General features: G+C 36.7%; 4 protein-coding genes and 1 long non-coding RNA gene across 6 annotated transcripts; 2 read left to right on the top strand and 3 right to left on the bottom strand.

Annotated features, from left to right (window-relative positions):
• Positions 1–9,104: 9,104 nt before the first annotated feature.
• On the bottom strand, positions 9,105–45,103 carry LOC145663053 (uncharacterized). Its single transcript, XM_081729213.1, has 4 exons — positions 44,826–45,103; positions 39,075–39,236; positions 31,718–33,222; positions 9,105–19,725 (listed from the first exon to the last, which is right to left on the bottom strand). Exons 1-4 carry the CDS (start codon positions 44,967–44,969, stop codon positions 17,133–17,135), a joined length of 4,404 nt encoding a protein of 1,467 aa, XP_081585339.1. The 5' UTR covers positions 44,970–45,103; the 3' UTR covers positions 9,105–17,132.
• A 254-nt stretch (positions 45,104–45,357) lies between these two features.
• On the top strand, positions 45,358–120,901 carry LOC145663054 (uncharacterized). Of its 2 annotated transcripts, XM_081729214.1 has the most exons (4): positions 45,358–45,620; positions 57,009–57,167; positions 109,732–110,084; positions 114,291–120,901. In XM_081729214.1, the coding sequence occupies exons 1-4, from the start codon at positions 45,486–45,488 to the stop codon at positions 115,282–115,284; spliced, it is 1,641 nt and encodes a 546-aa protein (XP_081585340.1). In that variant the 5' UTR covers positions 45,358–45,485; the 3' UTR covers positions 115,285–120,901. The 2 variants fall into 2 exon arrangements, with proteins under 2 accessions (XP_081585340.1, XP_081585342.1); XM_081729216.1 differs by lacking the exons at positions 45,358–45,620; positions 57,009–57,167 and adding an exon at positions 95,228–95,501.
• Positions 120,902–136,245: 15,344 nt separating this feature from the next.
• On the bottom strand, positions 136,246–286,143 carry LOC145663055 (sialin-like). The gene is made up of 11 exons (XM_081729217.1): positions 285,838–286,143; positions 224,836–224,894; positions 189,809–189,996; positions 184,221–184,454; positions 180,805–180,889; positions 174,530–174,750; positions 170,917–171,066; positions 166,080–166,212; positions 146,885–147,040; positions 141,820–141,902; positions 136,246–137,152 (listed from the first exon to the last, which is right to left on the bottom strand). Exons 1-11 carry the CDS (start codon positions 285,858–285,860, stop codon positions 136,928–136,930), a joined length of 1,557 nt encoding a protein of 518 aa, XP_081585343.1. The 5' UTR covers positions 285,861–286,143; the 3' UTR covers positions 136,246–136,927.
• A 25,706-nt stretch (positions 286,144–311,849) lies between these two features.
• Positions 311,850–439,555, bottom strand: LOC145663052 (sialin-like). Its single transcript, XM_081729212.1, has 11 exons — positions 439,193–439,555; positions 383,937–384,001; positions 371,868–372,076; positions 351,142–351,378; positions 349,037–349,124; positions 345,707–345,924; positions 345,135–345,281; positions 335,299–335,428; positions 327,498–327,653; positions 322,203–322,288; positions 311,850–314,464 (listed from the first exon to the last, which is right to left on the bottom strand). The coding sequence occupies exons 1-11, from the start codon at positions 439,219–439,221 to the stop codon at positions 314,231–314,233; spliced, it is 1,599 nt and encodes a 532-aa protein (XP_081585338.1). The 5' UTR covers positions 439,222–439,555; the 3' UTR covers positions 311,850–314,230.
• On the top strand, positions 352,711–366,620 carry LOC145663051 (uncharacterized). Its single transcript, XR_014127143.1, has 3 exons — positions 352,711–352,866; positions 361,729–361,900; positions 366,219–366,620. It is a non-coding gene; the product is annotated as an uncharacterized LOC145663051 (long non-coding RNA).
• Positions 439,556–484,737: the final 45,182 nt, after the last annotated feature.

Raw genomic sequence — 484,737 nt, 5'->3', positions numbered from 1 at the left:
AGTTCAGCCGTGTTCAAGAAAAAGTCAAAACTCTGAATCCAACACTTCTGAATCGCAAAGGAGTCCTCCTGTTACAGGGCAACGCTAAGCCCCACGTGGCTAGGATGACCCGGCACACCATTCTACGCCTTGGATGGGAAACACTATTGCATCCACCATATCTCCCGGACATTGTACCGCCCGATTATCACTGTTCCATTCCTTGGACAATCACCTTAGAGGACGCCAGTTCAAATCCCTAGTAAAAATGCAAAATGCACTTCATACCTTCTTCGCTTCACGGCCTAGTAAGTTCTACCGCGATGGAATCCATGGCCTTCGAGAACGTTGGCAGAAGGTCTTGAATGCTGACAGGGACTATTTTTGATCTTCTAGGTACGTCTTAGGTGGCATACAATGTTTGAAGGTAGTGGGTGAAAAACCGACAGCAGAACTTTCTTGTTAACCTTATAGTATATTTTACAATTGTATATATTTTACAGTTGTATATGCCATTAAATCATGAGAAATTAAAAGTATCAACATTAGTATAGAAATAATTTTTAATATTTTTCTAGAATTTCAACTTCATGATATTTTATGATTTATAAAAAACATATGACAAGACTTGTTATTTGAGAAATAGGTTTCAGGTGCTACTAAAGAAACTTTACAATTATGGCATAAAGGGTACAGTTTAAAATTTGTTTTCTTCGTATTTGATTAACAGGAAACAACCTGTACAAATTTCGAGATGTCAAAATAGTCAACTTGTAAGATGCCAGTTATCTGCTAGTTTTATCAACAAGGGTGTCCCCCAAGGATCGATTTTACATCCCATTCTTTTCTTAATGTATATAAATGATTTTTATATATTTCTTAATTTTAGTGACGCAATATTTTACCAAAAGTGATTAGAATCTCGCAACTGGAACATAATTTTAAACTAACTACTGAAAAGCTCATAATTTGGACATCGAGCAACAACTTAGAATTAAACGTAGAGAAATCTAAGATGTTATATTTTCATTTTTCATTCAGGCTGTTTAAAATTCCGTCCATAGAGAATTATTACACAACTTAAAATCACTCTTGTTCCGCTAAATTTATAAACTTACTCAACATAGACTTATATGGGAAGAACATATTGTAAACCTAAATAATAAACTATGCAGTTTACGTATGTTTCGCTTTATATAGGCTGAAAGGCATTGTCTCGCGGCAAACTTTGCTTCTACTGTTCAATGGCAAAATTTATTCACTGCTCAGTTTTGGAAGTATCTTTTGGGGAACATCACATATTACCAGTAGTGTTATTCTAATTTTTTAACAACCGGTTCGGTACATATATAATTTTATATATGATGGAGAGAGAGAAAGAGAGAGATAGTAGATGGACAGGTAGATAGATAAACATAATTCTGTTCTGAAACAAATCATACAAGATAGACAAAACCAAATTTTCTACTGGATACTACAAGTGCACAGAATCTTAATACAACGTTGTGTGACAAAATTAGATAGTACTGCCAATATCTTGGAAACAAATTATCCAAGATGGATGATTGTCAAAAAGTGAGAAGATCTTAATTCAGCAATAGATCGACAATTGTTGATAATAGTATGTGTGTGTTTCAGATATAAAGAACCCTCACTACTACACTCATGTGATTCAGTTTTCATTCTTGATATCTGAACATTTGAGATTAAGAAACAAACGCTTATACCTTGTTCTGAGAGATCATATGCTTAACTCTGTACTTGTAAGAATTTCTAAAAATAAAAATAGCTAAACTAAACTTTACTGTTCCTGGGTAAAATTTACTGTAATGTCTGGGTATAACAAACGGTTCGGCGAACTCGAAATATTTTAACAAATGGTTCTAGCGAATCGATTGAATAGCACCACTGCATATTACTGTATCTACTTTCCGCATAAAAAAAGAATATTATTTTTAACTTAAAACCAAGATCACAATACAGAGAGAGAGATTTAAATCAGGACGCCATTTGGGGAGGGCAGGAGACAATTACTTCCCCACTCTCAGTTTCAAAAACATATGTCTTTTAATAAATTGTACGGTATACTAAAAAAAAAAAAAAAAAAAAAAAAAATGGAACTCGTATATCGGTGGACAATCTTGCCCTCCTCCTTTCTGGCAAAATCTAAACTGACTACTGATTTAAATTTCATAAAATATCGTACTAACGCTCCTATCTGTGTATATATACAAATGCATTATATTTACTAAGACTATTTTTTAAAAATTACTTCATCTGATATACATTCACATAATGCAAGGCAAGCTAGAATGCATACGTTAGACAAGAATCTTCAACTCGCTGTGTTAGAAAGTTAATGACTTTCAGTAGTGTTACGTATCTATTAAAGAAATGATTTATGAGTTATAAAAGTCCCGAAAGTAGCATCAACGAGATGCATCTAGGCTTGTAAATACGATGATATACTCATGCAAGCTCCAAGATATTTATAATTTTTTTTAGGGTTTCAAAATATCTTTCTATAAGTACGTAAAGTTTTTATACTTCCAGACTGTGCTATGCATAAGTGTCGGAAATCATAAAACGGCTATGTCCGTCCGCCTATCGGCAGGTATTACAACAAAAACGATACAGTAAAAATCTAGAAGCGATTTTTTTTTTGTAATCGATTCAGCGCCCTTAGAATAGGATCCATTTTCGTTAATCTTCTATTAACCCGGAAGTAGTAGAAATCAACCATTTCCGGTTTTCTATGTTGATCGCCATAGAACAAAAACGGTAGTGGACATGACAGCTGCTTTTAGCAACCGATTCAGTGTCTCAAGAGAACATACCATCATCACCCGCAACATTCTACCAAAACCGGAATTGGTTGAAATTAACTAGTACTTCCTGTCTCAGTACTTATTACCATAGAGCAAAACAGTAAGAAATATTGAAAAGCGGTTTTTTTGACAGATTCAACATCTCAGGAATGAGTCATTCTTAGACTTTTATCAATGTGTTCCAACTAGAAGTGGTGAAAATCTACGATTTTTAGGTTAATATTAATCGCATAATGGATGAACCGGAAATATATATAGCAATAAGCATTTTTTTTTATATATGGATTCAGTCTACAAGAATATTTTACCTCCGATTTTATTCCTCTATTGCGATCGGAAATGATAAACATCAATTAGCACTTGTGGTTTCCCAAATTAAACATAACTTTCTTACAAGGCTGTCTAATTCTTTATTATAAATTAACGAGAAATGTTACAGTTTCGGAAGTATATCACTTCCTTCTTCAGACTACTATTCCAACTGAAATCATAGATAACATAACATAATTTGTTATCTCTACCAATCAAGAATCATTTTTTTCCCCAATTTTTCATTAAAATTCAAAATATATGCCCATTGTTGTGACAATTTTAAACTCTTAACTGAAATAATACATTGTTTAATACATTGTAATTAATACAGTGTAAATTGTGCACTGTTCAAGGAATGTAATATTTTGTAGTTTTGCCAGCGGACTTAATGCAAAGTGGGATCTTATTGTTGTCTAATTTCTAATTTTAATTAACTTTGAATGTTACAAATTTGAATGAGGCCGTCGGTTTTAACAATATTTCATTGTTAAATTTTAATGTAAATAATTAGGCAAAAATTGCTTTGTTGTTACAATAAAATAATAAAAATATAAGGCCAGATTGTAATTAATTAGTTTTTAATAATAAAAGAACCAAATGGTTGTTGCCGCTCTGATGGTAAAAGGCCTGATGGCATGACTTTGGTACCGTGGAAAAATGGAAAGGCACTAGTCTGGGATTTCACATGTTCCGATACGTTTGCTCCTTCCAACTTATCCCATTCTTCAATTCAGGCAGGTCTCGTCGCCGCTCACAGAGAATCAGACAAAAGACTAAAATACTCAAACCTATTGGACAAATATTGGTTTGTAACAGTAGCAATAGAAACTAGTGGGTCTTGGGGTCACGAAGGATCTAATTTCATTAATGAGGTTGGTCATCGAATAGCAATCAAAACTGGTGACCCCCGAGCTGCTGCATTCCTTTTCCAACGTATCAGCATCGCCATCCAGCGCGGGAATGTGTCATCGATCTTAGGCACATTACCTCCTGGTAAAGAACTGGACGAGATTTTTCTTCTATAACACACAATAAGACGGAAGTAGAGACATCCTAGGAGGCTGAGAACCACTTTGACTATGTTCATGAAGAATGTTTTGAATCCAGTTTGGATAAATATACAAATACTATTTTCACCAGGCAGCCGTCTGCAAGGCGGTTCACTAATCAAGTTATATCTTTCTTTCATAAAATTATTAAAATACTCATATTTAAATAAACATTTTTTCGGTTATGTATTATAAAAAAAAATTTAAAATATCGGTTGGATATAAATTAAATAACCCTCTGTATACATAGCTGTATTATGAAATTAATTTTATTGCCAACAAATTATATACCCTGTTTCGTTTATAAATATAAGCATTGTTACGAACAAACATGATTAAAGGAAATGGAGTGAATGTATACGAATATATGTTCCTAATGTAACATGGTTGGATAATAAATTTAAATATTTAAGATAAAAAAATTTAGTTAATATATGTTAAAAGAAATATAAAGATTAATTAACAATGTATTATTTCAGTTAAGAGTTTAAAATTGTCACAACAATGGGCATATATTTTGAATTTTAATGAAAAATTGAAAAAAAAAAGAAAGAAAAAATGATTCTTGATTGGTAGAGACAACAAATTATGTTATGTTATCTATGATTTCAGTTGGAATAGTAGTCTGAAGAAGGAAGTGATATACTTCCGAAACTGTAACATTTCTCGTTAATTTATAATAAAGAATTAGACAGCCTTGTAAGAAAGTTATGTTTAATTTGTGTTTAAGATGGACACAAAGCCTTTTTATAAAAATATCAATTGTGGTTTCAATATTAATCGCCATATAAAACAGTAAGAGATGGCGAGTAATGACATTTGATATGGATTCAACGCCCGAGGAACAGATCCTATCTTTGATCTTATTCCTCTATTGCAAACAGTAGTTATGGATGCACTATTTCAAGTCTTGAGTATTGAATTCACATGAATTGGAAGTCTACTGTATTTTCACACTGTGAAACGGAACGCATTTGATTTTAGAGCGTTTTCATGTACAGATATACTCTACAGCATTCTTCAAACGAAAACCTTGGACATAACATACTGCTTACAAGAGGTACCTCTTTAGTACTTCAGTAGGAGATAATAAAGGTGAAGATTAAATTATCCAGTTCGCCTATATCCTGAGGTTGTCTATTCATTTCTTTCTATTGAATCTTCTAATGTCACTAGATCCATCTTGATGAAGAAAGCAATAGTGAACAGAAACATTCAATATGTAAAATTGGACAGTGATATTATTAAACTAATGCGGATATTTTTTTTTTTTTTTTTTTTTAAATTTTAGATTTGGGCCTAGAAATGTTTTCTCCACTTTTGTCCATCTTCAGTTTCCTCTTTTAACTTCCAATATTTTCTCCTATCTTTCAAATCATCGATCAGCTGTGTTCTTCTTCCTATTCCTCGCTTCCCTTCCATCTTTCCTTCTATGGTGGTGCGAAGAAGACAATTTCTTCGCAAGATGTGTCCAATTAAATTGGCCTCTCTACGAAGGATGGTGGCTAGAAGTGTCCTCTTCTCTCCTATCCATTTTAAAACATCTTCGTTTGCTGCTCTCTGTCCATATTTCTTCTCTAACTTCCGTAATGTCCAAGTCTCTGAACCATACAGTCCAATGCTCCATATATAGCACTTGACCAATTTCTTCTTAAGTCCAATATTGAGCCTGCTAGTTAAGAGTGATCTTTTCTTGTTGAATGCTTCTTCTTTAGCTATGGCAATTCTTGACCTGATCTCTTTGGTGCAGTAAGCGTCTGTTGTCTATATGAAATTACCAAATTCTTTCATAAATATTCCTGAAATTATGTCACATGTTGGATATTACAGTATATATATATTATACAGGTAGAATTAGGTCAATAATCGCCGCCATGTTAAAAGTGTCGTAACCAAAATAAAGCAAGGTAAGTGAGGGAATTTCGATATTTTTTAAAAAAAAAAATATTCTTTAACCCCTTCAAGCCCGTAAGAATTGTAGACAAGGAAAATAACATGTTTTTATCTATTTCGGATAAGGCTGACATGTAAATTCCAAGGATGATCATCGGAGGTTGCGATCGTTTCAATGGTTATCTAGTTATGGTCTGTAACAAATATATTCTTATGGTCAATAAGAGATTTTTTTAACAAATGAACATAAGCACTCTACCTATTATGAGTTTTTTGAACTTTTTTTCTCATCTACATAGTGTTAGGAATTATATTTGTTTCTGCCAATAGTAATGTTTCATGTGTTTTAGATTCTAGAAGTGTCGTAGATTGTCTACAATTTGAGCCATAATATTGTCATTGTAATCTTTATACTTTCGCCTTAGGATATGTTTGAATGTCTTCTAATATTCCAAGAAATGTTGATAGATATGTTCACTTGGGACATCCTTCTCGAACTTCCATATATTTTGCTTGTTTTTAAGTAGATGTTTAACTTCTTCAGGATAGGAATTTGCACATCGATTTTCTTACCTGGACTAAATCTTTCACAAGAACTTGAAGACATACAAAAACAGATCAGATGCATCATCTACCGAACCATATTCTACCAAGCGCTGCGGGAAGAAGTCTTAACACATTTCGTCACATGGAAAATAACGCTAAAAGAGAGGAAATTTGGTTTGGATTTCAGTTCGACAACAGTTTTTCACGATATAGGTAAGTTGAAGTCACCATATAAAATTGACACCATTGGGAATTGCCACTAGAACAGTCACGAGAGGCTTCCAGGACAGATTAGGGCACATCCCTATATGGCCAGCAGAACATCCTATAAGCACTTTCTTCGATTTTGTTATGTCTACTTCTATCCAATTATTCCACAACCTCTTCAGAAATTTGTTCTGTACCTACCTTGAAAATTGTTTATATACAGAACTACTTCGCCCCTTTTGGAGCCTCCGTCTGTAAACATCGAACTGTTCAAATAAGAAAAATTCATGAACTGACTCTTGTCATTTTCCCAACCTTCACTGAAAATCAAACCATCATATTAGTTAAGGTCGTGTAAATGAATAGGAGATGGTTATTTCACTCTTGATTGATCACAAACTTTAACATTATAGTGAAAACTGTTGGTACATTCTGCAGGCGACCACGGAATTAGTCGTATGACCTTATTCAATAGTACGAGAAGCAGGCAGAGACATTTGTTGGGCGCCTTACTTCGTGATGTAAGCGAAATAGCGAGTTTCACGTCGATATTAGAAACATCGGTGAAAAGCCAAGTGAAATAAATGACTATATATTCGCTACCAACAAATAGTCATTTTGAATCATGCTTTGATCGTTAAACGACCATAATGGGTATCAAGACACTGCAAGGTAATTTTGCTTCATGATAACACACCAGCACACAATTCAAAACTTGTTTCAGACACGTTAATGGACCTTGCCTGGGAAATAACTCACCCGCCGTATTCAACAGACCTTGCCTCTTCAGATTACTAACTGTTCTGTTCCATGACATACGCACTTTCAAAGCAGCACTTCACAACGTATGAAGAAGTGGAAAAGTGGGTCTCAGAATGTTTTACCTGCAAAGACGCAAAGTTCTATTGGGATGATATTCACAAAGTATTTGAAAGAGGGAACAAATGTGTAGCTAGTGATGACCATTACTCTGAATTAAGTACATGTGATGTTTCTGTTAAAATTATCGTGTTTTCTTTGCTTACAAAATAACGCAACAATAAAAGTAACATTATAGAATACGAAATTTATATGTTCATGGTCAGTGCATACTTTGAATCAGAGCAATTCATCTTGTCTCTCAGGTTATTGACAGAACCTTTTACACGCTCAATTGGACTTTGAAATGTAAAAGGTCGTGTCTCAAGAAGATAATCTTGAGGTTCACCTAAAACTTGCAAGTAATTAACCTCTTCAGGAGTGCAGATGAAGAGACTGAGAGTACCACAGATGACTAGATTGTCATGCTTAAGCACTGTTTTATTATTGCAGCATGTATTTGTATAACTGTATTATTTTACAAATTTACTTAACTGTTACAAAGAAAAACAATTTATAATATTGATAAATAGCATGATTTCAGTTTATTAGTACGAGGGTCAGACAAAAAGTTAGCTGCACTGCCTAACAAAATAAAACAGGATAGAAATTTTACAATATTTTTATTTATATCGTAAAGTTCCATTTACAATCTACTTTTCAACGTTAATGACTTCCTTCCGTTATTTAAAACATTTGTCGAGGCATGGTTCAAGTTTTCCTATGCCTTCTGCAAAGAAATCCCGTCCAATGCCCAATAATCATTCTTCGGGTGCAGCTTTCACCTCGTCATCCGAGTGGTATCGTCGCTTTGAAAGTTCGTCTATTGTTATGCGTCTCTTTGCAGGAATGCATTCATTCACGCGAGCAGCGATTTCTGAATTTGTCGCAGTTGCTGGTCTTTTCCCTCGCGCTCAGCATCGTCAAAATCTGTCCGTTCTCAAATATGTTGCACCACTTTGCAATAGTTTGACGTGACATTGCATTTTCACCATACACTTCATGCAACTGCCGATAAATATCAGTGCAGTTACATCTTTTCGCCCACAAAAAATCGAATCACTGCACGAATTTCCATTTGGATGCCACTTGCAGTTGTCGAGACACGTTTACGACTGATTACACCTCCACTTCGTTTCGTGAAAGCAGCTATGTCACACGATACAGCTACATGCCTGCAGTGTTGCCATTCAGTTTCATTAAAATAGCCTTTGACCGAAAATATTTACGAAGGAGTGCAACAAACTTTTTGACTGACCCACGTATGAAGCAAACTGCTTGCATAAAATATTAATGTATAGACAGAAGGTGAGGTATTTAAAAAATTGCATTCCATTGCTTACGTTGCATAAAAAAGCATAATTATAAAGAACGAAGCACAATGTGAGCTGCTCTACTTACTATTTTTATGGTTATTTCAAGACAAACTCAGTATTAGTACAAAATAATCTTTTATTAGAACGACTAAATATTTACAGAATAATGAACATGGCATACATTCTTATACAAAACCATACGAACAGTAAAGATCTCTATGTCTACTGTATTATAAATCTTTCTCTACTGTTGTTTGCACGATAGGAAAAAAAATCACTAATACGATATACATTTAGACACGCCATAACTGATCATTAAAATGTGTATAAGAATACTTTAATGACAAACTGAGGTCAGACGAAAGGAGGACTGCGAGAAATCTGGGGCCTTCAAATACTTTTTTTCATTTTCCCTGTATTCATCACTTGATAACCATTAGTACAATATGTGATTAACATGCACAAGCAAATAGAAGATTTGATTTTATGGCACAAAGGCATATTATTTTTTACTATAATTTAGTTTTCCACTTGCCACGAAGGCGTCCGATGTGGGACAACTTCACTCGCAATTCTTGTACATGAGATATATATGTCTGCAAGCTTTTAACTTCTGTAATGTAACTCTTTCATAATTCTAATATGGATATGCACATGACTTCCTAGCCACAAGGAAAAATAGATACACACACCAGTTTTGTTGATAACATCAGAACGAATTGACCAATTACAAAAGTGCTTTCAGTACTATCATATATATATACATATATATAACATTAGCTGTTGTATATTGAAAAGTTGATTTGTTCCAAAGTTACAAAAGGAGTGATTTGTAGTGATATTATGACTGTCAGAAAACTATCCGGATTTGATCTGTGGGTTATGAGCGAAACAGGGGTAAGTTGATTATTTAATCATATAGCACCATGCCTTGATATTGTATGATTGTAATCATAACTGTCTCAACATAGTTTAAAATATTTTTGTCTTCAACTGTGAGAACTGAGGAACATGGAGCAACGAATGAACCTGAAATTTCTGGTACGGTTGGGGGCAATTCAGACAGAAGCACTTCAAATGCTTCGTTATGTCTATGGAGAGAATACCATGTAACGCACAAATATTTTTGAGTGACATGAGAGGTTGAGAGAGGAGCGTGAGGCAATTGAAGATGACCCTACAAGCGGCAAGTTTTCAAACAAGCGAAAAGATACGAGTACGAGTGAGTACGATAAAAGATAGTGTTTGGAAGATTATCACTCAAGACAACGCACCAAATCACAACACTTCCAACATTCGGCAGTTCCTGGCTGGGAAGACTGTCGCCATCGTGGACCAATCCTTCCTTACCACATCTTGCCTCCTGTGATTATTTTTATTTCAAAAGCTTAGACTTTCAAGGGTATTCACTTCAAAGGCGTAGAGGCTGTAGCAACAGAACATCCAAGCAGAATCCTTCCAGAAGTGCACAGATGCTTGGCAGAGACAGAACAGCTTACTTGGAAGGAGTCATTAGTAGTTTGTAATTAGCAACGGAAATAAACTGTCAGTGACCAGTTATTTGTCAGATACATTTCCTATCATCATCATTAAGAGTCTTCATCCCGGCGAAATTAAAACACCGCTAATTTTACAGTAATTATGTGACATCTTCAAAAAGATAAAAGATAATTGAAATATGGAACAAGAGCGCCCTAAACAATATTATTTTGCGTCAGGTACCGTTATCACAAGTCACCTAGTGGCTTTCCGTTTTCAGCTGTTTAGAAACGCGAAAATAAATGCCAATTTTCAAAATGGCTCGAAATCGAAAGCAGATAAGTGAGTCGTGATAACGGTTTCTTATGTAAAATAATATTGTCTAGGGCGCTCTTGTTCCACATTTCGATTATCTTTTATTTATTTGAAGATATCACATAATTACTGTAAAATTAGCGGCATTTTAATTTCGCCGGGATGAAGACTCTTAACCACCGTTCCCTGTTCTCCACCGCGTATAGTCGTCATCAAAGGTGTGTTTACTACCTCGATGGCTTAAGAATATATATTAGGTGACAACAAACAGAATATGGCTAAGTTTCAAATAATCTTATAGTTTTATAGGCCCCGCCACTCACAGAGGGCAGCTCAAAAAAGAATATTTCGTTCATATTACAAAAGTGATGTAACAAATGCATATCATGACACGTTATTTTACATTTTTATATATATATATTTTAAATTTAAAGCTGATTTGGCCTATTCAATTTACAAACAATGTAACATACATATTACACTTAAAGATTATCGTACTATATCTAAAAATTTGTACACTTCGCTATATTTACGAAAAACAAAAGAACATTAGTAATACAGTTTGACATACAAAATAATCATCAGACAAGAAGTACAAATTTAAGCACGTCTTCCAGGGCTTAAAACTTATTTTCTAATAAAGTAAATAATTATATTATTCATTATTTATTCTTTACTGATTAAATTAAAGACATTGAATGTCAGCAATTCGAGGAATCAGGAATGAACATGATTTACACAGTTTTGAACTGAAATGAAATAATCAAAAGTAAACTTAACTGAAAGAGTCAAGATAAAACACGCAAAATAAATTCTGAAATCTCTAAACACTTTTTTAAAATAAGTTTACACTGATCGTTATGACTTTAATTTCATCCACTTCGATCACTGAAAATATGAAAGTTTCGTTTCCCATTACAAGTCACTCCAAAATTCCACATTCTGGCATTAATTGTACACATTTCTAAATGCCTCATACGGCAATTCTATTTCCTTAATACCTGAACAAAATTAAAATATTCCTGATCTGATAAAAAAGATCCGCCTGTAATCTAGAATATCTGCTTCTAAATCATCATTCAGTTTTGGAACAGGCAATATCTTTTATTATGAAAAATATTTATGGTAAGATTTTTTTTTCACAAGTAGACTCTTGTGGTTATTCTTAACTTAGCAATCTTCTGCAGAAACCTTTTTTCATACATCTACAGAAAATGATTTCTGAAACCTACCTAGATATAAAAAATTCTACGCAAAAATTTTTATTAGAAACCTAAATAAAAAGTATTTTTCTCTTGGAAGTACCTTTTTTTTCTAGAGTTAATACTAACAAAATCTTAAAAAAAAAAAAACTATAAATTACGTTATCAGCGGATAAAGAACCAAAGGTGTACATCATCAAATCATGCAAATTTGTTAGACAACACACACCAACTTAGCAAACTTGTAGGAGTTTTCTTAATATTTAGTCAAAGTTTTGCAAATAGAAAATGGTATTTAAGGCTAGTGTACATTAAAATATGAAAATATTTCGTTCACTCATGTGGAATTCAGGTAATGTAACTTTTATTTTGTTTATTTATTTTTTTTTTTTCTGTAGTAAGACAAGTTCCGTTTTCGTAAAGAGTATATTTTGATTGACCACGATGTTCGATGTACATCGCATCCACAAGTTTGTGAGTAGGGGGGCGCGGTGGCTCAATGGTAGAGCGTTCACCTCCGGTGCTTGGGGTCCCTGGTTCGATCCCAGCTCGCGCCGTGTGGACTTTGTGGTGGACAAACACCGTGCTCGTGGGTTTTCTCGGGGTTCTCCCGTTTCCTCCCACTTTCTTCATTCCACCATTTCATTCATTTCTCATTATCACCGTCTCCTTTAGCCTAACCGGCATAACCGTGGGACGTTAAACTTAGATATTTCATTTTTTTTCTTTCAAGTTTGTGAGTACTGAGAAATGCAAATTTGGTTTTCGCAGCGAATATGCTACTCATGGCAACTACGATACATAAAACTGCTAGCGTTTTAATATAATTTTAAAAAAAAAAAATTATTCTTTTGTGTTTCTTCAAATGACATAAAACAGCAGACACACAACATTTGCGATTTCCCTCCTTATAACACACTAATACTTCGAATATTAATACTTCGAATTCTCATTTGATAACAGGAACTTACCCTTTTTGGAACAATGATACACATTGGCTTATAGACTTTCGAATAAATCATTTTATTCTTATTTATTCTTTGGGAAACAGTGAGATAAAATTCTATTTCATTCTGTTTTGGTAAGGGTTTCATTCGATATTCTTGTAGCCTTAGTATTTACTGATTGACTTCAATTTACTGCTAACTAATCTAAAAGCTTTAGGAATTATACGACGGTTGGCCTATTAAGTTGTTTTTCAAATTATTATAGCGTGAAAGAATAATCTATTTATGTATCAATTAACCATGCAAAATCGAAAATGAAATCTTTTAAGTTTTACGTCCCACGCTTATGCCGGCTAGGCTAAAGGAGACTGTGATGATGAGAAATTAATGAAATAGTGGAATGAAGAAAGTGGGAGAACCCCGAGAAAACCCACGCACATGGTGTTTGCCCACCACAAAGTCCACTTGGTGCGAGCTGGGATCGAAACAAGAACTCCATGCACTAGAGGTGAACGCTTTACCACTGAGCCACTGCGGCCTCCATGCAAAATCGAGTCGACCATATTGAAATCAAGTTAAAATTTAAAAACAGATTTCAAATGTTCTTGTTAATGTATAACTCTCCAAAATCGAGTTACAATAGCCAAAACAGTATAATTGAAATATATTACGTTTTATGTGGTTTTTCAGGGAAGTATCAAAATTTGATATATAGCCAAGTCTTCAACTAGCACAATTCACTAATCAATAATCAACAAAAATTGGATTCATTCTACAATTCACTACATCATATCACAATCCACTAAGACAAAGGAGAAATATAATGACCATTTTTTACAAACGCTCTCTTCTCTACAAAATTGTAAACAGTTTTACTAACAATAATAATTTGATACCTGTTTTATAACTATTCAAGAAACTGAAATGAAAATGGCATCTTTGAAATGAATACTGACTGATCACATATAGTATACTTTTTAAACAAGTTTCCGTGAATTACGACTATATAGTTAAAAACCACAATAAAAAATCCAGTTTCGTGTAACGGGTGAGTTAATGTTTCTTTCAATTATTTTAAAAACACTACGCAGCACGCATTGTTAAGAATAAACTGACAAGGAAATGACATCTACAGAATGTACTAAACTCCGTCATTGGTAAGAAAATAATAGTATATTATCAACAGCAACATATTACACAATTAGTGTTTTTAATCATGCATCTATAATCTTAAATTATATCGGTTCACTCAATTTCCTTGTCTTTTTCTAAACCGTTGACAGCAATGTGCACATAATGCCCTCGAAATTATTCAAATTTTTTTTTTTATTCTTTACACTCTAAAACTGCAAGCATTTCCTATATTTTATCCTACTTATATTCCCATAGTTATAACATTCCCTTTTAAGGGTCATTTTTCATGTAACTGAAACTTTATTTAAACCAATGTAACAATATATCTGTTTCAACTGCGATTTCTTTCCCTCATGTGTAACGACTTCAAGTGTACAGCGCTACACTTTTAATATCCTTAGCATTTCCCCACAAACTATTAGAAAACACAGTTTTGAAATATATGAATACTTCGAGTGTTTACTTCTGACTGATATCTGCTTTTTTTTTTTGCAAATAAGATATAGCCGAGCATAGCAATGACATGATTGATACAAAAGCCATTTACATGTTATACTGACCTGCTTTCTACTCCTCATAATATGGTATACAAGAAGTACAAAATTGACGTAATACTTCGAATTCTGATTTGGTAAAAAAAGCACTTCGTTTTTAAGAACAATTATTTATATATACACAGGGTGTTACAAAAATGTCACAAGATACCTCACATGAAAATAAGAAAAAAAAAAAAAGTTCATACGAACCTCTTTTTCGTAGTTTTGGAGTTATATGGTGCGAAAACGTGACACAAGTGAATTATGGGACCTATCGTAGTCGGGTCAAGACATCACTGAGGAACTAATATGTGAACTATCCATGTTTAAGAGTACTCCAGTACTTGCACACCAATGTTAAGAGAGGTAGGTGGAGAGTGATCAAGTACTTCCAGACAGCCTCTCTAAAAATGCTTGTGCAAGTACCGAAGGTTCCGAAAAATGGATATTTGGATAGTTCACATACTAGTTCCTCAGTGACGCCTTGTCCCGACAACGATCAGTCAGTCCTACGGTAGTGGAACTATGGACCTTTAAAATTCATTTTTTCACCTTTTCGGCACCATACAACTATAAAACCATGCATTCCGATCACAGCCCCATACGAACTTTTTTCTTATTTCTTATTTTTATTTCTATTCCCAAAATATTGTGACAAACTTTTGTAATACCATATATATATATATATATATATTACTTTATTACAGAAAAAGAGCCTAAAAACAAATTTCTAATATTATTTTCTGATGTTTAGTCACTAATATATATGAAGAATTTAGGTAAGACCATCTACCTTAAAAACTCAATGTAACAGAATACTACTTTATAGATTAATTTCGTTCTTTCTTTTTCTTTTCTAAAAAGAAAAAAAAAAAAAACTATAAATAAAAGATATTATTAACTATTCCGTAAAATTAACAATATGCTTTCAAATTCCATAAACATTCAAAATTTATAACTTACTTCCAAACAATAATTAGCAAATACTCTTTTTTTTTATTATTTTGAGAAGACAGTCTTTATAAACTAAACTTTATCGATAGCTGAAAATAAAACATGAGACCACACGATAGAGAGAAAAAAATGATTCCTTAGGATAATATACTTGTAATAAAAAATCTATAAAATGTGTGAAAATCTGCCTCAAATTCTTTTACATCATTTCCCAATTTGTATTCGATCATGTATTTATACATGGTAATTGCTCTTTTTGTCGAATATACCTTTTTCCTTTTCTTCGACGTATATCTTAGTTATATTGAGTAATTCTATCAAATCAGCGTGAGAACGCCAAGAATAAGCAGAAGGCAACAATAGAAAAAGCAACAATAAAACATGCTAACAAAGTCTAACATAAAATGGTAATTTACCATGAGATTCAAAAATATAACACACCATCAGGACACGCGAAACATTATTCACATCTTTTTCATGTGAAAGAACCATTTATAGTGTGACTATTCTGTTTCTGGCTCTAACAGCTAAACAAAGAACTTAGCTACAACACATTTATAACATGACTATTTAGTGCAGCTTACAGGACATTTGTTGGGTAGTGTTCAATCATGCTTTCTTTGTTTAGGTATAGAGCTTTAAAAAGCCGCACACCTTACGTACCACTTAATACATACAAGGTCTTTCAAATTAATATAAATACACTCTTTAAAACAGGATATCTCACTAATTAAAGCTGACAAGTTCACAATTGTCGTGTTGTGTACCTTAAGGATGTAAATTTTATTTATTTATTTTTTACAATAAAGATGAGTACTACTTTCAACAGAATAGGGGGCCACCCCACTTTCTTCTCTGAGGGATTTTCTCGATCGCACATTTCCTGAGAGATGGACAGGACGAAGAGGAAGTGCTGCGACCTACGCGGCCCGATTTCCGGATTTCAATTCTTGACTTTTTCTTTCTTTGGTAAACTGTAAAAAACAGTACCCCCCTTAAAAAAATCACTAACAGATCGGAGAGAGCAAATTAAGCAGGCCTGTGATGTTATACCATTACAAACAATACAATCGGCATGTCGCTGTTCTACGTTGTTGACGACAATATACTGCGATCGAAGGAGAGCAATTGAACACTAATGTTCTTAAGGTACACTACACCACAAAAATTGTATACCTCTCTGATTTAATTAATAATATATTGTTTTATAGAGTAAATACATTAATTTGAAACGCCCTGTATAATGGTTGGCACGTGATTGTTCCTCCATGAGGAAAAAAATCTACAGATATAAGCGATCAATTTTATAGTGGGAGAACAAGTATTTCCATACTCAATTTAAAATTGTAGTCGAGGTACCACCATTACTCCTGGAAGACTTGCTACAATTCATTTGCTTCATATACTAACCTACAGTGCATCTTTTTATACATTCTTCTTTAACTAAGAAGCACTAAATATAAAGATATTTTTTTTTTTAAAAAAAGGTAAAATTATTTTAAAATCTGTATGACTTATCTAGTGCAACTTAAAATGTTTTTGCTGAAACCCAAGGGATAATGCACCGAATAATTGCATTAACATTTCATATTTCTTATTTCTTCACACGCGTGATTCCTCATATGTAACTGTAAACCATTTTCTGTCTGAAACTTCTTATCACAAATTGTACACTGGTTTAAAGTGGCAGGCGTATGAAGTTTCATATGCTTCATATATGTTCTGTGTTTGGCGAACTCTTGCTCACAAAATTCACAAACAAACAACTTCCCGGGCACAAGTTTTCTATGTACGGACTTGTGTGCAGTCAGCAGCTGATACGAACCGAATGTTTTCTTGCATGTAGGGCAGGTTATAAGGTCTCGTCCGTGTTTCTTGGCGTGATCTTTCAATTCTATCGCCGACTGGAAACGTTCCGTGCATTTATCACACGGAAAGTGCGATCCACAATCTTTCTTGGTAGCTTTGTGGATTAACAAACTTGTTTTGTATGTGAAGGCTCGGTTACACGTGTCACACTTGTACGGCTTAGCTCCGAAATGTACTTGCATGTGGTCCTTTAAGCCCACTTCGTAAGAATAGCACTTGCCACATATATCACACTGATGTAAGTTCACATCCTCATGCATTTTAATGTGTTCCTGAAGTTTTCCAGCGTCAAAAAATATCTTCTTACAGACATTACAGGGCAGTGGATGTTTCAGTTTGTGAGTTTTCATATGGCGTTTATAATGTTCTTTCACTCGGTAACCTTTGCCGCACAGTTCACACATAAAGTTCACACCCTTTATACTAACAGGAATTTTTATTTCATCGTTAAGTTCCTGTTTAACAACACTTTGCTCACTGTTTTGGGAGTTTCCACAGTTTTTATGAGATTCCACTACAATACTACACGTTTCATCATTGTCAACAATACACACCTCACCCTCAGGAGCCAACAATACCCTATTCATTTCCCGAGACCGTCTTCTGTGCTTAAGTGTTGGTTCTTCCGATGACGTTTCTTCGTGTCCTTTGTCGACTTCATTATTTTGATTTTGTTTGTCCTCCTCTTTCTCGGGAGTAGTGAATTCTGGATTTACCCTTAGATTCGATTTCGTGATTGATACTTTATTCATTTCGCGGGATCGTCTTCTGTGTTTGAGTGTTGATTCTTTCGGTGAAGTTTTTTCGTGTTCTTTGTCGACATCACTATTTTGTTTTTGTTTATCCTCCTCTTTCTCGACAGTGACGACTTCTGGGTTTACACTTAGATCCGATTTCGTAATAACAACGGAACATTGCTTTATGATATGCTGCCATTCGGATATCTGGTTTGCGGAACTTGGCTGTTGGAGTATTTGCTGTTCACACGCGGAATCTTTATCAAGGTCATTTTGGTCTTCTTTTATTGGCTCAGGTTTTATTACATTGTTCACCGTTTCCTCAAGACAATTCATCTGGTCGTCTTCTATTTTTACACGTTTCTTCATCTTCTTAGGTGGTGGACTTTTTCTCTTTCCACGATCTCTTAATATTCTATCGGACTTCTTGGTCGAATTATCATTGGTTTCATTTGTACTTTGCTCTGATACCTTAGCAGTATTACTTGTATCAGTCTCATTATTCAGGGAAACTGCTGTATCATTTGCAACAACTGACTCATCTGTATGTTCAGTAGATTTCACATTGGCAGCAGAGTCTTTCATTGTATTGTTTAATTCTTTCAGATCTTTACATGCATCATTGGCTGTGACACTGCGCCTTCTAGATCTTCTTCGCGGAGTTACAGGAACGTTCTTCTTCTTATTATTATTTGTAGAAGACTGTGTCCCAGACTTTCTATCCAGAGTTACAGGAACGTTTTTCTCATTACTTGCAGAAGACTGTGTCTCCTGTGCTTCAGTCCTTTCTGTTTCTTCAACACTGGTAGTTATGGTATTGGTATCAATTTCATTCACTTGAATTAACTTCTTAGGCTTTATAACTGATGTGGAGTCTGTCACACCGTTTAGTAATTTGCACTTGTTATCTTCCACAATTTCTTCATTAATATTAATATTCGTATTCACTGGATCACCTTGAAGATCATGAAGTTTAGTACTGGAAACAGTACGGATAGTATCTTCTTCTTTCTCTTCTTTAGGGATGGTATCTTCTTTTTCTTCTTTAACACTACTTAATGTATTGCTTCTTTCATCTTGGTTTACCTCACACTTCTCTTTTTGCCCATCAAGCAACTTAGACTCTGATTCACATTCTTCACCATTTTCAAAAACTTCATTTGGTTTTTCACGCCGCTTTCTTACTTTTAGACATTTCTCACCATTATAACATTCTTCTCTATACGATTCTCTTCTCGGACTCTTCGGATATCTATACACATATTCTAAATCTGAATATCGATTCCACTCTTCCTCAAATTCCCACTCATCCGAGGGATACTTGCAGCCGTAATAACCATAAACACTGGATACCCTACGTGGTGTACGTCTCACAGCAATAGGAGGCGAACTACCACTTTCAACCTCTTTGACTACATGGGTTGGAGTTTTATTCCCACAAGGTTCTACTTTTACTTCTTCTTCTGATATATCAAACGGAGACATCTGGAACTTCATGAAGTTCTTCTTTCCGCGGGCTTTTGGAGTCGACGCTAGGAAGTCATTTTGTTTCGAAGTAACAGAGCTGAAATACAACATGGTTCAAATTAGTATACAGATCAACTATACACAAAACACATTAGTTTACAGTCAATTTAAAAAATCAACAGCATTCCGCGTGCTATTTTTGCTTCCTAAATCCAACTTAACAAAACACAGACTATAACGAAAATGTAATTTTATTTTAATGCAGCTATAAAATTACTTGCAAAATTTTGACAAGATTCGCGTTTAAGTGCTTTTTTAAACAAAGAAAAATTGTACATTTTTCAATGATGTACTGTCATCATCCTCGGTGTAGTATGAAAAAATTACATTACGAATTGCTTCTTTACCTGTAGGAAATGGATGTACAAGGGAACAAGAATTTTAGGAATGATTTAAAAAAAAAATCAAAAGATTGCGATCTTGGCCAATAATTCGTGTTTGGATCAGGGGACACAAAATTTTTAAACGGCCCCTAAATCGAGTTTTCGCATTTTCTACGGAATAAGCTCATCATATCGAGTTAAATGATGGTTTCGGTTTGGCTACACTATATGTAGTTCTCCAGATATAAGGTGTAAGAAAATTTTTGAACGGCTCCTACATCAAGTTTCCGTATTGTTTTACGGAATATGCCAGGGTTGGCTGGTTTAAACCAAACAACGAAAAATGTTCGTAAAAGTGTAACTATTCGTAAAATCTTGATGAACACACATTTGTGGATTATCACGTTTCACTCCTATATATTATTCGTACTATATTCAGACCTAAATTCCTCATTCTTTACTCAAAGAGATTATAATACTAAAGCAACTTTTTTATGTAACTTTATGGATGTTTCTTATGTGATTTTTTTTTATAGTTTATTATTATTGTTATGCAACCAAAGGAAAATTCTAAACATTGTTTCGTTTTAATAATGTTTACTATTGATAACATACATCGAAATGCCGTACTTTTTTGGGGAGGGAGGTCATACAAACCCCACGAGAGGCAATTATTGAAATAACAAGAATCTTTGGTAACTATTTATGTATAAATGGGTCAGAGCCAAAGTGGACTCAAATAATTCGTATCTTGATTCACTTTTCTTATTGATATGCAAAGTAAGTCGTTATATTTCTTTAACTTGGACTAATAGAAGTCGTAGTGAACTGACTTAGACTAAATTAGTTCTTCTGTACTCTGTAGTACTTTGAAATTGTCCATATGTAATTCTGTATAATGGTTTCACTTGTACAATTGTTTATCTTTTTGTCCTTCTGTCCTAATGACTCTTGACGATTATATTAACAAATGTGTAAAGATCAGTCAACGTATTTTTATCAGGAGTCCTTCGTGAGTGAGTCGGCAGACGTATCGCATTTGTGGCCAATTAGTTCCGGTTTCAAGTTCAAATGGAGGACAATTTCTCTTGGATGTAAGCCGAGAAGCGGTTTGGATTCCGCTTTAAGCTTACGTGACCCTTTCCAGCACATTATATGTAGTTCTCCAGGTACAAGAAAATTTTTGATTGAAATAAATTGGATATTTTGATCCAAAAGCGATTAAATACAGTAGAAAATGAATTCCTTAAACCAAAGTCAACGGTTCATTTAAAATGACGCTTAAAAGTACGTTTATTTCAACTATTTTATATGCGTCCAATACTATCATAAAGAAATCATATTTGCAAAATTGTTCTTATTTTTTTGACTACTTTACGATCAAAATGTACTTTTTGCAGAAGTATCTTTAAGAAATTTCTGTTTGAATAAGCCCGAGCGAAGGACCCAAATTTGCTATAAATGGTTCAACGTGTATGCAATATATGTCAGAAAAGTTTCAGAATTGATGTTGGAAAATAAATGATATAAGATACACTGTTTGCTATTAAAAATACAATACCAAGAGGGAGGCAAGATAGCAATGCCAAAGTTGGTATACAGAGACGTGATGGTATACTTCTGGTCACACAAACCTACACTGCTTTCCAGAGACTTAAGTACATCTTTTCGAATTCCTTTAGGTCTTATTCATTTTCCCTGTATTCTTGTCACAGATAGGACTGGAAATTGAACGATAATATTACTGTATGAATGCCGTTATTTGATTGTTTGTATCAGTAACGATCTCAGAAGGTCTGGAGGGGAATTTCGTTATCTCCGGGGATCTTTACCCCTGAGCAACCCTCGAATTCATCTTGTACGATATACGATCAAAACATAGCTACTTACTATACAGGAAAATACAGTAAGGTGCAAATATCATACATGATTTTTATTTTAAACCCAAACAGATTTTTTTTTTAAAAAAAAGGTCGAAATAGGGTCAATCTCATTTCTACGAATAGACTACGATGACTAACCGTCTGTTAATTATTGTTTTTCTGCCAATTCGAGTGTCCCACGACCCCACGATACTGTATGCCCCTGTCCGATGACCTTCGTTTGAAAATCTGAGTTTTACGTCCCACGATTATGCCGGTTAGGCTAAAGGAAATGGTGATGATGAGAAATGAATAAAATGGTGGAATGAAGAAAGTGGAAGGAAACGGGAGAACACCGAGAAAACTCACACGCACTCGGCGTTTGTCCACCACAAAGTTCACCTGGCGCGAGATGGGATCGAACCAGGGACCCCACATGTACCAGAGGTGAACGCTTTACCATTGAGCCACCGCTGTCCCATGACTTTCATCTGAGCCAAAACCAAGGAGTACAAAATCAAAAACCCATCAAAATCAGCAGTAATATTTGAAAACGTTCTACTGTTTTCTGTCACCATATGACTCACTCCATTCATCTGTTGTTTGGTCTTCGTTCCTAAAAGACTAGAAGATCTCAGGAAATAAAGTAAAATCACATTTACTTGGAATGTCAGTCTTACAAGCTAGGTTATCTTAATTTAGAATACAAGAGAAAATTAAACATTTGAAGAACTGATATGCATTATACATTTTGCTGCGCATACGTCGAGTTTGTTTCCTTTTTAAGCTCGACCCTTAAAACAACTACTACTTCAGCAAAGTAGCTGAAAACATTTGTAATTTACTTTCTACATTATATGTTTCAAAGTAATTTCAAGTAATTCTTGACATATTCTACTGCAAGTAACTGTAATTAGCAATGAAAATAAAAACGCAAACAGAGGAGTGAAGAAATATTTAAAAAATAAATTATTTTTTTAAATATATACTTTGTTACCTGTGTTTTTAAATTAGGACTCAAGAAACATTTTAAAGTTAAATTTCGTAGGAACACTACCTCTCGCTATGAAAAGCAATTTTGTTTTGTAAAATGCAAGAATAATACTGATATTTCATTATATTCAAATTATCTTTAAGCATATTAAATTAATAGTATCAAGAAAACTGACAGAAAGAGTTGAATAAATTCTTCTAGAAATATGTCTTCTTAAAATTTCAGCAACCTATATTTACATGACTCAAAGTTCTTGAAACTGTTTGTAGTTTGTAAACATGTAGAGACAGGGAATCATATGAGTAACGTGCTGTTTTCTCTGCTCAGCCAGGATATAGTTCGGATTAAGCTCACCATTGAAAAGTGGGGGGATATAAGTCACTTATCTTTCCACCTATCAATATTTACCTAGTTATATCATAAATACTGTAACAAAGTTTGTAGTGGCGCTGTAGGCATCCGGAGTGGCACAGTGCTGTCATCTGTGTATAAAGCGGAAGATGCATGTAGTGTGTGTGTGTGACTGTTCATGACATACGTTGATATTGTATTGAGTTCTGATGGAGTGGGGCGATTACGAAAATCGTGTAGCAGTAATTGCACTACACAAGGTCGGGAAGACAGCAGGTGAGATTTTCAACCTCCTGAAAGCACTACAAATCAGCAAGAGATTCGTGTATTGCGCCATACAGCGATACACCGAGACTGGAACGGCAGCTGACCGCGCAAGGAGTGACAAACCACGAACGGTACGAATCCCGCAGGTCCAGAAAGCAGCCGCAGCAAGAATTCGAAGAAATCCTGCCACAAAGCAGTCGCAGTAAGAATTCGAAGAAATTCTGTTCGAACATAGTGTGATAGCTGCTGAGATGGACATCAGCAGAAATTCCATGTCTCGTGTGCTCAGGAGTGACCTACATCTACGGGCGTATAAGAAACGGACTGGTCACTTTTTGACCCAAACATTAATGTCGCAGAGGGTACTTAAATCAAAGAGACTGTTGCGGCGTTACGCCAACGAGCTGCACAGAAAGATTCTGTTCACTGACGAAAAGGTGTTCACAATTGAGCAGGTCTACAACGCCCAAAATGACCGTGTGTATGCCATGCCATCTACTGTAGCTGCTGAGGCAGCTCCAAGGGTTCAGAGGGCACATCATCCTGAATCAGTGATGGTTTGGTGGGGAGTGAGCTACTCAGGCACAACCAGCTGCATTTTTGCGAAAAAAATGTTAAAACATCTACCAAGGTGTACCAGAACACAGTGCTAACACCTATAGTGAAACCACTGTCCCTGGAGAAAGGTGGACCTTCCAGCAGGATTTCGCTCCAGGCCACAAAACGAAAACAACCCAGGACTGGCTGGCATGGAACGTCCCCGACTTCATTTCTACCGTTGATTGGTCTTCTAGCAGCCCGGAACTTAACCCGTTGGATTAAAAAGTTTCGGCAGTTCTTCAGGCAAAGGTCTGCCATAAACGGCATCCATCTGTCGACAGTCTGAAACAATCCTTGACCCGAGCAGTGAACAATTTTCCATGGACGTGGTGCGTAATACCATTGGTCAGTGGCCGGACAGACTTCGTGCCTGCATCAAGGCCAAGGGGAGACATTTCGAAAAATGATTTGTGCGTCAGGTGTACAACGTATCAATGTGAAACATGACCAAAATAAATTGCCTTGGTGTTAATATTCTCTGTGTTATTCACATTCAAACTTGTGACAGTATTTATGATATAACTAGGTAGTTTAATAAATGTGCGAGCATTTAACAATATAAATATCTTCTGATGAAGTGGCCAGCGTTGCTCATGTAACATACTACAAATTGTAGTTTTTTTGCACAGCAGTTCATACACTAAGTTTAAAATTTGGAGCGGTTTTCGAGAGGAAGAAAGAAAAAAAAATGTAATGATGTACTTGTTTATCGGTTAGTATTGTTTTGTCCCAGTAAAGTTTATCTTTATTTCTAGTAGGGCTTCCGGTTGATATTCGTAATACAATATTTCTTCTGGTAACATTTCTGTTAGTGATGAGCGCAAGGGTCTTTGGTCTTGCAGTGCAAGATCAAGACCAAGGCCAAAACCAAGACCAGGAATCCCGATGCAAGACCAAGGCCAAGACTAAGGAGTGCAAGACCAAGACCATACCTGCAAGACCAAGACTCTTGCACAAGTACCGGCATTACTTGATTTTTTTTTATAGAAGATGGATTTCTTGGCTTCACTAAAAATGCTGCTGCAGTGAATGTGTTCCCAGTAGTTTATGCAATCCGTGTGAGTTGATCTGCCCAGCTACAATATGTCGTTTTCTGAATTGGTTGTTGGCGTTTTCTGTAGATACTGCTCGTTTTCAAACCACACAGGTGTCATCTTGCGCCACGTGAGCTTTTTTGCGTGGATTTTCTCGGCGTTTCTCCGTTTCCTCTTCCTTTCTTCATTCCACCATTTCAGTAATTTCCCATCATCACCGTCTCCCTTAGCCTTGGTGCATAATCGTGAGACGTTAAACTAGATACTTCATTTCATTTCAAAACATATTAGTGGTTTTCTTCTTCCAAAACTAAAGAGAAATATAGTATTGAACATCAGTAATACCGTACACCAGAGGTGTCGACTACATGGGTATGGCCTTGCTCGGAGACTCAAGCATCCGTTGGAAATTTTTAATGTGTGCTCATAAAATTAATATCGAAATAATATTTTCATGACAATGACAGAAACTTAGTGCATGTGACCGCAAGTTAGTTTGATTTCACGGGCGGATGCTTATACGTTGAATAACTGTTTATTAATATAACTTTTAGCCTTCTTAGGTATACGGCACATCGAGGATTGAGCGATATAACATCATACTACAACAATAAATCTACATTATAGAATTGAAAGTGACTATTTTTGTGACTCCTAATCTCGAACCAGTCGACCGATCTCGATCAAATTTTCAACATAGATGAGGTTTGGGCCTGGGAGTGTTTTCATCATTTCACATTGATGGTAAAACTTAGGGGAGGGGACAAGAGGGAGTTATAAAATGAGGGAGTTATAAAATAATAAATAAAACTTAATAACTCTTGAACCAAACGACCAATCTCGATCAAATTTTTTACTTAGATGAGGTTCAATCCTGGAATGTTATCTGCCAGTTCACTTTGACGGAGCAACGTAGGGCTGAAGGAGAAGGGGAAGATGTACAAAAATCAATATAAATAAAAATAAAAGTGACTAAGTTTGTGACTTAATAACTCTTGAACCGATCTCAATCAAATTATTAACATGTATAAAGTTCGCTCCTGGAAAGTTTTTTAGAGTTTGTTTCACTTTGATGGTAGAACCTAGGGTTTGGCTTTGGGGGATATATATATATATATATATATATATATATATATATATATAAAATAAATAAAACTTAACTTTTGAAACACCCAACCTATCTTGATGAAATTTTCAACATAGATGAAGTTCATAATTTTTATCATTTTACTTTTGACGGTGCAGTTTAGGGGATGGGGAGGGGAAAGATATTTAAAAATGATCGAAAATGACCGATATTAAAATGGAGTCCATAGTTTTAGGGGGTCGCTGAGACAAACAGTGATACTTCCGATGCTATTTAAATCCAAGTTCAGCCCCGTAGCTTGGCGGAGGGGAGGGGATATTGAAAAGGGTGTGTAAGGGGGAAGAAAAGACTATCAAAACTAAGCCTACCTAAGCCGTCAGAAGAAAGAAATGGGGATTCTAGCTCAAGACAGGTACTAAGACCGGACGGCTATCCTTTGACGAGAAGGCATAATTATCAGAAATGAGTTTAGCAAGAGGTTTTCTTAAAAAAGAGAGACTGGGTGTAGGAAGGAGGTTAGGAAATTGAAAGGAATACCTTCATTTCGACGTCTGGGCTCAGAAGCTGGTATCCACTGGCTCGGCTCCTTGCTCTCTCGATTGCTCTGGTGTTCCACTGGTCTCGGATGGTTGATGAAATTTCCTCTGGTTTCAGGCTCTTCTCCACTGGCCAGATGCAACAGCCATCTGCCAGTTCACAACTTAACTCCGACAGCAACTTCGACTGCGACCTCCTCTTCTTCGACCGCGACTTCCCAAAGCGGAAGTCTTCGGTCCTATTTAAGCTCGGGCCCAAGGCTCGGCGACTATTACAAGTGAGCCTAGAAGCGAGTACCAGACGTCACAGGAGGTGTGGTAAAGGTAGTGGGAGGAGTCAGGATGGTGTCTCTCATGAATTTATTACAAAACAGTAATAACAATTACATAAATCACATCACAATTGTAAAATGCTGATTCAGCGAAAGATAAATCAGTCGGTCACCGGTTCTTCAGAGCACTAGACTACAACCCGTTTGTTTCTCATGGCGTAATATAATCATATAAAAGGTTTCTGTCCTTTCCAAAATGCGCTAAAACTCACAAGACACGAATAACACAAACAAAAATAAGTAGCCTACATCATTGTTCGCTGGTAAAACAAATATGTATATAATCAATAAATCGATAATAAATCAATCACAACAGTCTTCAATGTGGGATCCAACGCAAACACATAGATTCCTTTACAATATAAATGATCGAAAATGACGAATATTAGTGTCAAATCCATAGTTTTCGGCGTCGCTAAGGTGAACAGCGATACTTCCGATCCCGTTTAAATGCAAATTCAGCACCGCAACTTGGGGGAGGAACGAGATATATAAAATTATAGAAAATGACCATTATCAATATCGAACTCATGGTTTTCGAGGTCATTGAGATGAACAATGACACTTTCGATGCCGTGCCTCGCAACATGAGGGAGGAGGAGATACATAAGTTTATTGAAAATGACCGATATTAGTACCGAATCCATAGATTTCGGGGTCTCTGAGACGAACAGTGACACTTCTGATGCCGTTTAAATCCAAATTCAGCCCCGCAACTTGGGGAGGAGGAGAGGAGAGAAATATAAAAATAATCGAAAATGACCGACATCAGAGAGCGCTTTGCTAATAGTAAAAAAGTGACTGACTAACGAAATATATTATTATTTTTTTTTTATTTTAAATTTTTTAGTTTAACCCAACGGAGTGGATAATTGACGCTAGTAAACCATATTCACAAGTGAGACTTCAAATAACTTGGAGTTTGATGCCGTTATTTTGTATTTCTAATACAGGTCAAAAGTATTTATATAAATTGAGTTACACAAAATTACACAAAAGAGACAGACAATTGAGTCGTTCTCAGTTTTTACTCAAATTATTCTAAAATATTAAGAGGTTTGATTATAATAATTATTATTTAATTTTCTCTCCCTCCTTTTTTGGTCAATATTGCTAAATATATAATCGTCATCATAATACCTATTCTACCATTATTGGCAGGTTACTTGCTGCAACTGAGAAGGTTCGACGTTCGGTGGTCCTCAAGCTAGCCTCTTCGTCTTGACGTAGTAATTTTCTGTTTTAATACCTTCCTTCAACTATAGTCTCCTTCGCTCCCTCCCTCTCTTTCCTTCCACCAAACCCTCTAGCACGTCTCTCATAATACAGTTCCTCCTCAGCCAATATCCTAACCAGTTCCTCTTCCTCCTCTTAACAATATCTAGAATTCTTCTTGTTTTCCCTACTGCTAATATTTCTAACACCTTCTCATTCATTTTCCGTTCAACACAGCTAATTCTCTCCTTTTTTCTCCATGCCAATGTTTCGAAAGCCTGCAATTTTTTCATTGCTTTTGCGTAATGTGAATGTTTCTGTCCCATAGAGTACATATTGGAATCAGTAAAACAAAATTTCAATATTTAATTGGAAGTTTGTTTAATACAAAGATTAGCTAATCGTGGTTGAAAGGAAAAATCTGACACCTTTAGAGTGTAAAAATAATTTTGCAATTAATGGTATTTCAATAATCTGTGCCGTCTTGATTTTCTTACATGTGTCTCATGGGTAGCCTCCTCAGTTTGGGAACCAGTGGAGTGTTGGATTTGTTAAAAAATAAAAAAAAAAAAAAATACGAAACGTTGTGATTTAGGCATATCTTATAAGTAGTGATGCGTGAGCACCCATTAAAAAAATAAAGGTCATCATCTATGTTATACACTATCATCATACTTACACGAAGTTAAAGTATATTACATTTAGAAACATACATTGTATTTCCGTTACTATTGGCGCATTGTAGAGTTTATTATCCCTTATATAAATAGCAAAAATTTACCTATGAAAAGCTTGAGATTTCTTAAATGCAAGATTTGCAAGATTCTTGCATGCAAGACCTAGACCAAGACCAAGGGTTCCAGTGCAAGACCAAGACCAAGACTGGATATGCAAGACCAAGACCAAGACCACCCCGGTCTTGGTCTTACATTTGCTCATCACTAATTTCTGTTGCATTTCTTGATATATGACTTTTGCCAGTATTTTTCCTTGTATTCAGTTTTGTTATCATTGAGCATCCCCTTGTGATGTGCTGTATTCTTTCTTGACATTTGGTATCTTCTGCAACTGTTGTCTTGTATTACCACAGTAATAACAGAGAGAAAGGAGGGGTACATCTAATAGACAGAGAGAAAAAAAAATAGAAAAATACAAAGAACTAGTTCAAAATATAAAAGGACAATGGAAGACCAAAAATGTGAAAATAATACCCACAGCAATATTGGATATCGAAGTGGTCCACTGGACGTTGAGAACTGCATTTGAAACAATCTGAATTGAAAACGTCACAAAAAAAATACTAACCAACTAACTAACTATGGCCTATGGAACCCGGAGGTTCAATACAGCGTCCATAAAAGCTCTCCATTGACATCTATCCTCCAGTCAACTGATATTTTGTATTCCTATTTCTGTGAAATCCATCTTAATTGTCCTCCCATCTGCGCCTAGTCTTCCTAATGGTCATTTTCAGATTGGACTTCCATTAAAACTTTGAAAGCGTTCCTACTTTTTTTCATTCTGGCTACATGACCTGCCCACCTGAGCGTTCTAGACTTGATGACCCTAACAATGCTGGGTAAACGATATAAACTATCTAGTTCCTCGTTATGAAGTTTCCGCTACTCACCATTCTCGTTCCTCTTGGATCTGAATATTCGTCTTAGGATCTTGTTCTCAAGTATTTTGAAAAAAAAATGAAATGAAATCTTTGAGTTTTACGTTCCACGGTTATGCCGGTTAGGCTAAAGGAGACGGTGATGATGAGTAACGAATGGAATGGTGGAATGCAGAAAGTGGGAGGAAACGGGAGAAACCCGAGAAAACCCACGCACACGGTGTTTGTCCACTCAAGTACTTTGAGTCTGCGTTCTTCCTTCAGAGTAAGCGACCAGGTTTCGCAAACATATATTTTAAAAGCTTCAAATTCCTCGACGACAAAAGATTTGAACTGAATAACAACACGAATTCCCTACTGTTAGTCGACATTTAATTTTTTTGTGAATATGGTTTTGGTCTTAATACTGACCGCAGATATTTGAAAGTATGCACTTTATCGAAAGTATTGTTTGATATTTTAACGCATCCATAATTTGCAATATTATGATCTCGACGAACCTCCATGTATTTAGTTTTCCCCGCATTATTAAAATGAAACAATATTTAGAATTTATAATACTTCTAAACCCAGTCCCTGCAAGCGTTTAATAAAAGAAAATACAGAAATGAAATCTTTATGTTTTACGTCCCACGGTTATACCGGTTAGGTTAAAGGTGACGATGATGATAAGAAATGAATGAAATGGTGGAATGAAGAAAGTGGGAGGAAACGGGAGAACCCCAAGAAAAGCAACGCACGCGGTGTTTGTCCACCACAAAGCTCACTTGCCGCGAGCTGGGATCGAACCAAGCACCAGAGGTGAACACTCTACCACTGGAGAAAATACAGAAGAGCGTAATATTAGACACACGCAAAATTTTAAGGAACTTTCTGCAAACCGCACTGTAAAGGGAAAAAAAGGAGCGGGAAAGTAATTTACTTGGATAGCCTTGTATTACTATATCACCTACTCGGATGAGGAGTGGAGAAAATGCAGAGTAATACTAGTAATCTGATTGATTTGAAGCTTAATGTCCCTTTCAGTACCAGGGCTGTAAGAAACGCTGACCCACAGTTAGGTTACGAAGTTACACAAGCTCCCACCGGAACTTCCAACTCAAGTTTGAGTTTTAATGTCCTCATGCACCTAGGGTGTTGCTATTAACGTGGACTCTGAACCACGACCACAATTGGATGGTCCCAAGCCAAAACGGACTGACTACATTTTTGATGAAATTGAAAAAAGAATGACATTTGTGTTGAAAACTGAAAAGTTCATCACTCGCCATAGAATCCACTCATCACAACAACTTACTCCATCCTTTGGCAAACTAAAGAAGTTACAAACTTGGTTCATCCTGGCATGATTCTCAGTTCACAAAATGTGACTCTATCTCAATTTCATCAAAAATGTAGTTAGTCCGTTTTGGCATGGGACCACCCAACTTGAGTCCGGTATATTTGGCGGGTGCAGAAACCAACATGCAAGATCAACATCAAAGTACAAGACGTTTCCCACCACACTATTCCGCCTCTAAGAGCTGGACTACAAGACCACAACATCAGTCCTGGAAGAGAATCCAGTTAGGGTCTCGAGTGTCAAGGAAGCGTTACTACCACACAGCAACGAGGGAGCTAATAATAATAATTTGGTGCTATGTTACAGAGCTACAGACAAGTTCACGGTAACAGTATAGAATAATTAGAACTAATATATTATACTTAGGAACAATGCTCGCTTCGTTAGATTTATTCCATCTTACACACACACAAAAGTCTCAATTCTTTTGTTGAATATATAGAAGTATCTAAAATATTAAATGCTTACCTTTCACTAATAGGCTCCTCCTTGGTTCTACAGATATCATTGGCAGTTTGATTTCTGTTTGTACTGGAATTTAATGTTGATTTCTTCAAAGGACTGGCAGACTTTTCAACAACAGGTTCCTCCTTGGGTTTAGACATATTGTTATAAGTATGGCTTCCGTTTGTGCTGGAATTTGATGTTGATTTCTTCAAAGGATTGGCACAGTTTTCAACAATAGGTCCCTCCTTGGGTTTACAGATATTTTTAGAAGTTTGATTTCCGTTTGTGCTGGAATTTGATGTTGATTTTTTCATAGAGCTGGCAGACTTTTCAACGATAGATTCTTCCTTGATTCCAGAGATACGATCAGAAGTTTGATTTCCATTTGTGCTGGAATTTGATGTTGATTTCTTCTGAGGACTGGTAGACATTTTAACAACAGGTTCTTCCTTGGTTCCAGAGATATGATCGGAAGTTTGATTTCCGTTTGTGCTGGAATTTGATACTGATTTCTTTGAAGAACTGACAGACAGCGGATAATTGTCAGTACTCAGTGGGTCCACAGACTTAGTAGGAACATGTCGGATATAGATTTCTGGTTCCGAAATTACAGAACCAGTTAACGACACTTCGTTGGTTGACTTGTTAATTCTGGCTTTGCAACCTGAAAAACTAACGTATTCATATTCGTTAGTTTTTTTCTTCTTTTCTTGCTCAAAAGTATTGAAAAATCTTTTCTTAGGATGCTCTGCATACTTTTTGAGAGCTTCAGATGTTTCATTAAGTTCCTTTGTTTTAGATATGGTTTCGTTAATGTTTGCCAAGTTTTGTACCACTTTGGCACAAGACAGTAAATCTTCTGTACTTTTGTGTTCATTCTTTGACGGAGAAGTGGGCTTAAGAGGACTCTCGGGTGTTTCGACTATCACTTCTTCATAATCAAGTTTATCATCATCATCTTTGCTAGGATCCTCGTCAGTCATCGTTTCTTTCGACTGCGTTTCTAGATACTCCCTTACAAGAAGGGAAGCAACTTGCTTCACTGAATTTTCATATTGGTCCTCGAGAGCCGTAAAACTGTTTTCGTCCCCTGCATCTACAACTGCCTTGTTAGCAACGATGTTATTGGGCTTTTCCGTTTTCTGAGAAGATTCACAAGCATTTGAGGTGTCATTGTTTGTGTTGTCATCACTACCTTCTTCAGTATATTCGTTAAACATAATTTCCTCTCTTTCCACCACAACGGAATCATCACTGTCGCTACTCGACTCGTTTTCATTATTAATCAGGTCTATTTCATTCACTTCATCATTTTCTTCTTTTTCGACATCATTTATCTCCTCCCAGTCTCTTTCAAGCTCCTCCCTTTCATTCAATTGCTTCTGATTCTCATATCCATTCAATTGCTTCTGATTCTCATCTCCATTCAATTGCTTCTGATTCTCATCTCCATTCAATTGCTTCTGATTCTCATGAAGTTGTGATGCAATGGCTGAAATCGGTACCATTATCAACTGCAACTCACACTGAAACACAAAGCAAAAACTACGTTCTTAATATACGACATAAAAAAAAAAAAGAAGCATTGGATTTTTAAAAAGGACTGAAGCACACAAAAGATAAAGACCATATACAGGGCGCAAAATTTCAAAGTCAGATGCACTCGCCAATCCAAAAATGATGGTCGCCAGTATCTTTCACGTACAAATGTGAGAGGTCATCCCCACCCCCTCCAACAACGCCTTTGGTTTGACAAAGAAAGAAATTACATCGGGACATAAAATTTCAAAACTAGACACTCAATAGATTGAGGATAATAAATTTTGAATTGGACAATTCGTATACATGTTAAAAAAAAAATGTTACCTTAAGACTTCACTTTTGTGTAACGCTCTCTCTCTGCACTGAAGTACCAGTTGACGATTGCAGTTTTCAGATCAAAGTCCTTAAGTGAAGAGCTATTGATGGAACCCTATCCAGTGTGTCAGTCTTCAGTGAATTCCTGTACGCAATCTTAACTATGTTGAGGTTTTTTAAAAAAAGCAATTGGTTTAAACCAAAAAGATTTAAAATGTTCGTAGAAGTGTAAGTGTTCGTAAAATCTTGATGAACTCACATTTGTGGGTTATCAGGTTTCACTCCCATATATTATTCGTATTATATTCAGACTTAAATTCTTCATACATTACTCAAAGAGATCATACTACAAAAGCAACTTTTGTTTTTTTTATAAGTTTATGAATATTTCTTTTGTGAATCTTTTGTAGTTTGTTATTATTGTTATGCAATTGCAATCAAAGAAAAATTCTAAATATTGTTTCATTTTAATAATGTTTACTATTGATAAAATACATCGAAGTGCCGTACTTTTTGGGGGGGAGGTGGTCATACAAACCCTACGTGAGGCATTTATTGAAATTAAAAGTATCTTTGGTATCTATTTATGTATAAATGGGTCAGAGCTAAAGTGGACTCAAATAATTCGTATCTTTATTCACTTTTCTTACTGATATGCAAATTAAATCGTTATATTTCTTTAACTTGGATTAATGAAAGTCGTAGTGAACTAACTTGGACTAAATTAGTTCTTCTGTACTCTGCAGTATTTTGAAATTGTCCATGTGTAATTCTGTATAAGGTTTCACTTGTGCAATTGTTTATCTTTTTGTCCTTCTGAAATGACTCTTGACAATAATATTAACAGTATGTAAAGATCAGTGCAACGTTTTTATCAGGAGTCCTTCTTGCGTGAGTCGGCAGACATATCGCATTTGTGACCAATTAGTCCCGGTTTCGAGTTCAAATGGAGAAAAATTTCACTCGGATATAAGCTGAGAAGCTGTTTGGATTCCGCTTTAAGCTTATGTGATCCCTTCAGCATAACCCGGTTGTTGCATAATAACACCAAGGCGAAACAAACTTATTTTTTTCCACATGTGATATATATAGAGCAAATTATTTAAACAAAACAAAACAAAACAAAACAAAAAAAGCGGGTTTAAACCAAAAAACCGAGTTTTTTTTTTTTAATAAAAACTTTCGTTTTTGTCAACTCTGCTCACAGGTAAAGCTGCACAAAATGTGACAATTGGAAGCAAATTTGAGAATCTCGTAATTAAGTTTTCATTGTTAATCTTTTTCAGTATCTGATTCAATGCCAATAAATAAAACAAAAGTTTATTGTAATGTCCCACGTGATGATGTGTATAAACAATTCCACACGCCAATGTTTACCCACACCGCCACGTGGTTTAGCAAGAGGATTCCACATACCAGAGGGATCTGCTATCACCTGCAGACGACGGGCTTAGTTTCGCCACCCCTACTCTGCCCACTCCGCCCAACAGGATCGCAATGTTTTGAGCCAACAAACATGGCGGAAACGAAAGTAGCCAATCAGACGATGGCAGAAACGAGAGTAGCCAATCAGACGTGCCGATGCTCGGTTGTTTTTTGGCTTCATCGATTTAATAGGATGAAGATACATATGGGCAGATCCTCTATTTATAACATCCTTGTTCTGGCTCCTCCCACGTAGCAGACGATGTCAACTGAGCAGCAGCGCCACCGCCGCCCAAGGACCTCTATAAATTGGCTGGACATCGGCAATTCGAGACCAGTTTTCTGGTGTCCCTCCTACTGTTTGCCACGGAACATTAGGAGTAACCTAACCCCAGGGCCTCTTCTAGTCTGCTTCGGGACTACGCCTATCCTATCTCCTGGCTTAGCCTGCTTCGGGGTTCTGTCTGGGAATCCTAACCTCAGCCGCTTAGCCTGCTTCGGGGCTCTGTAGAGATCCTGTCTGAGACGTTACGGTGAAAGACTACCTATAACTAACCTTGCATACTTAGAAAGATTATTTGTATAATATTTTGTAAAAATACTTTTTATAGTAGAAATTTATAATAAAAGCCGGTAGTGGGAATCGATTCCGGACGCTCTTTTTATTAACGCTCTATCTTTAACCTATATGGGACAAAGTTTTACATTATATTCTGCTAAGACAAGGTCCACTTTTTCACTATAAATCTGGTTGCAAGTATTTAAAAAAAAAAAAAAAAAGTTTTATTTCTTCTACACCAAATTCAGGGATTTTCCCTCAGTGATAATTATTTTCGTGCGAAACAGAAACTGCGCAACTCTGTGAGTTTAGGCAGAAACCATTTCCACTGAGCATGGTCGCCAGCTCTAAATTTCTAGTCGCCAGCGGCAACCTGGCGACCGTGAATTTTGCGCCCTGCTATATATATCACTGAATGAAGTGTCATAATTACCAAAAATAATACGAAACAATGCAAAAACTATTTCACTGGTATATTCAGCATGTTTTCTTACAAGTAGTACATGCGTAAAGGAGTATGTTAGGGAAAGACAAACAACAATAAACGATCTGCAAGTTAATAACGTATTTTGCTACATATACAATACATAACTACGAGAGTTGGGGAGAAAGTTATCACAACCTGTACGAGGGGGAGTCCGAAAATAAGTTTCCCCAGGCGATTGTGGAGAGGTGGGGATGTAAGACCAAAAATAGCATGTGGCATTAAAGGTCAGACGTATCATTATTTTTCCACGTAAGTACCACGCACATTGAGACATTTGCCACACTGGTCTATAAGCTTCAAAAACCCTTCCAGGAAAAATTCAGGGCTCTGCATTCGGAAGAAGCGTCCAACAGCTTCTGTGACTTCAACATTTCTTCCAAAGTCTTCTTCAAAGCCCGAAAACAGATGGAAATTAATGAGTGCGAGATCAGGACTGGGTGGGACGATGTCAAAACGCGCATTCTCTCCACAGATATCAGGCTCAGACTGAGAGACTCTTCTCCGCTTTGCGCAGGCGCTGCAACGACGCCATCTGCAGGATCGCGGGCGAACAATACCGACTTGTGTCTGGGTGTGGTGCGTGAAACTACTATCTTGTTTTCTCCATTGCTGTTCGCTTTTCTGGGGAAAACGATAGGGGAAACTTATTTTCGGACTGCCCCTCGTAATATTTCAACAATAGACGGCGTATTACACATATGTTATATACAACTGAAAGAGAATCCATAATGGATATTCTGTTGGTAGGAATCATGAAAGAAAACCCAAGCAACCCTGTGACATAAACATGTATTAATACACATGTTATAAGAACTCGGCCACAACGCCTCATATCTTGCCTTCCTTTTTAGGCATGGACTTTCGATGTGTGGCTCCCTCGCCCCCCCTATGTATAATCCAAAGTGTGAAGTGTAAACTTATACACCTTAATTTGCATTTTTGATATTTAATTACTGTTATCTAGTTTAGTGTTTGTGTACTTGAATTCATTACACTATTAACAGTGCTAAAACTTCATCATCATTAAACGTTAAAAGTGTATACTCCCTAAAACTGAATGTTTAAACGGAAATATATTTTGTTAAAAAAAAATGTATCCCTCCGCCTATCTTTGTCTCAAAGAGGGAAGCGCTCGCGTCTGGCGGGCAGTGGGAATCAATATGTGAAGTTACTCATACGTTTATAGAATTCTATCCCACCTAGTGGAATTTCTGTCATTTTTCTTTTATAAAACTGTCAGAACCTAGTGCAACAAATGGTTTTTGAGAAATAATGAATTTCTACATTCTCAATATAAAAAAAAAAAAAAAGAAAAGAAAAAGAGAAAAATGTTATGAGTGTTCCAATTTAAAAGTAAATAACATATTGAAAGAAATATAACTTCTTCAACCTGGCAGCAAAGCTTTCCGTTATCACCAAGAAGTGGCGAAACATTTATAAAAATCATCGATTGCACACCAATCATCATATACAACAGTGAGGATGAGTGTAATAATTTCCTTGAACAGTGTATAATATAAGAAGCAAACTCCAATGTAAATAAACGTATCGCGTCCGCGTCACGAAAGGGCCAATAGATGTCTTCATTTCTGTTATCTCTTTCCTCTAGTGAAATTAACTATGTGTTAACAGAATTAGTGGCAAAACGTAATATATCATTATATTTCAAATTAATTTGGTCTTCATGTTCTGCTCAAGTTCACGTAAAAACGTGAAAAATTAATAATTCAAATCGTCATAAATTATTTTCATGTTTATTTATTATTTTTTGCGTGATCATTTATTTATTTAATACTCTTAGCTTTATATTAAAAGAAGTGATTAACGTTCCAGGTAAGCGTTTAGTATATTTACATGTATCAGATACTGATTAGTTTACCATGTGGTCCGGTGCAACACAGTGCAAGCGGACATTATCTCTACTACTCAAACGTTACGTGTTAAGTTCAACCTTCCGTGAGTCTTACGAACTCCCACCCCGGGGTCATAACAGACATTCCAAATACTCGAATCGAAGTTGTATGAAATTTTCGGCGAGGGAGGCTTTGACTTACATTGTTAAATGTACCGCGGACTCCCGTTAATGATTGGTGGGTAGCCAGCATAGGATCCCCATCCGTTGTATCGTGGCTTCTTCCCAAACAGGGACCAATGAAAAACAAACCCACTACCGTTGTAATGTACAGAAAATTAAACAAATGTTCCCTTGATTTTGCTTCATATATTTACTACGGATGGTATATTAGAATAGAAAATAAATTAATTTCCTTTTCCCTTAGCTGTGTGTTGAGTAAGTTATGATCTTGTTTACGAACATAACTTGACGAATAGTTATATAATTAGTAGAAAATATAACACATTACAGCGTCCAAATGCACCTTGATTACACTACATTGTTTCAGCAATCTCTGTTCCTTCGTCAGTTGCTCTGGGAAACTCACATGACTTCACTTCTCAGAATTTCATTTTGTACGTTCTTTCGAGTGTCCACTTCAAAAAAGTTTAATATTTCACGATAATGCTCTATGGCTGAAGAAGACGATGAGGATGGTTTGGATTTGATTTCAGTTTAGCGTCCCTTTCAGCAGCGAGGCTATGTGAGACGTTGACCTACAGCTTAACGTGAAATCACATGGATGATGATGATGGTAATGAAAAATTGAGGAACGAAGAAAATTAGAAAAACGTGAGAAAACCCACAGGCACACGGTGTTTGTCTACCACATAATCTACTTGGCGGGAGCTGAGATCGAACTAGGGACAAAACAGAGGTAAGCGCTCTGCCACTGAACCCTGCGGCACTAGAACTCCTTTTGTAACTAGTTTTGTAGAACTTGTGTTTACCACTGAAAAACACTTGTAAATGAACTGTTGAGATTGTAATTTAAGATATTACATGCCATTTTACTTTTTCAACTAGTGCAATTGGAGTGCATTTGAACCCAGAAAGTTGTTATATTTCTTACAAATTAAATTTTTACTTCATTTACTTGTAATACTTCTAACATAACTAATACAAAATATTACGAACGAAAACTGTTTATTCTTACCCTGCTTTTAGAATCGGCTACTATGTCACCAGAGAGAATGTTTAAATTGTCCAACAAAAGCTTCTGTGAATGTATGCATTTTTTACGAAAAACATCAATCATTTCCAGCGTACATACGCAGCTATAGCATACAGTTTTAGGCAGGCGATCTTCAAAGGAAATCTGTAAAGAGCAACAAAGAGATCGTGAATTCAAAATACAATACACAACTGGCATTTTTAATCTGGCAGTAATACTATTCATCTTTAGGTCATATAAACTGAGAAAGAGTTACCCCACACTTGCCACTAGTGGCTACAGGATGCATATCTAATGACTAGAAAACCATTACCTATATCCAAAAAAATTTAAAATATTTTCAAATTGTTTCGAAGCTTACTATTCTCTTTGTCAATAACATGAATTTGTCTAAACGGAAGATATATGGCTAGGTGCGTGCCTTCCTGTGGAACAATTATGGAGACAAAATTAAATGAAATCCACGCTACATAAAACTGTACTGAACATGACTTCTGAAAAAAAAAAAAAAAAAAAAAAAAATTACACTGTTCAATATTAAAAGATTGATATATATTCTTCTTGTTCGAGAAAAATGTGCAGTATTCCTGATTATGACAATGTATGTATCGTTCTGATGAATTAGAAATTAATTTAAAATTTTTAAGTCTATGGAGGGGTAAAAGTAAACAAAGATTTATCCTTTCTAATTTATGCTCATTGACAAAGAGTCCAACGAGCTCCGAAACAATAGGAAGAATTTTTAATTTTTTGAATAACAGATAAGAACTTTTTTCCTTTTTGAAATTTACCGTCCGAGATTAAGGTAGACGGGGATGATGATAATGAAACGGTGGAATGAATAAAATCAAAAATAACGAGTGAACTCAGAGAAAACTCACGCACACGGTGTTTGTCCACCACAAAGCCTACTTGGCGGAAGCTGGGACTCAACCAAGGACACTACCGCACCAGATATGAGCGCTCTACCACTGAGCCACCACGGTCTCTGAACTTTCTTCCTTTTTATTTTAATGTCCCACGATTACGTCCAGAAGAAGAGAGGCGGTGATGATAATGAACGAAGAAAATGGTAGAAAACGGGAGAACACCGAAAACCCACGAATATATGTCTACCACCTGCAAAGCTGGCCCGTTACCTGCCTTACCATACAGTTATAGTCATATTCTCAGATTTTGTTAAAACTTGGTGCAATTATCGGCTTCATACAAATACAAAGGGGAGTAAGGAAATAAGTTTCGGCAGGCGACTGTGGACAGAGGTGGGGATGTAATACCAAAAATAGCACGTGACATTAAAAACCAGACGTACCTTTCTTCTTCCACGTAAGTATCACGTACATTGAGACATTTGTCATACTGGTCTGTAAGCTTTAAAAACCCTTCCAGGAAAAATTCAGGGCTCTGCATACGGAAGGACCAAGCAGCTTCTGTGACTTCAGCACTGCTTCTAAAATGTCTGCCGCCAAGTCTTTTTCAAAACTGGAAACAGATGGAAGTCATTGGGTGCGAGATTAGGATTGTATGGCGGATGGGCAAGGTGCTCCCACCCAAGCGTTGATTGAATTGACGACACCACTTGTTTCGAATCACATCAGGCCCATAAGACTTCCACGAGGCGGTTATGGATCTGTGCTCCCGATACTCCACGTGCCTATTCATAGCGGACAACCGTTCGCACTTCCTCCTTTGACCACGACGTCAAAACGCGCCTTCTCTCCATAGCTACCAGGCTCTGACTGAAAGACTCGTCTCCGCTCCGTTCAGGCGCTGCGATGGCGCCACCTGCAGCATCGCGTGCGAACGATACCCACTTGTGTTTGGGTGTGTTGTAAGTACAACGGCTGTCTTGTTTCCCCCCCATTGCTATTCGCTTCGAGAGAGGAAACTTATTTTCGGACTATCCTTTACATATGCAAAGCTTGCATAGGTCGTATCGACAAGTAGAATTATTATGTAAACATCATACTGATTGGAGAGTGTAAACTATATTAGTTGGTTGGATTCCAGACATTTCCCTATTTCTCCTTTCAAGCAGAATTTTTGAAAATGTTGGGACTCGTGTACCAAAATTTCTAATGACGAGTTTATATACATAGTTTAATTTTCCTGAATTGAGAGGCTCCTGAGAGACTACTTTTGCCATAATTTTTTATTCCTCTGCCCCTTTAGGATACGCATTCTCATCTAAGTGACATGATAAAAATCCAGTTTGAAAGTGGGTTATCACCATGTCTCTTATATTCAAAAATTCATTTCAAACGGTTCTCACTCTCTCTTTCTCTCTCTCTCACACACACACACACACACTACTATAAAAGGCTAATTAGGAGCTTCCACCAAACAAACAAACAAATAAATAAATAAATCTCCTATTTTCTTCACTTTTTATGGAAAGTATACGTATTTTTATGGGGTCTATATTTTTTTGTCGAAAAGAAAATACCCGCCATATAACTTAAGCGAAGATGCCAAATACAATTTATGAATTGAAACCAACATGGAAATGTAGTCAACTTCGGAGACCCATGATTCAGCTATGGCGACTGGTAGAGTTATAACTTTCGTTGTGGTATATGGATGTACTAAGACTATATTTTATTATAGTGTGGTTCCTGCATAAGTGTCTCTTAAAATTAATTAACAAATGGACGTCAGTTTATCCGAAAATTAATATTTGCAAAGTTCGTGCGCACTTCCGCTTCGAATTTTAAAATTCTGTTTTCACAGTTTGAAAAATCTAGTTAACTCGCTTTCTGAAACAAATTTTGTATCGCTTCCATGCGCAACCGTTTTTTTTTTAAAGAAAAAATCGAGAAATTATAAAAAAAGTTTCGAAAACATCCTTTTTTAAAAAAATCTGAAATTTTGAAAGCTTATTTACAAATTTACACATTTAGAATGTCTTATTGATTTTAAAAAATAAATTAAACTACTTAGAAATCTACTATTAATCCTTATTTAATGAATATAAGCTGTAACCATAATCCAATTATCGGCGCATTATTGTTTCCAGTATTGCAAAATGGGACAAGAAAATTCGCTCACTTCAAAAAGCCTATAATATTAACCCTTTCCACTACGATTTATTTTCTAAATTCTGATAATTGAAATATAAGTTATAAAAGTGTATTATAGATGATTTATTATTATATAACTTTCAAAACATCTAATTGTTTCAGAAAGGGAGTATTACCTAGGTTTTACAAAATTTACAGGTAAAATTCAATACTCTGCATGGAAATACATATTTATAAGGAACAAATTTCTGTAGGTGACAGAATTAAATACAAAGATAGCTGTATTTTAGGTTTACATTTTTAGGGTTACTAGTGTAAAATCACTACAAGTGATATACGACGAAGTGAGTGCATATGAAAAAAGACTGTATTAACTTTTTTTTTCTACACTGACCATAAAATGAAATAAAATCTTTAAGTTTTACGTCCTACGCTTATGCCGGCTAGGTTAAAGGAGACGGTGATGATGAGAAATGAAATGGTGGAATGAAGAAAGTGGGAGCAAACGGGCGAACCTCAAGAAAACCCACGCACATGGCGTTTATCCACCACGCAGTTTACTTGGCGCAAGCTGGGACCAGACCAAGGACCCCATGCACCAGAGCTGAACGCTCTACCACTGAGCCACCGCGGCCCCCTACCGACGGTATATTTTTGCACAGTGAACAGAGAGTGTATTTTATGTTTACATGCGGAGCGATACTAGTATGAAACTACGAAAAGTGCTATTGAAACTCGCATTATTGCCAAAACCTACTTGTTTTCACTGCCCTCGCTTACGGGTAAATCCACCGTCGCTGATGCGTCTGCTTCCTTCGGATGCATCTACGTACGTGCTCACCCACTGCGAGCTGCTCTGACTCGGTTAGATAGCATTCGTGCTTTTTGCTGGCCACCTACTACAGGCTAGTATGTGTTTCTGCGCTGCAGTTTTAATGCCACAATCCGGACGCCCTATTTATACACAAATCGTAAAACAATTGTAAATTTTCAACAATTACTTCTGGTGGCCAGCAGCCTTTAATTTTATCTATGCTAAATGGGATAGTGACATGTCGCCGAGAGCAAATCTTTTTGAGAACAATAATGAAATTAGTAGAAAGTACTGTATTATTTAGTTTCTTCCCCAAAAAGCTGGTAGTGCCTCTACCTCACTATGTGCACATGGAAAGGTGGTTTCTGACAGTTGGGTAGAGCACGTGGAGTACTGAGGCGCTGTTGCCAGAGGCTCAGCAACAGAGTCATCACCTCAGGCGACAAACTTAAGACGTTTAACAAGTCGTCTCAACTATCGGCAACAGCGCGGTCAGTGACTTTCGTTGCCTAGGAACAGCGTGGAAGAACAGTGCTATGATTGGCGAACAATCCTCCCTCTTGTTTTGTTTACAACATGTGTGTCTGTCAGAGGCCACCTTTCAGTACCTCGATAATAGTAGTGATTACGGTTTAAGTTATTTGGGATAAATTATAATTACGGGAGGCAAGAATTCTTTCGTAAAACTTCACACTTTTTTGATAACTACAGCCTAATTTGCGTTCGGTTAGCTTACGTTCTACTTACCTTCATGACTTTTACTGATCGACAATAGCTTTCAAAAAGGTGTGCATACTTCTCTTTTTCCGGCAATGCTTAATTTTTCTACACTGTACACTTTGTATTTCTATTCCATTTATTTCACATATCACTCACACATTTAATTACGCTTCATTACCAACAACGCATTTCTCCTGTCAACTTTTTAAATCTACTTTTGCACCCTGCTCCCCCGCAATTAGATTTAACCCGTTATTTGTAATTGTGGTAAGTAGAAAGTGTGGACATATGACAAAAAATACAGGGCATAAAACACGAACTAACTAGTGCTAAGTGGCCAGTATAAAGCACGAATGGTATATAACCTATTCAGGGCAGGAGTGCCGAAGGGGAACCTGAGTGGAAGCGAGGGGGTGCGTCCGTAGGGTGCAGGCGCGTCAGCGATGCGGTATACATATAAACAAGGTCTTTTACGACGGCTCACTATAAATCACAGTACCGGCTCCAGAGCCGTCGATCGATTTCGGGGACATAGTAAATACCATCCTAACTTTTTAACAATTATTTCGTGTGCCAAAATTTGATTTACACGTCTTACAGTAAATCAATGACAGTATGCTTATAAATTCGTAAATAGGTATGCTCCCCCGCAAATATTTAATTCCATGTTTCTTAGGATTGGTTTCCGAATGTCATTAAAAGCGTTAAACAATTATGTATCAAGTTACTTCTCACTATTAATGTTTCCATCAACATAATTATTTATATTACGAAAACCTCACTGCAAATTTCACATTCAGTCATAACCGAACAGCTGGACTACAGGAGCAACAAAGTTGTTGACATAACTGGATCAACAATAACCACAAAAGTAGCATTATTCCAAGCGAGAAAAATATCTTTACGTAACATATGACAACTTTTAATTGTAATCCGTATGGCTTAACTTGAGTTGGAAAGATCTTCGTTGAAAGTCAACTAACATATACACTAGACAATTGTAAATACGTATCCTCACTCTCAAACAACTTATTAACAAACAAAGGGGCAATACTTTATCCATTCCCGCCGTAAACAAAGTTTCAGTATAGTACAGCAAGCTGTGAATTTTTACTTTGTCAAGTTAAAAAGACAATTTTATTTTGTTCATAACACAACTATGTGTATCTGTATACTTACAGGTATGTGCAAGTTCGTTTCAATTTTGACGAGAAGCGGTGCTGCTCGTCCTTCTGAATCAAAAATATCAATCCTATTTTCAAAGGAGTCTGTACTTGACGCACAAAGCCTACACAACTTTTCGTACTCCACAATGCCGTCCATTTTGCCACACTTTTAAGACTGTCACTTTTAAACTGTCAAATAATTTGGTTCAAAATTATCATTCTTGAAGAAAACACTTGTATATAACAGTTTCGTCGCCATTTAGATTTGTTCCATAGCAGTAGTACCAGAACTCTATTCTAAAATGTTATGATGTAAAAAAAAATAAGATAAGCGCACAACTTTAATGTTTTCTTTCTTTTGGTTTCGTCAAAATGTTTATCAAAATAATAATGTAGTAAGCTGAAATCAGTAAAAGGATATTGTTGCTCAACGTATAAGTGTGCATTAACCATCGTATTAATAAATCAAATTGCAATATAATTTATAGGTTCTTTTTCGTAAGATTCATGAGGACCATTATTGTTTATGGCTTACTACCACTGATTATAGACTGAATGGTGTTTATAGTTGAACGTGCCGCTAAGGAAACAAAAGCAGAAGAAATTAACAAAAACAAAGAAACAAATTAATGACTAGAAGACATACACAATTAACGTAAAATATATTGAAAATATGGGAGAAGAATTTAATTTCTCAGAGTTGTGTCGACTATGTGCTCTTAAAAATGGAATTAGAGTGCATATTTTTGACAGAGAAGGTGAACAACGTCAATTACTGCAGAAGATTCGAACATGTTTACCTATAATGGTAAGTAATGTGTCCAGCGTAGAAAGCTCGTGTAATAAGCTGTCAAACTATAATATACGTAAGAATATTACGCATATAACTATTTAAATACATATATATATATATATATATATATATATATATATATATATATATATATATATATAGTTAATTGTTATTATTGGTCATGCCGTTATCATAGTACAAATATATTACTGTCAGACATGCATGATGATGAAAAAAAAAAGTTAGTATAATTCATGCAAACGAGGCTTACGTATCCATTGTGTAAGAACAGCGTAGGGGTTAAGTGCGGCAGAGTAGGTCCAGCAATATTGAGAGTAACCAACCTACCTACCTTAAGCTAACCTTAGCCTTAAAATGTTGGACCTACTATGCGGCACAAAAGCCAAGTGTAGTTGTTAAATACTTTCCAGCCTGCAGTTTCAACCTGTTACATTTCCTATTTAGGGTTAAGTTTCGATAAGCTCCGCCGCGCCAAACCTATATTCTAAACAATCGAATGAAAACAAACCTATTCATAAGTAATTGTGGTCATGTTGAAAAGCTGGCGGGGCTTAATAGAATAAATGCCTCAATTTATATTGCTGTATTATTAAAATGCACTAATTTGTGGTGGCGTATTGCCAGATATCAAGACAGCGTCAAAAAGTATGTTCCCTTACTATGCAATTGTAATGCAAGGCGAGTGACTTCGTTTGCATAGAACGTTCCTTAGGTTAAAATTAATTGGTGGTATAGTCGCTTGGTGAGTGAGGATCTTTGTCTTCGTTGGGAGATACGCCAGTTTGCAAAGTATCTTGGTTAGTGGGATGTAAGCGCGTGGGCTGCTGTTGCTTCTTTCTTCTGTGATAGTGGTGGGCTTCCTGTCTTTCTCCTCTCTTTAATTTTCAGTCATTTGCTTCATCATGTTAGGAGATTAGAAGTATACGTGCATTAATGCATGGATATTTATTACACATCTTTAATTTCGGATATAAAATTGGCGTAAAAATTTATGTGTTACGGATTCTGACGATTTATGAATAGGATGTTGTGGCAGCTTAGAATATTTATGTGTCTTTTAGGGTCATTTGGGTTGCATGTTCTATACTGGCTTTGAGGGAGGAAGTTTTCTTGGATTGAGGATATCAAGGAAAATTTTTATGATCCAGTTGGTAAGTTGTTGAATGGTAGTTTCAGTGGCTGTTTTGATTAGGTTATACACTGTTTCAATAGAAATGGACTCTTGGGCTTGTGAGTCGTGTTCTTTGTTATCTTGTAGCGCTACTTGCTGTTTTTTGTGGATGTTCCTGTGACTGCAGTGGAAGATCAAGGTGGGGGCAGTGACTTCTGCTGTTATGGCTATTTCCTCGGTTAGTATTTATCTTCTTGAGTCTGATTCCCATAAGGTCATCTGGAAGTGGCCAAGGCTTCCGTTGGGACGATCTCATGAAAGGGCGGCTGATGCTGCTGTAAATGGGCTTAATACGGACGTTAAGGGTAGGCACTTCTTCTGGTTCGGTGCCTATGGAATTTGAAAGTGGCGTAGAACGTCTTACTTCTTGGGTTTTGGCATTTCTTTGTGTGTGTGCCTCGCGGTAGCTGCAGCATATTAGCTTATTTTGGCAATCTGCTGCCGTGTGAATCTACTGGTAATAGTTGGGACATGGGAAGGAGCGGGGAGCACTTGTAAATTCGTCCACACATCATCATCTTTTGTTGTTAAAGTATGCTCCAACGATGATTAACTTCGGGGTATGGATAGATCGTCCGATCATTCGGGTAGGTCTATGGTTGGATTGGATTCGCACTAGATTATGAAAATGAACGCATTGTCGGAGAAAGTCGTCTCCCACCGCCTGCTATTACACACGTAAATTTCACAATCAACTTGGGATATTTATTTATTTATTTTGACTTATTTTACATGTCGAGGTTAAGGCTATATGTAGCCTTATCTACCACCTAAACATGACACAAAATTGAAAAATCAAAGGATATAGCTAAGAATAGCAAAAGAAAAAAAAAAGTTAGAAAGTAAAAAAAAAAAACACACAAGAAACAGACTGTCACTTGAACACACACACACACACACACACACACAGACACACACACAAATATACTGCTACACGAAAGTACATACATGTTATAATATGTAATAAGTGTTGGGTTTCATATCTTTATGACAAGCTTCTCTATTGGCTCTTCTGTCTCTGTGTCCATTCAACCCTGCTTCGATAACAATAAATTATAAACTGCTCTTTTAAAAGATGCTAAAGATTTTGACTCACGTACCGAGGTTGGCAAAGTATTCCAATCACGACACGTTGAAATTATAAATGATATATTATTGCTCCTTCACTTCTTTCCCTTCTGCTATAAATCCAATGGATCTATAATCGGTGGGATGGCATTTCTTCAGATACATACACTTCTTAAGAGGAGAAGTGTATGAAAAATACCTTCTCGTTGTGGTCGAGGGTTATCCTTGGCAAGATGTCTTATACAATATTTATTAGGCAGTTTTTGGTGGAGTCTCGGAGGTATGCGCTGAGGTATTTCTATCCAGTATGGGAGGGTAGTGGATTGTCTTTTGAGGTGGGTTTGTGTTCTTTACTGCAGTGTGTGTTGTGATTCCTGTTTATGGGGGTCTTGGTGAGGAGTTTGTGAAGAAGTGTTGTTCGAGATGAGGGGGAGCTATTTGGTCTCCCTGCTTGTATGGGTACTGTTCCTGGTTAGAGCTGCAGAGTCCCTGAGGCAGGACTCTAGAGCTTGAATAAATTGTCTGGATTTTGCAACTTTTCTTGATTTCCACCTTCGTTTTGCACTGTGCTTGTGCAAGAAGAGTCAATTCGTGTTAGTCTGTCCAAGTGTAAATTATGTTCAGTTTCCTTGCCAGCGTCTATCGGCAAACCTGGTACAGTACATAATACCAGAACTTCACCTTGCTATCTCGAATGTTGAACTGATAGGCAGTGTCCCTTCCTTACACTTGGATGACTCGACGCACTTAGTTTGAACGTTTACAGAAATGGAGCGCACTGGTGTGATTTTTCATTAACACTAATGCTGGGTCTTCCACTGGCGAGAGCAGAGGAGCTCAATCGTTGAGTCTGCATAATTACAGGTGATCAACATTTGTGTTTTTCTGCTGTGGGAGCAAAGGATCTCGACGAGAGCAGAGAGCTGAAGTTAGGCAGCTGTTTCTGTACTTGCTTAAGCAATTTCTCTGAAAGAGGGAGCACTGCAGTGTGTCCTTGCTTACTAACATACGCCTAGTACAGTTAAAGGCGTGTTTTGTAGAACTTGTGTTCCTTTACGCGCATGGGGACCCTCACAAACGCACTTTCTCCTGTGGACCTTCCAGCTTGTAGTGCCTGGCGTCAGGATGTGGGACCTCCATTGCCCAGTTCTTCGGAAGTGCAGTCAGTCACTGGTCCTGCAGGTTGGGGGTTCTGCCGGGCTCATCACCCAACTTTTAAGACTTGCGATTGAGCACAGTACGAAGATAAGCATCGAATGTGGACTGCTTTCTCTGGACGAGAACCTCGCTATGGTCTGTTTCTGATAATAGGATTTGTTATTTGAAAGACGCATGGACCCGGAGCCATGGGTTGGAGGAGTGAAGCGCATGCTCACCCAGCAGGACCAGATAGAGCGGTGCCCAAAATAGTTAGTGGGAGTCTTGGGAAATGGATGGCCAGTAGACATCTCCCTCCATCTGAGGTGGACGTGCACCCATCCGGGCCGTCTGTTATGTCCGTCCAGTGTTCGTGTTGTCTGGTGTCCAAGTCTTTGAATATATAAAAATTTAAAAAAATAATTTAGAAAAACAAGTAATAAAAGCACAAAAAGATAAAAATAATTTCGCTTACTTCATTTTATTCAACAGGTTGTTTCTTTTAGTTCCGAATTTTTGTTTTTTGTTGGTTTCCCGGGGCCATGCATTTCTGTCGACCGGAATGATTTTCTTGCACTCCCATTCACCTTGACCGCGTCGGCTCCACGCTGATCCTCCTGTGAAGGCGTGTTTATGGATAGCCAGGGCAGTAGCGTAAGTTCTTCTCGCAAGCGCCCCTGTGTGAAGTTACGGTGTTCACACACATTTTCTATCTATCAATGTAAAAAATGAAAATGAAATCTTTGAGTTTTACGTCCCACGGTTATGCGGGCTAGGCTAAAGGAGACGGTGAAGATGAGAAATGAATGAAATGGTGGAATGAAGAAAGTGGGAGGAAACGGGAGAACCCCGAGGAAACCCCACAAACGGTGTTATTTATCAATGTATGTTTAACATCAACACTTCATGGGTACTAAAACTATACAATTGGGTCCTGGCTCACCCTTTCGTAAGAAACTCAAAGCAAACGAGAGCGAGACAAATCGTAAGATTTCGGTCGTGTGGAAAAGACAAATATCGTGATACCTGTAATCCGATATCTTGTAATTAAAGATAAAAATACTGATAGTGCCAATGCTGAAGCTAACCGTTCGAGGGCTAGTAAGGACTTGTCCCCTTTTCTCATTAATAAAGTTATTACTTACAATACCGGGCAGGTTAATGATATCAAGAAATTACAGAATAACACTTTATTAGTTAAAAGGATTGACGAGAAGCAAACAGCAAAGTTATTAAAATTAACTGCCATTGGACCAGTGAACGTGTCGGTAGAACCCCATCGTTTACTGAACGCCTCTCGCGGTATAATATCATGTTGGGACCTCCTAAAGGCCACCGAGGAAGAGATTAAATCGGGTCTGGTTGACCAACATGCTGTAGAGGTAGTTCGCCTCAGAAGTAAGAACTCAGGCGTATTCGTTGCTACTCGGTCACTGATTTTTACTTTCAGCTTGCTGACACTTCTGGACTACGTGAAGGCCGGTTATTGTCAACTTAAGGTACGTACCTATTTTACCAGTCCCCTGCGCTGTTTCAAATGTCAACACTTCGGGCCACCAGCACGCCGTGTAATGCGAGAGCTGCTGTTTGTCCAAATTGTGGGCGGATAGTCATGGCGCGGAAACCTGTATAGCGACCAAACCCGTTTGTGTCAAGTGCAAGGGCGAGCATTCTGCTTGGTCTCGGGACTGTCCAGCCTTTCAACGCGAGAAACGTATCCGAAAGCTAATGGTTGTTGAGATTATCTCTGCTGCTGATGCTAAGCGTCGTTTAAAAGAATGCATCCCTTCCTCGCTTACTGTACCCTTTGCTACTGTTGCAACCAACGTTTCCACCCAAACTGATCTTACTCTGAGAAAAGATACTCCAACCCCTGTTGCATCGACTAGCGAATCCCATAAAACCCCATGCATTTCTGTTACTTGTGATCTTCGGCAAACCAGCTTATCGCCGTTCACCTTATAAGCCACTAAAACGAAGCTCTGTATTGGTTTCTGTCTTTGGTTCATCGTTTCTCAACCGCTGTGTCGCGACACATTAGAGTGTCGCGAATACATGTTACGTGAGCGCGAGATTTTTAATATCTTGTAAGATCGATTATGTTCGTGCTTTAAGTCATAAGTTTCTTTTATGATAATATGTTTCTATTCAAGAGTCTTACGAAATTTGCTTGTGATTTGTATCTTTTAGTTTTTTCCGTAATAATAATAATAATAAAAAAAATGGATGAAATTTTGCGTGTTTGCTTTCTTGCATCTAGAAAGAAAATCACAGCAGGAGTGTCGCAAAAATTTGAAACGTACTTTGGTGTGCCCCACAGGAAAAAGATTGAGAAACGCTGCTTTAGTTAACTGGATCCAGTCTCTACTTCGTATTCGTATTTCTACTTTTTAATATTATCCTCCCATCTACACCTAGGTCTGTATAGTGTCTTTTTCCAGTTGAAATTTTGAAAGCGTTCCTGCTTTTTTTTTTTTTTCCCTCATTCTAGCTACATGACTGCCAACCTGAGTCTCCTTGACTTAATGACCGTAAGAGTGTTAGGTAGATGTTATAAATTATGCAGTTTCTCGTTATCAAGTTTCCTCCATTCTTTATTACTGTGTTTTTTGGGTCCGAATATTCGCCTCAGGATTTTATTTTAAAGTAGTTTCAATTTGCGTTCTACCCTCAAAATAAGCAACTTTGTTTTAGGGATGGCCGGATCCGAAGATCCGGATCTCAAATCTCGGATCTGGGTTTGAAATTCGGATCTGCATCTGAAACCCGGATCTCAGATCTTGTTTCTTATCCAAACCCACAACCCACCCAAATTGTGATACACTTGAATATCAAAAATTCACTGAAAGTAATTTCACGAAGTCCTGACAGTGAAGAAGAAAACAGAAAATTAAGACGGATATTGACAAGTCTATTTGTCTCCTTCATTCTACACTATAGATCAAATGCTTGCCTTACTAAAAAATAATCTGATTTGACCCGGATGAGAATTCGATTGTCGAATCTATGGTAGGTCCACCCGGTTGCAGGACCGAGATGAAATACACACATATTTATATTTGAAACCGGAATACAAAACTCGAATATTTAAAATTCCTCAATACACCTATTTCTTTGACAGTTAAGAAAACAAACAGTTAAGACAAGTATTGACTAGATTTTACGTATATTTATCTTGCTCAGTCTGCTCTAAATATCAAATGTATACCTTACAATTAGATTTAATAATTATTTAGTAAATCACAATATGAGCACCGAGAATAAACTATGAATTTTGGTGCCCCTTATCTAGATTTGAAATTTCGGATTCATACATAGAATCAGGCTGAAAGATAAATATTTGAGATCTGGACACCGAAACAAGTGCTAGTACCAAGATCGTAGCCGTTTTACCTAGGTAATGCGAGCGGAAGGCGAGCACTAATTCCGCATGTACCGTACTTTGGGGAACACGAGAAACTAAAAACAGATAAATATTCTTTTTCAGGGACAAGTTGCGCTTTAACATGACTTCATGAGTGTTGTGTTCAAATACGAAAACTGTAATGGCGACTTGTTTGAAATAAGTGCCTTTTCTTTTCTGGCAATAAAGTTAGGTACTTTCACATTGAATAAAAATTAGCAAAGCACATTTCATTGATTAGAGTGCTGGTTCTTACGGAAGCTTTCACACTGAACCGAAGATTTCCTCATGTGGGTATCGGATTGTCACAATTCACCTTGCTGAAAGACGTGGTTTATCAGGAGGTCGGCCAAGATTCTTTTGGACTTAGCCTGTAGACTGCTTCTGGTCTCAATTATTCCTATATAACAAGACTAACCATATATAAAGTTGGTTCGAAATGATTTAAAATATCACTAATTGACCTTAAGGGGATAATCGCGATTTAAAAATTCGTAAATCAGAAGAGATGTAAAAGTTAAGCGTTAAAATAAATCCGATAATTCCTAATGCAACCTAATGATAGCAGTAAAACTCCTTATGTAATAATTTCAAAGCTAAGATTAACAGTTTTGTTCCTAAAGAGGGTTTATGGCAACATAGAATATTATAAATCCAATTATCATAAGTAGTACCTCTGACAGCCCCGCATTTCACATCACCATTGCCCTTCATCCTGACAAGTTGGCAATTCACTTACCCACAATGACTTTTCAGGCATTCCAGCGACATCAATATCTCAGTTTGGGTTTGGGATCATGCTTCGGTGAACCTGGACTATCACCATCAGCAGCTATTAGAGTATCAGAACTTATTTCTGTAGTAGACAATGTGGGTAACTATAGCTTTTCGTCTATAGAAGACAGAGAGCGTGCCTTAGATGCCCGTGATCATGGGTTCAATTCCCGGAGAGGCACTCAACAATTTCGATGTTGACCCAGCATCGTGAGGACAATTGGGGAGTTATCTTAAGTAAGAGGTAGCGGACTCCAGTCTAGAAAGCCGGCATTAGGGACTTCGGGTGTCGATGCGTTGATTACACATCCCCACTTTCAACGTAGCCCGCTGGTAGGAACCAAAGGACTGTCGTGCCAAGAATTTAGTGTGTTTTAATTATCATAAATGGCTTCTTTATTATTAAATTTTATCCAATATTTTCTTTTCAACTAGTTTGGGAAACTCAGAGCTAGCTACTTGTTTTCTTTTTAATTCATGTTCATAGTTAGCACAACTAATCACTAAGGAAAAACAAACTTTTCAATAAAATTCGCCTCGCGTCTTTCGTAGCTCTAAGTTTAGTTATTTTTAGTTTTCTTTCCTTTTTTTTCTTTTTTTTTTCAAGTTGAAGGGCGGTTTATCATTTTCCCCTCGCTTTCCCTATTCTTTTTTCTAGTTTTACCTATGTTTCTTTGCACGGACATTGCGCCTATACGCACGTGCTTAGTGTGTTCGTTTACAAAAGCGGGCCATTTTCCTGCCACTATAGAAAGTAAGAATGCACTGTATCAGAGAAATATTAATTGACGTATGTAAGTGAATATATCTGTGGCGAAGTCATAATTACTCAGTTTTTGCATCGTACATAGTTTCCTCATCCTTATTAATCTCTTCACCCCCGCTTCCTGAATTCCAGTTCTAGTATTCTTTCTTAATGGGGGACTGATGATGTCTCATGTACGCTTATTAACTATACCAGCAGCAATAAAGAAAGTACGGTTTAATTTGCACTAATTTTAAAACATTACGTTAATTAAATAATAATAATAATACGGAGCGAGCTCAGGCTACTTGTTAGGATTCTTGCTTCGCAATTGGATAATACCGGGTTCGAATTCGGAGATCAGCCATCCTGACTGAGGATTTTCCAGGGTTGTTCCTCAGTTATACTGGAAAAATGCTAGGTTAGTACCTTGATCTAAGGCTCTGGAGACCTTCCTTTCATTCCTTTTCCAATCTTTGATTACTACAGTGTAAAATGGCTTCTGAGGATGTATCTGGTAGCTTATAGTAAATAAACAATAACAACGTAATATATCTTCACGAAACGTGTGGGTTAATTTAACTACAGCCTTACAGACCCAATAGATGGCTAAAATTTTAATATCAATTTCCTGACTTTTATATACTATTTTCATATTGTTTCAATTTTCACTTTTCTCATGTATGTTCCCACCGAGAATTGAACCTGAGATCACATGAACAAATGCGAATATGTTAAATATTTTTGAACACTTTAATATACAAAACACAAGACGCTTCAATGATACGATGCATGGATATGTTTTGGTTATGTCTTGCAATGTATGATTAAAGAAGCCAGGAGGATGAAGAAAAAATAACAGAAATCTCATTTGTATTTACTCCTTCAACAAACTCCCGACCTCAGAAGGGCAAGCCATAAGTTAGGTAACAGTCATACAACGAACACAACCATATCGCTCTCCTGAAATTCTCGTGTGTATGTTTAAAAATCTACGGTTGTTATACGCCAACCAGTCTATATTTTTTGTTGTATATACGTTCGAAATGAAAGATATTTATTATTACATTTGTTGGTGGTTGAACTCGTGAGTCAGAAACTACTATTAATAAAGAGTTTGTTTTGTCTACTATCCCTGTGATTAGAAGGGCCTTATCTAAAAGATATTTCATTTGTATATGAGAAAAGAAGAAAGTTTATTTTCTAAGAATAAAATAAATATTTTCAATGTGAAGCTAACATTAAGTTTCGAAGAGGAGCTAAACAGAAGAATTTGTTACCATTTACATCAGTTTTCAGACAGTTCACTATACTCTGAAATGGGAAGAAATCAAACTAGGAAACATTTTACTAAAGAGACTTCGACAGAAAGTGCAACATGTAAATATTGCAAGGTTAAAATAAAATAAAGAACAAAGGTAACACAAACGTGTTATGGAAACATTTAAAAGCACAACAACCTACTATATCAGTGAATCCTAAAAAAAGTTTTAACGAATTTTAGATATTCAATTTTATCATCACAATTTCAGATGCAGGTTTGGATACGAATCAAGATCTGAGATTCGAATTTCGGATCCAGATCCGAGATCCGGATCCAGGTCCAAGATCCGAATTTCGGATCCAGATCCGAGACCCGGATCCAGGTCCGAGATCCGAATTTCGGATCCAGATCCGAGATCCGGACCCAGATCCGAAATCCGAATTTCGGATCTTGCCGGATCCGGATCTCACTGGATCCGGGATATCCGGATCCGAAAATTTTTGGCCATCCCTACTTTGTTTTACAGCCATACAGCACAACAGGCGTAATTATTATTTACGTTCGTAGTGCCTGAGCGCTCACCTGTGGGTAAAGGGTTCCTGGTTTGACTCCATATCGTGTGAGTTTGTGGTGCACAACAACATATTTGTGAGTTTTCTGGGGCTTGTTCGTTACGCCCAAGATTTTCATTCTACAATTACTTTCAGACTTTTTATAATCAATCAAGTTTCATTAATCATCTGTCGTCTTTGCTCTAAAGGGCATTATCGTGGGACGTAAAGCTAGAAATTTCAAATCTTTGGAAATGATTCATTTTCATTTCATTTTGATATTAAATCTTATTGCTAGGTCAATAAACAATTATTATATTACGGTAGGGATAGTATAGACTAACCATTGCAACACCCGGCCCGGCCCACTAAACTCTTTCATCCGGACTGCTGACCCAGTATTTAAAACGTAATTTCTTAAACTAAATTAAAAATCTTTTCAACCCTCGACCGCAGTGTGAGGCTTATCTCTCGCGACCTGGCAACGATGAGAAAACAACACAGAAATCGACGTTTCTCTGTACCCCCACCCTTCCCCATGATCTTTTCCTTCAAACCTTTTCAAAAGTAAGAAAGTAACTACTAGATTTTTCCTCCAGTAAAATATTTTTGTTAATATTTTTGTGTTCCTGTGATGTTGTTGTACGATGAATGAGTTTCTCCATTAAATATAGCTATTCAATTCTTGTAAAAACGTTATACATTGTCTCGTAAGGCCCTTGACACCAGTGACTGACCCACATCCTGTTCCAACTTGCATATGCCTGGTATAGACAAACAGGAAGAAGGTAAAACGGAATGGAAAACAAGACTGTGTTTGAGGTTTGATGCTAAAGAGAGCGATTCTCACCGCAAAATGATCACGAAGAACCAAAGCGAATGAAAACTTAACTGCGGAAGAATACTTTAATGATGACAATAGACTTCCATATAGTAATAACAATTCGAAAGTGTTTAATAAAAATAACCATAAAGCAAACGATCTGTAGTTTTTTGTTCCAAATTGTTAGAAATTGATACTTGTCAAGAAATGGTACTAAATTTTCTCTCTAATTACTCTTCGGTAAATATAAATTATGATCTAATATACGCGACTTTTGTTATTAGTGATGGTACTCAGACTGGCAGTTAATAATATAAATTTGGTGATTGTAGTAGAAATCTGATATGAAATTTAAGAAACTAACATGATATCGATTGTGTTCTTTTTTTCCAGGTAGCAGACTTACCATCGTTTTTCTCTTTTGCTAGAAACTTTTTTATTTCCAGGTATCGAGAGAGGATCCTCTCCCGAAGAAAGTATGTCATCGATGTGCCTATAAGTTGGATATGTTCTACGAGTATCGTGTCAGTTGTTTAAATTCAGATGCCGTTCTCAAAAATTATCTTCATTCTGTCAAGTATGTGACGCCTTCAGATATGATGCAGGTAAGGTGTTAATAGAAATAAAGGTAAACTTAGTTTTTCAATAGACATCTTTAATGAATGGAAGGTTTGTTCAGTCTAATCTTCTGCTTTCAACATCAAAACTTCTCGTATTTTCGTAAATATTGAGAGTTTATGCATTTGATTTATTCCGTAACCTAAATGAGTCGATAAAAAGTAGAAATGAACAATGATGTAACAGACGGAATGGGAACATTAATTAATATGTAAAGGCTTACCTCCTTGTTTCCAGATCTCATGGCTGCCAACTGTACGGGTTTGAGAACTCAGATATGGGTGTACGGGTTTATATTCAAAACGTACGGGTGAACTAATAATTTTGACACTGGTTTTCTTTTATTGGCTAAAAGCAACAATTCTATCTATTGTTATCATTTAGCAAAATAAATAAATAATCTTATTTGCCTACCCTACTGTAATCAGATTCACAAAGTAAGATTACTGACAGAGTGGTAGCTTTGTATAAGTCCAGTAGTAATTGTTTAGCCTCCATGCAACCAGCAATTTTGTTTTCCGGTGTTGAGTTACGTGGCGCCATAGTAGCTGTTCCTAGCATGACGTTTCCCTGCATGCAGCCTACTTATTCTGTTACGATCTTCGATGTGAAGACTGTGCGATCTGTGTGAGAAATCGGGGAATCAGCTTTTATTTCTAAGTATGTATCATCGTTATTAGATACATGGATATGTTTAACTGAAATAAGATTCTAATTTAACGAAATTGAATTTGGAGGACACAAGCTGTGAATGCACGGATGAGCAGGTTTGAAAAGTTGGCAGCCCTGCTAGATCTGAAAGTGGTGCATATTATTTCGGAAAGAAGCTGTCGCCATCTGTGAGCAGGACTTCTTTCACATTTACATGCTCTTATTTCTTGTTACATTGTAGTTTAATAATATATATGTATTGAGCATGAAATAATTGGTGGAATGAGAATGTGGGGCGAAACGAGGCACATACAAACGTCGTGGGCGTTCGGACTCCGGAGCAAAAGTTGCTTGAATTTTTCGCCCAGATTCATTCTTTCTTCCTTCCTTCGTTTCTCCTTTCGTTCTTTATGTATGTATGTATTGACTTAAACATTCCAAAGAAAGAATAATTTAATTTTTAAGTATCTTCAATTTACCCATAGTTCATAGTCCATATTGTACATATATGTGCACAATAAATCTCATTCTAAGCTTATACAGGCTGAGGTAAACCGAACTCTAAACCTTTGTCGTGCAAAGCTGTGGAACACAGCCTCTTTTGCCATCAAATATAGTGATTTTTACTCTTTAGATAATGTGCTACTTGCTTACAAAATTTGGTTCAGGTCCAACTAGTAGTTACCGAGAAATAAAGTACAACATACAAGTCGCACCAATCTGAGCCAAGTCTGTTCCTGGCAGAGCTCGGCTGTCAAGTATAGCGAGCTTTATTCTTTAGACAATGGGCTACTTGGCCACCAAATTTCGTTAAGATTCGGCCAGTAGTTACCGAGAAATAAAGTACCACATATATACACTGGGGCTTGTTTCTCAAAACTACTAGCCTTGTAATATGTTTTTACAAGTTGTAAAATATCGTGAAGTAGAAGTACTAAAATAGTTGTAAAAGTCATTTCTAAATTCTAATGCTGAAACCTTTTAAGTGGTCACGATTTTATGGTATAGCTATGTAATTGTAAAATACTTGATTTTGAAAACTTATATACTAGTATTACAGGACTAGTAGTTTTGAGATATAGGGTGTTCGAATGAAAATATAAGCTCCCGTATCCTCACGCTGGGAGCTAAAAAGCCAGTACTTGGATCATTTGTTTATTAGAGCATATCCAATGGTCTGCAGATAGAAGGAATTACGTAAATAACTTGAGTGTATTTTTCAAGTTGGTAGGTTTATTGATTGCGAAAAGATCATTCTTGAAAGATGGTGTGAATTAGTCTTTAGATCTTTTAAAGCTAATTTCGAAGGAACTCTTTTGCCCTTATTCCAGAAGGTGAAGATTCTAGTATAGTATGACAAAATGAAACATAGACACGCAGATAAAGAAAAATTTCAGAGAGATGCAGAAGACAATTGAAGGGTAAGGGGAAAAAAGAAGGAATGTCACAAAACTGTATTTTCGAGAAAACGGCGTTTTAATATTGAAAACCGCGTAAAAAAGAATAGGATTAGTCAAATCTGCCTTTTTTTTTTTACATGAATATTTTTACATCTACACATGCATACATATACAGTCAAATAGTACCAACTGTCACCAACAGATAGAAGAAACTACACGATAAAGCACAAACATGGACATTCTTTGTTTTTTCCCCTTACCCTTCAATTGTACTGCACTGCACTACCAGCACTTTCTGAGCATTTATACACTTTCCAGCACAGTATTCAAATCCAGATATCAAAAGTTTTGCTATGCAGGGAGTGTCGTTGAAGCGGTTTACATCAGGTCGAGAAAATTGGAACTAAACATGGAGAACAAAATTTGGATCCGGATTGGAATGCTGTGATTACATAAAAGGAAACATTTATATTATATATATATCATTCTTTCTGATTAAGATACATGCATTTTTTTTTACAATAATAATATAATTTGATACTAGACGTAAAAATCAAAAACAAAAATCTAACATTGAATTGACAGTTATGATTTTAAAATGGTTTACGTAGAAACTAATATGGCGAAATATATATTTACTGATTATATCGTCCTTGTTTAGTTTTTAGTTTTTGTTGAAATATGAGATTAATCCTAATTTTAAAGTTGTAATTTGGGGGTGTTTGGGAGAGATACAATAATGAAACCTCATAAATCAAACTTAAATAGTTTTAATAGGATTTTAATTTTAAGTGTGAATTTACGTTTCTGTTAGTGAATCGTTTTATACACTCGGAAAGCCTAGCACAAACAAATTTCTCTGACACATACCTGGTAGACTCTGATGATGATGAATATTCAGTTCCATACTTTTGATTGTCATTTCACCTCCACCTGGTATAGTCTTGATTGGCGGCGGATTCTTATCTTGGAGATGAAGTACTGATGACTAGTACTCCTTTACTAGTCGTGCAACGATTATGCCAAACACCCTCCGTTTCGGCGGCGTTAAACTTGAAATGAATACCGTTTTATATTGAAGTTCGATAAACGAACAGTACAGAATTTCGGTTATGTTCATGACAGGGTTGGCTGGTTTAAACCAAGGTGGTTTAAACCAGCTTTTTTTTTTTTATAAAAAAAAACAACTGGTTTAAACCAAAAAACGAAATATGTTCGTAAAAGTGTAACTATTCGCGAAACCTTGATGAACACACATTGTAGGTTATCACGTTTCACTCCCATATATTATTCGTACTATATTCAGACCTAAAATTCCCCATTCTTTACTCAAAGAGATTATATTACAAAAGCAACTTTTTTTATGTAACTTTATGGATGTTTCTTTTGTAATTTTTTTTATAGTTTGTTACTATTGTTATGCAACCAAAGGAAAATTCTAAACATTGTTTCGTTTTAATAATGTTTACTATTGATAAAATACATCGAAATGCCGTACTTATTTTTGGGAGGGGGGCCATACAAACCCCACGAGAGGCAATTATTGAGGCAAAAATCTTTGGTAACTCTTTATGTATAAATGGGTCAGAGCCAAAGAGACTCAAATAATTCTTATCTTTTATTCACTTTTCTTACTGATATGCAAAGTAAATCGTTATATTTCTTTAGCTTGGACTAATAAAAGTCGTAGTGAACTGACTTAGACTAAATTAGTTCTTCTGTACTCTGTAGTACTTTGAAATTGTTCGTATGTAATTCTGTATAAGGTTCCACTTGTGCAATTGTTTATCTTTTTGTCTTTTTGTCCTAATGACTCTTGACGAATATATTAACAAATATGTAAAGATCAGTCAACGTATTTTTATCAGAAGTCCTTCGTGAGTGAGCCGGCAGACGTATCGCATTTGTGGCCAATTAGTCCCGGTTTCGAGTTCAAATAAAAGACAATTTCTCTTGGATGTAAGCCGAGAAGCGGTTTGGATTACGCTTTAAGCTTATGTGACCCTTTCCAGCATAACCCGGTTGTTGCTTACTAACACACAGGCGAAACAAGCTTATTTCTGTCCATATGTGATATAAATACATAGAGCAAATTATTTAAACCAAAAAAAAAACTTGTTTTTTTGGTTTTTTCAATAAAAATCATGGTTTTTGCCAACCCTGGTTCATGATGATAATGGACATGGATCTTTCGTCCCTTATCTTCTGAGATTCACTGAACTGCCTTCTCTCTAAAATTACCTGTTATTTTATATCAGGATCTTTGCTGAAGTTGATAATCTAAAAGCTTGTGGACGTGACGTAAAGCTACGTGCATTTTAAAATATTCCGAGTCCCGGTTCCAGAAATTCCATAACAAATTTCGGAATTTAAAAAGAAAGAAGTATGTCTGAGCCAGCTTTTCGTAATGAGTTCAATTCTGTGAGTAAAACTATCATCTGCATAAGGCTAATTCACAAACATGATTGTATAACAGAGTTTACAAGTAACGTTAGTTCCGTAACTAAAATGAGAATTAGATTTCATTCAAAATAAAATCTAAAATTATACTACCACATTTTTATGCTTAGTTATTAAAAATGAAATGAAATGAACTTTTTAGTTTGAAGTCCCAAGATTATGCTCCAAGGTTAAGGAGATGGTGGTGATGATAATGAATGAAATGGTGATGTGAAGAAAATGGGAAAACTCCGAGAAAACACACGCACACAATGATTCTGTCCACAACAAAGTTCATTTGGCATGAGCTCCAGTCGAACAGCTCCCCACGCACCAGAGATGAGTGCTGTACTACACAGCCATCGCAACCTCGCTTAGTTATTATTTTAGTTTAGTTAAACGTATATTGTTAATACTTAGGTGTATGATTTGCTGCGTTTTTGTGCAACTGATGTGTAAATATTACTAGATGCACTGAATAAAATACTAAAGTTTAACAAGAAGGTAGATGTTTCTATGGACAATCCAAAAAGAAGTAAGGGTGTGTAAATCTACAACCAGTGCTGTACAAAGATGGAGCAGAATCGGAAAACAAAGAGGTACGAATGTATATTCCTTACAATCATTAACCTTTTAATGGGCAAGCATTGATAGCATTACCATTAAAATATTTAGTTTTCCTTTTATGGTTGAACCATGTCTTCCTGATTATAATTTCGTAATTTTCAAACTATTTTTGTACTTTGGTTACAAAATACAGGGTGTTTATTTCAAAACAATATTGCCATAAAATAGGTCTTATGTGTAGCTACGGAGCAGTATTGCCGTATTATGGTAAAATATCATAAGAATACTCTCAGTAATTACTAACAGTTTCGTTGAAATATTTTTCTACAGAGCAAGAAAGCACAAATAAAAAAAATAATAAAAAAGAACTTTCGCGGAGCGTAGGAAATAAAGCTTCTGCAATACTAAATTTGACTGCCTCTTGTTGACGAAGATTAGAAATATCTAAACAAGCGATCCGTAAATCATGTATATGAATACAGTATGAAAGTAATAATGCCAATTAAATGATCACCGAAATTATAATTCGTACAGATAACGCAATAGAATGCGATGTTGCTTGAGAGCAACACTGCCCACTAAAAGGTTAACTAATTGCGCTAATTAGCACTTAATTTCTTCACAGTTATTTTTCTATATTACCCAGTGGACTTTTTAATTTTAGCCGAGGAAAGCTACTTTTTTGGTGTTAACTTTGACTAAGTTTGATAAGGCTGCTTAACTAATTTTTTGTATAATATATTACAGAACTCTGAGATGAAGTGTTTCAAAATTACAGAGATGTATTACAATTATTTTGCAAGTAAAATAATACTATGCCAAAGCATTAATTGGTCATACGTCTACAAATGTCTATTTTACAATTACATATAAGTTACTTGTCTATGAAGTCGTCCTAAAATAAATTCTTAAATATAGACAACTGTCAACATCTAATTTGAACATAACTGCAACTTTTTTTCCATGAATGTCCGTGTTCTTCAGTTTAACTTGAACATGTATCAAAATTAAAAAAAAAAAAAAACTTTACAGATCCCTGCAGTTTTTCTAACATAAAATACGAGGGCTATCCAGAAAGTAGATTACGTTTTGGAATAAAAAATCAACAAAGTATAGGAAACAAATTTTATTATATACAGATGAAAGCCACACACAAATACTACTTTTCGACATAGTCACCATTCAAATTAAGGCATTTATCGTAGCGATGTACGAGCTTGGAAATTCCTTCGTCGAAAAATTCGGCCGCCTGCGACTTCAACCACTTCGTTACCTCTTCTTGCAGCTGTTCGTCGTCATCAAAACGCTGCATAGCCAGCCACTTCTTCATTGCTGGGAATAGGTGGAAGTCGCTCGGTGCCAGGTCGGGACTGTACGGCGGATGAGGAAACAAGTCCCACTGAAAAGATTCAAGAACTTCACGCGTGACATTTGCCGTGTGGGGCCGGGCGTTGTCGTGAATCAACAAGATCTTAGAGCTCAACATTCCTCTGCGCTTGTTTTGAATTGCTCTTCTGAGGTTTTGCAGAGTTTGGCAATACCTTTGAGCGTTAATTGCAGTGCCTCTTTCCAGGAAGTCCACCAAAATCACACCTTTTCTGTCCCAAAAAACAGTCGCCATCATCTTCCTTGCCGACATTGTTTGCATGCATTTCTTGGGTTTTTGGGGAGAACCTGTGTGCCCCCACTGCATTGATTGCAATTTCGTTTCACAGTTCACGTGTTTCACCCATGTTTCGTCACCAGTAACGATGCGATCGAGTAAAGAGTCACCATCCTTATTGTAGGCGTCCAAAAAGTGCAACGCTGCAGCCATTCGCTGATTTTTGTGGTCCTCTGTCAAGATTTTTGGAATCCATCTTGCACAAAACTTGTGGTAACCAAGCTTTTCGCTGATGATTTCGTGCAACAAACTTCGCGAAATTTGTGGAAAACTCAAAGAAAGTTCCGTTATTGTGAACTTTCGATTTTCACGGACTTTAACATCGACTTTTTCGACAAGTTCGGCAGTCACTTTGCTGGGTCTCCCATTTCGATCTTCGTCGTGAACATTGGTTCGGCCATTTTTAAATCTTATGACCCACTGTCGCACTCCACCTTCAGTGATAATGTTGTCCCCATACACTTCACACAGCTGCCGATAGATTTCTATCGGTTTACAGTTTTTTGCTGTCAGAAACCTTATTACTGCACGCACCTCGCAGCTCGCGGGATTTTCAATTAACGCAGACATTTCAAACCGTCACAGTATCTTAACGGAGCACAGCACGAACCTCTCACTAGCACGGCTAGATGCCGACTGAGCTGCGCAACGCTCTGACCCCAAGATGGCCGCGCTAGCCCCGCCCCTAGCGGACACAGACGAAAACGTAATCTACTTTCTGGATAGCCCTCGTAAATATTTATTTATTCTGCAGTTTTCTTGTTCTGTACAGTGATACTTGCTACGTGTACATGTGCTTTGTACCATATCCAGGATCAAGGTTAACTATTCGGTTTGTTCAAACGTTCAATCTGTATTAGATATCAGACTTTAGCGGAGTACCGACCTCACGATGGCGTTGCCAGTACTTCAATCGGTAGTCAAGTAACCGGCGAACTTTAGAGCAGCAATACAAAGTGAGTATGAACGAGGACTAGATCCAGTTGACGATATTACATATCGTCGCTGATTTCGAAAATTTAGGGACGTAAACACAAGTTGTCAAGATCAACTACGTTCTGGACGTCCAGTAGTGTTTTTCGAAGAGGATTTGTCCAAGTCATAGGCAATAAATAACCATAACAAAATTAGCGGACACTTTCCAGACACAAAGAGCTGGTTGAGAGACTTCGAAGCTCCGAGTTCTGCTACAAAGTTCGATCTTCGAGTTTCATATCAAGGAGAGGGGTGAGTTGCTGCTTCTGTTTCGTTGCTTTCCTGGTACAAAAATGATTAGTACTTTTGTAACGGAAGGTAAAGCATCATTGGTGTCTGTACCGTGTTTCTGAATCGCTGTGCAAACCAGTACTTTATTCGAGAAAGGGTTAAATGTGTAGTGTTCTGTCAAAGGAATGATTCACTAGGAGGTCCTGGATCTTAATTTAACTGTTAATACCACCTTTCCTGTGAACAATGCTGCTGCTGTACGGGACAGGACGTTTGGGCGCCACCATTTGGGCGCGGACATTTCGGCGCTGCCGTTTGGGCGCCAGACGTTTGGGCGCAAAGCCGTTTAGGCACCAGACGTTTGGGCGCGAGGTACACAGTAAAGATCACAATTTACGACATATAAAGTAAGCTAGGTACTGAAAACTAAGCGCGAATCAAGATATATACATTTCCTACACCTCTATCTTTATCTCACCTCATTTATCTGTATAATTTCTATTTCTATCTTATTTATTCATCTAAATTAAATAGTTTAATGCGTTTGTGGCATTTGTTGCCTAACCTCGTCATGGATTGATTTTTCGCTTGTTCACGATTCTTGTGCTTCTGATCTAATGTTGATCTAATTTTTGTATTATATAAGAAATCTAGGAAATAAAGGAATCAGACGAACTGTTAATAAGCATTTAATCTGCATTAAAGAAAGTGGCGAAAGGAAAAAAAGAACGATTTCAAAGTGAAAAAGAATAGTTAAGTGTACATATATTGGTCATTTAGCCACTAGAAATGTGCTTGACATTCACACTTATTGCATAACTACAGTACAAGGACTGCTGTTAATGGAATAGGCTCACTATGTATGTAATACAGTCAATCATATCTAGTCTTATCTACTTACCTTTGGCTTGAAAAGTTACCAAATAAAAAGCATACAACTTTGGTTGAAACTTAAATTTACAAAATTTAATTGTTAATTTAGTTTTTAGAATTTTGAAATTCCAGTATTTCTATTATGTAAAACAAAATTCAGTATAATTCAAGGACTTCCACTACAGTAGACACCTTGTGATATCTTGATTCGAACTTAGTACTCAGCACCTAACATAATGACTTTTTAATTTAACTCGCGCCCAAACGTCTGGCGCCCAAATGGCTTCGCGCCCAAACGTCCAGTGCCCAAACGGCGGGGCCCAAATGTCCGGGCCCAAACGGCGGCGCCCAAACGTCACGTACCGGCTGCTGTAACCATACGTCAAAAACAAATGAAGGTTGATTGAGAGGTTTGATTAAGAACCAACCGTGTTCTCTTGATTTAGCGCCTACAAACTATACTTGTCTTGCATGTTGCAGAATTTCTTCCCTCGGAAGATCTTCGATGAAGTAAAATTGCTATGAAAACTGCCTTACAACGATATTTCGACTCCAGACTTCAGGACTTTTATCGGTTTGGGGACTTTTATCCTACCAGCGAGATGTTAAAAGGTTATTGAGTACGGGGTGATTATACATAATTTTAAGTGAGTTACAATTTGTGTTCTTCTCACTTGCATGAAAACCCATGCCGCCAACATCAGTATGTTCTGTCGTACCACCAGCATTATGGACTACCATCCGACATCACAGTATCTAGGGGGCCGCGATGGCTCAGTGGTAGAGTGTTCATCTCTGGTGCTTGGGGTCCCGGGTTCGATCCCAGCCCCCGCCAAGTGAACTTTGTGGTGGACAAACACCGTGTGCGTGAGTTTTCTCGGGGTTCTCCCGTTTCCTCCCACTTTCTTCATTCCACCATTTCATTCATTACTCATCATCACCGTCTCCTTTAGCCTAACCGGCATAACCGTGGGACGTAAAACTAAGATTTCATTTCATTTCATCGCAGTATCTACTGCAACAAACCACGTTGAACCGCAGGCATAGGAATTCTATCTCATCTCTCCATATAGGTTTTCCAGACTCATTGAGGGCGATGTTGTAGACGTTTTAATAGTCCAAATGAGCAGAAATAAGTTAAGATGTCGTTAGAACTTTTCACAGGAATGTCATGAAAGGGATTAATACAGATTTCCGTTTCCTGCTTCATGTCAAGATAGATTAAAGGGAATAGGTGAACTCTGTATGCATGTTGCACCTGGATTTTGTTGGCTCCGAACAAACGAGAAATGTCTTTTCGATATGTTGCGGTCCCGACGGGTTGCTGGAATTAGGTATCATTTACTTCCACATTTTAGTCCACCCTACGTACCTCCAACTTTACCTGATAACTATACAGTGACAGTCCCTGTACAGGCAGAACTCTCTACAACAAGCTTTGCATTGCCAGTAAAATTCGGTTCGTTCTTTATGAGGGTGTCATGGTACATTATTGCTCGAATGTTACCAGTACGTATGCGATAAATATACGACATTATCGAATGTAACACAGTCTTCATTTTGACACCTCTCCTTTTCTCTTAGTGTCTTTTCTATAGTTTGCTGCAATTTGTCTTATGTTCAGCGATGCAGCACCTAAGGGGTGGCTGGCTGTGAACTGTGTCATATTTAATCTGAGCCATGCCACATTGGGGTTGTAGATTCCTCAGTCGACGAATTCCACAAAGCACGTCAGGTAACAGTTTTACTGCTTACCTCAAATGGTCGCCTTTTCTTGTAGAAGGGAAATGAAGTGAAATCTTTCAGTTTAACGTTCCACGATTATGCCCTTTACGGTGAGGGAGACGGATAATGATGATGCTAGAATTGGTGGAATAAAAGGTAGCAGAAAAAGGGAGTGCCTCGAGAAAACCCACTTCAAGATGTTGTCCACCACAAACTTCCTTGGCCGAGGGTCCGATCAGAGACCCCATACACCGAAGAGAAGCGCTCTACCCTCCATCTCCCCCCCCCTCTACCGTTTTGTGTCGAATGCTCCTGCATGGGCTCATTTGTTTTTTCCTAACCACGAATCTGTAGTTGTGGTCATTATGATGGTGGTACTATGTTACCACGGTGTAGGTCCACGTGCAAAACATGTGTAAGAGCATGAAGTATCCTGACAATAGTTCGCTGTCGATGGCGTTACACTAGCATCAATATGACTCCGACACCTACAAGCTGAGATACTGATAACGACACCGGTTTCATGTTCTAGCGCAGCTACGTAGGTGACAGCATCGTTGCCAAATCGGTCGGATATAAACCGAACGGCTTTTGTATTTCGAATACCATATTAGAATGTAGGCGTCTAAGTGGTATTCGTCATGGCCGCCTTCTTATCAAGAAAAGCAAGAGATAACTAGTAGTAGCGATACTTACGAAAAGTAAGGTAACATGACAAGTCCTTTTGTTTGCTCGAATCAGGGGAAATATATCTGTTTCAAGATGCGCAACATGTCGGCTTTTGGTATATGGCAACGTGGAGATGTAAGATAGTATAGATGGTTTGAGTATTTCCTGAACCTAACTATAATATTTGGTTTGTTTGAAAAGTATATAAGTTGAACTGTCTCTGTTTCTTATGGAGTTGTTATAAGATAAGATCATTTGATTGCTCAGTAACTTTATTGTTTGTTTGAATTTCACGCTTGTATTCTGAAGCCTAAGGTACAAGTTGAGAAATTCAGTAGCACTGAAGTGAAAGTAGTGGTGGAGTAGAAACTTTATGCTTAAGGTGACACAGGACTCAAATTCTGTGTAACGTCTTAAGAAACGTATTCTACTTATGTGTAAGTAGTGAAATTATTCTTTATAAAGTAAAACTTCCATGTGGTTACCATACGGGAGATCGGGTTCTTTACGCGGACCAGAGTTCAGTTTCTGGTAAAAGCTGATGTTCATCCCACATTAGGTCCATATTTCACATAGCCTTGGTGCTGAATGGACGTTTAATTCTAAACCAGTCAATCTTTTGGACAATACTAACATTATTCGAAGATTTGAGTGTTTCCTGAAACTATCTATAATATTTGGTTTGTAAAATAACGTAACTTGAACTGTCCCTAGCGTTTGAAAATCTGTTCCGTTCGTGGTTTACATGTTACAGGAGTGCATAACATCACAGTCACCACTGGTGTCCTTAGCTTTTAAATATTAGCTGACACATGCTATATTTTACAATCGCAACAGTTTAATTTGGTTTCATTTGATAGAAGAAATTTAATGATTTCTTGTAACTCCCTGTAATGCAAAAGAAAAGTCATTCATAATTAGGGTTAGGATTTCGATTGTTTTACATCTTTTTCTGCGAATTACGATATAATTTTGTTTCATTAAAAAGAAATGTTTAGAACACATTTGTTGTTTCATTTTTACCAATCTCTCTCTCTCTCTCTCTCTCTCTCTCTCTCTCTCTTTCTTTCTTTCTCTCTCATTATCAGTGTTACAACAAAACGTAAGAGGGGAAGTGGTCTCCAAATATGATGTTTTCAATCTAATGTGAAGGAATTTTTTTAAATCGGACAAGCCGTTTGGGCTGTACACTCCTTATGTGCCCAATCCTAAATGAAAATGCAACGTTGCCATTTACGTGGACCCACAGATTAAGTGAATGAAGTTACTATCCTTTACGCTAACGTGTCGATGGCCAGCCCCCATGTCAAATAGTAACTTCATTCGCTTAATGTTATGGGTTCAGATAATTGACAGCGTTGCATTTTCATTTGATATTGTTTCAAAAAGAGTGTACAGCCCAAACGGATCGTCGGATTAAAAAAAAATGCTTCATTTTAGATTGAAAATATCATATTTAAAAACTGTTTTCCCTCTTATGTTTTGTTGTAACTCTGAAAATAACAGTTACCCTATGTCAGGGGACTTTTAAAATACCTTGTATATATATCTATATCTATATCTATATCTATATCTATCTATCTATCTATCTATATATATATATATATATATATATATATATATATATATATATATATATATATATATATATTTACGTACATTTTCAGTATTTGTTCATTATTTTAATGCCAAATCTAAACATTCACGAAAAAAATATACATTAAAAATGGAACAAGACACAATATTTTGTAAGAACTCCTTCGTGGCTAAGCGGTTAGCGTACGGGTCTTTGGCGTGGGAGACCCGGGTTCGATTTCCGGGGAGCTCATGGTTCGGATTCCACGTTAATCAGTAGGTCCCATCTCATGTAGCCTCGCTGCTGAAAGGGACGTTAAAAATCAATTCAACTCAACAATATTTTGTAACTTAAGTTCACATAAAGAAAAGAACATATCCAGCTGTTTCCTCTTCGAATTCTGCATTGTTGAAAGTTGCAACTGTTGTATGAATCATACCTTCGGCTTCACTTTCGATTGTTAGATCATTTGTGAGCTACGTTAATGGTTGAGATAGTCACTATTGTATAGTTGAAGCTTTGTTATTGCAAAATGTCTAGGAATTAAAGAAGTACATCTTCGAAACTACATACTTTTGTTACTTTTTTTTAACCACAAATAGCTCTATTCTCTGCTGTAAGGTATGAGGTAGGTAATACTGCAGTTGGAACTGAAAGAAAATTTACTGTGTAACAGTGTGTGCAAGGGAAGAAATATAAACGTGGACTAAAGCTATGCGAACGAAAAAAACAATGCAATCTCTCCTTGACCAGTGCGGTACATCAAATCATTCTGTGCTTTTAGAAGATTTATGTTTGGCATTTATTTGTGCATACATTCCCTTAGTAAAGTAGACAATGTGAAATTGCGCGCAGTTTTAGAATAATACACTTTCAAATTCCTCTCTGAGTTCTCGACGTTAAAAAGAAAACACATGAAAAAGATTGGGGAAAAAATCTGAAGGCATGAAGTGGAATGAAACAAAATGTGGGTGTCTGTGGTCGCAGAGACGCAGTGGGGAACTCAGGAGGGTTAAAGATACTGTACATCCTCCCGAAATAGGAAAATGATATTTTTAAAAAAATGTAACATGAGAACAAACAATACTCTAAGAAAACGATATGAAAAAAATAAAATAAAATCCTAGGTTCACACCTGCAAGTACTTATAATCTCAAAGTCTACTACAACAGTTCTACAATTTTGGCAGTTTTTCCTAAAAAGAAAGGCATGTTCTTTACGTCAAAATAATATAAATTCAATAGTAATGGATCAATTTACTTACCGAAAGACGAAACTGTAGTAATCTAAATGGCTAGTAGCAGATCTCATTTCTCAGTGGCCAGTAGTAAACCTGTCCCCCTCTTATTCTTATTCTTCTTCGAAACAAAAATTACGGCAATGTTTTTGTTGTCTAAAAGGTTTGCTGAGTATAACAAACTGCCATATGATTTAGTCTTTTATGTGTCATAGTAGAACGCAAATATATTTTCAAGTGGCGAAGAACACTGAAACTTCTGTTTCATAGCTTGAATTCGGTAAAACCAACAGCAGTCGAAGGAGGGGGATCCACATTAAAAACTTGCCTTTTTTTTTTTCTTCAAGGCTCATTCACGGAAAGTAACCATTGCGCCCTTAACCCTGGCAATGGTTTTATTCTTCAGGAACAATTTCAAATCTATATCATAAGCTGTTTCTGGATATGAGTTTAGATCACAGCATTTCTTCCATGTTGGAAACATGTTTTCCATCATTAGAGCTTGCTTAATTTCTGGCTGGATGAATTTATTCTTTAACTTCAAATATTAAACATTAAATATTCAATTCTGACACTCCAAGAGTTCGGAGAAGATTGAGCTTGAAAGCGTTGTAAAGGTAGGATCTCCCCTCTTCACCTAACGCGACCGTTCGAACGCGCTGCCATCAAGAGGAGCTGTGGGAAAATTCAGATTGCATTATTTTCCAGACAAACCGTGTGTAGACGAATGGTGATTACTGACATATAAAATGCCCCCATTTTTCGCAATTATTTAAGAAAAAAAATGCTTTTACAGAGTATTGCGTACGAAGTGGTATCAAAAAATTTCGAGACTAGTTGGTAAAACTCCAACAGATGGTAGCGTAAAGTTGCACGCATAGGCACAGGGAGCACAGACCTTTCATAAATCAATGTGCCATGAAACATTGCTCTTTGTACATTCAGAGCTGTGCAGCAGGTGCCATTCTGACCACGTCCGTTGCCACGTCTGCGATTCCAGCATGGACAGCAAGTTAGACAAACGAGCGAACGTGAAGTTCTGAGTGAAACTGGGTAAATCTGCCACACAGACGCTTGACATGATTCGGCAGGTGTACGACAATGCTGCAGCGAGTCGTTCGAGTTGTTTTGAGTGGCACGTGCACCTCAAGAACGGAAGAACATCTTGGAAGACGATGAGAGATCAGGACGACCTTTAACAAGCACAACACCCGAAAATTGCGAAACTGTTCGACAACTTGTACATGAGGATCGTCGAGAACAATCCATAACATTGCTGCCATTGTCGATGTGTCATACGGAACAGTGCAGGCAATCCTCACGTGTGATTTGAACATCGTCGTGTTACTGACAAGTTCGTTCCAGGCTTCTGACCTAGAAGCAGAAGGAATACCGTGCCCCCAAGTCGAAGTCCGCCAAGAACTCTGTCAGCGTACCGTGGATGACTAGTCCTTCATGTTAGGGATCATTACCGGTGGCTAAACTTAAGTGTTCGAGTACGAACCGAAGATAAAGCAACAGTCTTCACAGTGGAAGAGCCCATCGTCTCCTTGACCGAAAAAGGTGAAGCTGGTCCACAGCTCGACAAAATGCATCCTCATCGTCTTTTTCGACGTTCGCATCATATGCGTCATGAATTCGTCCTCAAGACCACACCGTCAATAGCGAATCCTACTGACAAGTTATAAGGCGTCTGAGGGAGGATATTCGGCGAAATCAACCGAATCTGTGGCACGCGAAAAACTGGCTGCTCATGAAGATAATGCACCCTGTCACTGCACAGTAAAAAATGGTTGTGTTAATTCAACTCAAATTTAACACAGGGCAGTGGTTCCAGCGTGACTACCACTATGCGGTGTTAATTCAACACAGACCCCGTGGTGTTGCCGATTAACACAGGGGGTGTGTTACATTTTTAACACACAACCGGTGTTGAGCAGTGTTAAATTCGGATCTTTGTTAGTATTTTCGGTGTTGATTCGACACCATCAAGGTCGGTAGTATGGGGAAAAGTGTTGAGTGTTACTTGTGGCGGTGTTGCACCAACACGAAGAAAGTAACATAGTGTGTAGTGTGCTAATTATTTTGTGTTAATATTACACTATGTCAAGTATCAATATAACACAGTCCCTGTGTTATTTCAACATCATTTTCGTATTATTTCAACACACAACCTGTGTCATAATTCAAGATTAAAGCCATATAAGTAACACCGTTTTGGTGTTAATTCAACACTGCCTGTGTTAAAATTCAAGGTTGGACTACCAGATTAACACCGTTTTTGTTGTTAGTTCGACTCAATTTCTGTGTTACTATGACACATATTTCGGTGTTGAAATAACTCCGTGTGCAGTGTTGATGTAACCATTTTTCTGTGTTGGAAAAGCTTGTGGTTTGCATGCTTATGATTAATGAAGATTCTAATTTTAAAATAAGAATAGTAAACTACAGAACACTTCATTTAGAAAACCTTCATAAACTTTCCTGTTGTCCTCCCCAACATGTATTGTGAAGTATTTCTTAATGGTGCGAAACTCAACCTTCACCAATATCTTGTTCAAGAATAATAGAAACTCTTACCTATATAATTATAGTATGTTTGCCTCTCAATCATGTTTCTACTTGTTTTCCGCCATTTTTGAAATACGGTCCCCGCTGTTGACTAGTAAGCTCTAGTGCAGTGTAGAAGCGACACAGTAATACGATGTTGTTTCTCGCTGTTGACAAATTTCTTTAGAAACATTATGTAAAATAATTGAAAACACATCGCGCACTTTGCACGTTGAAATTTTGCGAATACCTGGATTTCTTTCTACTGTGTTTGTCTGTAGCTTCAGTACATAAGCCTTTATAATTAGATGTCCAATATATTTGGCAATCACGCAGAAAACAATACCGAAGATTCTTCACTTGTGTTAAATTAACACACAGGCTGTGTGTCAATTCAACTACTGACATTTGACACACAACTCCAAATGGAGAGAGAGTTGTTCTAACCACCTGTTTGTGTTATATTTTAACACATAGGCATGTTTTTGAAATAACACAACAACTTTTTACAGTATGTGCTCTCCACACACGTGAGTTTCTCCCCAGAAAGATCACACATCTGCACCCACTCTACTCGCCAGATTTGGCCCCTTCAGACTTCGCCATCTTTCTAGAACTGAAGATTCAATTCAAAAGTCGCTGTTTGGACACTATTGCGGAGATCCAGCGCGAATCCAAAAGGGTGCTTGACACTTCTAAAATAAGACTTCCAGGATGCAGTATATTCTAGCATTGGCAGAAATGCTGGGAGCGCTGCATTGTTGTACAAGGTGACTATTTTGAAGGTGATAGTGTGTAAACGTTGATAAGTAAAATAATCCCTTGTATACAGAACTAGTGTCAAAACTTTTTGATACCACCTCGTAATGATATTTTAGGGAGGAAACAATATTATTAGAAAAGGTCAATACTGTTGCCACGGGACAAGACTTCAGATTGTCTCGTCTCGAAAGATGTGCTCGTCTCGTCTTGAATAGTTTTGTCGCGTCTCGTGGTAACAGTAGAGCGGCCACTGAGGCCCACAAAAAAGAGCTGCTATGCCAACAAACAAGTGGTTAAAATTATAAATTTTAATCAACTTTTGTCTGGTTAAAAGAGCACAACACATAACTGGACTACAGTTTTCCAACAACGACGGCTTAGTTTCGACTGAACCAGTAATAAATTACTACAACAGGAATATTTGTCAATACAGTCAGTTCAATCAAAAGGCACCCCACTTGTTCTGAAATCCTTTTTTCAGAAGCTCTGGCGCCACTTCTACAAATAAGGAGCCCTATGTGACTTCCCGATTTCAAGAATGGCTTAGGTTCGAATAACATCATAAAACAATTTTAAAAAATATAAATTTTGTTGTCAAAAGCAGTATCCTTTCAAAACTCAGTACCGAAAAAGGCTGATACGTTTCTGCCTTTGTTTGGAACGAGAAAGACCATGTGAAACAATGGTTAGTGATGAAACTGCTGTTAAAAGAACTTATACTTCTATAACAAGACTTTTATACATAGATATCTCCACTAGCCCCCGGAATGAAATCTGAAACACTGATCTCGATGAATGTTTTAACATTATATTTGAATCTGGAGCACTATCTCAAAATATTGAAAAATGGAATGAAAGCTGTTTGTAAGAATCATTAAAAAAGAACTCAAATTCAAAAACTGTGTTTGCATTTTCGAGACACGAGACGAGACATTTCAAGAGACGTCTCGTCTCCTGGCAACACTAAAAGTCAATTAGCTAGTGTTGTTAAAATTCAAATAATTATTCGGATAACGAATAATTTTTCGAATATTCAAAATTGATATTCGAATAACAGAAGGAAAATATTCGAAGAATTGTGCGAATATTCAAAACGAATATTCGAATAACAAAAGAGAAATTATTCTAATAATTTTCGCGCCGATTTCTACGTATATGACTTTGGGATGTCCCATTCAAATTTGTCACATATCATCCAACAAGATATAAATGAGGGTTTTAATAGAGATACGTCGGAGCAGGGAAACTATAGGGGTTTCTCCCCCCGAGGATCGACTCCCATGACTACTACTAGACTTTACTGGTAGCATTCAGCATAGAATCGAAAAACTTACGGAAATTGAAACACTCCAAATCTGAATATTACTGTATAAGGCACACAGCACATTTCTTTAAATTTATTTTCATAGAGAGAGAAAATCAAAAGCTCATACGCCAGTTACAGGCCAATTACAAGAAGAAAGGATGGAAGGTGGAACGGCGTAAAACAAACAAAAGATAAGGGAATTATAAATGACATTCGCCTGGTACGATAAGGCAGCAATCAGGACAGGGTAATCACAGTAAATATTGGTATTCTTTAAAAGTATAACACACTGCTTCAGTTCTCAACCTTTTCCACTGGCGTCCACCAAAACATATTAATTATAGTACCACCATAGATCATACATACCAGATACCACCAACAGTGGCTCGCGTACCATAGATTAAAAAACCTCGTACCTCAATGCATTCAAGTCGGAGCCGGGCGTAGCCCTGAATCCAGGTTTCTTGGGGTGAGGTAATATGGTGGGGAAAGTTCTTGCTCAATCTTAGTCATTTGAGTATACCTCCGGCTTCAAGGCATATAATACTTTCTACTTTTATTTCGTTTATATTTATTTATTTAATCTGGTATTGGTGATGAAGTGATTTAACCATGGGCGCCGATTACGGGGAGTTGCACCCCCACATTTTTGAAGCAACCCATTAAGGTATATAGTTTCATTTAGAAATGTAAAGTTTTTGTATGTATTACTGGTTCATAGAGAAAATGGTACCATATAATATTTGCCGTTGCGTGAGTACATCGATTGTCTTCCCGTGGAGTTAAGAAAGCAACAAGAATTGGGTTTTAATTGCAACCGAAAATAACCCAAAAATTAACCTATTGGAGCACAATTCCAGCATACTTTCACTTCTTCTTACAAGGGCTCGATTTTTTAGTCAGCCGCTTTGAAACTAATTGAGAGAATATTTCGCAAAAAAAAAAAAAAAAAAAAAAAAAAAAAAAAATCACAAGTTATTCTTTAATTGCATAGAAATTGACAGTTCCTAAAATGTATTTTCTTCTTTCTAATAGTAAGGAATATTGATTAAAAGGGGAGTAATATGAAACAACCAGCTTTCCAATTGTTTTCCAGTGTAGTATATGAGTGAAGTGGTGTGTTTAGGCGTGTACGAGTGTATATACAATTAAATTTAGTGAATTCATTCAGCGTAATTCTAGGTTTTAAGGTTATGTTGTATAACTGCAGTGTGGAGTGATTCTAAGTATTGTGTTTTGATGTGGTCCAAAAAAAAAGTGAGAACTGCACCTAATGGCAACGAACATGTTTCGGGAAGCTGCAAAAGTAAATATTTTTTTTAAATGTAGCATATACTTGTAGTATTCACTGTCTCATTTTCTAAGAGAAATAGCATATATTTAATAGCATGTGTGGAATTAAAAATAAAGTTGTTCATTAATCCGCAGTTTCAATTAACCTACAAAACAAGTCTCATTATTTATTACTATAATTAATATTATTCTTTCTATTTATTTGTTTTGCAAATTTGTTATTAAATTATCTGATCAAACAATTTTCCAGGCAAATTTTAAGATGTTAATGGGCAAGGAATAGGGCCGTGCCGTGGAAACTCAGCTCCCGGGGCGAGAACGATGGTGCCCCCATACATATATTCCAAGTAATTTTTCCGTTCTTTTGCCCCTTTTTCTCCCGTTTTTTTTCGCCCCGCTCGCCTTCCCCCCACGGCACGGCTCTGGCAAGGAAACAAATTTCTTTTTACACTTCGTTGTTTAAGAGCGCAAACAGCTAGTATTTTCGTATTTCCGCCATACTCACTGTAATTTTCTTAATTCCTTCTGGTGCAGTCTGCAGCAAAAAACCTGCAACATGAGCATGTAAGTTTGTGAAACGACGAACACTTTTGCTCCAAAATAAATGTGCAGAGGAGGACGACGAGGTTTCTCCTGGCGTGATTCGTACCACTTAGACGTTATGTTGATTTTTTGCGCTGTTAGGCGTAGTTTCGCAATAAACTTACATGCTCATGTTGCAGGTTTTTTTTTTTTTTTGCTGCGGACTGTACATCGGGCGACTGTTACTAGCACTTTTGATATTCCGTGATAAAAGTTTTGGAGAGGTCCTTGCCCCACCTGACCGTTTTTTCCAGGAAAATATGAAACCCGTATTCCCTCATTTTATGGGGGCGCGGTGGCTCAGTGGTAGAGCGTTCACCTCCGGTGCTTGGGGTCCCTGGTTCGATCCCAGCTCGCGCCATGTGGACTTTGTGGTGGACAAACATCGTGCTCGTGGGTTTTCTCGGGGTTCTCCCGTTTCCTCCCACTTTCTTCATTCCACCATTTCACTCATTTCTCATTATCACCGTCTCCTTTAGCCTAACCGGCATAATCGTGGGACGTTAAACTTAAAGATTTCATTTCATTTTCCCTCATTTTATGTCTACAGTATGTGTGTACAATTTCGTTGACTTCGGTTCACTTGTTTTTTTATATTTCGGGCGTCAACTTTGAAAATTTTGGTTGGGGGCTTTTGCCCCCTAAAACCGTTTTTCCGCAGAAAATAAAATACGTATTCGTTAATTTCATGTGTAGTATCTACCTGCCAAATTTTATCAAAATCGGAGTGTTACACTTTGGAAATGTTACTTATAAGTATTGTCAAGAAAATAGCATAAAATACTTTTAGATTGTAAAACATTATTGCTTTATATTTTAATAGAATTAATAGTGCATACCTTTTACAGTCATAGGTGTTCACAGAACAGTATATTCCCTGAGAAAATTTTTGGACTACAGTGCTGGGTAAGAGTTAATTTTGCATGTTAGTCTGCATATCCGCCAACTGCACCGAACTCAAGCCTCGTCGCGATTCGAAACATGTTGTGATGTCGTTCTTCATAACCTCGGTGCTGCATAAGGACATAGAACACAAATTCAGACTCCAACAATTCGATTTACGACATTGGCCTATCATGTATTAAAAGGAACCGGAAACTACCTACATTTGTCAATTTTGTCCATTTCAGCTATTGTAAGAATCGTAAATAAATGACAAAACACATTAATTAACAGTTTCAAACATAGTTAGTGGAGGAATTATTTTGCTGGAAATATTTAATAATAAGACATGGGAACGAACTTTGAAAATCTTCCAGGCCTATGTTTAAGGATACATTGAGACTAAGGAAAACAAAAATCTCAAGTTAGCTGGCTGTCGAATTTGTACTCGAAACTTCTTGATTCCAAAGCAAAAAGGCCAATCATTCACTTTAGCCTGCTACGACTACAATTACAAGAAAATAAAGCTTTTCTAAGTGGGTTTAAACTTGTAAATGTTAAAATCTATTGCTGTTAAGTGCTATTGCATTCTTAATATTCAAAGTTAAGAGCATAAGAAGAAAGCAATAGCGCTATAGTGAAGGGAAGAAAGTATTGTATCTTGTCATAATTGCATCTTATTACAATCAAAATATACATCCCTTATTATTTTGTAGTCTCCGGTATATTTTTAAAGTTACCACGTCGTAATCATGAGGTCCCGGATACTGCGGATACGAATGGAGCTAACTTCGGTCCATGAGGCAAATATTGCGATGGTATCAAAATAAATCCCTAGCCAAGTTTCTGCAAAGAAAAATTCTACTTCCCCTTGCTAAGGTTCATAGTGGAAAATACCACGTCTATGCATGGCGCTTCGTTAATAAATAAATAAAATTAAATCAGGTTGTCTAAAAAGTAATGAGTCTTTGTAGATCGAAATTGAGAACATATTATAATTTGAAAACAACATTACAAGGTGATATCAAAAAGTTTCGAACACTAGTTCTGTAACAGACCAATACGAGGGTCACTACGAAAGTTTTGAGATGTGAAATAACTTACATACTTAAAATCAATTTAACACATTTTCTCAAGGTATTCACCATTACACCGTACACACTTTTGCAACCTCGAAAACTACTTTTGGAAGCAGTGTTGCCAGTCTTTTTCTTCAAGTGTTGAAAGTTCATTCTCGTAAGCCACTACAGCTTCTTCAGGGCTGCAAAATCTCTTCCCACGCATGCGATCTTTGATCCTGGGGAACAGAAAAAATCACACGGGGCCAGGTCAGGGCTATACGGCGGATGAGTCAAGTTTGACCGTAGATTCTAAAAATTGAATTGTGATGTTGGCTGTGAGTGCGGAGGCGTTGTCATGATGAAGCAGGATCCCACGCAATCCAGTTCTTGGACGCCGTTCCCGAAACTTCTGGAACACTTTTGTTAAGCAAACAGTGGTGTACCTCTGAGCAGTAACAGTCCTTTGTTCTTGAAGTGGAACAGTTGCAACATGGCCAGATTTGGAGAAGAAAGTTGTGACCATCATCTTCCCCACACTTCGCAGTCGCTTCACTTTCGTGGGTGGATTTTCGTCTGGAAAGATCCAAACTACAGACTGGCATTTATTTTCAGGGTCAAATTGATAGATCCAAGTCTCATCACTAGTAACAATGTCAGAGACGCGTCGAGAATTGCCTCCATCAGATCTTGCAAGCATTTCTTCACACCATTCCACACGCATGCGTTTCTACTGTTCAGTCAGTGTGTGAGGCACCCAACGAGATGAAACCTTCCTGAACCGAAGATAATCAAGAAGAATTTTTGTTACTGCTGGTGATCCAATGTTCACTGTAGATTCAATGTCCTTGAAAGTTGTTCGAGGATTTTCTCGAATCATTTGTACCACAGCGGCAATGTTTTCATCTGACACAACTGTTGCCGGAAGTCCAGCTCTCTTTTCATCTTTAAGCGATGTTCGGCCTCTTCTGAATTCACCGAAAAATTGTAGCAAGGGAAAGAGCAAGATCCCCAAATGCCCTCTGCAAACGGTCATGGCTTTGTGTCTCGTTCAAACCACTTTTGAAATCGTAAAGGATCATTGCCCGAAAATGTTCCTTTTCGAGCTCCATTCTAGACAGCCAAATACTGCTCACATCAACAAACAAGTGAAGGCAATACGGCCACGCCAATAAGCGAGACGAGTTGAAACTTGCTTCGCTTCTTCGCTCTGGATACCACTACCGAACGCAATTGTTGGAATTCAAATACTGTGCCACAACAATGCGTATCTCAAAACTTTCGTAGTGACCCTCGTAGATGTCAACGCAAGACTTCATGCACAAACACAGGCAGCAGCGACCTTCATAAGTCGGTCTGCCAGGAGACATCACCCTGTGTACATCGGGAACTATGCAGCTGGTGCTATTTTGACCACGTCTGCTATTTCATCATGTATAGCAAGTTAGAATAACGAGCGATCGTGAAATTCTGTGTGAAACTAGGTAAATCCGCCACAGAGACGCCTAACATGATTCAACAAGTGTACGACGATGCTGCAATGAGTCGTTCGAGGTGTTTTGAGTGGCACGTTGGCTTTAAGAACAGAAGAATATCGCTGGAAGACGAGAGATAAGGACGACCTTCGACGAGCACAACACCCTAAAATGTTGAAACAATTCTTCAACTTGTGCATGAGGATCGTCGGAGAACAATTCGCAACACCGCTGCTATTCTCGGGGAAACAGGCAGGCAATCCTTACATGTGGTTTGAATATGCGTCCTGATGCTGCCAAGTTGGTCCCCAGACTGCTGACCCAGGAACAAAAAGCTAATCTGCCAAGAACTCCGTCAGCGTGCCGTAGATGACACGTCCTTCATGTCGAGGATGATTACCGATTAGGAAACTTGGGTGTACGGGTACGACCCTGAGACAAAGCAACAGTCGTTACAGTGGAAGATCCTGTCACCCCCACAACCGAAAAGGGCGAGGTAGGTCCGTAGCTCAACAAAGAGCATGCTCATCGCCTTTTTAATTCGTCCCCAGGGGCCAAATCAACAATAGTGAGATCTATTGCCAGGTTTTGAAACGTCTGAGGAGGAACATTCGGCGAAAGCGACCGGATCAGTGGCGCACGAAAACTGGCTGCTCCACAACAATACACCATGTCACCGTGCTCTCCTTACACTTTAGTTTTTACCGAGAACAAGATGATTGCACTTCCGTATCCACCTTACTCACCAAATTTGGCTCCCACTGACTTCGCCATCTTCCCGAAGTTGAAGGTGCTTGACACGCTTTGAAAAGAAGACTTCCAGGACACATTCCAGCAGTAGCAGAAACTCTGGGAACCCTGTATTGCTGTACGAGGTAACTATTGTGAAGATGTGTAAATATAGATAAATAAAGTACTTCCTTGTAAACAGAACTTGTCTCGAAACTTTTTGATACTACGTCCAGGGTTTACACTCGTCCTGGAAATCCTGGAAAACCTGGAAATGTTGAAAGTGCATTTCTGTCTTTTTGAAAATTACAGAAATGCGGCGTATTAGATTTTTCATAACTATAATAAAGATTTTAATTGATTGCTGTTTTTTTTTTTTTTTTTTTTGTATTCCTGTTTTTGTGCTGAATAATAATTTGTCATGATCATGAATGTGTGGGTGGTTGGTGGGCATTCTTTCTCCCAACAGGAGATTGGAGAGCTATTGAGGGCCATGTTTTAAGACAGTGCACTTGCCCCAAAATTTAAGTGAGGACCTACAAAGTCATCTTACATAATTTATCTCGGTTAATATATTTTATAGATTCTTGTGAACAGTGTATGTAAAAGTGCAAAAGTCTAACTTTTGTGGTATCTTTCGATGAGTGCCTCGACAAAGTATCTCAGTCTGAACAAATGGATATGGTTGTTAGATACTGAAACACTGATGAAAATATGGTGAAAAGTCAGTACCTTGGTTCCCTGGTTTTAGATCATGCAACAGCAGAAGATTCACTACAGGGTTTCCTCAAAGGAACAGAGAAGTTACCCCTTAACAAATTAATTCAAGTGTCAATGGATGGGCCATGTGTTTACTGGAAACTGCTGAATCTGTTAAGAGGTCAAATTGATGAAGACTTTCTTGCATTGCTGGGCATTGGAAACTGTGGTTTGCACACTACATGGAGCTTTTCGTGTGGCGTATGAATCAACAGATTGGGATCTGGGATCAGCGTTAACATCCCTATGGAGACTATTTAAAGACTCTTCGGCAAAACGTGAGGATTTTGTTTGTTACTGGCTGCGAAAAGTTTCCATTGAAGTTTTGTGCTCACAGGAGGTAGGAAGAGACAGTGGTAGCAGAAAGAGCTCTGGAAATGTGGCCATCAGTGGAAACTTCCATTAAGAGCATGTCTGGCAAGAGTTCTGAACCGCAAAGTCAAATATATTTCGTTGTTTGAAAGTTGCTTGTGTTGATAGTCTAATGCAGTGTAAGTTGCATTTTTTGTGTTTGTAACTAGTCTCTTAAGACCACTCTTCTAGCGGTACCAAAGTGATGAATCGCTGGTTCCATTCCTAGCTACAGATGTGTATGAAGTTGGAATGAAAGTGGCACGCATAATCATCCAGAAATCTGTTCTTGGGACGTTGTCTTCTGCTGCTAAACTGTCACAATTCACCCTATCAAAGAGCAACATGGTGAGTGCATCAAATGTGGACTTGGGATTTGCTGCTTCACAAAGTCTCCGTGGTACATGCAGAGAGAGGAATGTTACTGAAAGGGAAAGACTCCAGTTTAGAGTTGAATGCTAGACATTCTTGTGTAAATTGCTGTTGTATATCATACAGAAGAGTCCACTGAAATATAGGCTTCTGAGAGACCTTACATGTCTAGATCTAGATAATGTGTCATCCATAAAGTTCCATTGTGTCCTTCAGTCACTGTTGAACAAGAAATGGGCTACACCCAAAGAATATAATCAGCTGTTTGTTTTGTATGGGAAATTTACCGAGCAGTTTAAAGATGCACTTGCTGGATATAAGTTGGACCTTGACAGGCTGGGCTGTTTTTACACAAAATTGTCGAATGGTTTGGAAAAATTTAAATATTTCTTGTTAATCATAAAGAAGCTTCTGGCTTTGTCTCGTGGATAGGCTGCTGTCTAACGAGACTACAGCATAAATAAAGATCTGCTTTTTGAAAATGTGAAGGGGAAACTGTGATCGGTTTGAGATTGGTGTATGATAACATTTTCCATAAAGACTTAAATCAACATCACGGAAGAAATGTTGCATCATGCCTTCCATGCAAATCAACGCTATATGACAGAGCTGGAGAAAATAAGGACTATTGAAAGGGAAAGTCAAGTGCAGAGCAAGAGGAAAGAGATAAGTGAAAATGTACAGCAGCTGCAGAGAAAGAAAGGGACATAGGTGGAAACAAGTGAAGCTTTGGACACTGAAGCAAACTAGCTTGCACATGAAGCAGAGCTGAAATCTTGTTCTACTTTATTGACAAAGTCAAGTGCTATCCGTAGAGCAGCTTCGCTGAAGATGAAACAGATTATATCTATAGATGAGGAAATTACACAACTCAATACTCACTTGTCAGTTGAAAAACGTGTAATATAGTTCTCTTTGTCCCCTAATTATATTTTGTCACACTGTTACACAATGAAATGCCATGTACGAAGAATAGATTTTTGTTGTTTGTAAATTTATTTGGTGCACAATTAAAATGTCATATGGAAAGATTGAAAATACTTGTTAATGGATGCGGGTGGATCGGGTGGCTATAAAGAGAGTTGGGAGGCCACTCCCCCTCCCCCCAAAAAAAGCAACACATTATGCTCCTCTTTGTGTATTTAATTATTGTGTATTAATATTGTACCTGCATTAATATTCACTGGATAAACTACTGTACTTTATATTTCACTGTTGTGAGTTTTGAACCTACAGTTGCAATCCTGTTATACCTTCCTGTATCGGTCCTGGGAAACTGGTGATTTGTCCGGAAATTTTTTTTTAGGGAAGAGAGTGGGAACCCTGCACCTCGTATGAAACCACATATGCATCCTTTTGTAGTATGGCAAAAAATGATGGGTAAAAAAAAGTAATTATTTACAGTTGGCGAAGTAATTATTTACAGCAAGAATATTAATAAATACTAGAATCTCCTATATAACTAATACTAATACATTAGCAAATAAATCCAACTCATCCAATTAATTTTCTCATCAAAGTAGCTCCTCTGTTAATAAACATACACTATTCAGAAACAACCGTGGGACGTTAAACTTAAAGATTTCATTTCATTTTCAGAAACATCTGAAGACTTGCACCAGTTTTAGAATGTAGTCTATCTTTGTTTTATGCATACTTCTCAACTTACGTTCATAACATTTCCTATAATACTAGTAATAATTTTTATATATTAAAGCAAACGTATCCAACTACGTCCACATTATAAGTAATTAGCGTTAATTATCTAAGCCACAAGTGGGTACTTTGCAATTTTGTTCGATGATCTTTTGCAGTTTTGTTCGATAATCTTCTGCCAATTTTCCGGCAGCGCCATAACGCCGTTGTTATATAACTTTTCTAGTTTCTGTTTAAGAAATTGTCACACAGATCTGCGGTTTTTAGAGTACTTGTCTAACTAACATAACACCGTTCGGGAAGTTGTACAGGGATCGAAACAAACAATAGCATGACGGTGCCGAGTTCGGGCTATATGGTTGATGCATTAAAACCTCCTAGCCAAGCTCTCAATTTCTGACATCAATAAAGATGTAGGAAATCTGACATTGTCAGCGTGTTGACAAGTGCCAGTCGTTTGTTTTGGACTGTTAGGTGCACTCGCGTAATAGCCGACAATACAGGTCCCAGTCTATCGTTCTAGCCTGTGGGAGCAGCTCGTGATCCACGATGGCTTTCCAATTTTACAACACGCACACCATATCATTCAGTGTGGGGTTTGTCATAGACTACGGAGCTTCTCATCGCTTCGACCACGATCTTCTTCGCACCTTGCTGTCATAGGTTCTTCACTTTTCATCACTCATGATCAACCGCTTTAGAAATGGCTCGAGTTCGCTGCATTTCAATAGAGATTCGCAGCTAAAAATTCGTTTGAGCAAATTTTGTGAGCAGATGGAGTGGCTCCCAAATGTCGAGCTTCTTTATGTAGCTAGCTTTCTCCAAATGATTTAACACTGTTATTTGATGATATTTGGTCTAGGAATTAATTCGTGCGGTTGGTACGCACACATTGAAGCTGTAGTACAAACACAAAATACATAAATACCTTAAGAAAAATACTGTTCATCGCTAGCCACCACTTTCGCCCATCTGTCAGGCAATGTACGGATTCCGTGGCGAAAGAAGTCCTCATCCTTGGAAGCGATCCAGTCAGAGACCCATGTTTCGATATCTTCTGAAGAAGTAAACCGCTGTCCAATCAAATCGTTGTTCATGCAATCGAACAAGTAGTAGTCCGAAGGAGCAACGTCTGGTGAATACGGCGGGTGGGGAAAAACTTCCCATCCGACATTTTCTAAATAGGTTTTGACCGGTTTTGCGACATTTGGGCGAGCGTTATCATCTTGAACAATAAGTTTATCATGTCTGTTCTCCCATTCTGGTCGTGTTCTGGCCAGAGCTTGCTTCAAACGCATTAATTGTCGTCGATAACGTTCTCCATTCATAGTTTCACCCGGTTGCAGCAGCTCATAGTACACCACACCTTTCATATCCCACCATATGCACAGCATAACCTTTGCACAGTGAATATCTCGTTTTGGTTGTGATGGACCTGGTTCACCTGGTTTCACCCAGGCCTTTTTTCGTTTAGGGTTCTCGTAATGGATCCACTTCTCATCACCCGTAATAATTCAATGCAGAAACCCCTTTCTGCTCTGTCGTTGAAGCAGCAATTCGCAAATGGTTTTTCGTCTTTCAACGTCTCTGTCTTTCAATTCATGTGGAACCCAATGTGACATCTTTTGAATCATTCCCATGGCTTTCAAGCGTTTGGAGACTGTTGTTTGATCAACGTCTAATGCTGCTGCAAGTTGTTCCTGCGTTTGACACGAATCCTGCTCGAGCAATGCTGTCAATTCTTCGTCTTGAATTTTTTTTGGCTGTCCAGCTCGCTCTTGGTCTGCCAAGCCGAAATCACCACTTCTAAACCGTGCAAACCACTTCTGACACGTTCGCTCAGCTAGAGCATGGTCACCATACACTTCCACCAAAATACGATGACTTTCAGTCGCACTTTTCTGCATGTTAAAGTAATGCAGCAGGACACCCCGCAAAAACACATTTTTTTCAGGCACAAATTGCGCCATGTTCACTTAACTACAAACTGGTGTTGTTGACGCTTTAATCCACTGCCCTATACTACGAACGATACGCGATGACAGGGGTTTGCAACACATGTGTGGATACACGGAACTGTGGGACGCTCCGTTCGTTGCGCCATCTCTTGTCCACCCGCACGAATTAATTCCTAGACCAAATAGATATTTAGATCATTGGCGATGCCATGGTTATTTAGACGCGGTCTTGCTTGGCTTTTCCCAAAACACAGCCCAATTTGCTATGATTGATCACCCAGTGCAAAGAGGGTCTTGGAAATCGAAATTTCCGAAACGAAAGCTTCTGAATCATCTTTTGCCTGCTTTTGAGAATAACGTATCTTGCCTATAAAGAGGACAAATTTCTTCACGGGCCGCGTCTGCGTTTTTATCGAAATAAGATTGTAAAATGTACCACACTTTGTTTAAAGTTCACAAATTTTCAAAGCGCAATATCTTACGTCTGATTACAATAATTCCAACACTTTTCTCTCTTCTACTAAGTTCAACTGTTAAATAACGTTAGGTCTGACGCTCTGCAACTCACCCTGAGACTTGGGACACTAATACTATCTCGTGCGCAAAAATCTCAATACTTCTTTAGATTACTTGATATTTTAACTCCGCGTAATCTCCTTTAGATCAGTTTGAGACAAATAACTGCTCGACAAAATGAAACTTTTTGACAGCTGTTTTTGATTTGACACCTGATTTTATATAACTTGAGGTTGCTAACTACGAAAATGAAATTAGTTTTTCCCCATCGCGTCGGTTTTTTTTTTTTTTTACAAATCGAAAAAATGATTGCGTAAATTCTGCTACTTAAACAGCAACGCTGCTTATATAGAGTAACATTATGACTATATATTTCTAACATTATTTTGCTTAATGACTAATCTGAACATCGATATTCTAAATTATTAAGGTCATTGATAAACAACGTACCTCATTTTTGTATCTGCCTTTTCACTTGGAAACTCCTAAAACTAGACTTCCTTTTGTGATTAGTTCGTAATCTTCACGTACCAACGTCCAACAGTAATCCGCCAGCATTGTTGTAGTCCAACATCCCGGATAGCGGCATGCAATTGCTTTGATTTCCTGGTCAAATCTTTCACCATGTTCTTCACGTAAATCATCCAAGTTAGAAGGAAGCTCTCTAAATGTGAGTACAGAAAATGAATTTTTGGATTCATTTTGCACCCTAATATTTTAAACTTCTGGAGCATATTAGGCACAATGTACTTTGTAATTTTCGTGTTTGTTGTTCCCGAGGAAATTATGACACACGTCCCTGAATGCACTTCATGCTTCCATTTCAATACTTGTCATATAACGTTCGAAGTCTGAGTCCTTAAACAACTTTCTAATCTGAGAAGCAATAAATATTCCTTCTTTTAACTTAGCACTTGAAAGTTCTGGGAATTTTGTCACTAGATACTGGAAATACTGTCAATCTTGATTCCGAGCTTTGACAAATTGCTTCACTAGGCCCAATTTAGTATACATTTTTACTTCCTATATTGCGGCTTTCCCTGACAGGATAATCAATTTGAGTCCAGTGTTCATCGCGTTCTCTCCTGTCCCATTCACAAATCTGGCATTGACAGTTGGTGTACCCTTGCTGCTGTCCAAGAAGCATACATATCACCTTTAGATCCCCGCACAATAACCACTGATGATCCTCGTATTTGATTTTTTCAAAAGCATTTCCATATTTCGATAAGTCTCCTTTAAATGTACAGAATGAACAATGGGTACAGAGAGTTGTTGGTTGCTGTTGTGAAGAAGCACACCCCTCAAACTTCTCGTTTTGAAATCAATGAAACACCTTCATTCCTCTGTATTATATTCATCCCCTGTAAGTTTTATCATGAAATTCCTCACGGTATTGCAAAAAATCTGTTTCCATCAGGAGAAAAGTATTGTACAAATTCTTGCTTACGATGTCTAAAATATCAACATGATGGCCCTGAAGCCAATAAATACTTTCCACTAAGCCTTGAGCCTAAGAGTTTCGCTGCGTGCTGGGACAGATTGAAGTCTCGAACTAAATCGTTTAACTCGGATTGTGTAAATAACTTTGGCTCAGCATTTTTTTTCTTCTTTGCCGTACGTCTCATCACACTCGGTGCTACTAGAAGCAGAATCTGTAAACAGTAATTCTTGCGGTTTGTTAGGTATTGGAATACCAGGCCAGGACCATGTGGTACAGGTCATAATGCAGATGGCAGGTTAGGATATGTATGGCTTCGTTTGATTTTAGCGGTAAAACCTTTAACCCCACGCGAACAGAAATAGTAGTCATTACTATGATCTTTTGCTTCACGCCATATCACGGGTACTCCGAAACATAGAGATTTCTTCCTACCTTTTCTTCAGTTCCTTGGGTCTTCGACACATACTTTACATTCTGTGTGTGGCGCAAATGGTTTGTCTTCATCCCCAAACTTTATTCCGAAATAGGCGTAATATACACGTTTCACAAACGATATAATTTTTTGTCTCTGTTTCGACAATAAATAACTACCACAGATGTAGCAGAAACAATCAGAATTGTTTCGGCACTTCCTACGTTCCATTTTGATTCAACAACAAATAGCACAGATAGAGACAACAACAAAATATGCTGCGGCTCGTAGTTCTCGCAATCACAGCTTACACAGCGCTGTTATTGCATTCCCAACGCATAACGCGTTGTGATATCATTCAGTGCTACCAGATACTGTACATATTTTTTCAATGTTAGCAGAATAAGTAACTGCGCGTCTTTTATTTCAAATTCAAAGATAATCAGAAGGATATGGTATCGAAAGTATATTTTTATGTTTGTAATTATAATCAGTACTTCTTCCGAAATATACATTTATACGGCTATTTTCCTCTCCTTCCCTCTATTTTAAGAAAACTGTATGTGATAGAGCAAAACTAACTACATTTTTGGATTTCTCAGGACAAAAACAGTAAGTAAACAATAGTTTCCAAACAGCAAAATCATTGTAGAGCAGTGTGATGTTAAAATGATCAGTTAAATAATAATGCGGAATAGTAGCGTCATTTCAGATTTTGCTAGGGGGGGCAAGATCATCTACTCGTATAACAATTTCACGTTTTTTTTTTTTAATTAGTATGTTAGTATACAATTGATTAAAAGATATGCATTTCTCAAACTCATGGGGCAATTGCCCCTCCTGCCCTCCCCAATGACGCCCCTGATGCGGAAAGGAAGCATGCGCGCTTTTAGATGACCCGCGTGTAAGATGCTGGTTTATCACGAAATAACTAGCCGTCACAGGGTTCGAACCAGGTTCGATGGAAAACAGGGGAACTCTCTCCCATTAAAAGTTTGGAAGTGGTTGAGGTCTCCAAACTCACCTAGTTGGTAATTTAGTAATTTTTTTATCATTCTAAAACTAATAATTTTGTTTGTAATAGTCATTGGCTGATTTTCCTTCATTTTGTAAATTGATGGTATATTGTAGGTTTTATTAACAGGCAGTAAATAGGGTCTATCAGTTTTTGCATTTAGATCTTGCTAACTTCTGACCTTCCTCCTCCCAATTTTGGAGAGAACGAGCTACACTCGTATTGTGTGTTTCAAATGACAAGCGGCATGGCCTTGAGTTGGCTTCACGCGGTGTCCAGTTGGCTTTGAGCAGTGTTGACAATTCGCGACAAGCAGTTGTGCATGGTGACTTCTCGCGCTACTGCGAATCTTGACAATACCAGAGGCGCTTATTAGAAATATTGTATTAGCACATCAACTGCCTCCTTTGCGAAGTAGAGGAAAGAGTTGAGTTGAGTTGATTTTAATTCAGCGTCCCGTTCAGCAGCGAGGCTATATGAGACGTGGACCTACTGATTAACGTGAAATCCGAACCACATGAGCTCCCGCCGGGAATCGAACCCGGGCCTCCCACGCCAAAGGCGCGTACGCTAACCGCTTAGCCACGAAGGAGCTCAAAGTAGAGAAAAGAATTACGAACACATACGTGAAAACTGCATCTTTTTATGTCAGCTGGTTGTTGACACGGTTTTAAAGATTTCCATTTAAAACAATTAGTAAAACGAGCGATGAGTCCCGCGTCTAATTTCCAGTGGATTTTTCTTCAATTTGGAAATAGAACTCAACTTTTATTACAGGATAATCAGGGATGTAACCAGCAGATTGTTCTAGGCAGGGACGGATCCAGGGAGCGATCGGAGCAATCGCCCCCTTCCCCAGAAGAGGAAATTATCTTATTTTATATATAAATAAACCCATCCATAAAAAAGTTTGGAGCTCTTAAAAGTAGCTCTAACAAGTAAACCTTACGTTTGGGTGAATCGAGTTGCTGACGGAGACACATATGAGAAAGTAGTACTAAATGTGGTCAGTATTTCAGTGAAGTTATAGGTGCGAAGCTCCAGGGGTTTAGGAGATATAGCTACCAGAACATTACATGGAAGTACAGAATAGTCTCCATACAGTTGGAGGTAAAAGCTCTATGAGACCTCTTGTAACGACAAAAGATGAATAACAAATATATGGGTACATATTAGGACTAGGGGGAAGTCATATAGTAAGGGTATACCTGACGGCGGCCATCTTGAAATCCGCCATTTTGAATTAAAGTTAAGTTTTTAAAATAGGAATAGGGTCATGTGATACATGATTTAAGACTCGAATTTAATCAGAAGAACAATGGTGACGTTAATTTTGATTTACGGGCAATTGGTAAAAAGTTATAGGGAAATTAAATATTGTTGCAGCATATGTATTAGTCTTTTACCTCACCTTGTAATTTTTTTGTTAATGATAATAATTAAATAAAAAGCAGGTGGATAAATATTAGGTCTATGGTAAGAGTTTCCTTGATGGCGGCCATGTTCAAATCCGCCATTTTGGATCAGACAAAAGTTTTAAACAAAACGCATAACAGTGACATCTTATTAATAGCAAATTTGCCATAAATCCAACGGTATAACCATTTTTGCTTTATCATTATTCAGCACAAAATTAAATGGGAATAGAGTAATGCAATAGATGACTTCGGGCTAGAAGTTAATCAAAAATAGAATGTTGGCGTTACAATGTTAGTTGTTTGATGCTGCACTTGCACGCCATTTCGTTGTTTTTCTTGTATCCTGTTCACATCTATTTCTCGTTCGCTATTTAAAACTTTGTCTGATTCAAAATGGTGGATTTGAACATGGCCGCCATCAAGGCAACTCTTACCATAGACCTAATATTTATCCATCTGCTTTTTATTTAATTATTATCATTAACAAAAAAATTACAAGGTGAGGTAAAGGACTAATACATATGCTGCAACAATATTTAATTTCCCTATAACTTTTTACCAATTGCCCGTAAATCAAAATTAACGTCACCATTGTTCTTCTGATTAAATTCGAGTCTTAAATCATGTATCACATGACCCTATTCCTATTTTAAAAACTTAACCTTAATTCAAAATGGCGGATTTCAAGATGGCCGCCGTCAGATATACCCTTACTATATGACTTCCCCCTAGTCCTAATATGTACCCATATATATGTTATTCACCTTTTGTCGTTACAAGAGGTCTTACAGAGCTTTTACCTCCAACTGTATGAAGACTATTCTGTACTTCCATGTGATGTTCTGGTAGCTGTATCTCCTAAACCCCTGGAGCTTCGCACCTATAACTTCACTGAAATACTGACCACATTTAGTACTACTTTCTCATATGTGTCTCCGTCAGCAACTCGATTCACCCAAACGTAAGGTTTACTTGTAAGTAGCAGGAAGAGCGAGACGGGAAAGGGGAGTCCGCAATCCGGCAACACCGCGCGGAATATCGCGCACCGTTGGCTACTGCCCGTGATGCTTTACATCTGAAACACACAGTAATTCGAACTTACGAATTTGTAGTTAAAAACATCTAACATTCATGTTCCGTAACGTCTAATTATTGAAACTTAGTTACTTCATTAAACAGAAAAATAATGATTCGGAAATATTAGTTTGTGTCACCTTCAAATTCATAAGCGTGTTAACACATCTCTATTCAATTGTATATACGAGGACCGTTCGGAAACTAACCTCCGATTGAAATACCAAAGTAAATAAGAATGTATTATACACATCTGAAAACTACGTCTTTCCTCTATTTTTCAACGTAGTTTCCATAAACATTCAAGTATTTGTACTAGCTCTGCAGTAACTTAGAAATTCCATCAGCATAAAAATCTCCCGCCTATGCTTTGAGCCAGCCTGTGACCGCATGTTTCAGCTCCTCATCATCACCAAAGCGCTGAGATCCAAACCACTTCTCTTCATATGCATGAAGAGATGATTATGAGATTGTGAAATGTCGACTTTTCGCGAACTTTTCCATGAATTTGGTGAACGAGTTCACCAGTGACGGTCTCCCACTCTCTCTTCGCCATAAATGTATGTTTGTTCACTTTTAAATGAACGAACCCATTCACGAACAACTCCTTCACTCATCACACTTGGTCCATACACGGCACAGAGTTTCCGATAAATAGCTGCTACCGAATATTGTTTTGCCGTAAGAAAACGTGTAACAGCTCGCACTTCGCGGGGTTTTCTATTGCATCACATATTTTGAGATGCTACAAAAGTAGACTGCCCTCCTTATTTCACGCATAGTAACCAGTCGGAGGTTACTTTCCGAGCGCACCTCGTATATACGGTACACACTAATAGAAACCCCCATCCTTCATACCAGAATATAAAAACGGAAATTTGGATAATGGAAGTTGGCCCCCTTTTTCCCATTTAGAAGCTGAATCTTCGAAATGACGCATTCGATCACTTTTAATGAAGAGTTTATAGGCTATACCGAATTACATACCGCCAACATAAGCATCCTCATACTGAGCATTTTCTAAATAAAGAATCTCAAATTTTAACATTAATGAAATTGCCTCATTTTCCCTTTTATGGAGTGAAATCTTCCAAAATGCTTAAATATATATATATTCCGTTGTCTTTAGTTAACAGTTTAAATACCAAATTTTACACATCCAACTTAAGCGAGTTGCAACATTAGGCATTAAAGAATCGGAAATACGGATGTCATAGACATTGATTCCTTTTTCCCCTTAGGGGCCGTGGTGGCTCAGTGGTAGAGCGTTCACCTCTGGTGCTAGGGGTCTCGGGTTCAAACCCTGCTCCCGCCAAGTGAACTTTGTGGTGGACAAACACCGTGTGCGTGGGTTTTCTCGGGGTTCTCCCGTTTCCTCCCACTTTCTTCATTCCACCATTTCATTCATTACTCATCTTCACCGTCTCCTTTAGCCTAACCGGCATAATCGTGAGACGTAAAACAAAAATTTCATTTCCCTTTTCCCCTTGAAGAGCGGAACTTTTGACGAAATCTGGAAAACGTGTACATTTGTAGACCTATTTTTTTTAATGAGCTGTTCATATGCCGAATTCCATCGTCAAGAATTCCTGAGATGTAATCTTGGGTAAGTTACTTGTAAAATCGCAACGTGTTACAAGTTACTTTACTTTCCCTTCAAATGTAACGCGTTACTTTCCCCAGAAAAGTAACTGTTACCCTACTTCTAAAGTAACACGTTACTTTTAGGTCCGAAACTTTGAATATGTAGAAACCAGGGGCGGATCCAGGCCCCCCCCCCCAGAAGAGGAAACTTTCTTATTTTATATATATAAATAAAACCCATTCCAAAGTTTGGAGTCCTTAAAAGTAGCAGTATGATAACCCACCGCCCCCCCCCAGAAGTCAGTCCTGGTTCCGCCCCTGGTAGAAACAAACGTATTATTTCAATTTTCCGTACTACAACTATATCAACTACTACTACCGCGACTATTATTGTTACTATTATTATTGCACATTCTGATTTCCCCTAATCATGGTAAATGTTTAGAACTGTTAAATTCATAATAGTAGCGCTGCTATATCCTTTCATGCGAACAGTTACTTTATTGGAAATTTGATGTGCTTCGCTGACTTTATAAAACGCAATATTCCTCGTTCTAAATTGCTTCATGTAGATGCGAGAACAAATTCTTACTTGACAGTTACAGGAAAGAAACATTTGTTTCCGAAAAAAAAAAAAATACATATATTATAGTTAGTTATCCGAAATGTAACGCAAACTATGTACGTTACTTAAAAGAAACGTTGCTTCCGAAGACTGTTGAGATATACCCTACTATTCTCGAGAAAGACGAAAAACACTATCCATCTCAGGATACAATTAAAAAAAAAATCTTATGTCTTGGTTTCGTGACAAAGAAGTTTTCCGTAAGATTTTAGCTATAGTAGTGTGGCCCGGGTGTTGAAGAATAAGTGACTTTCACATCATAGTACAGATGAAAATGACCACTATGAAATACACATGGGAGAGAATAAAGAGTTTTTCTGTTCCGTTTTTTCTCCCATTCGCTCTTCCGTTCCTCCTAGCCACACGATTGGGATTTTGAATGCCAAATTTATTGATTTTGACGGAAGCCGACCGACCCTAGGCGAAGAAAGAAAAGGCCAGCAGGGAGCAGCGCTCACACAAGAAGCATGTATCCGTCGTTCATGAATTTAGGTGTAAGTGAGGGAAAACATCTTTATTTTCTTTTGCTTAGAATCTCATTATTTTTATTCACTTCTGCATGCATTTGTTTTTTATGCCTATGTTTATTGTAACAGCACAAGTGAACAAAAAATTGGAAGTTCCGGTGATGTAGTGGTTATGCGCAGTAGTGCATGTGTATTATTTTTTCTCCGAAAGCAAAAACCAGCCTTTCTACTTAGTTTTCTATCGTGTTTGTATATACAGATCAAAACTACCAACTGATATAAATAGGAAAATTAAACTAAATGCCAGTCTTGATCGAAGGATTGACACAAAGAATAAAACACGGTTAATAATATTGTAAAAGAGCTGCTGTATCAACTTCCGACATGTTTACGGATATCGTACGTTTGTCCCTGACCTACGGTTATACCAAACAGTAGATCCATCATCACACTGCACGCGATCAATGAACAAGATAAGCGGAAACACGCCTCTTAATATTTCCCAGCTGAGTACATACAGTATATTGATTAGATATAAGTAGTTGATAACGTTCTCAATATATTGTTAAGAGGTCTGATACTAAATTTCAGTATTAAGATAGTAATTTAGAGGAGTCGCCATCTTTATTTTTAATTTTTTTAATTGTCAGCTTTAAAATAAGGGCAAGAGTCTTAATTTGAAAGGGCTGAAATGAAATTTCTAATGTAACGCCCCACGATTATGCACTGATGCTAAGGGAGATGGTGATTGTAATAATGGATGAAATAACGGAATGAAGAACGTGAGAGGAAACGGGAGAACCCCTAGAAACCCCACGTACATGGTGTTTCTCCGCTATGAAGCTCCCTCGAGGCTAAGCGGTCAGCGTACGCGCCTTTGGCGTGAGAGACTTGGATTCGATTTCTGGCGGGAGCTCATATGGTTCGGATCCTACGTCACACTGTAGGTCCACGTCTCATATAGCCACGCTGCTGAACAGAACGCTAAACTCACAAATAAATTGAAATCAAATTTGTCCACTATGAAGCCAACTTGGCACGAGCTGGGATTGAAGCAGGAACCTAACGCACCAGAAGTGAGCTATCCGCCCTCTGAGCATTCGAAATGATGGCGAGAAGCGATGAAGGAGGAATCCCCCTCTCGTGAAAATTAATCCTGTGTACGTATTATAGAAGTAGCTTCCCTGCCGTGGAAATTCCCTGTATCATGATTACATTTCACAAAATGTTAACTGTTGCTTGTGATATAGTATAATTATAAGTACTTCTGTTTCTGCTAGTAGTAGTTCGGAATTGTCAAAATAAAATATGTTTTGCCACCATAAATTTAACACTTGAGACCACGTCTTTAACCTTTCTTCAGGTTACCTATGGTATTATTTTCAGTTTTATATGTGATTTATTATATTATTATTATTATTATTATTATTATTATTATTATTATTATTATTATTATTATTATTATTATTATTATGAATTATTTATAGATAAAAAATCCTTTCCTATCTACATGTTAAGTATGAAAATCTATATTTACGTTATGCATTTCTGCGCACTAAATGTTACATATTTGCTACAGAAATTATTAATTTGCCTTGCTACCCTCAGCTGAGAGCAGAGAAACTTCACATATTAATAGTTGGAGCTCTTTCGTAGCTATATGGTTAACGTACGCGTCTTTAGGTAGGGAGACCTGGGTTCGACTGCCGGCGAGAGTTATTGTGGTTCGAATCCCACGTTAAGCTATAGGTGTATGTATAGTATAGCCTCGCTGCTGAAATGGACGCTTAAACGTAACTCAATCGTTAATCAAAAAACAACAGATTAAGAGTTCTCATATTGTATTAGATCGAACATACATTGTATGTTTTGTTTTACTGCCGACTGGGGAACAAAAAAGTTTATGTGAGGTTTAAAAACCCCCCTTTTTATTAAAAAAAAAAAGACACTACAAAGATAAATCGAATATTATTTTGTGCATCACGGTAGCGATATTTAAAAACAATATAATTTGCGAAATCTACATATTCTGGAGCAGCAGTTCGTTTTTCCTGTTAGTTTAATTTGAACACTAGTAGGAATGTTTTTACTACAAAATAGTAAGCATTGTCTATTCCATCAAATAGTTATTATATCATTTAATTGTATACTAACAGCAAGCAAATAGAAGAAATTTTAAATGATTTCGACTCAAAAATATGTATATCGATCGAAATATATATCGATGAGTAAATTATTTTTTAAACAGTTCATTGTAGTCTTTGTAAGACCATCATCTGTTCATCATAAGGAGAAGCTGCACCTGGTAGCGCGGTCCTGTAATCCAGCTCTGTTGGAGAGGTAAAGAATGTGGTGGGGAACGGTCTGTGTTACCAGAATTGATCTTGAACGATGGTCTATGCACCTGTAAACTGAGATCGATTCAAACTAGAGAAGGACCCTAGTTTTTTTTTTTTTTTTTTTTTTTTTTGTAAGTAAAGTTCGCCATTTCTGTTGCTTTGTCAGTTCCTTTTTAATGTTTAGCTTCCTAGCATGGCCTTACGCTAATAGGCACGAAATCGACATTTAAAAAATAAATAAATAATTTCCTTTATCAGTTTCGCTACATGCTGCAGCTGGTTTATTTTTCGATGTTGCCAACGACTTAGGTAAGGTTGTCGGAGTTCACGTTTGTAGGAGGCCCCGACGTTCCTAACCTCGGGGTTGCATAAGGACGCAAAATCAGAAAGGCCTAATGTAAAGGTAACCAAGAATCTCTGTTCAATTGGCACTCACACCGTGAATTGAATGTGAATAGAAATAAGGCGAAGGCCAGTTATTCGTGTGGGTATATCCAACATATTACCTGGTTGTGGCAGTTCAGTTACACCATGAATTTGCGTAAGGACAGAGTGAACATGGGAACAGAGTGAAAGGGCGTGTATGCCGTACGAGTTCAAACTGGGGTCAAACGTCGCTGCAGCGGGGCGAAAGATATGCCAGACCTTTGGTGAAGATGTTGTGACTACGTGGACAGTGCAGCAATGGATTAACAAGTTTTAAGAACAGTGACGAAACACTCGAAGACGCACAACGTGCCGGAAGACCAACATATACAAAATGAAGAGCGTCAGGCAGAAATTGAAGCGAACAGTGGCCAGACATGTGAGGAACTGGGATTACAATTCAGTGTGAGTGGAAAAACCATTTGGCAGCATCTCCATCAACTTTGAAAGCACTACAAGTCCCACATGATTTGACTTCGGACCAGAATACGACGCGAGCAGACATCTGTTTCTTTGCAGTCTCGTCTGAAGAAGGAGCCATTTCTGGAGAGGGTTTGAAATGTGATGAAAAATGGTTGGTGTGCGAAGCTCCACGGCGCCGTCATCATCGGTTAGCATCCCATGAACCGGTTCCAAAACCAGCACTGCACGAGAAGAAGGTCCTTCTCTGTGTTTGGTGGACTGCTCGCGGCGTCGTGCATCGGGAACTGCTACCAGCTGGTCAGAACATCAATGCAGCTGTGTACTGTTAGCAGTTAAGTCGTGTTCAAGAAAAACTCAAAACTCTGGAGCCAGCACTTCTGAATCGCAAAGGAGTCCTTCTATTACAGGACACGCGGCTAGGATGACCGGGAACACCATTATACGCCTTGGATGGGAAACACTATTGCATCCGCCATACTCCCCGGACATTGCACCCGCCATACTCCCCGGACATTGCACCGTTCAATTATCACCTGTTCCATTCCTTGGACAATCACCTTAGAGGACGCCAGTTCAAATCTCTAGTAGATGTGCAAAATGTACTTGATACCTTTTTCGCTTCACGGCGCACCAAGTTCTTCCGCGATGGAATCAATTTCCGTCCAGAACGTTGGCAGAAGGTCGTCGATGCTGATGGGGACTGTTTTTGGTCTTCCGGTACGTCTTAGGTGACATATATCGATGTTCGAAGGTGGTGAGTGAAAAAGCGATAGAACTTTCTTGTTTACCTTTATTAATATCTTCTTTCGTAAATCTATGTAAACTAACTTACCTAATCTTCTCAACGGGTAAAACACAACTTACAAAAGTAATCAACTCACGAGGGAAGGGCGCGATGTCACTCAGAGATAATTGCACCAAATTTGGTGTAGTAGTAGTAATGGGAATAGAAAAGAACATGTGGAAACATTCGTTTCGCAGGCCTTCGAAATCAGAAACAATGGGCCCTACACTTCTGGAGAAGTATGTCGTGTCAGTCAGATATTGATAGGACGGAGCCTTTGCTTGCCGTTGGGACTAATGCAGAAGTTAAATAAAGTAGAATGAATACAGAAAAGATGAGCTGAACAGAAAATGCGCCAATGTCCGCCCTCAGTTCCACCAGACGAATGCCGGGAAACTAAATCATCAACTGCCCTTGCCATTACCCACCTTATCTCTATAAAGAGGAATTGAAATATATTTTTAAAAAATCAGTCTCATCTGTTCAGATTGAACATGTGTTGTTGTTTTTTAGCATATTATTTTTTTTTTTAAATACAGTTCCTGGTACTATGTGCGCCTATTATATTTTTTTGTAAATCTGTTAACAATTGTTTCATTATGTCAAAAAAAAAAATCATATAACTCACGGTATATTAAGGTTAACTACGGTTTTTCTAATCTTGTTGAGACCAATTTGGAAGCTGATTTTACGAACAAGCATGTGTGTAGACAGTAAAGACGTTCTGTCTCATATATACTAGGCAACAAAAGTGAAACACTCATGTTCATTTTGTGTTCACACTATTAAATTGTATTGTTCTTTTAAACATGCGAGAGTTACATTTGGAGTCTTGAACGCAGTTGTTACGAGGCTCTTTCTGTTTCCAATACATTTTGTTGCTTTCTAGTGATGAGTAGACCAAATTCAAATATTTCCTTTATTCTTTGCGTTAACATAGTTGTATTAATGAGCAGTCTTACATGTATTCAAACCAAAGATATTATAAAATAGAGGATCTGCCCATACAACAAAATCGTGAAGCCCTACGTCAGAGTTTCGCCACACCCACTTTGACCGCTCCGCGCCACTAAGATCGCAATGTTTCGAGCCAACAATTGTGGCGGAAACGTGAGTAGCCAATAAGACGTACCAGCTCAGACGATGTTCGGTTGTTTTGTAGCTTCACTGAGTTCATAGGATAAAGCTACGTATGGGCAGATTCTCTACTTCATAACATCCGTGATTCAAACAGTTGTTTTTGTTATGGCCATCCACAGTCGTTGTTATTTCAATCATCACTATTCCCAAAATATATTCACCTAACAAATACACGAATAGTTTTGGCGGGCGCCACGTCGTAGATATCAAACACCCGTACAAATGAAATCAGTTAATATTGTTGCGTTCAAACATTTAATACTTGCATACTGACAGCATCTTATAGTGTGAATAAATACAGCAACTTCATTTCGACCCCTTCCCTTAATTTCTGTATACATTTTCTTTATTTATTAATATAATTTCATTAAGCTAACTAGTGATGCATACCCAATTAGTAACGGCAAGAGCAGAGCAGTTGATAGATTTAGTATCCCAGCATTCGCCTGGTGGGACTGAGGGCAGACATTGACGCATTTTCTGTTCAGCTCATCTTTTCTGTTTTGATTCTACTTTATTTAACTTCTTCTGCATTGGTCGCAACAGCGAGCAAAGGCTCCGTCCCATCAATATCTGAGTGACAGGCCATACTTCTTCTAAACTGTAGGTGTAGAGTCCATTATTTCTGATTCCGAACGCCTGCGAAGCGAATGCTTCCACGCGTTCTTTTCTATTCCCATTACCTACCCCTACACATAATTTGGTGCAATTATCTCTGAGTGACATCACGACCTTCCCTCGTCAGTTTCCTTGAAATACCCTTTCGTGACCAAGTAAATACCATGTATGCTTTCTGTAGATATGATCTCTGGATTCGATCCCAAGTGAAGATACTGTCTTGGATAAAATCGAGTAACAATTCAGGTCGCACTTTAAACAGAAAGTTCGTCTCATATAACTTGGGTCCCGAAAAGAGACGTTAAAATGCAATCAGTCATTTTTTTAAAAAGAAACAATCACATGCTCGTAATTCCGAGTTCAATCCGCGGTGAGAGCACACGCGAACAGTTGATAGTCCTGAAAAGAACGTAATCATTTTCTTTATTCTAGTGACGTTCTGATTTTTTTTTAAAACATGTCATCCACTTCATATTGTAATTGTGAGACGTTGAACTGAAAGATTTCATTTTTTTTTCACTTCCAATATAATAAATATTTAATTTTTGATCACCTGAAACTATCCGTAGTAACTATAACTTAATACTACCCTGTATATTTCATTACGTTACGAGGCCCTCGTCAAATCACTGTCATGTGTAATCCCTAGTAAAGGCATATCATTTCTGTCAGGTAATAGAATGAGGTTTTCCTCATTCACACCAGGCAAATGCCGGGGCGGTACCTAACTTATAGGTCCCAGGCCGCTTCCTTCCTTCCCTTTCCCCGGATTGTGTGCTCGCCGAGGGACGTCATCCCTCAAAACGTGAAGGGCTAAATGGCCTTAGATGCCGAAAGCCCAGAAATCTAAATCCTAAATCTGTCAGGTAATAGCTTAGCTTACAATTTCTAACGATGCTTTGATTTTTGTATGAAGCATTGATGTTCGCCGCGTGGATGCCTTCATTTTGTATGGTGCAGCTATATTTGTATAGTATAGACTTAATCGTCCCATTCTGTAATAAAAATAAACGCTAACAACAGTGAATCAAAAGCGTTTTCCTGTAATACCATTCCTTTCTGAAAAGCTGAATTATAATGTGGATGGTAAATAGTGGCTGCGACGACTCATGAATCCTGGGATCTACGCCAATGACAGAACAGCTTTGCCTCACTGTGATGCATCGGAAGAATTCGGTGCGATTCGTGGAACCACACTTCCGGACGCACACTTGAGAAAACGTGAAATAGCAGAAGTGCACCAACAACGTTGCCAAACTTAAAAGAGATGGCGAATGAGTGACAAAAAAAAAAAACTTACAGAACTATAACACGAACACTAACGATTACTCGAATTAAAACGATAACAATAGTAATAGCAAAATATAAAAGAACGACAACAATAAAATAAAGCGAAACTTACTGGCAATCTGACAACACTGTACCCTCAGGAGATGTTGTCCGTATAGCGCGAGTAACGACACTGACAAATTTTCATGGATGAGGGTTAACGACTGGGACATACCCTCGCGTTCTGTTAGGTGCTGAAGTTGGTTGATGTAGGTTCAAGCTTCACGACTCCGTGCAATCACTATAAAGTGTAAGATTTGATCAACTGTACTTTTCACAATCGGTTTGGAGAACATTGCCAGCACTACCGAGTTAGTTGTTCTTTCTATGTGTTTTGTTCTGTCCGCCGTTGTACATGTAAATCAATTTTTAATTCCTAAGTTGGTAATGACTCGGGTGGTTCGAATGCGGTTTGCACAATCGTTCAGGTGGCGCTATAACGCAATGACTTGAGCATTACCGTTCAGTTATATACCGAACAAAATTTGAACCTCCTGCTCCACCTTCGTAGGGAAAAACAATGAAATATTTTTTAGTTTTACGTCCCAGGCATATGCCGGCTAGGCTAAAGGAGACGGTGATGATGAGAAATGAATGAAATGGTGGACTGAAGAAAGTTAAGAGGAAACGGGAGAACCCTGAGGAAACCCTCGCACACGGTGGTTGTCCACTACAAAGTTCACTTGGCGGGAGCAGGGTTTGAACCCGGAACCCCATGCACCAGAGGTGAACGCTCTACCACTGAGCCACCGCTATCCAGGGGTAAAACAATATTGCCACTAAAATACACATTTAGAGCGCCACTGATGTTTTTAAAATCTTAGACATAAACAAAACTAATTCCTCTTATCAGTTTCACTCCAAGCTGCATCTTTTTTCTTTCCTTTCTTTCTTTCTTTTTAGTAGTGACGATAATGTTATTTTATTTACTCACTAGCAGACGTGCCAGTTCTTTTCTTTAAAAAAATAATGATGTTTATGCAAAATCTTTGAAAGTACGCGTGAGATATATAACGACGAGCAATGCCTCGTCGTTGCCCCTATAGATTCTCAGGCCAGTTGACATGCTCGTTCTTCCACGGGAAAAAAGGTCAAAACAGAATTTAAAGATCTGAAAGGTATGCCACCTGGACCATAGAAAAACTGCTGAGTTGCCTACCTTGCAGACCCTATGGTTCACTATAAATTTTGAGCCCCAGTAACACCTCGAATCGAAAATTTGCTTCGGTCACGGGTGATTTTTACGACGTGACCATAAAAATTTGTATATTACATATGTACAAGGGCGGATCCAAGGGGGGAGCTATAGGGGCTATAGCCCCTCCTTGACGGTCAGATATACACGGGATAAAGTGGGCTTCAGTCCTCTTCTACCCTGGATAAAACGTCAAACTATGGTTTAGCTCCTCCCTTGGTCATATCCTGGATCCGCCACTGCATATGTATATAGTCCTCATATACAAATATAACAAGAATTCACCATGAGTCCTAAAAATTTTATTTTATTCAAGTATTATTACTAATTGTTAATATTTTACCTTAAAATTCAGTGCAGTTACTTTTAAAATCATTTTGAAAATTCAAATTCATGGAACCCAGAAACGGATTAACCCAGTTCCTATTATTTTATAGAAAAACAATTGCCTTGTAACTGAACAGGGTTCTGGAACAGAATAAATTCGTTTTCCAGGGCAATGTTTCTTCCAGACATGTTTTTCGGGAGCGTTGCCCCCCAGAGGAGACCAAAATAATATAATAATAAATAAAATAGTATCAACAGTGCCCTTCCGAATACTCTGCCCTGCTAAGCGAAAAGGCCTTATCTCCATTTCACATACTTTCGAGAAAATAAGCAAAACGCGTTTTGGCTTAGGCTGTACGTTCAAATTTGTTGTATTTCAGTAAAACTTTATTAAATATATTTTCACGATCTAAAATTTGTGTGGTAATACAGTTAAAATTGTTTTCTTATGAATTGCAACGTAAGTTCTTTTTGCTTACTTTCAGTTACAGTTTTGAACCTAAGGTAAACACTCATGACGTCATTACCCCCTACCTATTGGTCAAACCACGTCAATTTCACTTTAGATAGATGCAGAATTGTACTATAAACATTCCCATACCAATATCTCGATTTTCGAAAAATGTGGAGTTAAGGTCTTTTCGCTTAGGACGGCAGTACTGTGCTCCCCGAGAACCTGATAGTTCTCTGAAGGAAACACTGTACCAGGGTATCACTAATTATATGTTCCGCGAAAATTTCGTAAAATTTCTGCTGCGGGCGATTTTTATGAAACTCATAGTGTTGCCCCACGAGACAAGATGAGAAACGTGACAATTCTCGTGTCGTTTTCGAAAGGAGAATCAAGACGATAAAATTCATGACTCTCGTAGTCAATACTAATTGACATAAGCAGGGGCGTATTTAAGGGGGGCTTCCGGGCTTAAGCCCCCCCCCGAAATCTTATTTACTATAGTAAAGTATATGAAATATCTTGCAGAATTTTCACACTTTCAGGCAAAGCCCCCTCCCCCAAGTTAGCAAAAAAAAAAAAAAAAACGAAACAAAGTCGTAAATACGCCACTGGACACAAGTCTAGATTTCAAACATTATTTTAGTGTTACATGTTTTATAGTAGAAAAAATATAAATTGACAAAACGGTTGTACGGACACAATAAAGAGCATTTATCAACATTTAAAGATACACAAGTTATTACATAATATATTCTAACAATAAATATGATTTAAAAAGTTATTATATCACATGCTTCATTAGCCTTTTGTGACGCGGAAGGATTCTGATAATTTCTAGGTGTAATTAAGAAGAAAAATCAGGACATAAATTTACAAAACGAGACGAGACGATACTTCTACAGGGTGTCTACTGATACTGCAAATACTTGAATTGTACTGGAATTTAATTTTGATACTGGGAATACTGGAATTTTGATCCACATACTGGAAAAATCAGGAAACTGATAGGTCAACAAACAATACCTTCTTGTAATTGTTTTAATAGTCTTAGAAACAATTTTGTATTATACACTAATTGAGATTGTAAATTTTTCCAAAGCAAGAGTTGAATATATTTTGTAATTAGATATTTAAAGCAATCGGTGGAGTGGAGTGCTGTGAGGGAAGATGGGAGGCCGTTTTAAAAATGTTTAAAAAAAATCATTTCTATTTTTTAAAAAATCAAGGCTAACTAAATTTATTAAAAACAAAATATTGTTTTGGTGGTAAAACAATTACAAACCTGAAATCATCAAGAGTGTGATTATTCCTAAAGAACTTTAAATAAATGATTGTATTAGGTACTGGAATTTTGCTGATAGTTATACTCAGTGATTTATTTGTGGATTTTGTAGAAGGGGGAATATTTATGAAAGATTGTGTTCCGTATAACAGAACAACTATAAAGTCAGGTTGGGACAACGTTATTTTTAAACCTATCTACTTTGAAATTATGGTACTAGTTTCATAGACAGTCCCCAAGTTCATAATTTTTAATTTAAAAAAAAAATTATGATAAAAATTGGTAGGGACGTTAGATAAATTTGGTTAGGTAGATGAGATCACGTTCGTTACTTGCCTTGCTACTTTTTGTCCTACTGCTGAGGACAAGTGTCCAACATCCAGCAAAAGTCCTATAGTTACATTGCAACCTGCATAACTTGTCATAACAAGTGTCACACTCCTACGTAAAACTGTTTTGTTATGACAAGTCACTGTCATTTAATTTTCCAGCTCGGAAATTGTTTTTGATCACATATAGAAGAGAACAAGCCACTGGGGCTAGAAATCACCTTACCACTATTAACACTAGGTCCCGAATCATTTTCATCTTTCTGCTGAGATGTCTGTATTGTGATTTCGGACGTTGCACTATCTTCAAAGCCTCTTACTTTGTGTGCTGGAATTACTTGCCTCATCGTCAGGAGCTTTTCTTTTGTTAAAATATAGTCTAATATCCATTTCCTTTTGTTCTTTTTAACGTGTTTGTCAACGAAGAAGATACCAATTCACAACTGCTATGACTGCTCACTGATTACTGAAAACGTTGTTTCTTTATTACTGTGCTACTCAGATTAAGAATGATACGTAGTGATGCCAGTTGAAAGATTTTTTCTTCGGGAAGCAATTCTATAAACAAGACCAACACAGCTCGCGACAATAAACATACTGAAAAAATGAATTATTGTACTTTAAAACAGATTGTATATCCTAAGAAAGGGGGAAAATATCTTCCCAGGCAGGGAAGACTGAATTAAATCTAGAGACAGGGAAGTCAAAACTTAGAAGGAGGGAAATTCCCAGGCTTCCCTGGCTACAAATAAATTCCTGGTTATACTGAATATACTGGAATTTTGAAAATGAAACTCAGGAGACACCCTGTTCTACAAAAGTTAACGAAACGAGATGGGAAAACCATATTACTCGTCTCATCTCATGGGCAACACTAGAAACACAGTGAAATTGTTAAAGGGTAAAGCGATGAAAGTCTAAGTCTCCAAATAAATAAATAAATAATGTAATCAACTTTTGCTCACTTATACAACGCACAGTATAACTAGTTTGTTTATTGTTATCCTATATACCTTATTGATTAATTGATTGAAATGTAATCCTTCCAGCAGCGAAGCTATACCAGATGGTATCCATAGCTTGAAGTTAGATTAGAAACATCGCTCGGGTTTGTATCCGAGGCAAGCACTCTCACCTGGAACTGAACCTGGGATTCGGCGCATAGAAAGATCGTGCATTGGCCACTTGACCGTAAATGAGCATGCAATGCATTATTGCACTGGCCTAAACAAACATCGTATTCCATGATCACAATATGTTTAGAATTAAATTATATAATATAGTTGACATTAAACATAATCATAATATATAGACCCATACTCTTTAAGAGCAAAGTATAATATTCTTTATTATTGCTCTTGTTCAGTAAGGATAAAATGTCAAACATGGGAGTGATTTTTGTGAAATTGTTGACTTCGAGAGACTTAGTTATTCCTGAGCTTATACAAATTACGAATCATGGATTTTGCGTGGTAGGGATTGTCACGAGTCGAGCTAAAACTCGACTTGATTCGAGTTCCAAGTCAAGTCAAAGGTAATTTTCTCGAGTCGAGTTCCGAGCCGAGTCACTGTTTCTGAGGTCGAGTGTAATGAATAGCTCGTTCATTCAGCTCGTTTTAACTCGTTTTGAAATCTCATCGAATTAGACTGGAAAACGAAGCCGTGAGAAATGCAAGCAGTAATGTGGAATACTTTTAATGTGGCTCACGAGACGGGACACTGCTCGCATCCCGATTAATCTCAATAACGAGACGACCATAAATTTTTATAACAAAACAAATGTCGTGCGCACCAATATAAGTATATACTGTAGTTCTTACGATCAAGGCTGAGACCTGCACGGTCGAATTTTTGAGCCCAAGCAGATATCCAACTCAGGTAGTGATGTCAACCGGCTCGGCTCAGTTCAACTGAGCAAACACCTCGAGCCGGCTTGGTTAGGATGAGCCATCGCCTCGGCTCAATTAAGCCGATGGCTTGAGCCGACTCGGTTCGGATGAAGCACTGGCTCCATCTGGCTCGGTTTGGCAAGTTGTTGACTCGGCTCACTTCTCGGGTCGACTCGATGAGCTGTGAGCCGAGCCGTCGATATTCCTGAAACCGGGCCAAGCAGTTTTAAACATGTTTGGCCGGCGCTCTGTAACTTTTAACAATTTTGGCTCGAGCCCAAATGGTTGCTTGTTCGGAACTTAAACCCAGAACCTCGTAAACAATGTCCTTGCCTTCTGAAGACTTCTCGACGATCGAGGCCGACAGTCTGGTTTTTAGTATTTAGATACAAACCCCCTATGTTTCATATTTATACAAGATGTTGTTATAATAATAATAATAGTAATAATGATAAGTTGTAGTATCAGTGATAAATTATATTTTGTATATAGAATACTTGAAGAGAGTACTTGAAACTACATACAGGATTTGGCTCGACTCGACTTGAAACTCGACCCGAATTCTTAGTCGAGTTGGAGGAAATTCTTCGAGCTGAGTATTCGAGTCGAGCTTAAAAATGTCTGTTTCTAGTCGAGTCGAGTTTCAAAGAAAACTCTCTCGAACTCGCTCGTGCCCATTTCTATTGCGTAGGCCGTAGAAGAACACATTTATTCTTTATTGTTGTAAAACTCTTCAAACATTATTAGATTTATTTAATGTTGCTATAGAAATATTTTCAGCTATAATAGTAAGTAATAGTTAGCCGTAATTTTCTTTTCAAGGCAGTTTTAAAGATATGGCCAAATTATTATTTTATATTACTATTGTTATGTTATGATAATGATGGGAAAGTTTCCAGTTTTCCTAAACCCTGTATAGTTGTCGCCACATAACAATTGAAAACTGGCAAATGGTAATATTTTAGGTATAGTTGCATATTTGGAGCGGAGGAAGTTTACTATTGATAAACATTTCGAGAATGTTCTTGACTATAGTTTATCTCATAATAGACTTATCAGTTATCACATTAGTAAGTAATGTTGGTCTAACTGTAAGTATTCAATTTTATTACTAAGCACTTTTCCATATGAGAATTATTCAGATTTCTTTTCTAAATTTACGCTGTTTGAATAGAACACATGTATCATATTTAGAGTGAAACAAGAAATAATATGAGAGGCTAAAATTATGTAACTGATGCGGGATGAAGAAGTCTGTCGTATGATGAAGAAAATGAAATGAAATCTTTCAGTTTAACGTTCCATAATTATACCCTTTAGGCTAAGGGATACCATGTTAAGGCAAGTGAAGATGGTGGAAGAATTGATGGAATGAGAAAGTGGAGGGAAACGAGAATATCCCGAGAAAACCCACAGATACGATGTCCACCACAAACTTACTTGACCGGTAATTGAACTAGGGATCCCACACATCAGAAGTAAGCGTTCTACCACTAAGACAGCGTGCCCCACTTGTATGTTGGAGAGTGTTGGTATCACGGTCAGGGTTGGGAACAAAGTGTATGTTGTTCATGAGACGATCTTCACACTGACACAAAACAGACCTACTTGCTTCCATTATTTATCTCTTCCTACTCATTTTTATGTTTTTTCTTACGGTGGATCTTATGGAAATTCCCACAGTGAAAGGAAAGCTACTTACATTTTGTTTTGTTGTTACAGGAAAATATCAAGTCGGACAAAATGCTTGAGCAGAAGCCTCATTATCTCAATCCTCAACCAGGAATGCATAATATGATCCAAAATAATATGTGTAAGCCATCAATAACATCGGATATGAAAGACAGAATGGATATGATGTATAAATCAGAGCCATCAGATGTTTGTGTAAAAGACTCCTGCCAGGGTGTAGAGAGGTGTCCGAACAGTAGTGACTATTGTACATTGAAAGTTCCTCAAGTGCCACAACCTTGTACAGAGCAGTTCAAAGCAAATCCAGATTCAACGTTTGTTATCCCAGATGATGGAATGGGCTTTGATGATGGTGTTAGAGTCCTTAGAGCACTTGGTACTTGGTAAGTATACTTTACTATTTTTCAGTATTATTGTGTTTTTCTGTTTACATACACTACACTGCCATTAATGACTGGACATCACTATTAATTCTTCATCTTGTGCTGATAAAGAGTTAGTATAGCATGTGTTTGCCATTCGCCGTGGTGATAACCTCGACAATTCTAGGAAGACTTTCCACAAGATTGCAGTAACTTCTTCCATTCTTTGTGCGAAATGATAATCAGTGTGGTTGTGGTTGGAGCTTTGGCCCAACCAATCTAGCACTTACACCTTCACCTCCTTAAACTACTTTGTGGTGGCGTGCGCTTTATGGATGCGGATGTTGACATGTTGAAACACAAATGACAACACTACCGAACAGTTTCCAAAGGGTAGGTAGCACCTAAACGGCGTGACAAACATCTTGGCATTTGAAGGCGGCGCTCCAAGTTCCCTTTAAATGCTGCTAGCAAATGAGAGGCCTGCGGTATTGCCACGTTTATTTTGTACACATTCACTTCAGTTTATTCCCTGCCACCTGATCGCGCTGTAGTTCGTCTGCTTAGCTAAGTCATAGCCGCACCCCTTTACCACTTGGCAACGTCGCGTCAGAGCTTGCGTTGTATTCGTTTAGCTGAAATGCCAAGATGTTTGTCACAGGCTTTAGTTGTCTAGGTTTGCTTGATACGTGTCGGTACTTGTTGTTCCAGGCAACAACCATGACAAACGCCCACACCGTTATTCCTATTCCGCCAAATCTCACAGTATGAAAAATGCACTCCGGTAAGTAGTGCTTACCTGGCCCGCGTCGTGTCCACATACATCCATCGGATTGCTACAATATGTAATGCGATCCATCACTCCATATGATGTTCTTCCATTGTCCATTAGCGCCGTGTTTTGCACCACTGTTATCTTTGGCGTTCGTTCATTTATTGTCATCCTTGGCTTATGGACTGCAGCTTGCCTATTGAACCCAGTTCTAACACATGAGGAATAGTGCATACACTGACATCACTCCCAAATGGTGACCGGAATCCTGTGACTACAGTATCTAACGACGTTTTCCGGTGTACTTTACTTGTCTGAGACATGACTGGTCATTATGGACAACTTTTATGGCTTCCTTGGTCGGAGTTACGGTTTTATCACTTCCTCTCGTTCTCATTTCACCTCTACATTACGCCCTATAGCACGCAAGATCTAGAATTTGCCGGAAATCTCACCTATTGAATGACCGATTCGGTGGACTCTAATGATCGTAGTCATTTAATTTGCACTTAACTCTCGCCGTCCACTCGCTTCAACTGCAAGCGCTTGTATAACGTTCTCTAGAGTGGTCACTTCACTTCTATCGCCAAACGCAATCCATTTGTGAGATCTGAACGAGTCTACAAGTCTTTTGGAAACGCCTGGTTATTGATAGCAATGTTGTGAGTGTATAAATATTGTAATTCTGGAAAAAGATACACTGTTTTATACACATTTCTTTTCCTGATGAAAAACCGACATTTCTTTAAACTGTTTGGAAACATTATATGGGAACTCCACTACTAAATGTTATTAAAATCTTTAAATATAATGAACTTGTGAGCACACCATCCATCATTATTGTAGAAATATGAAATGTTATAGTTCACCATTAATGCTAGAATAAAGAGGCGGTGTTTTTTGTCTTTTTGTCGTACTTATTTAGTTTTAGACGCCTGATGTGTACTTGTAATTTTTCTGGCCAGAAGTTGGCAGTTTTTTTTTTTTTTTTTTTTTTTTTTTTTTTTTTTTTAATTGACCATGTATAGAAAAATATATATTCTAAGTTAGTTGCGTCGCTTAGTGGACAAAAATTCAGGTTTACGTTGCTTTCGGAATATCTAAAATATCTAAAATTAAGCAAGGGCGAGTTGAAGAATCGATTTTGCAAAGTAATAAAATGTTCTTTTTTCTTTCTATGTAAAGTATGTAACACAAGTATATTCTTTTGGTATTACACAATTTCCAAACTAACTCTATCAACTTGTTATTTGTCCAATGGTTGATCAGTCCCAAGAATTTTATATGAAAATATGAGAATTGTAAACTATGTATTGTATATAATTGCTAACCTACTTATTGTAACCAACCTATCCTAAAATCCTTAACGACACAAAGACCTCAAGGTATTGCAAATAATTATATGATTTTTAATAAGGACCAATTCCGCAAAGACTTTCACTGTTTCCGCTTTTATATTTGGTATCATTTCGAAGTACACTAAGGGTCATGCGTAACTGATGAGGGAATTCTGAAGAAATATCATTCAGATAGCTCACTACAAATCTTTCTGACATTAAATGGAGTTCCTTGTCACTACTGTCCACAAAGAACACTGGATTTGTAAACACTCGAATTTTTCAGTGATGTTCATCATGCTTTCAAATTTGATCCGTAATTGACTTAATACAATATCCAAATAACCATAGAAACATTAACTTTGAAATATTGTTCGGGATTACATTCTTTGAGCGCTTACTTGTGAAACGACATTCGATTCCCCACATTTGTGCCATTTCTTCAGAACCATTATTTACTTCGGGGTTGTTCACATATTATGTAACGCAGCAACGGGAAGGGAGGGGTTTGGCCTTGCGTTACAAAGTGTGATAAGGGGAAGGAGGTTTACGCCTTCGTTACGTAACGCATGATTTTTTGCTATACTTTTAACACATAAACTTATTATTTCTTGTTGGTTGCATAAATTTATTCCAAAAATATTAACTCTTGAGATATATATATATATACATGGGCGGCGATTAGGGGGGCAAAGGGGGCAGTTGCCCCCCCACTTTTCTGAAGTGACCCATTGATGTATATAGTTTCATTTGGAAATGTGAAGTTATTGTGTATATTACTAGTTCATAGAAAAGAATGATGCCATATATTTGCCGGTGGTGTTAAGAAAGCTACAGGAAAATTGAGTTTAATTGCCACGGAAAATGGTCCAAAATTTAACCTATTGGAGCGCAATAATTGCAGCGTACTTTCATTTCTTACTTACAATTTTATTCAGGCTCTTTGAAACTAATTGAGATAACATTTCGTCAAAAAAAAGTCTTTCACAAGTTATTCTTTAATTGTATAAAAATTGACAGTTCCTAAAATGTATTTTCTTTTTTCTAATAGTAAGGAATATTGAATAAATATAGAGTAATAAGAAACAACTTCTCCCTTTTCCATTGTTTTGCAGTGTAATATACGAGTGAAGTGGTGTGTTTAGAGGTGTACGAGTGTATATATAATTAAATTTAGTGAATTCGACATAATTCTAGGTTTCAGAATTATTTCGTATAACTGGAGTGATTTTAAGTATTGTAGAGTTTAGATGTGTTCCAAGAAAGTGAAAACTGCACCTAATTGCAACGAACATGTTTCGAAAAGCTACAAAAGTGTTTCTTTAAATGTCGTAGCATATGCTCGTAGTATTCACTGTCTTTTTAAGAGTAATAACATACATTTAATAGCATGTGTGGAATTAAAAATAATTTGTTCATTATTACCCGGTTTCAATGTAACTTTTGCAAAACAAGCCTCATTATTCATTACTGTGATTAATATTATCTTTTCTATTTGTTTGTTTTGCAAATTTGTTATTAGATAATAAGATCACACAATTTTCCAGACAGAATTTTAAGATGTTCATGAGCAAGAAATCAAACCTCTTACACTTTCGTTGTTTAACAATACAAAGAGCTAATACCTACTTCCGTTGCTCTTGTCAATTTACTTAATAAAATATGAAATACGATATACGGTATTTTAACTGAAAAAGATACCATCCTATTAGTTATACAACCTTTCGTCAAACAAAGTGTGAGCATCAACCAGGTAAACTAACATTGATATACAAATATTCAGATCATGTCTTGCCCTCCCCCCTTTTAAAGTCCAATCGCCGCCACTGTATATATATATATATATATATATATATATATATATATATATATATATATATATATATATATATATATATATATATCAAGAGTTAATACTTTTGGAATAAATTTATGCAACCAAAAAGAAATAATGTGTTTATGTGCTTAACTTAGGGAAAGCTTCATCGTGCTAGATCAGTCCTTCAGAAGATATTAACAAGTCCATTTGTGTTAGAGAGCATGCACCGTTTTGACAGTTGTTTACTCCTTTAGCCTTTGTGTATGAAATATGACAACGCAATATTATTATTTGAACAGGTCTCCTGATTATTCAAGCAACGCGTCCTCAAGATCTGGTTTCACTCCGTTTTCTTCGTCATCGTCGTCTGAACCATCATATGCAGATACATTACACCATCACCAGGGAATGGGAGGAGGAGGGGGTGGTGGAGGAGGATGCTATGCACAAAAGAAACCGCAGCCTCCACCTTCAGGAAAAGGTCGTGGAAGAACTCCTAGCACTGAAACAGGCATTCCGAACACGTATATTCGGACATCGGAGAACGCTCAGAAGAGTTTTGTGTGTGGTGTTTGTGGCAAAGGGCTTGCAAGGAAGGACAAATTGGTTATCCATATGCGTATCCACACAGGCGAGAAACCATACGTGTGCGAAGTGTGTTCAAAAGCTTTTGCTCGCAGAGACAAGTTAGTGATCCATATGAACAAATTGAAACATCGATCTTCTACACCGGTTAAGAAATGTGAGAAGGGGGTTGGGACTACAAGCAGTAGCAAGAAGCAAAAATATGTAAAACAGCAACAAGCCGTAAATCCTCCAGTGTCCACTGCTGCCGTCAATACCATCTCTCACATTACTTGCAGTTGTGAATATTGTGGAAGATTGTTCAATAGCCGTGAAGACTGGATGAACCATACTAAAACTCATCTTCATGACAAAATGATGATGACTCGACCAAATAATGGTCCTGTACCACCACCGCCTTCGTTTAATGGAAATAATAAATCTATGGACACCTTACGTCCAAATATGGATGGTTTCCACAACAGTATGGGCTTCTGTCCCCCGCCATATTTTCCACAGCCCCAACAACCATATATGGGAGAAAGACACTTTTGTCTGGTATGCAGGCAGGACTTCAATAATAAGTCTGATTTTATGTTTCATGTGAGAAATCACTTCGATGGAAAACCTCCTGATATCGGAAGACCCGTCGATACTCATCCTTCGGTTGATATGTTTGGAAGAACGACAATGGGTAATATAGTGGATACATCAGGTCTTTGTTCATGAATTACTTTAGTTTTTGCAGACTCTGAAGAAATATCTTCATTTTCAGTATTCGTATTACTAAAAAGAAAAACTAAAGCTCGCTATATTGATATGTTAAGGTTGACGATGTTTTCGCCAATAATTTTATTTGATATGTGATGTAAGTAGTTATGCTTACCAAGTTCCAATATTTGCTTTATCTTTGAATGCCAGTCTCTAAGTAACTCTTTATTGTGTACCTGAGTTTTTCATGTTACTTGTTGCTAACATATAAAGATAGCATGTACATACAGTATTAGTATACTGATACAATGTTTATCCTTTGTATTAATGTATATTATGCACATAATATATTTTTTTTAAGTTGCAGATGTATAGAAATAATGAATTATAAACACAGGGTTATCAAAATGGACTTTACAACTTTGAAAACTCACATTAATTAATTGATTTAGCGTATAGACATGGTTTTGGTGTCATTTTGTAGCAAAATACATTTTTTTAATACCGTATAAGACATTTTTGTCTGGTATGCAGTCAGGACTTCAATAATAAGTCTGATACCTTATACCAGCGTTCCCAACTTTTTTCAACTTGCGGCACACTACGGGTGTAAGTTGAATTCTCGCGGCACCCGTATAGATATTTTATTATTTACAAATATAAAATATCATTTTTTTTTTATTACTGATCTCCTTCTCACAGAGATGAAAGCTCGATCACTGGTTTCCCCTATGCTAATTCATTATGCTTATTTTTTATTCTAATTTTAAAATAGAAAACAATTGCAATGAAATATAAGACTCAGATTTTTAAAAATACGCTTTCTTTTTCGAAAACTGTATCCAACCTTTTACTAAGAACGAAGATCACTAAATAACGAACGAACGAACAAATGTCTTGTACTTTTAACTTTGCTGTTTTAACCAAAACTGGTGCATGTTATTGCAATCACACAGCTTGCGATGCGTCGAAGTCAAAACACAGCTGTTGAACAAAGTGTTGTTCTGTCATTCACGTGCGAATGAGTGTTCTACGAACGTTCATTTGACTCATTCCGTACAAGTGCTTCCATTTCTCGGTGTTAGTATGACTCTCAATTTAAGCGTAACGTAGCAGCTAACCGTGGAAATATGTACGAGCCGTAATACTGTCTGCTACACAATAATAGATGTAGAATAATATATTACAATTACAGTAATTTTTTCCATGGTAGAAATTCATAGTAATGTGAAATACAAAAACATACATTTTTCCTATGTCTTGCAATTTGGTTGCTATAGAATTAATAATTTTGTTTTCATTTCCTCGCGGCACACCAGTTGCAGCGGCACACCGGTTGGGAAACGCTGCCTTATACCTAAAGATGTTCAATGTGACTTCCATTTGTGATGCGGCACACTCCCAATTTGAAGTCGATTTCTTGCCAAAAATTCCTTACGAGCAGTTATATCAAGGTCTTTTAATTCTTGCACCATTTGTAATTTATATGATTTGAGATGCAACTGTTTTCTCAACACACACCAAACTGTCATGTGTGGGACGCCCAGCTATCGAGAAGCACGACGGGTTGATTTTGTAGGATTGTTCACAAAGCTTTGTCTCACTTGCTCTACAACGTTTTTAGACGTACGGGAACAACCTGAAGATTCGTAGTGTCTTACCGAACATGCAGTTTCAATAAAACACTTACGCCACTGATAAATAGCAGGCCTACTAGGAGGATGTTTACCATACTTTGTGCGAAAATTACGTTGCACAGTTGTGACAGATTTGGATTCTTCAAACCAAAACACACACGCCTGCACGCTCGGGACCAATAAATGCAGCCGTTTTTGCTCCAGCTGCCACTAATGGTTTGTTTCTGAACTAATGTACTACGTGAGTCAAAACTTGATGTATTCCGCTACAAAACGACACCAAAACCATGTCTGTAAGATAAATGAATAAATCAAATGAATGAATCATGAGTTTTCAAGGTTGTAAAGTTCTTTTACGTACACCCTATATTTTACGGCTTTTTTTGTAACGATATTTAATTTCGGTTGTTATAATTATTTACTATTCCAGACTTCTATATCTTAGTTATTGTTGTCATCTTAGTATTATAACATGGAAATAATTTTAACTCAGAACACTGGAACAGTTATTTTATAAAGAATATTCTATCTGGTGCTGACATTTTACTCTCAAAATTGTATTCTAGTCATGTTCCTGAGGGAGGCGGATATATATATTTTTGCATTAAAACTTTTATAAATTCGGCATTATAAGAGTTCGTAACTTTCGTCTATTTTGTGTAAATTATCTTCGCAACTGTGAAATTTTCTGACTAAATCGACAATATGGTATTTAGTTTTAGATGTTAAACAACTTGTGGTACGAGCATTTCTGAAACTACTGCACTTTCTGTATTTTTTTCTGAAATTTAAAGTTTAAAAAAAATCATGAACAGTTACCTGTGTTTAAGTTGTCCTAAAACTGGAGGAGGAAGGAAACTCTTTGTTTATATATATATATATATATATATATATATATATATAAACAAACCATATTGAGAAAATAAATTAACCGTCTTAAACACTGTCGAAATAATCCTTATACTTTTCACGGTACATTGGCTCTAAATGTGCTTTCCCAGTTGTGCTTTTTTTCCTCTCCTTGATGCTTTTGAATAACCAGACATCAATTCTGATGAAATGATCAACATTTACAAAAAAAGGAGGTGCCATTTGCAGTGTTAGAGACTATTACATATGAGAACTGCGAACATGATAGAGCTCTTATATCTAATAGACTAGTTTTAATGATGCACTTTTCCACAATAACCTAAGAATGGGAATAGCTTATTCTAGAGACATTGGAATTTATATCAGATAATCAAGAACATCATTGAAGTTTGCGCCGCTAAGAATGCTTGTAAGTTTGGCGCCCACGGACCACACAGTACTATTCTACAGGCTAAAATAAAGAGAAATTGTTATATGAGGGTTTGCCGTCCGGGCCCTCCTTCAGCCGCTATGGGGAATCAAAATTTCACAATGTGGCAACGTCGCAGATTAACTTGGAACTATTAGCATCACTCTGCGAATACATCAAGCAGTTAAATCGATTACTGCACTAATAAGTGACTCTGGCAATTCGTGTCTCCAGACAAGGACCCGGAAGGTATGTTGGTATATATATTTTTTTGCTTTATTATGACTTGCAGAGCAGTGCTCTGTTGTCCATGGGCGCCATTTTTAGAACACCCGATATATATTACGTGTATGAAAGAAAATGTAATTCCATGTTAGATAAAAATCATTATATGCCTTCTACTTCGGATAAGTCAGCTGCATAGACTATGCGGTTTGTCATGCAATAGTTGGTATTCAACTTATGAAAACTAGGAAATATATTTTATACATTTGCTAATCTCTTTCGAATGTAATGTTATATTTTATTTTAGATATGTGGGATTGTTTTCTTTATAACATTGAGATATTTGATATTTATTGCTTCTCAGTATGTTTAAAAACATCTAAAGGATGATTAGTAGTACAGAAAGCACCTTTTAATGTTTCGTTTCTTAAAAAATAAAAAGTGTGAAAAGGTTGAAACAACTTCACGTTCGAGTTTCTCCAGTAATAAATTGGTTAATATCTTCAATGTAAATTCCGAAAATAAGTTAAAATAGTATCCAGTACAGTTTGTGCAGATAATAGTTCATAAGTAACTGTTTACATACGCAATAATTATAACGTTTATAAATGGCTTTGCTTCCCTTTAATTTTGTAGAAAAAATGTTATGTAAATAGTAAACAACCTCTAAATCATTGTACGAGTAAATAAATACTGTAATAACTTAAATGAGAACGTATATACCCGAACGGACATAGTGTAGTGAAAGATTTTGAAATTGTAAAGTATTTACTTATTTTTTTACTTATTTCAATCTCATAGTGGTGCTTATTATCTGATTCCTCGACTTACTGTTGGGCAATGAAAATATTGAATTTCTTCTTGAAATTGATGCAACATTTTTGTACGTAAGTTTAATGGCTGAAGAGTTCAACATAAATCTGATTGAATGGTATTTTTTATCGATTATATAATATTACAAAGCCATTAATTGAATAATTAGATAAGAAAAATTAGTGTGAAAATAAATTCCAAATTTAATATTGTTATTACATGTATTTTTTATTAACGTAAATTACGTTTGCGCTTTTGTATAAAAATATATTAAAAGAAATAGAGTATTTTAAGTTTTCGAAATTAGGTTGGATACTAGCAGAAGGAAACATAATTTTTTATATTTACGAAATCTTTGATATTATATATGTATATAAACAGAATAAATTGGATAACCCAGTTTCAGAATTGCGAATTCCACTTAAACTATTTTGATATACAAAGTTGTAGTGTAGGTAACCATTTTTTGTAAAACAAGAAAATCTAATAGACTTTCATACTACATATAAAAAATTCTGAACACACTATTTCGTAGTCTGTAAGACTTAGAAGACACTGAGTTAGTTCTGTACTCTTTTGGTTAATAGTGAATGTATGAAGATGTTTTCCGAAGTAAAATATGGAAGGATGCTATTTGAAACAAAATGTTAAATGAAAGTACAGTGAAGCCTGTCTATGTTGGGCACCATCGGTTCCATTAAAAAGTGGCCAACTTAGACAGAAAATAAGTGTGATGTATTTTTAGAATAGGAGTTCTAGTACAATATTAGTTAATTATAAAATTTTAATAAGCAATGTCACGACAGCTATTTTTAAATAATGTATATAGAGTAATCATAACGATATACAGTACTAGAAAAAAACACATAGGTGTGTAGTGTTTAATACACACCTATTAACAAATTTATTCATGGTGGTTCATTCTAGACGTATTTCTTTTATTCTTTTTAACACATTGTTAATGAGCTACAAGTGTTTCCCTCGAAACAAAAGATGTTTTGAAAAAAAAAATAAGGGAATTCATATCTCAAAATCTCCGTTGCCTTCCGACAAGCCTTCAGGTACCAATAGTTGACAATTGAGATGGTTAGCTTTAACCTTGAGGATTTTCCGGAATTACTAAAGCTCCCCACCAATGAAAGGAGACGATATAGCTAATGGTTTTACCAAAACAGACAGAGTAAACAAATACGTACAACCATTTCCTGAATTCCTGTACGTGTTTTTTCTTATTCACATCTTCCATCACCTCCCTTTTATCAGGGTAGTATTCTGGCCATTGACTTCCAAGAACAGATCGTGGGAATCCATGCTTCTTTGTCCCCAGTCACAAATACAGAACACGAAGGAGTTAAGAAAAATAACAACGGTATTTTGCGTGGCCAAGACACGCAGGTAAATTTATCATCATCATAGGGTAAACATTGCTTCAATGCAGCCAACTTCCAAGATAGACAGGTGGCCAACTTACAGAGCAATAAGTAATGGATGTCTTATGGGAAAATGCAGGTTCAAGACGAACCAGGCCAAGATGAACAGGTGGCCAACTTAGAGAGGTGGCCAAGTTGACAGGTTTCACTGTATGTAAAAAGTTAAAGAGAAAAAGATGAGGAGTACAATTCTATTGTACGTCATACATTAAAAAAAAAAAAAAAGAGTTTAGTACAAGATTAATAGTAAACTATGCAATACTAACAATTATTTGAGAGTTAATTGTGTACTAAATTGTGTATGCTATGGAACACAAAATATGTTTGCTCCTTTTCTTTCCTCCTCCTGTTTATTTATACCTAGTTTAGTTTTCTTTCGGTTGTTATTTCAGAAGCAGCGTTTGAATATAGTAATTTTATAATTTCTAAATTAAATAAGTAAAGCCCATTCTCGTAGTGATATTAGGTTCGTGCTTGAATATCTTCTACATAATTTATAACTTGGGCATTTTATTTTACTTTTGAATGCTTCTGTGTATAATGCGCTGATAGATATTACACGAAATATTGTATAATATGTATACTGTATGTAGTATTATGAAATTTTGTATTATTTTTATAAGATTTATTTTATAGTTTTTTTTAAAATCTTTATTTGTAGATTAACTAATTTTGATTACATGACATTTTTATTGACCATTTTGTATTATCAGTTTTGTTTTCTGACATATTTTAAATTAGAAGAAAAATGTTCCTATGTTGTACCCGGTGATAAACCTATCATTCTACTACAAATCTGTTGTACAGAGCTTCCGTGTTGTGTACTATAATCAACCTTTTCTAGTATTGTATTTCTACTAACTCTGTACTGTTTTTTGAAACATGTAGCTAAGTTACATTGTACTCTGATATATACGAATGTATTTGTAGTATGAAATTGTTACTGATATACATTGTCATACATAAATGTTTTTGTTTGCTTTCAGTATTAATAGTAAGCACCCGTTGCAGAAAACATCCATGATAAAGTTGTGGCATGCGTGTGAATATATGAAGCTTATTAAGATTGTTATTAATAGTATTTTGTTATGGAACGACGGCTGGATATTACAAGAGGCATGATGAAAGTAACGTAACGTTTTGAGCAAAAAGAACCGCATAAAATAGTATTTTGGGAAGTCGGGTATAGTTTTTATTTTATTTTATTTACTTATTTATTTATTTATTTATTTATTGGAAAGACATCATTTGAGAAATTATTTTGGCAATTAGTACGTGCCTATTTTTGACAGGTCACTTTTTATCGAAGTAACCTCACAGATGGCGCTACCAGTGTGTGAATCAGTGATTAGTAGCCAAGGAAAGTTCAACTAGTAATAATGAGTGTGGACAAAGAGCTTTTAGGGGACAGAGCGATTGCAGCCTGCCGCAATATTCAGTAAATTTATGAGACAAATGCAGTTGACTCATACTGCAGTACTTGCTGTCAGTGGTTTCAATTATGAAGGAACGGAGACAGATGTCTTGGTCTGCTGGTTTAGCACTGTTTTCAAGAATATTCTTGAACAAGCCATAAGAAACAAATAACCATAGCGAAATCAATGAACATCTTCCAGATACTGACAGTAATCGAAAAACGGTATCAAGAGTTTGATCATTAGATTTCTCATCAGCTGAGTGCGAATCACCAAGAGGTTGAGCCACGATCGGTGTTTCATTTTCTCTGTACAAACATGATCAATTCTTGCCATACATTGTCAGAGACGATAAAAAATAGCTACGTACCGAAAGTGTGAAGCATCGCAAGATGTATGTCGCGTTTCTGAACCGCCGCTATCGACGTCCAAACCAGTAGTACTTCATTCCAAGAAAGCGTTGTTAAACATGTAATTATATCTCAAAGGAGGTCCTGCATCTCAAACGAGTTTAAACCATAATGCCACCTTTTACTGCGAACAGTTGGACAGGTTGCAGCTAAGTTTTGTCAATCGCCAAGGAGTCATCATCCATCATGATAACGCCAGGTCTTATGGTGTCGTCATACGTCAGAAATTAGTGGACTTCGCTTGGGAAATTTCATCCTACTCGCCTTATTCTCCTCACTTTGTACGAATATAACTTGTTTCGCGCATTGCAAAATACCGTCAGTTCGAAAATATTTGATGATGTAGAGGCTGTTAAATCTATCTTACGATAATTCTTCGACTGGAAACCTCAGGACTTATCGCGTGAGATATGGCAAGAGATTATTGATTGTGGTGGGAATTATGCATGGTTCTAGGTGAGTTGCAGTTTGTGGTGTTTGCACTTCTGTCCACACATTGAAAATGAATAGAACTTTTCCATGTTCCAAATTATTGAGTTCGACCAAATTTGAAGAAAAGATGAATAGTTATAGTCTTCATATTCAGCATATTTTATAGGACCTTTATAGGAATGAATTTTCTTAAATTATATTTGTTCCGGATGCTTGTTTGATGACAAGATTCGAAAGATTTTCTTTTCTTCTAACCAAGTTATATTGTTGATATAATATTTACTCCATGATTTAAGTGAGGAAAATATTGCGATAGTTTGACAAAAATATGGATTAATTGAACATCTCTTTTTGACACTAAAGCTGTGCGAGACAGGATTGACGATACTGCTCGGGTTTTAATCTGAAGTAAGTACTTGGAAACAGACTACACGATCTTCTATGGTTGTAGAGTCTCTCTTGATATCTTAACATCTTGAAGTTGGGTGCTATTCATGTTTATTTCTTCGAGACACTAATATGAATTATATTTTGTAGGTTGTTTATATTACAATTGATGCGCAGAAGAGGCATTAGAATTAACGTACTATTTCTGCCCTACACACTTCTTTTTATTCACGAATTGTCAGTCCCGCACGTCCCCTTTACATTAGAAGGAAAAATGTAAAAGATTTAAGATTACATAGAAAGGAACATATTTTAAGCCGTTGCAGAGAGAGATTTATCCAGAAGCTGCTGCTGTGGTTTCTAAACCCACCTATGTAATGGGACGAAATGATGGAGTAGGTGCCAAAAATCCTACTGACTTTTCTTTTCTTTCCAGAGTAAGTATTTTGGATGTAGTGATCAGTAAGTGGAAACCCCCTGTTGTTCTTGGATCAATGTTTAACTTGGTTTTATGCCTTGGCTCAAAATTTGTCAGTTCGATTCCCGGCGGGAGCTCATATGGTTCGAATTCCACGTTAATCAGAGGTCCCGTCGCATATACCTTTGCTGCTAAAAGGGACGTTAAACTTCAAATCAACTCCACTTAAAAAATGTAATTTCTATGTTGTTTTTAGTTTTTCCACCTTACTGTATGTCGGCTGTCCCGTATATGCCTTGGTAGACTTCGTGAAAGTATTTGTACAGATCTTTCAAATATTTTCTTTTAACCTATTTTCCTCGTGCAAAGAACCGATGTTGAGCTAATGACTTCATCAATAACAAAATAATAATAATAATAATAAAATTTTAAAAAAAATTAAAAAATAATTTCGTTACTACTTTATATTACATTTTCAGGTTTGAACTGCAAAGAGAGGGAGAGAGATGGAGTTCGAGGTTCCCGAAGATGAATTATAATATATGCGATTGAGTGTTAAATAGTACTGACATTTTCTGTTTCAAGCAGATCAAGGATTCTGTAAGTAAATACCGTAGAATTATTGTTTGTTCCAAAGATTGGTTATCAGAAATAGAAACAGTTCCATATGAAAAACAGAACTACACTAACAGTCAAGTCGGGAGATATATATATATATATATATATATATATATATATATATATATAGATAGATAGATAGATAGATAGATATAGATATAGATATAGATATATAGATATATATATAGATATATAGATAGATAGATAGATAGATAGATAGATGTATTCTTACGTTACTTTTTACACTGCAAGAGAGGACATAGCAGGTAGGAAGTATATTAAACTGGGAAAAATAATTCAGCGCTTGGTAGAAACAGTGTAACAGAAAATGTCTTCCTCACTTATTGGATCAAAAGATCCAATATATTTCAATCAAAATTTTTTTTTGTACGCCTTATATGTAGAGAACTACATATAGTATAACCAAACCCATACTATCACTTAACTCAGTATGATATACTTATTCCATAGAAAATACGAAAACTCGATTTAGGGGCCGTTCTAAAATTTTGTGGCCCCCGATCCCGAAACTAATTATTGGCCAAGATCGCAATCTTTTGATGCGTTTTTTTAATCATTCCTAAAATTCTTGTTTTATCTTAGAAATGGGAGAAATTAATCACACGTAAGTTCTGCCCAGAGCTAATGTAGCGTTGATATGTTACTTTTTGCAGTGAAATGACATGACGAGAAATCGGAAATTTGTGAAAGAACAGAATTATTAAGATTCACTTATGCTTCATGTAATACGTGAAAACAGGGCATGATTTAAATTTCCTGCATTGAAAAAGCAAGATAATAGAATATAGATGAAAAGCAATTTATTAACGAAATTGGAGGCGGGGGAGAAGGAAAATATTAATGAAATATTGAACGGGCGTGAGAGGACAGACATTATGATAATTTAAGAAGAAAGAAAAAAATATTTGTTCTCAAAACAATTGAAGGGTCAGGGGGAAGAACGCTTTCAGTCCATTTAATGAAATTTTTCAGGAGAGGAAAAAAAAGTTATTCATTAAATAACCATTGTAATTACATTGTTAGAAAAATAGTTAAGTTTTTATCATGGTAAATATTGTTTATATGTAAAGAAAAACTTATTTTTACAGCAAATTAGAAAATTGGTGTTGGAGATATCGATTTTTTTTTTTTTTTTGAAAACTTTCTGAAAACTTTCTTCCCCTTCGCCCTTCAATTGTTTAATAATTTGGTACCTTTCTAGCTCATCTATGGAGCTTTTTATCAACCTATCAGCACAAACACAATAACCCATGACCAGTACACAGAATATCATATTTACATAGATTAGTCACAGATTACAATAATATCAGATAAAACCAAATGAAAGTGTATGCTAACCTAAGCAAAATATTAGTTTTCAAAACAAACAAACAAAAAAAAAAAAAAAATCAAAAGATCCATTAGGCCTATATTTCAATCAAAAATTTTCTTGTACGTTTTATATCTGGAGAACTACATATAATGTAGCCAAACCCAAACTATCACTTAACTTTGTATAATGTGCTTATTCCGTTAAAAAAAAAAAAAAAAAAAAAAAAAAAAAAATCGAATTAGGGGCCATTCTAAAAAATTTTGGCCCCTGATCTAAAAACTAATTATTGGCTAAGATCACAATCTTTTGATGCTTTTTTCTTTATCATTTCTACAATTCTTGTTAGTACAACTTTATGTTCAACTCGATTTTGAATATATAATATGTATTATTCCGCTATTGAATTGTGAACAACCACATTTTCAAATTTATTAGTGTAACTATAAAGCCCTTGTTTTAAGTTCCTCTTTCATAATGGAAAAAAGTCTCAGCAACTAAATTGTTCATTAAGTTTCTGATTTATGCTTTAATTTCGATTCTGCTATTGAGTGGTTAGACTCGCTTAAATGTTTAGTTAGAGATGAAGTCGGTTTTTGTTGAGTGTGTGTAATGTCCCTCACATGTTCCTTTACTCTTAAATTGTAGTCCCGTTTTGTTTGTCCAATATATTGTTCCTTACATGAACATATCACTAATATATACTCGGATTTTTAAAGTCTTTTACGAAATACCATTTGTAAAACGGAACAGATTTTTGTAAGTTCGGAGGGAGAGATGAGACTAATTAAAGTTAAATGACCGGAAAATCCTTTTTAAGTTTCGGTGATAAGCACTTTACATATAGCACTGCAATCCATTTTTAATCACTATTTTCTATAGTCCTGGTATTCGACACTATTTTCTTTCATTTCACCATTTTAATTCACTTCAATGGTGTTTGTTTTGTCTTTCTTAGTGGATTTCCTTATTTGCGTACTATAAGTTTGAGATAGGTGTTGAATTTTAGCACGACTTTGCATTTTTGTATTTGATCCCCATTATATGCGTTTTTTCTGGCGATGTATGTAATATTTGTGTATTTCTTCCTGTAGGAGTTCCTAATTTGAACATAATTTGTAGGCTCTTCTGTACAAATTTGTCCAACGTTCATCTTTCAAGATTATAAAATGACTTCTTTACATATCAAAGACATGTATGGTAGTATTCAACTTTCATTAGCCTTAGATATGGTTTAAGAAAGTCTCATCAAAAAAAGGAACATCTCCTCACATAACGATACGATTAATTTACCTTCTAAAATTGTCCCTTGAGACAAACTGTTTTAGTTCAATTTTTCAAATAGATTTTTGGGTTACCCATGTTACTCCTCTCAGCTTTCTTAGCAAATGTTAGCATAGATCACTTCCAAAGAAAAATTCTAACAAATCCGTCTCTATGCAAAGTTATATATATATATATATATATATATATATATATATAACGCTACGTTGACGATACCATCACCATCTATACAAGGACCCAGAAAAATTTCTCAACTCTTCATAGAACTAAAGAATATTCATCCCAAAATAAGCTTCACAATAGAAATTGAAGAAAACTCGAAAATATATTTCTTAGATATTGGCATAAAAAATCAAATCGTTGTTTTGAGACAATGGTGTATCATTACAAAGCAAATTCAGGCTATATTTACAGTCATGCTACTTTCTACCACCCACACTCACAAAAACTGAACACTTGGACAAATTTGTACAGAAGAGCCTGAAGGAACTGCTAAAAAGAAATACAGAATATAACATATTTATTTAACAATCACTAGATACAGCTCAGAGGCCATTTTTTACTGGATATCTAACAACAAAAACATGGAAAGGAAAAAAACGGATATAAGAAGGATCAAATACAGAAATGTAAAACCGTGCTAGAATTCAACATCTATCTCGAGCTTACAGTGATGAAAAAAGAAAATTCACAAGGGAAAACGAAAACATCATTAAAGTGATTGAAAGTGGTAAAGTGAAAGAAGCTAGTGTCGAATGCCAGGACTATAAAAATAGTGATGAAAAATGGGTTGCATTGCTATGTGTAAGGTGCTTATCACTGAAACTAAAAAGGATTTCCAATATTTGAACTTAAAATTAGCTTCATCTTCCCATCCGAACATAAAAATCTGTTTCGTTTTACAGAAAGTATTTCATAAAAGACCTTGTAAAACTTGTATATACCTAGGTATGTAATGGCATGGTCATCTGAGGATAAACTGGACACTGAACAAACAAAACGAGACTACAATTTAAGAGTAAAGGAACATATGAGGGACATTAAACACGCTGAACAAAACTGGTCTCATCTCTAAACATTTAAGTGAGTCTAACCACTCAATACCAGAATCGAAATTAAAGTCAGAAACCTAATGAACAATTTAGTTGCAGAGACATTTTTCATTGTGATAGAGGAACTCAGCTTAAACCGTGATGGTGGTAGCATTTCTAAGGAACTTGTTTCGATCATTAAAAAATGTTACAATAATAAACTTGAAAATGTGTTCGTTCACTATTTAATAGGGGAACAATACTATTCTGTATTCAAAATTAGGTTGAACACAATGTTGTATATATATTGCTTAGGTTACCATACACTTTTGTATTTAGCTGATACTGTTGACATCTTTGAATAATTTCGAAACGTACCAAAGTATTAAACGATTGTTTTGAGAATAAATATTGGGTTTTTATTCTTGAATTATCATACACTAAAATACAAATGCTGAGCAAAGCAACATTTTATTATAAAATAATAATTGTGACAGTTTCGGATATTTAACATATCCTTCTTCAGACACTATCAAAAATAAAATTTATTTTCGAGTGTCTGAAGAAGGATATGTTAGATATCCGAAACTGTCACAATTATTATTTTATAATAAAACGTTGCTTTGCTCAGCATTTGTAATTTAGTGTAAGTTATTGAATATAGCAAAGCTAGTATGAATCAGTTAGTTATTGAATTATCATTACAGAAATATTTGAGAGAATAAGTAATATATCAGTTTGTAAAACATCCACTACACGGTAGACTGCTGTTTAACTTCTTACTCCCTTTTTATGTTCTAAGAATAACCGGAAGCCGAACATTCATTGTTAGTGTTTTAGTGTGTAATATTGAAGATAACTTCATAACTGCATTAAATCGTTCGACATGCAAATAGACTAACTACCAATTTATATTATCACGCAAATGAGTATAACAGTAAGAACTAACATGGTAGTGAACGAAGTTTTAACACTTATATCCTGAGGAACTGTTTTTAGTAGTTTTTGCTCTACTGTAGACTTCCATGATTAGAAGTCCCGAAGAGTACCGCAAACTAGTTGATGCAACGATTATATATGCATTAAGATTTGATTTGAAGTTTTTAACGTCTCGTTCAGGAGCGAGGCTATATCAGACGTGGATGTACTTATTAACGTGGAATCTCAACCACATGAGCTCCCGCCGAGAATCGAATCCGGGTTTCCCACCCTAAAGTCGCGTACGCTGTATAGGAATTAGATACGAGAAAAATTTCAATAAAACTTTATTGTCACGATGGAATCGAAGACAAGTTCTGATACCTTCGTTTAATATGTGAACCATCGTTTTCGTCTTAGGCACACAAATAATTCTGTGATATTACTCATATACCTTGCACCTGTCGTAATACACTCATGTATTTATAGTTGCTTTCCACGGAAGTAGATTGTTCTTGACTACAATATAGCACGTGCGCAAGCGCACTGATATTCAGTTAAGTGAATCAATCAGTTTACATTGGAGTGATTTTAGCGTCCATATTTTTTATGTATTACAGTAGTTGTAATATACTTTATCCAATTTCTTTTTGAAAAACACAATATCTTTTAAATGGAGAAAAGAACTTGGAGAATGAATATGTTTCATGATAGTTGCAGATCAACTGTAACGAGCAGATTTCTGTAGCACCAATCATTGAAGCGAATGCTGTCTTTTTATCTTGTATCAAATTGTTGCAAACTCTGAGGATTGCAAACTGATTATACCACTTATTTTTTGATTCTCCCTTCATTGAGTTCGTGATTACGCTACTATTCCAAAAATTTAAAATTTAGCATCCACCAAAGTCTTTGATATGTGGTACCATTATATTCTATAAATTCAGTACCGTAAGACGGGGTTACTTTGCACAAAATATGAAAAGAATTTCACAGTCCTCTGTCGGCAAAACCATGAACAGTAAAGAGGAAGTTTCAACTGACACCGTAAGATAGAACATGTAACTGTATTTTGGCTATAATGTTGGCGGTTAAGATCAGTTCTAATGACCGGGAGGGTTCGTTGTTGTAGAGGTATGGAAAGCAGTCACTGTAAAGGCCGCCAAAATTTGAAAGATATCACCTACAAGAATTTCCGTCAAAGTTAAGTCAATTTCGTAGAATACTACTGTGTATAACGGGACTTTGATGCAATAGTTGAAATTGAAATGTGAAACGTTTTAAAGTCATAAAAAAAGTAAAACTGGGAGAAGGCGGTTTCAGCCTCTACTCGGGGTTACCTTGCACCAGTTCAAAGTACTCTTTAGATAGGAAATTATTACTACTGGAACCTTCTGCTAAATTTAGGTAGATGGCGGAATAAATTTCTTGTTGGAAAGTAAATTATGAACAGTGGCGGATCCAGAAAAGTAGTTTGAGAGGAGCTTCACTCACCAAGGCTTTTTTTTTTTAAGAAATCACTACTTTTTTTGGGGGGGGGAGGAGACTTGCAGCTTATACGCATAGGAATAACTAACATTAGATTTTATTAAAAATAAATTATGCAATTTGGGTAGGCTTCAGCCTGGAAGTCCCAAACCTCGTAAATCTTTCACTGATTACGGTTGGGATGATATTCTTGGACATAATGAATAACCAAGACAAATCAGTTCATTGGGATTTTTTTCTTCTGTTCCTGAGTTGGCATCTTTGTGGAACATACGCTAAACTATTAGAATGTAGTTCTTGTGCCGGTACCAGAAAATACATAATTTTCTTTACAAATATCGATAATGCAAACTAAGTACTGATATCAGTACCATCATATATATATACATATTATATATATATATATATATATATATACATATTATATATATATATATATATATATATATATATATATATATATATATATATATATATATATACATATATACATATACACATATATACATATACATATATACAGGGTGAGTCAAAATAAGTGTTACAAGCCAATATCTCGCGAACTATACATCATATAAGAAAAATATTAAGAGAGAATGTACAATATAGAGGGGCCTAAGAAATGAGTCAAACATTAGGTTTCTCCCGCCCCCCATTTTGGGGGGAGGGAGGTAAACGTGAAATTTTCAAATGAGAACATAGGTCGAGTGATACCTCGTTCGAAAGAGCTTGAAAAATTGAACATTTTTTGTAGGAAACAATTTTTGATATGGGGCACCGTTTTCAAGATGGGCCCCAAAAATGGTCCTGTATCCGATAAAATTTCCAGTACTTATAAATAAGTGTTACAAGCCAATATCTCGCGAACTATACATCATATAAGAAAAATATTAAGAGAGAATGTACAATATAGAGGGGCCTAAGAAATGAGTCAAACATTAGGTTTCCCCCGCCCCCCATTTTGGGGGGAGGGGGGTGAACGTGAAATTTTCAAATGGGAACATAGGTCGAGTGATACCTCGTTCGAAAGAGCTTGAAAAATTGAACAATTTTTGTAGGAAACAATTTTTGATATGGGGCACCGTTTTCAAGATGGGACCCAAAAATGGTCCTGTATCCGATAAAATTTCCAGTACTTATAAATCGGAAACGTATGAGTAGGAAACGATTAAACAAAAAATAAAAAACGGAAACATCATAGGCAATGTGGAATGATGTTGTCGTGGTGTCCGCAGGGCCCTAATAATGGGGCTCCGGGACCAATTTCAAAATTATTAATGGGAATATACCTGTAGGTTGAGTGATACCTTGTTTGATAGATCGTGGAAAGCCAAACAGCTTCGTACGAAATTTGTTTTCATTTTGGGCAAGCCTGTTTCAAAATGGCCGCCAAAAATGGTTTCACATTCAGATAGAAAGTGCAGTGTTCAATTTGAGTATTACACGCCAATATCAACGCAACGAACTACGCATCAAATAAGAAAAGTGTTAAGAGTCAATGTACAATACAGAAAGCCTGAAATTTGTGTTAAAGAAGTTCCCTCGTCCCGCTTTTGTATGGAGGGGTGTACATGGAATTTTCAAATCGCAACATAGGGCGAGTGATACCTCTTTGATAGATCGTGAAATACCAAACAGCTTACTACAGAAGTTGTTTTGATTTCAGACAAGCCTGTCACAACAGCATTACCACAACCTAATATCCTGTAAAGTAGTAGGATAACGTTTAGTAATTCTACGGGTATGTGCGATGTTAAAAATTGTAATTTCAATCACTGTAAAGCAAATAATTTCAACACTTACCATGTTACAAATGATGCTCGATATGTCCTCCATCCTGCTCCACACACCTCCGTAAGCGGCGGCATAGGGATGTTCGTACATCATGTAGCACCTCTGGAGTGATAGATGCACACACACCTTGGATACGCGCCTTCATATCATCAGTAGTTGTTGGTACGTTGGACATTACCCGATCCTTAACATAACCCCAGAGGAAAAAATCAATTGGGGTTAGGTCAGGAGATCGTGGAGGCCAGTGAATAGGACCTCGACGCCCAATCCATTTATTCGCCATACGGTGGTCCAATAAGGCTCTGACCTGACGTGCGTTGTGTGCTGGAGCACCATCATGTTGATACCACATTCTTATACGTTCAGCGAAAGGAATATTCTCTAACAACTCCGGGTATAGTACATCACTGATAAATGCGGCATAGGTATCACCAGTAAGACGTCCATCAAAAAAATATGGCCCAATGATATGGTTACCAAGGATGCCACACCATACATTAAGAGACCACCGATGCTGATGAGCAACTTCTCTCTGCCATAGTGGATTTTCCCTAGCCCAATAATGCATATTATGTGTCCTGTGTTTGTAAATGTAGCTTCATCGCTAAACAAGATGGTGGATATGAAGTTGCGCTGTCTGTTTTCCATACCTTCCAACCATAGACAAAATTGCAATCTGGCATGAAAATCATTGCCAGATAGTTCCTGATGTAAGATGATATGATACGGACGAAACATGTACTCGTGCAAAATACGCACTACAGATCTTTGGCTAACTCCACTGGCCTGAGCGAGATATCTCGTGGTAACATGTGGGTCTACGTGCACTGCTGCCAATATTCCTGTTGCACGTTCTTCATTGGTTGCAGAGCGGTAACGACCCCTACCTCGTCCCCGGACAAGACTACCATGTTGCCGCAAACGTCTCTCCAATCGCAGAAGTGCCATGTGAGATGTTTGTTGGCGTTGGGGATAGCGCATTGCATACATTCGTGCCGCGCTACGATAGTTTCTTCTACATTCCCCCAACACCAGCAACATATCTACACAATGATCAAACACCGCCATTGCTCTATTCAAACGCTACCCAAACTAATAATATCAATACGATAGTGTTCGTTTACTTATACGGAAAACTTATCACCAAAGTTTATATCCCGTTCTTTCTACGTCTGCACACTTACACTTACATTTATTACGTTTCCATAGCGATTACATTAATAGTTGACGATCAAAAATAATCTAAAGATATTTCTTTGCAACTTTCTTTTCTTTGTATAAAAAGGCTCAAATAATTCGCCTCTGATCCTTTTTTTTTTATAAGATGGTACAGATTGTTAATGCAATATACAACGTTATCGTTGTACTATGTTCCGAAGGCCATCGGTTCCATTCCCCAGGCAATGACATTGACGGGCTTTCCTTACTCTAACTGGGCACATGCTGAGATGTTGCCTACAAGTAGGGCCTAATAGGTACCTTCCTATCCCTTTCTCATAGGATTGTAGTGATTGAGGAACGACGTCTTTTTGCGCATACGTATTAGTATTATTCATTGTCTTATTATTTTCATTCATATTATTATTATTATTACTAGTTTTATTATTATTTTGCGTATTCTTCTTCTTCTTATTATTATTATTATTATTACGTTATAGGTCGATTTTGCCTCCGAAAATTTTACTTGTTATTCACTTACAGTATGATGATGGAACCTCGTGTTCGACATATTTTTAGGCCTGTTTGTATTGTACATGGACTCTTAACACTTTTTATTTGATGCAATAATTCGCGTGATATTGGCTTGTAACACTCAGTTTGAACACTGCACTTTCTATCTGAATGTGGAACCATTTCCGGCGGCCATTTTGTAACAGGCTTGCCCGAAATCAAAACATTTTTTTTTCTAAGCTGTTTGGTTTTCCATAATCTATCAAAGAAGGTATCACTCGACCTATATTCAGATTTGAAATTTTAAAATTGTTCCCGGGGCCCCATGATGGGGTCCTGGGGCACCACGACAACACCATTCCACGTTGCCTATGGCGTTTACCTTTTTCATTTTTTGTTTCATGTTTTTCTACTTAGCCGTTTCCGATTTATAAGTACTGGAAATTTTATCTCTTACAGGACCAATTTTGGGGTCTATCTTGAAAACGGTGCCCATTTTCAAAAATTGTTTCCTACAAAAATTGTTCAATTTTTCAAGCTCTTTCGAACGAGGTATCACTCGACCTACAATATGTTCCCATTTGAAAATTTCACGTTCATCCCCCTCCCCCTCAAAATGACTCATTTCTTAGGCCCCTCTGTATTGTACATTGTCTCTTAATATTTTTCGTACATGATGTATAGTTCGCGAAATATTGGCTTGTAACACTTATTTATAAGTACTGGAAATTTTATCGGATACAGGACCATTTTTGGGGCCCATCTTGAAAACGGTGCCCCATATCAAAAATTGTTTCCTACAAGAATTGTTCAATTTTTCAAGCTCTTTCGAACGAGGTATCACTCGACCTATGTTCCCATTTGAAAATTTCACGTTCACCCCCCTCCTCCCAAATTGGGGGGCGGGGGAAACCTAGTGTTTGACTAATTTCTTAGGCCCCTCTATATTGTACATTGTCTCTTAATATTTTTCGTATATGATGTATAGTTCGCGAGATATACATATATGTATGTATATATATACTACATCAATATTTGTAGACTGAATGAATGTAGTTTTGTGTAGAAAGTAAAATGTATAAATATTGAAGAGAAAATATTGCACAGAAACGTTATATTCGTATGTTGAACATACTTTTTTGTATGTTGACAAAGTAACCCCACTTATGGGATTACTTTGCATCAAAGTTTATATTTCAATAACTATGGTCATACTGAATGTTTACTAACGAACTTGCACTAATGTTTTCCTTATATATCTAGCTATTATATGTTTAAAATACAGTGTTCTAAATCATTACGTTTGTAAGTTACACGCGATTTTTTTTTTTTTTTAAATTGCTTAAATCTTGTACAAAGTAAATTGTCTTATGCTAATTTAAAACAAAGAAAAGCAAACTAATTTTTGGCTTTCTTTCTAAGCGAATGTACCACATACCCAAGTCCCTTAATTTCTCATCATGAAAGAATTACGGTTTTCAAATATTTCTTTGGTTTATGAAATTCGCAATCCTTCGTGGTAGTTTTGATTTTATAGTGCTTGAGACATTTCCATAATACATAATTAACTAGCGTAGTTTCTAAACTACCAGAAATCTGTAAATTTCGTACAAAATAAGTACTTTCCAATCTCTTGGTGTGAACACACTTGGACTTACTCAAAGATCTACCGAGACCATTTCCAAATTTAATAGATATGTGCAGAATATTAGAACAAAAAAGAAAGTACATACTTTAAAAAGAAAAAATAAATAAATGAGTTCAGTGTTAATAGCAAAGTGGTTTAAATATTCGGAAAGTAGGGTTTTGCTTTACGAAAAGTATGTACAAACCACTTGCAATATGGGGGGGGGGGGGGGAGTTTGAGAAGCAGTCTTAAAACAATATTTTGTAATGTGATGTAACTTCATAGCTAATTGATATAATAGCAAGATCGTGTGCTGCTTATTAGGCTTAGAAAAAGTTTTATTTAGTTACTACTGGCGAGCGTAACGCGTTATTTCATTATCTCTGAGAGGCAGGTTGTTTTTTTTACCAACAACTGGTATTTAGATGATTAGCTCTAGTACTTTGTGTTTTTATTTTAAAGGTTTATGATACAGTCAATATTGTGTGAATTTACGTAATTTTGCAAAGCAGGAAATAAACTAGGACCAGCAGCACACTTTGTACTTATTCCAGTTTTGTCCACTATTGTTGATGCTGAAAATTTCTGATTTCTTTCATTAATTAATATTAATACACACGCCGATTATTTGTGAATTCAATAGTTTTTTAAGAAGTCAACAACGATGCAAGACCATTTCGAAAACAGTAATGGATCATGATTACTTATTATGAAAGAAGAAAGAAAATTAAGAGGACCAAGGTTTTCAAGGTTACGTAAATGATTTACGAACTTTAAAGACAAGTACTTTTCTGTATTTTGTTTCTATGGTTTCTTGTACAGTGCTTCGTACAAATAATAATAATAAAAATAACTAATAACGCTAATATTTTTTAAAAATAACAAAAAAATAAACATGTTGAACAAGCCTATAACAAAATATAAAATACAAATGACTTAAGTATCATAGAAAATATCTAGCTTTTTTCTTTTTTTTTAACCTTTACGTGTAACTTATTTGCACAGTCACATTCAATACCAATTTCTTATAAAATTCTTTTCCTGAATAACTTTCGTTTGAACTTTCATTTGACAATTTCTGTTCAAAACAGTTTTCTGCAACTGAAAATCACTTTTCGAACTGTGGAAAAACGTAAGGAACAAAATATATTCTACGAGAAACAATTCGACTTTTGAACACGAATGTATCTGACCATGATACTATAGTAGCCATGCTAAACATATATACTAAACATAATTGCTAAAATTAACACACTTTTAATATTTAAACAAACATTTGCTAATATTATAATACTGGATATGTAAATATTGATCATTTATGTGGAATGAAGTTTCCTTCAATGAAAGAGAGTTCGTTTATTACAATAACGATTACGCATAGGTATCGTATCGTAATCGTTTGGTGTGTGTGGATGGGTTTTCTTATGAAGTAACGTTTTCTTTTTTTCTTTGTACTAGGATTTGTTAGGGACTTCTAGTAAGGAATTCTTTTCTAATCTTTCATCATTGTCGGTTTCATTAATGATTGATGCATTTCCGTTGAGACTTGTAGTCAGTCGTATCTGTGGATAATTCCACGGCTGGACCTCTGCTGTTCCATAAAAGCAATAGAAGATGAACGTCCCGATAGCCACAACAGCCGTAACCCAAAACGCCATTCTCCACTGGTCTACTGTTTGCTGTAAAATAAAACGAAATTATTGTAGAGCCTTAACTGTCAAAGCAAGTATTGAATGAATATTCACACCATTGGGTATGGAATATTCTAGTAGTTCAGTCATCAAATGAAATGGTATAATAATAATAAACTAGCTGTAATAGGACGCAATAACTACTCATGAAAAGAGGAATGCAGTATGCAAATCAGTTAGTCCGATGAGCTATTAACAATTATGGAAATAGAAAGTATATATAATGCGCTTTATTACGTTAAAATAAGCGTAATGCATAATTATCTACAGAAAATATCAGCAATAGGTAGTATTTACTTATTTTTAATCACAGTAATAATAAATATTTACATCAAGTAAAAAATAAGTTTAATAAAGTACACAGAAGCATAATCTCAAATAAAATGTAATCAAACTCCCCTTTATTTTTTAACTGAAATAAATCTATTCTGAATAGTTATTGCAACTCTCGTATGTTTATCATGGAATATGAAAAGCTGCCATAATTGTACATCGATCTCAGTAATAGGCTTCTTTTATTATTATGTAAAACGACATGGAATTTAAAAGTTTTTCAACTTTTAATTCAAGTGACTTGTATGCTTTCCTTTAGTAAATAATAATATTCAAAAAATAGAGTTAATATAGCATAGATTTCTGAATGTAATACGTATAGTGTAAGAATGGAATTGGATCTGATACCTTAAAATGAATACACTCATCCCTCGTTTTAACGGATAAAGAAAGAAGAGCTAATAGCAGTTCGGTATTGACCATTGTCCGTAAGTTCTGACATTAAGTCTACGGTGGCTAATATCCACAATTACGTTACGAAAACAAGAATTTTTGGAATGATCAAAGAGGGGGAAAAAAATGGATCAAAAGATTGCAATCTTGGCCAAGAATTTTAGGAATGATCCCCCTCCCAAAAAATGCATCAAAATATTGCGTTTTTGAATCAGGGGCCACATTATTTTTGAATGGCCCCTAAATCGAGTTTTTGAATATTTATGGAATAAGCACATCATACTGATTAAGTGATAACTTGAGTTTGGCTATATTACAAAGAGTGTTCAAAAAATTTGCACAGTGGTCTCTTAATTTTTTATTTGTTGCAGGAGGAGAATGAATTTTTATGTGAACATACTTGGAACATTTAGCTATTAGTTGGTATATAAAAGTATTTTCTTTTATTTAGAGGTGAGCCATAATGGACCGTGAAGTAGATGTCAGATTGCGACAACGGTCGGTGATGGAGTTCCTCTTCAAGACCGGCGATGACTCTGCCACATAGATTTACAGGAAGTTGCTCCCTCTTTATGGGGAGGACACATTGGATCGCAGCAGTATCCAGCGGTGGTTGCAGAGGTTTAAAGAAGGAGATTTCTCTCTCCTGGATAATCCACGATGCGGTAAACCATCGACGGTAGTGAGTGATGTGAATAAGGAGACCATTAATCAAATAATCCAAGGAGAAGCTCCACAATTAACAAGGACCGTTACTGTTTATCATTGGACAAGCTGCGACGTGCCATCAAGACCACAGCTTCAGGGTAAGCTCATCAGACTACACTTTGACAATGCCAAACCCCATATAGCCCATGTGACGCAGGAGAAAATTACGAAAATGGATAGGAAAATTGTTCATCCTCATTACAGTCCGGACTTGGCTCCGTCTGATTTTTTCCTCTTTGGTCGTCTTAAGGCCCACCTGCGCGGTAAAACATTTGATACTGAGAAAGACCTTATTTCCTGTGTCAAGCGATGGTGTAAAAGTCAATCCCCAGAATTTTACCAAAGTGCATTTACATCATGGAAAGAACGTTGGATCAGATGCGTCACAGCTGATGGAGGCTACATTGAGTAGGCTCAATGTATAGCTAAATGTTCCAAGTATGTTCACAAAAAACATTCTCCTCCTGCAACAAATAATAAAAAAAGACCACTGTGCAAAACTTTTTGAACACTCTTTGTATATGTAGTTCTCCAGATATAAGGCCTACAAGAAAATTTTTGCCTGAAATACGTTGGATCTTTTGATCCATTTTTGGATCAGATGCCACAAAATTTTTGAACGCTCCTGAATTGAGTTTTCGTATTTTTTACGGGATAAGCACAGCATACTGAGTTAAGTGATAGTTTGGATTTGGCTATACTATATGTAGTTCTCCAGCTATAAGATCTACAAGAAAATTTTTGACTGAAATATATTGAATCTTTTCCAAAAAGGGGAATAATACAGTGCTGTATTTAAAATCAAGCATACTATCCAATCTGACAATGTAACATACCTGTATGCAGGGTAGGCAAGGTAATTTACTTGTTACGTATTTTACATAAATTACGCGTAATTTACTAGTAATATACGTAATGTAGAAAACCAGTTTTTTTCGCAGACGTAGAAAACTATATTTCTTTCATTAAAACTAAGATCGTTTTGAATAGTCGGTTATATTGTAAGCTTAGTTTTCTTATTTAAGCATTAAAACATTATCATCTTCTAAACATTATATTTAAAAGTAATGATTTCATGCCAAATCATAGTAATAAAAAGATAATTTTGGATAGCCCCTCGCCGGCCCACTACTACTTTCCACCTATTAGCGCACACACAAGCACAACCATCCAACATATTAGCACACACATTAAAAATATGTGTTGGTTCGGCAATGTTTGAAAGTATCAAGTAACCTTTTGACTATAACAATTTATTGTTATACTTTTGCAGCTTTTAATATAAAACTCGAAACATTTCAGTATACTTTGAAACTTCTATTAGAAAAGAAAAAGAGATTGACTGTTAGGCTCATTTCACCTTCATATTACACACTAACACACACACATAACTGATACGAAAAGTACTGAACAGAATATTGAAATAATGAAATTTTAGAATAAACTGATTTGTTTTTCTTCCACGTCCCAACGATACTATATATACCACTTCACTTAGCACTGGGACATATTGAATTTTCGATGTAAAAGTTATTAGATTCTCATTTTAAACACACACAACTGAAAAAATATGTAAAAGAATCCAACCGAACATTATACTACATTTTTCGGAATGAACTCATTATTTTGCTCTTTTAAATATATTACTTCCCTTAGCACAACTTGTAATGTAGAAATTTTTCATGCTCATAATAAATAGACAAAACTGAAGAAAATACTCAACAGAATATTGAACTACTTGTTTCTTCGTTGTTTTTGGAAAGAAACAATTTATCTTTCTTTCTAGTTCGAATACTGAATGTATTTCACTTGGTTCCAATAACACTGAGTATATCATTTCATTTAAAACTTAGACATTATTTTAATTCTAAAAAAAATGTTACATGCCATTTCCATTATAGTTTAGTACAATTCGAACACAATACTCTTAACCACACTAATATTCATAACTTAAGTGGTCTTGTAATTTGAGGGTGTAGTATATTTGAAGTAGTTTCTTCGAACGTTCGAAGCTGAGCCGGTTCCTTGTAACGTTATGGACAAAGGACCAATTTGAGAAAAGTCTTTCAATTTGCGCTGAAGATGCTAGGATGTTCAGTAACTTCATAGCAAATTCCGACAACTCCTTATGTTGCCGAGTAGCGAAATACCAGAATGTGCGTGGTGTTGTAATTCCCTTCTTCAGAAGTTCTTCAAATTTTCCACATTTTCCCCGATATTGCTGGTAGCTAGTTATTCCTGAAGGGCCGAGGTTTTTCAACAGAAACTCCTTTACTTGTTCGTGATGCTTTTCTCAGACATTGCAGAAAGTCGTCGCAAATGGAGACCACGAAGGCTTACCATTGTTGTTGTATTGTACAATAGTTTCTCCCACGGCTTCTCTGGCATAAAACTTTTCTCAATTACAGAGGGTTTAAAACATGAAACACGATGAAATGGGTTTTGAACAGTCATGCGTGCAAACAGTATTATACTATGCTACTTTACAAAGCCAATACAAAATTCCCAGTTTATGCTTACAGATTAAGTTTTGCAAAATCCAGCTAGATTCCATACACTTTTAGATTCCATACACTCAGCTAGATTCCACACACGTTTTCTTTTAATTTGTAGACCTGTTTCTAATTTTTTACGTATTTTACGTAAATTTCGCGTTTTTTACGCGTCACGTAGAAAACCTTTTTTTACGCGTAATTACCCAACCCTGCCTGTATGCTGTAAATAGACGCTATAATACAGTAAAGTCAACAATTTTAGTTCAAAATCAGGATTTTCAAACTGAATTAACTACTCCAAATTTTATTCGTTGCTTCCGAAATCCGTTAAATCGTTAAGTGCGTAAAACCAAGGGATGAATGTATTTAGATACCACAATATTTAATCATCTGATACTCTTTAAACCTATTTTTTAAAACATCTTTTAAATACTAGATGTGAAGTCATTCGTAATTGTCATACACTTTACAAACAAACAAACAAAAAAAAAAGATAGGGAAACAATAAATTGGAAAATGCATACAAAGCAGCAAAATAATGTTTTGTGTGTTTTCCAGCCCAACGATGTATCTTTTTAGCATTCTTTGCATTTATAGCACTCATCATTATGATCTACATCGCCTCAACATTTATTGTATCTTGGCATAAAATGAAACCATGTTAGTCTCCTAGAAAAGCTACAGAAACCTATTGCTTACTATGGTATTTTAGAATATCATACTTACTTCAGGCGTCAGAAGTCCAGCTACAAGTGGTGATAGAAAGCTTGCTGTCATGTGAAACGTTTGCGCAAAGGAGAGTATTGGCCCTGAAGAAGGTATAACATGATGATAGATTCCATTTAGGCAGTTTAACGTTATTCAGCACGACAGGGTGAATTGATATGATTAGGATATAAACAGGATGGGGTGGTAGAGCTCACATTACGATAAATTCTAATTTAGTTATCATATGAAACTATTTTTTCATTCAAATAAGTATTTTTTTTTTCAATAGAAAGTACGGTGAAATTTGAAAGTATTTGTTCTTCACGATAAATCAAAGAAATGTCATGCAAAAATTATCTTCTGAACGAACGAATAAATTTTCATTAGCAAGAAGAGCTTCTTTATAGCTTAATAGCTAGCGCCTGCGCCTTTAGTGCACACAGTTCCGGGCTCGATCCTTGGTGTGGAAACACTGAAATTTGAATCCATTACGGTGGTTCGAATTGCACCTTAAACTGTAGGTTCAACGTCTCATATGGCCTCGGTACTGAAAAGTGGCGCTTAATTTCAATAATTAATTCAGTAAGATTAACTTTGTCTTCATGCCAGCCTCCTTTTACAACAGTTTTATTATTTGCTTTTATTTTGCCACTAACTGACATTTGATCAGCTTTCTAACATTAGATACCAAGCGTTAAATTCGAGGATACTCCTTCTGTACATACACAATGTGCATCTCAGATTCTACATTTCATCAAGATAATCGTTTGAAGAGCACTTTGCGGTATGTGTTCTGCTTCAAAGGAGGGATGGCAAATAGGAGTTAGTTTCAGATTTTTAATGAAAAAGGTTGAAAATCAGTAATCAAAAAATAATACATGCTCTATTCTTTTATGGATAGGGACACTTATCAAATACATTTATATTTTGTCTATATTGCACAAAAACTGATAATGTTCATTGTCAGTACATAAGTGAAAAAATAGAAGAAAAATGTAATCCCAAGTGTAATCAATTGTGAACTTATTTTCCTTCTAAGTATAGCGACCATGCAAACCCCCCTCCCTTTCATTTTTTTAATGTGCTTTCTTTTATCAGTAGATTCAGTTAATTTCACGCCGAACATACTATTAGCATTTTTCAAGTACTAGCCCTTAGAAATATGTTACATATGAGAAGAAAAACACAAGACATTCACTGTAGTTTGCTTTTTTTATTATTTTCATTTCCAGTACCGAAATATCTTTACTTATTTATCTATTATCTTGAATAAAAGGTACGAGCCATCCCACTAAACTTTCTCGCTCTCATTCCTTAAACTAAATCTTGTGCTGCAGTTATTGAAGATAGACGATTTAGTTGTCTTAAGCTCAATCTTGATTAAATGCTCAGCGTACGCGCCTTCAGTGCTCGGTGCTTGGAAGGGTTGTTAAACCAAACCAAAAACTAATTGGTTGCCGCATGACTAGCACATATTTGAATATATATTATACTGATGTATGTAATTAACGTTGTAAATACCTGTTAAGAAAGTGTCTTATCAAAAAATCCCATTTCTTTCGTTAATTTCCTTTACCAGGATTGAGCTTTGCATTTTTTTTTTTTTGTTCTAATAAAATGCGATTTAAATAAACTTCTGTATGTCAATATTTGAACTTCTTTTATGCTTTGTAATGTGTAGATGTTTGGATAAATCAAAAGAATTTAATAAATAACAGTTTTAACAGTTTCGGCAAGGATACATTGCCGAACACTATTATTTATTAAAAATAATTTGCTTCGGTCAAACTTTGGTTTTAATTATGGCTTACCTTAGAGTAAAAATGCCAAAGTGCCAAAATCGGGATTTGAACCAGGGTCACGCGCATTGGATTGGTTGATTGAGTTTAATATTCCGTTCAGCACAGAGGTTATATGAGAGCTTAACATGGAATCCGAACCACATGAGCTCCCGCCAGAAATCGAACCCGGATCTCCTGCCAAAGGTGCGTACAGTATCTATATAACCACAAGAAACTTCACGTGCATTGGAGGTGAGTCTTCTAGCCGCTTGGTACGAGAGAAATGCGGATATCATACATATGTATGTAACTTCCCTGCGTCATCAGAACATCAATAGTATGTCCACTTTGTAGCATAAATTATGTTCACACATTTACATAGTATCAGTGTACTTATTACTATTTCTTTATACTATTTCCTCTTTTATTTCATTGTTTGCATTTACATTTAGCTTGGAATGTTTTGCAACGTTTAAAAAACTGAAACCCGTGGTGGGATTTCAACACGGATCACCGGATTGCCGCACACAAGTTACACATACAGTGGTAACTTTCCTTTGTTAGACACTTATCTTTTAATGTGCCATGCGATGTTACCACATAGTCATATTTTATCGGGTTCTTCCACCGAAACTAGGCTCCGGAGATTAACAGTATTTTTTTTTTTTTTTTTTTAATCTTCTTTCTACAGCTAATATATCCCGCGCCCCGTTGAGCATGGTCGTAAATTTTAGATACTAATTAGGCCTAATGACATATAAATTTTCACATCTACAGGGTGTTCATTTATCATGTAGCCAAAATCGATGAGTGAAATCCTCACACCTAAAAAATAAAAAAAGAAGTCCATATGAACATACGGCGAAAAACCTGTTGTTTCAAAGTTACGAGATGCCGAAATCGAGAAAATTGTAACTTTGAGGCTCCCTAGCTCGAAAACTATGAGAGATATCAACGGCGGTTAAAGAAATATTAGAGGAAGTAGTATGGTGTCTATCTAAACAACCATGTTTCAGAGTTAGGTTGTATGGACGTACATGATTTTAGAGAAAGGGGAGAAAGAGCGGAAGCTATACCGTAGCTTCCTCTATAAAATCCGTTGCGCCGATCTGTCCCAACTCTGAAACATGGTTATTTAGATAGACAGCGTACTACTTCCTCTAATATTTCTTTAACCGCCGTTGATATCTCTCATAGTTTTCGAGCTAAGCAGCCTCAAAGTTACAATTCTCTCGATTTCGGCATCTCGTAACTTTGAAACAACGCGTATTTCGCCTTATGTTCATATGGACTTTTTAAAATTATTGTTTAGGTGTGAGGATTTCACCAGTGGATTTTGGGTACATAATAAATGAACACCCTGTATATAACCTCTTACCAAAGCCAATTATTACCAACATGTAAATACGAATATATACTTTTTAATCTATAATTTCTATTAAAAGTGATATAAACAAAAACAAATTTATAAAATGTAGAACCATGAACAAATATTTAATACATCTCAGCTAAAATTATATAATCTAAATTTGAATATAATCCACTTAAGAGGCCTTATCACTGCGAAATTAAAATATCGCTAATTTTACAGTAATTCTGTGATATCTTCAAACAGATAAAAAAAATAATCGAAATGTGAAATAAGAGCGCCCTAGACAATATTGTTTTGCATGAGGTACCGTCATCACGAGTCACCTAGTAGCTTTCCGTTTGCAGCCATTTAGAAACGCGACAATAAATGCCGGGTTTCCAAATGGCTGGAAATCGAAAGCAGATAAGTGAGTCGTTATAACGGTATCTAATGTAAAATAATATTGTCTAGCGAGCTCTTGTTCCACATTTCGATTATCTTTCATCTATTTGAAGATATCACAGAATTACTGTAAAATTAGCGGTATTTTAATTTCGCCGTGATGAGGCCTCTTAATACATTATTCTTTTTATTTTTCTTTTAAACATATTTTCAATTTTCCATGCGTAAGGTATTTACTACTGCACTTATTTCCCAACACTTACAAATTACCTTACATATTACATATAGATATACACTGAGTGGGCAAAAAATTAGACACTCAGAGAATGAAAAGTGAATTTCGTAACAATGCTATTCAATGTGGTAACTAAGCACAGCTACGTACTCAATCAGCATTGTATGTCATATGGCTGATGACGGTGCTACGGTAAGCGAAATGATAACCTCGTTGAAAGGAATACAATCGTTGGTATGTGTGTGGTATGTGCAGGCATTTCCAAATATATAGGATTTTCAGTGGCAATGACTTCCTATGCACCAGCAGTAAGGTGCTTTATAGCCATTCAAGAAAGTAGATGAGATGGCCCGGAGGCGACTCAGTAGAATTGTGCAGGATAACTGGAGAGCTTCAGGAGCATAACTAACAGCTTATTTTAATGCTGGCACCTGATACATATCTCAGAAAAGACGACTCGTCGAAATCTAGCACAAATTAGTTATTCCAGCCGACGTCCTACTGTACTTACGATAACAGCAATACAACAAGAAACATCGCTTTCAGTTTACCAAGGACTTTCAAGACTGAACTATTGAACAATGAAACAGGACTATATGGTCCGATGAATCCCGTTTCACTTAGTTCCATTTTGGTGGGAGAATTAATGTGTTGCGAAAGCAATACAAGTCCATAGACCCTCAGTGTCACTTGTCGGAAGTGCAAGGGAATAACTGAAATATAATGGTGTTGGGACAGTTTTATTGGGATGAATTAGGTCCACTGATAACTGTTGGGCATATGAACGCCAGGGACTATTTCCAAATCACGTACACTCCTTCGTGTAACTGGCATTTCCAGCCAGGAAACTGCTTTTTCTTCAGAGAATGCTCTGTGCCACAGAGCTGACGTCATACCAAAACGGTTTTAGGAGCATGCCAAATGAGTTTTTATTGCTCCCATGCCTTCTCTTGTCCCTAGATCTCAACCCTGTAAAGCACGTACGGAGCAAGATAGAAAACAGTTTAAGCACAATATCCTGTGTTACCAATGTGCGGGAATTGAGAAATATTGTCTTGTTTGCATGGTATAGTATTCCTCAAGAATGATTCCCGAAGCTTCTAGAATTGTTACTACGATGATTTAAGGGAGGTATGTGATCTAGAGGAGATCACGCAAGGAACTAGGTAGGTTAGATGTGTTCAGTTTTTTTTTTTGCCCATTCACTGTACAGTAGTAGTCAGATAACATGTTTAAATAGTTCAAGCAAGCTTTTGATTATTGCTATAAAAAAATATCAAGGTTAAAAATTCACAACTTAGAAATACTACTTACCTCCTAAATTTGGTGCAATGTCTACTATATTGGCCATTGCCCCTGCATAAGACGCAGTGAGGCAAGATACAGCAACAAACCAACAGATCACAGCTATTGTGAAGTCACAGCCTACGTAGCCTATAACAACCACCAGTAATCCTGGGCAAACCTGAGCTGCCACAAGAAAACAAAACAGTACATTGGTTGAGAACTATTTACATTCACAAAAGTTTCCTTATTTTTATGTATGCGAGGTTATGTTTTATCCGCAATACGTAGGGTTACGCATAAGACTACACAAAACAATTTTCTTGAAGAAATTTGAGGCAAGACAACTCTTAGAATAGAAAGAGATTTACCGAAACAGATATTACTTTCATGACATTTTGCGAGAGCATACAGCCTCAAATCTTGTCTTGTGCGCATCCCTAGTAGTAAACTGAAAGACACAATTACTTTAGTACCTGTTTTTATGCATTATTATAATGAATGAGTGATGAGTGCATTTTTCAACAAATGTCTTCTGAGCAATAATTGGGTTAAACTTTCTCCAGAATTATTTGAAATACCATATGGGTAACACTCTGTAGAATCATTTAATTAATATCAAGTTACATTTAATTAATATCAAGTTACAAGAAATATGTTTTCCTCTATGAATGACATACGATACTCTTAAGAATATATATAAAACTCGTATAGAAAATATTTATCTAAATCTATATATTAAAATCATTCGAATATTGTCATAACTGTGTGTGTTCGATCTATGGTACAGGCTCTGATTTTCTGGTATTCACTTAGTATTGCGAGACAATTGGTATTAAGAAATAGCAAAATCCAGTTTAGTAAGACAGAAGTAACGACGTTGGGAGACAATGCACTAACCACGCACCACCTACTGCGACGCCATTTAAGCGTAATTTCTCATGCACTGTAGCGCATAGAACTTTATTTTATATGCACATAATATCAATGAGTATTAAACAATACTGAAACAAATCTATCTAAGTTTAACGTCCCACGGATATGCCGGTTAGGCTAAAGGAGACAGTGATAATGAGAAATGAGTGAAATCGTGGAATGAAGAAAGTGGGAGGAAACGGGAGAACCCCGAGAAAACCCACGAGCATGATGTTTGTCCACCACAAAGTCCACACGGCGCGAGCTGGAATCGAACCAGGGACCCCAAGCACCGGAGGTGAACGCTCTACCACTGAACGCGCCCCCGAATACTGAAACAAAATGTGAACGTTGGATTGGCGGAGACAATCTTCCGCTTGGCAGATGGATGTACTACCTATGAAGTTAACAACAGAACTTAAACCGACCTCGCTAGCTTAGTGGGTAACGCGCATGACTTCAGTGCCACTTTAAACTATCCTCGCTGCTAACAAAGGACGTGGGTGAGTACATGCTGGTTACAATTTGATAACACACTTTTATTATTCGACTTTGTCACCAAATTCGTTCAATTCATAACCTAACCTCAAAATTCATTATGACAGTTGTTATAGATATTGACGTAAGGCCACAGGACCAGTTTTGGGTAATTATCTGATCTGGTATCTCTATTTTTATTTCTACAATCAAAACCATTCACCTTAACAAATTAATCGAATTAATCGCTCTACCTAAAATTAAATGGTTAAGGTTGTTATGAGTAAACTCTTCAAATTGCCCCCATGCTAATATGGTTATTAATACATTGAGCTATGTGTGGATAAAATTGTGTATGTCAGCGCCCGGATTTCGGTCCAATAAGTTGCATATGTTAATATAGTGTGGCTGCGAGAGGCCTAGTGGTCGTTCCGCGGAACTGATGCGCTTGTGAGTCGTGATATCTCGTTGATAATCGGTAGTGTAAGTGTACATACGATATAATTCCCTTTAACCTACGAGCCCATGCGACGCGCCGGGGAGAGCTTCGACAATCCTTCAGGCTGTACCAACTAACCAAGGTTACCTCAGCCCCAGTCAGAACGACTATCCTGCACCCACGCTTCGATCTATGGCGTGGGTAATATATTTACCCGGGAAGGAGAGGTTCGTCCCACTCCCAAATAATGGAATTGTACTATTGGGTCTGATAAGGCAACTGATACCTCTGCTGTAACATGAGATAGGAAGAGCTTGGACTTGAGTCCCTCCTAGTTTCAGGAAGTTCCCGGACAGGGTGAACTCTGCTGAGCTGTGATCAAACCGAAGAATACAATATCTGGTGGACCGGCTCCCGACACTACTGGGAGGACAAGTTTGCCTTAATGTTCCGGTGCAGATACGCCAGTACACTCCTACTCGCTAGAGGAATTTCCTTCGCAGGTAAGTGTACCTGGAAGACCAGCTCTGGGTAATCGCTCAATGGACGTATTCCACTACCCCCTTGAATGATGCTGACAGGAAGTGTGTAGTGATCAATGGTAGTGAGCCCGCAACAAATCGTTCCAATCAGCATGGTAGGAGTACAGTAGTCTTCCGCGAATCAAGCCTATCCTGATTATCCACTCCATCCTTGAATGCGTGACGGTGGGGCTATAAGAGAACCACTATAGTAAAGTCTAGTGTTAATCTAAGGGAGATGCTCTGAGCGTGCTGATCTTCCATTTGTATTCTAGATACCGTTCATTCATTTATGTGAGAATGACTAATGTATCACGTTCTCAATCCCGTCCTCAGAAAACAGCTTTTTGATCTCTCTCATAGATTCTTCTGTATGGAAATAAGTATTGAAACCGGAAGTACTAGTAAATTTCAATCACTTACGGTTCTGGTTGAATATTGTGTATGGTGATGATATGTTCTCTTGAGACGTTGAATCCATTGCAAAAAGCTTGTTTCTATTACCATTCCTGTTCTATGGTAATCAATGTTGAAACCGGAAATTGTTCATTTCTACCACTTCCTGTTTGAATAGGTAGTTAAAGGAGAAGATAAAACCTATTCACGGGATGTTAAATCGATTGCAGAAAACTTCTTCTCGATATCACTGACCGTTTTTGCTTTATGGAAATCAATTTTGAAAGTGAAAGTACTAGTAAATTTCAACCACTTTCGGGTTTGAGTATTTTTGAGTTTTGGGTAGTGATGGTACGTTCTCTTGAGACGCTGAATCGGTTGCAAAAAAACAGCTTGTCGCTATCTGTTACCGTTCTTGTTCTGTAACGATAAATGTTGCAACCGGAATTTGTTAATTTCTGCCAATTCCGGTTTGAACAGCGCGTTAATGGATGAGACAACCTATTCTTCGAACGCTGAATCAATCACAAAAACTAGCTTGTCGATCTCTTACTGCTTTTGCTCTGACACCAGTCAACAGACAGACGGATGGAGGAACACAGCCGTTCTATATACGACTTCGATACTTATGCATAGCGTAGTTTGAAAGTCTACAATACACAGGGTGGTCCAAAAGTATGGAAACAATCTAGTACGTGATAAACGTTGCAAAATATAGCTAAAATAACAATGTAGGCGAGGAATAGGAATGGAGGAACTGTTTGAGAACATATCACAGTGGATGTCCACCGTCTTGAGTTTTACGCAATTGCCTTAACGGAAGTCGTAACATGTTATATGTAATTTTAATAGAAAATGTTCGTAGATATTGAATGATGCTATCCTTTGTTTTGTAGCACAACTATACACGTGTCCAAAACTTAAGCATAATGCAAGAAGTTGCATGTAAAAGGCGGGAAGGTCATCGCGAGCACAGGAGTTTTAGTGGGCGGCGTGTATTGCTTGTGAGGAGCATTGAACCAGCTACGGCAAACGTTCGCCAGGCCCCCTATGGGAAAAAATCGAAAACTAGTGCTTGGATGCAAAAAAGGTGCCTTTAGTGAGTGCAGTGTTGTAGTGAGCGGACGGTACTGCTGAGTTGAATGTAGCAAGATATTAATGACATATGGCACAAAGACGTCAGTTGGATGCGTTTACAAAAGGTCGAATCATTGGGCGCTTGAAAAAAGGTGATACACAGACAGCATTAGCACGAGCCATCAATGTGTCACAAAGTGTCGTGTCTAGGCTGTGGAAACAGTTTTGCGACACCGGAGAATGCCGCCGTAGGCTCAGTGGGGGACGTCCATGGGTTACAACTCCACAACAGGACCGCTACTTAACCATAACTGCGCGTCGGCACCGGACCCTGCCTGCAAGACAACTGTCAGCGGAGCTTGCAGCCGCCTCAGGGGTGCGAGTGTCACGCCAAACTGTGTACCGGAGACTGCGTGCCAGTGGTCTGTATGCCCGACGACCAGCAATGTGTCTTCCACTGACGCAGGCACACAAAAGAGCCCATTTACAGTGGTGTAAGGAACATAACCAGTGGACCCCTAACGAATGGAACCGCGTATTGTTCACTGATGAATCCCGATACAGTTCCCAGAGCGATTCCCATCGCACTCTGATCTGGCGCGAACAAGGAACTCCTCGCCAACATCCCACGAACATTTTGAAACGGCATCGATATGGTGGTAGTGGAGTACTGGTCTGGGCAGGCATTATGATGAATGGTCGAATGACCTGCACATCTTCGATGCTGGGTCTATCAATGATCAGAGATACAGAGACGAGGTTCTGCATGCCCATGTGCGGCTTCTCAGGGGTGCAGTGGGCCCACAGTTTCTGCTCATGGATGACAATTCCCGTCCCCATAGGGCCAAACTGGTGGAAGAATACCTCGAGAAGGGAGACATCCAACGTATCGAGTGGCCAGTGCGTTCTCCGGACTTAAACCCATTCAACATGCGTGGGACGCATTAGGAAGACGTGTTGCAATCCGCCAGCCGCCCCCCAAGACACGCCAGGAGCTCTGTACTGCTCTTCGTGAGGAGTGGAATCAGCTACCCCAAGAGCTCTTCAACCTGATTTTAAGCATGGAACGTCGCTGCCAGACATACATGGCTGTTCGGGGCGACCATATCCCATATTAATCTGTTTTCGATGCCGCCAGTGCGTCTCACAGTGTTTTTGTGATATTTCTATTATGGTATCACGTTGTGAGTTTGTGTTTTGTGACCCCTTCTAGCAAGTTTTCTTTCCAATTTGGCCTGTTCCGTGTTCGTGAGGCCTTTACGTGTCATATGTTGGTATGGTTGTTCCATTTGATGTGCCTTCTTGACGTTCTTCCTCCCCTATGTACTCGAACAGTCATTATGCTTAAGTTTTGGACACCTGTGTATTAAGAAGTTATGATATTTTTTTTATTTTCTCAACAAAATAGGTTGGTTGTATGGCAAGGACTATGCACTGTTACGTGTTCGATGTTCCCCATTCTGGTCGATTGTCAGGCCCATTCTGACCTCCCAGTCACAAAACCTTGCGCAAAGTGTCGACTGTAATGTTGGAACATGCATCCACAATTCGTTCCTTGAAATATTGAACATCCATAATTTTTACCACATACGTAACAAACTTTATTTGGCCCCACAGTGGCGTCAGGTGGGGGGGGGGGAAAGATGACCATTCTACGCACCTCGCCGACCAATTTACGCATGAGAAAACTGCTGATCGAGGTATGGATACACGTTCCGTAATGGGATGGGGGCCATCGTGCTGAAAAAACTTACAGAATGACCCATCCCCCAACAGCAATAATAGCAAGATATCGTTAACATGCGGTGATAACCCATCCCCGTTAGGGTCCCCTCGATAAAGAACGGACCAACGACGCAATTCCTCTACACGCCACACCGCACCATCACCTTGCTGGAAACATCTGCGTATAAGTCAAACCAATGTGGATTACTATCCGACCAATGTCACACGTTCTGTTTGGTAACCCCATCCGACACATCAGCAAACACTACGTCAGAGGCGAATGTGGGATTTTGTCGTAGCTCCTCTGTGGTCCATTGAGCAAATTCCAGACGACAATCTGGATCATCGTTTGTAAGGTGCTGGTGAAGGTGCAGCTTATAAGGATGCACTTATTCACTGACATAATGAGCACTATTGAGGTGCGATTAACACCACTTTCATGGACTATATTAGACGTGCATTTCTTGGGACTTTTACTAAATGATGCTAACACTGCCATATTGTTGCCTCGTCTGTTGCCGTTGCCGTGCGTGGTGTACGAGTCGAAATGTCACATATCTGGTTTCTTGGAATTTCTTCAGCACTTTGAACATAGTACCACCATTGCTGATTGTAGTAGTTTCCAGATGATGGCGGTTAAAGTCATCTGCAATTACCCTGGTGCTTCGTTCTCCAGGGATCAACACGATCTCAATGCGCTCAGTATATGTCAAGGCAATCTGCTAGTAAGTCTCCTGCAACGATGCGAACATGGAAACTTCATAATGGTGTGCTAGAGCAAAAATAAATGTCATTCAATATCTACGAAAATTTCATATTGAAATGACATGCTTGGTTTCCATTTAAGACAATTACGTAAAATTCAAGATGGCGGGCGATATTGTGATGTGCTCTTTCTTTCTTTCTTTCTTTCGTCCATTTTACTCTTTTTTTTTTTTAGTTGGTATTTCCTTTCGTTTCTCCTATCATATTTTCGACCATTGTTAATTGTTTCAAGTCGGCCGCCGTCAGTAACACCAAAACTAAGGAAGAATTATCTTGATATAGGCCCTGATCACCATACTGTTCACAAAGAGTCGTTTTTTTTTTTTTTTTTTAATGTATAGTTATTAAATTAGTTGTGGAAAATTATGTAAGAAAAAATGTTGTATGTTGTTTATAAGTTAATATCCTTCTATTGTCCATAAACTGTTCTATTATTTACTTCATTCAAATTTCGCCTTTTCATTTAAATGACTTACATTTCTTTTCCTTATCGCGGGATCTATATTTAATTTTAAACGATAGGTTACTTATTTTTATAAAATATGCCGCCACCAAATTTCATACCTCCCCTCGCGCATTTCCTTCTTGATAATTTAGGTATCTTTTAGTTATTTCTGCCCCCTCTCACTCAATGCTTTCATTCCTCATACTTGGAAGTATCATTACCCAAATATTAAAGGAAGGAAAATGAACTTCATTAAAGTCTGTCGGCACCCAAAGGGTAAAAAATTATAAGTGCTTATTCGTGTGTTATGCACAGCCTCCCAGAAACAAAATCCTAAATACGCCACTGCTTATTAGTGTCTTTACACTTTTGGACCATCCTGTACTGTTCAAGTAACTGTCTCTTTCCCTCTCTGTCTGACATGCTAGGCAGCTACAAACTAAAACTGTCTGTTCCTCTCCCCCCTTTTTTCCCCTTTGACTAAACGATAAAAAGTTTTTGATTGATGCGGATGGCAGATTCAATTCCTAGTAAAAATACATAGTCGTATCCCAGCTTGGTTATCTAGATCATCTTAAACATTTCTATTTCCTTTAACTTTTAACCCACTGACACTGGCGGTTTTAGCGGGTAGGCCCGGTAGGCACAGACCTACCCAAAAAATTTGAAAAATATATATAAGTGCTAAAAGATACAATAAAGAGTAAATATATTTTCCACTATTTATATTAATGGTAGACAATTATTTAACAAATATCATCGAACTACTACTGTAAAAGTAACTTCCTACTGTCATTAATCAATCAAATGTGTAAATGTATCCATAAGCGAGGGAGCGGGCCTACCCAAAATTAAAATCCTAACGCAGCCTCTGCCTACAAATGAAACTAGAGAGGTGTGGAGGATTTCTGTGATGACATCATTTAATTCTAATGAGATGAGCGGAAGTAGGTAGGTTAGTTTACAAAAAGAGAGAGAGAGAAGGAAAACGTCACGTTGGCGGATGCTTGACGTGCTTTCTCCATCGTTTCCGAAGGGAAGAATTTCTTTTTCTGTCCACTCTATCGCCTCTGAGGTCAAAATTAAGTTGTTGTCTGCGATATGAAATTCCTTGTAAGGGCGAATTTCCATTTGATGGGCTTTATTTGGAGGAAAGCGCTTTTATTGACATTCCTATGTGGGAAGAAGCATTTACAGGTCAGGAGAACACGGAACTTCACTTAGAATCAATCGATCGAGGAAGGAAATGTCTACAAACTTGCTGATCATTTTAATTTTAATTTAGTTCACGACATTACGTGTTATTAATTTCATATTTTATTTACCAAATTATTGCAATGCTGCCATGACACAAACGTCTTTTAATTAAGTATAAACAATATAGCCGGCTGTATGCATTACAAATCCGGCTACTATTACAGTATTTGTTCATACTTCCGTTATTCTTAGCTCCTTTGTTATACGGGATATCCCGCGTAAAACTCGCCTGTCCTTCTGAAGTATATGCGAAGCGTGACCGGAAAGTAAGTGCTGTTTTGGAAAAAGAAAACGTACTAAAATAGGTTTCAACAAGCCAAATTTATTTTTACATAAAAAGCACGCCCTAAACTATTTTTCGACATAGTTTCCACTATTGTTCAAACGCCTGTTATAGAGGATGAGCTACTTTGGAGAAAACTGTTTCGGTGGAAAACTAAACCGATGTTTTGAAAAAATCGCAACCGGTTTTGGTGAATATCCGAATCGGTGTTTGGAGAAAATCTGTTTTGCCCATTCCTAATTATTACCAATCAGTGCGTTTCCATGCACAACAGGTTAACCGGTTTTACGTGGAACACCCAGTAGTCCTATTTGATAGCACTATGAGAAGCTTGTATAGCAGTATGAGATCATACGGATTCTGGTATCACATGCAGTTGACTTGTAGCATATTTAGGAGCTTCTATGCACCAGAGTCCTCCGCTAATCTCTTCGCGGCCTTGGCCCTTCTTTAATTCGTCAAACTGAAATTTTCTTCCACTTCCTCTTATGCTACGCCTAAATATGAAATCTCTTATAGAATGGCTTTGTTTGTCCGTCGTCTGGTACGAGCAAAGTTGGTAGGAGAGTGAGAAGAGCTTTTTTTCTTCTTTTAAATAGATTCAGCGTACCGAGAACAAGATCTCCTCTCTTAACTCTTATTTAAACCGGAAGTGCTGTATATCAACCATATCCGGTTCTAATATTGATCACCATAGGATCAAAGTGGTATCAGGCAGCAGGAAGAGGTCTTTGGAATCAATTCGGCGGTCCAAAAATAATTCCATCTCTACTCTTACCCCTCTACTAAAATCCGGTTTCAATAGGGCAAAAACAGTAGGAGATAGTAGGAAATGGCTCTCTGATAACGGATTTAGCGCTCCAGAAGAATATGTTTTATCTCTAGTTTTATTCCTCTATTTAAACAGGTAATGGTGAAAATCTACGACTTCTGGTTTCAATATTGGTTGCCATAGGGAAAAATTGCAATGGGTAGCGAAAACCAGGTCTTTTGATGTAGTCTAAATAAAGGATGGGAAATTTTTTTTTTCTAAAAACTGGAACCGGATACTAGAAAATTGAAAACCAACACTTCATAAAAACTGAGTTTTTTTTTTTTTCAAGAAACTGTTTGTTTTTTTACTGAAACCGGTTTCTCCAAAATAGTTTTGGATTTTTATCAAACCAGTGTGAATTCCGCCAAGACCGGTATTTGTTCTTGTTCTTGCAATATTTATTTTCCAAACAAGTTAACGAGTAAAAATATCTTGATAGAAAATCGAACCTGTTTCTTAAAAGAAAACCGAACTGGTTTTTAAGACACCTGTTTTTCGGAAGTTTTCAAAAACCATAAACCGAAAATCCTGTTTTTGTGTCCACTACTAATAAGGATTCAATACCTCAAGAACACATCCAGTCTCAGACTTTATTCCTCTCCACCACTAATATAGATTCAATACCTCAAGAATACGTCCCGTCTCCAACTTTATATCTCTCCACTACTAATATGGATTCAGTACCGTAAGAACACGCCTCGTGTCCGACTTATTATTATAAGCAGCGGTGTGTATAATGCAGTAGCTTCCTCTCCCAACCTCCTATGCAAAAAAAAAAAAAAAAAAAAAGTTTGATAAATCACTTGTTATTCCAGAAAACAACAGAATGTTTTCAAATATTCTTACTTTTACCCTACTGACTTCAATGAGTTTTTCGTAAATTATTCCTTAGTTTTGGCTCAAAGGAAAACAAGTGGACAAAGATATATTTTAGGTACACTCGAATTGGCAATGAAACAATTAGCAAATCACGTGAAGCAGATGGTTAGTCATTGGTTTGTTTGTAGTTACGATATTTTCTTTGTTTCCTCACTTATTTGATCTTTCTAGGTTAAAAATATAAATGTGTCACGTTTGCGACTTAAAACTGCCGTAATTTTTTGTATTGTAGATAAGCACCCCGGACAAAAAATTAGTCACCCTCGCGCGAGAGAAGGCTGCGTCGGCAAACAGGTACAAATGGCATATTTGCCGAATTACATGGCCAAACGTGAATACACTGCCTCGAGGCAGTCAGAGGGCATTATTGTGGAGTGACACAGAACCGATCGAAGCGGTGTGTGTGCGGCAAGATGGGGAAGAGCGCGGACGTGACGGAGTGGCAAAAAGGTGCAATCGTGTTTGGCCGTGCCCATGGCCACACAGTGATGGGAGTTGCCCGATTTGTTGGTGTTTCGCGGTGGACTGTTCAGCGTGTCTACAAGCAGTGGTGTAACACACGTGGCCATGAAACACTACGCCAGAACTGTGGTCGGAAAAAGATCCTCACAGAGCGGGCCCGAAGACAGCTTTCCAGGCTTGTGAATCGAAATCGCTTCCAAACCCGCCAGGAATTACTGCAGTCCGTGAATGCAGGCCTGTCAGCGAGAGAATATTGCGACGAGAACTTCATGCAATGAACATATGGAGTTGGGTACCTCGCAAAAGGCCACTGCTCACACATGCACATAAAGTTGCTCGTCTGCAGTGGGCCAATAATCATCGAACATGGACAGCAGCAGACTGGCGCCGTGTCATATGGTCTGACAAATCACGATTTTGCCTGTATTCGAATGACGCCTGGCATCGTGTCCACCTACGGCCACATGAATCATTTCACTTGCAGTGTGTGGCAGGTCAGGTTCATGTTCTGGGTGCGTTGTTCGTACTATGGGATGGGCCCACTCATTGAGGTGTGCACGAACATAAACCAGCACGTTTATTTTAACATCCTGGACGAGCAGGTGTTGCCCTGCAGTCACTTTCTTCGCGATGACTTTGTATTGATACCCCCATTTTTCAAGACGACAACAGAAAGGTTTACAGAGCTGGACCCGTATGTGACTGGTTTGAGGAACACTCAGGTACCCTACCACACCTCGAATGGCCCACAAAATCTCCGGACCTCAACCCAATTAAGCATCTGTGGGACCAGTTGGAACAGCGGGTGAAACGTCGACATCAGCATCCCCGAGGTTTGGTGGAATTGCGTGATCTTATTATCCGTGAGTGGGTTCAACTGGGTGTGATGGCCTTACATACCCTTGTGGACTCCCTTCCCAACCGCATCCAGGCAGTTATCCAGGCCAGGGGCGGCGCTACACGGTATTAACGTAAGTACCAAGGGGGGTGACAAATTTTTTTGTCCGGGGAGCTTATTTTGTTTGTCTACAACGAAATTATCACATGCATACTGCAGTACTGTCGTTCAATTTAAACCCCTGACTGTGACAAAAATGCAGAGAAAAAGAGTAAGTCCTAAAGAGAATTCGTAAGAATCTAGGGTCATTTTTTCGGACAGTCTCTGGAAGCCAGTCCCAATTGTTGAAACCAGAACTGTACCACGGCACTCAGAAGACAATTCCTTCACAGAAGAGAAGTTTCATTACGGGTATACAAAGTAATACTACTTCTTAACAACAAATACAGCATTAATGTGTTCGATCTATTCTTTACTTCTTCCATATCAGAACTTTCCGCCTTATCTATTTCTTCTTCTTCATAAAATTTTGAGGAGATGGGTACTTCGTGTCCCACCGCAAGAGACGCCTCTGTCACTATCGCTTTCCTTGACTAACCAATTTCTTTCTTTGTTGATAAGCACATGTTTTTTCAGCCTTTGACACAGTTGTCCCTTTATTTTTGTACCTATAAACTTTTCCATATAGCTACTGCCACTAACCGCTTTATCATACACTCTCAACACAAACCAAATATGCTCCAGCTGGAAACATGTAGCAGATAAAAAGAAATATGAAACACAAAGCAACAAATTTTGCATCTTAGAAGTATTAACTAAGGCGTAATATTGGGTACGTAGGGTGGATGAGGAAGCACTTGGATTATCTTACTCTCAATTATGAATTATTGAGGCGGTGCATTGTCACAGTGGAGAACAAACCTGACAGAGGTTTGACTGATATCTTTTTTCTCACTAGAAGAAGCAATCAAATATTCAAAAGTTCAAACAATGTGGTACTGCCGAGGCACGACTGCAAGATTTTTGTGTCTTAGAAAAGGACAAGACTTCTTTATTAAAACATCTGGCAAAACTTCTTAGGTAGAAATGAAAAGTAGTATTTCCACTGTGGACTTCTATACCTATTTTGATTCCAAAACGTAGAGCAAAGTAAGATTTCTTCAATTGTGACAGAGTCCAATACATTTTTTGCATTTCGTTCTCAGAAGATGACCGCTGCCATACGTGAGGTTGTCTTCTGTTCATCCAACTGTTGAATACCCAATGTGAACAAGTGCAAGTGATCTGTGACAATTCTCTACACCAGTGGTTCCTAAACTTCTCTGACTGGCGACACACTTTTCTGAACTTCCACGACATCGTGATGTATTTATTTGACATTTTATTGATAATATAAATTATAATAGTGGTTCTATAAAATAGTGAGTATGTAATACTGAGCATTGTTGCTGCTTCTGAAGGCGTTGACTGCTACAGTTTGTCTCAAAATTGATTTTACCTAAACTATTAAATGCTTTATGCTTCTAAAATTTCGCGACACACCCTAAAAGATTGCACGATACAATGGTTGGGAACCACTGCTTTAGACAGTGCCATGAAAGTATCCAGCAAAGTTACAGACATAATCAACAGTTCTCTTTCTGTCATCACAAGCTAGGTTTTCTGTATGGTGCACAAATTAAGAGTTTATTCCCGCCCGCCAGTATATTCACAAAGCTACTTTCAAACAGTATTTTCAGCTATGGTACTGCTGTTGCAAACATCCCTCAACTGGCGACAGATTTTGACAACTTTCTTAGCACGTGCATGCAAAATTTAAATAAAAATTGATAAGGGCAGCTTTCAAAATAAAATTTACAACCAAGTTTTTTTGTTTGGGGTATTACCGTGTTTACTCGTGTAATAGTCGCCCTCGCATAATAGTCGCACCATAAGTTTGAAGTAAAACATTCGCCAAAAAATTTCCCCGTATAAAAGTCGTAATCTACAGGATTTTTGTCTTTGTGACCAAAGCGTGGAATGTTCCCAGCGATGGAAGAGGAACTTCTTTTGTGTGTGACGTGCGAAATAATGGGTATACAATTTCATGTGAAATGCTGCAAATAAAAGCACGTAAAATCGCAAAAACTAACGATATTCCACATACAATTCAAAGCAACTCGAGTGCGGTGTTAACAAGATTTATGAGAGACAGGGTCTGGCATACGTATGTATTTTATTTTTATGTTGACACAATGCCGTATGTATCAAAATTCGAAATTGTTTTGATCGTAGTGATAATTGAATGGCAGCCTTCCTCGCATAATAGTCACAGTTGGATTTTCTCATTAAAAAATTGGTACAAAAGTGCGACTTTTACGCGAGTAAACACGATACATTAGTTGTTGATTTTTAAAAAAAGTAATAATTTGAAATCTGAATTAAAAACACTGAAAATAAATCCGATCGGAAACTCAAAAATTGCATCACGTGTTAACCAAGCAAATGTAGATGAGTGTTAAGCGTTTACTCTTCTCCATCGAAGGTTCTGAGTTCGAATTAGAAACTGGTTCTCCTTACTCAAGCTTTGTCGCGTTTTTCTCAATCCACGCAGGTGAATGCCTAAAAAGTAATTTTGAAATATAGCCGAAACTTTTCAAACGTCCTTGTTATTAATGTTTTCATATAAAATGGTCTCCAGGCTGTCTATATCTGGAACTTTGTTGATTAATTTAACTTTGTTTTTAAGTTATACTTCCCGAATTAAAATTTCCCATATGCAGTTTAATACTAAACCGAATATCAATGTCCTATAGTTTATTGAATAAAGCTTTCAAATACTGTTGCTTACGAGACGAGACGAAAAATAATGTTTTTTTTTTTCGTATCGTATCGTAAATTTTGTAGAAGTCGCGTCTCATCTCGTCTCAAAAAGACTTTCTCGATTAGTTTTGTAAATTTATGTATAAAATTTATTCCCTGATTTTTTAACTTTATGTAGAAGCTATCAGAATCATTCTTTGTCACGAGAGGTCCACAAGACTGTGATACAACAACATTCAAATATTTATTATTGAATATTTATTATTTACGTTTAAAGTACGCAAGTCATTACACAATATAAGAATATTGTGTAATGACTTGTGTACTTTAAACGTTGATAAATGCACTTCACTGAGTTCGTGCAATCAATTTATAATATGAGTCACGTAATACTAAAACGATCTTTGAGATCTAGGACTTGGCTAAACTAGTGTCCTCCAGAGCAATACTATTTATCTTTCAATCTAAAAATTAACAACTACGTTTCAAATAATTCAATCGGAGTTTCAAATAATTCTGCCAGTCATAACAATAGGTTTTTGTGAGGTGGTTCTTGACTAGTGTTGCCACGAGACGAGACGAGACTTCAGGCTGTCCCGTCTCGTCTCGTGTAAAGCGTGTCTCGTCTCGAAAAAATGCGCTCGTCCCGTCTCGTGTCGAGAGGTTCTGTCCCGTCTCGTGTCGAGAGGTTCTGTCCCGTCTCGTCTCGTCTCGTTTGTCTCGTTTTGTCTCCTCTTGTCTCGTAAAAAATATGGCAGCATACCATGGGAACGAAAGTTAAATGTAGCAGGCTGCCCCATGCTAATCAAGATACAACTAAGTTACAAGTATTAACTAGAACACAAAGACAAGAAATGTCACGGTAACTACACCGTGAAGCCTTCACCTCTGGTGTATGTGGTAGTCGGTTCGATCTCGGTTAGTGCCATGTAAGCTTTGTGGTGGACAAACATCGAATGTGTGTGGGGGCCGCGGTAGCTCAGTGGTAGAGCGTTCACCTCTGGCGCTTGGGGTCTCGGGTTCGATCCCAGCCCCTGCCAAGTGAATTTTGTGGTGGACAAACACCGTGTGCGTGGGTTTTCTCGGGATTCTCCCGTTTCATCCCACTTTCTTCATTCCACTATTTCATTCATTACTCATCATCACCGTCTCCTTTAGCCTAACCGGCATTACCGTGAGACCTAAAACTCAAATATTTCATTTCATTTCATTTCATTTTTCGAATGTGTGTGTTTTCTCGAAGTTGTCTAGTATCCTACCACTTTCTTCATTCCACTAATTTTCCCATCATCATCCATTCGGGGTGGGCCAAAGTTGCCTAAAGGTCTTAAAAATAAATTCAAATAAGCTCACAAGGCAAGGACAAATAGTTTACAAGATAATATATCTCTGCTGTTAGTTGTCTGAGGCTTCTCGACCCTGGCTTTTTTTTTTTTTTTTTTTTTTTTTTTTTTACATTCTGAAACATTGAAATTTGTTTCACCAGTTTCAATACACGAATATACAGTAAATTGCTCATAGGTACGTTGAAGATGAAGACACTAATGTCAAATAATGTTTACACGACAAGCAAAGTTCGATGTAAAGGTGTCACCATCCCCGACACTATCGTGTACTATCAGCCCACTTGCTTTATAGTGTCTGCATACACACACACACACACACATATATATATATATATATATATATATATATATATATATATACAGACAGACAGACAGACAGACAGACAGAGAGACACAGAGATGGAAAGATATATAGATAAATAGAGAGATAGAGAGATAGATATGTGTGTACACTTTGATTTCATATATTCCAGCCTTTAGGTTTCCATACCAATCCAAAAACTACTTTTCATTTTAGCATGTTTAGATTTGTTGCAATTATTTTTTTTTTTTTAAAAAAAAAAGCTCGGAACCAAATAATTTTATTGAGTAATGGAAAGTTTTGATTGAAATTTTATATGTTACTGCACAGTAAGCTCTACTTAAAGTGCCATAGTAATGGGAGCTGAACGACACATCGGACCAAAGAATGCTTGGGGCCAGTCTTCACCTCCATGGTACAAATCTGTTCCCATAACCGCAGGGTGTGTGCCACTATATGGTGGTTGCCCCGTTTGTGTAACAAACTCATGACAGTACACCCAGATTAGCTAGTGGTCTAAAAAAAGTTGATTTTTGGGTGGCCATTTTGGATTAAAGTTTCTTATATTGTCGTGATTTATTCGCAATCATACAACGTCGAAATGTTGACACATTGGGTACGGGGATTCGAACTTGTAACCGCAGATGATTGTATAATTTATCAATGAGGCATGTTGTGTTAATGCACGAATGATATCTTAATCAATCCATCTTAGTTTTTTCTTGCCATTCATTAGCATATTTACTTGGCCCTGTATAAAACTTTTTCGTAATATATCCACCACCGGTTATTAACCACTTTATTGAAACGATCACAATATTATATTTTAGAACTGGCCTTTGAAATTAATTCTTTATTATATTTGCTTTCCAATTCTTTTAACTTCGTTTATAAACATATTATTTTGGCTTTGTACATACTGTTAGACTTCAGTTTTTCGTTCTCTTTACGCAAAAAGGAGAGCTCTTCCTTTGGTTTATGCCCCTCACTCTCCACAAAACAAACGAAAAATAACATAAACAAAGAGTTATTTTTTATTTCAGTCACAATAGTTATTTCATCTGGCTGCACTCCAATGTCTGATTTGTTTTTTCTTTAAACACCTAACTTCCGTACATTTAATTCTTTCATTATTTACATCAACACGGTTCCGTATAGTAAAGGTAAGTTTAGTGAAGGCACGTCTTGTTTAAACTTTTTCTTGGGTAGAATATTTAGAAGCTCACATTTTAAATTATGTCCATAAGCTTCGGGAATAAAATGATCGGAATAGACGCTGGCGTTTTCAACTTTAAAGATATCTTTCCGACAGCATTTCTTTCGCCAAACTTTCCGCAAAGGAACCGAGGGAAATATATGATAAATAACTTTGGAACCCGTAGTATTTCTACTATAATTGCGACAAATACTTAGTGTAGAATTCGACATGCTTATAGGCTAACACGAGCACTACAGTAATTAATGTTTTCTTAATACAGGAAAGCAAGAATCACTCACTTTCCTGCAAAAATCAAAGAAACAGATAAGGGTGAATGACAAGGACCTTGGGCGAAAGCTGTTTCTGCTCCCGCCGTGACGTCACAATTTTACTGCATCTTCGGTTTTCAAAGAAGGGTAGTTATGACGCGACCGAACAGTAGGGTCGGCGAACCTTGGAAGCAGAGGGCAATTTCGCACACTGTTCAGAACAAACATTTCCGCGTAACAAAACGAAGGTCCCCATGTAAAACCTTTTCATTTAAAGTGTTCTTGTTAGTATCATAAATTTGCTGAAAGCAAACAATTTGAAGGGTTCGTCGATAATATCTGCTTTTTTGTCCTGCGCCCGCCTTCCAAACGAAGAGGTGAATTTTACAACATGACTGCTGTATAATAAGCGAGCGATTGGTAAAATGGTAAAAGTGTATTTTTATGTGTATGTGTGTGTGTGTGAGAGAGAGAGAGAGAGAGAGAACGAGAGAGAAGACAAAATATTAGTTGCAAGATGACATACTTCAATTGCCGTTTTCGGTTAATTTCGGTTCATATAGCAAAAAGAATATCGCCACCAGAGAATCCGCCATCTCAACCAGAACTTTCAACTACAGCCTGTAATGAGTGTAGACCTTATCCAGTTTTCAAATTGAATAGATGGGGTGGTAGTTCGGTTTCTTGACCTTGTAAAAATCTTCCCTGTCTTTGATTTTGTTTGTCATCATTCCAGCCAGAAATGAAAAAAAAAAGAAATGAGAATTCCTCAGTTTACAGCAAGGAGAATTGGGGACAAGACATTAAGGATGATATTCCTGGAAGCTCATGTATCACGATTGATTCATTCAATAGACAGAGGACACTTTTCTATGAAGGCTTTTCAACATGTTTTCTCACAAAGGGGATTTTCCTTTTGCAATCTATATGACCACTGGCAATTTCAATCTTGGCCATTCCCGCCAGCGTTTGCATTTTCGAGACACGAGACGGGACGAGACATTTCACGAGACGTCCCGTCTCGTCTCGTGTCTCGTCTCGTTTTCGAGACGGGACAAGTAGTCTGTCCCGTCTCGTGTCTCGTCTAAAAAGGTTGTTTCGTCTCGTGTCTCGTCTCGTTTACGAGACGAGACGAGACGGGACACGAGAAATGTCTCGTCTCGTGGCAACACTATTCTTGACATTGATTAGTAGAATGAGGATAATAGCTTTCAGTGGCGTATTTAGGGGGGATATCGGACTGAAGCTCCCCCCACTCCCGATATAAATTTGTTGGTTTTTCGCATTCCACGTACAACCATAATCCTTCTTACCATTTTTAAGAATTTCATTGACTATCCATTTTCTTATGCTCTTTGTTCAGAAATAATACCATATTTGTCAAATTTTATTCCATGAAAGAATTGAGTTTTTTTTCTTTCTTTCGTCCAGTCTACTCTTCTATTTCTTTTTCTTAGTTGTTTCTTTCGTTTCTCGTATCATACTTTCGACCGTTGTTAATTGTGATTCAAGTCGGCCGTCGTCAGTAACACCAAAACTAAAAGGAGCTGATAAGCGAAACTGGTGTTCCACACCAACATGCACGGATATCAACATAACGGGACTTCAGTTATTATAGCAAAGGAATATTAACACCGTTTAGTTATAAAGAAACGTAAATGTTTGAATTAAGGAAAATCAAGAGGTGGAATAAGTAGTAAAAGGTTAGATTCACTGCTAAATTTGTGTCTGCATCGTATCACATAACATTTACCAGTCTGCAGTTCTTGCAATTAAAACTTCAATTTATGCATAAATTAAAATATATTTACTTCTCAAACTCAGGTGGGCAATTGCCCTCCTGCTTCCCCTGTTGTGCATAGCCCCCTGAAAAAATCCTAAATACGCCACTTATAGCTTTAAATATATGCTCAGGTAAACTTCTTTTTAAATTCCCTGCTATGTCGTCATTGTTTTAAATGTACATTGGCTTACATGTCAATAAAGAAAAGAAAAGACATTATAAACTATACTCACATATACCGGAGAAGAGTTTCCTGACGTTAGTAAGTGAGAGTTTCCCTGAGGTGGCAAGATAATCAGCCACATGACAAAATAGCACCGAAGAAATATAGCTGCATAAAAATGGTATTCCCGACAAAAGTCCATTCTGGAAAAGAAAGAAAAAACAAACTCAAAAGTGTTGTCATAACTAATATACAAACATTTCTAGTAAGCCTAGTGCGTTTAAGTAATAAGATCTTATTTCTTTCTTTCTTTTTTTTTTTCAGATATTGTGGGTAGATGGAACGATGCAACTCATCTTATAATTCGCACAGCCACCGCTAGAGTAAGCGGCGTTTTTGATCCTGCAAATGGCGATGTTCAGTATGCAAGAACAGTGCATGATCACTCGTTTTCTCCATCTGTGTGGTGTACAGGCCCGTATCCAGGGGGGGTCTAGGGGGGCCGGGCCCCCCTAAATTTTGGCTGGCCCCCTAAAAATTTTACAGTAGGCTTGCAAAAGAACAATAATATGGTGATGAACTATCATATGGTTGGATTGCCCCCCCCCCTTCCCCCTAAGTTTTTGGGCTGGCTACGGGCCTGGTGGTGTATCATATTCATCGACAACCCAGTGAAATATACGGTGAAATTGTAATGGATGTGAAAAATATGCGCTCGTGAGTGCCCAAGCTTAAAGGTCTAATGTCAGGTGATAAACCTAAGCAAGTTCGACCACAAACAAGCCGAACCAACAATATGATTGCGCGAATGGACGAGTTGTTGTAAGGGACCGCCGATTAGGTGTGTGTGATATCGCCTCTAGGTTTAGCATTTCGCATGTAGTCCAGAAAATGCGAAAAGTCTCTTCAAGGTGGGATTCCCGTATGCTGACTGTTGACCACTATGCTACGTGAGAAGCAACGTGTCAATCAATGTCATGAATAATGTTTTCTTTTCGTCAATTGTCACAATGGATGAAACAAGAGTACCGCTTTCCAATCCAGAACCGAAACTGCAGTCATCTCAATAGAAGCACAATGATCCCGCTACAACTTCCAGGTTCCCGCTAGGGCTCACAAAGTGATGGTGGCCATGTTTTGGGACAGCGAAGGTGCAATTCTCACTCATTGTGTCCCAGAGAGCACTCCAGTGACAGCTTCATCTTACGAACATATTTTAAAGAAAACTTATTCCAGCATTCCAAGCAAAAGGACTGTAGAAAGATGTTCATATGCTTTTCCATCAAGACAATGCTCCTACTCATCGAGCACTCATAAGCAAAAGTTTCTTCTTAACAACTTGAAAGTGACATTTCATGCTTCCTACTCACCAGACCTCTTCTAGCGACTTCTGATTGTTTCCAATAACGAACAACAACTCTGTGAACGTTCATTTTCTAATCAGGCCACTCTGGCATCGGCGATTTTCTAATGGTTAAAACATAGTTGTACTGAAAAATGTGTACGTCTAAAAGTAAGACATATTCTAATAACGTGTATTCTACGCATAAGACCTATTTAAAAATATATTAAAATATTTTACAATACTAAAAATCTCACCTTCCACTTAAATCTTCGGATTTCCATTACATTTTTCGTAATACACAAACAGTTGTCATGGATCCAACTAAATATCTTAAATAATTGACTTTAAACAATAAATAACAGCAAAGGCAAGAATAGTATATAATGAACACGAATTACGGTTTCTCAATTGTATGTGTAAATAATTTCATTACAAATCCATACTATAAATGTAACCACGAAAGTTTTGTCGCTTTTTCACCCACCACCGTCGAACTTGGAAGATTAAAAGTAATCCCCATCAGCATCGACGACCTTCTGCCAACTTTTTGGAAGGACATGGATTCCATCGCGGTAGAAGTCGGTGGACCGTGAAGCGAAGAAGGTATCAAGTCAGGCGCATTTTGCATCTCTACCAGGGATTTGAACTGGCGTCCTCTAGGGATTTGATTGTCCAAGGGATGGAACAGGTGATAATCGGATGGTGCAATGTCCGAGGAGTATGGCGGATGTAATAGTGTTTCCCATCCAAGGTGCAGAATGGTGTCCCGGGTCATCCTAGCCAAGTAGGGCTTAGCGTTGTCCTGTAACAGGAGGACCCCTTTGTGATTCAGAAGTGCTGGCTCCAAAGTTTTGAGTTTTTCTTGAACACGGCTCAACTGTTGGCAGTCCACAGTTGCATTGATGCTCTGACCAGCTGGTAGCAGTTCCCGATGTACGATGCTGCGAGCAGTCCACCAAACGCACAGGAGGGCCTTCTTTTGGCGCAGTGCTGGTTTCGGCTGTTTTAAAACTGGTTCATGGGATTATAACCAATGATGAAGACGCCGTGGAGCTTCGTACAGGACACATTTCTCATCACACGCCAACACCCTGCCCAGAAATGTCTCCTTACTCAGACGAGACAGCAAAGAAACACAGGTGTCTGCTCGCATTTCCTTCTGGTCCAGAGTCAAATCATGTGGGACTCATCTACCCAACATGTAGTGCTTCCCAAGTTGATGGAGGTGTTGCCGAATGGTTTCTCCACTTATATTGAAGTGTAGTCCCAGTTTCTCACATGTCTGTCCACTATTCGCCTCAATTGCTGCCTGAAGATCTTCATTTTGCACATGTGTTGGTCTTCCGGCACATGATACGTCTTCGAGTGTTTCGTCACCGTCCTTAAACTTGTTAAACCACCGCTGCATTGTCCGCCTAGTTACAACACCCTCACCAAAGGCCTGGCATATCTTTCGCCCCGCTGCAGCGGCGTTTGACCCCAGTTTGAATTCGTACAGCATACACGCCGTTACGCTCTGTGGAGGTTTCATGTTCATTCTGTCCTTACGCAAGTTCAGGGTGTAACTGAACTGCCACAACTAGGTAGTATGTTGGATATACCCACACCAACTAACATTCGTCTTATCTCCATTCCCATTCAACTGACGGTGTGAGAGCCAATTGAACAGACCCCCACAAAAAGCGATAGAGCTTTCTTGGTTACCTTTATACTAACATGTGATCGATGACTACAATATTCATATATTATGTATTATGTCCAAGCCGATGTAAATTCAAGACCCAATAGGTATATGGCAACATGCTGCTGATACAGTGAACCCTGTATTTTCTAGGAATTCCACAAAGTAGCATAATCTGTCTAAGAGTACGAAGGTTTGGGAGTGCAAATAATGTGAACTATCGTCTAAAGATCGTTAAGTCAGTTGAAGCAACGTTACTACAGCTATGCTATGGTGGCAACAACCTGCCAAGCTCCGTACAGGATGCCCAGTGACCATTCGGACTGACTATGCTCGTGCCTTGATTACTGCTTAGGAGAATAGGTGGTAATCGAAGGTAGAATTATGAGCACTTGCAGGCATCAACCAATCAAATGTGAATGAAATTTTACGAGAGGATTTGAAGATGCACAAGATTACTTCAAAAGTGGGTGCGACACTAACTGATAGATATACAAAAACGGGTATGATACGAGATGTGTGAACAATACAACAATATAATACACAGGATGGTGAGTATTTCTTGAAAAAGAATTACGGGTCAGGTTGGATGAACCTGAGCTAAGACAACAGTCGCCTAAATTGGGTGACATTGGGTTTTCAGTAAAATCACAAGCCTGCCAAAATTCGCGAAGTTACTAGTCATTTTACCTTTTGACATATGACGTATAATAGTGTCATTATGTTCCGCATGATAGAACAATGAATCCAGAAAATATACTCAGACCTACAAAATAAATACGTCGCACAATTCGGAACAGTTCCGCTTTGTTATATTCTGCAATAATACTCCATGACAGTGTAACAGCCCACAAAGGCACGGATCTTTATTGACGCTAGGAAGGAAAGTTTTGGAACATCCAATGGATTCACAGAATATGTCGCTTTGCAACTACGATTCGATATTCGAAAGGGTCATTGCGTAGCAAAAGTTCCCGCACACGAGTCGCCTTTCAGCCCAATGTTCTACGATTTGTACAGTACCTGATGAAGCAGATTGGGATCTGCCATGTTTGTCATCGTTGGCAGCAAGGATTAATACTATGAGTGATTACTTTGAAGGGTGGTAGTGTGGTGGTTGTTCCTGTTTAACTCACAGTTTGCAATGCATGTTTGTCACGATTCCATACCACGTATTCTGAAATAAAATTTCATACCTACCTACCTTCCTTCCTTGATTTATTTATTTATTTATTTATTTATTTATTTATTTATTTGAACTTTCTACAGTGCAATGTCTTTGCCCGCAAAAATATTGTTGTCATTACTTAGAAAATAATCCTCGAATCAAATATTAACGTTAGTTAACCAGGTTTAACTCAAAAAAATAAACAGAATTAAATAATGATCAATAAAAATACTGAAGAAATTCAGAAGACTGAAGAGGCAATGCATAGAACAATAACTATTTCAAATAAAAGTGAACAATGTGTCTTTTCTGTGTACGTGGCCCGGTTATGATTGTCAGAGGGGATACTTGCGTGCGACAAAAATCGGAATCGTTGTCCAGATTCCACTTTTTTAAGTGAACTCAACCAATACACAAACGAAAGACGAAATTAGTAAATAGGGACTAGGATAAGTGAATAACACTCAATGGCTATATGATTAGCAACCTGGTATCTGATGCAGGAAATTCATATTCGATTCCCGCCGAGTACATGTTTTGGATCCCACATTAACTTCTATTTTTTTTATTTTTATTTTACATAGCCTTTGTTCTGAAGAAAGCGTTTAACTCCAAACAAACGAAGACATCCATTTCCTTAAATGGATTAGAAGGGATTACGGGAATGACTTATCAGTTTGATCTTGTAACGATCGTGTGTGAAAGAAACTTACCTCTCGAATACTAAAGCCAAGAACAGTCTTAATATACATTGGTCCTGGAATGATGAAAGTATAATTGGCCCATATTCTTCCGAATGTTGTAATAGTGATGGCCCACACAGGTATAGATGTGACCAACTTTTTCCAAGGCACAGGCATTCCCTGCGATTACAATAAATCGTGTTACATACAAAGTGATAGTTTCCTTTTTGTAACATATTTAACATAGTACATGTAACATAGTAGGGGAGAGGGGGGACATTGGTACATGGGTCACATATTTACGGGGTAGATATTTTTCTACTGTAAAGAGGTAACTGGACAACAGTTTGATGTTGGCAACATTGGTGACAAACGAACATCGTGAGGCACAGTTGATGGATGGACGCAGCGTTCTTTTCTCTGTGCAGAAAAAACTTGATTTCTTAAAGCAAAAGTAACTTTTCACCTATGTCTTTGTAAGCTTATATATGTAATAATCACTGAATTTTTGAAAATGTATGGATGTTGCATGAAAGTGTGATTCTTTACAATAATTTCATTTATGTTCAATTGCCCTGCGTGGAGTAACTTTTCAGTTATAGGAATTAATGATCCTGAAGTTCGGTTGGGGCACATTAGTACACATGCATGTGGGGTGGATTGGTACGGACCAATGTGCCCCCACTGCTCTGTACCAATCTATCCCTTCCATTTGTGATTACAAGGATAGACTACTCTTTGTGCATTCCCCGTGTATCACAGTCTTCCTTGTGATTAACATTAAGTAGAAAAAGTTACTAATAATATAGGCTATCTCTTGTGTGATCGCTTGATTTCTGTTATTAAAGCATAAAAATAAATTAACCAAAATAATATGGAAAACTTTCCTTTTATTATATTTCCGACTTTCCGTAACTATAGGTATAGCCGATAGGTACACAAACTTTCGAATGGAAAATTGTTTAACCATTTAGAAGCCATGATAGCAAAAATGTGAAGATTCGTTCCCCAGGTCATAACATGCGAGTGATTTTAATTAGGTACATGTCTAACAAAATAAACCTCAAATATATATTTGTACGTGGACGCTAAAAGCCAGCATATAGTAAGCGTCACATTTATTTGTCTTTTAGCAACCTATTTGAAAGTTATTCGGCGAAGTTCTTGAAACTTTATTATTATAAAGGTAACCAAGAAAATTCTGTCACTTTGCCAGGCCTTTGGTGAGGGTGTCGTGACTATGTGGACAGTGCACCGGCATTTTAACAAGTTTAAAGACGATGACGAAACACTGGAAAACGTACCACGTGCCAGAAGACCAACATATGTACAAAATGACTATCTTCGTACTACAATTAAGGCGAATAGTGGCCAGACATGTTAGGAACCGAGACTACAATGTGAGTGAAGAAACCGTTCGGCAGCACCTCCAACTTGGGAAGCACTACAAGTTGGGTCGATGGGTACCACATGATTGGATCCGGGCCAGAAGGCAACGCGAGCAGATACCTGTGTTTCTTTGGTATCTTGTCTGAGGAAGGAGCCATTTCTTGACAGTGTGTTGACATATAATGAGAAGTGGGTTCTATACGAAGCTCCACGGCGCCGTATCTCATGAACCAGTTCCAAAACAGCCGTAACCAGCACTACACCAGAAGAAGGTCCTCCTGTGTATTTGGTGGAATGCTCGTGGCGTCGTACATCGGGAACTGCTACCAACTTGTCAGAGCATCAATGCAACTGTGGACTGTCAGCAGTTGGTTTGTATTCAAGAACAACTCAAAACTATAGAGCCAGCACATCTGAATCGCAAGGGGGTCCTCCTATTACAGGACAACGTAAGCCTCACGTGTTTAGGATGACCCAGGCACCATTCTGTGCCTTAGATGGGAAACACTACTGCATCCGCCATACTCCCCGGACATTGCACATCCGATTATCACGTGTTCTGCCGCAATAGAATCCATGGCCTTCCAGAACTTGGCAGAAGGTCGTCGATGCTGATGGGACTATTTTGATCTTCCAAGGACGTCTTAGGTGACATATCGGTGTTCGAAGGTTGTGAGTGAAAAAGCGACAGAACTTTCTTGGTTACCTTTATAATAACAAAGCTCTGCCTCCTTTGGAGACAAGGGGCCGCTCGAACATCTTTTCCAGTTAGTAGTTGAGGCATGAAAGATTTCAAAATTTTGTAAACTGTAGGTAGCCCTTGGATTATTTACTTCTACTTTTCCTTATAGAGACAGAACCTTATTTATAGTACGTTTTTATCTTTGTAAATAGCTTGCGGAACTTTTAAATTTTGATGAGAACACAAGGAAGCATTGGACTTTTTATTTTATTTTTTTTTTGTAACAGGCTGGATTAGATCTATTGAATTACTAAAGATTCTGACAAATCTTCACATTCTTTTTATGAAACATGTTTTTATTTTGCATTTGTGCTGCTGTACGCCCTTAAATCTGTTAAAATACTTGAGTTTGTGGAAGTTTAATAAAATATTGTATTTCAAAATATTTTATGGAAAAATAAAACAAAAAAATTACGTCATCTCTATTATCAAAAAGTCAGTGTGATATTTCATTTTGCTCGTACCAATCTGTCCCAAGCCAGTACCAATCTGCCCCCACATGGGGAAGATTGGTACAGATTGCAGACGTTTCGTAAAATGTAATTTACTCCAGGTAGGACATTAGTAAAAACAATATTGTACATTGTAAATGTAGCTAAAGAATCATTGTTTAAGTAGGGGAAAAAATCATGTTTCTCAAGCTGACGATATGTTCTAAAATCTCGGGTAAGTAAAAATCGTACCAATGCCCCCCCCCTCTCCCGTACAATGTTTAACATGTATAATAAATTATCAAAACTTCCATAGGCATTAATGAAGTATTACAGCTTGTTTATATTGAGGATTAGGTAGGAAGTAGTTTGTTACACATACGTAACCCACACGGAATAACGTGTGATTTTAGATTATTGTAGATAGGTTTCAGCAACTAATTTAGATAGTATGTATAGGTTTTATGAAAAATGTTAATAGGTTCCATGGATTTATTAGGAATTACACTAAATTTAAAAGTGAGTATAAATCTGCCTGTAATTCGAGGGAAATTACATCATGGCATATGAATGATTGACATGGAATAAAGGTGATATTCAAATGTAGAAATTAGGGGCCGTGGTGGCTCAGTGGTAAAGCGTTCACCTCTGGTGCATAGGGTTCGATCCTTAGTTCGATCACAATTCGGGCCAAGTGAATTTGTGTGGACAAACACCGTGTGCGCGAGTTTTCTGGGGTTCTCCCGTTTCCTCCCACTTTGTTCATTCCACCATTTCCTTCATTTCTCATAATCACAGTCTCCTTTAGCCTAGCTGGCATAATCGTGGACGTAAAACTTAAAGATTTCATTTCAAAATGTAGAAATTCTAGTTGTTTAGCTTATTAACAGCAGAACTATTAGTTGTGAGCATGTCTCCGAATTAAACGCAGACTAATGATTAATATAAAATTTGAGTATATTGACGATTATCTTATGGTATCTACTAGTCCTTCACTAGTAACAAGCTAGTAACCACATACTTTCATTTATCAACGAAAAACGTACAAAAGTATGACAGTTACTAAAGACAAGAACCTTACCTTACCACTTATTACTATATCCTTAACATGTGTTTCTATGTAGTTTCTTTCTTGCGGAGAGATCCGAGGATGCTGAGCAGGTGTATCGAACGCTAAGAAGTACCATATACCACACCACAAAACACCAATTGCTCCCGTCACATAAAAAACCACACGCCAACCAAAATTGTGAATAAGAAACCCACACAGTGGGTAAGTCAGTCCTATTCCAATGCTCATACCTATTACAGAGAAAAATTAAACATCAAGATGCTTATACCGTAATATATATGCGATTTAAGTAAAGTTCAACAGTTCTATAAAAACAAAAATTTACTAATCCTCTAAATCATGAACACAAAATCTGCTATATTAGCATTTGAAAAATCAACAAAACTTTTTATATCTAATGTTAACTATATCTGAATTATCTTTTTATATACACAAAAAAAGGACTTGATCTTTTTCAGCAAAATCACAAATCAACTGCCCTCGTTTAGTTGAGACAATATGTATTGGAGGAGACGCCAACGCGTAAGTCCAGAGGGGGCATGGGAGAGCACTCATCTCTGTGCGACGGTCCCTAGTTTAATCCCAACTCATATGAGTTTGTGATGAACAACATACAGTGCCGTGCCGTGAGAAATCAGCGCCTGGGGCGAGAGTATACAACGGCACCCTCTCCCGCATATATGAGTGAGGTCGACTGTCCAGATGCGAAACGCCACCATGGTTAGCGCGAAGCGTAAGAAAGTTTTCGAAAATTCGAAAATAAACTCTGCTCTTCCTTGATTTTGAGCACTTTTTATTACTTTTCCTTCCATTATATATATATATTCCTCCCGAATTTTGCGTCCCCTTACTTCGGCGCCCAGGATCGTCGCCCCGCTCGTTCCCCTCTACAACGGCACGGTATTGATAGTTTATTAATCATCTGTCTCCTTTAACCTAAGGGCATTAGCGTTGGACGTAAAACTAATGAGATTTCATTTCATTTTCCCGGAAATTCAAAAACGTAAACCTTTTCTATTCACTAGCTGCAAAAAGTAATATCCACAAATATGCACTAATAATAAGAGTGCAACATTAGTATATGTTTATGATAGTAACGTAAGCCTGCTCTCTAACTGGGAATATGAACTGAAAACAAAACTTGCTGAACGTATGGAATTGAAGCTTTTTTTTTTTTCATAATTTTATACTAGTGCATGATATATACAGATGGTGATCAGAAAAATGGAAACACGTCACATGTATGGGTTGGCAGTGGTGTCGTGCCCGCAACGCCGGACCGCTGGTGGTGGTGTGTTAAGTCGGTCTCCATACTACGTCAGGCGCAGTGGAACAGCAGTGTCCAGTGGCTGCAGCAGACGGGGGTAGTGTAAAATGGGAGACCTCTCAGATTTTCAAAGAAGGCAAATTGTTGGTGCGCGGTTATGTGGAGTGAGTGTGACGGCAGTGGCTACTGTGTTAGGTGTGTCGCGTGGGACAGTGTCGATGGTGATGACGCCCTACACAACACACGGGAAAACCACATCGGGGAAGCGGAACAGTGGGCGGAAGAAAATCATGAGTGACAGGTCACGCCGGATATTAAAGCGCATTGTCACGCAGAACCGTCGTGCCACTGCGGAGCAAGTGACGGAGGAACTCAATCAGCACCTCCCCCACCCTGTTTCGACAATCACAGTTCGCCGCGAATTACAGCACATGAACTTACGGGGTCGTGTTGCACGGACCAAACCGCTCATCAGGGACCATAACGCTTTCGCACGCCGCAAATGGTGCCGCGACCATGCAACTTGGACCGTTGAGGACTGGAAACGTGTGATATGGTTGGATGAGTCATCCTTCACCCTATTCCCAACCACGGGCCGTGTTTATTTGTGGAGAACGCCCAAAGAAGCTTATGATCTGCAGTGTCTCCGCCCAACTGTGAAACATGGCAGCGGCTCGGTGATGCTGTGGGCCGCCATATCATGGTTTTCATTGGGTCCTGTGGTCACACTTAGCGGACGAATCACTGCCAACGATTATGTCGCAATGTTAGGAGACCACTTGCATTATATGGTCCGGATGTTGTTCCCGGACAATGACACCATCTTCCACAATGATAATGCACCCATTCACACAGCTGGCGTTGTTGCAGCGTGGTTTGAGGAACATCGGGATGAAGTTCCAACACCTCCCCTGGCCCGCCCAATCCTCAGATCTCAACATAATTAAACATCTGTGGTCCGTCTTGGAAACACGACTCCGGCGACGATTTCCACCTCCATCCTCTCTCACAGAACTGGCCGATGCCCTGCACGAGGAATGGTGTAAAATTCCACTTGCTACCATTCACGACCTCTATACCTCCATCCCACGTCGCATCAAGGCTGTTCTGAAGGCGAAAGGTGACCCGACACCATATTAATCTGGTAAGTTGCAATTTCGTTCAGGTGTTACCATTTTTCTGATCACCATCTGTATATATATATATATATATATATATATATATATATATATATATATATATATATATATATATATATATATATATTAGACAGATCCAGGATATGATCAAGGGAGGGGCTAAACCATATTTTGCCGTTTTATCCTGTGTAAAGCAGGATTGAATCTCATTTTATCCAGTGTATACCTGAGCGTCAACGGGAACTATAACCCCTATAGCGCCCCCTTAGATCCGCCACTATATATATGGTGTTTCAGAAAGAATATACGTATTACGAAGAATTATTTTGTCCAAACTATCGATAGCTGCGCCTCGGCTCGGCTATTGGAGAAACGAATAAATAGTCTAGTTTATATTAATAGCCGCTAGATGTCACTTGTCTTCTGTTTTGCTTGGTAACCGTCATATGTTTAAAATGGCTACCCCACAGCAGAAATCATTTTGTGTTCGAGTTTGCGAAGTGCACTTCCGTGATTACAGTGCAAAGACGTTTCAGGTTGGGGTACCAAATTGATCCTCCGAATGGGTGGAACATTCGCAGATGGTATCGACAGTTTGTAGATACAAGATGTGTATGTAAAGGAAAAAGTCCTGGCCGCCCTCATGTTCCTGAAGAAAATGTTGCACGAATTCGAACTACTTTCCAACGTAGTCTTTCAAAATCAACTCCTCGTGCCAGTCAGGAGTTACAAGTGCCGACAACAACAATTTGGCGTGTTTTGAGACGTCGGTTGGTTATGAAGCCGTACAAGTTACAGCTGTCACAAGCTCTGCGTCCTGATGACAAACGCAAACGTGTGGCATTTTCTAACGAGATTCTGGATGCTATTGACAATGATAAAACTTTTGCACAACGCATCGTGTTCAGTGATGATGAAACTTTCCGTGTTAGTGGTCAGGTAAACAAACAAAATGTTCGAATTTGGGACCTACAGAAACCACATACAGTCATTGAACATGTACGAAATTCGCCCAAAGTCAATGTGTTTTGTGTGATATCCTGATCATCTGTTTACGGCCCATTCTTCTTTAATGGAAACACGGTTAACAGTCAGCATTATCTCGCTATGTTACAAGACTAGTTGTTTCCAAGGCTGCACGAAGACAACTTCATTTTTCAACAAGACGGGACACCCCCCCTCACTGGAGTCGTCAAGTGCGTGAATATCTGAATGAAACTCTACCGAACCGTTGGATTGGTCGTCAAGGAGCTGGCGACTTAGCATGTCTCAGCTGGCCTCCACGGTCACCGGATTTGACACCATGTGAATTCTTCCTGTAGGGTTTCATTAAAGACAACGTTTATGTACCACCACTCCCACAGAACCTGGAAGAGTTGAAGAACCGGATCCGTACTGCCATAACATCAGTGACGCAGGACATGCTTGCCCAAGTATGAGAGGAATTTGAGTATCGATGTGATATCGTTCGTGTCGCTGATGGAGGACATATTGAACATCTGTAATTTGAACTCTGAACTGTAATTTGAACTTGAGAGGTTTGTAAATATGTGTGTAAAATTTCATATTCGTATGTCTTAAAGTTTAATAAATATATGCATTCGAATTACGTATATTCTTTTTGAAACAGGGTATATTATATAACCGCAAGAACTTTCCTTACAACCTGCTACATTTTTGTCTTTTCCGACATTTGTTATAGTTATAGCCAAGTAAGCAAACGGTGTGATGAAAGGTTTCGGCATTTCAAAGAAAATGATTAACTTTATGCTGAATCGCAACAAAACAGGCACTACTGCTGTTGCTGGCCCTCCCAATATTACAACATAGATGATAGAGGCCCTGGTGTGGTGCGAAAAAGTGCGTTCGTTGGATACAACGTGAGAACCCATCGTCTCACAAAATAATAGGAAGATCAATATTATAACAATACGCTGCATTCGTAAACTGCATAATTGCACAAGATTTACATCTGGTGAAGAAGCATAAGCTTGAGTTCTTATGATCCGTCTCTCATATATGACAGAGATTGAAGAGGAACAGTCAAAAATTGTACGAACGCTATCTTAAAGAGAGATTGTGGAGTTTTGTAGCCACTCTGGAAGATATGGGTGCATCCATCGGAACGTGAAAAGAAACAAACAAAAAAAAAAAAAAAAAATCTCGTATCGTACTCATGATTTCAGAGATTATTATGACTGAGTAGGTGAATGTGCCGAAAGTTCGACGAGACTGAATGGTTGGTTGTAGTTACTGCTTTAATGGCACATTTATGTCGCGCAGAATGGATACAAGGTTAAAATCAATACCGCTTATTGCTGGATGAGCATTTTTGGAGCCACTATATTGGAACAACGCCATGATATTCCACCCCTATCTGATAGACACACGACTGTCGTCGTCGTTCACAAGGACAAGGCGTTCACCAGGAAACTGAGATACAGGACGATAGCTAACAGCATAGGCGTCTCTGGCGGGGGGACGAGGGGGTCGCGTCCCCCCCCCAATATTTTAAACGAAGATCATAAATAGGTTGGGCTAGCTAGCACCATTTTAATCATTTTCTTCGATGTCCCCCCGAAATTTTACATGCCAGAGACGCCAGTGGCTAACAGAGACGGCTTGCGCATCGAGCACAACAACTAGTGTTGTCGCGGTATTTCTGAAGCTGATGAGGGTGCCAAATTAGTTTTCATAAACCTGAAACGACCTTCTGTATATGCTAGTATAACTTATTTCCAGTTCAGTTTTATTCTTTGAAAGCTAATGAAGTTATCAAAACTGGTTACCAGCCAGGACTCTGAGGAGCTGATTTGATGTCGGAGCGAGAGGTGCCTCAGTTTTCTACAACCACCTTGTTCATAGAAACAACTTCATTTATAAGTCAAACATTTTATTTTTTTATCTATATATATAAAAGAGAACGCACAAAATCCTTTGTCCGCTCATCACGCTAATACGGCTGAACCGATTTCTTTCATTTTTGGGGGGTTGTTAGGATTTGGACCCTAGATGGTTTTTATCATATCACTTTAATTTTCAATTACCAGTGTCTTGAGATAATTGACCAATCAGGTGTCAATACGTACAAAAAATCCTTTGTCCGCTCATCACGCTAATACGGCTGAACCGATTTCTTTCATTTTTGGGGGGTTGTTAGGATGTGGACCCTAGATGTTTTTTATCATATCACTTTAATTTTCAATTACCAGTGTCTTGAGATAATTGACCATTCAGGTGTCCATACGTACAAATCCTTTGTTATTAGTTCATCATAGGTATAAAAATAAACGTATTTATATGCAACCCGCATGACCCTGTGACTCGGCGGGTTAACATAACTGACAGGCGCTATAAATCACTTGAAAGCGAAAAAGTAAAAATTATCTAAGTAACAAAGTTTATTGCGTTCCGGGATGACCGCAGCGAAGCGGGGCGGGTTGGGGTGACCGCAGCGAAGCGGGGCGGGTTAACATAAATGACAGGCGATATAATGTTAACATTAGTGCAATCTTCTATGGTTTTTATCATATCACTTGAAAGCGAAAAAGTAAAAATTATCTAAGTAACAAAGTTTATTGCGTTCCGGGGTGACCGCAGCGAAGCGGGGTGAACGCTGCTAGTTATTATTATTTTTATTTTACTTTGCTGTTTCTAAATATTATAGGCTTTAAATCATATTTGTATGTAACTTATATTAGGCACACTCTGATAAATGCAGAAATTTAAATAATAAATTTATGTGTATATTCGATAGCTTTAACATTTGTAAATTTTGTGGTCATGGCCTCTGTGTATTTTGGAATATTTTACCATGCATACTCGTAAAATTAGCTCAGCTGTAAATTGTTGAAATTGCTTTGAAATTTAGCAATCACCTTGGAACGATGACATGAATCTGCTTCTTTCTGATGGAGGGATCCAATGACCTACAATTGCAAACATCGCTGGCCATGTCAGACCCTGAAAAACAAAGTATTAGGTACACATAAAACACATGTGAAATTATAAAGAACTAAGGATCCTGCTACTAGTAATAAGTTTTCACACGTGAATAATTTCAAGTCCGTTTTTTTTTTTTTTAATACAATTTAAAGATACTGAATCTAGTAAAACTAGTTTTAAACTTCTCTAGGAGGTCACGAGAAAAAATGACCTCAAAGTTGGAATCTTTGAGGCATTGCTTATATCAAGGGTAAGAGTGCTCCTGACCTCATGCATGGATAAGTTTAAACATAGTGTCATTGGATTCAACATCCTCAAATTGGTATATAAAATGCAATTAGAAATGTATCAAAGCGTGAGCACCTTTACCATTGGTATAAATGGCGCTTCAAAGGTACAAAATTTGAGGTAATTTTTCTAGTGACCCCGTGGACGGATCAACTTAAAACTAGTTCTATTGGATTCAGTTCTCAAATTAGTATAAAAAGCGCATTTAGAAATTTATCCACGCGTAGGCACTTTTTACTAGTGGCATGATCGTTAGGTCTCTACGTTCTTTTATTAAATAAGGCACTACGCCCCACTGTGGTGAGCTAATACTAATAATTACTGGTACAATTACGTTCAAAAACACTAATTATCAAACTTTTGAGAACTTTTTATTGATATTCTTATCTGTATCAATATCAGAAAAAAGAACACTTAAAATATGATCAAAAATACATGTGCATATCCTACACTTTTATATTTTAAGTTGCACAAGTCAATCTACTCAATTTTATTGTACACAACTCATGTAATAAAAATTAGTTAGATTACATTTCATAAATCAATCCTTTTTTCTACTTCACAACTAGAACGCTTGCCTTTGGCGCATGAGTTCCCGGGTTTGATTCCCGGTGGGAGTGTATAGAGCACGGTGGCTCAGTGGTAGATCCATCATCTCTGCTGTAAGGAGTCCCTGATTTGATCCCAGGCCATGAGAGTTTGTGGTGAGCAACATCATGTCCGTGTTTTTTTTTTTTTTTGGGGGGGGGGGGGTCTCTTGCTTTCTCCCAAATCTTTCACTTTAATAATGACTTCTTTAGCCTAAATGACAACCATGAAAAGTTAAAGTTTTCTTCTTTTTATCGGAGGGAACGAATCGAATGTATCTCAGTAGTTCAAACTCTATTTTTTTTCCTGGTCTCATTCAATATAGCCTTTCTGCTGGCAAAGGACGTAAGTAACAATCAATCACTCGATCAATTAATACATTTCATTAATTGTTAAACAAGTTTAGCTCTTATTGATTATTATAAAAATGTAACGAAGTTTATGACAAACTAATTGTGAATATTTTGAATCACTAACTCACAAATTAGTTTATCATTCCGATAGTCATCATATAAGATTCCTAGAATAGCAACGAGTGTTGTACTATTGGGGCAGAAACATGAACATTACGCAAAAATTAAAAATTACTGGAAGCTCTCGAAATGTGTGTGTGGAGAAGAATGGAAAGAATTAGTTAGGTAGTACAGAAAAAGAATGAGAGGATATTAGAAATGTTGGGGGAGAAAAGAACAGTTTTAGATATTATTGAGAAGAGGAACAGAAACTGGTTAGGGTATTGGCTAAGAATATACTGTATCATGAAGGACATGCTAGAGGATATGGTGGAAGGAAAGAGAGGGAGAGAAGCGAAGGAGGCTACAATTAATGAAAGATATCAAAACAGAAAAAATGAACGTGAAGACGAAGAGGTTACCAGAAGCCGGTAGAGCACAGGAACTTCCTAGTTGCAACAAGTGATCTGCCAATAATGGCAGAATACCTATCATGATGAGAAAAGCGCGCCATGTTCATTTTTATTTATTTATTTTTTAATGTCAGCATAGTCTATGAACCTTGTTCTAACGCTGGGAGTCTCATTAGTTCATACAGTGAAATTTCAGTTCGAATGCACGCAGTACTGAGCTTTATGTATTGCTCAATACTATATAATTCGTGAAATTACAATTTAGCCAAACTAAGCGTTAATAAGAATAATATCTACACGTGGGCAATAGTAAGAATTTACACTGATTTCACACATTAGTTATTTCAAAAATATAAGGGAAACAAACAGAATTTCAAATGTAATGGTAACAGCGCGTCAGTATATAGCGAGAAAAATTTACGAAACTTCGATTTACTAAACATGTAATACATGAAATGAACAGGGGTGTTACTTAGGGGGACAAGAGGGGGCAATTGCCCCCCGAAGAGTTTGAGGAATACATATACTTAAATTGATTGTCTACTTGTCTACTAATATACTAGTAGAAAAGGTGAAGGTCTTATGTCAGTGGTGCTATTGCCCCTCTCAAGCGAAGTCTGAAATGACGCCTCTGGACGGAAAAATGAAAAACTTGAAAGAAATTCTCAATTTAGAAATGAAAACATTTTTTGCATCATTTATTATGATATGCTGAATGGACAGTATTTCAATTTAACGTCCCACGATTATGCCTGTTAGGCTACGGGAGACGATGATTAAAGCAAGTGAGTAATGATGAGAGACTTGGTGGAATGAAAAAGTGGGAGGAAACAGGAGTACCCTGAGAAAACCCACGGATACGATGTTGTCCATCACAAACTTACTTTGCCGGAGATCGAACCAGGGACCTCACGCACCAGAGATAAGCGCTCTACCACTGACCAGTGGCGCAACCAGGATTTTATTTCGGAAGGGCCCAAGACTACCAAGCAGTAATTATTATTATTATTATTATTTGGAAATTTCACCAAAATTTGTCTGCAGCGCTGTTGTATAAGATAGACTAGGTTAGTTTCGGGGGGCCTGAGCTCCCCGAGCACATAGCTGATTGCGCCACTGACTGAGACCCTGTAGGATAGATATGGAAATCTAACCGATACTATATCTATTGTGATACGCTGGGCGGAAATTCTAATCTTATCGATGCTATACTTATGATACGCTGGATGGAAATCTTACCGATGCTACATTTATTGTGATACGCTAGATGGACATTGAAGTTTTATCAACTATGTTTATTATGATACGTTGAATGGAAATGGAAATCGCACTGATTGCATGAAAAGTATTAATTATAATAGATTTTATAAAATTGAAAACTTATCGATGACATAATAATTATGATCTATGAAAGTGGAATCTTAGCAATGCTATATTAATTATATGTTGGATGGAAATGGAAATCTTGTCGATGCTATATTTATTGTGATATGCTGAATAGAAATCTTAATCTTACCGATGCTACATTTATTATGCTACGCTGGAAGGAAATGGAAATCTTACCGATGCTACTTATTATGCTACGCTAGAAGGAATTGGAAATCTTACCGATGCTATACCCTGGATACATCTGAGAACAACAATGGCTGAATAATGTAGATCAGCAGCTGGTGAGATAAGAAGAGAACACAAAGCCGTTACCAATTGTGCTCCACCAAATACAACCTTTGTTCCGAATTTCTGTGTCAGTGCACCACCAGCTACTTGTGAAAAGATGTAACTCCAATAGAAAGAACCCAAAATTATTGACTGAGTCGTGCTATCCCAATCGAACTCCCCTTTCTGAAAAAGACAAATACAAAAGAAACTTTTTATACAACAAAACAATTTACAAATTACTAATAAGACTTTTATATACTATACAGGATGTTTGTAAACAATAAACTTTAGTCCAGTGCAGTGTCGGACTGGCCACGTTGGCTACTTGGCAATCGCCAAGAGCCCCGAGGTTCGAGGAGATCCGCAGGGAACATGAGGCGTAGGCCCTGGTTGAATTTTCGGGATCGCAAATGCTTTCTTGAGCCTTCCTTCCAAAAAAGTTACGGAAGCCTAAGTTTGTTTTTCCGAAAGAAGTGTTCTCAGATCCCGTGGACATTTTTTTTACGCGAAAAACTGGGTAAAAAATGTCAAAGTAATTCAGTATTATTGTAACTTTTTTGCGATCTGTTTTGTACTGCATAGTTATTCAATACAGAAGATATGATTGTCACTTGTTTTTCAACTGACGTTTTAAGTTTATAGGATATAATATACATAATATGGGTGGGGCCTTTAAGGGTCTGCGCCAAGGGCCCTCAACTTGGCCAGTCAGACACTGGTCCAATGTGAGTGTATAAATGCGTCATTCGAGAGTTAGAATCAGCCGAAAATTGTAAAGTTTGGTTAAAAAACAAAGGGTTAACCTCGAAGTACAGAAGAAAATTAATGAGGACTTCTATAAACGAAAAAATGATAACTCAGGAACTGTAAAGTGGTATATATTTCATATCTACAGGTACACTCATGTCCAAAATGATTGTCGCATATCTATAACTGTTTTAACAATATAATTTGATAATGACTTCCAGGGTACTTTTAATACTGATACTATGTGTATAATCGGAAAATGTATATTTGTGGTAAATTTCATAGGAAAAGAATTATAAATACGAAAATTAGAACGAGTAAAATAAAATGTTGCTAAATGGACAGGAAAAATTTTATTTTTGCTTTACTGTTCTTATTTACTGCTTTTTTGACATAAAATTTGCCACTTACATATCTTTGCCGATTATACACATACTAACATTATAAGAAGTACCAGGCGAATCAACTTATATTCCTAGAAAAACATATTTATAGACATGCGACAATAATTTTGGACATGAAAAATGAAATGAAATCTTTAAGTTTTACGTCCCACAGTTATGCCGGTTAGGCTAAAGGTGACGGTGATGATGAGGGATGAGTGAAATGGTGGAATGAAGAAAGTGGGAGAAAACGGGAGAACCGCGAGAAAACCCATGAGCACAATTTTGGACATGAGTGTACATTACAGAAATGGCATCTATGGTTCAAGATAATCACAACGTCCTTTTACCCGAGCTTGATCTGATATTTTGTTCTCGAGTTACGATTTCTTTTGTATCGTTCTGGTCAATTTTTGGCGGGCTATATAACCTCTGGAATGACGCATTTGTTCAACCACGTTGATATCAATAATAATAATAAATTTCATCCCTAAGCCTATTGTTGTTTCCGAACACCCTGTATATAAGAACACCAACACAATTCAGCACAGGCTACGTTCAATTACTATAATGTATGAGTATGATTTTTTTTTTTTTTTTTTACTTTGTACGAACACCGAGGTCATGAAGTGCTGTGCATGAGACGAGGTGTAAGGAGGAGGGAGAGGCGAATTATATGGAGGGCTAACTTGAGTTCATCTTAAATTTAAATGCTGTTATTAAGCAACAAGATTTTCCTTAATGAGCTACATAGAAACAAAAGTATTGGAAATGTATTGAACAATTTAATGTAATAATAACAGCTTCGCAAAATTAAAAAAGGATTACAAAATGAATGCTAGATTCTATTAAGTATGTATAAGCAATATCTGCCTGCAGAAGACAAAACCATGTGGAACTTTCCTGAAAAGAAAAAGGGAAATTACCGGAGCAGCCAATGTAACGCACTAAATGCTGCTTCAAACTTTAATTTCTGAGAACATGAAGTAACTAAATATATTCCTCCATCAGCAATGACGGGATCATTGTTCAATCAAGATGCTCAATAAAATAATAAATAATAAAACCTCTGTTGCCCTTCTGTCGGAGAAAGGATGGTCCGGAAATACTAAAATTTTAAATTAAGTTCTCTACTCGATTCCGCCTCAGAACCAAATAAGACTTGTTGCTTGTAACAAATTACTTTTTGAAAACATATTTATCAAAGAAAGAAAGAAAGAAAACAGGACACTAAGCGATCCCTGGCCACCCCGTAGCAACATTTCTAATCTGGTTTAATATTGACCTACGAATATTACGTCTGAAGTCACATCGATAATAATCGATTATTTCATCTACATACGGGGTTATTCGTGCTACAAGAATGTCAGACACGAGCTTGTAACGGGTTGGAGAATAATTGATTGTAACAGACGTCACTAACGATGACAAATAAGCACAGAATGCAAGTACTCCGGTTGCCAATTGCATTACTGCCAGTGCAGGAAACTCTTTACAACTTCTTAAAAAACGCCACTATTAGATGTTCAATATGACAGAACGTTAAATTCTCCAAAGTGGCTCGACATCCTAGGCGTTACAGAATTCAACATACAATAAATTTGATGAAACAATGAGAAGTCAGGAGAATAAAAATTCGAACGAGAACATACACGGTTTAATAGTCAGTGTTGTTGCTTTCAGTATGAGAGTCGCGGGTCCGATTCCCAGTGAAACAAATGGTTTCGATCTCTCTTCACATTTTCATATAGTCTTGATGCTGACAAGATGCGTTACGTTACAAATAGAAAAGAGCTAAGAGCTGGATGAACAGTTGCTCAAGTTGTTCTATAGAGTTCGTGACTGTATGATTAACATACGCGCTGAAGGCAGATTCAGATCCAATTTCTGGTTTGAGTTCATGTGGTTCGGACCCGACGTTAACGTTTCGGTCTACGTCTTGTAGTCTCGGTGTTGAAAATGGGTAACGTCAAGTCAACTGGTTCAAGTTAAAAGGAGGTGAATTAAGATCGGCCTTTTCCCGCCTATGATAGTCATGAAAAGTAAGTGTTCATAAAAGCCAGCATATCGTATAAATAGAAAGTTCAAGCATTAAACGTTACATTCATGTGGAGTGTGTATGATATACATATTGTAGCATGACACACAAAGAAGCCCGCAAAAGAAACGTGGTTGTTGATATTCTGCTAGTTCAGACGTTCTCACGAACTTGCAACAACGAGGCGCTTCATGAACGATCATACTTCTTGTGTTATACATGAAGCCTATACATCAAGATTGGAGATAATAAGCTTATCAACAAGCATTCGTTTAATGTGGTTCATAAAGCGCTTTACAGTAAAGTTATTAAATTCAAAAAAACACAAAGAGGCAGAGTATGAAGAACCATGTGGGGTTGTTTCGTAATGTGACTTCCTACAATCTATTTCATGTGTATCTTGCATAGACGTAACATTTAATGCTTGTTATGGATTCATACTTTTTATGAATATCGTATTTACCCACCTCCGTTATTCATAGCGGTAACTACCCGGAACTTTGGTAATAAACAAAACCCAACTCGAACAATAAGAATAATTTTGGGAGAAAGAGAACCTGGATCTACATAAAAAGAACCATCTCCTCATTTGTCCGGTGAGATTGAGCTTAACTCTGGGCAAGTTATTTGAGAATGGGTAGAAACGGCATTCGAACTCAGGATCATCTTACTACCGAGTCGTAAAATAACCGCTGAGTCTCCTGACCCCCTACGGTGATGATGAGAATGAATAAAATGGTATTATTAAGAAAGAAGAAGAGAACAGAACGGAAGCATTCCAACAACCCGCACACATACAGCGTTTGTCCACCACAAAGATTACTGCTGCGCGAGCTGGGATCGAACTAGGTACCCCACACAAAAGGTTGAAGGAAAAGAATTCATCGAGAGCAAACACACAGCATTTCCAAAGGAATTCCTCATTCATATCACAGATGCCTAAAGGCATTTAAAAAAAAAAAATTCAAATTTAATTCAAATGCTCTGATGCACCCCCCCCTCGGAGAATCTTGGATCCCGCCATATTATATATATATATATATATAGCCAATTTGATGGAAACACTAAAAAAAGGTGCACCTTACTAGATGAATATGGTATTGGACACCTTTCCGCCTCAGGAAAGATCTAATATGACGTTAATTCCGTCATAGAGGTCGTGAATGATAGCAAGAGGAACATTACACCATTCTGCGTGCAGTCAGTCAGTCAGTTTCATGAGAGGATGAAGGCGGAAATCTCCGCCGGATTTATGTTTCCAAAACGGACAAAAGATGTTCAATTATGTCTAAGTCAGAATTGTGCAGGACAGGGGAGGTGTTATTTTAGATCGATGTTCCTCAAAACACGCTGCAACAGCTCCACATATATGAATACGCGCATTATCATCCAATATAGCGTCACTACGCGGAAACAAGATGCACATGGACCCCTAAAATGGCGATATAATTCAAGGCAACGACGGAACCGTTAAGCGTCAGCACAAATCCTACTGAAACCCAGCATATTGTGTCCCACAGCATCAGAGCAGCAACCATGTTCCACGGCTGGACGGAGGCACTGTAGATTATACGCTTCTTTGGACATACAACACGGTCTGTGGTTTAAAATAAGGCAAACAATGACTCATCTGAACATATCGCACGTTTCCAATCATTAGCGGTCCATGTTGCGTGTTTGCGGCATCATTGGCGTAGTGCTAAAGCGTGATGGTCCCTTATCAGTGATTTCGTCCATACATCCCGACTCCGTATGTCTACGTGTATGTCATGTAACTCTCGGCGGACTATGATTGTCAATACAAGCTGTGAGATGTGCTGCTTGAGTTCCTTTGTCACTTGCGCCAGTCTCGCGATGGTTCTGAGTAACAATCTGCTTTAATTCTCGGTGAGAACTGTCACTAAGTGTTTCCTTCGGACCATTGTTCCTCTTCGCCAATGTATTCTTTCCGTCAGTTTTGTACGCCGTTAACATCTCGGACGTCCGCTTTGGAAATTAGAGAGGTCGCACATTCTACACTATTACTGTCTGCTCAGTACATCACGTACTGTCGTTCTATTACCCCTTACATAGTACGTAGTTTGCCCTAATACATCAGCACCAACAGCCCGTCACTGCGGTCGCCGCCTAATAGTTGCCAACCCGCCTGATGTGTTTCTCATTCCAGGTGTTTCCTTAGGAATATGTATATAACAAAGAATGACTCAGGTTAAAAAACATCACTCTGGCCAGACAAAAAAAGAAAGAGAAAAGAGAAAGAAAACTCGATACAATGTTTGCATGTAATTAAATCTGACCATGACATGAAATCCTTTATATCGACCCGTGAGCCACATAATTTTATAGACAGTTATTACACATTCACTCACCTCATTTGGACTAATGGTGACATTTCTGCCATCTACACAGTGGGTGTTTGTATTATTTAGCTGCTCCAACTCCTTGGGCAGCTTCACCATGGCTACAATGGCTATATTGATGTCATTCCTCATCATAAAGCTCACCAGAAATCCAGAGAATGAGAGGAAATATAGGACACGGCGTGCTGACACACATTCTGGAAAAGACCAACACATTTACAATTACAATACAGATCGTAACAAAACAACATTATCGAAGGGATACAAAAGATCAGACAGAGACCCTGAAGCATTTATAGCTTCGTGACCTACATGTAACATTATATTTGTTTTAAACTCATACTTTGTTTTTACGGATCTCGCTTTGACGTACTTTGGAAGTGGCTGATTCAGTCTGAAAGCCCTGGTTTTAAGTTTAAAATGTTGAATTTACTGTATTATGATTTAAGCCAGCGTTTCTCAACCTTTTTTGCCTTTGGGGCACAACAAAGTACGTTTCAAACTTTCGCGACATCCCTGCATGTGATTTTTTTCTTAGATGCAAAAAAGCAAACCCATAAAACACATATTCAATTTTTATTACGCAACGGCTATGAGATACAAATCTCACAAGCAAATTACGTAAGACTCTTGAACAGAAACATTAACATAAACATAAACATAACTCTTAAGCAGGAATATGAGAAAGAAATATTACCATCAGAAATATAAGACATCAAACTTATATCTAGTGCTGGCGTATTTACGATTTTGTTTCGGGAGGGGCTTTGCTAACTTTCGGGGGGGGGGGAGGATTTGCCTGAAAATGTGAAAATTCCGCAAGATATTTCATATACTTTACTATAGTAAGTAAGATTTCAGGGGGCTTAAGCCCGGAATCCACCCCTAAATACGCCACTGCTGGTGAGATATTTGTCCCTGGCGATTTTTGCAAAGCATGTCTATGCGTGGATTAACTCTTGACAGACATGCCCTCATGTCCAGTATTTCTTTTCAAAGAAAAATGAACAGCGTTAAAAGCGAACTTTCCAGCTTTAAAACTTGGGGGACAAGTGTGAAATCAAGTCGATTGGCTACATATTTTTATTTTCTTCTAAAGATAATTTCTTTGCGGAAGATCTTAGAAGATATTAAAAATCTCGCGACACACCTGACATGTATTCGCGACACAACGGTTGAGAAACGCTAATGTAGGCTAACATTGTAGTAAATATTTTACGCTGTCAAGTTGGTTAGTGTACTTCATCAAAAGTATAGTACTGTTTATTCCTCTTTCTTTTTGTAATTTATTGTGAACAAGGGTGGAAATGGAATTCCAGAACTAAAGGAACTGTTACATACAATCTGATCAGGCTGTCCATATCACAAGAAGACAAGCCTTGGGAAGAGGACGCAACCAAAGTTTCGTGGTGGTCGACTAAAGGAATACTGTTTAGTGCAGAATCAAGCAACAATCAAACAAAATCAAGATACCATCCAAGTTTCCCATTTTTTAATTAACGAGCACTGATATCTTTCCTTTTCGGCCAATACATGGGAATTAGTGAAGGGACGCCGTCCCCTCGCGTCCCCCATTATCTCCACCCCCTGATTGTGGTCATTAGCCATTCTAGACTTAGTGCTGGAAATTATGGACAACCGGCAACATCGGGACGCTATCAACCCTTTAGTCAAATTAAAACTGAGGATAAGCGTATGATTTATTTAAGATTGACAAAAAAAAAAAAAAAAAAAAAAAGTCCTTAGCTCCTTGTGTACCAGTGACATCCATGTGAATGTCATGAAAACGTATCCCTTATTAAGGTTTGTATTAATCCTGGGGATAATTAAATTTGTTAGTGAATGGAAGGCAAGGCTTAGTTCCACTATTTCTCCTTAGGTGAGAGCACCTTACTGACAGAAAAGACGAAAAAAATATTGTCTCAGTAGATGGCAGGCCTAACAGAGAATTCAATTACAACACACACAAAGGAAAAACTGTCTTTGATCTCCGGTCAGTGTTGCAAACCTAAAGCTGCATAAAATCCCTTTAGGACATCAGAATTTCCCTTTTTCAGTCCAAATGTTCCACAATACAAATAATTGTTTTATCAGTAATGTGAATGCTCTCCTCGCGCGCGCACAATAACTATGCATTATATATAACAGTCTAGACAGTCTTTAACAGTAAATGAAACCGGTTTTACAGCTCGCACATACGAAAATGACACCAGAACGCAAGGGGTTAACAGTATTGAGTACTACGCCATCTTAGAACTTAGTCCATTTTTTTATTTTAAATTAAGTAAAATTTAAATTTAAACAATATAATATTTATATTATAATGTAAGTCATTTTGAAAAAGTAACGAATGTTTGAATAGACTTGAGGAAAAACGAAAAGCATTAAAATTCTAGTTCATTGTAAAGAAAACATAGATAATTCCCCCAAATAAATCAATATATTGAAGGAAAAACATGAATCAGCATATATTCAATACTGTTAAATATGACAAAATACACTACCAAAAAATTAATAGGGTAATAGGGCTATTAATTACGCTGTAGGTTAACTCTCCTATCTAGTCTAGTGGACACCTTGCATGTCTTTGGTGAACGGTATCCCAGGTTCGATTACCAGTGGGAAGAGCATTCAATGTACTTTAAACTTCGCCCTATATATATATATATATATATATATATATATATATATATATATATATATATATATATATATATATATATATATATATATATATATATATATATATATATATATATATATATATATATATATATATATATAGCCTTGCTGGTAACAAGTAGCATAAATATTAAATCAGCTAATTAATTCCGTTTCTATCTGTAGGACAATTCTGTGCAATGCTTGAAAACTGTTTCTCACTGTCCAAAGTACACGTTATGTATCTGACAGAAGTCCCTCCAGGCTAGACAGATGTTTTCTCTAACAATATCAAACGATTTTTTTTAACATCCCTAATTCATCCTTTAGGCTAAAGGAGACAGGTGATTAATGAAAGTGAGTGATTATGAAATTAAATTTCCGTGCTCTCCCACCGGAAATCGAACCTGGAACTACGTACACAGTAAGCGTTTCCTTCCGAGTTGGTGTGGGTCAATTAAAACTTGACCCACCCCATTCTCACACACCACACACCAAAACCCATCGTCAACTACTCTGGACCCATGATCCACGCCCTGAGTTTCCACCTGTAATACAATAAGACTGTGAAATTGTCACTAATCGGGGTTTCAATTTCTACGGCCAATCGCTCAAGTACCGCTGTTACAAGTGTATTTGACCTTTACGATATAAAATGGTAAAATGTTTGTCATGGGTCATATATATAATCATTTCCTTACAGATACTTTTCAGTGGAAAGTAGGATGAAATTTAAACGTCTGAAATCAAGTTAAAGTAGGCCAACGTAACAAAAATAATAAATAAAATTAAAAAGCGTAAAATTCTACTGTCTCTTGAAAACAAAGTAGTAAAGCCTATTGCTATTATTACAATTACAAATATCAATATCCACAAGTGCCTTTTTTTTTTTTTAACTTACTAGGGAAGGTCCCAGGGTGTTACTCTGATATATCGATACTATGCTCAATCAACTAGTTTTTATATATGAAACAATTACGCAAACGGAGAAATCCTCGGTCGTAAGCGTGCTTGAATTACGAGCGTTAAAAGTTTAATAATTTTGTTGAAAGTTTGAAGTAACCATTTCTTGACAGACGCTTTATTTTTGGTATAAGGGGGGATTTCCTTGGGTGCTCAGCCCCAATGATGAGCTCAAAACGTACGCAGTTTGCAAGATAAGGGCACTTATAGAGGAGGAGTTAAAGAGTAATGGCCTCTTGCAACTCGCAAATTGCCTCCTGTTTGGTCGATAAGGTAATAAAATGTATTTACCATCTCTATTCGACTGTATTGTCATTCGAATATTACTTGCCTGTGTAGTTACCTTCAAACTGAACAATATTTGTCTCCGGAACTCTTTGCCAGGCGTACGAAATTCAATGAAGAACGTCGTGTTAAGACCCTATTCATAATTAATTTTGTGATAATTTATATTGTGATGTTCTTGCCTTCTGTAGGTAGGAATGGGGCCTATATTTCCTCAAAAGACACTGTTACCAATTGATGTCTTGTCTTGCCCAGGTCAGCTGTCCAACAAAAGTTTTGCACTTTCCGCACTACAACATAGTATCATATGTGGAAAACAAAAATCAGTTTATTGTTAAAATGAAATTCAACCAAATAAATTACCCACCACAGGCTGGCACTATCAGTGAATACGAATATCAGTTTACCCCACTGACATTTCATTTGTAGTCAATCGTGTGGAATTGGCGCTTCAAACAGATCGTGTAGCGCCAGAGCGGCCGGCCCCGAATCATTTTTTTTTTTCCAGCGAATTGAAACGCCGATTATGGGAAAATATTGGTCAAATTCCAGGAAATATTTGAAGATAATCAGTGCCAAAATAGGCTGAAAATTAAAAAAAAAAAATGATTAGGAATGTCCGTTCAAAGCTGCGAACAAGGTAGCATTTATTCTGGAGAAAACCAATTTTTCCATACATCGTCGCTAGCCGACTGCTTGTTTTTTGACTACATTTACCGCCGAATATCGTAAAACTATTTTCCAATAAGCGACATTAAAATCCGTTGAAAATTTTAAAAAATGCTAGCGATGAGATATTGAAACACAGTCTTCCACAATGCATAAGCAGAGGCCAACTGGGTTCGGAGTCCGGTTCACGTTAGTTCCGCATCAGAGCGTTTCGCAGACAAATGTCATTGTTCAATTTGGAGGTGCCCACATAGGAAAGTGACATTTGAATGACAATACAGTTGAACAGTAGTGGCAAGTATATTTTATCAGCCTATCAACCCGGTGTGCCAATCAGAAGGCAATTTGCAAGTTGTAAAACGCTATTACCTTTCACCTCCTTCCTAATAAGTGCCCTTATCTTGCAAAATGTGTACGTTTTGACTTCACCACTGTGCTGGGCACCCCCTCCCCCCCAAAAAATATACTAAAAATGAAGCGTGTACCCAGAGATAAAAGTGGATCTGAAAAGGTAGGTAGCGGCATGACGTCATGCCGTCCCCCCTACCTATCTTTACCTATTGTATTTTTTTAGGAACTGGGGGTACGCCGTACATAGTTTTTAGAGACAGGGGGACGGCAACCCCTCACGTTCCCCCCACTTTTACTCTTGTGTGCACCTAAAAAATAGTTACTTCAAACTTTTTGCAAAATGTGTTAAATTTTGAACTTTTAACGCTCATAATTCAAACACGCTTGCGATCGAGGATTTCTCCGTTTGCGTAATTGCTCCATATGTAAAAACGAGTCGATTGAGCATAGTATTGATATGAAGTTAGAGTAACAACCCGCGACCTTCTTTAGTTAGATTAGATAGACTTATCTCAAGTAGAAACAAATGAAAAACGAAGAAAAATTGAAATTGAGTAAAACGTAGACAAATTCACCAGTGTTCACAAGATGCTGTCTACAATGCACTGAGCAGAGTAGGTCGGTGGGTCAATGGATCAAAGCCTGTTAGCCCACGATCCACTCAGATCCTGACCCACATGTTCCACGACCTACTGGCCCACTCCAACTCTGGTTTCTCTTCGCTTCCCTCCCTCGAAACTGTTGGATGAATTACCTTCTCACATTGAAAAAATGAAATGAAATCTAAGTTTTACGTCCCACGATTATGCCGGTTAGGCTAAAGGAGACGGTAATGAGAGATGAGTGAAATGGAATGAAGAAAGTGGGAGGAAACGGAGAACCCCGAAAAGCCCACGAGCACGGTGTTTGTCCACCAAAAAGTCCACACGGTGCGAGCTGGGATCGAACTAGGGACCCGAAGCACCGGAGATGAACGCTCTACCACTGAGCCACCGCGCCGTCTCTTCTCACATTGAAAAAATAAAATGAAATCTTTAAGTTTTACGTCCCACGGTTATGCCGGTTAGGCTAAAGGAGACTGTGATGATGAAAGATGAGTGAAATGGTGGAATGAAGAAAGTGGGAGGAAACCGGAGAACCCCGAGAAAACCCACGAGCACGGTCTTCTCACATTGAAAAACAGACTTTGTATAGATATGAAACTTCATAAACTAAGTTAAAGGAAGTGAAATTTAGGTTTAATTGACATAAATGTATTTTGATTTAAAATAAATAAGGAAGAGTAATCAAAGATAAACTTTGTTATCGTAACATTTTGACCTTCGCAATAAAAAAGGAAAATATATGTTTATGATTCCCATAACAGCTGAGATTAAGCGTTACTACGCATTGAATTGTGTGCGTAAGTGATAAGACGAGATCACAAATTATTATATATATTATTTTTTAAAAAAAGCAATATATTACTGGAAGTAGTGATATAGCACTTCACAAATGGCAAAGTTGTGTGAATAATTTTCACACCCATTATGTTCTGGTTCTGTTCTAACTTCCGAGTAGTTAATGTGCTTAGTGTCCGTGTATGTAGCTTCGGATTAGATTTCCGGTACGGGCTCAAGATTTTTCCGCGGATACAGTGTCGTGCGGACAAATACATACACTTGAGAACAAAGTTGTAGTGAATAATGGGTGAAAAAAAAAAAAAAAAGCCAAAGTCAGGTATTCCAGGCCTTATGTCTAAAAGACAAACATTTTAAGAACTATCCACATTACTTCACGGGTTCTAGTACCATTTAATATTGTTTTAATATTACTCTTGTGCACAACACGTGTGTAATTAGAAAAACAAATGTAGCAGTGTCACAGTGAGTGCAAAGGTGTTTAATAAACCACAGCTAAATTTTGCCGAGCTAGGCTTTTAGCAACCACAGCGTTTTTAGCTCAAATTATACAAAGTACAGAATAGTTTTAGATGAATCACGAGTAAAAAGGTCATTTATTTTAGTATCATATTACAGCAAATTAGTATTTCCATTCTGCGCATTATACTAACCCGCTAATCTCAACAGTACTGCGGGTAGTCTAGTCTATCAAACAAGGATGATCCATAATTACTCCCATAGGTATAAATAGAGAACCGATTTTTGATTGATCGTGTCTTAGAACCTACTCGATGGATCACGTCTAACAACGAACTCCGCTTCTAATTTTTGATCCTCTACATCTAGCCAAAATTTATGGTGATCTATTGAGTAGTTCTTCAGATTTTCTCTCTCCCGTGCTGACACGCGCACAGAGTATAAATATTGAAAGATTCTACAACAACCATGAAAAAGACATCGTCAATCATCGTCAACGATCGGCATGTGACGAAGAGTAATACTGTCAGCAACACGTCTGAATAAAAGGAACAGGAACACTGAAGAAGGTATCAATCTCCACTCTCTAGGACACCTGGTCTCTAAGAGCTCCTTAAGGTAGGGTGACCAAATCGTCAACTAGAAAAAACGGGACACCTTTTATTTCTGGATAGATTGCTCTCCTAAATATATATTTTTACCTTCCCCCCCCCCCCCCCCTCTCTCTCTCTCTCTGTATCCTCCACAAAAATTGTAAATTTACATTTTTCTAGTTTTAAAACCTATTTAAAAAGGTTCTGGAATTAATTAAATAACAAGTAACTATCAGCAACTAACAAAAAATGAAATATTTGAAAACATTACTAAAAATATATGAGCACTCAAATCTGTCACCGACATGATTTATAATTACTCTCAGCATCGGATTCCAACTCCTTTTATTTGCATTTTCTTACTTTTAAACATTATTTCACTTACAACTAGTTTTCTTTTTATTTCCACAGTTCTGTATCTTTGTTCCCCTTTCGTAGTATGTTACATCTTAGTCAAATCACGGAAACACTGATGACAGCGCATCAATGCGCCCAAACAGAGAGTCAAAACAGTTTACATTGTTCTTCATAAGACTTTCAGCCCGTTGCACTGTCGTCTGCAGAGTGGGGAGGCCTAGGAGGGAAAACAGTGCAGCCACCACATCCAATATCGCAAACGTCGTAATGACGTTGCTCAGTAATTAGACATATTCCAATATAATCACATAGCTTAGAAAAAATAATATAAATTAGGAAATTTTAGCGATTCGAAAGGTTTTTTGTACCGAATGTACATAAATACGGGACATTTTGGCGTCCCGGAAGAATCTTTCGGGACACCGAGAATGGTAGTGAAAAAACGGGACAATCCCGTTTTTACGGGACGATTGGTCACCCTACCTTAAGGTGATCTCGTACCCCTAGCAACCTTGAAAGTTAGCCCATTTAAAAAGCATGGCAAAGTTTTTCATTAGTTTCTTCGTTATTATTAAGGTTACAAACGTAAAAACTTGAACAAACCTAGAGGAGATACATATCTATGGTCTGTGTGTCAGATTTTGAAAAAAACTCAATAATCAAGCTTCGGTCTTTGAATTTGAAAACATGGCAACAGTGAGACCTGAATTCCCTGCGACGGTATAGTTTTTCCTTCCCGCCCGAGTCGAGCGACAGTTTAGTTCTCTGTCTCACTCAAGTTGTCTGTCTCCCTACCACTCTGAGATCAGACGTCCTAAAGAGTGGAGATAATTATCAATCGGTGGAGACTATGCCTTTTGCGATGTTCTGGCTCCTTTTATCCAGGAATGTTACTAATTGCATTAATCTTCGTCACTTGCCGATCGTTGACGATGATTGACGATGTCTTTTTCATAGTTGTCATCTGATGTTTGTTTAGAGTGGAGATGTAGACATTTGGTATATATATATATATATATATATATATATATATATATATATATATATATATATATATATATTTTGATAAACCAAATCCCTTAAAAATTGTTCACCTCTGTGCATGTCTCATGAGATTAAATTGCCTGTCTTTATCAGTTCATGCCCGTCATGAACATGAACGAACCTGTCGTGATGTCTCTTGTTTTCTTTCTTTCTTTAGTTGCTGTTGACATAGGCTTTCGAAATTGATCTTTAAGATATCAAATGTTCTGACGGATGACCAATGGAAGTAAATGATTACCAAACAATTGGTGGAACGAGAATGTGGGAAGACATTGGAGAACAAAAAAAAAAAAAAAAAAAAAAAAAAAAACACGAACACAATGTTGTCCACCACAAACTCACATGGTCTGAAATCGAACAAGGATTCTCTCACACCAGAGGTAAGCGCTATACTACTGAGCGCTATAGTTTGTATATAGACTGATGGAAATAAGTGTTATATTTTCCACTTACTTAGAAAATTGGAAGCATTATCGTTCATCTATATTTCTGAGTAAAGTTTTATTGGGACGATTTGATCGTGGAATGGATTTACAATTCACTTCAAGAGCTCCTCCGTGGCTAAGCGGTTAGCGTACGTGCCTTTGGCGCGGGAGACCCGGGTTCGATTCCCGGCGGGAGCTCATGTGGTTCGGATTCCACGTTAATCAGTAGGTCCACGTCTCATATAGCCTCGCTGCTGAACGGGACGTAAAACTCAATCAATCAATCAACAATTCACTTCAATATGTGCTTTCAAGTTTTACTGCTTACAGTTAGGCTCATCAAATACAGAACGATCGAAGAAAAGTCCCCGACCCCAAACTCATATTATATATATATATATATATATATATATATATATATATATATATATTTGGCGGTAGTTATCACGAGAAGGTAAATATTTCTGTGTAAACTGATTTGCTAGGGTCTTGGCTCTACACGGCACAAGAGATGGCGCTAGCAGTCGTGGCGAAGAAACGAACTACATAAAGTGCTGTTAGCAAAATAATCACGTTAACACAAGTACTAAATAACACAAACACAGTAATCAGCTAACAAGTTACTCAGGTGATCTCTCTCGGAGGATAACTGGGTGGATGTAAGCACATCACAAGAGATGCTAAAAGTGGGCCCCCTTCCTGCAGCATGAAAAAACGTATCGACGACACATGTTTCGTGCTACGCGATGCAGCATAGGCATATCAATTACAGTAATGGACTGAGTGATGTTCTTTTCAGTGTATCTAAATCGAGAGGGGGAGGGGTATTTTCGTAAATTTTCCCCTTCAAATAACCCCACAGGAAAAAGTCAAGTGAGGTCAAATCGGGCAATCTTGGCGGCCAAAGATCTGTTGAAATCAAGCGGTCATCAAAAAAACTCCTGCAAAAATGCCATGGTGTCATTGGACGTATGGCATGTTGCCCTGTCTTGCTGTAACAACGCATCTGGTTCACCAGCGTCCAAACATGCGATCAACTGCTGTATAATGTCCTGGTACACAATGGATTTAACTCGGGTTTCAAAAAAAAAAAAAAAAAAAAAAAAAAAAAATCGGCCCAATAATTCGTGATCTGGACACGGCACACCAGACACCAATTTTTTGCGCGTGGAGTGGGATCTCATGTATTTAAATAAGATATGTGGATTTTCAGTGGACCAGTAGCGAGTGTTCTGTGCATTAACATAACTGTTAAATAGAACCAGGCCTTGTCCGTGAAGTACACCTTATCAAGAACAGTCTTGAGAAGTAACGTAACGCAAGTAACGCGTTACTTTTTAAGTAAAGTTTCCTAGTAACGCGTTACATTTTTTCCAAAGTAAATGTAACGGTAACGCGTTACAAATTTTTAAGTAACGCACCTAGTTTCCGTTACTTTTTTCGCGTTACATTTCGGATGAGTAACTGCAATATTTATATATTTTTTTTCGGAAACAAATGTTTCTTTCCTGTAAGTGAATTTCTCAGAATGGAACAATGGAGCATGAACGATATCAGTGACCGACAATTCCTGCACTGTTCGCCTTTTCCCGTTTCGCCTTATGACCTCTACCAATGAGATTTTCATGTAAAACCTGTTATCACTTTTCATCTTAATGCAAGGCGGAACAGGAAATCTCGATGTGCATTTTCCTGTTTCGCCTTACGAACTTTACGTTGGTAGGCTTTCACAGATACAATTTGATTTATTTATTTACATAAAAAATATAGTGCCACTTGCTGTTTTTGGAAGATGAGGACAGCCTCAGGGAAATCACGTGTACTGATTGTAAGCAACTGGAAGATTTTGTCTTAGATTTTGGCAGCTCCAAATCAATACATTCAGTAAGTGAACTACGAGTGCAATGGTACTGGTAGTCTTATTTTACTTTGAATGGTGGTGTTTTTATAAAGATGGAGAACGAAAATATTTTATCGTTCGAACATTTGAAAGAATACTTAAAAAAAAAAAAAAGTTGAAGATGATGGTAAACAGCAGTGGCGTATTTAGGGGTGGGACTTCCGGGCTTAAGCCCTCCCGAAATCTTACTTACTGCAGTAAAGTATATAAAATATCTTGCAGAATTTTCACATTTTCAGGCAAAGCCCCCCCCCCCCTCGAAAGTTAGCAAAGCCCCATCGAAACAAAATCGTAAATACGCCACTGGCGAACAGAATTTAAAAGTAAAGTGGTGCCCCTTGCGGGAAATATTTATCAACTAGGGTGCCATCATAATTAACGACATTCAGTAAGGGTTTAATATGAATAAACGGTGTTCTGATGAGCAGGCCTATTTTATTGATGTAATATTGATGGTATGTAATATTAGGGTTCTTTTAGATCAGTTTGCATATCCTAAAGTCCCGTTGATTATAGAGTTTGAAACAACTAGATTTAAAAAGCATGTATCGATTTTAGAGTTATTTGCAAATTTTGATTCATCCCCAGTTCATGTGTTCTCATTTTGTCAGTTCTAGTGTAATGTTTCTCTATATTCTGTATTTTTAATTTTACATAGCAACGTTGTTATTATTATTTATTTAGTTAGCAGAACAATAATAAGTAACCATTTTTTCTAACGCATAGGGATGGACACGAGTCAAGCTAAAACCAGTCAAGTTTCGAGTCGAGTCAAAAGTAATATTCTCGAGTCGAATTCCAAGCCGATTCACTGCTTTTGGCGTCGAGTTTCGAGTCGAGTCGAGTTTGATAAATGGCTCGGTTGTTTTAACACGTTTAGAAATCATGGCCTGATTACACTGGAAAGCGAAAGCCATGAGAAATATAAGCTAAGCAGTAATATGGAATACTTTTAGTGTTGCTCATGAGAGGGGACACTGCTCGCATCTCGTCTCGTATCGATAGCGAGACTACAAGAGATTTTTATAACAAGCTTCGCTAGGCTCGGCTTAACTAAGCCGATGGCTCGAGCCGGCTCGCTTGGGGTGAACCATCGGTCGAGCTGGCTTGGTTGGGGTAAGCCATCTGCTCGGTTCGATTCAACTGAGCGAAGGGCTCTAGCCGACTCGGTTGGATGAGTTGTTGGCTCAGCTCACTTCTCGGTTTGAGTCGATAGTGAATGAGCTGTGAGCCGATCTGCTCGAGCCGTTGACAATTCTAAACCCGAGCCGAGCAGTTTTGAAGATATTTGGCCAGTGCCCTATAACTTTTAACAGTGTTTGGCTCGAGCCCGAATACTCAACCTAGACTCTCAACCCAAATTCAGAAGATCGTAAATAATGTCCTTGACTCCTAGACTTCACGACTACCAAGGTTGGCAATCAACTAGTTTTTTAGTATTCAAATACAAACCGTCTATCTTTCATGTTTATACACAGTGTTGTTATAATAATAATAATAATAATAATAATAATAATAATAATAATAATAATAATAATAATAATAATAAGAAGAAGAAGAAGAAGAAGAAGAAGAAGAAGAAGAAGAAGAAGTTGTAGTAGTAGTAGTACCATTTATAATAACTATATTGTCTATGTAAGATACTTGAAGAGAGTACTCAAAACTATACACCAGATTTGGCTCGACTCGACTCGAAACTCGACCCGAATTCGAGTCGTGTTGGAGGAAATTTTTCAGGCCGAGTTCTCGGGTCAAGCTCAAATATGCCTATTTCTAGTCGAATCGAGTTTCAAAGAAAACTTGCTCGAATTCACTCGTGCCCATCCCTACGAGTAACGGAGTATGGCATTTTAGTCAATGTTATATTACATTAAAATGTTCATATAGTTGTCAAATAAAAATTTGTGCTTGCATTTACATAAATCGATTCAGAACGTGCAATAATAATAATATAAATAATATAAATAATAATAATAATAATAATAATAATAGCGGTAGTAATAGCAGTACGGAAAACTGAAGTAATAAGATTTTTTCACATATTCAAAGTTTCGGACGTAAAAGTAACGCGTTACTTTCAAAGTAAAGTAACAGTTACTCTTTAGAGGCAAGTAACGCGTTACTAACGCGTTACATTTTAAGACAAAGTAAAGTAACTTGTAACGCGTTACATTTTTACAAGTAACTTACCCAACACTGATCAAGAACAACAATATTGTTGCGAGTGAATCGTTGAAACCACCGACAATACCTCATTCGAACATCATTGTCACCTGGTCGCAGTTCCTGAACGACCTTCACGTGATATGGTTGTAATTTTAAGCGTTTTGTTGCTTTTTGTGCAGAGCCATATGGTCTTGTTGTGACAACCGCCAAAGTCCTTTCTGTGGTGATTGTTACAATCGTGCGGCTACGTCTTCCAAAACATCATTCGTATAAACTGTAGGGCACCCACTACGTGGCTTATCATGCACACTGCCATGTTCACGAAATTTCATGATTAATGCATGAATAGTTGATTTACTCAGAACGCCCGAAATGATTCACAAATTTCTCGTTTGCGGCAATGTATGATGCAGTGTTGAAATACGCCTTCAAAAGAAAAAAAAAAACGCTCCTTCCAGACCGGTAGCCAGTCCAAAAATTTAGGAGGGGAAGGCCGGTAGAAGTTAGAGGGGGCCCGATCGAACCATATTATATTTCATCATACTATAGTTCATTTGCAAGCCTACCGTGAAAATTTTAGGTGGGGGCGGCCCTCTAGACCCCCTTTGGATACGGGCCTGGTTCCTTCACCGACTACTCATCCTTGCAACTGGAGTGATTATTTAACTAACAGCACTTGACGTAGTTTATTGCTTCCCACGACGGCTAGCGCCACTTCCCAGCGCCATCTCTTGGGTCGTGTATAGCCAAGACGCTAGCAAATCAGTTTACACAGAAATATTTACCTTTTCGTTATAACTACCGCTTTTTTTTTTTTTTTTAAGTTTGGGTTCGGGGACTTTTCGATCGCTCTGTATAACACTAACGTTACAAAAAGTTAGACTAACCTTTGAAGACTCTCCGCTAAGTTCACCTCCACTTTTCTGAATTTTAGTGGGTGAATGAACACCAGAAATTCAGAAAGTGAATTATATAGTATTTCCAAAATGCTGTTCCATATTGTTCATTGTCTAAGGCAGCGTTTCCCAACCGGTGTGCCGTGAATGGGCCGCTGGTGTGCCGCGAGGGAATCGAAACAAAATGATTAATTCTATAGCAATCAAATTGCAAAACGCAGGGAAAAATGTATATTTGTATTGCATATTACTATGAACCTCTACTATGAATCTACAATTTTAAGTTTAATGTACTTTTCTGTACATTTCTAATGTTGAAAAAAGTATTTGTTATTGTTATAACCATTATTGCATCTTTATTGTTGCAGACTATTTCGTAACTTGAAAATTTAAAATATCATTCAATCCTTTCGACAAATTACCTACATTTGTGTTTTAAAAGTAAAAGAGATTTGTTTGTTCGTTCGTTATTTAGTGATCGTCCTTCTTAGTAAAAGGTTGGATACAGTTTTCGAAAAAGAAAGCGTAATTTTAGAACCTGAGTCCAATATTTCATTGCAATTGTTTTCTGTTTTTAAATTAGAATGAAAAATAAGCATAGTGATTTACCACAGGGAAAAACCAGTGATCTGTGAGAAGGAGATCAATAATCACAAAAAAATACCATGGTATTTTATATTTACAAATAATAATATCTATAAGTGTGCCGCGAAAATCCAAGTTACACCCGTAGTGTGCCGCAAGTTGAAAAAGGTTGGGAAACGCTGGTCTAAGGCAACATTTCTCGAACTTTTATCAAGCAGAAATTACTTTTATTAATGAGCGTTCAAAGAACCACCCGACTCTCGCCCCCCTTTAAAAGAAATTTATATACGAGGTGTATTCAAAAAGTAAGTTTCGAAAGTGCCTCAAGATGGTACGCGTGGTCAGAGCAAGACGCGCTGATGTAAGAAAATGAAAACTAAGTTTTATGTCCCAAGGCTATGCCGGCTAGGCTAAAGGAGACGCTGATGATGAAAAATGAAGGAAATGGTGGAATGAAGATAGTGGAAGGAAACAGGAGAATCCCGAGAAAACCCGCGAACCGGTGTTTATCCACTAAGTTTACTTGGCGCGAGCTGGGATCGAAGCGCTTACGTAGGAGTGGAGAAGAAACATGTAGGCATAACCTGGCGTGAACGCAGGTTTACGAAGTCAGTGGTGAAACTGTGGTACGGAAACCATCGTTGTGTGCATACAATCTCCCGCCGAGTGCGAGGTAATAAGGTTTCTCCACGCTAAGTTGTCAGCGTCACAGATCCACTATCAGTTGTATGAAATGTATGGACCGCATGTCATGAGGGAATGTATGGTCGCTTTAATGTGAACGACGAACAACATATGGTCAACAACGGCTAGTGGGATATCTTTGACTATCTTCCCTATAGCTCCGACCTTGCGCCTAGTCACTTTTACCATTTTCTCTCCCTGATGCAATTTCTGTCGGATAACGTTTCGATAGTGCAGCTGAGCTGCAGACGATTGTAGTATCCTTGGTTGCAGAATTCTTTGACACAGACATACAAAAGCTAATGCTACGTTACGACAAATGTCTCAACAAGAATACCGGTAGTGCAAATGTTGAACAGCAGGCTGTGTATCACCAACCCCACACAAATAAACTTGTTTTCTTCCGATGTACGTCTTTAATTTTACAATCCATCGGAACTTACTTTCTGGATGCACCTCATATTTTTCTAAGCCATTAGCTGCCATACAAAATGAATTCAACTTACGATAGTTTCAACCCTGAGCCAAATATAACTCAAATTTACCTTTACCTTTGAAGCCATGTTATGCGCAAAAGAGACTCACTACCACCTTGTAACATTTATGTAACCTGATGGGTAGCCCCTAGGCAAAGGCCTGCAATTGCATAACTCACGAACGTACAACAATATATATTTTTTTCGTTGAAGCAAAAAGATTGTTTTCGTAATAAAACAACGCGGGCCACGTTTTAATCATATGTTAATATAAGCATCAGAAACGTCATTTGGGGAGGACTGGGGCAATTACCACGAGTTTGAGAAACACGTACGTTGTAATAAATTGTACACATACTTAAAAGAAAAAAAAAACTTACGTCAGTGGACAATTTGGTCCCCTTTATCAAAACTTCTACGAACCAGCACGGGCGTCTCTGGCGAGGGGGCAGGATGGACGCGTCCCCCTTAATATTTTGTAAAAGCAGTTAATTGATGAAGATTGAAAGTAGTTAACGTGGAAGCAATATTTTATATTATATATATATATATATATATATATATATATATATATATATATATATAGGAAGAACAAGTGACTGTTATATCTGCTATTAAGTGCTATTATTAGACCTACGTTGTGTTTCTACGTATGTGGAACTTTCTGCCGTGATATAACAGAAATAAAACAAAGCAGGGGGGGGGGAAGACTACAATTAATAGATAGTATTAAAACATATATATTCTACATCAAGACAACCTTTACGTATAGAAACTTCAAAATTTGTGGCAAGTGACCAGTGCCGGATTTACGTATAAAAAATGAACTGAAATCTTTGAGTTTTACGTCAGACGGTTATGCTGGTTAGGCTAAAGAAGACGGTGGTGATGAGTAATGAATGAAATGGTGGAATGAAGGAAGTGGGAGGAAACGGGAGAACCTCGAGAAAACCCACGCACTCGGTGTTTGTCCACCACAAAGTTCACTTGGCGGGGGCTGGGATCGAACCCAGGACTCCAAGCACCAGAGGTGAACGCTCTACCACTGAGCCACCGCGGCCCCGGATTTACATATAAACTAAACAAGCTTTAGGCAGGCAGACTACTAAATATTTTTCAAAACCTAACAATTTTTCTTTTGCCCGTTTTTCGTAAATGAAAAGAGATAACGAAATGTAACGTACCACAATAATAGATAATATTATTCTACATCCGAAAATACGAAACGGAAGAATCATCAGTGTTGCCATCCATAGAAATTACAGTGTGTCCAGAATTTGAATTACCCAAAAATCTAGGTTAAGACGGCGACTAGAAAAATGAGCTCAACAGTAGTTGATGACTTATCATGTTGTCTTGCTTTCTTGTTAAGTACTTTTTAAATAATGTTTGTATTTATGTTGTAATAACTTATTTATTTTGTAATGACTTACGTAATTATTACAAAATAGATACAAATATTATTTAAAAAGTAGTTAACAAAAAAAAAACAACATGATAAGTCATCAACTACTGTTGAGCTCATTTTTCTAGTCGCCGTCTTAACCTAGATTTTTGGGTAATTCAATTTCTGGACACACTGTAATTTCTATGGATGGCAACACTGATGATTCTTCCGTTTCGTATTTTCGGATGTAGAATATTATCATCTATTATTGTGGTACGTTACATTTCGTTATCTCTTTTCATTTACGAAAAACGGGCAAATGAAAAATTGTTAGGTTTTGAAAAATATTTAGTAGTCTACCCCCTTAAGGCCCCCTTCTCTTGGGGGTCCAAAAAATGAAAGAAAAAAATTGAATGTACATTTCCAAAATATAACAAAAACAATGAATAAACACAATCTACATATAGCAACAGCGCTTCGTGTTGTATAGGCTCTTATGCTGTAAGTAATGGGACCCCTTCTGCTAGCTTGCTTCCTAAAATATCACTTGTTTCTTCATTTCTGTATGTAGAGTGCCTAGTTTATTTGGGCATATAAAGGGCCCCCATTAACTTCAGTAGCTTAGGGCCTCACCAAACCTAAATCCAGCTCTGCAAGTGACCTATTAGTTAAATAGAAAATTGTGATGAATGGCAATGGTAAGAGAGAAAAAGAGAGAGAGAAATGCAAAAGTTGCCAGATCATCATGTTCTGCTGATTGAAGTTAAATCCAACTGAAAAATATAGCCAAGGATGAACTTGGAGACATGTTAAGTATTGGAAAGTTTAGAGATGAGGAAGTAGACATGTTCGTTTGAAATTTCGAAGAAAAGTAAATAAATTGAGAGAAATAGATATAGGAACTGACTAATAATTGAGCACTTCGAAAGCATAGATTCTAGAAGAAACACGAGGAATACAGGGCAAGAAAAATACGGGAACAAGGTTATGAAGAATATATGACAATGCGTAGAAAACTGAACTTTGAATTAAAAAAGAGAAGCTGAGAAAGACACGGAAATATACAATAAACGTAAAGGTGACAGATGGATAAAGGATAGAAAAACTTTAATAATGTATATGGAAGTAAATTCAATGGAAACAGAAAAGTGGCAGGGGGAAATTACTATGCCAATATGGAAAGTAAGAGTGAAAAAGAGTATTTAACGAGCGGAATATAGCTTAAGTCAGATGGAAAGGGTACTTTGAAATGTATGGCAGAAAGAAAAAACTATGTATTTGGGCATTAAAAGCGAACTAAACGAGAGTGGCAAGAAATTACTATATTAAAAGGACAAGTTCAAGAACATACAGCATATTGAAATTAAGAATACATAGGTAGATAATAGGTGATAGAGGTAAACAAAGGTGATTCCTATCACGTTTATTAACAATGCGGAGAAGGGAAAATAAATATTCCGAACTTTTAATCAAATGACGTGAGTCGTCATAGACTTCTTATAGAGTTAAGATTTCATTCTTATAGAGAGTAAAAAAATCAAATACATAACGACTACAAAACTACACTGGCACAAATGTATACAATAGGAAAAAGTTAGTACACTAGAAGGACAGTAGGTAGTAATATTCTCAATATATCCATGGCATATCCTGAACATGCTACAAAGCACACGGTAGACCTACTTATCTTAATATAGTGTGTAACTACTCTAAGCGAACGTACCACTATTCGGACATGTAGCCGGTCAAATGCTTAGGCTGTGTTTCCATCGTTTTCGGCGCCGGCTATTGCTCAGGGTCTGCCCCACCATACATTACACGTACACAATAAGGTTTAGGTCTGGAGATCTAACAGGATAGAGCTTTTCTATTTCAACTGTGCCCTTGCAGGCGCTACTGTCGGGGAACAAGTTGTTATGGCCGAGGTCCTTCAATAGTTGGACAGGGTTGCCATTCCGAATTATTTCCCGGACGTCGCTGTGCACTGTCTTGTTAGTCATTCTAAGTGGCTTACGATCTTTACTCAGCAAGACCAAACGACTGAATGACAAATTGGCAACACAGCTGATGCCATTAACTTCTTCCCCCAAAGCAAAGGGAGGATTTCCTCCACAAGAAGGCGACGGGGGTGGGACCGAAGTATGTTTCACATATTTTCCGAGGGCACAACTGAGATAGGCTCTAGAAATCGTATACCGAACAAAGTACACTGGCCTCACAGAGCGGTATGGGTACTGTGATGTGCTGCTGAAAGACGAAGTCCCAGAAACTGTCCAGATAAGGTCGGAGGACAGAATGAACATCACGAATGCACAGCGTGCTAGTCACATTTGCCTGAATGAAAACCAGAGGTGATCGAGATATGTAGTTTATTCCCTTCCCGTATAAAATACTAGAATGTCAAGTATGAGTCTTATATGACGAATGAAAACACGCTTAATTTTCGCTCTCACCTGCAGGTTTACATATGCGCACAGAACTACCTCTGTGCCTACTCTCATCGCTGAATACCACTGACCTCCGTTCGCCTTGCCATTGCAGTCTCTCTCTATGCCACGGAAGGCATTTCTTGGCAATGATCAGATTCCAGGAGTAATCGTACGAAAATAACGCAGGATGATAGGACAATATTCAGAAATCGATTGTTTAGTATTTATGCTCTCACTCATAATCATACTGATAGAAGAAGAAACCGGATCCCACTACCGAAGTTGGCGTGGGTCAATGAAAACTTGACCCACAACCCACCGTGACCCACGACCCACGACCCACCGTGACCCACTCTGACCCACCACCCACCATGACCCACCACGCACGGTGACCCACCACCCACCGTGACCCACTCTGACCCACCACCCACCGTGACCCACCACCCACCATGAACCACACTCATCCACTTTGACCTACTCTGACTCACCAAAATCCATCGTCATCAACTTTGAACACGATCCACGGCCTGTTCTGAACTGACTAAAGAGTTTACACTTGTAATAAAACAAGACTGTGAAATTGTCACTAATTGGAGTTTGAATTTCTAGTCAATCGCTCAAGCACCACTCTGTTACAATAACGGTGGATTTGACCTTTACGATATAAAAAGGTAAAGTGTTTGTCAGTGAGGAAATTGAAACAGTTCGAGGTGGGGGGAAATTGGTGTGTGCCTAAAATATACTTGTACTAAGAGAGTATTCTTGCAAGTGTTAATTTCTGAACGCATTCCACAAGAAACTTCTATTCGCAGGAAAATACCCCTGTACAATATGGAAAAGGTTATGGTTTCTGAATTCACAATATTTTTTTCACAAAAGACTTGAAATCAGTTGTTCATAGAGTATAAAGGTGCTCGGGTACCCTATGTGAGAGCATCTCCATAAAGTATGCTCATAATTGTAATTTGTGTAATCACTAAAACACCACGTTAAATTTAAGTTACAAATATGCATAATTGCAATTATTATGAATATTTACTCAAAAGTAGTTTACCTAAAGCAAAGAAGAGACTTACTAAAAAGTAGGTACAAAGTTGAATAACACAAATAAGCAATTAGTAATACAAGTATACATTTTCCGTAACTCGTAATTTTCCACCTTAAAACAAATCTGAAATCGGATTTATTTCCTGTTGGTAACTTTTTGGCGGTAAACAATCCGCAGTGGAATGATGTCCATCCTTCTGTCAAGAAATAACTAGCTCGTCTACTTTGAGCTTGTCCAGCGGTGGGCCATTAACATTGAGGAGCAACAAGTTAGACAATGTTTGAGCACTTAATCTATTTCTAATATCAGACATCTGTAAATTCATAAGGGGAAATCCCCGTTCACCCTCTGTCGTGGAAATTGATAATACTTCTACCCGATTTCTGCAACTTCTCATCGACAACCTACTTGTTAGACTTAAGTCTGATAACGTTTTTCTTGGTCAGGTTTGAAATACTCAGCAAGAAGTATCATCTCTGTATCACCATACATCTTTTCCATATCGACCATGTCAGTTGGCAATGTCGACCCATGTAGAACAGAAACTTTATCTACCACGCTTTTGATAGGGAATCTTGTGAATAAATTATCAATTAAAGCCTGATAAACTGATAATTTCTTATTTGTTTATAAATTTTATTTTTGTAATTACACATGAAGGTTTGATACCAAGTTCCCTCCCCCGTCTAGAAAGCGAAAGGAAACGAGGTTTCTGGAAAGTATTCAGAGGTGAATGGGAATTTCCCTCCTCCTTCAACTTCAGTTACCACACTGCTGTTTGCCATGTGCCAAATTACGATAAATTTCAATTAAATTATCATAGTATAATTATTTCCTTGTTGAATTATCAATACTTTTCAGTGGAAAAAAGGATGAAATTTCAAAGTTCCAAATCAAAGTAAGTAGACCAACGTAAAGGGGAAAAAGGTGTAAAATTTTCCATATAATTATGCGTACAATCCAAACTTCAAATTTCCGTGTAATTAAGCTTACAGTACAAATTTTATTCCTATTTTTCTCACAATTTTATGGGTTGATTGCCCTGTGCTGTGAGCGCTCCATATAATCAACATAAGCTTCAGCAATTATTATAGCAGAAAGCAATGAATATATGAAGCCAAGCACTGTATTTTTTGTTTCTGATTTTTTTCTTAAATAACATCGATGGCTTTCGATCATTTTTACAAACCAACTCACTACCAATTTTCCATATATAGAAAGTCCCCCTCCCCCCACACACACATAAAGGAGAATTTTAAAAAAATGCTAAGACACATTCTGTTTATTTTCAATAAAGAGTTAATACACTGAATTTCAGCTCCGTAAGTTTAACGGCTTGCGAGATACTCATTTTTTTTCGCAAAAATTCGGATCCTCACTACCTCCTTAGGATATTATGTATTATAATAAAAGCAATATAACATCCCAATTTGGATTAAGGCCTAACTATATACCAAAAATAATTTCATTTGACTTTGCAATTTGACCGTGATGATCAAGCACACTTAGTTACATTCAATTTTTTATAAATAATTTATATATTACAGTGATTCAAAAATGTATTTTTTCCAGTAGTTAGCTCTAAAAACCCACAGGTCTCGAAAGCCAAGTTGTAGTGTAAGTCCTATTGCTATTATTACTATTAAATATATCAATATCCAAAAGTGCCTGAAGTTCTTTTTTCACTTGGTTAGATATACTCACCTCAGGTAAGTAGACAGAAACATGTGGAAAAGAAAGGGAAATGAAGGTCTTGAAAGTAAAACTGAGACAAATTTACCAGTCTTCAGAAGATACTCTCTACAATGCAGTGAACAGAGAGGGTCGGTAGATTATACTGTGTCGGTGGGTCGCAGTGGGTCACGGTGGGTGGTGGGTCACAGTGGGTGGTGGGTCGCAGTGGGTCACGGTGTGTGGTGGGTCACAGTGGGTCACATGCTGTTGACCCACGACACACTGACCCACTCAGAAAACTTGACCCACTGACCCACTGACCCACTCCATCTCTGCCCACTACCTCCGAATTCAAGTAGCTTCCCATTTACCTCTCAATTTTGAGGTAAATTTAATTCGAGTTTACAAACATTCTATGTTTGAGTCGTCCCCCTCAAATTTTGCATGCCAGAGAAATCCATGCAAACCAGTATGATTATATTTTTAAAATAATTAAAATTTCCTTTCGGGGGAAAACACTACTTAGTTCCTTGTAATAACTGAAGGCTAAAATAAAACACTTACTTATGCAATTTCCAAACTTTTGTTTGAGATTCTCAACCACTATAAAGATACACAATTCGCTTAAATTTTATCTTTTATGTCGTTTTTGGACTAATGTTCAATCTAAAAATATCAAAAGACCAGGTGTCAAGAACCACTTGCAGTCCACGGACCAAAGTTTGAGAAACACTGGTCTAAGTTAATGTTAAACAATTCCTCCCCCCCCCCAAAAAAAAATGTGGTAAGCTTAGCGGAGAGCCTTATAGACCAGTAACGGCGCTATGCTCGTAATAGTAGGGGAGGCAAGAAAAAAATTTGGGGAGGCGAGGCAATCACACTGGTTTTGCTTTGAATATTATTATTATCATTCATCGGTTGTACATAGAGAAAATGGGGGGGGGAGCAATTCTGGGGCGAGAAAAATTTTGGGTGGCGGTCGCCCCTCCTCGTCCCCTGTAGCGCCGCCACTGTTATAGACCCTACTACGTTCTTCTTAGAAATCTTCCGGTGGCATAATTGATTTTCGTATTCGTGGTATATTCTTACAACATAAGACTGGTAAATAGGAATACTATAATATCAATAAAATATCTGCAACAGCTATTGATTGTCTTCGCCTTGCTACGCGTAAGTTTCTTTCGTCTGTTAATATTAATACTTGCCTTTCGTTGGCTATTACATATTTCAAAACCATCAGTATTCAGAAAGAACCAATGTAATTCTTTATTTAAATGGTGTCACCTAGTTTTCTTTTTCACGAGATTGTCATTAGCCATTGGGCTGGACAGGAAATTGTGCATGGCTATTCATTAATTGAAGCCTTGAAACTTTATAGCAGAAAAAAAGTTAATTATGGAGTGGGCGCTGTGACGTAATGTGATGCGACTTTAATTATCTTCCAGGAAGAAACACTGCTGAAGCAAGCAAATAAATTCAGAATTCAGTGCTGATGTACTCTTGTCGCCTAATTTACTCACTCCGACGAAAGTTCAACGCCGCAGAAATTACGTTCTCCAATGAATTGTAACTTTTGTCAATCAAATCATTACTTACATCCTGCTTTGATATCTTCCAATTATGCAATAATTAAGTTGTTTTTCTCCAGAGGTTTTTCATTATTGTAGCATACTGCAAGCAAGGATTTATTCTGCATATTTTATTACATTTATCTATCATATCTCATATCAGTGGCGGTTGGTAAGACAAGCCCAACTACCAACTTGGGCAACCTGGTTTCGATCTCCAGTGGTGGCTGGAAATTTTTATCGTTCTACTCTCGTCCCAATGCTGTTCTGAGATTCTTCCAGCCTCTGTAAAATGGGCAAGTGCAGGGTACAGGTGACTTGGCCATGGCGCTGAATATGTCACCTCACATATGTTTCCACAGTTTCGAAAGTGTGGAGCATTAGGGTACGGTTATACCGGAATTTTAAAATTTTATCCTTTCCATTTCTTCCTTCGACATGACGGAGAAAGCAAAACAAACAGTGTTTGAAATGAAACCTGGTAATACCCGGTGATGAAGAATCAAGCTTCATAACTAGTTTCAATTTTTTTAGAGAACAAAAACAAACAAGCTTGTTTTCGTCAGTAGATGGCCAAGTGGACAGCGCACTGATTGGGGTTACTCTCTCTCTCTCTCTCTCTCTCTCTCTCTCTCTCTCTCTCTCTAACATACACACACACAATTATATATATGAGGTTCATTCCAAAAGTCATGAGAACTAATTTTTCTCGAAAACGTTAACGAATAAAAATAAATTCTGAAATGTGTAAATGGAAGGGTAGGTCATACATAAACATTACATGAAGGTAGATGGATGAATACATATACCGTCATAAAGATATAGCGCAAGAAAAAGATGAAAAAAAAAAATTCGTTTCAAAGTGTAATGTGTTTTCACTATGACAACATTCTGTTGCAATGTTCCTTTTTCTTCTTTATCGAAAGGATAATGTCTTCTGTAATTCGACTAAACTTTTTATATAAATCTCTTTCGATAGCACACTATAATAAAAGCTCGCACGGACGGGTTAATTCGTTTGTATATTAAATTAGTGCTTATTAATATATTATATAATTATATTTTGGCGTTAGATATTACAATTGTTACAATGTCGCACGGACGTCTTAAAACTAGGATCGTACCTCTCCAACTGACCAATTGAACTCTCTTTTCACACTCAGTGTATCCAACTACAATATAATAACACCAATTCTTTTCTTTTTTTATGCATACAAAATAATTCAACTGATGTTTACAAAATATTAAACACTACACTGTTCTGTCGTGAAGCGCTCCATTTCTACGTGTACAGAAAACAGAAGACGACGATGTGCTATTCGGCTTTCTGTTGACTACTAAACACAAAGACAACAAATGAAAATCGTGTAACGTTCAGTGCTGCCAACTTACTAGAACAGAAATGGCGGACATTTCAAAAGTTGCGCTCTTTATGGGACACCGTTGTAAGTCACATTTTTGTTATTTCAAATCAAAAAAATTGCACGAAGCAAAATAGTCTAATTTATTTTATGAGTCTTTAATTAGCAACGTAAATATTGTTAATTATACAATATTATGAGAGTTTAACGGGAAAACATCCAAAGGTGAGACATATAGATCTTATTATGCTGAACAAAATGATATGGGTGAATCTAAAACCTCATGCGTAGTTCTAGAAAATCAACAAACACTTTTTGGGGGGTAATCTTTAAAAATGATGCTGTACAACAATCATGCCAACTATCAAAAAGAGACTGGTCCTGAAGTATATTATGATCAAGCTCCATGATACTTGCAAGACTACAGCATAAACCTGGTTAATGAAATAGAACCCAAAACTGTGATTTACTCAAAACTTTAATTTTTGTTTAGTTCTAATATGTCCAACGGCAACACACATTAATCGATAAGTGATATCAAGCAGAACAACATAACATGCTTGAGGTTAAATTCCCACGCGTGGTTTTTAAACCTAACTCACTCACTCTTTGGTCTATTGAATGCCGCATTCACAAAAGCTCTCCACTGAATCAACCTTAACCAACTAGATCCAGTTTCTACTTTTTACTCCTATTTCTGCAAGATCCATCTTAATATTATCCCCCCATCTGGGTCTAGGTCTTCCAAATGATCGTTTTTTGTTTGGTCTTCCAGTTAAGACTTTGAAAGCGTTCCTACTTTCTTCCATTCTGGCTACATGACCTGCTCCCTGAGCCTCCTAGACTTCATGATCCTAATAATCTTTGGGAAACTGTATAAATTATGCAGTTCCTTATTATGACGTTTCCGCCATTCCCGTTCCTCTTGGGTCCGAATATTCGTCTCAGAATTTTATTCTCAAATGCTTTCAGTCTACGTTCTTTCTCCAGAGTAAGCGACCACATTTCGCAACTATACAACACAACGGGGATGATTATAGTTTTATATACGTCTTATAAGCTTCAAATCCCTCGACATAATTCGCGATGACAAAATATTTTGAAATAAATAATATCACGATTTCCCTGCTTTTAGTCGACATTTAATTTCTTCGTGAATATGATTTTGCTCTATTAATACTGATCCTAAATATTTGCAAGTACCACTTTGTCGAAAATATTATTTGATACTTTGACGCATCCATAACATGTTTTCAACATAATGAAGCAAAACGAGATTTTATGACGCTAAAAGGTATATCGTTCTTTGCCAATAATTGGTAAGCTTTATTCTGCTGGACCAAGTTGTTTCTAATTGTTTTCGGGTTTTCTAACGGTGACACCAATATCTGACAGTCACACAAATATTCCTAACAAATACGCATCATACTACTTGTAAATCAAATGGATATTATGTAACTTCCGTCAATATATAGTATAGATAACCATGTAAACAATCCGATGCCTCGCCTGACCTTCTCTCATTCAAACAGCCATTCTATTCATACCTCTTCTCGATATAATGGTTTTGATGTTAAATAAACGCACATGATTCATGTATTTATATTGTTTGCGATCTTTACAATAGGAGTATTTGGGTTAACATTTTTTTTTTTTTTTTTTTTAACTTCTGGAAGAATATATAATAATTATCATTAGAGTTTTTCTTTATATTCAACTCACGACATGGTTACGCAATTTAGTCCTCGAGTTAGACATTAGAAAGAAATTATATATTTTTTGCAGTATTTTCAAGGTTTGGTGCCGGGGATGACGGGGTGCATCATTACAGAAAAACTACTTCTACAATTAGTATAAGTTTCTTGCACAAGTTTACCTTCAGTCTCGGACGGTTCATCTCTCTTCATCCTTGCGTAAAATAATGGAAGAGTCGCAGGGGTGCAAAATATTACCTTCTATGGTACTTACTATTAGAGATATTAATTAGTTTGTAGTAACAAGAAAATGAGGTATTGATCTAATATATTGACAGAAGACGAGGCAGTTGTCGATTCGGCTCGTTCAAATAATACGAGGGAGTGGGCGAAAATAAGTTTCTTCAAGCCACTGTAGACAGAGGTGGGGATGTAAGACCAAAAATAGAATGTGATATTAAGGATCAGACGCATCTTTATTATTCCACATAAGTACCACGTACATTGAGACATTTGTCATACCAGTCTATAGCTTCCAGGAAAAATTCAGGGCTCTGGATACGGAAGAAGTGTCCAACACAGGGGCGTTATTTAGGGGGGGCAGGAGGGCAAAATTGCCCCCCAAGAGTTTGAGGAATATACTTTAATCGATTGTCTACTAATATACTACGTATAACAACTATATACTATATATAGTTATATATACTATAACTATATAAACTACTAATATACTATAATAACATTTTGTAGTGTATAGTACAAAACGTTAAAGTCTTATGTCGGTGGTGCTCTTGCCCCCCCTTCCCCAAGCGAAGTCCAAAATGACGCCTCTGGTCCAACAGCTTCTGTGACTTAAGTATTGCTTCCTAAGTGCCAGCCGCCCAGAAGTCGAAACCAGATGGAAATCACTGTGTGCGAGATCAGGACTATATGGCGGGTGGACAAGGCACCCACCCAAGAGTTGAAATAGGGTTTTGCGTTGCCGTCGCTAAGTATGGTCTCACATTGTCATCCAACAACATAACACCAGAGGTGACTTCCAGAGGTGGTTATGGATTTCTACTCCCGATACGCCATGTGCTCATTCATAGCGGACAATCGCTCGCACCTCCTCCTTTGACCACGGCGTCAAAAGCGCCTTAGCGTCAAAAGCTTCATAGCTATCAGGATCAGACTGAGAGACCTGTCTCCGCTTTGCGCAGGCACTGCAACAGCGTTATCTGTAAGTTTGCGGGTGAATGATACCCATTTGTGTCTGGGTGTGTTACGCGTGCAACCGCTATCTTGGTTCTTCCGTTGCTGTTACCTTTCTTAGAGGAAAACAAGAGGGGAATCTTATTTTGGGCTTCCCTTGTACAAAAGAATTACTTTTTCTAAAATTATTATTTCAGGACGGAGCTCGCGATTGAAATTCACTCACTACTTATAACTATCTAGTTCACGTTAACTTTCCTTTAATAATTCAAAATAGAAATAACACAGCCTCTAAACAAAGCACAACGTTTTAAATAAAATATCGACGTGTAATAGTTTTGACGACTATCTAAGCCTTTGATTTCAGATCATTACTACTATTTATGTTGGAGTACTTTTTTATTCGTATCTTAATTATTTCCCAAATTAAATCATAGATAAAATTTATTTTTAATGACAGCAGCGACTACTTCGAGTTTTTAACAACGTACTTAGTTCTAATTATGACTCATTATTTTTCAGATAAACGTGAAAACGCCAATTCATCTTACGCATTTTTTTTAAATTGAAAGCCTGTTGTCGGTATAAAATAAGCATTTATGAAATAAACTGAAGGTCAGATAATCTGATATCTTATGTAAATGTTTACAAATGCACGAGAATGTTTGAAAATAGCATATTAAGTATAGCGCACAATAAATTAGTCCTGAGAAAGTACTACCTCTGACTAAGTGACCGGATCCTGTTTGGATGTGATACCATGAAGTGTGGCAGGTATGATACACGACTTATTTGATGCCTTTTATGTCGTTGGTTCGAATCTTTTTCAAAGTATACATGTTATAGGTTTATATTGCCTTTTCACCTTCATTTCATTATCATAATATATTCTTCATTGCCTTCATTAGTTTAAAAGCCAACGTATAGGAGGGTAAAATTACAAAAAAAAAAAAAAGGATAAGTAATTTACATATAACTGAATATTTTATCCATTGCCAATATTTTAAATGTGACACAAACCTAACCCACCAAGAGCTGAAATGCCATGCCTGACTAAAACAGAATTAATACATATTTACTGTTTTCAATCCAAGAACAAAAATAAAATAAAATGTCAGGATGATATTTCCTTCCAAGGCAAAGTAGGAGAAATTTTTGTGAAACGGGGAAAAGTCTCAATTATTTTTCTCTATAACAGTGATTCCCAATCTGAAGGCATGCCACCCTAGGGAAGCGTCAAAAGCAATCATGGATAGCAAGCTGCTGTCAGAAATAAACTACATTTGTAATTTATTACAAATATTACGAATTAAATGTAAAGTACGGTGTATTACACAATATTAGATATTACAAATGCAAAATAATATTGAAAAAGAACTGAGGTTTCATTAAGAACAAAGATAATGATGATAATGATAATGATAATAATAATAATAATAATAATAATAATAATAATAATAATAATAATAATAATGTTCTACAATGGTATGCAGAAGTCTTGCAGGAAAAAAATAGGTGAGAATATGGCTACTATTATAGTATTAATAATATTGAAAATTTCAGAATTGAATGATATATTTAAAATCACAGAAGACGCCTGACAGAAAGCATGTAAGACCAACCAACAGGAAGGTAGGTTGAGAAAGCGTGAAGTATGCAGAGTTTATAAAGGGTAAGCAAGCTTCGGAATCACTGTTGTATACGAATTCAATTAATCAGCAGGAGTCAGCTGAATAACGTAAATACTTTTTCTTTTAAGTATTGTATTCATATTCACGATGGCACATGTCACTGGATTGCCTGGGTCACAATTTTCTACAGGTCACCTGAATATGTAGTAATGTATCCATATCGATGATGGCACGGGTCACTGGATCGCCTGGGTCACGATTTTTCTCCGGGCCACCCAAATCTGTAGTATTGTATTCATATCCATGATGGCACGGGTCACTGGATCGCTTGCATGCTGACTCCAGCGCTGAACCTTCCCGGAGTCAGTCTTTTACTGCAGCCTGGATAATAATAGCCTTCTGGACTGGGGCACTACTATGCAGTAAGCGAGCTCAACGCACAGCCACTGACTCAAATGACTATCTCCAACGAACTGACGCAGGTACGCAGTTGAAACTAACATTTTTTTCCACAGATGGCACTATATGCTATGCACGGCTTAATACTAGTGGCGCGATGTTTGAAAGTTAAGCCGGAATCTTTTGGAAATATCCTCATATATTGTGACGATTTAACTGGATTGTTTGAATTTAATTATTCAAAATGGATAGTGATTATATGGAATGTGAACATGCTTTGCTGTTTATTAAGACAAGAGCCTTAGATTTGAACACTAATATTTGTGTAACAGCAAATTAGTGAGTGGACAAACTAAATAAGTACAAGTAATTAGAAATTTTATTTAAGGACGATTTTAATCTATAGCCTACTGCAAGCTAAAGACAAGAAGTGAAGAACTAGTAATCTTAATATTCAAAAAGTACAAGGGGGACCAGAATTTAAGGTTAAAAGCGGATATTTCCGGAGTTTCGTCTGTTGTAGAGGAATGAGGACTGTGTAGTAATTTTAATACATGAAGTTGGCAACTATGCAGAGTTTCAGTCACCCGTCATCTACGGCGCTAGTTCTAGGTAAATAGAAATGACTAAACTGGTCTCGCGAAGAAGTCCGCTTAGTTATTCGGTTTCTGTGAACGAAACATGTAACCGCGGCTGAAATTCAGCAGCAGCTGATAGAGGTTTACCGAGAGACTGCAATGTCTCGTAAGTATGTCGCACAATAATGTCGGAAATTTGTGACTGAAAGAGAAAACGTCATCGACGGGAAGCACACTGGCCGACCCAAAACGGCATCAAAAGATCTGAATACAGCTCACGTGGAGAAGTTGATTCAGGACAACAGAAGGAGCCTATTGAAGGAGCACCTCAGAGGCCGTAGTTTCGCTTAAGACGAGGAAGTAAAACACTTCATGATAACGTGATTGAACACGCAAGAACAGATTTTTTAACAGGAGGGAATCTTCAAACTCATCCCCCGATGCGATAAGTGCCTCAACCAAAATGGAGACTAAGTCGAAAAATAACCTAATGTATATGCTATCTGTTGGCTGTATTGGTTATATGAAATAACATGTTCCTCTGCAGTCTTTGTAACCTTACTTTCTGATCATTCCTCGCACATTTACAGAATAGTACATCTTATAGATTTCTTCTTTTTTTTTTTTTACATATGTATCAAAGTAAAAACAAATATTTAAAAAATGCTCCAGATCACTAATTATGCGTTGTTTCCCAAGGAGTTACAGACATGTTTGTAAATATTATGAGAAACAAATTACTCATGCGAGTTTATGAGAAGAATGTTTGTCACGCAAATCATCAAAGAACTCATTACTTGTTCCTTTCTGCTTTATAATTAGATGCTTTAACATTCCATTAGGCCACGGTCGACAACTATTGTAGGCTTTTCTTCTTACAGCATTATGGAACGCGCAAAAAGATGCCTTTTCAACTGACTTATACTTACGCAAGGAACTTTGTTTGTAAACAAATGTATTAAATAAGGAAAAGTCTTTCCCTTTCATTCTTTAGCGGGTTTTGTACTTTTTCCTTCATTAGGCATGTTAAGCTTATTCTTAAACAAATCTATTAAGCGGATTTCTGCTCTATTACAATTATGACTAAATGGGTATAATCGACGATATATTATATATATATATATATATATATATATATATATATATATATATATATATATATATATATATATATTATATATTATATATATTATATATATATATATATATATACTAGCAGCGTTCACCCCGCTTCGCTGCGGTCACCCCGGAACGCAATAAACTTTGTTACTTAGATAATTTTTACTTTTTCGCTTTCAAGTGATATGATAAAAACCATAGAAGATTGCAGTAAATCTTAACATTATATCGCCTGTCATTTATGTTAACCCGCCCCGCTTCGCTGCGGTCATCCCGGTGCTGTCATATTGTAAAAGTGTCTGTAAAAATAAGCAAATCAATTAAAAAATTTTAAACAGAAGATTCAAGCTATTTTCCGCTGTATATCGCCTGTCATTTATGTTAACCCGCCGAGTGACACGGTCATGCGGGTTGCATATAAATACGTTTATTTTTACCTATGATGAATTAATAACAAAGGATTTGTACGTTATGGACACTTGAATGGTCAATTATCTCAAGACACTGGTAATTAAAAATTAAAGTGATATGATAAAAACCATCTAGGGTCCAAATCCTAATAACCCCCCAAAAATGAAAGAAATTGGTTCAGCCGTATTAGCGTGATGAGCGGACAAAGGATTTTGTACGTTCTCTTTTATATATATAGATTATATATTATATATATATATATATATATATATATATATATATATATATATATATATATATATATATATATATATTATATATATTATATATATATATATGTGTGTGTGTGTGTGTGTGTGTGTGTGTGTGTGTGTGTGTGTGTGCGCGCGCTTATAAATGATGGGAGACATTTCATAGCTCTACAACTATATTACTGTATATATTGTGAATTTTTTTTCTCACAGAAAAACTCAAAGTTTTTAAAAATTACAAATGTTCGATATGTGCCCCTTTAGTGATTCGACATACATCAAGCCGAAAATAAAGTTCTTCCCACACTCGGCGCAGCATCTCCCTATCAATGAGTTCAAAATCGTTGATGCAGGCTCGCAGTTCTGACCGGTTTGCTGCTAGAGGTGTGAATGAACATTGAATCTTTCAAACAACCCCACAAAATAAAAGCAAATGTCAGGGGGTTATGTCAGGAGAGCGTGGAGGCCATTTCATGCTTTCTCGATGCCTATAACCATCTTGCCTCACTGCTCATTGCTGCGCTTTCGTAAGGGAAATCTGAAGTACACCTGCAACAAACCAAACTTTGAGTTTTTCTACATTACTATTGAGCCTTGTTACAATATCTCAATTACTAGAGCTACAGCGAATTTACGAAATCGCTTCAATCATTTATAATAACACTGTACATTAATAACTTACAATTTTCAAGAATAAGCTATAAGCTTTATTTATTTATTTTTTTAATATTTCTTTTCACATTTATTGCTTTATACTAAATGAAGCGTTGAATGCTGCCAGCAAGAGAGCAAATATACTCTTGTATATTTAAACGAACAGAATTACTCCATTAACATAGAACCAATGGACATTCAGCACATCCTCTGGACGTTTTAAGTGTACCTGTAACGCACCAAATGGATGTTCTTTACAAAATTGATATGAACATAGAATTGGTCGTAGTACACATTTTGTGGACAGCTGTTCAAGCTATCTTTAGAGGACGAGTTCCCAAACTTTGTACGTAGCAGAGGGATTTTCAAAAGAAAAGCTAGTCCCAGAGCACTAATCGAAATCTTTTTACATTTAATCATTTTTTTAGCAAAATATATATTTTCTGTTTTTAAAATATAAGTTGAAATTCTTTTAGACTTCCAAATTTCTTTAAGTAAGGTTTTGTTTAAAAAAAAAATGCCTCTGTCTGTCCACCGGCAGATGTCAAAAGAAAAAGAAAACAGTAAGGAATGGCGAAAGTTCTTAAATATGGAATCAACTCCCAAGAGTACACACAGAGGCTCCATCGGAACAAATTGAAGTAGTTGTTTACCAAACATATTCCATCCCACCATCATCGATCATGCTTCATGTGCCAGTCATAAATATAGGTGAAGGCACGACATCGTAATTTCCACTGCAACAGTCTTCGCTGCAACTGTACCAGGAGTATATAATAATAATACTTTTTTTGTGTGTGTCTTTCCAGAAGAAATTTACTGTGCGAACTCGATATGAAAGGTGCCGTCTGAGAATACCAAAGCACAATAGTATATGAGCATCTGAAATATTAACGGAAATATTCTCGAACGAACTAGAAGGATGTGAGTTTCTACTGCCATGTTGCTCTTAGCCTCCCGTGATTACACTCGTTGGATCAGTGGGTACAGAGTAGTTTTTAAATCCTACTGTGAGTTACCAACCAAAAGAACAACCAACTTTCTTTTCTTTAAAAAAATCTCAAATTTGTTTATTGCCTATAAATTTACATTTCTAGTAAATATATGAAATCAAACTATCTAAGTTAGTAAATGTCTAATATACATGAAAAACAACGTGCACAACCCCACGCGTATACAATAAACTGTAAGATGAGGCTGACAACGGCAGTTGCGCGAGAGAAACAAACAGCTGTTGTAGTCAGCGCCCCCTGTCGTTAGCATTAGCTCAGTGGAGGAATCAAGGTTAACCAACAAGAGCGTTAACGCTATCTACCGAAAATGTCCCTAGTAGCTCGCGATCGACGATTTGGCGATCACTACTTTAGATTAAAGGAGTCGGGTGATTAACGACAGTGAATAATCATGAAAGAATTGCTCAAATGCCAATGTGGAAGGAAACGGAAGAATTGGAGGAAACCTACTCTCACGATGTTGTTCACTGCAAATTCGCGTAGCCTGGAATCAAACTAGACACACCACCTACCAGTGATGAGCTCTCTACTATTGAACCACCCTATCTCCTCAGGAATGTACGTTCAAACCAGGATGTAAATCACATTCAAGAATCGTTAATCTTGATGTTACTTAAAGAAAACAGTTTTGCATCTGTAATCAAATTTATCTAACCTCATAGGCCTACATATTAACTTACGTAAATAACAGCCCTACAATGTTCAACTTACCTTGCAGTTCATATAAAATTTGCTTCGAATTTTTTCTAGAGCCTGGTTCCACGTCCATTCTGTAAAAGAGGTAAAGAAGATGTTATGTATTTTATCAGTAAGTATTTTAAAAACAATTATAATTTGCATTTTTATTAACAAGAAAATATAAATTCAATGAATACAAAGCGAACTAATTTATTGTTCACAGCCAAATGATCGTATTATATATATATATATATATATATATATATATATATATATATATATATATATATATATATATATATATATATATATATATATATATAAACTATATGTTTAACCCTAGGAAGTCCAAGGGGGTGCTTCTCGAACCCATTCGTTTGTATTTCTTGAAAAAACCCCGTCGTAAGTCTTGATTAAAATATTGAGAATTTTATTTGTTGTCTATTATTACTTCTTTGATAAATCCACATCATTAATGTGCATTATTATTTAGTAACTTGTAAGTTAAAAATTATTTCAAAGTAGTGGGCTCATCGAACCCCCTTCCTTGGACTTCCATGTGACATATTTTCTACAAGTATATTTCCTGAAGTTAGATTTTTTTCGTTTGTATTTACCAAGGATTGTGTTCTTATGTTGGGAAACAACATATCAGCCACGAGTAAGCTCTGAATGCTTATTCTATATTCATTTCTTGTTAGATGGCGTTATGTGAGTTATAGTATGTTATACTGTGGGTTCGAGGAGCCCCCCCTGGACCTACTTGAGACAAAAACAATTCTTGGACTTCCTAGGGTTAATATCCTCCTATGTAATAAGAATATGCTATATTCTCTCAGCTCTACTTTTGTGTACTGTCAGCTGAGAAAGTTCTGTGCCTTAATAACTAGTTGCAGTGGTGATTTCAGATTTCACTCGGGGCGGGGGGTGGGAGAATTTTAACACACTTTAGGTAAAAATAGTACTACGAAAGTGCTGGAAATTCACATTGTGGACGATAGGAGACATTGGCCCCAAGCTTTCCGTTCGTCTGCAAATTACCTTCATAGTAGAGATATCTTTTGGTGCTATATAGAAAGTGGCACAGCTAGCAACAACTATTAGCCCGGCTGTGAACTATTGGGAATTAGCGTGATTGACAGACTGAGGCGTCTTGAGCTTACAACAAGGATTGAGAATATCTAAATACTAGCAGAATACCCGTTCTTTGCACGGGGAGAATAATTTGATTTTGGAAACAAAGGGCACCAAAACTGTCACCAATCTACTTAGGGAACCCAAAAACTATGAATTCGACACTAATATCGGTAGTTTTCAATCGTCTTTACAGACCATCATCCTCCCTTAGGAGTACTAATTATAATAGGGGCTGAATTCGGATTTAAACGGCATCGGAAATCTCACTGTTCATCTCAGCGACCCCAAAACTATGGATTCGACACTATTATCTGTCATTTTCGATTTATATATATATATATATATATATATATATATATATATCCCCCAAGTTGCACCGTCAAAGTGAAATGATGTTGAAAATCTGATTGAGATCGGTCGGGTGGTTCGGGTGGTTTGGAGTTCTATATATTTTTATATATAGATATCAGTGAAAATTTCTACAATATTATTAGCTTTAACAGAAAAAAATCCAAAAATCAGACATAGTCACTGAGTAGAACAAAATTATATGCGTCAGTGTAAACACTCATGCGTAGTTTTCGAGAAAATAAAAAATATTTTGTAAATCTAAGAATGGATTATGAATGGAAACCACGCGCTCTACTAAAGTTAGACTAATAATGAAGTAAAAAATGAAATGAAATGAAATCTTTGAGCTTTACGTCCCATGGTTATGTTGGTAAGGCTAAAGAAGACGGTGATGATGAGTACTGAATGAAATGGTGGACTGAAGAAAGTGGGAGGAAACGGAAGAACCCCAAGGAAACCCACGCATACGGTGTTTGTCCACCACAAAGTTCACTTGGCGGGGGCTGGGATCGAACCCGGGACCCCAAGCACCAGAGGTGAATGCTCTACCACTGAGCCACCGCGGCCAGTGATAATGAAGTATAGCTTCATTAAGTTTTTCATTAAGACTCTAGCAAGATGATAGTATGTAGCGTAGTTAATGAGATATTGCCCAAATTAAGATTGACTCTCAAATTTTATTTTGTACACAGTGCGTTCCACGAATAACACTAAGGGTAAAGACATACCGAAGAGACCTCGTGATCGAGGTCGAGGTTTAAGTCGCGGTCGCTACCTCGATGTCCAGGTCGCGATGGATGAAGGGCACACATAGCGAGGAGGTCGCACCCTCGCTGTAAGTTCTCAGTTTGAGGAGAAACGTTACTGCAACGCGTGTGAAATTATTCCGTCAGCGCGTATAAATCACTGCGAAACCACATTTTGAAATTGAAAAGACCAAACGGTTTATAAATAGGGATGGACGCGAGACGAGATATGAAAAATGCCAAAGCCTCGTCTCTTGTTTCGCAAAAATATTTGAGTATCATCTCTTGTCCATCTCTATCAATAAATCAAAGACTTTTACATTTTTTCAATTTTCTGTGAAGAAAGGCCCTCTTTCAGCACTCAGGCAAGAAATATATATACTATCGAAGGGACAAGAAGCCCTTAAAGATTCTAATAAAAATGATCAATTTAAAATAAAGTTTGGGGAAAGCTGGTGTAGAAACAAAACCGTAAGACTCAGAAATAAGCAAAATGAACATGTATTCGTAATTACTCCATACATTCGTATTTTATGAAGCTGAATTACGGACAACATAAAATATGTTCATACGCATACTTCATGTAGAGAGCAAAAGTGCCTGTTTATATACGTATTAGTCATAATGCAAAAATATTGAACATCGGGTAATTTTATTGCTTGTTTAACAATGTCAAAAATTCTTCATAACTTTTCAGCTATTTTTTAATTGTCCATTACATACTTTGAACAGAACATAAAATTGCTTTTATCTTTCGACGTCCTATAACTTGCATGTGCTAAACACCAAAAATAACTTTAAAACGTCAATATTTTCTTTGCCATTCGCACCAGAACTGCGAAAATTGTGAAATAAAAGGGAATTATTATTAAATACCAGTATATATCTGGTATTTTGCGATACATTCTTATGATGATCGAAAATATTTCTATGAAAACAAGGCATGACATCATACCATGTTAGAGCTGTGAAAGTACTGCAATGGAAAAAAATCAATTGTGGAAGCTCCAGAAACTTTAATAGTGCTGATTATACTGTAGTACAAGAGTATGTCGTAAGTCTTGCAATATTTCTACAATACAAACAGCATGGGCGCGTAGAGGAAAGTGGGTGAATACCGCGTATCAAAATTTCTCTATGATATCGCGGAGCATGATATTTGTAATGGCAAGTGACAGGTAGCGAACACGGAGTAAAATACTATTACATGTAACAGTCGGCTTTGCACGCCATAATAACTGCGCAGTTAATGTTAAAGGACAAAGTGAGAAGGTGCTTATAATTTGAGCAGACACATTTAAACGTTGTATGTTGAATGTGTTTTGAAGAAGAACGAAATTTTGTTGCTAACGTACGTAGGATATGTTTTTAAAATATAAAACAACTACACGACAATATTACCATGTTCTATTTTTTAATTTTTTTTCTGTGTGGTGTATATGGGGTAATGGCGCGCAATGTATTCCATTAGTGCGCGGTTTCCCCCTCATTGTTTTTTTAGGGGACAAAATATACTCAAAATTTTCTTCTCTTATTTTCGGAGATACCAAGAAAGTACTTAAAGAAAACCAAACGCAAAAGCTAAACAGAAGAAGCATTGTGCAAGTAGACTTGACAATAGTTTGTCTTAATGCTCGCAGTAGACTCTATTTCAAGTTTCACTTCAAGTATTTCATTTCAAGTTTATTGTCTCTGTTATCAGTATTTCAAGTTTATAGTACGTAGCAGATTATTAAATATACGAGGGTCATTCAGAAAGTAAAGAACGTTTTTGCATGGTTAAATGAAAATAAAAGATATCAGCACAAAACTTTATTTACAATGCCACAGGACCTTATTCTACTTTTCTATGTAATCGCCATAGTTGTCAAAACATTTGTTACAACGTGGGACCAGTTTTTCAATCCTGATGTCATACTCATCTGCCGCCAAAGATTTGAGCCAGGCTGACACTGCTTGCTTGCGTTCCTCATCGCTTGTTAACTGTTTTTCTCCCAAAAATTCCTTGTTTCGGGAATAAGTGAAAACCACTTGGTGCCAAGTCAGGACTGTAAGCAGGATGACCGAAGATGTCCCAGTTAAGACGTTGAAGTTCCTGCTGTGTTCGTGCTGATGCATGAGGCTGGGCATTGTCATAGATCAACAACACTTTTGTCAACAGCATTCCACGTCTCTTGTTTTGGATGACGCGTCGAAGTCGTTGGAGAGTTTCATAATAGGCTTCTGAGTTTATTGTTGCTCCTCTTGCCATGAACTCCGTACTTAATATTTGGCGGGATTTTCGATTGGCTCTGGCATTTTGAATCGCTGCAAAAACAAGTAGCGTGACCGCACAGCATTCAGACTCGGCTCAAACTGAGGTGGAGGAAGGAGCTAACTGCCGCGCAGTCGATCACAATGGTGGGAAGTCGGTTTCGGGCGGGATACGCAATCGTTCTTTACTTTACGAACGGCCCTCGTATAAACATATATTAGGTTTCTATGTTACATTGGATTATTAAATGTTAGAAAATTATCTGCGCGCTATTACCCTACAGGGGTGGTGAATACCGCGCATTTGCATCCCTCACTTTTTCGCTTGTTCTTTCATAATGTAATGCAGTTGACATAACAGCTTATACATACGTTTAAAGGTAAAGGATGTGATTATATGTTCCTGATTTCTTAGTCTTTTTCATCCCAAAATGTCTGCGTAATTCGCGATTAAACCTTAAGTTCGCGGTATTCACCTACTTTCCTTTATATCCCGTGATCGACTATAAGTGCAGGATTAAACTGTCAACACTTATTAAAGAGGTAGTATGACAAGCGGAAAATTCAGCATACTGGCCGCGACTACGTCAATATTTTCACTCAATTTTCAGAGGCACTGACGACGAGTACTCAACAAGGCCTGATACGTGAAGTGTAGGGATGCGCACGAGACGAGTCGAGACAGGATTTTCCTGACAATATTCGAGTCGAGACACGGTTCTTCCAATAGAGATATATACATATTTCGAGTCGAGACAGCCACAAATTTTGTCTCGTGCGCATCCCTAGTGAAGTGTTACTGTGTAAGTTTGAACTCTGTCATACTGCTGCGGTAGCAAACCAGAACATTTGTCATGCGAAAGGGGGAAAATGCAGTGTACCACAGTGCAATTCGTTGCTTCCAGAAATTAGGTGCACGTCGTAAAAATGTCCGACTAACCAAGGTCTGGCCGCCCCACGGTAACAGATTCTGAGATCATATACGACACGCCACTGAGGTAAATCTATCCACCAGCACACGACGATTATCAAACCAACTCCGGATATCCCAGTCCAGTGTAGTGCGTCTCTTTCACGAACTCAGGAAAACCATCAGGATCCACCGCACTGTGCCACATGAGTTGATCCCAGTTCAAACCGAGAAGAGAGTGAGTGCCGGCAACTATTATGAAATCCCCATGGTGTGCGTTCCCTGAATCGGATTGCGTTGAACAAAACTGTCAACAAGGACGTGAAGCGAAAACATGACTGTGGAACTCAATTAGTACCTGGAACATCTTATTGCGACAATTACAGTCCAACGCACGTTGCATAACCTGAACATCTGCGGTCGATTCCAAGTTGCTGATCACCGCCAACGCTTTACCGCGAAGAAACTAGTACCGAACCGAGGACATGGAAAATGGACTGGCGATGATCGAAAACTTGAAATATGGTCTGATGACTCCCCTTCACTTTATTCTCAGCAACAGTTTTAACTTAGTTTCTACAGCATGCAGTGTGTATGTATGGTGGACGTCCAAAGATGCTTACGCTCAGTCTACTCTTTAGCGTGAAACATTGCGGCAGGTCTGTGATGCTGTAAATCGCAATTTCTAAGTGTTTCCTGGGTTCTGTAATTACTCTTACATGATACATTACTACCAATGATTATGTAGGTATTTTAAGTGGCCACAAGCATTCTATGGTTTGGATGTTATTTCCGGCTTATGGCGCAATTTTCTAAGATAGTGCGCCAATTCATAACCCGGAAGCTGTTGATATGATTTCATGAACATCGAGATGATCCATAAACACTATCCTGGCCCATTCTATTGAACACATGTAATCAGTTCTGGAGCTCTGATTCCGGAATAGATGTCCTCCTCCATCCTTCGCTGATGGAACTGAGTGCTACACTGCATAACAAACAGGGTTTAAAAAAAAAGTTTTTCTTTTAAAAAAGAACAAAACATGTGTTTAAAACATGAAAAAGATGTTTCAAATGTTTTAAACATGTTTTACAACACAAAGGGAAAAAAAACATGTTTTAAACATTTTGAACAGCTTAAAACATGATTTTAAACATATTTCAAAATCGTGTAGTAGTAACTTATTTGTTAAGATTTCTTGCCTATTACTAGCAACCAGTCATGTTATTCTAATTTTTTAACAACCGGTTCTATATATATATATATATATATATATATATAGAGAGAGAGAGAGAGAGAGAGTAGATGGATAGGTAGATAAATAGATAGAACTCTCTTAGGAAACAAACCGTACAAAGTAGACAAAAGCTATTTTTTTTACTGGATACCACAAGTGACAAGAAGTGACCTACACAGCATTCTAATATTAAGGTGGTGTGACGAAATTAGGTGCTACTGCAAATATCTAGGAAACAAATTACCCAACATAGATGGTTGTTAAAAAGTACTGGAAATCAGTAAGTGTTGGTAAAATGTATACATTTCAAATATACGTAAATCACCCTCATCACTACATTTATGTGATCCCAGTTTTCATTCTTGATATCTGAGTATTTGAGATTAAGAAATAAACCGTTTATACTTTGTTCTATGGAATCATTTGTTTAACCCTTTAGCTGTGATAATTTTTAAAAACAAAGATAGTTAAACTAAAATTTACTGTTCCTGGGTATAACTGGATAAAATTTACTATTATGTCTCGTTATAACAAACGGTTCTGCGAACTCGAAACATTTAACAACCGGTTCTAGCGAACCGGTCGGAACTGGCTGAATACCACCACTGCTTGTAGCCGACCTTTTCATTTATTTTATCCCGGTTAAGACTACACTGTGATGGGTATAGAATATTTCAGTATAGATTAGTAATTCTCAAATTATTTCATATTACGACGCCTCTTGCCAGTAACTCTCATAAATACTTGGTTGTAATAAGCTTTTTAGGTAGGTTTTAAAATATATTTTTACTATGGAGATTTCACACAGTCTATCGATATACATAGTAAAATAAAAGTCCTCAGCACCCTTGTGTGTTGAGAACGGGTTGAGGGAGGAGGATGAAACTTGAAAGTGAACTGATACATCAGATGGTGCGATGGTAAGTATCACTGCGGCCATCTTTGATTGCAATTCGAAATTTCAAATGCAAAGGGAGTCATTTTACATGTTTTAAAGCTAGAATTTTACCAGAAATATGCTTGTGCGGTTATTTAGCCCTAAGACAAGTCATTTTGGGGTTACTGTTTCTTAGGGGCTAAATTCACGTTTCGTGGAGGCGGGTGAGATTTCAGTTGCAAAATTTGATTACTATTTCAGAACACTGATGCTAATAAAATTATTTTAAAATAAAATAAAAATTCGAAAATTAATATTTGAAGCACACTTCACGTTGTGTTAACTTTAGAAAATTTTTGCAAGCCTATGTAATTGGTTGCTTTTTTACAAGTCAATAATTTATTGAAGAAAAGTAATATTTGGGGCGTTCAGAGCACAATGGATCCAAGTGCATTTTCAATAAGGTTCTCAGTTTTGCTCAGCAAATGAATTCTATTTCAAAACGTAATATCTGCGCAGTCAAGAGTCCGAAATAAATTAAACTAAATCCACGTGAAAGGTCGTGGGATAGTTTCATATGACTGCCACTAGACAGGGGCGTCAGTGGGGGCAAGAGGGCAGCCTACCATGAATCTCAGATTTTGGGGACAGTAAGGCAGTTTTAGAAACCTTTTGATAAACAAAGTCCAACAGAACAAGTTTGGGGTCCTTACACCGAATAAATACGGATGAAATATAGATGATCAAAACTGGAAAGTTGCTTAGGCCCAATTTCCAGAATTTTAAGTAGGCCCGAAACTCGAAAGTAGTGAAACCTTTGGAATTCTAGGCCAAAAATATACAAGAGAGCAAATTAGGTCTATAGTTCCTTACGGTCAATAGATATGGTAATCAAAGTCCATATTTGTTTGGTATAAGGACTTCGTTTTTTCTGTGGACTTGGCTAAGGAAATCTGCATTACGCTCCCAACATCTGAAATTCAGGGTAGGGGGCGGATGACCTCTAAACGGACGCCCCTCTCCAGCGGCAATCATATAAAACTTTAGATTGCACCTTGTCACGTAGTTTTTCTTTCTTTCATTTCGGATTCTTTCTTTCTCTAAAGTATGAATGTATGGAAACTGAGAACCAAAATGTACTGCGTCAACGAATGCCTGCGATATCTCAGAAGCACAATTTTGCAAAGAACCCTTTGTTTTCGGAATACAACACAAAAACTTTTTCCATGATAATTCTTTTATTTATTTTTTTAATATCAGTTCTATAAGTAGTTTAACCTTCGACTACGACACTTTCTCGCAAGTTAACTGATAAGCATTTAAACAATACAAGAAACATTAAAAACAAGGAAAAAAAGAAAATAAATTGCAGATCACCACATTTAATTGACCTGCTGTAGCCACAAGAAATCAAACATTCACATGGGAAGAAAATAGTCTTTTGAATGAGAAGCACTTACGCCCGTAGCCAGCCTGATTTTTTAGGGGGGGCAGAAGTGAATACTGAGGAGCCAATTATTAAGACATGGCACAACACCATAAAATTGCATACTTATTTACCATTTACAGAATCTGTAACAGCTATAGTTTCTTTTATACATAACATCCTGTATTGACAATATTACCTTACACAAATTTAAGATTAAGAACATTGATCATTAACATACAAAAATTAAAAAAAAAAAAAAAAACGATGCAATACAATTGAGGTGCTTGGGGCAATATAGTGCTGAGGAACGTCATTGTACGTCGCATTTACACTAAACAAAAGCTAATTAACTGAGTGTTAGAGTGAGCACACGTCCCATCAATCTGGATTGTTCCATTTGCAGAAAACAAAATATTATAAACAGAATATTTTGACATAGACTTTTTTGTCACAACAAAACACTCCAATTAACTTTTATTGTATAATGGCATCATTATATGTTCATTAAAATTAATTTATTATGTTTCTATCTAAATAAAATTAAAAAAAAACTATTTTCCTCCACATTCTCATTTTGTAGAAAGCCAACTTGTTTGTTTGTTTGTTAAAATTTGGTATCTTTTTCTTTCAGTACAGAGGCTATAAAAAACGCGAACCTTGCAGTTTAAAGTAGAATACGAACCACCACATTGCTCTCGATTTCAAGAATTCCACGGGTATCAAACCCCGAAATCACATTCAAACACGCGCGCTCTATTCACTAGATCAGCGGTAAGGGCTATTTTGTAGTATTGTTTTACAAATTATTAATTTCTCGTAAGCCTTTACTGCAGTTTTTTGTTTGTATTAACTCCTAAGAATGATCAGATAAAAGTACTGAGACCAAAGCACTTGCATATATTAATAGAAAAACTTAAAAGAGAATATTATTATATAGCTATGTATAATCGAACGTAAAAATTTTTTGTTTCATTTTTGTGTGCTTAATACGAGCTTTTTCAGAGGTACTTTGTTTTACATTAATTAAAATTGAAGTATTTATTTTTTAAACATTAGAGCAAAATTATATTACAGCAACTTTAGATTATATCAATACAAAATAGATGTTTTATTGAACGTTTGTACTCAATTTTCTACCTTCCAAAGTAAAAGAGACATTACAGTTTATTTATATTCACAACTAACGTTGTGGCCTATGATACTGTTGTTTGGAAGTGCACCTGGTATTTTTGGATGTTTGTCGTAGTTGCAATAACATGGCATGGTTTCAAATTCTTTAAATGGGTAAAGGCTGTTGAAGATGTTTGGTGCATCTAGCAAAGAAACATATAATTTTACACATAAATGGGTATAATTCTCAAAGTTGAATTTAATTTGGTAATTATAATAGCAAGAATTTCACTGGTTTTGTGTCAGTTTGAAAATTCTCTTCAGCGTGTTTTTTTTTCGAGAGGGCAAAAATAATTTACAGGGGCTGTGCCCCCTCTAGCCCCTTCCTGGCTACGGGCCTGGAAGCACTTTTGATTATTTTCTTTCTCTGGCAAATATTTTTACGAAAATAAAATAAAATAAAAAAATATGTTTAAAACAAGTCTTAAAAAATACACGTGTTTAAAACAAAATGTTTCAAATGTATATAAACTTTGTTTTAAACAAAATCAACTGTTTAAAACAAGTTTTAATCATTTGTTTTAAACATTTTGTTTTAAACAAAACAACCCTGATAACAAATGGTACGATATTCGCTTAAAAGTTATTCATGGTCTATATTGTAATATCCCGCACATGGCTTTGTTTTTAAACAACACACACGTGCTTATGTTTACAAGCATTATCCATGTGCGTCCTATTATCACTTACTACGGTGGCATACGAGAGGAACACCAGCGCCATCGCTAGTCACATGGCAACGGAGGATCACCAGCGCCACCGCTACATTGAAGCACCTATATAACCATCGCTATCATACTAAGGCTGGTTACCTTCACTCGCTCAGCTTGCCTGGAGCTCTGAGAGCAACCTAAACCAAAGTCTTTAGTTTGCTCCGAACTCTGTGACTGCTAACCTCAGCCACCCAGCTTGCTTGGAGCTTTGTGGCCTTTAACTCTCCCTCTGCTTGCATGGAGCATTGGGGATCCTAAATCCACTGCAACTAGCTTGCTCAGACTTCTGTGAAGATCCTTCCGTAAGCTGTTCGGGCTTTGGGATATCATATTTTACCCAAATATCAGAGGATATTATATCATAGTGATTCTTGTAATATACTGTTTATAGAAAAGAGGATTTTGTAATAAAACAGTAGTGGGAGAAAACGGTTCCGGACTATAATTTGCTCTACCTATTGTCTATCTATACCTGCATAAGCAGAACTTGACACTATGTATCAATTCCACAACGAATTAAGGCCGTTCTGAAGGCTAACGGTGATCCACCTCGTATTAATTAGTTTAGTTGCATTTTCATTTTACTGTTTTCGTAACCATCTGCATATGTCTTAAATCGTGCTCTATCAACTTTTATGTGATTTTGCTATCGTTAATAGATGTCTAGTTAACATGGATAAAACAATAAAAAATCAACAAGTTGTTTTACATAGCTTTCGTGTCGTGCTAAAAACTTCCTTTTTTATGTTGTACAGTGATACTGCAGAAACACAATTACGCTCACGCAACATTGCTTGCTAAAGTACACACAATTGGCATCAATTATCAGTTGCATCACCAACTAACAAACAGTGCCAAAACAAATTCCACGAATGATGTCTTTCTAGTTACTATCACTGATAATGTATAAGATTTACATGGTTTATCTTCCATTAACCATAAATACAACTACAAAACTTATATTTCCAATATACAGTATGCTGTTATACATGTAATAAATATAACATGAGCTACTTATTTACTAGCCGAAATGCTCTTTCTTCGCACGGGGAGCAATATGTTTATACACAAGAATTTTAGGAATAGTCCAAAAAATAGATCAAAAGATTGTGATATTGGCTGATAATTAGTTTTTGGATCAGGGCCCACAAAATTTTTGAAAGGTAACTAAATCGAGTTCTCGTATTTTCTACGGAATAAGCACATCATGTTGAGTTAAGTGATAGTTTTGGTTTGGGTACATTATATGTAGCTCTCCAGATAAAATGCGTACAAGAACATTTTTGATTGAATGAAATGTTTGATATTTTGGATCAAAGTCCACAAAAATTTTGAACGGGCCCTAAATCAAGTTTTCGTATTTGTTACGGGATAAGCACATCATATTGAGTTAGATGATACTTTTGGTTTGGTTACACTATATGTAGTTCTCCAGATATAAGGCTACATATTTTTTATTGAATTAAATATATTGGATTTTTTTTGATCAGGGACCACAAAATTTTTGAACGGCCCCTAAACCGAGTTTTCGTATTTTCTACGGAATAAGCACATCATACTGAGTTAAGTGATAGCTTTGGTTTAGCTGCACTATATGTAGTTCTCCATATATAAGGCCTACAATAAAATTTTTGCCTGAAATATATTGGATCTTTTGATCCAAAAATACTTTAACGCCCTTCCCTTTAGTATAAACATTTCAATGAAAGTGAAATGATAGAAACCTCTTTAGATTCTCTATTTCGCATTAATTCTCAACTCAATCGACGTAGCATCAATAAAAGCCTGGTTTCAAGTACATAAAATGTTCCAAAATTCACTTCAAACGGGTCAGTAGGTTTCTTGTAGTGCGATCACAAACAAGAAACAACATCGATTTTCGTGTGATGAATAACTCTAGAAATTGCAACCTCTCTCCATTTAAAACAAGAATTTTCGAAAATGCTGGGACAGTCATCGCTGGAATAAGCAAGAGATGTATCTCATATTTCATTACTTTTATTATCTCAACTCAGCGCCCTCTTTTAGTGATGCGTCAAGTCTGCTTTAGCCTTGAGACTGCCTTCTCATAAACTCGATATCTCAGAAATGAAGCCTCCGTCCCCTATGATTTTTACAGCGATTGGTAGACCTCGTAAAATAATATAAAAGATATCGGTGTTAACTCAGAATCTCATACTGCAAAAGCAGTCGGCTCCAAGAATTTTGGAGATAGCAGAAAGTCAGTTATGGACAGGCAATACAGTGCAAATTGGAGAATGGACTGTCTAAACATAGCAAGTAAATGAGAAATTTTGAAGAGCAAGATAGAACGACTGAATGTGGATAAAATGGAGATCTAACTCACTCTATGGCCTATGGAACCCAAAGGTTCAATACCGTGTTCACAAAAGCCCTCCACTGACTGCTATCCTTAGCTAACTGGACCCAGTTTCCACTTTGTATTCCCATTTCCGCGGGATCCATCTTAATATCCTCCCATTTGCGAATAGGTCTTCTTAATGGTTGTTTTCCAATTAAGAGCTTAAAGGCGTTTCTACTTTCTTTTATCCTGGCTACATGACCTGTCCACCTGAACTTCTTAAATTGGATGCTCCTAACAATGTTTGGTAAACGGTATAAATTATGTAGTTCCTCCTCATGAAGTTTGAGCCATTCCCTATTCCCGTTCATTTTGAATCCGAATATTCCATTCATCTTGTTCACAAATACTTTCCGTCTACGTTCCTCCCTCAGAGTAAGCGACCATGTTTCGTAACCATACAGAACAACAGGCATGATTATCGTTTTACATGTTTTAAGCGTCAAATTCCTCGACAGAATTCGCGATAACAGAAGATTTTGAAGTAAATAATAACAGGAATTCCCTGCTTTCAGTCAAAATTTTAATTTCTTGGTGTAGACCTATATGGTTTTGGTCTCTTAATAGTGATCTTAGATATTTGAATGTATCCATTATGTCGAAAGTATCCATAACTTGGAATATTACAATCCCGGCAAATTTCCACGTATTTAGATTTCTCTGCATTTACTTCTAAACCCACGTCCTTTCAAGCGCTTAATGAGACCTCTGCCTTTGTTTCTATAGTTCTCCTTTTATTCTTTATCAGATTTACATAATCAGCATACGCCATAACCTGGTGAATACTATCCAACTCGAGGCCCTGTTTGCTCTCTTTGATTTTCCTTCTAGCGTATTCCACAACAAAGTTGAATAATAATGGCGAAAACGCATCTCCCGGTTTCAGCCTCGAGTTTACTTGATGAGTAATGAAGTTTCGTAGTGTTTGGGTTTTCATGGGTCACAGGGCCTGTCCGGATTAAGACGGTGAATCACAGGATTAACGACTTTCGTCCGAGCAACGCTTACGAAGTGCGTGATCCATCATACATGTGCCTCACAACACGGAAGGTTTTCAATGTGTTGGAAGCAAGTGACGTGACAATGATAGCAATATACTTACGATAATAGTGCAGGTGATACGAGATAAGTTAGGCAAGTAGAAAAAAAAAATTCGTTTTAAAAAAAATACAAAATTCTGTGAAAAGCCTTGATCCTTGAAATTAATTATATTGAAGAACTAATTCTTATGCCGGTATTGGTATCAATGCGTATGTACGTGTATTTGCTATCTTCTAATGAAATAATTACATTACTATACAGTGTCAAGATGATAAAAGTTACGTAATATTACGTACGAAGGCACATATCACACAAGACATGCTAACAGAAAACAATAACTCATGTCTGTAAAACTACTTGACGGATTCTGCAAATCATGTCGCCTAACAGTATCTACAAGTTGTTTGCATTGGGAACGTGAAGTTTAGCAGAGGAGGGGGGGGGGGAGATTCTGGGAAAGACAATGTTATGTACTCATCCTGAAATGAGTGTAATAGGCTAAATGACTGACTGGGATGTTAGTCCGGCATTCAAACAATGCGCTACGGACTTTTTACGTGTTAAGTATTGCATTTTAAAAATCCTTCCAAATGCTAGTTGCATTTGAATGTCTTTTACTGACAACTAAGTGATTTCCCATGCTTCAGCACAGCAAAGTACTGGCTAGGAAAGTACTAGCGATTGGATAAGAGTACCATCTAGTATAGTTCAGTGCAATTACGGCAAAAATTTACCAAACCTAGACATTTAAAATAAAAAGATGAAACCTGTTGGAATGTGTTCTACGTACCGGTCTTATTACCTTGCAAAAAATCCCAAAAAATCCAGTTGCGGGCTTTCCGCCATTTTGAATAAATAGTCCGCCATCTTGGATTTCTCGCATGCGCTTAGTTTATGACACACAACTTCTAAACTAATTAACGTAGAACGATCATTCTTTCTTTATTATACTTCTAATATTATAGACAATGTAACAAGTTAATATCATTTTTCTCCGAGTAACTTCAGGATAAAGTGAAAAATTGTGATCTGTAATAGGCGACATGTTGTTTTCATTGCCTCATACAACTTATCAGATTAGAAATATGAAAAAAGTGCTCGAATAAAAGTTGTTGGAAATTTCATAAGCTTTAAAACTATGTGTATATATTGTCGCTATATATACAATATGCGCAATGAAACTTCAAATGTCATCAGACTGCGCACAATTTCTGTAGAAAGATGAATGAATCATTTACCATGCAGATATTTAATGATTTGAGACGGCTTTTCATTGTAATTTCCGGCAAGTATCAATAGATTTGGAATTCCGGCTAGTTTAATAAATAGTTCATAAACAGTGGCGTTGTCAGGGGGTGCGCAAAACCCCTGAAATAGACTTTCGCATTTTCTTTCTGTATATAGGTAGGAATGCGCACGAGACGAGTCGAGACAGGATTTTCCTGACAAAATTCGAGTCGAGACACGGCTCTTCCAATAGAGAAATGGTGCCTTCCATCTCAATTCAGGCAGAGCATGTACCATCACCATCTCAGATATTGTTGAAACTTTTTTTATAGCAACTAGACATGTTTTTAAGAGACCCATATTTTTTTGTTTTGTCGAAAAAAATTTTCCCGCCAAGTAATGGGCCATCAAAGACGGGGAGTACAATTTATGAATTGTAGAAGACATGGAAAATGGTAAATTTCGGAGCCTCACCATTCGGCTATGGGGACAGGTAGAGTTATAATTCTTGTTGTGGTATGTACATAGGGATATAAATAAACTATATTTTATTATAGTTTGGTTTGCGCATGCGTATCTTTTTGTACATAAATTAACAAATGAACGTCAATTTATCTGAAAAGTCGAAGTTTGCGAATTTTTTTCGAGCACTTCCGGTTCGAATTTTAAAATTCTGTTTTCACGGTTGGTAAGACCTAGTTACCCGCTTTCCGAAAAAAATTTTGTATCGCTTCTGTGGTCAACCGTTTTGTCGCAAAAAATTCGAGAAATTGTAAAATTTTCAAAAATCGCCATTTTTGGGCGCCATTTTCTCGAAAACACCATTTTTTAAAATTCTGAAATTTTGTCAGATGATTCAACTTTATCTGAATAATAAACACACCAAATATCATTCTCGACCAATGCTTCATGGATTAACTGCAGCCTTTTAAAGTTAGCGAAGTTTCGTTAATTTTGATGTCACAGTTAGCAACACTGGGAACAATGAAAGTGCAATGATTTGAAGATGTTTGTGGTTCACATTCATTAAATGAAGAATAAAAGGTTTTCTTGGCTGGTTTTTTATTATTTTGAACGAAGAGGCTCTCTGAAATAGTAAAATGAGCCCCCCTACTCCTCCGTTTTCTTAAACTGAAGTAATCTGAGGTGGAAATTACGATTACGAAACACACAAATTTTAAGTTTACTTGAAATGGCCATCCAATGAATTCTGATGATCTATAAAAGGCCTAAACTATTACCTCAGTATGATTTGGAATGCTCCAGACAAAGTCTCAATTAAGTGCGATGTCATTACAGTGATCGAAAAATGACAAAAAGTTAAAAAAAAAAAAAAAAAAAATCGAAACGTTTTCTTACGCGTTCCAAAGAATTTTACTGAATTTTTATACAGAACAATTCCAGCATGAAAATGGGTCACTCGGAATTTTATAGTATTCGACTAAAGTGTGTCAGTCCGCAACCTGAGCGGGAAGTGTGTGTGTGTGTGTGTATATTGTGCAAATTTTAAGTTAGCTCCTACTGCGTTGCTACAAATCAAAGGTGCAACCTGTACTGAAGCTGTCATGAGTGACCTATTTCCTTTAGTAGTATGATCCGTAGAAAATGACAACTGCCTTCTTCAAGAATGTGGTGAATGTCCTGGAGTGGAAGAAATAAGTGTGGTGTCTTTAATTATTGATCCTGATGAAAATGAAAGTGGTTACGTATGCCATATGGAAGAATAATGATCTCGTAAAAAAAAAAAAAAAAAAAACTGTGCCACTTTCTGTTTTAGTATCGTACATTGCCGGTTTAACTGTAAGAATTGTAATTCATGACTACTTTAAGAAAATCCAAAGAGGATCAATTGCTACCGAAAACCACCGTATAAAATTTCAAGATACAAATTCTATTTTACTTCATGTGGACTTCGTTGAAAACTGGACTGTTATTCTGCAAAGTGCAATTCAGAGTTATCACCGAAATATGGAACAATTGACAGTTTTGTTATAATAAACGACGATAAAACACACGATTCGGGTCATGTACTCATAGTCATAGACAAGATTCTAAACATACTCGAAGAAAAGCGAAAATATATTTTATAGAAAAAGGTTTGAATACGTGAAAATAGGTGTCTACAATTTCCCAAACCGTGTCAGTGATTTCTGATGGTGCTGCATCCCACTTTAAAAATCGCTTTCAGATGTTCGAGATGCAGACAGGTCCGATAAAGCAGTGTTTTTGCAGTGAAACCGGCCATGCAAGGGTCTCTGCGACGGTAGTGGGGAAGGGGGGGGACAAAGAATGTGGCAACGCGCCATAGCCTTAGGCTAAAACAGATACACAGTATTAAAACCGCAGAAGAAAAAAATGAAATGAAATCTTTAAGTTTTACGTTCCACGGTTATGCCGGTTAGGCGAAAGGAGACGGTGATTATGAGAAATGAATGAAATGGTGGAATACAGAACGGCACGAGCTGGGATTGAACCAGGGACCCCAGGCACCGGAAGTGAACGCTCTACCACTGAGACACCGCGTCCCCACTAAAACCGCAGGAGAATTCGTGACCAAGTACAAACTCCGGGTATTACTCTCGTTTTGTTACCTGGAACTGAATTCAACGACTTCCGGAAGAAAAAAGGGAAAGTATGCGACCGGTAACTGGTATTCAACGACGTTATCTTTGGCTTTCGGAAAATTGCGAAGTTTTTATGGCAGTAACGGGTCACCATGAACTAACTTCATACTTCCCCCAAAATCGAACTTTTGCAATTCAAAGTGTAGATTTAAGAAATCTGCAAAAGGGAACTTTTGTTATATACATATATGTATGATAACCAGTGGTGCGTAGCAGAAATATTATGAATAAATCATGAATTACGTTAAGTTTAAGTGCTGTTTATGCTTCTACATGAACCTTCAGCAGGGTACAGGTTTCCAGAAGAGCATAAGAGAAGTGAAAATAAGTGTTTTGTGACTATCGACAATGTGCTACGCAGGGGCGGATCCAGGACAGACTTCTGGGGGGGATTGTAATACTGCTACTTAGAGCTACTTTTAAGAGCTCCAAACTCTGGGATGGGTTTTATTTTTATATATATATATATATATATATATATATATATAAGAAAGTTTCTTCTTCTGGGGGGAGAGCGGCAATCGTCCCCCTAGATCCACTCCTGGATGAGTTATGAGTGAAGCAACATCTATTGGAGCATCTGCACGGTTACATGCTATTAGCAAAGAAGACAACAACCAAGCAAATGATTGGTCCATGTAAAAAAAAAAAAAAAAAAAAAAAAAAAAAAAAAAATCAGTGAAATTTTGTTTCCGAAGACCATTTTAAGTAAGTGAACTTGAAATTTCTGTGTTTCGTAATCGTAATTTCCACCTCAGATTACTACAGTTTAAGAAAACGGAGGAGTAGAGGGAGGCTCATTTTACTATTTCAGAGAGCCTCTTCGTTCAAAATAATAAAAAAAAAACAGCCAAGAAAACCATTTATTCTTCATTTAATGAATGTGAACCATAAACATCATCAAATCATTGCACTTTCATTGTTCCCAGTGTTGCTAACTGTGACATCAAAATTAGCGAAACTTCGCTAACTTTAAAAGGCTGCAGTTAATCCATGAAGCATTGGTCGAGAATGATATTTGGTGTGTTTATTATTCAGGTAAAGTTGAATCATCTGACAAAATTTCAGAATTTTAAAAAATGGTGTTTTCGAGAAAATGGCGCCCAAAAATGGCGATTTTTGAAAATTTTACAATTTCTCGAATTTTTTGCGACAAAACGGTTGACCACAGAAGCGATACAAAATTTTTTTCGGAAAGCGGGTAACTAGGTCTTACCAACCGTGAAAACAGAATTTTAAAATTCGAACCGGAAGTGCTCGAAAAAAATTCGCAAACTTCGACTTTTCAGATAAATTGACGTTCATTTGTTAATTTATGTACAAAAAGATACGCATGCGCAAACCAAACTATAATAAAATATAGTTTATTTATATCCCTATGTACATACCACAACAAGAATTATAACTCTACCTGTCTCCATAGCCGAATGGTGAGGCTCCGAAATTGACCATTTTCCATGTCTTCTACAATTCATAAATTGTACTCCCCGTCTTTGATGGCCCATTACTTGGCGGGAAAATTTTTTTCGACAAAACAAAAAAAATATGGGTCTCTTAAAAACATGTCTAGTTGCTATAAAAAAAGTTTCAACAATATCTGAGATGGTGATGGTACAATTTTATATTTTTTTGCCTGAGTTGAAATGGAAGGCACCAAATATAAATTTTTCGAGTCGAGACATCACTTTTACAGCACATTTTCGAGACGACACAGCCACAAATTTTGTCTCGTGCTCATCCCTATATATATAGGCCTATGTGTCAGTTGAAATTAGAGTTTGAGGTAAAGTTTTTTTAAAAAATGAAATATATTGAAATAGGTTTTGCTAATGTTATCCCGCAAAAAAAAAAAAAAAAAAAAAAAAAATTGCGAGTTTTCCGCGTTTTTGAATGAATAACCCTAGTCTAGTGCAATTACAACAAAAATCGATAAAACTAAAAGATCTTTTTCTTTAGAAAAGGGATTCAACCCGTCAGAATATGTTCTATGTATTGATATTATACTAAAATAGTCCCAAAACTCTAGTTGTTAGTTTTCTGCATTTTTTACTGCCAATTATATGAGCAATGTGAGTTATACCACAAAACACTATAGTAAATAATGTGTTGTATTTGATGGTTATGATGGTGGACCTAGTGTAAAGGATATAGAACACTGGCCATGAACAAAGAAACCATGAATACGCGCAATCGTTGAGGATAACATTCACGTCCGTTTATCTCAACAGGAATTTCTTTCTAACACACACACAAAAAAATTCGAATTGATAACTCTTCTGACAAAATATCTCGAGAAATCTAGTTGCACCGTATATCAATCACCTGGAGATTCAAGCACATTAGTTGCGTCATTCGCAACAAATCTTACAAACTCTGTCTTGGGAGAAGATTAAGATATTTTGGTTCTGATGGTAGCACTCGCAAAAGCTGAGATTTACATATGTATTTCTGGCTCGAAGCCAACACATAAGATATACAGCAGTACCAAACTTCAGAAAGCACTGGGAGACATGGTGAACTGCATTTTATTTCTGAATGCCTTCACTGGTTGTGATACCATTTTTGCTCCACACCGTAAAGGAAAGTTTCGTAGGTAATGAGGTTGCAGCTGATGATGTGGCAGCTGCTGGAGACAAAATGTTCTTACCGGTATGTAGATGTGCAGAGAAATTAAATCTGAATTGTGCAAGATTCTACGTGTTCAAAAAGATTGTATCCAAGCCACGCATTAGTGACACTTTCAACTTAGCAATACTACCTTCAACAATAGCTGCTGCAAATCAACATAGTGTCCGTGTGTTCTCTCAAGTTCAGCAGTGGAAAAATCAAGAGACGACTCCAGCTGAATGGGGCTGGAGAATTTGTGGTGATTGCCTTCTTCCTGTAACATTAGAACAACCTGCTCCAGAAAATTTGTAAAAGTTTATAGCATGCAATTGCCAGACGAACAGTGGAGAGGGCTGGATTGTACCTGGTACATCATTTTGTGGGCAGTGTAGTGGACATGGATGTGGTAATAGCGCTCCTTTAATTGAAGATGCAAATGAATGAAGTGATGATGAAGCTGTCACCAAACCAACTTCTTTAAGAAGGAAGTTAACGAAAAAACTGTGGACACTCAACTGCACGACGCCATCGAAAAAAAAAAAAAAGTCTCAAAGTACACTGGTATATTTAGCACTTATGTGTAAGTTAATTTATCATCACAAGGCTGTTTACGGTGCAATATATGCTGATCAGCAGTTGAATTAGAGACAGGAGGACAGTTGCAGAAACCGCCCTGCACAGGCTCTACCAGTGAATGTGAATGAAACGCATCGCAAGGGTACTGCTGCCGTGTACTTTCTCTCTCGGTATCCGTATCAGTGCAATGTGTGATGGGCAAGATGAAGGACCTGAGTGCACTTGACCGTGGTCAAATCGTAGGGGCCAGACGACTGGGTGGCTCGATTTCGGAAGTAATAATTCTCCAGTATCGTTAGCGTATGACGAAACAAAATTAAATACATGAATAAAATTTCATAACTACGTAGCTTTCGGGAAAATCAAGAAAAAACAATATTCCTAGTAAACACAGGAACAACAGATGGCAGAGCTTCTACTAATGTAAATGGTGCCAGAAAATTATTTTCGTGAAGGACTGCAGGGATTACCATGCGTTGTTTCTTATTGGTGTAAATGTCAAATATACTGTATAAAGCTTTGCTCATGGCGAAAATTAACAACCAATACAAATCCTCACTACCTGTTGATGGTATTTTAGGAAGGTGATGGCCTTGGTGTTGAAATAATATGCTAACAGTGGTAGAAAAATTGAGTTGTTTAAACATCACTTTCTATAGTGTACTACGGTGATATTGTATCGCCATTAAACTATTATAAAACTAGCAATATGATAGTACATAGTATAATTAATGGGATATACCTAGGTAGTCCAAAACTATCATTAACTTTAGACCCGTCCCGTTGGGCTAGTGGCCGGCATATGCTCCTTTGGTGCATGTAGTTTTAGGGTCAATCTCGGTAGTTAGATTAGTAAATTTTGAATAAATTATCAGTGTTTGCAACACGTAGTTCGGTTCAGCTATTAACGCTATTAGTCGACGTAAAAAAGCTTTAAGTGAGTGTATAAAAATGACTTATCCTGAGCATAATAATAATACGATAACTCGAAATAGAAGGCATAAATGACTGTAATATAAGCAACTTAATTTCAGCTATTGGAGAAAGTGGGCGGAAGCAGGAAAACACCGAGATAGCCCACGCACATGTTACCATAAAATCTAGTTGTGAGGTGGGATCAAACTAGAAATCACATTACAAAATAATACAGCAATCTATCCAGAAATATTTTTTGTATTTATCATTATCTCGCTTTGATTTGATAAGTTTTCTTTGTTTCTAATAGTGTTTCATACAGGGTGATTCAAAATTATCTTACAATGAAGTAACGTATCTGCCTGGAAGAAGTAATCAATCGACATTTTATTTCGCATTACAAATGGCTGGCAAAAGAAGAAACCTAGTGAAAAAGGCATTTTACGTAATGAAAGTTATACAGGATACATTCTATGACTAATGCAAAGCCAATGCTCTATTTGATATGTAAAGGGCACAGTCAGGACGCCAGTTTCTAATTTCTTGGAGAAAAAGGGGACAAGAGGACGGGTAGAGAAGGTTTTGGGATTTTTATTTTTGTACCAAAAAGGATAATTTTATATTATGTGGCCTACATTACAATGTGTGTCTGGAGACAGAAGTAGCCACAAGTTAGTGCTCACCCTCTTACCCTCCCTACTAGTGTTTTAGAGACCTCCACGGGCCGGGCTTGGGCAGGCCGACACTAATTTCTCTTCAGGTCGGCTGGGTTGGGGCCGATTAATTGCAGTTCTTTAATAATTATTGACTTTCGTTAAACGATAATTAGAATAAGGGCAAATGTTGAAGAAGCGTGCCCGTGAAAAATGTTACAAAGTGGAACTTTTAAAATTTATCGGGCCGGGCTTGGGCCAAAAATTAAAAAAAAAAAACTAATCGAGCCGGGCCGGGCTGGGGCCGAAAATCTCCAAAACTTTTCGCGCCCGGGCTAGGCCGGGCCTAGGTACCTTCGGGCTGGATCGGCCTCGGGCCGAAAAATTCAGCCCGTGCAGGTCTCTATAGTGTTGCCCCAAAGAATATGAGATCTAGCAGAGCTGCTACAATAATTGCTGATGTCATATTCCATTGACGCACCCAGTGTACATTGTAAAAGCTTTCGTGAGTAAATTAAAGACCAAACGTGGCAATGTGTTTGTTAAAGCCGCATTGTAAATAATTTTTACCTAGCTAAAGTTTTAAAACAAAATATAAGTTTTAATAATAAAATATTACCATGCGTATATCTAGCAGTGGACCAGGCGGAAGAATAAATCCACAAAACTACAAAATTACTTCTGGGCAACGGCGCCCAAAGAAAATTTTCAAGCGAGGGCTCCATCTCCATGGTTGCTATATTACACACATGTCTGTGGGCCATTTCTCCGGTCGTGCTGAGCTCCGTTACCAGTATTTTTGCAGTACTACAACGTACTTTCACTCCGTTTGCTTGAAGTTACCTCACGAAACATCTGAAATCATTACTGACTTTCAGTAATTAGATTCACTACTACATATGCATATTTGAGTTCCATACTGTACGCAGTTTATATAATAATATGTTTAAATAAACAAGGAACTACTTTCACAAATCAATCAATTCTTTTTCGTAACATTTCTTAAGTTCGTGACGAAAGCCAAACTGTGTTTGTATTATTGCCAGAACAATTCATTTACTGCCTTTATAACGTTGATTTATCGTTTATGTAACATGAACATACATTCATATACGAAGGCTACATGAACATAAATACATATACATACACGTGCTGCATGTTTGAGGGTGCTACTGGCAACCAGGAATTCCCATTATACAATGGTTATGTTAATCGTTTTTGTACTTGTTAAAGTAACAAACACAAAAGGTGTAACAGAATATTACATGCTATTTTTGTTTCTTTTAAGAAAATACGATATTTCATAAATTATTAAAGAAATAAGATAAAACAGTTTAAGAGTAAAATGTTTTAGGTGAGAACTTTTTATTATCAAATACAGATTTTTCCCCCAGTTCGTGGCACTGTTCCATGTAGTAGTATATGACCATAAAATAACAACCAAAACATGGGTCTCTTCAACCCAGTGGTAAATTTTAGAACAGAATAGTGGCACTCCTGGTTGCCTGTGAAAGTTTATTTCGCTCATGAAAGTATAAAATATGAGTAAAACTAGCAGCGTTCACCCCGCTTCGCTGCGGTCACCCCGGAACGCAATAAACTTTGTTACTTAGACAGCGTTCACCCCGCTTCGCTGCGGTCACCCCGGAACGCAATAAACTTTGTTACTTAGATAATTTTTACTTTTTCGCTTTCAAGTGATATGATAAAAACCATAGAAGATTGCAGTAAATCTTAACATTATATCGCCTGTCATTTATCTTAACCCGCCCCGCTTCGCTGCGGTCATCCCGGTGCTGGCATATTGTAAAAGTGTCTGTAAAAATAAGCAAATCAATTAAAAAATTTTAAACAGAAGATTTAAGCTATTTTCCGCTGTATATCGCCTGTCATTTATGTTAACCCGCCGAGTGACACGGTCATGCGGGTTGCATATAAATACGTTTATTTTTACCTATGATGAACTAATAACAAAGGATTTGTACGTTATGGACACTTGAATGGTCAATTATCTCAAGACACTGGTAATTAAAAATTAAAGTGATATGATAAAAACCATCTAGGGTCCAAATCCTAATAACCCCCCAAAAATGAAAGAAATTGGTTCAGCCGTATTAGCGTGATGAGCGGACAAAATTTTGTACGTTCTCTTTTATATATATATAGATAACTTAAACTTTCACAAGCAACCAGAGGTGCCATCATTGTTTTAAAATTTACCACTGGGTCTCAAGAGACCCATGTTTCGGTTAAAATGTTAAAAAATCCAAAACCGCTCAAGCTTTTCGCCCATAAAAAGGAACTGACACAGTCAATCACTCTGTGATATTCCAATTTTGATTCTGGGTAACAATTTTTTCGTAATTCCTTTTGCTATTAAAATCAGTAAAGAATGAACGGCGAATTTAGTCTTCTAATGTGGTATACTAGTAAATTACCCCCATCCGATTAAAAATATAATCCACGACATCTTTCCTAATAAGATGTCCATTGAGAACGAGAGAGTGACGGACGCCCCGCTCCAAGGTTATTATATATATATATATATATATATATATATAGAGAGAGAGAGAGAGAGAGAGAGAGAGAGAGATTTTAACACAATATGACATTGTATTGAAGTTTTTACATAATCCCTACTCTTTCAGTTGAACTCAATCAAATATCAGGACGCACTTAACCCCGCCTCCGCCCCACCCGAAAATTAAAATAAAAATTCAATGATAACTTTCGTAAAAGAAAATACAACTTCGTCGACTACAGTCTAATTTTTTTTCTCAGAATTTCCAATCGTCTCAATTGCTTGCAGTTGTCATAGTTCAATAATGAGGGAGCGCGTCTTCCCAATATTATATAACATTTTCCTCAATATCTATTAGGCTCAGACTTTTTAAAGAACATTGCGTGTTTTGTTGAACGTCAAAGACTTACTTCTACCTAGGTATAGTTTAAATTAGTGAGAGGGAGGATAGCTTGCTTCAACAATGCACAGATTCAGTAGTAGTGCCGGCCAGAAATTACAAGTGATCTATACATAGACACCCCCATTACTGGCTTTGTAGATAGGTTGCCAGATGTCCCGATTTTGAGGGGTCGTTCCGTTTTGTGTTTAGTCCCGGTCAGATTGAGAAATTTAGTTTCTAGTCGCAAAGTTATTTAACAACTTATAGTGCTTTTTCCATTGTGTTCTCTTGACATTTTAAATCTGCGAACTGGCAACATTTTGAAGTTCAACGATTGGAATCTATGGTCGTCACTGTTGCCACACTTGGTACAATTGTACCAAATTCAGCCCTTTTTGTCATTCATCGGCCCGTTGGTACCACGCTGGTATTTTCAGCCCGTTTTGTGAAAAGTTTGGTACAATTCTACCCAATTCAGCACTATTTAACAAATACTTGTCTCATTTTCAAAAGTGAAAGTAAGAATTTTCCTACATCTCACGTTACTCATACTGTGTATTAGACTCTTTTAAAAAATGCTGTTGAACATTCATTCTGTGACGTTGCACTGAATAATGCCACTAACTTTGTGCGAAAAATTCGTAATTCGAACTATACCGGAAAACAAATGACACCAGATAGGCGCATCCGCATAACGTACTGTTTATACAACACGAAATCGGAGATGCTTGATTTGTTCCTCGTTTTCTATAGTTTTTCACATATGGCCGTAATATTGTTTTGGTTTATTGCTCACTTTAAAACAGAGGCGCGTTTGGTTTCCATATAATACACACCGAAGGTGATAACTGTTTTCCCTTTTAATTTTCGGCCTCTGTCATACTTCCTACGTGCGAGAAAAGTTTCGTCTTCCACGGTTGTTCGGGGTCTTCCTATTTGGTTGTTTTTAAAAAGAGTACTTTCTTGATTTGGGTTCTTAGTAGAGGGGGGATTTTTTTTCATGTTACCTCTTTTAGTTTCCTGTTATAGAGAAAAGTTTACTCTGGTATAAGCTAATGAATTCAGCCCTTTTAGTTTTAATTTGGTACTATTTTTCAGCCCACTTCAGAGCTAGGACTGTGGCAACACTGATGGTCGTACATCAAGTCATCGTGTTCTAATGTAAGACTGGTTTCTGCATATTCATATTATTATTATTATTATTATTATTATTATTATTATTATTATTATTATTATTATTGGCGCTACAAATCAAAATACTGTGTTCGTTAATTTTGAAAAACGTGCACTATAAATTTTCATAGTACTGTACATGTCTCTTGTTGAGATTTATCACGAGAACTTTTGATGAAATATTGTCATTAACAATGTCCCGGTTTGGAGTTTTATAAATTTGGCAAGTTTATTTTTAGATTAGGGTTCGTTCTCTCATTTCTGTTAAGTATCTACTTAATTGATTCACAATCTTGAGTGCACAAAAGAATTCTATGCTTGAACAAATCTAAGTCCACTCTCTCTCTCTCTCTCTCTCTCTCTCTCTCTCTCTCTCTCTCTCTCTCTCTCTCTCTCTCTCTCTCACACACACACACACACACACACACACACATTATATAGATAGATAGATAGATAGATACATACATACATACATACATACATACAGGGATTGGACAAAAAAATTTAAAACTTTTACAAAAGTGTGAAAATCATACCTCGTAGTATGGTGTGGGGCCTCGTTTTGCGTCCAAAACGACTTGGATCAGACGTGGAATGGACGTATACAGCTCCTGAATCGTGCTGTGTGGAATTTTGTACCATTGTTCCTCCAAAATATGCTCCAGTTCCTTGAGGGATGCTGCTGGAGGGTAATGAGACCGAATACGCCTTTCTAACACAGACCACAATGGCTCAATGATGTTCAGATCTGGTGATTGTGGGACCCAGGGGGGGGGTGATAGCTCCTGGTCATGCTCCTTAAACCATGATTTCACCGTTTTTGCAGCGTGACAGGGTGTCATATCATCTTGGTAGATGCCATCACCATCAGGGAACAATATTTGGGCCATGGGTAGAACCTGGTCTCCCAAAATGGCCTCATACGCCTTAGCATTCATCATTCCATACAGGGTTATAATGGGACTTGCAGAAAACCACGATATCACTGCCCATACTGTAACACAACCTGGATACGCCTCTTCGCATTTACTGCTGTGACCAGGGGTTTGGCGATAGCGGCCCTGCCATGAATTTTTATTTTATGAAGTTCCTGTCGCACTGTTTTCGATGAAACCGGGTTCTGTAGGCCGGAATTGAGTTCAGACGTAATTTTCATTGCGGTGGTCTTCTTTTCAGCTGCTACAATCCGTTTTAATGCCTTCCGGTCCCTATCTGACAGGGTTGTCTTTCGACCACTGTTGTGCTTTGTAGACGTCGTTTGCCCATGAATTGTGTATGGCCTCGTGACATTGAACACAGTGCCTTTCGATACCCCCACAATGTTCGCCACTGTTGCCACTGAAGCTCCAACCAGACGGGCACCAACGATCATGCCTCTTTGGAAGTCTGTCAGGTCTCCCATTTTACCGCACCACTTTCACATCACGACACTCACAGGTGAACTGGTTACTGTTGACGGAAGAGGAAGGTCCACATTACACATTGAAAACAAAAAACGATCGGCAACCGCAACACGTGTTGTACAGTGGAGGGCTAAGCTTACGTGTCCTGTATGAAGTGTTTTTAGATTTTTTTTGTCCAACCCCTGTATATATAAAATTCAGCAACGCCACTACTCCATGGGTCTAGTATTAATTGAATCAGTGCTTATTAGACATGAGAATAACTGTCATACGCTGTAGATTATCAGTTTATTCACGCAAGAAAGCAGACCAATTAAGAGGTAGATATGTTGATAAACTAGGAATGACAGATGCATCCTTTCTTAATCGCAAGTGCTGATAGGCCCTATTGATTATTTTGAGATACATCAGCTAAAAGTTTTTTTTCTTCCTTTTTAATAATATTGACATGAATTTAACGACGCAGTTTCACTTGGTCAAGTGCAAAAGAACAAGATAAAAAGCAACTGACTCATCTGAAATGGTCAAGGACAAAATGTCAGAACATCCTCAGCGTGTTACATTGAGTTTGAGTGTATTTTCATTATTACTATCATTAAGAATATGAGTGACATTAAAATTGGTCAAATTGTACTTTAATGTTTTTTTTCTCGTAAGTATGAACATTTAAACGTTTCTAATTGCTGCGTGTGTCAACAATAAAAAATATTTGACAGGCCAAGACTTCCGACGACAGAAATAGTATATACAGTGATTCGAAAAAGTATTCGTACAGTTACTATTATGATATATATGCAGTGCCGGATTTACGTATAAGATAAACAAGTTACAGCTTAGGGCATTGGCGTCTCTGGCATGTAAAATTAGGGGGAGGGGCATCAAAGAAAGTGATTTAAACGATACTACCTAGCCCAGCTTGTTTATTATTTTCGATTCCATTTGTTACCTTTCTGCTTATCTTCACGGACCCCCTAAGGTATATCAAGAACTATGTTATAATCGTTTCACAACCTCAATATTATATTTCAAATAAATATAATTATTATTATTATTATTTATATGTTATTCTGTCCTTCGTAAATAAACTAGAATAAAATATTGAATATTTTGTACTTCAAAATATTGGGGGGACGCGTTCCCCTCGAACCCTCTAAACCAGAGACGTCCATGGCTTAGGGCCTCACTCGCTTGAGGGCCCCAAAAAGTACAGGAAAAAATGGATGTAGATTTCCAAAAATGAAATAGAAAATTAATAAACTAAAATCTCCATATAGCTACCAGTATGCTTCTATGATGACCTGCCAAGCTTGCTCCAAAGGAACTATCAATATTTTAAATAGGCAAAGATCTAATAAAATGGGTCTCAATAATGACTTCATATTTTAACACGATGAGGATCCAAAACATACCACACACAATACTAGATACTATACCAATTATTCAAACAACTTCACACACACACACACACATGTGGTGACCAGACATCAATCCCATAGAGCATTTATGGGAATTTTTGACCTAAAAATAAGATACAGGGTTATTTCTAACAAAGCAGTTATCCAAAATCCTTTATTGGAAGAATGTGACAATATTTCACCTAAAAATACAGCGAACTTAGTCATTCTCATTTACAGAAGACTTCAGACAATTATAGCTGCTAAAAGGAATCAATCCTACAAAGTATTATTCAGTTGAAAGTGATATTATTACTATAATTTTCTTGAATATGTCAGCTGTACGAATACTTTTTCCACGTACAATTTTAGAATCATTTTTTATTTTTTTAAAAAGAGAGAAAATAGTTTTTATTTGAAAGTCACTTCGTTAATATATTCATAGATGTATACATTAATACGCGTAATTTTATCACCCACTTTAAATTCTTTTTGATATGAATAGTAGCATTGAAATTATACGAAACCTATGACTGTATGAATAATTTTTCGAGTCACTGTAATATTGTGTTTTTAATGTTGTGTCGTTGTCCCTCGTTGAAAACAAAAGCCATTGTAATTATGATGTACTGTGCCATATGCACCCCAACCAGAGGTGCCCACCCATCCCACCAAGCGCTTGGACGCAACCACCCCAATTTACTATTCTCTGTCCTCTCCCCTATAAATACCAGAAGAAGAAATAGAAGTTGATTGTGCCGAAACCAACAGAACGTGCTCTGTACACTACATTTGATTCAATTTCGTAACTTTTCTAAGCTTTTATAAAGGTAACCAAGAAAGTTTTATCGCTTTTTCATCCACCACCTTGGAACATCGATAAATAACCTAATACGTACTTGAAAAATCAAAAATAGTCCCCATCAGCATCGACGACCTTTTGCCAACGTTCTGGACGGCCATTGATGCCATCGCGGTAGAACTTGGTGGGTCGTGAAGCGAAAAACATAATAAGTGCATTTTGCACTTCTACTAGGGATTTGAACTGGCGTCCTCCAAGATGATTGTTCAAGGAATGAAACAGGTGACAATTAGACGGTGCAATGTCCGGGGAGTATGGCGGATGCAATAGTTTCCCATCCAAGGCGTAGAATGGTTTCCCGGGTCATCTTAGCAACGTGGGCTTAGCATTGTTCTGTAATAGGAGAACCCCTTTGCGATTCAGAAGTGCTGGCTCCAGAGTTTTGAGTTTTTCTTGAACACGGCTCAACTGCTGACAGTACACAGTTGCACTGATGCTCTGACCAGCTGGTAGCAATTCCAGATGCACGAAGCCGCGACCATCCACCAAACACACAGGAGGATCTTCTGGTGCAGTGCTGGGTTCATAACCGGTTTATTGGATGCTAACCAATGATGGCGCCGTGGAGCTTCGTATAGAACCCATTTTCATCACATGTCAACACCCTGTCCAGAAGTGGCTCCTTTCTCAGACGAGACTGCAAAGAAACACAGGTGTCTGCTCGGGTTACTTTCTGGCCCAGAGTCAAATCATGTGATCAGGAATGCTTCCAGAAGTGGAAACACCGTTGGAATCGGTATGTTCATTCAGCAGGGGACTACTTTGAAAGAGGTCCATCACAACAGTCTGTAAGTACTGCCATTTTTAAATTACAAGCCTAATCTTAAAACTTTCCAATCACACCTCGTACAGTGTGGAATAATATTTTCACACACTATACCAGAAAAATGTAACAACCATACCGAAATGCTTAAAAGAAGTTATAAATCGTTGTGTGTTTGTTACCAAATACTAATTGTATTAACTTGGAGGAATAAAATAACTTCTGAGAACATTTTAGTTTGTTTCATGATATCTGAATATTTATGTGATGAACAATGTCCACGTCCCCACTCAATGCAGTTTTTGCAACAATACACACACACACACACACACACTTGCAACATTTGCTTTTCCTTCCCAACGTTATTACTGGATTGTCTGATACTTTTGTCTACTGCACACAAATGACAAACATAGCACACTTACCTCGTAAAAGAATGGTGATTAGTAAAAAAATGAATCATATTCTCGTTTGTGGGAAAATTCAAGCCTAAATTGATGTGCCAAACAAACTTTTTTCCATTTAAAAATAGTGTGTGATATCCAATATGGCGGAATGCAAAATGGCTGCCATCATGTCCATACCCACACTCAATGCAGTTTTCGCATCAACATACACCTACAACCTTTTACTTTCCTCCCTCTACATTTTTTTTTTTTTTTTTTTTTACATGTCTCGTTGCCTGTTCCAGATACTTTGGTCTGCTAGATACAAATGTTAAACGTAGCACCCTGTCTCGCAAACGAATGAAGATACAGTAGATTTTTTAAAATGACTTTATTCTCATTTGTGGGAAGATTCTAGCCTAAATGATGTATCAATCCAACCCCTTTCCATTTAAAAAAAAAAAAAGTGTAATATCAAATATCGCGGAATCCAAAGTATCTGCCATGAGGTCCATTTTCGCATAATACCCATCTGTAACATTCACTTTTCTTCCGTACACGCGTATCGCTATTGCTGGTCTGTCGTAATATTTTTTTTTACTAATCCTATATGTAAGTATGTTCTTGCAACACAAATAAATCAGGTACTGTCCAAAGAATATTTTTCATCCAATAAGTAGTTTTATACTTCTGAAGCTTTTCAGGCTATATCTCAGTTTTTTTTTTACGTGGGGCCCTTTTGACGCAGGGACCTTTTGACTCAGGCCCTTTTGACGCGAGGCCATTTTGATTCGGGCCTTTCTGTCCTCGCCCTTCTGACGTGACACAATGAGGAATTAAACCGGGACTTTGCCACTGCTTTTTGATTAACTTGGAAAATACTCATCGAAGTTATGTGTGGTAAGGAACCTCAAGATCTATTGAGTTGGTAGAGCTCGAACACAAATGTAATTTAAAAAAGCAGCGTATCACAGAGTAACAATCTACGCACGTGTCGATCTGGTACGTAGAGGCTAACCGAACATAAGCATGCAATAAATGTGCATGGTAATAACACGTGTGTGTTCACGGAAGAAAGGAAAAAGATCTGATGAGTAACAGTTCAAGTGAAGATGCAAATTAAGAGACACAGTAAGAGGGAAAAAATGACTGAATTCCACCAATTAAGCTGAGTCCACTTTACATCTTATATAACCATGATTTTAATTAAGGAAAGCACTGGCCTTGGAAGGAAGAAATGCATCTAATTCTAGATCATGACAATAAATGCATTGTGTATTGATTTTTTTCTTTTCTAATTGCTACATCCAGTGAATGCACAAGGTTTCAATGAGGAAAGAGACCACTTTCGTTTATTCAGTAAATTCGACCATGAAGCAACCACTTTCGTAAATTCGGATCCAGAACCTAATTAAAGGACCTGTTAGAAGCTACAACCCACCAATGAAAATGGTATGTTCAAAACCCCTACTTTCTACCAACTCTTACTTGTGTATAGTAATAGCCAGTGGTGTATTTAGGGGGGCTATCGGGCTCAAACCCCCCCTCGAAATAAATTTGTTAGTTTTTCGCATTCCACGTACAACAATAATCCTTATTACAATTTCTAAGAATTTCATTGATTTTCCATTCTCTTATGCTCTTTGTCCAGAAATAATACTGTATGTCAAATTTTATTCCATGTAAGAATGCATTCTATTTCTTCTCTTTCTTTTGTCTACTTGTATGTTTCCTTTTCTTAGTTGTTACTTTCTTTCGTATTTTTTTATCATACTTTCGACGGTTGTTAGTTGTGATTCAAGTCAGCCGTTGTCAGTAACAACAAAACTAAGAGCAGCTGATAAGCGAAACTAGTGTTCAACATCAACTTGCACGGATATCAACATAACAGAACTTGAGTTATTGAGTTAGAATTTTACATCTCTAACCGAAGTGGATTCTCACATTCGGCTCTTTGTGAATAAATAAAGGGAAATTTTACTGTTACTGAAATGCTTCTCTTACCCTCTTAGGAGCAAAATATTTAGAAACGCTCAAATACATGTCTAATTTTTAATTTATAGTTGCCAACATATGCCAAAAATTGAAATTAGTCACGCGATAGTTAATCCACGCTAGTGGACGCTAATAGCTGAAAATGTCTATGAATAGATCCCCGAATATCTTACTTTCTGTATTCATACGTTAGTTAACATAATTAGCTTACATTTAATGTAACAGCCAACATTTGAATTGGTGGCATCGGAAGTCTTATGATAGTACCGTCTGCTTTAATTTTATCACTTATCTTATTAACGTTAAGAGTTCATCAAACGAAGTGCTGCTCATGCGAAAATAATTTAAACAACTTCTTGTCATTGCGTAAATCAATAAACATGGAAGACAATTGTACATGAAAATAAAATAAATTGTTTTCTATGTTGGACTGAAACGCCCGCCCAAATTCGTTGCAAGCCCGCAGCAGACTTTTCTGCTTGTCTGAACTGGTGACGCCCGCGCGAGTCTGCTGTGAGTCGGGTCCGCAGCAGACTTTTCTGCTCTTCTGAACCGAGCCTAAAACTGCACTCAGTATATTTCAGCTTCAACTTGTCTCAATATTTTCTCTCAGGTAAACATGTACACAGATAAAATTGAATATTTCTATTTTTTTTTTCTAAAATGAAATTAGTTAAGTTGAAATGACATTATACAAATATTCAATGTGTGTTTGCAGGAGCCTCATCTCAGATTTGCCTTGGGAGGGGGATGGGTAATACAAATATTAAAGGAAGGAAAATGAACTTCATTAAAATTTCTCGGCATCCAAAAGGAAAAATATAAGTGCTTATTTACGTGTTGTGCATAGCCCCCCGAAACAAAATTCAAAATACGCCACTGGTAATAGCATTAGATGTAAAATGGCACAAATCTTCCCGCAATAGACCTGGGAGCTGCGAAAGTGATAGAAGAAAGATAAGACACAGAACTGAGAAAAATATATTGTTATACCTTTAAAATGATTATATTCATATTTTAAGAGGGAAATCGTTGCAAACCAAATTGCTTTTAGGTGTTCCTCCGAAGATACTCGATACAGTTTCGATTCTGCACATCGAATAAAGAAAATCAACATCCCTCTTTGTGTTCTATAAACTAGAGAAGACAGATAATTAATGGAAATGAATTATTATGAAAAAATTGATGACAGGAAATTGTGAAAGGAAAACAAAACCATCTATAGAACATCACACATGTTTGGAATCGAATCAAGGACTCTTAGGAAGAAGATGAGCGCTTTAGGACTTAATTACCGTGTACTTTTTTCGCTTACTCGTGCGTTATGTATGATTAAGAGGGAAAGTAACAAAATGAAATGGAAGCTTTCAGAGTTACGTCCCACAATTATACCGGCGAGGCTAAATTAGGAGACTGTGATGGTGAGAAATGAATGAAATGGTGGAATGAAGAAAGTGGGAGGAAACGGGAGAATCCCGAGGAAACCCATGCACACGGCATTTGTTCACCACAAAGTTCACTTGGCGCGAGCTGGGATCGAATCAGGAACCCCGTGCACCAGAGGTGAACGCTCTACTACTTTTTCTTTTAAAGTTAGCTTATTCACCGAACGCGCCTCATTAACTTGCTTATCTACATGTTACTAATTTCTACTTAACGTTACTCGTTTTTCACTTGTTTAACACGCTTTACCAACAATCTAGAAAGACAGGGACACGAACACAGAAACATCGAGGGCAGTTAAAATTCCAAAGGCTCTGCCACCGGGAATCGAACCAGGGACCCCGTATACCAAACGCGCACTTGTTAGCCACTAGACTAACGGGGAGGGCTCACTGAGTCACCGCGGCCCCGGGAAAGTAACAACTGCAACTATCAACTTCAATTATTCAATCCCGAAGTCAACAATTTCGGGAAGAGTTATCTTTTGAACTAGATTATCGGCACAATTTAAAGAAAATGAGATAATTCAGGTGGGAGCTTATATCTCCTTCCTTGCCTTCTTGTTGACCAGCTTGTGAAAATATATTTCTATACTTTTGTATAGAAAGTAAAAATTAACAACACGAGTAAGATCAAAAGTAAAAATTAAGCAAATAAAATGAGCGACATGCCATTTAATCTTACTACCCGGGAGACCTGGGTTCGATTCCCAGGAGGAGCTCATGTGAAAAATGAAATGAAACCTTTGAGTTGTACGTCCCACGGTTATGCCGGTTAGGCTAAAGGAGACGGAGATGATGAGTAATGAATGAAAAGGTGTAATGAAGAAAGTGAAAGGAAACGGGAGTACCCCGAGAAAACCCACGCACACAGTGTTTGTCCACCACAAAGTTCACTTGGCGGGGGCTGGGATCGAACCCGGGACCCCAAGCACCAGAGGTGAAGGCTCTACCACTGGGCCATCGCGGCCCCATGAGGAGCTCATGTGGTTCGAATTCCAAGTTCAGCAGTAGGTTCACGTCTCAATATAGCCTCGCTGCTCAAAGGAGGACTAAACTAACATCGAATCAAATCTATCTACCCTAGAAAAGTTATTTTCAAGTTGTTTGGTTTACCAGAAACTCTTTTACAAATTTCTTCTGTCTGTCCGTGTGACCGTCTGGAAGAGAGAAAAATCTCAACTATTTGATGGATCCATTGATTTTGGTTAGGGTGCAGAGGATCAAAAGTTAAGACTCAAGCTCACTGATGGAGGTGTCCATCCAGTTGATCGAAAGATATGGCAATCAAAAATCGCTTCTCTATATATTCATATGAGAGTAATTAACGATATTCCTAGGAATAAAGCTACATTGCTACGGACACGTAATGATACGAAATAATGGAACATGCCTACATATTGAATATGTGTTGGTAGATTAGATTATGTGAAAACAAATCATGTTGGATTGCAATCGGATCAAGATGAATTAGGACCCAAGGAATGCCTTTTATGTAGTGGTATCTCTTTCTCTCATTGTGTTAATATGATTATATGAGGATCAATTGGAGCATGATTAGAAACAAACTCTATTGTGGAAATATGGAAGTAAGGAGTAATATATCTCTTGTTTTGTACATATGCTTAAGCCTAACGCAGAGCAAAGGAACGTACTCTTATGAATGTTGAGGTACTCAAGAACAATTGTGGCACAGTTACAGTTTATACCTTTCTCTTTCCTCCCCCCTTCTCGTTAAATAAAGTTTCTAATAGATATCATCCTCGCTTGATAGACTACCCGCACTGTTGAGATTAGCGTGTTAGTATAATGCTCAGGATGCAAAATACTAAACTGTCCGTGGAATACTAATGCTAAAAAAAAGATTCAAACTTAACTTTTTCCCATTATGTACAGCGCGAGAAACTGAACTCCCTGATGTGGTGTACCTTCAATGTCACACTTCTACTTGATTTTGCCTAACGAACATGCCAGAGAAATAAGCGAGCAATCTCTGCTTACAATTAGGTCGCAAAGAGCACAATTCTTGAAGAACAGAATGAAAGAGACCTGAAGGAACTGTAACAAAATATTTAAAAGCCTCCATCTAATTTCTTAGATCTTGGTTCTTGAATAAAAGATAGGAGAATGATCCGAACTCTGACCTCAATAATGGCATGCAACATTGCATGTCATTAAATTTATCCTATGATTCAGACCAAAGATACAAAGTGTTCGGCAAGTGGATGAGGGGTAGATTAAGGTGTATTTCTGCGCTGTTAAAGTTGATTCATTAGTCACAAAGTTTGACAGAGCGGTGCTGCAATCCGTTCAGCGAATTCCACGAAGCAAGCAGAAAAGAGTAAATGGCTCGCTGGACGTGTTTCCGGTAACACTTGGATGACGCATAAGCATATTCAAAAGATCAATGTCCGATAAATCCTTTTTCTTATTAGGATTGAAATAATCTTAATTTCGTAATCAAAAATTAGCTACATTTGAGATGTAATGCAGTTATCCATCCATTTTAGTTGACTACTCATTGATCCCGCATTATATTGATTTCTACGAGATTTAAAAACAATATTTATGGTTTCAAGATTCACTAAAATGGGTCTAGGAAATTTCGGTGTAAGAAAACTCGGTGTGACGAAATTTAGGTGTAAGGTAGATTCGGTGTAATACATATTGAATATTGCCACTTACGATAATTTACGACACTTCATATTGTGAAAAAGAAAAGCATAAAATGTAACGAATAAAATGTTATTTCCTATTTCAAGAAAAGCAAATTTATTTTTTTGCCTTCAGTCCATTACCTCTTGCATGTCTTTCGCGGGGTATTACCATAAACTACTTTTCACCACACAATGAAGCTGACACTTTTTGTCAGAAATAAAACAATTATAAGTTCAGAGAATAGTTATAGGAACAGCTAAAAACACCTTTCCTATAGTACATCATAGAACATATGCAAGGCGATTCTTTTAAAACTCACGGATTTCATTTGGGTCTAGAATTTCTAACTGAAGTCCGATTTTCATGCGGTTTGTGGCAAATGATCAAGGAACGTTGGGAGATTTATGGAACTATGTTTACTGGTTTAAATTCATTTGGGGTAATATCGGCCACGCCTGTAGAAAAACAGCAAATATTCGCCACTGTATCGAACTAGAATTAGGTGAGGTGCGGTGTGAAGATTTGAGTTTCTTCGTTAGATGGCAACCTCGCGACGGTCAATAAGAAAAAAACTGGGCCGTTGTATTGAGAATTATGTTGTGCTACTGTATCAATATGATCAGGACACAGTTACAATAATGTACTCTTTGGAGCAACGTGATTTTATCGTTAAAAAGTTTTTGGAGAACGGGAGCTGTTGTTGCTACACAATGGGCATTTACACGCAGCTTTGCCTCACGTTCTGCCCCAGACAGGAACATAATATGGTCGTAAGTGAATAAATTGCAGGAAACAGGATCGCTTCTGAGGAAGACAGGAAAGCATAGGACCAGTAGCGTACCCAGGAATTTATTTCGGGGGGGGTTCAAACTAAATATGAAGCTATTTTATATTAAAATTGCTAAAATTGCCCCTAAAATTAGGCTAAATTTTTAAAAAGTCGAAATTTCGGGGGGGGGTCCGGACCCCCGTGTCCCCCCCCTTCCGTACGTCCCTGCATAGGACTATGCTGGCGGATGTTGTGAAAGATGTCAGGTACTGACTAAGTCACCCAAGAAATCTCTATTCAACATGTGATTTCGCTTTAAATATCCAATATCTCATTCGAACTGTAACGTACAATGGCGAATATTTGCTGTTTTTCTTGCGGCCTGCTCTATATTACCCCGGATGAATTTAAACCAGTAAACATAGTCCCATAAATCTCCCATCCCTCCTTGATGATTTGCAGCAAACCGCATGAAAATCTGACTTCAGTTAGAAATTCTAGAGCCAAGTGAAATCCGTGAGTTTTTAAAGAATCACTCGTATGCATATGTAAGATGCAAAAATATACTGATCAAAAAAGTCTTAGTGCAAAGGGCAATATAATGCAGGATGGTTTTATCAGATAATAGTTGTACAAATAGTTGACTTCTCCTCCAATCAGACACTTTAGTTTGTTTGCCTTAAGGTAAAGTGTCTGATTGGAGGATTTGAGGACTAAAGTGTCTGATTGGAGGACAAATTTCTCGTCATGTAAGGGCCATAAAATGTTAAAATCCCTCGAAATCTAGAATTCCAATAATTTCAGGAACACAATTCAATATAAAGCAATATAAAGTAGACAGTAAACAGTAAAATGATAGTAGACAGTAAAAGTACGTTCTACACAAAATCTGAACTTAAAACTAATACGCTCATTTATCCTCAAAGTTGAGTTTTTAATAAATCCTACGGCCTACTAGAACGAATCTTTCTTTACACCTAACATTCCCCACACCGAGTTTTCCGTACACCGAATTTTCTGTACTCCGAATTTTCCTACACCGAATTTTTCTGCTCCCCACTAAAATATATTTTCTATTACTTGTAAATAACAAAATTAGTTCACAAATCTTGTCGTTATTTGTGCAGGCAGGGCGACAAGATTTGCGAACTAATTTTGTTATTTACAAGTAACGTCAGATACATGGCAGTGTCAACAACACTTGAGGATTCTCCCTAGTTTGTATTGACTATTAGCTAGTTTGTATTATCAATACACTCAGCAGACTATTAGTCTAATATACTGACAGAAAAAAAAATACTTTTGCCGTCTCGTCTCGTTAAAATAGCACAAAATGAGTAAATTCTCTCTTCAGGGGGGGGGCGTCCCCTTCTGGATCCACCATTGGCTCGATCCCAGGACAGACAGTTTCTGATTGACAACACGTAAGTTTCTCGGGATTCTTTTTCTTGCTTCATCAATTCCACCATTGTTGATCTCTGTCATAGTTATCGTAAGACGTTAAACTCAATATGGCATTTTATTTCACTTTCAAAATCAAGAACTATAATACGCTTTTTCTTTTTCAAAATTCACACACACACACACACACACACACACCCACACACACACACACACACACACACACACACACACACACACCCCTGTTTGTCTACCCTACAAAGGGTGTATGCGAGCTGGGCCATAGGAAAACCGAGTATGCATTCATATCTAATTTAGTATTGATGCTACTTTCCTGATACGTTTCCAAAAGTTGCGTCGAAGATAGAGCTACATTCCCAGAGGCATTAGAATGCAATATCTCGACCTTGACTGGACGCGTAGAAGTGAGTACCCAAACCAACTGGGCATTTGCAAAACGAGTAATTTTAACAAACGAAGACACTAACAAACAAACAAGAATATTGTGTGTGAAATGTGTATAATGCGAGTTCAGTGAGTAAATGTGAGCAGTGCGATTAGAGCAACTGCTTTAAACACTAGTTAACTTTGTAGCAAATGAAACATATGGATTAATGCTGTTGACTTTCTTGGGTCCTCAAATTTCCTTTCCACCAATTATTTCATAATCATTCACTCTCATTAATCACACGTCTATTATAAGCTATAGAGTATAACCATGGGGTGTAAAACTAGAAATTTCATTTGATTTCGAATGGAATAGCGCATTGATTCAATCCCCGGAGAAGCTAGTTTGTGGTGGACAACATCGTTTCCATGGATTCTCTCGGAGTACTCCCATTTCCTTCCACATTCTCATTCCACTAATTCCTCCATCGTCACTCACTTGCCTTAATCATCGACTCCCTTAACGTAACGACATAATTGTGGGACGTTAACTGTAAGATTTCATTTCATTTTGAAATGGAATGGCGAGACTAAAGTAGGGTTATATCTGTTTGTTTGTTCGATGAAGGTTAGTGTTTCTTTTCAGCACCAAGGCTGTATGAGACAGAGACTTATATGTTAAAGTGGAATCCGAACCACTATAATAGTTTAGATTTTATTAATACTTCCATCAGACCATGTGACCAAAGAGGCACGTGCTCGCTACAAGACCAGCGGGAGAACAATATTATATGACTACAAGAAACACGAAACAAGATACATTATTCATACCAGGTGGGATACCCGCGTTCGATTCCCGGTGGGAGTTCATGCGGTTAGTATCCCATGTTAATCAGTAGGTCCCGTCTCATATAGCCTCGCTGCTGAAAGGGACGTTAACTCAATTATTCGTACCATCGAATTTAATATTTTTGTTATAACGTCGAAAATGAGGTACTAAATGGCAAGAATATTGGAAAACAAGATAGAAGATAAAACGAAAAAGGCAGTAAGTTTAAAATTGACAAGGAAGGGATTTTAAAAGGTTAAGACGTTATCAAGTTACTTGCATTAACACTTAGCAACAACACACAAATATACTATTAAACTATTGAATTAGTATACTATTAGTCCGTTACTATAACTATTATACTATTGAACGTCGTAATCTTGTATCACTTAAAATTTATGATTCTCTGAAATATTATATTATATTTGTCTAACCGAATCAACAATATCTATTTTATTATTTTAGGCGTAGTAACTATGAAACAAACCATAGCTTATGCTAATATGCAATGTTTTCAATTTTAATGCGAATGGTTAGCAATAACTGTGCCTTCACTTTTTTGATAACTTTTTTTTATGTTTGTCTTCACATATTTACAGTACTTTTACATAATTTTTTACTTCTCCATACAATTGCACCCAAAGGATTCGACTAAAAATTTAATGAGAGAATAGCGAGACCATTGGAATCCAAAATTAGTCACCAACAAAACTTGATCTGTGGCTTCTGCATGTGCAGCATTGTTTTCTCGATTTTCTGTCTTACCGGCATGCTTCAAAGACTCACTGCCTTTACGAAGTATTGCGAAACTGAAATGCTACACAGTGCTTCATATAGGCAGGCATTATATAACTACCCATGAGAATTTGTAGTTGACTTTCTCAACTTCAGGTAACAAAACCTAAATGCAACATTCTATTCAATATTAATATTAATAATAATAATAATAATAATAATAATAATAATAATAATAATAATAATAATGTGTAACTCTGTTACTGCTCGACTACTGACATTTGCGCAAGCCACTTGATATGCATATACTTTCAGTTGAGTTGATTTTGAGTTTCACATCCCTTTCAGCAGCGAGGCTATATGAGACGGGACATACTGATTAAGGTGGAATCCAAAAAACGTGAGCTCCCGCCGGGAATCGAACCCAGGTGTCCCACTCCAAAGGCGAGCACGATAACCGCTTAGCCACGAAGCTCATAGACATCTGCTTTAGGTGCAGTTTTCATTTCTCTATTGCAAAAAAAAAAAAAAAAACAATTCGGTATATTATTGTCGCACTGTACTTGTATATACATAAATGCACTACCTCAGTCTCTTGAATCATTACAGGATCAGGTTAATGTCAATTTAGGAGACAAAATTATATTTTTCAATATAATCCTCCCGGTCCGACATTACATACTTCAATATCAGCACCACAACTAGAGAAAGAAGATCAGAAGTCTAACTTGAACGTCGTAGAATCTCCACACAAGCTGAAAACTACTGTTTAAAACGATTTTTCTTCCCTGGCTAATTAAACGGCAGAGTCCTATTTAATAGTTGCACAAACCAGTTTGCATAACCAAAATAGAAAGGGGAATTAAGGGAATAAGCGATTAAACAAAAAAAAAAAAACATTAGAACGGGGTGAAGTATAGAGGAAAACGGGACACCACAAAACCTCCAACAAAATCCACAACAGAAGATTAAATACTGGACTTCGCAAAATGCAGAAAGCGTAGGTATTGTGCTTCTGCCTATTTTAAACGTCCAAAAAGCGAGTCGGGCCGTCCCTTGTTCAGGAGTCAAAGATCAAGCAATTCTAATAACAGAACAAAGCCCATAAATAATCACTAAATTTCACAGACGAACACTGCTAGTGGACACCGGATCTACCATTTCCATCTGGCCTTTCGAATATTTACTTCCTGATGTTCAATTAATACTACATAAAACGGAGGTTAAAGGGATATGAAATAAAATTAACTTGAAATATGTAGCAATGGTATCATTCAGCGTTGGGAAACGACATTCTCTCATTCCTTTTGTAAGAGAAGGAAATCATGTATTCCAATTATTTTTGGTTTAGACTCGCTTAAAAGCTTATATGTTACAATGGATTTAACAAAGAATCTTATCTCTATTTAAAAATCATAAGTCAACATTACCAGAAAACAGGAAAACATTTTATCACAACACACGACTCATACTTAGACAAAGACAAAAAGCTTTGTTTTTTATATCGACAAACACATTAAGTTAGTTCCACTTTTTCAAACATTTACTGCGGTAATAGCAAAAGACAGATTGATGATTTTGCATCTTTCTTCGTATCGTTTCTCCATGGCTTACTTGACAAATACAAACTATTGAGCAAAGGTTAGACGTAAACAACTGACTAGTAATTTCAAATCTAAATAGTTATCCTGTAACTTTAAAGAAAAATACACCATTGATGGATCTTGTAGCATGCCAGGATTAATCTTTTGCAACAATGGAAGTGAGCTCTATAGAAGAAAATAAAAATTGTACAGGAAAAGAGGTTCAAAATTCTTTGAAGTATAGATAAAAACTTTTCAAAATTGATGTTTTTGATATTAATCCTAATTTAGACCAGTCGCAGAAACAGGCCATTCACGAGTTATTATAAAAATACAAAATGCTTTTATACACTCCGGACGGCATTGGACATTATAGGGGCTACAATCACAAAACAAGAATCCCTAAGTCGGCAGTGTTCCAGAACAGATATCCCTGTTCCAATGAATGTTCGAGATCAGGCAGATCAACAAATTCAAGAACTCAATAATGCTAGAATTATACGACACACAGACGATAATAGCTTCGCTTCGCCACAGATTATTGCCAAGAAATCAAATAGGAACGCATTTAGAATTGTTTTGAATTTACAGCAGTGCAAAACATACATTAAGTACCTGTGGGTGCCATTCCAGTCAACTGAGTATGTGTTAAACACTTTGAAAGGCAAAAAAATACATAATGACTTTAGATATCTCTTCGAGCTAGCACCAAATCTTGCTCCATCCGAGAAGCCGCTGATACACGACCTTCGAGGTCAATCACACAAGAAAATCTTACAAATTCTCATATGCGTGATGGATCATAAAACTACCATGCAAGCTCTCTTAATTGGAACTAGGGTGATTTTACATTGATAAACGAATAAGATCTTTTGCCGATGATATCTTGCTGGGAGTCATACTTTTCAACAATAGCTATAGAAATTTTATTTTTAAATTTAAGAAATTTTTGTGCTTCACCTAAGACAAATTAATTTAACTCAGAGCTTAATGTTCTCGCATATTAAATATCAGACAATTCTATTAAAATCTCAGCAATAATAGCCAAAAATACAGAATTCAAGATTCCACCAAAAGAAAATTTTGCAAAGTTTTACGGGCTTATGTTCCTTCTTACTGGCACATATCAAGGATTTTGCCATGGAAATAGAACCGTCTTAACAGATGTTTCTAGAGCAATATTTGTATTTTTCAAATAATTTTCTGGATTCTGTTTCTGTTGTGAGGGCTGTAAGGTTCCGTGCGTCAGGTGTAAGCAAGTACTAGAAAGCGTGCTTCATTAACGAACACGTGTTTTCTGTTCACAACATAATCACCAACAGACGGTGGAAGGAGGATACCAGAAAGACGCGAAGTTGGTTCCGAGGGAAATCGAATGCGGCCAACACTCTCCTCACGAACTTCCCCTTCAAAGGACAGCCATAAAAGAAGACCTCAAGTGGACAGAAGAATAAGTTCCAGTGCTGATCGCTAACCTTCCTAAACTATTTCTGAGATCCTTTTGTGTTACGGAGATTTCTTTAAATCCAACTTCTGTTGCCGTAATAGGCAAAAGAGTATTTCTATAACTACCTACTCCGGAGGCTGCAATAAGCAAAGAGATACAACTATACTATCTCCTGAAACTACGATGAGTAAGAAAGATATCCTTTAAATTACCACCCTAGGCCGCTGTGGGATAGAAGATTTTACCTTTTAATCTTAAGCTACTTATAACCATCGACTTCGGTAGAGGCAAAAGCATTGCAGCTAAGCCGCATAGTGTTGCTACTGTCGTTGCAACCATACCACCGATCTGAGAATAAGCTAGCAACTATATATTTCAAACTAATTTACGGCTTTTAACTTTTTTCAGAGGAATATTGAAACATGTGTCGCATGGATGTTGCTCTGAATAGATTCGAGTGCACCGGAATATGTTCACTGAACCCTCAGATATTTACAAGCTCGACTATCACTCTGTAAACTTGATTCGTGTTGTAAAATTATACATTAGGACTAATTGTAATGACCTACAATGTTCAACTTCGGTAGGGGTTGAGGAAAAGGATGATATTTCTTGTTTGTCGTCTGCAGCGAATCCATGTTCTCCACATATGACCGAGATATCAGAATCTTCTCGTCCATCAACTAGTAAAGAACTCTCCAGTAGTGAACAGTTATCATCATTGCCGGAAAATCGCGAGACGTTTAGCGTCACGCACCAAAAGAACTGTGTAGACTGCGATACCATATAAGAGGTAAATTGAAAGAAAAAGTGACTTCAGCAAACGAAGTAGCAAAGTCCGGACCTGACTCCGCTCGACTTTTTCTTTTTGGGATATGTCAAAGACCTGTTTTACCAAGACTGTCCTACTACAAGGGAGGATATAATGGAGAGGATCCGTAAAGGCTGTCACGAACAAAGTGCAAACTAAGTGTTAAAAGAAGTCAACAATGTCCCGGTACACATTCGCATATGCATCGCACGTGCTGGACGATGCTTTGAACCTTTATTGTAAGTAATTTTGGTCCAAGTACGATATATTGGTAAGAATGTTCGGAATTTGCTGTTCACCTTATTTATTTATCCTCAGTTTGTTTATTTGTACTATTCCTGAAAAATGATTCGTGCAGTGAATTCCGAAAAGTGATTTCAATTAAAATGTAGTCTATACAAAAGTTAATTAGAACTTTAAGAAGATCGACAGAGTGGCAGAAGTTTCATAAGTCTGAAACTTTAGATTTGTTTTGATCTTTTATTGCTTTCACTTTACATCCAAATTTCTTTCATAAGTAGTTTTCTTATAATCAAAGAGTGTTTCTCTGTTTTAAATGGTTTCAACCCCGGAATTTAAACTACATACTGTCTTGTAATTTTGTTTTCGTTGATACGTGCACGAAATTTGTCGCAACGTTTGATACTAAATGCTGTAAAGAGTTTTCGCAGCAGAATATTTGATAGAAAATGAGTTATTTGGTGTTGTCTTGGAGTCATTGCCAAGTAAAACTGTGTTCTGTAATTACAATTCAACAACAAATAATACAGATGCCAACAGAAATAAGACAGATTTCTTTGTCAACTATACTTCCAAAGAAATCGAAAAAGAAAACTTCACATTTGGAATTTTGGAGATGACGGACCGTATAGGTAATCCGCTACGTCATTGAATATGAAATCACCATTTCATTCTTCCCATACAATTTACTCATTCAATTTTTCGTTTAAAGTGTCTATGTGCATCAAGAGCCGAGGGAAATGCCTCGAACGTATGATCAGATAGTAACAATTCCACAAAAAAGAACAGACAATGCTAAACTGTATAATTTATCGAAAAGCGTTAACTGTAAAAGTTGTTTCTTTTTCAATAGCATTTCCAAAGAAATCGAAATTGATACTTTACATTTGAAAGTTTCTAGTTGATCCCCGTAGAGGTATTCCCCCTACGCCACTAGACATAGATGCAACACCATTTGATTCTTCACATACGATTTGGTCATTCAGTTTTTTTGAAGTGTCTACGTTCACTACGAACAGAGAAAAATCCCTTTGCCGGGTGGACTGATAGTAGCAATTCAACTTCAAATAACAGACGTAGATCCCAAACCGCAGAATTTAACGATAAGTGTTTCCCGTTAAAGTTGTTTCTATTTCAATAATACTTCCAAAGAAATCGAAATTGATACCATTTTCCATTTGAAATTTTGTAGTTGACCACCGTGGATGTATCCCCGCTACGCCAATTGATATAGAAGCATCACCATTGATTCTTCACGTACGATTTGGTCATTCAGTTTTTTGTTGTTGTTTGAAGTGTCTGCGTGTACTACGAACAGAGGAAAATGACTGAGATGGCAATTGGTTTGAAGTGGCAATTCAACAAATAACATAAGTAGATACCAAGCCGTAGAATATGACGAAAAGTGCTTCCCGTAAAAGTTGTTTCTTTATCAGTAATACTTTCAAAGAAGTCGAAATTGATACTAGTTTCCATTAAAAATTTTGGAGTTAATCCTTTTGATGCATTCCCGCTACGCCACTGGATATGGGAGTATCACCATTTTATTCTTCAGATACGATTTAGTCATTCATTTTCTGTTTGAAGTGTCTCCGTGCACTATGAACAGAAAAATGAGTTTACCGGGTTGTCTGATAGTAGCAATACAACAAATAATAGACGTAGATCCGAAACCGTAGAATTTAACGAAAAGTGTTTCCCGTAAAAGTTAATTCTTTTTCAATATTACTTCTAAAAAATCGAAATTGATACCATTTTCCATTAAAAATTTTGGTGTTGACCCCCTTGGTGTATTCCCGCTACGCCACTGGATATGGAAGTATCACCATTTGATTCTTCATGTACCATTTGGTCATTCATTTTTTGTTTCCAGCGTCTACGTGCACTAGAAGCTGAGAAAAATGTCTAAGACTGGTGGTCTGATACACCCTCTTCCCCTCCCTACATTGGACCGTCAAACTAAAATGATAAAAGTCATCCCAGGTCCGAACTTCATCCATGTTGAAAATTTGAATGAGATCGGTTTGGTGATTCCAAAGTTATGAGGTTTTACTAGTATATACCCGCTTCGCTGGGTGAAATGAAAATTTAAATGCACAATTCCGTGTCTCATGTGTTCTGTACCCGTGAAATATGCTGTTTTCGTTTTTAACGGCATCGAATTAAACGGCATCGGAAAGATTATTGATCACCTCGGCGATCCCGAATACCACGTATTCGACGCTAATATTAATCATTTTCGATCATTTCATTATCTCCCAAGCTACGGGGCTGAGTTTGGTTTCAAACGGGATCGGAAGTGTCATTCTTCATCTCAGCGACCCTAAAAACTACGGATCAGACACTAGTGTCGGATAATTTTGAACATTTTTATATATATATGTATATCCCCCTCCTCTTCTTTCATGTTGTGCGGCACGGCATTGGATGTGTTACCGGTCATCTCAGTGACCCAGGAAACTATGGATTCGACACTAATATGGGTTATTTTTTATTTCCCTCTCCCCCTCTCAGAAGACGCGCGGCTGAATTTGGAATTAACACCATACGAAGTGTCATTGTTCATCTCGGCGATCCCAGAAACTATAGATTCAACACTAATTTCGAATCATTATATCCCCCTCCCCCTTGTTGGGGCCTATGTCATCGGAAGTATCACTGTCCATCTGAGCGACCCCAAAAATGTGGATTGAGCACTAATATCTGTCATTTTCGACCATTTTTAAACGTTTTACTCCCCCTCAACCAAGTTGAAGGTTTGAATCTGAATTTAAACGGGATCGAAAGTATCACTGCTCATCTAAGCGACCCAGAAAACTATAAATTCTACTGATAGTGGACATATTCGACCATTTTTAATATATCTCTTTCTCCCCTTCTTCAACTTGTGGAGCTGATTTTGGATTTAAACCAGATCGGAAATGTCTCTGTTCATCATAATGATCCCGAAAACTATGTATTAGACACTAATATTGGTCATTTTCAATCATTATTATATACAACTCCTCCTCCCCTCAACCGTGCTGCGGCACACGGCGTCAAAATTGTCACTGTTAATCTCAGCAAATCCTAAAACTATGGATTCGATACTAATATTAGCCATTTCCGATCATTTTTAATGTTTATTCCCCTCCCCTACGTTGCAACTTCCCCCTCCTCAACTATCAGGGCTGAACTTGGATTGTTACAGCATCAGAAGTGTCACTGTTTCTCTCATCGATCCCGAAAACTATGGATTCAACACTAACATTGGTCATTTTGATCATTTTTAAATTTCTCCTCCTTCCCCCTCCCCTACGTTGCATCGTCAAATTGAGTAGCCTTAATCCCTGCCCGAAAACTCCTGTATGTTGAAAATTTGATTGAGATCGGTCGGATGGTTCAAGAGTGATAAAGTCACAAAGACAGTCATTTTTATTTTTTACATAGATCTCCCACTCCCTCTCCCCTATGGTGGCTTGTCATAGTGAAACGATAAAAAACACCCAAGGTCTGACCCTGATACATGTTGAAAATTTGATCGAGATTGCTTGGGTGGTTCAAAAGTTATTAGTTTTATTAGTTTTTATTCATACGTTCCCCTCCTTTCCCTCTTCCCTAGGATCTACCGTCAAAGTGAAATTACAAAAATGTTTCCAGATCCGAACCTTATGCATGTTGAAAATTTGATTTAGATTGGTCGGGTGGTTCAAGAGTGATGAAGTCACAAAGACAGTCATTTTTATATTTTTTTACATATATCTTCCCCCTTCCCCTCCTCTATACTTGCTCGTCATAGTGAAACGATAAAAAGCACCCAAGGCCCGACCCTCATACATGTTGAAAATTTGATCGAGATTGGTTGGGTGGTTCAAAAGTTATTAGTTTTATTAATTTTTATTCATGTCCCCCTCCCAACCCCCTTCCCTAGGATCTACCGTTAAAGTGAAATTACAAAAATGTTTCCACATCCGAACCTTATGCATGTTGAAAATTTGATTGAGATTGGTCGGGTGATTCAAGAGTGATGAAGTTACAAAGACAGTCATTTTTTTTACATATATCTCCCCCTCCCCCTCCTCTATACTGGCTCGTCATAGTGAAACGATAAAAAGCACCCAAGGCCCGACCCTCATACATGTTGAAAATTTGATCGAGATTGGTTGTGTGGTTCAAAAGTTATTAGTTTTATTAATTTTTATTCATGTACCCCTCCCCACCCCCTTCCCTAGAATCTACCGTTAAAGTGAAATTACAAAAATATTTCCAGATCCGAATCTCATGTATGTTGAAACTCTGAATGAGATCGGTCGGATAGTTCAAGATTTATTAAGTTACAAAAATAGTCACTTTCAGTCTTATATAAATTGATTTTTATATACCTCCCCCTCCTTCTCCACCCATACGTTGCTCAGTTAATTTAAAATTATAGAAACAATCCCAGGCCTAAGCCTCATCTATGTTGAAAATTTGATCAAGATCGGTTGAGTGGTTCGGGAGTTATTAAGTTTTATTTATTTTTATACCCATTTCCCCTCCCCCCTCACTTTTACCATCCGAGTGAATAGCCTAAAACCAGCCCGGCCTTGAACCTCATCCATGTTACAAATTTGATCGAGATCGCTCAAGCGGTTCAGCAGATTTAAAGTCATAAACATAGTGATTTTCAAGTTTATATATATAGATATATTTTTATATACACACGTCTCCCTCCCCTCTCCCTCTCCTCAGCTCTAGTAAAAAAAGCATTTTAGGCATAGGGTTATTTTTACGTAATATTCATATTCGAGTTCTTACTGTGAAAAATTCCTTGCTATAGTTGCTATTTTTCTTTAACGTTTCAACAAATACTTGATTGGCAACAATGGTGAACGCAGCCGTTGGGAGTTTGAATTGCTCTAGTTCCTGCTTGGAATACACACGTAGATGGCACTGCGTCGGAATACACACCGATCGAGAAACGAAATTTTTCAGTCTGAGCACACACTTTACACACACAAACCGGCTGTATCCGTATAAACGAGCGGAGTCAAAAGAACTCGCGGGGGGACCCCTATAATGGTCCTGCACGCGTTAAAAGTAAAAAACTTTTCGAGCAACCACTAAAAAATTCTCGCTTTGCAAAAATTGCTCAGAGTGCTGCTCTGTAGCCGATCGACCTACAAAGATTGGCGGGTTCACCAACGCACACCACACACACACACACCACACACACACACACACACACACACAAAGGGCGTAACCACGGCGGGCCCACCGGGTCCAGACCCTCCCCAAAAACTTTCTAACTCAACATACGTTTGTACACTTTGTCAATAAAACTATATTTGTTTAACAGGGAAATTGATTGATGTAACTTGAAAACTTTATCTTACACTTCATTTGTACTCTTTCGCTTAAAAAACATTCTAGTTGTCATTTTTTTTTTAATATAAGTGGAAATATTTTACAATTACTTACAGTCTTTCCGGCTGGAGAGTAATACCCGTTCAATACTACATAGACGTAGTAGCTTATAGCATTGGACCCTTGCTCTCTAAGTTTGGACCATGTCCGACAAAAACTTCTGGGTGCGTGCTTGACGCACATCTCTACCCTCGCTCCTGCACCATTGCTGGAACGACGATATACAAGTTGCTAAATGGTGAACCCAAATGAAAGTAAAGGCATGTCTGGATGGAATGTTTCGATTGGACGTATGTTTTCAGAATATTTCTACCTAGTCGAGGTTTGAAATATCCATACGACCACTTTATCCAACGGCTCTAGCACGAGTAACGTCATATATATCGTCGAACTGCAAGCTGTTCTAGATTAGGTGAATTAATCATTCATCGAGTGCGAACTTATATTAGCTTGAACGGTTAATCTGGAGTTTAGCGTCCATTTTAGCATCTGAGAATACGAAACCTAAACCCACAGCTTAATGTTGAATCCGAACAGCATGAGCTCCCACCAGGAATCGAACCCGAATCGCCCGCGCTAAAGGCGCGTGATATTAGCTTTGGACGAGAATGAAGTTATACACCAATAGGCAGTGCTTTTTAAACTGGAGCCCGCGCCCATTGGAGCGAAGTATCCCCTTCTTGAAAATTATACATAACAGGCTGAAAAGTTATTCCTTATTCTCCAGCTAGAAGTGCACTGTCGTACTTCTGGGCGTATACTGTTACTGAATTACTTTGAAAAAACTTTCTTGTTATTACTTCGTGTCATTAATCAGACCTACTCAACACGAAGCGAAAAAAAAGTCTTAATTAAAAATACAGGACTATAATCTCTCTCTCTTTTTTTTTTTTGGTGTATCTTAGACAACTTGTTTCCTCCTTTATTGGGCGAAGAGAAGGAATAAAAATAAATGAAATCCATAATTTGAAACGGCGAGGGAGACCCGGGTTCGATACCCGGCGGGAGCTCATGTAGTTCGGATTCCATGTTAATCAGTAGGTCCCGTCTAATATAGCCTCGCTGCTGAAAGGGACATTAAACTCTAAATCAATCAATCAATCAATCAATCAACCACGAAACAAAAGTCCTCTAATACACATTCAAGATTCAACATAAATGTGGCACAGATTGTACTGCGGTTTGGCCATTCATATAGGACTACTTGAAAAACTAATTCCAAGAGATATTACACGAGCACTCCACCACCCAACACGAAAACGTCCGAGATTATTCATTATTGACTGATAATCAGGGTTGGCAAAAACCATGGCTTTTTTTTTTTTTCGAAAAAAAAAATTGTTTAAACCAGGTTTATTTGGTTTAAATAATTTGCTCTATATATTTATATTATATATGGAGAGAAATAAGTTTGTTTCGCCTTAGTTTTAATTTGCAACAACAGGGTTATGCTGGAAGGGGTCACATAAGCTAAAAGTGAAATCCAAACCGCTTCTCGGCTTACATCCGAGAGATATTGTCCTCCATTTGGACTCGAAACCGGGACAAATTGGCCACAAATATGATGAGTCTGCCGACACTCACGAAGCACTCCTGATAAAAATAAGTTGTACTGATCTTTACATATTTGTAATATAATCGGCAAGAGTCATTTGAGAAGGACAAAAAGATAAACAGTTGCACAAGTGAAACCATTATCTGATGTATAATGATGTATAATGTGTCTGATGGAAGTAAAGATGTTTTGCCAAAACTGTAATGCTATTGTTTATTTTGATATGTGGAAACGTTACTATGAAGTTCACACGATTTAAAGCACTTTTCTTCTCTTTTCTTTTCTTTCTTTCTTCTTCTTTTTTGCTTAAACCAGTTTTTTTTTTTTTTTTTTTTTAAACAGCTGGTTTAAACCAGCCAATCCTGCTCGTAATATTAATAATCTTAATTGCTGTAACTAAACTTCTGTTAATACTTGCTTCCCACTTGTAAACGAACAATTTTCCCTATTCCAACTACAGTTGCTACTTTATTCTACTCCCCACATCATTACAAAACAATTAATTTTTCGTTATATCACACACAAAACTTCCAACATCTTTCAACAAATTAGTCAAGATTGCCGCAACCCCATGGTCTCATTTTCTCCTCTCTCAGGTAGCCCCGGGTAGCATAATCTCTCTCGCACCCTCGCATAACACACTCTCCTTTTGTGCGAGCAGTCTTGGGTTCGCTTCTCGATGGGGACACGGCTGAAAAGATTTATCAACTTTCTCAGGCCAGCTCATTCTGAGTGAGGTTTTCCTTATTCACACCAGCAACTGCCGGAATAGTACCTAACACACAAGTCCCAGGCCACTTCTTGCCTTCCTCATTCTTTTCTACTTTCCTCCTTCCCCGCAGGGGCGGATCCAGGACCGACTTCTGGGGGGGGCGGTAAGTTGTCATATTGCTACTTTTAAGGGCTCCAAACTTTGGGAAAGGGGGGAGGGCGATTGCCCCGATCACCCTCCCCCCTAGATCCGCTCCTGCTTCCCCGGATAGTGTGGTTGTAGAGGAACGTCAACCCTCAAGGCCATAGATGCCGGTAATGTCCAAACAATATGTATAAATTTCTGTCAGGTGACAAATTTTGATGTACTTCAAATTTTTACTAAGGTTAGAATAATATCTAATATAAATAAAATAGTTTGTCTGTGTGCGTGTGTCCGTCTGTGTGCGGCCTGGGGACCAGACGAGTAGACCGAGAGCTACCAAATTTTGGTCACTGGTACCTTGGTCCAGGTCCCAGACCAAGACGAAGCACTTTTTTTCAAAATTCGAACCAGAAGAGTCTCGGGAGGGGGGGGGGGGACTTCTACCGGGACAATAAAAGTAGTAGAACATGACCAATATTAGTGTCAAATCCATAGTTTTCGCAGTCGCTGAGATCAATGGTGACACTTCCAATAGTGATGACTTTCAAATTCAGTTCCCATTGTATGCGGGTCGGGGGTCACCTGAAGGTGGGTTACCAAGACATGTAAAAATAATCCAAAATGACCGATATTAGTGTCGAATCCATAGTTTTCTGGGTCGCTGAGATGAATAGTGACACTTCCGATGCCGTTTAAATCCAAATTCATCCCCGCAACTTGAGGGAGGGGAATATATTTGAAAATGACCGAAAATGACCAATATTAGTGTCGAATAAATAGTTTTCGGGGTCGCTTGGACGAACAGTGACACTTCCGGTACCGTTTAAATCAAAATTCACTTCTTTATGTCGAAAATGAAACGCATTCTTCCCGTCCGAACAAAGGACATTCTGCTAGTACTGTTTACTGTATATAGCACACTCACTATCACACTAACCACACCATTATTTACGGTGTATAGCCTATGTACTGATTGAAGAAAAACAAAAAACTGAAAAAATACGATCGTGCCTACACTACTGAAAGAATTACAGTACTTATCCTTTTATCGTTAATGTTTATTCGAGATTTGCATGACTTATTTCTTGGAAAGCGAACGGTTATGAGGTGGCCACTGAAATTTCGTACTTGAACGGCATTTTAATAGTTGGTGCTTGCTTCTCTGATAAAAATATTAACACACAACTAAAAGTTTTGTTCAAAATCAACAAAATTATACGTAAGGCATCGTTACGATTTTGCACAGGAGTGGACCAAGCGCTGGGCAACCCGGGGCGCCACAGTCAAAGGGGTGTCAAAGCGAACGTTAAGTAAATTTTATAACGTGTGTTCTACTGACGTTTTTGGTTTATATTCTTGTAAAGTAGCGTCGTCATTTATCTACATTCCACCATGGAAGAGGAGAGTTTCATAGTAGTAGAGGGACTGTATCGACAAATGGAGACATGGCATATAAAGAGAGTGGAGGGGGAGTCAGGCCCGTATCCAAGGGGAGTCTAAGGGAGCCGGGCCCCTTAGATTTTTCCTGGACCCCCTAACTTCTACTGCCCTCCTACATCCTTGGGCTGGCAACCGGGCTGGGGGGGGGAGTTGGTATTGTTTATAGCAGGCAATATTCTTTATGAACTTTTCCTAGGCATGAATGTTACTGGATTTCATGTATGTTACTCTTTTAAAGTGATCGCGGAGGGGAAACAGTATATACAGCACTTAGGCTATTTTAGTTTCTTAGAAACGGCACTGACGCGCGAAACTGTCGGCCTTTGATAAAAGCAGTGTCTAGGACAGCGTTTCCCAACTTTTTTCAAGTTGCGGCACACCCATATATATACTTTTAAGACACAAATGTAGGTAATTTGTATGCATGTTTGCTTTGTTGAATTTATTGAATAATATGTTAAAATTTCAAGTTACGAAATAGTCTGCAACAATAAAGAAGCAATAATGGTCATGACAATGATAAATACGTTTTTCAACATTAAAAATGTACAGAAAAGTAACACAGTATGAAACTTAAAATTGTATATTTATAGTAGAGTAGAGGTTCATAGTAATGTGAAATACAAATATAGGCCTATATTTTCCCCTATGTCTTGCAATTTGGTTCCTATAAAACTAGTAATTTGTTTCGATTTCCTCGCGGCACACCAGCGGCCCATTCGCAGCACACCAGTGTGCCGTGGCACACTGGTTGGGACACGCTGGTCTAGGAGATGTTATTGTTTCGCTATGTACAGTTCTTGTAAAATCATTCATTGTTGTGAGGTGCTGAAAACAAGTATATTTAAAATTGTTTAATTTGTTACTAATTTTCAGTAATTGTGGCATTTAACTTTTTATTTAGCTTTTCTTAAGTTTTGTTATGCTATTGATTATCACGGCTGACGCCAAAGGTTGCAAAATTAAATAATTTGTGTAAAATATTTATATTTTAAGGTGCTCTTTTTATGGAAGAAAAAGATATGGACGCATCAAGTTCCCTGAATTCATTTTGATATGATTTACTTACTTATCAAAGGTTCAAAAGTTAGAGGATTTCTAATACTTGTTAAAACCTGTTATTACGCTTTAGTCTTGTAAGAGTGTTCAGCTTTTGTACAAATTCATGAGATACGTTTTATGAACGCTATGGACTTCAATTACTAGAACCTACATAAAAAGGGTTGTTTATAGGGCCTATTGTCGTGCGTAAAACACGTTCAACATATGCGAGATGTATTTAGTGGTATTTCAGGTTATTAGAATAAATAGATTATTACATAGTCGGTGGAATGACTCCTGATGTAATTGATATAACGAAATAATTTACAACATAGCAGTGATCATGCCACCATTAGTAGTATTCAATAAATGCTATTCGATATTTTTTATACATATGGATACATAAATAATAAAACAATGTAATTGATACCATATAGGGTATATATTTTTAAATACTAAATATACCCATATCATGTATTTGGTTTGTATCTTTTTGAAAAATGGGTTTAAAATATTAAAATCGCTGTAATAAAACGTAAAATATAGGCTAAGTCACTTTGCCCAGGTGAAAATTTTGGCTTGATCCGCCCCTGATTTTGCACCTTCGAACCTTTTATAGAGTGAATTCCAGGTTCCTGTGAGTTTAGCATTAAAAAAAAAAAAGCACCAGGTAATAGAAAAAAGGTAAACATATGATATTCATGCAAAATAAATCCTTAAACATTCTATTTTAAGATTAATACAACACTTACGCGTACTGTTGGTTGGAATCGCAACAATAATTTCGAGCTACTGTGCACTCAGGCTTTAAACGTTTATATTAATAAGTTTCCTTGATCCCTATTCGGGTTTAGGATCAATTAACGTGTGCTCAACAATGCTATTTCAAAAGTACTTTCTCTTTCATACTATCTTCTTTCAGCAATATAGAACATGTAAACATCAATTATACCATTGTCAATTCCCCTACTCCGATCTGGTTCTAAAAAATAAGCCTTTTGCTGTAAAATTTTCATCACACATGGTTGACCTACATGGTCAATGGCCCTTCAAACTGTATTTAAGTGGACACGGCTTTGAATTTCTTTTTATTCGCCATCGTTTGACAACTGATGCCCCATGTTCGCTATTCAAACAATAACAATAGCTAAACAATGGTTAACAATTAAACGTGTGTGTATCCCTGTACACGTAATTACATAACCATATTTTCAAGGACACGTTTCTATACATTATACGAAGTAGTAATTATATCAATGTTCTAATTTATTTCATTGGTCCCTTTTTTTTCCGTCTCCACTTACTTGATCCGCAAGAGCTGTCTTCTTTATACAACTCAACAACCACAAACTAAACGTTTAATAATGCGCAAATACCTGTACATTACATCATAACAATTAATTAATATTTCTAGCGAAAATGAATTGCAGACTGTTGATAAACATAGCTATAAAACGGCCTATAAGCTTCAGAGTTTCTCAAAGTGTGGGTCGCGAGATGTTTTTTCCTTTTCAGAGATCTGGCCTGTTTTACAGTCAGTAGAGATGGTGGATTAGGATGTAAAAAAATAGTTTTTTTTATAGTCAAAATTTGTCACGGGGTAGGGCATTGCTTTGGGACTAGTGTTACATTTCTATGGAAAAATTAGAAATAGGTATGATTTACAAAATTCAATTGGTTTGAAATACGCCATTTCGTAGAATCACAATGTGTATTTGAATAAAATTAGGTGGGCCACAAAATACTTTTTAATATTTTATGTGGGTCGCGGTAACAACAAGTTTGAGAACCACTGGGCTATATTATCCTCTCAATAATCGTATACATTACTTTTGGCCACTCTAAACTCCATGGTCTGGGTTCAAATCCTTTATCATGCACTCCGAAAGTTTCCATTAGCAGTGAACCGCTCGTAGGTACATTTGGAAATAATATATCAGATTATCCAAAAAGATATAGAGTCTTTGGCGCACAAGATGGCGTTAGTGTCTCAAATCTCAGAATATGCGTCGTAGCGAGTCAGGTTTAACGTCATTTGACAGCTAAAGCTTCTAGGTGTACGAAAAGTGTTGGAATTTTTATAGTAACCAGATGGAACATATTATGCCGTGAAGATGAGTAACTTTCCGCAAAACAGTCCTACAATTTTATTTCGGTAAAGGCGCAAATTTTGCGTAGGCTTGTGAAGAATTTGTGCCATTTATTGGCAAGATGTACTATGAAAAGCAACAGTCAAAAGAGGATTTAGTCGATTTCGTTCTGGAAATTTGGATGAACTCGCAGTGGGCGATCAATCACAGCACAAGTATATTATACTCTAATAAAACCCGAGTAAGCTCAGCATGTAAGGATGTGCAAAGAATCAGCCAGAGACTGATTTGTGTGCTACGTACCACCTCAGTGTTCACCCAGACCAGTTTACAGCGACAAAAGTACTTTTGTAGTTTGCTAAACATATATCATGAAATAACCAGAAATGGCGTGGGTCAATGAAAATTTGACGCATGACCCACTGTTACACATTCTGACCCCCCCATCCATCATGACCCACTCCGACTCACCACAACCCATCGTCATAACTCTGACTAATGATCCACACCCTCCTCTCCACTGAATAAAGAGTTTACACTTGTAATAAAATGCAGTTCGAAGTTGAATTTTTACGGTCAATTGCTCAAACATCTTCACGATATAAAATGATAAAGTGTTTGGGCCATATTACGATGAATTTCAATTTAATTATCATATATAATTATTGTCTTGTTGAATTAAAGATACTTTTCAGCGGAAAATATGATGAAATTTGGAAGTCTCAAATAAAGGTAAAGTATGCCAACGTAAAGAAAAGAAAGAAGTGTAAAATTCGACTCTCTCTCGAAAGCCAAGTGGTAAGTCCTATTGCTATTATTACAATTACAAATATCAATATCCAAAAGTGCCTGAAGTTCTTTTTTCACTTAGATATACTCATCTCAGATAAATAAAGAGAAACAAATGAAAAATGAAGAAGAAAAATGAAGGCCTTAAAAGTAAATCGCAGACAAATTCATCAGTGTTCAGAACATACTGTCTGTCTACAATGCACTGAGCAGAGTGGGTCGATGGGTCACGATGAGTAGTGGATCACGCCCTGTTGACCCACAACCCACTTCATCTCTGGATATAACAGGTAGATCCTATGTTTACAAGATGGAAATTAGTAAAATAAAATATTGAAGAATTAAATTTAAAAAATTCTAGCTTGTGCCTGGAAACTTAATTCAAATTATTGAATTTCAGGAAGGAATCCCCCTTCCTTGTAGATGTTCATCAGGATACACTATTAGAAGGGTACGGTGACTACAGTAGGGCGTTCACACCTGTATATAAGTTGGTATTAAAAAAAAAAAGCGGAAATATGTCTTTTAGTGCTGCTGAAGTAATTACTCACTCATAGAAGGATCCTAGGGCCAATTCCAGGATATCCAAGTTCGTAATGAAAACTAACTATAGTCTTCTTCAGGATTCAACTCTCAGTTTGAATCTTGCATTTTGAGTCTTTATGCTACATGGACGTTATGAAGGACGGAACGTGCTGTCAACGTCGGCTCCCACACCACCATTACAGCTTGAACATGGTGCAGCTGCCAGGTGCACAGACCAGATCACTATGTTAGATCAACCCTCGCATACGCCGCTTCCCACAAGACTATCTCATTTCCAAGATAAAGGGATTATAGCATCACCGCCCCCTCCCCCCATACACATTATTTCATAGTCATTCACTTATATTTACAATTAGTCTTCTTCATCCCATCCCCAACAATACAGTGGTGTACGCAGAGTTCGTCCAGGTTTTCAACCCCCTCCCCCACTCGATCAAGTTATTATGCAAAAACAAATTTATCATATTACAATATGTGTATAAACGCCTGAAATGATATGAACTTGAGGGGTTTTGAACCTCCCACCCACGGCTCTACGAAATTCTGCGCACGTTACTGCAACCATGGGACATGGTAGATTACTTGATTTGAAAATTAAGGACAAAAATTATATGGAACGTTAATATTTTCACGCTCTCAGAAATTAATTTATTAAAAAATTATATTAAAATATTATATTATTGAAATCTCTCCATTAATATACCATATGCAAAAATGTACTTCAGTCGAGACAATATCTAGTACAAAATGTCTCAAAAAACCTCTATATTATTGATTAAAATTCCAAGCTAGAATATCAAGGGTCATATAATAATGTCAGACTTCTGTGTTGATGACTGCCAAGAAAAAAAAATCAATATTCGTAACTTAATGCACTTGATAATATATAAAACACGTATAACGAAAGCTTGCAGTGTTATAAATAAAAAAATAAGTAAGCAGGCTTAATGCTTATATAACCGGCTATAAACATAAAATGGCCCACACTGGGATTCGAACCCGGCTACATGTACCGAAACTTCGCGGACCACCTCTGGTTTTATGATTGTTTTCTCATCCGTCACATATCATCAGCTTATGTTATAAATAACTTCCCACCCAAATGCAAAAAACGTATTATTAATTTGAATATCAAAATTGCAGATGCATATATATTATTCGAAATATACAACACTATGTAATTATGTCAATATGCTAAATGAAAAGCATCTCTTCACTTTGTGTGCAGATTAGAACAAGGGCTAATTCATGATGTTTCACTTTCCGTTTCAGAAATAGTATGTCAGGTACAAATATATTTATGGCAATCACCTAGTGACCTACCTCTCAGCGTCGCATTCATCCATGCCGGTTGAGTTGTGTTCCGTCGTGTGTCGCTTCTATTGATCTGCGTCCACTTGCAGCTGGTTTCACCTTTTACCTAATCGTTCTGTGGATAAAGCATCACTCACGGTTTCCTCTATGCCTCGAGGCTGTGATGTGTCCGAGTACAAGAGCATTTCCTGCCTCGGCTTCTAGCATTATCAAACGCAACAACAATCTTCACACATGCGAACAGGGCAGAATGACGTGAGACGATCTGCGAACAGCAGCCGACCGGTCACTTTCGCCATTTCACTGTTTTTTTCTGTAACGAGATTAGTACTGATGCTTGTCGCATCGCGGCGTTAGTAGCGCCATGGCAATTGCGTAACTCATTCAGGTGAGCTTATGGGGGATTCTATCAATGAGAGTACTTATCTCCATATAATGCAATTCGAATTAGGAATATTGACATGTAGCTGCTCATGGATGCGTAATAACCCGGTCTTAACTTCTTGCACATTCATTTGAAAATATCGTACAATTTAGTGTGTTATAATTCAACCAGAAATATTTATTTACAAAAATGAAGTGAAATGAAATCTTTGAGTTTTACGTCCCACGATTGAACCGGCTAGGCTAAAGGAAACGGTGATGATCGAGAAATGAATGAAATAGTGGAATGAAGAAAGTGGGAGGAAACGGGAGAGCCCCGAGAAAACCCATGCACACAGTGTTTGTCTACCCCAAAGCTCACTTGGTGCGAGGTGGGATCTACTTATAAAAAGATTCTTATTACTATATGCTTATCACGTCACGATGGCCAGGGTCCCTCGTGGCTAACTGGTTAGTATGGCCCCCTTTTGTATGGAGACCAGGGCCGTGCCGTGGAAAATCAGCGCCCGGGGCGAAAGTATACGACGGCGCCCCCATACATATATTCCAAGTAATTTTTCCTTTCTTTTGCCCCCTTACTTCGGCGCCCGGGGCCGTCGCCTCGCTCGCCCCTCCCCCATGGCACGGCCCTGGTGGAGACCGGGTTCGATTTCCGGGACATCACTCTGTTCAGAGCTCATCTTGGTTACAGATGTACGCCTCATTTATCATCATAATTTCTTTTTCTTTTCATCGTGTCCGTGGGCTTTCTCAAGTACTCCCGTTTCCTCCCACCTTCGCATTCCACCAATTCTCCCATCATCAATCACTTGCTTTAATCATCGTCTCCCTTAGCCTAACAGGCATAATCGTGGGACATTAATCCAAAAGATTTAATTTCAGTTGTTTTTCTTTTCTTTTTTTTTAATTATATTTTTATTCATCTACCAACTATTTCATATTCTTAAAATATTGCAAAAAAAAAAAATCAAATAAATTAAGTCCACTATAGAATATCTATATAAATTTCCTACTAGTTATATTTAAAAAAAATATACTGTACTATTGAAAAAGTATTGACCGCATATTACACTATATTGTGAAGGAATAGACTCATTTACAACTCCCCGGAAGTAAGATGTAGTAGCTGACTTTTACGATCAGAGGCGAGAGAAAGAGAACAGGCTGAGCAAAAGAGGGGAGTTTGTAGGTGGAATGGATTAAAAAAAAAAAAGCTTGGGAGTGTTCTGCTAATAGACTGAAATAGTGTGACGTCACATCCTTTTCGTTGCTATGGTGATCGCCATTTTATTTTCTATACAAACACGAGCAAAGGCTGAGAAATAACGCAAAAATTGTTAGGTGTTATGTACCTGATTGTAAACATTATAGCGATAGCGATTTTTTACATTTCCCATGAATGAAGCAGAAAAAAGAGATGGAAAAAACAATTAGGTAAGTAATATTTAGTTTCATAGAGAGAAAATTATAGGCCTATATTGACAAGCATTAAAATAAAATAAGTACAAGTTTACATTCCCTCGGAAATGTTCTTTTTCATATCGTACTTTTGTTTATTTTATTTTATTTTATTTTATTTTATTTTTTTCATTTTGATATTTACAATATCTGTCAAAGTGCATCCACCTTATTCACTGTAAGTTAAAATTTTTCACTCAGTGGTATCGATATTAAATACAGTATTCCAAGCACGAAGAATTACTGTTTTAACAGTTGTTTAAAAATATGTGCAGAATCACTCATGACTAGTTGTTTCTTGTTGTACCTTTTTCCACCAACTTCACTTCGTCCTCAAAGTATTTGAACATTCTAAATAATTTCACAGACATTGTTCAAATGCACATGAAACTACACAACACCTCATACTTCAACTCACGTTTGTGTAGAAAACAAAATGGCGATCCCCATGGTAACGTAGACGAAATGACGTCACTACTATTTCAGTCTATTATGAATCCAAGAGAAATGTATCTGCAAAATCACCGACCGTGCCTTGTTTGCCTGTCACTACATCAATGCACGGTTTGCTGCCATCTCTTTGTTCTATGTGAGAGGGAATCAGAGATATACAGTAAAGTGTGACTAACGCCACGAAGCATCTAGTTTTAAAGGATTGTGAAAGAACATCATAATCTGTAAGACAGTAGCTTCATGCGATGAATTGGTCAAGAATAAATAACAACGTCACAAATATTTATTTTCCTAAAACAGAATCAGTACAGCCATGCTCAATACATACATATATACAATTTTGCACTTAACCAACCCTAAAACGTAACTATTCTTGATAACTTACTAACGAAAAAAAAAAAAAAAAAAAAAAAGAAAAGAGAAAGAAAAAGAAAAAAGAAGGAAGAAAATAAAATAAAATGTTAAGATATTCTAAATGACATTTCTATATATCGTCAATTATGCGAAACATGGTCTCTTACTATGAGGAAAGAACGTAGACAAAGTATTTGAGAGTGAGCTTTATGGTGGACAAATACCACGTGCATGGGTTTTTTCAGTACTCCCGTTTCCTTCTACTTTCCTTATTCCACTATTTCATTCGTTTCTCATCATCACCGTCTCCTTTAGCCTAGCCGGCGTAACCGTAGGACGTAAAAACTTAAAGATTTCATTTCAATGTATTTGAGAACAAGATCCTGAGATGAATATTTGGACTCAAGAAGAACGGGAATGGAGAATGGCGAAATCTTTATAATCAAAGAATTGTATAATTTATACCTTTTACCAAACAAGACTTTACAAGTCTACTCTAGAAGGCTCAGGTGGACAGGTCATGTAGCCAGAATGGAAGAAAGTAGGAACGCTTTCAAATTCTTAATTGGAAGTCCAATCGAAAAACGACCATTAGAAAGACCTAGACGCAGATGGGAGGACACTATTAAGATGGATCTCGCAGAAATAGGAATACAAATTTTAAATAATTATTATTTTTCTGACCAGAGTATGTATTTTTATTCTTTATTAAAGTTTAATTTACAATTTAAAGAAATACAAAGTAGAAACTGGATGCAGTTGGCTAAGGTCAGAAGTCAATGGAGAGCTTTTGTGGATGCGGCATTAAACCTTCGTGTTCCATAGGCCATAGACATAGAGAGAGAGAGGGGGGACAGATTCGTTACATACTTACATATCCATCTGCATTTTTTAAATTGAAAGCTGACCATCCATTTTTTATTTAGAATTATATTCTCGCAAACGCATGCAGTACATTTTAATGGTATTAAGTGCTTTTGAATTTAGCCCATTAATGTGTACAATGAAATAATTTTTGTGTTTTCTTCTAAACTAGTATTTTAGTGATTTTACTAATTTCTTGTTCAAAATTCGTTAAATGTTCCTTGCTTTTTCAAAATGAATTTGCATTACATATAAATTTAACACTTCTAAATTAAATATTGCTAATATAAGTTTCCCAATTGCGAAAAGAAGTCTTCTTTGATTGATTTTTAAGTAAATCTTTATTAAAATTGTTTCACGAACATTTTACTTAAGTCCAAATCTCTCATTTCACGGCTCACAACTTCGGAACGAAACGCTTGTATACTTGCGGAGTTTTACGAAAATTGAATCTTAAAGGGGGAAGGGGGAAATGCGCTTGAACTGTTCTATGTTGCTCACCCGATCTCCAGAATCTTGACAAAATGTCAGGAATAATTTTAGAAAAAGAACACAATATAATACAAGTCCTCCCCACCTGCAAAAAATCCTATGGACATCAATATTCTATTTTATCTGACAACTAGCAGAACACCCGCCTATAGCTATTAGCGTCATCTATGAAAATTTGTATTTTGTAGCTATGTTACCCTGAGTCTTGAACTTATTATAACAGGTAACAAATGCTATTTTATGAGAACATCCCTTATAATTTTTCTACGTGTTGTGCAAAGAATCATCCAGTCTTTCTGTTACGTGGTCAGTTTCTCGTTTGTTTATTCGTAGAATATGTGTTATTCGAATAATGGATCGTTGATTATTCTAATTATTGAACTTCGTATATTGGATTGATGAATATTCGTCATTCCAACAACGATCTGTAAAATATTCGTTATCCTAATGATGGATCTTCGAATATTCGTAATTACAATAATGAATCTTTCAATATTCTTATTGGAATAACGGACCTTTGAGTACTCGTTATTTGAATAATGGATCTTTAAATATTCACTATTCTAATAATGGGTATTTGTATATTCGTTATTCGAGTAACGTAACTTTAAATATTCTTCATTCTAATAATGGATTTCAGAGTACTCGTTATTCGAAGAATGGATCTTTCAATATTCTTTATTCAAATAATGGAATTTTGACGCTACCCGAATAATGGATATATTCGTTCTTATTATTCAAATAATGGATCTTTCAATATTCTTTATTCTTATATGGACTATTGAATATTCGTTATTCGAATAACAGATCTTTGAATATTCGTTATTCTAATTATGCATTTTTGGACAATTGTTCATTGGAATTATGAATTATAGAATATTCGTTATTCTAATGTTATATTTTCAAGAATTCTTTATTGTAATAATAGATATTGAATATTCATTATTCGAATATTTGAATATTGAAGTCGTTATTCTAATAACGAATCTTCGAATCCCTTATTCAGACAATCGATCTTCGAATACTGATTTTTCAAATGATAGATTTTCAATCGATCTTCGTTATTCGAATAATAGATTGTTGTATATTTGTTATTCTAAGATGGACTGTTGAATATTTGTTATTCGAATAATGGATCTTTGAGTATTTGTTATTCGAATAATGGATCGTTGAATATTTGTTATTAGAGTAATGCATATTTGAATATTAGTTATTCGCATAATGATTCTTTCAATATTCGTTATTTCAATAATAAGCTGTAGAATATATTTTATTCTAATGATGAATCTTCGGATATTCGTTAATGAAATAATAGATTTTCGGATAATCTTTTTTCTAATGATGATTGTAGATTATTCGTTATTTAAATAGTTGATCGCTGATTATACGTTATTCTAAAAATGGAAATTTGAATATTCGTTATCGAATAATAGGTTGTTGAATATTTGTCATTTGTATAATGAGTAGTAGAATATTCGTTTTTCTAATGATGAATCTTCCAATATTTATTATTCTAATGATGAATCTTTGGATATTTGTTACTCAAATCATGGATCTTTTTATACTCATTATTCAAACAATGGATTTTCGAATATTCATAATTCTAATATTGCATAATCGAATACTCTTTATCCAAATTATGGATTGTAGAATATTCGTTATTCTGATTAAGGATTTTCTTATATTTGTTGTTCTAATAATGGATATCGAATAATTGTTGTACGAATAAAGTAATATTCAAGTCGTTATTCTAATGATGAGTCTTTCAAAGTTTGTTATTCGAATAATGATTCTTTGAATATTTGCAATTCTAATAATTGAATGGTTTTTGAAATAATAGAACTTCGAATATTCGTTATTTGAATAATTGATTGTTGAATATTCCTTATTCTAATTATGGACTGTTGAGTATTTGTTATTCGAATAATGGATCTTTGAATATTTTTATTGAAATAATTGATCATTGAATATTCGTTATTCGAATAACAAGTTGTAGAATATGTTTTATTCTAATGATACATCTTCCGATATTCTTTTCGCAAATAATATATTTTCAAATATTCTTTATTCCAATGATGGATCTTCGAATATTTGTTATCGAAAAATGGATCTTTGACTAGTGTATTGTAAAATATTCATTATTCTAATTATGGATTCTTTAATATTCGTTATTCAAATTGTGTATCTTTGAATACGCGTTATTCGAATACTGGATCTTCGCATATTCGTTATTCCAATTATTCATAATCGAATATTTGTTATTTAAATAATGGATTGTGGCATATTCGTTATTCTAGTTATGGATTTTTAAATATTCATTATTCGAGTAATTTTTCTTTTTAATATTTTTATTCTATTATTGGATTTTCCAATATTCGTTTCTAAAAGAATAGATCTTCGAACATTTATTATTAGAATGAGAAATTGTTAAATATTCATTATTCTTGTGAAGAATTGTTGAATATTTATTACTGGAATAATGGATCTTATATCTATATTCAAATGATTGATTTTGAATATTCGTTATTCTAGTAATGGATCTTTGAATATTAGTTATTTGAATAATGAATCTTTGAATATTTGTTATTCAAATATTAGAAGTCAATACTCGGATATTCAAATAATAGCACAATAATTATTCAAGTAATTATGTAATGCCTCGTTTCATGCTATATTACATGTACCGAACTATGCAATTTTTCATTCTGTTAGGATCAAACAGTGAGATTTTTAGGATTGTGTTATTAGTATACTCGTTGTTCTACACGATAACTCTTGAACAAATGCAATTTTTTAGTTTTATTTTTTGAAATAGCTGAAGCGATTATTTCGATCTAATTCGTTAATAAAGCCGAGCCGTAGCATCTTAACACTTAAAGGCAATATTAAGGGAGTTTATCTATAGTCCATATCGCACACATGTAATCAAATTCTTTAATTCTGTTTTTCTTGCAATAGATATTTAGAGCGTTTTTCTTCGGCCGAGTTCTTTAATGGAGTTAATCCGTTAACAACATAATGGCTAACGGAATTGAATATTCGTTACTAGAATAATAGAATATTCGTTATTCTAATTATGCATCTTCGAACACTGGTTACTGGAGTTAAGAATTGTAGAATATTTGTTATTTAAATGTTGATTGTTCGAGAATTCGTTATTGTAATAATAGGTATCGAATATTCATTATTCGAATAATTTAATATTGAAGCCGTTATACTAATTATGGATCTTCGAATATTCATTATTCGAGTATTATTTCTTTGTATATTCGTTATTCTAATAATAGATCTTGGAATATTGGTGGATATTTGAACATTCCTTATTTGAACAATCGATATTCGAATATTCGTTTTTCAAATTACAGAACTTCGGATATTCGTTATTCGACTAATAGATTGTTGTATCTTTGTTATTCTAATGATAAACTGTTGAATATTTTTTTTATTCGAAGAATGTATCTTTGAGTATTTGTTATTCGAAAAATGGATCGTTGCATATTCATTATTCGAATATATATTTGAATATTAGTTATTCGAATAATGAATCTTTCGATATTCGTTATTCGAATAATGAATTGTAGAACATATTTTATTGTAATGATGAATCTTCGGATATTCGTTATTCAAACAATAGATTTTCGAATATTCTTTTTCTAATAATGATTGTAGAATATTCGTTATTTAAATATTCGTTAATAGAGACAATCCGTTAACATCTTAATGGGTAACGATGACTATCTATAACTCATATCCGTAACATGCAGGTGATTTTTCAATTAGTTTTTTTTCAATAGACAGCTAGAACTATTATATCGGCTGAGTTGGTTAATAGAGTCAATTAGTTAACATATTAACGGGTAACGTTGGCTATATATATCATATCCATAATATGTAGGCGATTTTTTAAATTGTTTTCTTTTCTTTCTTTTTTTCTTTTTTTTTTTTTTTTGCAATAGATAGCTAGAGGGATTTTCCCGGCCGAGCTCGTTTTCAACTTAATGGCTAACGGCGGCTTTGGCGGTAGCTGTCCCTTATCCCATGCATGTAAGCGAATTATTGGATTTTGTTTTTACGCAATAGATATCCTGAGCGATTATCTCAGTCGAGTTTGTTAGCGGAGTGAATCCGTTAACATCTTAATGGATAACGATGACTTTAACGGTGGCTATCTACATCCCATACATAGAAATATTTCGCGTGATCCTCTCTACTGTCTTCACTAGTTTTATTTCTTATTTTCTTCATTATTTTTTGTACGTTTATGGATTCTAGGTTGTTACATTTTTCCTTGTTCCAAGCTGTATAACGTAGCTATGTTGTATTCTTGATCTGTGGCAGAAAATTACCAATTTGAATAGGTGACGTATGGTACGTACATATCTGATATTCTTAACAAAATCAAATCGGAAATGAAATGACATCTTTAAGTTTTACGTCCCATAGTTATGCCGGCAAGTCTAAAAGAGATTGTGATGATGAGAAATAGTATGAAATGGTAGAATGAAGAAAGTGGGAGGAAACGGAAGACCCCCGAGAAAACCCACGCACACAGTGTTTGTTCACCAGTAAGCTAACTTGGCGTGGGCTGGGACCGAACCAAGCACCCTATGCAACAGAGGTGAACACTCTACCACTGAGCCACCGGTTACATACAAAATTTATAGAAAATATTTAATTTGAGTTAACAACTAACATAAGAAGTAATATATTAAACTTTGTAGTTTTGATTTAGAAGAGATACAGATGGTGATCAGAGAAATGGAAACACCTGTAGTTAGCAACACGTCAGATGTATGGGTTGGTAGTGGTGTCGTGGCGCCCGCAGCGCCGGACCGCTGGTGGTGGTGTGTTAGGTCGGTCTCCATACTACGTCAGACGCAGTGGAACAGCAGTGTCCAGTGGCTGCAGCAGACGGAGGTAGTGTAAAATGGGAGACCTCTCAGATTTTCAAAGAGGGTAAATTGTTGGTGCGCGGTTATGTGGAGTGAGTGTGACGGCAGTGGCTACTGTGTTAGGTGTGTCGCGTGGGACAGTGTCGAAGGTGATGACGGCCTACACAACACACGGGAAAACCACATCGGGGAAGCGGAACAGTGGGCGGAAGAAAATCATGAGTGACAGGTCACGCCGGGTATTAAAGCGCATTGTCACGCAGAACCGTCGTGCCACTGCTGAGCAAGTGACGGAGGAACTCAATCAGCACCTCCCCCACCCTGTTTCGACAATCACAGTCCGCCGTGAATTACATGACATGAACTTACGTGGTCGTGTTGCACGGGCCAAACCGCTCATCAGGGACCATAACGCTTTCGCACGCCGCAAATGGTGCCGCGACCATGCAACTTGGACCGTTGTGGACTGGAAACGTGTGATCTGATCGGATGAGTCATCCTTTACCCTATTCCCAACCACGGGCCGTGTTTATGTGTGGAGAACGCCCAAAGAAGCTTATGATCTGCAGTGTCTCCACCCAACTGTGAAACATGGCGGCTGCTCGGTGATGCTGTGGGCCGCCATATCATGCATGGTTTTCATTGGGTCTTGTGGTCACACTTAGCGGACGAATCACTGCCAACGATTATGTCGCAATTTTAGGAGACTACTTGCATCCTATGGTCCGGATGTTGTTCCCGGACAATGACGCTATCTTCCACAATGATAATGCACCCATTCACACAGCTGGCGTTGTTGCAGCGTGGTTTGAGGAACATCGGGATGAAGTTCAACACCTCCCCTGGCCCGCCCAATCCCCAGATCTCAACATAATTGAACATCTCTGCCGTCTTGGAAACACGACTCCGGCGACGATTTTCACCTCCATCCTCTCTCACAGAACTGTCCGATGCCCTGCACAAGGAATGGTGTAAAATTCCACTTGCTACCATTCACGACCTCTATGCCTCCATCCCACGTCGCATCAAGGTTGTTCTGAAGGCGAAAGGTGGCTCGACACCATATTAATCTGGTAAGTTGCAATTTTGTTCAGGTGTTTCCATTTTTCTGATCACCATCTGTACAAGACAGGAAATGCATAAAACTATTTAATTGAACAAGTGCATGAATATTTCATCTTCGCTGTAAGTAGGACCCAAAATATTGAGAACCTGAAGACAAGGTCAGTTATCGAACGTTGCTATTTAAGTATTGCAATTAAATTAGTTTCGAAATAATAACTAACATCACTATTATGTCACTCTGAGAGATGTTCCCGTTCGGGAGGAATTTCTCCTTAGAAATTATTAGTTTTCTGATTTGATTAATATGGAAAATATACACTAATCTGGTTAGTATTTGAAAAAGAATTTTCTGTTTAGAACGACTACTAACAGCGATATGGATATGAGCCGTGTATTATATAATGATAACGTGCACTTTCTAGGAGCATGGCAGAACAATGTAAATGCAGGTGCATCAAGGTATTAAATGGGTTGTCGTATTGCGTTGATTACGGTTGATTACGTCTTGTCATTATTCCAAGATTGAAGTTGCATAACGTTTTCTGATGAGTATACACTGTTTATGACCTTGATTCCAGATTTTTCTAATTAGCACTTGATGGTACTACATCATTAGAGTCGCGGCTATAGAGACATGTCGACTTTATCACTGAAATTATTCTTGGGTTTTAATGGGTTCAGTAATTATAGTAGGAGTTGTAACCAAAATGACTCGGCCATTAAGACGAATAGCCTGTTCAAAGTTGCATTGTTTACACTAAAATTATAGTAAATACCCTTTGTTAATGACGTTAAATGTTCTTATAATGTTCTAAGTTCGAATCGCACTAAAAATTGTCAAAAACTATTTTTTTAAAGTAAGAATTGGAAATTCATCTGGGAATCATTGTAATCTCCGTCACTAAGCCAATTATATTCACTAACTACATCGACAACTAAAGAAAGCGTGCGTTATAAATAATTTAATTCAAACAATCTACGATTAACAAAGTAAGTTTTATGCAATATGAAAATACATAAAATATACACATATTAAACGAGAAATATATAGAAATGCTCATTAAGAAGGATTATACAAGATCGGATTCAGAATTTTCTGACGGGGGGTTCACCAATAACTACCAGTTCATTTGTATTAAATTTGAATTGTTTTAAATATCTTTAGGCATCTGTTGTGTGAAAGAGGAATTGTCCTGGAAATGATAAGTGTTTTGTCTCGGGAATTGAACCCACGACTTTTCGAATGCAAAGTCAACGCTGTACCAACTGAGCCAAGGCCGCTTTGTATCGGTATAATTTTCAGTATATAATTAGCTTGCTTCTTTAGCTGAGGAATCTCTTTAATCATGGACCCTTGGAACATGATGGATACTTGTATCGTACAGAATCCTTATGAAAGTCTTGCTATTTTCACGGCTAGCTTCTCATTTTAGATAGTATATACTTATAACGAAGAGGGTGCACGTGCAGGTGCACCCATAAATCAGACTCTAACTACATAATAGTAGGTAATTTTAAAAGAAAATAAAAACAATGATAAAGATAGATAAAATAACTAAATTGAAGTAAAAATAATTAAATAACTAATTGGTTCATATTAGCTTTGCTTTCCTAAATAACTCAAACTAGAAAAGAAATCACTGAACAAAATAACGCTTATTTTTTCTTTTTATAAATTATAATTATGTAAAAAGTTCCGTCAACTAACTGAACATATTGGCTTCATCAGACATTGTAAAAACAAAAGAAAAATGAAATGAAATCTTTGAGTTTTACGTCCCACGGTTATGCCGGTTAGGCTAAAGGAAACGGTGAAGATGAGAAATGAATGAAATGGTGGAATGAAGATAATGGGAGGAAACGGGAGAACCGCGAGAAAACCCACGAACACGGTGTTTGTCCACCACAAAGTTCACTTGGAGGGAGTAGGGTTTGAACCCGAGACCTCATGCAGCAGAGGTGAACGCTCTACCACTGACCCTCCGCGGCCCCTAAAAACAAGAGTGAGTTGCACCTAATTAACAGTATCCCAGAAACTGGTTGTTTATCGTTGTTTTTTATCGACTAGGCTAAAGGAGAGAGTGATGATGAGAAATAAATGAAATGGTGGAATGAATGTGGGTGGAAAAGGGAGAACCCCGAAACAATCCACGCATATGGTGTTTGTCTACCACAAACTTCACTGGGAGCTGGGACCGAACCAAGGACCCCATGCAGCAGAGGTGAACTCTTTAACACTGAACCACTGCGGCTCTAGAAACTCGTTCTGAACGCTAATTGGCTTGTCAGAACGGACTCAGCCAATCATAACAAACGTTAACCAAAGTGAAATTAAACACCGTAAGTCCCCTTCCCTCCTGGTCCGTCAGAAAAATAAGCTCCAAATTAAGTCTTTCCAATAACTTGCCCCATTTTTTGTCAATTTTAAGTAATGCATTCCAATTTATAACACAGCCCTGCTCTTTTTCAATAAATCCTTCCACTGTTATCAACGTACTTTTTTCCGTCCTAACACTTCAATCTCACACCAATTAATATTACGTCACGTGTTCCTTACATGCTTAAAAATTGCATTTCTTTCTCTCTGTAATTTTGCGTCATCTTTGTGTTGTTTTAACCGCTCTTTTAGTTTCTTCTCAGTTTCACCAGTATAAAACTCTTGCATTCGCTACACTTTATCTTGTAAACCACTCTTCTTATTTCCATCAGTTTCTCTCGTCTTTCCTCCTTCCCTCCTTTCTTCTTCCTCATGCGTAACACATCCAGTAATCTCTTACTCCTTTTCCTGTACGTAGAAACGTTCCCTATTATCTTTAGTGATCTCTTATCTCCGTATCTTCCCTCATACTTTTTATTCCCCAATAGGGCTTTTTTGCTTCCCCTCCATCTCCCGCTTTCCTATCTTCCTCCTTACTATTCTGATCCTATCTTCTTATCCTTTCTATCTTTAGCTTTCCTTTATCATATCCGTTGAGCTCCAATTGCTTATGAAATTCCTCTCTATCTTCTTGTATTCTTTCAGTCACTACTAATGCACATGATCCTCTCCTTTATATTTTCTATGAAGTTTTTCTTTGTTGATCGATCATCATCACTTCTTCTACGACAGAAGTTCCCTGATGCACTTTTTTTCTGGAACCATTCTGTGGCCAACTCTGCTTATTTTTATATCGAGAAACACAAAACCCTTTCTCTTCTACTTCTAGGTTTTCATGAACAGAGGTCTACAATTTTCAACGCAAAATGATACTTCCTAAATATCTCATGGGAAAAAGCCATACCCTAAAACATTCCTGTGGGCACCCCTGCGGCCAGCTACAATACCATAGACCAGTAATTTTTTTAAAAACTGGTAAACAAATGACGTAGGAATACGATTTTACAATCAGAGAAATAGCAGAGAGAAACATTAGAGCAAAGGAGGGAAGGGGATAAGGTAGCATAATGAAATAAACAAGTGTTAGGAGAATAATTCACAAAACTATCGATATTTTGGTCTCCTGTCTCCACTGCTCTTTATTTTTTAACTCCAAGTACCTTGCCTGCTCCTCCCCTCCTCTGCATGGTTTACTGGAAAGAGGAGCAGCAAACTGTGACGTCAGAAATCATTCAGTTGAAAATGACTGCCCTAGACCAATACGATACATCAATTGTTACCAATTAATTGACACTAGACTAGCCATATTTCTAGTATACTTCAGGAGGCACTGTGGCTCAGTGGCAGAGGGCTTACCTTTGGTGCGTGGTATCTCTGGTTCGGCCCCCTGCCAAGTAAGTTTGTGGTGGACAACATCGTGTCCTTGGATTTTCTCAGAGTAATCTCGTTTCCTCCCACACGTTCATTCCACCAATTCTTTCATCCTCATTCACTTGCTTTAATTATCCACCTCCTTTAGCCCAAAGAGTATAATGTGAGACGTTAAACTTAAAGATTTCATATATTTTTCTAGTATACTTCAATAAATATCTTCATAACAGACACGTACTTTTATTTCACGTTATGGAATTCCGCTCTCTAATCTTAACCAACAACATATTAAACTAATAATTTTTTTTTTTTATGCTTTCTTCGTTTTCTTTTATATCGGCCAGTAGGCCTATAATAAATTATGCACTTACAGTCATAGGATCTCACAACAACCTTGATCTGTCTGTCGCCTTAGTTTGCGACTTTCACACTTTCGATATTCTTAACGCTTTAGGGTTAGGCGTTCTTCAGGAGTCATAACATGCAAGCCGCCGTAGGCAACCAAAATGCAATTCATACAGGGAACTCGACGCCTATCGAAGTAGCTTAATGCATGGGCGCCGACTACGTGGGTGCTTCGTGGCTCCAGCAACCGCACAAATATTCTTGTAGGTGCGCCATACCCACAGGATTTTTAGTTTGATAGAAACAAAATAAAAGAAATATTTCTCACTTGCCATTATCAAAAAATAATAAGCAATTAAAACATTGAGATGGAAGTTAAAACTTCTAACCGCTATTAACACAATTGTTTGTTTCAAATGTATTTGCGCAACGCAACCAAGCAACACACTCCTTTCTCTGCCTGTCTCTGGCCAAGTCAAAAGCAGTCCCCATAATAATAATAATTTTAAAAAATGGAACTATGTTGCGAATAGAATCAAACACAGCCCTTTATGACACTGTTCATAAAAGATTTTAATTAAAGAAATCAATCGATAAATATCGACACCCCCTAAAAACATATAACACGTCCCATTATACTGTATACACCCACACAAATTTTGGAGACCCGGGTTCGATTCCCGGCGGGAGCTCATGTGGTTCGGATTCCACGTTAATCAGTAGGTCCACGTCTCATTTAGCCTCGCTGTTAAAAGGGACGCTAAACTAAAATCAACTCAACTCAACAAATTTTGGAGAGTCGGCGCCGTTAGCTTAATGTGTTGTAAAAAGTTCATGCAAATACAGCTACTAGTTTTCCAGAAAAATGCTTTGTTTAAACGCTCCTCGTAGAATCAAAATGATGGAAAAGTATTCTCATATCTTATCGGCATTAAACCATAAAACGCATAGCAAAATATGAATCATGATTTTACTGTATCATACATCGCTCGCTGTTTTACATGTAATATACGTAACTGGCAATAGACGGCAGCACAGTCAAGGTTTGCTTCTGCCATCTGCAGACAATGTGTGTAAGTGTTTATAGACATCATTCGTGACAAATTCTTCAATCTCGATACTAACCAGGGTGGAAAAAAATCATGATTTTTTTTAAAAAAAAATCATTTTTGTTGATTTTTTTTGATTTAAATCGATTTTTTGATTTAAATCAAATCTTTCTCCTCGTAAATTATAAGTCGCGAACTGAAGAGAAAGCATTAGGAATTAATATTAAATGCTAATTACAGGGGTGCCCACAAGGGGGGGGGGCTATGACGCAAACTGCGTCATTGAAATATTTGGGGGGGTTAAATCTATGTAAATATGTTTGATGAGGGGGGGTAAAATTAATCGAAAAGAAGATTTTTTTTCATGGAAGAACACCTACGGATAGACAATTGGGGGGGGGGTGCGTCATAGACATAAGCGGGGTGGGTGGGCACCACTGCTAATTATGCCATTTAAGTGAAAGTATAAGGGTTGAATTTTGAATTAATTCCCAGTTGTTAACCTATATCAATCACAAACAATGTTTCTTAACCCTTTTAAATTATGGCTCTTTTTAAAGGTAAATTATAAACTTTCAGTCAAGCAGCTACATCATCATCCCTATTTATCCTAGGATCATGGTTCATACCTCTTTCTCTTCAGAATAGAACAGCCTTTGAAACGGTGACATTCACATTTCCCTATCATGTCCTTGAAGTGGGAAATTTTGAAAGAAAATGGAATTTTTCTGATTTTTTTTTTCAAATTTTTATCCCCTCTGGACTCCCTTGTGTTAACGGACACATCTCAAATTCAACTGTGAAATACTAAGGGGTGTACTAAATGTGTGTATAAAATTTCAAGCTATCTTGAATAGTCAGGGCGGGGAAAATATTTAACAATGCGCTAAGAACATCCCCACAATACCCCAGATAACCCGCATGTAATATAAAAATTTCCTCAGACATAAAAATTTGTACATTATTCTCTTCAGAATAAAAAAATATTTTGAATCGTACCATTCAAATGTCTCCATCGTGTATCTGGGGCGGAAAAATCACTAAAAAAAAAGGGATTTTCTGTTAAAAATATCCTTTTTTTACTTTTTACCCCTCTGGACCAACCCCCTGTTTTACGGTAGAGATCTGAAACACTGAAAACTGCTAAGGGGTGCATTGAATAAATGTGCAAAATTTCAATTTTCTAGGTGCAAAAGTAAGCCCGCAAAAAACAATATCCCCCAAATACCCTAGATTCATGTATAAAACAGGATCTCAGTTAACAGTTTCCTAAAACATCCCTAAATATCGTCGGATCATGGTTCGTTCATCACTCTCTTCAGAATAGAACAGCCTTTCAAACGGTACAATTCATATGTCTCCATCTGAATCGCGAAAAAAGCTGTTTTGTTAAAAATGTCTTTTTTTTTTACATTTTCCTCTCTGGACCTCCCTGTTTTCACGCATATATCTGAAAACATTGAAAAATACTAAGGGGTGCACTGAACGAGTGTGCAAAATTTCAGTCTTTTGAATGCAAAATGTAATCTCGCCAAAAAATAAGAATAATAGGCATAACAAAAAAATATCTTTTTAAATTTACGATGTCATCACACACTGATGTCTTGACGCAGAAAGGTGTGAAAGCATATGTAACATGTTCTACAATGCCTCCAGTCTTGAAAAAGAAAAAAATGAAGTAAAAAGGTTTATTGGTACTTTTTTAATCGAATAATGAAGATTCGACTTTTAATAGAATAAAAATAGGTAATATAATTTAAAAGGTTAAACATTAAGGAAAAAGTACAGCAACGTTTATCAAAATGACACTTTTTCACAAAAGTTACTGATATTTGGTAGGGGCATATTTTAAAAAAAATGGAACTAGCTTGAGGCACGGAATACATAAATTTCGCCTAAAGTTATAAATCTTAAATAAAAAAAAAAAAAATCGGAGAGAGGAATAGGACCCCTCTAAATACGCCCTATTATCTGGGAACAAACAAGCAGACGCGCACACGAAAGAATTTTCGTCTTAAATATCGATGGTGATTTCCCCGTTGGAATAGTTAACGATTTAAAAACCCAAACCCATTGTTACGAAGAGAAGAAAGCAGGATTGCTCCATTACGCGTTCAAAACGGGATTTTCCCTAATCATCCTGTGCATGACACTTGTTTTCATACTATGCTGTACATACTGTACATTTGAGTCTCACTGTATATGATTATTAACTTCCGTAACCGAAATAACACAACAGAAACGGGATTTTACTTATTTTCACTTTAAATTATTTTATTTCGGAATTTGATTTAAATCAACGATTTTTATTTAAAAAATCAAGTGATTTAAATCTTGATTTAAATCAGGATTTAAATCAGACTGATTTAAATCAATCCACCCTGATACTAACCATCTATCATCACTGGAAATTTGAACTTTCCAAATCTCTTATACAAAATACAGTATACCAAGCAGGTGAATCAAATCAAATACGAGAAGCGTTCAAGTCGATACGGGACTTTCTGCAAACGTATATAGGAGTGCAAACGTAGATATACGGTTAAAGAGTTAGTGGCGGAGCCAACTGAGGGCTAAGGGGGGCCAGGCCCCCTTGCTCAAAGGCTCCCCTAGTGATCCCCCTCCCACACACAGAGTGACATTACTATAGGTCGAGAAACGGTGAGTTGGTAGTAGCCACAAGTGAAACTACTACCGAAACATCTCTCAACAACAGAGTTACCAACTGCAGAATACATACCGTATGTTGCAAGCTCCAATCTCAGTTTTGTTTGTTGTACAGCAAGATCGAATTCATTGAACTTTGTAAGGTGCATGCATTGACCTCATTACCTGAGCGTTCCTTTTTAACCTCTGTCTTTTATCTGGTTATCTTCTTTGTTTTTGACAAAGAACCAGAAGAAATGCAAAATCAGTCGTAGTTCTTATTCGCTTCAATGTTGAAAGTCATACTAAAATATGAGATGCCTACTTACAAATAGCATACACTGCATTAAAACATTACACTTGTGTTGCACGAAAGAAATCTTCGTGCAGGTTGGACGTTAAAAATGGGGAGGGAGGGGCAAGACATGATCTGAATATTTGTTTATAACTGTTAGTTTTCCTGGTTGTTTCTAACACTTTGACGAAAGATTGTATAACTAATAGGATACTATCTTTTTCAGTTAAAATGTCGTATATCGTATTTCATATTTTATTAAGTAAATTGACAAGAGCAACGCAAGTAGGTACTAGCCCTTTGTACTCTTAAACAACGAAAGTGTAAGAAGAGATTTGATTTCTTGCTAATGAACACCTAAAAATTCTGTCTGGAAAATTGTGTGATCAGATTATTTAATAATAAAGCAAAATAAATAAATAGAAAGGATAATATTAATAATAGTAATGAATAATGAGGCTTGTTTCGTAGAAGTTATATTGAAACTGGGGATTAATAAACAACTTATATTTTTAACTGCTATTAAATGTATGTTATTACTGTTAGAAAATGAAAGACAGTAAATACTACAGCCATGTGCTACGACATTTAAAGAAATATTTGCTTTTGCAACTTCCCGAAACATGTTCGTTGCCATTAGGTTCAGTTTTCACGTTCTTGGAATACACCAAAACACAATACTTAGAATCACTCCATACTCCAGTTATACAAAATAATTCTAAAACCTAGAATTATGTTGAATTCACTAAATTTAATTGTATATACACTCGTACACCCCTAAACACACCACTTCGCTCGATTATTACACTACAAAACAATAGAAAAGGTAGTTGTTGCTTTTTATTACGGTCTTTTTAATCAATATTCGTTACTTTAGAAAGAAGAAAAGACATTTTAGGATCTAAATTTTTGTGCAATTAAAGAATAACTGGTGAAATACTTTTTTTTTTTTTTTTTTTTTTTTGCGAAATGTTCTCTCAATTAGTTTCAAACGCCTAACATATCGAGCCCTTGTAAGAATTGAAAGTATTCTGGAATTATTGTGCCTCAATACGTTGATTCTTCGGTTATTTTCTGTGGCAATTAACATGCAATTTCTGTAGTTTCCTTTCTCCACGGGAAGACACCAATACGTACTCACGCAACGGCAAATATTATATGGTATAATTTTTTCTATGAACCAGTAATACATACAAAAACTTTACATTTCCAAATGAAACTATATACATTAATGGGTTACTTCAAAAAAGTGCGGGGCAACTGCCCCCTTTGACCCCCCCAATCACCTGCCCATGATTATTATTATTATCAAAGAATCTTAATATCGAGCCGTTTTGTTTAATATATAGTAAAAGAAGAGAGCAAAAGTTTTTATTATTATTTCTGAAACAATCATTCTCTCTGTTGTTCGTATCATCTGTTTCCTTTTGAGAAAATTAACATGGTAAATACTACCAACACCCACTATTCACTACCGATACTGGTTCTCACTCTTGATTACCTTCCTAACGCACTTGGCTATTGGCAACTCTGTAGAAACCATCTGTTACGATGTTAACAAGTGATACTAGCGACCTGCAAGGAAAACAAAGTCAGCGCTTGGTGGACCTATACTACTAACTAAAGCCTGGTGAAATGTAGTTATACCAGTTATTCTTTGTAAATAAATCGTTCAGAAGTGTTTTGTTTTAAATGATTTTAACTGTAGCTTAATCCCAAAAATGCTACTCCATAGAGGAATTACGAAGATTATCACAGAGCCAGTGCTACAATCTCCTGATTACTAACCATCAGGCAAGGTACAGAGATGATATAACTTTGTTGCGGTAATGTTATTTTATGTAAAAGTGGTAATTACTCGCGTGACCAGGTTGTATCATCCCGTTATCTGATGTTTAGTAATCAGAGAGACATCAGGAGTTTGTGAGACTGGATATATCATTTAGTGAGTTCAGTCAGTGAATACCCAATTTTATTGCAGATTTATATTTGTTCTTTGTAAAAATATGCTTAAGCATTTCTGAGAAAATTACATTGTAGGAATTATTCAGAACAGTAAATCAGTGGTAACATGAATTTTCAACAGGATATACTAATTAATGTCCCTCCTTTAAATCTAATCTCAAAACTAACAATATTATTTTAGCATCAACTACAGGATAGTAACGTTAAGTTACTTCAACTACATTTGAATTTATTTTAAGGCTTTGAAACATCCGAGGCTCAGAGGATAGAAATGAGAGAAATGAGTCAATTGGCCATAAAAAATACCTAGCGACTTTGAGGAAGAATCTTGGTGAACTTGTATGTCGAAATATTTACTAACGAGGGATCGATCACACTATCTTCCGAATATTAAGTTGATGTTCTACCGCTGAGCTTTGGCCATTCGGTGTGGGTGTGAAATGTTTGTGTATTTGAATTTACGTCAAATTTTAAACCTGGAGAAGGCAAATAAACGAAAGAAAGGAATAAAGAAACAACGTATACCTTTTTCTACTGTAAGAGGTCCAAGTAAAATGTCTGTTCTAACACTGCTTCGTATTAGGAAAAGAAAAACACATTTCCTCCCTTTGCTTCAAAGAGTGTTCACTTGTGAGATTTATTTACTTCCATTATTCCATCCAGCAAACTAGTGTGATCTGTACGAGGGAATGTTTTCGGGCTGCTAAAATTTGAGATGACTGCTGCCGTGCTATAACTTTGAATTCGCCTTATCTCAAGTAGATTCAGGCATGTTGGAAGGTTTAATTCTTGTAGATTCACTAGTTCAAACGCTGTCGAAGATGAGGTCTGGAGAATATGACTTTCAACGAACAACGTGCGAACAAATTTACCAAGAATGTTTGGAGATATGCAAAGAAACTGGTCTTGAAATTCCAGAGCCGGAAACAGATAGACAATAGGGGTTCCTCGTTAAAACGAACTGGACATTTGCTATAGACATATCACAAATTCGATTTGGATGAAACTCTTCCTTCATTGGAGGCAGAAAACAAAATTTTCTAAAGATAATGCACTAAGAGACATTTTTCTATCTACTATTGATAAGGCAATCAGTGAGATGGAAAACTGCTTTGGATCATGTAGCTAAATAATTAAAATAATCACCACTTTACATCCAAAAGGTGTATTAGCGGGGGGGGGGGGGATTCAATGACGACGATAGGTTGAAAAACTTAGGGTTACTTTATATTTAAAAGAAAATTGATAAATCGTTAGATCTTGAAGAAATTGTTAACTTTGCTGCTGCTCACAAGAATAGTAAGATCCTAGTTGTTTGAGGTAGTAAATTCTTTCATTTCACTGTTTTGAAAAGAGTAAGAGTAAAATCATGAACAACAAAGATGAAAACATTCACCTTGAACATATATATATAATTTGTGTGAATAAAATTTTTCATTCATTGGAAATGACCCCCTCAAAATTTTCTTGGACCCTTTATTGGCCCCTTGAAAAAATCTAGTTACGCTTTTGTAAAGAGTTCATGTTTTTTCCATTGGTAGTGATGTACTATTACGTCATGAGTTCTTGATTATGAAAAAAAAAACTATAAATAGAAGTAATCATTATCGTGGTATCACCGTAATTGTGGAATAACATTGCCCCGTAGCATGTTACGATATAGGTCATGGGTAGCAGTTCCATTAATAAAGATAGACCCAATGACCTCTTGACCTGAAAGGCTCGCGCAAACTGTAACCCCAGGTTGTTGATTGTTCGAGTGTTACATGGAGGTTTTCTGTTGCGCAATAGATATAGTTATGTCTATTAACAGCACTTGAAAATTTAAAATTTGCTTCTTCTGACCAATATACTTTTCCAATGATGTCTTCAATTTGTCTTTTTGTACTCAACCTTACTTCGCACAATTGTAAACGACAATCTGGATCATCCTCTAAAAACCTATGAAATAGTCTTAGGTGATACCAAAATGTTGTGTCAGACGTCCCAAATATCTACGGGGAATGTCTAACTCACGAGAAGCACTCCTCTTTGATTTTTTGGGCTTTGGATAAATGCCTGTACAAATAACATTTCATTGTTCTGATGAGTAGTAACGCAGTCCGGTCGATCACTCTTTGGCGCATTACAGATGGATCAATCATCATCATTATAGGCCTACATATTCTGTCATTATTGGCAGGTCAATTATGAGAAGCTTCCATGCTTCACAGGCTTTAGCTACTCTTTTTGTCTTCACGTACGATCTTTTTGTTTTGATATCGTTCATTAATTGTAGCCTCTTTCGCCCTATCCCTCTCTTTCCTGCCACTATACCTTGTAGCAAGTCTCTCATGGTACAGTTCCTTCTTAGCTAATGTCCCAACTAGTTTCTCTTCTCAGCAATAAAATATTTTTTCCACACCAAATACTACCCTTCTCATTCGTTTCCCGCTCAATTCAGCCAATTCTATCAATTTTTCTCCACACCAACACTTCGAAAGCTTCAAGTCGTTCTTATTCATTTGTGCGTAATGTCTATGTTTCTGCCGCCATCGACTTAATACTCCACACGAAGCATTTTGTGAGTCTTTTTCTCAACTCAAATAGACTTTTCTTCCTCCTAAAGGCTTCTTTCGCCATTCCTATCCTTGCTTTTATTTCATGTTCGCACTTCATATCATCTCTAATAATACTACCCAAGTATCTAAAACTAGTAACCTGTCCTATTTTCTCCCTTCCTACTTCTATATTTGACACCGACCGCTTCGTGCCAATCACCAGGCTTTTGTGTTTCTAATAGTTATTTTCATCCCATATTCTTCACAGCCCTTCCTCAAATTTTCTAACACCTTATTGATTTTCTTTTCAGATTCCAAAACAAATGCCATATCATCTGCATACTATATACACCTAATCATTCTACCCCCCTGCCGAAATACTCTCTTCATTATGTATTCTCTTTTCCACTCTTTCTTCTGGATAGACATTAAATGATGTTGGCGAGAGACAGCCAGTTTAATCAAATTTATTGCGTAATCTATAAATTTAGTCTACTTGGTGCAGGTGTATGAAATTCTGTAACCCATATCCATCGAATCTTTTCGGCATTTTCTGTCTTCCAGTATTGTTTTGATTATGCACCTCTTCCGTTAGTCGATGATTAAATTACCATCCATAATTATCTGAAAAACAATAATTAAAAAATAATAAACTGTATACCTGTGTAAAAAAATTATATATAAAAAGTAGTGGAAACTGCATGTTATGTTTTTCCACATAACCCCCTGCTAAAGTTATACTCGTACAGTGATCACAGTGTTTAACTAGTGCCTGGAATGCTTTAGCATACAATAGTTTGTCAATACATCTGACACTTCACTTCTGACAGTCCACTTCACTTAGTCATCACTCTGGAGTGTTGACTTCCGAGGAATTCTTTTGATGATCCCAACAAGTGAAAATCACTTGGTGCTAGGTCCAGATTCTAAGGGAAATTTGATAACTCTTAGTCAATTTCTGGTCAAAAGCAGAAAGCTGTTTTTGTAGCCAACTTGTACTTCGCGTCGGAACAGCGAATGATCCTAAATTATTGTGTTTACAAATGAAAGATTACATATACCTTTTGCAATTTCACGACAGGCTATGCGACGAATGTCAATGATAAGTTGTTCAACGCGTTGAATATTTTTACGAATGACTGCTAAGGGCTGAGATTCACCACGACTGGTATCGTCAGGACAGATATACGAGCATCTTTGAAGAGCTTTCACCATGTCTTACTACAACTGAATGTTTCGTCACTGTATTGTGACTGAAGTCTGTAAATTTTAGCTGATTTTATGCTCTCTTTCACTACAATTTCGTTATTACACACTGTTCCACCTACACATTCACACTGTTGTTGGCTTGCGCGCGAAACGAGTGCTCCCTACAGTAACAGGACATAGGTTCCTGTTCCTACTGCATGCATTACTTTCATTCTGAGATTCAGTTTTAAATCTGAGAAAAAAAAAAAAAGATTGACTTGAATATCCGTCGTAAATGAAAGTAAAGAAAAACATTCTGCGACGTTTTTAGTAAAGCTCGATGAATGATCTAAACAGAGTTCTAGTTCTAATAGTCCACAAATAGAGAAAATTAAATAAATCAATTGAGTTTCGAAGCCAATGCTCCTAACTTTCCAGTCCAGAACTCATTACCGCCTACTACGCGCATGATGACTCATTGGTAGAGTGCTCGCTTCTGGTGCAAAGGGATCTATGGTTCAATCCTGTAAATTTATAGTAAACAATATTGTGTCTGTGGATTTTCTCGGAGCTATCCCACATCATCATTCGAACAATTATTGCATAATCATTTAATTTCTAAGTGGAGATCTTTTGTTCCTGAGTTATTGGTCATCAAAGATTGGATTTGGACTTAGCAAACCTTGCACAATGTTCATTATACCTTAGCTTCGAAAATATCCGACAGTGTATATATGCCCTAACCCTTGCTTGCCTGCAAAATGTATTATCTTCCTGAATTCGCCCTCACTCTTCATCGATCTCAAAATGTACTATAGAGCCTTCACGCTCAAAATGTTTTGTAAGCTTCCCTCAAAACCTATTTTCGTGGTCTCGTCACTTGCATCCGCCCTCATTATCCTCATTGGTAAATATAGCTGTTGAGACCCACGTTATAAGAATCCTGATTCAATTGAATTGGAACAGGAAAGGATTCAATGGCGGGCTTACGGCAATGAATCTTCACGTTTCTTAAGCCATGGACTTAGCTACTTAAGTCTTTTCAAATAACGTACTCTCAATTTGCATAGTTAAGGTGCTATTGGTTGACCCTATTACTTATTTGAAGAATATAAGCTTCAGGGTAGGGATGTATTTGCTGAAGGATCCTATTAGTTCTTCGAAGAATATAGATTGGAGGGCAGCGAAGTATTTGTCTGGTGGATTCTATTGCTTTTTTGAACAATAAGAATTTGAAGGTAGCAATATATTTGCTGCGAATCCTATAACTTCTTTGAAGAAGTTATATGACGCTAGATCAGTGATGTATTTGGTAATAGATCATATTACTTCTTTGAAGAACATAAATTTGAGGGCAGCGATGTGTTTGCCTAGTGCATTCAATTACTTCTTTTTTGCTTGTTGACTCTATAACTTCTTTGAAGATGCAACGATAACGTTTATGTATATTTAGTTACAGGGCAACAAGGACAATAGTGCGGTATCTTATGATAACAAACGTTGTGGCCAGACTTGTTTAAACTTGTTTTATTTAGGCTGTATATTAAGTGAGGAAGCCATAGTTGATTCAAGTGTATTTTTAATTTCTGCGAAATAAATGATAAGTATTAAGGAAACACAAAGTTTAAAAGGAATAAAAATAGTTTAATTTATTGAAATAATTATCATGGTAAGTTTTGGTGGATACTAAAGTAATTCGAAGAATATTCTATTATTTCTTCGAAGAATATAAATTTGATGGTAGCGAGGTATTTGCCTGGTGGATCCTATTTCTTCTTCGAATCATATACATTTGAGGGAAACAATGTATTTGTTGGTTGATCTTATAAGTACCGGTATTTGAAGAATACGAATTTGAGAGCGGCGATGTATTTACTGGTGTATCCTATTACTTTTTTGAACAATACAAAGTTGAGGGTAGCAACAAGGACGCCGATCCTGGGGGGCAGGGGGCCCCGGGACCCCCCAAAGCTCATGTGGGCCCCCTCATTGTATTTGTGAATATACAATATTTGGCATAATTTGAATGCAATTTGTCTTAAAATCTTCATATATATGTATGTCGTCTGCATCTGAATGGGCCCCTCTAAATTTACAGAGAAATCGGCGCCCTTGGGTTACAATATATTTGCAGGTTGATCCTACCATTTCCTCAAAAAAATATAAATTTTAGGACAGCAATATATTCATTTCGAACATAACTGATTACGGTCAAACAATAACACACGTAAAAATAAATGCTTACAAAGACAGATTGTTTCGATGTTTCATCTTTTCATTTGACTCATTGTCTGTGTGCAGATAGAAAATAAGAGTGCTAAGAAGGGCATGAAAGTTAATTGGCAAATATTACTAATAAACTAGTTTTATTTACATCAACACGGTTTTCATTTCTTTGACTAAATGGTAACCTACATGTATGTGTTTCTATTTAATTATGTTTAGCGCATATTTACTCTAGGTAATTACACTGACCTCCCTAAATTTGTTTGTAAATAAAACTACTTTGAATTGTCATAGTTGCTACAGAATTACAGCTAACATCATATGACACATAGATATGAAAAATTGTCATACAAAATTAAGTACAATTAACATAATTATAAGTATAAAATTTAGCACCATATGTATACAAAATGCGTGAAAAGAATGTACAGAAAATGTGAGGTATCAACCGACACTTGATATCTCCAAGATAAGGAATATTCTTAGTCTGACATATCAAACTAATTATTTCTGGGACAACTTTAATATATTGAAAATTCAACAGTGTTGTAAAATATGTTGTAAATAATGTAACACATGTTTTATCTTAAACAATAGTAGCAGCTTGATCCTTAGAGAATTAGTCAAGGAAAATCCAGCTTTAACTTTTGAGAATTCATAAACAGTGACAAAGACTATTAGAGTCGAAGATGAAACAGACATATTTTCTGTGGGATGATGCAAAAGCTACATTTTTGTACTACATAAATAGAAGCTTGTATTCAGCGGCGTAGCGTGATTTCTACTTAAGAATTATTTTGAACGCATTATCTGGACATGTAATGATTATTCTGAATATTTAATGCATTATAGTAAATATTTAACGCATTATTCTGAATATTTAACCCTAGCTCACGTCTCTAAAAATAATAAAACTAGTTGTTTTGAGTCAGACTAATATTGTTTCACCTTTACGAAAATATCATACAGCACTGTATTAAGTTCAACGCTATTTGAGATACCATAACCACGGAATTCATTTTCACAGTACTTGATACAAGTCTCTGGAAAGAAGTGATTTTGAATCAATGTTTAAAAAGCCTTTTATTTTATCGCTTACAACGAATAACCTTTTCATTTTCCACATTTTCTGTGCATCGTTTCCCGCACCTTCCATTACACATAAGACAACTTTTGACTCCAGCTACACGTTATTCTACACAAAACCGAGAATATGTTCATTGAAAATTGACGACGGATGCAAAATATCCATGGCAATTGGGGTTATGTCATTTGACAAGCTTTGTTACATTTTCTTAGTGCATGCCATATTGTATATACATTTCTCTTTATATATGTAGTATAAACGCTTCTCTTTAAGTTAAGTTCACTTTGTCATTTAAACATAGTTCATTATGTTATTTCTTGCATTTTATCTGGGTAAACTTTGTCTCTGAAGTAAACATTAAACAATCTGTTTTACCGAGCAAGATGTACCAAACGTTACACAACTATGCGTCAAAACTTAGTCTAATTGTCTTTATATTATACGAGGTTGATTCAAAAAGCAGGGTAACAAAACCCCTCATGACTGTATATTGTTCCTCTTGATCGAATTTCCTACCAGACCATATCAGGTGATAACTACTTTATCACAAAGCCTTTAGATAGTGTGTATATTGCATCTCAATACGAGATAGATGCACTCACGGTAACATGGTCAAACGTGGAAGTGGGTAGAGTGATTATAGTTTTGTGATTAAACGGCACCTTATCAGCAGAAATTCTTCCTCAACGTGAGAAGTTAACGCTATATCATGGAAACCTGTAGATTTGGTGTTCTGAATTCGGTACCAATAGGACAAATATGTAAGGCGAGCAACGAACTAGCCGGTTTAAGCATGGAAACACACATCGTCTCTACCTGAAATAGTCTTTGGGGTCATTGAAGAAGCACTTGAGTGGTACGATATTCACAACCAAGGTCAGCATGATGTGATTTGAGAAACTTGACGCAGATTTCTTCGATACATTTTTGTACCATTGGAAGAAATGATTGGACAAGCATTGTGGTGACTACATTGAAAAGTAAAACATACCACTGTTCTACTATGTATATCTTCTGATATTACCTTACTTTTTGAATCATTCTTGTACGGTATGTATAAGATTTTAGTCAAAGCATTATAAGACTGAATTTTTGCTTAATGTCATTGCATTCACACAAAATCATACATCACACTCATTATTCAAATTAAAGTTATTCACTGGCAAATGTCAGTCACACACTGGCTTTCTCGTACCACAAGAAAACAATGCACGAATACAGCAGAACTTGAAGCACTCTTCGTTTCATATTCAAGCGCACTTGCACAATATACTGACTTCATAATATCTGATTCAGTTGTAATATCTCTTTTATATACTTTGCGTATTATATTATATGAACATTTCTGTCGTTAATTGATTGATTCTGCTATACTTTTGTTTGTATTACACTCGTTTGGATGTTCATGGTCGGAAACTGCTGCTTCTGGGTCTTTTTCTGGTTCGTGTTGACTTTTCTTTTCGGGTTCTGTGACGTTATTCCACGGTTGGACATCTGCAGTTCCAAATAGAAGATACGCACTTCCAGCAACTACGTACATTACAGTGGTTATGTAGAAGACAATTCTCCATCCATTTACACTAGGCTGTAAAATTCAGAAGGAAGTAATTAGTCATTAATACCGGTATTATTATGATGGAGCAGGGTTAAACACAAATAATATAGATTGAGAACTTTGATTTAACTCGACCATAAATACTCTTCATTATATACATTTGGTATATAATTTTTTAAATGACACAATAATTCAAGGAAACGACAGATACGGTAATACAGCTATATCATGGGTATATTAAAGTTGAAATTTATTACATTTGTATTAATAAGCGATTACCTTATAGAGCTTTCAATTATCTATATCTCTACATATGAAAGAAGAAGTCCTGACTGACTGACTGATTGGCCAAACCGCTTAACCTAGAAACTTGAAATTTGGTCAGAGCATAGGATTTGTGATATAAGGTCCCATTGAGAAAGAATTTTTGAAAATTCGACAGGGAAGGGGGAAAAGAGGGGTGGCAATTATTATCTTAAAATTCCAGTATCTCCACAGAGAAAAATCCGTTCTCCGGACAGCGGTATATTGTACAAATATACGGTATCCTCTTGCTTACTATAGAAATCAGTACGGAGCATACGTTATCCGTATGCTACATAGGCACTGCCCTTAGATGTTACATCATGCCGTTGCAGGATGTCTGTCATCTAACAGTTTTCCATATATCACATGCATATACTTATGTTACCTTTGTCAGCTATGTGTTATATACGTCCATTTGTGAGATCCTGATCGCCTACATTGTTTCATACTGAAAGTACGTATAGATGGAACACTTATACAGAAAAGTATTATAAGATATGCAGTTTCAGTTATACGTCTGCTGTACGTTAAGTCCAAAAACTACAGGAATTACGCATGTAACCTATCTTTTTAAGTACGCCACCTACAATTTTCCCCCAATGTCCTCTGAACGTAAGGGACATGGAATTTGCTATATGGACTACTCATTTAAAATAACTATACATGTCTTTCAGCGTTTTTTTATTTGACTCAAAAGGGGAGAAAAGGGGATGAGAAAGGGAAAAGGGTGGGAATTACAATTATTATATTAAGATGTCCATATATCGAAATCTCTTAACGTTAGGGGAATGATATTCGGTACCTGGACTTCTCATTTAAAATAATTAGACACGTGATTTACTGAGACAAGGCATGATTAGCCTTAACTTCACTATGTAAAATAAGACTTAATAAATAAAAATAAATAAATATTTACTGATATTTGCCCTAGAAGGGAAGGATAAAAAAGGATGGAGTTACAATTATTATAATTGCATGACCATTATCTCGAGATTTGTTAAGGTTAGAGACATTACATCTGGTATTTAGATTTTTTATTTTAAATAATTTAAGATGTGTTTAACTGTTTTTTGATATTTCTCATACAAGGAAAGGAAAAAAAGCAGAGCTGAGGTTGCAATTGTTAAAATAAGATTGTTATATCTCGAAATTCCTTGAGATTAGAGATATGTTATTGAAGCATAGGATTTGTGATGCAAGGTACCACTAAGGAAGGATTTTTAAAAAAATTCGACGGGGAAGAGGAGATTTAGAAGTGGCAATTATTGTAGTAAAGTATCCATATCTCCGAATCTAGTGGCATAAAAGTTAGTATTTAGGCTTTTGATTTAAAATAACTAAAAATGAAATATTTCAGTTTAACGTCGCACGATTATCCATGTTAGGCTAAGGGAGACGGATGATAAAGGCAAATGAATGATGGTGGAATGAAAATGTGGAAGGAAAGAGAGTACCTCGAAAAACCCCACGAACCTGATGTTGTCAACCAATAACTTACTTAGCCGGGGATCAAACCGGGACTCCACACATAAGAGGCAAACGCTCTACCACCGAGCCACCATGTTTTTTTTTTTTTTTTAATGATTAAAGATGTGATTAAGCGTCTCCAGATGTTTCCTTTAGAAGGGAAGAAAAAAGGATGAGTGTTGTAATTGTTAAAATAACATAACCATGACTGAAAATCCATTGAGAGAAGAGACACGCTAATTAAAGACGTGTTTCAGCGATTTTTGACGTTTCCGTTAGAAGGGAAGAGAAAAAAAGGTTTTTTTGTTTTAATAGGATGGCCACATCTCGAAACTCCTTAATAGTAAGGATGTGTTAGGAATACGAGAAGTACGAGGACATAGCCCGAGCAAATGCAGGGCTCTCGGAGCGAAGTCCCCAGCCAACCGAAAGCTAGTTAATATATAAAAATATATGTGTTTGTCTGTCTGTCATCAGATTTTCTCATTTCAGCCACCAAATTTTGTACGCAGAAAGATAGATCTTCAAAACTAAAAAAGTACTATTCCATTTTTTTTAAATTTTCGACTCGATGAGGAGATTAGGGGTTCAAAATTTATGCAAAAATTATGTACAGTGAACCATTGTACCTGTGAGTTACGCAACCCAATCATTCTTTCTATCGTCCAGGCTACATACATTTCAGAGGCAATTTAGAAGGCATTGCTCGTCGTTACATATTTAACGAATTCCTTTACTTTCAAAGATTTTGCCTTGCATAAACATTATTCCTCGTGTGCGAATAAGGGCACTTCTGCTAGTTAATACAATAAATTACAATTTTAATATGCCCATGAAGGTTCTATCAATAGATCTGATTTTACGTATCTGTCGTTCATTGAACTCTTGTGGTGTGTATATATAAAAACCTTCATAGAACCAAGGAATATAATGAAAATTCTTTATCTCACTTGTGATCCTTTGTTTTTATTTGTGAAGTTGTATTTGTGTGTAAGACTTATGTTTGACAGTAAACAATAAGCAGCAATAATAGTAGTAGTAGTAGTAGTAATAATAATAATAATAATAATAATAATAATAATAATAATAATAATAATAATAATAATAATAATAATAATAATATAATATGTTTATTACAAATCGGAAATTATTTGTAGAAGTCGCTGGGAAGAGGCATTAGCGGATCCAAAAGAGTCGTTTACACAGAGCGGATTGCCTCCTGGATGACTATTGTAATGTAATATTCGGAATTTTTTATCAAATCAGAATAAATTGTGCTATATTTTATATGTAGACCTATAAAAATATAAGCTTTGGGGAGTAGTCGCCTCCACCGGAAAGAGGATGTGATAAAAGGGAGGTCGTTATATTATGATATCGGTAGAGAAAGTCTGCTCTATTGTAAACGGAAGTAATAGGTTACCACTTCCGGTTTCAAATTAAATCCCAATGGTTTGGAAGTCTATTGTACCGTAGGTTCACAATGTGGAATGTATCTCACTCCAGAGATGGAGTGGGTCAGTGGGTCAAGTTTTCTGAGTGGGTCAGTGAGTCGTGGGTCAACGAAATGTGACCCACTGTGACCCACCACCCACCGCGACCCACCACCCACTATGACCCACTGTGACCCACCACCCACCGTGACCCACTGCGACCCACCAACCACCATGACCCACTGCGACCCACCACCCACCATGACCCACCGTCTCAGTATGATCTACCGACCCTCTCTGCTCATTGCATTGTAGACAGTATCTTCTGAAGACTGGTAAATTTGTCTTCGTTTTACTTCCAAGATCTTCATTTCCCTTTCTTTTCCACTTGTTTCTGTCTACTTACGTGAGGTGAGTATTTCTTACCAAGTGAAAAAAGAACTTCAGGCGCTTTTGGATATTGATATTTTTAATTGTAATAATAACAATAAGACTTATACTACTACTTGGCTTTCGAGATCTGTGAGTTTTTAGAGGAGCTAACTACTGGAAAAAATACATTTTTGAATCACTGTAATATATAAATTATTATATAAAAAAAAATCGAATGTAACTGTGTGCGCTTGATCATCACGGCCGAATTGCAAAGTCAAATGAAATTACTTTTGGTACGTAGTTAGGCCTTAATCCAAATTGGGATATTGTATTGCTTTCATTATAATAGCTACATATCCTAAGGAGGGTGAGGATCCGAATTTTTGCGAAAAAATTAGTATCTCGCAAGCCGTTATACTTACTGAGCTGAAATTCAGTGTATTAACTCTTTATTGAAAATAAACAGAAACCGCCTTATGTAGAGTCGTTTTGACAAATGATTAGCGTCATGCTAAACGCCAGATTTCTGCAGGAAGCATATGTAAGTCGAACGCTTTAGTATGACACTAATCACATGTCAGAAGGACTCTGCATATGGCCCAATGTGTCTTAGCATATTTTTAAATTCTCCTTTATGGAGGGTTGCACTTTCTATATATGGAAAATTGGTAGTGAGTTGGTTTGTAAAAATGATCGAAAACGATCGATGTTATTTAAGAAAAAAATCAGAAACTAAAAATTACAGTGCTTGGCTTCATATATCCATTGCTTTCAACTATAATAATTGCTGAAGCTTATGTTTATTATATGGAGCGCTTACAGCACAGGGCAATCAACCCAAAAGCTTGTGACTAAAATAGGCATAAAATTTGTACTGTAAGCTTAATTACACGGAAATTTTAAGTTTGGATTGTACGCATAATTATATGGAAAATTTTACACCTTTTTCCCTTTACGTTGGTCTACTTACCTTGATTTGGAACTGAAAAGTATTGATAATTCAACAAGGAAATAATTATACTATGATAATTTAATTGAAATTTATCGTAATTTGGCAGATAGCATACAGCAGTGTAGTAATTGAAGGGGAAGAAGGAGAGAAATTCCCATTCACCTCTGAACACTTTCCAGGAACCACGTTCTCTTTCGCTTTCTAGACGGGAGGGAGAACTTCGTAATGGCATAAAACCTTCATGTGTAATTACAAAAATTAAATTTATAAACAAATAAGAAATCTTCAGTTTATCAGGCTTCAATTGATAATTTATTCACAAGATTCCCTATCAAAGGCGTGGTAGATAGAAGTTTCTGTTCTCCATGAGTCGACATTGCCAACTGACATGGTCGATATGGAAAAGATGTTGTATGGTGATAGAGAGATGATACTTCTTGCTGAGTATTTCAAAACTGACCAAGAAAAATCGTTATCAGACTTAAGTCTAACAAGCAGATTGTCGATGAGGAGTTGCAGAAATCGGGTAGAAGTATTATCAATTTCCACGACAGAGTGCGAACGGGGACTTCCCCTTATGAATTTACAGATGACTGATATTAGAAATAGATTAAGTGCTCAAACATTGTCTAACTTGTTGTTCATCAATGTTAATGGCCCACCGCTAGACAAGCTCAAAGTAGCCGAGCTATTTATTTCTTGGCTGAAGGATGGACATCATTCCGCTGCGGATGATTTACCACGAAAAAGTTACCAACAGGAAATAAACCCGATTTGAAGTTTGTTTTAAAGTGGAAAATTACGAGCTATAGAAAATGTATAGGCCTACTTGTATTACTAATGGCTTATTTGTGCTAATCAACTTTGTACCTATTTTTTAGTAAGTTTCTTCTTTGCTTTAGGTAAACTACTTTGAATAAATATTCATAATAATTGTAATTATGCATATATATAACTTAAATTAACGTGGTGTTTTAGTGATTTCACAAATTACAATTATGAGCATACTTTATGGAGGTGCTCTTACAGACAGTACCCGAGCACCTTTATACGCTATGGAAAACTGATTTTTCAAGTCTTTTGGAGAAAAATACTGTGAACTGAGAAATCATAACCTTTTCCATATTATACAGAAGTATTTCTCTGCGAATAGAAGTTTCTTTTGGAATGCGTTAATAAATTAACACTTGCAAGAATACTCTCTTACTACAAGTATATTTTAGATACACACTAATTTCCCCCACCTCGAACTGTTTCAATTTCCTCACTGACAAACACTTTACCATTTTATATCATAAAGATCATATCCACCGTTATTCTGACAGAGCGGTGCTTGGGCAATTGACTAGAAGTTCAAATTCCGATTAGTGACAATTTCACAGTCATGTTTTATTACAAGTGTAAACTCTTTACTCAGTACAGAAGAGGCCGTGAATCGTGTTCACAGTTAATGACAATGGATTTTGGTGAGTCAGAATAGGTCACAGTGGATGAGAGTGGTTCATGGTGGGTGGTGGGTCAGAGTGGGTCACCGTGGGTGGTGGGTCATGGTGGGTCACGGTGGGTGGTGGGTCACTGTGGGTCACTGTGGGTCAGTGGGTCGTGGGTCACGGTGGGTGGTGGGTCGTGGGTCAAGTTTTCATTAACCCACGCCAACTCTGTTCATTTTGACATTTTGAATAAACAACAATATCAATGTCTGTAAATTACACAGTCCATTGGATGTATTATGAATGTGCCTCATTGGACAAAATATAAACATGCAACGAACGTTTGTGTATGGATTAAATATGGACATCAAATTATATACTTCTGTTGAATCAAGTATGAACATCCAATGGACGCTATAGTATCCTTTTTATATCCATACATTATCGAATTAAAATGGACGACCAATGAATGTTATGTATTCGTGGGGTATTGATTCTTGTTGACTTCTACGATACAAGTCTGTTAAAATGATGATGCCACACTCAAACTACGTACTAATGTATAAAAGAATACACTTTAAGAAATAAGAAAGGGATCATTGTAAAAACACTGATAAACTAAATATAAATATATATATATATGTTACACAAACACACCCACTATCACAGAACGCTACTTTTGACTTCTTTTATAGTTTTGTATAATGATGAAAAACGACTGAAAGCTTTCAAAATGTGGATGTGGGGAAGAATGAAGGGAATTAGCTGGGTCAAGTAGAAAAAGAATGCGAGGGTGTTAGAAATGGTGGAGGAGAAAAGAACAATTTTAGACATTATTAAGAAGAGGAAGAGAAACTGGTTGAAACATTGGCTAAGAAGAAACTTTGTCATAAGGAACGTGTTAGAGGGTATGGTGGCAGGAAAGAGAGGGAATGTAGAAGACTACAATTGATGGACAATATCAAAACAGAAAAATCGTATGTGAAGAGAAGAGGTTATAAGAAGACTATGAATCATGGAAGCTTCTCAGTTTTGGCAAGTGACCTGCCAATAATCACAGAATACCTATAATAATGATGATGGTGATAGGTTTGTATAACTTTTAGTGTATTTTTGGTAACATACATTGCATGCATCGAAGTATATTTTGTGATAATGGCAGTTTATATTTTCTAAATTGTTAAATAAATAAATAAACCCTATTTTTAAATTATTTTTAATATCTGATTATAGTTTTAAAAATCTTTACAGAATAAGTTTGATAATATTTCTTGATTGAAAAATATGTACGAGGAATGATAAATAAATTTTTAGAGCATTGAAGGAAAACATTCCACATCCTTAAAACTCCTTTTTGCGATATTTAAGTAACGATAAAACATATTATATCTATCTATCTATCTATCTATCTATCTATCTATCTATCTATCTATCTATCTATCTATCTATCTATCTATCTATCTATCTATCTATCTATCTATCTATATAGTATATGAAGAAACCTTCCTAAAGAAACAGTATTTTTAAAAAATAATTCCCACAAGAGTTTATATTTATTGATGTGTTAAAAATTAATTACAAGATTTGACCCGGGCAAATATACTAAGCTAAATGTATACTACAACTTTAATTTTTTTAAAAAAATATAGAAATAATGTTATCCTTGATTTGACAGAAAATAGTAAGTCATAAGGAAATCTATAGCATTGACATTAGAAAACGATTGTAAAAAATTAGCCCTTTTCTAACATACCACAAGAAAGTATCAATAGTTGCATATTTTTAACACTGGAAATGCAACTTACGTCTTTTTCCAATATCCCTCCTGCTATAATTGGAGATATAATACCGGTCGCTGAACCAAGTCCGTTTCCGAGTCCATATAAAGTACCTAGAACAGAGAGATTAGATCTACGTATATATTATTGCATAATTAAACTATTTTATTACATCTACTTTCATTCATAGTTGCGCGAAATTCACACATGAAACATTAGGTCACGTCAAAAGACATCCTTGATCTGAATAGGTTTATCTGATGGCAAGTTTCTTGCTTCTAAAAATAATAAATGAAAAAGAAGGAAATAAAATTCTTCATTAGTGCAATTCCGTAAGGAAGACTGATGAACTGGAAATGCGAAGTGTCTTTTTTTTTTTTTTTTTTTTTTTTTTTTTTTACGAGGATATCGACAAGTTGCTGGCCTTGCATCGTGATCTTACAAAAAGAACAGCTTTGCAAAAACCATTCCAAGTTGTATTGGTAGTTGAACAATTGTTATCTTGTTAGCTGAAGGTTGATGCTTATTTTTCACTTTCAAACGTTTAATCAGTTAAGTAAGCTATTCACAAACATTGCACTCAACATTCATCTTATTGTATTCAGGTTACCAGGAGCAAGAACTCTAGTAGGACGATGCAGTAATCACCAATCAAGATTAAGAAAACTCCATTTATTTCAGTATCTTTCTCTGTTTTGTATTTATCTGTACGTAATAGCTTCACCATCTTTTTTCAATAGCCTATTGATTAATATGGGGAAGATACTGATTAATATCTTTCGGTTTTCTTTCAAATGAACTGAAGTTGTAATGGTGTCATTTTACTGATTTCTTCCCCAAATATTTTCAACGAACTTAAAAAGTTAATTACTGAATTCCCTGTGTGTGTGTGTGTTTGTGTGTCTGTTATTTGTGATTTTTTGTTTCAATTTTGAGCCCCCTATTTGATAGAGCATCAAAAACTACGTGAAAGAAATTATGGATTTTTTTTTCGTCTCTCCTACCGTTCCCGAGATATTGGTCAACAATTTCCGATTTCGGGAAATTTAAGGAGCCATATCTGAGGAACCGCAAGTCATAGAAAGATCATATTGGTGTTGATAAATAAAACACATGGAAAAAAATTAGTACTCATGGAAATTATAAATTGATAGATACATTACAAGAATTGTTTAATGAGTATAATAATAAATTACATAGAAGAATTGATATAAAGCATGTATAAATTAATAAAAAAAATAATTCCTCTTTAAGTTCGTTCTAACAATGCTCTTGGAGCATTTTGAACTGGTTTTATTATTATCTGATTCGGTTAAGTTGCTAATTTAAACTTTTAGATTTGTTTGCTACCACATGTACTAACGAACTTTGAGTGAGGAATTGTATGAGAGGAGGCCAGGAACATTTTACTCTCACCAGATGTGCTAGTAGTATAGAAATGTGCACAGTGATAGACTGACATCTCGATAATATATGTGTGTCTTCACAGGTCCTTTTGAATTGATGTTAGTCAGAAAACTAGGATGTCGTTGGTAAATCGAATACTAAACTGCAATTAGGTTCTACACCTCGAAGAAAATCGGCATACACGATACATTAAGATATGGCAGCTGTGTATGGCAAGGAATATCTATCTTATGACACAGAGAAAGGCTGGAAAAGATAATTCAAATGTGGTGACATAAATCTATTGGATGACCAAAGAAAAGGCACTTCTTCTAGCGTTACAAATTCTAGCGTTGTGAAAAAATCTGATGATTCCGATTTGGTGAATTCAATTGCTGAAAATGATTGCTAGCACTGGATTAGTACCGAAAGAAACAGAGAAAGAGAGGGTGTTTAGTGGCAGACCGTATACAGGGTGGGAGATAAATGAGGGTAAAGTGAGAAGATAGAACGTAGAAAATGTCTCGAAATGGCATGTTAATTTCGAAACGAGTACAGGGATTGAGATCAAATGTTGGATATGAGGAATGCATGTAGAACTTCACTGAATAGACGTAATGTGAATCATGGGGAACATCTGAAAAGCCGCCATGTTGGAATTAGTGCAAGAAGAATGTAGGGAAAGGGGTCATGTGACATATGGCTCTTGACGCACACCGTCTATTGAAATCAATAGTGGCCAACACAGTTTGAGACCTCTGTTTAATTAGAACTGTTATGGAACTTAAGAATGGTTGAGTGGTTGATACAAAACTGGAGACAATAGTGGGCACATTTGAAGAACGATAAAGATGGACAATCGAGCTCCTCACAGCTGTCTCCGGTACTGAAATTGAAGCAGCAGTCGACAAGTGTCATGAATGCGCCAGGTGTTGTTTGCAAATATTCAGTTTTGTTGAAAGCATATCTAATCATAGCTTCGAACCTTGGTGGTGTAAACTGGAAGTGAGTGAGTGATTGCAAGTTATTAAAGTTGTCCGTTGTCATATTTTGAAGTCAGATGACAGAAAAACGGTGTCTGTTACATATTTTACGAAATTCTTATACGGACGGAAAGAAGAGCACATCCAACGGTTATATAAGTAACGTGAAATCCTCAGGGATAAAGAGTCAGGCAAGTTTAACATTGTCCGGTTCCTGCACCAACTCTTCATCTTTACTGGTTCTCCATGAATCAACGAGGAGCAGCAGTTTTATCTGCTCTATAGAAGGCCAAAAAACGTCAATCATAAACTCTTTCAGGTTGTTCCTGGTCATATTTCCATTGTTCCAGCATATGAACGAATATTGAGCAGATTGATACGTTTGTTGGCTAGAAAATGGCCTCATTCACGCTTGTAGTTGTTCCTCATTCACGTCATATTTACGACAGTATTGATACATTGCCATAGCGTGGAACGCCTCCTGTTACAGAGGTCTCAAACTGTGTTGGCCACTATTGATTTCAATAGACGGTGTGCATAAAGAGCCATATGTCACATAACCCCTTTCCCTATATTCTTCTTGCGCTAATTCCAACATGGCGGCTTTTCAGATGTTTCCTATGATTTACATTACGTCTATTCAGTGGACCTCTACATGCATTTCTCATATCCAACATTTGACCTCAATCCCTCTACTCGTTTCAAAATTAACATGCCATTTCTAGACATTTTCTACGTTCTATCTTCACACTTTGCCCTCACTTATCTTATCTCCAACCTTGTATACGGTCTGCCACTAAATACTCTCTTTTGCTCTGTTTCTTTTGGTGCCGAATCCAGTGCTAGCAATCATTTTCAGCAATTGAATTCACCAAATCGGAATGTTTCCTTGTGAGCAGCTAGTGCTTGGGAGCAGACGCGTGAAATTGTTTCCCTGTTACACATTAATAATTTTTACAATAACCTTATTAACTTTTACTCAGTGAGTAGTTTAAATCAAATTTACGTGTAATATAAACAAAGCTTGACCAATGGAGAACATTATTGTTTAGCTAGGGAAGTGAACATCAGTAGGGAGTATGTTCATACAATATTACATGACGTTATGTATATGAACAAAGTTGCAGCAAGCTGGTTGTTGTTGACACCTTTTCAAAAACAAAAACATGTGTAATGTTCACAAAACATTTTGGATCTATACCACAAGGACAAGGATCTTTTATAAACATATTAGTGGCTATAGATGAATGCTGGTTGTATCTTTTTGACCCTGAAAGCAACGAAAATCAGTAAAAACATCGAAACATTCCTTGTCCCCTACTCTCCAAAAAGGTTAAAATGCTCCATTCACACAGTAAAGTCATGTTCTCCGTGTTCTGAGACCATAATACTATGATCTTGGTTGATTACTGACAAAAATGGATTACAATTACAGAAACGTATTACAGAAACCTGGTAAAAGTTGCGAGTTGCAAGCAAAGAGACAAGGTTTGCTTTCGAGAGGTGTGTTGCTGCTAGCGGACAATGGACCGGCACATTGAGCAGCAGAAATACTCACTTTTGTACGCCAATATCGGCTACGAAATTTTGTCCCACCCACAATATTCACTAAATCTGGCTCCGTAATTTCCACTGGTTATTTCCTCTTCCTAATTATGAAGAAACATTTGTGAAGCAGGGTTTTATAGGTGAGAAGGAGGCTATTAATGCGATAGAAACATGGTTTTAGTCCAACTCTGCAGATAGTTATGCAGATGGTATTAAGGGATTGATCCATAGACGTTAGAAATGTAAGGGAATACGAGGCCAATATGTAGAGAAAGACGCATCCTAGGACCAAATTGCAGATTCCTAACTTGTATATACCATGGTGAGGTTAAGAACTTTCTGACCTTCCTACGTAAGCAGAAAATTTGCAGCAAAATTTTGTTTCAACATCCCGCGGCTGATCAAAAGTAGCCCAGAATGGAAGTTTGTCATTAATCTGAAAGAATACTTGGAAATCAGTGGCGGATTTAGAAGGTAAAAACTGGAGCGGCAGCCAGAAATCAGACTATGGTAGATATATCATGAGTTTACTATAAAATTTCAAAAAATATATAAATAATACCTTAAATTATTTTTGTCACTCAAAAAACTGGGCGAGGGGCCGCGGTGGCTCAGTGGTAGAGCGTTCACCTCTGGTGCTGGGGGTCCCGGGTTCGATCCCTGCTCCCGCCAAGTGAACTTTGTGGTGGACAAACACCGTGTGCGTGGGTTTTCTCTGGGTTCTCCCGTTTCCTGCCACTTTCTTCATTCCACCATTTCATTCATCTCTCATCATCACCGTCTCCTTTAGCCTAACCGGCATAACCGTGGGACGTAAAACTCAAAAATTTCAATTTATTTTCAAAAAACTGGGATCCTAGGCCCCCCAGGCACTGTTGGAAATCAACTCTGCAACTTGTTTTCCTTTTACAGAGTTAAAAAAAAGGAAGTTCTGAAAGGAAATCGTTGTTCAGATCTAGAAGATTTGAAGAAAAAAGCGACAGACATTGAAACAAGGACATCACTTTTCAGTTGTTTCAGGACTGCTTCTGAAAGTAGAAAACACACGTAGACTGATCCTTTACATAAACATAATATTTTGAAGGAAATTTAACTTGTAATACCCAAAAAGTAAATGCACAAATTTTTAATTATGAAATTCTGGTTTCTTTTAGGTCTGCCCTTGCTTTACAGTTTACAGCACTACTATGTAAATATTAATAGTTCAAAGTATTAAGGTGGTTTCATTAAGGATACAGCGAAGGTGAGTGATATCTTGGATCAGCTGAACAAGGTCTTTTTTGGGTATAAATGGAATTCAGAAAATACAATTCTCATATTATTCGGCTGCATGCCATTTACAATTAAATTGTTTCAGAGTGATCTTATAAACAATAAATTATTTTAAGTTAGAAAAAATAATTACCTGAAAAGTTTGGAGAAATATCCAGAAATCCTTGAAAATGCCCCGATGTAACTGCTCCAGTAAGTGTAATGCAAAACATGAGAAGTGAAACTGATAAAGCCGGGCTGGTTCCGACTAACGTAAATGCTATTAATCCAGCGGCTGGTACAATTGTAGCTAAAAAGAAACACGATATTTTTTATTCTTTCACATATTGACCAGAAGATTTGTTTACAGGTAGTATTGGTGTTACCGTTAGAAGAACGCAAATAACAATAAATACAGTATGGTACTTAACAATAGGGTACACATGTACAGTCAGCGACAAAAGTTCTTTTTGCTTGGTAAACTTCATTTTGGGAATAATGGTGGTAGGGTTAGAAAGTACAACGATGGAATGGCTGAAACGTACATAAAATTACATTCTTTTTAATATACTGAAGGCTGTACTGAAATTGTACTTCCATTCTGAAGTTATTTGCGAAACTAATTTCATCAACGGAAAGAACTTTTGTCGCTGACTGTACAACACATAAATAAATACGTAATCTGTTCCAGAAGAATAAAACCAATTAATTATTTGGATTTGATTTGATTTGAGAGTCCTTTTCAGCAGCGAGGCTATATGAGATGTGGACCTTACACCTTAACGTAGGAAACCACATGAGCTCCTGCCAGGAACTGAATCCGGGTCTTCTGCGCCAAAGGCGAGTACACTACTCAGGGGCGTACCCACAGGAGGCGGGTCCACTGGGTTCGGAAACTCCCTAAAACTTCCTAACTCAACATACTGTATATTTGTTCACATTCTCAATAAAACTACACTTGTTCAACAGGGAAATGATTGATGTAGCATGAAAATTTGATCTTACACTTCATCTGTACTCTTTCTCTTATAAATACAACCTTGTTCTTTTTTCTTTCTGAAAATATAGGTGGAAGTATTTTACAATTACTTAACGTCTTTTCGGGTGCATGATAATACCTGTTCAACACTACATAGACACAGTGACTTGTAGTATTGGACCCCGCCCCCAAGACTTGCGCCCACGAACAAAAGTTTCTGAATCGTGCCTGGCGCTATCTACATAGCCATGGAGGAGCTTACTATCAATGTTATTATTGGTAACGACTGACTTATCTTTCACCATCATAAAATTAGTTTTCTTTATCGATTTTTTCGAAAACAACACATGATAATTTATCCTCAAGCATCTCGTTTTATTTTGTTCGATATGATCTATCGATTTGCGCGTAGAGAGATCGATTTGCATCTAACTATCTTAAAATAATATTGTATCTTTTAATATTGTTATCTTCCTAATTTCACTGATGCTTTTTTTTTTTTCTAAACACGGAAGTTTGCATCGCGCGTTAGTGAAACTCCTAGTAGGACGCTAGAAACAACTCTTTTGAATATGGTTCATAGGGAAGATCGCGGGAAGTCACTCTGACTTTATGCTATGCTCTGACTTGATCATTCCACTCCTTTTTACATTTGAAACAATTAGGCAATGGTAGAAATCCTCGATCGCAAGCGTGTTCGAAATATGAGCGTTAAAAGTTCAAAATTTGGGAACAGATTTTGCGGAAAGTTTGGGTGCTCAACACAATGGTGAAGTCCAAACGTATGCATTTTGCAAGATAAGGGCACTTATACGGGAGGGAGTAAACAGGCAATGACGTCTTACAACTTGTGAATTGCCACCCGTTGGACACATCGGGTCATTAGGTCGATAAAATGTATTGACAATCCCGATTTACCTGTATTGTCTATTAAATATTACTCAAATACCACGTTTTTCAGAAAGTTTCCTTTTCTTAAAGCATGATATCGAATTGTAACTGAAGTTACAAATAATGTAACTTCTCCTAGCGTAAATGTTTTTATTATTATTATTATTTTCGATTTATATGTTTATACATCGCTTTTCAGAACCAGAGAATAGCTTAAAATAATATTTCTTTGGAGTCATGACTGGCGAACTAAATGTTCAATACTTCTGAAATTTTATTTCGTATTTTATTTTATTTAATATATATATATATATATATTTTTTTTTACCGAAACGCTAACTGTTTACTGTATATAATTTTTATTTAATCAATACTGATGTAGTAGTAATTCTTTAATACAACTTTTCTTTATTTATATTTTATGAAATTGCTTGTAATAACAGTCAACTGTTTACAGTATACAATTTCCATACAATAACATACTGTACAATGTGCCAATTGTTCAATGTGTTTTTCTGTAATTACTTTTTATCTTACTGGTTTATTAGCTCCTATACCTTTGGCCGACAATATATATTATCACAAGATTAATAATGAATAGCAAGGCGTTCCTCATTGAATTTAGCACGCCTGGCAAAGCGTTGCGGAGTCAAATGTCATTCTTCAATTTGAAGGTGGCCACACAAGAAAGCGATATTTGAATGACAATACAATAGAATAGAGATGGCAAATACATTTCTTATCAGCCTAACGACCCGGTGTGCGAAACGGGAGGGAATTTGTAAGTTATAGGAACACCATTATCCTTCACCTTCTCCCCAATAAGCAGGGACGTACGCAGGGGGGGGGGACCTGGGGGTCCGGACCCCCCGAAATTTCGACTTTTTAAAAATTTAGCCTAATTTTAGGGGCAATTTTTAGGAATTTTAATATAAAATACCTTCATATTTAGTTTGGACCCCCCTCCCCCGAAATAAATTCCTAGGTACGCTACTGCCAATAAGTGCCCTTATCTTGCAAAATGCGTACGTTTTGACTTCACCACTGTGTTGGACACCTAAGAAGCCCCTGGATACCAAAACTGAAGCGTCTATATGAAAATTAATTACCTCAAACTTTTCGCAAAATCTGTTCAATTTTGAACTTTTATCGCTCGTCCTTTAAACACGCCTTAGATAGAGGATTTCTCCGGTTGCCTAATTCTTTCATATGTAACAAGGAGTCGAATGACCATAATGTCGATATGAAGTCAGAGTGACACCCCGCGACCTTCCCTAGTCAGTATATATGTTTACTGCTCGATGCTCGAGTGTTGTATAGTAAACAAATAATGTTATCTAACTTTGCAAATGGGCTCTAAATATTATTGTAAGAGTGGTTTAAGAGCTAAAAATTGCATGATTTTTGGTGCAGTGATTATTTATTAATGTGAAGAAATTAACTGTATTATTATTTAATTGTATATTAAAGAGAGGTGGTTATTTCAAGTATGATGTTAATTACCACTTTCCTTCTTCAATAGCTAAGGACCATAGACCATCGACACAAACAAATAATACCTATAAACAATTTAAAAACTGCAGTATCACAGAGACAACTATAGTTTATTTATCCATAGAGCCAGTTGACAAACTGAACAACATAACAATAACAAAACAAAACAAAACAAAAATAAAATAAAATAAAATAAAAATACAAGTGCAAATGGTTCACCTCTAAATTTCCAATGTTCTCTTTAGCTGCGTTCTAAAGATTCATTCAGAAGTAAAAATATTATATCTTGTTAGCAATGTATTGTGATCATGCTCTAGTCTGTAAAATAGGGAGTGTTTCACAATTGATAACCTAGGTGTCTCGGAAGTCAGGAAATTAAGAGAGGGAGTTCGCCGGGGAGGAATTCGAAAGTTAATCTGTGATAGTAAAAAATTTAGAATCGATTTTACCATTGATAATCTTATATAGATAAAGTAGGTCTGCAGCCTGGCGTCGTTTGTCTGAGGTACACAAGTTCATTAAGGACACTATTTCTTGTTTCGAGTAGTCACATAACTCGGGAGTTCTAAATCTAACAATGGCTATAAAGAAGGTTAAGACCGGGTCAATGAGTGATAGGTTAGTAGGTACAGCCATATTCCATACAGGTGAACAATATTCAATGATCGGGAAAATTAAAGTCTTATAAGTGAAACATTGTAAGGGCAGGGAGACTGTACTTCAGGAAATCTATAAATTAGACCAAGTAATTTCATAGCTCTGGATGAGATTGAAGAGATGTGATCCGTAAAGGAGAATTTTTCATCAAAGACAACACCTAGATCTTTTTGAGATAAGACACTTTTAATAGGTATTTTCCCTCTCTCTAAATGTTCACCAGGCAAAGTAATAATGAAAGATGTAAACTTATATCAGTTGAGACACTTAGCGACTATTTATAAGAAATCAAGGTACAGGGATATAATCGAAACGAACTCTTTTTAACTTTGCAGAGTACATACAGTACAACACTTCACAAAGGTAGGTCAATGGCACTTAACTTGTAATACTCACTATAAACATTAATACAATAAAGAATAAAGCACAAAATTTGCAGGTAGATTTTACGGTATATTCTCAAGACAATAAAACTTCCTTAAATACTATACCATAAAACACATCTGACAGTGAGATATGCTATCTATACTGAAGCTTATAGCTTAAAGTAAACGAAGCCAGCTAGAAACAACATACCTGATAACAATAACTAGAGAAAGTGACAAATAACTAGATTGCATGAGTTAACAGCAAACAAGCCTCAGTTTATGCAAGTCCTTAATGGCTTGAAATATTTTAAAACCAGTTTTTAATATTATCTGGATGTAAACCGTAAACAAGATATCTGAATGGAGTAGTAATGAACAAATGAGAGAGCACTAAGTTTTTAAAATTGTAAACGTGGGGATCGCAATGGAATAAACGTATATGGTATTGGATATTTACATCTATTCCATACAAAAGTGGAACTCCTAACTTAATTATTCGTATCATACGAGTAACTTCAAAAGAGCGAATAAACAACAGGTTGCCTTTCTAGCAATAGTTCTTCAGAAATAAAAAAAAGATCAAAGCATATTTCAGTTTATTAGTAGAATAGGCTATATATCTTACTTCAGTAAAGCAAAAATAATACTAAGAATTTATGAAATTCTATACTCGTTGGATACGTCTTATATTGCTTGAAGCATCAATAATATTTACGTTATATAACACATGAAAGAAATGTAACGTTTTGTTTTATATCGATGACTATAGTAAATCGATATTTTCAATCGATATCTGATTACCAGAAAGTACAAGAAAAAAGGTAGATATAGCCTATACCAAATTCGATAGCACAACCAAATTATCGCACGGAAACTTCACTATTGCGATAGATAGACTATATCATTATTTATAAGGAAGCCATCCAAAGAGAAGGAATGTTTTAATATGAAACAATAATGAAAAATGATGTGTACAAACGATTCATGGTATAAAAACTATATTTCTGTTGCTGTTACTTCAGGCCTGACCCACTTGTTTGCCCTTGTTGACCTGGAAGAATGTGGAGCTAATGCTGTGTAGCACACACTCTGAACTTCCTCAGCTGTGCTGCTTTTGTTTATTGGCGTGATGTCGCAACAGCCGAGTGCTTTCAAGGACATGAAGTACTCAGCAGTTACCGACAAGCTTGCTGTCTTCTGCTTTAAACGGTTGTGCTATGTGATTGGAGGGTGTTCATACAGTGACACGACTATAAACACCTTACTGTACTTTTCAACATATTCATCATGATGTGTATCCAAGCACTTGTCGTAGCCTGATATACCGTAGCCTGACATATTTTCTATACCGTCATATTACTCTGCTACCGTCAATCTGTCGAAAGGTTCTTTGAATTCACCAGCAGGAAGAAAGCGCTTTCCGGACAGTCTTTCAACTTCCAGAACAAGTAGAAATCATGAAACCTTATCACATTCCATGCCTCATAATTGGCAGTATCCTTAATTTTGTTGCACATGTTCAGGGCTCATAGCTCATAACTTGATATCTGCACCGTCCCGTTTCTTGGTTCAAACTGAGGGATCATAAGTAGAGTAAGCTGCGTGCTACAATCGAATATTCATTCTTTCCGAAAAGCATTTTCATCCTGCTAGTGAATTCAAAGACACATTAAATACATTGGTGGAAACAGAGTAAAGTAACGGGATAGAAGAACTGGTATCATGCCACAAATGTTTGAATATGTATGGCAAATATGTTAGAAAGTAGAGTAAGATATATAGTTTCAGTACCATAATCTTTTACATATAGCATTTGTTATTTTTGTGTTTTACTTGAAAACGTTCGAACTCCGCCATGGCCGGTCCCAAGGGCGTGCTGAGAAGGGAAGGGACCCCTGTGTTGTGCCAGTTCACATGCTTTGTGGTGGCCTTGTTAACCCTCAGGGGGAGATAGGTGACAGGAACTGTGTGACAACACGCATGACTCTTACATATCCTGTGCTAAGAGCTGGCAACGTTAATTAATTGTCAGTGCGCATCACGATAACAAATTACCGGCGGAGATGAAGCTTCGGCTAACCTTCGAAGTGGGCGACTAACTCGTGCCATTGGATCCGGAAGAGTACGTGTGACCTTGTCATGTCCTCAACGAGGTAGGTAGTTTTTAACTTCCGCCTCTACCGGCGGTGGTGAGGCTTCGGCTATCTTCCGACATGGGCAACTAGGCCGTGCCCTTCGGTCCGGGAGATAAAGCTACTTGGTACCTTAACACGTATGAGAGAGCAGGTAGTTGGTGTGCCCAAGGGGCGGATCCAACGCCCTACCGGGAGGATGATGTAGATACCGCCCTCAAAGAGCGTGTTGTGCGTGCTCTTGGGGCTGGGATGGAATACTTAGTATCCTAACGCACACTCGTACCTCAGAAGTGCTTACACAGTGTTGCTGCATACTGGTTGTCACCAACTGGGTGCAGTATTCACGACCCTACCAGGGAAGCCGCCGCTCCCAAATGACCATTGTCTTTAAAGGGAGACAGTCTAAATCAGCCATTGAGTCTGAATGTACGGTGTACTCCTACCGTAACTAGAGGAAGTCCCGTATTGTTTGGACGGGCTTACCAGGGGAGACACGGCTTCCCCGGGAGACATGGCTCGGCTCCCAAATGACAATGTCTGCCTTGAGCAGACGGTCTACATCAGTCATTGGCTCTGGTAATGTACGATGTATCTCTACCGTAATTAGAGGAAGTCCCGTATTGCTTGGACGATCCTACCGGATTCCTGTCTGTGGGAAGACTGAACGCAGGTGGAGGAGGTACCAATCCCAGGAATCTGAGTAACGGTTCTGATCCCGCTGAAGGGAGTAAACTCTGCTGGACATGGGCCGGCACCAAACTCAGATGGTGACTTAACACGTACCATAGGACCCGGAATTAGATATGGGAGTATCTCGACGTGGTACATGGCACCTCTACACGTGAAGGCGGTTGGCAGTTGAACGTTAGAGGTAGGCAGGGCAGGGATTCAACAAGCCCCCTCGGGCATGCCTGGGGCTTCCGGATTGAGTTGGACTCTGCTGGGCTTGGTCATACCGTAGGAAGCTAATCCCAGGAATCTGGGTAACGGTGAGCATGTGAGGGAGGTGAGCTTGCCTTGAAATACTCGAGCACCATACCTGCAGAGTATGGGAGCACTGGCTCGCTAGCAGTCCGCCACCAGTAGGTAACTGGTAGGTGGAGCTTCGGTTCTGCCGCGCAGTGGGCGTATCCACTCCCTTAGTGAATAGGGGTTACACGCTAAGGCGTCAAAGTTAGGGGGCAAATCTTGACGATGCACTAAGTGCACGTGGACTCGGTCCACATTGAGAAAATAGCGGCTGGGTTCTTAAGTCAGTGGAACGCTTTATTCATAAACAATTCAGTGATCCGTGGACTGCCTGCCTTCTCCCTTACTAAAATTCTAAGTACAGAACCACAAACTAAATGTTTCCACTCTACGGGGCAACCATTATGGCTAAGTTAACACAAGAAATGTAACTATATATATATTAAATGAATAAATACTTACATACGAACACAGCTAGTTTCCGTAGGGACACGAGCCTCATTCTTCCTCTCAGAATGGAATCAATGAGGAATCCAAATGATATGGAAAATATAAACCGACAGAAATATGGAAGAGCGGATAGTAGACCATTCTGAAAAACAATAGGAAATAAGTACTAATTTAGTTACTTAAATAACAAAATTGTTTATTTTTATGTACACTCTGAATACCGTGGGTTTGGTTATTTTTCTGTGTTGCTATTGTATTTCTTTCCTACCTCTTTCTTATGAGGAAAATAACGAAAATTATCGACAATGTCCAATTCCCAATTACAAACCAAAGTCAATTATGAGGAAAATTACCCATCTTATTTAACAAATTGCTTGAATATTTTTCATGTTAGTTTATTTGTGCAATATTCAAATATGGGTACTCACTAGATTTCATTTTTTTTCTTTTGCTTTCATACAGGGTGTATCAAAAAGGACCTTACAACTTTGAAAACTCATATTGATTTATTTATTTATCTTACAGACAATTTTGATGTCATTTTGAAGCAAAATACATCAAGTTTTGACTCACGTTGTACACTAGTTTAGAAACGAGCCACCGCAAGCACTAGCGGCAGTTACAGCAAAGATGGCTGCTTTTACTGGTCCCGAGTGTGCTAGCTATGTTTTGGTTTGAAGAATCCAAGTCTGCAACAACTGTGTAACCAGAAGGCCTAATATTTATCAGTAGCATATGTGTTTCATTGAAACTGGATGTTTGGTAAGACACAACAAATCTTCAGGTCGTCCCGTATGTCTAAAGACGTTGTAAAGAAAGTGAGACAAAGCTTTGTAAACAGTCTTACAAAATCAATCTGGCGTGCTTCTCGATAGCTGGGCGTTCCACACATGACAATTCGGCGTATGTTGAGAAAACGGTTGCCTCTTGGTTGCGAAAAGCGGTTGCAAGGATCTACCTCGCAATTGAACGAGTCACACCTGACATACTGCAGTGACTTTGGCAAGAAATCGACTTCAGAGGTATTGTGTGCTACATCACCAATGGAAGCCACATTGAACCTCTTTAGGTACGTATAAGGTAAAAGAACTTGATTATTTTGCTACAAAACGACACCAAAACCATGTCTGTAAGCTAAATAAATAAATATGAGTTTTTAAAGCTGTAAAATCCTTTTTGATACACCCTGTATATATTTACTTTTATTCACCCTCTATGATAACTATTAACACCGAACCTGTTGTAAATAACATAGATAATTTGAGAAATGATATTCGGTACAACGATCCATCATCCGTTAGATTTTGAACCGAGCTAGGGTCAATTGTCAATAATTTTTATTCTATAATCTAGGATTATAGAATGGTTCTTAAAAAGTTCCAATATAAAATGAATTATAATAAATGTACTAATATAAAAAGAAACTGCGATATTGGTTGTTTATAATTCAGAATCAGAAATACTACTAACATTAATAGGACTAATTACATATAACACTTTATCTTAATTTCCCTTCGAAATTATTCCCAATATGACGTTTCAAATTCGTATTCAAGAAAACGTGTTAGACCCTATAATTATTCTATAATTATAAGGGCGTTTAATACGAGAATACTCGTAATTTTTATTACTGTTTTGGTTTCTACTTTTTGTGGTTTAATCTTTTATCAATTTGATTAAAAAAGACATCTCAAAAAGTTGAGGATTTAGTTTGATGTCATCTTCCCGGTTCAGTTTTAAGATTTGCAACGTATCATTGTGTAATTTATGATTAAGTGGAAACTGCTTAAGAGGCTTCATCCCGGCGAAATGAAAATACCGCTAATTTCACAGTAATTATGTGATATCTTCAAATAGATAAAAGATAATCGAAAAGTGGAACAACAGCGCCTTAGACAATATCATTTTACATGAGATACCGTTATTACGACTCACTTATCTGCTTTCAATTTCCAGCCATTTAGAAAATCGGCATTTATTTTCGCGTTTCTAAACGGCTGAAAACGGAAAGCCACTAGGTGACTTGTGATAACGGTACATCACGCAAAATAATATTGTCTAGGGCGCTCTTGTTCCATATTTCAATTATCTTTTATCTATTTCAAGATATCACATAATTACTGTGAAATTAGCGGTATTTTAATTTCGCCGGGACGAAGACTCTTAATTTACTTGTTGATCTACCTAAAACGCTTGGCGATTTTAATTGAGTCTCTTCTATATATTATCATTAAGTTTAGCAACAGCGTTTCTTCCATGCAAACTTTCGGAGTGTCATTGTCCTCCCGTCCCCGAGGGGCTAAAAATAATTAAATTGCTGTTGTCAATATAACAAACTAGTGTCCCAGTGCAGCCCTCTCACTTTTTGATTTTGCCTCTCCCGGGACCAAATTTTCTGGGAGAAAACCTGGTAAGCATATTGCCACCTTATTTGCTTTCTATTTTATAGTAGCGATAGGATTGAAAAAGTTTTGTAGGAAAGATCATTGTATGTCGCAGAAGTGTTCTTTGGATGACAGTCCAAAAGATCTAGAAACCACAGAGTTCAACAAATGGACACAAAATGTTGAATTTTTAAATTTGAACCTAGAGTTATGCTTGAATTCAATACTGGCAATAACTAACAATTTTAGATGTTATTGAAAAGATTAATAAAAACCGGTTAGGACATTGGCTTAGAAGGAATTCTATCATGAGAGACATGGTAGAAGGTACGGTGGCAGGAAAAAGTGGAAGGGGAAAGGAGGCTATAGTATCAAAAGTTATAAGATCATAAGTGTAACGAAAAGTCATACATCAAAGACAAAGAGGTTATCTCAAGACCCTGATGCATGAAAGCTATTCTATTTGCGGCAAGTGACCTGACAATAATGACATAATACCTATGATGATGATGAATTACTAATATGATACTTCATTAATTCTTCATGAGGGGCCACGATTCATTCCCGTTCTGCCTAAAGCCCCTCCAACACTTCCAGAAAATATTTTTAATGATCTTATCTTTAGAAAGAACGGGAATTCCTGTTCTGCCTAATCTTTGGAGACAGGGAATTCTATGCGGAGAGTTTTTTTTTTTTTTTTTTTTTTTTAATATATAGGGAAATGCAGAAACGAAGCGCTTGACTCCTAGCGTGTTTTTACGCAGATCGGAACTCATTAGGTATATGCCGGCTGTAATGGCCGCAGTAACGAGGATAGAGACAAAACCCAAGCGGTCAAAATCCAAGGGACAGAATCATAGGAGTATATTTGATGTACCAGTGCACACTCTATGTGATTATTTTTTCCTTTAATTGTCATATATTCTAAAATGTTATCTGTATTTTTTTCGAATTTGTGAAATAACTTTTCTTTCTTTTAAAACTGAAAAACCTATAAAACGTTAAAATAATATAAATGGGCAGATTGGCTTTAATTATTTTCACACACTCATATGAAACGTTCCGGGTACTCCTATTTATTATACATTTAATACATTTGAAATACGTTCAGCACATTGCTGTAAGATCATTCTTTTTAATTACTTATGATGCTATTTGATTTTTTTTTAAATGTTCATCCTTATGAGGTAGCATATAGCAGCTTTTTATGTTGAGTGTTGTATAAATATTTATTAATTTTAATTCTGAAATGCTGATCGAGATTTTTTTTAAAGCAAAGATCAAAATGTGAAATATATACTTACTACAACAGTCTATGAGTTTTATTTGGTTTTCAGTATTGAAAATGTTGTTTCAATAAACTGAAGAATTACAGATAACATTTTAAAGCATCCAACGCTTCGCTCCAAATAACCATTTTTTTTTTCATTTTTTTCCCCAGAAAAGTACCAAACAAGTATTCCCTCATCTTACGTCTACAATATCTATGCACAATTTCATTCATTTCGGTCCACTTCTTCTTGCCTTTCGGGCGTCAACTTTCAAACTTTTGAGTGGGTGCTTTTGCCCCTAAAACAGTTTTTTTCACGGAAAATTAAAAAAAATATATATTCGTTTATTTTTAGCGTGTTGTCTCTATACAAAGTTTCGTTGTAGTTCCTCATGCCCTTTAGGCACTTCTGACATGCTGTTAGTAGCACTTTTGATATTTCGTGATCAAAGATTTGGAGAGGTCCGTGTCCAACTCAACGGCTTTTTGCAGGAAAATACGGAACATATATTCCCTCATCTTACCTCTACAATAACTGTGCATAATTTCATTCACTTCCGTTCACTTTTTCTTGCCTTTCGAGCGTCAAATTTCAAAATTTTTGGTGGGGGACTTTTTCCCCCTAAAACCGTTTTTCCGCAGAAAAAAAACACGTATTCGTTTATTTCATGTATAGTATCTACCTACCAGTCTTGGGAAGTAACGTAACGCAAGTAACGCGTTACTTGTAACGCGTTACTTTTTAAGTGACGTTTCCTAGTAACGCGTTACATTTTTCCAAAGTAACTGTAACGGTAACGCGTTACAATTTTTTTAAGTAACGTACCTAGTTTGCGTTATTTTTTCCGCGTTACATTTCGGATGAGTAACTACAATATATGTATTTTTTTTTCGGAAACAAATGTTTCCTTCCTGTAAGTGAATTTCTCAGAATGAAACAATCGAGCATGAACTACGTATGTCAGTGACCGACAGTCACAGACACACAGAGAAACAGATAAGTTCGTAGTGCCACTTGCTGTTTTTGGAAGATGAGGACAGCCTCAGGGAAATCACGTGTACTGATTGCAAGCACCTGAAATATTTTGTCCTAGATTTTGACAGCTCCAAATCAATACATTCAGTGAGTGCACTAGGAGTGCAATGATACCGGTAGTCTATTTTACTTTGATTGGTATTGTTTTTATAAAGATGCAGAACGAAAGTATTTTACCGTTCGAACATTTGAAAGAATACTTTTTTCTTAAGAGCTGAGGTGATGGTGCTTGGACAGAATTTAAAAGTACAGTGTCTGAAGTGCCCCGGCGGAAAATATCAACAACTAGGGTGCCATAATTAATGATATACAGTAAGGGGTTAATATGAATAAACTGTTCTGATGAGCAGGCCTACTCTATTACTAGCAAATAGTTTGTTGATGGTATGTAATATTGGAGTTCTTTCAGATCAATTTGCTTATTCTTGAGTCTCGTTGATTATAGAGTCTGAAACTAGCTTTAAAAAGCATGTATCGATTTTAGAGTTACTGGTAAGTTTTGATTTACCCCCAGTTCATATGTTCTCATTTTATTAGTTGTAGTGTAATGTTCCTCTATATTCTGTATTTTTAATTTTACATAACAACATTGTTATTATTATATAATTAGTTTAGTAGAATAATAATAAGCAACCATTTTTTCTAACGTATAAGAATGAGCACGAGTCAAGATAAACTCGACTCGACTCGAATTCAAGTCGACTTTCGAGTCAAGTCAAAGGTAATATTCTCGAGTCGAGTTCCGAGCCGATTCAATTTTTCGTGTCGAGTTTCTAGTCCAGTCGAGTTTGATAAATGGCTCGTTCGTTTTAACTCGTCTTGAAATCATGGCCAGATTACACTGGAAAGCGAAAGCCATAAGAAATGTAAGGTAAGCAGTAATATGGAATACTTTTAGTGCTGCTTACGAGAGGGGACACTGCTCGCATCTCGTCTCGTCTCGATAGCGACACCACAAGAGTTTTTTTTTTATAACAAGCTCAGCTGGTTTGGTTGGGATGAGCCATCTGCTCGGTTCGGCTCAACTGAGCTGAGGGCTCTAGCCGAGTCGGTTGAATGAGCTGTTGGCTCAGCTCACTTCTCGGTTTGGGTCGATAGTGAATGAGCTGTGAGCCAATCTGCTCGAGTCGTTGACAATTCTAAACCCGGGCCGAGCAGTTTTAAAGATATTTGGCCACTGCCTTATAACTTTTAACAATGTTTGGCTCGAGCCCGAATACTCAACCTAGACCCTCAACCCAAATTCAGAATCTCGTGAACAATGTCCTTGACTCCTAGACTTCACGAATACCGAGGTTGGCAATCAACTAGTTTTTTAGTATTGAAACACAAACCGCCTATCTTTCATGTTTATATACAGTGTTGTTATAATTATTATTATTATTATTATTATTATTAATAATAATAATAATAATAATAATAATAATAATAATAATAATAATAATAATAATAATAAAAGTTGTAGTAGTAGTATTGTCATTGATAATAATTATATTGTCTATGTAATATAGTTGAAGAGAGTACTCGAAACTACACACCGGATTTGGCTCGACTCGACTCGAAACTCGACCTCAATTCGAGTCGAGTTGGAGGAAATTTTTCGAGCTTAGTTCTCAGGTCAAGCTCAAAGATGTATGTGTCTAGTCAAATCGAGTTAAATAATAATAATAATAATAATAATAATAATAATAATAATAATAATAATAATAATAATAATAATAATAATAATAATAATAATAATAATAATAATAATAACTAGGAATGCAATGGATGTACCCGATTGCAATGAAATGAGCTGAGCGAGCTTAAACTACGTAATCATTCCTGGCCATTATGCAATAATAAATGCCATTTTTAATTGTTGACAAAAAAATCGCGTGAAAACTTTTTCCCCATGTTAAGTCTATGCAAGCGTTTTTCGGTCATTATTCCTCGATGGTACATCGGATTTTTGATTTCGACCTATGTTGTCACTCAGCACGACATACTCTATCAGCGTGCTAAGTTTGGTTGAGATCGGCCAAACGGTCTAGGAGGAGTTCGCGGACAACCAAACGGCTAACCCGAGTATAAGAGCTTCGCTTCGCTCAGCTCAATAATAATAATAATAATAATAATAATAATAATAATAATAATAATAATAATAATAATAATAATAATAATAATAATAATAATAGTAATAATAATAATAATAATAATAGTGGTAGTAATAGTAGTACGGAAAATTAAAGTAATAATTTTTTCACATATTTAAAGTTTCGGACCTAAAAGTAACGCGTTAGAAACGCGTTACTTTCGAAGTAAAGTAACAGTTACTCTTTGGGGCAAGTAACACGTTACTAACGCGTTACATTTTAAGAGGAAGTAAAGTAACTTGTAACGCGTTACATTTTTACAAGTAACTTACCCAACACTGCTACCTACTAATTTTTTATTAAAATCGGAGTGTTACATTGTTACGTGTTAGTCTTCTACATCACAACTTTTTTTTTCGTCATCACCTTATCAGCTGATTTGTCTTCTATACATAATTCTATACTATGTGCAATAGTATCATACATACTTTTATTTTCATATTTACATTATCAATGTAAAAAGCAATAATACAAAATATCAAAATCACATATTGAAATACTTGTATATTTTATAGAGTTCCAATTAAGTCAAGAGGTCAGATAATTGGGGATAAGGACCATCTTATGCATTCTCTGGCATTATTTGTTTAATGTACGTATGTCCAAACATGTCTTGAGGATGTGAACTGTGGCATCTTTTATGTACTGCGAGCCTTAGCATGTTGGACATAAACTACTGGAAAACTGAATAAATTTTTGTTATGAAATGACTTGATATTAGCTCGAATTAAGTTTGTTTCTGTTACAATGTCAAAAAACAGCTTTCTTGTAACTGATTCAACCAATTTTCCATTTCTTTGCACGTATTAAAAATAAATTTTTACTAAAGTAGATTGGAATAACACTGCTAATAACAGAACTATATCCAGTCATTTTTCCGAGAACTAAAATTTATGATGAAACTTGAAGTAATAGTTATTCTTCTTACGAAATCTGTTCAATTACTAAAGAAAAATTCCCTAGAAGAAAACCCTTCTGCACAGAATTTCCCGTCTTCAAAAATTAGGCAGAACGGGAATTCCTGTTCTGCCTAAAGATAAGAGCTGGTGAGCCGTTGGGCAGAACGGGAAGACACGATGGCTCAGTGGTAGAGTGCTTACCTCTGGTGCATGGAATTCCTGGTTCGATTCCCACCCAAGTAAGTTTGTGGTGGACAACATCGTGTCCGTGGGCTTTCTCGGGGTACTCCCGTTTCTTTCCACACTCTTCTTCTTCCATCATTCACGTACCTTGATCATTCGTCTCTCTTAGCCTTAAGGGCATAATCATGGAACATTAAACTAAAAGATTTCATTTCATTTTAATTTTTTTATGTCTTAATGATTGATTTATGCTTCCATTACGAGGGCCATGCCGAAAGTTTTTAGCAGCGCAATAATCTAACATCACAGCAACATTTTATTTATTGCATTCGACACTCTGATATTTTGTGACTTTCAGCCATCAATGGCAACAATGAGTCTGTGATAGCATGGTCAGAGATAAGAGAGATAAGGAACCGCGCGTGACCCATTGTCTAGTTAGCCATCGAGCTGTCAAGACGTGACCTTCGCGCTATGATTTTCTACGATTACAAGAAGGGCTTAACCGCGGAGCAGTGCCTTGAAACTTTGGTGAATATTCTTGAGGAATCTGCTCCTTCCCAAGCCAGTGTTGGAAATTGGTTTCGGGAATTTAAAAGGGGACGTACGTCACTTGAAGGTGAACCTCGTTCCGGACGGCCAAACACTGCAGTGACTCCCGAAAACATCGAAGCTGTGAGGCCAATGGTGTAAGATGATCCCCATGTATCTTTCCTGGAGATCGAAGCGACTCTCAACATTGGGTCAACAGCAGCGCAGACAATTATGCATGAACACTTGGGTCTCAGGAAAAGGTGGTCCCCTATTTACTCACGGAAAGGAAAAAAGAGGGTAGGGTGGAATGATGTGAATTTATGTTGAATAAATTCAACCAAGGGACAAGTCGTGATGTTTACAACATCGTCATGGGTGACGAAACGTGGATTTATCATTAAGATCCGCTTACCAAGCAGCAGTCGCAAGTGTGGAGCTTCGAGAATAAGGACCCCCCCAACCAAAGTGAAGAGACCTCTTAGTGTTGGAAAGAAAATGGTTGCGTCTTTTTTCTCACGGAAGGGACATGTTGCGACTGTTGTACTTGACAATCGGTTTACAATGAGTGCTGAGTGGTACTCAACAGTTTGTCTTCCCACTGTGTTCAAGAAATGGAAGGCCCAACATCCAAGATCAAAACTCGGCCATCTTCTGTTGCATCATGACAATGCAAGTGTCCACAGTGCTGTAGGAACTGTAGACTTTTTGAACCAGAAAGGAGTCAGAGTGCTGCCACATCCACCCTATTTGCCGAACTTGGTCTTGTGCGATTTTTTTGTGTTTCCCAAAGTGAAGGAACACTTGTGTGGACGTCGCTTTTCATCGGATGATGAAGCGTTTGATGCTTATTTGGAGTCAGTGGACAATATAGACGAAAGTGTGTGGAATAAACAGTTTTCTAACTGGTTTGAAAGAATGCAAAAGTGTATTTGTGTCTGTGGAGAGTACTTTGAAAAACTGTAAATGTTTTGTTCCAGTTCGATGCTTCTTGTGGTCAGAGCTAAAAACTTTCGGCATGGCCCTCATATTATTACTGCAGTAGTAGAAGTAGTAGTAGCTTTGGATATTAATTTTGGATGACCAATTCTTTCTTCCCTCTCGCTTTCAAGAAAATCCTGAGTTTTGGTCTGTTCATATATTCTTGACAAGCAGCTTTTCGAAATCTTAGCAGTGGCTTATAGTTCTGCCTCCCACACTTTTTTTTTCATTTTACAATTATTAGAACTTAAAAATTGTACGATGTGGATCCCAGTTTAAACAGTATGCCACCTCATATAACTCCAGTGTTGATAATGAACGCTAAACTCCAATTAACCAACCAAATCACGCAATAGTTATATTATAGTAACTTCTTCACACAGTATAATAAATAAATAAATAAATAAATAAGCTAGATCAATAACATACCTGTCGAATGTCGAAATGCAAAATACTCTGCATGTATTTGGGCACCAAAGTAAGAAAGGTGAAGAATCCCCAATCACTTCCCGTGGCTGTTATTATAAGAACCCAAACATATGGGGATTTTAACGCAGCTTTCCAAGGCACAGGAAGCTTAAACAGTAAAACAACCTGTTAAATACTATACTGTTGCAACACATTTTAAATCGTATAATCACTAGTTTATATATAAACAATTCAGAGTAGCGTTAGGCAAAACAAAACAAATCAGTGATCAGTCTAGAGTCTGCTTTCAGGGGTGGTCTAACCAGCCCGTTATCTGGTTCCTGCGTACGAATTTAAGTGTTATCACATTACCCATTTTAAGTAAAAAAAATATTAATACAATAGAAAATAGAATTATATCTAGGTAGAGGTATTTGTTATTAAGTAAATTATAATTCGATATGTATCCATATATACCAATTGATAGATGTTGTTGAACTGAATAAAAGGCCCGCTCCCTTATTTCACTCCACTAACAACAGCAGCGACTGTAGATAACAAATGCATTCACTCGTCAGACGGGTAACACATACCTGGTTCCTAGGTTTCGATCCCAGCCTTTGCTCCAAGTAATCCTTTTCCTTTGAAGTGATTCGTGGATGCTGCTGAGGAGAATCAAACATAAAGAACCAACCGCAGATAATCCAAAGAAGACCAAAGCATCCTGTGATATAGAAAACTGCCTCCCATCCAAGGGTATCCAATACCAACCCACAAATTGGCATTGTAACTAATGTACTCAAAGGTCCACCTGAAATAAGAAGAGTATAGGTTACTTAAATTATTTAAGAAATTTGAATAGAAACAAAAGTAAGGTATACTTTTACTTTTGTACTCTGTGGATTAGTGGTAATATTGAACTTATTAATATTCTTTATATCGTGTCCAGGATCGTAGGGAGTCAAAAAGGTACCTTTGCATAAGATCATACGATTCCCATTAACATTATCTATATTGTCGATATATATTACCACCATACCTTATACCTTCTTCCCCCCTCAACGAAGTCAGTCATACCCTCTGCCTTCTCTAATTGACCGCGTTTCAGTATGTAGGGCTAGTACAGTGATTCTAAGAAGAGAAGAAAACATTCTTAATTGACTCATGAACACTGAAATTATAAATGAAATTTAGGAACTGGATGCGGAAACTAGGTAACTCAATTTGTCGTAATTTATAAATAATTATAACAATAAAGGTTTTGATAATTATAATTTCTTTTACTCCGTAATTTCACTGATTATCAGTTGTGCGTTACCTCCTTCCTTTTCTCGTTATATAATACGTATTAGTATTCACTCTCGACTAATGGTTTTTTTACAGCTCTTCAATTGTGATTTTTTTTCTCGTTACCTATTTATCTATTTCTCTACCACTAAAACTTTTGAGGAATAAGACCCAGTGGCTATCCGTGACTAAATACAACATGACTGAAACGGCGCTAAATAAAATGAATATTTTCCTGGAGGCTTTCAAGGGTATATATGATAGAATGCGTAACTAAAAGGATACAACTATATATATATATATATATATATATATATATATATATATATATATATATATATATATATAGATATATATTGTATATTGTTAAATTTATGGAGGACTTCGGATGTTTGAACATTGAAACATAACTGTGCAGTTGGTGTGCTCTCTATAGTATATCTTGATATGTGTCATTGGAAAGTATATATTCTGCATTTTCTAAGTATATATATTCAATGTCATATATATATATATATATATATGTGTGTGTGTGTGTGTGTGTGTGTGTGTATGTGTATGTGTGTGTGTGTGCTTTCGTCTATTTTAAGGCATAAGTGAATAGGACGCTAAAAAATAAAAATTGGCAAAATCCACTTCAACGACTAAATTTATGTCACAGCTGTACCCAAACAGCTCTAAACATTAAGAAAGTTTGAAATAAAGCAAGGCAGTGTGAACGAATTCAGAGTGCGATGTTGGTTCCGAAGATTCAGAAGTGGGAGACTGTAGTTGAACAGAAAAAGTTACAGAAATTGTGTAACATGGTAACAATATGAATCAATGTCTCTGCATAAGTTACACACATGGCGATACAAAGCACTTTTTCGCCAGACTTCTCCCTCTAGCTTCTACCTTTTCCAATATTTAAATATGTTCTTGTAGGGACACGAATCCCGACAGTGTTCAGAATCCCTTGACAGATTTTATCCGTTCCACAACTGCAAACTTGCGACCACGCGCAACAAAAGCAAGGACTTCACCCATGGAAATACCATTATAAACATTTAAACTTTTTAATGATCATTAAATAGTTCAGTAATGTTTTAAATAAACTTCACAGGAAGATAATTTACATTAATAGCTCCATATGAAGAATTGTGATGTATGACAGAGCTATTTCTAAAACATGAAATGAAATGAGCAGTCTTCACAAAAGTTTTAAAATATTTGATGAAGTGGCATAGTTAGTTGTTATGTTGTACTTGAATCTTTAGTCCTCATGTTTATGTTTGTAAATTTATGTAAATTAACCTTCAAGATTTTGCTTTGTTTTCCAGAATTGGTGAAATTTTCCAAGTTTCTTTAGTACAAAATATGTTAGTAAATTGCCAATTTCTGTGTTTGAAATTGGCGAATATTTTATTCCTGTTTCGAATTCTAAACAGAAGGCTTGGAGAATGAAATGAAAAAAAAAACGAAGAGAAAAAACATTTGGGTTTAGGAAATGTGAGACAACAAGAGATGCTATTGGTTTTATTAAGAGTGATCGATGAAAGGTTTATTGAAAAAGAGGAGGACGTATATTACGTTCATTAATCAAGAAACTTCTTTTAACTGGATGGATTGTGAATAGTTGGTAGAAGTTTTAAAGAAGATTTGGTTGGAATCGAAGAAGCAAACAAGTATTAGAATAGGGTAAGAAATGGCAGCGAAGAGTGCAGTTGGAGGCGAGAAAACAAAAACTATTTGAGATTCACTTTCCACTGATATCACCTGAGTTCCATTGCTGTGAGTTATAACTAGAGCCCGGATTTTCATGCACAAACTAACGCCGAGATATGCATGCAAGTATGCATGAAAAATATAAAAAATATGATTTAAAATATGCATTAAACATTTAACATATGAACTGAAATATACGCTAAGAAAATAAAATTTGAATTTCTTACAAAAATATATTACCTTAATGACCTCTATTAGAATCGAAAGTGAATTTCACTCGGATTGTGAGCAACAAACTCAACGCGTTCCCCCCAAAAATACATCTGCGTATACAAGATGATTCAGTTCACTTTAAATATATCTTACTTTCTTGTGATATACTCTGAAATATGCTATTATGCAGCAATAAAATTCGGAAATATGTAATATCCTGCAAAGTTTGCGAAATATGCATGCATCTCAAAATTCACTCAAAATATGCACTTATATGCACTATCATATGCACCTCAAACGAATCATTAGAAATCCGTCGGAAAGAAAAAATACTTTCCATACTGTTCTCCATGTTACTAAAAACATGCATTTTCCATAGAAATCTGGGCTGTAGTTATGAGTGTATCTAATCGAGAAGATAATTTCATAACAATGTACATAATATATTTGACAGTCATTTGGTACTACCAATAAAAAAACTACATTTTACATACAACAAGCTTTGTACTTCAAATTTCAAGCTGCCCTTCTGAACATATTATGAAGCCCGAACTTTCTCCCTGAATCCATTAGTTTTTGAATATACACATCAGCATGACTTTTACACGAAAAATTGATGACATTTTAACACAATGCTACTTACACTCAACCTTCTTCCAACTTCAAAGTACAAATCACACGATTTTACACGAAATACAATAATTAGACTTAGTACTTACCAAGGGCTGTTACAGTAAAGAACATGGACCTTTCATTCTTTGGAATCCATTTTGCAATCAGTGGGTGAAGGGAAGGGAAATACATTCCCTGAAATACAAACCATTTAATATTAAAAGCTAGAAACATTTGTTATTCTTCAAATGAATTCCACTATTTTAATATATATATATATATTTTTTTAAATCACTCGTTCCAATCAATGCTGAACGTTCTAAAATAAAATATTACGTCACTTGTACTATTCGTAAAGGAGGAACCAGCAGCGCGGAGTCACCAAACTTAAAGCTGACAGTGATATGTTTCGACAGTTCAGAACTGTTTTGCTGTTCTGGAGGTATATTTGTAGATTTTCTGGGAGAAATTTCGCAACAACTACACAGTTTCCTTTTTTCAGTTAAATTTTCCCTAGTTTGTAAATGAATGAGAATGGTTTACTTGAACATTTCCTCAGTGGAAGAGAGCATTAAATTTGAGCAAGAGAGTGTGGCCTGTTGCTTCTCTGAATACTACTAGCATTTTCCAGAGCAGTGACTGGAGAACGGGGCTGGATCATTTGTCAAGTCCTCAAAAAAGCAATACTTGGAAGGAAACTGAAGAGAATTTAGGTTTACCGATCATTATCACTAGAAGATAGCGTTGGAGGTTAAAGTTCAACTGGATATTAAATGCTTTTGAGAAGCAAGATGCTGACTTTTGTATTTATATTTTGTGGAAACAAGTTGGAGATATTGTTTAATAGTTTAGTACGTTGGCTTTTTGGGATACATTTTTGTAATCTAAGATTTGGCATTACTGGTTGGTGCCATGGTACTTTTTCGGAAAGAGTTGTTACATACAAATCAATCCAATGTATGAGCTCTCTGAAACAAGTTCAAACTAACTACATTTTCATGCTCAGAAAAATTAACTCACATCAAAGAATGGCACATTGATACGAACAGCTGTCAAAAACAAATAGTATACATATTCACATAAAACAAGAACACTAATAATAATAATAATAATAATAATAATAATAATAATAATAATAATAATAATAATAATAATAATAATAATAATAATAATAATAATAATAATAATAATAATAATAATAAATTCTTGGTAGCAGAGACAACTTGCAAACCACTTGCAAACCACTGAATTTCAAGTCGGCCAAGTTTGCATCCAGCTTGATTGGAAAACGTGCAAGCATGCCGCAAGCAGGACTCCAGTAACCAACTTATATGGGGGCAAACTTGCATTCAGTGCTCTATTGAAGCTTGACGCAACCGTTTTATAAGTCAAGTCAAATCAATAGCCAATGAACGGCCAGTGATGTCATGACACTCTGCGAAGGGTGTAAAGCATCGCTTGCAAGTACAATAAAAGGCAGATTGTATGAAAGCATGTGTTTCACGTGCAAGTGTAGAAAGCCAAAAGCCAAGCACTCGCCAATTGGGCGAAAGCTTTCTTGCTACTAGGATGATACTATTATTATTTGAGCTGTTTGAAACCAGAGTGTACTAACTACATTGCCTTCGATTTCTGAGATTAAGCATGAAATCATTTTGGGTTTTGCGTATTTCACACCGAATCTTATGCCACAAGAAATTAAGTGTACAAACAGTCTCAGGAAGTCCATTTCTCAATAACAGCGACAGCAGTTCGTATTAAGTAGTCACTGTTTCAATGAGGGCCAATTTCCCAGAGCACGAAAAAAAGTAAATTCAGTTTGGGATTCGGGATTCGATCTCGTTACCATTGGCACTAAAGGCAAGAGCGTTAATGACTACGCTGCACTGGGCCACATAAAGTTGAAACAATGCCAATGTACTTTAAATTACATGTAGGCCAACCAACAATCAACCATCATTTATCCAACAGTTTCGAGCTTTCCCATCAACTGCAATTTTACTTTTTTTTTTTTTAGAGTTTAGCAACTGCGTTGGCAAACGGCCAACTATGATAGTTGGCTAACCTACTGTTTCCCACTGTTGGGCCTACTGTCTGTGCTGTTAGAATATCTACAATAACAATATAATAAAAAAATCCTAGATCACAGTATATCCTGAAAATAACTTCGATCGCACAGTTGAGTAGTGAAATTTGTACTACCTTAACTCACCTGGAAAGCACCTTGTAGTCCTCGAATAGTCACCAATAGACCCCAGTGAGTATACGCTGCGACTGGAGTAAGGACAGAAAGGACAGCATTGCCTAGCACCAAAGCAATTAAAATCCTCTTCGTTCCCCAGATATCAGCCATTCTTCCTCCGGGAAAATTGGCTACTGTGTAGCCCCAATAGAAACTGCTGAGAATCATACCCTGTACAACTTCGTTCCATTCGAAATGAGTTTCCGCCTGTCTAAACAAAAACATTGTTGCAGTTAATAGTAAACTTACAGATAACTACTTATATGGACAGCTTGGGTACCAAGTGGCCTAACTCCAGAATGAAATTTTCTAGGAGGGAAATTTGAAGTATGTTCGCAACAAAAACCACAACTTTATAGTTTGTAGTTTTACAATTTACTGTTCACAAAAATCTTTTAGGAAAGGTACCCATCTATGGAAGTGAAAGAAAACAATAGTCCATTTTTTTTATCTGAGTTAGGTCACTTGGCATCCAAGTGGTCTATATGTTGTTTAATACGTTAAGATCCAAGAAATGCTTCTTACATACTTATTAGAGTTACAAACTATACTTTATATATAAGAAAGAAAGTGAGTGGAACGACTACTTGACACGAAGAATAACTAAATCACTATCCGTCTGCCGACAGGTAACGGAGAAAAGTCGTCAAGAGATAGCGATAATTAAAAAAAAAAAAAAAAAAGATACAAGTCTTTCAGTTTAACGTTCCACAGTTTTTCCCGTTTAGGTAAGGGAGACCATGATTAAGGCAAATAAATGATAATGGAAGACTTGGTGGAATGAGAATGTGGAAGGAAACCGGAGTACTCCGTAAAAACCCACGGAGACGATGTTGTTTCCCCCACAAACTTACTTGGGAGAGGATTGAATAAGAGACCCCACAGACTAGAGTAAGCGTTCTACCACTGAACCACCGTGCCCACCTCAAAAAAAATAATGGAATTCAGTATTTAGAGAATGGGCTCCGTCTCCCTCGTTAACTCTCTATTCAAATAGGAAGTGGTAGAAATACATCATTTCCTGCCTCGACATTGGTTTACGTAAATAGCGAAAAGTGAATTTTCTAAAAGTTCATTCAGCGTTTCATGAATAGGTTCTATTTCGGAATTCTCTCTCTCCTAAAACCGGAAGTGGTAGATATCTATCACTTTTGATCAAGAAGCGAAAAAAGTTTGTTACTGAATTCTCTATGTCTTTGTGTGTGTGTGTGTGTGTGTGTGTGTGTGTGTGTGTGAATAGCGAACTTTTCAATTTTGAGTCTTCCATTCGATACACTCAAAAAAATTTTTGTAGTTTAATTTACAAAATGTGTGGGTAATTTCGTTTTATCCTTCATTTTGTAAGTTTGTATACACTTATTTATGTTAATTTACAAAATTCAATATATTCTTACAAATTTGCTGTAAACTTACACGAAATTCTGATATTTTTATTGAAGAAATTGAAATTTTACATCATTTTATTATCGTGATTTAAAAAACATACCCTATATAATGTTTTCTTACACGTCCTTTTTCCTTTTCAACAAAAAATTGCACCATGGGAATTCATTGTTGCCAGTACAATCTTAAGATATTCATGACGTACTACTATTTTTCCGAACGTAGACTGAACTGAGACATCACATATGGTAAAACAAAATCACGTGTCAACACTGACCACAAGAAATTTTAAAATATGGATGCCATTGAAAGGTAAGTAGATTAATTAAAATTAAAAATGTTATTTAAAATACGTCTCTTATCTCTTATGCAATAGATTATACGTCATAGAGTAATTATATAGTATATGCATCAGGCTTATATACCTATGTTAGTGGAGTTATGGAATACATCCCTATGTAATATATGCCTATGTCGTATAAGTAATACAGCAACCGGTAAGAAGATGCAAATCGTGCATTACTTAACCCCCCCCCCATATGCGTTCATGCACTAAAAATTTGTATCTCTAGGGACGAATTGGATAATTTTCATTGCCTTCATAAATACGATGTGCTATCCTAGGATAGATCTGTGAAACAATAGAAATGTCTAATGCTATTTCAGAAGGGGAAAATAAAAATGTATAGGGATCTTACCTCTGACATACCTATTAACATTAATAGACAGGATATTTGCAGGTTAAGAATCCAGGACTAGACATTATATTGTGATATATATACGGTATTTACGGTGCTGCTGTAGTTTTGACACGCCACATTTTGTAAGATTTACATGTGAAATTCAGGACTTTGCGGAAAAGACATAGAGAACAAATTTCTGCAAGCGACAAAATTAAATATGAAGTAATATAGCTGTATTTTAGGTTTAAAAGTGTTGGTTATAAAATGGGGAGGTTCTAGAACACAGGTATAGGTCACTAGCTAGGTTGGTTGGTTTCTGTACCAAAAGTTAATATTTAATTCACATGCTACCGTATTACTGAGCGAGCGTTAGCGAGTGAAGGAGGTTTAGAGCCCCGCAGGGCACGTTTTTTACTGTCATTATTACGGCTTAGTGGGAGGGGGACCTGTGTTCCAGAACCTCACCTAGGGTGGGCTGATGTCCTGGTTTTGGCTGGATAGTCCAGCTTAGTAGCCGAGCTGGATGCCCATTTGGACAAGGTTCTAGAACACAGATCACTCTTCTCATTTAGCTGTAATAAAGACAGAAAGCAACGTGACCTGCGCGGCTCTAACCCGCCTTCACTCGCTAAGGCTCGCTCGGCAATACTGCGAATTAAATACTAAATTTTGGTATAGAACGGAACCAAACTAGCTACTAATCTATATAGAGGAACATGTGTTCTAGAACCTTCCCCCCATTTGTCCTCCTTTTCAGTTGCCTCATTATGTTTAACTTCCATTATTCTGATGGAAGCTCCTTCGTGGCTAAGCGGTTAGCGTACGCGGCTATGGCGTGGGAGACCCGAGTTCGATTCCCGACGGGAGATAATGTGGTTAGGATTCCATGTTAATCAGTAGGTCCACGTCTCGTATAGCCTCGCTGCTGAACGGGACGTTAAAATCAAAATCAACTCAATTCAACCTATTATTCGGATGGATCGGTGGCTTCAGTCTCATATATTTCAGAATTTCCAAATTATTATCGATACATTTTTGTAAGTTGTAAAATAAGGAAAGTTTCGAGTTCCAAAGTCGGTTCATATATTCTTTCCATACAAAGTAGTAATAATTACTGCGAACGGGTATTTTCATTAATGAGTGCTGGACAAAAGATCGCAACTGACTTAATATCTCTAGAGTTAAGTCCGAACTGAAAGTTAATATAAACTTTCAACGAAAAAGTGAGAATGGAACGTGCAATGACATTTAAAGAGTTCTTCAGAACAAGCGTCAATTCAAAGCTGCTGGAGGAGCAGGGAAATATCTATCAAGTAAGCATTTTAACATGTAAATGTAGCTTTTCCAGCTTGCTTGTGCCAAAATGCCTAACGCAATTAATGAATTGAATTGTCATATATAAATTACAGATTCATCAAGTCCGGCTTTTTAATCATTGTCTTCTGGCCATCTTAACCTCACCGTATAAAATCATTACAAGTGTTTTACGACTTATAAAATGAGTGCATAAGAAAGAAGATTATATTAGATGCGGTATATTTCTTCACAATGTATAGAAGCTGTAGGCAAGATTTTACTTTGACTCGGACAGTGACTTCAGTCAGTTCTTACAGGTTCAGGCACTTCCTGGAACTGTTTGTGCCTTTGGTGCAGTCATGTGGTATATACGCCACTTTTCATACAAAACTTTATGGATAAAAAAAAGTGGACATTACTCGAGCAGATGGTTCTACCAAATTATGACATATTTGTTACATTTTCAGTTTACGTTAGAGCTTTATATCTTTTTTAGCAGAGTATGCACTAAACTAGGAGCTCTATTAGTACGTGCAGATTGACTTCAGGAGTGTGGATGTATGGCATAAAAACTACAGTGCAAATAACATGAACCAACTTGTACTAGGTACCCACTAAAAAGCACAAATGCTATGTAACCAAGTCAGGGAAGGAGCACAACAGAGGCCCTAAGAGACAGCGAGGAGGGGTGTCCGTAGGGAGCAGGCACGTCAGCGACGGGGGGGGGGGAGGGTTTGCATCACACTTCCACATACAATACTTTCACTATCACTCAAAATTCGTTTCAATATGCTGTTGTAAAAAGACAGTAGTTACTTATATTCACACTCTCATTCCTTCAGGAAAAATGTTTTACGTCGTATTTTATATTTGGTAAAATCATCTGTTCGAGTGAACCCAAAAAGTGATTTACTTACGTTACGAAACATAGCTGAGCGTGCGAAGGGGGTAGAATCCCCGCAAGGCTCGTTTTATTCTACCTTTACACCCATGATAATACCACGAATGGATGGAGCAACTTCAATCTGATACCTAAAATGCTCCGGGAATGGGGTTACATGAATCGGTTGCAGCCACTGTCCGAGTCAAAGTAAAATCTTGCCAAGCTCTATTTTATATTTCTATTGTAGTGTTACTGGTATGAAACCATGACAAGTGTAATTTGAACTCATATCATTGCATTGAACTCATATCGTGTAATTTGAAACCTATTTCTTTATACTACCCTTGCATTCGCGTGTACCCACCACCGCTGACATACCTGCTCACTTCAGATGCACCCCTGCTCTACTCTGCGAGCTCACCAGCCTCAACCTGCTCTGACTGTTAGGTAGCATTCGTGCTTTTAATGACCACCTAGCAGAGGTTGGTTTGTGTTTTTGCACTAGTTTTTATGCCATACATTTAGAAGCCGCATTTATGCATGAGTTGTAAAGGAACTCTACTTTTACAACAATTACTTCTGGTGGCCTCGAATTTTTTCTGTTATAAGCAGTGTTGGTTGTTTTAAACCAGCTGTTTTTTTTTTTTTTTTTTTTTTTTTTTTTTTTTTTTTTTTTTCAGAAAAGCCTACTGGTTTAAACCAAAAGCGAAAAATGTTCGTAAAAGTGTAAGTGTTCGTAAAATCTTGATCAACACACGTTTGTGGGTTATCATGTTTCACTCCCTATATTATTCATTACTCAAAGTGATTATACTACAAAAGCATTTTTTTTATTGGTTTATGAATGTTTCTTTTGTGATTTTTTAATAGTTTGTTATTATTGTTATGTAATTGCAAAGAAAAATTCTAAATATTGTTTCGTTTTAATAATGTTTACTATTGATAAAATACATCGAAATGCCGTACTTTTTGGGGGGGAGGTGCTATACAAACCCCACGAGAGACATTTATTGAAATCTGAAGTATCTTTAGTATCTATGTATAAATGGTTCAGAGCCATGATATGCAAATTAAGTTGTATTTCCTTAACTTCGATTATTGAAAGTCGTAGTGAACTCACTTGGACGAAATGAGTTCTTCTGTACTTTGCAGTATTTTGAAATTGTCCATATGTAATTCTGTATAATGTTTTCACTTGTGCAACTGTTTATCTTTTTGTTCTGAAAAGACTTGACAATTATATTAACAAGTATGTTAAGATCAGTACAACGTATTTTTATCAGGAGTCCTTCGTGAGTGAGTCTGCAGACGTATCGCATTTGTGGCCAACTAGCCCTGGTTTCGCGTTCAAATGGAGGACAATTTCTCTCGGATGAGCAGAGAAGCGGTTTGGATTCTGCTTCAGGCTTATGTGACCCCTTCCAGCATAACCCAGTTATTGCATAGTAACACCGAGAAGAAACAAATTTATTTCTGTCCATATGTGATGTAAATATATAGAGCAAATCACTTAAACAAAAAAAAAAAGTTTAAATCAAAAAAACCGAGTGTAAACCCAAAGAAAACCATGGTTTTTGCCAACCCTGATTACAAGTGAGATATTTTCGTGTTGCCCAGCGCAAATCTATTATGGTACAATAAGAAGGAAATTAGTGATTTTTTTTTTTTTTTTTTTTTTTACAATTATTTCGATTGGTGTTCCAGAAGTAAACCTGCACGGTATTTAGATCTTTCTTGACGAAATGTACACGTAATATTTTTTAAAAATTATTTCTTATGTTGTATTTTTAGGTGTAGATTTACTTTACGAGGGCTTATCCGTTGTAAATACAAATACATACGAGATATGCCAGAAAAACTACTATAAATTCCAAAACCGCTAACTGATGTGTGCTAGGTGGCCACTAATAGCAAAAAGTGTAAGTAATAGTCCAAGCAGAGAGGGAGGGCCCATGTTACATGAGGTTTGTCTGTAGAGGGGAAAAGCGCCAACGATGGAGGATATGCATACAAGCAAAAACAGTGGGAAATTTGATGTGTTATCCTATTATATCCATCACTTTATTACGAAATTTTATAAATTGTTTCTTAGGATAGGAAAATGAAACAAGTTTCACGTGCCACGAATATGACGGCCAAGCTAAAGGCTACGCTGACAGTGAGAAATGAATGAATTGGTGGAATGAAGAAAGTGGTAGAAAAAGGGAAAACTCAGATAAAATTTACACACACGGCGTTTGTCTACCACTGGTCCATGCAGCCCCTCTTAGGATAGGCGTTGCATTCATTGGAACAGATTGAGTTTACGAGGTCGCTCCTTACGGGTATAAGTACACGTTCGGACGTGTTACAAAGACTGTGCAAAAAACACACCAACTTCTGCTAGGTGGCAACTGAAGTAATAATGCTATTTAACCGAGTCAGAATAGGAACGGAGCAGGTGGGCCCGTGCGGGGATGCGTCTGCTGGGAGTGTTCGCTATAACGGTTCCGCACACGGTGTTCGCTACAAAGCCTCAAATAGGCTACTATAGGAAAGAAAAATGAAATGAAATCTTTAAGTTTTACGTCCCACGGTTATGCCGGTTAGGCTAAAGTAAACGGTGATGATAAGAGATGAATGAAATGGTGGAATGAAGAAAGTGGGAGGAAACGGGAGAACCCCGAGAAACCCACGAGCACAGTGTTTGTCCACCAGAAAGTCCACATGGCGCGAGCTGGGATCGAACCAGGGACCCCAAGCACCGGAGGTGAACGCTCTACCACTGAGCCATCGCGCCTCCTATACTACAGGAAATAATATACCATTTGATAATCCTGTGTACTTACAGTAGTGTTTACGGCAATGTATTTCTGTCACGAGAGTTGTTTTGTATATGTCATATACGTTCAAACATTGTGTATTTTGTATATACAACCTCGCCGCGGAAAGGACTATGTTGCTCAGTGGTAGAGCATTCACCTCTGGGCCTAGGGGTTTCTGGTTCGATCCCCGTGCATGGAAATTCTTTGTGGACAATGTGTTCATTGGTTTACTCTGGGCTGTCCCTTTCCTTCTAACATAGTCATTTCAAATGCAACAGTCATTAATTATTATTAACATACATACATAATTTCAAAACAATCATTAATAATCCACCTTCTTTAGCGAAAAAGTCATCTGTGGGATGTAATACTAGTAATTCCTTTTAATTTTTCTTGATTTCAGCATTGGTTCGATTCGCGGTAAGAGCTCATGTGGCTCTGATCCTATGTCTCATATAGCGTCGATGCTGAAAGGGTACTAAACTGTGATCTAATCAATGAAATAATACATTGTAAACATATTTCCGTAATATAAAAGTATTACACGTAATAAATAATTATCTGAAATAATCATTCGCAATATCATTTTAATTTTCTAATGTCAACATGCTAATTATGTACACGACGCTACGGCACGTTCTGTACAATTTTTTTCCCATGTATCTATGACAATATGTGCAGATAGCTCGATATTTCCAGTTCATTGTTCTTACAGTTAGTTCTGGATTGACAGACTACTATTGTACTTTAACAACCAAGGAGTGGGCATGAGCTTTTTTTTTTTTTTTTTTTTTTTTTTTTTTTTTTTTTTTCATGGTAAACCTTCTTTGGACTTCCGCGCTAACACGAATGTGTAAATGTATGAACTCGCCCAAGCCGAAAGTCTACTCTTGTATCAAGAATGTTCAAATTCGGCTGAACAATTTTTGGATGATATTGTTGAATTTGAATCTTAATTCGCCTCAATCTTGTATCTGCCCGGGAGGATTTATGCCTGCTCAATTGTCTGAACTAATTTATCATTTCTAATTACTTAGAATAAGGATGAGATGCATACTTACTAATTAAAATATCTAAATATCTTACCTTGTTGCATTACAAAATGTGATCTTTTGCATTCATTTTCGATGTAATGCTTACATCATTAGTGCAAAGAGGAAACAGGACTGCTTTAACCCTTTTAAATTTTATGGAACTATAGTTCTCATGAAACAATGTCTTCTTTTTGGGCTTAAAAATGAACTAATAAAGCTTTTTACCTCGGGTTTTTTTGTATTTTCTCAAGCATAGAAGCATTGTAGAACATGTTTCGTGGGGGCTTTTGCATCTGGGGGTCACGACGTCATAACTGAATGAAGTCATAAAGGGAAAAATATATTTTTTGTTACACCTAAGTTCATTATTTTTTGGCGGGCTCACTTTTGAAGCTAGAAGATTGAAATTTTGTACAAACATTCAGCGTATACCCTAGTATTTATTATATTTTTTCAGCTCTATACGTTAACATGAGTGGTGTCCAGAGGGGCGACAAGAGGGGGAAATGCGATTTTTTCAGGGAAATTTCCCTTTTCCCTAAAATTTCCCGCCTCTGGTACATGATGGGGAAATTTAAAAAATACGATGTGAAAGAGTGTTGCATTCTTCACAGAACGAGCTATGAACCATGGTCCTAGGTTAATTAGGGATGTCTCAGGAAATTTTTATCTGAGACTTTGTATAAGCAGAGATGTGCAATATTCTAGGAATATGCGTAGGACATCGATAAATATTTTTACCGCCCTTATTTCTCAAGATAGGACCCTGGAATTTTGTACACGTAGTCAGCATACCAATTGCTATTTCCTGATTTTTTTTTTTCTGCTGTCTGTGTTTAACACAGAGGAGGCTCCGGAGGGAGAAAACGGGGAAAAAGAGATTTTTCTTCTAAAAATTCTTTGTTTCTTTCCAATGTAATTCCTTTATACACACGATGGAGAGATGCGAGTAGTACCGTCTGAAAGGTTGTTCTATTATGAAAAGAACTAGCTATGAACCATGATCCTAGGTTAATTAGGGACGTCTCAGAAAATTCGTATACTTCATCCGGGTCATTTAAGGTAAAAGTGGTCCATTGTGCGGACATTTTTAAAAATTTTTCCTTCCCTTACTTTTCAAGATAGGAGCCTGCAATTTTGTACACGCAGTCAACATACCCGCCGCACTTTCCTGAATTTTTCTGATGTCTAGGTTAACGCAGGGGCGACTCCAAAATTTAAAAAAAGGGATTTCTTAAAGAAAAACTGAGGGATTTCTGCAATTCTGACATTTGAATAGTACCTTTGGAAAGGCAGGTCTATTCTGAAGAGAACGAGCTAAGTTACATTTGTGTTTTTAGGCCTATTTTGGGTCCATTTTTGATGCTTTCCCACAGAGGTAAAAAAAAAAAAAAAAAAAATCCATCCCTTACTATTTAACCTATGAGAACAAAATTTGGTACAGTTGTTTAGTAGACTAAGTAGTATTAAAAAAAAAAAAAAGTTGTGCGTAGACCCCTGTGGGGCCCAGAAGGCTTCAAACATATTTTTTAAGAGCCTCAAAAATCCCGATTTTCCCTCAAATATTTCCCCTCCGTTACATCATAGGGACATGTAAGTGGTACTGTTTGAAAGTCTGTTGCATTCTGAAAAAAAAAAAAAAAAAAACTAGCTGTGAACCATGATCCTAGAGTAAATAGGGATGATACTGTCGCTGCTTATCTGAGACTCAAGAAAAACGCCCAAAAAAGCCAGAATTTAAAAGGGTTAAACCTACATTTTGAAGAATTTTAATGGAGAATCTTGCCCTACAGTTTAACTGGAATACGGACCACATGAACTTCGATCAAACCCGAAGTTATATACAAGATGAAAAGAAAGTAAATATTCGTTGAAATGAAGTTTTTTTTTTTTTTTTTTAATTTTCATGTTTATACACCAAGGCTAAGGAAGATTGTGATGATGAAATTAATAATTTTTGAAATGAAGAAATTTAGAGTAAACGGCAGCACCCCGAAAAAATTACGTACATCGTGTTTCTCCACCTCAAAATCCACTTGGTGCGAGATGGGATCTAACCAATGACCCCACGCATCAGAGGTGAGTGCTCTGCTACTGAACCACCGCGACTCTGATGTGTAGGTATAGCGATGGTTTTACGTGGATCCTACGATAATTTAAAAAAAGAACATTGGATAATTTAAACTGAGCAGTAAACATTTTTAGCTCGAAAGAGTGCCTACATACACTAAGAGTTTTATTATATTTTCATAGTGAACATATGATAGGAGTAGGCTCACTACTTTTTATAGGAGAATTAAGTGCTTGGCTCGTGTGTTTTAATTTTAGAAAGTATTATATTTATTTTGTTATTATACAGCATTTATTTCCAACTACACGATAAATATTGTTTCTTCACACTCATCTTCTAGTACTGTTAACTGTGAAGTTATTATTTTTTTTCAAAATTTTTACATCTTTTTTGTCCACTTTAGCTGAATTTATGGTCACATCAGTTGGGTTACCCTTTCGGGAGAAATAATGAGAAGAAAGTGTGGTACCTTTCCCTACGATGGAAGAAATTCGTAAAAACATGTGGTCAAGAAGATCATTGTTGTGATTGAAATGTAGCATATCAAATTTCTGCTTTACTATTTTGATACTTACGTAAGTAAAATTTTAACTTTTATTATTAATATGCATTCTATCAAATCTATTTTTACCTATTAGTTTATAGTTACAAAAGTGCTTCATGATCCAAGTTATATTAGACCTATTCATCTTTATATGCTCTTGTATCTTTTAATCTAATAGGTACATAAAGCTGGAACTTCGTACCATGCAAATATCGACAGGGGGACATTGTGTGACATATTATGTGATATTACCAGACTAACAATGTTGCGAACACAACATAAAGTTATATTTCTCAAATAGCACTACGTCAGGTTGTTACATATTTTGAATCTACATGTAAAACGGAAACTTACAATACCACACTTGTTACACAGTGTTGCAAACAGGAGGCGAGAATATCACAAAGATCGAAAAACAGCCGAATTTTGAAGGGTTCCACAACAGTGATAGCGAAGATGACACGAACGACGTAATCCAAAGGAATTTTGTATCGAATACAACTGTCATCATACGATGTATTTCGAGCAAGTAGGAACGAAGTTACAAGAAATTCAAAACTTGACATTTTTTTAAAGGACTTTATTTCGAAAAATGTTTCGATAAATATCACATCCAGTTACGTAGATAGTTGTTAATTGGCTTAAAGAGCAGAATATATGCTTCAATTTGTTTTCTCAACCCATTCAAGAAATATGAGAAAATAGTAAAGTTTGATACATTGCATAATAAATTGGCGTATTTGTGAATACTGTAATTACAAGAATTACGTAATTTTAAGCAGTATTCCGAACTTTATAAGTGTTTACCATGTTTCCAGAACGGTTTGAGATATCAAATTCCTATAAACATTACGATGTTCGTATCTGTTGGAAAGTATCTATGCAATTGTATGAGGTATTTATATAAACATTTTTTCGAAATAAAGGCTCTTGAAAAAAATCCAATTTCAAGATTCCCACCGACGTGGAAATCCTGAAAAAGTCAGGGAATTTAGTTTGCTTGTAAAACTTTTGTAGGGATATTTTATAAAATAAATTATTTTGTTTTGCAATACTTCTCTAACTACACATACATATATACATATTAATGCTTAGTAGATGAGGAAGCCTTGGTGGGGATAACTAGCTTTTTGACTTTATATATAAAAAGATGTCCCTCGTTGATGTTTGCGTGGTACAAAATTTCAGTTGTTTTGCTATTAGTTTAAAAATTAAAATAGCGTATCAAGATAAATAGTTCATCCTGTATATATAAAGTATTGTGTGGCGTAACTATTATGACACAGTTATGAATAATAATTTTTAACATTTTACGTAGTGGACTAATTTTATTTGTAACACATACTTAAAATCAGCAGATTGATTTAACAGTTTGGAAATTGTAATGAGGGGTAATCAGCTTTGTTGAAATAAAATCAGTTTATAATTACTCAGAGTTAACAGAATATATATTATCCATAAACTTCGTACATCTTTTTTATATTTCTGAGATAACTAATAGTCAATATTTTGATAACTCCTAGTTCCCATTATTAAGGACCATTTATGCTTATAATTTATTCAGCAGAGGTCTTAAGGCTTTGTCTTTAATGAATATCTTCAGTTCTTTTAAATAACGTTAGCTTGGTATCGCTTTTAAGTAGCCCATTTTATTATTGGTGGGAGTTTACTGAGGCCCTCTTTTTTATGGATTATGCTTAATGTAAATGCACTTAACACAAAAAAAGATTATTAGAAATTTTATCTTTTGCAGATAAATAGAAATATTTTATCCTGTTCTTCACACTTTCTTCGGTAGGATTTGACAACATCGTACTTTTACATTAACGAATGGAGGAATCAAACGATTTTTAACACACAATTCCTCTATAGGTGTAAATTCAATGATTCAACAGTGAAAAAGTGCATCACTGGACCGAGATTCGAACCCCGAATCTTCGATTTGTTTTCATTTGATTGATTTCTAGAAAGCTTCCCTTTCAGCAGCGAGGCTATATAAGACGTGGACCTACAACTTAAAGTGGAATCTGAACCACATAAGCTCCCACCGTGAATCGAACCGGGTCTCCCACACCAAAGAATTCCTGATTCGTACTGGTCCAGTGATGCACTCTTTCACGCTTTGTGTAACATTGTACTAGTTTGAATTTCATAGTGTATGAGGTAGGAGACTGAAGAAAGTGAGGAACTCGTCAATATACTTACATTTGCATGCAAGATTTAAAAATTGTAATAGGTGTATTCTTTTTAGATGTAAATGTACTTACACTAAGCTTAATTTAAAAAAGAAAACAAACCACGAGAATGTATATTTAAGGTAGGACCCTAGAAACAAGGTGAACTATCTAAAGAAGTTGCAAGATTAAAAATAAAATACATTTCCTTTAAAAGTATTGATGATCAAGTTTTAACAGTGAAGATTTTTTTGCCGAATACATTATAAGCCTTTATGGTCTTTAATAATGGAAACATGATAAGATGTCCGTAATATTGAATGTTATTTTCTTCAGCGATACAAAAAGGTTTGTATTAATTTTATTACGTTCAGTTGCATTGTTTCTTGATTATTTTTACGTGCCACGAATATGCTCTCTAGACTAAATGAGATAAATGTTGCACTAAAAATTCACATAGCCTGGAAACGAATTAGGTACTCGTAGTACCGGAGGTGGGCGTTCTACCGTTGAGCTAGTCTGAGTATTTACTTTTTTTCTTTCTTGCTACTTGTGTCGCGGAAACCGTGATACATGGAAGCTTCTCAGTTGCAGCAAGTGACCTGCCAATAATGGCAGAATACCTATGGTGATGTACACCTATATCCAAAATGATTGCCGCATATCTATAACTGTCTTCTTATAAGAATATAATTTGATAATGATTTTGCAGGGTATTTTTAATATTGCTACTATGTGTATAATCGGAAAGTGTATATTTGTGGTAAATTTCACAGGAAAAGAATTATAAATACGAAAATTATGAGTAAAACAGAATGTTGCTAAATGGACAAGAACATTTTATTTTCGTTTTATTATTCTTATTTACTGCTCTTTCGACATGAAATTTGCCACATACATCTCTTTGCCGATAATACACATACTAACATTATAAGAAATACCGTGCGAATTCGTTATCAAATTATATTTATACAACAACATATTTATAGACATGCGACAATAATTTTGGACATGAGTGTATATTCAGATAAAACGTCTAATGGATATAAATCATAAGAACTGAAGATAAAAGGACGGCAGAAAAAATGAAATAAAATCTTTCAGTTTAACGTCCCATGATTATGCTCTTTTAGGCTAAGGGAGACAGATGATTGAGACAAGTGAATAATGGAAGAATTGGTGGAATGAGAATGTAGTAGGCAACGGGAGTACCCCAAGAAATTCCACAGACGATATTATCCACTACGAACTACCTTGGCATGGGATCAAACCATGAATCTCACGCACCAGAAGTAAGCGCTTTACCACTGAGCCACCATGCTCCCCGTATGACAAAAAGTGAGCTACGAAAATGTTAGACGATTCTTTCCAGTGGAATTCTCTGCTTATCCCACACCTGTCACCTCAAGATTTTAATATAGTAAGTTGTGCAATTTTTTGCTTCATTGAAAAGAAGAAAAAAATTAAAAACAGATACATTCAGGCCTGTTACGACATCTTTATGCGTCCAATCGCAAGATAAATTATGTTAAAGTACTATACAGAATGAATTCATTCATTGAGAGATAGTTTTTTTTTTAAATTATTTATTCCTTTTTTCTGCGGGCCACGGTGGCTCAGTGGTAGAGCGTTCACCTCTGGTGCTAGGGGTCTCGGGTTCAAACCCTGCTCTCGCCAAGTGAACTTTGTGGTGGACAAACACCGTGTGCGTGGGTTTTCTCGGGGTTCTCCCGTTTCCTCCCACTTTCTTCATTCCACCATTTCATTCATTACTCATCATCACCGTCTCCTTTAGCCTAACCGTCATAAACGTGGGACGTAAAACTCAAAAATTTCATTTCATTTTTCCTTTTTTCTGCAAACAAAAAATTCCTAGTCTCAATCTTCATAAAAGCAACTTAAACAAGATATGGGACAGCCGTTGTCAGCTGTCAGCAGATTCAACTATGCTGTCTATGTATTAAATGATCAACAAGGTTTATTTTCACGTAACTGCATTTCCGCACATATTTATATTTTCATTGCAATAACTTACCAAAACTAAACTTGCATGAATTAGAAAAAAAATTAACGTACAAATTAGAAAGGCATAGTTAAGTTAGTTTATTAATTATTTTAACTTTCACTTAGCATCAAAATACTTAGTTTTAATTTTTTTCTTTATTTATTTTACAGAATCGTAGGCAGCAATACGGAAGGAATTCCAGTTATGCCTTGTGTAAAATAATCACTGAATGTGTGCCAAAAAGATTGTGTCGTAATAATGTTCATAAAAGGAAGACTCTAATATGAAGGAAAGTTTCATAAAACTACTTTTTTTCTTTAGTGAAAAGAAACCCGACGGAAAAATGAAGAGTGCAGCATTTATTGCTGAAAATATCTAGTTATTTGTGCATTAGTGGGAGAATCATTTTTGTTTTGATACTTCGCTATTTATGTGATGTGTAAATGTGCTGTTGATGTTTTAAGAAAGAACCTCTGAGGAAAGTGGAAGTTCGCATTGAAAATGTCGGCAATTTATATATGATATTGTGTGTGTATATAATTTTTGAATTAATAAAGATGGTGTTCATTTAATTTTATAAGCGTATAAATCACAGACCAAATACCGACACATTTTGGCTTTGCGCTCCGTCGTGAACGGATGGAAGGAATTTTTGTTGTGTGTCAGTAAATGTGGTTTCACATTTTACGGAAATGTTCTCTCGTAAAATTTAATTATGGAAAGTATTAGTTATATTTCCATAATGCGTTGGATAATTTGGTCACAAGTGTACAGAATATTTTTTATCCGCTTCGATGGAGCATATAATAATAGTGACACATATTATGTATTTAGATATTAGATCAATTTATAAATTTACATACATGCGTGTATACTTACATGCACGCATTTTAGTAAAATTACGAACGAACGCGGTGGCAATCTGTTTGCCAAGCCTCTATGTAAATCAGTTTACACTTTTGAAGTTGTAAAACGAATTACATGTGTCAGAGTAAAACAAATTATATTGCACGGTGTATTTTTACATCATTCAGTGTAAAATACTTTACAACGAGATGTGTATTCTGTTTTACAACTTTAGGAATGTAAACTGATTTACATAGAGGCTTGGCAAACAGATTGCCACCGTTTTTTTGTAAATTTACCCATGAAATTTTTTAGAGTGTAGAGCATCAAAAACTATCTCCCGCTAAAAGAAAAGTTTCGATTTCGGGAGATTTACGGAGACATATTTCGGGAACCGTAAGGCATAGAGAGAGGATATTTTGCGATTTTTTTAAAAGAAATTTTTGAGCCCTCCATTTTGAGCATGTGTCTTCTTAAAACAACATATCGTAGAACGTTTTAACAGAGCTCTTAAAGAAAACATGTGGAAAAATTTAGTACTCAAGGATTTTATACATGAATATACTGTATGTATTACGAGAATTGTTTAATAAGTATATAATAAAGTACATACGTAGATCAATTGGTATAAAGCCTGTAGAAATTAGTAAGAAAAAATAATACTTTTAAAGTTCGTTCTAGCAATGCTCTTGGAGCATTCTCAACTGGTTTTAATATTAATCTCCATAAAACAAAAAAGGGTAAGAGCGAGAAATGTGTTTTTTATATAGATTCTTGAAATAAATACATCAACCACCCTAAAACTGAAGGTGATTTGAAGCATAACATTACGCATGATCTGGGATGCCACCTGAAACGCTGTAAAAATCCTACCTCGACAACCAGAAATTTCCTTTTTTCTTGAATTTCCCACGGTCTACAAAATTTTCAAAACTTATAAAATATGAAAAGTGAAACTACTGTATGACTCACTTTCTTTAATATATGAGCGAATTCAAACCTTCATTAATCAAATATTTTATGGATGAGTAATTTGAAAAGAGAATTGAAAATATAGACGGAAACAAGTACATTTTGTTGTTAGAAATTTTTATCTCTATCACGCTTTTATGTCGCAATCTTCGACAAAGCATGACAAAACTACATAAGACAAGCTTCATTCTCCAGTATTTTTTGTACGGATCGTTTTGGAAGTTGATTTCTCGTTAGAGTTATTAATAAGTTGTTAATAACTTTCATAGTTCTTTTTTTAAGGCTTAAGTCACTGTATAAATCACTCCATACTAGCATGCATCTTACAACAAAATTGGACAATTGGCATTCATTTCACCTTTATTGAACACTCATTAGTCTACTTCGCTCCCAGACAGAACTTTGTTAATGTCGATGAAGTTAATGTACGTATGAAGAATTCCACATAGTATGCTACCAATTTCTACGAAAATTCCCTTTATGTCTATTGGGGAAATTGATGTCAAAATATCCCACGAAAAGGGACTTTTCCCACGGGTTGGCATCATTGCACATGATATTGGCAGAACAATCCTGCAGAAAGAAGTCAGAAACATGTAACGATATGTTCGCTAGTGTCTTTCAAAATAATGTAGATGCTTTCAGCATTTACTATAGACGTTGCATATTTCCCACAGAATCTCTCGTTTGATTTTTTCGTCACTCTGCTCAGATAAATAAATCAATATATTTTTGATTGGAACTTGGGATAAACAAACATATTTTTAATTGGAACTTGGGACAATGACACATATTTTTGATTGGAACTTGGTATAAAGAAATATATTTTTGATTGGAATTGGTATAAAGAAATATATTTTTGATTGGAACTTGTGATAAATAAATATATTTTTGATTGGAACTTGGGATAAATAAGTATAATTTTAATTGAAACTTTGGATAAATAAATATATTTTTGATTGGAACTTGGATAAATAAATATATTTTGATTGAAATTTGGGATAAATAAATATATTTTTGATTGAAACTTGGGAAAAATAAATATACTTTTGATTGGAACTTGGGATAAATAAATATACCGTACGTCTATATATGGTAGGTGATACGTTGAATACGAACTTAATACGTTCCAGAATCCTGTTTGAGTTCGAAGATAAGTTTTTCCCCTTAAAATAATGGAAAGTGGATTAATTCCGTTTCTGGGTCCCACGATCTCGAGTGATTTTAACAGTAAATACATTGGATTTTAAAAGAATTTATTAACAAATTGCAACAATACTTGAGTAAAAACTAACTTTCCAGGACAATGGAGAATTCACTATACAAGAAAATAACACAAAATAGTTACAAAGGCATGAAACTAGGAGCCATCAGCTTCCGACAGCGACACTGAATGACAAAAGCGCGTGAGTACGCAGGGAAAATGCACGCAAAAACACACACAAAATACGTACTGGGTGTTCAGATTCCAAGGCAGTGTTCGTATTCCGGGGCAAGATTTGTTCGATTTTTCCAAATTGTTCGAGCTCTTGGGTGTTCCGATTCCGGAGGCAATACAATTTTGATTTCGGACTCAAGCCCACAAGTAGAAAGGAGGTGGGAAAGATTGGCCTTTTTCCGCCTATGATAGTCATAAAAAGTAAGTGTTCATAAAACCCAGTATATAGTAAGAATATTAAGTTCAAGCATTAAATGTTACATCTCTGTAAGGTGCATATAAAACATATTGTAGCAAATCAATAAAAGAAGCCCGCAAACATAACATGGTTGTTGATATTCTGATTTTTTTAAAACGGTTTTACAATCTTACAACAATGATTTCAGTATGAGGCATCTCATGAACCATTATACTTCTTGTTTTCAGGAGGACAACATTCACATAATGTGGTTCATGAAGCACCTCATACTACAATTATTGTTGTAGCAAGTTCGAAAAAGTGTCTAAACTGGCAGAATATCAACAACCATGCTGTTTGCGAGGCTCTTATGTGACTTGCTACAATATTTTTCATATGCATCTTACAGGGATTTACCGTTTAGTGCTTGAATTTCATATTCATACAATATACTGGCCTTTATGGGCCTTTTTTTTCTTTTATGACTATAGATGAAAAAAGGCCGAACTTTATCCACCTCCATTCTATGAGGAAGATGGGTTCAAAGTTGACAATATATTCCTCTCTTTTTCAAGATCCATATTAATATTAGTTCATGTGTTGTAGTATAATACTCCTAGGTCACTAGTACACTTATGCAGTAGATTACAAGTAATAAAAACGAAATTATCTCATATAAAGCATTATCAAAGTTGCATTTGTAATTAACTTTACTACATCCTTCCTACATTTTTCTTTTAATATTTCTAAGGGGACATTTGAAGCCTAATCATTGTACAACATTACTCTCATACTAAACTACTTAATTTCTCATGAAAATACAGACCAAAATACTGTTATACTGTCAGAAGCTGGTGGATATTGGAGTAAGCAAACATAGAATTTCTGAACTTCTCTGGAAAAGCCGATAATAAAGATAGCTTATTCTTAACAAGTGAGTAAATCTAGCAATTTACCATGAATAACATTCCTTGGAACTATATTTTCAGAAGGAAGTGATGGAGCTAAATTGTGTTCAAACGTGAAGGAACAGTATAAATGACATGAAAGATCAATCTTTAAGTCGGATGAATCATTTTGCTGCTAAAGCAAATATAGTTTTATTAAGAAAGTGCACAAATGTCTGTCGAGTTACTAAGACTGGAAGGTGAGTCCAAACCAGGTGGACTCTCTGTCAATGTGCCCTTGCCGCAGACAAAACAAAACATTTAAATATATTTAGGAAGATTTCTTTTTGGGAGAGGAGGGGCCGGAACCCGGTGGATCCTTCCCCGTAAGTCCACTGTAACTTCTTTGTATTGTTAAAGTGTTATATTGTAAAATTAGTATTGTATCATCATCATCATCATCATCATAGGCATTGTCATTATTGGCAGGTCACTTGTTACAACTGAGAAGCTTCCATGCTCCACGATCTTCCGCTAATCTCTTCGTCTTCACGTACGATTCTCTGTTTTGATATCGTCTATTAATTTTAACCTCCTTTGCCCCCTCCCTCTCTTTCCTGCTATCATACCCTCTAGCCAGTCCTTCATAATATAGTTCCTTCTTAGCTAATGTCTCAACCAATTTCTCTTCCTCTCCCCTACCATCTCTTACATCCTCTCTCTCGTTTTCCGCTCAATCCAGCTAATTTATTTCATTCCTCTCCACACCCATATTTCGAAAGCTTAGAGTCGTTTCTCATCATTTTTGCATAATGTCCGTGTTTCTGACCCATACAGTACAATAATCCACACGAACCACTTTATGAGTCTTTTTCTCAACTTATTATTTAAGGTATTACAAAATAGTATTTTATTTCTCCTAAAGGCTTCTTTCACCATTCTTATCCTTGCTTTTATTTCACGTTCACACTTCATATCATCACTAATAATATTACGCACATATCGAAAACTAGTCGCCTGTTCTATTTTCTCCCCTTCTACTTCTATATTAGACACTGACCCTTTCGTTCCAATCATCACCATGACTTTTGTCTTTCTAACATTTATTTTCATCCCATATTGTGTAAATACTAAATATTAGAACTACGTAGTGAAGTTTCAATATTTAAGTTTATTGTGGACTATGGACGTTTTGTAAGTTCTCAAGAATACCTAGTTAGCATTTTACATGTACTGAAATATTGCAATGTAAAACTTTAATACACGTAAATTTATGTCTATATCACTATTTCCACCGAACAGTTCATTTAAAAATTATTGATGGACGATACAAGTTATTGCATAAGAAAGAGAGAGTAGGTGTACTGTAGAGACGATGTATATATGCACGTACTTACTGGTTTTCGGCTTATTACATCTATCAAAGCAAAATAAAAATAAATATTTAAAAAAATGCTCGTAAATATAATGAAACTGCATTATGAATACCTCGTCCTACCTGTGTTGTTGCAACGGACATCGTAGAATTGAGATCATCGCTGTTGTTATGACTCGTGAGGTTTGTTGTTGAATTTCCATGGTCGCTTTCATTATGTTGACCTTCAGCCATGACAAGAATTGCAAGACTCATGTTGACTCGAACCAAGAAACATGAGGTATTCGACAGGAATACCACCAATGCCAAGATATACCGAGCAGGGATTATTCCTGTTAGAAAAAGTAAAACAAATACAAATAAGCTCTGGTAAATGCGGATAAATAAATTTCGGGGTGATCAAGTCCTCCACAATTAGAGAAAATCTCTATTGGATGAAAATTGATCATTCTTTTGTAGTTACAAATTTATGTGCTTTAACTTTATAATATTGTTAGTGTTTAACGAAAAATAATTCTAAAGGCGAAATACTTTATATACAAATCAAATGATTTTATTGAACTGAAATATGATAATTATATACCAATCAGTCGATTTTATTGGACTGAACTAAGATACATACCAATCAATTGATTTTATTGAACTGAACTAAAATACGTATCATTCAATTGGTTTTATTTGACTGAACTAAAACAAAAATGATTCAAGAACTCTCATTAGGTGGCTGAAAGTAAGCAATGGTCTCTTAAACCAAAATATAGTAAAATAACAATTACTTCCAATGAGAAAAAATAGTTAACCTATAACATAAGCATGTCAAGCTTAAGTCACTATTTAAGAGTATTTTTCTATTCATCAAATATATCCCTAATATCCTTAAATAATACATATCAATCGATTGATTTTATTGAACTGAACTAAAATACGTATCATTCAATTGATTTTATTGGACTGAACTAAGGTACATACCAATCAATTGATTTTATTGAACGGAGATAAATTATGTGAGCGATTATAAATCCTCCTGGCTTGAACTGAGCCACTGTCCCGGACTGACAAGACCGGCTCTCGGTGACGTAGAGACACTTGGCAATCCGGATAGATTCGATTACTCAAAAGTAACAGAAATATCAGCATTACTGCAGAATCTCGCAGTGAATTAATGACATCCACTACTCAAACTCGAGTATTCATTTGTTTGATTCGCAGTGTAACATTCCTTAATCCCCGTGGGTATGCCCCTGGTACAGTATCACTTTTTGCTTACAAAACATTGTTCCGTGGATTTTCTCAACAGCTATGGATGAGCAGAGTGGGAAATCCTGCTGGGGGCGAGAGAGAATCCCCCACTTAACATTTTTGGAAGAAAATTTCCCCTGACTAAACGTTTATAGGAAGGGGTTAAATAAAGTTACATTACTGGCAGAAGTTGCATATTAATTACAGTAATTCATATGTAAGGCTAATTAACATATATTTGACATGAAGGCCTAATTAATGAGTTAACTAGTGGTTGACGTATTCTTAATCTTTCACAGTTTAGTGATTGTGGATGTTCAAATAAGTCAACTCTCCATGTCAAAACATTCCCATGCGAAAAGCTTCTTTTTTCTTTTACCTTTGCCCCACCCCCCCTCCACTTCAACTGATATATATTCCCCCGCTACACATGATAATTGAATCGATTTCTATTAAAAGGGCGTATGTGCAGTAAACACAATTTTCGGGAAATTACTAAAAACTGTTTTTTCACGAGTCGCTTCGGTTGATGAAAAAAAAATATGTGTAAATGTTTTTGATTGTTTATTAGCTATATAGAATGTAACTGTGAGTTATGGTTTAATCTACAAAAGAATATTAAATTTTGGACACATACGCCCTTTTAACAGAAAACATGGTGACATAAAATGTGAAACCAGTGTTTTTTCTGGAATATATCTAAAATTCTAGACACTGTTACATTGCTAGTATATTAATGAAAGACAGAGATACTAATAACAGTAGTTAGTAATAATAATAATAATTTGAAAGCAAACATTATTCTACAAAAAATTACTTTAAAAAAATAATTTCTGTCAGAATAAGTTCTGAATTAACACTTGTCGTCACTGTTTTCTTTACTCCCACTTGTAAAGTACTTTGAATCCAGTGTTGGGAAGTAACGTAACGCAAGTAACGCGTTACTTGTAACGCGTTACTTTTTAAGTAACGTTTCCTAGTAACGCGTAACATTTTTCCCAAAGTAACTGTAACGGTAACGCGTTACAAATTTTTAAGTAACGTACCTATACTAAACGCAATGTTAACTTGAGAGCCGCATCACAAGCGCATTAGTACATGTCAGCGCGCGAACCTTTTCACAGGGAAGCCTTTGTATGTGTGTGTGTGTGTGTTTTGGTTTGGCTCTCAATCGCCAGGGTTTCAAGTGGCGCTGCTCTGGGTTTCAGCTGATATGCACGGAGCGGTGATTTCTCGTCCTTTTCCTGCCGCTAACGAAAAATATGTTTCTTGGTGTATTTGTTTTAATAATTCATGAAGACACGACAATAGTAATAAATGTATTGGAAGTTCGCACGTCGTGTATTTGCAATCCTCACAATTAAAACCCGAGAGCATGAAAACTATTTTGCTTATTCATTTCAATTGATTAAGGTAAGAAAGGATAAGAAATGAAGTTATTCTCATATATCTACCTGGAAAAGGTCAATCATAAACAGAAACATACAGCAGCCACCCTCCCACACAATAAATTAAAAATACGATTTTTTCTTTTCTCAAAGCACAGCAACTCTACATTGGCAGAGTAAACCAGCTGCGAACCGGCAACAATCATATCAACAATTTCTTCAATAGTTTTGTCTGCATATTTTTCTCTTAGTCGAGCGTACACATTGATGACAATTTACTTTGCTTGACTTTAAAGAGGTTTCCCTTCCTCGTGTTTGCGATAATACTGAGAAGATGATAATTCGGATTCATTCATATTTTCAACTTCGCGCGTAACACTCTTCATGGTTTCAATTTCAGTACACCCACGTACCCACTCTAACGCACGCGGGAAGACGATATTTGGCAGAGCAGTGTTACTCTCTGCACAAACATTGCAGAAGTTACATGTGAGTCCCGTTCTTTCTTTTGTTTTATTTATCAGCAGGCAAAGAAGGTTCTTACGGGGTAGCTACTCTATTTAATTTATATATCATATAAAAATATTAAGCCATTTCCTATCCATTGTGGATGGTTTCTAAGATTGATCAATTAACTAATTTTACTGGTCCTCTGTTTTTGATATAAGATTTTTCACGTTTTTAATCTTGCAACACTTGCAAGAGACTCGCATCTTAGCTGCCAGCTTTTCACTCCTTTCTTTCCTTCTCTCTTTCCGATTCTGAGTCGTGACGTCATTTTCATAACCCGTTACTAATACATCTAGTACCTTTTATTTTAAATATTGTTTCTGTATTGACATTTTTTATATACTTGAACTCAATTAGCTCTTTGAATTGATCTCCTAAGTAATATTTTACGTGTGTAACGTGAAGAACTATGTAATGTGCGCGGAGTCGCCTGAATTGAAGCTGGGTATCTCGGCTATCAGGATAAGGTCGCGGCGAGTATAGTTTGCGTTACTTTTTTCGCGTTACATTTCGGATGAGTAATTACAATATATGTATTTTTCTCGGAAACAAATGTTTCTTTCCTGTAAGTGAATTTCTCAGAATGAAACAATCGAGCATGAACTACGTATGTCAGTGACCGACAGTCACAGTCACACAGAGAAACAGATAAGTTCGTGGTGCCATTTGCTGTTTTTCGAAGATGAGGACAGACAGCCTAAGGAAATCACGTGTACTGATTGCAAGCATCTGGAAGATTTGGTCGTAGATTTTGACAGCTCCAAATCAATACATTCAGTGAGTGAACTAGTAGTGGAATGATACCGGTAGTCTATTTTAGTTTGATTGGTGTTGTTTTTATAAAGATGGAGAACGAAAATATTTTACCGTTCGAACATTTGAAAGAATACTTTTTTCTTTAGTGCTGAGGATGATGGTGGACAGAATTTAAAAGTAAAGTGTCTGAAGTGCCCCGGCGGAAAATATTTGTCAACAGCTAGGGTGTCATAATTAACGATTTACAGTAAGGGGTTAATATGAATAAACTGTGTTTTAATGAGCAGGCCTACTTTATTCCTAGAAAATAGTTTGTTGATGTATGTAATATTGGAGTTCTTTCAGATCAGTTTTCTTATCCTAGAGTCTCGTTGATTATTATAAAGTAGTGTAATGTTTCTCTTTATTCTTTATTTTTAATTTTACATAACAATATTGTTATTATTATATAATTAGTTTAGCAGAATAATAAGCAACAATTTTTTCTAATGCATAGGGATGAACACAAGTCAAGCTAAAACTCGACTCGACTCGAACTCAAGTCGAGTTTCGAGTCAATTCAAGGGTAATATCCTCGAGTCGAGTTCCGAGCCGATTCAGTTTTTCGCGTCGAGTTTCGAGTCCAGTCGAGTTTGATAAATGGCTTGTTCGTTTTAAGTCGTCTTGAAATCATGACCTGATTACACTGGAAAACGAAAGCCATGGAATACTTTTAGTGTTGCAACGAGAGGGGACACTGCTCGCATCCCGTCTCGTCTCGATAACGAGACCACAAGAGATTTTTTATAACAAGCTCAGCTCGGCTCGGCTCAACTGAGAAGATGGCTGGAGCCGGCTCACTTGGGGTGAACCATCGGCTCGATCTGGCTTGGTAGGGATAAGCCATTTGCTCGGTTCGACTCAACTGAGCTGAGGGCTCTAGCCGAGTCGGCTGGGTGAGCTGTTGGCTCGGCTCACTTCTCGGTTCGGGTCGATAGTGAATGAGCTGTGAGCCGAGCTGCTCGAGTCATTGGCAATTCTAAACTCGGGCCGAGCAGTTTTGAAGATATTTGGCCAGTACCCTATAACCTTTAACAGTGTTTGGCTCAAGCCCGAATACTCAACTTAGACCCTCAACCCAAATTCAGAAGCTCGTGAACAATGTCCTTGACTATTAGACTTCACGACTACCGAGGTTGGCAATCAACTAGTTTTTTAGTATTCAAATACAAACCGCCTATCTTTCTTTTTATATACAGTGTTATAATAATAATAATAATAATAATAATAATAATAATAATAATAATAATAATAATAATAATAATAATAATAATAATTATTATTATTATTATTATTATTATTATTATTATTATTATTATTATTATTATTATTATTATTATTATTATTATTATTATTATTATTATTGCGGTAGTAATAGCAGTACCGAAAATTGAACTCATAATTTTTTTTCACATTTTTAAAGTTTCGGACCTAAAAGTAGCGCGTTAGTAACGCGTTACTTTCGAAGTAAAGTAACAGTTACTTTTGGGGGGCGAGTAACGCGTTACTAACGCGTTACATTTTAAGAGAAAGTAAAGTAACTTGTAACGCGTTACATTTTTATAAGTAACTTACCCAACACTGTTTGAATCCATATCGGGAAATACTGAGGTTAATGCTGGAGTATACCTTGGCCATCTACATGCTGCAAACCTTAATATTGTGCCAGAATAAAAGGTGAAAATTTTTTCATGATATCTTTTACGGGATCTAAAACTGTGGCTATAAAGTTGAGACTGATCTTCATCTGGTGTGACGCGAAAGCACGCAATTATACGTTTAGATGGATTTTATTTATTTTGTGAGACGAGACATAATTGGGAATGCAAGGAAGTAGCATTGTATTGGAAAATATTATTTTAGTAGTAGGAATTGTATTTTTAACCCAAGCGAGTTTTCTTTAAGTTTTATTCCCCAAATTCCCGAGCGTTTGGACAGATCTCAGTACAGCTGATAGACTGACCAACAGGGCACATTAATATATCATAGTATAATATTATAATAATATATTATACTATAATAATATAATTCAATGGCTTATATTTTCAACACGTTCCAAGGAATACACTTAATTTTATCACAAATCGTTGCATCTACCTCTAAAATACTCAATTTTATAAAAAAGTGAAAATCATAAAAAATGTTACATACGCCCTTTTAACAGAAATCGATTCAATTTATTTTCATACAAATCAATTTTTGAGCTCGATGGAATCTATCAATTGATATGTCCCAAATCTTTGGGCTACTTTTTTGTTTTGTTTTGTTTAAACACGTAATAGTATTTTAGAATTTTATAAAATTGAGTAAATATTAAAGGTTTATTTCAGAAAACAAAATCATAATGTTTGTAGTTATCGACTTTTTTTTTTAATAATGGTAAGGAGCTTGAAAACTTCTATTTTTAATCTTTTTTCATTTATATTACAATTAAGGCGAGATTCAGAATAGTAAACATTCCATTAGTCAAACTGTCAACATTGGAATACGAATATGAGTAAACATTTTTTAAAGTTGACATTTGAGTCTAAACGGGTCACTGGCATCTGACGCCTGAATATCTTCCGGGTCTCATAATACTCTTTTGTGCCAGTTACCTTATCAGCTCTCTGTTTGCATAATGTTACATTGTCCTAGATGCTTTATGTAGGACCAAGAGGAAAAGAAAGCAGTCTATGATCTCAAATATTTTCAATTGTATTCTTTCTTCCTTTTGTGCCGTTTCCTTCAGAAAATTTGGCTTCCGCGATATGATTGTGTGAAATCAATACATTTCTCTCTCCAGTCACCATAATTCCTAAAGATGTTTTAGTATTCACCTTATCTGCTTTTAAAATAGTCGCTAACGGTTTTGAATACCGCGCCACCTATGTTTTATAGCATATTGACTTATACAGTTGGACATCGATAATTCGAATTCCTTAATAACTCGATTTCTTTCACATTCCCTTGAACTCTCCATAGTGCTCAATGTTAAAATAACCTTTGTAAGTTGAATGTTTAAAAATCACAACCTTGATAGGTCGAATTTTTCAAGGTTTCATAATCATATTTGAAAACCTTGATAACTCGAACTTTCGTATTTCTGAACTTCTACTAGTCGAAGTTTACCTCTATAAGTCGAATTTCTTTTCATGTGATCTCGATAACTCAAAGCTAGAATTCTATGCTTTTACGTAATTGTCATTGTTGCTAGTCCTGTCATTATTGCTAACATGTACTATAATTTATTGTATTTTACTCATGTCTAGTATTTTATTTTTACTGGCCATCTTGTTAGGATTTAGGATTTAGATTTCTGGGTTTGCGGCAACTATGACCATTTAGCCCGTCATGTATGAGGGATGACGTCTCTCGGCGAGCTTACTATTCGGGGAAAGGGAAGGAAGAAAGCAACCTGGGCCCTACGTTAGATACCACCACTCGGAACATTTCGCTCCTCTGGCTCGGCCTGGGTTCACGGAAGGATCTGAAAATCTTTTGAAAAATACGTTGTTATGTACACAATACGTGTGCTAAATTTCAATCTATCTTGAAAACAAAGGGTAGAAAAAATTATAAAATCTGAAGGTGTCCATTTCTCTCTCTCTCTCTCTCTCTCTCTCTCTCTCTATATATATATATATATATATATATATATATATATATATATATATATATATATATATAAACAATCATCCATAGAAACCAATGAAATAAAAAATAAAGATGGCGTAGATACTCGACAGCGTTAATAGGAAGAACATTGAGTGGCGTTGTAGCTTCAACAACATCTAGATCAACTGCCCTGCCCTAACTTCCTGCCCTATCTTTTTTCCTTTCTTCTTTGTGTGACCCAATTGTGAGTTTGCACTTTGCAGAGAAGAAGCTAAACCTGCCTCATTTAAAAAATTTAAATCATTTACCTTAACCTTTTACAACATCCAAATATTTAAAAGCTATGGTCAAAATTTAACATTTTCTCACTTGTGGATATGATTATCACATTTTTTTCATATACAAATTATAATGTAATTTTACTTCCTTCAACTGCTACGTGGAAGATTTTGTCCAGAGAAAACAGTTTCGCGACGGTAGATTTTATTAAATGCATTGAAGCAAGAACAACTGTAGGAGAAAAGTGTCCTAAGAATTTATTTTTTTTCTCGGTTGTAGTATTATTATTATTATTATTATTATTATTATTATTATTATTATTATTATTATTATTATTATTATTATTATTATTGCTAGTGAACTAAGAGATCTTTAGGTTTCATTTGTGTTTTTTCCGTGGGATTACAACACTCTATTGGGCTTTCTGAGTAATCTCTGAGAAATTCTTGTTTCTCTCCTACTGGAAGCTCAGTGCTTCAGTTTTAACGTTAAATTTAGGGCTCACGACCAATATAGCCTCGGTGCTGGAAAGGTACGCTTATAACATCAATCAACCAGCGTATTTTGAGAAATGCTGGCAGAAAAACTAACCATATTTTAGCATCGGAATCTCCATATTATAATCTTTGTTATAACATTTGTAGTTAGTTCAATGGATACAGTGGAAAGTATGCTTATTTATATGAGCAGTGTTTTAATATAGACCTCAAAAATACAAGTACTATGAACATGACAGTCAACAGAATGAGAATCAAAATTTACCGTTCCAGCGAAGACTACATCAAAAAGTCACAAGTGGGAAAATCAATGAAATGAACTTGAGTTCACAAGACAGCATAATTCAAGGCCTATTAGTTATTCCATAAAGATCTACTAGTAAAGGAAGATTAAAATGATCGAGTTTCCCTTGAGGAGCAGAGGGCCTTGTATTTTAGTATGATCTCATTACAATTTGGGTATTCGCATATGTTACTAGTAAGCTTGCTCAGTTTAACTTGGCATTCAAATGACATTATCTATTTCTTATTTACAAATTACATGACAGAGTTATTTAGTAGCTAATAATAATAATTTCACTCTTATGCTCCTGATTTAAGTCCCTACCTTGCAAAGGTGGTTTTCTGGCAAAACATGCCTACTAATCCTACCAAATCGTTATAAGCCATAAAGTTTAATGCATGACAAGATTACAGTTGTGATTTCCTTTGATCATTAAAATTTATTAAAATTTTTGCTTTCAAAAAGTTGAAATTTGTATTCCATTGGAACTTGTATATTTACATTTACTGTGCTATATGTTGACGTGGATGCACAGTGTAACAGTGATTCGAATAAAATCTCAAAGGAAATCGAACTCTTGGCACCAATATGAAGCAAGAATATTAATTATTTAGCTAGGACAGACTTCTAATAGTTCAGCAGACCCTACTAATTTAGATCTTAATTTTATGTACAATCTAGAGACTAACATAGATTATGAGAAATAGAATTAAAATATGCTTGATATAAATATGCGTGGAATAGGAATACTAAGAGGAAGCACTATATAACAGGATTTTTATCCCCATAGTCAAGTTTCTACTACGAGGATGAATTGGAAAGTTCGTGACCTGACTAGGAAGGAAGCAATTATTTTATGTTTGTATGCATTAGCTGCGTAGCTATATCCGTTGGTAGTCACTGTACAAAATGTAATTTCTCTATTGTTTCAAGTGAGGAGTTTATAAAGAGGCGGAAGTGACGGAAATTTGTGACATGGAGAAAATCGAGCTATCATTAAGTACCTGCATAAAGAGGGATTAACACCACAGGAAATGTATATTGACATGGTAGAGACACTAGGAGACGCTATGTCCTCGCATTCCATGGTGAAACAGTGGATAGCTGAATTTAAGCGTGGCAGAAACAGCATTGAAGTTGACCCCCCGCAGTGACAGGCCTTCAACGTCGACCACCACAGAAAATGTCAATAAAATTTGTGACCTGATTTTGGATGACTCCAGAATCAAAATCCGAGACTGTGAGAGTATTTTCTATGAGCAAGCACAAAACATCGTAAACGAATTAGGATTTTCTAAGGTGTCTGCAAGATTGGTATCCAAGTTGAACACAAGCGCAATCAACTCACCCTTTCCCGTGATTATTTGAAACTGTTTGAAAGTGATCCGAACGAGTTGATTGGCAGATTTGTAACTATGAACGAGATAACTATGAACGAGACATGGGTACACCATCATGCACCGGAATCAAAACAACAATCGAAGCAATGGAAACGACCTGGATCTTTTGTTTCAAAGAAAGCCAAACAAGTGTTGTCGGCAAACAAGGTTATGGCATCATTTTTTGAGGATGCTAGGAGCATTATACTGATTGATTTTGTAGAAAAGGGAAAGACTGTCAATTCTGGATAGTATTCACTCTTCTGCGACGTTTGCGTCAGGAAATCAGAATTAAAAGATAGAAACACTGTGAAGAAAGGTGCTATTTCACTAGGACAATGCTCGCGTTCACACATCCCTTGCATCCATGGCAGAAATTAATTCCTGTGGGTTAGAACAGTTGCTGCACCCGTCTTATTCGCCTAATCTGATCCCCCTCGGACTTTCACATATTTAGAAACCTGAAATTTTTTTTGGAGGGTCAGAGATTTTCTTCTGATGTTGAGGTGAAAAGTGCTGTACTGGGATATTTTGCTGGGATCAAAAAATTATTTATAAAAAATAGTATAGAAGCATTACAAGAGAGGTGGCGTAAATGTATCTCGGTCGAGGGGAATAACGAAGAAAAATAAGACACAACTTATCCAAATTATTTTGTAATTTTGTAAGTCAGACCACGAACTTTCTAATCCACCCTCGTATCATCATAGGTATTGCACTATTATTGACAGTTCACTTGCCGCAATCTAAGAAGTTTCCATCCACCACAATCTTCAGCTAACCTCTTTGTCTTCACGCTGGAATTTTCTGTTTTGATACGGTCCATCAACTATAGTCTCTTTCGCTTTCTTTTCACTGTATCTTCTAGCAAGGAGTTCCTTCTCTACCAATGTCCCAACCACTTTCTCTTCCTGTTTTTAATTACATCTAAAATTATTTTTTTCCTCCCTACTATTCCCTGACATTTTTTCCGGTGTTATGCATCAATTGACCAAGCGCCATTTTTCGATTTTCGAGATTTTTACATCAGTGTGTAGGAGACAATGTAAATCATGTTAAAAAAAAAAAAAAAACGAAACACTACTAGTTGAATAAACGTTCATGATAAGCTATTCGACCAAGCACCAAGAAGTGGATTGTAATGGTAACATGTTTGTGTTTCCTTCAATATCTCAGAACCATGTTTTGGCGCTTGGTCAATTGATGGATAACACCGTCCTCTATTCTCCGTTCGAGTCACCTATTTTTCCACACCTGCATTTCTTTCTTCGTCACTTTCGTGTAGTGTTAATGATTTTGCTCATAGAGTACAAAACTCCACACGAAACAGATTATGAAGCTTTCAATTTAAGGACACGCGAAATAGACGTCTCTTCTTCCTTATTTTCGCTGTAATATTTTTTCTTTTTTTTTTTTAGTTTAACGTTCCACTATTATACACGGTGATAATGAGATTGATAATAATGGCTGAATGAAGAAAGTGGAAGGAAATGGGATAATTCTGAGAAAACCTACAGACACGACGTCTGTTCACCTGAAAGCTCACTCGCCGGGAGCTGGAATCGAAGAAAGGACGCCACGCGTCAAATGTGACTACCGCGGCCTCAATTGCAATGATTAGACATGAACATTGTTTTAATTTGATGTGTATTCAGTGTGTTGTTTCTGTTAATAGGTTAGCTATTCCAGAATCCATAGAAATAAGATTATTTTCTTGGAGAGTCGAAGAAGTAGTTAAAACAATAATTTTAGGAATGATCAAAAAATGGATCAAAAAATTGCGATCTTGGCTTTTGGATCAGGTCCACAAAATTTTTGAACGGCCCTCTAAATCAAGTTTTCCTATTTTCTACGGAATAAGCACATCATACTGAGTTAAGTGATAGTTTGGGTTTGGTTACACTATATGCAGTTCTCTAGGTATAAGATGTACAAGAAAATCTTTGATTGAAATATATTGGATCTTTTCATCCAAAAATATCGATACTATCCGGGCTTTTGCTAATGTTACAACTATAAAGACATTTAATTTATATTTTTTAGTGGACTATCGACGATTCAATATTATCTTGTCCCTCAACTTTTTTCATGTAAGACTTAGGGCGTATTGTTCTTAAATTTCAAGTAAGGTAATCAACTACAGTATTTCTTGGATATTATTTGATTTAAAATAAATACTTAAACTATCTAAAACATAACTAAATAGGATATTATTAATGTCTTACCTATTATTTTCTTTACACCTTTCATCTTGGAAGGTAACAGCTGAATGGCATCTGCTTGCGCCAACCTGAAATGAAAACAGAATTAACATTGCGCTTTAGATTAAGTGATGCAATAAAAGACATATAAGCACAGTATATACTTAGATTAAAATACACACGTGTTGTTACCTTACGTAATGTTCCGCCGAGACACTTTGCAAAAGACATGCTGACAATAAGGTTTAAAACGCTCTTCAACATTTTTCCACGTTTCCATCGTTTTTGTTTACAAAATATTGATAGTAGCGTTGCACCATTGCTTGATATCCTAGGTCATGGAATGTAGGAAAAAAGCTTTTGGTTATCCTTGGGAAAGGTTCGTTATGAATTATAGCAAAACAGTACTTAGCCGTTTTTGCAGCACAATGGCTTTTTTTTTTCGTCAGTTCCTTTCGAAAACCAAGATATGTGTCATTAATATGTGTGTGTTTATCGTTAGGAGCTATTATAGCCTAGTATTCCACTGATATATATATATAGTATCATTATTTTGCTACAAGACATGTACGACTTACGCCATCAAAAGAACTCTTAAATGTTTACAAGCTACGATTTCTTAATGCTTTTTAAAATTAGCTTGCGAGTAGCTGCTAAAATAACTTCATTTATCTTGTATGTGTACGGTTTTTGTCACTTTAAAGTTATGGAAGTTTCGTAGGGATAAACAATTGCAAACTTGGCTAACATTAGCAGTTTCAAATTTCTCTCAATACTAAAATCTTAAGAGTAAAATGTACTCGCAAAATGTCAAATCGATTTCTAATCAATTGATCCGATAAAACACTCAAATAAAAAAGAAATATTTCTGATTTCACCTGTTAGTACGATCTGAAATGCAAGTTCCTCGCACGGGGAGAATAGACATATGGGAAACATTTGAATCCCCTTCTCGTTTAGGATACATATTTCAACGAAAGCGTAATATTAAAAATTCATAAGGCGCTTTACTTTTAGCATAAATTTTGAAACACCATAGCTCCCTAGAAGACTCCCTTTAATCAAATCGATATATTTGTTTTAAGAAAAGAGCTTCAGGTGGATATTATGTTCGAAAAGTAATTTCAAACGGGCTCTGACGTTTTCCCGACCCCGAAAACTTTGAATTCAACACTAAGCTAAGTCATTTTGGACATTTTATTTCTAACCTCTTTCCACTCCTATACCAATGGGACTGAAATCGATTTAAATGGTATTGGAGAGGGTCACTATTCATTTCAATGTCCCCAAAAACTATGGATTACACAATAATATAGGTCATTTTGGTTTATTGTAACATTTCACCCCCCTCCAAAACCCACCCTTTGGGGTGTTCTTGTGAGTAGAATAATAAACGTTGCCCCTCTAAATTTCAAAGCTAGCTGGTATGCTCGTTCTTGCCTAAACTCGGGTTTAAATGCCATCGGGGTTGACACCTAACACCTTAGCACCCCGAAAGTGGAAGTCGAAAACTTGGGATTTAAAACTAATCTTACTCATCTTAAACATTTTATTTTTCACCTCTTCTCACCCTATGCCGATCGGGGCTGAATTTGGAACAACGATATGGGTACTGTGGCTATTCACTTCAGCGACCCCGAGAACTATGGATTCGATACTAAGATCAATCATTCTCTATCATTTTTACGTATCACCTCTTCGCACCCCTAGAGATGCTAATAGGGACTGAACGTGGACATAAACAGCACCAGGAGCTTCACTATTCATATCAGCGGCTCCGAAAACTTTGGATTCGACACTGATATCTATCATTTGTATTATTTTACGTTTTTCCCCTTCATAGACATCCCTAAAGTCGGTAGAGGAGTCTTATCCCCACTGGGAGGTGAAGTTGGACTTAAACGGCATTGGAACTGCCATCAATTAGCTTAGTGACCACGAAAACCAATATCTGTCGTTTTCGAGTATTTTACATGTCACCCTTTCCTCCCAGGGCTGCTAATGGGGCTGAATTTGAATTTCGGGAGTGTTAGAGTTCACCTCCGCAACCCAGAAACGTATAGATTCGAACTAATATCGATTGCTTTCAATCAGTTTTATAAGTCACCCTCTTCCACTTCAATAGGTGTACTAGGGGCTCTTACCTCCACAGTATTCTTTTGCAGATTTAAAAAAAAAAAAATATATGTATTCCAAGTTTGGTTGAAATTGCTTCAGGTGTTTCACAGTTACTCTGGAGTTTACATGCATAGATTCATGGAGCATTCATATCAATTATGACAAAACTAAGTATATATTTTCTTTACGATATTATGAATATCCCATACCTTGGGGTTAAAATCTGCTAAGAACGAAAGGGTGAAATAATCCCCTCAATGGTAATTTTAGTTTTTTTTTTTAAAGTTCCGTTTTGACGTACATTTTCTTTGTCTTCCCAATCATGCCCTCTTCAGGGAATTAAAACCAATAAAGAATGAAGTAGTGGTATTACTTCCTTCCGCCGATATTTTTTACAGTTACACGATAATTTATATAAAACTCTAGGTTTTGATACAATGTCATGTATATTTTCTTCTAGTTTTTCCAGTAATACGTTATGCTTGGGATTAAAATCAGTTAAGAATGAACGATGAATTTAGTCTCTTAATGAGGTATAAATTAACCCCACACACACACATTCACATAAAAAGATAGAATCCACGATACTAGATTTTCATAGAATGTGGCGTATAATTTTTGAAGCTTCACAATCCTTCTCACTACTTGGTTTTAAACTCAATCGAGAACGATAGAGCGAACCTCTCCTCCCGCTGCACGGTGGCTCAGTGGTAGAATGCTTACCTCTAGTGCGTGGGGTCCCTGGTTTGACCCTCGGTCAAGTAAGTTTGTTGTGGACAACATTGTGTCTATGGGTTTTCTCGGGATACTCCCATTTTCTCCCACATTTCATTCCACTAATTCATCCATAATCTTTCACTTGCCTAAATTATCGTCTTCCTTAGCCTAATAGGCATAATCGTGGGACGTTACACTGAAAGATTTTATTTTCCTTCCCCGCTAAAGTTTAAGAAAATATGGCCTAAGATAACTCTCGTAAATATTATACAATTTTAACAGAATATGATGTATATATTAATATTTATTGGTATATCCTGACCAGTGAACGAGTGCGGGCGGCCGGTTTTGGAACTAAAATACAAACAACAGTGTTTCGAACAGGATTACTTGTAATTAATCTATCACAGTTGTTTTTGCCATGTTCATAATAAACCACTTCACGCATATGTTCAAGTTAAGACAAACACAATTTCAAAAGTTATGATGTAAGTTATTTTTAGAACATTTTAAGGGTCTGCTAAAAAAAAGTACATACACCCTCCATATTAATTTGGCAATAACTTGCGAATAAACTAACCTCAGTGTTGTACAAAGGAACACTGAGAACTTCGTAGCATTAGAGTGTAAGGAATTCCTACTTCATATGTTAACAAAACCTCGAAGTTCATCTTTGTGAATCAAAGTTATACTTTGGCAACTGCTCTTTCATTGTTTAAAGCAAGTTTTATTGTGTAGTTTTGAGATAAGGCGTCTTCGAAATTGCTACCAATTTGGACCATGTGATCGATCGATTGACAGTACCTTCAGTAACAAATTTTGCATTGACATCATTTTCGGATGTGCTGCAAAAGACTGGTGACAGAGAAACTGATAATCTAACCGCCTCCGAAGGAGATTTGGATCCGCCCCTAATTAAGATGGTAGATAAAGATAACTTTCTCTGATATCTAACCTGTCATTATTTAGCATGGTTTGGTAATTTAAAAATCCAGTATTTCTTCCATATTTTAAAAAAATTATTTAAAAGAAATAAACCCAATGTTACATTGGGGGCGGTAGGGGAGCGATTAAAATTTAAAGTGGGGAGCCTGACAATTGATTTCTTATAGCTCCAGTGAAATTCTGAAAAAAAAAAAGAATCTCATATTAAAAAAGAAATACAAAGTACATTTTCATGGTAACTCTTACATTCATTATGTGATTATAAAATTAATGGTACTTTTGAAATTGATTAGAGTGAATAGATATGTATTTAAGTAACAAAACCACTTGGGTAAGTTTTTCAAAATATCAAGTTAGAAGAACGAAGTTTGTCTTCCACTTCCATCTCATTGCTCAAAGATACCGGCGATGAAACAATTGGCTGGAAATCATGCGGCCGCTTCTTACATCAAATCATGAAGATGAGTGCCAATGTTAGGTCGTAAGTTCAGTTTTTATACGTAGCACATTTTAGTACTTACACTTGAAATAAAAATACAGCTGTTTAAAGACAATTGATTGCCTTTGTCTTTGAATTTCATATGTGCACACAGGATTTGTTAAACAAGACCGTACATCTGATATGTTTGAACTATATGCAACTTATGCTCATGGGCTAAACTCAGTCTTCTTCGACAAATGATTATTATTACAGACACAAAGACAACACTAGAATCCCAAGTTTCAAAATTATATTGTGTATGAAAACAGATAGTAGAATTAATTCTTCGTCACAAGAGACCTAGGGTCTGAAAGAAATTCAGAGGGAGTTCAAAGGGAATTTCTATACTCATAAATAAAAGTTGTGAATTTATTGTGTATTGAACCAATGATATTTATGCTTACATTACCCATACGCTTATGTTTTATCGATACTTCTATTTCACATTTACCAAAAGGCTGGATTACGATAATAATCCTAAAAGAAAGATGCATTGTAATCAGGTTTTACAAGGCAATCCCGAAAGACAAACTATCCAATTCCGTAGCCCTTTAAAAAATTAAGGAAAATTTCTTCTTCACTTCCTTTACCCCAAAGGGTTCACATTCATCGAAAAAATGAAATGAAATTTCTTTAGTTTAACGTCCCATGATTATGCTCTTTATGCTAGAGGAGACAGATGATTAATGAAAGTGAAAGATTGTAAAATTAATTGTTGGGCTCTCACAGAACCACGTACAACAAAGGCACATGCGCTAGCCAATAGACCAACAAAGGGAACTTCCACAGTTCTCGAGTGGAAACGTATCGGAATTCTTTCTTGGCTACAACTCAAGAAAATAATTTAGTTGTCAATCGACCGACTTACAATAAAACAAATACAAGCATCGCGAGTCTTAACTTGATTTAAACTTACAGTTACAAGATATTGCGCAAGTATCTAAGCTACCAACCCATAATTAATCTTTTAGTCATTAACATCTTATTACTGAGTTGTACAGGTTTCTACTGTTTTATAATAAAATCAAATAAAACGTAATCATTTTTTTTTTTATATATAACCTGCTTAATACACGGTAGAAATTCACTTGTGTGCTATCTTGTTCTTAAATTGTTAATTTCCATGCATATGCCATTATCCACAATACATCTGCATTACTGCAGGATTCAATAACTATATAATTTATGGAGTTCTTTATTAAGCGAAACAGATTAGGCTACTTATAACATGTAAACTGCAACTTTTGAAAATCGTTGGATACACTGCTGAGTGACGCTCTCCGTTCCCCTGTCCCACCGCGCTTACCTAGAAACTGATGTAAACAAAACACTAGCGCCCTCCACGAAAAACCGCACTAATATCCTGGTCAGGTAATATTTACTCGTAATTCCCACTCTTGGAGCTGAAATCAAACAGGACTCAATTACCTCCCCCCCTAAGATTCTAATTAAAAATTCTAAAAATTCAATACAATTTTGTTGAATACGGCCTATTTTTTTGTTTTTCGATATTTCCCATAATCTCAATTGCTCACAGTTGAAATGGACCAATAGTGATGGAACATGTTCTCCCCAATTTTGTATAACATATTTTTTCTGAATATTTATTAAACACATTCAGACTTTTATGGAAATTTCTGTGTATTCTGTCTGAGACTAGAGCCTTAATCTTACAGTTTAGAGTTGAAATTAGTGAGAGAAAAGATCGCTTGCTTCAACAACGCATAGCATTACTAGTTATTATATATAATAGCTTAAAATGAGGCTGTGTTATATAAACAACTGTCTCTAGTTGTATACGACGTTCATGTTGTTTAGTTACTAATTTTTATTCTGTTTGATATGGAACAAATACTTATGGATTTTATACATGTAATTGCAACCTTGTTTGCATTTAACAGTGAGTGAGTGTTACTCTATGAATGGTAGTTTGCTCCATGTGAGTTAGAGGTAAAGCTTGTTAAATGTTGCGCTTTAGTCCTAGCGAACGTAGCAGAGAGACAATTGTTAACTATTAGAAATTAACATGACACACAGACAAAGCATTTCTATTATAAGTAGATGTAAACTTTTAAGAATTACCCTGACCTTCAGACAAAATATTTCTATTACAAATAGATATATAATATAACACTTGTCACTTCTGGGTATCATGGACTACTCTATAGTGTATTAAGTGGATAAACTTTACAATATACGCTCCAGCTGCGCATTGATAAGTAGGACCGCTTTAAGAGGTATAATAGAGTAGGATAGGGTAGAGTAGAATAGGATAGGGATAAGTAGGGTTGGGATAGTTTAGGGTTAGCTAAGTTTCGACCTGTATTGTTAAAGTTAATCGAGTGCAATTTCTCGTGTCTTCCTAAAGATCCCAAATGGAGCGGGCATTGTAAGTTAAAGTTCACTCCATTACCCATACGTATTTTCTTTCCTGGGATAAAACCTACGATTATTTCAAGTTACTACAGAATTTGTCCTTTCACGTGCAAACGGACTAAGTATTCACATAGGGATCTTCTTATAATGAACTCTATTCCCATAAAAATCCACAGAAACTTTCCTGAATTTATTGTTTTAAGTTTTAGAATACAACTGTGTCTCAATATATGTTTTGATAGTTAATCAGATGCATAACGACAAAATTATACAGTAAGTCGCATTCAAGTAATGATATTACAGTACAAAATGCATAAAATGGTACTTTTGGATGAATTTGGGATTCTTAAAAGAGTAATATTTTGACTCACACCTTCATCTAGACCAGTGGTTCTCAACCTAATTCCTACCACGACCCCCATTTTATCATATCCTTCTGTCGGCGACGCCTTATAATTTCTGATTTGTAATAAGCTTGTTTAGAATTTTTAATGCACCTATTGCGGAGATCTCACGATATTCATCTATTTCTATTTGGTCTAGGAATTAATTCGTGCGGTTGGTACGCACACATTGAAGCTGTAGTACAAACACAAAATACATAAATACCTTAAGAAAAATATTGTCCATCGCTAGCCACCACTTTCGCCCATCTGTCAGGCAATGTACGGATTCCGTGGCGAAAGAAGTCCTCATCCTTGGAAGCGATCCAGTCAGAGACCCATGTTTCGATATCTTCTGAAGAAGTAAACCGCTGTCCAATCAAATCGTTGTTCATGCAATCGAACAAGTAGTAGTCCGAAGGAGCAACGTCTGGTGAATACGGCGGGTGGGGAAAAACTTCCCATCCGACATTTTCTAAATAGGTTTTGACCGGTTTTGCGACATGTGGGCGAGCGTTATCATGTTGAACAATAAGTTTATCATGTCTGTTCTCCCATTCTGGTCGTGTTCTGGCCAGAGCTTGCTTCAAACGCATTAATTGTCGTCGATAACGTTCTCCATTCATAGTTTCACCCGGTTGCAGCAGCTCATAGTACACCACACCTTTCATATCCCACCATATGCACAGCATAACCTTTGCACAGTGAATATCTCGTTTTGGTTGTGATGGACCTGGTTCACCTGGTTTCACCCAGGCCTTTTTTCGTTTAGGGTTCTCGTAATGGATCCACTTCTCATCACCCGTAATAATTCGATGCAGAAACCCCTTTCTGCTCTGTCGTTGAAGCAGCAATTCGCAAATGGTTTTTCGTCTTTCAACGTCTCTGTCTTTCAATTCATGTGGAACCCAATGTGACATCTTTTGAATCATTCCCATGGCTTTCAAGCGTTTGGAGACTGTTGTTTGATCAACGCCTAATGCTGCTGCAAGTTGTTCCTGCGTTTGACACGAATCTTGCTCGAGCAATGCTGTCAATTCTTCGTCTTGAATTTTTTTTGGCTGTCCAGCTCGCTCTTGGTCTGCCAAGTCGAAATCACCACTTCTAAACCGTGCAAACCACTTCTGACACGTTCGCTCAGCTAGAGCATGGTCACCATACACTTCCACCAAAATACGATGACTTTCAGTCGCACTTTTCTGCATGTTAAAGTAATGCAGCAGGACACCCCGCAAAAACACTTTATCAGGCACAAATTGCGCCATGTTCACTTAACTACAAACTGGTGTTGTTGACGCTTTAATCCACTGCCCTATACTACGAACGATACGCGATGACAGGGGTTTGCAACACATGTGTGGATACACGGAACTGTGGGACGCTCCGTTCGTTGCGCCATCTCTTGTCCAACCGCACGAATTAATTCCTAGACCAAATATTATAATAGAATCCATTTCTTGTATATAGTGGATATAGTAACTTCCCTAAAAGCGAATGGATTAAAAGAAATTTGATCAGTTCATTGCTATTACAAATGTCGAATCCGATCCGTCATACTGTTTCAAAATGGAGGCCGTTTGAAAATTTTAAAACTTCATAACTCCCTTCATTTTGGGTCACATGATAAAAAAATAAATAAATAGAAAGGAATATTCTTGTCTGGTATCTGCTGCTTTAAAAGTAATAACTCCATTTGCTACATCGTACCTGTGTGAAAATGGTTTTTCTTCCATGGTAAGCATTAAAAGAAAGACAATAAATTGTTTATCAGTTGAAAATGACTGTGTTAAATGTGCGTCACGAAGATAGAACCGAACATTACCGCACTAGTGAAATCACACCTTGCTCAGGTATCGCATTAGCTTTCAATTTTAGTTGTATTTCAATATGCAGGTTTTATTGCATTTGTATTTTTGTGGATTTCAATATGCAGTTCTCATTACTTTTATATCATACTTCTTTCATTTAAATTGATTTCTAAACAACTCTGCACCTGATGAAAATGTTTAGTAGACCTATTTTTTGTTGTTTTTCTTAACAATATGAATAAAAATAAAAATATGCCTATCACAACAAAAATCAAAATAATATTTTAAAATATTTTCCGGTATTAGATTATAATTATATTTATCTTCGCGAACCCCAGGTTGAGAAACTCTGATCTAGATACATAAGAATTCAGAATAAATCCATTGATACCTCTGTATGTATTTTTCCTAAGCTATGAAAAGTGGAGTATTTTGACTCGTGTCTTTAACTAAGAACTGTATATAACTTTAAATCTTTTTTAACTTCAAGCAAATTAATGTTAACTATGCAAAACTGAAAAAAAAAACTTTTATCTAGCATCTTACAAGTTATTTGTTGCATGTCCAACATTCAATTTCGTTTACTGTAATGCATTTATATGTCGAAATGTGCATACACAACACAGAATGAGATAATTGAGTTGAGTTGAATTTGAGTTTAACGTCCCGTTCAGCAGCGAGGCTATATGAGACGTGGACCTATTGATTAACGTGGAATCCGAACCACATGAGCTCCCACCGGGGATCGAACCCCGGTCTCCCACGCCAAAGGCGCGTATGCTAACCGCTTAGCACGAAGGAGCTCCAGAATGAGATAAACTGACTTTAACATAAAATCAGTCTGTAAATAGCCAGGACCCAGGGATGCTAGCAATTGAGGAACCTAAATGAGGGAGTCACATTTTAAATAATTTCTCGTAATTGCCTGAAGTCACTTAGTACGACTGCTTCAAAGAGACCAGAAATTATTTCAAATAATAGCCATTCAGTCTTTGGAGGAAAACAATCTAATACTATCTCTACATGCTGTTTACTTTTCCGGGTAAGTATCTATAACTAGAGCGCATTGTATAGGTATACAGAAAAGTCAATGCGAATGTCTAACTGTTTGATTGCCACGACAGGGTTTATAGAGAATGATGTACTATTCATCCATGCTTTTCATAAACATACTTGAATGTACACACATGATTAATTTATTTATCCCAAACGAGGGAAAACAAGGGAATAAATACAGAAGGGTAGCATCTGGCCAATCTTTGTTTCCCTGATGGCATCGTTCTCTTTACAAATATCATAAATCTGCAAGGTATTAGACAGAAGTCAGGTTGAAAGTATGGGAAAGACAAAAATAACGTTCAATAACCCCACAAGGAATATCAAGGAAACACACAATGAGAAGTAAATACCTACGTCTTTCTGAGATGGCAGGTATTCATGGATGGTGATATTGAATAAAAAAAAATTAGCAGACAGATTAAGTTAGACAGGAATGTATTCGAAAGGAATTGCTTCATATTTAAAAGTAAAAGTTAATGTATCTAATATATAAAACTTTCAACTTATAGTTTCTATCTGTTTCGATATTTGCATTGAAGACCTGGACATGAACACCAACAAAATTAGACATTCGTCGTCTGCAAACTACATACGAACGAAGCATGGAATAATGTACGCCAGGAGTCATCCGCAAATACACGAAAACAATCAAGTGGATGGATCTGAAAGATGAGAAAATTGACAGATGCTATCATGAAAAATAAAGGCGTGGAATGGCAATGGACCGGACGTATTGCAAGAAACCATCTAGGATATCCCTCATACAAAATGGTATGACTATATCAAACAGCATCCAGTGTAAATTTAATAATTTCTTCTGGTAATATTGTGCTCCTGCTCCGTTCAACTACACGGATGTACCCAGAAGATGGTATAAAGAGCTCCTTTTCCAAAATTTGGAAAATTGTTATGCTTCGACTATACGTATTATTAATAAATAAACTATATTACTATTGTATTAGATTGGAAAAGGGTTGGAGTATCTTCAAAATTAAATCATAGGTTGTATGTAACGTTACATTCATTATTATACGTTTGCTACTACACTTGATACATTCGCAATTCTTGGTAACGGAATGATTTCTAGCTTGATAAAGCTATATTTGTTTTGAACCATCGATGTGCTGGCAAATAGCAAATAAGAGGAAATGTCAGTAGAAATCATAGCAGTGGCGTCATTTCAGACTTTACAAAGGGGGGATTGTCCACCGACATAAACATTTCATGTATTTTACTTGCATATAATTTATTAAAGGATATATATTTCTCAAACTCAAGAGGTAGGGGTTGCTCTCCCCAAATGACGCCATTAAATCATAGAATGTTTTGCTACAACTATAGATAAAAGATCTTTAATATTCCTATAAAGGCCTTACATTCTGTATCTATTGACTTTGATATCTAATACAAATGTCACAATGATTGAGAAAATGACGTTTCGTTAACTTTGTTAATTTCCTTTGGTAACTGCGCAGTATTTTAGAATGACGAAACATACTATCAATATAAAAGCTAATCCAAAATAACAATCTTCATGCCGCACAACGTACACATTAAAGACAAGCCGCATCACCTCCAAGGCACTGTAATCATCCCGATCTTAAGATCTCACTTCACCGTACTTTTTCTTATTCAGATATCTGAAATCATCAGCTTTCACAATCCATCCATATACTTTGGAAGAATTGGAGACAATTATTCAACGAATTGTGAACAATGTTTCACGTGTAACCCTCCAGAGCGATTTCAGGAACACGATTAGGAGGATGTACAGGTGAAAAGCGGTAAATAGTAGCCGTTTTCATCTTCTTTTGAATTATCTCCACGTATTGCATGTTATTTTGATCACCCTCTATGGACAATAAATTATATATATAACTTGTGCAACTGCATTGACATCCTAGAATTGCAATTAGATATATCACCTGCAGTATCTATCAGATCTAGAGTCAACTGTCTTCAAATTTTATGCTTTACAGTACAAAGTACTTCTGACACATGGCAGCGAAGTTCTTGTGCCAAAATAATAGGTCCAGTGCAGATGCTCACTCAAATTCAGAGTGGTCAAAAACTTTCGATCGGTGCTGTATATAACAAACTCATGGGGGAGTTTCCACTGTCTAAATGAAGTCCGTATTTCAGTTTGGTTATTCTTGCATATTTTTATCTTATTACACTTAGCAAATAACCGAGGCTAATATTACTTTAAATGATGGTTAAACATAGAGAACTGAAGTCACAACAGCATATTTATACTCCTGTTTTCTATGCGATCCGTCATTCTATGCGAAGATACTGTATTCTGGAGTCTTTAAACATCATTATCAATCTTATAAGCACGTAGTTTGGATATACTTCGTTAACAAAAATAATTAATTAAAACTGATTGCAATAGTATATGATGAGATTTTTTATGCTTAGTTATCCGGAAGGCCAAAGCATGTGTAGAGAACACACGGAAATACAATGAGCTTATTTGACGTTAATGAGCAATGTTTCACTTACTGTTAACAGTGTGCCAAATATACTCATAGTGAATATACCATGTAGTGTTCAACAACAAGAATCTACTTAAGAAGAAGAAGAGGAAGATGATTTCATGTTAGTTCACTTTCACTCAATGCTTAAGGCCGAATAATCATTAAGGTTTTTGCACCTCATCCATTAAGAATACTTCTCAAATAAGTTCAAGAACGCATTAATTTTCTTGGGAGCCTTTCTACCTATATTATATGGACTCATATACTATTCCAGTATTTTATAAGTAGTTTTTTAAAATTTTAGATTGTTAATTTTGCTACTCTCTCTGTTCCCCGTCTTTATGTCTTTAATGAACCTCCCTCTCCTCCTTGTCACGACGAGAGAGGAGGCCCAAGGTCTCCCCCAATTGATGTACGAAAGAAAACTCAAAATCCATCCATGAAACATTGTTTGATGTGTGTCATTTGATATACTCTGGCTATAAAATGAATCTTGTAGTGTTAACTCTAGTGAAACGTTTGATCTGAACATATCAAGTAATAATAAATTGGAATTGTTTCTAATACAAATATATATTATTACACTATTATTATTATTATTATTATTATTATTATTATTATTATTATTATTATTATTATTATTATTATTATTATTATTATTATTATTATTATTAAATTTTCAATATTACTTACAATCAAGCCTCGCGTTAAGTGACAATATAAGTACTGAATTCTGACCACCTACTAGTATGTAGGTCCTCCTTTAGCATTCCTAATTGGTAAGATGTAATGATATATTGCTAGTCGTTCGCTGGTATCGTTGATGGCCATTCTGCATCGGATTCTCTCAAGTTTACTATTCTCAACTCCCCCATAGATTGTCCCAAGCCCGTGTTGAGAAAAAAGGAGGACCCCTCTCTGAACATAGACCTATATACTTCATTTAAAAAATCTTCAAAATCCTTGAAGGAGAAGTTACCCGATCGAATTTCTACTGAAACCTAATGAACTCGACCTCATTTCTAAAGCGGTTGATCACGACTGATGAAAAAGTTTATAATCTACGACAGCAATGTGCGGAAAAGATCGTAACTGAAGCGAAGAGAAGTCCCATAGGCTTGAGTAAACCTCACATTGATGCCCAGGAAGGTTATGCTGTGAGTTTGGTAGGATTAGAAAGGCATCGTAAACCACGAGCTGCTGCCACCGGGTAGAACGAAAAACTCAGACCTGTACTGTCGACAATTAGCATGCATTCACCTAGTAATTCAAAAGAAACGGTCGGAACTGGTCAGTAAAAAGGCTGTCATATATCACTCCAATAATGCCAGACCACATACATATTTGACGACCCGTCAGAAATTGAGAAAACTTGGCTGGGAGGTTTTAGTGCATCCACCGTATAGTCCGTAACAGGTACCATCAGATCATAATTTGTTTGAGTCTTTGCAGGACTCCTTCAATAATGTTAAGTGAGTTTCAAAAGAGGTCTGTGGAAACCATGTGTCACAATTTTTTGATCAGAAACCACAGTAGTTCCATAGCGACGGGATTATGGTGCTGCCAGAAAAATGGCAGAAGATCACCGAAAAAAATGATATATCGTTTCAAATTATTATTTTCAAATTACAATAAATGTATTCTCAAATTTGACCTCCAAAAGGTTTCATACTTCTTAGACAAACTCTATATACTGTATGTCTCATCTTTGCACTATATTATACTTAAACCAAAACTAAACTGTTTAGGTATATGGCTCGCTCATTTTTGGGCATTCTTTTTAAGTCAAACGCTAATATTGTAGAGTTTCTACGATATTACCATTGTTTTTATTGACTTGAAAATTTATCAGATTAAAGCTGCGAAACAAGAAAGATTTTTATGAATATAATGATGATAAGCTAATTTCTTTTAGTTTATTTCAGAAGATAGCATAAATTTGTAATTTTGTATATTTTTCACTAATTACCAACATGCATGTACACAGCCAATTTGGCATGATTTCCTGGCAAAGATATTTAATGCTTATTTATCGCAACAGGAAGTTCGTGATAAGTTTTGAACTTCTAAGTATTGTTTTGCAAACATGCGTTTCATTAGCGTGTAGATTCAGTCAGTATAAGTCAAGAAGATGCACAACCTGTCAAGACCTTCTCTCCAGACCAATTTCTCCTTCCGAGATATTCTTCAATATCGAAGAAGTTTCGTTCATCAAACCTTCTATATATGTTTATCCTGTCTGTCCGTCCAGAAGAAACAATCTCAAGAATCAGTTGATGGGTTACCATTAATTTAGGCCAGGGTGTAGAGCGTTATAAGTCAGGAATTAAGACCGGTGATCGAAGTTACCGATCGACCGGAAGTGGCAGAAATCAATCATTTCCGGTTTGAACATTTACCACTGCAGAGCCAAAATGGTAATAAAAATAGCAAGAAGCGATTTCTTGTGATCAATTAAGCATCCCATGGATACGTTTCATTCACATTGTTAGCTCTCAACTAAAACCGGAAGTCATAGAAATGCACTAGAACTTCCGGTTTTAATATTAATCTACATAGAGCGAAAACGATAAAATATATCGAGAAGCACTTTTTTTAGATTAATTTAGCGTTCTAAGAATAGGTACCATCTTCTTTTATAACCGCCTGTTCAAATCGGAAGTGACATCAATCAATCACTTCCGGTTTTAACGTTGATCGCTGTAAAAACAGTAAGAGATAATGAGATGCTTTTTTCTGTGCAATCAACTAACCGTTACAAGAATATATTGTATACCATCTCCACTCTAATCTCTCAACTAACACGTAAAAATCTAACACCATTTCCGGTTTCAATATGAATTGAAAAAATATCAAGGCATACAGACCAAATTTCTTTACGTAGCGTACACCTGACACAGCTACTTGTTAAATTTGCTTAAACTTCTTGTCCTTTTTGCTTTTACTTTATTTTTATTTTTCTTAAAAAGATCAATTAGAAGGACCATATATTGTACACGATCTAGAGAGCTCATCTGATCTTGACTGAAATTGATACGAAGACAGAGCATAACTTGTTCAGTGCACATGTGAGATATTTTTCTTTGTAGAATTATGACTCTCGGATTTATAGCTATTAAATTTCAGACTTAAATTCAGTCAAATTTTCAAAAAAGAACCATCAATTCCTGTTTAGAATAAGAATTATGGTAAAATGAAGTTGAGGTTAATCGTTACTCTGCTAATGTTAATTAAGTGTAGTTATGTTGTTATAATAAAATATTACTAAAAGCAACGAAAGTTGGAAAACCTCATTACTATTTATTCGATTCTTTCTGTCATTCAATATTTTGACAGAGGATAGTTTTTGACTACAGTCAAATCTCATTATTTCAAACTTCGCCTATCTTAGGTATAATATAAATCTTCTATATAAATAAAAAAAAAAAAAATAGTGCAGTCTCAGTTTAGGTAAACATACTTACATTCATGATATATTCACGGGTATAAATACAGCGTGTGATTATAAGCCATTTAAATACGAACTAGCCTGTTCTAGCTAGACACTACAAGACACGAATGACATCTAACCGAGTCGGTGCAGAAGCGCAGCAGCAGGGCCGTGTGGTGGGCGCGTCAACGACTGTGAGTAAGCGCTTGAATGAGGAAAATACTTTGTGGCATAAAAACATATGTCTTCTGTTTCGCACAGTCTTGCGACACTTCTTTGGATACACAGGATCACTCTTTACACTGCCTTCACAAAGCACTTCAATTCATTATGGCTTCCTTGTGGAGTATTACGTCTTAAAGACCACACTTTGCATTTCGTTAAGATTAGGATTAGGAATTAGATTTCTGGGTTTTCGGCATATATGACCATGTTAACCCGTCATGTATGAGAGATGACGTCCGTCGGTGATTAGACTGTCTGGGGAATAGGGGAAGAAGAAAGGAATTGGGAAGGAAATTGCCTGGGACCATTGTATGAGGTACTATCTTGGCATTTGCCTGGTATGAATGAAGAAAACCCAGCGAAACCGCACTCAGGATGAATGTCCTGAAAAAAGAAATTAAAAATTTTCGACCGAGTGACCACACCAGGAATCGAACCGGGGATCGCTCACATGAAAGGCGAGACCATTATTAATTACACTACACGGAGCCACACTTTGTATTTCGTATTTTTACCTTATTACACATGTGAGAGGTATTGAATGTCCTGAGGTAAGATCACGATAGATTAGTTTTCTTAAATATAGTAACGCATTTCTTCTGTAAATTTTACAAATCTATGTTTACCAAAACTGGAATAGAACCATAAAAATGAATATAACAATACTTGGAGGCTAACTCCTGCTAGACTGCTGTACCGATTTTGATTATTTTTGGTACATGAGCGGACCATGATTTGCTTAGGTTTTTATCAGATTAGCTCTCCCGAGAGAGTTCTCTAGAGGGAGAAAATGACCGCTAGCAACGGCATCCAATACTAAAGTGTGAAATGAAATTTAAGACAATGGGTTCATTTTTGTTTATTTTAGTTGCGTAGCAACCAATTTTCTTTATATACATATATCATATCATATATATTCCAGGATTTGAACACCAATGATTTTATGTACAATCGACCACAATTATGATTCCCCTTTAGATACACAACTAAAAGATTATTAACTAAGAAACTAATAATGATTGGAAATTTGTGTAGGCGAGTTTAAGCGGAAGATGTTGTAAGAAGTGGCAAATGCGATCTGGTGTTTGTCACTTTGAGGAGAAACTGTGAAAACACTTCAAGAATTCTAATTATGTCTAAATACAACATATTATGTTTAATTTCAAGATTATTGGCCGTACTCTTGAAAGATTAGCAAGCAACAATAAGATAATCGTGTAAAGAATATATCAAGTTATTAGATAATGTATATTTCCTAAGAAAGTACAGAAATAAAAGAAAATAGAAATTAGTTTACATGATTCAATATGACACTGGATCATTATCATTGTTTTGTAATTGAAATGCGTATCCTAGGGGCGAAAGACGATTCAATTATTTTCCACAAATCTATCCTTCTCATACATAGAATGATCATTTCAGATGTCTATTCGATCACATACTGCCACAAAGACCGATAATAATTTCATTTTAACACTTTTTAATGTTATAAAGTTCTTTTAAAAATCAACGATATATATAAACGAAGTATACTCATATTTCAAGTTCAAGATGTTGCTTTAAAACAAATCTACTATACTATTCAAGGCCTGTAACAAACTGAAGATGGCAATTTAGTTCTTGAATTATACAGAACCTAAATTAAACTCTTCAACTAAGACTGACGAAAAATGGAGCCAGGCTGACAAGATGATGTAAAATTATTTTTAATTAAAAAAAAAGGAAAGAAAAAGAAAGGAAGAAAATTTCTTTTCTGCTTTTGTCTATTTTTTCAAATCAGTGCTTTTATCAACTGAACTTTTTATTTATTTATTTTTTATAAGCAACTCAACTGATCCAAAGGGCAAGGTGTGTATATGTAATTGTTAATGTGTTAATGTTGAAGTTAGGCAATTTATAAAATACAGGATTGCATAGCTTAACTTTTCTTAATTGGTAGTGACGCATTGAAAACGGAAATGAGATAGCTGCTCTCGAATCGGATCTAGGACTATCAAATATTGTATGTTGTAAATTGTCTTTGTGAATTGTAAAGTTTGTCTCATGAAAGCACAAATAAAAGTTGAATTTAAAATGCAAAATAATAATAATAATAATAATAATAATAATAATAATAATAATAATAAAAATAATAATAATGTTATTTTCCTTCAAAATGCTATTTTTGAACACTTGCCTGTTCCTTTGCGAACTAATTTCGTTTGAAACATAATTTGAATCGTATGATCTTTTGCTGCTAGGCGATAAAATTAATAGAACAGACGTGTGTTTTCTATTTTTGAAAATTTCCTAAATAATTGACAACCGAGGTCCAGCATAGAATGGTAAAGAAAAAAAGATCTCTGATCTAAACGCATAGTTGCCCATTTTGATCCATGTGGTCTAAATATACTGAATGAAAAATTTTATCGCAGTAAGAAAATATTTAGAGGTCGCTCAAAGCCTTCAATTATGCTCCATACCTGTTACTAGAAATATTGAACGTATTCGCATTTAAGCGGTGATGGACCTTTCGTTGTTTTGTGCTATGCTTGTGAATTTCATCCAAAAACAACATTTAAACTGGCCAGTATTTCGTAATAGGGGGAGAAGAGCACCATTACAAGACATGAAATAACCCCGTTACAACAATATCCATTTTTAACTTACACCCCCCGTTTCCTCCACAAAAAAGCTGCTCATAAGAAAGAGTAACCAAACGCTTGCTGCAGCTTTCTATTTTTAATGTTAATTCTTATTTTTCTCGTTTCTTTTTCTTTAATCCTTCCTTAATTTTTCTATTTTTTTTTTTTGATTTCGAAGGGGGGTTCATACCCCCTTAGCTACATGCCTGAAATGGCGTTTCTAGTATAGGCATAAATATAAGACATATAAGTCCACGACTGGAAGAGAAACGGAGTTATATTTATGATTGGTATCGTCTAAAATACGGATAAATTACACCTAATTAATTATGCACCTCCCACAATTTGGGAGAAAATACTAGAGGTCCAAATATATCACTGTTTCAACGTTTCTAAGAGTTTTGACCAAACTTTAAGCATTATAATTTTAAGGGCGTTGTAAGACGAACGCCTTTCCATGCCATATGTACGAACACTGAAAAATGAAGTTGTTATGTTTCTACAAAATTATCTTGTACAGTATGTTCCCCGTCATGACTATAAAGAAACGATATAGCTTTGCCTGTTGATACTTCGTGAATTTCCAAAGGAGTACCGTTTCAAGTCACCAGGTGCTTACCATATGGCTCGTTGGATGGGAAAGGTAATATGCTGCTTCAAGATATAAATTTTCCGCGAAATGTTTAAGCTTACAGTCAAGGAGGAAAAAAATCTGCGGGAAGTGTGTTTATTTGCAAGTCTCATATACGTGAAAGCATGGATTTCGTGTCCCAAGACATGTGATGCCCCCGTCAACGACTTACTCCTGCTCAAGCAGATCAAACAATACGCCATAGTGAATAAATCTGTGTCTGAATCTGCAATGAACAAGTTTCAAACTCACTTTGGTATCTTGAAGCCGAGTTAGTTCCACTCTCACTGTTTTTCTGAGAAGTTATCTTTCGAGGAGAAGCGGAATAGTATAAATCGTCTTAAGGCTTGTGAAGAAAACTGGAGTTCAAGAGACATAAAACTCACAGACTGCGACGGCGTAGAAACAAAGAATCTTCATCATTTGATCAATTCAGCCTCTCTTTGTGCCTTACGTTCTCTTCGAGTTGAATCAATTTCATGTTCCGATGTGATCCCGAGCACTGGAGTAACTCGGACAAATTCCAAAAGGAGAAATGAATCGTCGAGTCACTTAAGGTTGTCAACGATGCTGCTGAACGTTCAGTGACCCTTATGTCCAATTTCAATAAGTCAATCACAAAGAAAGAAATTTAAATGCAGAACCGAATTCAGGTTGTTGAGGACTACAGAAAGCGTGTTTCAGACGCTCGAAAGAGCACTTTGAAAAATTACCAACTTCGTTAATAACCTTATTTTTTCTGTTTAAAATGAACAACAACTGCATATTTAGAGGTATCTCACTTATTTTGAAATCAATAAATCGTAATTTTGGTAATAGCTATTTGCAAGTTTAGTAATGATAATAAATAATTCATTCTGTAGGGCAAAAGTACAACTTACTTTATAAGGATTGAATTTTTAAACCTCCAATATGTCTCGTATACGACATAATTATATGCATCCTATGGCACAGCTTCGTGTCGCTTGAGCGACCCCTAAATATTATGCAACCGAGTTGATTTTTTGCAGTGAAATATACTTGTAGGAAAGGAACAATATTAGCCACTATGCGCAATTAAATTCGCTGAAAATTTTTTGAACACCCTATATATATATATATATATATATATATATATATATATATATATATATATATATATATATATATATATATATATATATATATATATATATATATATATATGCACCCATTTAGTACTTAACAACAGAGATATGAGACAAACCAAGAATTTATCATGAGAGGTAAATTTGTAATGTTCTGTGACGTCATTTTTGACCAAGTGGCAAAGTATATAGCGATATAGTCAGCACTGGTGTCTGTGGCATGTAAAATTGGGGGGGGGGGTCAAAGAAAGTTATTTAAAATGTACTACCTAGCCCAACCTATTTATTAAATTCGATTCCATTTGTTACCTTTCTGCCTACCCCCCCTGAGGTATATCACGGACCCCCTGAGGTATATCAAGAACTCTGTTATAATCGTTTCACAGCCTGAATATTATATTCCTAATAAATATTATATTATTATTATTATTATTATTATTATTATTATTATTATTATTATTATTATTATTATTATTATTATTATTATTATTATTTATATGTTATTCTGTCATTAGTAAATAAATTAATTTAGAATAAAATATTTTGTACTTCAAAAATATTGGAGGGACGCGTCCCCCTCGTCTTCCCCGCCAGAGACGCCCGTGATAGTCATTATGTCAAAACCATCTGTAAAAACTTTGCTTATTACTTTCTGCAAGTTGGCTACTAAATTGCTAAGTGACACTCCCAGAAGTTTTCGTTGCAAGGGATCCAATACTACAAGGCAGTACGACTATATAGATAATACTGAACCGAATTTATTCTGCACCCGAAAAGACGATAAGTAATTAACTATTGCCACCTATACTTTCAGAAAAAAATAATAGAACTAGATCGCTGTTATGCTATATCAAAAGGGAGAAGTGCAAGATAAAATCTTCAGTCTACGTCAACAATTTCTCTGCTAAACAACTATAGTTTTTATTAAGAAAGTATTCAAATACATACCAAATTGCGAAGTTTTTTCGGGGAGGGGGGGGGAGTGGACCCGGTGGGCCACCCGCCTGGGTACGCCTCTGCTAGTGTTCTTTTGAAATACTCGGAAAGATAGAAAAAGAGTCAACTAACTAAACAGCTTTATCTGCAATTATCGTAAGAACGCCATTTATTCCTCATTCCCTTCGTAGAAATATCAGTCATTTCAAAGTCCGTGAAAGATTTAAGAAATCACACATACGCAACGGATGAACGGATGACAGTAGTTTTTATGGCGATAGAAACGATTGAGAAAGCTTTATTATTATTATGATGATGATGATGATGATGATGATGGTTATTATTCTTATTCTTATTCTTATTCTTATTATTATTATTATTATTATTATTATTATTATTATTATTATTATTTTAGTGTTATTTATTTGTCTTTAAATAGCCAGTGTTATATTTATTCTATATTTTTCATCGCAGAAAAGCACTTGAAAATGTAAAATAATAATAATAATAATAATAATAATAATAATAATAATAATAATAATAATAATAATAATAATAATAATAATAATAATAATAATAATAATAATAAACATATAGTACCATGTTTCTGTAGTTTAAACGAATTAATAGTATTTACATCGATTTCAATGGGAAAATTAATTTCGGTTTAGAACAGCATTTCGGAATGGATTAAATTTATAAACCGATGATCAACTGTATAATAAAAAATATCATACTCAGAGATAATAATGCGGAACCTTGATTGGTCGGCGTTCTAGAGCACTATCGTTTAATTTTCGAAGTATTCATTAAAAAAAAAAAAAATGAAAATGTATTGTGAAATTTGGAATACATCCTTGCAGCCATTGTTTTGGATCATACAATGTAATTATGAACCTGAAATAATGATTTTTCATTGATGCAATACATACCGATATACATACATATGTGCCAATATAGATATACAATCAACTTGCATCAAAATGATCTTTAATGTTATTGAAACCAATACACTTGTTCAATGATTTTAATCATTTGACTTCCTGGTTAAAATTACTGTTTATTAGGAATATGCGGAACATATATATGAAAAAGTAGGATCCGCCCAAACGAATACTTACCCGTAAATTAAAGTTTGGATTAATAATATAGTCTGATATTTTCATTTATTGCAAAGGTCGCCAGTGCATTTTCTTGTTGCAGTTTTGTCTTAGTACGTGCAAGCCTCCTCAAGGACTATCAAATGCGTCAATAGGCGTCAAACGTCAGAAAATAATCAAATTATATCAAAATACAATGAGAGGAGAAAGAATTGTCAATAAAGAGGAAAATATGTGAAGGACAGTAATCTGTAAGATGACAGGGCGGAACGATTCCCAAAATGTTGCCCACGTACCAACCAAACCTTTACAAAGAGGAATAAGGAAGATCAAAAATAGAATAAGGAAGTAATATGATATTTTGCACACATCTAAATATGTGAAAAAGTAACTGAAAAAACTAAAGGAGGACCCCCTAGTCAGTACGATTTAAAATAACAGCTAACTTTACTGTTATTGAAGGCTTGTAATTTGCATTGTTTCTAAGAAAATTACAGGAATGAATCAAGGTGAGGCGACGGGAAAACACCGCATAGTGATTCTATCTGCATAAGTTGACCTTCAAATGCTTCTTCTTCTTGAAGATCTCAGACAACAATTTATTTGAGACGATGCTATGGAAAAGAAGGAAAGAAATGATTAAATTATTTGACAATTACGAACCAGGAAGACAAATTCGCAATTCTATCTACCGTTTAGAAATTCTTAATGAAACCCCCCCTTTTTTTTAAAAAAAAAAAAAAAAATTATCGAAGCCGAGACTACGTGCACCAAAGACATACGGACGTTTATTGTTTTAAATGAAGAGTCCAACTGCCAAACTTCAAGGGATTCTGAGATATGGACATCTTACAACAAACATAATTTCAGCTCTTTTTCTTCCAGCCTACTTTTATTCCCTTCTAGATCATATGTCAAAAAACGCTTAAATACGTGTCTACTTATTTTAAATGAGAATTAATTTTTCTAACATTAAGATATTCCGAGGTATGGACACCATATAATTTTCATCCCCACCCAATTTTTCCTCACCCCTTTCCTTCTCTTTGTAGGTTGAATATTAAAAAAGAAACACTGAAACAAGTATCTTATTATTTTAAATGAAAAATTCAAACACCAAATTTCAAGTTTCTAACTTTCAGTGATTCAGAGATATGGACGCTTTAATTTAATAATTCGGACAAGTAAGTTTTCGGTGGTCAACCTCATGTTCGTGGGTTTTCTCGGGGTACTCTCGTTTCCTCCCACATTCTCTTTCCACCATTTCTTCCGTCATTTTTCACTTACCTTAATCATCCGTCCCACTTACTCTAAGGGACATAATCATGAGACGTTAAACTCAAAGATAATGTAATAATTTTCCCCCTTTCCTTTCATGTCGAATTTTCAAAAATCCTTCCTTAATAGTATCTTACGTCTCAAATCCTATGTTCTATCCAAATTTCAAGTTTCTACCTTAAGCGGTTTGGCCTGGGCGTTCATCAATCAATCATTTAGGAATTCTTTTATATAAATAGATTCCGAAGAGGCGTTGCCTCTTAAGCAAACGTTTTATTGTATTAGGAACAGCACGAGCAGAACAATTTATTTGTGAGCCGGTTTTGTAGGGGACAACAAGTATAACGAGCAGTCAATTTATGCAATGATTATCTGGATCAATTTACTTCCTTGAAAACTACAATTTACTTTTAATTTTTAAATAACTCTAATAACTTTATTCTCTTTATACAATCTTTCCTACACAGAACATAAAGTGATTGGTTGGGGTTTAGCGTCCTTCTTCAGCATCGAGGCTATATAAAACGGAACCTACATTAAAATACTAAGTAATACTCTTGACAAAGTACATACTATCAAATATTTAGGATCAACATTAACAGACTAAAACCTTATTCATTAAGAAATTAAACGTCGACTGAAAGCAGGAATTGCAGGTTATTATTCAGTCTGAATTAATTCTATTCACTAATTCTGTCGAAGAATTTGAAGCTTAAATTATATAAAATGATAATTATGTCTGCTGTGCTGAATGGCTACAAAACATGGTTGTTTACTTTGAGAGGAGAACGCAGACTGAAAATATTTGAAAATAAAATCCTAAGGCGAGTATTCGGACCCGAGAGGGACGGGAATGATGAATGGCGGAAACTTCGTAGCGAGGACCTTCATAATTTACATCGTTAGTCATTGGGCCTTATGAAGAGTTGTTTTTACACATGATTAGCGTCATACTAAAGGCCTGACTACTGCAGGAAACATATCAGGACATTGGAGTAGAAAGGGCGAATCCTGAAATCGTGGTGTTGGGAAATCAAGCTGAAAGTTTTGCAAGTACATTAAGATAACAAGGGCGAATCTTTGAATATCTTGAAACTGTGAGAAAACTAAGGACGAAGCAGGGCAAAAAGCGATTATTTAAAAATGTAAAATTAATGTTAATTTGAAACATGACAGTAAAAAAAGAAAGAAAAGAAAAACACTCACCGATTTGTTAATTATCAAACTGAAAATATGATCTTTATCTTCCAAGAGAACATGGCTGTTTTCCGTTAAATACTGCTTTGTGTTCAAACTATTCAGAAGGTAACCTATCATGCAACTTAACTTGTTTTGTGATTGTGTGAAACTGGCACATGTGGAGTTATTATAGTATTTCACATTGACCGACTTAAACGCACGCATTCATTGTCGATAATAAGTTTATTTCAGTTTTTTCACTTTCGTTACATTGACTTGCCGGAACCGACAAAAGGGGAACATAGCTCCCAAAGTATCAGTACAACGAGTTGCAGCGAGTTCTGAATCAGTAGACACTCGGAGATAGAAAACATTATAGAAGATAACCACTTTTTAAAATAAAAATAAAATATTGGTACAAAATCTGAGTAAGACCGTACATAAAGCGTACGGTCAAAGGATCGTGCCTTATACCGTACGAAGGACAGATTACCGTATACTCGTACAAGGTGTGATAAAAAAAAAATACGGTGAATAATATTATTAGAAACAAAGTATTAAGCTTACATGGAATTTGATTTAATCTCCTTCAAAGTACTGTCCTTGGCTAACATTGTACTTATTCCAACGTTGAATCCATTACTGGAAGCATTTCTGGAAGACTTCTTTTGGAAGGTCGTTTAGCTGCTCTGTCGTGGCTCTCTCAGTGTCAGGAATGGTGTCAAAACGTTTTCTTTTAAACACAGTTTTAATGTTTCGGAAGAGCCAAAAGTTGCATGGTGCTAAATCTGGTAAGTAAGGAGGATGTGGACAGACAGGAACTTTTCCCCGGCAAATACTCTTGGATCAAAAGCAAGATATGGTACAGAAGGAAGCCATTTGCTCATTTAATCGACGGTTAATATTCTTTTCACGGACCCATACGAGATGTTTAGTTCTTCGGAAAGTTCTTGAATAGTCATTCGCCTGTTTGAACAAACCATTTGTGAAACTTTTTGGAGTTCTCTTTTTTTTTAAGACGAAGGATGTCTCGACCGATACTCGTTTTCAACCATATCTTTGCTGCTATTGAATCGCTCATGCCACTTGTGTTAACAGTCTGCAATGCCACTGTCCCATCGCCATACACTGATTTTAACATTTCGTGAGCTTCTTTGGTATTTTTTTTCAGCTTAAAACAAAACTTAATTTTGGAGCGCGACACTCTTAACACGTCCTTACTCTTCTTCCTCTGGAAACTAACTAACATGTCACAACTCGTTCAAACTCGACAGATTGTACCAACGGTTTAGACTACAAGGCAACTACATTCACCGTACATTTTGATCACACCTTACACGAACGATCAAAACCGTACGTCTGGCAACGCTGCACTGAACCACCGTGCTTCTTTAATTAAAATGGATTCTGAACCACAACTCGTATATTTTTGAGCCAAGCACATCTAGTTACCGAGAATTGAAACCACGTTTGTTGACCATTTGGCCATGAAGCGATGCTATAAATGTAAATGCATACAGATAATGAGTCTAGATTCTAACATAATCTTAAAAATAAGAAAGAAAAGACAAAAGAAAGAAAAAAAGGAAGTCCTTTAAAATTTGTAATAACGTCGCAGAAACAAAATGTTTATATATGTTTCTAAAGTTCGATTTGTGTTATCTACAATTTTGTTAAGGATGTCCTTCACTTTGAATGTGAAGTTCACAGATCAAGTTCATTGTCGCAAAAACGAGATAAGACCATCAATATTGTAAGATCTAGAATTGCATTTCTCTCCATACGGAAGTGACGTTAATATTGGAAGTGGTTGATTTCTGCCACTTCCGGTTTGAATAGAGGGTTAAGAGAGATGGTATCTATTTTTAGAACGATAAATCTATTTAATAAACCCTTTCTCGCTATCTCTTTATCATCTTTGCTTTATGTACATCTAAATTGAAAACGGTACGGAAGTTGTAATTTATTCTTTCACTTCCGGTTTTAGTAGAGAGTTAAGGATGGAGATAAAATGTATTCCTGAGACAACGAAAATTGTTTATTTCTACCACTTCTGGTAATGTCAACGAACTCGTATATATATATATATATATATATATATATATATATATATATATATATATATATATATATATATATATATGTGTGTGTGTGTGTGTGTGTGTGTGTGTGTGTAATTCAAAGAATATATTTAACGACTTCACTGAAAGTAAGTTTGAACTCTTTTTATACTTGTCTATAATAATAGAGAAACTACCACAGAAACTATGAAAAAGCGACATTCTTATATTTATGTAAAGCTGGATGTTTCTCCTTTATACAAATCAATACAATTGGCATGGCGTACTTCTAGATCACTGTAGGGGGCGCGGTGGCTCAGTGGTAGAGCGTTCACCTCCGGTGCTTGGGGTCCTTGGTTCGATAACAGCTCGCGCCGTGTGGACTTTGTAGTGGACAAACATCGTGCTCGTGGGTACGTTTCCTCCCACTTTCTTCATTGCACCATTTCATTCATTTCTCATAATTACCGTCTCCTTTAGCCCTAACTGGCATAATCGTGGGACGTACAACTCAAATATTTCATTTCATTTCTAGGTCACTGTAGATTAAAAAAAAAAAAAAACAGGTACTTGGTGCAGATTACATTCAGTCTACCCCTCCCCCCCAAAAAAAACTGTTAGTACCTTCAAGCAAGGTATTTCATGAAGGTCGCTATATTCTCCAGTGCAGATTTACTTCAGGGCGACATATTTTTTTCTAATTGTTACGCATATAAATAATATTTTCGAAGCAAATTTTAAAAGATCGAAGAATATTTAGAATTATTTTTCACTTTTGTAGAAACTTCACCACGCTCTCACCTATAACTTCATAACAATGAAGTAGACTGTAATTTGGAAAATAGGCCACTGTAATACAAGAAAACCTATTTAGAATACAAAAGATCTTAGTGAGTGAGTAACGCTAATTCCTAATAGTTCATTTGAAATTGGATAGTGATTATGCTGAACATGAATGTGCTTTGTCGTTAATTATTAACACATTATTAACGATCGTATTAAATGCATATAAAGATGTAATTACTTATATAGAATCCTCACGAATTTATTCCTTGTCAAGCACAATGTAATTTATCTTGTCTTGTCTTCATGGCCACAATGGTGTTACCAATAGCTGCACTGAAGATCTAATTCCTATGTGCTAAGAATGTGTTAATTTGAATTATTTGTTTAACGCCATTTGCATTTAGTGACTGTCAAAATGTCGATTTGCCTGAATTATTGATATATATTAGTGATAAAAAATAGATATGAAATGAAATTGAGTGATAATCAGGAATAACGAATGTTAAGATCGAGAAAAATATAGTGTCGAAATTAGTTAGATGTGTAAATGTCAAAAAAGCCGGAAAGAAGTTCAAGCAGTGAGAGGGCCAGTTGCCTAGATGGCCGGGACAGAGAAGTTGGTTGAAAGTGAAAAATTTGTAAGAAAAATTGAAAAAAAAAAAAAAACGGATTTGGATGTATGTACGTGTTTTTGTAAATAAGTAAGAAGTGTATATGTGGTGTGAAGTGTGAGATATCCACTTAACTACCTTCCTCCACGCAGCACGACATTAATACGATGTTTACTCTTCCGCTCTCAGAGCCAAACTGCAATATAATTGGTTATTGAAGCAAGATGAGCACATTTTAAAAACCACAGACAGTTGTTACCGATTACGTTTAGGAAGACAGTGGAATATTTAACAAGATTTACTGCTAACCCACATGAATCTTACTACCATTAGCAAGATTGTATTATATTTGAGCAGGGGCGTACTGCCAACCATAGAGGCCATCCTGCTGGATTAAAATGAGGGCCCTTTGTATTCATGTGTTATAAATATATTTATCATTGTTTACATGTTTTGCCAAATATCAGTTTGTCTTCTAACCTCTAAATGCTATCCCATATATTAATATAAAAACAAAAGATTAACTACAAGGTGTCCAATATACAATGCAACCCAGAGTTTGGGATAGTAAAGCTTTAAAACCGGAAGCGGTACACAAATAATGGTTATACCAAAATGAAGCCTTGTTCATGCATATATTTTTAAACTAGGAAGCAACGATTGAAGTACACTAGGAACGTCACAGTTTTGCCAGATGTTACCGAAGGTAAATCAATTCTTTTTACAAATCACGCAAATTGACTCATAACTCATACGTATGGATGTCCTGTCGTTAATTTTCAGTTTGTGTAGTTGAAGTAGCTTGGAAACTACGAAGCGGAGAAAAGAAATTTTTATTTCCAACGATAACCAATCGGATGAGGCCTCTGCCTCTGTAATGGGTAACTAGGGAAATCGTAGTTTTCATAAATTAACATTCTGAATTGGCAACACTGCTGTTTCAGTGCATCAAAAGGTGTGTTGAAGATCTGTCTACATTATGCAATTCCTGAAAAAAACGAAAAAGAAACTTTAAAATTATAATTATAAAATTTTTCTTACACGCACCCGGCAACACTGTATTTTCATCGTCCACAAAACTTGTACGAAAAGTGATGGAATTCGGCCTGAATTAATACAAACCAAACAATGAGTTGACCAAAATAGTGAACTCTGGATTCACAACGTAAAGTCGATCAGTGTCTCAATAGGGAAGCTTAGTAGTTTAAAACTGAAAGAAGTGACACTGTGGGCAACGCCGTCTTGGCGCGTACATCCATGATCGCTGGTGTAAACTATTAAGGTAGAATTTCATTTTTAAAGACAATTATAGTAGGATATAGTCTAATAAAGTAAAATTCCAACCAACATTTGGGAATCTATTTTGTTAGATGCATGTCATGGATATAACACTGTGAAGTCATACGAGATATATCCGGCCCGCGCAGAGTTCTGAATCGTAAGCACTTTGATAGCCTAATGAGATGAGAAATAAAATCTGGAGTACTCTTCTTGTAAACGGATCAGCTTTCAATTAAGTTATATATACAGTATAACATTTGTGCTGCAACGTGAACGTATCTTTGAAAACAGTGTTTGTGTAGTGAATTTCAAAGGTGCAAGACTAATCAAAATTCTTAATCTAAACGCTTTTTCTTTTAATTTTTGACATCTGCGTGTCTTGGACTGGAATTTTTGAATTGTTTTAACATATCTTTGATCATTTATATGATGTTTCATTAGGTGAAAGAAGCTCTACCAGAAGCGACAATTGCATCCGCCAATCATGTGACTATTTGTGATCTTTTAAGAAGAAGAGGAATAAACTGTCACATACTTACCCTAAGTATCTTGTGGGGTTCAAGGTAATATGGCGTCGATGTAGGGACAGCCTTCTTGAACTCCAGTTTAATTCAATTATATTTTTTTTTTTACACAAATGTTCGTTTTTAGTTCTTTTGTAGTGTGATACAAATTATTTCTGAGTGGACATTTTTGATGATGATAATATTAATATTTGCAATGTTCATAGCTGAAGAACAACTAGTTTAACACGAGCGGTTTCGGGCAATATGTCTGCGCCATTTTATTTTACAAACTATAGTGCATATCTATTTGGTTAAAACAATTTTAAACTTTATAACAATTTATAGTGTAATAGCTGACATGGCTAATGGCTGCAGCAACTAATATTTTCAACCACAATAGTGGTTCTAGAACAATACGTATCTTGTGTACGTAAGTTAAAATTTATATTGATACGTAAGACAATGTGAAGTACCATATAGTATTATTAAGATACGTAGTTTGGACTTTGCCAAACCACGTCTCTACCACCACAGTTTTATTAAATTCTTAAAATTTGGAAGTTCCAAGATATAAATTTGTCAAAATTATTATTTCGAATACTTTCGTAATATAATTATCATCAGACAATGTAGATTAATAAAGAGACTACCAATTTGTTCTGAAGTTGGCGATACTATAAATTATCACCGTTAATCTGGATTAATTTCTGTTCCTTGACAGTATTTACTTTGACTTCTAGAGACATATTTAATTCCTTCTATTTATTTACAATTTTATCTTTAGTTGTAAATTTCAGGATTCTTATTCTTTCAACATAAAACTTTTTATGAAGAATGCAAAATGATCCCGTTCAAGTTTGATATGTCTTTACAGCAAAACTAATGTCTTTCAGTGTTAAAATGCTTGATTTTTGTCTGTATGTCTTTTTTTTTTAATATAGGTTCATTAAAGTAGGTTAGAACAATAGATTAAGTTTATTATGATTATTTTGAGTGTATTATATTATTTGGTTGTCAAATGCTTTGCAAGCACTAGCATGTTGTAAATCATGCAACTTGGCAACAATGACGCCACATGAGTCTCAAATTGCACAAGTAACTATTGAGTATTGCCTAATTAACAAGTAGCTGTTGAATACTGTCGAAAATATTAAATTTATATACATTATAATGTTGTGGGAAGAGAGAATCTATGTCTGTCAATCACGATCTCAATGATTCTGCTTTCAGTTAACAACTTTTGAAGAATTCAACATTACAGAATTGTAAACGAGTGTAGCTATCTGCCAATTTTAGTGTCTCTAATGAATTACTCCCAAGAAAATCTATTTTATTTTGTGAAGTGAGTTTACAGAGCCTAATGATTTTGTTTTAACGTATAATATTTTAGTATTTAATAATATTTACGAACTTTTGGTGTAATGGTTTAAATATCTTGAGAAAGTGTAACACAATGATTTGTTTATTTTATATAAATAGTACTCATAGATATAGCTGAATGCAATGCTTAAAAGTAAAAAATATTTTTGTGTGCGCGACCGTGGATAGAGATAAGCAAACAAGTTTCAAAATTTCATTTCAGATGACATGATATGGAATGAGTTCAGATTTTTGTTTCATTTTATTTTCGTTGCACAATCTTGGTCTAAATTTCCCTTTTCCAATATTCAACGAACTTAAAAAGTTCTTTACTGAATCTCTCTGTGTGTGTCTGTTATTTACGAAGTTTTCAATTTTGAGCCTTCCATTCGATAGAGCATCAAAAACAATCTGAGAAAGTGATGGAATTTTTCGCGTCACTCTTACAGTTCCCGAGATATTGACCAAAAGAGTTCCGATTTCGGGAGATTTAAGGAGCCATACCTCGGGAACCATTTAAGTCATAGAGAGATCATATTAGCGTTGATCAATACCTAAGAGGATGGTGAACATTTTGGTACCAAATAGTAACCGGTGGCCACTGGCCAACTGGCGACCGTTTCCCAGATATGGCCAAAAGTTTGGATTTCTGGGGATTTAAGGAGCCATATCTTGGGAACCGTAAGTCATAGAGAGATGATATCTTGCGATTTTTTTTAAAGATTTTGAGCCCTCCATTTTGAGCATGTGTCTTCGTAAAACATTATAGAACGTTTTAACAGAACTCTTAAAAATGCATGTCGAAAAAAATTATTACTCAAGGAAAGTATATATGGATAGATATACAGTGGGCTCTTTTTAATTCGAAGTCCAAGGGGACACAAAAAAACTTCGAATTATCCAAAATTCGAATTATCCAACAACATTCATTTTCACATATATAACAACAAAGAAACGAAAGTACTGTGCATCAAAAACATATTCATATGGTGTAGACTTTACTTTTAAAGCAGCTTATTTGCGTGATTGAATACCGCAAACTAACAAACGACATTGACTGCACATAATTCAAATTACGTGTACAATGGAAAATATATTTACGTACAACACTACAACATACATTGAATAGCCCTAACAATTAAACACTAGTAACAATTTGAATATTCTGTTCTCACTTTTAAGAAGTCGTAAACCTCATTTGCTTAAATTTGATTGTTTTTGTACGGTCTTGAATTTCATGTATTGCGTGGAATACGATATTAATAACATTTGGTTGACTTTATTAATAATTCATCTTAAATTTTCAACCAATTCTGAAACAAGATGAGATTGGCACACGTTTTCTATCTTTACTTCTTCCTCAACTCACCTTCATCTTTATCATTACATAGATTTTTCTATTTATCTTTTGTATTACTCTTCCCTATGACTGCATCTGGATAACTGAAAACATGTTGAAACTGTATTTCTCTCTTTACATCTGTCTAATATTAGAAATTTTCAACTGTATTTACTTCGAATTATCCAAAACATAGGTTCAAAAGTTCGATTTATCCACGATTTTTTACTATTGTTTTCAATACAGTTTTCAAGGGGAATGGACTTCTGTTCGAATTATCCAATATTTCGAATTATCCAACTTCGAATTAACGAGACTCCACTGTATTACAAAAATTGTTTAATGAGTATAATAATAAAGTATATACATTTTAATGGACTTGTAAAAGAAATCAGTTAAACCACTAAAATTCTAGTTCATTTTAAAGAAATACAAGTTAAGCAAATGTACTGGAACCATGAGCGTCTCTGGCATGTTAATATTAAGGGGGGGGGGGGGACGGAGACGACTAGAATGTTAGTAGACTCCAATTAAAGTTCTGTCAAAATTATGAGTAAACTGGAATCTACTTTACTAATGGCACCCGCTCTTTCTACCTTTAGCAACACAATTCATCATAATTTTCTTCCATCACTGGTAGACTACTTGCCGAAAGAAAAAAGTTTATATATAATATGGTTCGTAGGTAATTTCTTCACCTGACATTCCGACCGGTGAATTCCTGCTCGTGTTCTTAAACGCATTTGGGGCCCAGTATACCTTTATAGTAATCATATTTTTGGATTTTTGAGGTAACAAAATCTCTGAAAGAAGTCTTACGATGATGCTTGATTTGATGGCGAATTTCGAGTTTTTTTTTTTTTTTATTTTCATTCTTCTTCTGTATTCTTAATAAACTCAAACGGTATATTATCTACCTTTTTGTTTTTCATTTCGCTGTATGTTTTAGAACTTGTCCAATGAACCATCCTCGATTGCTTCATTTTCCGTTTTAATGTCTAAAATGTACAGGTTATTCTTGCTATCATTCGGCTCTTCAATGTATTCTCTCCATCTTCCTTAAACTCAATTCGCTCATTAAATACTCATTTCTATCTTTAGTTTCTATATTGTCATAGTAGTTGTCCCTTGCTGCCTTTCTACAGTATTCGAATGAAATTTACTCTCGTATAATATTCAAATTTCTCTCTTTTTGAAATTCTTCTGGTCACCTTCGCTTCTATTGTATATTTCCCTGTCTTTGTAGATTTCCGTTCTTAATTCGCAGATAAACTTTCTCTATACCCTTTCCTTCCCTTCTTCAATCTGCCTTCGTCATGGAATCCAATTGTTGTTGGTTAAGCAATGAAAAAATTGTGTGCCTGCAGCCGAGACTACTTTAACTAACCAAAAAGCGTAACTTAAAAAAAAAAAATCCTTCTTTGAAAGTGATCCACGTCAGGGGTACATTCTAATGACATTAATCTAATGTTTAAGAACAGACATAACTTTCATTTGTTCAGACTATGATTTACTTCTTCCATATAGATCTAAATATTTTCAGCATTCATCTCGTATTCAAAATATTTGGAGAGGACGCGTCCCCCCTATCAACCGCCAGAGACGCCCATGACTGGAACCTTAAATTAGAAAACAAACAAAAGTAACGGAAAAGATGTATCTTCAGGACATACCCTTTTCGTATCAATTACATGTTCTGCAAAACCTGCTGGGTGTGTTGCATTTTTTTCTACTACCTTTCCAGAACGCAAAAGCTTCAATTGCATAACGGCTAGAAGGTATAATAGACTTAATTCCTTTTGATTCGCTTGTCAAATGTTTGAAGAAAAAGAAAGAAACACTGTAGCCAAGTAGAGTTGCATAATAAACTTGATTTTATACTCCGTTGTTTCCAGAAGTGACCTTAACAAATTTTTTACGTAGTTCACAGACACAACAATATTTCTTCATAAAGGAAAGAATTAGAAAAGAAAAATCAACGACAAATCAATTTTGATATCGAGGTCAGGGTAAGTTTGTTTTTATTAATAAGCAGTAACGCCATGTCCATCGTGTCATTGACTTTGATTTTGTTTTTCATGCTGGATCATAGAGCTACAACATCTGTAGGATAATTTAATAATGTGTTAATGCTTTTTTTTTTTTTTAATTTCAAGCTTGCTTCAGGTTGTATGTTGAGGACCGTAATTGTGCTCATTTACAAATTTGAAGACCGTCACAAAGTTGCAATTTGTAAAAGATGTACCGTAATAATAGTATCAAGACCACCTCTTTAATATTTACATAAGCATTTAAAGCCCGATATTTAAAGAGAGAAATGGAGGAATGAAGCATATTTAATAGAAGGGCTTCATCTTCTTGAATGTATGAATAAAGATTGAGGGTATTCAGAAAACAGTCTTACGAAAAATACTCCAAATTAAAGGTTACAAATAAATAGTAAGAAGAAGGCAGATATGGAATATTAAACTGTACGTTATGTTTGCAGAACGTTATTCGGTTTATATCTGACAAAATATACTTAACGAGACCTCCAATGTTATGGACGATCGCCCGACATCGCAATTTCCACTGCTAAAAGCTAAATTGAAAGACAAGTATAGAAATTCTATTTCATTTTTCTCTTCAGGTACTTCATAAGGCAGTGAGAACGGTATTGTAAACGTCATTTCGATTGTCCATATGCGCAGAAATTTATTTGACTGGAGTACAAGGATTTGACAGGAAATTCATGAAAAGGCTAATTCCGTTTCCTGGTTTATATATGATAAAATCGGAAGGGATGGGTGAATACTTTATGCATATGGATCCACATCTGGTTGTTGTTGGTTCCGTACAAACAAAGAATGTATTTTTTTTCGATGGATTGGGGTCATGATGTATTAACGAAAGTAGACAGCATTCACTTTCATATTTTTGTTTACCTTACGTGTCTTCAAATTCCCCTCGTAACCACATACGGTGACAATACCGATTACGTGTAAGAGATTTTTCTCTGCACTGATCATAAAACTCGATGAATATTGACAAAGTTATCATAGTACGAAATTGCTTGAATGATATTATCCGTGAGGTAAATGTATGTCTCAACGAACGTGAAAGCTGGCTTTTAGTTTGATCCTTTTCTCTCCCCAAGCGTCTTTCCTTCTGTTTGCAGCAGTTTGTCTCCTGTTCATTAATGTGGCACCTGAGGAGGTTTCAAACCCATGCAACTTGTGGCTGACAGTAGACTATGCCAGATTTAGTCTCTGGGCTGTGCCATCTCAGGCAACACTTTCACTGGTAATCTCGAATTGGCCCCTTTTGTGGCAAATGTTTCTATATGGCTACCATTTACGTATATTGGACTGATTAGTTTTTTTTAATTGCGTTGGAGGATTTTTAATCGTTTCAATGATTCATTTTTAAGACACTATTTCACTGTTCGGTTGAACAGATAATGTATATGGGAAATAGCTTTGATGTTGACTACCCAATAACGATTCACTTTCACAACTGATACGAGCCAACTTCGTACTGGAAGAGGGCGTTAAGCTTTAAATTACTTAACTAATTATGATATTATTCCAAACCAGAATCAGTAAATCCACAAATAATTCAATACATCCATCAATTGAGAAACATGGACGATTGTTGGGAATATGGAAGATATCATGTTAGTGGTAGTCGACAAAAAATTATTATAGTATTAGAATTGACTGTATGCAGGGACGTACGCAGAGGGGGCTCCTAGGGATCCAGACCCTCCTGAAATCCTGACTTTTCTGTAAATTTAGTCTAATTTTAGAAGTAATTTTACATATTTTAATATTTTATTCGTATAGTGAATTTGGACTGCCCGGAAATATATTCCTATGTACGTTGTTGACATGTTAAATATTTGAAGTTGGGGTTTACGTGTAAATAAATAAAGTATTCAGTCAGAGAATAAGTATTGGGTGTGTGTGTAAAGTTAAATATCTTCAAAAATTTGATTTTGAGAGAAATACAATTTAAAGTGTGCTCTTTGTAAATCAAAATCCACGAAATCTCAAGTTACTTCGACATACATAGTCAGTCCTTCGCAACCAGTTGCGATGAGATACCACTCTTTACAAACCGGTGCGGAAGAATATTGACTCTAATCGCAGGTAACACAATTTTCACAATTCCAATGCAACCTCTCTTTACATACTCACCTCAGAATTATGCTTGGTATCATTCCCGTTTTGAGAAATGTATAAAGACTATTATTGCGGCATGTTAATATATTCGGTAACAAGGGTTTTATTTAGTGATGTTACTAATTATCGCTTAAGTGGACGAAGAATTGCATTACTAAGAAGATACGTGGTTTAAGTATGAAGACTGACATGTCAGCTACCTGCTATGGATACTTTTAGGCTTATTATTATATTTAATATTTACTACAATTAGATAGATCAATGTTGGTTTAAAGGGACACGTTTTGCCGATAGATGGCACTACAGTCTTCGTATCTCTCCCATGTATTTTTTTTATCTTTCACGAAAATTCACGATTTCTCTTACAAATTTCAACCTACAGACTTCAAATTTTTAGGGAAAGAACTTCATAACCTATCGAAGACAACGATCCGTGCCGATTTTTTATTTAGAACTTTCTTCATTGTTGAAATGACTTGATTGTTGAAATGGATATCCAAAACTCTAACAATCGAACTGTTTCAACAATGAAGAAAATTCTAAATAAAAAATCAACACGGATTGTTCCCTTTAATAGGTGACGAAGCTCCTTCTCTAAAAATTTGAAATCTCTAGGTTGAAATTTGTAAAAGAAATTGTAAATTTTCGTGAAAGGTAAAAAATACATGAGAGAGGTACGAAGACTGTAGTGACATCTATCGACAAAACTTGTCCCTTTACACGAACCTTAATTGAATAAATGGAAGGTTCAGTAAACCTTCTCGCTCCTTTCAGAGACATGCATTAGAGAATCATGCTGTGGGGGCTCTTGAGGGAAGTCACTTCAGAAAAGAATTGCTACAAACTGTGTTCGAGAATTAGCACATATTTTAAATTTTATTCCCATTGATTGAAACGATAAATTATTAATTTTTACCGATTAGGTTTCCTTCAAGACCCGCCACTGGATTCATGTAATAGTAAGCTATAGTAACGAATTTGTGCTCTTACCTGCTACGAAACCCTTGACAGTGACAATCCTATGAACTAAGAAATCAATGTTCATAAAACAAATGTATCGAATTTGTAAGCACTATACGGAGGACAAATATCAACTATGTGGATATCTCTAACACAACAACCGACTATTAGCTTCTCTGGTGTAAGAACGAAAACTTTCATTCATACCAGTTGCGGAAGCCATAATTTGCTAAGAGCAGAGTTTCCCAAACATTTACATGACATACTTACGTACATCGAAAGGCAGACCTGCAATTAGCAATCTTTTAAACTGGTTCCTTCTTACCGTTCATCAATACACAAGCATCATTTACGCTTGATGATGCATCTTAAAATGGAAACTTTAGGATATGCCATGTCAGTGTTTGTATGAAATATAATTATTATGAATGGCTTGCTGTTACGGATGAAACACACATCAATATTGAGTTATATCCTTTAACAGCGGCGAAATGTAATTCCATAAACAGAATATACCCAAGGCAGTTTAATGACATAAATATATACATTAATAATAATAATAATAAACGTTAATTTATATATGTACTGTGGTATGGAGAAGAGGTCAACATTACGTTCTGTTTATGCTGAGGCTTGATTTACCATTCTAGAACTTTTCGGCTATCGATTACTTAATATTCAGCAAACCCAGCACCTTTAAATGCTTTAAGGTATTTTGCACGTGGGAGGGGGGGGGGGGCGTCAGGTCAACCGCAGATGGAAGCACATGTAGTTCGCATCTCCCCTTATTCTGTAGGTGCATTTTCATACAGCCTCAGTATTGAAATCGGTATTAAACTATATCAACCATACAACCAACGCACTGAGAATGCTTATAGAACTAGTATCACGCGTGCCTTATATTGACTAGATGGACTTGCCACTTACACATATTATAACGGGAGCTGGAAGATGCTACAATTGACGGATGGGAATCAAAGAGAGAGAGAATTCACCACACTCAACACTCTTGATCTCATTTCTTAAAATAAATCAAGTCATATTGTTGTCATATAAAATGTATCAAGTCATATTGTTACTGAAGTGTTTGTTTATGAAATACAGTAAAGCCACGATTATCCGAGAGTACCGCGATTTTTTTTTTAAATCCTGCTGTAGTCGCGCTTAATTATTTTTCATAAGTAGTCGCTGCGAACTGACACTCCGAATGCAAATAAATACTGTATGCTCTAAAACATAAAAATAAATTGCATTGTAAAAATCAATATTTCCAACAATAATACGTTTCGAAGTGCAACTCTACTCTAATAAACACAAGCCGACTATTGCAAGGTATGAGAAACAAGAATTGGGAAGAAACAGAAACAGGAATATTTTTCTTTCGTGTTTGAACCTCATTTATAGTCTTTTTCGAGTTATCCGCGATTTTCGCTATCCGCGGTGTCCTTGCCATCTAATTCCGTGGATAATCGTGGCTTTACTGTATAAAGAAAATTATAATAGACGCTTTCGGGTAACTTTTCAAGAAAACTCACTCTGAAGAGTAAACTACACTTTGTGATATTTAAAAAAAATAAATAATAAAAAAAAAATAAGAAATGACTTACGTTATGTTCGAAGCGAATGTTGCTAATGAAATATTTACTTATGAAATATAAACAAAATCATTAGAATTGTTTTCTAGAAAATAGCAAATTTTCATATTTACTGACCAGCAAACTATTTCCATTTTTGATTGTAGGAAGAAAATTCGAAAATCCCCTGGAGAGAAAGAGACACATCAAAAGATCGTCTTTGGGTTTTGTAGATTCCATGAAATGAGTAAATCCGTTGAAATGTAGAATGTTTTCAACGAACCTAAAAAGTTCGTTACTGAATTCTCTATGTCTATGTGTTTGTTATTTGCGATTTTTTTTTTTAAAAAACTTTGAGCTCTACATTCAATAGAACATCAAAAGCTATCTAAAAGATTTTATGGAATTTTTCTCGTCACCCTAACCGTTTCCGAGATATTGGCCAAAAAAAAAAAAAAAAAAGTTCCGATTTCGGGAGATTTAAGGAGACATATCTCGGGAACCGTCAGTCATAGAGAGAGATCATACTGGTGTTGATCAATACCTAAGAGAATGGTGAACGTTTTGGTACCAAACAGTAACTTGTGGCCACTGGACAACTGGCCACCGTTCTGCAGATATTGGCCACAAAATTTCGGATTTCGGGAGATCTAAGGAACCATATCTCGGGAACTGTAAGCCATAGAGAGTGATATTTGTGTTGATCAATACCTAAGAGGATGGTGAACATTTTGGTGCCAAATAGTAACCGGTGACCACTGGTTATGGCTGCATTATCAGTATATATACGGTGATAAAAAGTTACAGCTCAATATAGCTAATTCAATAGATCCCCAAATACCCAGACTCCGAATACGTATATGAGGAATCTATTGAATTTAATCAAATAAATTTAACTAGCAAACTCGCGCAAACGTCCTGCGCAAGCACAGGACACTATTGTTGTCTCAGTGATTGAACATGGTACGAAATTTTAAAAAATATTTATATCTTATATTTTTTAGTTTTTATTTATTTTTCCACAATATTGGATTTTATTTACAATGTATTTCCTATAGGAGATTTTTTTTTTTTTTAATTTCAACATTACACTCCTGATATTTCTGAAGTCGGTATCCCCTCACCTCAGGGTCACAGGGTCACGGGTGGCCTACAAATTTTATTTTGGTTTCAATATTCTGTTGAGGTACCTATTACCTCCTGAAAATTTGGTGCATGAAGCCCCTGAAGTGACAACGACAGTCAAAGTCACTTTTATTTTTATTCTTTACATACATACATACATATATATATATATATATATCCCTCCCCCTCCCCTACGTTGCACCGTCATCTATGTTGAAAATTTGATCGAGATTGGTCGAGTGATTCAAGAGATTGAGAGTCACAAACGTAGTCACTTTCAATTTGGATCTGAAGTTCTTTGTTCACAGACACCGCCAGTAACATATAAATATTAATTTCATATAATTAAAAAAAAAATAATTCTTTTTAAGTCCGTTCTGACAATGCTCTTCGATCATTCTCAACTGATTATTTATGAAATATAAACAAAATCATTAGAATTGTTTTCCAGACAAGAAAGCAAATTTTGATTTTCAAGGTCTAGTAAACTATTCTTAACTTTGGTTATAAGAAGAAAATTCGAAAATCCTCTGGATTGAAGCAGGGGCGGATCCAGGACAGACTTCTGGGGGAAGCGGTGGGTTGTAATACTGCTACTTAGAGCTACTTTTAAGAGCTCCAAACTCTGTTTTATTTATATATAAAATAAGAAAGTTTCCTCTTCTGAGGGAAGAGGCAATTGCCCCGATCGCCCCCCCCCCTGGTTCCGCCAGTGGATTGAAGGAGAGACATCGAAAAATTCTCGATGAGACATGTAGAGATCATGAAACTCTTAAATCCGTTGAAATGTCGAATTTGACGATCACTATGTTTTCTTCTCTCTTATTGCTCTCGAAAGTACGTAAATAGTATGTAAGCATTTTTATTATAAAAATATCACTAAATGTATTTGTAATAAATGTGAAGATGTCGGTTTTAGTAATCGAAAAGCTTATACATCTAGTATTCGCTAATTTTATTTGAAATATTTTATCAATGGATTTCCATAAAAGAAATACAAACAAGTTCAAGGTTACGCTCACAATATTTGCATGGTATGAAGCACATTTTTTTAAAGTGTTAATTGTAATCACATCCACTCTACTAATCTGGAGCAAGGTCACTCGTCTAGGACTGTTCAATATTGGTACACGTGACCTAGAAATTGGGTGTTCAATTAGCTGTGGCATTAACTAAAATATGTTTTATGACGTGCAGGCAAATGCTTCAGTAAGTATTGTAATATATTAACTTTATCCAGGGCCGGCGCGAGGGGGGGGGTCGAGCCGTGCCACCGCCCAGGGCGGCACGTCTAGTGGGCTGCAAAATTTGGAAAAGAAAAGAATAGTATCAAAATATAATGCTTCGTAATAGGTTCACATGGAAAAATAAGATTATGTTCACCTGAGAATGTAATTAAACTTAATTCACTCACATTCAGGAAATTCAGAGCATTTCCTCTCATTTTCAATGATCAAACTACTAGCCATAGGTATCTTGTTCAAGATTTCCCTTGCAGCGCCGTAGATAAGATTTCCAACTAAGGCGGGTAAGATTATCAAGTGTCTTTGATATTTTTTTCTATTCAGCAATATTCTAACGCTCCACTTCAAGTATGCAAAAGGTACAATCCCACTTGAGACAAGCGCTTCTAGCTACAACACCTAGAGACATTTAGGTTCTAGCAGCGAGTTTTTAACCAATTTACAAATTCTTCATATCTTATCAACAATTATATTTTAGAGAACACGTTATATATAAATGTTTTTATATTTAAACAATATAAATTTGGTTTAAAATGAAATTATTCCAATTCTTAGTGAGTAAATTGAAAGTAAAATACTGTCTTTGTTGAGAGCTGCAACATATTATGGTATAATACTAAACTGTACACCAGATATTTCTAGTACAGAGCAAATGACAACAATCGTTTTTTACAAATTATATGCATACAGTAATGAAGAATGCCTTGTAAAAATTTGCGAACACTTTCTTGGTTTCGTATTAGTAACAGACACCACTGGTCTAGGACTAACAGAAGTAATAACACTAGTTAACAAAGGTTTTGTTACATAAAAGGAAATACCTGTTCTTAAAGGAACTTTTTGCGCTGAATTCGAATATGCACTCGGTTTTTCTCCATCACGTACGATTTTCCCTAACAGAGGGATTTTCGGGAAAATCCCTCAAAAATTTCCCTTTTCGTTTATTTTACACCGCAAGATCTTGTACCCTTGCATATACTAACATAGAAATTATACCTAAGTATACTTTGATTCATATTTAACAAACTCTCCAAGTTTCGTAATAATCGCTTTATTCTTTCTAGAGAAATAAATATGTTTGTATGTATACTGTGTGTACTGTTTATTGCACCTTATAGTAATGCTTTCAGATCTCTTAAGTTGAGGTAAAACGTTTTGCTTTATTACCACAAACACATATATAAAATGTAATACAATATAATTTACAAGTGTGACAATTTACAATAAACAATAATACAAATGTACCAAAAGGTCATGAAAAGACAATCAAAACTATCACAATATATGAAACTTCCATTGGGTTACAAAAACGTACACTACTTCCTTCTTTTGTAAGAAATGTTGCATTCTCTAACAAGACCCCAACAATAGTCCCCCATCATTGAACGATCCCATCGTCCCTGGTACCTTTTCTCCATTGCCATTATATCTTGGTGGAATCTTTCCCCCTGTTCGTCGCTGAGAGCACCTAGGTTAGCAGGAAAGAAGCTGAGGTGGGAGTGCAAAAAGTGGATTTTTAAAGACATCCTACAACCCAACTCTTTGTATTTCTGTATCATGTCCTGTATGATTTCTGTGTAACTCTCAGCTTTGTTATTGCCCAGAAAATTGCGCACAACACACTTAAATGCTGTCCAGGCAGCTAGCTCAGCACTGTTTAACTTGCTGTCAAAGCTATCATCAAGCATTAATTTCCTAATTTGGGGACCAATAAACACTCCCGCTGAAATCTTAGCATCACTCAGGTTAGGGAACTTATCTCGCAAACACTTGAAACCTTCACCAGATGTGTCCATGGCTTTGACAAAGTTTTTCATAAGTCCTAACTTGATATGAAGTGGCGGTAGTAATATCTTATTAGGATCTACCAAAGGAGCGTATTTGACGTTGCATTCTCCAGGTATAATTCACTCTAGGTTCCCATTCCTTCACTTCATAATGTTTGTCATCAGCTCGGCTATCCCATAAACATAAAAAACATTGGTACTTCGTGTAACCGCACTGCAGTCCTAATAAAATACCAACTACCTTGAGATCACAACATATTTGCCAACAATGGTCCTTGTAATTTATAAGATTTATCAAAGTTGACATGGTGTCATAGGATTCCTTAATCTTCACTGAGTGCGCAAGTGGTATAGAAGGTTTTTTATTTCCATTATGTAAAAGGACAGCTTTAAGGCTGACCTTTGACGCGTCGATAAATAACCTCCATTCTTCTGGAACGTAAGGAATTCCTAGCTCCGCCATCAACCCATTTATATCCGTACATACGCACACATTATCTTGCATTGAGAAATAGCTTGAAAATTGAACATGCCTTTTCCTGTACACTGATATGTTCGTTTCTGCATCCAATAAGTTCCACTGCTGGAGCCTTGATCCCAGAAGTTCCGCCTCTTGTTTTGTCAGGTGCAAATCACGGACTAGGTCATTAAGTTCACATTGCCGGATGAAATGTGGCTCGCGAACACAGTCAGGGATGAACGTTGGATCCTTGGATGTACATGTTGATGTCGATGGTTCATCAAGGTCATGATCATCATCAGAGTCTTTTGGCCATATCTCTTCCCAGTTGGTAGTGGGCTCGGGAAGTGGAAGTTCATCCCCGTGCGGAATAGGTCTAATTGCGGATTTAACGTTGGGATAACTTATTGTGTATTTGCTTTTTTTTTTTTTAGAATGTCCCTTAACTACTGTGAGACAAAAATAACAATCATCCAGATGGTTGGTGGGTTCTCTCCACACCATTGGTACAGCAAATTTCATGAACCTCCATTTCCCTTTGGCCCATGCAAGTAAAGTGACGTAGCACGACGCACAAATTATGTTGGGTGCCCAAGTTTTGTCCTGATCTCCCACACGACATCCGAAATATATATAATATGCTAGTTTCACCGATGGCGTAATGGATCTACACTGTCCTTTAACAACAAACTGACCACACACATAACAAAAACTATTTGGTGAGTTAACACACGAACGCCGTCCTCTTGACGCCATTGTACTGATCACAAACTAAACTTCTGGTCTTAGTTGGATATAATGTCGTTAAGATCAAACATGAAAGCACTCTTAGCAGCAAAGACAACTTTGAAAGTGAAGTAGTGTTAAACCACACGTCAATATAAAAATGTACAAAACTCCCTCACCAGGTGTCAAGAACACAAGAAAGAAAGAAATGCGCGGGGGGAGGGGGGAAACGATACCGTAGTGGAAAATTCAGACTGCATTAGTTCATTGTTGTCAACAATGAGTCTGTATTCCATTCTTTTTTTCTTTTGCATTCTGTTACATTTGATAACAAATATTGATAACCATTTCATGAACAAAACGAAAAAACTTGGAGAATTGTATATATATGTATTAAGATATACATATACTGTACGTTTTAAAAAAATATACGTTGGAAGTACATTCTATTTTTATACACGTTTCTAATTTACAGAGAGCAATACAAGTGTGTTGTTGACTATTGTAAATATTAATTTTTATGTCTGTGTTTGTAGTAATAAAGCAAATCGTTTTTAGTCCAACTCAGGAGATCTGAAAGCATTACTATCAGGTGCAATAAACAGTGCACACAGTATACATACAAATATATTTATTTCTCTAGAAAGAACAAAGCGATTTTTACGAAACTTTTAGGGTTTATTAAATATAAATCAAGGTATACTTAGGTATAATTTCTATGTTACTATATGTAAGGGGACAGGAGCTAGGGGAATAAAATATCTGAAAAAGGGAAATTTTTGAGGGAATTTCCCGAAAATCCCTCTGTTACGGGAAAACTGTACGTGATGGAGAGAAACCGAGTGCATATTCGAATTCAGCGCAAAAAGTTCCTTTAAGATCAGTTGATTTTTCTCATGTAACAAAAAAAAAAGTTTAAATTTGTTAACTAGTATAATTAAACAGCTAAAGGAAATGAACTTCCTATCGAAGACAAGAAGGGTCAAAGATATGACAATGGTTGCAATATGAAAAGCAAACATTCAGGTATTCAGAAGAGAATATTAGAAGTAAATTCCCAAGCCTTTTATGTTCCTTTACTAAACTTTGTCGTTAACGATGCAACCAGAACACCTCAGTCCACCGTTTCATTTTTTGTATTGTAAAAAAATATTATGACTCCTTTTCTGCGTCAGTTCAACGTTGGGCCATACTAAAGAAACTTATTAGCAGCCTCGCTTTAAAACTATTCAGCACCACACGGTAGAAGACCCGACTTGATGCTCTAACTCCACTTAGATATCAAATAGGAGAGGTTTATGATGCCTTACTTCAAGTAAGTAACGACAATAGAACATAGAATTGTCGCCTGCGATTCTTTATGTATAGCAAACCAGCTGCGTGGCTTTACTTTCTTTGCTCAATGCTCACTCGTTATCTGGTATGACTTTTCACACCACATAAACATAGTAGGCAAAAGTCTCCAAAACATTGATTCTCATGTTTCGGATGCAGTCGGGTTTCTTCAAAATATATGTAAATACTTTGAGAGGAGCAGACAGTATGCAAAGTTTCAACCTTACTTAATTGATGCGATGGAGTTGGCATCAGCATTAGATATGGATGTTCCACGGATAGGTAATACAGTGCAAGCTCGAATCGAAAGAAGACACAGCTTCAGTACGAGGCAGAGGATGAAGCTATTTAAGATCCACAAATAAGATACAAGATCGATTTTTATTATAAACTTCTAAACGTGATTGTGTTAGCTTTAAGAGAAAGGTTTGGGCAACTTAAACATCACAGCGAGTATTTCGATTTTATTTACGATATAAGTAATTTTAAAGATATGCCACCTAAACTTTTGTTTGGAAAGTGCCTGCATTTTAATACGCGAAGAATCGAAAGATATTAACCCCAGTGATTTGAAAGACGAACTGACTATTATGGGCTATAATTAAACCTAAAAGTTCAACAAAAGAGACTAAAATTAATCAAGGAATATTATTTTGCTTCCAATGTCAGTGTTGCACTTATAATTTGTTATACCTTACTAGTAACAGTGGCAAGTAGAGACAGAAGTTTTCGAAACATACTCTAAGCTTATTATAAACTGTCTACGTTCTTCCATATCTGAAATACGCTTAGGTGGTCTAGTGATGATATCAATGGAACACGAATTGGCTGAAACATTGGACTCCGCAAATGTGATAAAGGAATTTGCTCATATCAAAGCAAGAAAAGATTTTTTCAATTAAAGTATGTAAAATTTGTGTATTTTTATTGTGTTTTAGGACGCTACAAGGCTTTGGCTAATTACTTACTTTTCCTGTAATATCTGATTCACTATATTATCTTCATGCTCCACATTATTGGAAACATCTTTTGATATAAACTAAGCTCAAAAATTAAAATTCTTAGTCGGACTAAAGCATATATATATATATATATATATATATATATATATATATATATATATATATATATATATATATATATATATATATATATATATATATATATATATATATATATATATATATATATATATATATATATATATATATATATATATATATATATATATAATTTTCTGTATGCCCTGCTGCATATCACGTACAGTGAAATCGATCATACTGAATATTGTGTCATATATGGAGTCATTTAAATATTACGTAAGCATTCGAGAGAGGTAGTTCAATTTTTTGTTTACTTTTCCTTTTCATACATGTTTTTAAATATGGTATCTTACTTTTTCTTAATACCTGAACGTCCTCTGTCAAAATAAGGTTTGCGGATTAAAGAGGCGGCATTTGAAAGTACCGCCCAAGGCGGCAAAACTGCTAGCGCCGGCCGTGACTTTATCGCTTGAGTGGAGAAATTTATTAACGTAGTGAATAGGTAGTTTAAAATGTATTGAACCTTTCGCGCACGACATGACGTTAGTGTCCCAAACCTTAGGATATATAAGTCGCAGTGGATTGGGCATAACGTCATTTGACAGCTGTCAGTTGAAGCTAGTAGATGTACCGTACCAAAACAGTTAAAATTCTTATAATTAAACGTAAAGAATTGATCCATGTAGATGAGTGAATTTTCCACAAATCTACTCTACAATTTTATTTAGATAGAAACCGGCGGAGTCTAATATAGATATAGGAGAGGAGAAAATACAACAGGTGACTGATTTTAATATCTGGGTAAGTATTATTAGCGCTGACATGACGTGTGAACGTGAAACAAAAGCAAGGATAGGAATGGTGAAAGAAACATTTAGGAGGATGAAAAGTATGTTTTGTGCATCCTTGAATAAAGAGGTGAGAAAAAGAATCACAAAATATTTCGTGTGGAATATTCTACTATGTGGCTCAGAAACATGGACATCACGTACAAGAGATGAAAAAAAGACTGGAAGTTTTCGAAATGTGGGTGTGGAGAAGATTTTAGATAAGTACCTGGTTCGAGTGGAATACGAATGAGAAGGCGTTAAAAATGGTTGAGGAGAAAAGAACAATTTTAGATGTAATTGAAATAAGAAAGAGAAATGGTTGGAAATTGGCTGAGAAAAAACTGCATCATGAGTGCAAGAGGATATGGAAGTAAGAAAAAGAAGGAAGGGGTGAAGGAAGCTACAGTTGATGGACGGTATCAAAACAAAAAAATCCTACTTGAAGACGAAGAGGTTAGCTGAAGACCATGGAGCATGGAAGCTTCTGAGTTGCGGCAAGTAACCTGTCAATAATGACAGAATATCTATTATGATGATATGATGATTGTCATTAATGTTTTGTGTATACAGCGTTTTCTCCTTAAAGAATTGATACAGTCGTTCATATCATGACAAAAAATATATATTTTAATACCCACATTTACAAAACAGAAATACTTTGTTTCAGGCACGCAATCAGATATATATATATATATATATATATATATATATATATATATATATATATATATATATATATATATATATATATATATATATATATATATATATATATATATATATATATATATATTGTTGGTAAGGATTCAAGGTTTGGAGAAGTCCAATAATATAAGAAACTATATTTAGGTAGTAGTATCGGACGGTTGTTATCGTACAGCAGGGAAAAAAACGATAAGTAATTTTTAAGTATTGACTCCTATATTCTCACGAAAAATGATATAACTAAATTATTTTCATCAGGAAACAAATAGCACAGATGATGAGTAAGGTCAAACCTTTAGTCTAGGCCTATATCAAGTATTTCTCTGATAAACTTGTATAATTTTATTAAAAAAGTGTACAGGGGGCGCGGTGGCTCAGTGGTAGAGCGTTCACCTCCGGTGCTTGGAGTCACTGGTTCGATTCCAGCTCGCGCAGTGTGGACTTTGTGGTGGACAAACACCGTGCTTGTGGGTTTTCTCGGGGTTCTCCCGTTTCCTCCCACTTTCTTCATTCCACTATTTCATTCATTTCTCATAATCACCGTCTCTTTTAGCCTAACCGGCATAACCATGGAACGTAAAACTGAAAATTTTCATTTCATTTCAAGAAAGTGTACAAATGAATGTCGAGTTAAGCAGTGTTTCTTTTTTTGGGGGGAGAGGTCCGAACTCGTGGTTGCGCCCCTTATTTGTTTCCAAAAAAATGTAAATGCTATGCGAATGCGTGTTATTCTACAATAAATTTAATTTGAATGTGTTGGTGATAATAATTTAGGATCATAAGCAAGTTTTAAAATTAAGGATATTTATTTCTATGAACTAAATAATACAAAAAAGTAAATGTATAAAAGCTCTTTAAAAATACATTTCTTGAATTGTAAATCTTTCAGTTTTTTAAGTTTCTCGGTTATGCCCTGTTTCTCGGCTAATGGAAACTAATGATTATTGAAAATTAGCGATAAGGAAAGAAGCTGATAGAGTGAGAATTTGGGATGAAATAGGAAAATCCCGGGGAAATACACAAATGCAATATTGTCACTGTAAGTTATTTCCTGGTCAGTTGTGTACGTATCAATATTATAACGTTATAGTTCCCGTATGTCGTGATAAGTAGTTTTTGGTCATTTAACAGTCAGCTCAGGTCAGAAAGTAAAACGTGTGTAGTTTCTACACGTGCTAAAACAGATGATAATAAACCATGTTTAACACAAGGAAATATCCGTAATGAATAATCAATTACTGCGTTCAGTTCCTTTGACCATTGTCTCAATACAAGGAATAAGTCATCGTCCCTGTTTGAGGGTTTTATAGTGGTTTCTTGTGTTCTGCTGTATTAGAAATACGCATTTCACCACTATGGCAATTTTGTATTCGAATTTCACTCCGGTTCATACTGGCTCAGACCTACTATCTTCAATAACGTTTAAGGAAATATTTAACACTTTTGTCGCCCTGGGCTGTTAGAAAATGCCACCCGTCTCACTATCAATGTTTGATGCCAAATTTCTGTAATTTTCAGAACTGGTTCGAGAAATATTGGCCTCCCCCAAAGAAATAGCCGCACTGGGCCATGACCCATGTTTGCCCGTGCATAAATACAGCCTCGATGAGTATCACATTGTTTCAGGCTCATTGTCTCTAATGAGACTCGCGTTAACTCAAGCTCACTATCATCAACGAGGCTCAAGCTCTCAGGTTCACCATCTTCAATGAGGCTCACGCCTTCTCAGGATTGCATTCATTTGAACTTGGGCTCGCCATCCTGGTTCACAGCTTTCACTTGTCCAATTCCAAAGTCTAACAATAGTCAAGATATTACCAACTTTCGACCCATAGCTATATTGCCTGTTTATGCTAAAGTATTTGAGCATATCTTGTATCGGCGAATCGTTAATCACGTCAAACCGGTTATCTCAGTTAAGCAGCATGGTTTCATTCGACAAAGATCCACAGTAACGAATCTTGCAATTATTACAGATTTTATAGCGAATACATTAGATGTAGGTAACCAAGTCAAAGTGATTTATATTGACTTTGGAAAGGTCTTTGATAAACTTAATCACAACATATTACTAGAAAAATTAAAGCTTTTTCACTTTTCCCCGTCTTTGATTAAATTCTTCTGGTTATACCTATCTAATCCTAGTCAATTCGTTCTTTTTAATGCATACAAATCTAAAGAATATATTGCTTCCTCAGGAGTTCCTCAGGGTTCAAACTTAGGACCATTGTTATTTCTCTTGTTTATTAATGACTTACCTGACTGCATTTCTGACCAGGAGCGGATTCAAGGGGAGGGCTATAGCCCCCCTTGACACTCAGGTATACACAGAATAAACTAGGCTTCAATCCTACTTTTTTAAATATTGGATAAAGCGACAAACTATGGTTTAACCCCTCCCTTGATCGTATCCTCGATCCGCGGTTGTTCCTGACCATGAAAAATTACTATATATGGATGATCTGAAGATATATGCTAAAATCAATTCTCTGTACGATAACATAAAACTGCAGCAAAATCTAGATCACATTAGTAACTATCGGAGTCAATGTAAGGAAGTGCAAAGCGTTATCGTTCACTAGAAGCAAATCGCCTCGTTACTTAACAAATAAATAATAATAGATAATTAATAATTGATAATTAATATTATTATTAAAAATTAATAATTAATAAATATGTAGTAAATAGACATGATTCAGTTAAGGATCATGGTGTTACGTTTGATGCTAAGTTAACGTTTGGCAGTCACATTGTAAATATAACAAGTGAAGCATTCAAGCTATTAGGATTCATAATTAGAACGGGAAAAGAATTTAAGAACTGTTCAACATTACAGAAGTTGTACAATGCATATGTTCGCTAAAAGTTAGAGTATGCTTCTACTATTTGGAATCTGTCTCGATTAAAAAATCGTACGCAATTATAAAGAATACAGGCAAAATTTTGAAATTTCTGACCTACAAAGAAATCTACTTACGACAGCTATAAAATCATCGTTGAGAACTTTCATCTTCCAACGCTAGAACAAAGACGTCTTATGATTAATTTATTATTCATTCAGAAAATAACTGAAAATATTTTGGACTGTCCTTACTTAGTTTCTTCATTGAATTTTCATGTTCTTTCATTAAACACACGTAAAAATACTGGTCTCTATTACTGTAAAAAATCGAAAACTAATATATTGATGAAATCGCCAATATGGAGAACAACAGCTTTGTATAATAAAATGTGTGTAAATAACAATGAATTTGATATATGTAACATGTCTCCTAAGAAATTCAGACATGCCGTTATCAAGAGTTCCGAATATGAAATTATGTAATCTTGAAGACTGCAATTGGGTTACAGCCTGTTGTGTTGACAATAAATAAATAAGTGGCCCTGCTTAGTGTAGTCGCTAACGCTCTCACCTTCGGTGCGAGCGGTCCCGGGTTCGATTCACGGTGGGGGTACTCGGTCGAAAAATGTAAAACGCTTTTTCAGGCCAGTCACCCTGAATTAGGTTTTACTACGTTTTCCTCATTCACACTAGGCAAATGCCGGGGTGGTACCTAACATAGGTCCCAGGCTATTTCCTTCCTTCCCCAATCCTTTCTTCTTTCTCTTTCCCCGGATAGTGTGCTCGCCGAGGGACGTCATCCCTCAAATTTTGAAGGGCTAAATAGCCTTAGATGCCGAAAGCCGAGAAATCTAAATCCTAAATAAATAAATAATCTCATTGTATTCGTTTCCACTAAGAGCTTGACCTCAGTACTCTTAATGGGGTTCTCGCTCCTCACTAAGGGCTCAACCTCAGTATCCTCAATGGAACTTGCGCTCACTAAGGGCATGACCTGACTATGCTCAATGGGACTCGAGTTATTCAGGACTTGATCTCAGTATTCTCAACAGGGTTCGCGTTCACTGAGAACTTGGCGTCACTGTTCTCAATAGGGTTTGCATGGGACGCTCAAATTTTGAGCTCCATAGCCAGGCTCACTAGTTTGGACAGCTCTGGATTTCACTATTCATTTGCATTTATTATTGTCGTATTTATTCATTTTTAATAGTATGTCGAAAAATTACCATTTTCAAAAGTCATTAAATAAGATGTCTCATCAAAATTAAGTAAGAGAGAAATAACTTAGTTCACGTCCTACATCAATACCCTGTATGCTTAAGGAGACGAGTAATTAATGAAATTGAATTATTATACGAAAAAAATTTGGTGCAACAAAATAACCACGAGAAAACTCACGAACAGCATGTTATCCATCACAAACTCATATCACCTGAGATCGAACTAGGAATCCCTTGTACTAAACCACTGTATCCCCACTCACTAGAGGTCTGTATGGGATCGGGCCTACAAAGCATATATCACTTCGGGCCCGGGCCGGGCTCGGGCCATGAATTTTTAAATATAGAACCATATTTCTCGGGCCTTTTCGGGCCTAACTTTGTAAATATACTGCGCAACGATATTATATATTTCACCGTTCTTCCTGGAGAACTTTTCAACTACACCTGCAAAGTTAAACCTCCAATTTCTGTAAATAAAAATACAATTTTGCGTTTATTATTAAATTTCTGTAATTCAGGCTTATTTCGGGCTCAGGTCAGGCCTCACATTGTAAATTCCGGTCCGTGCATATCTCTACCACTCACTGAAAAAAAAAGAGTCTGTATTTACGCCCAATTCTTGTATAATATGCTTTCTGGTGAAACCACCATGCCAAGATTGCAGTGCAATCTCTTTGGACTGTAGTGCCCAATGTGAATACGGTGAAACACTCATAGATAGTAACGCATATCAGCAGGTGAAAGTAACAATTACCTTTCGTTGTGCGTCACTATCATAAATACAAATGTTTCGCCAGTATTCACATTGGACATTAACGTCCGAGGTCACTGCACTCTGGTCTTGGCATATTGATCCTGCCATAAAGTATTTTCTATACTATCTACGAATTTCTCTGAGATTCTAGACTTTTTTCCTTCTCAGTGCGCCTGATCAAAATCTATATCCTACATAAATATAATAAAAATCTCCTTAAGCATCTACTGTTAAGCCTAATGTTCTTTGTCACCAGCAAGGGCAGCAAAGACAAGCAAGCTAACCAGTAGACCACCGATGTGAACTTACTATCATTTGTGTAACCTACAGTACATAAATATAAGGGTTAACTAAAGACTTTTTATACCGTAAATATGTCCAGATGAACCTTTATGGATAGCTGACTGTTTAGCATGCATGCTTTCTGTATGCAGCGGGGTCGAATATGTAGCCTCGGTGCTCAGGGGTGTTAAAAACAAAGAAGCAAAACTAACTATTCAGGTGGTGAAACATATAACTTAAACTTTTAATGTATCGATAAAAAATTGCGATTTTATGATAGAAATGACTGCATTTAGCTAACATGTTTCCTATAGGGTTGCCTCCGAGACGAGACGAGACAGAGCTTTTCCAATAGAAACAGAAACACTTTCTGAGACGAGATACGAGGTTAGGTAGTTCTTCCAATAGAAACAGAAATTTTCTGAGACGAAGAGATGAAACAGCTCTTTCAATGGAAACAGATACACTTTCTGAGACGAGATACGAGATGAGACAGAGCTCTTTCAATAGAAACAGATACACTTTCTGAGACAAGATAAGAAGTGAGACAGAGGTCTTCGAATAGAAACATATACACTTTCTGAGACGAGATACGAGGTGAGACAGAGCTCTTTCAATAGAAACAGATACACTTTCTGAGACAAGATACGAAGTGAGACAAAGGTCTTCGAATAGAAACATATACACTTTCTGAGACGAGATATCTTGTTCACGACATTTTTTCTTTAAAGGAGCCCAAATTTTCTATTTTTTTAAAAGCAAGTAACATGGTACGAACCGAAACTAAAAATGGAAAATGTGATTGAGTGGGCACAGATAAAAGATTAGTCTTTTTGTTCGTAATCGTTCGAATTCCACTCCAGATCAGATTGATTGAAGTTTCTTTGGTTCTTTTGAATTTCGCGTAGTGAATGCTGGTACAGTATCTTGACATATAGATCCTTGCCAACTTCTTTCCTCAAAATTGTCCATGTCTTCCGTTCATGATGTTTTGCATTTAAAATGTCTGCAAACCGGTTCCATTATTATTAACTAATAAATAACCATAAAAGCACGTCACACGAGTTACTGTACCATCATGCATTGGATTTTTCTTCGTTGTTACACTGGATAGAGACTAGAATAATCGTTTTGATTCTACTTAAATCAAAATCATACTGGAGCTTATTTTAACATATCTGAAGTCATGTTTTATTGTTTATTACAAAATATTCCACAGCTGATAAGCTCTTCTCGCTGAAATATAACGGTACATTTCGCGTGATAAGTTGGTGTCAAAGTTGGTGACTTGATTAATGTTTTTGCTAGTTTCTGATGACCGAAGTCAATGTATTACGGAAAAAAAAGAAAAAGAAAAGAAAAACTGATACTACTACTACTACTAATAATAAGAGAACTTCATTACTCACTTGCTCTTGGAACAGATCTCGGGTCCCATGTTCACTTCACCAAAGCAAATGTTTTAATGTCACGATTTGAGATGTTGGAATGGTTATCTTATTGCTTTCTCTGGGTCACTCCTCCCAGCCACTGAGATCAGCCTCTCTTCAAGGGCGCCGTAACCTGTCACTCGGTCCAACTTCTTTTGCGAATTGTTGTTGTTTTGTTTATAAGCGAAGTACGTCTCACTAAAAGACACAGAAGAACATGTAGATGTATTGTTGTCGTTACAGTTTCCTTGGCAAATTCCTAATGTAATCTTCAACTTCCTATTTTCAATCACCCGCTTCCATTGCGCTAAAATGCTCTTCTAAGGCGAAACATAGATATCCTTTAACTTGCTGGGACTGACAATAACTTCTCTTGGACCGTCAGAACGATTATTTCATCACTCGCAGGACACTTGTTTTCAAGTAATGGTTTGGTCTAGTTGAGTCGTCTATTCATCACTTCGTCCTGACGTAACAATTTTCCTCCTTAACCTCTACAGAATCCGTGTTTCCTATTAATGATAAAAAAAATATTGCTTGTTTTTTCCGCTAACAACATCAGGTAAGTTCCCGGTGCGAGAGCATTGAACGCATTTCAGTGGCTGGAATGGTCTCGTGGCTACATGCGTAGCGTACGCGCTTACTGTACGGAAGACCCGATTTCGATTACCGATGGAATTTTATGAAGTTCGGATTCCAATTAAGCTGCAGGTCTAAGTCTCATATAGACTCGGAGTTGAAAGGATGCTAAATTCTAATTTAACCATCCAATCCAGCATTACAGTAGTTCGGATTCCACCTTCAACTATAGGGTCACGTCTCATATAGCTGCGGTGTCACAAATGAAGTTAAAATTCACTAAATAAATAAATAAATAAATAAATAAATAAATAAAGTACTGTACTAGGTAATTTGAAATTGATTTGTTGTAACAGTCCCAGATTTGTCGTAACAGTAGCAGTTAAGTAATTGTGACAAATAAGTAAATTGAATTTTTAGTTCTCTAATTATTATTCTGTATAGTCAACAGATTCCTATATAACCGATTGGCAGGCATGCACATCTTTAGTTCGCGAGATATCGGGTTCAATTCCGATAGAGACATATAATTTTCTATATTGACCCTTCAAACAGAAAGCTACTTGAATTAAGGGACATCGAACTCCGGTCTGGAAAGACAGAAACAATAACGAACGGAGCAAATAAGCTGATCACACAGCTATCCAACTAGAAGCTGTCTTTTTTGGAACTAGAAATTTTTCGAGTGTCATTCAAATCTTATATCTCAAACATTGTTTTAGCGTTACATGGTTCATAGTATGAACACCATAAAAAATGAAATTTTTCAGTTTATTATCTCACGATTGTGCCTTTTAGGTTATGGGAGACGATGATAAAGGTAAACGAATGATGATGAAAGAATTTGTGGAATGAGAGTGTGGGAATAAACGTGAGTATCCAGAGAAAACCCACGGGCACGATGTTGTCCGCCACCAACTTACTGGGCCGGGGATCGAACAAAAGACCCCACACATCAGAAGGTGAACGCTCTACCACTGAGCCATGGTGCCCCTCAATTCTATAAATTGATAGCCATTGTACGAACAAAAAAGATGAGCATTTATCAACATTTGAAGATACGCAATTAGTTATAAAATATACGTCAATAATAAATGTGGTTTAAATATAGTTCTATTGTGCTGCCAAAATTTCTTGAGCCGTGGCAAAAATGCGAACTAAAGCTCACACCCCGACACACCCACGAGTTGAGCCAATAAGGACTCAGCAGCTGCTAAGCGAGAGAGCCTTAGCGAAAGAGAGTGGAATTCCTTCAGCCGATAGCAGCGCCTGAAACGGAAGACTAGGTGTCAAGTCAATGTGGTATATTTATACCATACCCTTCGTAAGCCTCTCGTAACGCAGAAGGATTCTAATAACTTCTAGATAAAATAAAAAAAAGCAAATTTTGTACTTAAATTTACAAAATAAGACAAAAACTCGGCACGAGACGAGAAAAAACTTTCCGAGAATTGAGACGAGACAGAAATAATTCTTCGAGAATTAAAACGGGACAAGAATTCTACCAAAAATGTGAGACGAGACGACAAAACCTTATCTTTCGTCTCGTCTCGAGAGCAACACTTCTAGGAATGCGCACGAGACGAGTCGAGACAGGACTTTCCTGACAAAATTCGAGTCGAGACACAGCTCTTCGAATAGAGAAATATACATTTTTCGAGTCAAGACATCACTTTTACAGTACATTTTCGAGACGAGACAGCCACAAATCTTGTCTCGTGCGCATCTCTAAACACTACCCATAACACTTCGTGTGATGTAAAGCCAATTTTGTAAGCAGTAAACTGAACTGAAATTATAGTTTATTGTTTGTATGTATGTATCTGATTGACATAATTTTTTCAAAGAATTTTAGAAAAGAATAATCTTGTGTTCTTTTTTGCTCAACGTCGAGAGAGATTATAATGCTGGAATGAAGAAAGTAGAAGAATACGGGGAAAACCACGAGAAAACCCACGCACACGGTATTCGTTTACCAAAATCCACTTGAATCATGGCAAGGACCTCACGCATCAGAAGTGAGTACTCTACCGTACAACTAAACCACCGCGGCCCGTATCTACAATATCAATTGAAATATTCTTCTTTTACACTTTAACAGCACAGCAGAGGGGTCATTTAGGAGGAACAATTGGCCCCCTTGAGTTGAAACTAATTATTCCGGTGAATAATCCGGTCTTCCTCAGTCAAGACTTGAAATAACGCTATAATACAGAACCTTCTTCTCTACTGCTTCCTCGTAATACAACTTATACTCAAACATTGTTTCTCTTTCAAACTATTTTCAATGTTTTATTTTTCTTCACGTTTTTAAAATTTCCTTTTTGTTTTCTTCTTGCATCCAGCTAAATTTACTCCATATTTCTCCAGCGCCTTGGTACGGGGGATCCGGGTTCGATTCCTGGTGGAAGCTCCTGTAGCTCGGATCTCACGTTGAGCTATAGGTCTATGTCTCATATAGCTTCAGTGCTGAAAAAGATCCTAAACTCCAAATCAACAAATTTATTCTTCTTCACGCCCCGTTTTTCTCAATTTTCTAAGTTTTTAATTCTTTCTCGTACATTCTACACGAAACAAGTGGTAGTTATATGTTCCAAAATTCATTTCAGACTGTTTCTATGCTATTCCTTGATGACAATACAAACACCTTTGATGTTGTTTTTACACTACATGGAGAAAAATATATAGAAATTTTTTCCCTTATACCCCTCAGAAATGGAATTATCTAAAACGCTGAAATACCTGTCCCTTTAGTGAAGAGTTTACATACCGAGTTTCATCGACCTTACTTAAAGGGCTCCTGAGAAACTATAGTTTTAGCATAAATATTAAATATCTTCTCTCATTTAAATCAGTCAATAAAGTATTGCTTCCCTTGTTCCCCTTTTACTCCTGAATCCAAACTGGTCCTCCGATAGCCGTTCTTCGATTTTCCCTTCTATACGTTGTGCGATAATTTTGCACAATATTTTTGATACATAGGAAACCAAACTTAACGTTCTGTATTCTTCGCATTTCCGTGCACCTTTTCTCTTCGGTTGGCGCGAAGCATAAGAAGAATATAAACCCTGCTTTTCCTTGATTTTAAGCACTTTTTACTTCCATTATATATATATATCTTTTCTTTTTTCCTCCCGAATTTTGCACCTTCTTACTTCGGTGCTTGGGGTTATCGCCCCACACACCCGGCCACCGACGGCACGGTATTGATTATATTAAAGTAAATATACATAGATTTTCATTGTTCGTGCCCAAGATTGGCCTTTCATTGCTATTTTAACGACATTTCTTATGTATGATTTTGTTACGTCCGGTGATTTACAAATTCGCTTGTGAATAAGTCGGAAACTTAAAGCCTGTACTACATAATATTTTACACGCTAACAAACCGATCAAGGTCTACTACTATGCCAAGTCTGATTCCGATGAATGAATTTGATGTATGGATTTTTGTTTTGGAATATATGACGCAAAATTTGACCGTTCATAACTTTGAAACCGTAAACTTGCACAACTTAATAATTCATACTATATAAAGGATAAGGTCTATAATGTCTATCACAATCAGGGTTGCCAATTTTTCTTAAGGAAAAACTGGGACGGGACACTCGGTGTTGGAGCCCCCCTAACCCTGGAGATGATTACACTTATGGCGAGTCGTTGAAAACAATGTAAATAATCAACTGAGTAACAGGAACCTGAATGAATGCGAAACCTAATTTTTTATTTTCCTGTCTGGAATATACTATCAATATAATCGGCTAGATTATCTACTCAAAACTTTTAGGGAATAACTATAAATTAAAGACGAGCTGCTAATTATTTTTTTCTGAATCAAAACACAAATTTTTCAAATTAATTCTATATATAAAACCGTGCATGTGAAAGAACAAGTTATTCTTCTGTAAAAATGGTTCAGTAAAATATTAATTAACTTTGAAAATCGATAAATCGGGACAATATATGCCCCGACGAGTGTCCGGCCGGGACATGGGACAAATAAGTCAGAAATCGGTACAGTCCCAACACAATCGTGACAGTTGTCAACCCTGATCACAATGTTAACTTTGATCCTGATCGGATGAGTTCGGTTGAACTTGTACAATGTAAAGTATCGTTAATTTTTCAGAAAGAAAAAAATAAAATAAAAAATAAAAAAAGAAGGACGAAACTAAATTTCGTGTATAAGAATTCTCTTCATTTGAGTTTATTTTAGGATTAAATACCCATATACATTTTGAACACGTCAATTTCAATGCTTCTATGTGTCTAAAGTAAGTATTTCTGGACTCCATGTAACTTAAGTCTTTTATCTTTTTCTCCATATTATTATTAGCCTATTATTATTTAGCGCACGTACCTTCGGCGTGGAAGACCTGGGTTCGATTCCTGGCGGGAAGTAATGTATTTCTGATCCCACATTAAAACTGTAGGTCCACGTCTCTTATAGCCTTGCTGCTGAAAGAAACGCTAAATTCAAAATCAAATATTTCTTCTTCTTCTTCTTCTTCTTCTTATTATTATTATTATTATTATTATTATTATTATTATTATTATTTGGACCTCAGGAACTCATTGAGTAAATTGTTATTGAGATTTTGTCCTGTGAAGTTTTGGCCCGAGATTTTGGCTTACAGGATTTTGAGCTGTGAGGTTTAGGCCGCGAAATTTTGATTTATACCAGATTTACCAATAAGAACGTCAGAAATTTAAAATCTTGTTCTGGCACTACTGACTAGATTGATGAGATTGAACTATAACAGCCGTTTGCAGTAGTCTCTGGACCAAATTATCATGGTGAGATTCGCAATTCAACACACACAGAAATTATTCGCATTTACCATTCAGTGACGACGCCAGCTTTAAGCTCTTAGGGGGGCAAAGGAGGGGCAGATACATTTTCGGGGGGGCAGCTATTTGCCATACTAAAAATGACATATTTATTACGTTTGACTTATTTTAGATTACATTGTGTAATTTCGTTGCTGTTTTCATATTAGACCTATATGATTTTAAATTAAACTTATTTCAAGTAAAATTTCAAGTAAAATAAGTAACTTCTGTACATGAAATATTTTTCAATGAAACTTTTGAAGCCTAAACATAAATTGAATTACTTTCGCGTATGCTACAAGTAACACATTCGTCTAGTACTATACACATGCTACGTCTCTCTCTCTCTCTCTCTCTCTATATATATATATATATATATATATATATATATATATATAGAGAGAGAGAGAGAGAGAGAGAGAGAGAGAGAATTTACGAGGAGCTGCTCAAAAGATCCTAGTACAATCCAGAAGGAGTGTAGGTACTAGGTAGAAAAATGAAACTGTAGTTTAGAAAAACATATCTCTGTATGTACAAATACAAATTTTCATATTAATAATGAAATTCTTATTGTTTCTCAGGCCTCTGAAGTGATTATGTGTGCTCAAACAGATAACTTCACGAACATCCAAATGCTAACTGTTATAACAATTTTCTTCCACCAAGGAAAGTCACCGAAGTAAATTGATTAGGAAATCAGTGAAACACCATGGGACTCTCCTCCGTTATATACAGTGGTGAAGAAGTAAGTGGCTTAGTATAAACGTGGATATTTCTTAACTAATTATGCTTTACATCCAGGATGATTAAAAGCAATGACTCTTCCCGAAATCATGGATGCAATTTGTGACATTATTCTTGAAAATTGCAGCATTTCAGCCAGTGGTGGATATAGCCCGGGGCCGGAGGGCCTAGGCCACCCCAGTTTTTGAGTGACAGAAATAATTTAAGCTATTATTTATATTGTTTTTAAAGTGTATAATAAACTCACGATATACTTATTATAGTCTGAGGTATGGCTGCACCCCGCTTTCTCAGTTCTGGGCATTTCTTTGGAACTCGTTGGTAGCATAATTCAAAATGGCTTGAATATGCGCAAATTCTCGGCATAATGGTTCCCAAAAAATCTGTCAGGAGAATAAAAGAGTTACGGCATTAAGAGAAGTCTTCTTCCAATTTGACCGTAATTCTGATCAATTTCGCTTACGAATAGTAACCATAGATGAAATATGGTTGTACCAGTATGATCCTGAATAGTGCTCTCAACGGGTCGGGTCGGGTCGGGTTGAAGACCGACCCGACCCGACCCGTGACCCGAATTGACTGACCCGACCCGATAACCCGACCCGACCCGACTGACCCGACCCGTGATCCGACCTGATTGACCCGACCCGACAACCCGACCCGATCTGACCCGACTGACCCGACCCGATAACCCGACCCGAGTGACCCGACCCGATAACCCGACCCGAGTTGACCCGATTGACCCGACCCGACAACCCGACCCGAATAACCCGACCCGACAACCCGACCCGAGCTGACCCGATTGACCCGACCCGACAACCCGACCCGAATAACCCGACCCGACCTGACCCGACTGACCCGACCCGATAACCCGACCCGAGTGACCCGACCCGATAACCCGACCCGAGCTGACCCGACTGACCCGACCCGACAACCCGACCCGAGTTGACCTGACCCGACCCGACCCGTAACCCGACCCGAGCTGACCCGATCCGAGTCGGGTCGGGTCGGGTCACGGGTCGGGTCGGGTCAACCCGATCCGTTTGAGAGCACTATAGGTCACAACACTGGGTAAACACCAAAATGCACTCCCATTGGGAATTGAACCCGGACCACGTGTACCGAAGTCTTACACGTTAACCACTAGCTAGATCAAGCGGGGATTTGTATATGCATCTTAATGAATATTTGGCACTTTTGAGGTTTGGTTATTTCTTTTTATAACTGATGCCAATGTCCGACGTGGGAGAAATTTATTTTTATTTTTATTTTATTTATTTATTTTTATTTTATTTTTTTTTCTTTAGTTCTATGTGACGAAATTTTTCTTCAAGGTCAGTGTTCTCACCTGCTGGGCGTCTTCTCGGAAGGCAGTAGCAAGAGTCTCTTGGCGAAGACAAAACGAAATCGTTTAACTACAATGATAAGGGTTGAGGAAACAGGAGAACACCTGTGATTTTTTCCAACCCTTCAACTTTCATTCCAAAATAGGTTCTTATGATTCCGGGGCCCGTACCACTTTGATTTTTCTTTCTCGGTAATTAAAACGTATTTTACAGTATATATAGTTGCACGTAAGAAGATACATAATATGAATTTAAAAATACAGGTTGATATTTAATTATAAAGTACTAATTTTATTTCATCACTTTCAGCCCAACAAATGAAATTCAAACAATTCGCTCCCTAGGTCTTGGTCATCAATACTGCGTCTTATTCTTTGTCTTCCAGTCAAGTCTTGGTCCTGCATTTCGTAGTCTTGGTGATCTTTCATGCTATACAAGAGCCAAGAATGCTCACCTCATCGGTACAAATGAAGACCAAGTGTGATTTTGATTATGGTATTTCATACTATACGGAAAGCTAGAAAATACGCTCATCGCTACTTGGTGATCACCAAAACAAGGCCAAGAGCAAGATTACTATGCAATTCGTCTTGCATATCCAATCTTTATCTTGTTCTTGTATCGATGTCCTTGGGCTTGGTGAAATAAAATGAAATATCCACTTTAAGCAGGGGTGTAGCCAGCAGGTTCGTGTAGGAAGGGGCCGTCGTTTTTGAGGGGAGGGCGGCTACAATGTACAAAGCAAAAAATGTGTTGCTACTAGTGTTCTTCAGGCCTAAAAGAAAGGAAAATTTTGGTTTCCTTCTGGAAAACTAAAAACACTATTTTATCTTATTTATTATTACTATCATTATTATTATTATTATTATTATTATTATTATTATTATTATTATTATTATTAATATTATTATTATTATCCATAAATTATATTCAAGATAGTTTTTATTATGCTTAATCAAGAAGTACTGCCCGGGACCAAACGCTATACTTTTGTGCATAACTATAAAAATAACCAGAAAGTTCTGTCCCTTTTCGTGGAGGTCTGTGTTCAATTGGACCTCACACAGTGAGTTGAATGCATTTGGAGATAAGGCGAACGTCAGTTGTTGGTGTGGGTATATCCAACATACTACCTGGTTGTGGCAATTCAGATACACAGTGAACTTGCGTAAAGACAGAGGGAACATGGGACATCCACAGAGCGTCATAAGAGCATGTATGCTGAACGAGTTCAAATGGAGGTCAAACGCCGCTGTAGCGGGACAGAAAATATGCCAGGCCTTTGTTGAGGGTGTCGTGACGACGCGGACAGTGCAGCGATGGTTTAACAAGTTTAAGAACGATGACCAAACACCCGAAAACACCACATGCCAGAAGACCAAAACATGTACGTACAAAGAGGAACTGGGACTACAATTCAGTGTGTGGAGAAACCATTCGGAAGCACATCCATCAAGTTGGGAAGCACTACAAGTTAGGTCTCACATGTTTTGACTCCGGGCCAGAAGGCAACGCGGCAGTCGCATGGGTTTATTTACTGTTTCGGAGCCATTTCTGGACAGGGCGTTGACATGTGATAAAAAACTGGGTCCTATACGAATTTCCACGGCGCCGTCATCATTGGTTAGCATCCCATGAACCGCTTTCAAAACAGCCGAAACCAGCACTGTACCAGAAGAAGGTCCTTCTGTGTGTTTGGTGCATCGTGCATCGGGAACTGCTACCAGCTGGTCAGAGTATCAATGCAACTGTGTAGTGTCAGCAGTTGAGCTGTGCTCAACAAAAACTCAAAACTCTGGAGCCATCAGTTCTGAATTGCAAATGGGTCCTCGTTTACGGGACAACGCTAAGTCCCACGTGGCTAGGATGACTCAGGACACCATTCTCCGCCTTGGATGGGAAACAATATTGCAACCACTATATTCCCCGGGTATTGCACCATCCGATTATTACCTGTTCCATTCTTTGGACAATCACCTTAGAGGCCGCCAATTCAAATCCCTAGTAAAAGTCCAAAATGCACCTGACACCTTCTTCGTTTCACGACCCACCAACTTCTACCGCGATGAATTCCATGGCCTTCAGGAACGTTTTCAGAAGGTCGTCGATGTTGATGGGGACTATTTGTGATCTTCCAGGTTAGGTGACGTATCGGTGTTCGAAGGGGTGGGTGAAAAAGCAACAAAACTTTTCTTGGTTACCTTTTTATTTAAATTTAAGACCTTGTATACAGAACCTATGTACACAAGATTGATTTTCTTTAAATTTCACTTAATTTCTTTATAGTTTCCTGACAAAAATATTTATTTATTATTCGTGACTAAAAAAAAAAACAAAAAAAAACAATTATTTTATTACACTGAGTAGAAATAAAAGAGAGCGAATGAAATCCAAACTGAATAAAAACATTGTTTCTCACCAAATTTTCCATTCTCTGTCTTTTAAAATACTTGTTAAAGCATATAAAAATATAATGTACTTACAAATCAGTTTAGTACCTTTGTTTTATGGCTGTATTTATAATATCTTGTTAAAATGTTTGTCTTTAAACTGTCAAATATAAATCGCAGTAAATTGTGTAATCTGCTGTCACAAAAATGTATCCTATTTTTCGATCGGTATGGAAAAACAATATTTCTCCATACTATTTTACCGTATATTATTAATTGTCAATAACTTTGTTACTTTTAAATGAAGAAAGCTAGATAATTTTACTATGATGTTTCTAAAGCTGGTCATTGGGGGGGGGGCAGGAAACCATTTGGGGGCCTGGACCCGATGCCCCCCCTTAGCTACACCCCTGAGTTTAAGGTCCCTCGATTCTGCTTTGAGGCTAAGGGATATGGTGACCATGAGAAATGAATGAAATGGTGGAATGAAGAAAGTGGGAGGAAACAGGAGAACCCCGAGAAAACCCACTACACGGCGTTTCTCCACCACAAAGCCTACTGAACACAAGCTGGGATCGAACCATGGACACCATGCACCAGAGATGAATTCTCTACCACTGAGCTACCGCGGCCCTGCTTGGGCTTGGTCGTCCATATCCAATCTTTCTTTTGGCCTTGCTTAAACAACTTCTAGTTTTGTTCTAAATCCAGACTCCACATTGGCGTAGATATTAATATTACAGTCGATTGGTAAAGCCAATCTTCCACATTTAAAAACTAAAGTACACACAAGTACAAAAATAAGCATTTACCATAAAAACACTAGCTGCAAGTGTTCAAAATACATTTATGGCTTCTATAAAATCAATTGAAAATTGCTATTTTTAATTACGCAGGTAGTGTAAAACAGCAGTTTTCGACTCCAGCCGAGTTTAAGCTCAACCTAAACTTAGTTGACCAAAGTGAACTGACCCGACTGACCCGACCCGACAACCCGACCCGACTGACCCGACAACCCGACCCGATAACCCGACCCGATAACCCGACCCGAGTGACCCGACCCGATAACCCGACCCGAGTTGACCCGATTGACCCGACCCGACAACCCGACCCGAATAACCCGACCCGACAACCCGATCCGACCTGACCCGATTGACCCGACCCGACAACCCGACCCGACAACCCGACCCGAGCTGACCCGACTGACCCGACCCGACAACCCGACCCGAGTGACCCGACCCGATAACCCGACCCGAGCTGACCCGACTGACCCGACCCGACAACCCGACCCGAGTGACCCGACCCGATAACCCGACCCGAGCTGACCCGACTGACCCGACCCGACAACCCGACCCGAGTTGACCTGACCCGACCCGACCCGTAACCCGACCCGTTTGAGAGCACTAATCCTGAATCAAAACAATAGTCAATGGAGTAGTAGCACTCATTTCTCCATCGCCCCAAGAAGTTCAACACACAGAAGTAGGTTGAGAAACTGTTTGCAACATTCTTCTAGGATAAGTATGAAGTCGTACTCATAGACTACCTCCGCAACGGTCAGATATTTAATCCAGAATCACTACATTACTTACAAAACTGAAAGAAAAATTCAAAGTTCAACGTCGCGGAAAATGAAAAGAAAGTAATTCTGTTCCTTCAAGAGAATACACCTGTCCATCAAGCCCTTGCGAACACAACTAACATTGCATAATCTAGGATTTCAATGTCTAGATAATCATTTTTATTCAGCAGATTTAGCTCCGTCTAACTATTACGTGTACTTATTTCACAAACTTAAATAATACTTGAAAGGATGCCATTTTAGATCTGATAGGGGTAAGGCTACGAGGAAATCTTCAGATTTTTTAACTTTTCTACAAGAACTGGAGCACTGTACAAGGTAGTATATTGACTCTCGGGGGAAGTGTAGAAGAAATAAAACTTCGCCATTCCACGTGCAGTCCTTCTGGGTTGGGCTACGAATTTTTCAGCAGCTCCTAGTCAATATGGTAGACGTCACGTCAGTACTTTGAAACAAAATAAGTAAGGGAGCACTAGTATAAACCAATTACTAACTAAAGAACAGCACTCTGACAATACGTTTTATTGGGAATCAATTTAATTCCATAAATTTATTATTATCATTTGCAGGAAGGGGAAACACAACTCTTTTTATCCCCTTCAAAAAATTAAGCCCTGGTAGTTGCAAATTAAGCTGTTAAAAGCACATCCTCTGAATATTGAAAGCCGAGAATAATGTTTCAGAAAAAAGAAGTATAGAACCTTTAAATAAAAGAAATATGAAACTGAAAACTTCAAACCTGGATAAATACAAACAAACAAAAAAAAAAAAAATTGAGTTTTACGTCCCACGGTTATGCCGGTTAGGCTAAAGGAGACGGTGATGATGAGAAACGAATGAAATTGTGAAATGAAAAAAGTGGGAGAACTCCTAGAAAACCCACGAGCACGGCGTTTGTCCACCACAAAGTCCACACGGCGCGATCTGGGATCGAACCAGGGATCCCAAGCACCGGAGGAGAACGCTCTACCACTGAGCCACCGCGCCTCCAAATACAAACAACTTACGTAACTGTTTTACCTTTCTTTTGTTTCCAATCGAAGTTGATCCAATGAGAGGACAACAAGTCGACCAAATCTACTATTGTTCACTTATAACTAAAATTTACATCAAAAGGCGCTAAATTAGAAAACAGAAATATGCGTGCATACCCAGACGCTCAAAGAAGAAAGCTTGAGGACTAATCTACCACATAGTACAGTAAATGCATGGAAAGTAGACTACAATTCGACAATGAGATATGATACTGGTGTAAAATACTACATGTAGAATGTTTAAAGATTGTAGGAGTCTGGGGGGGGCAGTCTAGGCGGCAGTCAGGGGGACAGAAGTAGCTACTAGGAGGCGCTCGCCCCCCTTGCCCCCCTCTGGCGTCGTCACTGTTACCATTGAAAGCCTGACTTCTTGCAAGAAAAAGTTTCCCGAGAGGGTTCTGTGAAGAAATGGTGAAGTGAGCTGGCCGCCCAGATCATATGATCTCTCCCTCCTGGAGTATTTTGTATCATGGTGCTTCTCAATTCGGAAGTCCGGATCCCGAGGAGGGTCGCAAGAAAAATAAATAACTGATGACAAGGGGAAAAAATATAAAACGTAAATAGTAGTGTTGCCACAAGACGAGACATTTCTCGTGTCTCGTCTCGTCTCGTCTCGTAAACGAGCCGAGACACGAGACGAAACATAACCTTTTAGACGAGACATGAGACGTGACAGACTACTTGTCCCGTCTCGAAGACGAGACGGGACGTCTCTCGAAATGTCTCGTCTCGTCTCGTGTCTCGAAAATGAAAACGCTGTTGGAAATGGCCAAGATTGAAATTGCCAGTAGTCATATAGATTGCAAAAGGAGTAGACATGTTTGTGTGGAAACATGTCGAAAGACTTCATACAAAAGTGTCCCCTGTCTATTGAATGAAACAATCGTGATACATGAGCTTCCAGGAATATCATCCTTAATGTCTTGTCCCCAATTCCCCTTGCTGTAAACTGAGGAATTCTCATTTTTTTCATTTCTGGCTGGAATGATGACAAACAAAATCAAAGACAGGGAAGATTTTTACAAGGTCAAGAAACCGAACTACCACGACCATCTATTTAATTTGAAAACTGGATAAGGTCTATATTCATTACAGGCTGTAGTTGAAAGTTCTGCCTGGGATGGCGGAAGAGAACAGAACACACTACACTTGTCTTTATTCTCTGGTGGCGGTATTCTTTTTGCTATATGAACCGAAAACGGCAATTGAAGTATGTCATCTCGCAACTAAAATTTTGTCTTCTCTCTCTCTCTCTCTCTCACACACACACACACACACACATACACACATACACATAAAAACACACTTTTACCATTTTACCAATCGCTCGCTTATTATACAGCAGTCATGTTGTAAAATTCACCTCTTTGTTTGGAAGGCGGTCGAAGGACAAAAAAAGCAAAGATGTTATCGACGAACCCTTCAAATTGTTTGCTTTCAGCAAATTTATGATACTAACAATAACACTTTAATTGAAGAGCTTTTACAGGGGGGCCTTCGTTTTGTTACGCGGAAATGTTTGATCTGACCAGAGTGCGAAATTGCCCTCTGCTTCCATGTTCAGAGGAGGGGAATATTTCCCTTTCCTAGTGAACAATATTCATTAGGGCCTAAATTATCTTCAGAAATGGTTTCTTACAGAGAGTAAAGAACATTTGGTATAATATTCATGGAACTCCGTTGAAAGCAGAAAATATCATGAGAATGATCAAAATTCGAACATTGAAGAACATAATTAACAGAAAAGAAATAGGATACCCATAATTTTAAACCTGCTATAACATGTATATCCTATATTTTTATACTAATTTACTACTCTCATGAAAGTATCCTGGGGAGGACATTCTCTCCATTTTTTTCAGACTGAAATCCTTTTATCCCGTACAATTTCGCCCCCTGACACAATACGAAAAAACAAATGCTGTTAAAATCCATACACATGACCCTTCCGGGACTCAACCTGGGGCCTTCAAGCCGATGGTCTATCGCCGCAGACCGCTCGGCTTGGTATGAAGATGTACGTTGTATGATTGCGAATAGATCACGACAATATAAGAAACTTTAATCCAAAATGACCACCCAAAAATCAACTACTTTTTTAAACCACTAGCTAATCTGGGTGTACTGTCATGAGTTTGTTACACAAACGGGGCAACCACCATATAGTGGCACACACCCCGCGGTTATGGGAACAGATTTGTACCATGGAGGTAAAGACTGGCCCCAAGCATTCTTTGGTCCGATGTGTCTTTCAGCTCCCATTACTATGGCACTTTAAGTAGAGCTTACTGTGCAGTAACATATAACATTTCAATCAAATACTTTCCATTACTCAATAAAATTATTTGGTTCCGAGCTTTTTTTTTTTTTTTTTAAAAAAAGAATAATTGCAACAAATCTAAATATGCTAAAATGGAAAGTAGTTTTTGGATTGGTATGGAAACCTAAAGGCTGGAATATATGAAATCAAAGTATACACACATATCTATCTCTCTATTTATCTATATATCTTTCCATCTCTCTCTCTCTCTCTCTCTCTCTCTCTCTCTCTCTCTATCTATCTATCTATCTATCTATCTATCTATCTATCTATCTATCTATCTATCTATCTATCTATCTATCTATCTATATCTATATCTATCTATCTATCTATATATATATATACAGTGGCGGATCCAGGATATGATCAAGGGAGGGGCTAAACCATATTTTGCCGTTTTATCCAGTGTAAACCTGAGCGTCAAAGGGGGGGGGGGCTATAGCCCCGTAGCCCCCCTTGGATCCGCCCTTATATATATATATATATATATATATATATATATATATATATATATATATATATATATATATATATATATATATATATATCAGATTTTATTAAAACAGTAATATATTATACAATTGTATCTTACGAGAACATTGAACTACAAGCATAACACAAACATTGTATTAGTGCTTCTGTTGATTTTTCATTGGTTTCTTAATGATTTCAACCCGCTGAACACGAGTATGACGGTTACTTTCCCGTAATGTCAAAATTTGTAATGCTATAAGCATATTAGATTTTACTCAAACAGTAATATATTATACAATTGTGTCTTATAGGAACATTGAATTACAAACATAACACATTTTGGACATCAACTTTCTGGGTAACAAAAATCTACATAACAATGCATAAATACTAAAATATATGAATATTACATTTCTTATAAAAATTATATACAAAAATACTTGAGATTGGAGGAAAGTGTTCATCAAATACTGGAATTCCGTAGTCAAAAGTGAAAGTTAGTGGTTCTTTTTCTTTTGTGGGAACTGGGAAACGTTTATTCGTCAAGGACTAACCCCCTAATATAATCTCCCATCATTGCACAGTCCCACCTTTCTTGGTATCTGCTTTCCATTGCCTCAATGCCCTTATGGAAACGTTCCCCTGCTCTTCGCTAGCATCTCCTTAATTCTCCTAAAGAAATCCAAGTATGAATGTAGCATATGTAATTTTAAAGACATTCTACATCCCAATGCTCGATATTGATCAATGAGTGTCTTAACTTGATGTTCAAACGCTTCACTTCGGTTATGCACAAGAAATCCCGTCACCAATTTATGAAAGGCCCCCCAAGCGTTTCTTTCCAACTCCGTCATTTTTTGTTTAAGTGGAGCACTATTAAGCACGACATGAATCTGAGGCCCTGTGAAAATGCCAACCAGAACTTTTGCCTCTGATAAAGCTGGAAACATTTGTTTGATACATTGTAGGGCAGGTGAATTGCGACCCAGAGCTTTCACAAATTGTTTTGCCAATCCCAGCTTAATATGTAATGTTGGCATGAGAATCTTCTCCCTGGGCACTAATGCTTCATTTATTACATTATGTGTTCCTGGAATAAGCGCCGTTCTTTCAGGCCACGTGGTTTGATCATAATGCTGGTTAGTTGTCCGACTGTCCCACAGACATAGAAAGCAGGAATACTTAGTATAACCACTTTGCAACCCAAGAAGAAAACCAATAATTTTGAAATCCCCACACACGTCCCATTGATGTTCCTTATATTTCGTTTTCTCCAAAATCAGCTTCACACTTGAATAACTCTATTTAATCAATTTACAATTCTGCTATGTATCTTTAGAATATATATTCTCTGTTTCGTACTCCGAACAATTATCTTTAATAACAAATGCGATACCACCTAGCGAGTATCGAAGTAAAAGGACGCAAATTACTCTGCAAAAATCAGTATAGGAGAAAAATAAAACATGCTAATATCATTGAAAATATTGACACTACATAAAAATAAGTGCCAGATTCGTGTTCAGGGGGTCAAAATACATAAAAATTCATCAAGAAATAATAATAAGCAAAATTTTGTATACCAGTGTAGTATACGATAGTGTCGGGGATGGTGACACCTTTACATCGAACTTTCCTTGTCATGTAAACATTATTTGACATTAGTGTCTTCATCTTCGACGTACCTATGACCAATTTACTGTATATTCGTGTATTGAAACTAGTGAAACAAATTACAATGTTTCAGAATGTAAAAAAAAAAAAAAAAAAAAAAAAGCCAGGGTCGAGAAGCCTCAGACAACTAACAGCAGAGATATATTATCTTGTATACTATTTTTCCTTGCCTCGTGAGCTTATTTGAATTTATTTTTAAGCCTTTAGGCAACTTTGGCCCACCGCGAATGGATGTTGATGGGAAAATTAGTAAAATGAAGAAAGTGGTAGGATACTAGACAACTTCGAGAAAACACACACATACGAAAAATGAAATGAAATGAAATGAAATCTTTGAGTTTTACGTCCCACGGTTATGCCGGTTAGGCTAAAGGAGACGGTGATGATGAGTAATGAATGAAATGGTGGAATGAAGAAAGTGGGAGGAAACGAGAGAACCCCGAGAAAACCCACGCACACGGTGTTTGTCCACCACAAAGTTCACTTGGCGGGGGCTGGGATCGAACCCGAGACCCCAAGCACCAGAGGTGAACGCTCTACCACTGACCTACCGCGGCCCCCACACACATTCGACGTTTGTCCACCACAAAGCTCACATGACACTAACCGAGATCGAATCGACTACCACATACACCAGAGGTAAAGGCTTCACGGTGTAGCTACCGCGACATTTCTTATCTTGTGTGTTCTGGGTAATACTTGTAACTTAGTTGTATCTTGATTAGCATGGTGCAGTCTGCTACATTTTACTTTCGTTCCCATGGTATGCTGCTATATTGTTTACGAGACAAAACGAGACAAACGAGACGAGACGGGACAGAACCTCTCGAGACGAGACACGAGACGGGACGAGCACATTTTTTCGAGACGAGACACGGGACGGGGCGAGCACATTTTTTCGAGACGAGACATGCTTTGCGCGAGACGAGACGAGACAGCCTACAGTCCCGTCTCGTCTCGTCTCGTGGCAACACTAGTAAATAGAATATAGTAGCTGAAAAATATTTTTAAAGATTACTTTCAATCTCTTATTTTGATAGAAAAATGTGTTATATTCATACTCACTGTCAAACTGTTATTCCTATTCCTATGGGCTAGAAGTTTCACATACATTGTGTCTCAAAAGTACCCTGACATAGGGTAACTCTGTTATTATCAGAGTTACAACAAAATGTAAGAGGACAAACTGTCTCCAAATATGATGTTTTCACCCTGTATATTCAACTGTGAACAATAAGAAGCAATAGCCAAAATTCTTATTAGAAACTGGAAAGTATCTAATTATGATGGTCAATGGCAAGTAGAAATGAAAATAAAATGAAATCTTACAGTTTTACGTCACATATTTATGCCGCCTAAGTTAAAGGAGACGGTAATGATGGGAAATCAATGCAATAGTGGAATGAATCAAGTGGAAGGAAACGGGAGTACCCCCGAGAAAACCCACGAACACGGTCTTTGTCCACCCTAGGGATGGTATCGAGACGAGACGAGACGAGACTTTGTACAGTCTCGGTTGATAAATAGCGGTCTCGGTCTCGGTCTCGTCTCGAGTCAAAAATCGCCGTTTCGGTCTCGGTCTCGTCTCGGTCAACAGATGCTTGTCTCGATCTCGGTCTCGGTCTCGAGGACCAAATCTCGGTCTCGTCTCGAAAGTCTCGAAAGTCTCGAAATAAATAGTGTGAAATTAAAATTGTGAAAGTATTATTATCATTATCATACAGTCTATCAATTCCGCTTCTTATTTTTTGCCTTCATTGTTGACAATTAGGGTATGGTGTACCTCTTTATAGCTAATTTGCTTGCGCAAATGCTTTCCATGCGTGTGTTCCAGGTTCAATAATCAGTGGGTATATCATATCTGGGATAAAACCCTGATAGTAACCCATATTTCACTTTTTAGCAATAGACTTTATCTCGTATAGCCTCAGTACTGCCTATACAATTAAACTCTATTAAATTAACTCCAGTACTATACAGTAGTTTATTTTCTTCCTTTGAATCAGAATTGATCAATACCTTCTAACGGATAACGCAACACATAGCAGCATGAATGTATTAAATCGGACCGAAATTAAAATTTTACAATATCTCATTTATTATCCAATACTTTCTACTTTGACTCTGTCATTTTAAAAACAGAATATAACATTCATGATCTGAACGAATAGGGTAAATTATTACTACAATATATTTTGTTTCTAATTGATCAAATGCTTTATTAGCGTTTTACATCTCCGTGTTTAATTTACACTTTATAACACGAACTTCCTGAACCTTGTGGTGGGAGCTAAGGCACTCACCTTTGCTATGTGTGGTCTTGGGTTGGATCACCAAACAAGTTAGATTCAAAGTCCGATATTTCGCATAGTTCTCGTCTCAATTTAAGTACATTCTGTTTCTTATACAAGTTCATAAGGTCGCAATGCATTACATAAGCATATATCCAGAGCCATAACTAGGCAGGAGCAACTGGGACAGTGTTCCGGGGTCCTCACATATAAGGGCGTCGAAAAACCCAGTCAGGCTTACAAAATTTCTACTCTGAGAACTAATGGGTATACTAGCTGAAATACCCATTCTTTGCACGGGTCAGATAAAATATTTATGTAAACAAACAGAACAACGGAAGAAAAAGAAATCGGCTATTTTCTACTACTGTTACATATCCTGGTAAACATCCCCTGAGACCCCCCGGTTCCCAGCCGATGGGGGCTGTATTTGAAAGTCAACGCCTATGGGAGTATCACCATTCACCTTAGCGACCACCAAATTATGAATTTGACGCTAATATCGGTAATTTTGGATTATTTTTACATTTCTCGGTATTATCCCGTTGACCCCCGGCCCAAAGTAGAATGTGATTAATTTTGGAGTTAATGCGATCCGAGTTTCACCATTAACCTTAGCGACCGCGAAAACTGAATTCGATACTAATATCAGTCAATACTATTTTTATATGTCCTGGTAAACGTACCCTGAGACCCCTTGTTTCCCACCCGATAGGGGCTGTATTTGGAACTCAACACTTGTGGGAGTCTCATCATTGATCTTAGCGACTGCGAAAACTATGAATTCGACACTAATATCGGTCATTCTACTACCTTTACATATTTTGCTAACCATCCCGCAAGTGCCCCTAACAGCACAAGATTTGCTAGGCATGTGCTATTTAGGTGTCCCAGTTACTTTTTAGATACCCGACACTTGGGACATACGATATTCATGTGCTAAGTATGTACTTCAGCTACTTACAGTTGTAGGTACTTGTTAGACCTAATTGATATTTGCAACTATGTACCACAAATATAGCTTTTATATACCTCGCTCAGTTTCGCACACTAACAGTCATTTGTTTCAATGTCGTCCTTCAGCTACATATTGTTTCAGATACCCTAACAGCACAAGATGTGCGAGGGACGGACATGGACTGTGATTATCATTTGCCATCCATGTGATTTCTCTCTCAGAAGTACATAAGGCACATACTGGATACATTCCCATATTCCTGAGGAAACATGATAAGCATATGCCTGCTATGTAAATGTGCTGTCAGGGGCCCCCGGGTCGCATACAATGGTAGCTGAGTTTGAATGTCATCGCTAATGGAAGGGATTGATCTTCATTGATCTCAGCGACCGAGAACACTATGTATTCGACACTAATATCGGTCATTTTCTACTACTTATCGGTAACCACACCGCAAGCGCCAACCGGGTCACATACAATGGTAGCTGAATTTGAAAGTCATCGCTAATGGAAGTGTCACTATTGATCTCAGCGACCGCGAAAATTAAGGATTTGACACAAATATCTGTCATTTTGGATTTTTTTACATGTCTCGGTATCCCCCCCGGTGACCCCCGGCCCATATACAATGATAGCTGAAATTGATGTCATCGCTACTGGAAGTGTCACCATTAATCTCAGTGAGCACGAAAATATGGATATGACACTAATATCTGTCAATTTTTAATATTTTTACATGTCTCGGTAACCCCGCCCTCAGCCGAATGGGGTGAATTTGGAAGTGACTCCCGTGAGACTTTCTAGTTTGAATAATAATAATAAAAAAAACACTTCGTCTTGGTCTGGGGCCTGAATCAAGGTATCCTTGACCAAAATTTGACAACTCTCGGTCCACTCGTCTGGTCCCCAGACCTCACACAGGCAGACGGACAGACAAAGACACAAACTCTATTTTATTTATATTATCTCTCTCTCTCTCTCTCTCTCTCTCTCACTATATATATATATATATAGTGGCGGATCCAGGATGTGATCAAGGGAGGAGCTTAACCATAGTTTGCCGCTTTATCCAGTGTAAGCAGGATTGAAACCCATTTTATCCAGTGTATACCTGAGCGTCAAGGAGGGCTATAGTCCCTATAGCCCCCTTGGATCCGTGCCTATATATATATCCGGATCCGTGCCGAGAACGTTTTGAAGGTGATTTCTGACACCAAGATAAGACAAAAAGTATAAACCATCCTGGGTGCACAAATGCTTCCTTTCGGAGTTACAGGCTGCCGAAAACATGGAAAAAATGAACTTTAATGGTCCATAGCTCCAATCTACCGTAGTCGGTCAAGACTTCACCCAAGAACTAGTATGTGCCCTATCCAAATATACATTTATCAGTATCCTGCGGCACTTCTGCAACGGTTTTTACAGAGGTAGTTGGTGAGTACTTCAAATTATATGCCCTTAACCAAACTCCCTCTATGAAAACTGTTGCTTGAGTACCGCAGGATTATGAAACATGTATTTTTGGATAGGGCATATATTAGTTCCTAAGTGAAGTCTTGACCCGACAACCGTAGATCCCATAGTATTCGAGCTATCGACCATTAAAGTTCATTTTTCATGTTTTTGGCAGCCTATAACTCCGAAAGGAAACATTTGTGCACCCAGGCTGGTCTATACTTTTTGTCTTACCTTGGTGTCAAGAATCACCTCCCAGACGTTGTCGGTGTTGTTTTGGAACACCCTATATATATATATATATATATATATATATATATATATATATATATATATATATATATATATATATATATATATATATAGAGAGAGAGAGAGAGAGAGAGAGAGAGAGAGAGAGAGAGGGGGCTACATCAACAGTGGATTTTGTTTCGGGAGAGGTTTGAGGAACGGGTAAGAAACATTTGTGCTGTACTTGCAGTGTGAAAAAATGATCACAAGTTAATTTCGGGAGAGGCTTGGGCCTGATAGGCACCCTGTAAATACAGGACTGTATATCGGTCAACCGTTTCCATATTATCTAACACTGCGACAAAAGAAATTTTGAGTGAAGGCAAATTTAATTTTTATCAATATTCGAGACGAGACCGAGACTTTCGAGACTGAGCTAAGTCTCGTCTCGGTCTCGGCTCGATTTATAGACGCCTGTCTCGGTCTCGGTCTCGTCTTGGTTATAGAAAATCCGTCTCGGTCTCGGTCTCGTCTCGGTATATAAAAGCCCGTCTCGGTTTCGGTACCATCCCTAGTCCACCAGAAGGTCCACTTGCTGAGATTGAACCAGGAACCTCACGCACAGGAGATAAACAGCCTACCACTGAGCTACCGTGCCACCCCGGCAAGTAGAAGTGATAAAAGGAGGATCATGATATAAAGTAGATAAAAAAAAGGCCTGTTTCATGTTATGGTTTCAAGTCCTACTATGAAAATGAACCACGAAGAATTTGTAAATTGTAAAGGAAAAAATAAACGAATTAATGCGAATTTATCACGCAGTATGGGACTATGTGTAAAAGTGGTGCAACATTGGATTTTTAGAATGCATTCTAACCACCGAAGCAAGACAAGTACGACATTACCTTTAACAGAAGTCTATTGATTGCTTTACCTAATAATAATAATAATAATAATAATAATAATAATAATAATAATAATAATAATAATAATAATAATAATAATAATAATAATAATAATATAATAATAATAATAATAATAATAATAATAATAATAATAATTGTTGCCATCATCCTCGGAAGAAAATAGGCTAGATGGCGTTCAGAAATAAGCTTTTTTACGCAACAAATGGCTAGATTTTGAAATACTAACTTAACTCACATTGTAGATTTTAAACCCCTTTTTTGTTTGTAGAATTATAAGTGAGTTATAGTAGGTAAAATCTGAAATGTTGAATTTTATTTGCTATTGAGTAGCAAGCAACATAACATACATGACTTTAAATCACAATAAAATCCATCAACAACTCATCTGATTTGTGAAAGTCAATAGCCATATTATCGGTTGAACTGAAATGTCATCATCGATGACATCGCAGCTAGCTGAGGCGCTGGAACTGGATATCATTGGATTATGGATTGATTGCAAGGATGTTATAAAATAGAGGATCTGCCTATACAGCAAAATCGTGAAGGCATACGTCACAGCTTCGCCACACCTAGTCTGCCCACTCCGCACCACTAAGATCGCAATGTTTCGAGCCAACAATCATGGCGGAAACGAGAGTAGCCAATCAGACGTTGTGGCTCACATGATGCTGAGTTGTTTTTTGGCTTCATTGAGTTTATATGATGAAGGTACGTATGGGCAGATCCTATATTTTATAACATCCTTGATTGATTGTGTTTGCGTAGACTGCCATTGTCCCAATTTTCAGTAGTACTTCTTTTGTCAGATCATAGTCCTTACAAATATTTCTTATTTCTGTGTACAACCACATGAATCATCATGATTGCACTGAAAGTTTTCAAGCTAATTAGTTATCCTATTTGTTTTCATTAATAAACAAAAACACTCTTTGTGGCTTGAAGATCCGAACAGTTTACTAAATTTGCATTAGAAAACCTCCATTCTTGCAATGAAATGCGAAAATTAAAATAATTAAAATGTATCAAACGGGGCCCGTTGCAGGGAACGACATTAAAATTCTTTCGAAGTTGATAACTATTGTTAAGTAGTTGTAAATCTGTTGGTGGGGAGAGAGAAGAATGAAAAACAAGTATTAGTCACGTAATAAAACATCCTCTGACTAGACGAATCTATTTAATACGATAATATATAATGACATATAGGCTAACTTTTTTTAAAAAATTAACACTTTATTTTCAAAGAAAAAGTATTTTTAGAATCAATTTAACGACTGATAAAAAGAAAAAAAAGGCAAAAGAGTTTCATAAAATAAAATATATTTAAGGCTGTAAGCATTTCGTAGATTTGTATGCAGGCCCGTAACCAACCCAAAAATGTAGTGGGGGGGGGACATAGAAGTTAGGGGGGACCCGACCCAACCATATTATAGTTCATCACCATATTATAGTCCATTTGCAAGTCTTCCGTGAAAATTTTAGGGGGGGGGGCAAGTGAAAATTTAGGGGGGCGGCCCTCCTAGCCCCCCGTTGATACGGGCCTGTTTGTATGGCTAAATGCCTCTCCAAATAGGCTATATTTAGCCAAAAATAGGCTAAAATGGCATCAGTCATAATAATAATATTTCATTATCATTAGAAAATCCTTTATGAGATATGATTTATATCTAAATTGATCATAGTGTATAATAGATACTAATGAATAAGCAGTAATCGGATTTATTACTCTTGTTGACTGAAAGCAGAACTATTATTGTATAATAGAAGCAGCCAGAAAACTGCAAGAGAGAAAGGAATAATGAACGTTAATATTCATTAGAAAATAGAGCGAAATGTCAAGATCTTGTGAAGATTTAGGGGGGCGCGGTGGCTCAGTGGTAGAGCGTTCACCTCCGGTGCTTGGGGTCCCTGGTTCGATCCCAGCTCGCGCCGTGTGGACTTTATGGTGGACAAACACCGTGCTCGTGGGTTTTCTCGGGGTTTTCCCGTTTCCTCCCACTTTCTTCATTCCACCATTTCACTCATTTCTCATAATCACCGTCTCCTTTAGTTTAACCGGCATAACCGTAGGACGTTAAACTTAAAGATTTCATTTCATTTTTCTTGTGAAGATTTGAACCAATATTTAAAACTCATTTATTTACTGGTTGTCCAGTTATATGCCTACGAGAAAGATAAACTACAAAATTGGTTAAGCAACTACAGTTGCTTCCATCTTGTAGGAATAGAATTGTCATTAGAACAAAAGACTTGCTATTGTGAAATTGATATATTAAATTAAATTTCGAATGGAAACTGATAGGCTAAAGACGCTGTTAAATTAGATATTTGTAAATTCAGTTTAAAAATAAGTATCGCCTATGCCTGAAAACCAGATAGGAAATGGCAAGGAAATAAAATTTGGTTGCATTAATTGTGTATGGATATGAAGAAAAAGGAAGCACACACAATTCACACTACGAGAAAGAGATTTCTAAGAAAAGAAACTGAGAAAGAACAAGGAAAGTTGTAGCGTAAGGCTTCTAAGTGAAATAAAATAAATCAAGTAAGGTATTATTAGAATTAAAGAGAACATATTAAGTAGACAGACATAGGAAGTGGAATAGCAAGAAAAGAAACGGGGAAAGGACGAACAAGGAAAAGTCCCGCAACTATACTTGAAGTGCACAAGAAATAAAAACAAGAATAGACGCGAAACGTCGATAGCAGCAACTAAACGAGAATCCGACGAAGTACGAGCAGGCTTACATTTGATTTTCCTGATTTCTTCGTAAAATCACGTTTAACATGCAAACATACACATAAATTCCAAGAACTTGGACTGGAAATAAAAGGGTGCATAATATACACAAAGTGTTATATACGGAGGGAAATACTGTATGTAAATCGAAAAAGAAACACAGTGATTCAGTGGTAGAGCGCTCACCTCTGCTGCATGAGATTCCCAGTTCTATCTTAGCTCACGTTTGTCGTGTCTGTAGGCTTTATCGGAGTTCTCCCGCTTCTTCTTACATTCTGATTCCATTAATTATACAGGTCTGCAAAAATAAAACAATGCCAAACTGTTTCGGTTTAGTTAACTGATTCGTATGTGTCGAGGTGCACTGAATCCAGGAATGACAACCGTTTTGTCCTAGAACGTCTGGGTTTCGAACAAACGGGTAGTCCTTGTTGTACAAAAATATGAACACAAATATGCAATTTACAGAAACACCACTAACAGCGTAATACAATTAATGTACAGAAACACGCACACACGTGAAGACAAAAAAGTAATACCATCCTCACTCAGATTGCTTGTGAAATCGTCTTTTCTTAAAGGTGAAACTTCGTCTGGAGCTTGTCCTTTTGTAGGTGGCTGCCGGAAGATCCTTAAACAACATCCAGCAGTAGTCTACCATCATCGTAACACTCCAGTTCCCCTGATACCATCGTTCCATTTCTTTGATATCTTGATGGAAACGCTCCCCCTGCTCTTCATTCACTGCTTCCACATTGTGAGGAAAGTAGTCAAGGTGGGAGTGGAGAAAATGGACTTTTAAGCTCATGGAGCTACCAAGCTTTCGGAACGCGTGCAACATGTTTTCCACCATTTCCTTGTATTGTGGGTACTTTAGGTTTCCCCAAAACGTTTTGATGACCACAGTAAAGGCAACCTAAGCCTCTTTTTGAGTTGGAGTCATTGAACTGATAAAGTTTTTGTCGGATATTAGTTTTCTAATATCAGGACCAACAAAAACCCGCGTACTCGCGTACTCGTAGTATTTGAGCATCAAACAGTGTAGCCAGAACTACTTACCAACGTTTTACAAATCTAAGATGTAATCTTACTAAATTCGTTTTATGAACAGACTTATTGTTTTTGGTATTTCTTTGTAATCTCGCACTCTCATCCATGACACATTACGATATCTGTCAGTAATTCCCATCCGGACCAATATACATGTATTTTCATGTTTCGAGGAGCACAAATACATTTAATCTTCCATGTTCATTTTTATTTTCGTGTGATGCATTTGTAATTTAGCGATTTCCAGCTACCTGTTTGACCACGTTACATTTCGATTGTGCAAAAACTTGACGTCCCAGGAAGAAACGGGGGTGATTTTCGACTTCGGTGCACTCAGAAGCGTAAAAAATTAGCTAAACTTATGCAAACAGGCTTTTGGTTGCAGAATTGTGTTATTCCATAATCCTTCAGTTCCATTAATCATCCGTATCCTTTAGCCTACAGGGCATAAACATGTAGTGTAGAACTTAAAGAAAAGAATCAAACGAAGATAGTAGTAGTCAGGGCCGGCTTTACCATACGTGCAACACGTGCATTTGCACGGAGCGGCAAAATCTGTCATAACTATACTACAGACGTGTTCAAATTATTATACTCAACATTCAGTTTCTCAATATTTTTACAGTTCTTACAATGTTACGTCAGAAAACGCGTTTGAACTTAGTCCAAATTACTTTTCTGTAACTCTGTTCTAATTTCTTGTGGTCATGACACATGCTTTTCAATATCAATTAAACAAATGCGTACCTGACATTTAAATATAAATACTATACAGTGTGTGTATCTAAATTGGAAACAGAAAATGAAATGGAATACTTACAAGAAAATGATCTCTCACAAAGAGTACTATTTCGTGTGAATTTTTGATAAATTTTTGATCTCCTCGATCAATTGATGTTTAGTTGTAATATGCTTCTTCTTTAGCTTTTCCTTCATGAAGCTCCAGGGGTTTTCAATCAGGTTCATACCAGAACTATTGCCCGGCTACGGAAGAACAATAATTTCGTTGTTCTTGAAGAATTTTGTCAAAGTTTTGCCCCGGCGAAATGGGGCCCCATCATGCATAAAGATGAAGTGTGCATCATCAAACCAGATTGCACTCTGGAGAAGCAGTTTTTCTTGAAGAACTTGTAGGTATTGGTCTGCTTCATTGTTCTTTCTATTATGTGCAGTTTTCCAGGCCCGAAGACAAACATCACACCCCAGACCATGACTGAAGTAGGATGCTTCGCTGTTTATTGGGGGCATTCCAACTTGAATTTCTACCCAGGTCGACGTCACACACATTGTGAACATTCATCAGACACCAAGACACATGATTCATCACTGAAACACCTATTCTCCAATCATCAGCAGTCCAATATTCTAGTCCTCGTACCCATTCGAGGCGCTTCTTTTCCATGATTGGAGTAATTTTTGATTTCTTTCTTGGCCTGAGTGCTATTCTTCCTCAGCACAGAGAATCCTTCGAACATTTTCAGGCGAAGTGTCTACACCACAGACAGCCATTTTTATGCTTAAGTTACTAGAAGCTGAGTTTCTGTTTCCCAGATCCAATCTTTTTAGTTTTTTGATACCTCTTAGCGATAGCTTTGGATTTCGCCCACACTTTCCAAGCCTATTTTGCTGATACATTTGCTTCTTGCTCATTGCAACTGACATTTTACTCACAGATTTGCCCTACCCCAACTCTAATAGCAATTTGTCGCTATGTAAATTTGAGTCTTCCTTCCGCCAAAAGTGCTTTGACAACTTCCACTTTACGCGAAGAAAGGTCTCTGGCCTTTCCAATTATGCCGCGATTACAGGACTTCATAGAAGGAAAGATTAATACACAAAACACGTCAAGATCACTTTAAACTGGCCCATTCGAACTGTTGAACGCTTTGAATGTCGTAATTGCTTACGACAGCAACCACAATACTTCAGATTGTAACTTGTTCTTAGAAACCACAATAGCTGTCTACAACTGAAATACCACTTTCAGAACTCCCTCCCCTCGACTAATGCCATCTGCTGTTCAACGATGATGTCACCACTTCAAATGTACAGTAAACAAATGAAGGATCCTACATTTTTCGAGTGTGAGTCTAATCATTTGAACACGTCTGTATTTAAAATAAATATTTCTTGTTGGAAACAGACTTCATGATGATGATAGTTAAATTTATTAAGCTGACCTACTTGAATACTACATTCATAAATCATGTTTAGGTTGCATTAGTTTAAGATCACATGGATATTACTAAAGCGAATGTTCGAACAAATCCCAGCATGAATTGCTTGATTGATGTCAAATACAAGAACTGAATTCTCGAACAGTAGCGAACACCTGTTCCATTTAGTTAGTTATCACAGTTTTGATATGAAAACTAGTATTATCTTTGTCACAAACAAGTTCATTATCATTGCAGGTGGAAAGAAGTTCTGTTTTATTTGTTTAACAGATGTAGAAGGAAAATCAAGAAATAAAAATAAAAGAATTAGTTGCACTGGAATCGCAAATTGATGTATTGAGATTGAAGCTCGATATGGAATTCTATAAAAACGATTACCACCTTTCTTCTGCAAGTGTGCTTGCTTTGTCTTTCTATAACATAACAGATTATTATTTAAAAAAAAAAAGGTAGAACGAGGTAGTATACCTATTTATAGAGGTTAGATCTTTCTGAGTGCGAATGCACTTTTCCTTCTCTTCGTTGTTCATGATGGGGTAGCATACTACCTAATTAAAAATCATGGCTTTTAAGGTGTTTTCTATCTGGAGAAAAGGGGGCGGCAAATGATACCATTGCACGGGGCAGCAAATTGCCTAGGACCGGTTCTGATAGTACGTAGTACATTGTGTAAGTATTGTAGTGATGATTTAAAATTTCATCTGTGAGGAGGACTTTCAATATACGAGGGATGAAACATACTACCGTGATCTTACTGGTAACCAAAATGGACTATGAAGAGAAAAATATATTGTAGCTCCGGGAGAATCCCTGCCTGGGCCACAAACCAGAGGCCCAACTCTGTCTTCAACATGGGAGGAACAGGTAATACCGTTGCAATTTTTTAAAGCGATGTTCAAAATGTTTATGAAGCTCAAAGACAATTCTGTGGAGGATCAGGATAGCACAGTTGTCTTCAACAGTGGGAGGTAGGCAGATTTGAGGCTTATTCTGGGGGGAAGGGATTGCTATATAATACCTGGGGGAGGGAGGTATTATATATCAGACGATGTAGATGAAGTAGTGGTACATAGGTCTATGGGACATGAGGACATCACATCAATTTCATCTCACTTTCCTTTGTGCAGTCGGACATAAATCATCTCAATTTCTCCCCAAAAAACACATTTCAAATTGGATTATTGGGGGACTGTTCTTCCAGTTCCAAGATTGGGAAGACATGTCCCCTTGATCCCTCCGATATTTGCGCCAATACCACAATCCGAAGTTATCACTGATTATGCAAGAGAAATCAAGTTTGTTATATTAGTTTTAACGTGATTGTTTTAGGGGCCGCAATGGTAGAGCGTTCACATCTGGTGCATGGAGCCCCTGGTTCGATCCCAGCTCGCACCAAGTGAACGTTGTTGTGGACAAACACCGTGTGCATAGGTTTTCTCTGGATTCTCCCGTTTTCTCCCACTTTATTCATTCCATTCCATTCATTTTCTTTGTCGTCTCCTTTAGCCTAGCCGGCATATGCGTGGGACGTAAAATTGAAAGATGTGATTGTTTTATCACAAACAACAAACAACACATTAAAATGCATGGTTAGGTAAAACATGTAAAACAATTCCCTATTAATAATTATTCAACAAAGTCAGCCATTTGAATCAGTTTCAGTTTCAAAGGTATCTTCTTTTTGCATCTTTATGCGCTTTGAAAAACGTATCCACACAATGCAACTTCTTGATTTTACACCTATTAACGTGATACAGGAGTCAATGATGTGTTTTGTGTGAAGAACAAGTCATTTGGAATGCAATCTTGATCAAAAATATTGGTTGATTTATGACTTATTCTTTTACACAGCAAGATGTTTCACCAAGGTATGACTGCCTGAAGCTGTTTGTATGAAACAGGTTTGTGGGAATTGCTAAAAACTTAATTACATGCAAAACTCCTACTTGCTATAAAACGATGAAACTGATACTGCAGTGAAAATTATAGTATTTATTATACATGGTATATGTAGTGCTTAATCAGCCGAAAGGTAACTGTTTTGCATGGTTTTAAATAAACTGTGAACAGATAAAATACCTCATGAAAATCCACTTTCAATTTCTTGCTTCAAGGATGAATGTTTGATCATGGTCTGTCTATGGAAGAAAGAAGTAATTTCTTACAAATACGTAGTGGTTCAATATGTGTTAACTAAAATTTCAAGGTTAGACATACGTAGGTGATGCAACAGACAGTTGGGATCTTTCTTCTCTCAGTGTAGCCAAGTAGTTATGGAACTTCTGAATGTTCTGTGTAAATATCAATATCAATATTAATAGGGAAGTAAAAAAATGAAATGAAATCTTTGAGGTTTACGTCCCACGGTTATGAAGGTTAGGCTAAAGGAGACGGTGATGATGAGCAATGAATGAAATGGTGGAATGAAGAAAGTGGGAGGAAACGGGAGAACCCCGAGAAAACCCACGCACACGGTGTTTGTCCACCACAAAGTTCACTTGGCGGGGGCTGGGATCGAACCCGGGACCCCAAGCACCAGAGGTGAACGCTCTACCACTGAGCCACCGCGGCCCCTATAATAGGGAAGTGTTAGTGTTGCAAGAATATGGGAGAAAATGAAAGAACATTAAGGAAACTCAGGCTCGGCTTAGTAGGGATGGCACCAGTTGAGCTAAAACTCGACTCGACTCGAATTCGACTCGAGTTTCGAGTCGAATCAAAGGTAATTTACTCGAGTAGAGTTCGAGCCGAGTTGCTGGTTTTGAGGTCGAGTTTGAGATACACCGTGAGCATAAAGTCCTGCCCTGATTATTAAAATTTATCACGGAATAACCATTGGACAGAATAATGTAAATTCTGGTCCATTACATAGGTTAACATTACAAGATTTTTAAAGACCAATAGATGGCACTAGTGCTATCCAAGAGTGACGCAGTACGTTACTTGGCGCGCGCGGGTTAGTTGGCGAAATGGCATCGAAGCAGGAGAAAGCGCAATGCGTGCTGTGGTATCACGAAAGCAAATCGCCCATCAGTAACGTAAGTAACGTAAGCGGTCTTCAAAAACCTTGTATGTAACTGACCATTATTTACATTATTATGTCAAACGGTTCTTCTGTAATAAACTTTTGTAATCAGGGCAAGACTTTATGCTCACCCTGTATGGCTCGCTCGTTCAGCTCGGCTTAACTCGTTTCGAAATCGTGGCCTGATTAGACTAGAAAGCGAAAGAAATGAGAAAGGTAAGCAATAATATGGAATACTTTTAGTGTTGCTCACGAGAAGGGACACTGCTCGCATCTCGTCTCGTCTCGATAACTAGACGACAATAGATTTTCATAACGAGACAGTCTCAAATGTCGTGAGCACCAACATAAGTATATACTGTAGTTCTTACCATGAAGGCTGAGACCTGCACAGTCGATTTTTTTAGCCCCAGCAGAAGCTCAACCGACTCGTCTCGGTTGGGATGAGCTACCTACTCTGTTCGACTCGGCTCAGGTGAGCCATCAGCTCGGTTAAAACCAGTCCATCGGCTCGGTTCGACTTGGCTCAACTGAGCCCATGGCTCGAGCCTGCTTGGTTGGGGTGAGCCATCAGCTCGTTTCGGTTCGGCTCGGCTATTGTCCCGGCTCATTTCTCGGTTCAGCTCGATAGTGAATGAGCTGTGATCTGAGTCGCTCGAATCGTTGACAACTCTAAATCTGGGTTGAGCAGTTTTGAACGTTGACTGTTGGAGCCCTATAACTTTCATCAGTTTTTTTGGCTCGAGCCCGAATATTTGCTCCTCGGGAACTCAAACCCCGAAACCCGCAATGTCCTCACGTATGATGTAGAATTCACGACTACCGAGGTCGGAAGTCAACTAGTTTTCAATATTCAGATATAAACTGTATAACATCTTTCATGTTTATACATGATGTTATACTACTATTACTACTACTACTACTACTACTACTAGTACTACTACCGGAGGTTATTTCTCATCTCATCTGGTGGACAATACTAATATTGCTTAGGGACGATATATTTGGCTCCTTCAACCCCGTCTTGTCATATGAACGTGTATTGAACAGTGAAATTCTGTGTAGGTGTTCCTGAATGCTGGATTCACTGTCAATGACAATCTGGTTGTTTGTAACACAAGAACTGCATGTTTGGGATGGGGAGATCCTGAAAGTATTGCCTAGCGAGCAAATGTGTTTTTGTTTTGCCCTGGGGAGGCTCATGGACACAATGTTGTCCGGTAAACTCATTACCTGGAATCGAATTAACGATCTCTCGCTCTGTCTCTTACAACGATATATTATTATTATTATGGTATTATCAATCTGTACCTGTTTTTATCGACATGATCAGAGGCGCAATAATTGAACAGATATACATTTAAAAGAGATAAGAAGTAAATAATAGGTTGTCATGGAAGAAATGGTTGTTGGTATATAATATGTATGTATAGAAGAATAAACAAGTGTATCTAGGCACGATCCTTATAATAAAAGGGACAAAAGGGAATAATTATGGTCAGTAATTGTTAGTTAGTACGTTTAATATCTTAGCTTATTGATCTCTGATCTAGAGTTACTGCGTATTAACGAATTAGGGCTAACGAGAATAAAAATTTATAATTTTATCTGGTGCCGTAGACCCAGGATCCTAAGACCTTTAGTTCTGAATGAAAGTAAGAACGAGGTTTATGTATATACATATATATCTTTTATGAGTTTCACTATTTTGAGGTGTGAGAAGAAAATCCAGAGAATTAGCATTATGCAGGGTTCAGAGATTGAGGAGGTACCAAGTATATTAGATGAAACTGTGTCCGAACATTCCCATTCTAATCTTGTTGATATGATTAGTCAACTACTGACTGCTAAATTCGAAGCAAGCAATAAAAGGCTAGAACAGATACTAACTGCTAAATTCGAACAACAACAAAAATCATATCATGAAAAGCTAGAACAGATAATAACTGCTAAAGTCGATCAACAACAACAACAAAAAAAAAAAAAAAAAAAAAAAAAAAAATCGAACGATGAAAAGCTAGAACAGATACTGACACAACAAAAATCTCTCGCAGATAAAGTGCAAGGTATACAAGAGAATTTGCAAGTATTGACTGATGAGGTTACCATTAAAATAACAAATGAGATGACGCGAGAAGTTGATACTTGTATATTGGAACATCCTGGCGAAAAACGGAAAATAATTGCTAAAACTGAACCTAAAAATTACGAGCACACAGAAATAAAAACAACTGACGGTAAAAATAAATCGCACAGATCTGTATATGATTCTGAAGATGAAGACATATGTCTCAATTGTGGACGTGGAGATGGAGAAGCATTAATGCTGTTGTGTGATAGTTGCTATGATAGTTACCATACTTTCTGTTTGCTCCCACCACTTGATGAAGTTCCGATAGGTGATTGGTTGTGTCCGAAACTCGAAGCACGAGAGATGGACAAAAATATTGAGACATCCAAGTTTTATCAAGCAGAGAAGGAATACACATTACATGAGTTTGGGGAAATGGCTGATCAATTTAAATGCAACTATTTCAATATGCCTATTAATCTCGGGTCCAAATCATTTGTTGAAAACGAGTTTTGGAGAATAATGCCTTCAATTGAAGAAAATGTTACCATGAAATATGGCGCAGATCTGCATCCAAATATTTTTATGGAATCAGGAATTCCAGTGTATAGAACTGATCAAAAAGCAGGAGAATTTGTCATAACTTTACCAAGAGCGTACTATTATGATTTTAATCAGGGATTCAACTTTGCAGAAGCAGTAAATTTCGCTCCTCCAGACCGGCTTCCAATTGGAAGAGCGTGTATTTCTCACTATTCAGTATTGAATAAGTTTTGTGATTTTTTCCATGATGAGCTTGTATGTACTATGGCTTTGAAAGCAGAATTGCTGACTCCTCCTCTAGCGTATGATGATATGGTGGAGAACGTTCATCGTCATTTTGGTATGCTTGCGGTTCCGGCCAATATACATAATGGAACTGATACATTGTATCCTATTGAACATCATTTTGATATAAAATTAAGGGACTCAGAGGATTTGGAACCCTCACATTTGATAAGTATGGTTCGAACTCGTCGATTTCAAAAATTTCAGCGACGTAATGAAAAGGTAGAGCAAGAACAGGAAAATAAATATCAGATCAAAGTTGGTGACATGGTATTTTTGAAGCTCTATCCACAAAGCAATGCTAACTTAAAGCGAATTTATAAGTTTTGTGACGTCTATGCTGGCCCTTACCTGTGTGTTAAGTAAATTAAACTTAAAGTGTTTGAATTGATTGACGCTAAAACAGGCAAATCTATAGGATTTCGCAATATTGATGAACTGAATGTACGGCAACCTTCAGAAATCACGAGAAACAAATGGCTAAAGCTAGTTAAAACTTTGGTCAACCCTGATGTGTTAACTAAACTAAGCTTGGATAACAATTCTTAATCTATTCTTTTGGATGTTGCGAATTGTGTTATGAATGCTTCATTTGAACTTTATATGTATGCAACATGTTATGATGTGATCATGATATACCTGTTGTTTTAAATATTTTGTGTTGTTAATTTATTATATCTTTCTACTAACTTTGAGTGTTAGGTTTGTCTTTATTTTATCTTACGTGCTCAAAGGAGATCTGATTGTGTTAAATTGAAATCCACGACATTGATCTTAAATTGAAGTTTCTAAATGTAATTATTGCCTTCTGATCTTGTTGATGTTTGATATGATGACGATCTTAATTGTAAATAATGTTACTTGCATATGGATGTTATCGCTCAACGTAAAAAGGAACAATTAACTAGTAACTCTGCGTAAATCATCAGTTAGTTATAATTTTGAATAGACCCATAAACACGTTTTTCTGATATGTGATTAGTAATAAAATAAAATGATGTTGTGAATGAATTAATATATATATATATATATATATATATATATATATATATATATATATATATATATATATATATATATATATATATATATATGGAGAAGGAAAAGAGAAGAAAATACTTATATTAATGTAATAATAATTTAATACGAGGAATATTCAAAAGGTGAATGTTCAAAAATATTTCATCCAGGGTTCTTTCCTTCACTGTGAAGGAATTCCCGTTCTGGGCGACATTTTATACAACGATATATTATTATTATAATGGTATTACCAATATGTACTGTTTTTATCGACATGATCAGAGGCACAATAATTGAAGAGATATACATTTAAAAGAGAAAAGAAGTAAATAATAGGTTGTCATGGAAGAAATGGTTGTTGATATATAATATGCATGTATAGAAGAATAAACAAGTATATCTAAGCAGATCCTTATAATAAAACGGACAAAAAGGAATAATTATGGCCAGTAATTGCTAGTTAGTACGTTTAATATCTTAGCTTATTGATCTCTGATCTAGAGTTACTGCATATTAACGAATTAGGGCTAAAACGAGAATAACAATTTATCGTTTTACTATGAAGCAATGTATGTCCGGTTCGGGTACTATATCTTGGGGCCGAAACCTCGCAGACTAAAATTAAATCTGTTCGAAACATTACCTAGACAAAATTTCGCCTTGCTAAAAATCTCGCCGTCCAAGATCTCGCGAGTCAAAAACTCGCCTAGTCAGAATCTCACGAAACGAAATATCGCTTATGACAAAATCTCGGTAAGACAAAATCTCACCATAACTATTTCTTTAGTGCAAAATGTTCAATATATCACTATATGTGTATACGTAGGTATATATGTTCCACTTATAGGACGCACAGACGTGGATTAATGTTTAAGTTAAAAATAGAGGAGGCGACAAACACAGTTTTGTCCTGTTACCCTATGCTAATACATTGAAATCCATAGAAGAAAACCAAGGCGGGTGTATACTTCCCCCACAATTTAGAGGTAGGCCTATATTTCAATCCAAAGCAAGACACCCGGTTCGGAAGTTTCACGAAAATTGGATAATTTTTGTGAAAAATTATTGTGAAACTGACGACAAAACAACAGCATGCGAATTCATATCGTAACGAACGATATGGACTCGCTTACGTCACCCGTCAGTTTGAATTATGGCAGGTGAGGTAAGTTTTGTTCTTAGTAACTTCTCTTTTTTTCCTTTTCTTTAAGTTTTATCTGAACACGGAGCGACATTTAATTACCAACACATGTTGCGTTAAGAATTCCGGATATGTGTTTAGGAACAATATTAATTAAAAAATCAAAGAGTTCTTATTTGAAATATTATGAGTAAAAACAAGTTATTACTGCAAGAGATTCTTTGTGTTACAGCTTTCACTTACACGGGTTTAGTAGACGTCAAAGCGAAACGTATTGTTCACCTAAAAGTAACGACAGCTGACACCAATTTGATCATGTTGCCGAAGGCAGCTGCGTATTAGCAAAAATTTCGTGTGAGGCTTGGTTTATTCTGCAGGGTAATTACCAAATGAATACTTTTTGTGTGGTCAAGGTCTTTGGGGCGACACGCTTATTTATATTTTCTTCTTTTTCTGTACTCATAGGTGTTGACGTCAAACGGAATGCTAGAATTATCATAATGCAACTGCAATTATCTTTTCAAAAACACGTGTTCAATTGTAAACATTTGTTTACCTTGAATGGATATGTTACTAGAGTGAAAATGTTGTCTGTGGTCAGTGACGCGGATTAGCTTAGACACATAGAAGATACAACTTTGCAATTTAACATCATATTATATATATATATATATATATATATATATATATATATATATATATATATATATATATATATATATATATATATATATGATATTCATTCTAATTACATCGTTCATTATTAATAAATAAATAAATTTTGCTACCATTTTGTCTGTTTCAGCACTGTTTACTTTTGATTTTTCTGTAAGACTACTTTGACTTTACACACTTCTGTTAATTTCGTGTCTCTGCCATGACATTAGCCCTATATGTTTTCTCTTCATCTTATGCAGAAGTACCCACTTTTCAATAATCTATGGAGCCCCCTTTCTTCCCAGTAAATTCTCATGACGTATTCCCCGAAAGCAATCTCTGCTTTAATTAAAGTAAGTTAATGGTTATGGCCTTCGATCCCCTCCCTCGAAATATTTTTTAGAGTGAAACGTTTTTGCTCTTGTATAAATTATATATATATATATATATATATATATATATATACTATTAGAGTTATTTCATAAATAATGTTTCAATTGCAGGGGCATTGCGGGGGGCCTCAAGCCTTCAGGGGACCCCAAATCATGAAGTGGGATGTAGAGAAGAGGCCCCACTCCTCGCTGTCTGCGGGGAGGCCCCCAAACCTTTAGTTACGCCACTGTTCAATTGTATTATATCAGAAAAAAAAAGTAGCCAATTTCTGAATACCATAAGTAGCTACGTACTTCTCAGTGTCACGAACAGATAGCGTATGTGTTCATAGAGTTGAGTTGATTTTAGTTTAGCGTCCCTTTCAGCAGCGAGGCTATATGAGACGTGGACCTACTGATTAACGTGGAATCCGAACCACCTGAGCTCCCGCCGGGTGTGTGTTTATAGATGCTGTGATGACAATACATGTAAATTAACAACGAAGGTCAGTAAAATTGAATAGTGGTCATGTTTCCTATAGCAAAACAGCACACCAGTGTCACGCGGAGCCAAGTAGGACAAGAGTTGGGTCGTAAGAGTATTTTACCTCTATCGAACTGTTGCATGTTGGGTCGAAGCTTTCAAACATAGACGCTTAGAAACTAGTGATCTGTCAGACTCTATGCGTCCCATGTCGACTCTTACCGAAGTGTCAGTGTCCGTATACGAATCGCACAATGCTTAATGCAAGATAGGTGTTGGCCTGCGTAGGAATTACTTATACATACGGAGATTAATGTGTTAACGGTGTTCCATATTTTAATAACTTATCTGCAGATGCAGATGATGTGTGGAAGATTCACACATCATCTGATTCAAGAGAGGCGCAGAAATGGACTCGATATGGCGCATGCCTTGGCCATCTGAAACGATTTCAACTCAAAGGAGATGACACAATTATGCGCATTGTCACTATTTATGAAACTTGGGCATAAGTTTAGGGACCTCAAAGTAAACGGCATTGTTTTGAATGGCGTTATCCAATTTTGCCACGACGACACAAGATTCAACAGAACGCTTCCTTCACGAAGGCAGTGATCATTTTGACATGTCAGCCGTGATGACCTTGAGTGTTATTTTGTTCATGTTCGCCACACTGTAAATGCCCAATTATGAAGAAAAGCGTTGCTTCTTCTGCTAAATCAAGCCTCAAGCGCCATCTAGCGGTTTTGCGATTAAATAGACACTAAAGCATGAAAGAGGAAGCATGATAGATCTTCATATTCTACTAAAAATCTCAGTTTCGCAAAAATTGGCGTTTTTTTCATCGATCAGGAGAGCGCCTCAGTTATTTATGCATGTTGCAAAACTATTTATTTACTATAGTGAATATGCTAGAGTATTTCTGAATTTAGTAATTTATTGAATAAAGAGATAAAAATACAATATACATAGTACTAATTACAATAGTACATTGGAAAATCCAAATGTACCGTAGTATATACAGGGTATCCACATGAAACATACCTGATTACAAATATGAATTCAATGGAAATTATTAAAACCAGAGAGTAACGGTTTGCGGGATCTTGAAGAGCAACTCAAGTAGTTTCTTTTCTATATATGCATTTCTATATCCCCGTTAGTAGCTCTATAGAATGTCCAGTCGATATTCAATCTCCCGCCATATGTGTAGCATGTCCGGTGTGATCGAGTTGATGGCTTCTTCAATTGTATGATGAAGACCAGGAATATCACGTACAGGTGTGGCGTAGACTCTATCTTTGACATAGCCCCATAGGAAGAAATCCATAGGGGTTATGTCAGGAGATAACGGTGGCCATGGAATGGGTCCATCGCGTCCAATCCATTTCTGTGGAAATGTTCGGTCTAAAGCCCTACGAACATCTAAACACCAGTGCGGTGGGGCACCATCCTGTTGGAATATCACGTTGGGTTGCAAAGGGAGTAGCTGTAGAGAAGCAAAGTGTTCAAGAATGCCCAGATAAACCTGACCAATTATTGTGTGCTTCATGAAGAAAAATGGTCCGATAATTCTGTCGCATTCCAAAGCACACCACCCATTCACTTTCTCGCTATGTCTGACATATTCACGAACAACTTATGGGGTTCGGAACCCCAAATGCACACATTGTGACGATTCATCTTCCCTGATCGGAAGGTTGCCTCATCACTGAAAATCACCCTCCCCAAGTAATCTAGATCATCCTCGATCCGTTTCAGAATATCAATTGCAAACCTGTTTCGTTTTGGTAGGTCATCGGGCTGTAACGCCTGAACGATTTGCACCTTATGTGCATACAAACGCAGTCTTTTATGGAGCACCTTATGGACCGCTTAACGTGGGATATTCAGCTCGGATGACGCTCTGCTAACCTCATCCACAGTTTCCTCAGACGTTCGTGCTTTCCCTGAGCCAGGCTGTCGGTTGATACTCCCCGAGGCTAAAAGTTTCTCAAAGCATGTTTTAATAGTCTTGATGTCTTGTGGGTCCCGTTGGTACTTTCGCCTGAAGTTCGTTTGCACGGTAACTGCTGATTTAGTCTCAGCCAACCATACCACACACTGCGCTCTCTTGTGCCGTTGTCATCTTTGTTCATGGACACCTGCGACAAATAACAAAAATTCATATAAACTTTGTTGCTGAACACCTACAACAAATAACAAACAGGGAGGTTTCATGTGGACACTTTGTATATTCAAAATTATAGAGAGTAGAGATGAATTACAAAATAAAAGTATAATAATACGAGAATATTATTCATAAAATACGTAAGTAGAGAAAGTATAAATATGTGAAGTACTATAATGTGCAATTACGCAAATTTTACATGTTTTGACACGTACACTTAAGAACTGAACTCCTTCAAAAATCCAGAGGGCAATTACAGCCTTTCTCACATACCAATGGGTCGGAGAAGGAACAGACGTTTATTGAGCCTTCTACGCACGAAATGGCGTTAGTGTCCCGAATCTCAGGCTATACGAGTCGCAGAGTATAAGGTCTAACGTCATTTGGCAGCTGACAATTGAAACCAATAGACGTGGAGAAAGTAGCTGAATACTTATAAGCAGACTTAAAGTATTGTGCCAAGAAGATTAGTGAACTTTCCGCAAAATGATGTTATGTTTTGCAATTTGTTTCCACATAGGCGCAAATGGTAGGCCTACGCAGGCCCGTGAAGAAAAATGTGACGTTTATGGCTAAGATAACGTTATCAAATGCAAAAACTAAAAGATGGATGCTTACGTTCTGGAAATCTCGATGTTCAAGTTATCTCTCGCAGTGGGCGACAACTCACAGCAAAAGTGGATAATATTCTGGCAAAAGTCGACCAAGATCGACATGTAAGCAGACATGCCATCGTCAATGACGTAAACATCCGTTACTAAACAGGGTTGAACATCTGAAGAAGTCTGGCTACGAAAAGTATCTAAACGTTTGGATGCAATATGGTCTGACTGAAAAATATTTACCTGATTGACTCTCTATTCGCGAATATTTACTGAACCGTAATGAGGTGAAGCCACTTCTGAAGGAGTTGGTCAGGATGATGGAAAGTGAATAACACACGACAACAATATACGAAAAGGTGGTAGTCGAAGCGAGGGGAATCTCCACTGTCTGTGGCAAAGTTCATGCCGACGCTCAGAAATTTTATACTGTGCGTTTGGTAGTATTGGAAGAACATCGTGTATCACGACCTGCTGTCGCTGGGCAGAAAGATAGAGTCGGACCTGTACTATTAACAATTAGCATGAGAACAGCTAGAATTCAAAAGAAACGACCGGAATCAGTCAACAAAAAGGGTGTATTATACCACACTGATAATGCCAGGCCATACTCATTTTTAACGACCCGCCAGAAATGAACAGAACTTGGCTGAGAGGTTTATGGTCTATTGTCTTCAAGTCAGTTTTCTTGTCAAGTTTATTGTCTTTCTAGTGTGGTCTATCGTATTGGTAACACTTTTATACCGTAACAGTGGTCAATGATAGGATTTGGTTGGATTTGAATTTAGCGTTCCGTTCAGCACCGAGGCCATATTAAAACGTAAACATACAACTTAATGTGGGATCCAAACCACATGAGCTCCCGTCAACAGTGGTCAACGAGAACTGTAAAGTTTGGCTATCTTAACATAAGAACCGTTTTCGTAACGTGTCAGCTCCTTTTTTCGTTCCTTCAATATCTATGCTTCTGGTTCTTTCTGTCGAGGTTTGCTATGCTTAGAGATGTAAATGAGCGAACATTTTAGGCGAACTTTAGTTTTCGAAAGTTCGTTTCCGAACTTTTCATAAGCAACTTTTCCCGAACTTTCGCTTTCTTTTATTTACTAATTAGCGACACTCATTTTTATATAATTACTTATTCTGAGTACAGTGTGATGACTGTGAGCTAGCTATGTGTTATACAGTATAGTTATTTGCACCATAATGATACAAGATGGACTGACACACATTGACATTATACATTATATGGATAAACACGTAAACATATTATTGTAACTGAATCAGTGCTTTCCACAAAGAAAAAAATCTTATATATAAAAGAGAACGTACAAAATCCTTTGTTCCCTCATCACGCTAATACGGCTGAACCAATTTCTTTTATTTTTGGGGGGTTATTAGGATTTGGACCCTAGATGGTTTTTATCATATCACTTTAATTTTTAATTACCAGTGTCTTGAGATAATTGACCATTCAAGTGTCCATAACGTACAAATCCTTTGTTAGTTATTCATCATAGGTAAAAATAAACGTATTTATATGCAACCCGCATGACCGTGTCACTCGGCGGGTTAACATAAATGACAGGCGATATAATGTTAACATTTACTGCAATCTACTATGGTTTTTATCATATCACTTGAAAGCGAAAACTTCCGGGGTGACCGCAGCGAAGCGGGGCGGGTTAACATAAATGACAGGCGATATAATGTTAACATTTAATGCAATCTTCTATGGTTTTTATCATATCACTTGAAAGCGAAAAAGTAAAAATTATCTAAGTAACAAAGTTTATTGCGTTCCGGGGTGACCGCAGCGAAGCGGGGTGAACGCTGCTAGTATTAAATAAAATGATTAATTTTGTATTGGTAATGTATTGATAATGCGTGAGAAAAAAACAGATGCGTTTCGCTTTGGACTTTAAACTCGGCAGAGTGGCTCCGTATGTTACGGGGAATTCCCTTTGCTACTTTCGGGTGTGCTAGATGTGTCAACGCCGCAACGGTGACATCGTCCCAAGGTGACCAACCCGAATCGGCTACGGGGAAAGCGGAGGGATATCTGACTTCCAGATTGCATTTTGGGACTCAGTAGTGTTCTCAATTTACAAAATACACAAGTAAGAGTGATAACACACCGTTTCTAGCTTTTCGTGTACCACACAACAAATAATGGTTCCCAATTGCAAGTTCTACCCAACAATTCTTTTAATTAGTTGAACACTCAGAATTCCCACCCAATCCCCACTTGGACCACGAAACTCAATTCCCATTTGAAAATTGAGAAGTTCTAGACACGGCTCAACCTTGGCAACGAGTGTTGGTACGGAAGAGAGTAGAATTTGAATTGACGATTTATATTTTGAATAATAATTAAAATATTATCCTGCAATGCAACTCGTTTGAAGGACCACTTAACAAAATGCAGAATAGCACCAGTGCACTTGAAAGAACAAGCAGGGTAAACAGCCAGCCCAAACTTAGCTCAGAAACAACTTTTTGGCAATACTGCACAAATACCAAGCACCTCCAGACCAAGCCAAGAACGTGAAGTTTCGGAACTATCTGTTAATGTTGCTTCAACTCATCAAAGTAGCCAATTTTCTTTCAGACAGGTCAACCCACAATCAGTGTCTTCTAAAGTTGTAATCCCCACATCAATAACCCCTACCAGTTCTTTTGAGGACAGTAACAGCCAAAGTCAAGTACCAGTACCAGAACGTCGCAATCTATAAAGGCAACCTACTGTTTCACCGTTTTGTGATAATGTGTCTGCAGAGGAGCACGACAAGCTGAACCACCTTTTTGCTCGTGCCGTTTATGCGTCAAATTCACCACTTTGCATAGCTGAAGATATTTATTGGCTTGATTTTTTAAAAAGCTCTACGTCCTTCCTTTCAAGTGCCTACAAGATATCTCTTATCAACACCACTTCTTGACTCCGAGTATCAGCGCGTTCAAGAAGTTGTAAGTGAGAAAAGCCGATTGTGTGACACTCATGTCAGATGGGTGGACCGACATTGAAGGAAACCCTTTAATAAACATTATGTATGCTACATCAGAACCTGTATTTTTAAAGGCAATTGAATCGAAACTGAAAGCCACACAGCGAGTATATTGGCGAAGTGTTTACAAACGAAATCGAAGCTATTGGAGGATCGCAAAAAGTGATTGCAGTCATTACTGACAATGCTGCAAATATGCGAGCTGCCTGGAAATTTCTGCAATCAAGATATCCAAGATAACTTTTGGCTGCCTTGGACATGGGCTCAAACTACTAGCAAAGGACATCCAAAAGCTAGACACTCTTTCAAGAACTATGGTAGAATGTAAGACTATAGTAAAATATTTCAAGAACCATCACATACCTCTTTAGACCCTGAAAGAATACAAGATACAAAGAAGATCAATCATAGTTTGCAAATGCATGTGGAAAGTCGCTGGTCGTCTACTGTTAAGTGTCTTGAAAGTTTATTGAATCTTAAATCCTGTCTGCAAGCTGCCATTGTTGATGACCGAGTGGTTCAGCACGGGAAAGTTCCTTCTGACGTCAGGGAAAACCTCTTGGATGATGAAGTTTTCTGGGTTAAAGTGCAGAAGTTTCAAGAACTAATAAAACCAATCGCTACAACCATTGATAGATTGGAAAGTGACACACCAAGGCTTTCTGAAGTTCCAACACTCTTCAAAAAATTGAAGGTGCATTTCTCTGAAACTGTAAAATCTTCTCCATTCTCAGAAACTGAACAAGATGAACTACACAAAAGCGTTCAAAAGATAAATGATTTCCGTTCACACAATATCCAGTATGCTGCTCATGTTTTGGACCCTAAGTTCCATGGTAGCGACTTAACTGAAGAACAGCGAATGAGAGCTATGGACCAGATTGTTTCAATCTGCAAGGCATTTGGCATTGACCGGAACCAAGTGATTTTAGATCTGGGATCATATTTGGCAAAGGATGAACTGAGGAGCCGAGAACTTCTGTGGTCTGCTGCAGAAACAATGAACTCGATCACCAGGTGGAAAGGCCTCTGTGGTACATGTCCTTTATCAAAAGTGGCTACAAAACTTCTGAGTATTCCTGCACAGCAGCTGCTTGTGAGAGGAATTTGAAAAGATTTTCACTCACGAAAACAAACAAACAAACAAAAAAAAAAAAAAAGAGAGAGAGAGAGAGAGAGAGAGAGAGAAAGCGGCTTACCATGAAAAGGACTGCGAAGTTGGTGTCAGTTGGAGAAAATCTTCGAATAGTCAAAAAAATGAGGACAACGAGCGTAAAGTATGTAAAGTCTGTTCCGGTAACTGCAGATCTTCCACCTGCTGTACTAGCACTGTTCAAGGAGCTTTCCAT

The sequence above is a fragment of the Thermobia domestica genome, chromosome 10 (genome assembly GCF_964235325.1).
Source record: "Thermobia domestica chromosome 10, izTheDome1.hap1.1, whole genome shotgun sequence".
NCBI classification, from domain to species: domain Eukaryota; kingdom Metazoa; phylum Arthropoda; class Insecta; order Zygentoma; family Lepismatidae; genus Thermobia; species Thermobia domestica.
This window is presented reverse-complemented; position numbering and strand designations above follow the sequence as displayed.

Excerpts from the sequence above, each read along its gene's own strand:
- LOC145663052 (XM_081729212.1), bottom strand. The coding sequence starts at position 439,221 with ATGGGACCCGAGATCTGTTCCAAGAGCAA. Across the intron at positions 384,002-439,192 it reads GAGATCTGTTCCAAGAGCAA|GTTGGCGCAAGCAGATGCCA; the intron begins GTGAGTAATGAA and ends TTTTCATTTCAG. Across the intron at positions 335,429-345,134 it reads TGCATTTCGACATTCGACAG|AATGGTCTACTATCCGCTCT; the intron begins GTATGTTATTGA and ends ATTGTTTTTCAG.
- LOC145663054 (XM_081729214.1), top strand. The coding sequence starts at position 45,486 with ATGGGAGAAGAATTTAATTTCTCAGAGTTGTGTCGACTATGTGCTCTT. Across the intron at positions 45,621-57,008 it reads GAACATGTTTACCTATAATG|GTATCGAGAGAGGATCCTCT; the intron begins GTAAGTAATGTG and ends TTTTATTTCCAG. Across the intron at positions 57,168-109,731 it reads CGCCTTCAGATATGATGCAG|GAAAATATCAAGTCGGACAA; the intron begins GTAAGGTGTTAA and ends TTGTTGTTACAG.
- LOC145663055 (XM_081729217.1), bottom strand. The coding sequence starts at position 285,860 with ATGGATGAATGCGACGCTGAGAG. Across the intron at positions 147,041-166,079 it reads GAAACTCTTCTCCGGTATAT|CTCAGGTTTGCCCAGGATTA; the intron begins GTGAGTATAGTT and ends TTCTTGTGGCAG. Across the intron at positions 141,903-146,884 it reads CATTGCACCAAATTTAGGAG|GGCCAATACTCTCCTTTGCG; the intron begins GTAAGTAGTATT and ends TACCTTCTTCAG.
- LOC145663053 (XM_081729213.1), bottom strand. The coding sequence starts at position 44,969 with ATGGACGGCATTGTGGAGTACGAAAAGTTGTGTAGGCTTTGTGCGTCA. Across the intron at positions 39,237-44,825 it reads AAACGAACTTGCACATACCT|ATTTCCTTTGAAGATCGCCT; the intron begins GTAAGTATACAG and ends TGCTCTTTACAG. Across the intron at positions 33,223-39,074 it reads TAGCCGATTCTAAAAGCAGG|TGTGAGTTGCAGTTGATAAT; the intron begins GTAAGAATAAAC and ends TTTGTGTTTCAG.